The following is a 570,946-nucleotide window of genomic DNA, read 5'->3' on the forward strand; positions in this document are numbered from 1 at the left end:
GAAATCAGGGTTTAATTCTCAGAAGTAAGCTCCACCGTGGAATATTCTCAGTATATACCCTCCTCCTCAGACTTTCTCTATCAGCTTGTCTGTTTAGCAGCATTCTACAAAGGGTAGTTTCTGTGTCTCATTTCAGATCTGGGGATGGAAATATAGAAGATGATCCTGGAATATCTCATCATTCCAGAAAGCATGGACGTTATCGAAAACTATGGGAGTTGGGTTGAAAGTATTCAGAAGTCAACATTAAGAGTCTCCCATTTGCTAAAAGTGGGGCAAGTTGATCATCAATCTGCCAAAATGATTAATGGATTGACACACATCAAATACATTTAACTCCATAAAGTTTACAATGATGCTCAAAAAAATAATCACGTGTAAAGAATAGTAGGAAACCATCTAATTATTATAAATTAGATGGCCATTAAAGAGAAAGAATTGAGCGAACTAAAATGGACTGGAATGGGTGAATTTAACTCAGATGACCATTATATCTACTACTGTGGGCAGGAATCCCTCAGAAGAAATGGAGTAGCCATCATGGTCAACAAAAGAGTCTGAAATGCAGTACTTGGATGAAATCTCAAAAACGACAGAATGATCTCTGTTCGTTTCCAAGGCAAACCATTCAATATTACAGTAATCCAAGTCTATGCCCCAACCAGTAACGCTGAAGAAGCTGAAGTTGAATGGTTCTATGAAGACCTACAAGACCTTTTAGAACTAACACCCAAAAGAGATGTCCTTTTCATTATAGGGGACTGGAATGCAAAAGTAGGAAGTCAAGAAACACCTGGAGTAACAGGCAAATTTGGCCTTGGAATACAGAATGAAGCAGGGCAAAGACTAATAGACTTTTGCAAAGAAAATGCACTGGTCATAACAAACACCCTCTTCCAACAGCACAAGAGAAGACTCTATACATGGACATCACCAGATGGTCAACACCGAAATCAGATTGATTATATTCTTTGCAGCCAAAGATGGAGAAGCTCTATACAGTCAGCAAAAACAAGACCAGGAGCTGACTGGGGCTCAGATCATGAACTCCTTATTGCCAAATTCAGACTTAAATTGAAGAAAGTAGGGAAAACCACTAGACCATTCAGGTATGATCTAAATCAAATCCCTTATGATTATACAGTGGAAGTGAGAAATAGATTTAAGGGCCTAGATCTGATAGATAGAGTGCCTGATGAACTATGGAATGAGTTTCATGACAGTGTACAGGAGACAGGGATCAAGACCATCCCCATGGGGCCCCTCTTGAAGTTGGGGGGGTCTTGAACTACACTTTCTTTTGTGTTCCCCTTCCTCTATTTCCTATTTCAAAGAAGATCTGTCCTGAAAACTAGATTCCTATTCCCTCTTCTTTCCACCTTTGTGCCCCCCCGAAATAGACCATATACCTATACATTTAATTTGTGGGGTATCTGTGATTAAGTGATTTGTGCAAAAATCCTGAAAAGGCTAAGATTGCTCCATCCCTTGTTCCCAATTTCGAGTCCTGTCCATTCCTTGATGTGATTCATGCTAAACGGACTGATGTATTTGGCTGGATTAAGACCAACTCCAAGGGTAGAGAGGAGCAATGAAGGGGGCCTTCCATGTAGAAGGTGGGGCTGGGAGACCACGAAAGGAAAGATGAATGTATATCCAAGTCACTCAGGAACTTTCATGCAGGTGCAAGAAACTTATGTCAAAGTAGCCACAAGATTGTTTAATAGCAGACGGACGAATGTAACTCCATGTTTACTGCTAGAAACCAAAGCTTTGTATGAAATCTTGAATTTAATGGGGAGGGAGGGAGGGAGGGTAGAAAAGCATGTACCCATCTGTTCTTTTCGTCATCCCTTCTCATTCCTGAACTGCAGGAGACATAGCCCCTTGGGCTTTGGCGACCCCATCTGGGCAGTGTTTATTTGATGGCTGATTTTGCTGTGCCAGGTACTTCCTTTCCCATTTGCTATCATTTTGTAACACACACGCTGACCCTTTTCCCTTTCCTTTGTTTTCCTTGGGAATATACAATGAATAAAAACTTATTGGTACTGAAAAAAAAAAAAAAAAGACCATCCCCATGGAAAAGAAATGCAAAAAAGCAAAATGGCTGTCTGAAGAGACCTTACAAATAGCTGTGAAAAGAAAAGAAGTGAAAAGCAAAGGAGAAAAGGAAAGATATAAACATCTGAATGCAGAGTTCCAAAGAATAGCAAGAAGAGATAAGAAAGCCTTCCTCAATGATCAATGCAAAGAAATAGAGGAAAACAACAGAATGGGAAAGACTAGAGATCTCTTCAAGAAAATTAGAGATCCCAAGGGAACATTTCATGCAAAGATGGGCTCGATAAAGGACAGAAATGGTATGGACCTAACAGAAGCAGAAGATATTAAGAAGAGGTGGCAAGAATACACAGAAGAACTGTACAAAAAAGATCTTCATGACCCAGATAATCACGATGGTGTGATCACTCACCTAGAGCCAGACATCCTGAAATGTGAAGCCAAGTGGGTCTTAGAAAGCATCACTACGAACAAAGCTAGTGGAGGTGAAGGAATTCCAGTTGAGCTATTCCAAATCCTGAAAGATGATGCTGTGAAAGTGCTGCACGCAATATGCCAGCAAATTTGGAAAACTCAGCAGTGGCCACAGGACTGGAAAAGGTCAGTTTTCATTCCAATCCCAAAGAAAGGCAATGCCAAAGAATGCTCAAACTACCACACAATTGCACTCATCCCACATGCTAGTAAAGTAATGCTCAAAATTCTCCAAGCCAGGCTTCAGCAATACGTGAACCGTGAACTTCCTGATGCTCAAGCTGGTTTTAGAAAAGGCAGAGGAACCAGAGATCAAATTGCCACCATCCGCTGGATCATGGAAAAAGCAAGAGAGTTCCAGAAAAACATCTATTTCTGCTTTATTGACTATGCCAAAGCCTTTGACTGTGTGAATCACAATAAACTGTGGGAAATTCTGAAAGAGATGGGAATACCAGACCACCTGATCTGCCTCTTGAGAAATTTGTATGCAGGTCAGGAAGCAACAGTTAGAACTGGACATGGAACAACAGACTGGTTCCAAATAGGAAAAAGAGTATGTCAAGGCTGTATATTGTCACCCTGCTTATTTAACTTATGTGCAGAGTACATCATGAGAAACGCTGGACTGGAAGAAACACAAGCTGGAATTAAGATTTCCAGGAGAAATATCAATAACCTCAGATATGCAAATAATACCCCCTTATGGCAGAAAGTGAAGAGGAACTCAAAAGCCTCTTGATGAAGGTGAAAGAGGAGAGTGAAAAAGTTGGCTTAAAGCTCAACGTTCAGAAAACGAAGATCATAGCATCTGGTCCCATCACTTCATGGCAAATAGATGGGGAAACAGTGGAAACAGTGTCAGACTTTATTTTTTTGGGCTCCAAAATCACTGCAGATGGTGACTGCAGCCATGCAATTAAAAGACGCTTACTCCTTAGAAGGAAAGTTATGACCAACCTAGATAGCATATTAAAAAGCAGAGACATTACTTTGCCAACAAAGTTTCGTCTAGTCAAGGCTATGGTTTTTCCTGTGGTCATGTATGGATGTGAGAGTTGGACTGTGAAGAAGGCTGAGCACAGAAGAATTGATGCTTTTGAACTGTGGTGTTGGAGAAGACTCTTGAAAATCCCTTGGACTGCAAGGAGATCCAACCAGTCCATTCTGAAGGAGATCAGCCCTGGGATTTCTTTGAAGGAATGATGCTAAAGCTGAAACTCCAGTACTTTGGCTACCTCATGCGAAGAGTTGACTCATTGGAAAAGACTCTGATGCTGGGAGGGATTGGGGGCAGGAGAAGGGGATGACAGAGGATGAGATGGCTGGAAGGTATCACTGACTCAATGGACGTGAGTCTGAGTGAACTCCGGGAGTTGGTGATGGCCAGGGAGGCCTGGCATGCTGTGATTCATGGGGTCGCAAAGAGTTGGACACGACTGAGCGACTGAACTGAATTGAATTCACAATAACTAATGATTTATGGGTGTAACAATGATCATAAACAGCAGCTAACATCATGAGCAAGACCACCAAATTTTGGATCTGCCTAATAGAAGTAAACAGTACTATCTGTGAAATTGCTTTATTCCCTCCCCTGACCCCACCACAAAAATGAAGAAAAGAAAAAAAACTCTGACTCTAAACAGGCCTTTAGACCTAATGAAGAACTTATAGGAAACAGAGGAGGAACAACATTACAAAGATACAAAATAGGGGTTATGGGAACCTCTACAAAGCAAACAAAATACTGCATGGAAAAAAAATAATAAACAAGATGGAAGGGGAACCTTTAAGTAAAAAAGATACTATGTTACTGAACTCAAGTCCAACTGCCCACCACCAGAAAATCAGTATTCAAGAGGCGAGTGTTGGTTGAAATGGTAAATGTTACTTTTAATTAAAAAGCCAGCACTCTGGGGAGAAGACAGGCTTGTGTCCTAAAACCAACTCGGAAGATTCTGCTTGGCCACGAAAGTTTTCCAAAGGAAGATGGGGTAGTGATTTCAGTTAATCATTAAGACAGGGGATCGGACTCATGGCCATCTCCCATTGTGTGCGGGCTTGTGTGCAGGCCTGTCAACTCCTCCTGCTCCTGCTTTACATGCTGTTTCATTCGCACAGTTTATTCATGAGATTACTGAAGGGGAAGCTGGGGAAGAGATCTGTTCATCTGTTAATTACTTCTACTTCTGTTAACAATATCTGTTAATAAGTTTTACTTTGATGAATGGAAAGAACTAACAGTTTAGGCAAAATATTTTGTGATCAAAATATTTGAATAGTGGCTTGGGCTGGAGATGCCTGGTTTAAGGTTAGTGACAATAGCTTTGCTAAAGTGACAAGACAAAAGGGGCCTCCTGCAGAGAGCTCTTCTCTGCAAAAAGCTGCTTATAAATCCCACTTGTCAGAACATCATTCCATTTCTATGGAATGATGGATGAAGGGGGCTTCCCAGTGGTGCCGGTGGTAAAGAATCCGCCTGCCAGGGCTTCCCTGGTGGCTTAGTGAAGTGAAGTCACTCAGTCGTGTCCTAGTCTTTGCAACCCCATGGACTGTAGCCTACCAGGCTCCTCCGTCCATGGGATTTTCTAGGAAATAATACTGGAGTGGGTTGCCATTTCTTTCTCTAGAGGATCTTCCCAACCCAGGGATCGAACCCAGGTCTCCCACATTGCAGGCCGATGCTTTACTGTCTGAGCCACCAGGGTGGCTTAATGGTGGTAAAGAATTCGCCTGCCAGCGCAGGAGACATGGGTTTGATCACTGAGGCAGGAAGATCCCATATGCCACAGAACAGCTAAGCCCACTCGCCACAACTATTGAGCCTGTGCTCTGGAGCCCCAGAGCCCCAACTACTGAGACCATGTGCCCCAACCACTGAAGCCCTCGTGCCCTAGAGCCCGTGCTCCGTAATAAGAGAAGCCACTACAATAAGCCCCTGAGCACGGCAACTAGAGCGTAGCCCCTGCTGTCTGCAACTAGAGAAAAACCCACACAGCAACAAAGACCCAGCACAGCCAAGAAAAAAAAAGATAAGAATCCTCCTGCAATGCAGGAGACAAAAGAGACTCAAGTTCAATCCCTAGGGCAGAAAGATAACCAGGAGGAAGCAATGGCACCCCACTCCAGTATTCTTGCCTGGAAAATTCCATGGGCAGAGGAGTCTGGCGGGCCATAAAGAATCGGACATGATTTAGTGAGTGAACAACAACAGCTTCACGCTAGCATGTGTGCATGCTAAGTTGCTTCAGTTGTGTCTGACTCTTTTCACTCCCATGGACCATATCCCGCCAGGCTCCTCTATCCATAGAGTTCTCCAGGCAAGAATACTGGAGTGGGTAACATAGGGCACCATATTCTCAGCGCACAAGATGTTGACATGGGTCTGTAGCCTCTCTGTGCTGACACTTTCAGCTGCCTGCTTACATATATGGGTTGAACAAGCTATAATTATTTTGATGCCCCAAAAGATACAGATAATTATGAGCAGTAGTATTAATCCCATTCTCTTAAGGCCAGTTCTTGGCACCGTGCTAGCCAGAGATTCAGTACTGCTGAAGATAGAGCAGCTTATGTCACGGCTGCTGTCTGGTCATCATGCAGTTAGCTTTTTCCCTGTGATGACAGTTACAGAATCTGGAAAACAACTCATGCTGAAGGATTCTGTGACTCTATTGTCATTAACTGCTTGACACTGAGCACTTTTGTGACACTGGGAAGCCTGGGAGACCAGCTTTTCTACAGACAAGAGGCAGGAGACATGGAGGGGCCTTTGTGCTTGGAGGGGCTCTGCAGAATTCTGCTCTGTTCCATGAGATATATCAACCTAACACAGTGGATCTCAATTCAGACAAACAAATTGCATGCAAGTATGCACGTGTGTGTAAAGTAAAACCCAAGAACACTTTTGTGTTTTTTTAACGTGAAACCTAATTTTAACAAAATCAGGGAAATTCAAGCACTGGATATTTGATGATATCAAGGATATTTTTTTTTTAATTTAGGCATGACAATGATACTGTGGCTGTGGTTTTTAAATAGGAGTCTGTCTTTTAAAGAAACATAATGAAAGTTTTACAAATGAAATATGATGCTTGAGATTTGCGTCAAAATAATCCAACAGAGGACATGGGAAAGAGGATCATAGTACAAGACTGGCCTGTATTGAAAATTGTTAAAGTCACTGGTGAATTCATCAGGTGCATTTCCCTGTTCTATTTTTTAAGACCTTTGAAATTTTCATTGATAAAATATTCTGGAAGTTCATGGCTGAAACTTGAAAATTTCAGAAAAGTAAAAGAAGAAAAATTATCCATAATCCCACCCTGCAGAGATAATCACTACTATCATTTTACAGTATATCCTTCTTGACTTTTAAATAATACATATTAAAGAAACCCTGCTGTGAATATCATTTTGTACTGCTTCTTTCACTTAAGATAGTATATTCTTTCTTGTCCTTAAAAACTCTAAAGCATTGTTCTTAATGGCTATAATAGTGTTTTAGTTTCTAACATTTATTTAATCAAAACTCCATTTTTACTGCTAAAAATGTTGCTGCTATGAACATCCTTGAAAATCTTTATTTGGGGGTACCACTCATTTTTAAAAAGTAGAATTAGTGCTTAAAAGACTAAGCATTTTCAGGTATTTAATACAACTACCAAATCACTCTTTATAAAGGTTATCCACTTATGTTTCTACCTATAGTGAAGTAGAATTCCCCTTTTCCTGAAACCTTACTTTTCTGGAAGCATTTAATATTCCCTACTTAATAAAAAATTCTAAGTCAAAAGAGCAGTTGATAAGTGTGTTGGAGCCAGACAAGCCTACCTTTGAATACTATTAGCTGTGTAATGTTGGGAGAATTAGTTAACATCTCTGTCCTGGGAACAGACTAGCACTGGGAGGTCATAACCATTGAATAAAGTCATAAATGTAATGATATATTTTCTGTTAATTTCCTAACACAGTGCCTGGCTTGGCAGATGTTAGTGGTAACTATCATCATTATCATTATTATTATTTTTTTATTACATATTCTAAAGGAGATCAGTCCTGGGTGTTCTTTGGAAGGAATGATGCTAAAGGTGAAACTCCAATACTTTGGCCACCTCATGAGAAGAGTTGACTCATTGGAAAAGACTCTGACACTGGGAGGGATTGGGGGCAGGAGGAGAAGGGGACAACAGAGAATGAGATGGCTGGATGGCATCACCGACTCGATGGACATGAGTTTGGGTGAACTCCGGGAGTTGGTGATGGACAGGGAGGCCTGGAGTGCTGCAATTTATGAGGTCGAAAAAAGTCAGACACGACTGAGCATCTGAACTGAACTGACCTTTCTATGGAGTAAAACTCATAGTTTTATAACTGCTGTTTTCCTTTTCATGAAGAGGCTTTTTCACTTGTTCCTGCATTCAAGTCTGTATTTTAGAAGTGCTGTTGTTGTTTAGTTACTCAGTCATGTCCAACTCTTTTGTGACCCCATGGAACTGTAGCTCGCTAGGTTCCTTTGTCCATAGAATTTCCTAGGCAAGAACATGGGAGTGGGTTGCCATTTCCTTCTCAAGGGGAACTTCCCAACCCAAGGATCGAACTTGCAACTCCTGCATTGCGGGCAAATTCTTTACCACTGATCCACCTGGGAAACCTCAAATTTAAGACAGCTTATGGATATGTTAGGGTGCTTTTGGTTGCCTCCAAAAAAAAAAGCCCAAGTTAGGCTGATGGAGCTGCAGCATCAAGAAGGACAAAGGATTCAGGAGATGTGCTCTGACTGTCCTCAATGATTCTGTCCTCAGCAGTCTGCCTATCTCTGACTGTTGTTTTCAACCCCATAATGATATGATGTTCCTAGAATAAGACAGCTTGTCAAATCAAAGAGACACAACTAAATCTACAGGCTTCTTTGTTCCCCTCCATCTGGAAAAAGAAAAAGCCCCTGCCCCCACCCTCCAGTTAGATGTTGTTTTTTTTTTAACCTTTTTATCTTGTATTAGGGTATAGCCAATTAACAATGTTGTGATAGTTTCAGATGAACAAGAAAGGGGCTTAACCATACGTATACATGTATCCATTCTCCCCCAAACTCTCCTCCCATCCAGGCTGCCACATAACATTGAACAGAGTTCCATGTGCTATACAGTAGGTCCTTGTTGGTTACCCATTTTAAATAAAGCAGTGTGTACATGACCATCCCAAACTCCCTTACTATCACTTCCTCCTGGCAACCATAAGTTCATTGTCTAAGTCTGTGAGTCTCTTTCTGTGTGGTGAGTTCATTTGTAATCACTTCTTTTTAGATTCCATGTATGAGGGACGTCGTACGATGTTTCTCCTTCTCTGTCTCACTTACTTCATTCAGTTTGACACTCTCTAGGTCCAAGCATGTTGCTGCAAATGGCATTATTTCATTCTTTTTAACCCCAGTTAGATCTTGAGATGTATACTGATTAAGAAAGCTGTTTTTGTTTTATTTACGTTTTAGCTTGTGCGTGTGTGTGTAACTGGATAAGCACATTCTCAAGGTAAAGGGTCAAGTTGTAACACACTACTGAATCAGGAGAATAAAGTGAGAGGGCTTGCTGTAACAGAAACAGAATAAAGAGCCCCCAAGCAGACCTGCACATACGGATACTTGCCACATGACAGAGGTGGCCTGCAGAGCAGTGAGGAAAGAGCATATTTTTAAATAAATGATGCTAATAAAATTGAGTATCTGTGTAGGAAAAAAAAAAAAACCTGAAATTGCACTCATATCTCAGCTCATATACAACTGGAATTGACCTAAGTATACAAAGGAAAACTAGTAAGCTTTTACAAGATACTTCAGGAAAGCACATTCAAGACCCTGAGACAGGGCAGAATTTCTTAAACAAGACACAAAAAACACTGCCATTACAGAAAAGATTCATAAATTTGCCTACTTAAGAGTTAGAATTTTCTATTCATCCAAAGATACCATGCTGCTGCTACTGCTAAGTCTCTTCAGTCGTGTCCGACTCTTTGCGACCCCATAGATGGCGGCCCACCAGGCTCCCCCATCCCTGGGATTCTCCAGGCAAGAACACTGGAGTGGGTTGCCATTTCCTTCTCCAATGCATGAAAGGGAAAAGTGAAAGTGAAGTCGCTCAGTCGTGTCTGACTCTTCAGGACCCCATGGTCTGCAGCCTACCAGGCTCCTCTGTCCATGGGATTTTCCAGGCAAGAGTACTGGAGTGGGGTGCCATTGCCTTCTCCAAAAGAAACCATAGTTAGAGCCAAAGAAAAGTAGACCAATAGAAAATACTTGCAATACAACAAACCAGAAACAGACTCACAGACATAGAGAGCAGTCTTGTGGTTGCCAAGGCAACATGGGTAGGGGGTGGATCAGGAGTGTGGAATTAGCAGATGCAAACTATTATATATAGAATGGATAAACAGCAAGGTCCGGCTGTATAGCACAGGGAACTACATTCAATATCCTGTGATAAACCATAATGGAAAAGAATACACAAAGAATGCATATATGTATAACTGAATCACTTTGCTGTACAGCAGAAATTAACACAACATTGTAAATCAACTATATTTCAATAAAATAAATTTTTTAAAAAGTACTTGCAATAGACAAAGCACTGGTTTCCAAACAGAATGACAATTTCTCACAAATCAAGAAAAAGACTTATCAACCCATAAGAAAATGGACAAGAGACTTAAATAGGATCTTAACAAAAGAGGAAATCAAAACTGCTCCCCTCATCAGTAATCATGGAAATGCAAATTAAAATCAATGCTGTCATTACATACCAGATGTAAAATCTTACATGAGTATATCAAGTGTTGGAGGTGGGACTATAAACTGAATCACTCGCTTTGAAAAACGGTTTGGTATTATCTGGAAATAGGAAGATCTGCATATCCTATGACTCAGTCATCTACTCCTAAGTGTGTATCCTAGAGTAACTGCTGTGCAAATATTCAAAGTTGCATTATTCATTAATAACACCAAATTGGAAACAGCTCAAATGTTCATCAACAGGAGAACAAAGTCTTAGACAAGTTTGCCATTGTGTGTTCTAAGTCACTTCAGTCATGTCCAACTCTTTGCAACCCTATGGACCATAGCCCGCCAGGCTCCTCTGTCCATGGGATTCTCCAGGCAAGAATACTGAAGTGGGTTGCCATTTGCTCCTCCAGGAGATCTTCCTGACCTAGGGATCGACCTGCCTCTCATGTCTCCTGTGTTGTCAAGCAGGTTCTTTACCACTAGCGCCCTCTGGGAAGCCCTAAATCTTCCATGCTGCTGCTGCTGCTAAGTCGCTTCAGTCGTGTCTGACTCATAGCGACCCCATGGACTGCAGCCTATCAGGCTCCTCCGTCCATGGGATTTTCCAGGCAAGTGTACTGGAGTGGGGTGCCATCTGCCATAACCCTCTCTAATAAAATTTAAATGATAAAGCCTCTGCCTACAATGCGGGAGACCCAGGTTCGATCCCTGGGTCTGGAAGATCCCCTGGAGAAGGAAATGGCAACCCACTCCAGTACTCTTGCCTGGAAAATCCCATGGACCGAGGAGCCTAGTAGGCTACAGTCCATGGGGTCACAAGGAGTCGGACACGACTAAGCAACTTCACTTCAATTTAACAATAGCTAATCTTTTTTTACCAGGCTTCTCTGGTGGCTCAGTGGTAAAGAATCCACCTGCCAATGCAGAAGACATGGGTTCCATCCCTGGGTCAGGAAGATCCTCTGGAGAAGGAAATGACAACCCACTCCAGAATTCTTGCCTGGGAAATCCCATGGACAGAGGAGCATGGTTTCCCAAAAGAGTCAGACGTGACTTAGCAATTAAACAACAACAATAATCTTTTTTTTTTTAAATGAGGTATGGCTAAATTATGGCTAATCTTACTGGGCACTCACCATGTGCTAAATACTGTTCTAATGTTTTAATATGGGCTTCCCTGGTGGCTCAGAAGATAAAGAATCTGCCTGTCCTGTGGGAGACCTGGGTTCAATCCCTAGGTTGGGACGATCCCCTGGAGAAGGAAATGGCAACCCACTCCAGTATTCTTGCCTGGAGAATCCCATGGACCAAGGAGCCTGGTAGGTTATAGTCCACGAGGTCACAAAGAGTCGGACACGACTGACTAACACACTTTCAATCATTAGAAATTCTAATACAGAATTTACAATGTGCCAGGTACTGTTCTAAATAGCCTTCATATATTTAGTCATTTTATCTTAGTACTTAACCTATGAAGGAGACCCTGTAAGCAGCTTTTGGCAGGGCAAGGCTCTTTGCAGGAAAGAGCTCTCTGCAGGAGGAACCCTGTTTGTCTTGTCACTAACCTTAAACCAGGCACCCCCACGCTCTTCTCCTCTCTGGCCCTTGCACATCTTTCAAATCTTTTAACCACCCACTACCTTGTTGGTTCTTTCCATAAATAAAGCATGTCAAAAAGAAGAATAAGTTATTAACAGATGACGAGATCTCTTCCCTAGCTTCCCCTTCCATAATCTCAAGAACAAACTGTGTGAACAAGATAACCTTTAGAGGAAGATCACGAGCAGTCCATGAGTCTGTGCACAGCGGGGTATGACAATGGCTCTGAGCCCCTCTCTCAGTGGGTAACTGAGATTACTTCCCTTCTTTCCTTTAAAACTTTCATGGCTGAGCAGAATTTTCGGAGGTGGTTTGGGGGGACACTGAGTCTACCATCTCCTCAGATTACCAGTATTCTGATTAAAAGCACCTTTCCTTTCTACCAAGATACGCCTCTCTCTAAGTATTGATTTTTCCAGTGGAGAGCAGCCAGACCTGATTCAATAACAGTGCAATTATTATCTTCACTTTTCAAATGAGGAACTTGAGGACAAGAAGTTAACTAACTTGCTCACAATCACACAACTAGTTAGTGGAAAAGTTGGGAGTCGGCCTTCATGGAAGCTAAACTAAAAAAGGGTCTAAAGCAGAACCTTGAGAAAGATGGGCAGATAAAGAGTTAATACACAAAGAGGGGCTCAGGAATTTTTTACAAAATAAGGGGAAAGAGGCAGAAGTCCCTTGTGGCTTCCATTTATGTCAGAGAGAGTCTGCAGAAAGTTGGAACAGAGGTTTTTTTTTTTTTTTTAGTATCAGCTTTATTGAGATATAATTCCACATACCATAAAGTTCACCCTCTCAGAGTGTACAATTCAGTGATTTTTATTATATTCACAGAGTTATAACTTTCGCCCTATCTAATTTTAGGACTTTTTCTAAGACTACAAAAAGAAATGTGTACTCAGTAGCAGGCACTTCTTGGTTCCAGTCTCCCCTTATTTCTAGCCTGTCCTAGCCCCTGGGCAACCGCTAATCTATATTCTGTACAGACAGGCCTATCCTAGACATTTCATGTACATGGACTCACACAATATCTAGTCTTTTGTGACTGGCTTCTTTCACTTAGCATAATGTTTTCAAGGTTCATATAAGTCGTTATCACATAGGGGTATTTCATTCCTTCTTATTGCCGAAGAATATTCTATGGTGTGAAGATACAGACATTTCATTTACTGTTTCATCAGTTGGTGGACATTTAGCGTGTTTCCATATTTTGGCTATTACGAATAATGCTGCTATGAATATTGTGTACAGGTTTCATAATAAATATATGTTTTCATTTCTTTTGGGTCTACACCTAGAAATGAAATTTCTGTGTCATATGGTAACTCTGTGTTTAGCATTTTGAGGAACTGCCAGACTGTATTCCAAAGCAACCATATCGTTTTCTTCCCATCAACAATATATAGGAGTTTCAATTTCTCTACTTCCTAATACTTCTTGTTGTCTGCCTTTTTGATTATAATCATCCTAGTGGGTATGGAGTGGTATCTTATTGCGATTTGGAGCAAATTTCTTTTATATATATATATATATTTGTTTCTTGGCCATGCTGCATCACTTGCAGGATTTCAGTTCTCTGGCCAGGTGAAGGCCCAGAATCCTAACCAGTAGGCAACCAGGGAACTCTCTGGAGCAAATTTCTTGTCTGTAGGTTGAACTTGACCTTCAAGAGTCTCTTCCATCCTCAGCATTCACCCAGCATTAGCCAAGTCTCCCAGACCTCTGGTAAGAATGGTCTCCTGATACCCTCAAAAAGTTCTCAGAGTTCACGTTCACCCACTTTGAAGAATGTTCTTTTTCCTATGTGCTGAGACTGATCCTGACCATTTAGACAGGCTTCCATTCTCATGTTGTAAGGATCTAGAATCTAGCAAGGAGCTAGAATTCTCTCCTAGAGTAGAGAATCTCTCTGCTTTTCTGGATTCTTCCAGAAATACTCTCTCCTCACCTCTGGCGGTTTTTCTTTATTGCCTCTGGAGGAATTTAATTGGCATTTGTCAGGAACAAGCATTTATGGGTGGTTATTTTGTAGGAGGACATAAATTCTACCTCCCACACAAACTCTGATATCTATTATTTTAAATACTAAAATATTCTCAGCTTCTCATCCGAAACAAGAGCCCTACATTATTGTTGGTGTATAGCTGAGTGAGGGGTGTAAAGACTCCTTCTGTTAGAAGCCTGTGTTGGGATTCTCACAGGTGGTCCCCACGGGTACATGTGTGTCTGGTTAGTCAAGGAGAACGTTGGGATATGCGTGCAGTTAGTCTATGGAGCCAGGAAGTCTCAGCCATCAGCTGTGTTCAGTCATCTTTCCTCTGCCAGTGATGACAGAGCCAGACTCCACTTGCACCTGGAACGGGGTCTGGATGGAACACTTAAAGGCAGGTCAATAGATCAAAGAAGAGACAGAGGCTATTGCTGCTACCTCTAGCCCTTTCCCAAGCTTAAACAGCTCGTCCACTCCACCCAACACCCAAACCTCTGAAATTGTTCTTCAGGGTCTCACCTATTAATGGCACATGATCTTGGTCAGGTGACATTATCGGAAATTCAGTTCAGTTCAGTCACTCAGTCATGTCAGACTCTTTGTGACCCCATGGCCTGCAGCACTCCAGGCTTCCCCATCCATCACCAACTCCTGAAGCTTGCTCAAACTCATGTCCGTTGAGTCAGAGATGCCATCCAACCATCTCATCCACTGTTATCCCCTTCTCCTCCTGCTTTCAATCTTTCCCAGCATTAGGGTCTTTCCCAAGGAGTCACTCCTTCACATCAGATGGCCAAAGTATTGGAGTTTCAGCTTCATCATCGGTCCTTCCAATGAATATTCAGGACTGATTTACTTTCGGATGGACTGGTTGGATCTCCTTGCAGTCCAAGGGACTTTCAAGAGTCTTCTTCAACACCACAGTTCAAAAGCATCCATTTTTTGGTGCTCAGTTTTCTTTATGGTCCAACTCTCACATCCATACATGATTACTGGAAAAACCATAACTTTGACTAGATGGACCTTTGTTGGCTAAGTAATGTCTCTGCTTTTTAATATGCTGTCTAGGTTGGTCATAGCTTTTCTTTCAAGGAGCAAGATTAAAATTCTTTTTATTTCATGGCTGCAGTCACCATCTGCAGTGATTTTGGAGCCCAAGGAAATAAAGTCTGTCACTGTTTCCATTGTTTCCCCATCTATTTGCCATGAAGTGATGGGACCAGATGCCATGATCTTAGTTTTCTGCATGTTGACTTTTAAGCCAACTTTTTCACTCTCCTCTTTTAGTTTCATCAAAAGGCTCTTTAGTTCTTCTTTGCTTTCTGTCATTAAGTGTGGTGTCATCTGCATATCTGAGGTTATTGATATTTCTCCTGGCAATCTTGATTCCAGGATTCCAATCTTGATTCCAATTTTGTGCTTCATCCAGTCCAGCATTTCTCATGGTGTACTCTGCATATAAGTGAAATAAGCAGGATGACAACATACAGCCTTGACATACTCCTTTCCTGATTTGGAACCAGTCTGTTGTTCTATGTCCAGTTCTAACTGTTGCTTCTTGACCTGCATACAAATTTCTCAGGAGGCAGGTCAGGTGGTCTGGTATTCCCATCTCTTTCAGAATTTTCCATAGTTTATTGTGATCCACACAGTCAAAGGCTTTGGCATAGTCAATAAAGCAGAAGTAGATGTCTTTCTGGAACCCTTGCTTTTTCGATGATCCAACGGATGTTGACAATTTGATCTCTGGTTCCTCTGCCTTTCCTAAATCCAGCTTAAACATCTGGAAGTTCTTGGTTCACGTACTGTTGAAGCTTGGCTTGGAGAATTTTAAGCACTACTTTGCCAGCATGTAAGATGAGTGCAATTGTGCAGTAGTTTGAACAGTCTTTGGCATTGCCTTTCTTTGGGATTAGAATGAAAACTGACATTTTCCAATCCTGTGGCAACTGCTGAGTTTTCCAAATTTGCTGGCATATTGAGTGCAGCACTTTCACAGCATCATCTTTTAGGATTTGAAATAGCTCAACTGGACATTATAGGAAGCATCCTCTCAATTCCCAGGCTTGGCTAAGTACTTGATACTTCCAAAGCTACTTGGGCTCACCTTCAGCACTTGCGCTTACTTCATACTGTGATGAGGTTACCTCTTTACACCAGGGGCTGCAAACTCAGCTGCTTACAGAGGCCAAAGAGATAACAAAAATAAGGATTCCCTGGTGGTCCAGTGGCTAGGGCTCTGCATTCCCCTGGTTAGGGAACTAAATCCCACATGCCACGACTAAGAGCCAGTGCAGCCAAATAAATAAATGAAAGGTAACAAAAGTAAGTGGAGCAGGTCAGACATGTTAATAGTCCTGGCTTTTAAAGGAAAACAAAAAATTCATCCATTTTAAATCACACAGTTTCCTTGATCTACCTTTTGTTTTCTTTCAAGAGCATCATAGATACAGGAAGCATGTCACTTCTTTTATTCCGGAAAATGGTGGAGGAAGTTCCCTGGTAGTCCCATGATTAAGGCTCTGCACTCCCACTACAGGGGCATGGGTTTGATCCCTGATAGGGGAACTAAGATCCTATATGCTGCATGAAAGAAGTGAAAGTGAAAGTTAGTTGCTCAGTCATGTCCAACTCTTTGAGACCCCATAGACTGTAGCCCACCAGGCTTCTCTGTCCATAAAATTCTCCAGGCAAGAATACTGGAGTGGGTTGCCAGTTCCTTCTCCAGGGGATCTTCCAGACCCTGGGATTGAACCTGGTCTCCTGCATTGCAGGCAGATTCTTTCCCGCTTGAGCCACCAGGGGAGCATATGCAACCTCGTGTGGCCAAAAAAAAGAAAGAAAGAAAAGAGTGCACAACTGCAGCAGTGGATGGCCACTGACTTCCTCAGATATAATAAGGAGTGGAGGGGACTGTGGCCCATATTGGCACACTCCCTTCTAATGCTGCTGCCATGTAAGAATGTAGGCCCAGGATTGCCCCCTCGACTAGTTTTCAAGAGCTGGAAATCAGATTTTTATTAAAATCTCCCAATTTTTAAATGTCTCGAACTAATTCAAAAGTGCTAAAGCATGTGTGGACAAACAGAACACTTCTCAAGGCCAGATTCAGCCCATCAGCCCCAGATCTACCATCCCTCTGGCCTTTAGGATTCAGGCTGTATAGCATTTAACCCCAAGTCCCTTCAGATTAGCTTAGGGTCTCATACAGAGAAAGTACTTAATACATTTTTGAAGAAAACCCCCTGATATTCATTTATTATTCACCAGACCAAGCATTTACACATTACATTTATATTATAGCATCTTTAAAGCTTTATGAGGTAGGTAGCCTTGCTAAGGTCTTCCCAGGTAGCTCAATGGTACAGAATCTGCCTGCATTGCAGGAGACACATGTTCAATCCCTGAGTCAGACAGATCCCCTGGAGAAGGAAATGGCTATCCACTCCAGTATTCTTACCTAGGAAATGCCAAAGACAGAGGAACCTGGGAAGCTGCAGTCCATGGGATGGCAAAAGGGTCAGACATGGCTTAGTGACTAAACAACAAAGGCTTGCTAAAGGTTATAGAACTAGGAAGCAAGGGAGGCAGGACTCAAACTCAAGTCTGTCTGACTCCAGATTTTTTAGAAAGGCAGTCTTCCACTTGGGAGCCAGTAAAGAAGAGTGGGTAAAATCATATTTGGCAGTTTAAGTCACTTTCCAAATTTGTCACTTTCCATTTGTCATCTTGGCAACTTGTATGACATCTCTAAGCCTTCATTTTCCAATCTGTAGAATGGGGATAATAAGTGGTAGCTACTCATAGGGCTGTTGCAAGAGTTAAATGAAATAAACAGACGCGGAAGAGCTCGTCAACACACAGCAAGTATTCTTTCCTTGGCTGCACTGGGCTTTTGTTGCTGAACACAGGCTCTCTCTAGCTGCTGCAAGTGGGGGCTCCTTTCATTGTGCTGCACGGTCTTCTCATTGCAGGGGCTCCTCTTGTTGCGGAGCACAAGCTCTAGGTATGAGGCCTTCGTAGCTGTGGTGCACGGGCTTAGTTGCTCCGTGGCATGTGGTGTTTTCGTGGACCAGGGATCGAACCCATGTCCCCTGTATTGGCAGGCAGATTCTAAACCACTGAACAACCAGGGAGATCCCACAGTAACTATTCTTATAGCCCCTGTATTTCCCCCTTTAGGATTACTAAATCATAGCCATCCACACACACATCAGCTCCTTAGCACACAAGCAGGCATATTTTAGTGGGAAATCTTGTTACAAGACAAGAGAAAAGACAGGAAGTAAGGCAAGCAGTCACTTCAGGTATCAAATGGTTGCCTTCTGAGCTGCCTGCACACTTGATAGGAATGAAAACGATCAAAATAAATGACAGTGCTCAGGGCAAGGGGCCATCTGTTCCTCTGCCAGGCTGTTCAATAAAAAAAAGGAATAGTTAGCTTGGGTCTAAAGCTTCATCCCCACTGGAGCCTTGTGTTTCAAATCCCCTTAAGGTTAGAGCCAACTTTCAAAAAGAATAATTAAATCTGGAAAGAAATGGGGTCAGCAGGTCTCACAGTGCTTTCAAACAGGACGTCTCAGAGCTGGAGGAGGGAATGGCTGTCAGCAAAGCTGCTTTCCTGCATATCCAGGAAAACTCAATACAAAAACCCAAAGAACCACTCGGTCCTAGGAAGAAGATATAGGAGCCTATCTAATCACAAACAAGTTGACCTTAGCTTTAAGTCATCCACTGTCAAAAGACTGGTTCTATTTATAAATTGATGCATTTCAGAAGACTTTTGACTTCCTTAACAACAAAAAAAATTATATTTAGTAATCATATAAACACAGAGACTGTATTCATGCTAACAAAGAAGTGAAATACCTAAGAATCAATATGCTGAGAGATGTGTACAGTCTATACAAAGAAAACTTCAAAATGTTACTGAAGAGATAAAAGACGATTTTAACACATCAAAACGGTGTTCCTGAGACATAAAATTGTAAAGATACCAGCTCTCAAAGTTAACCTATGGTCAACTCAATGACAATCAATATTCCTATAGACGTTTTTAAAAGAACTCAACAAAATAATTCTAAATTTCACTTGGAAAAAAATTAATGGTGGGATATCATACTTTTATTCACTTATTTATACATTTTATTAATTGTACATCTTGACTTTGATTTTACAGCTTTATTGAGATATATTTCACATTTCATTAAATTTACCTTTCCGAAGTGTACAGATCAGTGGTTTTTAGTATATTCATAGAGTTGTGTCAACACCAGCACTCTGTAATTTTTCTTTTTTTTTTTGGTCTGGTCCTTTAGCAGTGAAAACATGAAATCCTAACCATTGGACAACCAGGGAATTCTCTATAATTTTTCAATACTAAAAAAAACCCCAAAAAACCATGTACCCATTAGCTCTCACTCATCTTTCCCATTCCCCATTTCCACACAAGTTAGTCCCAAGTAACTACTAATCCACCTTTTGTCTGTACGCATTTGTCTGTTCTGGAAATTTTATATAAATAGAATTATACAATATCTGGCCTTTAGTGACTGGTTTCACTTAGCATAATGTTTTCAAGGTTTCTGCAGTAAAGGATTTAACCTTGCCCAGATAGAAATCTGGCCTTTGTCCTTGGCTTTGGGGAAGCAATCTCTAAGCTCTTGAAAGGTCATGCCTAATAGGAGTGCCTCTGTTTTCCTGGTAGCTTTGAGTGGCCAGATCAATTCAGTTCAGTTCAGTCGCTCAGTCATGTCTGACTCTTTGCGACCCCATGGACTGTAGCATGCAGGGCTTCCCTCTCTTCAGTGTCATATCTTTTTGCCTTTTCATACTGTTCATGGGGTTCTCAAGGCAAGAATACTGAAGTGGTTTGCCATTCCCTTCTCCAGTGGACCACATTTTGTTAGAACGGGTCCACCAAGACCCGTCCATCATGAGTGGCCCTACACAACATGGCTTATAGTTTTTCATTGAGTTAGACAAGGCTTTGATCCATGTGATCAGCTTTTGAGTCACCAGATGGTCTAACAATATGATTTAGGTGGAAGCTAACCACATCAAATAGTCTTATAGTGGGGGCTGGCCAGAAAGACTAACAATGTGATTTAGCATGGGGGCTTTAGGTCACAGTATCAGTAAACATCTTAGGGGCTGGAGACTGATATCAGCCACACAAGCAGTCAGTCATGCCTATGTGAGGGAGGCTCAGTAAAAACTCTGGACACCAAGGTTCAGGTGAGCCTCCCAGCTTATGGACACACAGTGATGCCAGGAGAGAAATGCTCTTGGTCTACACAGGGAGGAGACAACTGGATTCCCCATGCTTGGAATCTTCCTGAACTCTGCCCTATTCACCTTCCCTTGGCAATTTTTTTAAATTAATTTATTTAATTGGAGGCTAATTACTTTACAATATTGTAGTGGTTTTTGCCATACATTGACATGAATCAGCCATGGGTGTACATGTGTTCCCCATCCTGAACCCCTTTCCACCTCCCTGCCCACCCCATCCCTCAAGGTCATCCCAGTGCACCAGCCCGGAGTGCCCTGTCTCATGCATCGAACCTGGACTGGCGATCTATTTCACGTATGGTAATATATGTGTTTCAGTGCTGTTCTCTCAAATCATCCCACCCTCACCTTCTCCCAGAGTCCAAAAGTCTGTTCTTTACATCTGTCTCTTTTGCTGTCTTGTATATAGAGTCATCATTACCATCTTTCTAAATTCCACACATATGTGTTCATATACTGTATTGGTGTTTTTCTTTCTGACTGACTTCACTCTATATAATAGACTCCAGTTTCATCCACCTCATTAGAACTGATTCAAATGCATTCTTTTTAATAGCTGAGTAATATTCCATTTTGTGTGTGTGTGTGTGTGTATACATATATATGTATATACCACAGCTTTCTTATACATTCATCTGCCGATGGACATCTAGGTTTCTTCCATGTCCTAGCTATTGTAAACAGTGCTCCTTGGCAGATTTTTTTTAATGTATTTATTTTGGGCTGCACTGTGTCTTCGTTGCTGGAACCAGGCTTGTGTCTAGTTGCATACTCTCCAGTTGTGGTGCACAGGCTTCGCAGTGCAGAGTCTTCTCTTGTCGCAGAGCACAGGCTCTAGAGTGCGCAGACTTCAGCAGTTGTTCATGGGCCCTAGAGCTCTGATTCAGTAGTTGTGGTGCATGACATGGTTGCAGAGCAGCACCTGGAATATTCCTGGACCAGGATTGATTGAACCAGTGTCCCCTGCCTTGGCAGGCAGATTGCCAACCACTAGACCACCAGGGAAGTCCCCTGTGGCTAATTTTCAGCTAGATCCTTTTTGTAATAAACCAGAAAACGAACACCTTTCAGTAAGTTCTATGTGTCCTTCTAATAAATTGTTGTCAGGACTTCCCTGATGGCTCAGATGGTAAAAAAAAATCTGCCCTCAATGCAGAAGACCTGGGTTCAGTCCCTGGGTTGGGAAGATCCCCTGGAGAAGGGAATGGCAACCCACTCCAGTATTCTTACCTAGAGAATTCCATGGACAGACCATGGGGTCACAAATAGTCGGACACGACTGAGTGACTAACACACACACAATGAATTGTCAAAATTGAATGTGCCTTTAGGAACTCCCAAATTTGCTGTTGGTGTTAAGAAGTGAAGGTAATCTCTTACAAACTGCTCCTTCTGACTTTGGAAGTTGGCTAAACTCACTCAAGATTTGTTCGTATTTTAGCATGTATCAATACTACAGTCCTTTTTTGCCAAATAATATGCTATTCTATGGATATATCACGTTTTGTTTATCCTTTCATCAGCTGATGGACATTTGGGTTGTTTCTACTTTTTCGTTGTTATGAATGATGCTGCTATGAACATTTGTGCACAGGTTTTTGTATGGACATGTGTTTTCAATTCTTAGTTATAAACCTAGGAGTAGAATTACTAGGTCACATGGTAACCTCAATGTTCAATTTTTGAGGGACTGCCAAACTGTGTTCCAAGGTGCCTACACTATTTTCTAATACTACCAGCAGTGTCTGAGGGTTCAAATTTCTCTATATCCTCATCAATACCTGTTACTGTCTTTCTTTTTTCATTTTACTCGTTCTAATGAGAATGAATTGGTATCTCACTCTAGTTTTGATTGGCATTTCCCTGATTCCTAATGATGGTGAACAAATTTGCATGTGATTAATGGCTATTCACATATATTCTTTTTGAAGAAATATCTACTTAAATGCTTTGCTCATTCTTTTAAACGGATTATGTCTCTTTGTTGTTAACTTGTAAGAGTTCTTCTGACTACAAGTTCCTTATCAGATATATGATTTGCAAATATTTTCGCTCATTCTGTAGGTTGTTTTTCACTTTCCTGTTGGTGCCCTTTGAAGCACAAAAGTTTTTAATTTTCATGAAATCTAATTTATCTATATTTTCTCCTGTTGTTCATATCTATGGGCTGACAGCAGTCTATATTGTAAAACTTGTGCTAATTTTCTTAGAACTATTAATGACAATGTAGTTACAAAGAAAATTCCTTATTCTTGGTTGATGCATGCCGAAGGGTTTGGAAGGAAATGTATGCAACTTTGACATTGACATTTTGGAGATTCTAGGCCAATTGTCCTATAAAATGTCTCCACATTCCGGATTTTTCTGCTTTCTTCCTCATGCTGCTTAACTAGTGCCTCTAGAGCCTGAATTTATGGTGAATCAGAAGTTAAGTCTGGCTTGATCAGGTAATTTGAGAACATCCTGTCAGAAAAAACTAGCATCAGATTGTCCCTCCATCCAGATTTCTAGAAAGGTACATTTTTTTCTTTTGCAGTTACTAAGTAATATGTGACTCTAGCCTTTTAAACTATAGTTCAGTACAAATCAGAACTTTGATTTTAAAAACTGGTTTAAAGATTGTGAAGGTATATGAAAGGATTCTAATAAGGAAGAACAGTGAAGTAGGACACTGCTACTTTTCACCAGGAAATGAATGTCAGTAAATAAAGCAGCAATATCTAAAGCCCAATGGCATCAGAGCATAAAATACTGGTACTGCAATAAATGAAAACATTCATCATATAGGACAATAGACTGTTAGTTGGAAGGTACCCTAGAAATAAAATTGAGTTTAATTGCCTCACTTTACAAATGCAAAGCCTGAAGCTCAAGAAGCTTAATAAGTGCTGTTAAGGCCAATTAAATTAAGTCGAGAAAATAATAATTGTTTTCTGAGTGCTTACTCTATCCTGGACATTGTTCTAAGCACTTTACATGATTAAATTAACTGATGAGTTTATTTAATTATCCCAAAAGCTTTATGAAAATAGGTTTTACTTAACTTTCTCTCTTTTTTTTTGGTGGGGGGGCGGAGTCCAGCAAGAAACTTAGAACTTAAATAACCTGCCCTAATTTACAGGTGGTACATTAGGATGCTAGGATGGGAACCCAGGAAAGCTGACTCAGGAATCTGTGCGTTTAGCAGCTTCATCCTACTACCTCCAAGTTGTCACTTGCGGCTACAGGGCCGCAGCTGGTTAGAAATCAAATTAGGCCCAAGGTTCTCTGAGGATGAATTCCTCCCTCCATCTGGAATACCAAGAGTGGGCTGAGTTGATTGTTTCTCGTAATCTGGAGCATCACCAATTCTAGCTTGCACTGGGCAGTCTCTAATGAGCAGGCAGCTACTAATTACCTGTGTTAATGAGGGTAGAATGCTACCAGGAAGATCCAGCAGAGCTGAACACAAGCCCCTACTTGGCTTTAGAGTGTGTGTTTAGTCGTTCAGTCATGTCCAACTTTTTGTGACCCCATGGACTATAGCCTACCAGGCTCCTCTGTCCATGGGGATTCTCTAGGCAGGAATACTGGAGTGGGTTACCATGCCCTCTTCCATGGGATCTTCCCAACCCAGGGATCGAACCCAGGTCTCCTGCATTGCGGGCAGATTCTTTACCGTCTGAGCCACCAGGGAAGCCCAAGAATACTGGAGTGGGCAGACTGTTCCCTCTCCAGGGGATCTTCCTGACCCAGGAATCAAACCAGGGTCTCCTGTATTGCAGGCCAGTTCTTCAGCAGCTGAGCTACCAAGGAAGCCACTTAGGGTATAATATTGTACTACTTTTGCAGTAGATACGCCTTCTTCATTATGTTTTACTAAGATTGGTGTTAAAGTCAGTTGCTATTCCCTATATACCCCATGGACAGCAAGAGACTACAAATGATAGAAATGCTTCACAAGATAGCCTCTGTGAAAAATGAGAGTGAGTGCATGGTCAGTTGTGGCTATCTCTTTGTGAACCCATGGACTGTAGCCCGCCAGGCTCCTCTGTCCATGGAATTTCCCAGGCAAGTATACTGGAGTGGGTCGTCATTTCCTTTTCCAGGGGATCTTCCTGTGGGTTGTCATTTCCTTCTCCAGAGGAATCTTCCTCGCCCAGGGATCTAACCCAAGTCTCCTGCGTTGCAGGCAAATTCTTTACCGCTGAGCCACCAGGGAAGCCTGTGAAAAAAATGAGATAATGGTAAAAGGTCTTCTCCACCCTTTCCTTTCAATCCTACATCCCAGATCTTGGTCTATATCTTACTGATTTCCCATGGTAATTATTTTAACCTTTTCCTCAGTGGCCTCCTTCATCACCATAGAAACCCATTCTGCCTTAAGAGGCATCTTGAGTGACAGTTTCTAAAGTCTTCCTTCTGCTCCAAATTATCTGCTGAGTTAAATCTAAGGTTCTTGATCTTGTCTTCAGGACTTTAATTTGCTCCCCTTTTATTCTCTTTTTACAAATAATACATTCCTGGAGCAGAGGTTAAAGCAGATCACTGTCAGTGAAAATATTAACTGAAATAACTAATATATTTACATAGTACTTTAGATGTGAGTAAAACATATTCACTTACATTACCTCAATCACTCTATGATAGATACATAAAGCAGGTAACATGATCAGCATTTTAAATTCGGTAAAACTGGGGGCCAAAGAATTTAAGTATCTTGACCATGATAACACAGCTTACTGGTGAAGCTATCGCTTGAATTTATATTTTCAGACTCCAGGTCATGCTTGGTACATTATACAGTATGATCAAAGATCCAGAATTTACCAAAAATTTTTTTTTCCTTTTGGCTTATATCCTCAGACAGAATTCTAAGATCTCTCCCATGATCCTCTCCCCAGCCCTGCTCCTTGCACACACCCTGCAATAACCCTGGAGCTGTGAATACAATGAGACATCAGTCCTGTGATTGTTATGTTACAAGTTGATTTTAAAATAAGAAGATTATCTGGGTGGGCCTGACCTAATCTATGAGCCCTATAAAAACAACTCTTCCCTGGTGGCTCAGACGGTAAAGTGTCTGCCTGCAATGTGGGAGACCTGGGTTCGATTCCTGTTGGGAAGATCCCCTGGAGAAGGAAGTGGCAATCCATTCCAGCACTCTTGCATGGAAAATCCCATGGACGGAGGAACCTGATAGGCTACAGTCCATGGGGTCGAAAAGAGTCGGACAGGACTTCACTTTCACTTTCTATAAACTGACCAAGGTGTCACGTGGGAAGGACTTGAGGGTGGACTGTAGGAAGTGAGGATGGTCCTCCTCAACGGCACACAATGAAACAGGGACCTCAGTCCAGCAACTGCAACAACTAGAATGAGCTTGGAAATGGATTTTTCTTCAGAACCTCAGCCTGATGAGGATCCAGCTCAACATTGTGATTTCAGGTTTATGAGACCCAGAGCAGAGAATCCATGCATGCTCTGCCAGCCTTCTGACCTAAGAGATGTGAGCTCAGAGTGCTGTTTCAACTGTAGTGCTGTTTCAAGCCACTAAGTTTGTGACAATGTGTATATGGCAATAGAAAATAAATACATCTAATATTCCCTTTGTTGTTATTTAGCTGCTAAGTTGTGTCTGACTTTTTTGTGACCCCCATGGGCTGGAGGCCGCCAGGCTCCTCTGTCCATAGGATTTCCTAGGCAAGAATACTGGAATAGGTTGCCGTTTCCCCCTCCAGGGAAATCTTCCCAACCCAGGGATCAAGCCCACATCTCCTGCATTGGCAGGCGGGTTCTTTACCACAGAGCCCTTACTCTTCTTAAAAAACACTTATTTTATGAAACCACTTCTATGGTCCTAGGAACCCAAGATGTGCTCTGAATCTCAGCAGGTACAAAGTAAATGTTACTGATGCTGAATGAGGCTAAAGAGGCCCTTCTCACAGTACAGTGCTAAGAACTAGACCAGGCATTTTTTTTATTTTTTTAATTGTCTTACAGTAAAACTGATTTTTTTTGGTGTGCAGTTCTATGAATTTTAGCACACGCATAGTTGTGTATAATCACCATCACAATTAGGATATAGAACAATTTCATCACCCCCAATGTTGCTTTACAGTGGTCACGTGTTTCCCCTACCCCTCATCCCTGGCAACCATTGATCTGTATTCTGTCACTATTATTTTCTCTTTTCAAGAATGTCACAAATAGGAACTTCCCTGGTGGTCCGCTCGTTGACAGTCCGCCTGCCAATCAAAGGACATGGGTTAGATCCCTGGACTGAAAACATCCCACATGCTGTGGGGCAACTAAACCCATGGCCACAACTACTGAAGCCCAAGCGTCCAGAGCCCGCACCCTGCAGCAAGGGAAGCCACCACGGTGAGCAGCCCGAACACAGCAACGCAGAGTAGGCGCTGCTTGCCGCAGCCGGAGAAAGCCTGCACACAGGGCAGCCAAAAATAATAAATTAATAAATAAAAGTTTTTTTTAAAAAAGAATGCCATAAATTAAATCACATAATATGTAATCTTTTGAGACTGGCTTCTTTCACTCATCCTGATGCCTTTGAGATTCGTCTAAGTTGTTGTATATACCACTAGGTCTCTGAAATGGCATATTTTTAAATCTATCTAGAAGTTTAAAACCTAGAGAAAAGTACTGAGAATCAACAGATGTTGACACTAGAAGGGATGTTTGATATTACCTAGCCCCATGCTGCCCTTTTACAGATAAGAAATCTGAAATCCAGTGAGGGTTGAGGACTTGCCCAAAATTGTTTGGGCACAAGTGAATAGTGAGAGAGATTCAATCTCCCTAGAAGTCACATCGGAGAAGGCAATGGCACCCCATCCCGGTACTTTTGCCTGGAAAATCCCATGGACGGAGGAGCCTGGTAGGCTGCAGTCCATGGGGTCGCTAAGAGTACACGACTGAGCGACTTCGCTTTCACTTTTCACTTTCATGCATTGGAGAAGGAAATGGCAACCCACTCCAGTGTTCTTGCCTGGAGAATCCCAGGGACGGGAGAGCTTGGTGGCTGCCATCTATGGGGTCACACAGAGTCGGACACGACTGAAGTGACTTAGCATAGCATAGAAGTCACATAACCCATTGAAATTTATGAAATGTGGTAAATGTTAAGACTAGGGGAAGAACAAGAATTATGGGAGCACAGAAAATAACCATTGTATAAATTCCTTTTTGTTGCAAATGATAATAAACTTAAACTAGTTGAAAGCAACAAAATAATTTATTGGCTCACTTGGTTAAAAAAAATTCAAGGTGGTGTCGTCTTCAGGCACTGCTGTATCCAAGAACTGCCATGATGTTGTCAGACGTCTCAACTCCATCAACCTCTTCCTCTCCCTCTCTTTATCCTCTGGTCTCTCCATTTTGCATGGTACCTTCATTCTTCCCTGCCATAGGCTCTCGCCTTATGCCAGGAAAGATGCTGTGCATGCATGCATGCTCAGTTGTGTCCGACTCTTTACGACCCCATGGGCTACAGCCTGCCAGGCCTCCCTGTCCATAGGCTTTCCTAGGCAAGAATACTGGAGTGGATTGCCAGGTCCTTCTCCAGGGGTGGAACCTGTGTCTCCTGCATTGGCAGGTGGTTTCTTTACCACTGAGCTACCTGGGAAGCCCTCAGGAAAGATAGATACTGGTAACTCAGGCCTACACCCGTATAGCATCTAATCCAAATGAAAGACATGCTTTCTCTCCTAACTCCATTGATCAAACCTCTAGCATTCTGTTTCCTTTATTGATTCCTCTCGTATCCCCAACTTCTAAACTCCAGAAGTCTGTCCTTGGACCACTTCTCTTCTGTACCCACACTCACTCTATTAAGTAATCTCATCTGGTATCATGTATGTAAATACTATCTGTCTCCAAAGGTCTCCAGCCTTGATCACTACCCCCACACTAAAAACTTGCATATCAACTGCCTATTTTATTTGGATATCTAACAAGACATTTCAAATGTAACATGTTCAAAGCCCAATTCTGATCTTCCCCCACAAACGTGGCCCTCTCTCAGTTTTCCCATCTCAGTAAATGGCAACTCTGTCCTAGTTGGAGTCATCCCTGATTACTCTCTTTCATTAGTCAGTTCAGTTCAGTCGCTCAGTCGTGTCCGACTCTTTGCGATCCCATGAATCGCACCACGCCAGGCCTCCCTGTCCATCACCAACTCCCAGAGTTTACCCAAACTCATGTCCATCGAGTCAGTGATGCTATCCAGCCATTTCATCCTCTGCCATCCCTTTCTCCTCCTGCCCCCAATCCCTCCCAGCATCAGGGTCTTTTCCAATGAGTCAACTTTTCACATGAGGTGGCCAAAGTACTGGAGTTTCAGCTTCAGCATCAGTCCTTCCCAATGAACACCCAGGACCTTTAGAATGGACTGGCTGGATCTCCTTGCAGTCCAAGGGACTCGCAAGAGTCTTCTCCAACACCACAGTTCAAAAGCATCAATTCTTCGGCACCCAGCTTTCTTCACTGTCCAACTCTCACATCCATACATGACCACTGGAAAAATCATAGCCTTGACTAGACAGACCTTTGTTGGCAAAGTAATATCTCTGCTTTTGAATACGCTATCTAGGTTGGTCATAACTTTCCTTCCAAGGAGTAAGCGTCTTTTTATTTCATGGCTGCAGTCACCATCTGCAGTGATTTTGGATCCCAGAAAAATAAAGTCTGACACTGTTTCCACTGTTCACCCATCTATTTCCCATGAAGTGATGGGACTGGATGCCATGATCTTCGTTTTCTGAATGTTGAGCTTTAAGCCAACTTTTTCACTCTCCTCTTTCACTTTCATCAAGAGGCTTTTTAGTTCTTCACTTTCTTCTATAAGGGTGATGTCATCTGCATATCTGAGGTTATTGATATTTCTCCCGGCAACGTTGATTCCAGCTTGTGCTTCTTCCAGCCCAGCATTTCTCATGATGTACTCTGCATAGAAGTTAAATAAGCAGGGTGACAATATACAGCCTTGACGTACTCCTTTTCCTATTTGGAACTCTCTTTTATACCTAACATCAATTCCATCATCAAAATTTGTTGTTTATACCTTTGAAATAGGTCCAGATTCCAACTTCGCCTTATCATATCCACTGCTAACTCCCTGCCTAAGCCATCAGCATCTCTCCCCAAATTATCTTAAAAGTTACCCACTGGTCTCCCCATTTCCTTCCTTGCTTCTTGGAATCCATTTTTAATACAGTAGCCGTAATGTATTAAAACATAAGTCTTAAAACATAAGTCAGACCAAGTTTATTCTCTGCTCAGAACCTCCGATGTAATCTCTATATGCTGCAAAGGAGTGATCTCCAAGATATATTAACAAGTGGAAAAAGCAAAGTGAAGAAACATGTCTATGTGTTCTGATCGCTCAGTCGTGTCTGACTCTTTGCGACCCCATAGACAGTTGTCCATGGAATTCTCTGGACTGTATTTATCTACAAACTGTATAGACCCCATGGACTATACAGTCCATGGAATTCTCCAGGCCAGAATACTGCAGTGGGTAGCCTTTCCCTTCTCCAGGGGATCTTCCCAACCCAGGGATCGAACCCAGATCTCCCCAAGATCTCCCTTTTATTCAACTCGTCAACTCCCTTATTTAACCCGTCAATCCTTTCATTTAACATTGTTGTTCCCATTTGGGAATGTTGCCTCCATTTTGGAATGAAAATGTCTTCTACATTTGGGACCACAACAAAGGAAATTAGATTAAATGGGGAGTAAAATAAAGTGCACAATTTAATACTATTAATATTGTTATTGCAAATAATACTGCAAAATTTCACTCATTTCACATGCTAGCAAAGTAATGCTCAAAACCCTCCAAGCCAGGCTTCAACAGTATGCGAACTCAGAACTTCCAGATGTTCAAGCTGGATTTAGGAAAGGCAGAGGAACCAGAGATCAAATTGCCAACATCCGTTGCATCATCAAAAAAGCAAGAGAGTTCCAGAAAAACATATATTTCTGCTTTATTGACTATGCCAAAGCCTTTGACTGTGTGGATCACAATAAACTGTGGAAAATTCTGAAAGAGATGGGAATACCAGACCACCTTACCTGCCATCTGAGAAATCTGTATGCAGGTCAAGAAGCAACAGTTAGAACTGGACATGGAACAGTAGGCTGGCTCCAAATGGGGAAAGGAGTATGTCAAGGCTGTATATTGTCACCCTGTTTATTTCACTTATATGCAGAGTACATCATGCAAAATGCTGGGCTGGATGAAGCAGAAGCTGGAATCAAGATTGCCTGGGAGAAATATCAATAACCTTAGATATGCAGATGACACCACCCTTAGGGCAGAAAGCGAAGAGAAACTAAAGAGCCTTTTGATGAAAGTGAAAGAGGAGAGTGAAAAAGTTGGCTTAAAACTCAACACTCAGAAAACTAAGATCATGGCATCCATCCAGTTCCATCACTTCGTGGCAAATAGATAGGGAAACAACGGAAACTGTCAGACTTTATTTTCTTGGGCTCCGAAATCACTGCAGATGGTGACTGCAGCCATGAAATTAAAGGACGCTTGCTCCTTGGAAGAAAAGCTATGACCAAGCTAGACAAGCATATTAAAAAGCAGAGACATTACTTTGCTGACAAACGTTCGTCTAGTCAAAGCTGTGGTTTTTCTAGTAGTCACCTATGGATGTGAGAGTTGGACTATTAATAAAGCATAGCGCGAAAGAATTGGTGCTTTTGAACTGTGGTGTTGGAGAAGACTCTTGAGAGTGCCTTGGACTCTAAGGACATCCAACCAGTCCATCCTAAAGGAAATCAGTCCTGAATATTCAATGGAAGGACTGATGCTGAAGCTGAAACTCCAATACTTTGGCCACCTGATGTGAAGAACTGACTCATTTGAAAAGACCCTGATGCTGGAAAAGATTGAAGTTGGGAGGAGAAACGGATAGGGAATGAGACGGTTGGATGGCATCACTGACTCGATGGACCTAAGTTTAAGTAAGCTCTGGGAGTTGGTGATGGACAGGGAAGCTTGGTGTGCTGCAGTCCATGGGGTCGCAAAGAGTCGGACACAACTGAGCGACTGAACTGAACTGAAAATAACGCGACTTAAAAGGCATCTAAACTTCGTTAGTATCTTCCTTAGGGAATGCTCTATCATGTCATAGTGTAAGAGCGATGCGTTTTGGTTTTCCTTAACTGAACCGTGTATCCCAGAACTCTGGTTGAGAATGGAACCGAATTGTAGTCTTGCTCAAGAACTACAAGTCCCAGAAGGCCGTTCGACTGGGGCGCCTGCGCACCGCGCGCTCCTTCCTTTCCACCGCTCTCTGCCCGGGAAAGGCCCGCCCCGCGGTGCTGTCGCTCGCGCTGGAAGAAGCGGAAGAAGATGGCGCTCACCAGGTGGGTTTGTTGATTCGGTTCCTCGATACGGAAGGGTCTGGGAGTACCCACCTTTTTCATTTCTCTGCCCACACTCTGCGGGCCGTCAACCGGCCCGGGCCACAGAGCAACTGTAGGCCGAGGCCACGGCTGGGCTCTCCTGCCGGCCGCCGGAACGGCTAGGCCTCGCCGAAGCTGGCGTCTTTACTCAGCGGCTTCCCGGGTTGTCTTCGCCCCCTCACTAGGGCCGAAAGTCGCGGCGTGGCCAGTAGGTCTCTGGCCTGAGAGACCGGGGAATCGCGCGTGTTTTTCGTTTGAGCGTCTTGGGATGTGGAGGGCTCCGCCTCTGGTCCGCGGCTCGGGTGGGCGCGATGGGTGTGTGTGGAGGGCAGGGGCTTATTTGGGCGGAGTAGAGCGGGCGAGAGACGGCGACTGCCTGGCTGTTTTTTCGCCGAAATCTTTTCTTCTGTTTCTGTCCGAAACCAGGACTCCTGGAAAAAAAAAAAAAAAAGGGCGGGGGAGAGCGGTACTGAAGGAGATTTAAAATCAAAAGCTACAGTAGTGGCCGCTGTCTGCTAGTTCGCGCCGCTGCCCGCACTTTTAACTTTGGGCTTTTTTAGAATTTCTTCCTGTAGATAGAACCGCGTATGATTTTTGCTGTTCCCGGTTGCCTTGGCAACTGCAAGTGATTAAAGTGGTCCCCGCCTTAAAGAAAAGATGCTTAAGGAAGAGATTCCAAGAAGTTACGTAACTCCGAGCTTGCTGCCCCATCTAAGTGGAAAAGTTTCCACGCAAACCAACTGCAATGGAAAAGTTGAGTGCCCAAGAGGTTAAAGAAAGGAATCGCGTTAGGACATCTGCCTCAGCTCCCCTGACACTCTTCATTCTCCTCGTTCGCCTTTGTCTTGGCTGATGACCGTTATGAACCCTAAAAATACTTGGATAAGAGATTTCTTTCGGGTGCCTTGCTCTGTCCTAGGATTTGTGTGTATACAGAAGGAAATCTGACAGTCTTTGGCAGTAGGGAAGATTGGGGTACAAGGCCTACAGATATGAAACGAAGAATAATACAGAATGCTTATTATGTAGTACTAGCCTGAAGTGCAAAAAGAATTAGATGGAATGGGCTGAATGAACTGGAGCGTTTTCTTTAGTAAGCGTTGCAGGCAGCAAACATTGGAGTGAGTGCCCTCCAGGTGGGAGGCAGTGTGACAGACTAGTAGTGTTACGAGGAAAGGCTTTGTGGAAAAGATAGAATTGAAAAGGACACAGAGCAAAAATACCAGAGATCTTGTCAGTATTGGGTGCTTAAAATTGCCATAGCAGAGTGCAGTCATTAAATAGCTTGTCTTGGGGACTTACATAGCTTTCTGATTTTGCGGAGTTCTAGCTGATTTGGTTTCTATACAGAGTCTCAAGTTTCCAGGTGAAGTGTAGTTATCTCTAAGATCTCCCAGAGATTCTTAACAGCAGAGACTAGTAAAAAGGAAGGATAGACTAAGATGTCTCCACAGTGGCTCTGTTGACATTTGGGGCTGGATAATTCATTCTTGTATGGGGCTGCCCTGCCTGTATTAAGATGTTCATGAGTATCTGTAGCTTGTACCCAGTAGATGCCAGTGGCATCCCCACCCCTTCTCCTCCCTCTCCCTCACAAGTTACAACAAAATGTCTCCAGATGTTGTCAGATATCTGCACTGTAGTTATTTTGCCCCCAGTTGAGAAATACTGAGGTAGACTTGTGCTCACTTAAGCAGCCCACCCCTACCATTGGAAAGTACCTCATGGAATTGTCATCCTTTACAGGGAACAGCAATATTAAGACTCTCTGGAAGGCTAGGCTGTGTTCTCATTATAATCCAGGCCAGATTACCTGTTTACTAGATTGTCCAAACTCTGCCTTGACAAGCTGCCTGCCTTTTGATCATTTTAGTAACTAGTTCTTCCAACAAAAGTTAAAAGAGAAATGAAACCTAAGTAAATATTTTGGCTTCTTTGTTTCTGACTTTGTATCCCTCTATGTGTTAGTATACATGGTTTACTGAAAACAGCTATGGTATAAGCCCAGAATGTTTTAACTCCTTTCATCCATTCATTTGCTTAGTAAATTGCATGTGTTGGATCGCATGGATTGAAAGTCTGCTGTGTGCCAGCTAGTGTTGCTATTGAGTCGATCTTCTTACCCTCAGAGTTTACATTCTAGGGAAGACAGACTGTAGGAGTAAACAAATCAATAACACAATTTCAGGTAGTAAGTACTAGGAATAAAATAAAGGTATAGAGAGTGACGCAAAGAGCGGGGTGGAATGTTATTTTGGTCAGGTAACAGCTGTAGGGAGGTATAATTGAGCAGGGACAGGAATACTAAGAAGCAAGCACTAAAGAATTTGACGAAGAGTTTTCTTAATAAGTAAATAGAATACCTATGGCAGTGGGAAAGCAGATGTAAAGATACAGAGATGATTTGTTTAAAGAAAGGCAGTAAGTTTGTCATAAACGAAAAATGATGAGTGCAAAGGGTAGAGTGAATTTATTTCTCTAGCCAACATTTAAGTAGGCCGTATTGTGAGCTAGTTAGGCAATGCCTTAAGAGTTAAGGATTAAAGAAACAGAAAGTGTGATTCCTACCCTCAAGTTGCCCACAGTCTAATGAGAGAAAGAAAGATAAATCGATAAGTGATTGCAGTCCAGTAAGACAGATATTGTAGTAGTGGTGCGCAGAGGGTCTTATGAGAGCATAGGTGAAGGGCAACTAACTTACGCTGGGGGAATTGTGGAACAGCTCCAAGAAATCAAATATTTATGGAACACACACTGAATGGTAGCCAGACTCTGTGCCTCGTTGTTCATGGGTGGTCTCATTTAATACTTAAAACAGCTCTGAGAGGTAGATAATCTTTTGGTCCATCATTACAAATGAGAAAACTGAAGTTCAGAGAGGTAAGCAACTAATCGAAGTTAGTGTGTGGCATGGATAGCTTCTGAACTCAGAGTTCTTACCATCACATTACCTGACCCACCACACTGGATTAGATTCTTCTGACATACGCTATCAAAACACTCTACTTTTTCTGATCACTTGGTATAATTGGTAATTACGGAGTTGTGTGATTTTGATCTCTCTCTACAGAACCCATCCATCTTTCTCAGTTCATCGTCTCCTTTCCTACCTAGCACAGTGCCAGCACCCCAGCAACCAATAAATATTTTTTTAATAAATAAGCTCTGCTGCTTATTCAAATATTCTTACTAGCCAAGAATCACAAAGGGACCCTAACTTTTCCATTGGGTATATTATTTACATACTGGAATCCTTTTGTTGTACTTTGGTATGTCTCTGTAATAACTTGTATCATACTTAAAAGTTAAGAATGGTTAAAACCTCTTAAGTTTTAAATTACATTCAAAACTAAATACCCTTGGGAAAACGCACTTAAATATGCATCTCGTGTTTTCTTTCTTTTTTTATCTACCTCTTTGTTACTTTCAGTGCTAATACTTATTTTTTTGTATTGATGCTAAAATAGTTAAATGTAGGAAGCATAAGGGTAAAAGAGTTAAAAATAAGGAGTATAAGAATAGTAAAGTGCTCGGTTCAGCACCACGTGTACTAAAATTGGAACAATACAGAGAAGATTAGCATGGCCCCTGCACAAGGATGACACGCATGAAGCGAATATGAAATTCGTGAGGCATTCCATTTTTTTTTTTTAAGGGGTATTAAAGACACTAAGAACATTGTATTCTAGAGAGTTGATCCCTCGGTAATTGAGAAAATTTACTTGTTACAAGAAAAGAAATGTGGAGGCATAAAAACTAATGCTTTATTATGTGAAATATCTGTTAATTCTGGGCACTGGTTGCCTGCATCCTGGTCAGATATTTTTACTGTATGTCTCTGAGTACTTATTTCTTTTCCAGGCATAACAAAGCAACAAATATTCAACCCTGCCATAAATCATTGGAAAGTTTGCTCTTTTGCCCAAAGGAAGAAATATAATAGGAAAACAGTGTTTGATAGCCAAATTGCAATGGTAAAATGTAAGAGTTTTTAAAATTCTTACTTTTTGTCTTTGTTTCTAGCTTTTTACCTGCACCTACTCAGCTGTCTCAGGACCAGCTTGAGGCTGAAGAAAAGGCACGATCCCAGAGATCACGACAGACCTCACTGGTCTCCTCCCGAAGAGAGCCTCCCCCATATGGTTACCGGAAAGGCTGGATACCTCGGTTATTAGAGGTAAACGGTTTTGCTGAAATTTATTATAGTACCTTTGTAAAGTAAATGTAAACCCTAAAACTGTTGCATATGAGTTCCAATGTGATAGAGATTCTAGCTGTGAGCTCTCAAGACATGTACTTCCCTCAGAAGATTGAGCTTTTTGTTCTTGCTTATTCTCACTGCTTTGTGATCACTAGAGAAGTATACCAATGTATGTCTCTTATGTCAAACTGTTAACTCATGTACAGAAGAAATTAACAGACCCTTTCTAAATTGGGACTTATAGTGTATGGAAAATAATGGGGAAGTAAGAGAGAAAAATGAAAGAATGGTTTTATTTTCAGGTACCTTTCCTTCCCCCTTCCCTACGTGCACAGTGCCACATCACCCTGAAGAAACAATTCTTCTCCAGGGAAAACTGGCAGCATTTGCTTTTCTGATTTCTTTCCTGTTAGTTGTAGTGGATAGAACACTGACAAGAAGATTCTTTTTATTAGTTTTTTTTTCCTTATAGCTGTGTTCCTTACTATTTGTGTGACCCTGGACAGATCCTAAGCTCTCTTCCTCTGTTTTCTTATCTTCAATGGAGAATGTACAGCTTAGATCAATTTGGGAGAAGGTATAAGAGACAGAATTTGATGGTTAATTCAGAGGCAGTGAGGGAGAAGGAGGAATCTGAAATGATCTTTTTATGTCTCTAGCTTGATCGCAAAGAACAGACATTGTTAGCAGCACTTACTCTCCTCATTACTCAGGATCTTGTACATCAGTTCAATGCATATTCCCTTCCCTAATTCCAGGGGCAGAGTGCCCATGCTTGATCACCTTTTTTTACCTAGGGAGAAATGCAGACACTTGAGGCTTGCCTCCCCAAGGCCTCTTCTTTCTTCTCCATCTTTGTATTTTCATTCTGACTCCTGCAAATTTTCCTCCTCCACTTCCCAAGGGATATACTTGCCCTATTAAAAATCTCTGTGCCTATTCATTTGTACCCAGTTATTATAATTTTATCACTTTGTTTTGTTCTGTCTTTACATGGTTATAATTTTGCTTCACAAATAGGAAGGGTCAAGTCCTAAACTTTTTTTCATATGCCTCCAAGTGGTGATCATGAAATTAATTATTCATTGGATTGAAATATGTTGCTCACAGTTCTGGGTAAGATGAACTTATATCGTATTTATTCCCGTCCATGGTGGGCAAACTAGCAATGAGTTACAAACCTCTTAATTCTACCCAGCATTGGTCACACTGGAGATCTTGGGGATGCCCAAACTCCAGTCCGGGGGGTCCTAGGAGGTCATCACACCTTGACCTGCCTAGGGATTGGTCTTCGAAAGGTTGTCACGCCTCAACCTGTTCGGAGATCCTCTAGTCCCAGGGGTCCCAGGAGGTCGTCACGCCTCGACCTGCCCAGGGACCCAATCCTCGGGAGGCCATCACACCTCAACCTGCCCGGGCATTCGATCTCTAGGAGGCTATTGCACTTCAGCCTGCCTGGGGGTCTGCACCCTGACCTGGGGACGCCTGGCTCTCAGGTTGCAACAGTTCTGGGTAGGATAAACTTCAGAAAGACTCACCCTTAAGGAAATCGAAAGAGGTCTTTTTCTTTTCTCCCTGTCATGACTGTCTTTCAGATGGGAAATAACCAATCCACTTCCCGGCAGACGCCCTTGAAATATATCCTTGATAACTAGAAGCTGTTCGACCCTCTAGCTCTAAGGAGAAGTCGTTTAAAATTCTTCTGTGCCACTGCGTGGCCACAGTATCCACTGGGGGACGAGGAACACTGGCCTGAGGATGGAACTTTAAATTACAGTACCATCCTGCAATTAGAATTATTCTGCAAAAGACAAGGGAAATGGACAGAGATCCCCTATGTCCAAAAGTATGGGATTGTAGTACGCCCTAAAAGTGAGCCCACTAGGCAAATGGTGTTAGGTACAGGCAACCAAGAAAAGGAACCCCCTCGTGAAGGCTCCCGAGTTGCCTGGTGCTCCTTCCTCGTACCCAAACGTGCCCCCATATCCGGGAGCACCTCCTCCACAAAAGCCAGCTCGAGTATGTCCCTTAGTTGAAACTGGAGGAGAATTCGGACCAACCCGGGTCCATAAGCTCTCCTCCCTCTTAGAACTAAGGCAGATCAAACAAGACCTGGGAAGCTATACAGATGACCCAGGCAAATATATAGATACATTCCAACATATTACGTTGGCCTTTGACTTGACGTGGAAAGACATCATGGTCATATTTAGTCAAACTTTATCTGATCCTGAACATACCAGGGTCTTAAAGGAAGCCCGGAGGTATGCAACAGGGCTCCACATGTCCAGTGATAGATACCCAGTAGGGGAAACTGCAGTCCCCTCCTCTGATCCTAATTGGAATTATAATGACCCTGAGCACATCTAGGAAAGAGATCATTTTCTAATCTGTGTGAAGGCAGGACTGAAAGCAGCCCAACAAAAAGTAATTAGCTATGCCCGGGTCTCAGCAATAACTCAGGAGCCCAATGAGAACCCCATTGCCTTTCTGGTGAGGCTAAAAGAAGCACTCCAAAAGTTTACCAACCTGGACTTAGACTCTTACGAGGGACGGGTGATTTTATTTTTTATTTTTTTTAATTTTTTTAAATTTTATTTTATTTTTAAACTTTACATAATTGCATTAGTTTTGGCAAAAAAAAAAAAGAAATATGTTGCTCAGCACCTATGTAAAAGCAACTGTATTCTCAGCCTCTCTCCTTTGTCATTATTCCTGCCTGCCACATTCTTTGTACAGCCTCGAAGAGGAACAACACCCAGCTAAATCATGTCTTCTCCTGACATATTCCCTGGTGGTTTTTTTTGTTTGGTTGGTTTTTGCTCAACTATACTCTGATCTTTATTAATTCTAGTGTCTGAAGGCCAGCCTTCTGACACCTCTGAAAGTATTTTTGTTGTTGCTTTTATTTTCACTGATAATGTAATTTGTAAGAAGCAGAGCAAAATAAATGATTATCAAGGAGGCCATAATGCTCCCTTATCTGGGGCAAAAAGGTAGTACTTGCCGTTATCTAATAGAAGACTGGAGTGTCTCTTTTAAGGGATTATAGATATTCTGCATTTGGCCTCCCGGTAGATTAGAGTGAGGATGGCAGGCTTCATCTACATACAACAGAAATTGCATCTTTACTTGCATTTCAGCATCAGGACATTTAACATTTAGTACTATTAGTTTTTAAAAGCTTGCATGACTATCATAGGGTTCCTATATCCTGGTAGAGCCGACCAATTTATTTGAAAATGAAACCAAAATGGCCAGCTGATGGAAATATTGTGAATGCTTCTTGAGGAGAGTGAATATTCTGTGGAAGAAAGCATTTTGTTCTAGTTTTTAAAGTAAAAGCTGTGATTTTTTGGCAAGCTTAATGACCACATAATGCCACATCTACAGTCCTGAAGTACTTGTTACAGTTGAAGAACTCTAGCAAATCTGAGCATATGTCAGATTGATGGCCTACGTACAGGTAGGACCATTCTGGGAAATGTTTTAACTATTTTCTGCCTAATTTACAAGAAAACATCTTCAGCTCTATTATTTGTTTTAAAAGATGTCAAACCTTTCTTTAGCAAGTAAGCTTTTTTTTTTTTTTTGCAAGTAAGCATGTTGTACCTAGAAAATCATATATCTAGGATCTGATGAGATATTTCTTGAAGGAGGAGGACATATAAAAGTGGCTATTTTCATAAATTTTTTTTTCATCAAATCCCCTCTAAATGATTAATATTAATATATTTTTCCTCTAATTTCTTGCCCTTTCTTGAGCTAAGATACTTCAGTTTAGTAGGAAATGTAAAGGCTTTTGGAGTCAAAAGATACGGGTTCCAGTCCTTATAGCTATCCATGAGACCTTGGAAAAATCACTTTTAATTTTTCTAAACTTATTTTTTCCATATGAAAATATGAAGTGTTGAAGAACTATAAGAATTAAATGATAATATATGTGTGAATTATATTTTCTAAGTTTTAATAAGGTACTAAGCAAATATTGACTATGCCAAAGCCTCTGTGTGGATCACAACAAACTGTGGAAAATTCTGAAAGAAATGGGAATACCAGACCACCTGACTTGCCTCTTGAGAAACCTATATGCAGGTCAGGAAGCAACAATTAGAACTGGACATAGAACAGCAGACTGGTTCCAAATAGGAAAAGGAGTACGTCAAGGCTGTATATTGTCACCCTGCTTTTTTAACTTATATGCAGAGTACATCATGAGAAACGCTGGACTGGAAGAAGCACAAGCTGGAATCAAGATTGTCGGGAGAAATATCAATAACCTCAGATATGCAGATGACACCACCCTTATGGCAGAAAGTGAAGAGGAACTCAAAAGCCTCTTGATGAAAGTGAAAGAAGAGAGTGAAAAAGTTGGCTTAAAGCTCAACATTCAGAAAACTAAGATCATGGCATCCAGTCCCATCACTTCATGGGAAATAGATGGGAAACAGTGGAAACAGTGTCAGACTTTATTTTGGGGGGCTCCAAAATCACTGCAGATGGTGACTGCAGCCATGAAATAAAAAGACGCTTACTTCTTGGAAGGAAAGTTATGACCAACCTAGATAGCATATTAAAAAGCAGAGACATTACTTTGCCAACAAAGGTCCGTCTAGTCAAGGCTATGGTTTTTCCAGTAGTCATGTATGGATGTGAGAGTTGGATTGTGAAGAAAGCTGAGCACCGAAGAACTGATGCTTTTGAACTGTGGTGTTGGAAAAGACTCTTGAGAGTCCCTTGGACTGCAAGGAGATCCAACCAGTCCATTCTAAAGGAGATCAGTCCTGGGTGTTCATTGGAAGAACTGATGCTGAAGCTGAAACACCAATGCTTTGACTACCTCATTTGAAGAGTTGACTCATTGGAAAAGACTCTGATGCTGGGAGGGATTGGGGGCAGGAGGAGAAGGGGATGACAGAGGATGAGATGGCTGGATGGCATCACTGACTCAATGGACATGAGTTTGAGTGAACTCCGGGAGTTTGTGATGGACAGGGAGGCCTGGTGTGCTGTGATTCATGGGGTCGCAAAGAGTAGGACACAACTGAGCGACTGAACTGAACTGAAGCAAATATTATTAATTTAATAAAACTTTAAATTGAATGTCCATATGTTAACTTGAATGATAGATCTTTTTTGTAATTTTAAATTTGACAGACTTAGCTTATCTCCTTTAAAAGTCTTAATTCTGTCTTCTAAATAATTATATATAATCATCATTAGAAATGTACACTCATTTCTGGATGCTTCCTATTTGCTTCTCATGAAGCAGTGAATAATAGTATCATGTTCTTAAAATCTGAAGAAGAAGTATAATTCTTTACTTTTTCTTTTTTTTGGCTGTGCTGCACAGCTTGCAGGATCTTAGTTCCCTGACCAGGGACTGAATCCAGGCCATGATGGTGAAAGCCTGGAATCCTAACCACTAGGCCACCAGGGAACTCCCCAGTTCTTTACATTTCTGCTCTAACCGTAGCTTGACCTGTCTTTCACTAAGAAAATTATGTATGCTAAAATGAAAAATACTTACACTAAACATTTTGCTTAATTTGTTCCTGCCATGTACTTAAAATCCAGATCCCTGCCATGATCTAGCAGCTGTTTCATGATCTGATGTTTGTTGTCTTCCCATACAGACTTAATCACTTATGTGTCTGCACCTCTGCCCTTAGTAAGCTACAGCCCCACTGGACCTCGTTTTCTAGAACATGCTGAGCTCAGTCTTGAAGCAGGGCCTTCACACTTGCTGTTTAATCTGCCTAGAAAATGCTGCCCTCAGATCTTCCCATGACTGATTTCTCATCATTCAGGCTTTACCTCATACTACCTCTTCACAAAGGTTATCCCAACCACACTATCAAAAACAACCTGTCTTCCCAGCCCCTTTATTGCTTTCAAGGCATTTATCACAAGCAAAAATTATGCCTTTTATATCTTTGCCCACTAAAATGTACACTCCATAAGATCAGTGACCCCTGCTTTGTTTACTGCCATTTCTCTGCCGCTGCTGCTGCTAAGTCGCTTCAGTTGTGTCCGACTCTGTGCGACCCCATAGACAGCAGCCCACCAGGCTCCCCCGTCCCTGGGATTCTCCAGGCAAGAACACTGGAGTGGGTTGCCATTTCCTTCTCCAATGCATGAAAGTGAAAAGTGAAAGTGAAGTCGCTCGGTCGTGTCCGACTCTGAGCGACCCCATGGACTGCAGCCAGGCTCCTCCGTCCATGGGATTTTCCAGGCAAAAATACTGGAGTGGGGTGCCATTGCCTTCTCCAGCCATTTCTCTAGCATCTAGCATAAGGGCTCAATAGTTACCTGCTGAAAGAGTGACTATATCTTAAATCTCAAATTACTATTATTGAACATTCTTTTTATTTCTCTTTATTTATATAGGATTTTGGAGATGGAGGGGCTTTTCCAGAGATCCACGTGGCCCAGTATCCCCTGGATATGGGACGAAAGAAAAAAATGTCAAATGCATTGGCCATTCAGGTGGATGCTGAAGGAAAAATTAAGTATGATGCAATTGCTCGACAAGGACAGTCAAAAGACAAGGTAACCCTCTCATTGATTTTTTTCCCCCATTGATAAATATTTCGTGAGAAGTTTTTTTTTTTTTTTTAATTGTGTGAAAATGAAAATGATAACTCTTTGGCCATTTAGTTTATGTTAAAAGTAACAATGAAGTATACTTAGGCTAACTGAAGATGACTTCGTAACAGTATGAACAATATGATATGGCTTCATAACAGCAATGCCTTTTTCCTTAGAAATTCCTCAAATTGATGATAAGTTTATATATATTAATACTTTGGGATTCCATGTATTTGTTTTACATTTAAAAAACAATTCTTGTTTCCCTTCCAGTTTTATTGAGATATAATTGACATATAGCATCATATATAAAAAACAGTTCTTTTATAGTACTAGCTTTTTTAAGTGCTAGTAAATTTTTAAAAATCTACAATTCTGGCAGTCCTAAAAAAACCAAAATTTAGTTTTGTCTATAATCTTTTCTATTTCTCTTCCAAAATATGTACATAGTTAATTATTTTAATGGTTCGTTTGAATAGAATAAATCACATAAACTTCTTTCCCCCTTGATTAAGTACAAAACTGGCACTTGCTCATTTTAGGATGGCCCTGCTTACAAAGTAATCCAAAGACCAAAAATAAAATTTATTTAAAATAATCTCATCATAGAGCAGCCACACCCAGAGCCAAGGAACTGTTTTTAAGACCTAGTCTTTTTCTTATAAATAAATACTCCAAATAGAGATAAAATATCTCTTTAGAATTGAATGTATTAGGGACAGTACCTGAGAACCTTCAATACCTATCCTTTGCTTCTTCTCTCTCTCCCAAACATTCTCATTTTACTCTCTAAGGCAGCACTAATGATACATCATTGTTTGCTCCTCCATTATGAATGCTAGTTTAGGGGGAGAACAATTATGCAGTCATGCAAATTTATATCTCAGATTTCAGCTGGGCTCCCTTGATGTTCCTCCAAGCTTAATTCGTACTCTTCTCTATCCTCTCTCAGTTTAACAGGTGACTCGCCATCTATTTGCAGATAAGACCGTTGGAAGAAAATTGTTGGCTTTCTTTATCTTGCACTTGCCTTTTTGTCTTGACTGTTCCTTTTGTCACTATAACAAATCTCCTATCTAAACCTAGTCTTGCCAAGTGTATTCTTGTGTATCCTAGATCTCATCTCTTCCCCTTTCTTTTGTAACTTCACCTTTACATGTATTCCCACTTTATATATATACACATACAAACATATGTATCTTTTTTTTAAATAAATGACATTTTAATTCTCATAACTCCCATAGACTTGATTTTTTTTTTTTTTTTTTTTTACTTTTACTGTTTTAAAGATTTTTATTAGTACATAGAGGTCTACTTCATTAAGAAAAATCTACATAGATTTTCATGGTGGCCTTGTGCCCTAATTGTTTTTAAACATTGAAAATGTCCAGTTTTTTACTTTTGCAAGCAGTGCTTTAGTCAAGATCCATATATAACATCCTTTTCCACATCAGTGTTTTGTGTAACGGCTTCCCTGGTGGCTCGGGGGTATAGAATCCACCTGTCAGTGCAGGAGATGCAGGTTCCATCCCTGTGTTGGGAAGATCCCCTGAAGAAGGAAATGCCAACCCACTCTACTATTCTTGCCTGGACAGAGGATCCTGGTGGGCTACAACCCACGGGGTCACAAGAGAGTCAGATACGAATAAGCAACAGCAACAGATTTGTATAAAATAAATTCTTAGTAGTATATGTATTGGGTCAGAGGATATTCACATTTCACGTGTGACATATAATGCCAGTATGTTCTCTAAAAAGCCTTTGCCTAACATTCATTCTATTCTGTTGTATTTCCCTCAGGCTCTCCATCTGTTAGTGACCATGATTTATCTTATTTCTTTAACATTTTTCAGGTATTTCCTTCTCTGCTACTTAGTTCAGACCCTTATCTTTTCTTGCGTAATTTACTGCAGCAAAATCTGAACCCCTCTGCTTGGCATTTGTCTTACCTGCATGAAAAAAACGGTAGTTCATGTTTTTCTGTTTCTCTCTCTGTCCCCGCCACAAACACAGCATAAGCGCGCACACTTAAAATCTTTCCATAATCTTTAGGATGAGAACCAACCAAGCACCTAATGACACACTTGACCTCTTGCTTACCTTTCTAGCCTAGCATCAATTTTCACCAGAATATTGAAATCCAAAAAATGAAAGTCCAGTTTTAGCCATTCTGTTTATCTTCAGTACAAAATTATCGACATTACAGGTTGTTGTTACAGAAGAAGAAACTTTCAGGCATTCCTTGTAATATGTCTGCTATAAGGAACTTCTTGCAGTTCCCCTGTTATGACACATTTTTACCTTGGGAACTTCCCCTGTGTGCCCTCTCATGCTAGGGAAAGTCCTTTCCGTGTTCTTTTTTACGACTAAATTCTCTTACTTTCAACTCACTCGTCTCTATTCCAGCGTAATCTCCTTGGCTGGATTGGGTGTCCTTTCTCCCTGTTCCCTGTGGTTAGTAGCAGTCATCACCTTTTGTTGTAATTATCTTTTCACTAATAACAGTCTATGACGTTTAATTATAAGCTCCTTGAGTACAGAGATTATGTCTTTATTTTCCTTTTTGATGCCTAACTTAGTGCCTGACACCTTGACACACAGGCATTCCAAAGTGTTTGTTGGGGGAATTATAGCTGTATATTTTGAATAATGGAGAACCACTTTTGCCTGGTTGCTTAGACGGTAAAGAATCTGCCTGCAATGCGGGAGACCCGCATTGGATTTATTTCCTTCTTGCTGGACTTTATACCCCTGGAATACACATTTGAATTCCTTACACACTTTTAATAAATATGTGCTTTATTTTTTTTTTTAAGTAGATGGATTAATGTATAAAGCTTTTGAATGGATTTAATAATTCAACATTAACTATGCATTGGTATTTAGAGGAGGGGGACACTTCTTGACTGTTTGGGACTGTCTTGAGCGTTGAATTATGTTTAACATCACTGGCACTATCTATTAAATGCCAGTAGTGCCTCACCTGCATCCCCACCATTGTTTTAACCAGGAACACTTGACATGTTTTCAAAGATCCTGGGAGGGGAGTTGGAGCTGTTAGCATTGCCCCGTGTGCAAACCACTGATTTTCCTGTGGTAATAGGAACTGGCTACTAAATGTACAAGATAAGATTTTTTTACAATTCATTATTCAGGATGCTGATATGCAGGGTCCTTGACCTAGGATGAAAAGGTTTGTTGGATTATTGAATTTGCACTGTATTGTAGTGATTTCTGATTTGTATCAGAGGGATCTAGTATTCTTCAGAAACCAGGGACTTTTCACTGAAATATTAACAGTGAAAGAGCAAGAATGGAAAATGCTTGGGACTTCCCTGGCAGTTCATTGTTTAAGACTCTGAAGTCCCACTGTAAGGAGTGAGGTTCCACCCCTGTTCAGGGAACTAAGATCCCATGTGCCATGCGGTATGGCCAGAAAAAAAGAATGGAAAATGCTAGCTCTAGATATAAGAGGTGAACAAGGCAAAGTTCCAAGAGATCATATTCTAGGGCAAGTCTAAGGTCATTGATCTCTCTAAATGTAAATACTGTGTATAAGACTTAATGGTAATACAAAATTGGGAAAGAGAAAAAAATTTAATGTCAATAGAACTAAATCCCTTTTTTGTCCAATGGTGACTTCAGTGGTAAATCTTTAAAAGTGTTTACATTTTTCCATCTGAAATAGTTATATAGGAAATGTTACATATATGATATTACCTAGAAGAATGCCTTCAACCCTCCCCACCTGAAAAAAAACCTCCAAACTTTAAGATAAATTTTATGTTGTTACCTTGTTCATAATGTATCACAAACTATAGTGTTTTGATATAACCAAAAGATAGTGTTTTCTTTCTACCTCTGAAACGATAGATAAATTGACAGGCTTATCCTTTTAGTCAATCCAGTCCTTTGCCAGTTTTCAGTCATGAAAAAAATTCTGTTTCACAGATGAGTTACTACTTTATCTTGTTCACAGAGCTCATTTGTGCTCCTGATACCTTCAAAAGTATATTGTATTTTTCAGATAATCCTCCCCAGTCCCTTTGTCTCCTGAGATACGAGTTTCTTCAGCACATTTGGTTCTCAGGCAATAAAAATTTGGGGTTTTATAGTTAATTACCTTGGAGGAATCTCGCTCTTCAGATGTCCTTCACTCAGCTTTGTGAGATGCTAGAATCTTATTGATGCTCATTTAAAGGGTTATTAACTTTGGAATACCCAAACAAGAAGCAGCAAATGGCTCTTGTATGCTAAATTAGTATTGAGACTTTATGTTGAGCATGTATGACTATGAGGGAGCCATTTACTTAAAATCCTTTCCTGTAATGATTGCTGTCAACAGTAGTTAACTCTTCATAGTTTTGGTAGTATTTTCCAGAGATTGTTATGTAACTTTTAATTCTTAAGATACAGATTTTTCCATCCTGAAAAGGTGTTCGATTTTGAGGTCAGTTACTGGCTGTGTGATCTTAACTCACTGAGCCTTGCTTTTCTCACTAGAGTGAGCTTCAGAGCACCTTCCAAAATGAACACTCTGAGAGAATGGTGACACTGCTGCTGCTAAGTCGCTTCAGCCGTGTCCGACTCTGTGCGACCCCATAGACGGCAGCTCACCAGGCTCCTCCATCCACAGGCTTCTCTAGGCAAGAACAGTGGAGTGGCTTGCCTTTTCCTTCTCCAGTGGTGACACTAGTAGCTCCCATATCAGTAAACATGTTTTGTGGTTAAAGTATGTGTACTTCTTACCTGCTCCCTTTTCTCATTCCTGAGAAAGACAAGCTAGAGATTTTGGCCTATATCCATGATGCGGTTTTTCCAGGAAATCAGAAGCTTATATAAAACATTCTGCAATCCCAACATGTATACATACACCTTTAACATAGAATAGAGTATCTGTAAAAGTCATACATTCATTCATTTTTACAAAAACTATTGACTGAAAGCCTCCTGTGGACCAGGCATTGTTATAAGCACTGGAAGTACTTTAATGAATAAGAGATTCCTCATCAGTGATACAGGTATAATCGTTGTGCACACCTCATAGGGTTGATACAAAAAGTTAAATTTGTTTATATATATATATATATATATATATATATATATATATATATATATGTATATATGGAGAAGGCGATGGCACCAGTACTCTTGCCTGGAAAATCCCATGGATGGAGGAGCCCTGTAGGCTGCAGTCCATGGGGTCGCTCAGAGTCGGACACGACCGAGCGACTTCACTTTCACTTTTCACCTTCATGCATTGGAGAAGGAAATGGCAACCCACTCCAGTGTTCTTGCCTGGAGAATCCCAGGGACGGGGGAGCCTGGTGGGCTGCTGTCTATGGAGTCGCACAGAGTCGGACACAACTGAAGCGACTTAGCTGCAGCAGCAGCAGCATATATATATATATATATATATATGTATATAAACGAATTTAACTTTTTGTATCAACCCTATGAGGTGTGCACAACGATTATACCTATATCACTGATGAGGAATCTCTTATCTTATATATAAGGAATCTCATATATATATATACACATACATATATATATAAACAAAAGAACAGTGGCACAAAATATGTGCTTAATATATGTTAGCTGTTTTGTTATTACTTTAATGGTGAAGACAAAGATTTAAAACAGATAATTTTGTACTGTGAGCAGTGCTTTGAAGAGAGCAAATAGAGTTCTGTGACACCAAATGATTGGATGGGGAGGAATTGCTCCTGTAGCAAGGGTAGTCATAGGAGGCCTCACTCTTGCATGCGTGACCTTTGAATCAAGACTCAGGTTGAGAATCCAGTTGAAGAACTGGGAGCAATATTCTGTAAAGGTCCAGAATTGGGGGAAAGCAAGTTGTTAAGTTGTCCTTTCTCTGTATGTGTGTTAAAGAATGCCTAACTCAAGCATCAAAACCTAGAATGCTGCTTATTTGTAAAATTTCCAATACCTCTATTTTTCTATAAAATCTGCCATGTAGGTTATTATGGAAGTATTCAAGAAGTATACATGAGCGTGAAAGTCGGTAATATTCTATTTGGCAGAGGCCCACCGATCAGAAAACAGTCCTAAATGAGTGTGAAATAAGGTGTGTGTATAGGTTTTTTTTTTCCATGGAAGAATGTGTTCTGGGTTTTTTGACCATGGCATATGTTCATTTTCTTATCTATGAATATAGATGATGCGATAAAAGACAAACATTACAAGTAGGGCCAGGTCAATGAAATTTTTTAGGCCCACAGGATTTGGAAACTATTCACTAACCTGACTTAAATTCCAGTGAGTTTGTAATCCAAGATAATAGTGCTTTAGGCAGTTTATATCATCATTAATTTCAAGTCCTAGTGAGCCTCAAAAATAGGGATCACTGATGCGTAAGATTTTGTTGGCACAATTTATTTGGATACTGACTTGATTAGAAGATCTCAAATAATTTAAATGCATGAGGTCAGAGGAAAATTATTAGCTTTTATAGCCAGGGCAGCAATTTGTGTATATATTTTAAGCTTCCTTGGTTTTAAAATCTAAAAGACAAAATCTGTGTCCTAAATTTATAAGTGTGCTGAGAGGACATTTTGACTTCTGAAATGACTTAATGAGGTTGCTTCTCTTCATTCTTTGCTTTTCTTAAGCCTGCTTGTGTTTGAACATTTTAGGTCATTTATAGCAAGTACACTGACCTGGTTCCCAAGGAAGTCATGAATGCAGATGACCCAGACCTTCAAAGACCTGATGAAGAAGCCATTAAAGAGGTAACTGGGAATTGATGTATGTAATTATTTTAGATGAGTTTTTACATCTTCATTAACTTTCAAAGCACTCATTGTGGCATTTATTATTTCAGATAACAGAAAAGACAAGGGTAGCCTTAGAAAAGTCTGTGTCGCAGAAGGTTGCAGCAGCCATGCCAGTCCGAGCAGCTGATAAACTGGCTCCTGCTCAGTATATCCGGTATGAATCATGCCTGGAGGTTTTAGCTTCATGTTGGAAGTGATTAGAGTTGGGGGTCCTGATATTCTTTCGCTATCCTTAGTCATAATTGTAAATGCAGTTTTTTGAGTAATTACTTGATGTCTGTTGATTCTTAGTGCAAATGGTAATTAGAATTTTTTAAGATACCCACTTTTAAGATATTAGCTGTTATGCTATTTTAAAGCATTTTTTTTACTTTTAGAAATTAACAGTTACACAGACTATATGACGTAAACCACAGTGATTATAGTTTTCCATTTTAAAATTATGTGTATAATATCTATATAATAACATTAATACATTGGAAATATTGTATAATACAGTACTACTATAATTATTTGATAGTATGCTATAAATATTAATAATGTATTAATATCATTTATATAATAATAGCCATCCTTATAATACTTCTAAATTTTGAGGAATTTCACTCAACTAAATCTTTATGTGGAAAGATGATTCACATATAGATATTAAGGGAAAACTCAGAGCTGGTAGGGCTGCTGCCATTATTCTTTCTGCTTTATAGCCTATGATTATTCAGAAACTACTAATTTTAAGTTGCTTGCTGAGGATATTATTTTTTCTTCAAGTGCAGACTTACAAAATAGGTTCTATTTTCTAGACCTCTTACTTATTGAAATTGAACATGGTACTTAGCATGGTTCAAAATGGACTGTGATGGATTATTTGCAAACTAATACAACTCTAGTTTACATTCTGCTTATAACTCTGAGTTGCTGTTAGTTCTCTTACCTCTGTTACTATCTGCTCTGCCTAAATATTACTGCAATTTTCTATTACTGCTTTGTGAGAGAAACTGACAATGTAGTCCAGCTTAGGATTGTAATAAAAGTAAAATACCTGTTGAAAACTTCAACTAGTTAACACCTGTAGTTTCATCTACATTCCGTAGATACACACCATCTCAACAAGGAGTGGCTTTCAACTCTGGTGCTAAACAGAGAGTTATTCGGATGGTGGAAATGCAGAAAGATCCAATGGAGCCTCCAAGGTTCAAGTAAGTAGGTGGTTTCATGAGAAGGCACCACTATTCCTAAAAAAAAAATAATCAAAGGAGGGAAATGTCCATCAGCATATAAACAGGTAAACAAAATGTGGGGCATCTATACATGGAGTGCTTCCCTGGTGGCTCAGCTGGTAAAGAATCCACCTGCAATGCGAGAGACCTGGGTTTAATCCCTGGGTAAGGGAAGATCCCCTGGAGAAGGGAAAGGTTACCTACTCCAGTATGCTGGCCTGGAGAAGTCCGTGGACTGTATAGTCCATGGGGTCACACAGAGTCAGACACAACTGAGTGACTTTCACTTTCATACATGGAATACTGTTAAGCCATAAAAAGAAACAAACTTTAATACGTACAGTGACATGGGTGAATCCCAAAATAATTATGCTGAGAAGCTAGACAAAAACAAGTACATACTGTATGATTCCTTTTATATAAAACTCTAGAAAATGCAGACTAATCTATAATGACAGGAAGTAGATCAGTGGTTGCCTGTGAGGATGGAGGGAGTGTGGATAGGAGACGAGAGGAAAAAGAGGCATAGGCAAAGGGGCATGCAGAAACTTGGAGGTGATGGGTATGTTCAGTGTTTTATTTGTGATGATGAGCTCACACAAGTAAATTGTGTTTACGTGTGTCAAAAGTTAATTGGATTGTACATTTTATGTATAGTTAGTTGTACATTAGTTGTGCCTCAATAAAGCTGTTGTTTAAGAAGGCAAAATATTATTATTGGATGAAATGATGATAATATGGTGGAAGTGAAGTGGGTAGTGATGATGATGACACAGTTGGCTGTTTTAATAATTGTTGAAACTAAGCAGTTGTGATAAGAAAAACAACTTTTGAGGAAAACAGCTTTTCTCCCGAATTGCTGCCTAGGCATGTTGTAGTATGATGACACTACTCCCATGTAGAAACTGGACATTTAAATTAGGACTTGCATTTAGGATGCCAGTCATAAGTTCCCACTTTGCCTTTCCCAGGGAACATTTTAAAATATAGTTGGCTCTTCATGTCCACAGGTTCTGCATCTGCAAATTAAACCAACTGCGGATTGAAAATAGTCAGGAGAGTTTTCCCTGGGAGTAGTGGTTAGCACTCAGGGTACAAGAGTTCGATGCCTGGTTGGGAAACTAAGATCCTACATGCCACATGGCGTAGCAAAAAGGAAAAAAAAAATTCCACAGAGTTCTCAAAAACGAAACTTAAATGTCATGCCCACCACAACTATTTATACAACATTTACATTGTATTAGATATAATATAGAAATGATTTAAAGTATAAGGAAGAATGTGTGTAGTTTATATGGAAATACTACTCCATTTTGTGTAAGGGACTTAAGCATTCATGGGTTTTGGTATGTATCCTTGACGTCCAGGAACCAGTCCTTGGATACCAGGGGACTACTATAACCACTTAGGGTTAAGTCCCAGGAAAAGTTAGACTTCTCTGTCCCAGCCAGCTAGGTATTACTACCCTGCTCTCTGTCTTCTGCTCACTTGTGGCCTAGGACAGAGGATTGTTCTTCCTCTAGTTCTTTGCTCTCTCCTTACTCCTCACTTCTGGGGTCTTTCAGTTCAGTTCAGTTCAATCACTCAGTCATGTCCAACTCTTTGGGACCCCATGAATCACAGCACGCCAGGCCTTCCTGTCCATCACCAACTCTCAGAGTTCACTCAAACTCATGTCCATCGAGTCAGTGATGCCATGCAGCCATCTTATCCTCTGTCGTCCCCTTCTCCTCCTGCCCCCAATCCCTCCCAGCATCAGTCTTTTCCAATGAGTCAGTTCTTCGAATGAGGTGGCCAAAGTACTGGAGTTTCAGCTTTAGCATCATTCCTTCCAAAGAACACCCAGGGCTGACCTCCTTTAGAATGGACTGGCTGGATCTCCTTGGAGTCCAAGGGACTCTCAAGAGTCTTCTCCAACACCACAGTTCAAAAGCATCAATTCTTCGGCGCTCAGCTTTCTTCAGAGTAATAATAAATCTTGTGACTATGCTTCATTGTGTGGATGTATTAAAACTGCATCTTAAATTGAAATGACCCAGTTGGGTTTCACTTCTCCATATTGGGAGCTTGGATGCTGAGAGGGCTATCTGAGGACCCTGTGTGGGTGGCTTGTGCCCCTTTTTCAGCAGGTCTTAATCTGCACATTCTTGATTGAATACACCCGCTTTAGCTTCTCAACACATTGGTGTATAATAGATGGACATTCATTATACACTCTTTTGTTTTTGTGTCTGTTTGAAGCTTTACGTAATAAAAAATGAGAAAGAAGACTTGAGTTACTGACTAAAAAGGAAAAATGTATATCATTCTGTGGTTGTGCTTTGGTTTATCCTTCAGGATTAATAAGAAAATTCCTCGGGGACCACCTTCTCCTCCTGCACCTGTCATGCATTCTCCTAGCCGAAAGGTAATCTTGGCTCTAGTTTAAAATCTCTTTTTGTACTCATGATTACTAATTTATAAATAACCCCCTATAGAATACATTCTAGATGTCTATATTATTACTTTTCACCAAACGTATTGTTTCTTAACTTGTTTTTCAAAATCACATAGGGACCCACTCAAGACTGTAACATGTGGTTCCATAGTATGAGAATGTATATAAAATGTTAGCTGTTAGCTTTATGATTAATAACCTAACCCCTGCTTTTAATGGAATGAAAAGGGTCTGCTGTTTGAAAAGATGTTATCATAGTTGTAGGAAGTAAGTTCCTGGGATCATTAGGTCTGTAATTGATAGTCCAAGTGACTTTTTTTTTTAGGTATATTTTATTACGCATCTAAAAGAAAAAGTTCTCATCTGGAAGTAGTCACATCAGTTTAAATATGTAAAAATATTAACCAGCATTTGTAACTGTCAAAAATAGATTATATTCCATGTTTTATATTAAAGTTATTACTAGAAACCATGATGTGGGAACATAGTATATAGTGCCACTAAGCAAATGGAATTAAGACCTTTGATTAAATCAGTGTATATTGAACTATCTTTGAAGAGAAAGGTGCACTTAGTTTTTTGCTAGACTATAAATCTTAAAAATGTCTCTTCTTCCTCTTTTTTCGCAACACAGATGACCGTGAAGGAGCAGCAAGAGTGGAAGATTCCTCCATGTATTTCAAACTGGAAAAATGCAAAGGTAATTAACTTGTCGTAAATTTAGTGTCTTAGTGTTAGAACCTCCTGAAAAACACCCAGGTAGGACCTTCAGCCTGGGTTACTTGATGAAACCTCAGCATATCAGTTAGCTGAAGGTTTTCCAGAAGGAACACCCAACTTATACAACTTTTTTCTTTTTATGTTAATGTATTAGAAATGTTAGTGTTCCAGGCACATGAGTTCCATGCAGATTCTCCTGGTAAAATGTAATTATTGGAAACACATAGAGAAGGAATGAGTAGATTGAAGTAACAATATCAGTGAAAGATACTATTCTTTAGAAAACCTAAATTTATATCTGAAATTCTTCCTGAAAGGATTTAGATCAATTTAAATAATCATATGACAAAACAAAATAAATGTTTGGCTATATTCAGTGCTTTCATTTTTAAACTATTTATTTCTGTTTATAACAATGCATGAATAAATTATTTAAATCCTATGTATATATACTAATCACCAAAGCATCTAGGAGTCATGAATAATCTGTAAAATACTGCGAAGTAAGTTTCCTTATCACTATTTCCTTTTCCTCCCAAATATTTCATGATTCTTTTTTTAATGGGTGAAGAAGGCCACCTCAATCCATGATTTAAATACAAATTATTCCTTAAAGGAACTTAGGGAATTCCCTGGCAGTCTAGTGGTTAAGACTCGGCGCTTTCACTGCCAAGGGCCCAGTTTGATCCCTGCTTGGGTAACTAAGATCCAGCCCACAAGCCTTGCAGCACAGCCAAAAATAAGTTATACACTCATCCTGAAACAAAAGGATTGTTGGGTAGTCTCGTTTGGTATACCATACATATTTATGTGTGTATAACTATGAGGCATCTTGAGCTGTCTGTAACACTCCTTGAATTAGGAATAAAGACCATGGGCAGGAGGTCATTATTTAGTAGTCTACTCAAAAGTCTGAAAGAATAAAGCTAAGCGTGGAAGTTACATAAATGTTCAAGCATATTCCTTAAGTTGTTGAAATAGGATGCAGAATTTCAGAACAAAGAATCTTAGTTGTCTAGCAAACTTTTATCTTTTTTCTGTTTACTAAAACGTTTAGGGTTCCAAGAATCTGATAAGTCATGAAAGCAGTGCAGCAGATTAAGCTACCTGTAGACACTCTGATTTTAGTGCTTTCTTCTACCTTTGTATAACTGTTAGATTTACTTGATGAGCAACTCTTTAGCTATTTGGTATTGATTTCCTTTTATTATAACCCAAAATTTAACATGAGAATCTGTTTTCCCAGAGCTTGCATTCTGAAATGCTAGTTCTTCTGCTTATTAACTGTATGACCTAGGCTTCCTACCTCAGTGTCTTCACCTGTGAAATGGAAATAATAATGTTACCAGCCTTATAGAATTGCTGTGAAGGATAAATGAGGCCATAAATATAAAATGCTTAAACAGTCCTCCACACGAAGCGCTACTGTTAGCTGCTACTACTGTTGCTTAATTACAAAAAGAGATGTAAGGAGAAAGAACTTAAAATGGTTGTCAAAATGGACATATATAAATCTAGTTTTAAAGACTCTATAGTTGCTCTTTGGTGACCAGTGTTTTCTGCCTGCCTTCGTGCTAGGGTTATACAATTCCATTAGATAAACGTCTGGCTGCCGATGGAAGAGGACTGCAGACAGTTCACATCAATGAAAATTTTGCAAAACTGGCCGAAGCCCTCTACATTGCTGATCGAAAGGTTAGTCTGTTGTAATTAAGTTGTTTAATGCTCTTGATAATTTGTAAATCTGTTCAAAATTACCTAAGATACTGTTACTTGGGCTACATTGCTGAGTACCCAAAGAGGCTCTCGCATGTGGTATGTGTTCCAGAGATGACATGTGCTGGTGGCAGTTCTGACTCAGTCTTGGCCTTTGTAAGCTCATATACGTACCCCACTACTGGTGATTCATCTTCCCCACAACGTTCTAGAATAATGGTGCTGCACTAGACTGATCCCATTTTTGGGAAGGTTGGCACCTACTCTTCCTGGGTTTCATAATTTTTCCCTATTTCTCTTTGTCTTCCAAAAGATGGCATCGAAGGGAAAATAAACATACCAATGTATTGAATGCTACAGAAAATGGCATTCATAGTATTGGCTGTCTGTTAATATTATGGTATTAATATGTGTCTTTTAAGTTTACATGCATCAGGGTGTGGACATAGAATATACAAGAGTATATCTTCTGTGTCACAGTGAGCACCCTTATGTAAATTACTTCTTGCTCATCTATACTACGGCTATATCTTGAGTTGATCTGATTGATTTTGAAAACATTACCAATTCCTATTATTGATGTTGAGAATTGCTTTATTGCTTGTTTAATTTTATTTTTTAGATTGTTTCTAAAATGAAACAGTGAAAAAGCATTAGTGAAACACTGACTTACAAGATTGATTGGAGTCAGAGTGAAAAAGCCGTTAGCAATGTCGTCTAGGCAAGTTATCTTTTGTAGACAAGAATCTGTTTTAATTAGCAGTAACAAATGTGAATTCTTCTAACTGTTCTTTCAAGCCAGAGTTTAGTCAGGAAATTAAATGACAACTGTAATTCTTTATCCCTGATAGTATCTTATTTAACATCTAACTTCACTTACAGGCTCGTGAAGCGGTAGAAATGCGTGCTCAAGTAGAGAGAAAGATGGCTCAAAAAGAAAAGGAAAAACATGAAGAGAAACTTAGAGAAATGGCCCAGAAAGCCAGAGAGAGAAGAGCTGGGATCAAAACCCATGTGGAAAAAGGTATAACATACTTGTTGTTCAGTTGCTAAGTCATGTCCAACTCTTGTGATCCCATGCACAGTAGCCCACCAGGCTCCTCTGTCCGTGGTGTTTCCCAGGCAAGAATACTGGAGTGGGTTGCCATTTCCTTCTGCAGGGGATCTTCCCACCCCAGGGATCGAACCTGAGTCTCCTGCATTGGCAGGCGATTCTTTACCACCTGAGAAGTCACCAGGGAAGCCCTGACATACTCACTACTGAATTGAATTTACTTTATGAATAATATTTATCTCAATTTAGAAAATCTCAGCTGTTTTTTTACTACATGCAGAAGTAGTGCATACATGTAAAGAAAATATAGATATTTCAGAAATAATGTAGAAATGAAACAGTAATTTCTGCCTCATTAAGTGGAAGTAATAGAAAAGAATGTGTATTTAAGTGTGGCCTTTAATATGAGACTACACCAGAATTTTTTAAAATTCTGAGTGGAATACTTTTTAAAATCACATATTATTCAAATGATAGGCTTAATTTTCTCTTACTTTTCTGGAAACTTAGAGAAAAGAGATCTCAGACTGAACAATTCAGCTCCCCCAATGGTAAACTTAATCCACAGTTTTTCTTTTAGGCCTTTAATCATTTTCTCTCTCGCTTTATTTAGTGATCTACAAAAATATTGTGGTATATGTGCTATATTAATTCAGTTAGAGTGAGAAGACTAATTCTAATTCAAGAACATGATGAGGGTGGTTTCAGTAATAATTCCTCATCTAGTATACTTATTCAGTTCATGTTGCACACCTACTAGGTGCAAGGATTTCATCTAGACACAGTTTTCTGCTAGTCAGGTAGGGGATATAGCAGTGAACATTTTAGGGAATGTAGACAGACAAAAAAATGTTAATCATATAGTGTATTAGAAGATAATAGTCACTATGAGGGAAAAAAAGAGGAAGAGTATGTAAAAGTGCTAGAAGGAGGGAGTGGTCAGAATAGACCTCACTTCCGAGATGGTAACTTTAACAAAAAACACTTGAAGAAAGTAAGGAAGTGAGCCATATGGATACCTAAGGGAAGAGCATCCCAGATAGAAGGAACAGCCAGTGCAGAGGCCCTGAGTTGGGAGTGTATCTGGTGTGTTTAAGGAAAAGCAGGAGGCCAGAATGGCTGGATTAGACCCAGAAAGCTAAGTAGAGATGAGGTGTCAGAGTAGTTAGGGCAAAGTGGCCAGATCTTGTGTGCCTTTTATAGCTTTTATTTCAAGTAACAAGGGAAGCAATCTGAAGAGTCTGGAGCAGGATGACATGATCTTGCATATGTTAGAAGGCAATGGAATGGTTATCTGCAGGAGCAGGAACACCGTTAGAAAACTTTTGCAATAATCCAGATAAGAGATAATAGCAGGAGGTAGGTAGTGAAAATATGTCAGGTACTGAGTGTGATTTGAAAGTAGAGCTGACAAAATTTGCTTATGGATTCGGCATAAGAAGGAGAGAAAAGGAGTCAAAGATGACTCCAGAACTTTTGACCTAAACAATTGAGAAGGATTGAATTGCTATCTACTAATATTGGTAAGACTACACTGCGGAGAGATTTGGGAAGGAAAGATTAGGAATTTAGTTGTAGATATGTTATGTTTAAAATGAAGGTGTCAAGCAGGCAATTGGTTATAGGAGTCTAGAATTGAAGGGAAGTAATGAAGGTTCTGGCTAGTAACCCACTTCGTTGCATATATATATAAATGTCTTAAGGGGGCATAATATAAAAAACCTACCTGTTGTAACCTAGCCACTGATGATAACTCAGAGTAAAACCTCTCTGTATCTAAGTTCTCTAAACTGATTTAAAAAAACAGGATGGTTCTTGAGAAGGTAGTTAAAATTTTTAGAAATCCTCTTGCCAAATATTAATAAGAACTTACCATTTATTAAGCATTTATTATGGCAGGTGCCGCTCTGAGCACTATATTACTTTATATAATCCCTACAGCAACCCTATGCAGTGATTCTATTATTGTCACTATTTTACAGAGGAGGCGACAAAGGCTGAGAGGGGTCAAGTAATGGGTATAATTTCACATTGTTGATCTGTCATAGAAACAGGATTTGAACCCAGACAGTCTGACTCCAAAGCTCAAGCTCTATATTATATTTCTTCTATATCTACACTATATCCCTTCAGCCTGGAGAGGGTAGAGAAAGTGAAGATAGATATAGACACAGTAGATGAGATGAGGTGCAACCAGCCCAACGTATCATGAGTAAAAGGTTCTTTATTTGAAGTCAGTCTTCGAAAATATAAGTATGAACTTTGCAAATTCTTTTTTCTGGCATTTTATTATGAAAATTTTAAAACACGTAGAAATATTCTCTTGTTCAGAATATTAATAGTGATAAGTACAGTGATAAAGTCATTTTCACCTGTGTCCACACAGAGGACGGGGAGGCACGTGAGAGGGATGAAATCCGGCATGACCGGCGAAAAGAGAGACAGCATGACCGGAACCTCTCCAGGGCAGCTCCAGACAAGAGGTGGGTACTCTGAGGTCAATGTGAATTGTGAAGAGTGACTTTTGTGAACCTTCTAGAGAGGAGTGTTAGTCCACTGAAACCAGTTTTGCTTCTCTCCTTCCTCTTCAGGTTGATAGCTTCATAAACCAGCACCTATTTTCTTGCCCTAAACTGCTTAGTCTGCCTTAGCAGAAGAACTGACTATGCCTGAAAGTGAGCTTTTCTTCCATTACCTTGTATTGTCAGCTAGGGTTGAGAAGGATGGGGATACACAAAAAGAGAATTCAGATCATATTTATGAAGAAGAAAGTAGTGGATATGCTTGTTCTGATCTGTTCTTTTCCTGCTTCAAATGGTGAGACAGGTTGATTTATCATGTGCCTGCTCCTCTAGACAGGAAATAAGCTGCTGGACCTTTATTGAGGTCCTTTCACATGCAGAATACTGTACTGAGTGAGTACAGTGGGGGAGAAGAGCAGCTTTTGTAAGAAGTGAAAGTCAGCCTCTCTTCATGAGCAGTTTCACTTAAAATTCAGAAAGATAGAGCTGTCATATGAAATTGCTTGGGAAAACTGACAGAACACTCTTAATACAGACTTAAAGGAAATACATGTATGAACACTTGGAATAAAGTAGAGATGGATTCATGAAGTTTGTGGTTCACCAAAGGCCGAGGACTGAAATTGATGAAAACTTGAAGAAATGCTGTAATACAAGAGGTGGAATTCTGAGTGAGGGTTAAATGCAAATATAAAACATTTTCTTTCCAAATGAGCAGTTTTGAATGCTCTCATCCTCCTGTGAGCTAATACTATGGTTTTTTAGGTCATATCTTAAACAGATTCCTGCTGGTGATATTCTTTGTTGTTTAATGGCATATTTCATCTCCTTGAATAAGTGAAGTCATGGAAAAGCAGAAAATCTGAATTTAGAGTTTAAATGTACAGTATAGAACAGAAAGGAATGAAATTTGAAAGTACACAGTTAATGATACTCTCAGTCTGAAATTCCTAAGCTGTAAAAGTCAAAATGGCTCTGTAGATAAATTGAGCCCTTACAACCAGTAAAGTGACTGAGAATTGATAAAATAGAAAAGCTTTAAACTTGTGCTTGGATGAAAATTAGATTGTCTATAGAAATCATTTTAAGACCTGAACCTCTAGTAAAGTAAATGATGACAGTTATCATGGTATCATTGTGATGTAGATTACATACATACCAAAACAGCAGGGGAATTAAGTTCACCTGAATGTCAAACATCATACTGAGTAATCCAGTCATTAGACATATTTTTCTCAAAAATTACTAAATGTTGTTAGGTAAAAATTGATTCTGTCTTATTGAGAGTGATTGATGTGGTATACCTAATTTGCATCCAGTCCCCCTAACCCTTTATAATAATAGCAGATACAGACTGTAGCAGTTTCATATCTCAGCATGTGTTACAAGAAGATTGCTTGTATTAAGAATGATTCTTTTGAGAAAGGACAGCCTCTTCTATAGGTGCTATTGGAAAAACTGGATGGCTACATGCAAAAGAAGGAAAACCTTAAACCATGCACAAAAAACTCAAAATCAATTAAGGATTTGAATGTGAGACCTTAAACTGTAAAAATCCTAGAAGAACACATAGGTAGTAAGCCCTTTGACTTGATGTTAGCAATGATTTTGTGAATCTGACTCCAAAGGCAAAGGAAACAAAGGAGAAATAAACAAATGGGACTGTATCAGACTAAAAACTTCCACACGATGAAGGAAGCCATCATCAGAACAAAAAGGCAGCCTACTGGGTGGGAGAAGATACTTGCAAATCATATATTCGACATGAGGTTAATATCCAAGCTATAGAAAGAACTACAGCTCAACTAAAACCAACCCAGTTAAATGGGCAGAGGATCTGAATAGACATTTTTCCAAAGAAGACATGCAGATGGTGAACAGGCACATGAAAAAATAATCAACATCACTAATTATGAGGAAATGCAAATCAAAACCACACACCTGTTAGAATGGCTGTTATCAGAAAGACAAGAAATAGCAAGCATTGGAGAGGATGTAGAGAAAAGGGAACCCTCATGCACTGTTGGTGGGAGTATAAATTGGTGCAGTCAATATGGAAAACACTATGGAGATTCTTCAAAAGATTTTCCATTTCTGGGTATTTATCTGAAGAATATAAAACACTAATTCAAAAAGTATAAGCATCCCTCTGATCACTGCAATAAGTTCATGATCTGAGCCACAGTCAGCTCCTGGTCTTGTTCTTGCTGACTGTATAGAGCTTCTCTTCTTTGGCTGCAAACTAATATAATCAATCTGATTTCGGTGTTGAATATCTGGTGATGTCCATGTGTAGAGTCTTCTCTTGTGTTGTTGGAAGAGGGTGTTTGCTATGACCAGTGTGTTCTCTTGACAAAACTCTATTAGCCTTTGCCCTGCTTCATTCTGTATTCCAAGGCCAAATTTGCCTGTTACTCCAGGTGTTTCTTGACTTCCTACTTTTGCATTCCAGTCCCCTATAATGAAAAGGACATCTTTTTTGAATGTTAGTTCTAAAAGGTATTGTAGGTCTTCATAGAACGGTTCAGCTTCTTCAGCGTTACTGGTTGGGGCATAGACTTGGATTACTGTGATACTGAATGGTTTGCCTTGCAAACGAACAAAGATCATTCTGTCCTTTTTGAGATTGCATCCAAGTACTGCTTTTCGGACTCTTTGGTTGACCATGATGGCTACTCCATTTCTTCTAAGGGATTCCTGCCCACAGTAGTAGATATAATGGTCATCTGACTTAAATTCACCCATTGCAGTCCATTTTAGTTCAGATTCCTAGAATGTCGACGTTCACTCTCACCATCTCCTGTTGGACCACTTCCAATTTCCCTTGATTCATGGACCTAACATTCCAGGTTCCTATGCAGTATTGCTCTTTACAGCATCAGACCTTGCTTCTATCACCAGTCACATCCACAACTGGGTATTGTTTCTGTTTTGGCTCCGCCCCTTCATTCTTTCTGGAGTTATTTCTCCACTGATCTCCAGTAGCAAAGTGGGCACCTACAGACCTGGGGACTTCATCTTTCAGTATCCTATCATTTTGCCTTTTCATACTGTTCATGGGGTTCTCAAGGCAAGAATACTGAAGTGGTTAGGTTGCCATTCCCTTCTCCAGTGGACCACGTTCTGTCAGAACTGTGTCCGGTTTCTTAAATTGAAGAAAGAAGGGAAAACCACTAGACTATTCAGGTATGACTTAAATCAAATCCCTTATGATTATACACTGGAAGTGAGAAATAGATTTAAGGGCCTAGATCTGATAGATAGAGTGCCTGATGAACTATGGACAGAGCTTTGTGACATTGTATAGGAGACAGGGATCAAGACCATCCCCATGGAAAAGAAATGCCAAAAAGCAAAATGGCTGTCTGGGGAGGCCTTACAAATAGCTGTGAAAAGAAGAGAAGTGAAAAAACAAAGGAGAAAAGGAAAGATACAAGCATCTGAATACAGAGTTCCAACAAATAGCAAGAAGAGATAAGAAAGCCTTCCTCAGTGATCAATGCAAAGAAATAGAGGAAAACAACAGAATGGGAAAGACTAGAGATCTCTTTAAGAAAATCAGAGATACCAAAGGAACATTTCATGCAAAGATGGGCTCGATAAAGGACAGAAATGGTATGGACCTAACAGAAGCAGAAGATATTAAGAAGAGGTGGCAAGAATACACAGAAGAACTGTACAAAAAAGAGCTTCATGACCCAGATAATCATGATGGTGTGATCACTGACCTGGAGCCAGACATCCTGGAATGTGAAATCAAGTGGCCCTTAGGAAGCATCACTACGAACAAAGCTAGTGGAGAATTCCAGTTGAGCTATTTCATATTCCAAATCCTGAAAGATGATGCTGTGAAAGTGCTGCACTCAATATGCCAGCAAATTTGGAAAACTCAGCAGTGGCCACAGGACTGGAAAAGGTCAGTTTTCATTCCAATCCCAAAGAAAGGCAAAGCCAAAGAATGTTCAAACTACCGCACAATTGCACTCATCTCACACGCTAGTAAAGTAATGCTCAAAATTCTCCAAGCCAGGCTTCAGCAATATGTGAACCGTGAACTTCCAAATGTTTAAGCTGGTTTTAGAAAAGGCAGAGGAACCACAGATAAACTTGCCAACATCCGCTGGATCATCAAAAAAGCAAGAGAGTTCCAGAAAAACATCTATTTCTGCTTTATTGACTATGCCAAAGCCTTTGACTGTGTGGATCACAATCAACTGTGGAAAATTCTGAACGAGATGGGAATACCAGACCACCGGACGTGCCTCTTGAGAAACCTATATGCAGGTCAGGAAGCAACAGTTAGAACTGGACATGGAACAACAGACTGGTTCCAAATAGGAAAAGGAGTACGTCAAGGCTGTATATTGTCACCCTGCTTATTTAACTTATATGCAGAGTACATCATGAGAAACGCTGGGCTGGAAGAAGCAATGGCTGAAATCAAGATTGCCGGGAGAAATATCAATAACCTCAGATATGCAGATGACACCACCCTTATGGCAGAAAGTGAAGAGGAACTAAAAAGCCTCTCGATGAAAGTGAAAGAGGAGAGTGAAAAAGTTGGCTTAAAGCTCAACATTCAGAAAATGAAGATCATGGCATCTCGTCCCATCACTTCATGGGAAATAGATGGGGAAACAGTGGAAACAGTGTCAGACTTTATTTTGGGGGGCTCCAAATCACTGCAGATGGTGATTTCAGCCATGAAATTAAAAGACGCTTACTCCTTGGAAGGAAAGTTATGACCAACGTAGATGGCATATTCAAAAGCAGAGACGTTGCTTTGCCAACAAAGGTCTGTCTAGTCAGGGCTATGGTTTTCCAGTAGTCATGTATGGATGTGAGAGTTGGACTGTGAAGGCTGAGCACTGAAGAATTGATGCTTTTGAACTGTGGTGTTGGAGAAGACTCTTGAGAGTCCCTTGGACTGCAAGGAGATCCAACCAGTCCATTCTGAAGGAGATCAGCCCTGGGATTTCTTTGGAGGGAATGATGCTGAAGCTGAAACTCCAATACTTTGGCCACCTCATGAGAAGAGTTGACTCATTGGAAAAGACTCTGATGCTGGGAGGGATTGGGGGCAAGAGGAGAAGGGGATGACAGAGAATGAGATGGCTGGATGGCATCTCCGACTCGATGGACATGAGTTTGAGTGAACTCCGGGAGTTGGTGATGGACAGGGAGGCCTGGTGTGCTGCAATTTATGGGGTTGCAAAGAGTCGGACACAACTGAGCAACTGAACTGAACTGATGATCACTGCAGTGTTATTTACAGTATTCAAGATGTGGAAGCAGGCTAAGTACCCATTAACATATAAATAAAGAAGGTGTGTGTGTGTGTGTGTGTGCGCGCTAAGTACCCATCAACAGATAAAGAAGGTGTGTGGGTATGTGTGTGTGTGTACACATTAGAACTCAGCCATAAAAGTGAAATCTTGCTGTCTGTAATAACCTGGGAGAACCTTGAGGGTATTATGCTACATGTAATAAGTCAGAGAAAGAGAAACAGGGTGTGATTTCACTTACGTGAAATCTACAAAAAACAAAAACAAAAACTCATAGAACAAATTGGTGGTTATCAGAGAAGGGGGTTGAGGAATTAGTGAAATGGGTGAAGGAGGTCATTTGTATGGTGATTGAGAGTAACTACACTTTGGTGGTGATCACTTTGTGTAGTGTTTACAGATGTCAAATTATAATGTTGCAGTCGTGTATTTTTCCTCAAGGGGGAAAAAAGAAGTCTCTGAGCAGTTCTTTTCTGTATCAGGAATGCCTAATTATAAAACCCTATCTCTTACAATAATCATGTATCTGAAATACTATAAGAAATGCCATCGTAATTATGCCTTATCAAGGAATATATATGTTCATCAGATGTGAACTGGACATATTTATTTCCTCTGCTTCTGATAATGGTTGTATTGAAGTTGAAATTCAGCTTGTCTGTGAAGAAGTTTCAGTTTGCGCCATGGTATTTCAAAACAGGTCGAAACTGCAGAGAAATGAAAATCGAGACATCAGTGAAGTCATTGCTCTTGGTGTGCCCAACCCTCGTACTTCCAATGAAGTTCAGTATGACCAAAGGCTCTTCAACCAATCCAAGGTACACAGAGTCTGGAAACAGCATGTCTTAAGTGTTGATACAAATACAACCTTCAGGGAAAAGAAAATTAGCATGTGAGACATTTGCATCAGCCTAAGGTATGCTAGCGTGATGGAGAAGAAAAAATTAGAAATTGCATATTGTAACTTAAGAAACAAGTTAGAATAGCTCTTAGAGTTGGCTCTTAGAGTTGGCTAGGATTTGAGACACTGTTAGAAAATGAAAGAAATTAGGTAGTAAAACTTGGTTCTGGTATGTGAGTCTTTTATTTCTAGAACAGAGCCAGTGTCCTATAACAGTGTCTCTTGGGTTATTTTTTGTCGATATTTGCAAAAATAATTTTTTTAATGCTATAAAAACACAAACTTGGGATCTTTGAAAAATGAAGCTATAAAACCAAAGTATTCATCAGAAAGTCTGATTTTAGTATCAGACTAGAACACCTAGTGTTCTAGTATCTAAGCTAGAACCCCTTAGGCCTGAGGAAGTACCTTTATGTTTTCATTCACCCAACATTGATTATCTACTGTATGTAAGTCAGTGAGATCAAAGGTACACATGTCTTAACACTCAAGGAACGTGCAAGTCTACTGGAAAAGACAGATACATGTATATCAATAAAGACAAGGCAGACTGTGCTAACAATACAGAAGTATAAATGTCTACTGGGATATAGAGGGTTCCCATCGCCCCCTGCAAGGCTGGGAGTCACCCTGTGGATTGTTCCAGGAAACATGCTGAAAGCATAGTATCCGAGTCACAGCAGGACAGACTCACGGACACACCAGGTGGGTGACAGGGTACACACGTCCCCAACACGACTGTAACCACATTAGAACCCAGGTCCTCACCCCGACCCTGCACCAGCTGAGTCAGGGCCTGGCTTCCCGCTTCTAGGCCATAACCGTGGTCCAACAGAGACCATGACCCCTCACACCCCGGGATACTGTTTTGTGAATAACAAAGTCTACCTTCGAAACCAAAAAAAAAAAAAATAAGTGGTGATGAAAAGTTTTATCAAAAGGCACATTCTTATATTAACGAACCATTACAAAACAAACTTGTTGACTTGAGATTTTCATTGAGAATATTGTGTTATGCTTCGATAGTGTTCTCACACAGTTAAGGGGTTTAACATTATTACTGTAAATGGTGTCAGATAAAATGTTTTGTAGTTCTTTCATCTTGCCACTATGTCTGCACAAATGGATTGTCAAGTGCCTGCTTATACTGCTATCCTCCAATTTTAAAGACCACTTTGCTAAAACAGTCATTAATGAGTACCATGTTTAATGTAAGGACCCAAAGGTGATAACGAAGAAAAAACACTGGTTTTTTTTAATTGAAAGATAATTGCTTTACAGACTTTTGTTTTCTGTCAGACCTCAACATGAATCAGCCATAGGTATACATATATCCCCTCCTGTGACCATTTTTTAATAACCTTTTTAATTTGTAGTTCAGATTGTTGGAACATGTAAGCTGTAAATGAGCAAGGGTTTACTCTACTTAAGAATGTAATGCGATTCAACTTTTAATAAAAATGTGTACACTTTTAATGTCTGTTTTTCCACAGGGTATGGACAGTGGTTTTGCAGGTGGAGAAGATGAAATTTACAATGTTTATGATCAAGCCTGGAGAGGTGGAAAAGATATGGCCCAGAATATTTACAGGCCCAGTAAAAATCTGGACAAGGACATGTATGGAGATGACCTAGAAGCCAGAATAAAGACTAACAGGTACCAGGGCAGACGGCTCAGTTTTAACATCTACACCAGTGAAAATAAAGTGGTTCATAGTCATTTCTCTTTTTCCCTAGATTTGTTCCCGATAAGGAGTTTTCTGGTTCAGACCGTAGACAAAGAGGCCGAGAAGGACCAGTTCAGTTTGAGGAGGATCCTTTCGGTTTGGACAAATTTTTGGAAGAAGCCAAGCAACATGGTGGCTCTAAAAGACCCTCAGATAGCAGCCGTCCCAAGGAACATGAGCATGAAGGCAAAAAGAGGAGGAAGGAGTAGATACTTTGTTCAGAGTGAACGAACTGTTATTGTTAACCCTAATGATGCAAGTCATATGGGGAACACTTTGTACATGGCCAGGATAAAAACCAAATCTGGGTGTCAGAGCCCAGCACTACTTTTTATTACAGGAGAGGGAGGGGGGTATGGAAAAGTTCTACTTTGAATTATTTAGTTTTTTTAAAAATGGGTTGTGTTTGTGCTTCTCCCACCTTTTGGCATTTATAGAAAATACTGCCCCACACGTGAAATTAAAGCCACTTCCTTTCAAGTGACATTAGTACTTTGGGGTTAATATTTTGTCTAAAAATGACTGCTTATGAATAAAGTGACCCCGATCATAGCAAGTAGAAAGAAGGATGTTCACATATTGGAACTGTCCTGCCAAATGATGTTTGCCCCTGTAGTGCTCTGTTAATTTGGAGTGGGGAAAGTAAGCTCTTGCTTGGTGCAACTATTTGTTTCAAATAAAAACATTTAGACAAAACTTCCTCTTTTATTTACTTTATTCAGTAGGCAGTGAGGGTCTCAAAAATCTTTCTCTTCATCAGATGTTTGGTCTCCTTGTAAAGCTTTGGGTCTTTGAGGTTGAACATGGAGCTGGGGGGGGAAAAAATTCAGCACTGTAAGGAAAGTCATTGTCTGCAAAAACATTAAAACCGAAAACTGCTGTTCTATGAGGGATCAGCACCAGTGAGCTGATCCTTGTACTTATTTGTTCCTTGTACTTAAGGCTCCCTGAACTCCCATTAAAAATTGTAAATCAGTCTGGCCTAAGGTCACATCAGTTCAGTTCAGTTAAGCTCAGTTGTGTCCGACTCTGCAACCCCATGAACTGCAGCACGCCAGGCTTTCCTGTCCATCACAAACTCCCAGAGCTTGCTCAAACTCATATCCATCCAGTCAGTGATGTCATCCAGCCATCTCATCCTCTGTCATCCCCTTCTCCTCCTGCCTTCTATCTTTCCCAGCATCAGAATATTTTCAAATGGGTCAGTTCTTCGCATCAGGTAGCCAAAGTACTGGAGCTTCAGCTTCAGTGTCAGTCCTTCCAGTGAATATTCAGGACTGATTTCCTTTAGGATGGACTGGTTGGATCTCCTTGCAGTCCAAGGGACTCTCAAAAGAGTCTTCTCAAGGTCACATAGTAAGTGGGAAAGTCAGTATTTCAACCAAGGTCTCCCTGCTGTTTCCACTGTTCCGTGTTCCATGTATCTTGCTAACCATTAAAGTGTCTTCTTGTACTTAAGTCTCCAGACCTTTTACAACTGGGAACTCTCCCACCATCACTGTTCTTTAACAAACATTAAGTTACAAATCATCCAAAATCCCTTTCATTTCACACTTCTGACCTATTTAACTGGTATACAGAAAACTCACATGATATGATACAGAAAAATACTTACCTTTACTCCATCAATAACATGATTTTCCTGTTGTAGTGCATTGTGAAGTTCTTCTTCTGAAGAAAAGTGAATCCAACCCATACCTTTGTGAAAGCCAGTCTCTTTGTCCTTAAAAATTCAAAATTTAGGAAGAAATTAATAATCATGAACTTGAGAAAGTTTCCAGGTGTTCCAAATTAAACCAACTTTTTCATCTGCTGAAATGGAATACAAGACATTTTAATTTAAAAGTATCAAAAACCCTGCTTTAATACAAATAATCTTAACACGCTCTCTAAAACGTGAGCAAAGTGCTTTTTGTGTTGTTCAAGATAAAAAGCACACTAGTAGCAATAGTCAAGGGAAATTTTGTTAAAGAAGTACTCTTCCATCAAAACCACTATGAGGTACCATTTCACACCAGTCAGAATGGCTGTGATCCAAAAGTCTACAAATAATAAATGCTGGAGAGGGTGTGGAGAAAAGGGAACCCTCTTACACTGTTGGTGGGAATGCAAACTAGTACAGCCACTATGGAGAACAGTGTGGAGATTCCTTAAAAAACTGGAAATAGAACTGCCTTATGATCCAGCAATCCCACTGCTGGGCATACACACTGAGGAAACCAGAAGGGAAAGAGACACGTGTACCCCAATGTTCATCGCAGCACTGTTTATAATAGCCAGGACATGGAAGCAACCTAGATGCCCATCAGCAGATGAATGGATAAGAAAGCTGTGGTACATATACACAATGGAGTATTACTCAGCCATTAAAAAGAATACATTTGAATCAGTTCTAATGAGGTGGATGAAACTGGAGCCTATTACACAGAGTGAAGTAAGCCAGAAGGAAAAACACCAATACAGTATACTAACGCATATATATGGAATTTAGAAAGATGGTAACAATAACCCTGTGTACGAGACAGCAAAAGAGACAGTGATGTATAGAACAGTCTTATGGACTCTGTGGGAGAGGGAGAGGGTGGGAAGATTTGGGAGAATGGCATTGAAACATGTAAAATATCATGTATGAAACGAGATGCCAGTCCGGGTTCGATGCACGATACTGGATGCTTGGGGCTAGTGCACTGGGATGACCCAGAAGGATGGTATGGGGAGGGAGGAGGGTGGAAGGTTCAGGATGGGGAACACATGTATACCTGCGGTGGATTCTTTTTGATATTTGGCAAAACTAATACAATTATGTAAAGTTTAAAAATAAAATAAAATTTAAAAAAAAAAGAAGTACTCTTCCTGTTTCTAACTCACTTCTAGAAACTAGGAAATTAAGCCTTCAAACCTAAGTACATTTATGGTGATTTCTGAAACTAATCACCCTCGTCACGACTACCACCATTATCATCACATGCTCCTGAGGAAAAAGGAAAAGTTACCTTTACTTACCTACTTTACACTTCTGGGTTAATTTAAGCAATCCTACTATTTACTTTTGTGCAAAAACCAAGAGTGTTTATCATCCAACTTATTCATCAGATTCTGGCTTCCCTATATTTTCCTGTTACATTACACATTAATTTTCCTACGAATCAAAGACTTCTGTTGTTTAAAATCTGTTAACTCCAGGTCCTAAGTTGTTATTTTTTATACTTTTAAGAGGTAAATGGCAACCAAGAAAAATGTTACTTTTTGGAGAAACTTTTTTTAATATTCCTCAAAAAATGCCAATTTCATACACTTTGTAAAACTATTTTTTCAAGCTTACTGATTTTCATGTCTGTAACACACATGCCTCATTCTTTTAATCAGCTATAAAAATGCCATTGTATCAGTGAATTAATATCTTTTCAACCAACCCCACTGATGAACACTTACCTTCTTTCCAATTATATTACTAAACAATGCTGTTTTGAACATCCCTCACCTCACATTTCTGTAAAATCAATCTCTAGAAGTGGAACCTCTAGATCAAAGCAAATCCTCTTTTCTTTTTGTAACTTACTTTTCATTTTGGCTGCACTGGGTCTTTGTGGCAGCACACAGGCTTTCTCTAGAGTCAAAGGTAAACCTTAAATGTTGACAGATTTTGCCAAATTACCCTTCAGTGACAGTATCAGTTAAACTCAACAATTTTAGTACCAGTTTCCCTATACCTTCACTACAGCTGGATATACATAATCCGTTAGATTTTTGTAAGGCAAGTAACGTTAAGCCAATAGTTAGAATTTAAGTTACTTAAAGTTGATATTTTACCACAGCCTTTTCAGTGCCATGAGGAAAAAAGCAGTTTTAGTGAAGCATGCGTAAACTCTAAGTGTACTCATGTCACACACCCCAAAACACAATCATTTAAGAAAGTCCACAGAAAAATACAGCTCAGGATAAAGAACAAATTTATACACTTGATTTTTTTTAAAGACTTTTTTAAGTAAAGGACTCTATTACTTTATTTACTTAATTATTTTTGCAGGATGTTAGTTCTCCAACCAAAGATTGAACCCACACCCTTGGCAGTTGAGAGAGTCCTAACCACTGAACCGCCAGGGAATTCCCATAGCTTGATTTTTAAACCCTCAGGAGGAAGCAAAGAAAATGTAACAAACAGAAACACACCAAAAGCACTCAACCTGGGCTTCCCTAGTGGCTCAATGGTAAAGACTCCACCTGCCAGTGTTGGCAGGAGGCGGGTTGGATCCTCGGTCTGGGAAGATCCCACATGCCCTGGGGCAACTGAGCCTGTGCACAGCTACGGAGCCTGTGCTCTGAAGCCCAGGAGCCGCAACTGAGCCCATCTGCCACAACTACTGAAGCCCGTGTGCCGTAGAACCTGTGCTCCGAAATGAGAAGCCTCTGCAATGAGAAGAGAAGCCTGTGCAGCAACAAAAACCCAGCACATCCAAAAAAAGCACTCAACTCCGTGAGGATAAAGGTGAAAATTTTCTCCACCAGTTAAGTTTTATGATAAATTAACCTCTACTCTCTCAAAGTCCTTATTATAATACTGTAATAGACAAAATCCCAAAATGGCCCCAAGACCCCCATGTGTTCCACCATGTTACCCCCTGTATAGTCCTCTCCCCCTGAATGTGGGCAGGGCCTATGACATGCTTCTAAACAAAAGAATACAGCAAAAGTGACGGGATGCTGCTCCCTTGAACAGGAAGATGGGGTGTCCCTCTGAAGACTAAATTATAAAACTGTCGTAGCAGACTAGAGAAACTCCCTTGCTGACTTTGAAGCAAGCTGCCATGTTGGGAGAAGGCCTCCATAAGAGAGATGTAACAAGGTAACAAGCAACTGCAGGTAGTTTGGAGGACCTGAGACCAGCCTCCAGCTGAAAGCCAGCAAGAAAGCAGATACCCAAGCCCTACAGTTGAAAGACGAATTCTACCAAAACCCAAGGGAGCTGGGAAATCAGTCTTTCCCGGCTGAGCCTCTCCAGCTGACACACACCTGGATTCTGCTGCTCCGGCAGACAGACACCTGCATTGCCTCTTACGTGAATCCCTGAACAGAGGACCTAGCAAAGCTATGCCTGGACTCCTGATCTCTATAATCTGTGAGATCATGTGTATGTGTTGTTTTGAGCCATTATATTTGTGATAATTTTATGCATCAATTAAAAAAAAAAAACTACCACAAATGCCTCGAATACCTAGGATAAGGCTTTTTGTTTTGTTAAATCAATATCACCCATAATTTAATCAACAAAGACTGAACAGCTTCACTCCATTACCAATTCATGTAAACTGATATGCTTTGACAAAGAATAATCAAAAATTAGAGGAAAACATTATTGCTTTTTTTAAAAAAGGTAATACTCACAAAAGGAACAGTGCATTTTCGTACATGGCCAAATTGTGCAAAGTGTTCTCTCAGCTCACCTGTATAAGAAAAGAAAACATAGTAAGAGTTTTTTTTTTTAGTTATTGTATTATCCTCCATCCTAGATTAAGATAGAAACCAAGAGGGGTCCTAGAGCCCCCAAACTCCTTGTGAACAATGGTAGTTTGTATTTCTTGCAGCTTTAAGATCCAGGAAACCGTTATGGTATTGATTATAAAGCTGTAATTTACTAGATTTGGGGAGGTGTTGGGGTGGGGGAGACATGGGCAGATAAACTGCTGAGCTGACTTAGTCTTCATCCCCAGCAAGTACTGAGTCTTCACCATACCAGGTACTATGCTAAATGCATGGATTAAAATCCCCGTGAGATGATCACACAGGAAACAGTTAAACAATCACAATACTGTGTGTTGTTAGCTATATTAGAGATTTCCAAATAAAGTCTCAATCTCAAGAATATCTGCAAAAATGACCATGGATTTTTACATTTTGGTGAGCAAATGTAAAAACCTTAACTCTAAACTACAGTTGACAAAAAGCAGTGTTGGTAACAGAAATCAGTACTCATCACTCCCCAGCTTTCTATGTCCAGCCTAAGCCTATCCCATGAACTTCAATTTTTGTAATCATGAAAACAATTATCGTTTATTGAGTACTTACTCTGTATTGAGCACAAATCTAAGCACTTGTATTTACATATAAATTCATTTAATATAATCAACACCCCAGGAGAAAGGTATTATTGACTCCATTTTATGGCTGATGAAACTGAGGCACAGTGGTGAGCCCTCTTCCCCCAATTACCTTCCCTTAGGTACACACATTAGGAGAAGGCAATGGCACCCCACTCCAGTACTCTTGCCTGGAAAATCCCATGGACGGAGGAGCCCCGTGGGCTGCAGTCCATGGGGTCGCTAAGAGTCGGACACGACTGAGAGACTTCACTTTCACTTTTCACTTTCACGCACTGGAGAAGGAAATGGCAACCCACTCCAGTGGTCTTGCCTGGAGAATCCCAGGGACGGCGGAGCCTGGTGGGCTGCCGTCTATGGGGTCACATAGAGTCGGACACAACTGAAGCGACTTAGCAGCAGCAGCAGCAGCAGGTACACACCTTAGGTTCTGAACTGTGGTGTTGGAAAAGACTCTTGAGAGTCCCTTGGATTGCAAGGAAATCCAACCAGTCCATCCTAAAAGAGATCAGTCCTGAATATTCATTGGAAGGACTGATGCTGAAGCTGAAACTCCAATACGTTGGCCACGTGATGTTAAGAACTGACTCATTTGAAAAGACCCTGATGCTAGGAAAGAATGAAGGCGGGAGAAGGGGACGACAGAGGATGAGACGGTTGGATGGCATCACTGACTCAATGGACATGAGTCTGAGTAGACTCCGGGAATTAGTGATGGACAAGGAGGCCTGGCGTGCTGCAGTCCAAGGGGTCCCAAACAGTCGGACACGACTGACCGACTAACCTGAACTGAACGAGGTTACACAACTACCTAAAGGCCAAGTTGGAATTGTAACCCAAGGAGAACAGCTTCGGAGTGCATTTCTCAATCTATACACAACGTCCTCTGTCCAGCTAACAAAGAACTCACAGGTTTCTCAAACTAAACACATTTCAACTTAACTACTCATCTTCTTTCGATGTGCTTCTCCTACATTCTAATCACCAAATCCACCAACATTAAAAACCTGGAGGTCATTCCTCCCTTTCCCCCATTCCGTACTCTTCCCCATTCAAGTCATCACGAAAATCTATCGATTATTCTTTGATTAGCTTAAGTGAACCTGACTCCTCCTCCTATCACTACCCTGAACTCTTCACCTATGAACTAAACTACAGAAACTACCTCTTGTAACTCTGAATCCGTCCCCACGCTGCAATCAAAACAACCCCTTCTAAATCGTAAATCTTAAAAGTTTCCAAGTAATTAAAGCTGTAAATTCCGAAAGGCTGGAGACCGTGAATGGGTGCCCCCAAAGCTCAAGGGGCATCCCTTAAACGGCTAATTGCTGACAAATTTCTTTCTACTCACTGGCTTGCTCAGGAGCACACTCAGCCTCCTTAATCCAGCCACCACGGGGATTTAAGTGCTTCGCAGCAAGCAAGGCTTTTCAGGATTGCTCGGACCTAAAGATTCTGCCCCTACTACATTTCCAACTCACTTGAGGCCGCCGTCCAGGGAATTTTTCTGACAAACGCAACCGGCCGGCCGATGTTTGTACGCAGCGCCATAGCGCCCCTCGCTGCCGGAGCCGCCATCTTTAGGCCGAGGAACGTCTAGTGACCTGAGGTCGCGACCCCGGAAGAGCCTGCCTAATCCGGAGCACGGAAATCAGTTTCCGGGTCAGGGGAGGCTTGACAACGAGATGGGGAAGATGGCGGCGGCAGTGGGTTCCGTGGCGACGCTGGCGGTGCAGCCTGGGGAGGACGCGTTTCGGAAGCTTTTCCGCTTTTACCGGCAGAGCCGCCCCGGAACCGCAGACCTGGAAGGGGTCATCGACTTCTCCGTGTCCCACGCAGCCCGCGGTACGGGACCTGGTGCCCCCAAGGTACGGAGAGAGGAGCGGCGCGCTCGGAAGCGATGGTCTCGATGGGCTCAGTAGTTTTGGCTCTGGGACTTAGTTACTCGTGACATGTGGAATCTTCCCGGACCAGCAATTGAACCTATGTCCCCTGCGTTGGCAGGCGGGCTCTTAACAACTGGACCACTAGGGGAGTCTCTTAAGATATTCTTAAATGCCAGGAAACCTTCATAGGTCCCTTAAAAGTTTAATTTATAAGTAATTAACAAGGGTAAAAAGTTACGAGTTTCGGTTAGAGGTTCCATCGAAAAGAGAACAACTATGGTGCTTTTAGTAAACAAAATTCCTTGTGTTTTATTGAAAGATTTTTTTCTGATTAGGGCACTCCAGCCGGGTGTTCCTCAAAGCCCTGTTTAAACACCGTGTTCAAGTTCCTCACAAGCATTATTGTTAGTCCTAACCAAAGGTAGTCTGTATACCAAACACCTTTGATAATTCAGAATCTTATAAAAAAATCACAAAGGTGTGGTATCGTAGGAGAAGATAGTGTTAAAGGTCAGCTCCTCATAACGACTTCAATTTTGTATAACTCTGTTGTGTTTGTTAGTACATAGATGAGGAAACTGAGGATCTAAGATATTAAGTAACTTATCTAAGTCTTATATCAAGTAAATGGTAGAACTAAGTTTGTTGTTGTTGTGCAGTCGCTAAGTCGTGTCCAACTCTTTGCAGCCACGTGGACTGCAGCATGCTAGGCTCCTCTGCCCTCCACCATCTAGAGTTTGCTCAAATTCTTGTCCATTGAGTCAATGATGCTACTAACCAGCTCAACCTCTGCTGCCCCTTGAGTCGGCTCTTGGCATCAGGCGGCCAAAGTATTGGAGCTTCAGCTTCGGCAGCATTCCTTCCAGTGAATATTCAGGCTTGACTTAGGACCCCAAACTTAGGACTCCTAACTGCCCCACATCAGAAATGCCTTTAGAGGTTTGAGATTCTCACAGTTAACCTGTGAAATAGCTTTAGCCTGCTGACTTCTGTTTGCTTCCTGCCAGGTGGTGAAATCCCAATTAAATTTGTCCTCAGTCAGTGACCATGATGCACTCAGAGCAGGACTTGAGCCGGTCAGCAAGTGGCAAGCCTACGGACTCCAAGGCTATCCTGGTGAGTTCAGTTGAGCTCAGAAGGCAAAAATTACTCAATCAAAGTTTGTCTAGTTTTGGAGAAGGAGTAAATAGACAAAGAAGAAAACTAAATGTACAAATGTTCTGCTCCCAAACCCCTCCTGAATTCTTCCTTGTCTAAGATGTCCGTTTATTTGGCTAGAATAGGAGTCAGTAATGCCTGCCTTATAGTGCAGGAAGTGACAAACCAGGTTCAAACCAAAGATCAGAACAGTGGCTCTGGGCTCCCTGCCGCAGCTCTGAACAGAAGAAGTACTTTGAATTGATAAGAGTAACTCATCATGTTCACTCCAGTCAAAAATCCCTACATTCACAAATGATGTAACAACTTAAAAGCTGTTGCTGTTATCAAGACTGAATTTTTGAATAGAAAACTACAGTTAATGAAATCAAAAGTCCTATAAGGCGAAATAATCTAGATTTTTGAATTTCAGTGATGTCAGGTAGAGAAATTAAGATAATAATGAAAAGTGGGTAACATTATTAACCTTTTTTCTAGGCTCATGGGGCCATTGTTGATTAATTATCATGAACCATTTAGTGTTTTTCAGCATTGTTTTATATAATTCAAATAAATTTTTAATTAAAGTGTGTTCATTGTTTTTTAGCATAGACACAATGCTGTTGCATAAATATAATGCCTTATTTGGCCAGACGATCTTATATCTCCATTCTGTACCTCGAAGACATAAAGTTAACATTGCACTTGTGATTTCAAATGCAGGTCAAAAGCAAGAGAAATTCCTTTAAAAATTTAGTTTTTGTTGTTCCAAGAGCCAGGTCTGTGTTACAGCTGTTAATACATTATGACCACTGAAGTGTATATGTTGCCATTGTGGGAAGAGGTAACAACTTTCACACTTCCATAAAAGCCCACATGCACTTTTGTGTCTGAAGTCACGAAGGAAACAGCTGAGTGGTGGCTTTTACATATGAAAGCATCGCTCTTCGTGCGTTTGGATAATGAGCATCTGTCACCAGTAGTGATTTGTGCTGCTTTTATTCCTGAAGGCGGCCTTTACCTTTCGTGCCTTGCTCTTGTGTTCATGGCCATGTTTACCAGATTGTTCAGGCTGAAAAGTTACCAGCCCCAGTTTGGTTTTCTGCTGTGCGTGTTGGAATATAGGCATACCTCATTTTATTGTGCTTCACGGATAGTTTTATTTTTTTACAAACTGAAGTTTTGTGGCAACCCCGGATTAAGCAAGTCTTTTGGCACCATTTTTCCAACAGCATTTGCTCACTTTGTGTTTCTGTCACATTTTGGTGATTCTCGTAATATTTCAAACCCTCCAGCAGCAAAAAGGTTACAGCTCACTAAAGGCTCAGATGATGGTTAGCGTTTTTCAGCATTGTTTTATATAATTCAAATAAATTTTTAATTAAAGTGTGTTCATTGTTTTTTAGACACAATGCTATTGCATAAATAGAATACAGTATAGTGTAAATTTTATTTGCACTGGGAAACAAAAAATCTTGTGACTTGGAATACTCGCTTTATTGCAGTGGTTTAAAAGTCAAAGTATCTGAGGTATGCCTCTACTTGGTATTTGAAGTTTTCTGGGATTTCACACTTAGGCCACATCATTTGAGTTGGTCCCTCATTATGTCCTTAAAGACTTTATTCTGTCTTTCCTGCCATCATATAAGCTGCATTTAATAGAAGTACAACGTCCAAGACATGGGAAATGAGTCTCACCTTACTCTGACTTGATCAGAAGGATTATGTTTACTTCAGGATCCTGCATATTCTAAAGGAACCTGAGTAAACCACAAGCTGTCCTTACAAGAGTGAGCAGGAAGGTGATGGGTCTGAAGACCAGAGACTGAGTCTTGGGTAGGGTAGACCTGAGGGGGACCACGATAACATCCAACATTATCCTACATAGAAACAGGTGGAAAGCAGTGCATACTGGGGATTAAGGTCTGACACCAGACTCTGGGTTCATGTCCTGGCTCCACCACTTCGTACTGTGTGATCTTGAGCAAGTTTCTTAATTCTCTTGGCCTCAATTTCTTCATATGTAAAATGTGTCAAAAGATAGTACCCACTTTATAAGGATAGGATTCAATGTGAGTGTACATGTAAAGTACTTAGGTCAGTTTCTGGCACATAGTAAACGCTCAGTAAATGTTAGCTACATAGTTAGAGGCATTTATCAAGAAGAATTGAAAACTGATTTGTGGTTGCTGTGTTTTAAGACCTAAGACCAATGCATGAAAAATTAAAATTAGGCAAATTTTAACTCCATAAAACAGCAGTTGTCTGGAACTGACTGCCTATAAAAGTGTTTAATTTCCTGTCACTGTTCAAACCTGAATTAGATCAGAAGTATTCTTCGTTTAATGTGATATCTTTAGGAATATTATAATATTCTTATTTTGTAAAGTGGTGATAACAGACAGTCATTTATTGGAAAATTTTCTCATATCTTTTTTTTTTCCAAAATATCAACGCTTCTATCATTCTTAAATTATTTGGAGAATTTGACTTATACGTGAAATGCAAAAGTGACCTCCGCACTTCTCAGTGAGTGTTCATTCCTGTCCTGAATTTTAGAGGAAGAGGGGTGCCTTCTGTTCAAAACCACTCTCTTCACCTTTTGATCCTGCCTTTTACCCCTTCCAGCTTTCAAGACCTCCCTGTGTTCCTTTTCCCTCTCCTATATTCAGCCAGTTCCTTTCTGCTGGCTCTTTGCTCATCATCTGTAAGCATGCTTAGGTCTTTCCAAACTCTCCCCTTATTCTTCTATGGCTCCTTCTCAGCCTTTGTTTCCCTTCATAGCCAGACTTCTAAAAGACATTATCTGTATAACTATCTCTACTGCTCTCTCCAGGTGCTTCTTAAAACAGAGTTTTTCATCTGTCTCTAATTCTTAAGAAAGTGCATACAGTGTATGTTTGTTGAATGTTGATGAGTGAACCGTTACCTGTGCATATGATTCCAGTTGGCATTGTTACTCCTCTTTTACAGAGGAGAGATGGCGAGGTATTTGCATACTGGACAGATGTCCATACTGTCTTTCTTCCCTCTTATAGTAGTCAAAGATCAAAAGAGGCAGAAATCACAACAGTCGTTTTAACTGAGATAGTTTAATAGTAAAAAAATAATAATTAGTTAGATATTAGAAAACAGAAAAGGCAAAAAGGTAACACTGAGATATCAGAGAAATAGTAACTACAGGAAGCAGCTTCCACCTCTGTGAATGATACTTGGTGAAATTTGAAGGATGACTTGGCAGTTTTAGTTCTGAAGTTTCCTTTGGGTTAACACAATTAATAATTGTGTAATACTTGTTTCTCTTGAGAATAACCCAAAAAGCCAGAGATAATTGCATAGTGATAGATGTCTGGCAACCATCATCAAAACAGCTTTTTATTAACTTGAAGGAATACCTCTTCCTCTAAAACTGGAGTGTAGGAATGAAAACTTATGTTTATGTGTAGAAGCATTAGCAAAAGGAGGTGTGGAGTAAATAATAAAGTAGGGGATAGAAGGATGTCAACAAAAATAAATGATCTGATTAACTGACGGAGAATTTCCTCCTCTTCTTTTTCTCTCGTTCATCTCTGTATAGGGTTTATTTTTATCTCAAACCCCTTCCTCCCAGGTTACCAGTGGCACTGGGTAAAGCAGTGCCTTAAGTTATATTCCCGGAAACCTAATGTGTGTAACCTGGACAAGCATATGACTAAAGAAGAGACCCAGGATTTGTGGGAACAGAGCAAGGAGTTTCTAAGGTAAGTCATACAGTCACAGTAAATCATTAGTATTCAGCTCAGGTCATCACAGGTCTTTAAAGGAACTACTCTATAATAGTTCAGTGAAAGTAACTGACCTGCTTTTTTTTTCTCTAATGTCCACTCAAATACAGCACAGTTATATTCTTTCCCCCAGGAACATTTGGACAGACGCTTTGACAGTTATAGTAAATTGAGATCCATTTTAAACATTAGCTTATCATAGCATAGATAATGAGTTCATCCTCGTTAATCATTAGATAATCCATTTTTATTCAGCTTCACCCTTTTTTCTGCTTGAAGAGAGTTCCTTTGAAGCCTTATAGTATCCTGAAGAGAGTAACACTAAAAGCCTTCTGCTCTCCAGGATGAAGTCAGTATTACTTTCTGTTTAATGGTGGCCAGCTGTTCTTCATGAAAACTAGTCTTTGTACCTTAATGTTGTTTCAGCTTTCATTTATTCTACAGATATTTTTTGAGGGTCAGTTGTGTGCCAGACATGATGCTAAACATTGGAGATACACAGTACAAAGATAAACAAGACCCTGTCTCGGCACTCAGGAGTGCATAGTCTATGGCAGGAACTCAGTATCAACAGGAATAAGATAATAGAGCTCAGAAAGTGTTAGAATAGATGTTTATGAAAATGCTGTGGGGAATCAGAGGAAGAAATAATTCTTCCAGGCAGGAAAGAGGTGTCAAAGAAGGAAAAATGATTTTTTAATTGGGCCCATTATCCTCTTTTTTTTTCCTCTATCCATTTGAAATGAATCTTCAAAAACAATTAGGTGTTTGCCCGTCAGAATAGTAAAATGGCTGTTTGGGGTAGAGAGAGCAGCCTTAACAAAGGCAGAGTAACGTGTTCCGTGTTACAGGAGCACAGAAGGCATGCATTCATGTGTTTATTCCACAAATGTCCGTTGGGTTTCTGCTGTGTCGGATTCTGTGCTTAAGTGTTAGAGATTCAAGACAGAAAAGACACAGTTCCTGCCTTCAAGGAATTGTAGGTTAGTCATAGACAGAGATATGTGCACATATAATTAAATACAATTTGGAAAGTACAGGGATAGAGTTTGTAAGATAATGAGTATGGTCAAGTAAGTGGCTAGATTGAAGATGGAAGATGCTTCCCGAAAGTCCTAAATAGGATTGGCAAGAGATGACACCAGAAAGGTTGGTTAGGGCCAAGGGTAGTGATGTAAAGCATTGGTTCGAGAGTCCGATTGCCTGGGTTCCAATCCTGGCTCTGCCAGTTACTGGCTTTGTTGACTTTTAGCAGTTTAACTTTTCTATGCCTTGTAGTAGTAGTCTTTTCCTCATGTAACAGTGTTAGGATTAAACAAGATAATATGTGAGAATTCCTTAGAACAGCCTGTTAAAATCTTTGTATCAGTTTTGTGTGTGTTGTTTGGACTTAATTTTCAGAAACTATGTCATATTAATTGTTTAATGATACAGTTTTCAGAAACTATGTCATATTAATTCTAACAAGGAAATAGATGATTTTCTTAAGCTGAAAGGAAAATAACAATAAAATGCATTGGTTTTCCTTTAAAAATCCTCTTGGTCTATAGGTTATGTTACAAACAAAAGCAGTGTGGAAAATCCTGCTATTAAATACGTCTTCTGTAGAATTCAGAGCAAGTAAGGAGAAGGCAATGGCACCCCAGTACACTTGCCTGGAAAATCCCATGGACGGAGGAGCCTGGTGGGCTGAAGTCCATGGGGTCGAGAAGAGTTGGACACGACTGAGCAACTTCACTCTCACTTTGTACTTTCACGCATTGGAGAAGGAAATGGCAACCCACTCCAGTGGTCTTGCCTGGAGAATCCCAGGGACGGTGGAGCCTGATGGGCGCTGTCTACGGGGTCCCTCAGAGTCAGACATGACTGAAGCAACTTAGCAGCAGCAGCAAGGGAAGATCCTAGCTGAGTGAAATTAGAGAGCTTAGAGTTTGTTAACTAAACCAGCCTCTGTTTTCAAAAAATTAATTTTTGTTTGTTTGTTTCTAACAAATGATTCTCTTGAAATGCCAGTTGTCATCTTCCAAGATAGCTCAGATGAATCTCTGTAATAAATCATCCCGTAAACAATAGTGAGATACTTTTTTTTTTGGTCTAATAAATTAGAAAAAATACAAAATGTGATGGTATACCTTCTGTTGTCAAGGGTTGGGAGAAATTGATATGCTCAGACATTGCTTCCAGCCCTGAAAATCAGTTAGGGCCTACTTTTCCTTCTGTCACTACAGGATAGATGCTTCAGTTTCCTCATCTGGGAAACAGAGGGATTGGACTGGAATAGCCATTCAGGGTGGCTGAATCATGGTCAGAGTCACCTAGACAGTACATGCCGGTTCTCCCACGTTCCCAGAGCGTGTCAGAAAGGGAGAGGTTCTGTGGTTCATAAAGATTTCCCTAGAGATTTTGGTTATCTACTGTTACATTCACAGTAAGAACCTCTGAATTAGAGGACCTCTAAGAATCCTTTCAATTTTAACTTTCTAGGTTTCTGTGGTCGGGGCAGAAGAAACTTTTAAGTAGAAAATGAAATATTTGGGACATATAACCAAAAATAGATGTGTTCACAAAATTAGGGCACCCCAATTTTATGTTTTGTTCAGTTTGTTGTCAGTGAATAGTGTAGCTAGAGATGCTCACACACAGTCCAGTAGTTGGGTGTAAGCATCTTTATTGCAGCATTGCTTGTGAGGGGAGGATGAGAAACAGCTGTCTGTCGGCAGGATTTCACCTCACCTGCATGTCTCTCTGTGAGCAGCTTTATTACAGCATGCTTTACAGTGGAGGGGAGGGGATGAGACACAACCTGAGTGTCAGCAGCAGCAGATCAAACATGATAGACCCCAGTAGTAGCATCAGGCACCATACAGCCACTGAGAAATCTCAACTCCAGCCCTCCAGCAAATACAGTAGCATCAACAGTCGTGATGAATAAAATCATTCCTCGGTATCTCCATCATATCCACGCTGGTCTAAAGCCACCGTCACTCAACTGCAGTGGCCTCCTAACCCGTCGCCCTGTGTCTGCTCTCGTCTCTCTCCAGTCTCTTTTCAATACTCATCTTTTATAGTTCTTATCTGCAGTACCGCAGTTCAGTTCTGATGCTCATCATCCAGAATCAACACAGACATCACAAGTTAAAGGCATGGTCCTTAGCCAAAGTCCCCTCACTTCAGACACCACCTCCGAGTTTGGGAGACCCCCAGTCTGTGCACACTTCTGACCAACTGGGTACAAATTCAGGGGAGTTCCCATGTCTTGGAACCTGTGATCTCCCTTCACTCAATAGAACAATTAACAAAACTCAAGAAAGCATTACACTTATGATTATAATTTTATTATAAAAGGTACAGATCAGGGCCATCCAGTGAGGAGACTACAGAGTGATGTCTGGAAGGATCCTGAACACAGAGTGTCCGTGACCTCTTCCCAGGGAATCAGGACATGTGGCGCTCACAGGAAGCTCCCCCGAGGCCTAGTGTTCGCGGTTGTAATTGGAGTTTCGCCCCTTGAGCGTGATTGATTTGGTCATGATTGAACTCGGTCTCCCTGCCTGATACCACTTTCTAGCTTGACAGGCCCACATCCCGAGTCATCGCCTTAGTATAAATTCAGGCGTGGTCTTAGGGTCCATAGTGAATAACAGATACTCCTATCCCTTCCCTGGTGGCTCAGACAGTAAAGCGTCTGCCTGCAACGTGGGAGACTTGGGTTCGATTCCTGGGTCAGGAAGATCCCCTGGAGAAGGAAATGGCAATCCACTCCAGCACTCTTGCCTGGAAAATCCCATGGACAGAGGAGCCTGATAGGCTACAGTCCATGGGGTTGCAAAGAGTCAGACATGACTGAGTGACTTCACTTCACTTCGTATCCCTTCCAGAAATTCCAAGGGTTTAAAAGCTTGCCCTAAAGAACCAGGGACAAAGACCAGTCAGATTCTTTGTGTACAATCCCATCACACTTAAAATCAAATGTCTTTATCAAGACTATAAGGCCTACATAATCTGACTCTCCCACCTCAGCTCCTGTTCTCTTTCGTTTATTCTCCAGCAGTCCTGGCCTTCATTCAGTTCCTTATACACTTTAGACGTACCCAGATTCTTTGTACAAGCTGTTCCTTTTACCTAGAAAGTTCTTTCCTAGATGACCAATCAGTGGATTGCTTCCTGTTGGTCTTTGTTCTGATATCATCTTGTGAGATGATTCCCTTATTTGGTTAAAAATAGCACACCACTCCCCACCCCTATTTCCCTTCTTTATCCCTTTGCCAGTGTTTTTATTCTCCGGTGCATGGTAGTTACTAAATAAATATTTGTAGAAATAATTGGTTAATGGATACTTTTTTATACCTCTTGAATTTTTTGAATATATTATCTATTCAAAAATAACTTCAAACAATAGGACAAAGGGAAAATGTATATTTAAATAAAACAACTTTGCTTTATTTATTTCATAAGTTAGCGTATGCAATGCTTTGTATCCATTTTTGTATTCAGTGTATGTGAAGGCTTTTTTCCATTGATATTTTCAGTACGGAAGCAGAATTAATCCCTTGCCCTTTCTTCTTCTTTAAGACTTTGTTTATGATGCTGTTATAGCATGTATCGTAGTGAATCCCGGAATCTGCCCCTTCTCCTCCCACTGTCTATCCTGCCCCACCCCCAGACCGTGAAAATTTTGTAGCCTTGGTGCCAACCACAGTTCTTTATATGTATTATAAGGTGCTGAGTAAATATTAATTTTAAGTAAATTGTTAGCTTCTCTGCTAGCCCAGTAAAAGTATAATGCTAAACTTGAGAATGGTTGATGAAAGACTGTATATAGTATCTTTCCATCTTATTTTCATTCATTTATTAAATAATGTGTATTTATGCTTTAGGCAATACTTGGTGCTAGCATAGATATGAAGATTAAAACTCAGCCCCTGCCTGTGAGGAAGAGACTATTTAAGGAGGAATTCAGGTACTTTCATATTTACAGCACTAAAACTGTATGCTTTAATAGAGGAAGCTGCAAAGTTCTGTAAGGGAGTGAGAGACTGAGTCCAGGATAAAGATTTCCCCGAAGAAGTGTTTAAACTGTGCGTGAAAAAGCAAATTAGAAAAATCGAGAGTTGAGTAGGAGAGGAGAGAGCATCTCAGAAAATTGCATGGTCAGAAACATAGCCATGAAAGGTCCTTGTAGGAAATGCTTGGAGACAAAATGAGAAAGGTGAGGACCAGATTATAAGGGGGTTTCCATGCTGTATAGTGTTGATGAAAAATTAATTGATCTAAGAAAGAAATGGAAATATTTTATTTGAACCAAGCTGAGGATTATTACCTGGGAATAGCATGTGAGAAAGCTCCAAGAACTATTCAGCTGTTAGAAGTCAAGGCATAGTTGCTTAAGTTTTCTGAGACAGAGAGCTGTGTATGAAATGATGGACTGTTGACAGTTTACAGAGTCTGTTTCTACGCATCCCCTTATAAGATCAAAAAGGAACGTTATCTTTTAAGGAGTTATCTTACTGATGTTGGGAGAATGTTGCTCTTTATATGAGCAGGTATTTCTGCCAATGGGGGAGGTTTGATCAATGCATAATACAGATACACAATGCATAGTAAGGGGGAGAGAGGGAGCTTAAAGGCAAAGAAATTTGTTTTATGTTTAAATTTTTCTTGTCTTGTCATAAAATACAAATTTTTGTCACAATAAGAAAATGTGGACTTTGTCCTTGTGAATGGGGAATTCAAAATTAGTAATAGATTTTTCACTTCAGAGAATTTTTGTGGCAGTGCAGAAAATGGACTGCAAATTTAATCATTGCAGAAAGCACAATTAAGAATTTAGCTTACTAACGCATGCAAAAGATAATGCAGGCCTGGTAGAGACATTGTCTATAGGACTTGGTAAGCAGAAGACTATGAAAAGTAACAGAAAAGTAGTTAAGGATTAAACACAGATTTCTAAGTGGCAGGTAGATTAAGTTTGGGCAAAGTGGGGGGTATTCCAGATTTATTGAGATATGATTGACATATAACATTGTGTTATCCAAGGTGTACAACATAATGATCTGATACATGTATAATTTCAAATGATTATCACAGTAAATTTCATTAACATCAGTTACCTCACATTGTTAAACAATTTCTTTTTGTTTTAAAAACATGTCTATTCTCGACTACTTTCAAATGTACCGTTCAGTATTAACTATAGTCACTGCACTGTACATGGGCTTCCCAGGTGGCGCTAGTGGTAAAGAACCCTTGCCTGCCAGTGCAGGAGACACAAGTGGGTTTGATCCCTGCGTCAGGAAAATCTCCTGGAGAAAAGAATGGCTACCCATCCAGTATTCTTGCCTGAAAAATTCCATGGGCAGAGGAGCCTGGTGGGCTACAATCCACGGGACCGCAAAGAGTCGGTATGACTGAGCACACACGCTCCTCCAGAACCTCTCTTCCAATGACAGGTTTTTATCTTTGACTACCTTTACCCGTTTCATACACGCACACCCCCGCTCCCCAGCACCTCTGGCAACCACCAGTCTGTTCTGTATCAGATTTTTTTAGATTCCACATAGAACTGTGATCATGCAGTATTTGTCTTTCTCTGATTTATTCCACTTAGCATAATGCCATCCAGTTTTATCCATGTTGTCACAAATGACAGGATTTCCCTTTTTAATGGCTGAATAATACACCCTACTTTGTGTGTATCACAGTTTCTTTATCCATTCATCTGTCATTGGAAAGGCAGAAGAAAGAAAGCAACTTAGGTTGTTTCCATGTCTTCGCTACTGTAAATAATGCTGCAGTTATTTAATTTTGCAAAACAGTGTAGCAATTTCTCAAAAATTAAAAATAGAACTATTGTATGATCCAGCAATTCACCTTCTAAGTATATATCCAAAGGAAACAAAATCACTATCCCAGAAATATATCTGCACCTCCATGTTCATTGGAACATTATATACTGAGATTTTTAATGGAAAAAAGATTGGAGGAAGACGAAAGTGAGCAAAGATAATCCTTAGTGTAGTTTGGGGCTTATTGTTTTTGAAATGCCTGTGGAGTATCCACATGGAGATGTCTCTGCCTTTGGAAATGGAGAACTGAGCAAAGTTTAGTGAGAGCAAACTTTGAGCAAAGTCAGGTGAGGGACAGAGGGATATGGGAGTTACACAGGAAGACCATCATCATAAAGCAGTGGGAGTGATGTGGCTTTTTGTTTGTTTTTGTTATGAAAAACATAGAGAAAAGGCAGCTGGGCCTAGGAAGCATCAGGTCTGGGTGAAAAAAATTACTATTGGGAGCCAAGGTAGGAAAATGTTTCCAAAATAAGACAAGGACCAAGGCTTAGGATTTGATGATTAAATGGTATCATTGAAACTAGTTTTTGTAGAGTGTAAGCAAAAGTGACATCTCAGTGAGAAGAGAGAGTGGGGGCAGCTGATATTGAGTCCTTGGGATGATTTAATCGTGAAGAGAAGGAGAGCTATGGAGCAGACAGGCAGGACTTAGGGTACCTGAGTAAGAGGTTGTGTGAAAAGTGTTTTTTGTTGTTTTTTTTCTTAAGTTTGTGGAAATGTTGAACATTTTTTTTATAGGATCAAGAGGAAGAAACAAATAAAAAGGAAGGTTGGAAATAAGAGAAGAAAGATAATAATGGAGAAGGGCCTCAGAGGCTACATCAGGGAAACGGGAGAGAGTGTAGGTGAGAACTGGCCTTAATGGAAAGAAAGAAAACCACTGCTGAGACCAGGAAGGAAGGACAGAGTAAGGACTTCACACAGTATAGAGGTGTAGGAGAGGGAAGTTGAAATCATTAACTGGATCCTCTGAGTGGGCCTCTGTGTTCTCTTTGTCCTGGAAGGGAGTAGGGGCAGGACTGAGCACTTGAGACAAATGGTGAAGGTTTAGAACAGAAGGTAGAAGATGAGATAAAACTAACATTTACAAGATAGCCAAAGGGTGTTAGAGTAGAATTGGATGTCCGTTTGCTCTGGTTTACTGAGAGATTCAGGTTAAGAAGAGAAACAAAACTGTAAGTACTCAAATACTGAAAAACTGGAGTTCCAGGGACCTGAGATGCAACTTTAGGTTTAATGAAAGTGAGGGACTAGGAAAGGAAGAAGGACTGAAGGCTGTGGTTGTGGAGGGAGATATTCAGAGTGGTGAAAGACAGTCCCTAAATCTTTAAAAATGATTGGAGAAGCAATACCTGTAATAGGATATTGAAGGTTTTCTGTCATAAGCAACTTCCAGATTTCTGTCCTAAGTGAGAACGTGGTTCACTCCCTTGAGGCAAGGAAGAAAAAGACTTCAGTGCTTACCCACTGCATGGAGAGCGGGCAAGCAGGACAGGACTTCATTTCCACACAGTTCAGGTTCAGTTGAAAGCAGTGCTGTAGAACGAGACTGCTGAGAGAAATGCTAACACTTACATAAGGGTTTTCCCCTGACAGAACCTGAGCACAGTGCTGAGTGGGCATTCAGCAGAGGAGAAGGTGCAAGCTCTGCCCATCAGTCATCTGCTGGCTGCTGCCTGAAGGGGCAGCACGTTTCTGTTAGCAGTGAGCACCAATAATTAGGGTCATACCTGCTTGAAAACCTTCTTCTGGATAATTGGGTGAAGATTTAAAGTTAGGTTAGATGGCATCGTTCCCTGCATTCCTTCGGGTGGGTGAGCAGCTCCATTGCCAGTAAGCCTTCTTGGCTTCTTCCTTTTAGGACAAGTCAGGCTTAAAAAAAGAACCGCCCACCCTTCCCTTCATTAACCCCTCAGTATTTTCTGCCTGAAAAAGATGTGGGAGCATGTGAAACCTGGTTTGAGCCTAATACTATTCACAATGTTCAAATGAATTTTTTGGAATCTTTATTACCCAGGAGGCCCATGGGGACCGGAAGAGTCCCTGCTGCTGCTAAGTCGTTTCAGTCGTGTCTGACCCTGTGCAACCCCATAGACGGCAGCCCACCAGGCTCCCCCGTCCCTGGGATTCTCCAGGCAAGAACACTGGAGTGGGTTGCCATTTCCTCCTCCAATGCATGAAAGTGAAAAGTGAAGTCGCTCAGTCGTGTCCGACTCTTAGCGACCCCATGGACTGCAGCCCACCAGGCTCCTCCGCCCATGGGATTTTCCAGCCAAGAGTACTGGAGTGGGTGCCACCACCTTCTCCAGAGAAGAGTCCCTAGGTGCTACTACAAAAAGAAATGTCTAGCACAGGCCAGTCCTGCTCTCACATCTTGAAGGCAGTTGTTACAGTGATTGTTGCTACCTTCCTTCCAGAAATCCTATACAAAAGCAAGAATAGAAGTCAGGTTTTCAAAAGTGGATATGAAATAAGGGGTAGAATTTCATACCTGCATTATATAAACACACATATGCACATTTTCTCCTCAAAATGGCACACTCAGAATTAATCTTTTACTAAGCAAATTTTAAGCTTTTTTTTTTTTTTTTTTTCCCTTCTGTTATGAGAACTGGAGTTAATGCCTGTGAAAGTATGGCTCTTAAAAAAAAAAAGAAAAGAAAGTACGGCTCTTCTCTGGCTGCTTTTGCATCCTGGACTGGTGCCCCTCTATAATATTCATATAGGACAAAACCCAAAGCCTTTTCTATAGTGATCAGTTAAGGTAGAAAGAGATGTTTTTTTGGTTTCCTAGAAAAACAAAAATTTTAAAGTTCATGTTAGAAGCTATATCTTCATGCTTGGTTGTTACTATAATTTTTATTGTTTTACTAAGACCATAAACTCTGTGTTGGTTATAATAATGTATACCCTGTTCTTGAAGAACATTAGACCCCATCTTTTGATGAAAAGCAGTTTATTGGTATTACCTCAAATGTCTAAAACACCATCAAATTTTCAGAGCTGCCTTGTTACCTTTATTTGTACAGATCAGTCTGGTTTGGGGTTCTTTGTCAAGAATAAAATGATCTCTTACTGAGAGAAATAAAAGGTTGTGTGTGTGTGTTTGGCTAGAATAGTGTTTCTCAAAGTGTGGTCCCTGGATCAGCAGCATCAGCATGGTTTGAAGAAGCCCAGTGCCCAGATTTTTACTGGAGGATGGTACATAGGCAATCTCTGCCTGACAGGTACCAAAATTCACACTCCCAGAAGGAAGGCATGTGTTCAGCATAAACTGTATTGTTTATAGAGACACCATAGGAACAGTGTGCTTGGCCAAGGGCCAACCTGAGATAGTCTTTTCAAAGGATAGAAGTGGGACCTGCTAGGTCTCTCTTCTTCACAATCGTGCGAAATAAGTTAGTATTTGATCCATTTATTTTATTTAGTTACTGATCTTGGTGTTGGGGCTTTCCTGGTGGCTCAGTTGGTAAAGAATACGCCTGCAGTGCTGGAGACCTGGATTCGACACCTGGGTTGGGAAGATCCCCTGGAGGAGAGCATGGCAACCCATTCTAGTGTTCTTGCCTGGAGAATCCCCATGGACAGAGGAGCCTGGCAGGCTGCAGTCCATGGGGTCACAAAGACACGATTGAGCGACTAAGCACACACTGGTCTTGGTGTATGTCTATGTTACAGTGTCCTTAGAATGTAAACTCTTTGAGGACAGACAGCATCTACCCTGTAAGCTATCAGACATCAAGATGAGTGCCATTTACACTGTGAGCCTATAATAAATCCTTTGCTTCTGCTCACACTCTCCCTATATTGCCTACTACATCACTTCTTGTTTAAATGCCTGCCGTTCTTCAATGCCATATTCAACTCCCCAACTTTACCATGAAGGTTTAACTGATTAGACTGTTGACTTTGAACTTTCCTTCTTCTGATTCTGGTGGTCTTGTGCTATCCATTTTAGTGCTAGATTTTATATGGCCTTAAAATTTCCCCTCATTTCTTCTTACACTTATCTGTCATCTCCTGTCAAAATATAAACTCCTTAAAGCAGTCCAGTCTTTTCTGCTTTAAAGAGTAGTGGTTCTTAGATTAAAAAAAGAAGATTGATTAATGATGTAAATTACATAGAAAAACTAAAATGATTAGGCTTAGCATTCTTGTATTTTTAGATATTTAGAGGTAAATCAAACAAGCAGGCTTCTTTAGAAAAAGAGTAGTTAAGAAATTCTCTGATGGTCCAGTGGTTAGGACTCCATGCTTCCCCTGCTGAGGGCCCAGGTTCAGTCCCTGGTCAGGGAACTAACATGCTGCAAGCGATGCTGTGTGGCTAAAAACTAAAAGAGTGGTTAACCCCATAGATTTGATTAGATTATAATTGCAGAAAGGACACCTCCATTTTATAGAAACCTCTTGTGGTTTAAATAAGGTAATGTTAGAAACCAAATCAATTAAAGTGGCCGTTAATTGTTAGCTAAGCCTCAGGTTTTAAGTTGTTTTGTGGGGTTAAAGAAGGTATGTTAAACCAGTAATTTTTTATTGTATACTGTATTTTGCCAAATTTTTCCCCCCAAGCTGCAGTTCCAGGAAGCCACCATCATTCTAGACATAAAGTAGCTGTAATTAATCATGTCCTGCTTTCAGCCAACGAAATTGTAAATGTTCTATTAGCCAGATTTTCAATTATCCATAGGACTCTGTCCCATTTGCCCTGGACAGGTAAAGACATTTCTGTTGTCATTTTATCATTATTGATATTCTGGAGACTCACCCTTTAAAATTGATCCCATTCAGCAGAGGATTTAGAACCAAGGATTAGGAATTAGAAATGCTAGCATATTTTTGATGGTATTATATTCTTGGTCAACTCATTTATCTGTTCTAATTTCTCCTGAGGAGATCTTGGCTAACTGCTTATATAGATACCAAATTTAGACTCCAGGATCCATGCAACACACTATTGCTGCCATTTGCAATGAATAAATCATCTTTTGTCTCCAATTTTGCAGGTGTAAAGAAGTGAATAAACGGAGACCCCGCAGTTTGCTAGAGAAACTACGCTGGGTGACCCTTGGCTACCATTATAACTGGGACAATAAGGTACTCAGATTTTCTTGCTAATTCCATTGATTTTCATTTTTATGCTTCTTGGGCCCACATAGTTTGACTTCTTTCTGGCTAAGCTTAAAGTATCAGATTATCCATTTGTGGGAGGGTTTCTTTAATATATTCCCTCCTTTAAAATCCTTTTGATACAGAATCTGAAGAGGAATGAATAGTTTATCAAGAGAAAAGTACTTTTTCATGTGCTCTCAGATTATATTATTTCATCAGAATCCATTGATGCTTTCTCTGGGGAGGTTTCAGGGATATAGGTTTTTCTTTCCTGTATTCATGAGGAGTTTTCAATTATAATCTTTAGTTCCATTGTTATTTAGTGTTTGTTGATTATTTTTTACATAATATGTGCCTGGAGTGAAAGAAGCTCCATGTCCTTACAGTGTTCTCTTCCATCAACTCACAAAAGAACTTTCAAAATCTAGATTCCTTTGACTGCTATATAAGGTCTGTGCAGGGGAGAGATGGGAAAGAATGTCTGCAGTTAAAGTTCCATGTTTTCTTGAGGTACAATTTCTTCTTTCCTGACCCTTGCGCTTCGGAAAATGCCTCCTTTATCCCTGGCATCTCAGTGCCACTTTTCTCAGGTGTTTGCCACCAAAAGGACTTAATTCTGAGGATAAACTGAATCAAATTGGCATGAACCATCTTCCTACTAACCAGTTACTTAACAGCTCTGTAGTTTCAGTCAATCCAGCTTATGAATAAATTATTAACTACTCAGTAATAAATGTTGCTCAGAACTATTCATGATATAAGTCTTATTTTCAGTGATACAGCTTTAATGGAAAACCAGACATCTGTATTTGGGGAAATAGCCATGTGGTTTTCTTCTGGTTAGACAGCCTGGATTTGAATCCTGCCTTCAATATGGCTAGTGTCTAACCTCCCAAGACGATTGTGAGGATTAAACGATTAATGCCTTTATAGTGCTTACAGTAGTGCCTGACTGTTCTAAGCAGTTAAATTCATTAACACAATAAATGTTAGCTTTTTGGTTTTTAAGGTACTAGTTTTATTGTAGATACTGTTATTTCCCAAGGACCTCAGAGTTAGCCTCACTTACTAAGAAAAGCATGGTGTGAAAAGAGTCAAAACACACTGAATGGTTCATCAGAGAAAAGTGGAGGAGAATTAAGAAGCAAGAGCAGTGCACAGGGAATTCGGTCGGGATAAAAGCCCAAAAGCTGACTGTTCTGTTACAGCAGAGGCGACCCAGTGCTGTAAGTAGTTTGTCTTGGACTAAAGGAAGGACTAAAATGAAATGGTAGAGAAAACCTTCTCTGCTGCTGCTGCTGCTGCTGCTAAGTCGCTTCAGTCGTGTCCGACTCTGTGTGACCCCATAGATGGCAGCCCACCAGGCTCCCCCGTCCCTGGGATTCTCCAGGCTAGAACACTCGAGTGGGTTGCCATTTCCTTCTCCAACGCGTGAAAGTGAAGTCGCTCAGTCGTGTCCAACTCTCAACGACCCCATGGACTGTAGCCCACCAGGCTCCTTCATCCATAGGATTTTCCAGGCGAGAGTACTGGAGTGGGGTGCCATCGCTTTCTCCAAAACCTCTAACTACACTCATAATTTTGAGAAATTAAATAGGAGCTCTTATTTGTAGTACAGGAAAAAAGAGAAGAAAAAAGTAAAACAGATTCCAACTGAAGAGGCTTGGCCATCCATCAGAGACTTTCAGAAAAGTCTGATTTTTCTAATCAGATCTGAGGTTGATTGAGTAACAGGAGGACTGAGAGAGGAGCATCAGATCAAGGAGAAGTGTCGGCTGCTGCTGGCTCACGAAGCCCTCAGACCCGGCTGCTGCCTTGTTCTCAGAAATCGTGTGTGTTTTGTATGGAGAGTGTTCTGGCCTTTAAGAGTTGTGAGCCTTAGGTACAAAAAATAGAGGCAGTTCAGGAAGGTAAGTGTGGAAAATTACTTCCATTTTAAGGTCCTGACTTGACCATAGTGTAAGTCAGTTTAAATGTTTTGAGCATGTCAGCCCATCAGATTGACCATTGAAATCACAGGAAGCTATGTTGCAGACTAGTTCTTAATTGATACACTTTCTGCCTTCTGTCCCAGGATCCCATCCGGGATACATTACATTTAGTTGGCATGTTTCCATAGGTACCTCTTGGCAGTGACAGAGTTCTTAGTTGCCTTTTTACCTAAGAGAACTCTCATGTTTGGGATTAGAGTGGGGCTTCCCTGGTAGCTCAGCTGGTAAGGAATCCACCTGCAATGCAGGAGACTCCAGTTCAATTCCTGGGTTGGAAACATCCACAGGAGAAGGGATAGGCTACCCACTCCAGTATTCTTGGGCTTCCCTGGTGGCTCAGCTGGTAAAGAATCCGCCCGCAATGCGGGAGACCTGGGTTTGATCCCTTAGTTGGGAAGATCCCCTGGAGAAGGAAAAGGCTACCCACTCCAGTACTGTGTCCTGGAGAATTCCAGGGACTGTATAATCTGTGGGGTTGCAGAGTCAGACACGACCGAGCAGCTCTCAGAGAGAGGTGTGATTGCTCTGTACAGCTGACCCCGTGCGGGGTGAATTTGCCAGATCTGTCATTGCGTAGCGTGGTGCCTACCATATCATAGGTGCTCGGTGTTTTGAATTGGCTCAATATCAGATTGCTGGATGCCTCAAAAATGTGTGGCTATTAAGAAGACAAACTTTTACTTTTGTGTATAAAAAGCTTTATGTATAAAAGAAATGGGCTACAAGGATATATTGTGCAACACAGAGAATATAGCCAATACTTTATAATAACTACAAATCGAGTATAATCTGTAAAAGTTTTGAATCACTGTGTTGTACATCTGAAACTAATATAATGTTGTAAGTCGGCTATACTTCAATAAAAAAAACTTTTCAGGGCTGTATTAATATTACATGTGGTAGGGAACAGACTTACGGTTGCCGAGGGGGAGGGGGTGGGGAAGGGGGGAATGGGAGTTTGGGGGTAGCAGTGCAGGCTCTTGTATATAGAATGGATAAACCAACCACAAGGTCCTGGACAGCACAGGGCACTATATTCAGTAAACCGTAATGGAAAAGAAGGTAAGAAGGAAGTAGGCATAGGTATAACTGAGTCACTTTGCTGTACAGCAGAAACTGACGCAACATTGTGAATTACTCAGTCAACGTACTGCATGTAAATTAGGTGATTTTAAAGTGGTAATTAATCGTATGCCACAGTTTTCTCTTTTCCTGAGATCATTGTTTATTTTTCTTATTTTCCCTGCTTTTATCAAAGAGATACTCAGCAGATCATTATACACCTTTCCCTTCTGACCTGGCTTTCCTCTCAGAGCAAGTAGCTGCTGCCTGTGGATTTCAGGGTTTCCGAGCTGAAGCAGGTATCCTGAATTACTACCGATTAGACTCCACACTGGGGATCCATGTAGATAGATCTGAACTAGATCACTCCAGACCCCTGCTGTCATTCAGGTGAGTTGGGTCTAGGGATTTTGAATTACCTTTTATCATTTTATTCCTTTTTTATAAAGCATTTTTAAGCTTAAGTAAATAAAAACATTAAATTTTTTAAATGAGTGAACTTAATAATCTTTCACTTCTGGGCATCTTAGAAATGTACTGTAAGTAAAATTAACATCGACTTTTTGGGTAATGACCAAGTTACAATTAATATTTCTGTTTAAGATGCATGGATTCTGTCTTTCATAATGAGAGGTATTGTGAGTGTCTGTGGAATAGATGAGTGGTAAAGACCATAAGGCAAAGGGAGCGATCTTTTTGAAATAGAGAAGAGGAAAGCACAGAAGCCCGAGTAGTTTACTCTGCTTGTCTCCCTGAATGTAAGTTTATATTTTTGCAGAGTGCTACATCTCCAGAGGAAAGTGCCTGAACAGAATCTTCTTAACTGCCTTATCTTTAAAATGAACAGAAATGATAAATATCTAGTAAAGAACCCAAATAAATTTTTATTTGCTTGTTTAATTGCTTCAATCTATTTTACAGTAGTTCTGTGGTCTCTAATAAGTTTAAATAGCAGACCATGGACTAGTCGCTCACAGACACAAACCAGAAAAGAAGGATCTTAGCACACTTTAAAAAGGAGGACTGGGGCTTCCCTGGCAGTCCACTGGTTAGGACTTGGTACTTTCATGGCCATGGGTCCTTTCATGGCCATGGGTCTAGTCTCGATCCCTGATTAGGGAATTAAGACCCCATGAGCTACACAGCACACACACACCCCATCCCAAAAAGAGTATTTGGAAGCAATGAGTATCATGCCGAAATTAGAAAACTAGTGCAGCTGGCAGTTAACTTTCCCAACCGTGGCTAACAACAGAAACTTACTACTGCGTGGTGTTTTACTTCACAGCTTCGGACAGTCTGCCATCTTTCTCCTGGGTGGCCTCAAAAGAGACGAAGCCCCCACCCCCATGTTTATGCACAGTGGTGACATCATGGTGATGTCAGGTTTCAGCCGCCTGGTGAACCATGCGGTCCCGAGGGTCCTTCCCAGTCCAGAAGGGGAAAGCCTGCCTGGCTGCCTCAGGACGCCTCTCCCAGCTGACCTCCCCAGAGACTCGGTGGTGGATCCCTGTTCTGTGGAGGACTGGCAGGTGTGCGCCAGCTACTTGAAAACTGCTCGTGTTAACATGACTGTCCGGCAGGTGCTGGCCGTGGGTCAGGACTTCCCTTTGGAACCCATGGAGGAGAATAAAAGAGACATCGCCACAGAAGGTTCCTGCCATCTGGATGATGACAATAGCCAAGTCAAACGAGCGAGGTTAAACCCTGACTGCTGAGACTTGGAGAGCCCATTCTTGTACTCCGGCAGGTTCTACGGGAAATGGCTTTGCTGTTTTGTATTGCCATCGACTTTAGCACCAAGACAAGCTGAAAACAGAGACAGGGAAAAACTCATCATTGATCACACTGTTGCCTTAGAACTCATCCTGAAGAGGAAGCTGATTAACCGCTTTGTTAGAGAAGCGTTTGACATTGTCCAGTCCTGGTTAGGCTTTGGCGCTAATGCACGGAGAAGTCCGAGAAGGTCTGACTTTCCACAAGAGCCTTCTCAGCCTTGCCATCACCTTTGAGCGAGGTAGAAGTGCGTTTCCATGTCTCTGGAATCTTTAAATACCTCAAGTTTTGCTGATGGGAAACATTATTCTCCTTTCACCACCCTATCTAGAGATTTGTGGTAAAATTGTGGTTCCATGAACCGACCATTAGTCTTACCTTAATTCCAATCAACGTTGAATTCTTTGGACTTCTCTGGTCTTCACAGAAGAATCCTATACACATAACTGGAAATCACACCTCCTAGAAAAGAGATTAATCACAGCTATGTCTCTTGCCTAAAAGGTAAACACACATACACCCAAGGAAAGAGGAACAGTAGTTTCTCCAGATGTCTTTTGGGTCTGTAAACACTTCCGTTGGCTTTTAAATGCAGTTTTAATTGTTGGACTAAAAAAATGCTAAGGGTATTCTGTAACTGTTTTCTCCATGAATAAACTTACTCAATTTTAAATTAAAGATCGGTATCTGTGTTTGAGGGTGAATGTATCTGGGATTAGTTTTTTTCCTATTTTCAGTTGCATATTGTTCATGCTATTGAAGCCCTCTAGCTGTTTCTGCCCTAAGTAATCTTTGTAGCTGTCTCACAGGAGAGAATATTCCTTGACATTCTAGTCACTCTTTTGTTGTTGTTGTTGGATTATAGACAGTGTGGAAAATGCATGAAGCCCTGAGTTTTAATCTGTGTCCCCCCACTACTCACTATATCCTGAGCCTTTAAGTTACCTTATGTTTCTCTGGACCTCAGTTTCCTCATTCATAAAATGAAGATAATGTTCACTACCATCTTCCTAGATGGATGTTGCTATGTCAAACAGTAATGGAAATTTAGTGCCCCTTTCTAGGGACATGATATTGCCAATATCTTATTACTGTATAGACTCAGAAACACCCCAGCTTATCTGTGTGGATGACTGACCAGAAGCTGCTTTGTTACCTGCTGCTTGCGACACAATTTGCCAAACTTTGATTTCTCCTCTGTCCTGCCCTTTTTTTTTTTTCTTGAGTGTTAAATAATTGAGTTTATATTGTAATCTTTGGTGGGTTTTTTTTACAGGAATAAAAATTAACAGATTCATCCTTTATGTGTAGCTGGATTCTAAAATTAGTTCATAATAGGATAATTTTATATAATTAAAATTACCACCGAGAAAAAAAATCCCTTAAATTTTCCGTGATATATATTATATGAACACTGTGTGCATTATGTGTGACTCACTGAAAACCAACATGTCATTCAGTAAATCAGCAGTCAGCTTACCCTTCAGCATTTGAATAGGTGGTTCTTTAGTCAGCGGATTGTCAGATGAAGGTGTTGGCTCGTGGTCAGGGACAGTATTTTACAAACAGCGCGTGTTCAAACTGCTTATGGAGTGAGGTGCGTGCGCTGTGAGAAGCAGGCCCGCCAAGAGGACAGCAGGCCCCTCATCAGCCAGGCTTCCTCTAAGGCTGTGCCTGTGGACTCGTCTGGGAGGTGGAGGGGGCTCAGCAGGACTCTTTGCACAATTCAGTTCTCGTTTTTATGTATATTTACTTCTGTGAGGCACATATACTTGAAGATGTATGTAATGCAACTCCACTTTGACACAGGAAATTACACAACTCAAGAAAAAGGGAATAAACTGGTGATGACTCGTACCCAATTTTTAGTTGTCTACCAGAAATTTTCTAAGTCAAGGGTCAACAAACTAACTCACCTCCTGTTGTCATATGACTATGAATAGTGTTTGCATTTTTAAGTGAAAAGGGGCGGATTAGAAGAAGATTAGTGATACATGAAAATTATATGAAATTCTTGTCCATAAATAAAGTTTTATTGGAACACAGCCATACTTAATTCATTTACAAGTTATCTGTGGTTGCTCTCATGCTCAAATGACAGAGTTGAATAATTGTAACACAGACCACGTAGCCTACAAAATCTAAAAGATAGGATCCAGCCTCTGTGGTAAAGGTTTGCCAACAGCTGGAAAGGAAACCAGACCCCTCGAAAGGGACCTGAAAGCAAGAGAAAAGACCAAGTGGAGGATTTTTCTTTTCTTTATTATTTTATATAAAAAATGCCAGGATAGATATTCAGTGTGATCTGGGATATCTGCGGTGTCAAGAGTCATGAATGTTAGTTCTGGGGCAATTGCCACGCTAATACTCTGCAGGTGGGAAAGTAACTTGCTATAACCTCTGAGGCTCACTTTGGCATCCTGTAACCTGTAATGAATTCTGCATCCCAGTTTGGTCAGGGCAGTCCTCAGTGATGTTTCCTTTTCCTCTCAGAAGGGTTCTGGTTTGATGACAAATTATACGGTCGTCTTAATTATGTTTTAAAATCTGTACCACCTGACCCAGTAGATTTCACTTCTAGTTGAGTCTAAGGAGGTAATTAGAGCTGTCTGCAAGATTTTTGTGGAAAAACATAATAGTGAAAGTTCGAAATAAACTCCAGAGACAGGAGTCAGTTGATTAAATTCATGTATGTATTCAGTAAATGGTTTTTGTGCATTTTATTCTTTCCACAAAGCACTTGGCTTTGTGGTGTTTATTTCCTTGTGGAAATGACATAACCATACACTGGAGAACTAAAGCCGTTAAAATTCACGTCTTGGAAGAACAAGTAGAGATATGAGGAAATACTTGTATTTAATGAGAAAATTCAGTTATGAAACCATGCATAGTAATCTAATTCTGTACAGATTGTTTACTATTTTAAAAAAGTGGAAGGCTTTGTATACCAAAGTGTGGATGATGGTGGGAGTATAATTGATGTTTCTTTTATTTGTGCTTTTCTGTATTTCTAATTTTTTGATTGAAAATCTTTTAAAATCATTTTTAAAATACAGCACGCTTGAATTTCTTTTAAAAAAATACTGTCTTACCTAGTAGTTCTGCCTCTGCTTGAAATATATTAGAATATAAATCTTAGGACATAAACATTGTCTAACAAGAGGAGCTTGTTTGATGAAGCTGTTTTATGTAATAAGATACTATATAAACAATATCACATTTTAGAGATCTCTTCAGTGATCAGAAGAAATGCTCGATATGTTAACTGAAAAACAGCTTAAAAACAGTATATACAAGCATTTTACCAGTGTGTTTTGTATGTGCACAAAAAAGGCTGGAGGGTTATAATATATCTTGCAGATTTTCTACAGCAGCGTAGATTGGTCTTTGGAAGAAGGCTTTGGGATGCGTTCTGGAAAGGGGCAGGCAAGGTGCACAGTGCACTCAGCAGCAGCAGCTTCGTAAAGTGTCTGCTTGCTAAGTGCCCTCATCAGTGCCCTTCCAAGCTCAGAGGGACCCATCAGGCCCAGAGGGATCTGCTCACTGCTCTTGGTTTATTATCTCAGGAGAGCTGCTTTGTTTCCAGCACCCTTCATCAGGTTTTTCCTGAAGGATCCCAGGCCCACAGTGAGACAGAGATACGTTCAACAGACAGACTCAGCAAGACTTGGCTTGCCATGTTCTGATTTTCCCAATTTTTCACTAAAGTGAAAGTGAAAGAGAGTGAAAGTCGCTCAGTCCTGTGCGACTCTTTGTGACCCCACGGACTATACAGTCCATGGAATTCTCCAGGCCAGAATACTGGAGTGGGTAGCCTTTCCCTTCTCCAGGAGATCTTCCTAACCCAGGGATCAAATCCAGGTCTCCCACATTGCAGACGGATTCTTTACCAGCTGAGCCACCAGGGAAGCCCAAGAATACTGGCGTGGGTAGCCTATCCCTTCTCCAGCGGATCTTCCTGACGCAGGAGTTGAACCAGCATCTACTGCACTGCAGGCGGAGTCTTTACCAACTGAGTTTTCAGGGAAGCCCACTTTTCACTAAGCTAGACAGTAAAGAATCTGCCTGCAATACAGGGGACCTGGGTTCGATCCCTGGGTCAGGAAGATGCCCTGGAGAAGGGAATGGTTGCCCACTCCAGTATTGCCTGGAGCATTTCATGGACAGAGAAACCTGGCAGGCTACAATCCATGGGGTCGTGAAGAGTTGGACACGACTGAGCAACTAACACTTTGCTTTCAACCTGGTCTTAAGCCCTTTTCTGTTTTCACTTAATCTAAAAGGTTGGTTTATTAGAGCAGGGGAAAAAAAAATAAAAATCCTAATACCCTAGGTATATTCTGGTAAGGCAAATTAGACTGGTAATGAGGTGGAAAGGAGTCCAAGGAATGGTTATTGATCTCAGTGTGAGTGAAGGGCTGGCAGACATCAGTAGGAAAGACACCTCACCTATTTCCTCTGCTTCAAAGATTACAGTGGAAAAAGCAAGGCAAATCTAGTTTCTTAGCCTGGGTAGGAAATGTTTATTGATATTGCTTTTGATCAACTATCCTCTCCAAACTTGAGCCCTCATGAAGATAAGTTTGTTGGCTGTCAATTAGTTTTATCGGTAAAACAAATTTTTGACTATATCTGTCCATCCTAAAGGAAATCAGTCCTGAATATTCATTGGAAGGACTGATGCTGAATCTGAAACTCCAATACTTTGGCCACCTGATGCGAAGAACTGACTCATTGGAAAAGACCCTGATGCTGGGAAAGATTGAAGGCGGGAGAAGAAGGGGACGACAGAGGATGAGATGATTTGATGGCATCACCGACTCAATGGACATGAGTTTGAGCAAGCTCCAGGAGATGGTGAAGGGCAGAGGAGCCTGATACACTGCAGTCCATGGGGTTGCAAAGAGGTGGACATGACTGAGCAACTGAACAGTAACAATAAAATCACCTGGGTGAGGCCTACCTTCACTACCCTATTCAAAATCTCAGTCCCATTGGTGTTCCTCATCTTCTTTACCACACTCTCTTTTCCATAGGATTGATGACATAAAACTGCATTATAAGAAATAAGGAAATAATTTTATTGTCCCCCCCACACTAGATTCTGAGTTCCCTAGTTCTCTAGAAGAGTGGCTGGTACATAGTAGTTTCTCACTGTACATCAATACCTGTTGACTGAATGGGTGCCCGGTGTTGACAGGGTGTGTGAGAATGAGCCTGCATACATTCAGATCAGATCAGATCAGTCGCTCAGTCGTGTCCGACTCTTTGCGACCCCATGAATCGCAGCACTCCAGGCCTCCCTGTCCATCACCAGCTCTCGGAGTTCACTCAGACTCACGTCCATCAAGTCAGTGATGCCATCCAGCCATCTCATCCTCTGTCGTCCCCTTCTCCTCCTACCCCAAATCCCTCCCAGCATCAGAGTCTTTTCCAATGAGCCAACTCTTCGCATGAGGTGGCCAAAGTACTGGAGTTTCAGCTTCAGCATCATTCCCTCCAAAGAAATCCCAGGGCTGATCTCCTTCAGAATGGACTGGTTGGATCTCCTTGCAGTCCAAGGGACTCGCAACAGTCTTCTCCAGCACCACAGTTCAAAAGCATCAATTCTTTGGCGCTCAGCCTTCTTCACAGTCCAACTCTCACATCCATACATGACCACAGGAAAAACCATAGCCTTGACTAGATGAACCTTTGTTGACAAAGTAATGTCTCTGCTTTTGAATATACTATCTAGGTTGGTCATAACTTTCCTTCCAAGGAGTAAGCGTCTTTTAATTTCATGGCTGCAGTCACCATCTGTAGTGATTTTGGAGCCCAGAAAAATAAAGTCTGACACTGTTTCCCCTGTTTCCCCATCTATTTCCCATGAAGTGGTGGGACCGGATGCCATGATCTTCGTTTTCTGAATGTTGAGCTTTAAGCCAACCTTTTCACTCTCCACTTTCACTTTCATCAAGAGGCTTTTGAGTTCCTCTTCACTTTCTGCCATAAGGGTGGTATCATCTGCATATCTGAGGTTATTGATATTTCTCCCGGCAGTCTTGATTCCAGCTTGTGTTTCTTCCAGTCCAGCGTTTCTCATGATGTACTCTGCATATAAGTTAAATAAACAGGGTGACAATATACAGCCTTGACGTACTCCTTTTCCTATTTGGAACCAGTCTGTTGTTCCATGTCCAGTTCTAACTGTTGCTTCCTGACCTGCATACAAATTTCTCAAGAGGCAGATCAGGTGGTCTGGTATTCCCATCTCTTTTAGAATTTTCCAGTTTATTGTGATCCACACAGTCAAAGGCTTTGGCATAGTCAATAAAGCAGAAATAGATGTTTCTCTGGAACTCTCTTGCTTTTTCCATGATCCAGCGGATGTTGGCAATTTGATCTGTGGTTCCTCTGCCTTTTCTAAAACCAACTTGAACATCAGGAAGTTCACGGTTCACATATTGCTGAAGCCTGGCTTGGAGAAATTTGAGCATTACTTTACTAGCGTGTGAGATGAGTGCAATTGTGCGGTAGTTTGAGCATTCTTTGGCATTGCCTTTCTTTGGGATTAGAATGAAAACTGACCTTTTCCAGTCCTGTGGCCACTGCTGAGTCTTCCAAATTTGCTGGCATATTGAGTGCAGCACTTTCACAGCATCATCTTTCAGGATTTGGAATAGCTCAACTGGAATTCTATCACCTCCACTAGCTTTGTTCGTAGTGATGCTTTCTAAGGCCCACTTGACTTCACATTCCAGGATGTCTGGCTCTAGGTCAGTGATCACACCATCGTGATTATCTGGGTCGTGAAGATCTTTTCTGTACAGTTCTTCTGTGTATTCTTGCCATCTCTTCTTAATATCTTCTGCTTCTGTTAGGTCCATACCATTTCTGTCGTTTATCGAGCTCATCTTTGCATGAAATGTTCCCTTGGTATCTCTGATTTTCTTAAAGAGATCTCTAGTCTTTCCCATTCTGTTGTTTTCCTCTATTTCTTTGCATTGATCGCTGAAGAAGGCTTTCTTATTTCTTCTTGCTATTCTTTGGAACTCTGCATTCAGATGTTTATATCTTTCCTTTTCTCCTTTGCTTTTCGCTTCTCTTCTTTTCACAGCTATTTGTAAGGCCTCTCCAGACAGCCATTTTGCTTTTTGGCATTTCTTTTCCATGGGGATGGTCTTGATCCCTGTCTCCTGTACAATGTCACGAACCTCATTCCATAGTTCATCAGGCACTCTTATCTATCAGATCTAGGCCCTTAAATCTATTTCTCACTTCCATTGTATAATCATAAGGGATTTGATTTAGGTCATACCTGAATGGGTCTAGTGGTTTTCCCTACTTTCTTCAATTTAAGTCTGAATTTGGCAATAAGGAGTTCATGATCTGAGCCACAGTCAGCTCCTGGTCTTGTTTTTGCTGACTGTGTAGAGCTTCTCCATCTTTGGCTGCAAAGAATATAATCAATCTGATTTCGGTGTTGACCATCTGGTGATGTCCACGTATAGAGTCTTCTCTTGTGTTGTTGGAAGAGGGTGTTATGACTAGTGCATTTTCTTGGCAAAATTCTATTAGTCTTTGCCCTGCCTTATTCCATATTCCAAGGCCAAATTTGCCTGTTACTCCAGGTGTTTCTTGACTTCCTACTTTTGCATTCCAGTCCCCTATAATGAAAAGGACATCTTTTTTGGGTGTTAGTTCTAAAAGGTCTTGTAGGTCTTCCTAGAACCGTTCACCTTCTTCAGCATATCATCAGTGTTTCACGCAATTTTGAGCCAGCACTTCTAGGTATCTTCCCTATAGAAAAGCCTGTCCAGGCACAAAATGATACATGTAAGATGTTCATTCCAGTGTTCACAACAGTGGAAAACTGGAAACAACCCAAATGTTAACCAGTGGGGAAAGAGTTGTTTGGATTATGGTTCATACACACTATGGAATATTAATACTATGGAGCCCTTCACAAGAATGTACAGACATGAAAAGTGCTCTCAGATATATTGGATATCTTGGTTGATGAAATTTTCAATAACTTTCAATTGGTTATTGAAAAACATGAAATGGTAGAATTCTATGTACAGTGCACCAACTAATATGTAAAAACTAAACACGACTATCGTCTGTAGATACATGTACCTGTGTGTAAAGATGGGAAAAAAGATGCATCCAAATGTAGTGGAAGGAGGAGGACGGGAAGGGAGTTTTTACTTTCTAGGTTTTGTGTGTGGTCTGATTTTTTTTTTATATAAGAACATATTTATGCACTACTCATAAATTTTTTAAATTATATAGCAAACCCTGTAAAGAATTGTATGCAGTAATTATATGAAAAATGGAGGAAATTCATCTTTTTTTCCCCAGACTCTCTGTAAGTTTCCTCTTATAAATAAGAACAGGTACTCTGTTAAGTGGACTTCCCAGGCGGTTGTAGTGGCAGAGAACCTGCCTGCCAGTGCAGAGACTCGGGTCCAGTCCCTGGGTCAGGAAGATAGATCCCCTGGAGGAGGCCATAGCAACTCACTCCAGTATTCTTGCCTGGAGAATCTCATGAAACAAGGAGCCTCACAGGCTACAGTCCATAGGGTTGCAAAGAGACACGACTCAATCAACTTAGCAGGCACACACTCTGTTAAGTGATGCAGAAAGCACAGTTTCAGCTACTCCCACAAAGATTTCTGGATTGGGTTCTCCAGGGGCTGACTAGGGAATGTATGATTCTATCCATCCAGGCAAGAGAACCAGCCTCCATCGTGTTTGGTTCTGTCCTGAGCTCAGGTGGCTCATCGCACCTGGAGACCTTATTCTCCATCCACCATGGAAACACCAACGTGGGCTTTGGTTGCTAGGGCGGTAAATAGTCAGCCTGAAGGTTGAACCAACTGGTGAGGGCCACAGTCGTCCTCTGAAAAGGATTACTATATTCTAGGGATGTTACTGGACAGATGAAATTGAAGTCTGCAGGGCCCTAAATTTATTATCTGTTAGCTCTGTGGTGAGGGAAAGCAGGAGGAGAGACCAAATCTGCTGTTTGGGGCACACTGGTGTGCGTTCGTGCACGTCTACTTTTCCTGGGCATAGCACGTGTTCCCTTTTGTTAGGTGTTAACTGTCCTATCCCCAAAGTGACATTAGGCCTGAACATGTGCCCAACCCTTGGCCAGCTACTCCCACTGCTCCCATCAAAAGGAATCAAGCACTTCCTCGGAGTGACCAGTTAGAGACCCTACACACTTTGCTTCTTCATTTTTAGGTGGTGTTCAACACAAAGGCTCTGGTCTCAACAGCTGGAAAACACTCAAGTAACCACCTTGCCTGGGTTCTGGCCATGGACAGTTCTTCTCTTACCTCTGAAGACAACCATGCCGTGTCTGTGCTGTTATCCAACTAGTCCTGCCTTTGGAAGGATCACTCCAGTGGTGGAAGGACTGCCTACACGCGTTGAAGAAACACCGGCGTTGCTGCTGTCAGGCAGGCGGCAGCAGCCCTTGTTATTTATTAATCCAGCATCTCTGCAGCATGAGTCACTGTGTTTTGTGAATGTGATGGGCACTGTTTCTGCCCTCGGGGCTACAGTGAGTGGGAGAAACACCTCCGTGAACAGGTAATTAAATATGCCGTGATGAGCCAAGAAAAGGGTGCAGCCGGAGGGGCATCCAACAGAGCTGGGAGGAAAAGGCTTCCAACAGGAAGGGACATAATAGCTGGCGAAGAATGAGCTGGCCTCAGCTTCACTACCCTCCCGTGCGGCTAAAGACCTTTTATTATCTCTATTGTTTCTTTGGTCTTATGGGAACAAAAGCGTCTGGAAACTTTTGAGGACCTTTTCACACCTTAATAGTTTATGATCCGGTAGGATTCATTCATTCTATTCACAGCCCTTAGCAATGTCTGCTGTCATACCTTTTGTTCTCTTATGTGGGTCCTCCAAACAAAGAGCTAAGAGCAGGCTTTCCTTGTGTTGTTCACTGATAATTCCCTGACATCTAGAATATTGCTTGTATGTGCATGCATGCTAAGTCACTTCACTCATGTCTGATTCTTTGCAACCCTATGGGCTGTAGCCTGCTAGGCTGCTCTGCCCATGGGATTCTCCAGGTAAGAATACTGGAGTGGGTTGCCATGCCCTCCCCCAGGGGATCTTCCCCACACAGGGATCGAGCCCAAGTCTCTAAGACTCTTGAGAGTCCCTTGGACTGCAAGGAGATCCAACCAGTCCCTCCTAAAGGAAATCAGTCCTGAATATTCGTTGGAAGGACTGATGCTGAATCTGAAACTCCAATACTTTGGCCACCTGATGTGAAGAACTGACTCATTGGAAAAGACCCTGATGTTGGGAAAGATTGAAAGCGGGAGAAGAAGGGGACGACAGAGGATGAGATGGTTGGATGGCATCACCGACTCAATGGACATGAGTTTGAGTAAACTCCAGGAACTGGTGATGGACAGGGAGGCCTGGCGTGTTGCAGTCCATGGGGTCTCAGAGTCGGACACGACTGAGTGACTGAACTGAACTGAGAAGCCCATTGCTTGTACGTAGCTGCTCAATAAAATACTGTTGAATGATGGAAGAAAAATTTCCCAGGCAGCCTTTTGTGAGGGATTTACCGTTTATCCTGAGCAGGGATGTGGCTAGCAAAGGTACTTCCAGTGTCATCAGCCTAACCCTATCCAAGTGCTCCTCCTGCTTTAATGAGGAACCATTCCGCTGTAAGACACAAGCCTATCAAATTACGAAAAGTACCCAGGGGCAGGAAATGCAGAGCCTCTCTGAGAACTGCTGCTGCTGCTGCGAAGTCGCTGCAGTCGTGTCGGGCTCTTAGCGACCCCACGGACTGCAACTTACCAGGCTCCTCCGTCCATGGGATTTTCCAGGCAAGAGTACTGGAGCGGATTGCCATTGCCTTCCCTGAGAACTAGAGGCCGAAAAGCCCCCGGACCACAGCAGCTCCCATACTTCCTCCCTTCCTCTCCCTCCCTAGTCTCTGCCTGTGTCTGCTTCCTGGGATGGCAGACCTTTTTCTGATTTTCCTTACACAGAGCTGCCCCTGAAGTTGCCCCTTCAGCCTTCCAGGTTGGATACAAATAGGTAATTAACCCGGATCCAAACTGCTGGAAGAAAATCTGCTCAATATTCTTCTGATCCCTCGTGGTCCCCGGTCTGGTCAGCAGTGGCCAGAGATGCTGGGACACTTTCCTCATCAGAATCAAAGGTAGGATACAGGACTTCCCTGGTGGCCCAGTGGTTAAAGAACCTGCCTTTTAATGCAGGGGACACAGGTTCGATCCCTGGTCAGGAGCTAGGATTCCACAGGCTGAGGAGCAGCCAAGCCCATAGGCCACAACTACTAAGCCCATGCGCCCAGAGCCCTTGCTCTGCAACAAGAGAAACCGCTGCCATGGGAAGCCCGAGCAGTGCAACTAGAGAAAGCCTGTGCACGCCAAAGAGCCAGCACGGTCAGAAATAAATTAAAGAAATCAAAGGAAAGATAATGGGTGGAAGGAAAGGAAATGATTAGTGGAAGAAATGATTGGCATCTCTACCGACATGCATCGTACAAATTTCCTTCTAGAATGAAGTGCTGGAGAAAGTTAACCCCAGATCACTAGACCAGGAGATAATAGAAGGGGGAACCTATCCATGGCTTTGTCCAAGCCCCTTCACCAGAGGTTATACTCTCAGGGCTCCCCCAGACAAAATTCATCAGTTGCCCCCGTGACATCCCTGCTGCTTGTTGCCTCTTGGGCTTTGTTGAAAGGTGGGAGATGGGGGTGAGTCATCTGCTGCCCCCGCAGCTCCATTGCTTGGGAGACCAGAGGCGACTGAGGCGCTTTCAGCCAGAAAAATATAATTTAAGGCCTTGGCATCTGGCTGGGAGCAGAGAGCTATGTTGCCATGGCAATGCCTCGCTTCATTTAACAGCAGCATATCCCCAAGTTTGGTCACATCCACACTCAGGCACATACAGCTCCCTGTCTGCGGCCCCCACGACACGCACACACATACCTCTGGCAGAAATCCCTCTGCAGAAGTGAAACCCATTCCTGAGCCTACCTCCCCGTCATAGACACCCACGCCCATACCCTTTCCTGCAGTACCTCGGCCAATCGTGTGGGCTGCAAAAGCACCTCCAGACGGCACGGAGCCCTCCAGGGAATTTAGAGGGCCAGATGAGTGCAGAGCCCCTGTGACAGGTCCACGCGGAAGACTGCTGGGGTCCCTATGCTTTCCAGCCTTCCTAACACACATCCGTCTTCCTTTATAAATCTCCTTTATGCATCTCCAACCCCTTGTAAATCTCTAACCCTTTAATGACTCCCAAGAGCATAGGAAAGAGAGGAATAGTGGCATCTGGTGCACAAATGCACTATATTTTCTAAAGAGGAAAGGGGTTAGGCCAAAACCCTGCAGGTACTTATCCAGAGACCCCTAAGCACCTGCTAAGCTTCTGTTTCTGCCCCTCCCTTAACTCAGGCAGCAGTGGACAGGATGGATCAGGGCAGGGAGACCTGGGAGCACGAGGATGTTCACAGCAATGCTATTTGAGGCAGGGAACAACCAGATACAGACTAAACGTCCTTTTGCAAGGAATAGGTAAATAAATTTAGAGAAAGAGAAAAGAAAGAAACTATAGATATTTCACCAGATTCCCAATGATAAGAAATAAAATGTCATCAGACTTGGAAATAGCTGCAAATGTGAAATAGATGTGCATATTATTACTGAGCTATCAAAATGGATGATGGGGATTGTCTGTTCTCTTCTGGATCTCTGCCACTGCTTGCTGATCATTAAGTAATTTTCAGAACCACATTTCCACCCGTAAAATGTAATGATTCTCTTTGATGAGGTCTTTGTGAAAAAAAAAAAAAGAGTGATGATTTCACACTTACACAATATTCCTGCAAAGACGGTTTGGTCCACTGGCATTGACGATTTAATAAAATAGTGCCCACAAAGGCAAAGAAAAAGAAGATGAACTAAAGAGAAAACAGAGCACCTCCGTTTTAACATGGCAAGTTTAAAGCATCACAATTCCCAACATGTCTTGTTATGTGCAGAGCATGGTGCAAAGCATCAAGTTCCCGGGACACAACAGGGAGAAGCAGAAAAAGAACTGAGACTATTAGGAAGATGCCAGCGATGAGTTGTCACCTGGGGTGCCAAACCCACAGGGAAGAAGAGGTCCCAGGTCGCACGCCTGGGATAGGACCACAGACAGGTGGAAGGGAAGGCTGTGGAGAAGGGAACTTCTTCCTCACTCCTGACATTTTCTTCCAGAGAAGGAAGCTTAACTAGTGGAACTTCTGGAACTCTCTCTGCCCCACTGCTCCAGTGACTTGCTGTTAACTTTGGAAAGAGTACTTGGGCCCCCTTGACTCCGCCCACATCTTGTTTCTCTTGGGTAACTGTTCTCCCCACCTTCTTGCTTTTACTCTTTTTTTTTTTTAAGGAGTAGGCATTTTACTTATGTATTTCAGAACAATAAAGACTTTTATTACACGAACTGAGGTAGGAGGCAAGAGGGTTTATTTTTGCTTTTTTATTTATTCTGTTTTTTTGTTTTTTTTGAGACTTGCAGGATCTCAATTCCCCAACCAGGGACTGGACCTGTGGCCCCTGCATTGGGAGTGCCAAGTCTTAACCACTGGACCGCCAGGGGAGTCCTTACTTTTACCCTTAAAGAGCAGGAGGTCTGTCTCCAGTCAGTGTTGGGACCGAGTGGGTAGGTCTGCTTAAATTCTGGGGCTCGGTATTAGCAAATTCCGTTGGCTAAAGAATGGTCTCTGACCGCCAATAGAGGTACTATTTCACCTTCCATACTTACTTTTGTTTTACACCTTGACTTATGCAAAACTCAGGTGGAAATAAGAATGCTAACACTTGGGAGCCACTTGAAGCCTGTCGTGGTTATCCGCTGCGGCATAACAAACTCACCGCAGACTTTGTAACTTAAAATGACAAGTGTGTTATGTTTCCCAGGGGTGGCTTAGCGGAATGGTCATGAGGCTGCAGGTCAGGCTGCCATGGTCTGAAGCTTGTTCAGAGCCAGAGCATCAGCTTCCAGCGTGGCTGTTGGTCAGAGGCCTCAGCTCCTCCCTCTGCAGCCTCTCCGCAGGGCTGCCTGTGGGCCCCTGACACGGGAAGGCTCCTCCAGGGCAGTGATCTAACTGACAAAGTGGGGGACATCACCAGGCCTTTATAACCTAGCTTCCAAAGTCAAACGCCATCACTTTTCTCTGTATTCTTTAGAAGGGAGTCCAGCCCAGAAGGGGAACTCAGCTCCATCTCTCCAGAGGAGTGTCAAAGAACTCAGGGATCGTTCTTTTAAGAACCACAGAGTCCTCAACAGAGGAAAAGTGACTCTTCTGTCTCACGTAAGAAGCCAGGCAAGAGCTGGAGAAGGAGACGCCATTCGTTCAAGCAGTTTTTTTGTTTTTGGCTGAGCCTGCCTGGTGGCACGTGGGATCCTTGTTCCCTAACCAGGGATCAAACCTGTGTCCCCGGCACTGGAAGTGCAGAGTCTTCACCACTGGACAGCCAGGGAATTCCCCCTTCAAACAGCGTTTATCGCCCACTAGCTTGTGGGCTTCACGCTAGAGATCACGTGGAAGGACGAATAACACAAGGCCCTTCACTGAGTATCTGGTGAGACCGGACACTTCTTTGACTCCCTCCTTTGACCATGTCCCTCCCCTCAAGGCGACTCATCCACAGGCCCTGCAGAGGGGCCTAGCCAGAGTACTGCACCCCCTTCTAGACTGTGCTCTGAGCAGCCAAGACCCCCAAATGCGCTTCCCAAATGGCCCAAGCCTCCTAACTGCACCTTGCAGTCCTCATCGTCAGGGTCATTTTCCCACCCAGGTATGCACCCCCGGCCCACGGGCTACTTGCTGGGGTGTGGACGAAGCTTGGTCATGCAGACTGGGGTGTGCTTTACACATGGCGTGGAGGTGAGGAAGGGACAAGAAGAGAAGGAGGATGGGCCGGGGGGGTGGGGGGCGGCGGCCAGACAAGAGGTCAATTGTTAGACGCACGCAGGCCAAGGTGCCCACAGCACACCAGGGGTGTTCCTTTTCTTCCTAACTTGCCAGTGCCCTTGTCTATCATCTAGCAGGCCTGTCTCAGCCAAGGGCCAATGTGGGTCGGACTTTTGCTGCCTTGGAAGCATCCCTTTGCAGCCAGGGACCAGCAGAGCATCAAGAAGCAGTGAGGTGGCACTTCTGAGCCCAGGCCTCCCTCTAGTGACCAGTCCGGGGAGAACAGCGAGAGGCTCCTGGCCACTCTTCTGAATGGACGCCCCTTCCTGAACCTGCTTTCCAAAAATGGTATCTGATCCTGTGGTGCTTGGCTTAGACACCTCAAAAACAAAGCAAAATTTCTCCAGCTCCATGGCCCCTGCATCGATCTTCGAGGGAAAAGCAACGCCCACGCCTCTGTCCAGTGGACAAGGTCCTTCCCAGAGCCAGCTGCCCCCGGCCGCCCGCCCCATCCGCACCACCACCTCACCCCAACCTCGCCTCCAGCACAGTGCTCACCCTTGCGCTTCGGTCAGGCCAGAGGGCTCACTCTTCCCCACTCACCAAGTGCTTTTGAGCCTCTCTTCTTTTGCTGGCAGCAAACAGCCCACCTCTGCTCATCAAACAGACTCTTACTCCCACCAAAAGACTCACTTAGCTTCTCTGTGACTCCCCTGGGGGAGAATTCTCGACCTCTCAGAGGGTCTCTTTGAGTGCTTTTCTACAGAACAGCGGCTAACGCGGACTGAGCCATAATGCCAGTCCCAGCACTGAGGCCTCTAGTGACATTATGTCATTGAATCCTCACTAGAACCCCAAAGCCAGGAGCTATGAGCATCCCCATTTTACAGACCAGGAAACTGACAGGAGCAGGGTTAATCGTATGCCCGTGGACACACCAACAGCACATGAGAGTCTTATTCCCATGGACACACCAGCAGCCACCATGCGCTCTTGAGCTCCAAGCTGCCTCCTCTGAGCGTGGCTTGTGCATGGACTTGAGGGCCCCTGTGACTCCTGCCTGGAAAGGCCTCAACCTAGTTTCTGAGCCAATGGCAGACAGAAAGGGTTGGCTTTGCCTCCCACGCCTTTTCTCAGGTCCTCTGGTTCTCTGAATCTTGATTCTGACTGAATCTCTCATCTTGTTCCAGATTCAAAGCCAGTCACACATTGTTAATAAGGAAGGGCAGACCCATGGGCATAGTTTGCAGTTTAAAGATTAACTAAGAATAAGAAACAGGGTGTAACTTTGAGCTGGTTGCCAAAACAACTGATTCTTAATTCCCATCTCTAAATTAATAAACCCAAGTCAGCCAGGACCACCAGGGTTTGTGCTGACCCAGCCAGCTGCTCCCAAAGGAGGGCTGCCCACAGTCCCCACTGTCCCCCGTCCCCGGCAGAACCAGCCTGTGTCCCCACGCCCCCCACCCCCAGCCCCTTCTTCCTCCCGACGGCATTCTCTGCTCTCTGTCCTCTAATTTAGGCAACAAGCATTAAGGAAACACTTTTTTGTCCACCCAAAGTACTCGAGTTACTAGGTTGTTACCGTGTCTTCCTTTTTTTTCTTCAAAATGAAAATACAGGATTTTGTTTAAAAATTCTTCCTGATTATGAAAGTAATACAGTCTGGTGAAAAATACAAGCACACACATGTTTACAGTAGAAAGTGAAAGTTGCCAGCCCTTCCACCAGAACAAGATAATCACTGTTTTCAGTTTAGTTTCTAGCATTCCACATGTGTGTATGTGATTCCATATTAATCTGAGTTGTAAATGAACACTTTTCTCATGGTAATTTCATTCCAGCAGTCCTGGGTTGAAGTGATGCTGCTGCTATAAGATCCAGGTCAAGAACCATCCAGATTCACCCAAACAGAATTTTCCAGCTTCCATCGGGAAGGGTTAAGAAGAGGGAACCTTTGGTTCCAGAAGATTCCTGAGGTCCTTATACCGATTGATCATAAAAGGTCTGTGTGTAAAGTGACCTTTACTAAAGCCATACCGATTGATCATAAAAGGTCTGTGTGTAAAGTGACCTTTACTAAAGCCATAGATAGGAAGTCTTTTTTATACCATTTCCTCAGAGCCAGGCTCCTACTTACTCATATCACTAAAACTAAGGGAGCCCACTGATGCGGTATTTCCCTTCACAGTAAGGAAACTCTGCTCTCCGGGGTACTTTGCTCTCTTTTCTTTAGAACTCAGCCTAGGATGGCACAGCTTTCATACCTGGTTCCTGTCCAGAGGAGCTCACAGGCTGTGGGAACAGTCCTCCCTCTCCAGGGCAGGAGGCAAATTTCTCCATAAACAGAAAAATGCCAGACTGTGTAAAGCAGGACTCATGCTCCAGTGGCTGACTCATGTCACCACACCCCAAGAGACGGAAGCGTAAAACCAGAAAAGCAGTTTGATCATCTTCTAATAAGAAGTAGATCCTGTAAACAGATTGATAGGCTACTTGCGTTTGCTGACCACCAGTTTCTCTCCCTGTGACCTTATGATTACAAATGAAAATACAAATAGAAAAATGAGCACGATAACAGTTCCATTTGCTCTGTTGAGTGCCTACTGCGTGCTAGGTACTGCGCTGAGCATTTTATCTTCATCTTCTTAAATTAGTCTCTCTACAACACTACACAGCATCACCAGCTCAACGGACATGAGTTGGAGCAGGAGCTGGTGATGGACAGGGAGGCCTGGCGTGCTGCAGTCCATGGGGTCGCAGAGAGCCGGACAGACTGAGCGACTGAACTGAACTGAACAACACTACGGTGGGTACTATTTTTATCCCCACTTTGCAAGGGTGTTCAGAAATGTTTATAGCAAATAAGTAGTGGACCCATGGTTCAAACCCAGTTCTTCATGCTCCTGAGGCCCAAGCTCTGAATTTCCCACCCACCTGGCCTCTCCTTCCCTTCTGGGAAACCGGATTGCAATCTGGACTCAGACCAAGAGGGCGTTGTGCAGAGACTAGAACACAACTCAAATGCAATGGGCCTTTTCGGAGCCTATCTCAACACAGTGATGTACAGGGTCTGCATCCCACATACAGAGTGTCCACTGCGGTAGCCATCGTCCATGGAGGACTTGAGCATCCTCGGGTTTAAGTACCCACAGGGGTCCTGGAACCGAGGAATCACTGTACAGAGACAGCACAGATCTGACTCCAAAATCACCAATGCAGAAGGTCTATTTTCCTGAAAAGAAAAAAGAAAGTGAAGTCGCTCAGTCGTGTCCGACTCTTTGCGGCCCCATGGACTGCAGCCTACCAGGCTCCTCTGTCCATGGGATTTTCCAGGCAAGAGTACTGGAGTGGGTAACTAGCCTGGTAACAGCTAGACTTTACAGCAGTCCTTGGAATGGGTTTTCCTGGCATGTCTATGAATACGCATGAACACCTTGTAAACGGGACACTGAATGAAGTTCTCGTGTGTGTGTGTGTGTGTGTGTGTGTGTGTGTGTGTGCTCACTCGTTCAGTTGTGTCCAACTCATTGCGACCCCATGGACTATAGCCCACCATGTTCCTCTGTCCATGGAATTTTCCAGGCAAGAATACTGGAACCGGTTGCCATTTCCTATTCCCGGGGATCTTCCCAACCCACGGATTGAACCCATGTCTCGTGTGCCTCCTACACTGGCAGGTGGATTCTTTACCACTGGGAAGCCTCTCCAAAGGCACTATCCACAGATGAAAAGGCAACCCATAGAATGGGAGAAAATATTTGCAAATTCCTGATAAGGGATTAATGCTCAATATCCAGAGAGCTCCTGCATATTCAACAACAACGTTCAACAATGAAGAAGCAACTAACCTGACGATAAATGGGCATGGCTGCTCATGGGAAATCATCCAGCGTGTACACCCAAGGAGAACATGCCCTCTGCACTCAAATGAATGCAGAGCAAAGGCCAGGCGTATCTCCTAGAGACTTGCTCTTATCACAGGGTAAAAGTCAGTTGGGCAATAAAAAGTGAATGCGTAACGTAACAGATGGTGATAACATAATATAAAGAGTTTAATATTTGTTCTAAGATGGGTGCTTCTAGTCTGACTTTTATACTTATGATAAGAATAAGCTTAGTGCCTAGTGATTCATCTTTGAAATAAACTTTCTCATTTTTACCTCAAGCTTGCTAAGTCACTTCAGTCGTGTCCGACTCTGTGCGACCCCATAGACCGCAGCCCACCAGGCTCCCCCATCCATGCGATTCTCCAGGCAAGAACACTGGAGTGGGTTGCCATTTCCTTCTCCAATGCACGAAAGTGAAAAGTGAAAGTGAAGTCACTCAGTCGTGTCCAACCCTCAGTGACCGCATGGACTGCAGCCTTCCAGGCTCCTCCGTCCATGGGATTTTCCAGGCAAGAGTACTGGAGTGGGGTGCCATTGCCTTCTCCGGGATTCATTTAATTATAATCCTTGAAGTTGTCAGTTGAACTTTTTGTTTTCTAATGAATCCAGCTTCTCTAGTGTCTTGCGATGGTAGACCGTATTGTTGTTTAAGAGTATTCTCTGTTTCTCCCTTGGATAAGATTGTGTTACCTTGCCTTGTTGACATCAGGCTTGCCCTTGTGATTTGTTTGGGGCAATCAAATTTGAGTGGAAGTGATCTGTGTCACCTCTATAGCCAGCAGTTGCTTATCATTGTCCTTTCTTCTCTGGACCACAATGAGGAGAGCCAGGCTCTGGGGTGAAGGCAACATGGAACAGAGTCTACTCCCTGCTGGATAAAGAGCCTGAATGAGAAATAAACCTTTGTCACGTGCCACTGAGATGTCAGGATTGTTTGTTTCGGCAGCATAATCTAACCTATCCTGACCAAGACATGGGCAAACGAAGCAAAAATACTAACTCTGATAACACAGTAGATTGCAAAGTTGTCGATTTTTTTCCTGTGTATCAAAATGATTTATATTTTCTCATTGATTGAGAAGTAAATACCATAAGTTTAAACTCATAAAGTAATTACATACCCATCAGATGCTCTATATAATGATACATAAAATTACAGCTATATATACCAGATACACACAAATCACCCTCCCAGGACAAAGCTTAGATAGGAAACTGTCAACGTTTGCTTTTTTGCAACTCCCCATTTAAGCACCCGTTGCAGAATAAACCCCTTTCCAACAGACATATTTTTTCTTGAGAGAGGCCAATAGCTTTAATCAGCCTATTGTGTCAGGTTCTGCTAACGTAGAAGGCATTCTGCCTCTTGACGTGGCTGTGTATGTCTCAACTCAAATCCATTATGAGTGAAATATTTTCAAAGTATTGCTGTAATACAGGTACCTGGGGAAAAAAAAGCTAGAGTAGCAAATGATAAGTAAACTCTCCCCCGCTGCCCCAGTCCCCAGTACCACTCTACAGAAGTAATCCTGTTAGGAGTGTCTCATCAGGGCCAGCTTCCAGGGTACACTATCCCCGAAGTCGCCCAGATCTCCATGCTCAGTATTCCGAACTTGGTTTAATGCTCTGCCATTACCATCTGAAATTCTTAATCAGTTTTGAGCAAGGGCCTAGCATTTTCATTTTGCACTGGGCCCCCAAATCATATTGCTGGTCCTGCTTATGTATATCCTTCAGAAACATTTCCATGCATGTACAAGCATATGTTAGCTTATTTTATTTTTTTTAAACACAGTAGCTCATCAAGTCCTTTTCTTCTTCCCGGGCGTGCAGAAAGACCTCATTTCTCAGCCTAACTTTCAGTTAAGTTGGAACTCTGTGACTGAGCTCTGGCCAGTGGAAGGTAGGCAGAAGTGAGGAACACCACCTCCAGAAGGATCCCCTAAAGGGACATACCCACTCTTCTGCACAGTCCTTCTCTCGTGTGGATGGCTCTTGATGTTTGCACAGGAATGAAGGACTCTGAAAGCATACCGTCATGTGAGAGGAGGATCCCGTCATGAGTCATCCCTGAAGGGCGAGCCACTTGGAAGAACCTCTAACCCACATGAGACTGCAATTCTATCAGGCTGTGGCCTCTTTGGGGTGATTTATTACAGCCGTTGTAGTGTTAATTACTGTAAGACATACACAAATAAGATCATACTCTGTGTGTGTACACATTATGTGTGCATGCATGCTAAGTCACTTCAGTTGTGTCCAACTCTTTGGGACCCTACGGACTGTAGCCCGCTAGACTCACCTAGCCATAGGTTTCTCCAGTTCGAATGGTTTCGTATGCCCTCCTTCAGGAAATCTTCCTGACTCAGATATCCCAGCCATGTCTCTTATGTCTTCTGCATTGGCAGGCGGGTTCTTTACCATTAGTGGCACCTGGGAAGCCCATATATTACATATATATATATATACATGTATGAAATATGTATATAAATGTTTATATATATAAGTATCATATATGTCTTTAATATATAAATATTATGTATACATGTAAATGTCTTTGGCACCTTTAGCGTCCCTGGTAGCTCAGCTGGTAAAGAATCCACCTGCAATGAAGGAGACCCTGGTTCCAATCCTGGGTCAGGAAGATCCCCTGGAGAAAGGATAGGCTACCCACACCAATATTCTTGGGCTTCCCTGGTGGCTTAGATGATAAAGAATCTGCATGAAATGCGGGAGACCTGGGTTCAATCCCTGGGTTGGGAAGACCCCTGCAGGAGGGCACGGCAACCCACTCCAGTATTCTTGCTTGGAGAATCCCCATGGACAGAGGAGCCTGGCGGGCTACAGTCCATGGGATCGCAAAGAGCTGGACATGACTGAGTGAAGTGTTCTCATCATATGTATGTTGAATTTATACTTTAATTCATTGTGAGTTCTTTGTAGGCAATTCACCACAGCTCTGAGTAATGACAACCTAAGCGATGTGTATCAAGTGCAGAGCAGGAGAATTTCTACAGAACCCTTTGGTCCGGATCTATTTACCTCTTCTCCTTCCTCTGTGTCAAAGCAGAACTGACACCTGTAGACTGTACTTCTTGAGCCAGCTGGCTTCCTGTTGGGCCTGGCCAACGGAAGACAAGAAATGAGGCGGGAGAAAGGGAAAGGCCAGAGTATTTTCTACTTTTCTCGTTGCCTTGATGCATCTTTAGCAGCTGCTGCGTGCTTTTGGTGCCTCTAGCTCTTACTGGACAGGCCCTCCAGAGTTCTGACTAAAACTAATTGATCCAGGCCCTGGGCTCCATAACACCATCTCCCTTCTTCATTATCGACTGAATGGCTGTGTCCTCCCCCTCCCCAAATCCATATGTTGACGCCCTAACCCTCACTGTAGCTGTATCTCCTTGTAAAGGAGATAGGTCCTTTACGAGGTGATCACGGTTAAATATGCTCATCAGAGTCCTGGTCCTTCTAAGGAGACACACCAGAGAGCTCTCTCTCTGTCTCTTTTCCTTCCCCCTTTATCTTCCCCCTCACGCACAGCACAGTGAGATGGTAGCTTCCTAGAGAAGCGACCTCAGAATGAACCCTACCTTGCCGGCACCTTGATCTTGGACTTCCTAGCCTCTAGAACTCTGAGTAATAAAGTTCTGTTGTGTGAACCACCCAGTACACGGTCTTTTATTAGAGCATCTTGAACAGATGGAGACCCCCTTCCAGCGGAGAAGGACTGGTAGCTGCCTGGCATTGCTCATTTCTGAGCTGTCTCACTGTTCTCCTTCCGGCTTCTCAGCTTTTCTATTGCCTGTTGTCTGCATTGAACTCCCTTTGTCTCAAGCACTCACCGTGGTTTCCTTTCTCCTGGCCAGACCCTGAATGACTCACTCCCATCCTGCTCAAAGACGTTGCATGGACTCAGACATATTCAGCTCCCTTCACTGACAACAGTGTGCTACTTAAGAAAGATGTTACTGGGGCTTCCCTGGCAGCTCAGCGGTAAAGAATCTGCCTGCCAATGCACGAGATGCGTCTGGGTGGGGAAGACCCCACATGCCACAGAGCAACTGGGCTTGCACACCACAACTGTTAAACACGTGCCCTAGAGCCCAGGAGCCACAACCACGAGGCGCGTGTGCCTCATAAAATCCTTGAAACCCTGGAGCCCGTGCTCCACGAGAGAGGCCACCACAATGAGGAGCCACACGCCACAAATAGAGAGTACCCACTGCTCACCACAGCTAGAGAAGAGCCCACACAAAGCAATGAAAACCCAGGACAGCCAAAAAGAAATTAAAAAAAAATTTTTTAAGACATTATCAAATCGGACTGGCCTGAGTTTGAATCCTGACCCCACCCACTTCCTGGTTTAGTCACCAGAGTGTCACTTTAGTCTCACTAAGGCTCAGTTTCCTCATCTGCAAAATGGTGATAAAAACACATAGCTGAAGTCTAGCTCACGAAGGATACAATGCTTGAAAGGGGGCTAAGCATAATGCCTGACACACAGGACGTGTTCAGTAAGTGTTAGCTAATATACCAGGAGGAGGGACAGGGCTTGGTGAGAAGCTGACATGACTGGGCATAATTGCCAGAATCTTCTTGTAATTTGCGATGTGTAGTCAGTCTCCTAATAGCACGGGGAGCCTCTTGTGCAGCATCCTAGGAACTTGTTTATAATCCCTTATTTATAATCAGGGTCCAGAACACATTATGGGAGAGTCTCAGAAAGTCTGGTTGGTCCTGATTTCCTAATTACTGCAGAGCACCTTACATTGGCCCTGTCTTTTTTCTTGTCCTGCCTCCAGCTGGCCCTGAACTTGCCCTAAGTTTCTGGGCCTTTAACCAAAGAACCACAGTATCTGCAGTCCTCTTTCCCTTTACCTCTCACTCCCTCACATCTCAGATTCTCCCAGAATCTGAGACTTCCAAAGTCATCAAAAACCTAAGGAACTGCTGAGAATTCCCAACCTGGAGTCAGCAAGCTTTTTCTGTAAAGAGACAGATAGTAAATATTCCAGGGTTTATTTGCAGGCCACTTACAGTTTATGTGCTAACTACTCAGATCCACCTTTTTTGTGTGAATGCAGCTGTAAGTGAATGGGCATGGCTGTGTACCCATCAAACTATGTTTATAGAAACTGACAGTTGAATTTCATATAATTTTTACTTGTCAAAAAATATTATTTTTCTTTTGATCACTATTAAAGAAGTTATCTTTTTTTAACTATCTAAAATATAAAAAAATATTCTCAGCTCTCAAGCTGTACAAAAAACAGATAGCAGGCAGAATTTGGCCTGTAGGCCATAGCTTTCTGATGGCCTGGAATTTGGATGGAATTTTCTACTCAAATCCCTGTGCCTTTTTAGTTGTGGCCCTCTTCCTTTCCTTCTTTGCTGTGTGACACTGGGTAAGTCACTTAGCCTCTCTAAGCCACAGCAGGTTTTTTTTTCTTTTGCACTAAATTTATTTTTCAGTTTTATGAGATAGAACTGGCCTTCATTACAAGTTTAAGGTGGACAGCAGCATGATTTGATTTACATATATTGTAAAAGGATTACCATGATAATTTTAGTTCACATCCATGGTCTTCAGTTCTTTATCAGTAACTCCAGAGTAGCAGTAGATGCACGTTTATTAAAACCAGTTCTTCACTGAGGATGGGGCAGGAGAGCAGCTGTTGGTTTTGCTGTTACTGTTTTCAACCTTTTTGTTTGTTTGTTTAGGCATCCAGGTAAAAAAAATCTCATTTCAACAGAAAGTTCCCCTGGAATTAATCTGGGAAATTACTAAATGATCCAGTGGTTCCAAATCTTTTTCCTACCTCCTCATTCTTTACCCGCACAAAACAAATGCAGATTTCGAAGAGTAAAGTGGATTTGGCATAAAAGTTTACTTTCCTCCCTGAGAACTCCCTTATTAGACGATCAGTATGTTTGTTCATCATGGATGGAGGAGCCTGGCGGGCTGCAGACCGTAGCGTCGCACAGTCGGACACGACCAAAGCGACTTAGCAGGCACGCATGTTTGTTTATGACCTGTTTATATATTTGTTCTAGGCACAGAGTTCCATACACTCATTAAAGAAATATGTGTGGATCGCCCCCTATGTGCAGAGCACACTGGATGTTCTGACTTCTTAGGGAGGAGCCCAGTCATGAAATAGGAGTGGGGGAGCGGGGGAAGGGGGCTGAGTGCGGTGGGGACGGACCACGTAGGAATGCGGAGAAACAGGGAGGGGCAATTAGTCACCCTGGCTTCTGGGTTCCCAGAACCGTCCCCACTGTCATTCCCAACCCCCTGCTATCTTGCCTCCCCGATTTCCTTCCGGTGCTTTTGCCAAACACAGGCTTCAGTGTCCCCGGCCAGCGCATCCCTTCCGCCGTTGGTCCTTTCCCAGCGCGCAGGGAGAGAGGGCAAAGAGCTTGGGTATCACACCCTTCTCCCCCGCGCGCCCCCTCCCATCGCCCTCCTTCTCGGAAATGCCCCCCGCCCCACTCGCAGCTACAGCCCCCACCGCTGCCCTTTATCAGTTCAGGACACGTGGGAGCCTGGCGACCCTCGGACCTCCCCGCGGTGTTCCGATCTCCGTAGGGAAACCGAATCAAGGCTGACCCCAATCTGTTTCTGTGACCTTTTCTGCAGAGAAACGCGGCGGCCTGCGATTGCTAGGGAACGCAGGCAAACACAAGTTCCCTGTGAGCTTTCAGCCTAGAAAAACCTCCAGTCCGGGCCTTCACTCTTGTGGGGCGGGGCGGGGCTGGGGGGTTAGAAGAGAAAACCACCCTCTTGGTTTTCTCGGGACAACGCTGGTTTTTCTCCAGGGCCAGTCCTTTCTGCCCTTATTTCTTCACTCACCTCTCTTCCCCACTCTTGACTGAAGAAAAGTCCTTACAAGATCGAATTTTGACTTCTCTTCTGAGGAGTTTTCAGAACCCCCTGGGATAGCTGTTACCTCTCTCAGCTTTTCATCTGCTCTTGGAATCTGTTCGTCTCTCTCAGGCTGAGTGGCCCCTTGGCACCCACTCCCTGACAGATTTAACCTGATTTTTAATCTCCCTTCCTCTCTTCTTGACCCAATAAGATAGACACTTTGGGGTAGCTTTTAGCCCATGCCTGTCCCTTCTCTGAGGATTTCACACACAGAGAGAGAATTAGATTTCTGGGTGTACCCTCAGCAGCCATGTTTGAGTTTAAGCACTTAAACCGGATCTTTACCTCCATGGTGTTAACTGGACCAGAAAGTACGGGACTAACAACTGGGCCAAGCCCTTTCTTTCTTCTAGACTTTGAAGATGCTAATAGCAACCTGAGCTGATCTCTTAGATGCAGGAGATGCAGGCAGGGAGGGCTTTGCCACCTGAATGTCGAATCAGTGAAAACTGGTCTGTAAAGAAGAAAGGACACAGATTCTCAGAAAGAAGGAGAGTTGAGGCTGGAAGAGTAACTCCCTAAGGATGCAACAGCTTTCTTCTTCCTACTTCCTGACTTTGGAGAGCAGCTGCCCTTGGCTTCCTTGAAACTCACAATAAATGTGGTATGTAAGTCTGCGTGAGATAGGATGCAAGTGGCTTCGATGGGTGAAGAATCTGCCAGTATCTTCAGTGAAGGCAAGGGTGTTAGTTAGTTGTGGTGCAAGGAAGCCCCCCCAAAAGCCATTTTAACGGAAGTTATTTTGTATAAGAATATGTAGCATTGTCAAGTGAGCATAAACAGAAGATAGGGAAGACAGCAAAATCTTTGAAGAGTTCTATATACAAGTGGAAAAGAAATGGCTGCCTCACCGTAAACAAATTCTGTTTAAATATGTAAACATCATTGCCCCATAGAACACACATGCCACATAGCCTAGGGATGAATGACTCTTCTAATTTGTGTCACTTTTAACTATTTTTTAAATTGAGGTATGATTTACCTAGAGTACAATTCAATTTATATCATTTAAAATCAATAATACATAGTATTCAGAGTTGGTATGGACATCTATGAGTCCTTTGTCACAATTAATGCTCTCTTAAAGAGTAAATTCTGTGTGTAGAGTTGGTATTTCTATTTTTCTTATACAACTACAAACATTTATTAACTGCTTTGAGATGACAATTTGATAAATATGACACTCATTTTCAGTTCAGTTCAGTTCAGTTGCTCAGTCGTGTCTGACTCTTTGCGACCCCATGAATCACAGCACGCCAGGCCTCCCTGTCCATCACCAACTCCCGGAGTTCACTCAGACTCACGTCCATCAAGTCAGTGATGCCATCCAGCCATCTCATCCTCTGTCATCCCCTTCTCCTCCTGCCCCCAATCCCTCCGAGCATCAGAGTCTTTTCCAATGAGTCAACTCTTCAAATGAGGTGGCCAAAGTACTGGAGTTTCAGCTTTAGCATCATTCCTTCCAAAGAAATCACAGGGCTGATCTCCTTCAGAATGGACTGGTTGGATCTCCTTGCAGTCCAAGGGACTCTCAACAGTCTTCTCCAGCACCACAGTTCAAAAGCATCAATTCTTTGGCGCTCAGCCTTCTTCACAGTCCAACTCTCACATCCATACATGACCACAGGAAAAACCATAGCCTTGACTAGATGAACCTTTGTTGACAAAGTAATGTCTCTGCTTTTGAATATGCTATCTAGGTTGGTCATAACTTTCCTTCCAAGGAGTAAGCATCTTTTAATTTCATGGCTGCAGTCACCATCTGTAGTGATTTTGGAGCCCAGAAAAATAAAGTCTGACACTGTTTCCACTGTTTCCCATCTATTTCCCATGAAGTGATGGGACCAGATGCCATGATCTTCGTTTTCTGAATGTTAAGCTTTAAGCCAACTTTTTCACTCTCCACTTTCATTTTCATCAAGAGGCTTTTTAGTTCCTCTTCACTTTCTGCCATAAGGGTGGTATCATCTGCATATCTGAGGTTATTGATATTTCTCCCGGCAATCTTGATTCCAGCTTGTGCTTCTTCCAGACACTCATTTTAATCAAACATAAATTTGGGGTAAATTTTGGAGGTTAGATTTGATGAAGAGACAGTATCTAGAACCCATATGTCATTAACGTTGCCTAAAAGTGTTGAGAGTCTCCTAAGCATTCCTACCTTTCACTTCTTGTCATTATGTTTAACATGAGCAGTATAAGGGACATCTGTTGCTTATGTATGCCCAACACCCCTTTTTCTGCTAAGAGCACCCATCTCTTCCATTTGGAAAACTATTGTTCTCTCATTCTTAGATTCTGTGGCTCAGAATTGGAGGAGTGGGTGGGCACAAGATTCATGCCTGACCAATCAACTTACCATCTGCCTGAGACATGTGACCTGAGCTGGGCCAGTGGGAGCTTCACTAGGAATCTCAGTGAGACCCCGAAAAAGAGGCATTCTCTCTCAGTTGAGATTTTAAAGCCGGTGGAAGGCAAGCTTGCCAGCCAGCCGTGCGCCATCTTTACCATCGCATGGTGGCCCCCTATCCGGGAATGAAGCCAACTCAGAGAGACACTAAACCAGAGATGGAGACAGATTCTTGATCACAACAGATCCAGTCAGATCTACTCTACCTCTTGTCTTTTTGGTTATGTGAGCCAAACCTCCTCTATGCTTAATCGAACTTGAACTCAGTTTCAAAACTCGCAAGGCAGAGTCTTGAGTAATACCACCACCATCATCATAATTGTTATCTGCAGCACCACCCCTCCTTCCTGGAGCCAGAAGCAAAAGTCCACATCCTGAAGCAGAGCCACAGATGATCAGAATAATCAGAGGACCAAGTGCCCTTGGGAAATGCAGGGGTGCAGTGCAGGTGTGGCGGTTGAGTAGGACAGAGGAGACACTGGCAGAGAAGTGCTTCTAGAGCAGAGGAGACACAAGGCAGAGTTCTACCACTAAGAGACAGGCTGCAGCTCCCTGCTCCCCGAAATCTCATGTCTCATTTCCGAGTTCTGACTGTAAACGCCTTGTAGCGTGGGTGCTCAGTTGCTCAGTTGTTTGACTCTTTGTGACCCCACATACACTTTTTGGTTGGTTGTGTGCCACCACCCCCGTGGACCAATGTGACCCAGACTCAGCCAGTCAGATACTCTCTCCCATGACTGACTCAGGTAAGTGACTCAAGGATGGAAGAGCTCATCAGAGCTCATTTATTTCAGTGGTGGTGCGCTCACCAGCTTCTGTCACAAACCCTTGCTAAGGCCCATGCTGCCTAGCCCTCTGGCTCTCCTCTGGCTCCTGAGTTTTTCGAAGCCTGGTCCCCCAGTCTTCAGCCAGATCTCTAAGCTGCAGATAACCTTCCAATGAATTTCCACCTGTGCAAGTCAGTTCAGTTCCATTCAGTTTAGTCTCTCAGTCACATCTGACTCTTTGAGACCCCATGGACTGCAGCATGCCAGGCCTCCCTGTCCATCACCAACTGCCAGAGTTTATTCAAACTCATGTCCATTGAGTTGGTGATGCCACCCAACCATCTCATCTTCTGTCATCCCTGTCTCCTCCTGCCTTCAATCTTTCCCAGCTTCGGAGTCTGTTCAAATGAGTCAGCTCTTTGCATCAGGTGGCCAAAGTATTGGAGTTTTAGCTTCAACATCAGTCCTTCCAATGAACACCCAGGACCGATTTCCCTTAGGTTGGACTGGTTGGATCTCCTTGCAGTCCAAGGGACTCTCAAGAGTCTTCTCCAACACCACAGTTCAAAAGCATCAATTCTTCAGCGCTCAGCTTTCTTCATAGTGCAACTCTTACATCCATGCATGACTACCGGAAAAACCATAACCTTGACTAGACGGACCTTTGTTGGCAAAGTAATGTCTCTGCTTTTTAATATGCTGTCTAGGCTGGTCATAACTTTTCTTCCAAGGAGCAAGCATCTTTTAATTTCATGGCTGCAGTCACCATCTGCAGTAATTTTGGAGCCTCCAAAAATAAAGTCTCTCACTGTTTCCACAGTGCAAGTCAGGCAGCATTAACTTGTGTTGCATGCAAACGAGACACCTCTTTGACAGTGCAGGCCAGCTGCTCCTCCAATGATATAGCCTAGTTTCTCTTACTTTATTTCTCTTCCTAGGCTACGTCCTGCATGGCCCTTTATAATGTGCTTTACTGGAAGCCTCCTCCAAACAATTGTTATTTGTCGTTTTCATTCTCATTCCTTGTAGTGGATAATGATAGGCTTGTTCTTTCCCTGCAGTGAATCCTCCTTCTCTGTAACTGATTCCTCACCTCCAACAGCTTGAACTTGGGCTTTGGCCATCACTGATTGCTCAAGCATTAGATATCTTATGCTGGGCCAATCAGAGTTCTGTCTCCTAGGAGTTTATAAACATAACCTGCTGCTAAGTCACTTCAGTCGTATCCGACTCTGCGTGACCCCATAGACATCAGCCCACCAGGCTCCCCCGTCCCTGGGATTCTCCAGGCAAGAACACTGGAGTGGGTTGCCATTTCCTTCTCCAATGCATGAAAGTGAAAAAGTGAAAGTGAAGTCGCTCAGTCGACTCCGACTCTTAGCGACCCCATGGACTGCAGCCCACCAGGCTCCTCCATCCATGGGATTTTCCAGGCAAGAGTACTGGAGTGGGGTGCCATTGCCTTCTCCAAAACATAACCTAGGGAATGTGAAAGTTGTAAGCGACTACAGTTAAACCTCAGAAGTGATGTTCTAGGGGAAAGGTCTATAGTTTTCTGTTGCTAAGGTTTGGGATTTTTTTCTGGGTCCCAACATTTACCTATCTTGAGGAGAGATCTAATAAATATACACTTCTTGATTGTTGTTGTTCAGTCGCTCAGTGGTGTCCGACTATTTATGATCCCATGGACTGCAGCACCCCAGGCTTCCCTGTCCTCTACCATTTCCCAGAGCTTGCTCAAACTCATGTCCATTGAGTCAGTGATTATCAGGGAATGTTTAACAGGAGGATTCCTACGTGCTGTTTCTCACAGTCCTTTGTTTCATTTTAAGTGGAACAGCACGCTGCCCCCAGGAACTGAGGTCATTATGTGACACACGCTTGAATCTCCTTTAGTAAAAATTCTGTTTATGACAAAACTGCTTAGTCTCGATCCCCTTTCTTGAGATATGGATTGTCTCCTTATCTTGTGACCATTATTAATCTCTTGTTCCCTTGGTAACAGTTGCTGTACATTTGGTTTTCTGATCTTTATCATTGTTGAAAGAAACTTCTTGTACCACAGGCTTTATATACTCACAGAGAAATCATTAAAACACCTTCGCTCCATCAGAGCTTGGCTCCCCGTGTCTATCTTTCTCTCTCTCTCTCTCGGGCTGATTGTTTGGAGCACAGAGATCCGTCTTGGTAAACCAGGGAGTATCAGCCTCTCTCTTTCACTTTGTTATCATCGCCTCTGGACCACCAGGTCCCTGTGCATTAAAGGACCCCAACAAGTGGCGCCCCAGAACAGGGACTCTGGTACACGTGCATTTTGGTCGGAGGGACTCGGGACTTATTGAGGTCAGGACCTATTGAGGTCGGTAAGTACTAAGACATGGGTCAAACAGCTGGAAAGCCCCATCATTTCTCTACTTTACTTCACCATTTGTTTAACGCTCAGAGACTTTTGGTTTCGTGCTAATGAATAGAGGCTTGCTTTCAAACAGTGGTTAAATGTAATCCTTGGTTCCCTGATAAATGCAGTTTTGATTTAGAAATCTGGCACCGGGTCAAAGAAAATGTTGAATGAGCCACCAAGAAAGGAAAAAATATTCCAATTGATTTCTAGCCCTCACAATATTCAACAACAGACAAAACACTTATTGCATGAATATGAATGAGATGATAAAACTTTACAAAAGGGCCTAATTAGAACAACATAAAATATTTCAAAATTTTCTTACTAGCCCTGCCCCGGCTGTTCCAAATGCTCCTCCTCTACTAACAGGCGCAACTGCAAAAGTCTCTCCTTTGTTAAAACCTAATGAAAGTTATACTAATTTTTTAGCTAGATTAGAAACTGCTATTTCCCATACTGTAATCAGAGAAGAAACCAAGAAACAGCTAGAGAAATTACTTGCTTTCAGATTACTTGCTTATGAAACTGCAAATCAGAAATGTCAGAGAGCTATGGCTACAATTCTTGAGACTGGGACTATTACTGATTATTTAAAGGCTTGTCACAATCTAGGATCAGAAACTCAAAAGATACAAAGGCTAACTGAAACAATGGCTACTACCTTTAAAAAGGGAAATGAAAGATGCTTTACATGTGGAGATAAAAACCATTTAAAAAGAGACTGCCCTAAGAAGGCTAATAAAAACCCTCTAAGAATTCACCCTCGCTACCTTAGAGGAATGCATTGGGCCAAAGACTGTAAATCTAAATTTGATATTGAAGGAAAACCTATTCCAAGAAACTCCAAACAGGGGACTCCCCAGGTCCCCTACAACAAAAACCAGGGGCAAATTCTATCTTTTCCCGCAAACCCTCAACATCCAGCAATGCTGCCATCAATATACCAGCCCCAAGTGATTTTTTTCCTTTACCCTCAAGCAGTCCCTTCTAGAGTACCTACCGGACTTTTTGGACCCCTGCCCCCACAAACCTGCAGTCTTTTATTTGGCTGATCTAATTTGGCTTCTAAAAGAATCACTGTTCACCCTAGAATAATTGATTCAAATTATAAAGGAGAGATTCAAATTATGATGTCATGTCAGATTCTATGGCAATTCAAAAAGGGGGACAAAATTGTGCAGTTACTTCTTTTGCCTTCAGTTCAGTTCAGTTCAGTTGCTCAGTCGTGTCTAACTCTTTGCAACCCCATGAACTGCAGCATGCCAGGCCTCCCTGTCCATCACCAACCCCCGGAATTCACTCAAACTCACGTCCATCGAGTCGGTGATGCCATCCAGCCATCTCATCCTCTGTTGTCCCCTTCTCCTCCTGCCCCCAATCCCTCCCAGCATCAGAGTCTTTGCCAATGAGTCAACTCTTCGCATGAGGTGGCCGAAGTACTGGAGTTTACATTTCTATTAACTCCTCTAATAATGTATGGACAGGCAGATTCGGCAGCACAGATCAAAAACAATCCTTATGGACATCATTGGTATCTGACTATGCCCAACTAAATATAAATATCAAAATTAATGGTAAAAGATTTTCTGGTCTCCTTGACACTGGATCTGGTATTACTATTATTTCCAAACACTTATGGCCCAAATCCTGGCCTATACAAAAAATCTCTTACCGAACTGCAGAAATTTCTCAAACCAAAATACAAGAAGTTTATCAAAATGTTCAAATCTACCCATATAAAGGACCCCAACAGGTCATGCCGTCCAACCATCTCGTCCTCTGTCATCCCCTTCTCCTCCTGCCTTCAATCTTTCCCAGCATCAGGGTCTTTTCTAATGAGTCAGCTCTTCGCATCAGGTGGCCAAAGTAATGGAGCTCAGCTTCAGCATCAATCCTTCTAATGAATATTCAGGATTGATTTCCTATAGGATTGACTGGTTTGATGTCCTTGCAGTCCAGGGGACTCTCAAGAACCTTCTCCAACACCACAGTTCAAAAGCATCAGTTCTTTGGCCTTCTTTATGGTCCAACTTTCACATCCGTACATGACTACTGGAAAAAACGATACCTTTGACTATACCGACCTTTGTTGGTAATGTCTCTGTTTTTTAATACACTGTCAAGGTTTGTTATAGCCTTTCTTCAAGGAGCAAGCATCTTTTAATTTCATGGCTTCAGTCACCATCTGCAGTGATTTTGGAGTCCAAAAAAATAAAATCTGCCACTGTTTCCTTTGTTTCCCCATCTATTTCCCATGAAGTGATGGGACCAGATGCCATGATCTTAGTTTTTTGAATGTTGGAGTTTTGAGCCAGGTTTTTCACTCTCCTCTTTCACCTTCATCAAGAGGCTCTTTAGTCCCTCTTTGGTTTCTGCCGTAAGGTTGATGTCATCTGCATATCTGAGGTTATTGATATTTCTCCCAGCAATCTTGATTCCAGCTTGTGCTTCATCCAGCCCAGCATTTCGCATGATGTATTCTGCATATAAGGGACTTCCCTGGTGGCTCAGACAGTTAAGCGTCTGTCTACAGTGTGGGAGACCCAGGTTCCATCCCTGGGTCGGGAAGAATGGAGAAGGAAATGGCAATCCACTCCAGTACTATTGCCTGGAAAATCCCATGGACAGAGGAGCTTGGTAGGCTACATACAGTCCATGGGGTCGCAAAGAGTCGGACATGACTGAGTGACTTTACTTACTTTACTTACTCTGCATGTAAGTTAAATAAGCAGGGTGATAATATACAGCCTTGACATACTCCTTTCCCAATTTGGAACCAGTCCATTGTTCCATGCCTGGTTCTAACTAATCTACATATAGATTTCTCAGGAGGCAGGTAAGATGGTCTGGTATTCCCATCTCTTGAGGAATTTTCCACAGTTTGTTGTGTTCCACACAGTGAAAGGCTTTAGTGTGGTCCATGAAGCAGAAGTAGATGTTTTACTGGAATTCTCTTGCTTTTTATATGATCCAGTGGATGTTGGCAATTTCATCTCTGGTTCTTCTGCCTTTTCTAAATCAGCTTGAACATCTGGAAGTTCTCAATTCACACACTGTTGAAGCCTCGCTTGAAGAATTTTGAGCACTACTTTACTAGCGTGTGAAACGAGTGCAATTATGCAGTAGTTTGAATATTCTTTGGCATTGCCTTTCTTTGGGATTAGAGTGAAAACTGACCTTTTCCAGTCCTATGGCCACTGCTGAGTTTTCCAAATTTGCTGGCATATTGAGTGCAGCATTTTCACAGCGTCATCTTTTAAGATTTGAAATAGCTCAGCGGGAATTCCATCACCTCCATTAGCTTTGCTTGTAGTGATGGTTCCTAAGGCCCACTTGACTTCACACTCTAGGATGTCTGACTCTAGGTGAGTGATCACACTATCGTGGTTATCTGAGTCATTAAGATCTCTTTTGTACAGTTCTTCTGTGTATTCTTGCCACCTCTTCTTAATATCTTCTGCTTCTGTTAGGTCCATACCTTCTGATTAAGTTTTCTAACATTGGCTTTGTTGTTTAGTTGCTCAGTTGTGTCGATTCTTTTGCCACCCCATGGACTGTAGCCCCAGCAGGCTCCTCTGTCCATGAGATTTCCTAGGCAAAAATATTGGAGTGAGTTGCCATTTCCTTCTCCAGGGGATCTTCCCGACTGAGGTGTTGGACCCAGGGATCAAACCCATATCCCCTGTCCTTGTCTTCTGCATTGCAGGTAAATTCTTTACCGCTGAGCCACCAGGGAGGGCCCCTTATCTGCAGTCAAAACAACCTTAATTCATAATCTCCATGTGATATAAGGCTCCTTGGAGGTAGGACCAGGTTTTCATTCATTCATCCATTTATTCATTGATAAACCATTTATTGGACATTTACTGTGTTTCAGGCACTGTGGTAGGCGCTTAGCACACAAAGATAAATTAGACAAATACCTGAATTCAAGGAGCCTGCTCTCTGTCTAGTTTGGGTGTAAATGTCTTCAGTCAATCATTCATTCATTTAACAAATCGTTCATTTATTTTAATGAACTAATTGTCACCAGCACTTATTTACATGACAGGCCCGAGTACTAAATGCTTTTCTTTTTTTTTTCTTTATATTATACTCCAAAATATGTTGTCAAAATCAAAATTAATAAAATATCTAAAAAATTTTGGAAGACAATTTTAATGGAAATGTATTTAAAATTTTTGAAAAATATCCTATTACCTTGAACATCCATCTACAGGGAAAGGTTTTCCTAGGCTCTGGCTACATGACCACTGGTGAACTGGATCCAAGGTGAAAAACTAATTGAACGATCCAGCCAGTCTGTTTTGCTAGGGCGGTTTAATACATCCCAGTGTCAGGACTAGTACTTCTAGTTCCCCACTCTGCATACAAGCATACAAATGAGTCATGATGCGTTGTGCCCAGGCAGTTTTCAGATTTTTCTGATAATCAGAAATATAGGCAAATACAGATGGAAAGCAAACACAGTAGCTTCAGAGTCAATGTAAGTGGATGTCCTGTTGTATTTTTTGAGTTAGATTTAGTAATATTTACATTCAATAGTTTCGGGTGACCATCTTGACACCTTTAAACAAATTTATTTTCTTCTAGATAAAAAAACAAACAAACAAAGTCTAATGTAATGGGTTTTAGTTGGACCATTAAGCAAGAAAATTGCAAAGAAGATTTAATCATCATATCCTAGTATAATATACATAAACCTTGACTGGTTTGCTCATTCCTGGAAGTCAGCCTCAGGACAGTATCTTAAGAATAGGACTAAGAGGCCAGTAGCAACAGATTAATTTCAAATAAATTGCGTAGTAGTGCTAGAAACTAATGAAACTCTAACTAAATGCTTTTCTTGTTTAATTCTCATAACAACTCTATGAGATATGTCCCAATTTGCAGATGAAGGAACTGAGTCACAGAGAGGTTGTGAGGCTTTGCCAAAGTCACAAAACTAGGTGCTGGAGATGGGTCTCCAATCCTGTCTGACTACAGGGCTCTTGCTTCTAATCATTGTGTAACCTCCTTGTCAAAATAAAGAATCCCAAAGCACTGTATCATATATTTACAGAGGTGTGTATAAAGTTCACAGGGAAGAAAGTGACTAAGTTGGCTAGGAGGTTGGAGTTCAAAAAAGGTTTCACAGCAGAAGAGATCTGAGCAATCTTGGAGGATAAAAGAGTTGTATAGAACTCTTGCATGGCGCCTTGCATAGAACTTTGCATATAAACTCAATAAAATAATGATAAGGCTGCTTAAGCCTCTGGAAGCAGTGGTTTTGCTGTTTGCATAGAGGCTAGGGGTGTTTCCTACTGCCTTCTGAGGCATGCTTTTTGTGATTTAGCAATGGTGGGCATGATCATTAGATCCTTTATGTATTATTTCATGCTTCCCTGGTGGCTCAGTGGTGAAGAAGCTGCCTGCCAATACAGGAGACTCAGGAGAATACAGGGTTCAATCCCTGGGTGGGGAAAATCCCCTGGAGAAAGAAATGGCAGTACATTCCAGTATTCTTGCCTGGGGGAGCCTAAGGACAGAGAGGCCTAGTGGGCTCTAGTCCATGCGGTTACAAAGAGTGAGACATGACTTAGTGAGTAAACAACAACAGTAATGACAAAATCATTTATGCTCAAAAAAACTTTGTGAAATAAGTAGTATGGGTATCAGCTTTGGGAGATGGGTGAGGAAAAAAAGACTGATGTTGGATGACTTGGTGACTATGTGGCACACATGGTGAGTAAGTGGCAGAACAAGACAAGGACCTGGTGTCTTACCCTCTGGAAGGCGGGACTGACTAGCAGGATTCCTTAATCTAGCCAGATTCCTTAACCTTTACTCTCCTGTTCTAGGCTTTGCTGTTTCCAACCTCTATACCTGAGCTTCTGAAGGGTCCCTCTTCTAGGAACCCCTACTCCTTCCTCCTCATTTGCAGCTCTCCCAATTCTACTCATCTTTCAAGATCAAGCTCCCTTGACTTCTCTGGTGGTCCAGTGGTTAGGAGTTCACCTGCCAATGTGGGCAACACAGCTTTGATCCCTGGTCTGGGAAGACGCTCCCACACTCTAGCCACCTGATGCAGAGTCCACTCACTGGACAAGACCCTTATTCTGGGAAAGATTGAGGGCAGGAGAAGGGGGTGACAGAGGATGAGACGGTTGGATGGTATCACTGATTCAATGGATATGAATTTGAGAAAACTTCAGGAGAGAGTGAAGGACAGGGAAGCCTATCACGCTGTAATCCATGGGGTTGCAAAGAGTTGGACATGACTTAGTCACTGAACAACAACAACTGGGAGGGTTCCACATGCCCTGGGGCAACTGGGCCCATAGGCTACAACTGACAAGCCTGCATGCCCTAGAGCCTGTGCTCTGCAACAAGAGAAGTGAGATGAAGTGAAAGTCGCTCAGTCATGTCCAACTCTTTGGGACCTCATGGACTGTACAGTCCATACAATTTTCCAGGCCAGAATATTGGAGTAGGCAGCCTTTCCCTTCTCCAGGGGATCTTCCCAACCCAGGGATCGAACCCAGGTCTTCTGCATTGCAGGCGGATTCTTACCCTCTAAGCCAAAAGGGAAGCCCAAGAATACTGGAGTGGGTAGTCTATCCCTTCTCCCGCAGATATACCCAACCCAGGAATTGAATTGGGGTCTCCTGCATTGCAGGTGGATTCTTTATCAGCTGAGCTATCAGGGAAGCCAGAAGCCCAGGCACTGTAACTAGAGAGTAGCCCCTGTTCACCACAACTAGAAAAAGCCCAAGGAGGTAATGAAGACCCAGCACAGCCAAAAATAAAAATTAAAAAATAGAACTACCATGTTGTTCAGTCGCTAAGTCATATCTGACTTTGCAATTCCATGGACTGTAGCATGCCAGGCTTCCTTGTCCTTCACTATCTCCTGGAATTTGCTCAAACTCATGTCCATTGAGTTGGTGATGCCATCCAATAACCTCATTCTCTGTCGCCCTTTCTCTTCCTGCCTTCAATCTTTCCCAGCATCAGGGTCTTTTCCAGTGAGTCAGCTCATCACATCAGGAGGCCAGAGTGTTGGAGCTTTAGCTTCAGCATCAGTCCTTCCAATGAGTATTCAGGGTTGATTTGCTTCAGGATTGACTGGTTTGATCTCCTTGCTGTCCAAGGGACTCTCAAGAGTCTTTCTGAGCACCACAATTTTAAAGTATCAATTCTTTGGTGCTCAGTTGTCTTTATGGTCCAACTTTGCTCACAAAAGTCTGTATAGTCAAAGCTATGGTTTTTCCAGTAGTCATGTACAGATGTGAGCGTTGGACCATAAAGAACCACCATATGACCCAGCAACTCCACTCATGGTTATATATCTAAACAAACAAAAGATATATGCACCCCAATGTTCATTAAAAAAGAAAGATCAAGCTCACTCCACATCTTCCTCCCAAGCCTTCTCCAGGTTCATTCAGCCCACTGTCTAAGCCCCAATTAAACCCCTTACCCCTGCTTCCAATCAGATTCCTGCCCTGAAAACTTCCTATATAGAAAGTCTAGACTTGTCACAGCCAACCAGCCTTCCTCATCAGAACTCCTGTTACCTAATCACTCCAGCCTTTGGTCAGACTTTCATTTTTGTTTACTTCATGTATGTACATCTTTTCTCTTGTAGAATGTGAAAGGAATACCATAAACTTTTTTTGGAATCATACATGTATTGACCTCCCTGGTAGCTCCGTCGGTAAAGAAACTGCTTACAGTGCAGGAGACTTGGGTTCGATCCCAGGGTCAGGAAGATCCCCCAGAGAAGGAAATGGCAAGCCACTCCAGTATGATTGCCTGGAAAAATCCCATGGACAGAGGGTTCTGGTAGGCTACAGTCCATGGGGTCGCAAGAGTCCAACACGATTTAGTGACTAAACCACCATTTCCTCTCTAATAACTATGGGGATATAGATAAAAATAGGTGAAAAACAATGTATATAAATATATATAAAATGCTTCTAATATAAGTATTGTGATAGGTGCAAGGTGCAAAATGGCTCATTAATAGAATTCTTGCAATGAGTCTATTAAGCAGGAAGTATTCACTCCATTTTAAAGAATCAGGTTTAGCTTCTGGTTACTGGCAGACCTGGAACAAAACCAAGTTTCTTGACTCTCTGTACAAAAGAAATTGTACAGAAAACCCTGAAACTGAACAGATGTGAAGGGCAAAGAGACATGTGAATTATTACTTAAACTGTGTTACTTAGGATGAGCATTGAAGAATGGTGAGGCAATGTCAAAAAAAAAAAAAAAGGTATCGTGTAAAGAAAGAATTAGCTAATTAAATAGAAGGCTGGGACTCAAACCGAGCACTTCCCCGGAGGCAAAGGCAGAGAGGGCGCCACCAGTCCAGGAGAACCGGGAACCCGCTCTAGAGACTTGGGCTCAGCCCAGCTCCCAGGTCCAAGCTGTCCCCCTCCAACAAACCCTCCTGACACACCCGCGGAACCGCGTCGTTCTAGCCCGTGACTGGCCAAGCGGAGCGAGGGTCCGCCTCCTCCCCCGCTCTTGATTGGCCAGCGGCCCCCTCGGGCGCACGCCACTCTTGAGCGCTCCCCCCTGCCGGGTCTCGAGCTCCCGGGGGCCCCGCCTTGGGCGCGCCGCAGGCTTCGGCGGGAGTGGGCCCCGCCCCCGCGTGACGGCCCCGCAGGGAAGCGGCGGCGGCGTGCAGCCATTTCCGGTTTCGGGGAGGCGGGAGGGACGCAGAGCGGGACTTCGGGGCGGCCGCTCCGTCGGCCGCCGCCTACAGAGAGCGTCTGCCTGTAGCCGCCTGGGTGCCGCCGGGACGATGCGGCCGGATCCCGGAGGCTGCTGCTGCCGCCGTCGCCCGGTGCGGGCAAACAGCTGCGTGGCGAACGGGGAGGTGCGGAACGGGTACGTGAGGAGCGGCGCCGCGGCCGCCGCAGCCGCTGCCGGCCAGGTACGGAGGGACCGGGCGGCCGGGGACCTGGGGGCCCGGTGCCCGCGAGCCGGCGCCTGTGAGGAGAGGCGGCGGGGAGGTCGCAGTGACCGTCCGCGGGGCTCAGGGGTGCCGGCGGCCGCGTCCTGGCGCTGACCCGGCCTTTCCGCGGCCCGGAGGCTCAAGGGCGGCCGCTGGGGCTCCCCTGTGTCTCTGCGCCTGAGGTCTTCCCCCACCTCACCCCACACCACCCGGGAGGTCTGGCTCTGCTTCTGCTCCCCGATCCCGCCAGAAGTGGGTGCTGCCACCCTGGGGAGGCAGGGAGTGCCCCCTGCCCCTCGGAGCCTGGGAGCGTCCACTGGTGGGCTCTTGGTTTTTTTGTTTTTTGTTTTTTTCCCCTCCGGAGGCTCCCTCCTCTAGCCCTTTCAGGTGGTTTTGCTTCCTCCTAGAAGCTCTGAAGCCCTCCAGGGAAAACCACATTTAGAATCCTCAGGAGGCAAAGAAAAGTTAGGAGGTGGTACCAGTTGGAAACGCACCCAATCTCTTCCTTACCCCTTTCTGCAAAGCAAGACTTTGGACCACAAACCTGGCAGTGAACCCAGTCCAGAGGCTTAAAAGCACTATGGTCTTGGTCCTAAAAGCACGATGGTCTTGGTCCTAGGTGAGAATCTCCCCTCCCCCATCCCCCCCCATCGCCCCCGCCCCATCCCGGGCTCCAGGTTGAATCAGGTGGTCCTTTTGACCCTTTTGCAGGAGTGCTATCACGCAAGGGGATTTTTTTGCCTTGTGATGACTTGTGATGAGGGAAGTCCAGGTGTGTCAGCAGTAAAGAATCCCCCTGCCAATGCAGGAGACGCGGGCTCCATCCCTAGGTGAGGAAGATCCCCTGGAGAAGGAAATGGCAACCAACACCGGCAGTATTCTTGCCAAGATAGTCTCTTGGACAGAGGAGCTGGGAGGGCTAACAGTCCATGGGGTCGCAAAGAGTCAGAGGAGACTGAGCCCAAACGCACAACTTGCAATGAGTCTGTCTACTAATTCACCAAGGCTGAGTCACCAACCAAGCCCTGGCATTTCTGAAATATTTTGAAAAGTTCCGAATTCAAAGCAGTAATGACTGTCAACTTTACAGTTCTGTGGACTGATAGGTATACTGAAATGTGTTTTTAAAGAGAAGCTGGTTAAAAAGATCAAAGGTCAGTGTTGGTGGAAGAGTGTTGTGATATTTGCGGTTGACTTTAATACTGGTAAATCTCATTAAGAAATTAAGGAAATTTTTTTTTTTTTTCAGAAGTAGTCTGTTCCCCATAGCAGGAAATGTGCCTGTTGTAATTTGGTATTACCATAAATATGTGCCAGCCTTCTCCCCCAATCGGTAAATACAATAGATAGGTCTGATACTGTCTGGCATGAAACAGAAAATAGGTGTTTCTCCGGGTCTTGTTGAGATATTAAGTCTGTAACAGTTAGAGGGGAAATACTTAAAAGAGTCTTGGCCTCCCCTGAAGTTTTAAGGCATTCTGCTACTGCTGCTAAGTCGCTTCAGTCGTGTCCGACTCTGTGCGACCCCATAGACAGGCAGCCCACCAGGCTCCCCTGTCCTTGGGATTCTCCAGGCAAGAACACTGGAGTGGGTTGCCATTTCCTTCTCCAATGAATGAAAATGAAAAATGAAAGTGAAGTTGCTCAGTCATGTCCAACTCTTAGCGACCCCATGGACTGCAGCCTACCAGGCTCCTCCATCCATGGGATTTTCCAGGCAAGAGTACTGGAGTGGGTTGCCATTGCCTTCTCCATACACAGACTCAAAAAAGTTTTGTTTCCATTTTTGAAGCAATAATTGTGTGAGACAGGAAGTGATAAGAATCAGCTCATTATAAGCCCATTGAAAAAGTTGTTTTCCTAGCAATGGCTAATAAGATAAAATTGTTGTGTTACAGACGAACAGGGAAACCTAATGGTGGAAATCGGAAAATACATTGCAGGCCAACAAGTGCATTATGGTATTTAAGAGTGAGGAGGAAATCAAGAGAAAGATGTTCACACGTTAGAGGTGCTTTGTGTTTAAGTGCTCTTTTCACTTAACATACTTGTGTTTGGAGTTAGTATTCATAGTAAATAAGATTTTTCCGTCCCATAATCCTGAATTGTTTAGCACTGGTGGACATGACATTTCTTCAGAGATTGCTGACTGATACACTGAAGAAATATTAAGCTGCTGAAATGAAATTTAAAAATCTATATAATTGGGAAACTTGACTTTTTCTAATATATCTTAGTGAAAAATTTCACTCAAGACACACAGGTGGTATTTGGAAGAATGGTTTGGTGGAGTGCCCAAAGAATACTAGGGGCTGCACTATTCCTTCTAGAAAACAATTTCTCGTGAGTCTTTTTTTTTTTTTTAAGACAAAAACTTTAGGTATTAACTTTTATACTAATAGGAGGACTTGGCTGTGGGGTGTTGTTTTTCCCACTTTGTTTTTTTCTTAAGCAAAAGAAATTTCATGAGAGCAAGAATATCTTTAAAATATTTTTTAGAGTTGTGTTTGTTTTAACTGAAGGGATGTGCTGTGGTGCCCCAGAGCACTCTAGAGTTTCTGGGGGAAATATGGCAAATTATACCATAAAAATACACCTAAGATGTTAAGTGCACAGACTTGCGTCTTGCTTTTACTAAAAAGAGAATGTAATGTGGTTTTTAAATCTGAGATAGAAGTTCATTTCCTCACATATTCCACTTTTTTGTTTTTGTGCCATGCCCTGAGTCATGTGGAATCCTAGTTCCCTGACCAGGAATCGACCTGAGCCCCCTGCATTGGAAGCATGGAATGTAAAAAACCACTGGACAGTCAGGGACGTCCCTCATTTGTCTTTAATGAACAGAAGAGAAGTTAGAAACTTCTAAGATCCCTCTACGCTCTCAGGAGTCTACGTTGCTGTGTTTGAAGGGATGAATGTGTATGCTGGCCTCTTTGTTGGATTTGGGTTTAGAGTTTAAGTAAATATCAGTAGATGCTGTGGTAGAAAGGGCAGTATGAAACAATCAGATATTATTGTTTGGTTTTGTGTTCTGTTTTCCAATTTTTTTTTCCCCTGTGGTAAAATACACGTAACATAAAATTTACCGTCTTAACCATTTGTAAGTGTCCAGTTCAATGGACTTAATTCACGGTGTCCTGCAACCATCCATACCACCCATCTCCATAACTCTTTTCATCATGTAAATCTGAAACTCTACCCATTAAACAGTATCTTCACATTCTCTCCTCCTTCCAGTCCCTGGTAACCACCATTCCACGTTCCACTTTTTTGTCTTTTGGTGACTGAGTTTTTTTTTTTTTTTTAGCATAGCATCCTCATGATTCACGTATGTTGTAGCATGTATCAGAATTTCGTTCCTTTTTAAAGCCCAAATAATATTCCGTTGTGTGTATATATACCACATTTTGCATAGCCATACACCTGTCAGTGTACACTCCAGTTGCTTCCATGTTGCAGTTGTTGTGAATAATGCCGCTGTCAGCCAATAACTCTTAAACTATGCCTTCAGTTCTTTCTGGTATGTACGTAGACGTGAAATTGTTGGATCATATGGTATGTTTAATGTTTTTGAGGAAACATGCTACTGTTTGCGGAGAAGGCAATGGCACCCCACTCCAGTACTCTTGCCTGGAAAATCCCATGGATGGAGGAGCCTGGTGGGCTGCAGTCCATGGGGTCGCTAGGAGTTGGACATGACTGAGCGACTTCACTTTCACTTTTCACTTTCATGCATTGGAGAAGGAAATGGCAACCCACTCCAGTGTTCTTGCCTGGAGAATCCCAGGGACGGGGGAGCCTGGTGGGCTGCCGTCATGGGGTCACACAGAGTCGGACACGATTGAAGTGACTCAGCAGCAGCAGCAGCAGCTACTGTTTGACACGGTGGCTGTACCACTTCACCTTTCCATCAACAGTGCGCAAGGGTTCCAGTTTCTCCACGTGCTCACCAACACTTGTTATTTTCTGTTTGTTTTTTTTCTCTTAACCGTAGCTATGAGATTTATAGGAGAAAAATATGTATGTATCTACACCCACTCCTATGTAATTTCCTAAGTGATAAAAGTCCTGGAAGCATCTTTTGTTCTAATATTTGGTCTTCCACCTCCAGTTTCTGACTCAGTTTCACATTTCCTGGATAATAGAAACATCTTTTGTTCTAATGAGCTGACTCTTATTTGGCTCCTGAATGTGAGCCCCGCTCACGAAAAAGACCAAGTCATGATTAGAAGCTTGGGATTTGGGACTTCCCTGGTGGTCCAGTGGTTAAACATCTGCCTTGTAATGCACAGGACACGGGTTCAGTCCCTGGTCGGGGAACTAAGGTGCTATATGCAAAGGAGTGACTGAGTCCCAGCACTGCGACGGGGTCCAAACGCCACTGCCACGACTAAGACCCGATGCAGCCAAAAATAATAAAACCAGAAAAGAAGCTTGGAATTGTCAGCCCCACCCCCAGTTCTCCAGATAGGGGAGAGAGGCTGGAAATGGAGTTAATGATCAATCATGCCTGCGTGATGATGCCTTTATAAAAGTCCAGAGAGGACTGGGTTCAGAGAGCTGCTGGGTTGCTGACCACGTGGAGGGGCTGGGACAGCAGCGCACCTGGGAGCTTTGTGCCCCTCCCCACATTCCTTGCCTGCCTCTCTCTTCCATCTATATCCTTTGTTATCATCTCCTTTTATAACACACTGGTAAACAGTGAGGAAACAGTCTTCCTGGGATCTGTGAGCTGCTCTAGTGAATTAACCAAACACAAGGAAGGGATCCCCAGAGCCTCTGATTGGTCAGAAGCACAGGTGATAGCCTGGACTTGATACTGGCATGTGAAGTTGGGGGTGGAGCAGGGCAGGCTTGTCGGACCGAACTCTTCCCTGTGGGATCTGATGCTCTCTCCTGGTAGTGTAGAAGCGAGTTAAATTGTAGGACACCTACACTTGAAACTAACAGCATTGTAAATTAGCGATATTCTTCAGTTTTTTTTTAAAAAAGGGAAAAAATTGCAGGACACCCAGCTGTGTCAAAGTATTGCTTGGTGGTATGTAGCAGCCCCCCTCCCCACTGGTCCCCCCCATCCCCCCGCACACACATGTGGTCAGAAGTGTTAGTGGTATGGCAGTGTGAGAATTAAGGAGAGATATCACAGGAAAATTAGGTTTTTTTTCTGTACAGTAGCCATCCTTAAAGGTGTAGACATTACTGTTTTTTAATGACGATGGTAGATAAGAGTTTTCACAAGGAAGAGAAGCGGTAATTTTTCTTCTCTGCCATTCAGAGGGAGTGAGAGAAGAGAGTCAAGATTTTTTGAGGTAAAGGGTGGCAGTTAGTATTAGGGAAGCTTTGAAAGAGAATTGGGAGCTTTGGCAGAATTAAGAGCTGGAAGGAACCTTAGGGGTTTATGTAATTCAGTCCCTTTATCTATTTGTAGGACTTTATTAAAACTATATCATTAAAACTAATCTTGATAGATGATTCTATCCTATTTTTAAAGACCTCTAGAGGTTTTGCAGGAAATTTTCTTAGCAGCAATTTGGAGTGTTCAGTGATCTTAATTACCAAGAGTTTATTACTGTGGATTTAACATTTGGTTAAATAAATGCCATATTTTGGTTGCCCCTGAAATGTAGTACTGTTGGTTTCTACTTTTAAAGCTCCTTGTTAACATTACATTTTTTCTGTCTTCCATTTCTTTGAAGAACTTTTGAGATTTATTTACACATTTAACTTTCCTAAATTAGTTAACAATATAGAAGAAAAAAATGATCTGCCTTTGAGAGAGTTTGAATCTAAGTTTTTTCCCATTCAGTATCAGTTCAGTCGCTCAGTCGTGTCCAACTCTTTGCGACCCCATGCACCGCAGCATGCCAGGCTTCCCTGTCCATCACCAGCCCATTAGGAATAGTTTTATGAGATATTAGAAGAATGACACAGCCTTCTAGCTACCCCAGTAAATAAGATTTTATCTTAAGGAATTGGCGCACAAGTTATGTTCTTAATGTAAGTAATAAGATAAATAAAGTAGAAAGAACAAGGTACTGGTTTTGCTACTTAGAAGAAGGCAAATGAATAACTAATGAAAGGTGGTTTACTAAGTAGCTACTAGCTTTTGTTTCCACTGAGAGGAAACAGTACCTGGGAAAAGAAGTTGGTTATGACACAGGAACTGGAGGAGTAGCTAGAATGGTGAATATACCTGTTTAGGTTTTACAGGCCCTGATGAGACATCAGAAGACCTCAAAGCTTTGCAGAAATAATGTAACTGTTTACAACTCATGGGATTAGATGTTTGTTTCAAGTGCTTTTTGTTCCAAGAGGAAGGACATTTCAAGTCTTACTAGTTGGATCTGAAAGATTCCAGAGTCATTTGAGGAACTTAGGAATTCTCGTTAATAAAAAGTCTTGGGAAATGAGACCAGTATTTAACATATACATCACTGTATTCTTCTTTTCCCCGTACCTCCCCCCCCACAACGGTATTCTTAATATAGTATCTTAGAACTTGGGAATTCAGGGCAGGCAGGCTTGCCCATTTTTTAAGGTTGGCCTAGGTGGCCTAGAAACTTCATGGTGTTCTGAGCAAGTAGTTAATTGGTTGAGATTCAATTAGATTCCATTTTTGAAAGAAAGAAGCAGTGTTTATTGGCAGAATAGGCAATTGAGAGGGATGGGTAGAGGCTGTGTTCGCATTCTGAGTGGGTGTGCCTTACTTGATTAAATACGTGGTTTGTGGCCTCAAAAGCCAGTTGCCTTCTGAATTGCTTCTAAGAAGACTTGTATAATATAATTTGTAATTTGTGACTTAATGTGAATTAAGCAAATAAACCCTTTACTCTTGCCTGATTCAAGCTCAGAAAATTTATTGTAACATTTGTCTTTAAGACTACCTTCAAGACCCATTATGAAGATTAAAGTGGTGATTTTTCCTTTTGTTTTAAAATAGTTTTTCCTTCTGACTGTAGAAATAATACATGTGTACTGTAAGACCCTAAAGGGCTGGGACCCTGTGTTGGGGGCTCATTTTCGAATGTGATCTGTTGTAAATCAGTCTGCTGTTTTCTGGTATTTCTAAGTAGAGTAAAAAGTATGCAGTTATACTGAGACTATGCATGTGATCCAGTGTTACTCTATACGTTGAGGTTGGGGAAAATATTCAACGATTTTTATGATTTAGAAAGCTTTAGAAACTACAGATAAAGTACTGACCAGTCCAGTGTGGTGGTTTTGAATTATTCTAAATAATAAGCCTCTTTCTGCTTAATAAGTAAGCCCCTTCAGCAAACATCTCAGCTTTTACTATTTGAATTGTGCCTGGTTTGTGATAGGAACTAAGGAGATCTTAGTTGAAGGAATGAAGGGGTGGTGGCTGAAGCCATGGAAGTTGGTAAAGTAGATAGAAAAGGGCATTAAGCAAGCAGAGGAAGCACCATGGATGTAATATTGGGGAATCCTAGTGTTCTTGGGAGAAGATACACATGCACACACACACCACTGTTGAAGAAGGTTGATTGGGAGGGAAGAGAAGTGTTGGGAAGTGGTGTGAGAAAGCCCAAGGAAATGGAGGGTGTTTCAGTAAGGAGGGGTAAGCAACAAGCTTGGTGGTGAGAAACTAAGGATAATAATAGCCATAAGGGGCTTCCCTGGTGGCTCAGCGTTGCAGAGTCCCCCTGCCGATGCAGGAGACACAGGTTTGATCCGTGGTCTGGGAAGATCCCACATGCCGAGAAGCAACTAAGCTTCCGTGCGCCACAACTGCTGCTGAGCCTGTGCTCTAGAGCCCAGGAGCCACAGCTGCTGAAGCCTGCGGGCCCTAGAGCCTGTGCTCCGCAACAAGAGAAGCCCCTGCAGTGAGAAGTCCGCACACCACAGCGACGAGTAACCATGCTTGCCACACCTAGAGAAGAGCCCGTGCAGCAGCAAAGACCCAGCACAGCCAAAAGTAAATTAAAAAAAATTTTTAAAGTGATAGTAATAGGTACCATTTACTGTGGTCAGAGCCTCTTCCGGCTTTTTTACCTATCTGATCTTCATAAGAGCTTGGGTAAGTGAATATTATCTCCATTTTACAAGTAAGACTGAATTCCAGACCATTTAAATAACTGGCCCAGGTACTAAGTTAACAAGACCAGGTTGCGTTCAGTTTTGTCTTAATCTGTTATGCCACTGGATTTGACAATTCACAACTTAAATTAATTTTTGAGGACTTTGGGTATTAGGAATGACAATAGATTTCATCTCCTGAGAGTTGGTTATAGAGGCTGATCTTTCTTTGGATTTTTCCTGAAATGAGCTAGCCTCTCACTACTGCCTACCACACATACTAGAAAAAATAGTTTGGAGCTTTACTCCCATCACACAAGCTATGCCTCACTCTGAACATATATTTCCAAAAGTGTCCTCTTTCTTTTGGCAGGCACATTTAGAAAAGAAGGGAATCCACATTTTTTTCCTTGCCATTAGGATAAGTTCCTGATTTTTTGTGAAGTTACCTCATATGGAGTGGACTAAGAAGTGCTTCCAAAGCCAGCCGTAAAATAAATCTACATTTTGATGTCACCATATTCCTATTGATAATTCAGAAATGCAGGCCTCCAAGTGTGCACGCACTGCTTGGTTTCCGTCAGCCACAGCCTGTGTGCTCTGGGCAGTGACGCTCTGCACGGGAGGCATCATTGTCTCTCACCACCCACATCTCTGCAGCACTTTGCTGTCTCTTAGACAAGCACCAAGGTACGACAGGCGGATGTTGCAGGAGACCTGTGTGCCAGTGCAGGTCTGCCCCAAATCCTGCATTTTCTTCTGAGCTCTCTTCCACCTCTAACATGTTCTGGGCCTGTGCCCTCCCCCTGCCTTTGTAGTGGGCATGAACTGGAAGGGCAGGCGGTTCGCATTAATTTCCTTAAAGCCAGTAAAGCACAGCTTTTGCACACACAGCATCAAACAGAATTAAACGTTTAGGAAAAATGCAACAGAAAAATTGCAGGACTTGGATACTGAAAACTACAAAAGCATTCTGAAAGAAATAAATGATCTAAATAAGTGCAAAGACATCCAAATGTTAAGGGATTGAAAGACTTAAGATTGGTCTACAAATTCAGTGCTGCTGCTGCTAAGTCACTTCAGTCGTGTCCAACTCTGTGTGACCCCATAGATGGCTGCCCACCAGGCTTCCCTGTCCCTGGGATTCTCCAGGCAAGAACACTGGAGTGGGTTGCTATTTCCTTCTCCAGTGCATGAAAGTGAAAAGTGAAAGTGAAGTTGCTCAGTCATGTCCAACTCTTAGCGACCCCATGGACTGCAGCCTACCAGGCTCCTCCATCCATGGGATTTTCCAGGCAAGAGTACTGGAGTGGGGTGCCATTGCCTTCTCCAACAAATTCAGTGCAACTCCTATCAAAGTATCAGCTGGATTTTTTGGTAATACTTAAATCTGGTCCTAAAATTCATATGAAAACATAAAGGACCCAGAATAGACAAAGTCTTGAAAAAGAAGAACAAAGTTGGAGGACTCACCCTTTCCAATGTCAAAACTTACTGTGGGGACTTCCTGATATTCCAGTGGCTAAGACTGCACTGCCAGTGCAGGGATCTCAGGTTGGGGCAGAACTAAAACCCTTATGTTTGTGGTCAACTGATTTTTCTACAAGAGTAGATAATTCAAGGGGAGAGAGAATGACCTTTTTTAAAAAGTGGTGTGGGGGCAGCTGGCACATGCAAAAAATAAAAGACCTAAATGTAAGAGTTACAACTACAAAATTCTTAGGAAAAAACATAGGGGTAAACCTTTATAGACTTTGATCAGGCCATGGTTTTTTTTTTTTTTTGTCCATGACTCCAAAAGTATCAGCATCCAAAGGAAAAAAAAAAGATAAATTGTCCTGGGTCAACATTAAGAACTGTGTTTCAAAGGAGACCATGAAGAAAGTGAAATGAAAATCCATAGAATGGGAGAAAGTATTTGAAAATCAAATCATATAGCAGATAAGAGGCCTGTTATCTAGAATGTATAAAGCACTCTTCTAACTCAACAGTAAAAAGACAACCCAAGGAAGTTCCCTGGTGGTCCAGTGCTTAGGACTTGGCATCTTCACTGTCATGGCCTGGGTTCAATCCCACCGTGCAGCATGGCCGAAAAAAAAAGACAAACCAGTGTTAAAACAGACACATGATTGTGATAGAAGTACCTGTTAGAGACCTCTGCTGTATACACTACAGGGTGATATCTTTATCGCCTCCTGTACAGGCATGGTTTGTATGTAGGAAAAGGAAGCAGGTTATTTTCAGGATAGCTAAGTTAATTAGTGTTAGTTCTGGTTTCCTAGAAACAGACATTTTCTTAGTAGGGGAAATGAAACTCAGCTTCTGTCTCAATTCATGTATAGCTGATAATATGAATAGCAAAAATAGCTAATTATATGAATAGCAAAAAATGAACACAAAGGTTGAGTTTAAAGTGAAAGTTTTAAGCCACTGATAATTTTTAAACAATCAGATTAAGTTATATTATCTATGAAATAATTAAAAGTAAATTTGATTCATAGAATATCTCAGGAATATGACTGAAAGTGAAAGAAAGTGTTAGTCACTCAGTCGTGGCCAACTCTGGGATCCCATGGACTTTCGCTCACCAGGCTCCTCTGCCCATGGAATTCTCCGGGCAAGAATACTGGAGTGAGCGGGTGGCCATTTCCTTAAGGGGAATCTTCCCAACCCAGGGTTTGAATCTGGGTCTCCCGCATTGCAGGCAGATTCTTCACCATCTGAGCCACCAGGGAATATGACTAAGAAATGGCAGTAAGTGGAAAATGTAGAAACTTGTATTCTCATCTTGACTTTCAATCCAGCTTTCCTGTGACTGGACAGATTGCTTAAATCTTCCTTGGTTTTGTCATTAGTCATGTGAAGAGGAAAAGTGAGACAACTTGAGAAATACTTGTGCTCAAAATGCTCCTCACTTTGTGTGCAGTTTTCATTCTGCATATTTATATGTAAACCCCTTTAGATAGTGTCCTTTAAAAAAGTTTCTCTATTCTCTTTTATCTCAAAAATCATGATGATCTTTGTCTTCTTTTTCTCTTAAAATTGCAGAATTCTTGAGGACTTGAAAAAGGACTACCTTTTATTTGCATCATCAAATACAGGGTATAGATCTTTACATATAAATAGAAATGAAATATTTGCTGAATGAGTGAAAAGAATGAGATGATCATGATGATTTTGAGCTCATTGGTAGAAAGGGGGCTCTGGGTTCCCAGAGTCTGATGTCCAAAAATTATTTTTGCAGTTTTAGAAATATTAAAAAAAATTAAACAGGAGGATTCTATACTTCTGGGGACATGAAATTAAAGGGAGGGATCAAGGTGTGAGAGATACCCCGAGACTTTGTTGTTATTGTTTAGTTACAAAGTTGTGTCGTACTCTTTTGCAACCCCATGGACTCAAGCCCTCCAGACACTTTTGTCCATGGGATTTCCCAGGCCAGAGTCCTGGAGTGGGTTGCCATTTCCTTTTTCAGGAGACCTTCCCAACCCACATCTCCGACATTAGCAGGCAGAATCTTTACCACTGGGCCACCAGGGAAACACATGTCCCAAGACCAGCAGTACTGAAATATAAAGCTACTCTGTGCTGCGCCTTCTCTCTCGTAGTCGTGCTCCTGTTCTCTCCCAGCCTCCTGGGAAAGCAGGGGTTTTTGATTGGTTGCTGGCTGTTATGAATAAAGGACCAGCAGAGACTAAAGTCATTTTTTTTTTTTTGGCCTTTTACCATTTGCTCTCTTACAGATATGGGAAGGGCCTGGGCACCTCCGTCTAACCAGGTCTTGAGTTTGGTGGGCTGGGCAGTTTTTAGGTAGATTCGGTTCACTCTTGTGAGGACAGTGTCTCAAGGATGGGGTCCGTTGTGTGTGTGTTGCAGGCTCCTCCCTCTATCGTGACCTTGCCTCCGTAGCATGGTAAGATGGTGGTTGACTGCACATCACCTTTCTAGTCATCTCCCTAGCTTCTCCAGCTCTTGATAAATGTCCTGTGCAGAAAACTGGTCACATATCCAGGACTCTTCACACCAACCTATATAGCTCTTATAAACTCTGTTGGTTTTTCTCTTCCTTGGTAGAGCTCTTCTGCCCATGGCAAGCCTAGTTATGATCTGTTCATGATCAGTTTCTATGAATACCGTGAGGAGAGAAAATGACCACTGATTTTAGCTCACTAAGGAAAGGCTCTTCCCTCTCTGGAATCTTAGTTCACCTTGTCCTCTTTGCATGGAAAACAGTTTCTCATTGTCTTTAAAACTACTTCTTGTTTTGAGTAATCTATATAGTTTTATCTAGGTTTTCTGTGAAAGTGATGGCTTGGCTCTACCTATTAACTCCAACTTGGAAGCAAAAGTCTCAGTGTTGTTTTTGATTTTTTCGTTTTGTTTTTGTTGCTATAAGTGTGACGTTTAAAAAAATAAAGTAGAGACGATCTCTTTACAATCGGGAGATAGGTAGTCCTGAGTAGGTAGGGTGTGAGATCTAATCTTTGTTGTCTTGCAGTCTTTGAGGATGCTGTCTTCAGTTAACATCTTCAACCACACCACATTCCAGGCCACAGGCAGAGAGGTGGGAAAGTGGAGGGAAAGCAGCACTTGCTGTTTGAAAGGACGTACTCCAGCCCTGGTATACCCATCATTTCTGTTCACTTCCTGTTGGCCCGAATTCCTCACACGGCTGTCTTTTGCTGCAAGAGAGATTGGGGAATGTGGTATGTAGCTGGGCAGCCTTGTACCCAGAGAAAACTGAAGAGCGTCCATCGCTAAAGGGAATTTAAAGAGAATGTATACAGGGGCCACTTAGCTGTTTCTTCCACAGTATGGTAGGAGGAAAAGCTCTAACTGGAGTGTCTTTTTTTTTTTTCCTTCCTCTAAACGATCAGTTTTCTTAAAATGTTTTTTTTTTTTTTTTTAATTTTATTTTTTTTAGCTGCTCTGTGGCCCTTGGACCACCAGGGAATTCCCTACTTAATTTTATTTCTTTACAAATTGAAGATGCAGTGAAAAATAAACTAATGAAGAGAAATGGGAGGTCTAGAGCAGGAGTATCCCAGGCTGGGAGCAGGCAAACCTGGTCACTGTCAAGCCCGGCCCTTGTGCTGCCCCATCCAGGTCTTCCTAGAAGATAACCATCAGGCACTGTCGTTACCAAAGCCTGTGGAGAGACTGTGTCCTGGCAGGAAAGGCTAGCCACCTCTGCTTTTCTCCCTGTCAGCCTCCAGCTTGGAGAGCGGTGTTTCCAGCAGGGGCTCAGAGTGAGAGGTGGGCTGGCTCCATGAGGTATTGCAAGTTGGTGATTAGGCTCCCTGCAGAAGCGTCCAGCGTTGGGGACTCTGCAGCTGGAAAGGAGGCTGATGCCTCTCCCGGGTCTCAGGACACTTTGCAGCTCTGTTCCCGGGCCCATTCGTGTCTGATAATGTGCCTCTCTCCACCAAGGGATCACCAGTTACTGCAGGAGAAGCTAATCAACCCCCCTCAGTGAGTGAGTTGGCTGTTGACTTCTAGACCCTAGAAGACTGACCACTTTTCTCTCCACTGTCTGTGGTTTATACCCTGCTCTTGTGCATGTGTGTGTGTTTATCCCGAGCATAGCAAGTTGTTGATGAAACACGGCTGAATTAGCTGCCCTTCTCCCTGAGATCCCTACTCTCCTCACCTGCCCTTCTCTTCTTGGAGGCTGGTCCAAAGGGACATGTAATATTGCGAGGGTCTGGGTGGCTCCAAAGCCCCCAACACCAAATCACATAGAGTGAGCTGAGAAACTGCATTCCTCACAACAGGATTAGCAGGAACAGGAGGGTAATGTAAAGGGATAAGGGCCCCTTCCAACAGCAGGGCATGGCAGAGTTGTCGGGTACCTGAGCCCAGAGTGAAGGTGTCCCTTACGTTCTTTTAAGGTCAGCTTATGTGACTTGCCAGCTGTGGAGCTGTCCCAGTTTCTCTGCTGTCCTGGTACTCTCTGGAGGCTGGCCTGGACCCTGTGCTGTTTACCCATGTGCTCTAGCCCAGTCGCTGTCTGAACCTCCTTGTGCCTGTGACAGAGAAGGTCCCCATGGGATCCTCCCCCACTCAGGCTCTTGTCTTTCACTGGGAGGTGTTGCACTGCATCTCCAGCTTGTCCTCTCATTTCACCATGATAAGCTTCATCTCTGTGCCCTCGGACCATCAGTGAGGCCTCGAACCTTCTTGGACAGCAGATTATCCAAAACTGGCAGAACATCCGACCACTGTGGTCTGACTGAAGGAGGTGATGCGGAAGAAGCTCTGTACAACACCCTGCTGGACAGTCGCTCCCACCAGGGAAGAGGTTGAGCTCATTCTCCAGCAAATAAATACCCCCGTTGCTTAGACACTCTAGATGCTCCAACTACTGGTTTAGTGGTCTTCTCAATGGGAGAATTTGCCAACGGTAGGAGCTGAGGGTAGGAGAAGACATTGGTCTCAGCCACGTCCATGGAGGTAACCAGCTGTTGGACTTATGCATGGCCATCAGTAGTGACCTCAGCTCCAGGACATCACTCTTGAACACAGAGTTCAGGTATACTGGGAGCAGCTTCATGCCCTTGGAAAGGATCAGCTGTCCTACAGAGGAGGAGCTCGCACAGTTCTTTCTGTAACAGGCCAACATCTGGGCACACCGAGTGATGACAGCGTCAGCAATAATCTTCACAGGGCTATTCAGAATCCCCCCGCCCCGCCCCAGGCTGTGGATGCAGAGCCGTGGCTGCCCTGCACAGCCGGGGTAGAGCAGAGCACACTGCAGGGCTCCACTCCCCTCATTGAGCCAAACGTTATGCCTAAACCCCCAGTCACCATCTTGTCCCCATCCAGCCCCACATCTGTTGTGTCACTCATGTAGAAAGCCCCAGAGAAATCTACAGCATGGACACTAGTGCTTGTCTGGACCCGCAGCACAGCATCAAAGCCAATGACCTTCTGTAGATCCTGACTTTGGTCTCTAAGGAACCGTTGCTGGTCATGCTCCACCTGAAAACAGGTATGTTACAGAGAGCCACCAGTGAGCTGGGGTACTGCAGAGAGCATCGCCATACCCACACACAGGCTCCGGAAGAGAGCAAGGTCTACACCATAGCCTTGGGCCACACATTCTTTGGCCAGGATCTGATAGGCACCTGGGTGAGGCTGAAATAGAGTCCTCTTGTCTACGCTGATCAACTTCCTGTCATCTCGGTTATTCAGTCTCCCTGGAGCCTCTGCAGTGAGCAGGCAGGTGTGGAACAGAAACAGCTTCCCTGGACACTCGGCAGCCTTCAGAGCCTCCATTCTGGCCTGGATAATTGGAGCAAATACTGTCTCTGTCTCCCTTGTGTCTGCAGATTTTTCTGGAATCTGATCCAATAAGCCGTGATAACTGCCCAAGACTCATTGACATTGACCAGGAAGCCATCCAGCATGTTACCCACATCAGATACAACCATCATCTGTAGTTGGGCCAGTGAGTTCTCTGCATGGTACAGGTGGAGCACCTTAGTACAGGTGACGAAGCCAATGGGGATCGCTGACTCTTCTGCCCACCCTCCGTAGGCAGAAAGTCTTAACAGTACCTTGAGCTGCTCACAAAGGAGCCTAACAGGACCACTCCTGGTGCCATTATAGGAGACGTCAGTCATGAAGATGAAGGCAAAAGTCCTGGGGAACTTGGTGTTCTTGCAGTCATCCACAGTGGCCAAGAATTTGTAAGAGCCCAGGGATAGCTCAAGACCATCATAAGCACCCACATATTTGCTGGTATGAGCCGGATGTTGAGAACACTGGGGGTGGGGGAGCATCACTGATACAGCTGCTAAACAGCACTGGAAGCTTTTCCCTCCCTCAGGGAACCACACCAAGGGGCACACACATGGTTTGCAGTGATTGCAGTGCTAAGGGCCCGGTTCCCCATGGTGAGTGATACACAGTGAAGCCTCCTCTGGGGGCAGCCTTGCCGGCGGCCTGATGACAGCTGCCGGGGCACCTGAGCCTTACCATGTCAGATGGGCACGGGGTAGTGTAGGTTGTGCATCGGATGTATCGGGGGTTGCATTCCCTTGGTCATTCACCAGGAGGTTGGTGGTGACTAAGGGTGGCACCTGGCCCCGTACTCCAGTAACAGATGGCGCTGAACCCCGATTGTTCCTGTCATCCTCAGTAACCTCAATAGGGCTTGGGATGGCATCAGGGTCCAAGTACTTAGGAGGCAGTGGTTGGGAAGCCCTGGCTGCCTTATGAAAGTGGCTGCTCCTGGGTAGGGACTTCATAATTGGTCCGAGGCCCCCGCCTGGTCCACAGGAACCGTTTTGTTGCAGCTGGTAGCCTAGCTTCTGGGAAGAGTGCATGTGTGGTTGTGGTCCTGTGGGCCAGTCGTTTGGATGTTGGGGGCAGAGCTTGAAGAGGGGAGGAGGACACATGACTGGGCTGGCTCTGGCTATCCAGCTCGGAGTGTGGAGCTGGAGGCCTGTGGTGGGACAGATTGCTGGGGAGGCTGGGCCCCAGGGTGGCCCTGAGGGTAGGAGCCGTACAGACCAGGGTTAGGGAGCCTTCTTGACACTAAGGGGCAGTGATGTTAGTGGGCCATAGCCTAGCCTCACAGTGGGAGGGCCACAGCCCTGCCCGTCTGCATTCCAGCCAGGTGAGCAGTCACCTGTGCCTTTGTCAGGGGAGGGCCAGAGGGCTGAAGCCAGCTGGCTGGCTGACCACCAGTGTTGATGGGGCTGACCCGGATGGCTGAGACCCAGGGTGCCTGTGCATCTGGACAGTGGAGCTTGGCCCATTCTGTGCATCTTCTTGGCCAAACTGGCCGTAGGCTATCTGGCCACAAGGGCTCTATGCTGTTGAGGCTGGAGGTGCTCCTGGGGAAGGTGGGGGAGGGGTTGGCAGGGAGCTTGGTACCGGGCCCTTGTCGGCTCCATGGGGCGAAGGGGCGGCTGTGGGTCCTGGTTGCCCACCATAGCTGGATGATAACCCTGAGTAGTTGGGTTGGGGTTGCCCAAAAGGCAGCCCTGGTGGAGCTGACCGGTTATCCAACCAGTGAGCCCGACTTGATCTCACCCAGCTCCAGATCCAGGCTTGACTTCATTGCTAACGTCAAGGCTCCTAGGCTCCACTTCCAGTTTCCTTGAAATCTTGTATTAAATAACCTATTACTTGCCCTTTGTTTTGTGATTTTTCTCCCGTGGAAAATTAGTCTTATTTAATGGTGATGAGCATGTTCTCTGTAGTTAGACAAACTTAGCAGACAAACATCTAAATTTTGATTTATGGCCTCTTTGATTTGCTGTCCTTTTAAAAAATGCTAGTTCTGACTTTCCCGCCTTTTTGGGGGGGTCTGTCATCATGTGTATTAATGAGAATGTGGGGAGAGGTTACTTACAGCAGGCAGTTAGAATCTGATGTCCCTTAATACAAAGAAGTAAGTACTTAGGATGTTAAGCCAGGTATCCCTTATCCTAGATAAGATCGTAAGCAGTATTCCAAATGCACAGAATTGATAACGTGGGGAGCCAGTTTTTAAAATTTGCTAAAGCCCTAAAAGTTTTCAGGCTGTGCCAACATACAAAAAACTATTTTAGTAAGTGCAGGGAAAAAGTTCTAAAATATTTTTAACACAGAATCTGTGTCTGTTAAATTTCTTTCAGTTGATAGCAGCTGACTCTCACTGAACAAAAAGGCGACTTATTGTCAGGATGATGAGTATGCAAGCAAAAGGAGGGGTGGGGAGGCGTTGACGAGCCACTCAGAAAAGGGGAAATGACAGGAAGTAACGCAGTGCTGGGAGTTACTCCCTGCGGCGGGTGCGGACCTTTTCCCCAGGATATTGGCAGTCCAGTGCCCTTCAGACTCCTTCACCAATGAAATTTTAAATCCCCGCGTGAGAGAGTTAACAGGTTCATTTTGGCAGAGGTGCCTACCCCTGTGCCAGCCAGTTGGGAGCCAGGAAATCGGGTCCTACTGCACAGGTGTGACCACCAGGCGCCCACCCCTGCTGTGAGGGAATATTCCCAGAAAAGGGAGACTGATGTGACTCTGGTGGCCTTTCCAGTTTGCGGCTACTACAAAGCCAGGGTGGCGAGCGCTGTGTTACAGGCGCAGAACACGGTAGAGGTGGGAGAGACCTCAGGGAAGATGTGAGATTTGCGCAGACCCGCCCTGGCACACTATCTCCTGTGACATTCATCTGTCTTACCTTGATGCTTATCTGGAGACAGAGGACTGCTACAGAGATGCGGGTAGTGGGTGACGATAGGAACTCCCGTGCAGAGCACCACTGCCCAGAGCGCACAGGGAGCCGCAGACTGAAATCACGCAGAGCGTACATACTTGGAGTTTGCAAGAGGAATATGGTCATGTGAAAATACAGCTGGCTCTGGAAGCATTTCTTAGTCCATTCCATCTGAGATACTAATCCAGAAATCAGGAGTTTATCCTGATTGCAAGAAAAAAAAATGTGGACTCCCTGCTTTTCAAAATGAGGACACTTCTGGAAATAACACGTTCAGAGTGTGGCATAGCTTGTGTTATGGGCGTAAAGCTCCAAACTATTTTCTCTAGTATGTGTGGTAGGCAGTAAGAGAGGCTAGTACATTGCAGGAAAATTCCAAGAAAAGACCATTTCAGCAGAACTGATTTTTAAGGAACAACACAGCATATTGCTGGAAATGAATAGGGTTCATTTAAAAGACATAACAGTCCTTTGATTGCTGAGGCGTAATGGGTGGTTCATATTGAATTTTAGTTTTTAAAATAGTGTCTGTCCCAAGCTCTCCTCCAGGTGGGCACATTCTGTGGTGCTAAGGCAGGTCCTGTCCCCCTGCTGTCACGTTCAGTGGGAATGTGTGTGTTTGCTTTAAAAGAAATCATGCTTCTGTGATTTTGTGTTTATATCACAAACGTAGGGTTCCATTTTCCAATAATTACTTCCTCATTATTGCTTCATTGCATAGTTGCTTTGTTTGCTTTTATGGGATTCTTGAAACCTCTGCTCAGGATTATTCCTTCTAGTTATTTTACAATGAAATCCCCCTCCTTTTTTTTTCTTTTCTGAAAGGAAAGAGAATGCAATACCTTATCCAAATCTTTCTTTTGCTATAAAAGACACTCTTAGGACAATTAGCAAAATCTAAATAAAGTCCATATTAGTACTCTAGCAATGTCCTGATTTTGGTAATTGTCCTGTAGTTAGGTAAGAGGATGTCTTTGTTTTTAGAAGTACGCACTGAAGTACTAAAAAATAAAGATACATTATAACTGCTGCTGACTCACAAATGGTTCATGAAGAAAATTCCCTATTATTTTCTCTCTCCACACACACACACACACACTTCTTTTTTCCTGAACCAGTTGAGAGTAGGTTATATGCATTATGTCCCTTTACCTCTCTCTTAGCTCAGGCTTCTCTAACAAAATACCATAGATAGGGTGGCTTAAACAACAGATGTTTGTTTCTCACTATTCTGGAGACTGGGAGGTCCGAGATCAAGGTGCTGGCAGGCTCAGTTCTTGGGGAGGACCCTCTTCCTGAGGACCCTCTCTTCCTGGCTTGTAGACAGACACTTCTCATAGTATGCTCACGTGGCCTTTCCTCAGTGGGGATCTCTGCCTGCTCTTCTAAGATCAGATGGGCTTCCCTGGTGGTAAAGAATCTGCCTGCCAATGCAGAAGATGCAGGTTCGATCCTTGGGTTGGGAAGATCCCCTGGAGAAGGAAATGGCAACCCACTCTAGTATTATTGGGATTACTGGGAAATCCCATGGACAGGAGCCTGGCAAGCTACAGTCCATGGGGTTGCTAAAGAGTCAGACATGACTTAATGACTAAACAACAACAGTCACGTCAAGGGCCTCCCAGGTGGCACAGTGGTAAAGAACCCACCTGCCAGTGCAGGAGACACAAGAAAGAGTCTCAGGTTAGTTCCCTGGTCTGGGAAGATCCCCTGGAGGAGGAAATGGCAACCTGCTCCAGTATTCTTGCCTGGAAAACCCCGTGGACAGAGGAGCCTGGTGGGCTACAGTCCATGGGGTCACAAAGAGTTGGATATGACTGAACACAGTCACATCAAAAGGGCCCCACCCTTGGGACCTAAACAGATTTATCCCCCAAGGGCCCAGCCTTCAGACACCTTCACACAGAAAGGCTTAGGCCTTTAACATCTGAATGGGGGCAGAGACACCAACACTCAGCCCCTAACATTCTGCCCAAGGCCCTCCTGTGCGTGCTCAGTCTGTCAGTCACACCCAGCCCTTTGTGATCCCATAGACTGTAGCCCACCAGCCACCTCTGTTCTAAAAGTCATGTTTTTTCAGTTCAGTAGCTCAGTCGTGTCTGACACTGCGACCTCGTGGACTGTAGCACGCCAGGCCTCCCTGTCCATCACCAACTCCCAGAGTTCACTTAAACTCATGTCCCTTGAGTTTGATGCCATCCAACCATCTCATCCTGTCTTCCCCTCTCCTCCTACCTTCAATCTTTGAATCAAGCATTAGGGTCTTTTCAAATGAGTCAGTTCTCTGCATCAGATGGCCAAAGTATTGGAGTTTCAACTTCAGCATAGTCTTTCTAATGACTATTCAGGACTGATTTCCTTTAGGATGGACTGGTCGGATCTCCTTGCAGTCCAAGGGACTCTCAAGAGTCTTCTCCAACACCACAGTTCAGAAGCATCAGTTCTTCGGCGCTCGGCTTTCTTTGTGGTCCAACTCTCACATCCATACGTGACAACTGGAAAAACCATAGCCTTGACTAGATAGACTTTTGTTATCAAAGTAATGTCTCTGCTTTTTAATATGCTGTCTAGGTTGGTCATAGCTTTTTTTCCAAGGAGCAAGCGTCTTTTAATTTCATGGCTGCAGTCACCATCTGCAGTGATTTTGGAGCCCAAGAAAATAGTCTGCCACTGTTCCCATTGTTTCCCCATCTATTTACCATGAAATGATGACCAGATGCTATGATCTTCGTTTTATGAATGTTGTGTTTTATGCCAACTTTTTCAGTCTCCTCTTTCACTTTAATCAAGAAGCTTGATGTTTTCAGTCTTCTCTTTCACTTCCATCAAGAGGCTTCATCATGTTTTATGGTGTGTGCTTATAGTCTTGACTTAAAAAATTTTTATTTGCCTTTTTTATTTTAGGAAAAAAAATATTACCATTCAAGGAAATGTATCTTGCTATTAATTGGCATTCTTTTTTTTTTTTTAATATCCTAGATATTTATTTTCCAAATATTTTCTTCCATTCCATTGGTTGTCACTTCACTCTGATGATTGTTTCTTTTGCTATGTAGAAGCTCTTTAGTTTGATGCATACCCACTTATTTTTTTTTTTTAGCTTACTAAACCGATTTTATTTTTTAACTTAACAATAATGTATTGATTTTGCCATATATCAGAGTGACCCCTTGATGATTAGTACTAACAGTGTCACACTCTGGTCTGCTCAATGTAAAATCTTTTAACCTGGAGGGAATAAAATGCTAATTTTTTAAATTGCTTTGTTGTCAGTATAATTATCAAGTTAGAATGACTGAAAGGCTTCTTAGGAGCCCTCTTGTGGGGTGAATCCAGAATATAAAATAACCCTGTAAGGGCTTATAGCCTGTGTTACTTGAGAGTGAACTTGATCTCCAGTTCAGTTGAGACCAGAAAGTGTCAGATCTGAGTTCTAGGGGTGTCCTAACATTAATTGGGTAATCTCCGTAAGTTAATCCCTTCTGTGATAGAGCAAAGAGCATAATGTGCATTTTCATTTACAAATATTTGTTGAGCTGCAAGGTGCCAACTTTCTTTAATACATATAGTAATAAAAGGCCACTTCCCGCTTGACTTGCGGGATCTTAGTTTCCCAACCAGGAATTGAATCCGTACCTGTGGCAGTGAAAACACAAGAGTCCTAACCACTGGACCGCCAGGGAATTCCCAGAAGGAAACATTATTGAATACTTACTGTTTGTTCAGTTCAGTCGCTCAGTCATGTCCGACTCTTTGCAACCCCATGGACTGCAGCATGCCAGGCCTCCCTGTCCATCACCAACTCCCAGAGCTTGCTCAAACTCATGTCCATTGAGTCGGGGATGCCATCCAACCATCTCATCCTCCGTCGTCCCCTTCTCCTCCTGCCCTCAATCTTTCCCAGCATCAGGGTCTTTTCAAATGAGTCGGTTCTTTGCATCAGGTGGCCAAAGTATTGGAGTTTCAGCTTCAGCATCTGTCTGTCCAATGAATATTCAGAGTTGATTTCCTTTAGGATGGACTGGTTGGATCTCCTTGTAGTCCAGGGGACTCTCAAGAGTCTTCTCCAACACCAGTTCTAAAGCATCAATGCTTCAGCGCTCAGCTTTCTTTATATTCCAACTCTCACATCCATACATGACTACTGGAAAAGCCATAGCTTTCACGAGATGAACATTTGTTGACAAAATAATGTTTCTGCTTTTTAGTATGCTGTCTAGATTGGTCATAACTTTTCTTCCAAGGAGCAAGTGTCTTTTAATTTCATGGCTGCAGTCACCATCTGCAGTGATTTTGGAGCCTCAAAAAATAAAGTCAGCCACTGTTTCCCCATCTATTTCCCATGAAGTGATGGGACCGGATGCCATGATCTTCGTTTTCTGAATGTTGTTAGCACTTAATAAATCCTATCCTGAGTGCTAGTTGTACAGTGAACAGAAATCAACCTGGTGCTTTCCCTTATGGAATATTATACACATATTGGGTGATAACACCATTATTTTTATTTGAATCACGTCAGAGTTCACATTTAGCATTCAGATGGTAAAGAATCTGCCTGCAATGTGGGAGACCTGGGTTGGATCCCTGGGTTGGGAAGATCCCGTGGACAAGGAACTGGCAACCCACTCCAGTATTCTTGCTTTAATAATCTTGCCTGGAGAATCCCGTGGACAGAGCAGCCTGGCAGGCTACAGTCCACAGGGTCACAAAGAGTTGGGCACAGCTGAGCGACTCACACACACGTGCTTTGACTGAGGCCACGTTATAGAAGTTGCTTCACAGTTGAATCTCAGTTCACTAAAATGCATTTAATTTTATTAAATGAAGCTATGAGAGAATCACACAATATTTCAAAGCAAACTAAGGATTAAACTTCCTGCTTCCTGCTCAGTCCAACCAACTGTGTAAATTTACATAGTCTTGCTGGTTTGGGTGTGTCTGAAAATAAAGGCAAATGTCTTTTTTAAAGAGATCCACCCACAGCATTCCTGGCATATGTATCTCCACACATTTGTTAGAGACGTAGGAACTCTGAAAATTGCCTTACTTTTTATTCGTATGTTCTATTGAGAAAAAACAGTTTAAACAATTTCAGAGTTAAAAGGTGAGTTAGGTACTGGTATTCAAACACAGTGTTCTTACAGCAAAATATTTTTATAGTTTTTTTTTTTTTAAAGGGTCAGGATGTTATTTTTCTTGTGTTTTAAGTGATCTTGATTTTGCTTTGTCCAGCTTAATAGCTTGCTTACATGTTATTACTTTTAAACAATTTTTTAATCTTCAAATATTGACTTATTTTTAACTATTCTATTCTGAACACTTTACAGCTTTGCTCCTGCATAAAAGTTTACTATGCACTAGATGTTAACACAGACTTCCATCTCTCAGGAAGAGATGGATAAAGACCTAAGTCAGTTTTATGAATAGTTTTCAGAAGTTCTTTAGGCATCAAATTGAATTAGTACCAACAGATTCCATGTATCTTGCCTATGCAAATGTCTTTCCTCCATCAAATATAGTAATTTCTTCCCAAACTGTTCTGACTTGTAGCATTCTAGTAGCTTTCTCAAGCTAACATTCCCAGGATACAGAAATCTAAAATATATTTAGTCCTTGGATCAGGTTGCCTGAGAGGCCAAGAAAGAGTCTTCTATTCCTTTGGAATTCTTCTTAACTCGAGTACAGTGCTCAATTGAAAATATATGTTCCTGGTAAATTGTGATTATAAATTGTGATGGAAAGGGAAGCCTGGCGTGCTGCAGTCCATGGGGTCACAAAGAGTCGGACAAGACTGAGCGACTGAACTGAACTGAAATTGTGATTGACCATCCTCACAGCAGTTGGTTGTTTCAGAGTTAGGATTAAAAGTACATACAAACTACTTCAGTGGAAATTTACTCTAAAGCAACATTTCCATTAAAATTGAACAAAGAGTAAAAAGTTTTCACCTATGGGATCAAAAGTATAGTACCTTGGTGTTTATGTGTTAAAATTTGGATATCCCAAAAAAAGGAAGCTAGGCATAATCTTACAGTGTTTGGAAAGAGTCACTAGGTCAGGATGAAGGAGAACAGAATGATTTCAGGACTGTTACTGATCACTCTAACAGTTTTTCCCCTCGTGTTAGATTTCACTTTGCTTTATACAATGCTGGATCACTCTTATGTAAGCATTTGACTTTTGCACATAATTTATTTGTGTTAGCACTAACAACAAAGGCCAGTATAAACTGTGAGTTTTCATAGGGCCTCGTGGTGATAATTATTTGAAATGCTATGGCTTGATGACTTTAAGAATATAAGCTAGTAAAACATTTATGAATGTTTTATTTTATTCTAAAACTGAATTTACTTTTGATTATTTGTAAGCTAATATGCCTGTTTTCAGAACAGGCTTTCTCTTTGTCCATTTCTGTTTTCTTCATTAGAACAAAGAAAATTATGCATTCTCCAACTATACCATTTTAGGATCTCTTTCATAAAATAAAACGATAGAAATCAGTGTTAAGTGTTTTTCTTAGACAGTCCTTCTTCCCTTGTTTCTCTTTGCTGTTCATCTAAAATATATGTAACTTGAAACTTATTTCCATTGAAAAAAATTGTGCCCTGCTTAGAACTTAGTGGATGTTTGGATTTTTTTTTTTTTTTTTTGACAATTACTTAGAGAATTCTGAAGGTTACACATCTGTCGGGACTCAGATTTTAAGTAGTAATCTTTTGCTTACCATGACTGAAATAAACATTTTTAACTTCCCTTTTAGATACATCATGTTACAGAAAATGGAGGACTGTATAAAAGACCCTTTAATGAAGGTTTTGAAGAAACACCAATGCTGGTTGCTGTGCTTACTTATGTGGGGTATGGTGTCCTCACTCTCTTTGGATATCTTCGAGATTTCTTGAGGCATTGGAGAATTGAAAAGTGTCACCATGCAACCGAAAGAGAGGAACAAAAGGTAATTGTCAGTCTTTGATTCTGTAAATGGAAGCCTCTTATCTTGCTATTTTCACTGATTTTTTTTCTCTAGGCATTGGGTATACATTAAAATTTTAAAAAGTAATAATAATCTAGATGCAGTTAGATGAAAACATTCCACAAGGAAAGTGAGGACAAGAAATCAGAGGATCTAACATAATTTCATCATCACAAAAATCTATACTTACTTAATGGCTAAGAAAGCTGCAGTTCACAGGTTAAGCAATGTTTCCCAAGATGTGTGATGTTAGAACTGGCTTGTGGAGACGGGTCTGTTCACAGTACCGTATGGTGTCCCAAGTTGTGTACAGTCTTCAGGAAAGATCGTGTTCTTCAGAACACGTGTTGTGTTTTGTCATACACGTGTTGTACACTCCTGTCTTGTTCACAGGTCGCCTCTACTCCCCAAAACACAGACCCTCAAGCAGAATGTGACTGAGCTACTCTGTTTCCATGGAAGGCAGTCTTGTTTTAGTCATGGTAAACAGAGATGTAATGCTTGTCTCTGGGGAGGAGACCATCTTCCCCTCACCTCACTTTTCTCTGCATACTCCTTTGTGCCTCTGTAGTGAAGTATAATATGCATGTATTATCTGCTCTTTAAAAAATTGTTGTAAATCAGCTATACTCCAATAAAATACAAACAAACAAAGCCTAAGGTGTCTTGTACTAAGGAACAACAGTATGTTTTTTCTCAAACCAAAACTTTCGTTATGGGCATTTTTTAAGTTTTTCGATTTTATTATTTTAAATGATAAAAAATTTTCTTTTTCCCATAATAAATGTTTTTTTTTCCTTTTTCCATTGAAAAAAATAAGTAAATAGAATCAGAGTGAAATAACGTCCGATCTTGCAAAAAGCAAACTTGAGTGTTCTCGCATGGGAAGTATGGAGAGGGTGGCCCTCCAGGCCAGGGCATGTGCTCGATCAGAGAAGGGATTCGGAAGTTGGGCGCTTGTGGCCCACCGAACCTCTCACTTTCATGGGGCGGCGTAAGAGGAGCGAGGCAGACGTGGCGGCGGTGAGACCAGCACTGAGAGGGGACAGTGATACTGGGAGTAGATGGCGAGACGAGGGGAGGGGAATAAAGCGCCAGGAAACACGGGGGAGGAAAGGGCGTCCTCAGCTCCTAGGAGGCGGAAACCAGTCAGCATGGGGATTGGGGATCCTGAAACTGGGAGAGCTGAGGAGCCAGGCCCTCTTCTCTCAGTCAACCATGCTGTCCCCTCCCCAGCCCCAGAGCCACAAGCTGCCCTTCCTTGTTGCCCTAACTGACGCAAGCAAAACCCTGCTTTCTGAACTCTAGAACTCATTCTGAATGCCAGCCTAGAAAGTGCATGTGTGAGAAGCTGTGTTTGAATGTTTGGTAGGCAGCGAGAGGTCCTAGGCAGTTTTGAGCAGGGGAGTGACTGGAGAGTGTGCACAGCTGGTGTGTGCTTTCACAGTGTGATGGAAGAACAGATGAACCCGTGGGATGCATCTGAACTCCTTTGTGAAGGAGGACATTGTCTTCGGAACTTGTTTCACGTCTCCAGAGGGTAAATTGACTGTTTGGAAGCATTGGGACTGCCTGTGTGTGTACTTCACTTTGTGTAGAAGGATTGGAACACGTAGATTTTCTTCTTAAATCTGATTCTGTTGAGGAAACACAAACACTTCAAAATCATAGGCCTTTGCAAAGCACCGTGCAGGTAAATAGTACTTGGATTATATGCAGACGTAGAACAAAAAAGTAAGCTGAGTAGCACAGAGTGAATCAGGAAATAATTCTTGAAGGAAGTAACGGGAGGAAAAAAAAGAAAAAGGAAGTAACGGGAGGAAGTATGTAGAACAGAGGGGACATTTACCTATAGAGTTTGTTCATGGGACGACCGTACTCAGTCATTCAAATCCATTTCAGTAGGATTTTCATAGTAGATGGCATTAGCAGCTAAAACCTGAATTCTGCCATTTTCTTGTAACGGTTCAGCTTTTAGAAGGGAAGGAAGGTTTCTTTGGCTTTATGGTAGATCGTGTGCGTCTTCTTATGCTGGATTAGATGTAGTGAGAGGGATAGGCCATTTTTAAAGTGTTGGCACCGGAAAGAGGGGAGGGAAAGTACTTGCTTAGGATCGTAAAATGCAAATATAATGTTGTTACTTTCTTATTTTCCTGAGTGAGTGGTGCTTGTAACCACATCCTTATTTTTTCCCTCATTCCATTACAAAAGAGAGCCTCTTAAACTATTTATGTTAGTTCTTCTTTCTATGTTGCTTTGGGTAGAAATGAACCACACAGTCATGCTAGTAAAGGTGAGTTTTGCATAGGGGTGTTCTGTTTTACATAACTTGCATAAAATTGTTGGAATTCTTTACTGCTTGATTCTCTGTTACTAGTGGTGTTTTGGATGAAAATGTTTTTTTCTCAGTCTGATTTCTTTATTATGTGAAGTGAAGCTAGTAGTCAGAAACATGTATGTGATAGATAACAGTAAAAGCTTGAGTTAATAAAAATGTTCCAACATCTAAATAGGAAATACCCAGAAGTCAGGGGCAAATCATGGTGGGTAGTTACCACACGGGCTTCCCTGGTGGCTCAGCGGTAAAGAATCTGCCTGCAGTGCTGGAGACTCAGGTTCAGTCCCTGCATCAGGAAGATTACCTGGAGGAAGAAGTGGCAACCCACTCCAGTCTTCTTGTCTGGAGAATCCCCATGGACAGAGGAGCCTGGCGGGCTGCAAAGAAGCGGCCACAGCTGAGCGACTAAGCGCAGCACATCGCCAGTTAACAATGTCGTGATAGTTTGAAGTGAACAGTGAAGGGACTCAGCCATATATATACTTGTATCAGTCTCCTCCAAACTCCCCTCCCATCCAGGCTGCCACATAACACTGGGCCAGAGTTCCGTGTGGTCTACAGTAGGCCCCTGTTCGTTATCCAACACTTTTTTTTCTTCTAATGCTTGTTTATTCATTTAATTTTGTCTGTGCTGGGTCTTCGTTACCGTGGGAGCTGCTGTCTTCTAGTTGCAGTGCTCGAGCCTCTTGCTGTGTGGCTTTTCTTGTTGGGGAGCACAGGCTCTAGGGCTTTAGGGCTTTAGTAGCTGTGGCACGTGGGCTCAGTAGCTGCAGCTCAGGTTCCAGAGCACGGGCTCAGTTGCCCGGCAGCATGTGGGATCTTCCCTCATCAGGGATCAAACTTGTGTTTCCTGCGTTGGCAGGTGGATACTTTACCACTGAACCTCCAAGGAAGTCCCCTGCTTTTTTGTTTTTTTTTTAAACAGCTTTATTGAGATATAATTCATATACCATGAAGGGCACCTGTTTAAAACGTACAGTTGAATGATTTTTATTACTATTTACAGAAAACATACAGCCAGCACCATAAGCTAATCTTAGAGCGTTTTCATTATCTGAAAAAGGAACCCATATGCAATAACAATCTCCCTTCCTCCCTCACCCCACGCTTAGTAGCCACTAATCTACTTTCTGTCTCTAAACATTTCATATAAATGGGATCATACAGTGTATAATTTTTTGTGTCTGGCTTCTTTCACTTGGAATGTTTTTGGAATTCATCCATGTATAAAAAGTGAAAAAAAGTGAAAGTGTTAGTCGCTCCATTGTGTCTGACTCTTTGCAACCCCATCGACTGTGCCCACCAGGCTTCTCTGTCCATGGGGTTCTCCAGGCAAGAGTACTAGAGTGGGGTGTCATTCTCTTCTCCAGGGGATCTTCTCGACTCAGGGATTGAACCCGGGTCTCCTGCATCACAGGTAGATTATTTACTGTCTGAGCCACCAGGGAAGCCCCATGGTGTAGTATTTCAATTATTCATTTTTTTTTTGCTAAATCACATTTCATGGTATAGAATAGTTGTCTGTTTTTATTTCTTCTAGGGATTTCTCACTGGGCATCTAAATCTAGAATAAACCACAGAAATGTCACCACTTTCCCCTTTTGCACTAGTGATGTTACTAGGTTTGCAAGAGTTTCCCTGTCACCTATTAGGCTTTTTTGTTTATAGCAACAATGTAGCTTTTTTTAGAAAGTTTTTTTGACTTTTGAATCTTGAGGTCTCTGTTTCGTTATTTAGCTGTTCTTTGCATTCAGCAGTTTGAAACTGTTTTTACTGTTAACTCAGGATGTGGAAGTTTAAAAAACAGGTGTCCTATCCCCTATGCTCAGTCATTCCAAGTTTAAATTGAGTATCGTTGCAGTGTCAAACTGGCAAACCGATTTCAAAATGCTTATTATGATAAAGTTTAAAAACAATAATAAAATTCATAGGTCCCAGAGATTGCCTGTAAGCCCTCAACAGCTCTTAGATCCCAGTGTAAGAAACCATGTTGAGGTTTCCTTAGATTTCAAGCTATATTTTGGTTTTGTTGCTTCTCATTAGAACCTTTGGAAAATGCCTTAACATCTTTGGTAGTAGATGACTGAAAATGTAAAAGAACAGTCTTCTCTACCTAAGTGTGGCTGTCCAGGCTGTCCAGTAGAGCTGGTCATGGATAACACAGGCCAGTGCTCTGCTCCTGGTCACTGCACAGTCAGTGCTGGCGTCTGGGATTCCTGAGTCAGCTTGGCCTCAGTTTGTCCTATATCACATCATTGCAAGTAGCATAGATGGTTATTTCTCCCATCTCAGGAAAAAACCTTCTCTCGATCCTTTCTCCTCATTTACGGCTCCTTTCTTCTTTTAAAGCAGAGTTCTTCAGTGTAGCAATGTCTTTCTTTCTGCTTTCCACTGAACCCACTCCAGTCCAGATTTTGCCCCAACACTTCAACTGAAACGACTCCCATATTGCAACGTCTTAGTCCTTCTCAGTCTTCGTCCTGTTTGGCCTCTCAGCATTTGACCCGGTTGGTCACTCCCTCCTTCTGAAGCATTTTGCTCACTTGTTTCCTAGACCCGATTGCCTGTTTTCCCCCTGTCTTTCTGGCTGTTTTCTCTCATCCTCTCCTGCTGCATCCTCGTCATTTGCCCACCTTCTCAGTGTGGATGTAGGTGTGGCACAGGCTTCATGCTTAGTCCTCTTCTCCTCTCATCTGTACTCACTCTCTTGGTGATTTCATCTGCTGTTTTGGTTTTCAGTGCCCCTCTGTACGACGAGAATGTCTAAATACATGTCTCTAGCACTGTCTCCTTCAGTGGGCTCTGCACTGTGTAGGTAGCTGCCCACTTGGCATCTCCACATAGGCCCCGCAAACTCTGCTTGTCTAAAACTGAGCTGACATACCCTTCTCTAATCAACCAGCAGTCTTCCCTATCTCCGTGAATAACAGTTCTCTTCTTCCAGTTGCTTAGGCTTTGGAGTTACTCCTCTGTTCTTCTTTTTGGCATATGCCTTTTGTGGTCCATTAGGAAATTCAGACTTCACCCCTTTTAATCAATCTTAATTTATCACCTGCTGCTGCTGCTAAATCGCTTCAGTCCTGTCCGACTCTGTGCGACCCAATGGACGACAGCCCACCAGGCTCCCCTGTCCCTGGGGTTCTCCAGGCAAGGACACTGGAGTGGGTTGCCATTTCCTTCTCCAATGCATGAAAGTGAAAAGTGAAAGTGAAGTCGCTCAGTCGTGTCCGACCCTCAGCAACCCCATGGACTGCAGCCTACCAGGCTCCTCCATCCGTGGGATTTTCCAGGCAAGAGTGCTGGAGTGGGGTGCCATTGCCTTCTCCGAATTTATCACCTACGCATAATTTATTGTTTACTTAGCCTCTCACTCCTCTGCTCCAGGCACACTGGTCTCTTTGCATTTCCTTCAAGGTTCTAAGTAAGTATACTCTTGCCTCGATGCCATTGCACTTGCTGTTCACCTGCCGGGAAAGCTCTGCCCCAGGTAGTCTTGTGGATGGTTTCCTTGCTTTCTCTTCCTCATTGTACCCTGGCCACCCTAGCTAAGTTTCAGCATGATGCTAGCATTTTACATCCTGCTTCTCTGTTTGATTTTTGTTTTCATTAGCACTTTCACTACTGACATACTTTATATTTTATACATGTGTCTTGTTTCAATATCTGTTTCTTCCACCAAAGCATAAATTCCACAAGGGCAAAGAGTATTACTTTCTTTTTGTTCACTGTATAATCGGTGCCTGAAAGACTGCTTGGCACATGTTAATGTATCATATTACACATTCAGTTAAGTGTCTAAGAGGTAAGTGCTAAGATGTGAGTGGTGGTAATAATTACAGTGAAAAGTTCTGGGCTTTGAACTGATGTATTCACAGTCCTGTGTGTGTTTGTGTGTGTATGTATACATATTCAGATGCAGACACACAGATGACCCACTTTTAGAGAAAACAAATGTCTCTAATCTTGAAATCTCATTTTATGCTTTCACTGATGTTACAGAAAGAGCAAGGAAGTGACCTCCTATAACATTAAAAACATGAAAGAACACACAGTAAGTAACGTGATTTACATGAATAATAGGGAAGGCTCTTGACCACAATTCAGAGATTTTAAAGTCACTAGCTTAATACTTTTCTCAGGTTATTTCACCTGATTGTCTTCATTAAGTAGAGCTAGAGATGACATTGTTAGTTTATAACACCCCTAGCCACATAATGTTTTTTTTTAAATTAATTTTTATTGGAGTTCCTTTACAATGTTGTGTTAGTTTCTGCTGTACAGCAAAGTGAGCCAGCTGTGCATGTGCATATATTCCCTCTTTTGGATTGCTTTTCATTTTTGTTACTTCTTCAGGTGGGAATTATATAGGATTTTCAAATTCTCTTAATTTAAGTATTGAAACAATTTTGTCATGCTTCAGCTATCTCTGGACATACCTTATGAGGTTATTTCCTTCTCTAGAAAAGGAAGTGTTGCCAAAATAAAAATTTAGACCATAAAGACTTTTTATCATTAGCCTGTCTCTGATATGCGGTATCCTCTTTGTCATGCTTCCTAGGTGGCTCAGTGGTAAAGAACCCACTTGCTAATGCAGGACCTGCAGGGATTTGACCCCTGGGCTGGGAAGATTCCCTGGAGGAGGAAATAGCAAACTCACTCCAGTGTTCTTGTCTGGATAATCCGTGGATGGAGGAGGGGGTGGGTGGGGGGGTAGTCCGTGGGGTCTCAGAGTCAGACATGACTGAGCACACACACAGTCAGTCATCCTGTTTATCACCATGAAATGTCTTAACAGTACTGTAGTAACCCATAAACAGCATTCAGTTCAGTTCAGCTGCTCAGTTGTGTCCCGACTCTTTGTGACCCCGTGAATCGCAGCACACCAGGCCTCCCTGTCCATCACCAACTCCCAGAGTTCACTCAGACTCACGTCCATCGAGTCAGTGATGCCATCCAGCCATCTCATCCTCTGTCGTCGCCTTCTCCTCCTGCCCCTAATCCCTCCCAGTATCAGGGTCTTTTCCAATGAGTCAACTCTTTGCATAAGGTGGCCAAAGTATTGGAGTTTTAGCTTCAGCATCAGTCCTTCCAGTGAACACCCAGGACTGATCTCCTTTAGGATGGACTGGTTGGATCTCCTTGCAGTCCAAGGGACTCTCAAGAGTCTTTTCCAGCACCACAGTTCAAAAGCATCAATTCTTTAGCACTCAGCTTTCTTCACAGTCCAACTCTCACATCCATACATGACCACTGGAAAAACCATAGCCTTGACTAGACGGACCTTTGTTGGCAAAGTAACGTCCCTGCTTTTGAATATACTATCTAGGTTGGTCGTAACTTTCCTTCCAAGGAGTAAGCGTCTTAATTTCATGGCTGCAGTCACCATCTGCAGTGATTTTTGGAGCCCAAAAAAATAAAATCTGACACTGTTTCCACTGTTTCTCCATCTATTTCCCATGAAGTGATGGGACCAGATGCCATGATCTTCTTCAGTTTTCTGAATGTTGAGCTTTAAGCCAACTTTTTCACTCTCCTCTTTCACTTTCATCAAGAGGCTTTTGAGTTCCTCTTCACTTTCTGCCATAAGGGTGGTGTCATCTGCATATCTGAGGTTATTGATATTTCTCCTGGCAATCTTGATTCCAGCTTGTGCTTCTTCCAGCCCAACGTTTCTCATGATGTACTCTGCATATAAGTTAAATAAACAGGGTGACAATATACAGCCTTGACGTACTCCTTTTCCTATTTGGAACCAGTCTGTTGTTCCATGTCCAGTTCTAACTGTTGCTTCCTGACCTGCATATAGGTTTCTCAAGAGGCAGGTCAGGTGGGCTGGTATTCATCTCTTTCAAAATTTTCCACAGTTTATTGTGATCCACACAGTCAAAGGCTTTGGCATAGTCAATAAAGCAGAAATAGATGTTTTTCTAGAGCATTTTTAAAGCAAAGGTTTCTGGTGTGTAGCCTTCAGTTTCAGTGGCCGAAGGTTTGGAAGCACCCTGATGTTTCCCGAATAGCTACGTGCCTTAGTGTCAGCAGACACAGTGGGTTTTCTTGCGGTCAGATGTTAAAGCAAATTGAGTTACATGCTGTTGAGCCAGGCAGTTCAACAGACTTTGTCATGTAAAACTTCTGTGTGAGATTTATTGAAAAATGCTCTTTCCTTTACTTTTTAACCTGTTTATTGGTTATATATAACCAATATATACATATGTACACCACACATCTTGAAAGGTTAATAAAAAAGTGGATGTGGTTGTAATGAGTGCTTATATAAGTGAGCAGTGATGAAACTACCACCTTAGAGGTAACACATTGCTGTCACGTCAGAAACCGCACCCCCACATGTCGCTTCTCAGTCCTGCCTTTTCCCTCTCCCTTAGGCTAGCGATTGTCTTGACTTTTCTTTATGGTTTTATCATCTGCATGTATATCTATAAGCAATACAATTTAGTTAAGCCCAGTTTTGAACATTCTATAAATGGATTTGCATTGTGTGTATGTTTTGTGCCTTAGTTTATGTATTCAGCATAGGATTCAGCTGTCTTATGGTGTACTTCTGCTTCATTTGTTTTCATCGCTGAATAGAATCCCAATGTAAGAGTATAACTAATAAAGTTTATCTACTCTAGTGTCAGTGGACATTGAGGCTTTTTTTTTTTTTTTCCAGTTTTTGTCAGTGACTCATAAAGCTGCTGTCAGCTTTCTAATATATGTTTCCTGAACATGTATCTATGAATTTCTCAAGTCTTAGAATACATGGGTTATAGAATATGCATGTCTTCAACTTTACTAAATAGTAACAAACTTTTTCAAAGTGATTGTACTATTTTTTACACTTACCAGCTGTGTTTGAGAGTTCTCATTGTTCCACATCCTAACCAACAATTACTATTGTCAGAATTAAATTTTTTTTTTTTGCCAGTTCTGGTGTATTTATGTCTGGTATCTCATTGTAGTTTTAATTTGCATTTCTCAATTGCCCAATTAAGCTAAACACCTTTGCATTATGTTTAATGATTATTTGATGTTTCTATTTTGTGAAGTGCCAGTTAAAATCTTTGGCCTGTTTATCTCTTGGCTTTCTGTTTTGTTTTGTTTTTTTCTTAGCTGTTTATAGGAAATTTTTATGTCCTCTAGAAGACATTTTACAATTGTCTAAGCCCATTTTGTGACTTGTCTTGCCACTCTGTGTATATCTTTTTTAAAAAACTTATTTGTTTTTGATTGAAGAATAATTGCTTTACAGTATTGTGTTGGTTTCTACCAAACATCAGCGTGAATCAGCCTTAAGTTTTCTGTGTGTGTCTTTTAATGAACAGAAGTTCTTTTAAAGTAAGCAGATCTATCCGTCTTCCTTTATGAATAGTGCCTTTGTACTTTGTTTAAGGTATTTTGTTCTAAGTCTGTGAATTTGTTTTCCTGTTTTCGTTGCGTTTTAAATAATAAATATACATCAAATCACATGAAAATACCAATATTTGACCATTTTTGAACTGCTAAAATGATAATTTCAATGTGATTCAGTCTAATAAGATAAAGAAGGAAGAGCATATATCTGGACATAGTATAGATGTGTAAAGGTGTATAATATGGCTGTATATAATATGGTTGGTAAGTTAAACTTAGGTTGTGATAGAAATTATTAATTCTTTAAAAATTGCTTCCCTGTGCTATAATTAGTACCTATTTTACCTATTTTTACATGAGAGAAATAAACTAGCTGTCAGAAAGTGGGCCCCTGGCTTTTGACCTCTGCAGTTCAAGTAAAACATTCCCTCAGGGATTCTTGTCATCTGTGTCACTTACTTCCGGTGGCTGAAAGACTGGTTTGAACGCAGAATAAGCACAGGCTTGTTCAGCCATTTTTCTATATGGATGTATGTACCCGCACATGGCCCCATTATTCGGCTTTTCAGAGAAAGCTTCTTTGTCATGGGGCCAAAATCCTTTTATACAGTATATGCTGGAGTTTTATTTCTTTATTTTTTAGCTGCATTGTGCAGCTTATGGAATCTTAGTTCCCCAACCAAAGACTGAACCCAGGCCCAACAGCAGTGAAGCCCCGAGTCTTAACCCCTGGACCACCAGGGAATTCCCTGGAGTTTTGTCTTGAGACATTTGGGAAATGCTAGCTTTGCAGCCGGAGAAAGCAATGGCAGCCGACTCCAGTACTCTTGCCTGGAAAATCCCATGGACGGAGGAGCCTGGTAGGCTGCAGTTCATGGGGTTGCTACGGAGTCGGACACGACTGAGTGACTTCACTTTCACTTTTCACTTTCATGCATTGGAAGGAAATGGCACCCCACTCCAGTGTTCTTGCCTGGAGAATCCCAGGGACAGAGGAGCCTGGTGGGCTGCCGTCTGTGGGGTCGCACAGAATTGGACACGACTGAAGCGACTTAGCAGCAGCAGCTTTGCAGCCATCGCTTATTATAGCCTGTCTCTCACACTGCCGATGAACTGCAAGCTCAGCTTTTACTCCTCTACCCCCAATGTGGCTCTTATTTATTGTGTTGGAGAAAAGGTTTGTTTGGTTTTTCCTGGCTCTAGTAGCACTTAGTTGTCTTTAACTCATTCAAAAATTTTGTTAGATTGTATTGTGACAGGTGTTATATCAGTGTGCATTTTAATAAAATTATCAAAATTGCTGAATTTTTGTGTAGCTATTTAAATATTGAAGATGGAAGAGAAAAGAAAAACATTTTCTCCATGTTGAGAAAAGAAAGTGGAAGTGTTAGTTGTTCATTTGTGTCTGACTTGCAACCCTTGGACTGTAACCCACCAGGCTCCTCTCTGTCCATGGAATTTTCCAGGCAAGAATAGTGGAGTGGGTAGCCATTCCGTTCTTCAAGGGATCTTCCCAACCCAGAGATCAAACCCTGGTATCTTGCATTGCAGGCAGATTCTATGTTTTATTATTTCAAGAAAGGTAAAAATGCAGCTGAAACACACAAAAAAATATTTGTATGGTGTACAGAGAAGGTACTTATCTATCAAAAGTGGTTTGTGAAGTTTCATGCTGGAGATTTTTCACCAGATGATGCTTTACCATCGGGGAGACCAGTTGAAGTTGATTAACTAATGTGTCAAATCGAGACATTAATTGAGAACAACCAACATTATAGCATATTAAAAAGCAGAGACATTACTTTGCCAACAAAGGTCCGTCTAGTCAAGGCTATGGTTTTTCCAGTGGTCATGTATGGATGTGAGAGTTGGACTGTGAAGAAAGCTGAGTGCCGAAGAATTGATGCTTTTGAACTGTGGTGTTGGAGAAGACTCTTGAGAGTCCCTTGGACTGCAAGGAGATCCAACCAGTCCATCCTAAAGGAGATCAGTCCTGGGTGTTCACTGGAAGGACTGATGCTGAAGCTGAAAGTCCAATACTTTGGCCACCTCGTGCAAAGAGTTGACTCATTGGAAAAGACCGTAATGCTAGGAGGGATTAGGGGCAGGAGGAGAAGGGGATGACAGAGGAAGGCTGGATGGCATCACTGACTCGATGGACGTGAGTCTGAGTGAACTCCGGGAGTTGGTGAGGGACAGGGAGGCCTGGCGTGCTGCAATTCATGGGGTCACAAAGAGTTGGACACAACTAAGCAACTGAACTGAACATCATATCACACAGGAGATAGGTAACATATTCAAAATATCCAGATAAAGCGTTGGAAATAATTTACACCTGCTTGGTTATGGTAATCACTTTGGTGTTTGGATTCCACATAAGTGAATAAAAACCTTCTTGACCATGTTTCCACACGTGCTTCTCTACTGAAATATAATGAAAAGTTCCATTTTTATAACAAGCTGTGATGGGCAATGAAAAGTGGATACTATACAATAATGTTGGAACGAAAAGAGATCATAGGGCAAGCGAATTGAACACCAAAGGCTTTGTTGGTCTTCATCCAATTAATTCCAACAAGTATTGCTTCCTCTTAGAGCAACTGAAAGCACTTGACAAAAAGCATCTGGAATTAGTCAACAGAAACTGCATAATCTTCCGTCAGCATACTGCAAGACTGCATGTTTCTTTAATGACCAGGCAAAAACTGTTACAGCTTGGCTGGGAAGTTCTGATTCATCTGTCATATTCACCAGACATTGCACCTTTGGATTTCCATTTATTTCGAACTTTACAAAATTCTCTTAGTAGGAAAAATTTCAACCCCCTGGAAGACTGTAAAAGGCACCTGGAACAGTTCTTTGCTCAAAATGATAGAAAGTTTAGGGAAGGTGGAATTATGAAGTTGCCTAAAAAATAGCAGAAGGTAATGGAACAAAATGGTGAATATGTTCAGTAAAGTTCTTGGTGAAAATGAAAATATTTTTTATTTTTAAGAATCTGCCTGCAGTGCAGGAGACCCCAGTTTGATTCCTGGGTCGGGAAGTTTGGTTGTATGCTCAGATGGTAAAGAATCCACCTGTAGTGCTGGAGACCTGGGTTCGATCCCTGGGTTGGGAAGATCCCCTGGAGAAGGGAAAGGCTACCCACTCCATTATTCTTGCCTGGAGAATCCCCATGGGCAGGAAAGCCTTGCAGGCTACAGTCCATGGTGTCACAAAGAGTCGGACACAATTGAGTGACTAAGCACAGCACAGACCCACTTCAGTATTCTTGGGCTTCATGGTGGCTCAGATGGTAAAGAATCCACCTGCAGTGCGGGAGACCTGGGTTCGATCCCTGGGTTGGGGAGATCCCCTGGAAAAGGGTGTGGCATCCCATTCCAGTACTGTTACTTGGAGAATCCCCAAGGACAGAGGAGCCTGGTGGGCTGTAGTCCCTGGGTCGCAAAGAGTTGGACACGACTGACGAACTAAGCACACAGCACACAAAAAACTGAAGAAGCTTTTTGGCCCACCGAATATTTGAGTAGTAAACTTCCAGTTGTGACAGACAGAGCATCTGTGGATATTTTCTCTTCAGTTCAGTTCAGTTCAGTCGCTCAGTCATGTCCGACTCTTTACCAGTTGCAGGGGAGATGGTATCAGGTACCACAAATTCCTGAGAACTTTGTGACTTTACTTCAGCTTTATTTAAGGAGATTTTTATCTACTGTGAGGTTTATTTATTTAGTAGGCACTTTAGAGTCCAGTGTCCTAGAAGGTTGTTAATTTTAAAGTTTTATGTAGAGCCTTCTTTAGCAGTGAAAATCTTTTACAGAATAAGGCTTAAAGTTTTAATATTTTTGATTAGCTTATTTAAAAGATTAATTTGGGTTGGCACCAAGCCCAGATCTGAGGGCTAGAAGCTCAGTAGTTTGCTGACTGTTGTGAAACTCTGGTACAGTTTTCTTCTGTTTTGTTTACCAATTACCCTCAGGTAGACCTCATGTGGTCTGGTCACTCTGCTCTGAGCAGAACATTATGTCTTAATTAAAGCTCCACTGTGACTGTATTTTTTACAGACTTAGAATTTAGCATAACTTATAAGGGAGATCTTTAAAGTCTAAAGTCTTGATCATGGAAATTCATTTTGAGATTTTTTTAAAAACTCCCATCCAAGGAAAGAAACCTAAGACATGTGTCTTTCTATAACCTACCTTTTAGTTTTTCTTATTTATAATTCTTCTTTGGATTAATTTCCTTTTGATCCTTGAAAATATGCAGAGAATGGAATCTGAATTTTGGAATTATTTTTCTTGGTTGAAATTGGAATTATAGGATTTTATGGCATTTCCCCTAATACATTATGGGGCAGAGATGGAGCAGAGTACAGTGTTATTAAGGTTATTAGAAGGGAAAATCATTTATTGACAGAATTGTACAACTAAGTTTTATTTTTATGAGGTCTGCTTTACGAAGTTAAATTCTTTGACCCTACTTTCATGCAATCGTGTAGTGACTTGCAACCATTTTCTTAGAGCTCATCGGTCAAAGCTAAGTGATTTTTATCTGGTTGAGTTGTTTTAAAACAACAGAAAGAATGGATGCCTTCCCAAATGTTTTCCGTATCAGTTTATTCTGAATAGCTGACCTCTCCTTCTAAAGTGCTCTTGTACTATGAAAAGAGAAGTTGTGCAGAGAAATTCAGTTAAACATATGGCATCTCACCATTCGTTGGCAGGACTTTGTGTCATTGTACCAGGATTTCGAGAACTTCTACACGAGGAATCTCTACATGAGGATCAGAGACAACTGGAACCGGCCCATCTGCAGTGTGCCTGGAGCCAGGGTGGACATTATGGAGAGACAGTCTCATGACTACAACTGGTCCTTCAAGTGAGTCTTGGTTGGGAAATTATTTCAGTGGATTTCTTCACCTCAGAAGATTTTCTGTTGCAGTTAGAGTATTCTGTCAAAGCAGGAGTAGAAGTATTGAGAGTACAATACAGCATGATTAACTTTCTTGCATGTTGTTCATTGTTTTGGAGATTTTTAAAATGCATCTCTCTGTGACATCTGCCACTGTTGGATTATAACTGAAAAAAAATTGGACTTACTGAAAAGAACACACACAAAGAAAAATTGTCCTTTTTGTTGGGCCGTTTAGTAGAGTCAAGTGTCTGAATTTATTTATGGATATTTTGATTTCTCAGATGATTCAAGGAGTGTTTTTACTTAAATGGATTGAACTGTTTAGAAAACCAGTTTTTTTAATTGGAGGATAATTAGTTTCTGCCATACATCAACATGAATCAGCCATAGGTATATATATATGTCCTCTCCCATTTGAACCTCCCTCCATCTCCCACCCATGCCAGTGCTCTAGGTTGTCACAGAGCACAGATTAGAAAATTTTATATATTGATAAAATTTTGTTTATATTGTGCAAGCTTTTCATGGTTGTATGGTCATTATTATTATCTTTTTTTTAAAAGATAATACAAATAAAGTGAAGGTCTCCTATGAGAACTAACCACTGTCCTTTTGCAAATCCACCTCCCCACAAATGCTCACTTCCTAGAGATGACCATTATTATCAGTTGATTGTATATTATTCCTCCAGATATTTTCTGTGGCGTATGTATGTAGTGTATTACTGGGGTTGCACACAGTGTTTTGATTATGGGATCTTAATATAGAAAGTATTTTACATCTTGCTTTTTTGCTTGCTAACATATCAGTAACATCTTTCTTGTGCCTATTCACAGCAAGCTCATTATTTGTAGTGGCTACTTAGTATTCTAAAATATAGATACATATAATGTAGAACACATTGGGCTGCCTCATCCTATCTTAAAAACCCCAGATCTCTGAGTTAAGACAGCAGTAGTTAATTCTTTGTCTATACTTCATGACCGTCTTAGACCAGTAAAGCCTCTGAACTATGATCCTTATTCTGGGGTCCAGGGCTGACTGTTCTTCCACCATGTGGAATGTCACTGATCCATGTGCCCGAGAAAGGGACATGGTAGGTGAATTGTGTAGTAACTTGAAGGATCCTTAAGCATATATCCTTTTATATGTGTGTAGGAATTGCTCAGTCAAAAATATGTATTGAGTTGGCCAAAAAGTTCATTCAAAAACGATAGGTTTGTTAGGTAAGTACTGCCAAACTGCCCTCCAAAAGGAAAAGATACTCTTATCTACAGCTTATGAAAGTGTCCTGGCCAACACTGAATATGGTCAGATTTTCTTTTTTTTTTTTTAATTAAAAAATTTTCAGAGTCATGCTGCATGGCTTGTGGGATCTTAGAGTTTCCTGGCCAGGAATTGAACCCAGGCTACAACAGTGAAAGCGTCAAGTCCTAATCACTGGACCGACCACCAGGGAATTCCCATGATGTAGTTAGTTTTTAAACATCCCTATTGATAAGTGAAAATTGATATTTTGTTTTAATGTCCACCTTCCTAATTGGTAGTGAGTCTGAGCTGCTTTTCATGGAGACCATATTCTCTCTTAATTCCTACAGATGGTGCTTCCTTTTGTATTATCAATAAGTTTATTATCACATGTGAGTATTTGACTTGCTCCTGAATTTCATGAACTTTTATGTTGTTGAAATACAGGTACACAGGGAATGTAATTAAAGATGTTATAAACATGGGTTCCTACAACTATCTCGGATTTGCGAGGAACACTGGACCATGTCAGGAGGCAGCTGCCAAAGTCCTAGAGGAGTATGGAGTTGGAGTGTGCAGTACTCGGCAGGAAATTGGTAAGCATAGGCTATTAGTTTGGTCAGCTCATGTTCTTAACTCTTTTTCTCAGGAGGGAAAATACTGATACAGAGCTAGAATATGAACATCCAAATACATACTTTGCTGTGGAGTTTAGATCAAGTAAAGAATGCTTTATTTTTCTGAAGTGATGGATGATTTTAATGCTTCAGTGTGTTTTGAGATATTTTTATCTTTTCCATTATGTTTTACATACAGACTATCTCTAGAAAAGTTCCATTAGGTATTTGTTTCATTTATAGCTTTAATGTTGACTTTATTGGTTAAATGATAGTGATTGAGAGAACTTTTTACTGGTATACTGAGCCCATGGGCAAATGAGGGTTAACCTGCTTCCATACTGGTAAATTGGGGCTAATAGTAATTCCTACCTTATAGGGCTGTTTCAAGAATTAAATAGGCTGATTCATGTAAAGTGCTTATACCGTGGTAAACCCTCAATAAATGTTAACTCTTTTATTATTATTACAAGTCTATAAAACATAAAAGCGAACAGTTGTCTACAAAGAGATTTAGTTTATTTAAGCTCAAAGGAAGAGTCTTAATTTTTGTATCTTGTTGAAGAGAACTGATAACCATAAGAGTTATAAGACAACTTTCTGGATATTTATTCCTGTGGATCACCCCAAAACTTAGTAGGTTAAAGAGTTGTTCATTATGGTTTCTCATGGGTCTAGAGAATGGCAAGTGCTGCTGGGTCGTTCTTCCTTGGGATCCCCAGTGATGTGCTTAAGGGAGCCTTATGCAGTGATGACACAGAGTGACCACACCTTATATCTTTATGGCCCTTTATGAATTGCTCGAACATCTTATCTCTTTTGATCTTTATAACAATGTCATGAGGTAGATAGAGCAGATGTTATTATTGGTGTTAAACAGATAAGAAACAGAGGCCCAGAGAGGATAAATCACTTGCTTAAGCTTTAAAGAACACACAGCATCCTAATTCAGCAGTTTTCTCTCTCAGCATCGTTTCTCTTCTACATGTAGCCAGTATCATTGATGAACGTTGTTCCTTATGGATTTGAGCACTGATTTAAAATCATAATACAAAGTTAGGGAATGTGTTCTTTAACTCACCTTTTGCTACGTGACAAACCATTCCAAAACTTAGTGGCTCAAAACAGAAACATATATTTATTTGCTTGTGATCCTGTCATTTGGAAAGAACTTGACATTTATCGCAGCTCCACGTGGGGTCAGCTGGGGTATTATGACTGAGGATAGCGTATCCATGATAGCATCACTTGCATGTCTGGCACCTCAGCTGATGGTGAGCCCTGCCCCTTCCTTCCTTAGTCTCTAAGAGCCCTTCCCTGTCCACATGATCTCTCTTTATCAAAGCTTTCTAGACTATTTTACATGGCAGCTGACTTCAAATGTATAAAAGCAGGTGCTGCCAGGCCTCTCACGGCATAGACTTGGAACCAGCACGTGTGAATAGGAATGGGAGACATTGTTGGCAACCCTCTTTACAGAAGTGCCACAAGTGCTGCATCTGATTTTATCCAACTGTTGTGTCTTTATGAGCCTTGACTCTTCATGATACTGACTCCTTCACTAGACTTCAGTCTGAAAAGCTTATAACACAGGCTGTGGTTTCTTTTTCTAAAGTAATGAGTACCTCTTAAATTTGAACTTTGGTGACATTGACTTCATTAACTTCTTCACACAGGAAACCTGGACAAGCATGAAGAACTAGAGAAGCTTGTGGCAAATTTCTTGGGAGTAGAAGCTGCTATGGCATATGGCATGGGATTTGCAACAAATTCAATGAACATTCCTGCTCTTGTTAGCAAAGTAAGATTTAGTCTGTCACTTAGGAAAGCTCCCTCATGTATATCTTCTTTTGTTTTGTAAAACATTCAGGCAAGCCGGAAAAATTTTGTATAAGTGTATCCCGTGGAAACTTAACATCAGTTGAAGCTTTTTTACTGGAACCCATGATTTTTTTCTGTATTGCCTTTAGATGACTGTTTCTTCATTTCGTTTTAAAGGAATTCTTATAAATAAAATCTCATAAAAGACTAAAATAATGGGAGAACGGATGTTTAGTTTGGAAATTATTAATCAGGTTGTTTCTTCTAGTAGAAAAATATGAAAGTATATAGGTCCCTAATACTTGTTGTTACTGTAATGCACATTGTTCAGAGATATATGGGCAAAGTGTGTGTGTGTGTGTGTGCGCACGCACGCACATTGAGCGTCCCAGGTGGCACTAGTGGTAAAGAACCTGCCTGCCAATGCAGGAGACATAAGAGACTCAGGTTTGATCCCTGGGTTGGGAAGATTCCCTGTTGGAGGGCATGGCAACCCACTCCTGTATTCTGGCCTGGGGAATCTCCGTGGACAGAGGAGCCTGGCAGGCTATGGTCTGTAGGGTCACAAAGAGTCAGACATGAGTGAAGTGACTTGGCACTCACATACACATACATATATATATATATATATATATATATATATATATGCAAGAGAGAAGATTTAAACACAACTATATTGATGTCACATTAAACATAAACGGTTTGTATTTCTAAGTAGAAGACGGATTGTCAAGTTAGATTAAAAGTTTTTTTTTTAAATTAAAGACACAGGCTAAAAGTAAAAGGATGGAAAAAGTTACAGCATCTAAACAATAATAACAATATGATTTATGTAATATTTAGTATATAATAAGCTAATATTTTATACTATCAGTATTATAAACAAAGACTTCAGAGCAAACTGATACCTTTGCCATTGTGCAGACTTTCCCTACTAAAATATAATTATTAATGGTTTTAGCGTTTTGTAGTTCGTCTAACTAAACCTTTCCCCTCAGATTCTTATCTTCCTCTCCTGGTGATTTTGCAGGGTTGCCTGATTCTGAGTGATGAACTGAACCATGCTTCACTGGTTCTGGGAGCCAGACTCTCAGGAGCAACCATTCGAGTCTTCAAACACAACAGTGAGTTTGTTGTGAAATCTACTCTGGCTTCAGGATTTAGGATTGTTTGGATTAGTGGCAGTGGTAACAATTAGTTACATTAACAGTTGAAACTGTAAATGAAACTGAAGTACCAATACCTAAAATATAAGTTCTGGTCCTGTGTTTTAAAAGTTACTATCTGAGTTAGACAGGTGCGGAGACGCTTCTGGAAGTAACATCACAATGGCTGCCCAAGGAGAACCCCAAGTTCAGTTCAAACTTGTTTTGGTTGGTGATGGTGGTACTGGAAAAATGACATGCGTGAAGCGTCATCTGACTGGTAAATTTGAGAAGAAGCATGTAACTACCTTGGGTGTTGAGGTCCATCCTCTGGTGTTCCATACCAACAGAGGACAGATTAAGTTCACTGTATGGGATACAGCTGGTCAGGAGAAATTTGGTGGACTGAGAGATGGCTATTATATACAAGCTCAGTGTGCCATTATAATGTTTGACATTACATCAAGAGTTACTTACAAGAATGTGCCTAACTGGCATAGAGATCTGGTACTACGAGCATGTGAGAACATCCCAGTTGTGCTGTGTGGCAACAAAGTGGATATTAAGGACAGAAAGGTTAAGGCAAAGTCAGTTGTCTTCCACCGAAAGAAGAATCTTCAGAATGATGACATTTCTGCCAAAAGTAGCTACAACTTCGAAAGGCCCTTCCTCTGGCTTGCTAGAAAACTGATTGGAGACCCTAACTTGGAGTTTGTCGCCATGCCTGCTCTTGACAGTATTGAGAGGTGCAGTCTTGTTTGTTGCTGTCATTCGCATTCCTTTGCGTTTAGAATCAGAATGAAGTTGTATTTCAAATATCTAAAAAAATAAAGTTACTATCTTTCTCATTGGAATAAAAATAAAGGCTAAAGGAAGCCTTTCGGTACAAAGTAAAACATTGTTCTTTTTCTGACTTTGAACTTTTTCATCTTCCTTGTTTATAAATCACTTGTTCAGTATGCATTTATACTAGATGCCTGTCTTGCCATAATATTGTGGGTATTGAAGTGAAATAAAGCAGGCTTCCTGATCTCCAGATCTCTGACTGGTTGCTAAAGAGACTGTAGACAAACCACTAGTTAGAATACAACAGACAAATACTGAAATGCAGATATGAACAGGTGCCATAAAAGCAGGGAAAAGTGGCACTAGGCCAAGACTTTCCCTAAATGGAAATATCTTAGTGCATTATTAAAATAATTGTAATAAAAATGCATAGCTTTCCAGGTTAAAATGCTCTCGTGTAGTGAAGAGATATGACCAAACTGTTTAATATCATCTTTTACCAAAATGTGTACACAAAGGTCTAAAAGACAGAAGAAGTCTTTTAGACAAAAGTCAGACAAAAGTCTGAAAGAAGGTACACTCAAATACTAGATGTATGCCTCTGGATGGAAGGTTTACGGATGGTAATAACCTTTCGTCTCTGTCTTTGTCTGAAATGCTTTACAATGAGAATGACACATACAGCATTTTGTTTTATGTAAGCGGGATTTATGAAGCACTGTTGTATGACTTGTTGTTTTCTTGAAGCACACTGGGAACTATGGCGGTACATGCGCCTGCCTCCTGTCAGAGTGAGGTGGCAGGCTGTGCTCTCATTCAGTCCGTCCTTCCGTTGGAACATCCAGGCTGTTTCTGAGTTTCTCTGCTAGAAGCAGTTCCACCTACATTCATATTTTCCTCACTAGTCTGATTAGTGCCTTAGGGTAAATTCCCAGCAGTCTTTAGAATGCATGGTTAAAATGATAGACATTTGCTATACTTTTCCAGATTGCCTCCAAGCACTGTACAGATTTTTACTCAACAACACCTGAAATCAAAAACAGTGACTGTTTCTACTTACAGGCCAACATGTATCATTTAAATGCTTTCCTAATCTAATAAGTCCAATAACATTAATTTTTATTTATTAGGTGTTGAGCAACTTTTTATACAGAGTTATTGTCTTTGTATTTCTTTGTAAATTGGTGATTTTCAAACTGTTTCTCTTTTTACTGGTTATAAGAGCCCTTTGTGTTGCAGTATTTTTTATTTTTAACTTTGTTTTTAGTGTCTTGCCCTGTGGACTTGCTGAAAGGTTGATGTCACATTTACTGTTTTACGACTTTTGTTTGGATTTTGTGTGATGGCCTTTCTCATTCTCAGATTATTCTCTTACTTTTTCTTCTGGTCATTTTGTGGTATGTTTTTTGTCTAAATCTCTAATTTACATGGGATTTGGAGAGTATACTATGAGAAAAGTATTGAATTTTGTTTCCTAAGTAGATAATATGGTCAAGAATTCGGGTATTTTCTTTCATGTAAAATTTTAAATCAACATTTTATTTTTCTCTTCCTTTCTCTGTATAAACAGAGGAAGCTAAAACAATGAGTCCATTTTTACTTGTCTTCTGCTAATTGCCACACATTGCCCTCTCTGTGATCAGAGGGCAGCTTCAGATCAGATTTTTTGCTTTGTGGGAGCATCTCCTTTTTCTGGGTTAGATAGCAGATAAGATTGCTTTGCTATGAATAACTGAAAGTGTAAACAGTCAACTTTTGGCCATTTTATTTGTGTTTTCAGTGTGTGTTCTTATTACCTTACTTCTCTTTTCTACCGGTTATTTTATAAAGAGAGCAAATCCGTGTGACTTTGTAACCCCTCCCTTCAGTGATGAACAGTAACGAACCAGATTTATGACAAGGGTGTCTCCCACCCCTGATAAATATACCCTAAACTTCATGTTGCATACATTTTTGGGCGGAGAACTCTCAAGGGCCTTGTTTCAGGACATATATTTTAAGTGTGAAGTCTGTAGTGGTAGTAACAGTGGTCTTCCAAGTGTTTATCTTTAACAGGAAAGTTATTCTCCTTAATGGCAGTACACCCGCAAGTGTTTCCTAGGCCTGGTAATTGCCGTAACAGCAGAGCCCCAAGAACTTGGTTGTAGACAGACAGCTGGTCAAGTCAAACATGGAACAGTCTCTACTGATTGCCAGGCTTGTTTAACATATAGATTCATGCCTGTCCAGACTGGTGTTATTTCTAACCACTACCAAGATAAAACTACTTAACAAGCTTTTATTGAATATATCCTAGGTGAAAGGAAATGGGATATGCACTTAGAAGTTTTTCTCCCATATTTGCTATTTAGAAGGTGTATGTGTTTATAGTAGTTTATTCTCATTTTCTTACTCAGCTTTCTTTATGCGTTTACTTCTGAATGGATGACTAGGATTAAAGATACATTTGATTGTTTAAATACAAAAACAGCTAAATGAAATTTCATGAAAAAAATCGGTCATTTCATAAACATGCTAACCAACTAAGTCAACTTTACCACACTCATTTAATTGAGTTTCTGGTGTTTTTGAACACTTGTTACATTTTAAATGAGATTTTAATTCAAGTTATCGGTAACCTACCCATTTTGCCCCGTTTTTGTTCTGTCCGATTCTAAGTATGTTAATGTCCTTTGCTATCTGAGACATGCTTCCTGAATAAGAAATGTATATTTGCATTTTAGGAATAAAGTTAGAAAAGAGGAAGATACTTTGTGCTGAAATTCTTTTTTGTGTGCTACAGATATGCAAAGCCTAGAGAAGCTGTTGAAAGATGCCATTGTTTATGGTCAGCCTCGGACACGAAGGCCCTGGAAGAAAATTCTAATCCTTGTGGAGGGAATATATAGGTAATCCTGCTATATTTATTCTGTCTGATTTGCCACATGAAGTCATAGAATTTTTAAGTTGAAGGGGACACTAATCTAGACCCGTTTGAAAACTAAGGAGACAGAGTTTCTGACTTGTTAAAATACCTGGGTCGCCTTTATTCTTTTCATCATGCTATATATATCATCTCCAAGTCTCCTTTCTTTTTGGGTCCATTATTTTTCCACTGTTTGTATAGGGAGTTTACACATAAGGAAAAGAATTAGAATATGTTTTCTAATGTGTCAGAAGAAATTACATGCCATTTAATTTTAAGAAACATTTTATATTGTTTACCTGTTTGCAGCCTTTGTATTTATTCTTCCACCTCCTAATGTTTTTTATTCTTTCGTGTAACTTTAATTACACATGCAATATGTGTAAAGTCAAATGTTGCCTGTAATTACAAACTTTAGAAGAATCTACTGTGACCTCTGTCCCTGTGTGGTGAATTAAGGTCACTTGTATTCTGGTGTTTGTTTTAAAAGATCCAATCTCCTTTCCTCTGGATATCTGCCTAGCCATGGCATTGTCTGTCATTGCCAGTTTAAAACCACAAGCAGCATTGTCAGATCATTTTTAAAAGCAATGAACTTATAACAATAAAGTGGCCACCTCCTGGTTTTGAGAGTTAAAAAGTCTCCGTGTGTGTGTGTATTTTCCCCTGTTTTGCCAGCATGGAGGGGTCTATTGTTCGCCTTCCTGAAGTGATTGCCCTGAAGAAGAAATACAAGGCGTACTTGTATCTAGATGAAGCTCACAGCATCGGGGCTCTGGGCCCTACAGGACGAGGCGTGGTGGACTACTTTGGCCTGGATCCTGAGGATGTGGACATCATGATGGGAACATTCACAAAAAGCTTTGGTGCTTCTGGAGGATACATCGGAGGCAAGAAGGTAAACGGGCCCTGACAATCGAGCAGTTAAGGTACACTAAGGCCCTGGCTACTAGATTTAAGTTTTGAGGAGGTAGAGTCCCGAACTTGGATGTGGACATCCTGAATTTGTTTGTGGATCAGGTACCTGGTGCCAGCAGGCTTCAGACTTCAGCTCCCCTCTCAGTGCCTCTGATAAACCAAAGGCGGGTTCTGTTCATTGTTGTCTTCCTTTTGGAGCTTCATTCTAAAGCACATCCTGGTCTGAGGACAGAATACCCTCTTGTATGAAAGAGCACACAGGGTGCTGCCCGTTCGCACAGTCTTCTGTTGAGCCTGAGTTGTGCTCGCTATTTCAGACACAGCAGGCATATCATGGGAGCCAGTGGGACAGAAGACCAGTTTCTTCCCCTACTCTTGGACTCAAATGCGTCTTGGGTGAGCATCAAGACAGGAAGGAAAGAATTACTTTGCTGGCTCTGGTGTACTGCAGGGCATTGTCTTTGCCAATCCAAAAACTACATAATGAACTCCGGGGTATTTGAAAATCAGTATAGCATGGTGGGAATGGTTGAGCCATGGAGACAGAACCCTAGGTTCGGGTTTGAGTATTTTCCTAACTTTGTGAGACCTTGGGCAAAGTACTTAATGTTTAAGTTTCCTTATCAGTAAAACAGAGAGAAGTGTGCCTGGCTCACATTTGTAGCAAGGGCTTAACAAATAATACATGCCCGTGCTATAATGTGGAAATAACCTTGAAAGCATTATGTTAAAGAAGTCAAAAAAGCTCACCAGTTACAGTATTTCTTTTATATGATATATCCAGAATAGGCAAATCATAGAGGCAGAAATAGGTTAATGGTTGCCGGGGCAAAGGAGATACGGGAAGTGGAAAGTGACTACTAACGGATACGAGGTTTCTTTTTGAGGTAAAGAAAATGTTCTAAAATTAGATCGTGATGAAAGTTGGACAGCTCTGTGAATATACTGAAAGACACTGTATTACACACTGTGAAAAAGAGAATACTATAGTACATGAGTTGTGTATCAATAAAACAGTTATTTAAAAAATCTATACACAATGTTAGGAAAAAACCACTGTATGTCGAGTATTTGTGCACGGTACTCTAAATGTACTTAAATTCCTCTTTAAAATTTGACCCTGAGAATCTTAAAACAGGGACTTTCTCTTCATCATTGATTCCTTTTAGAGAAACCCCATTTTCACTGGTTTTGGTCAGGTTCGATGGATTTTTGCCCTAAATTTTTGTTATTAGGAAAAGACTATCTCAGGCTTACTTTGGAGAATTGATTGCTTTTTGGTAAGATTTGTTGCTACACCAAAAGATAGAAAAATAATACTCTGGGAGAGCATCAAGATACAATATATTTACCTTTTTATATTGGGTTTTGTACAGTATTTTGTATTTTCGAAGTAACACACTGCACTGTTTCCTGGTTGCATTTTGTGTTTCCTGGTTTGGGTCTGAAACATAAGCTTCTTTGTATGCACATTTTATTTAAAGACTTAGTGAAGTTAAAAGGCATCAGAGAATAGGGATATATAATTGATTGTTTGGAAATTTTTCTTACTGGCAGACAAGGTTTTGGTTTTGTTTTTTTTTTTCATTCAGTGAGATAGCTTTAATGATCTTAGGAAAAAACCAGTAAATTTCTGTTTAATTTCTGCCACATTTATATCATTTTATAAATCTCTGTGTATCTGGAGGATGTTTAATGTCTTTAAAATTGACATTAGAGAACTGTCTTTCTCTTACTCAGGAATGTAAGGATGGGCTTTGCAGGCATGGGGTAAGATGCAGATGATATTTTCTGTAATACTTAGAAGTAAGTCATATCTAAAAGCAATCCAAACACTTTCTTGTTTAATTTAGGATTGTAAATCTGTTTATAATATTAAATTATATGTTCTCTAAATTGAGGTCTTTTTTAAAACTAGTTTTTCATCCTTCCATGTTGTGGCATGTTTAAAAAACAAAACAGGAAATTCCCCAATGGTTCAGTGGTTAGGACTCCACACTTTCACTGCTGAGGGTGTGGGTTCGGTCCCTGGTTGGGGAGCTAAGATCCCACAAGCTGTGCAGGATGGCCAAAATAACAAACAGAACAAAGCCTAAGGGCGTTGCATGTTGCTGTTTAGTTGCTCAGTCACGTCCAACACTTGGCAACCCCGTGGTCTGCAGCATGCCAGGCTTCCCTGCCCTTCACTGTCTCCCAGAATTTATGCTCAAACTCATGTTCATTGAGTCGGTAATGCCATCCAACCATCTCATCCTCTGTTGCCCCCTTTTCCTTCTGCCCTCAGTCTTTCCCAGCATCAGGGTCTCTTCCAGTGAGTTGTCTGTACGCATTAGGTGGCCAAAATATTGAAGCTTCAACTTCAGCATCAGTCCTTCCAATGAATATTCAGGACTGATTTCCTTTAGGATGGACTCATTTGATCTCCTCGGTATCCAAGGGACTCTCAAGAGTCTTCTCCAGCACTACAGTTTGAAAGCATCAATTCTTTGGCAGTCAGCCCTCTTTGTAGTCTAACTCTCACATCCATACATGACTATTGGAAAAACCATAGCTTTGACTATACTGAGCTTTGTTGGCAAAGTGATGTCTCTGCTTTTTAATATACTGTCTATGTTTTCCATAGCTTTTCTTCGAAGGAGCAAGCACCTGTTAATTTCATGGCTGCAGTCACTGTCCGCAATGATTTTGGAGCCCAAGAAAATAAAATCTGCCGCTGTTTCCATTTTTTTCCCCATCTATTTGCCATCAAATGACGGGACCAGATGCCATGATCTTGTTTTCTGAATGTTGAGCTTTAAGCCAACTTTTTCACTCTCCTCTTTCACTTTCATCAAGAGGCTCTTCAGTTCTTTACTTTCTGCCATAAGGGTGGTGTCATCTGCATGTCTGAGGGTATTGATATTTCTCCCAGCAATCTTGATTCCGGCTTATGCTTCCCCCAGCCCTGCATTTCACATGCTGTACTCTGCATATAAGTTAAATAAGCAGGGTGACAACATACAGCCTTGACGTACTCCTTTCCCAATTTAGAACCAATCCGTTGTTCCATGTCCAGTTCTAGCTGTTGCTTCTTGACCTGCACACAGGTTTCTCAGGAGGCAGGTAAGGTGGTAGTCCCACCTCTTTAAGAATTTTCCACATTCCAACAAATGCGGATCCTTTTGTTGTGATCCACACAGTCAGAGGGTTTAGCGTAGTCAGTGAAGCAGAGGTAGATGTTCTTCTGGAACTCTCTTGCTTCTTTTCTAACCCAGTTGTTGCTGACAGTGTGCTCTGCCCGTGGTGGTGGGCCTTGTGTCTCTGACTGACGTCCCCAGTCAGGGCTGTTGAAGGGAGGAGGCTTCCTTCACCTGGGCGGAAGGCAGAGAGGTTGCCAGTGCACCTACCCACGGCCTCTAATGACTTGCCTCTGTGCCGTCCCCAGGCGCTGATCGACTACCTGCGGACGCATTCCCACAGCGCGGTGTACGCTGCGTCGCTGTCCCCGCCTGTGGCAGAGCAGATCATCACTGCCATGAAGTGCATCATGGGGCAGGATGGCACCACCCTCGGTAAGGCCTGCTTTCCCTGGAAAGTTTCCTGGACTCAGTTAGTACTCAGCCGCCAGACGTGCTCTGTTTTCTTGAGGTTTTTTCCTAAAATGAGGAAACAGGCATACTTCTGGGCAGAGCTGACGGGTGTGTGAGGTCTTGGTGTCTATGGCCACTTTTCACTGTGTCTGCACGTGCCGGGACAACTAGCCTGGCTCACTGTAGCCAGGCTCCACTGACTCCCCAGGCTATGGTTGTCTTGTCTATAGACGGTGAGGCTTTAATCTCACTGTCCTACGTATTCACGGTAAGTCTTAGGTGATAAGTCTTCAGGGTCTTGAATTGTATAATTTCATGTGAAGGTGTAAATAATTCACTGGGTAGTGATGTTTCATTTCCATAGTATATAAAAGCTGCTGTTTCCATGAATTAGTGTCCTTTATTTAATGCCTTTTAAATGATTTTCTACTTTAACATACAATAATTAATAAAGGTCATCCTGAATCTATTTTTTCTGTCCTTGGTAGGATTTGTAGTCCAAACTAGATGCCCTGACTTAAAACATCCTCAAGTGAACAGTGTTCACTTCCTGATACTTGACTTTCATTTTGTATCACTAGAGGGCAGTGTTGACTATAGAAACATTATAATAAAAGAGGAGCAGTTGGGGTTTTTGTTTTTTCACTTTGAGAAGAATCTCCATTGTGAGTATGAGATATACATTTGCTTGTTGCTTTTTTAATGCTTCTAAAATCAGTTTTACTCTTGTAAAACATTATCAGCCTTGATAATCTCCAGTCTTCAGCTATGTAATATTTTGTGATACGATTGATCTGGCTTGCATTGAGAAACAGGAAGAAAGTAGTGCATCTCATTTTCATTGATTTGAGCCTGTTTTCTTAAATCAGAATTTCACCTTAATATTTTTTCTGATCTGTGATACATACATTGTTGTTAGCTCTTGGAAGTGTTGATCATTTAGAAAGTAATTCAGTAATGTTGTGAACACTGCGTGTAGCTTTGTGAAAAGCTCCCTGTTAATAGAACTACAGTGTTATCTTCTTTCTTATAAGGTATTGCTGGAAATAGTGTGCTTTGACCTGAGTATACATATGTGCTCGTATATGTAAGTGTATGCGTGTCTCTGCTCAGACAGGTATATGTATATACATAGCTATTATTTATCTAGTTATTTGATACAGGTTTAGATGACTAAAAAACGAATGTTAACAGTTATCAAAGTTACCTTGGATTATGTCTTTGCCCGATCCTAGAGCATGGATCCGAGTGATGTGTGACCTCTGGATAAATGACTCATCTGTGCTAAATGACGAAGTCTAGGCTCTACTGGTAGAGAGAAAATGAAATGTGATAATTAGATAAAGGCTTTGGGTTAGCACTTGTTTTCCAGTTTATCTGTTGCCTCTGTAACCACCCTCTAAGCTTAGTGGTGTGACACAGCAGCTATCTTAACTATGCTCACAGATTCTGTGGGTCAGGAGTTCAGTCAGGGACGGCTTGTCTTTGCTCAACAGTGTCTGGGTTGAACTTGGAAGACTGATGGCTGGGGGCTGGGAACACCTGGAGACGTCTTCCCTCACACATCACCTGGGCTGGCATGACTTGAAGGTTGGACTCAGCTGAGCTATCCTCTCCATGTGGTGTGAGTCCTCATGGCCTGGTGACCAGATAGGATGCTGCAGAGAGCATGCATTCCCAAAGGACGTGCTGAAACCCCACAATGTTCTCTGATCTGCTGTTAAGAGCGCGTCACCAAGGCCAGTCCAGATTGCAGGGCACAGGGGACCAGACTCCACCTCAAGTGGGAGGCAGGTTGAAGAACTTGTGGCCATTTTTAAAACTTGCCACCACCAGCTTTTAGATAATATATTTTAAAATTAGTCCCTAAAACTTCTAATTAGTATGACAGACTTCTGTTGGCTACATTGTTTCTCTCAAAATATAGGATAATAAAATTCTAACCAAAAGTAGTTAGTTTTGTTTTTTTTTTTGCCACTCCATGGACTGTGGCCCAACAGGTTTCTCTGTCCATGGAATTCTCCATGCAAGAGAATTCTCCACTGGAGTGGATAGCCATTCCCTTCTTCAGGGGATCTTCTTGACCCAGGGATCATACTCAGATCTCCTGCATCACAGGCAGATTCTTAACTGTCTGGGCCACCAGGGAAGCCCCAGTAAAAAATACCATTTCTTATACAGGCTGCTACCTCATCCTATTTAAGTTGGGCCTGATTTTTTTTTTTTTTAGATTTGAGTGGGTTAGGGTAATACTTTTATGGCATTGTTGAACGCATCTTTTCATTGTCCTTGAAGAAGAAAAGGTGGAATCTGGCAGTAGCCTTTTCACTGCGCTTTAAGGTAACCTTTAAAAAAGAGGTATCTGCAATTAATTACCTGATGTGATTTTATAATAGAAGTCACCTGCCTTGAGAGAGACTTAATCTCATGTGTTCAGAACATTGAATCCCATTAACTCTGCAAACATTGAGTATCTCACTACGTATTAATATTACACTCTGTAAATCAGAATCCGTAGACAGTGAACATCCAAGCAGATCACTTGAATGAGCTGTGTACTTGGGGGTCACTGGGGATGTAGAGAGAAGGCAATGGCACCCCACTCCAGTACTCCTGCCTGGAAAATCCCATGGATGGAGGAGCCTGGTAGGCTCCAGTCCGTGGGGTTGCTAAGAGTCGGGCACGACTGAGCGACTTCACTTTCACTTTTCACTTTCATGCATTGGAGAAGGAAATTGCAACCCACTCCAGTATTCTTGCCTGGAGAATCCCAGGGACAGAGGAGCCTAGTGGGCTGCCATCTATGGGGTCGCACAGAGTCGGACACGACTGAAGCGACTTAGCAGCAGCAGCAGGGGATGTAGAGGATAGTGGGCTGTTGTATTAATCCCAGAGATTACCATGTCATAGAGAAATGGAAGTTTTATTAATCATTCACCAAATACTTGCGTGCCCACAGTGTGTGGTAGGTGCTGTTTCTAGGCACTCCTGATTCATCAAATAATAAAATACCCCCTGATTCCTGCCTTCTGGGGTTCTAATAAGGGAAATAAATTACACAGTTGCCAAAAAGTGGTAAGTACTCTGGAAAGAAGGAGGAAAGTATATGTTGGGTTCTGGAGACGCAATTTGCAGTTTTAAATAGGGTGGCCATTGAGAAGGTAAGATTTTATCAAGCCCTTGAAGGAGGTGAAACTTTAGCCCTGAAAATCCAGGGCAAGAAGGCCCTGAGATGTAGATGACTCTGTGTTCAGCAGGAGCGTGGAGGCCACTGTGGCAGAAGCATAGTCGTATAGATGGAGTGCATGAGGGGGGGTGAGCAAGGTGGGTCACAGATAGAGTCTTATCCTATAGGAGTGTTAGGTTGATATGAAAACACAGGCACACTGGTTCTCTTGCCTTGTATAGTACCAAACTCAAATTCTTGAACAGTTTTCTGTGGGCTGCTTAATATAGACAGACTTGTGGCCTGTTTCCCAGAGGTTAGGAATTTTATAGCCCCTTCAGATTTCATGAAAAGTACAGACTATACTATATCCATGCTTATCTTTTGAAGGAATTTGTCTGGAGATCAGATTTGCTTAAGAGCTATACTGATATTTTTCTCTGAGTGAATTTCAGTAGTGCAGTGAACTGGAAATGAGGGAAGCAAAGTGTGACCCATATATGAACAGAAGAAACTGTTACATAATACTATTGATGTTGCAAATGAAAGAACTCTTTCTTTACTTAATGGTAAATATCTCACATGTGAATGTGAAAGTCACTTAGTCCTGTCCGACTCTGTGTGACCCCATGGACTATACAGTCCATGGAATTCTCCAGGCCAGAATACTGGAGTGGGTAGCCTTTCCCTTTCTCCAGGAGATCTTTCCAACCCAGGGATCAAACCCAGGTCTCCCACATTGCAGGTGGATTCTTTACCAGCTGAGCCGCCAGGGAAGCCCAAATACCTCACATATGATTTCTGTTTCGGAATAAGAGGGGCAAAGATAATGTAATGTCAGAGCTTAGTGCTTAGTCCTGGATTTAATGTTGGTTTAAGGGAATATTAGGAATAAGAAGCTGGCTTTCTTTTTGTGTGCTTAATATAATTTTCTGACTTTGTTATCAGACACACAGGTATTAAGCATTATTTGAAATAGCTCATTTTTGACATAATATTTTCTCCTTTTTGTAAGACATAATAGTTTTATATACTTGCACACCTTTAATTTCTCTGTTGTGTAAACTTATTTCACTGTGAACAGTCCTTCTTGTGGGGCCACTCTAGAAGTTTTCCCTCACCAAAGAGGATGCTAAGCCAACAGAATTCCATTGTAGACGGGACTGAAGACAGAGAAGAGTCACCAGAAACTTGATTTCCTTTTTCATTTATTTTTTCCTCCTTTTTCAGTTTCAGATAATTCAGAGAAGTGTAGGACTAGAGGCTCCGAGTAAGCTGCAGTTAGCACAGCGTTTGTTGGCTTGCTTTCACCCTGGGCCACTTGTACTCCCCCCTACACGTTCTGGTTTCATTACCACACCCTTGCTTTGAGACCCAGATTCACTTTTCTGAAGACATTTTATTCACAAGATATGTGTGTGTGTGTGTTTTAAGATCATGAATTTATGTCTCTCTTCTCTAAGCTACTCTCTTACTGGAATTGTTAGCGTTTTGTATATGATCATAAATTTGTGGCAGATTTCACTTTTGAGACTGATTTAGCAACTTAAGGGGCTCATACATGATCTCTACTAAAGTATTTATTTTCTTTCTTGGCCCAGTATGGACCCTGTTCATTTGCAGGTCTCTTGTTTCTATACAAAGATCATCTTTCATTATGTCTTTCATTTTTAAATGTATGTATTGTTTTGTTTTTGAAACTTCCTACAACTTCTGGGGAAAAAATGGAAATTGTAGGGAAAAATAGGAACATTCTAATCTTCCTTGGTGTTCTTGCTTTTCCCAGTTGGTATTAAGGAACCGGGAGCAGGGGAAGAGAGCTAAAAATTATGAAAAAAAAAGTCACAATAGTTTAAAATGTTTGTCCCTAGATTTCATGATGTAGACCTGTAGTCATATGGCAGCGTTAATGTCTGTTAGCACGATGTTTTGAAATCTTTTTCTTATCTGTAGAACAGTCACAGACTTACATAAAAATTGGAAGTACAGCACACAAAAATACTTTTTTTCCTGAATCATGGCTGATCTTATGCTCCATCATCCCATGTGCTTTAGTGTGTACTTCCTACAAAGGCGTTTTCCTACGTGACCATAATACAGCCGGTCAAAGCAAGAAGCTTGCATTAATACATGAATATTATTTAATTAACTAATGTGAACATGCTGTCTGTCGCTTAGTCTCAGTCAGTAAGAGTGGCACGCTGCTGTTGTCTGTTCCTCAGGCCGTGTCCCGAGGGTGTGGAGTGGGGGCCAGGGTCACCCGTTGCACTGAGCTTTCTCGTCTCTCTTGTCTTCTTCAGCCACAGTTCCTCAGTCTTTCCTGAACTTCCATGACATTGACACTTTTAACAATTACAGGCCAGTTATGATACAGAATATCCCTCAATTCAGGTTCATCTGGTGTTTCCTTGTGATTAAGATTCAGCCTACCTGCCTTTTAACAGGAAAAAGGCAGAAGTTATGCTGCTTTTTCTCATTGTATCCCCTCTTCGTCGTCTCAACTAAGTATAGTATAGGGCTGTCTTCAAGTTCTTTAGGTCTGGAATCATAGCCGCCTTTCCCCATATCTGAGTCAGAGTCTGTTGATTCTGTCTGCCACTTCTGCTTATTCCCTCTGCCTCGTGACTATTTTCAGGCCCTGACTCCCTGTTTCTTAAACAGTTGCACCGCTCGTAACCGCCTTCTCTCCAGTCTCTCCTGTACCACCTGTTACAACCCTCTGTCGTTGTCTGCCTGAAGACGCCAAAGCAGAGGATAACGGTGCTCAGTAACTCCTAGGTGCTCATAGAATGAAGTCAAATCTGTAGTTTGATTTTTAACCTTATCTTTTCCTGTTTGTACTCTTATTTAAACCAGTTTGGTACCTCTGACGATGCTGATCCTCTTGTCACCCAATGCTATTCATTTTTCACAACAAACTGAAGTGCTGTTTTTTATGATGCCTCTGTGTTGATACATGTTTTTTCTCCCAAAAACTGTGTTTCACAAGTTTATAGTTTCACACATTTATTGTCTCACAGAGCTAATGCTTAATGTTTGAACACAGTGTTTTCTTCAAAGTGTATAAATCAATAGACTTACTTGCTAGATGTCATTGTTGGTGTCCCAGTCCTAAATACTAAACGTGTAATGAAATCTCTAAGCTTTTACATTGCAATTTTTAAAGGTAAATAAGGTTTTTATTTAAATTTTTTTCATCTTTTATACAATTTTAATTTTACTTTCCATTTATGGTTATTACTAAATATTGGCTCTATTGCCCATGTTGTGCAGCACATTCTGAGCCTACCTTACTCAACAGTTGGTGCCTCCCACTCCCTGGTGGGGGAACTAAGATCTCACAAGCTGTGTAGCATGCCCTCCCCAAAAAGATAGTCTTTAAATTTATGAAGATAACTAGCCACTACGAAAAATTTTAAATTAGTAATATTACAAACAAGTAGTGGTGATTAGTGGACAAAACATGGAAAGGAGGAGTCCAGATAGATGCCTTGCCTAGACACCATCCAAGAGTGACAGAAAAAGCAGCAGAGGGGCAAGGATGCCCTTTGGCATTTCTGTACCAGCCATGAGGAGAGCCTGAAGCAGAACCTGCAGCTTCTTGCTGGGAGTGGGAATGGAGGTGACTGGGTGGAGGAATGAATCTTATTTTACCAGATTGAATATGTTACTTTTATGATTAAAACCTTTTTGTTTTAGATTCCAGAGTACATTAATAACTTCCATGGAAATAATCCTGCTTGAGGTTGAAAGTAAGGCTTAAACATGCACTCAAGTAGTCTGTGGTTGATTATTGATAAATGTTTTCATCTTTCATGTGGAAAGACATGTTATTCTTTGGTGACAGGAGTGTAGAGCCTTCAGAAAAGCTGCAGCATGCAGGGCAAGTTGAGATCCTTTCCCTACCCTGCACTGTGAGCGTGCCTTTCTTCTTTCTCCCAGTTTTTTCCGCATTTCCTCTCCAAACCGTATGACTAGAATGATGAGTAGATCCTGAGAGCCATGTTCCCTAGGAGCCACAGTAAGGTAGCAGTGGTGGGGAATTGTGCATTTACTCTTGAGTGGACACGTGAAGTTGGAACAGGCTGGTGAGTAGGAAAAAAATAGAGGAAATTCTGACAAATTGCACAAGGCATTTGAAATTCCAGATTTTACTTCACACATCACTAATCTACATCCAGTAATGGAAATGTAGCTGTAAGATCTATTCATGAATCAAGGCAAAATGTCTGGCCAAAGCAACTAAAATTGTGTTTTTCCATTTTCCAGAGCTGGGCTTTCATGTGTTTTGATGTCCAAAGACACAGTCCGTAACAAGCATAGCACCTAGCTTAGTGTCTGAAATCTAGTAGCTTTTTGATAAACTTGCTGAACAAATGAATGCACACATGATCCAGAAATACTAGAAAATGGATGGATAGGTTCTTAAAGTAAGTTGTATGAAAGTGTGAAAGTGAAGTCAGTCAGTCGTGTCCGACTCTTTGCTACCCCATGGACTATACAGTCCCTGGAATTCTCCAGGCCAGAATACTGGAGTAGGTAGCCTTTCCCTTCTCCAGGGAATCTTCCCAACCCAGGGATCAAACCCAGGTCTCCCACATTGCAGCCGGGTTCTTTACCAGCTGAGCCACAAGGGATTAGCTGAATATTAAAGCCAGAATGGCAAAATTATGCAACAAAATAAGCTAGTTAGGTGCATCTTACTGATAGATTGTAATATGACAGAAATAACTTTCTTTGTAGAAACTGTACTTTTTGTACTTCTTGGTATTGAGGGGAACTGAGAGCCCATTGGGCAGATTGAGGTTTAATTAAAATTGAGTTTGGCTCATTTGGATTAATTCCTGTAATAGACTTGTTAATGAGGTGCTAAACGATCATGTTGAGAATCCCAGGAACTGTCCAAAGCTAATTTAGAACTGAGAAGGTGTTTTTTACAAAAACCCTTCCGGGGGGGCCCCCACACTGAGGGGGCAGGACTGTTAAAGAAAATAGTCTTTGAAGGGGAGGGAGTGGTCATAAAGAGAATTTCCGACACCCACTGGTTATGTTTGGCAGGCAGGCTTCTCCTTTGGTTGAGCCTGGGTCCATCCTTTCTGATTCCTATGCTTTCTGAGGCTAGGAGTGCTTGAATTCCAGTTTTTTTTCTTTATTATTACATGTCTGCTTTTATGTAATTTGTTTATTTCACTATTAGATTCATCTAAGTAAAAGTCAAGTTTTCTAGTGAACACATTTTTATTCTTAGCCACAGTACAGTTTAACAGTGTAATACTGAGAGTTAGAGTAGATCCTTTTACTTGTAACTTACTGCCTAGAACAATGTTAAGAACTATTTAATTCTTCATTTATCAAACATTTCTCAAGCACTTACCCTGTACCCTGTGGTGGCTGTGCTGCTGAGGGTGCAGAGTGAACAGTGCATGACCTCGCCATTGGGAGTGCTCACAGTCTAGTAGCAGGGCTGGGATCCTGGGGACTGGTTTCAGAGCCGCAGATAAATTCCTCTTGGTTCAGCTTCCCCCTTCCTTCATTCTCCTCCTTCCTTCTCCTCCCTCACCACCCCACCAAAGAAAAGGAAGCTTATACTTCCTTAAATCCAGCTAACTATTCAAAGCAAATTCAGATCTTACTGATTTTATATTTCTTACTAATCTTTCTAGCCACGTGGATTTTTCCTATGAAATATATTACTTTAGAAAAATAACCAGCAATCAAAGAAAGATTTTCCTTCTGTAAAGTAGGCTATTATCTTGCAAAAAATATTTTTAATTCATGGCTTAAGCATTCTGAAATTAGCAAGCAGCATAGCCACTTTATAGGTAGAGGAATTTGAGCTCACACATAGGACAGGTTTTCTTAATATCTGAATAGAATGTGGCTTTCCTGAATTCCATCCACTTCTGGTTCTGAAGTTCCTTTAGTGATATTTAACATCTTATTAAAATAGACTACTATTTTATAACGTATTTTTAATTTTCTTTTTTCTGGTCTGCAAATTAAAACAAAAAACCGCTAAGTTTAGTTATAATTACTGCTGCAAATGAAAGCCTGCTACCTCTTTCCTCCCCATGGATCAGTAACCCCTTTAACCTCCCTCTCTGCTTCAGAAATCCATGCTGAATACTCAGGAGCTTCTGTAGCATGGTTTGTCTATTTCTTCTTCCACTCCCATTTCTTTTTTATTTTTTGTAGATGATACAAAATTTTTTTTTTTACTTTACAATATTGTATTGATTTTGCCATACATCAACATGAATCCGCCATGGGTGTACACGTGTTCTCAATCCTGGACCCCCCTCCCTCCCCCCGCCACCTCCCTCCCTGTACCATCCCTCTGGGTCATCCCAGTGCACCAGCCCCAAGCATCCAGTATCCTGATCGAACCTGGACTGGTGATTCATTTCTTATATGATATTATACATGTTTCAATGCCATTCTCCCAAATCATCCCACCCTCTCCCTCTCCACAGAGTCCAAAAGACTGTTCTATACATCTGTGTCTTTTTTGCTGTCTTGCTTACAGGGTTATTGTTACCATCTTTCTAAATTCCATATATATGCGTTGGTATACTGTATTGGTGTTTTTCTTTCTGGCTTACTTCACTCTGTATAATCGGCTCCAGTTTCATCCACCTCATTAGAACTGATTCAAATGTATTCTTTTTAATGGCTGAGTAATACTCCACTGTGTATCTGTACCACAGCTTTCTTATCCGTTCATCTGCTGATGGACATCTAGGTTGCTTCCATGTCCTGGCTATTATAAACACTGCTGCGATGAACATTGGGGTACACGTGTCTCTTTCAATTCTGGTTTCCTCGGTGTGTATGCCCAGCAGTGGGATTTCTGGTTCATAAGGCAGTTCTATTTCCAGTTTTTTAAGGAATCTCCACATTGTTCTCTATAGTGGCTGCACCAGTCTGCATTCCCACCAACAGTGTAAGAGGGTTCCCTTTTCTCCACACCCTCTCCAGCATTTATTGCTTGTAGACTTTTGGATCGCAGCCATTCTGACTGGTGTGAAATGGTACCTCATTGTGGTTTTGATTTGCATTTCTCTGATAATGAGTGATGTTGAGCATCTTTCCGTGTGTTTGTTAGTCATCTGTATGTCTTCTTTGGAGAAATGTCTATTTAGTTCTTTGGCCCATTTTTTGATTGGGTCGTTTATTTTTCTGGAATTGAGCTACAGGAGCTGCTTGTATATTTTTGGGATTAGTTGTTTGTCAGTTGCTTCATTCGCTATTATTTTCTCCCATTCTGAAGGCTGTCTTTTCACCTTGCTTATAGTTTCTTTTGTTGTGCAGAAGCTTTTAATTTTAATTAGGTCCCATTTGTTTATTTTTGCTTTTATTTCCAATATTCTGGGAGGTGGGTCACTCCCATTTCTTTTTTCCCAAATCCAAGTACTAATAAAAATTTCTTGCCACACAGGTGGTCTCCTTGTTTCAGAGTTTGTTTGAAGCTAGCTATTAAGATGTCCACAGGCAACAACAGGCTGGAAGCTAATCTCTGAACAAATGTAGACTTGTTCATTTAGTAGAATATTATTAATGCACAGCATAAATAAGGAGTTTGAGGATGTTCCCCTTGGACAGGAAAAGAGCCTTGAACTATTTTGGAGAAGATGTGGTAAGATGATATTAGGGAACTAAATTTTTTTTAAGTAATTTTGTTTCTTGATGTATTTTTTATTTTTGGCTTCACTGGATCTTTATTGCTGCGTGGGCTTTATCTAGTTGCAGTGAGCAGGGGCGACTCTTCTTGGAGGTGCATGGGCTGCTTCTTGCAGAGGCTTCTCTCGTCGTGGAGCTTGGGCTCTGGGGCACGCAGGCTCAGCAGTTGTGGTTCCCAGGCTCTGGAGCACAGGCCCCGTAGTTGTGGCGCACGGGCTTAGTTGCTCCTTGGCAGGTGGGATCTTCCCAGATCGGGCTCAAACCCATGTCCTCTGCGTTGGCAGGCAGATTCTTTACCTCTGAGACACCAGGGAAGCCTGGGAACTAAACTCTTTATTAAAAAATACTGTGAGTCATATTATTATTATTTTAAGATTGAAGTAGATGAACTACTTTAGATTTATTTCATAATAAAATTGATTTAAAAGATTTTTCCATGATTTGATTTGTTCAGTTAGCTGAGACGAATGACCATTTCTTCTCATCACTTACAATTTGGCAACTTTATAGCCTAATCTCTGTTTTCTTTGTTGAAGAAGAATAACTTTTTCAACCTTAATATGGTTGGAACTGCTTTTTTTCCCCCCAGAACTGTTTTTGATGGCTTTGTCCAGGGGACTTTATCCTAGATTTTCATCAACTTTATTGTAGTCTATTATACTTAGTATGTATAAATAAGTGACAAGACAGATGGACTCTTCTCGATTAAGAACCAGATATTCTCCTTAAGGCTTTCCTTAAAGATTTGAGAGCTTTTTGAAGAGGAATTGATTTTTTTTTTAATTGTCACCTGTGGTTTAGGAAAAAATAAATGATCTAAATACTTGTATCTGCCTGCCATCTGCTTTGACAGTGGAATGAGTTTCAGAAGGACCTTATTAAGGTACATTCTTTTCAACTGTTTCAGACTTTGTCCATGGACCACCTGCACCAAAGTCACTTTTAGTATGGCGGTTTCTAACCTTGCTCACACACAGTAGTAGTCATTAGTAATAATGCCTAATACCTAATTACAACAGCCCCTTTGCAGACCTAGTGAATATCTGGGGATGAGGCTCTTATAAGTTTTTATTTAAAAGCATCCCAAAGGATTCTAACGTGTGGCACCAAGTTTGTTGAAAATGAGGATTCGAGGACATCCCTGGTGGTACAGTGGATGAGTCTGCCTGCTAACATAGGGGACGCTGGTCTGATCTCTAGTCTGGGAAGATTCCATGTGCCGTGGAGCAGCTAAGCCCGTGCACCACAGCTACTGGGCCTTTGCTCTAGAGCCTGCGAGCTGCAACTACTGAAACCCGAGTGTCTAAGGCCCTTATTCTGCAATAAGAAAAGCCACAGCAATGAGAAGCCCACACTCACTGCAGCTGGAGAGAAGCCCGCACAGCAACGAAGACCCAGCACAGCCAAAACATTAGTTAATGAATTAATTAAAACAATGAGAGAACATTGAAAAAAACAAGGATTCGAGTCCACTCCACCAGACCATGAGTCTTGGTGGACAAGACCATGCATTTTAAAGAAAACCTAAGTTAATAATGCAAACTAACTTTTAAGAGATTTGAGAGTTGTCTTTTTCTCTCTTCCTTTTTCTTGAGCTGGGTTACATCAGTGAGAACCAAAAGCAACTCAACTGATTGGTGGTGATTGGGGAAAGGAAAGGAAAGGACAAGATATTTGATCTGTTTTCTTTTAAAAAGAAAAATAAGACAAATATTGGCATGTGGAACAGGAGTTTGATGTTGATGCTAAGTTGTCTGTCTTCACTGGGTTTGGAACTGAATGCATTGATGCTTCCTTCCAAAGAACTGATGGTCCTTGCTGAATGCATCGGCAGCAAGAGTGAAATTAGAACCAGTTAGGGGAGGGAAAAGAAACAACGAAGAGATCAGGGGCATATGGTCAGGCCTCTACAGGCTGGCTGGAATTTTTTTGTTTTAATGCTACTTAATGTTTTTATAGCCTATTAATTCAGAATCTCAAATTCTTTTGTACCTAACCTACAAAAGCCTTGCCCATTATATACTCTTCTTTTTCCCCCTAAATGTTCAGTACTTGTTCATTGCCTTGCCTTCTGCCTCTGAAACTCTAGTTTAATTCCAAGCCTCGCTTTATTTGCTAACGCCCTTCACCTGCCCATGGGTGCTTGACCACAGTAGTCGTATTTCCCCGTTGCTTCATTTCTGTCTAAAAGTAACCATGTAACATTCCGGTACCAAAGGAGGACAGTGGGACAGTCTTTGGGCAAATTAAGCCTTTCTGTCCTACTTATGGGCTGGCACCCTTTAAACCTCAGTTCCTCAATTTCTGAGGCACTTGGCCTCTTTTCTTCCTTTTGTTTGTGGCCCTCTGTTTCCAACCATTCTTTTAAATTCTTGATTATATTGAATCAACAACTTAAAGCCTTGGCCCCTCTGCCTGTTGCACATCCTGCGGCAGTCCTCAGGAAATCCTAGTTTTGGGCATTGAAACTGATTAAGGGATTAAGCTGCTGCTAGGGAGAGGGTGCCGGAGAAGGCAATGGCACCCCACTCCAGTACTCTTGCCTGGAAAATCCCATGGACGGAGGAGCCTGGTAGGCTGCAGTCCATGGGGTCGCTAGGAGTCAGACACGACTGAGCGACTTCACTTTCACTTTTCACTTTCATGCATTGGAGAAGGAAATGGCAACCCACTCCAGTGTTCTTGCCTGGAGAATCCTAGGGATGGGGGAGCCTGGTGGGCTGCCTTGTATGGGGTCGCACAGTCAGACACGACTGAAGTGACTTAGCAGCAGCAGCAGGGAGAGGGTGCAGAGAAGGCAATGGCAACCCACTCCAGTACTCCTGCCTGGAAAATCCCATGGACGGAGGAGCCTGGTAGGCTGCAGTCCATGGGGTCGCTAGGAGTCAGACACGACTGAGCGACTTCACTTTCACTTTTCACTTACATGCATTGGAGAAGAAAATGGCAACCCACTCCAGTGTTCTTGCCTGGAGAATCCCAGGGATGGGGGAGCCTGGTGGGCTGCCATCTATGAGGTCACACAGAGTCAGACACGACTGAAGTGACTTAGCGGCGGCAGCAGTAGCAGCAGCAGGGAGAGGGTGATAAACCATGCTCGTGAAAGGAATTTACCTACAGTGCTTGGTGTTCACAGAGCTCCTCTAGTTGCCGAGAAAAGAAATAGAAATAGTGTCGTTAACAGGTAGTAGATTCAAATACTTAGATGCGTGCGGTTGCAAAGAGTCGGACACGACTGAGTGCACTCACACATACACATGCACTCTTGTAGGGAGTTGAAGAGCTGAAGGCCTGCTTGAGAACAGCATCACTAGACTAGGGAGAGGCAAGCCGTCTGCTTTGACATTCATTAATTTGACAGTCGCCCAGGTTGTGCACTTTGATATTTGTCAACAGTCTAGCAAAACAGGGGCTGCGTCTAGAGCATGGTAAACTCATTTTGCTTCAGTGTTCCAAAGTTACTGAATTATTGCTTCCTGAAAATCCCTTATAAGTATCCATTTTACAAGACTGTTCACTATATTTATTTTTCTATTCCCTTGGGCTCTTAAGCCCAATGGGAAGATTTCCTGGTGCCCTTTAACTGGGGCCAAAATCATTGCAGATGGTGACTGCAGCCATGAAATTAAAAGACGCTTACTCCTTGAAAGGAAAGTTATGACCAACCTAGATAGCATATTCAAAAGCAGAGACATTTGCCAACAAAGGTCTGTCTAGTCAAGGCTATGGTTTTTCCAGTGGTCATGTATGGATGTGAGAGTTGGACTGTGAAGAAGAAAGCTGAGCGCCAAAGAATTGATGCTTTTGAACTGTGGTGCTGGAGAAGACTCTTGAGAGTCCCTTGGACTGCAAGGAGATCCAACCAGTCCATCGTAAAGGAGATCAGTCCTGGGTGTTCTTTGGAAGGACTGATGCTAAAGCTGAAACTCCAGTACTTTGGCCACCTCATGCGAAGAGTTGACTCATTGGAAAAGACTCTAATGCTGGGAGGGATTGGGGGCAGGAGGAGAAGGGGACGACAGAGGATGAGATGGCTGGATGGCGTCACCGACTCGATGGACATGAGTTTGGGTGAACTCCGGGAGTTGGTGATGGACAGGGAGGCCTGGTGTGCTGCGATTTATGGGGTCTCAAAGAGTTGGACACGACTGAGCGACTGACCTGAACTGAAGTGTTATTAAAATCAGTCTGCCCTGCCTTTTGGCTAATATTTCTTTTGTTTTAGGTAACATTTTTTAATAGTATACTTCTTCCTTCTTTCTCTCAGATCATGTGAAAAACGTGAACAGATTAATTCAAGTTCCAACATAGTGTGGTTTTAAAAATAGCTTCATTGATGTTTTTCTTTAGGTCCTGTGCTATTCTCTTTCACCACTACTGCCTTCTCTAGTCCCTTTTGGTATTTTAAGATATTTTTAGATATAGTGATGCTAATTTTTCACCTACATCTCTGCACGTGTTCATGTAGAAGTTAAAGAACTGATGACCTTAAAGGTCAGTTGACTCCTGTCTTTGCTGGCATTCTTTTGTCCCTCTTGCTCTCCTTTCTAGGAGGCCATGAGATGCTGATTTTCACGAGGCATCTTGTCTGGATACTTGTGACAAGTACATCATTTATTGATCTAGAAAGTGCTGTGATGAGAGTTCAAAGTGTTATCTGCTCCCTCCGTGCCCCCGCCCACTTTAGAGCTGATCAAAGAGGGATCATTAGTGATTAAGAAAGATGAGTCAAGAAGAGATGCTTCTTCAACAAAAAAAGCTTGATGAGCTGGTTAAGAATGAATCCCTATTCTGCCCAATTCATATACTATGGTATCATCTAAATGTGAATATATATATATATATATATATAAAATCATAAAATAGAAGTTCTTTCATGGTTTAACCTTAATAATTATCAATATATTTCTGTTGACATGAAAATCAACTGAAGTATCTATGCATTTATAAGATTCATAAATTAAACAAAAATCATCACAATTGTAGGCAGATGTTTTACTGTTTGAGCCACCAGGGAAGTCTATATCAAAATTTTAACAAGTACAAAATACTTGCTACAACTTGTAGAAAAGGATCCTCCCCCATTTTTACCTTTACTTATTCAAGTTTTTTTTTAAGCAAATATTTTGTTTATTTTAATGAAGCTAATACAGACAGTGTCCGTTTAAAACCACTCTCCCAGGCCAGAAAGTAGCAAAAAGAGCAGTGTTCTGTTGTAATCACGTCTACGTGAATTACTTTAACTACTAATGAAAACTAGAACTTTTCTGGGATCTTCTAATAAGGTTTTTCTTTGGTCTTAAAACGCTGTCTCTTCCGTGAAGCCGTATTTGGAGTTAACCATTGTTCTCACCACCTCTGTCACCGTGACGCCAACCTGATACTCCTCTTCTTTTGGTCCTGACCCTCAGATTTTAAAATTAGCTTCAAGCTAAGGAAAGATCATTCTTCATAGTTCAGTTCTCTGAAAAACTTCCATCTCCCACTGAAAATCCTACTCCAGGAGCGAAGTGATCATATGCCTAAGAACTGGAAAGTCATTAGAACCGCTGACATTAATGGATCTTATTTATCACAAGCCTGCAAATATGCAGTCCTGGAAAAGGTGGCCTCTTTGTGCACCCATGTTATTTTTAAAACAGAGGGCGATACGACAAGGGCTGAGGTTGGATCACCAAAATTCAGCACAAGGAAACAGACGATAGTGAATCATGGGCACAGGAATCCAAATCACAGCGTCTTTTAAAGAGACAGGGTATCAGCTTTCAATTCTGTTTTGAACGCCACGTTACAGAAGAGCTATTTTTTTTTTTAATTTTTTTAAAGGATTAAGGAAAAGAAAAAAAAAAAAGAATGTAAACTGTTGAATGACCCTCTTTGTTCCTGAAAAACTTTAATCACATCTTCTTCCTCCATTCCCAGTTCTTTTGGAGTGTGATTATCCTGACCTTCAAAGAGAAACCTGGGTGAATTCACAGGAGCTCCTTGTCTTTGACAGTGTGATTCTTTGAGTTTCTTGAAATGTGTCATCATTTTCACTTGGAAGTGAATCTCACTGCTCTCTTGTCCAGTGACCTTGAGTTTAATATATTCTCCTTCCTTCTTACCTGTCAAATCCTCAGTTGAAGGTTTTGCCTCCTGGTCAGACCTGGTGACAGAAGCTTCCCCAGGGGTCTCCATACAGCAGCACTTCACTTCAGGGTTTACAGATTCATGTCTGTGCTCCACAGCACAGCACCAAGTCTGGAGGGACTTCACTACACCTTCTGCTTGTTCAATTTTTAATTATTTAGTAAGCTCTGCTCTTGTGGGAATGTATAGAGAGCATGGTCACAAGAATTTTTTATCCTAAAATAATTTGCTACTATATGTAATTTTGAGTAATGTCTACCACTCAGTTTTTGTCTGAGCCACACCTCTTCAGTGACAGGTGCTCTATTCCCAGAGACCTAGAGAGCTGTTTGTCTTTGCAGTTGACAAAGGTTAAAAGTGCTAAAGAATCCTCCTGCCAATGCAGGAGACACAAGAGACTCAGGTTTGATCACTGGGTTGGGAAGATTCCCTGGAGGAGGAAATGGAAACCCACTCCAGTATTCTTGCCTGGGAAATCCCATGGACAGAGGCGCCCGGCGGGCTACAGTCCATGGGGTTGCAAAGAGTCGGAAATGACTGAGCACACACAAAGGGTAAAAGAAGTGCTTGGTCAGTTTAGTATTTGATATGAGAAGTGGTTCTTATCTCTTCCTTCTAACCAAAACCTTTTAAGTGAAGTACAGTAATTATATGGATTAATATTCTTTCCAATTCTATGCTTGTACTTCAAATGGTAGAACTGGGGATTGCAGCCGTTTGTGGAGCATAGTAAGTAGAAAAGAGAGTAGAAGATAAGTGGCTCTAACAGCAGTTAGAAGTTATTTTTAACTTCTAAGTAAAAGTATGGCCCTTATCCAAGAAATGTTCTATTAAGTATCATCTAAGTCCCACAGCACCTGGAATAACTTGGTCAAATGAATAGATTGCTGGCTCTTGGAGAGATTCCAAGCTTTCTAAGACATCCATGCCACAGTCATCATCATAAAACATCTGCTGAACTTTCCCGTGCAGTATTTTTATAGGGAGGATAGAGGGAAAGAGGAAGAGAAAGAATTGGCTCACGCAGTTACAGGGACTGAAAGACTCCAGGTCTACAGCAAGCAAGCTGGAGACCCAGATGATTTAGTTCAAGTGCCGTCAGTCTCAAGATCCGGGAAGAGCTGGCGCTTCAGTTCAGGTATGAAGGCAGGAAAAATAATAACGTCCCACCTTAGCAGGCAGGCAGCCTGGCAGGTCTTATTTTGTCCTATTTAGGCTTTCAGCTGATTGATTGTGGCTCACTCACACAGGGCAGTCAGCCAACTTAAATGTTACTCATTCACAACACCCTCACAGACACAAACAGAATAATGTTTGATTAAAGATCTGAGGCCCATGGAGCCCAGTCAGAGTGACACATAAGATTAGCCAGCACAGTATTCTTAATTAGTCCACTCTTTTTGAGTACTAAAAAATTTTTTTCTCCCTCCCACCCATTCCCCTCCCCCTCTCCTTAATACTAAAATTTGCCTTTAATGTTTCTCAGCTTCAGTAGAAGTAAATAAGTGAGTAAACTCTTGTCTGAGCTTGTCAGTTTTCCCCCCTCCATATTGGGCTTGGCAGTGAAGACCCAACTTTGGACTCTAAACTCTGATTTCCTTGGAATGTTGACAGTTTTACAACATAAGGTTCAGTTACCTTTATATTTTAGTTTCTGCTCATTAATTGATTTTTAGTTGGTCCCATGCACGATGTTTATATCCTCGTCAGTTTGCTAGAAAGTAGATCATCAGTAACAGCCAAGAACAAACTGATTTTGGAACTTTGTTATGTAATTCTAATTAGTGAAAGTAGGAGACTAACAAGGAAAACTCTGGATGTGAAGTTTATTTGTACAAATAAGAAGATGTGTTTTCATGTTCTGATTTAAGTTCTGATTTTGAAATTCTTTTTTATATATTTTGTTTGAGTCCTCTTGCTGCGTAAGTATATGGAATTTTGGGATCGGTCTGTTAAGGATTGCAAATGTGGAATTTTTAATACCACCTTTTTTTTTTTTTTTTTGGCTGCATTGCATGGCTTACAGGAGCTTATTAATAGCTCCCGAACAACAGATTGAACCCAGGCCCACAGCAGTGAAAATGCTGAATCCTAACCACTGGACTGCCAGGGAAATCCCTTTAATACTACATTTAAATATATCTGCCTACTCATTCATTCTTATTTTGTTTATAGAAGCAATACCTGCTCATTTTCAAAAACTCAAACATATATCACATAAAATAAACAGGAATAACCAGTGTCAGTTATTTGGCATATAGTCTGCATTCTTTTACATGGACATATATATACATATAATGCTTCCCTAGTGGCTCAGATGGTTAAAGAGTCTGCCTACAGTACGGGAGCCCTGGGTTCTGGGTCAGGAAGATCCCCTGGAGGAGGAAATGGCAACCCAGTCCAGTATTCTTGCCTGGGAAATCCCATAGAGAGAGGAGCCTGGCGGGCTACAGTCCTTGAGGTCAAAAGAGTCGGATACGACTGAGCAACTTAATACCACATATATACATATATACAAATAGTATACATATATACTGCAGAAGGCAATGGCACCCCACTCCAGTACTCTTGCCTGGAAAATCCCATGGACGGAGGAGACTGGTAGGCTGCAGTCCATGGGGTCGCTAAGAGTCAAACACTACTGAGCGACTTCACTTTCACTTTTCACTTTCATGCATTGGAGAAGAACATGGCAACCCACTCCAGTGTTCTTGTCTGGAGAATCCCAGGGATGGCGGAGCCTGGTGGGCTGCCGTCTCTGGGGTTGCACAGAGTCGGACACGACTGAAGTGACTTAGCAGCAGCAGCATACACACATAAAAATAATAATTTTATTAGTGTTATTTTTAGCATAGCATATACATAGCACCAAATGATTAGAGGAGTTTGACTAGTTTGACCACCTAAAAATCAGTGAACAGAGAAAGTCATTTAAGGGAGGGAAGAAAATGAGGATATTGATTGCCTTTTTAGCAGTTTGGGTGGACAATTTCATTCTAAGGTTATTAGAATTTACTCCATAATTTTGGCAAGAACAAAAATCAGATGGGTTCTGCTAGGATACAGATGGTGCTTATGAATAACAACACATAAGGAAGTCCGTCTCAAGGAAATCAGTCCTGAATGTTCATTGGAAGGACTGATGTTGAAGCTGAAACCCCAATACTTTGGCCACCTGATGCGAAGAACTGACTCACTAGAAAAGACCCTGATGCTGGGAAAGATTGAAGGCGAGAGGAGAAGGGGATGACAGAGGATGAAATGGTTGGATGGACATGAGTTTGAGTAAACTCTAGGAGTTGGTGATGGACAGGGTGGCCTGGCGTGCTGCAGCCCATGAGGTCGCAGAGTCGGACACGACTGAGCAACTGAACTGAACTGAACTGAACTGAGGGGCATTTTTGATTGTCATAGACTGGCCTGTGCAGAGGTGCTATTGGCATTTATTGCCAAGAGGCCAGTGGTTCTGAATGTTCTGCAGGGCACTAGACATCCTTGACAACCAAGAACTGTCATGCCCCAAATGCTAATGGCAGTCTTATTGAGAAACATTGGCAGTAGTTGACCAAAATTTTGCACGATGCCCCCCTTTGGAAGATGGTGGATGACAGAAATCTTATAATGGAAATTGGAAAGAATGCAGGATGAGAGGAAGTCTCTGGGCACCATGTCTTCCTGAGAGCAGAGCCAGACAATCGAGGTGATGTGGTATGGACCCCCTGGGCTGAGGTGTTGGAGGCAGTGTGAGTCAGTGACAGATTGCTAAGAGGCAGGTGAGTCTCCAGGGGGTGGGCTGTCAGGGACCAGCAGTAACTTGTAATTAAACATGGTTACTCTGTTCTCCTTTTACATTCCTTTTACCTAACATTTATTAAAAATTAAAAAAAAAATTTATCTTAGAGTATAGTTGATTTACAATGTTGTATTAGTTTCAAGTACACAGCAAAGTGATTTAGTTGTACATAGTGTTTCAGGTGTACAAGCTTTTAAGTTTAATTAGGTCTCATTTGTTAATTTTTGTTTTTATTTTCATTACTCTAGGAGATGGATCCAAAAAGATGGTGCTGTGATTTATGTCAAAGAGTGTTCCGTTTATGTTTTCCTCTAAGAGTTTTACAGTATCCAGGCTTACATTTAGATCTTTAACCCATTTTGAGTTTATTTTTGTGTATAGTGTTAGAAAAATCTCTTATTGCTTTTACATGTAGCTGTTCAGTTTTCCCAGCACCACTTATTGAAGAGATTGTCTTTTCTCCATTCTATATTCTTGCCTCCTTTTTACAGATTGATTGACCATAGGTGTGTGGCTCTGTTTCTGGTCTTTGCATCTTGTTCCATTGATCGATGTTTGTCTTTGCCAGTACCATACTGTTTTGTTTACTGTAGCTTTATAGTACAGTTTGAAGTCAAGGAGCCTGAGTCCAGGTCCGTTTTTCTTTTTCAGGATTGCTTTAGCTGTTCAGGGGTCTTTTATGTCTCTGTACAAATTTTAAGATATTTTTTTCTATATCTGTAAAAAATGCCCTTTGGTAGTTTGATAGGTTGAATCTGTAGACTTCCTACATAGTATAGTCGTTTTGACAATACTGATTTTTCCAATCCAAGAACATGGTATATCTTTCCATCTGTCATCGATTTCTTTCATCAGCATCTTGGAGTACAGGTCTTCTGTCTCCTTGCTGCTGCTAAGTCACTTCAGTCGTGTCCGACTCTGTGCCACCCCATAGATGGCAGCCCACCAGGCTGCCCCATCCCATCCCTGGGGTTCTCCAGGCAAGAACACTGGAGTGGGTTGCCATTTCCTTCTCCAAGGCGTGAAAGTGAAGTCACTTAGTCGTGTCCGACTCTTAGCAACCCCATGGACTATAGCCCACCAGGCTCCTCCATCCATGGGATTTTCCAGGCAAGAGTACTGGAGTGGGGTGCCATTGTCTGTCTCCTTAGGTAGGTTTATTCCTAGGTGTTTTGTTCCTAATATTTCCTTTCGGTCAGTCCTGTTAATACAGAAACTAGAGTAGATCAGTGAGTGGTTAAAAATACAGTCTGAAACCAGAAGAATCAGTTCAGTACTGGTTCTTCCACTTGATTTACATAACCTCTCTGGATGTTACTTTAGTTTTTTCAGCTGCAAAATAATTTTTAAAGTTGTTTCTTTGATATTTGGCAAAACTAATACAATTATGTAAAGTTTTAAAATAAAATAAAATTTTAAAAAATAAAGTTGTTTCTAAAAGGAAGAGGTGAGAAAACCTTTTTTCTCTCAGAAGTTATTGATGTGGTGTATGAAGATGCTGTGGTTTAAGTTTTGAGGATAAAAGGAACTTGAATTCATTTTCTTGGCCTGGGCTTACTTTGTCTCTTTTGAAAGTTATCATTGTGCTTGCATCTGAGATTTTTCTGCCAAGCCAGCTATTTACAGTTCTTGGAATTAATATGACAGCAATAGTTACCACACACCTAACTCCTCCTTTGCATAACCCCAGAGTACTTTCAGCTGAGAGGGAGATGGAGCTGTTGTCCTGATATTGGATTTAGATATTGCACCACTAGTGAAAGAGAGTGCTAAGCTGATTTTTTTTTTCATAATTTTATTTATTTATGGCTGTAGGGCTTCCCTTGTGGCTCAGATGGTAAAGAATCTGCCTTCAATGTAGGAGACCTGGGTTCGATCCTTGGGTTGGGAAGATTCCCTGGAGGAGGACGTGGCAACCCACTCCAGTATTGCCCAGAGAATCCCACAGACAGAGGAGTCCATGGGGTCGCAAAGAGTCAGACATGACTGAGCAACTAAGCACACACACTTATGGCTGTGCTGGGTCTTTGTTGCTGTGTGGACTTTTCTCTAGTTGGAACAGCAGGGGCTACTCTCTAGTTGCCATGTGCGGGCTTCTCATTACAGTGGTTTAGCACAGGCTCTAGAGCACGCGGGCTTCAGTAGTTGGAGTTCCCACGCTCTGGATCACAGGTTCAGTAGTTGTGGCTCACCGGCTTGGTTGCTCCACAGCATGTGGGATCTTAGTGGACCAGGAATAGAACCCATATCTCTTGCATTGACAGGCGGATTCTTTACCACTGAACTACCAGGAAACCCCCCAAGTTTATTTAAATCAATACAAATCAATATGTGCATCCATTCACTTATGGAAGACTACAAAGTAGTGTCTTATCAAGAAGTAAGGCTGGTTAGTAGTTGACTTTGTAACATTTAGACATATAATAACTAAAGCTAAATATAATTTTTCCTTGATTAGAAATTACTTAACTTGCAAAGGGTAACGGAGGAAGCATTTATTCAGCCTGGCACTATGCTTGCTATGTTATGCAGTTTCTTTCCTTTAAAGGGAGTTAGTACTAGAAGCTTCCAAGATTTGGGAATAACCTTTGAAAACAGAGTCTGCATTTGAGTTACCTGGTATTGTAAAGACTTGTTTAAGAAGTCTATAAGATATAAGCTCCAGTTTTAGATATCAGTGGAGACACATGTTTAACGTAGGCAATTTACTCAGGATGACTGAGTTGGTCCTATTTTTTTTTTTTTTTTAAAGAAAATGGTTTTCAAGAGAAAAACCGCAGGAGTGAAACATGTTCCTTTTCACTCTAGATTACATAGTCCAACCAAAGTGAAATATTTTTAAAAATAACCTTCCAAATAGCAAAAATAAGACCTTGGACAGATGGTAAACTGAAAGATAGTAAAGTTCAATTCTTAGACAAAATGTATTAAAGAGATATTATGTGAAATACCCATAATGTAATGTTTTGGTAGTGTAGATTAGAAGGTGATAGGTAGTATTTTTTCATATTTTATCCTGACTTATGTCCCATAACTCCTAATGCTGAAAACTTAACTGAAACCATTCTTGGGGCTGTATGTTCTGTTTGCTGCTAAGTCACTTCAGTCGTGTCCTACTCTGTGCGACCCCATAGACGGCAGCCTACCAGGCTCCCCCGTCCCTGGGATTCTCCAGGCAAGAACACTGGAGTGGGTTGCCATTTCCTTCTCAAATGCATGAAAGTGGAAAGTGAAAGTGAAGTCGCTCAGTCTTGTCTGACCCTCAGCGACCCCATTGACTGCAGCCTGCCAGGCTCCTCCGTCCATGGGATTTTCCAGGCAAGAGTACTGGAGTGGGGTGCCATTGCCTTCTCCGCTATGTTCTGTTTGCTGCTGCTGCTGCTAAGTCGCTTCAGTCGTGTCCGACTCTGCGACCCCATAGACGGCAGCCCACAAGGCTCCCCCGTCCCTGGGATTCTCCAGGCAAGAATACTGGAGTGGGTTGCCATCTCCTTGTTTGGGGGACCCTAAACTGGGAAAACCCTCATCTGCTTTGACATTATGACCTTTAAGAAGAAGTGGGGAAGGGGGAAGAAGTTCTTCAATTTCAAATTCTTCCAACCCATTATAATTAACTGGAAAGTATGAGTCTGAGGAATAGCAGTACTTTTATTTTTCCCAGGAAGCTAGATTATGTCAGCATAACCAGGAAATCTAAGAAGATTAGGAGCTGTGTAATGGGGTATAATGTGACTTAGGGGATCAACTCTGAACACCACTCATTGATGTCCTTTATTTTGGAAGATTTCAGTTAATACTGAAAATGTTATTTTTGAAGTTGCAGACTCAAACTTTGGTTGATTATAAGTTATAGTAAAAAGCTCATCAGCTGAATTGAAAGTTGTATTGCTCTGTAAGCAGGTGTGAAGTGAAAAAAAGTGTGAAGTGTTAGTCACTCAGTCATGTCCAACTCTTTGAGACCCCATGGACTGTATGTAGCCTGCTAGGTTCCTCTGTCCATGGCATTTCTCCAGGCAGGAATACTGGAATGGGTAGCCATTCCCTTTTCTAGAGGATCTTCCAGAGATTGAACCTGGGTCTCGCACATTGTAGGCAGGTTCTTTTCCATCTGAGCCACCAGGAGGCCTTGTAAGCAGGTTTTAGATACTTGCTATATTTTTTGAAGCCTAAGTTCTGAGTAGTTAGCACTAATGGCCATTGAAGACAAAATGTCTGCTCCCTTTTGTATTCCTTACTTTGTACATTGAGGTTATATTTTTTGTTTGTTTTTGTTTGTTTGCTTTTTAACCAGTCCTGAGACTTCAGAAAATTTGTAGCTCGTAGAACATTGTTCTGATCGATAAACTGTCTGGAAGGGATGTCTGGAATGCAGTTGTACAACTGCAAAATCTGTTTAGCAATAGTTAATAAATGTAACTAAATCTAACTCTGTTTTGTAAAAGTGATTTAAGGTTATCAATGTATGAAAGTGAAGTTGCTCAGTCGTGTCCTACTCTTTTCGACCTCGTGGACTGTAGCCCACCAGGCTCCTCCGTCCATGGGATTCTCCAGGCAAGAATACTGAAGTGGGTTGCCATTTCCTTCTCCAGGGGATCTTCCTGACCCAGGGATCGAACCCAGGTCTCCCACATTTCAGGCGGATGCTTTAACCTCTGAGCCACCTGGGAAGCCCTATCAATGTATGCTGCTGCTACTGCTAAGTCACTTCAGTCGTGGCCGACTCTGTGCAACCCCATAGACGGCAGCCTACCAGGCTCCTCCGTCCATGGGATTTTCCAGGCAAGAGTACTGGAGTGGGTGCCATCGCCTTCTCCGCTATCAATGTATAGTGGTTGTCAATACATAGATAGTTGTGATGTTCCTTCTAGTCCATCTTCCTCCCTTTTTAGGCTTTCAGTTCAGTTCAGCTCAGTCACTCAGTCATGTCCAACTCTTTGTGACCCCGTGAATCGCAGCACACCAGGCCTCCCTGGCCATCACCAACTCCTGGACTTGACTCAGACTCACGTCCATCAAGTCAGTGATGCCATCCAGCTATCTCATCCTTTGTCGTCCCCTTCGTCTCCTGCCCCCAATCCCTCCCAGCATCAGAGTCTTTTCCAATGAGTCAACTCTTCTCATGAGGTGGCCAAAGTACTGGAGTTTCAGCTTCAGCATCATTCCTTCCAAAGAAATCCCAGGGCTGATGTCCTTCAGAATGGACGGTTGGATCTCCTTGCAGTCCAAGGGACTCTCAAGAGTCTTCTCCAACACCACAGTTCAAAAGCATCAATTCTTCGGTGCTCAGCTTTCTTCACAGTCCAATTCTCACATCCATACACGACCACAGGAAAAACCATAGCCTTGACTAGACGGACCTTTGTTGGCAAAGTAATGTCTCTGCTTTTCAATATGCTATCTAGGTTGGTCATAACTTTTCTTTCAAGGAGTAAGCGTCTTTTAATTTCATGGCTGCAGTCACCATCTGCAGTGATTTTGGAGCCCAAAAAAATACAGTCTGACACTGTTTCCACTGTTTCCCCATCTATTTACCATAAAGTGATGGGACCGGATGCCATGATCTTCGTTTTCTGAATGTTGAGCTTTAAGCCAGCTTTTTCACTCTCCACTTTCACTTTCATCAAGAGGCTTTTTAGTTCCTCTTCACTGTCTGCCATAAGGGTGGTGTCATCTGCATATCTGAGGTTATTGATATTTCTCCCGGCAATCTTGATTCCAGCTTGTGTTTCAGTTTCCTTTAAAGAATTAAATCTAATGATGCCGTCACAACCCACTGATCCCTCATATTCATTTTACTTCGCTCCTTAGCATAAAATGTATTACAAGAAGTTGAGGAGCTGCAATATTAACTACACATACATATTTATTTTCTCTCTCTCTCTCTCTTTCATGCCAAGCTGTAGATTTTTACTGAAAAGATCCTAAAAATGGCTTCATTCTAACAAATTGCCCAAAAGGACCACCAACACAGTAAGGTTCATTTGTAAAGTTCAGGAGAATCAGAACAGGGGTTCTCTCTAAATTGCCTTTATGCTTTTTGTCACCCTTAAAAGTAAAGATTTATGTTTGAAAAATAGAGAAGAATGCTGATTTCTTATATTACCATCTGTGTTCTCTCTGAGGCAAAGATCAAGACCTTTTAAGAGTTAGTATTTTTTTTTAACAATGCTAACCTTTTCTGTTTTTAAATTTTTGTTTTTAAATTGTTTTTAAATTTGAATTTAAAAACACCCTATACTTGCTATAGCTTTGCAGTGAGAAAACTCTTTAGAAGTGAACTTGGAGGTTGAACTTAAATACCATGCTTCTTGTATTAATGTTAACTGGTATTTTATATGATGTTTAATTCAAAATGGATAGCTGTGTTGTCTTTAAAATTCAGTATCACCTCATAAGAGATAACCACTTTCCTAATATGTATAACTGCAAAAGTTTACTGATTTGTAAGTAACTTGGCTGCTTTTCCTATTCTTATCTTTGAAATTATTAGGTTGAATCAGAAGAAACTGCCTTTTTAAAGTCAAAAATAGTCAAATATTGGTATCTTCTTGATTCTGCCCAGTAGTTTTTGTTGGATAAACAGACCACTTAATTTCTGGGTTTCTGTGTGACTGCCATTTCTAATTTAGTTCACTTCTTTCTCCAGCGCTGGTCTTGATTCTTCCCCTCAGTCTTTATTCTCTGCTCACCACTGATGATTGCAGTTTGCTGTTGCAGATGAGTTTATTGGAAGTACTACTCTCTGCTTGCCTCATCCTTGCCTGCGTCTGCTTAGGCTCCCTCGCCCGTTCATCCCTGTCCCATTCATTTGCTAGTAAGTGCTATTTAAAAAGTAAGGTACAGATGCATGTGTGCATGCATGCTCATTCACTTCAGTCGTGTCCAACTCTTTGCAGTCCTATGGACTGTAGCCCACCAGGCTGTTCTATCCATGGGATTATTCGGGCAAGAATACTAGAGTGGGTTGGCAAGCCCTTCTCCAGGGGGTCTTCCTGACCAAGGGATCAAACCTGCATCTCCTGCATTGCAGGCAGATTCCTTATTGCTGAGCCACCAGGGAAGCCCAAAATACAGATCTTGTTACCCAGTAAAGGGATAAACACTTCAGAGTTTGAAACAGACATAATTTCTGGCTGTAGTGTGAAAGCAAAAGCACTGAACTGGAATCAGAAAACCTTGATCTTCCTCCTACTGAATGAAAGGCCTTGGAGAAAATAGTTTAACATCTATGGGCCTATTTTGCTGTGTGTAAAGTATAAATACAGTTGACTTGTGTGCAGTGCAGATATGAACTGCCCAGATCCACTTATATGTGGATATTTTTCAATAGTAAATACTACAGTACTACATGGTCCCTAGTTGGTTGAATCTGTGAATTCAGAGACACATCCAGCTATTGAGTCTTGACTATAAATTATATGTGGATCAATCCCTGTCTTACTAACGGTCAACTCTAGTACATATTTTACCATATCCTCCTAAAGTAAGTTAGAATCAAGTGAAATTGAGCTGTTAGTTGCTAATTATAGTAATTCTTTCCTTATTTGGGCATGACTAAGATGCTTAAATATATATTTAGGAGGTAAATTTTTATTGAAGTATAGTTGATTAACATTGTTTTAGTTTCAGATTATAGCATGGTGATTCATTATTTTTGCAGTTATATTCTATTGTAAGTTATTACAAGATAATGAGTCTAATTCTCTTGTTGTTCGGTCCCTCAGTCATGTCCAACTCTTCGCAACCCCATAGACTACAGCACACCAGACTTCCCTGTCCTTCACTGTTTCCTGAAGTTTGCTCAAACTCGTGTCCATTGAGTCAATGATGCCATCTCATCCTCTGTCATCCCCCTTTCCTCCTGCCTTCAGTCTTTCCCAGCATCAGGGTCTTTTCCAGTGAGTCAGCTCTTAGCATCAGGTAGCCAAAGTATTGGAACTTTAGCTTCAACATCAGTCCTTCTGATAAATATTCTTTCTGGGTTGATTTCCTTTAGGATTGACTGGTTTGATCTCCTTGCTGTCCATGGGACTCTAAATAGTCTTCTCTAGCACCACAGTTCGAAAGCATCAGTTCTTTGGCACTCAGCCTTCTCTGTGGTCCAACTCTCACATCCATACATGACTACTGGAAAAACCAGAGCTTTGATTGTACGGGGAGCTCTGTCCGCCAAGTGATGTCTGCTTTTTAATACACTGTGAAGATTTGTCCTAGCTTTTCTTCGCAAGAGCAAGTGTCTTTTAATACAGTAAATTCTCTTGCTTATCTATTTTATATCTAGTAGTTTATATCTGTTAATCCCATAGTTTTAATTTGTTCCTCTCCCCTTTGGTAACTGTAAGTTTGCTTTCTAAGTCTGTTACCATTTTGTAAATAAGTTCATTTGTATCACTTTTTTAGATTCTACATGTAGGTGATACCATGTAACGTTTGTCTTTCTCTGATTTACTTCACTTAGTATGATAATCTCTGGTCTATCCATGTTGCTGCAGATATCATCATTTCATTTTTTTTATAGCTGAGTCATTTTCCATTGGGTGTGAGTGTGTGTGTGTGTGTGTGTGTGTGTGTGTATGTATCTCACATCTTCATCCATTCATTTCTCAATGGACTATTATGTTACTTCCATGTCTTAGCTATTGTAAATTAGTGCTACTATGAATATCAGAGTGCATATCTTTTCAAATTAGACTTTTCATCTTTTCCAGATATATGCCCATATAAGTGATATCACATAATATTTGTGTCTCTCTGACTTGTTTCACTAAGCATAATATTCTCTAGGTCCATCCTGGTTGCCACAAATGGCATTATTTCATTCTTTTTGTGACTGAGTGATATTCCATTGTGTGGGTTCATATATATATATTCCACGTCTTAATTCAGTCATCTGTGGATGGACACTTGGGTTACTTCCGTGTCTTGGCTGTTGTAAATAGTGCTGATTCGAACATTGGGTGCATATATTGTTTCGAATTAGTCTCTCCTTTTTTTCCAGATTGCCAGGAGTGGAATAGTCAGATGATATGGTAGTTATATTTTTACTTTTTTAAGGAACCTCCATGCTCAGCCTGGTGGCTGAGTCACTTTACGTTCCCACCAGCAGTGTACAGGGTTCCCTTTTATCCACATCCTCTATTTAGGAGAGAATTCTTTTAAATCTGAACTGTATAACTGCCAAAATGAAAGTTGGTAATCTCAACTCTGATGTTCATTAACGTGTAAATAGGTAAACAAATTGTGGTGTATCTTTGGTAAGGAATACTGTTCTGCAATAATAAGGATATACAAGTTGAGAATTTTAACTGCCTGTTCCCAGTATCTTCCAGTTATGCATGTGGGTGTTAATTTAGATGTATTTTCTTCTGGGACTCTTCTTGTCAGGGAACAGATGACAGTGAATGGCGAGACTGAACTGTCTACTTCCTTTCATTACAGAAAATATGCTTAGAATGATATAGCAATAAGTGGAAGTGGTGAGGTCTAAATCTCTTGGCATTTCTTCTTTTCCTTGATAACTTTTCTAACAGAAGGTAATTTGTGGTAAGAAAAAGGTAGCAAGTTGTAAAATAATACAGGAAAAATTAATGTATATGGAACTTAGCAAATTTGTCAGTTTCTTTAAAAATCTTTAATAAGATATCATTTATATACAGTAAAATTCACTAAAGTGTAATTCCATGAGTTTTAACAAATGTATGCGGTCATGTAACCATACCGTAAAGTACAGAATATTTTCATCACCCCTGAAAAGACCCCTCATACCCCTCTTCCGTCAATCATCTCTCCATTCCCTGGCAACCACTAATCTGTTCTATCACTATAATTATGTCTTTTTAAGAATTTCCTATAATTGGATTCATAAGAGTGTAATCTTTTGTGTCTAGCTTATTTCATTTAACATAATACTCTGCAACTCATAATCATTTTTGTATTTTTCAGTTATTTTTATCTCTCTTCATCACGTTTCCTCTGTTTTTCTGAATGGATGGAGCATTTTTATAATAGCATTTTTCATCCTTGTCTGCTAATACTCTGTCATTTCTGCTCTATTTCTCTTGATTGACCTTTCTCCTAGTTGCTGGGTCATATTGTCCTGTTTTTTGAATGCCTAAATTCTTTTACTACACATCATGACCTTGTGAATTTCACATTATTAGGGACTGCATTTTGTTATATTCATTTATGTAATAATGTTGGACTTTGTTCTTGGAATCAATTGGATCCTCTCAGGACTTGCTGTTGAGGAGTGTTTGGGTGGGCCAGAGCAGCTTTTAGTCTAGGGCTAGTTTAGCTCCACTACCGGTGTGATTCTAAGGTCTTTCCATTCCAGTTGGTGAAAGTAGAAATTGTTCCCCGCTCCGTAGGAGTGCTGGGAATTGCTTAATCTGCTGCTTTCTGGTGGATCTCCCCGGACTCTCATGGTTTCTTCTCCTGTGTGTGCAGCTCAGCCCTTTGCCAGAGGCTCTTCTGCAGGCCCAAGAGCTCTCTTGGTGCACTTTCCTCCTCTCCTTTTGTGCTGCCCAGTAAATTCTAGCCACCTTAGCTTCCCCAACTTCAAAATCTGTTGTCTTCAGCGGACAAGACTAGGTCCCTGCTTCCGGAGCAGCCTGGGAGCTGTCTCTAGGTGGTATGGAGGCAGTTGCAAGACTCACTTCTGGTTTCCTTCCTCTCCAGGAGGACAGTTGTGCACTGCCTGTGGCCCAGTGTCTGAAAACCATTCTTTAATATACCCTGTCCAGCTTTCTGTTGTTTACAAGCGGTTCAGTAAATCCAGTTACAAGAAGTACAGTAAATCCAGTTCTGGTACTCTTATCACAGCTGGAACTGGAAGTCTCTTACTCTAAATGTAGAGTAAGCGTGTGTTGGTATTTCTAGGGGAAAGTTAGAGTATGTTGCTCATCAGTTATCAACATAAATGTAACATACTTTAATGTCTGCTTTAATATTTGTAAGATGTATGTCATAACTTAAGTGATGTTCTTCAGTGTTCACACTAATCTAATCTACACTTGTGTTAGCTTCTCTGGTCAACTTAAAATTATTTACATAAAGAATATTAATTTGGGGTTATTTGTAGCAAACTTACCTAGAGTAGTCTCCACATCAGTGATGGATATGTTAGTGTTTTGAGTCTAAGAACATTTGTTAACCATCTGTATTTCCAGTTGATTGATTTATCTTTGAGCTGTATGATTATATTTTTAAAAATATGAATCTGCTGGATTTCTCATATATGTGAAAAAATGACCACAACCTTCCTTATTTGTGAGCAGATTTTGAAAACTGTTGAACAGTTCTTAGCCCTTACAAGCTGATTTTTTGAGTTTGTGTCTTGCTCTCTATAACAGAACAATTGTTTTGGGACATCTGTTCGTAGATCGACGTCCCATAAAGTCAAAACCGGGTCAGATATCTAGTCAGCAGTTTGAAAAATGTATGCCTTAATCCATTTGTGTTTAGGAAAGATGAATGAAGTAGGGTTAAAAATATGATTTTTACATTACATGGGTATGCTGCTGCTGTTTGATAGGAGTTTTAGGAAAATGGTAATACAAACTCAAAACTCAAGAAGAAAATGTGGGACTCTCTGATCTTATATGTAAAATCATTTTGCAGCAAGGTTTTTGGAATGAATATTGAAGTTGAGAGACCTTAATTCTAGTCAGCTGTGCCACTTATTATCATATGACTGTAAGCCAGGCACAACCTTGTGAGTCTCCTAATATAAATATATGTATTTATATATTATATATTGTATAAATATTTATATAAACGAATTGGTAGTAAGTGTCTTACCTACTGTGAAGGGTGGCAGGGTGTTAAAGGAGGCGGCACCAGTGCACCTGTTTGAGGACGCCTGTGAGCCACTGGCAGTAGTGGGAATACTACTCCTTAAACTTCATTTTGTACATTACCATGAAATCTACATACACTCAGCACTTACCATGACAGAATTTACCAAAGCAAGATATCTTTGTGTCTTTTTATATTCCATACAGTTTACTGTGCAAAAATTATTTTGTTTCCCTCCCCATGATTTTCCAGGCAAAGAGTGTATTCAGCAGTTAGCCGAAAACGTCAGGTATTTCAGGAGACGTCTGAAAAGCATGGGCTTCATCATCTATGGAAATGAAGATTCTCCAGTGGTGCCTCTGATGCTCTACATGCCAGCCAAAATTGGGTACTTTTTTTTTTTTTTGGTTGTGTGCGTAGGCTTTCTGATTGTGATCCACGGGCTTTTCACCACAATGGCTCCTCTTGTTGCAGAGCAAGGGCTCTAGAGTATGCAGGCTTCAGCAGTTGTGGCACATGGGCTCCGTGGTTTTGGCTCACAGGCTCCAGAGCTCAGGCTCTATAGTTGGGTTGCACGGGCTTTACTTGGCTCCGCTGCATGTGGGATCTTCCTAGACCAGGGATCGAACCCATGTCCCCTGTATTGGCAGGTGGATTCTTAACCATTAAGTCTCCAAAATTGGGTACCTTTTTGCAGATGACAGATCAGCCTCTTATTAGACTTAAGATCTCCCATGATGTGAGACCAGGGTTGTATGTTCTGTTAGGTAAAATTGTCTTGGTCACATTATGTTAACCTTCATTTGCTAGATGTGCCATTGAGTAAACAATGGATTACAGTTTGTAAAATGCATTAACTTGTTAGTCTTTCATTAAACAAACATTTGAGTTAAGTGTACTCTTCTACGGGGTTAAGATAGGTCAGTTAATAAACCACAGAAATAGAAATCCCTGTCCTTGTGGAGTTTATGCTCTACTGGGGCATGAGTCAGACAAACAATAAATAAGGAAATTTGTAATATGTATGTTAGAAGGTTTTAAGTGCCATGGGAGAAAACAGAGTAGGATAGGGGGTGAGAGAGAGTGCCTAGTGGGTGGGCAGATTACAGAATTAAATGGGATGGTCACCCCTGGGTGGGCCTCAGTGGGAAGGGAAGATGATATACAAGCTGGAACTCATAGCTGAGCAAGTTAGCCACTTGGAGAATGAAGCTTCTGTCCAAAGGCCATAATATGGGAACATATTCCTTCCACTGCTAGCCAGTGGAAGACTAGCAGGAGGTGAGGGGCTGAAGTGCAGTGCCCAAGGGGGGCAGTGAGCCATGAGGTCAGCCGTGTAATTGCACAGTTACCAGATGTGCGCAGTGCACCAGCCCCTTTGGCTTGTGCAAGGCATATATAATGGAAATCTTTGCCCTGAAATAGCTTTCGGTGTATTTGAGAAGCACAGATGTATAACAAAACCAAAATATATTTGAAAAGCCGATATGAAGTGGATAAAGGAGTCATCTGCGTAGTCAGTAAAAAGGGCACATCTTTTCAGAGTTGAGAGTTTGGGTCTTAAATATAAATTCAAATAAGGATCATTTCTCAGGTTTAAGTGAACTCAGCAGAGAAGCAAGTTTTTTCTTCACCTTTGAATATCCAGTGCCCACCATAGCTCCTGGCACTCAGCAAATGTTTATTAAAATGAATTATTATAGGAGGGGAAATTAAATCAGGGAACCTGGGAGTATGGTGGTCCAGGTGGTCATCTGAAGATGGGATGAGCTGGCCTCACACACACCCAGGAAACCCTGAATGCCAGTGGCAGCTCAACACCTAAATCGATCCAGAAAATGCATGGTCTGGAAGGCTAATGCTTGGTCTTTCTACCAGCAGAAAAACGTCCATATTATAGCAGATCCTCCACATCCTTAGTCTTAAAAAATTTTTTATACTGCCAAGCCTAACATTTCAAGGACCAGGCTTAAACTCAAGTTCATTTTGAAACCTCTGAACCACTGTTACATATCAGGGACACCTTAAAGCTACCACTGCAAATTACTTTGACAAGCCTTATTAAAAATTGGTCTCTGCCAACACTTATCCTTTCACCTTTCTGTGAAACCTTTTGGGAGAAGACCACTTTAGGATTGAATAGAGTCTTTTTGTAAACTGTCAGCTTTAACTTTCACAGAAGTTAGAAGAAATTCCTAATAGAAATCTCTAGTGCCTTTAAGAGTTTAAATCACTCAGGACGGCAAGACCTTTGTACTGTGTGCTTTATTATTCTTCCTAGTTTCTTGTTTTCCCTTTGCAGCGCCTTTGGACGGGAGATGCTGAAGCGAAATATTGGTGTAGTTGTGGTAGGATTTCCTGCTACCCCAATCATTGAGTCCAGAGCCAGATTTTGCCTGTCTGCAGCTCATACCAGAGAAACGCTTGATACTGTAAGTAGACACTTTCACTTTGATATGCTGCTGCTGCTAAGTCGCATCACTCGTGGCCGACTCTGTGCTACCCCATAGACGGCAGCCCACCAAGCTCCTCCATCCCTGGGATTCTCCAGGCAAGAACACTGGAGTGGGTTGCTATTTCCTTCTGCAATGCATGAAAGTGAAAAGTGAAGTCGCTCAGTCGTGTCCGACTCTCAGGGACCCCATGGACTGCAGCCTACCAGGCTCCTCCGTCCATAGGATTTTCCAGACAAGAGTACTGGTTTGCCAGTGCCTTCTCCGTCACTTTGATATAAATATACCTTATACTAAGAAGGCCTGTGTATCAGGTGAAATCAATCATCTGTTGGTCCTCATGGTCATTGAGCACCTGAGATAGATAGTCACTGGTAGACGAGGGAGCACACAGTGCTGTTTAATACATGGCTGTTAACAAAAAATTGCAGAACTGTTAGCATCACCCACCAGATCCTGTGTGATCAGGGCTCTTGGGAAATTTCTGGCTTCATCTTGTTCCACTCTCTCCTTCATTATAGTCTCTACAACTCTTTATTCTCTTTCTATTCTAGCTTTCTCTTGCAAGCTTTCCCACCTGTTTTTCTGTGTGTGGAAGTTTCTCTCTTGATCCTTCCCTCCCCTTTGTCTGGCTGACTGTTACTCATTTATCACATCTCCACGTAGACTTACTCAAGGGTTTTTCCAAACCCTCTTGCTAGATGTTTCTGAAAATCCTAAGACTCTTGCCTAGAAAATTCTTTACACCTGTAGTTATTTAATGGCAGTCTTTTCCATTAGGTAAGTCTTAAGCAGGAACTAAGTCTATTTTTTTCATTCTGTGTGCCAAGCATATAATAGGAACTCATAATTATTACTGACTATAAAAATTTATGGTCTCTTAATATGTTCTCGTCTCTTGGTATTTCTTTAATATGCTATTACCTCACACATAAGACTTCAGACTTTTTAAAGCTTTAAGGTGTTCCTATGTTGGGTGCATTTAGTTCATTTCAGTTTAGTTCAGTCGCTCAGTCATGTCCAACTCTCTGCGACCCCATGGACTGCAGCATGCCAGGCCTCCCTGTCCATCACCAACTCCAGGAGTCTACTCAAACTCATGTCCATTGAATCGATGATGCCATCCATTGATCTCATCCTCTGTCATCACCTTCTCCTCCCACCTTCAATCTTTGCCAGCATTACAGTGTTTTCCAGTGAGTCACTTCTTTGCATCAGGTGGCTGAAGTATTGGAGTTTCAACTTCAACATCAGTCCTTCCAATGAATATTCAGGACTGATCTCCTTTAGGATGGACTGGTTGGATCTCTTTGCAGTCCAAGGGACTCTCAAGAGTCTTCTCCAACACCACAGTTCAAAAGCATTAATTCTTCAGCACTCAGCTTTCTTTATAGCCCAACTCTCACATCCATACATGGCTATTGGAAAAACCATAGCTTTGACTAGACAGACCTTTATTGGCAATGTCTCTGCTTTTAAATACGCTATCTAGGTTGGTCATAACTTTTCTTCCAAGGAGGAAGCGTCTTTTAATTTCATGGCTGCAGTCACCATCTGCAGTGATTTTGGAGCCCAAACAAATAGTCTGTCACTGTTTCCATTGTTTCCCCATCTATTTCCCATAAAGTGATGGGACCAGATGCCATGATCTTAGTTTTCTGAATGTTGAGCTTTAAGCCAACTTTTTCACTCTCCTCTTTCACTTTCATCAAGAGGCTCTTTAGTTCTTCTTTGTTTTCTGTCATTAAAGTGGTGTCATCTGCATATCTGAGGGTATTGATATTTCTCCTGGCAATCTTGATCCCAGCTTGTGCTTCATTCAGCCCAGCATTTCTCATGATGTACTCTGCATATAAGTTAAATAAGCGGGGTGACAATATACAGCCTTGACGTACTCCTTTCCCGACTTGGAACTAACTGTTGCTTCCTGACCTGCATACAGATTTCTCAAGGGGCAGGTCAGGTGGTCTGGTATTCCCATCTCTTTAAGAATTTTCCACAGTTTGTTGAGATCCACACAGTCAAAGCGTTACATCTTCCTTGGGTTTATGCTGTATGGGACTCTGCACTTTCTGGACTTGGGTGGCTGTTTCCTTTCCTATGTTAGGGAAGTTTTCTGCTACTATCTCCCTATATTTTCTTAGGCCCTTTCTCTCTCTCTTCTTCCTCTGGGACTCCTATCATGTGAATGTTGGTGTGTTTAATGTTGTCCTAAAGGTCTCTAAAACTGTCCTCATTTCTTTTAACTCTTTTTTCCTTATTCTTTTCCACTCCAGTGATTTCCACCATTTTATCTTCAAGTCACTTATCTGTTCTTCGTATTCATTTATTCTGTTGATTCCTTCTAGTAGAATCACTAATAATAAAAATATTCCTTCTATTTTTCATTTCAGTTATTGTGCTGTTGAACTCTGTTGTTTATATTTTCTAGCTCTTTATTATACATTTCTTGTACCTTCTTGGTCTGTGCCTCCATTTTTTATTTTTCCTGAGATCTTGATTCATCTTTATTATCATTACTGTGAATACTTTTTCGGGTAGATTTCCTGTCTCCACTTCACTGATTTGTCTTCTAGGGTTTTATCTTGATCCTTTGTCTGGAACATATTCCTCTGCTGTCTCACTTTGTCTTAACTTTCTGTGTTTGCAGTCTCCATTACGCAGGCTGCAGGGTTGAAGTTCCTCGTCCTTCTGGTATCTGGCCCCTGGTGGCTGAGGCTGGTCTAGAGGCTTGTGCAGGCTTCCTGGTGGGAGGGATTGGTGCCTGCCCACTGGTGGGTAGAGCTGGGTCTTGTCCCTCTAGTGAGCAGGGCCATATCAGGGAGAGTGTTTAGAGACAGCTGTGGGCTCAGGAAGTCTTTAGGCAGCCTATCTGGTGATGAGTGGGCCTGTGTTCCTGCTGTGTTGGTTGTTTGGGCTGCCGCATCCAAGCACTGGGTGCCTACAGGCTGTTAGGTGGGGCCAGGTCTTGGTGTCAAAGTAGCAGTCTCCAGACTCTAATGAGTATTCCCCCATACCTCCACCACCAGTGTGAACCACAGCCACCCCTGCCTTCCCTTGGGGACCCTTCCAAGACCAGCATGTAGGTCTGGCCCAGGCTTCTATGGAGTCACGGCTTTTCCCCAGGGTCCTGGTGCATACAAGACGTTGTGTGCATCTTCCAAAATGGAGTTTCTGTTTCCCCCAGTCCTGTGGAGGACTGTAATCAAGCCCCACTGGCCTTCAAAGCCAGATGCTGCTCCTCCCATTGCCAGACCCCCCACCCCAAGCTGGGATGCCTGACACGGGGCTCAGAACTCTCCTTCCTATAGGAGAAACTCTGCAATGTAATTATTTTCCAGGCAGTGAGTTGCCCACCCATTGGGTGTGAGATTTGATTGTATTGCGAATGTGCCCTTCCTGCCATCTTGTTGTGGCTCCTTTGTCTTTGGATGTAGAATATCTTTTATGATAGGTTCCAGTCTTTTTTGTCAGTGGTTGTTCAGCAGGGGGTTGTGATTTAGAGAGAGGATGAACTCAAGTCCTTCCACTCCACTGTCTTGTCTCCAGCCTCTTTAAGATTTCAGACTTCTAAAAAACACAAAAGGATTTCAAACTTTAAATAAATACTACTTTCTAAGAGTTTATAGAGCTCTAGAACATATTTGCATAAAATTGGTTGATAGAAAAAAAAATTAGGTGATAGAAATATCAGAATATTAATTCATGGGAGAGCTACTAATCTTAATATTATGAATGCATGTTTTAAAAAGCTTAATTTTTAAAAACAGCTTAATTGACATTTTAATTTTCTTAACTGCTAAAGATTTTGATTTTTTTGTCCCTATTTCTTCATAGCAAATCTTCTACAAATATGGTATATTCTTAATCATCTGACACTGAAATGGGATTCAATTTATTGATATTATATCTTTGTTTTTCTTCTTTATTTTTTTTGAGATTTTTCCGATAGATTTTCCCTTTACTCAAAAATCTTACTGATGAATTTCTTCTTTCATTATTTTTTAACCCAGTGATACCAGCTTCTCTTCCATCCTGTTTGGGTATTTAAGAGTTTCAACACACCTTTTAAAAAATAACTGTCATTAAAAGCAATGACTAAAGTTATTCACTATGTCTTCTAAAAATTTTTACTCCTGATAACTAAACAGATTCATGAAATAACTTAGCTGTAATCAGGTATCTTGGTAGATTTCTATTGCCAATAGTGTGTTTACCAGTTGACAGTTCTGATCTTTTTCTCATAATATCCATTGAAGGATTATTTGACTTTGCCTTCCATTTAGGTTTTTTAAGCATAAAGTTTTTTTTTTTTTTTTTTGGAAACTGCAGGTTTGTTAAAGTCATTTTGTCTTAATGATTTTTTATGGAAGTAAACATGAACATTATGAGATACAAATGAAGTTTCATTTATTAATAGGCCCTGAGACATGCTTCTATATATAGAAAATGCACTATAATTCACACTAAAAAACTAACCTGCTATAGCTAATAAATATATTCAGCAAAGTTGCAGAGTAAAAAACACAAAAATTAGTGTGTTCTATACACTGGCAGTGAACACATGAAAAGGAGATTAATATTTCATTTACGATAGCATTCAAAAGAATAAAATACCTAGGAATAAATTTAACCAGGGAGGTGGAAGACTTGCATATGAAGCTGTAAAACATTGCTGGAAGAAATGAAGGAAGACTTAAATAAATGTAAAGATAGCCCATATCCATGGACTGGAAGATTTAAGTTTATTAAAATGTCAGTTCAGCAAGATCTGTAGACCCACTGCCGTCCCTATCAAAATTACAATCGCTATTTTTGCAGAAATAGGAAAACTGATCCTTAAATTCGTATGGAACAGTAGGAGGCCCCAGATCAGCAAAACAATATTGAGAAGGAAAATAGAAGTTGGAGAACTCAAACTTCCCAATTACAAAACTTTCTACAATGCTACAGTAATTGGAATGGTGGAGTACTAGCATAAAGATAGACTTGTAGACCAATGGAGTAGAGTCAAGAGTCAAGAAATAAACCCAAATATCTATGGCTAATTGATTTTCAACACGGAAGCCTAAGACTGGTTAATGGAGAAGGTATAGTCTCTTCAATTAATGGTACTGAACAGCTGGATAACCACATGGCCAAAGAATGAAGTTAGACCCTTACAGCATGGATGAGCCTTGAAAACAGGATGCAAAGTGAAAGAAGACACAGAAGACCGTTCATATGCAGTGTCTAAAACAGGCACATCCACCGGGCCAGGAAACAGATCGGTGGTTGTCAGAGCCTAGGGGAAGGAGGAACGAGGATTTGAGTATGGACTATTTTTTGAAGTGATAATGTTTTAAAATTAGATAGTGATGAAAGTTGTACAACTCTGAATATACCCAGAAGCACTGAATTATGAACTTCTAAGAGGTGAATTTTGTGAATTATATCTCAGTAAAGCTATTATTTTTAAAAAGGAGAAGAGCAGAATTGTCAGCTTGGGGATGTGCAGCTATTCTAGAATATTCTCTTATTCAAAGACCATATGCAACCCTATAATTAACATGTTTTTCCCCTAAGAACTCATCTTACCCTGTCATCCAGAAGTTCAGTGTAGACTATTTGTTAACAAACTTTGATACTTGTAATGGTTTCTTATTCCTAATCTAAGCAGGTAACCTCACAACATGGCCAGCAGTTTGTAGTTACGGTTTTCTCTTTTATGTCAGTAAAACCTGTTCATCTGAGATATTTGTTATAGTATCAGTCTACATTCCTTTGGGCTGCGGTGGCTTTCTTGCTCATTTTCTTTTTAAATTGATGAACAATATCATGTTCTTCTGAATATCCTTTACTTTGTGATTTAGTAAGTCATGTGTTGTTTTAAATTAGTAAGTCCTATATCAGAGGTTGGGAGAATAAATGGCTTAAGAGATTCTCTCAGCTGAAATTCAATCTTAAATTGTTTCCATATGGAACTTTTAATTAAACCTCTCCTCAAAGGTACCACTGTTCTGATAGCCTATTGAAGTCCAACTCTTACTTGCTTTTTATATTTTTCACATTTGGAGTGAAGAGTATTTTTTTCTTATGTTAGGATAAATATGCAATACTTTTTATTAGTGTCCCCCTCCCCATAAACACTGATTTCTTAAAGGCTAAACTTAAGAACAGTTGAATGTGCCTATTACCTAATAATCAGCTGATTTTCTTTTCTGAGCTAGATGGTGTACATTTTCCTGTGTAATTATCACCCTGAGTGGACAGATGATGCATATGATGTGATGGAGATTTGGAGAGCCACAGTCAGGCAGCCGGGCTTCTACCTTTTCTTAGTCTAATGAGGTAGTGTCCCAGATAGAGCCATTCTCACCATAGCCGAGCCTATTAGACTCACGTCCACAGATGCCTGTGGAGTGAACGACAGTGCTGGAGAGCTGCCTTGAACTGAAAATGCAGTCTGTGACCTGTGCCAGGTGCTTTTATTAGAAAGCCTTAGAATCCAGGATTTCAGAATTTTGGCCATCGTCAATGGATTGCTCTGAGAAATTCCCATTACACGCATCACACATCCCTTTCTTGCATGTGACTCTCTGTTCTCACTCTCTGTGTGCTGCTTTTTGGAAAGTTAACTGTGAACCATGATTTGTATACTTTGCTGTATGTATGTATACTTCAACCAGGAGTTGGGTTTTGTTTGTTTTTAAGTGTATATAGGAAACCGTAGACAGATTATGAGGTAAGACTAGTGTAGCAATTAGGAAGAGATTTTTCACTTCATCACTTGTCTTAGTGTTTTAATTTTTATAAGAAACATATTATCTTTGAAAAATAAAAGAGCAAACTTTACCAACAAGAAAGTTATACTGAGAGTTTTGATGGAAAGACAAGATAGTCTGTCCACGTTAGGATTTGGGGGTTTAAAATCAAACCTGAGTTTAAATGCTGACTGTTCTTTCTTTTTTCTTACTGAGTCTGCACAGCAGTGCATTTGGGGACTTTCTTCATCTCTCATCTAGGAAGCATCCCAATGCCAACTTCTTATTGCTTTTCTGGTAGTGTGATACCAGAAAGAACACATACTGGAGGATAAAAGGAGAGGTGACAAGTTGTAGCCATCCTGGCCAATTCAGGGTACACACTCCTTCTTCTAGAAGCATGTCATACGTTGATTAATTATACCCTTCATCCTGAATCCCTGCTGTCCACAGCCTGTTCTTCATGGTCAGCCTGATGTCCTTGCTCAAAAACCTGCTCTTTCCACTGCCAGACTCTAGACTGCTCAGAGCAAATGCACTGGGCACAGCCTACCTCAGGATGGCCGTGCCATGATGATTTTTAGAAAGGTGAAGCAGCAAGTGTGCCTTCCTCCTCCTGGCTCTGACTCACTCCTGCTGTGTCTTGTGTACTAGGCTTTAAAGGAGATAGATGAAGTCGGGGACCTGCTGCACCTGAAGTATTCCCGTCATCGGTCAGTACCCCTCCTGGACAGGCCCTTTGATGAGACGACATATGAAGAAACAGAAGACTGAGCCTTTTTGGTGCTCCGCTACAGGACCTGTCTCACTCACCCAGGAACTGCATGTGGCCTCTCTGAGCCAGTGGCAGGAACCACACTTCCGTGGCCATCTCACGTGAAAGACATTTCCTCAGCTACTGACGGCGGCCACCTCCACTCTCAGCGGCGTTTTGTAAATAGTGAGAAACTGCTGCACATCCTTCCTTCGCTACATTTCACCTTAAAAAAAAAAAAGGGGTGACTCACTTTGCTTTTTTTTGTCTATTAAAAAAAAATGTTTTATTTTATAACTATTCTACTTGTGAAATCACGCTGACCCTAGCCCGTCTCTGGCTGACCACGCAGGCTGTTTCGCTCTCGCAGCCCCCTCCCACTCCTGCGCCCGGCCAGAGCTCCTGCCGTCCCTGGCCCTCCTTCCTGGGGAGCAGGTGCCTCCCACTCACCTTCAGTCAAGGTCTCAGAGGCTGCCAGCCTTGGAATCCCTACTGAGCCAGTCACGACACAGTCCACCAGTGTTTTAAAGGTGACTGAAGTCTAGCCGTGTGAGAAAGGCAGTCAAGACTAACGTTGCCGAAACTGCCCCCCTCCGCTTGAAACTCTCTCTGGCCAGGAGCCTCTGAGGCTTGGTCTTTGTCCGTTTTGTTCTGGCCACCAGAGGATAATCCTCCTTCACCATCAAATGTTTCTCCATAATGGTCACCCTCTGAAGGTTATGTCCAGTTTCTGGGTGTTTCCCAAGCTATGATCTGACACTCCTGCCCCCTCTTTAAGACACGGAGATTGCACCCACTTACCACCCTGGTCAGACCTCGGTGCTGAAGCTGATGCCCAAGCTCTCTGCTCTGTGCAGAGCAGCCCCTCGGTTATCCCTCCTCCTGCCAGCATGAGAGGGCAGGGGCCGTGTGGAAAGAGGTGGTGGCTCCTCGTATCCACAGAACGTCTGGGTTGGTTATTACTGCTTTCTACTTTTCAAAATTATGACAGCCTCTGCCTGGGTCTGGGTCCAGATCAGGATTGAAACTGATAAAGGAAAATGTGGGTGAACCCCCTGGAGGGCTCAGAAGGTGTTTGTCACGTTCCTGAGTTTGCTAGCTCACCCTCTCAAGAGGATGGCCTCTGTAAGTAGCACTCTCTGAGTGATGTTGCTCTTTCGCCCTCAGTGTCCTGGTGCAGTTCTCAGCTGGCATTTGGGCCTCAGGGGCTCCATCTCCTTCCGTTACCTCCTTGTTTCTCCCTGAGAAGTTCTGAACACACTTTCACTAACCTGAGATCCTCTTTTGACTCCGTTTTCATTACCAGGCAAGGGAACATCTTTCAGTGAGCTTTACACTGCTTGACCAAAGAACAAATCCGAAAATCACCCTGTTAAAGTTCTTACTTTTTTTTTTCCGTTGACCAAAGCTTAAGTGAAGAGAACTTTGGACTTTTTTGTACCCAGGATCAGCTTTTAGTAGCCATCCAGTACTACAGGGGAAGGAGTGGAAACAGAATGAAGACCTGTGTGTGAAAGCAGTTTTGTACATTTTTGAAATCGCTCCTTTTATCGGCAGAAAAAATTCTCAGTCCAAGTTCTCTCTAGACATCTTGTCACCAGATGTGGTGTTTTGTGCTGAAACGTTTAGTGGAGGACATAAACGATGCTGTTGCTGGTAAAGTTCTGTTTTCATGTCTTAAGTTATCTTAGGTCACTCTCAGCATCTGAGAACCTTAAGCCCTTGAAATAGTTGGAGGTTTTATTATACTTTTTTAAAGAATTAAAAAAAAAAATGAGCCAGGTAGAGATGCAGGGACTGCATTTAGCAGGTACAAGTTGGAGTAAAAAAGACTGTGGTAAACTAAGTAATTAGTCGTGTAAAATAAAATACATTACTAACAATCCCTGCACATCTAGTCCTCACCATAGAACCCCATTAGAATACCAGAGAGCTTTTGCTGGTATAGAGTTTGCAAAAGTCACAAACTTTAAGCCATGAACTTAATGGCCAGTCTTTAATTTTGACTTGCATGAAGTCATTGCAACTTAAAATGTCAGTTATGTGGGCATTTAAATATATATATATATATATATATCACTTTGCTATGCAGTTATTTCAGGATAAATGCAGTTAAGTTATAGGTTTATTTTGAAGTGGAAAAAACTGTGATCTCACCAAGCACTCTACTTTCTAGAGGAAAAAACATTATGCACACTGATTGTCTCTTCCTGAAACTGTAATGTAAATCTAGGGTCCAGTCATATCACAAACACCATTATTTAACCATGTACTTGGGAAAATACAAGTGTATATAAATGAAGTCATTGGGAATGAGTAGAAACAAACCCAAAACAAATAAGTGTTGTTTAATACATGGTTTAACACAGCCTGCTTCAGGAATCCGATGGGATTCAAACAGGTATCTGCTAACCATTCCTACCAAAGCTGATCCATCGGACTTAGCTGATAGAGGTGTGACTAATCCTTACTACTTCTTCTCATCCCTCTTTTCATGTAGCGTTGTCTTCATCCATTGCAGGTTTATATGACCGTTTTGTGCAGATCGCATCAGAAACCAGGAAGTATATAACTAGGGGACATCAAAATCACATCCAAAGAATTGATCAAGTGGCAATGTCAGATTCTCCTCCCATCTTTATTAAAAGCTTTGCCCTAGAATATGGCGTGTGTTTTGGAACAAGTAAATATTGAAAGGGAAGGTTCAGGGTTAAGGTCTTTGGAACACCAAACTTTTCACTTTGCTTTGGAACATTTTTTCCCTTTAAAAAACATTCTGGTCTCTGGAGCCCAGAGTACTGCTCGCTCGTTTGAAGAACTCGGCACCTTTAGTCTTTTCATCACTATCTTAAACTTTTGTGATAGGGTATTTCAGTTGGTCAAACAGGCTTCTTCCTTATGTGGGGATGGAAGGTGAGCAGAAGTAAGGGACACAGCTTCTGAGGGCTGTGTGTTTGCCTGGTGCCTTTTCAGAAGCCAAAGCTGTTTATTCCCTCTCACCTCCCTTTCCAAATTGATGAGGATCTCTGGCAACTTGTCATACTGGGTTAGGCAGCAGCACAGAACTGCTAGTCACGTGAAGAAAGAGAATTCGGGTTCTTCTTTTGTATGAATTCGTGGCAAAACCACCTTCAGAAGGTTGAATATAATTGACTGTCGCCCAGTTTTCTCTTTTTTTGGCCACTCCGCATGGCATGCAGAAGTCTAGTTCTGCAGTCAGGGATCAAACCCGCGCCTCCTGCAGTGGAAGCGTGGAGTCTTAACCACTGGACTGCCAGGAAAGTTCCTCCTGGTTCTTTTGTAATAATACAAAGAGTTGCTGTGACCACGTTCCCAGGGTGTCTCTCTTGATGTTCTAGGTAAGCCAGAATAGGTTTTAATCTCTACTTGCTATAACCTGTGTGGTTAGAAAAGACGAAAGAGTTCTTTTCCTCTGTCCACCGTCAGGAACGTCAAGAATTGTTGAGCACTTCATGCAGGTAAAACCAGTGTAGCCCCAAGGGGTAATGAAGGGGGAGTTAGGAAAATCACAGGATTCGTCTTGGCCATTGAGCAGCTGTCTGCTTCAATGCACCCTCAGCCTGTAGAGTGATATGCTGCTACCTGCCTAACATGGAAGCTCAGTGCCCAGGGCATCTTAATCCATGAAGCCAGTTAATCAAAATATCTTCCATTCTCTCCTCAGCATTACCTCCATGAAACACGGTGTTCAGACTCCTGGCCAGTTGCCATGTGCCCAGATAGCTAAGTTAGACAGCTGGCTTCCTGCCTTATCGTACAGAAGAAATGTCAGGACTTGCCAGTAAGCCCTTTGCTCTTAATGTGTAAAAATGCCATTGCCCCTTTAGTCACTTCCAGTACTTCTGAGCACCTTTCCTATAGATTGAGCCTTTTCTAGGGAGGAGACTGAAGGGGCTAGCTCAAGCCCTCATTGGGAATGATCTAGTCTCTGCTGAGTCTGGAGTTATCACATTCCCAGTCATTCTTGGGAAGGACTTGGGGGAGCTGTGGTCAAGGTCTTGTTTACTACAGAGTACACATGATAAATGGCCTTATAAACTGAAATTCTTTGTGGTATGATGAGTTTATTCAACTGACCGTAAAGAATTCAGTGGTTATCTTAAACTGCCGTTACTATGTTTTTAATGAAGCATACCCAAAGCTCTGTTCTTCTGGAGCAGTTGTGGGGAGGTTGAATGAAAGGTAAAAGTTCGTTCGGCGCCCTGATATTGTGCCAGGCGTCCTGCCTTGTTGCTGTCTGCGTGGATAGTGGATCCTCCCATAGACGAGGAGCCTGGAGCCCACTCAGTGTCTGCTTTTTCCACCACGGTTCCAGAGTTCCTGTGCACAGCTTTGTCGCTTGGCCCAGGTCTTCTAAGAAGTGTGGGACATATCCCTGGCCAGGGTGGAATGTCTTCACCCTTAGCATTAGGTCTTGTTCCCTCAGTTGTTAAGGGTTGGAACAGTAAAAAGCATCCTCAGTGGTTCTTCAGAGGAGACTAGTGAGGTCACCAAGACAGCCAGCATGCAGACACAGTCTTAATGATCCCTCTCTGGATAAAGGCAGCTAACATTAAGAGAAGGGGGAAAGATAAACGAAGAATAGAGACATAGCTTATGGGGAGCTTAGCTCTTTATTTTGTTGGCCTGTATATTTTTCATTCCTGAAAAACTGGAATTTGCAAGAGGTGCTGTGATAACCCTTCTCCAGCCCTGTAATGCTCGTATAATCTGAGAAAGAGAAGGGAAATATATAAATTAAATTTTTTAAGATTTAGTATTGTGTTAAAATGTCACCCTGTCTCCCTTCTTTGCTGAATGATTTTTTTGTTTTGTTTTTGATTTGTTGGATGATGGTTGAGCTATAAATAATGGCTTGGGGAAGGTGTATCCATTCTGAGAGTGTATGTTAAGAGCTGAAGGGGAACTACTTGAGATGACTTAAGAATCATCCCATGCAAATACATTGTTTTGCTCCAATAAAATACTCGAGAAGCTGTATCTGCCTTTATTCATTCCGCCAATAAATACCGAGTGCTGTTCCCACGCCAGGCCCTGTGCAGTGTGTCACTCAGTCATGTCCGGCTCTTTGCAGCCCCATAGACGGCAGCCTGCCAGGCTCCTCTGTCCATGGGATTTCCCAGGCGAGAACACTGGAGTGGGGTGCCATTCCCTTCTCCGGGGGATCTTCCTGACCCAGGGATCGAACCCATAGCTCCTGTACTGGCAGGCAGATTCTTTACCACGGAGCCACTTGGGAAGCCCAAGAGGAATTCACACAGGGAGTCATTAAGGTGGGGTGGGGGAGACCTTTGGGTTCACAGTAGCTGGAACAGTAACAGAACAAGCTAAGATTTTAACAACATAACTCACCCCCTCTTCCCACCTTGTACTTTGTCTGGGTCATCACAGCATTCAACCAGTAAATACCGAGTGCTGTTTCCATGCCGGGCACTGCACTGAGCATCACAAACGAAAGAAGTTAGGGTTCCTACTTTCAAGTAAACAAATAAGCACATGAACCAAATACATTAGAAACTACTCAGTGCCGTGAAGGAAAGGCGAACGACGTGAGACGACTGGAACCAGTGTCTGGTTTAGACAGAGGTGATAGAGGAGACTTTTCTAAGGAGTGGAGACTCTGGAAGAGTGTGGTTAATGGTCACTGAGGAAAGGGCCAGTGGTGAGGTGGGGCTCACGAGGTGCTGGCCTGCTGCACAGGCTGTTGTGGTGAGTTTATCTCACTGGGAAAATGAGTGAAAACTTCTAAGCATTGGAAGGAATATTCCCTAGCATGCTTTTTGGTAGACAATGACAAATTGATAAAATGTGTATGGAAATGCAAAGGACCTAGAATAGCCAAAACAGTTTTGTAACGGAACTTACACGTGTATATGTGCTCAGTCATGTCCGACTCTGTGGCCCCCGTGGACTACAGCCCACCATGTTCCTCTGCCCATCGAATTTTCCAGGTAAGAATACTGCAGTGGGGTGCCATTTCCTACTCCAGGGGATTTTCCCGACTCAGGGATTGAACCTGATTTCAAAACTTTGTGCAAAGAAAACTGCAGTAACCAAGAGTGGTATCAGCCAAGCAGTTGATACTAGACTAGTCACAAAAGAGCAATAAAACAGAATAGGGAGTCCAGAAGTAGACCCACACCTGTGTGGTCAGTTGATTTTCACACATGCCAGGTTAATTCAATGGGAAAAGGACCTCAACCCTAATGTAACATAACAGTTAAATCATTGATCTGAACATAACAAACAAAGCTGCTAGGAAAAACTATGAAAGAAAATCTGTGATTTTGGATTGCTGCTGCTAAGTCACTTCAGTCGTGTCCAACTCTGTGTGACCCCATAGACGGCAGCCCACCAGCCTCCCCGTCCCTGGGATTCTCCAGGCAAGAACACCAGAGTGGGTTGCCATTTCCTTCTCCAATGCATGAAAGTGAAAAGTAAAATTGAAGTCGCGCAGTCGTGTCCGACTCTTAGCGACCCCATGGACTGCAGCCTACCAGGCTCCGTCCATGGGATTTTCCAAGCAAGAGTACTGGAGTGGGGTGCCGTTGCCTTCTCCAGTGACTTTGGATTAGGTGCAATGATTTCTTCAGACACAAAAAAGGCTCAAAAAATGCTGATAAACTGGACTTAAAAAAAAAGCAAAAAATAGGAAAAGGTAACAAAAATGTAGGCACAGACTGGGTTAAAATATCGACAGAACATATATCTGACAAAGGCTGTCTAGAATATATAAACAATTCTTAAAGCTCAGTAAGACAAGACTATTGAGTAAAAAATAGGCAAGAGATTTGAACAGACACTTCACAAAAGGAATACTAGTGGCCAGTAAGCACATGGGAAAATGCTCAGTATCACTGGTTACATCAGTTCAGTCGCTCAGTTGTGTCTGACTCTTTGTGACCCCATGAACCGCAGCACGCCAGGCCTCCCTGTCCATCACCAACTCCTGGAGTCTACTCAGATTTGTGTCCATTGTATCGGTGATGCCATCCAACCATCTCATCCTCTGTCATCCCCTTCTCCTGCCCTCAGTCTTTCCCAGCATCAGGGTCTTTTCAAATGAGTCAGCTCTTCGCATCAGGTGGCCAAAATACTGGAGTTTCAGCTTCAACATCAGTCCTTCCAGTGAACACCCAGGACTGATCTCCTTTAGCATGGACTGTTTGGATCTCCTTGCAGTCCAAGGGACTCTCAAGAGTCTTCTCCAACACCACTGGTTACTAAGGAAATGCAAATTAAAACTGCAATAAGCTGCTACCACTCATCCACCTGCTAGAATGGCTAAATTCAAAAAGAATTACAATACCAAGTGTTGATGAAGGGAATGCAAAATGGTACAGCCATTTGAGAAAACAATTTGGCAGTTTTTTGACAGCAGTTTCATCCAAGAGAAGTGAAAACATATGCATAGAAGATCTGGCACTTGAATATTCATAACTGCTTTATTCATAATAACCCCAAAATCAGTTCAAATGCCATCACAATTAATAGGAAAAGAAGCAAAATGGTCATGTGATGGAATACTACTTAGCTGTGAAAAGGAACAAATTACTCACAACTAGATGGATGAATCCCAAACATGCTCAAAGAAAGAAGCCAAACAAAAGAATAAATAAAGATTATACACAAAATTCTAAAAAGGCAAACTAACCTATGATGACAGAAAGTGGAGAAGTGCTTACCACGAGCCAGGGGTGGGGAGGTAGGGATTAACTGAACAAAGGGACTAAAATCTTGACTCTAACAGATGTAAAAAGGAAAGATTTTTATTTAACTCATTGATGAGGAAACTGTTAAGTGTATTACAACCAATTCAAAGGAAATTAGAAAACAAACTTTATGGGGCAGGAATATTAAATGTACAAATGACAAAACTGATTTCTTTCACACTAGGGGTGGTAGGTCAGCTGAACCTCCACAGGACAGGACAGAATTTGCATTTAAATAGAAAAGAATTATTTAGCTTTGCTGTTAGTTACCTACAACGTTCAAAGTTGTAAAACAGCTCCAAAACAAGGAAAGACTAGAATCAGATAACTCAAAGGATGCAACTGTAGACAATGCATTGTTTTCCACTGAAGCATATTTATTCTTCCTGCAGTTCACCAAAGGAAACTGGAGTTCTGAGAAATTTTTGTATCATGATGATGGTAGTGATTACCTGGATGTATACATTTGTCAAAACTCATTCAACTATACAATTAAAATAAGTGTGCTTTAGCCTTCCTTCAGCTTCTCTGACCTCTGAGTTCCAATGGACAGATGCAAGCACTTGATAATTAGGGAAGGGAGAGGAGGCCAGAGCAGAGAGAAACAGTCAAGAGCAGCTTTGGGGCAAGGTCCTGGTTCCCCATCAAAGGATACACACAACAGTATCTTGGAGCTATTCTGCAGGTAGTGTAACCCCCTCCAGATGGAAAAAATTAATGATTAATGATGGTATGCTGCCCACAAGCATGTACACCCCAGACCAACTGGACCTGAAGGATGATGGTGTGGACTCCTCCTTACCTCACCACCCACCCACCAGAAGAATGTCCACTAGCTGATCACGCTGTCTTTGAACAATTACAATAAAACATCGGACTTTCCTGGTGGATCAGTGGTAAAGAATCCACCTTGCAATGCAGGGGACATGGGTTCAATCCCTGGTCCAGGAAGATTCCACATAAGCCCGCATGCCGCAACTAGTGCAGCCAAATACATCTTTAAAAAATAAAAATAAAACTTGTCACTATCTTCCCCAAGTTTGGACACTTGGGTTTTGAGAGCATTAGTCCACTGTGTCCCCCTTGCCTGGTAAAGCAATAAAGCTACATTTTTCTACTTCACCCCCCAACAAAGAAAACTAAAATAGGTGTGTTTGTTGTAAGTAAGTTATACCTCAATAAAGTTGATCAACAAAAGAAAAGATAAGCAACAGCACTTGGGAAGGAGGGAGTGAGAACAGGAGTGAATACAGACTTATCAGGAAGCTATTATAGCTGTTCAGGTAAGGGGCAGAGGGACTCCCAGTGGAGTGGTAGTGACTGAATTGGAGACAGGTAGACATGAATGAATGAACTCATGATTTTCAAACTCCATGTTTAATCTGGTGCAAGGTGCAAAAGTTTGATGAAACGACAAAATATTGAACTGGATGTGAAAACCATTTTACCAAAAAAATCCTTAAAGAAAACAACTTCACATTTAGTAAAAGCAATAGGGCATAGCAGGTACTCAAATGCTAGGTTTCTTTGGGCTAGTATTTCAGTGTTTACCGGGAGTTTTGACATGTATACACTAGCCATCTTATTGCTGCTACTGCTAAGTCACTTCAGTCGTGTCCGACTCTGTTCGACCCCATAGACGGGAGCCCACCAGGCTCCCCCGTCCCTGGGATTCTCCAGGCAAGAACACTGGAGTGGGTTGCCATTTCCTTCTCCAATGCATGAAAGTGAAAAGTGAAAGTGAAATCACTCAGTTGTGTCCCCATGGACTGCAGCCTACCAGGCTCCTCCGTCCATGGGATTTTCCAGGCCAGAGTACTGGAGTGGGGTGCCATTGCCTTCTCCGGGCCATCTTATTAGGCTGAACCATATGAAATTACCCATTTTGACCCTTTTTACCCCAGAATGGCAACTTCGTATGTGCTGTGCTTAGTCACTCAGTCATGTCCGGCTCTTTGTGACCCCGTGGACCGTAGCCTACCAGGCTCCTCTGTCCATGGGATTCTCCAGGCAAGAATACTGGAGTGGGTTGCCATGCCCTTCGCCAGGGGATCTTCCCAACCCAGGGATCAAACCCAAGTCTCCTGCATTGCAGGCAGAGTCTTTACCATCTGAGCCACCAGGGAAGCCTGGCAACTTCATATAGCTCAATCTAATATAAGTCCTTGGATTCTTATTTACTCCTCACACCTGTGAGGTGAGTAACCCCTCCCCATCCCCCACACTTTTACAGATGACAAAAGCACCCACCAAGGGGTCAAAGAATTTGCCCAATATCACCTGCTTAGTAAATGATAGCAGCAAGGTTCAAACCCGTGACCGACTCCAGACCCCGGCTATAACCCCTGTGATCCACTGCTCAGAACACTGGACCATTCAGGGTGGAGCTGTCCGCGATGAGAGTGGTTTCTTAGAAATGTGTCCAGTCTCCTAGGAGTTTCTAAGGCTAAACCAGATCCCAAATGGAACCCTAGGGCCAGGTTTCTGGCCATCCTTCCCAGCATCTCCCAGGATCTGCTGTCCCTGTCCAGAATCCGGGCAGCCTTTTTGCTGCTCCATATCCCCTGGATAGGCATCTCCTAATTACGCCTTCTGATGGCTTCTCACCTACCTGTCCAAACCCCACCCCACCTGCCCTGTGTCACAGGGCTCACTGTCCCTAACAGCCCCATCCGGGCCTCTAAAATCTTCGCTGCCACTCAGAGTTCCTGATCGTTATCACAAGCTGACTCGCACGCTCTACACGGGAGGGTCCCTGCACGAGTGTCTGGCTGGAGGGCTTCGGGGGTCCCACTCTTTTACCCAGGATGGCAGGGCAGGGCAGGATCTTCCGACCACTCTCTCAAATGTGGCTGGCTGCTGTCACACCCGAGTCTCAGCTCTTTCCTGGCTCTTGAAGTGCTCAGAGAACACCAGGGGGAAAACTGGGTGCAGAGTAGCAGGTGTTTTACGGGTCTCAACCTCCTGCAAGGGAGCTGGAGGAGCTCTAGGGGAGTGATTTCCAGGCCGTCCTTCCCCAAGCCAACCTCCCTTGGTTTTGGGCACATTTGCCCAAAATCTGAAGGCTCCCGCGTCTTGGGCTGCGGCGCGTCCCTTGCTCGCGAGGCCCTGGCGGTCCGTGAGCCCCGGCGTCGCCGACCGAGCGCCCGGGCAGGTGGGGTGGGGGGGGGGGGGGGGCCGGGGTGACCCCGCCGGGGTCGCAGCGCAGGACTGGAGAGCGCGGTCGGGAGGCCGCCACTTTCCCCGAACAGGAACTCGCTTGGGGCTGCGACGGCGACCGTGGCGGGGACCGAGGGCGGGGAGACGGCCGGATCACAGGAAGCTGCCCGCAGGCCCAAGACGCGTCCACAAGCGCGGGCGGCCAGTCCTCCAGGGAGGGCGGGAGACACTCCGGGGGAGCCGCGCGCCTCCGCGGAGCCCCTGGCCTTCGCGTCGGCCCCGCGCTCGCTTGCCGGGAGGAGGCGAGGCGGAACATCCCCACACTTGGCGGAGCCGGCGGGAGGCGCGGGGGCGGCGGGAAGAGCCGCCTCGGGAGGGAGAGGGTGCGGCGCCTGCCCTGCCTCGCGGGTCTCCTCCTGGGCGCGGTGCTGCTGGCCGCGGTGCGAAGGCTCCCCCTGCGGAAGCCGCGGGGCCCCGGCCGGAGCCCCGCGAAGCTGGCAGAGGTGAGCGGCGGGGCGCGCTCGGTCCCTGCTCCTCCGGCCCGCAAGGGCGGGCAGCCAGGGCCCGGCCCCGACGTCCCCGAGCAGCCGGCGCTGGCCCGCTGCCCCCGACCTGCGGGGGCCCCCACCCCCGGGGAGAAATTTACTTGTGGGCGGAGTGGGGTGCGGAGTCATCCCGGAGCCGCCCGGCTTCCTCTCCTGTCCGCCCGGCGCGTCCCCGCGGCTGCCTGGCCCTGAGCGAACCTCGCCGGCAGCCGGGCCGGGCCGGGCCGGGGCGCGCTCCTAGAGGAGGGTGGGCGAGGACCCCCGCCCTTTGCGGGCCGGCGGGCGGGGGTTGCTGAGGTCCCGACAGTCCAGTCCCCCACCTCCGCTGCAGCCTCTTCAGTCAGATCTGCAAAGGATTTGAGTCCTTTGGGGTGTGAATTGAGGGAAGGTGATTGCAGCCATGAAATTAAAAGACGCTTACTCCTTGGAAGGAAGGTTATGACCAACCTAGATAGCATATTCAAAAGCAGAGACATTACTTTGTCAACAAAGGTCTGTCTGGTCAAGGCTATGGTTTTTTCCAGTGGTAATGTATGGATGTGAGAGTTGGACTGTGAAGAAAGCTGAGTGCTGAAGAATTGATGCTTTTGAACTGTGGTGTTGGAGAAGACTCTTGAGAGTCCCTTGGACTGCAAGGAGATCCAACCTAAGGGAAATCTGTCCTGGTGTTCATTGGAAGGACTGATGTTGAAGCTAATACTCCAGTATTTTGGTCACCTGATGCGAAGAGGTGACTCATTTGAAAAGACCCTGATGCTGGGAAAGATTGAGGGCAGGAGGAGAAGGGGACGACGGAGGATGAGATGGTTGGATGGCATCCCCGACTCAATGGACATGAGTTTGAGCAAGCTCTGGGAGTTGGTGATGGACAGGGAGGCCTGGCATGCTGCAGTCCATGGGGTCGCAAAGAGTCAGACACAACTGAGCGACTGAACTGACTGACTGAGGTAGTAAGTGGGGGTCCTCCAACTGCTGGGTGGGACCTTTGTATTACTAGGAGCTTGGACAAGAAGAAGAGGCCAGTAAGAGGTAGAGGAACACTTTCTGGGGCCAAGCGGGGGTCTGTGAGTGGGCTTTTGGATAAGCCTGAAGTCAAAGGAGTGAGACCAAAAGTAGTTTCTGTGCTGTGCTTAGTCCCTCAGTTGTGTCTGACTCTTTGGGACCCCACGGACTGTAGCCTGCCAGGCTCCTCTGTCCATGGGATTCTCCAGGCAAGAATACTGGAGTGGGTTGCCATGCCCTCCTCCAGGGGATCTTCCCAACCCAGGGATGGAAGCCAGGTCTCCCTCATTGCAGGTGGATTCATTACTGCCTGAGCTGCATGGAGAGAAACCCCTGTCTGTCAAAACCCAGGTCTCCCATCACTGGTCGTCCTCAGCCCACCCATCCCTCCTGGACTGCTGTGGACACTCATCCCATGGGAACAGACCCTGCCAGACTCATTCTGGGGTTTGCATGAGCAGGCCTGTATGGTATGGGTCCTGCCCTTCCCCTGTGCCCTGCAATTCCAGGAGGAGGCCAACGTGGTCCTCCTTTTCCAGACTGAGGGCCGAGGTGTGTGTAGGAGAGTGCTGTGAAGTAAGAGAGCCCCAGCTTGGGACCTTCTTGGTGCTCAGGTTGCTGAGGTCACTCCGGAGACAATGGGAAGGAGGCACCTCCCATCACTGCGTTTTGGAGCTTCCCTGGTGGCTCAGTGGTAAAGAATCCACCTGCAATGCCAGAGCCACAGGAGGCACGAGTTCTATCCCTGGGTCAGGAAGATCCCCTGGAGGAGGGCATGGCAACCCACTCCAGTATTCTTGCCTGAAAAATCCCATGGACAGAGGAGCCTGGCAGGCTACAGTCCATGGGGTCCCAAAGAGTCAGACAAGACTGAGTGATTGTGCATGCACACACTGCATTTTAATGGGGTCTCTGTGGACCACTGTCTATCCATATTTTTTTCACAACTGCCCTCCCTCCTAAGGAGATTTTTAGACTCTATTTTGTTCTAAGTACCTCCCCCCATGAAATTTTAATACCACATATATACTGTCTGTTCATGTACTATGGCCCTTTGGAGTGTTACAAACCATTGTAATACTTCGATTTTTTTTTTTTTTTTTTTGCCTCTTCCCTGATATCTAACTTTTGCCCCTATTGAGAGTACATCCTATGGACCAAGGGTTTTCAGCCTTCACACCGCAGTCATTTTGGGGTTGTACAGTTCTGTGCTGTAATGTTGTAGAATGTCTAGCAGTGTCCCTGGCCTCTACCTACTAGGGGCCTGTAGCACCCACCACCCACCCCACCCCCAACAGAACCAGACATTTTCCCCGGAGAGATACCTGCTTTCCCACCCACTGTTGGGAGCCACTGCTGAGGACAATCCAGAGGAACCGAACACCCTCTCGCCAGTCCCACCTCGGGGGTGGAGATGACAGTGGAAATAAAATTAATTAATTAAACTGGCATTTTTCTAGCCATTTGGCATAAATACTTTAGTATTGTACTTACCACTTTATATTGTGATTATCTTTAGTATGTTTCTGGATCTGCCCCCAAGGCCAGCCTAGAGGATGAGTTATTTCAGAGCCAAAGTCACATCCCAGCCCTAGTATAGAGCCTGGCATGCGCACTCAGTCGTGTCCAGCTCTTTGCGAGCCCATGGACTATACCTATCAGGCTCCTCTGTCCATGCAATTTCCCAGGCAAGAACACTGGAGTAGGTTGCCATTTCCTCCTCCAAGGTATCCTCCCAACCCAGGGACAGCACCTGGGTCTCCTGCATTGCGGGCAGATTCTTTACTGTCTGAGCCACAGGGAAGCCTGCCTTCTGTTCTAGTTAGGAGCAAACAGCCAAACATCAAGCAGCCTTAAGCAAACGGCCGCAGGGCCCAGCATTCTGTGTGCCAGGCCTTTGTGTCCTCACATGAAGGGCAAGGAAACTGACAGTGGGTCCAGTAACTCATCAGCCAGGATCCAAACCCAGCTCTGCTTACTTCTTCAGGCTCTGGGCACCTAACCCTGGCACCCACCACTTCCTTGGCTGGCAAGGGAAGACCCTGGGGTAGGGCAGAGGAGAGTTGGGGGCTTGCAGCCGCAAGAGGGTGATGGAGGTTAGAACTAGCCAAGAGAGAAGAACCGAGAGAGGGCAACTGCTCTGCAGCAAGGACTGTCCTTCAGGAAGGATCCACCCCCCAGGGCAGAGCTGGGGACACTCATGCTGTGGCAGCAGGGGCTCCCCCATGGTGGGAGGAGGTGCTTTGTGAGGGCACAGGCTGAGATGAAGGACTGGACACAGAGGAAGGAGCCTCTCCAGGGATGCTGTCCAGGGCAGCGTCATGCATATGTGTGTGGGTGTGTATTTGGGGGGGTGGGTACTTGGCAATTCAGTCCTTGTCCATCGTCCAGCCAGTTACCCAGCAGCAGGGCCTGGACTGCAGGAGGAGCCTTGGGGATTGAAAGGTCTCACCTGCCAGGTGGGTGGCACCTAGAAGCAGGTATTTTTCTAGCCTAATGGGTGAGTAAGTGACCAAAGGGGGACTGGCACCCAGGCCTGTGTGGGGCCAATCCTGTGGCCTTGCCCTCTGCCACCTCCGGCACCTGGGCTCCTCCCTCCACTTTGACTATGACCTCCGTTCTCCCCCCAGACCATCCTTCTCGCTCTGAGAGCTTGGAACCACCGGCAAGCCAGGTGAGGGAGAGAGGGAAGGTCAGGAACGGGGCCCCGGAGGCGCGGCTGCTCAGTGGTCCAGGCAGGTTGCAGCCTCCTCGCTGGATCTCGGTGTCCTCACCTCGCCCCTGCCACTCTCACCTCACTCAATGGTTCCGGGGACCAAAGTGAAGGAGGCATGAGAAAAGCAGAGCATCCTGCTCTAGTGTTTTGATTGTTTGACACATTCTGTACCCTGGAGTGGCAGGCAGCGTGCCAGAGGGTGCAGCCCCTGCCTGGAGGTGGCAAAGCTCAAGGGTTGAGAGCATGGGCGCTCCAGCCTTATCACCTGCCTGCAAACCTGCTCTGCCAACCCCCTGTGTCAGTCAGTCAGTCATTTCAGTCGCTCAGTCGTGTCCAACTCTTTGCGACCCCACGGACTGCAACATGCCAGGCCTCCCTGTCCATCAGCAACTCCCGGAGTTTACTCAAACTCATGTCCATTGAGTCGGTGATGCCACCCAACCATCTCATCCTCTGTCGTCCCCTTCTCTTCCTGCCCTCAATCTTTCCCAGCATCAGGGTCTTTTCCAATGAGTCAGTTCTTTGCATCAGATGGCCAAAATATTGGAGTTTCAGCTTCAGCGTCAGTCCTTCCAATGAACACCCAGGACTGATCTCCTTTAGGATGGACTTGTTGGATCTCCTTGCAGTCCAAGGGACTCTCAAGAGTCTTTTCAACACCACAGTTCAAAAGCCCCCTGTGTAACCCCGAGCAAGTTACTTCACCTCTCTGATCCTCGGCTGCCTCCTCTGGGAAGCGAGGATGATGCTAGGGCCTGGTGTGTGTCAGTGCCTACAGGGTGCCCGGGAGCAGTGGCCCCGTGCAGAATGACAGTGGGTTCTCTAAGCGCTTCAAGATGGCAACAGCAGGGCGATAAGCCTGGCGCAGGTACGCAGGTCACACAGCCTGAAGCCAGCCCTGGTGCTTGGAGGGCGTGTTCCGAGGTCTCCACGGTGGGGCCAGGGTGGGCTGGGTTAGAACAGCACATGCCAGGGAGGAGGGTGACGTCCAGCCCCGTCCCCCTGCCCGTGGTCCTCTGGCCGTTGACTGCTGGGACCCCAGCACCTCCGGGAAGCTGGAGTGACTGTGTGCAGCCTGGCTCTGGAGGGTTCACCTGGGCCTCAGAAGCAGGTGGTTAGAGGAGGCGGGATCCTGCAACTGGGTTTCATTATCTGGAACAAGTTCCCGACCCCGGAGAGGAGGTATGAGAGGAGGAGGCAGGGGGCCTGTGAGGGAGGCTCGAGCAAGGCAGTAAGCATTTGTAGGGGGAGGCTCTTGGGTTAACTGGAAACACGTGGGTCAGGGCTGCCCTGCCAAGCCTGGGAGGGTATGCGTGGGCCCGTGTGTATGTGACAGAGAGAGGGGCAATGGATGGTGGGGCTATAACTTGGTATATATCAGTGTATCTCATGTTTATCAGGGTAATGGCACCATCCCCCGAAAGAATGGAATTGTGTATTTGTACACACGGGAAGCTCCACATTTGAGCGTAACAGATGTGGGAGGTGGCCCCGTGGGACAGAGCAGGTCTTCTTACACAGGCTGGAGCCTCGGCAATTGCTTGAGAATGTCCTGGAGGTCCGTGCACTGCCTGGTAATCCTGCCTCGGTGGTAGGGTGGCGGATGTGCTCTTCAGACCAAATAAGATGTAAAGAGCTAACTGTGATGGCTAGAGGGCTACTGCCCCCTCTCTCTCTCCGAGAACGATCTATCACCTCCCTTCGGTGACATTCACCACACGCTTGCCGTGTGCTAGGCACCATGCTAACCCAGCCATCCTACAGATAGGGACGGCCAGCCATTTCCCTAATATACAGGGGGAGCAATTCAGGGAGATTAAGTAACCTGCCCAAGGTCACACAGTAAGTGTCCAAGTTGGGGTTTGAAGCCAGGCAATGTGGCCTCCAGCCTTGCACTCGTTACCCCCACGTTCAGGGACCAGACAAGAAGATGAAGGCGGAGGTGCTCTGCATGCCGAGGTGGTTGCCCTTGAGGGTTATTGGCCTCAGCATCTGCACAGGCACCTCTGCACTGATGCCTGGGCGTTGAGATCCAGCAGAACTGCAGATGAACACAAACTCCTTTAGTGTGACCTGCGAGAGCTTATGTAAATCCCTCGCCCTCTCTGAGCCTCCACAGCCCCATCGTTAACACAGAGATAGTCACACTCACCCTTTGGTGTTGCTGGCGGTCATCCACAGCAGTGATTTACTGAGCGCCTGCAGGGTGCCAGGCACCGTACTGAGCACAAGATACATGTGAGCAAAGCAGACAGACATTTCTTTCTGCCCAGGGCTGACACTTACTAGCTGGAGTAAGTGTCAGAAGGTACATAAAGGACCTGGCCGGGGCCTGGTATGGAAGACATGCTCAGACGATGCTCGGGTGCTCTGCCCACCTCCCCACGGGCTTCACTTCCTGTTGTCTGAGGGCTTTTGCCAGCACTGGGACCTGCTCTGAGCTGTTCATGGCAAGCCAGACGTGGCTGGAGTGCAAATCCTCTCCCACACCCAGCCTCCCTCAACCAGTGACTGACGGGTAACTGGGGCTCCCAGAGGGACGCATGCTAGTGGTCCACTGTGGTCACTGGCTTCATGGAGCATTTTTTATTAGCTGCCTCCCTTCCCCGACTCACTCTCGGACTCCCCACTTGGTCTCCAGGGATTACCTTCCAAGGGAACCACTTGCCCTTGAAGCTTTGTCTCAGGGTTGGCTTCTCAGGGAACCCAGACGAAGGCCAGATAGCCACCCCCACCCTCAGGGGTTCCCCAGGGGCTGATACAGGGCAGGAGGCCCCCAGAGAGGAAGGGAGGGTGCATGGCTGTGAAGTTGAGCCAGGGCTTCCTATGGGCTCTGCTCATCATCTGGCCCGAGGTGGCACCAGGGCAGGGAGGGCTGGGAATGGATACTTTGAACGCCCGCTGGGTACCAGCTCTGTCCCGTCGCTGTTTCCAGTTACAGATGAGGACGCTCACTGAGGTTACACACCTGCCGGGGTCCCACAAATCAGAAACCAGGCCACCACTGGGATTCAGACCTGGCAGCCTCTAGAGCAGGGTTTCTTAACTAATAGCACTGTCGACTGGAAAAATCCTTGATTTCCTTGCTATGAAAGGGCTTCTCCGGTGGCTCGGTGGTAAAGAATCCGCCTGCAATGCAGGAGACACAGGAGAGGCAGCTTTATCTCTGGGTCAGGAAACTCCCCTGGAGGAGGAAATGGCAACCCAGATGCATTGTAAGATCTCTAGCTTCTACCCACTGGATGCCAGCAGCACTCCCTCCTGTGATAACTATTAATATCACTGCCAAATGGCGAAACACGGCACTTATGCCCACCAGGCTGGGCCATCTAAATCACCTGGAAAGGCTGCAGACCCTGAACTCCTGTTCCCCCAAGTCTCCCTTCTCTGTGCTCAGAGGCTGCAGACAGGCTGACTACACAAAGTCACAGGGACAGGTAGGAATTATGGGTGGGAACTGCTAGGAAGCCATCATCTGGGGAAGCTCCAGGCCTCCAAGACTGGCCGGTGAAGGTGTTGGGTTGTTGCCCTACTCCTCTGTCCATCCTTTACTCATCCACCCTGGCTATCTGGACCAGAACACTTTCACTCAGAATTTCGAGTGCTGGTTGAGACGGGCCCAGGGCTGCCCTGGGACCAGGTGTTTAGGGCAGGAGCCTTGGAACCAGGCATCTGGGGACCACAGAGGGGTCAAAGGGGAGAGATGTGAGAAATCAGACTGATTCAGTCCCTGATTTGTGCAGTAGACTCTCAGCGCTCTCACCTGTAGGGCTGGAGCATGATGATTAAGAGTGTGGACTCTAGGCCCAAGCTGTCTGGTTCAAATCCTGGTTCTCCCACTAAATGTCTGTGTCACTCCAGGCAAGTTACTTGCCCTTTCGGTGCCTTAGTTTTCATTATCAAAATGGAGATGACAGCTAGCACTGACATCTGAGGGTTTTGGGGAGGATGAAGCAAGCAATTAAGTATTTGAAATAGTGCTGGGCACACAGTGGATGCTGTGGAAGTGTTGGATAAGTAAAATTCTGACAGTCCTTCCAGGCAGGAATTATTGTCCTCATTTTGTTGATGGGAAATCACCAGATTGAATGAGCTGGTAAGAAGAACTGACTCTCCAGATCCATGTTTTCCAGTACTACCACACTGCCCAGCTAGGAAGTAGAAGGCAGGGTCAAGGCTGTGGCCTGGGTGAAGCAGGGTCCAGAGGCTCCCAGCCCCTGAGGCTCACGGGACAGAGCTGGACAGGCTCGTTCTGCCCTGGTGTAGGGACCTGGGCAATGGGGCTGCAGCCTGGAGGTAGGTGCTGAGCTCCCAGTGTCCCAGTCTGAGCAGAGAAGGCCAGAGAAAGAGCCAGAGACATCCAGGATCTACTTTCACTCACTACTTGCGCTGTAGCAAGGACAGGCCCAGTGTGGACCTCATGACACTGGCCAGCAGAGAGAATTGACTGGCAGACAGACGGACACACCCACGGCCTGGAAATCCGGGCCCCAGGTGGGCAGGCAAAGGAAGCTATAGCTGTGGTTAAGGATGCCAGGGAATACAGACCCTACATGGATGGCTTGGGAAGGCCAGGTGGCAGGGGGGCGTCAGAGGGGAAGGGTCCAGGGCCGCTGCCCACACCTGTGTCAAGGCTCTCCGAGCCCCCTGCCCTGACCTGGGAGGGCCGGAGTGTCTGTTCTCTGACAAGGGCCCTGGGGGATTCTGAGGCTGCGAACTGGACTTTGGAATTGCTGCCTAAAACACCTCCCTTCCCCTCCAGGCCTCCGTTTCTTCCATCTGTGAAAGAGGAGGTGGGATTGTGCCTCTTCCGTGTGTAGAAACCTGATTTGACCCCTCCTCCTCATGCCTCACGTTGGCATCATTTCACCCGAGCGCTTTGGGGGCATCGTCCACCCTCTGAGGTGTCAGAGCAGACGTGGCTTTGTGTAATTAATTTATTATTTGGCTGTGCTGTGTCTTCGCCGTGCTGCTCAGGCTGTTCCTTGCAATCATGGGTTTAGTTGACCCACGGCCTGTGGGATCTCAGCTCCCCATCTAGGGGTCAAACCCGCGTCCCCTGCACCGGAAGGCAGATTCTTTACCACTGGACCACCAGGGAAGTCCCCAAACAGACATGTTTGGGTGCGTGGTCACAAGTGGGTATGTGACCTGGTCTGGCCCCAAACCTCCTGCCTCCCCCCTGCTCCCCACCCCCTCCCAGCCTTTCCCAGGTCCACATGGGCCTTGACCTCAGCCTCCCCAGATCCCAGCTCTCCCAGAGAAGAGGAGGAGACCCCTCTGCTCTCCAGGGCCCACCTCCAGGCAGGGTCACGTCGACACAGATGTCGGGCGCTCCCTGAATCAGCACCCCTGGTCCTAGATAAGACGCCCTCACCTGGGACCCTGAAGGACGCTCCCTTGCTGCTGGAGCTGCAGAAATTGCCAGCATTGACCAATACAGATTTGAGTGCCTTGAACCCCAACATCCAGGTGAGGGCTACAAGGGCGGCCATGACCCAGCGGATTCCTGGAGAAAAGCTGGGCTCAACAGCTCAGCTCCGAGGTCAGGCATCTCATCCTGATCTCATCTCATCCTCATCTATTCCGTGGAGGACGGGGGTCCTGTGTGGGTCAGACAAGGTGACTCTCATGCCCCACCTATGGAGTAGGAGGAGTCGGGCTTCCCCACCTCTTAGCTGCAGACCATCACGTGGCTCTCACAGCCTCTATCGCCTAGATGTTGTTGTTCAGTCGCTCAGCTGTGTCCGACTCTTTGCAACCCCATGAGCTGCAGTATGCCAGGCTTCCCTGTCCTCCACTATCTCCTCGAGTTTGCTCAGATCATGTCCATTGAGTTGGTGATGTTATCTAATCATGTCTAGTTAGACCATAGCAAGGGGCAAACAGCACCAATCTGACAGGGCTATCATGAGGACTGAATGAGCAGAGAATGTTTCTTGAGTGGCAGGCGGTTCCTGGAATATGGGCAGAGTTCAAGTAGAAAGCCCTGAAGGTCTGATCTTCCCTGGCCAGGCCCACTCCTTACTACAGGCCCCTGAAGAAGAATAGGGTAGATCGCCCACCAGAGGGGCTTTATGGGAGAGAAAACTAGAGAGGTTGGTGGAATTCCAGCTTACAGTCTTCACTGTCAGCCCTGAATCCCTAAAGATAATAATTCCTGCATTTTGTGTACCATCTACAGCTTATAAAACACTTTCACTGAAAGAAAAAACCACAAAAATATGAAACACATAACATTCTAAAGTTGTTTAAAAGTATGCGTGTGTGTATCCGTATATCTAAACTTGGAGTGTTAATTACCAAAATGTTACCTGTCACAAATGGAATATGGGTGATTTCCCTTTTCTTTGTATTTTGTTGGTTCCCCCACCCAATTTTGTCCTTTGACCTCATGTTACTTCATAATAGCCCCAAAATGATGTTTTTAAAGTTCACATTCACATAAATGATTTCACGTTATTTATTTTCTGTCCACAAAGTGGTGAACAAGAGCCCTTCCCCGGGCTTCTGGGGGGTTTGTTGTCACTTGGTCTCATTTTCTGGCCCTACAATGAGGAAGTGGAGGTTCAGGGCTGTTGGTGGCCCCAGCAGCTGGGCAGTCTGTGGGCTGCTGGAGCCAGAATTCAAACCCAGCTTCTCATAAATGAGTGGATCTCCAACCTGGCACGTTAGAACTATCACATCTGGTCCCATCTCACACTTGTTAAATCTGTCTGGGGTGAGATTAGCGGGTCAGGAATCTCCCTCAAATTCTGATGCAAGGCCAGGGCTTAGGCTGTGACCCCAGCTGCCCCAGGGAGACCAAGAAGGTTGACCAGAAGAACGGGCTGGTTTAGAGAAGGGGTTGGACCTCTCCCCCTGACCCTAGGCCTATCATCTCCCTCCTCTTTGGAGCCTGGCTCTAAGGCCTCCCTCCGTGGCTGGGTGTGTCTGTCCCTCTGCAGGTGACTATCGACGTGGTAGTGGATCCCCAGGATGAGCTGGAGGTGGACCTGATGGCTGAGCCCAACAATCGCTGGTCCGAGGGCGCCCCCTGCTGGCTGCCTGCTGAGGAACTCTTCTGGCCTCTCTCCTGGGGCTACTCAGAGGGTGAGGAAGAGAGGCCCGTCTCAAGGGCAGAGCCTCAGGGGAAGAGCAGGAGGAGGAAGAGGAGGATGACCCCCCAGAGTACAGTGAGGGTGAGGACCAGGAGGACAGTGAGGAACACGGTAGAGATGATCAGGAGCCGGGCTTCAGTGGGGCCGCAGGAGGCTGGGAGCAGGGCCCACTGTCTCCCAGAGACTGGGCCTTTGAGGAGCCTGATCGCTACGGTGAGTACCCCCATCTTGACCTCCCTGGCTGCTGCCCCTGGAGGTCCTGAGCGGAAATAAGGGTGACAGCTTCCTGGGCAGGGGCAGTTGTGGAAGTCTGGAGCTTAGGCCCTGTACCAACACCATCATCAGCTCAATAGTAACACCCAAGGCTTGCAAAGGCTTTTATTTTTTAAACATTTGACTCTACAATAGCCCTGAGATCCCTTAAGCAAAACAGGCATTTGTTAATAATATTTATTTACATCTATCAGTTTTCCAACAAATTAAGAAATATTATAAATCCCACCACTCACAACTGACCTCAGACTGTGTGAGTCTGAATCCTGGGTCTGCTGCTTACCAGCTGAGTGACCTTGGGCAAGTTACTTAACCTCCCTGGGCCTCGCTTCCTTCCTCTACAAAATGGAGATGGGCACCACCCTTACTACTTGGAACTAAGTGTAGAGAGTGGTGAGTTAATGCTTTTAAAGTCTAAGTACATAGTAAACAAGGTATTGGCGATGATTATTTTAGAAAGCAAGATGACAACACAGACTGTTCAGAAAATATCACCTGAAACCTGCCCCCCCCACCCCCCGCCCCGCCACCATGACAGGCATTTTTATTTTTGCGTGTTGCAGTTCCGGTTTTCCCTGGGTAAGAATGTTTCACGCAGTGTTACAGCTGTACTTTCCAGAGCCCTAGTGACACATCATTGGTTCAGACTAAGTCATAGCAGGCTTTCCCTGTTTTACCAGAGTCACGTAAGCTAACAGGCAGAATTTTCATGATTTTCGACATTTCTTCTATTGATTTTTCTTAATCACTTGGTGCCAGCCTGTTCAGACCTGCCTGGGAAGTGAGGAGAGGGCCAGGCATGTGTGTTGAGTACTTCAGGGGTTCCAGTGAGAGCCCTGGTGCATTTCGGGTCCCTCAGAGCAGGACTGGGTCACTAACGTGGGGAGCAGGGACATTCTTTAATACCCCAAATGCCAGGAAAGTATTGTCAACTATGGTTTTGATTGCCATAAAAGTGTAGCTTAAAGATGTAGGCGGACTTTTCCAAGGTCCCCCCAGCAGCGATCAAGTGGCCTCCAGATAGCTTTGCTCTGTGTTGCTATGTGGGCACAGAAGGGGTGACTGGGGTTTGTGACACCTCCTGCATTTGCCCAAGTGTTCACTGCACAGGGGTGCCAAGCTGAACAGGTGAGTGGGGCTGAAATTGGACCCCTGCTTCATCCACTAGGGGAGTCCTGGCCCCAGGGCTGCGTCCTGCAGAGGAAGGGGGTGCCTTTTGCTAATTCACACCAGGGCACCTCATGGGCTCTGCCCACTCACACCTGGCTCCCTGCCTTGACCCAGACTATGAGCTTCAGGAGGAGTGGAGCCCCTGGTCTCTCTGCAGTGGGAGCTGTGGCAGTGGCCAGCAGAGGACTCAGCCCTGCAGCTACACCTGCATTGCCTCCAAGTCCTGCGCCTGCGACCTGCCCCCGTCCTGGTGAGATGAGCCCCAGCGCCTGCAGAGGGAGTGGCTTGCACTGTCTGAGCCTTGTACAGGGTGGACTCGGGAGAGGGGAGCCAGGAAGCTCACAAACGTGGTGGTCCTGCCCCGTCCCAGGTGGCTGTGGGCACCACAAGCCTAGTGAAGGCTGGCGCCCACTGGGGGCACAGACATGCCCTGTGGCACCACCAGCCTGGTCTCCTCTGTTCCCCAAGGTGCCGAGGACAAGGACCCCTTGGGCTTCCACAGTGAGAGGTGGCAGCCCCTGGCGATGCTATGGACACGCTCCACCCAGGTCAGTGTGGGGGGCTAGCCCTGTCCTCTGGGGGTCTGGAGGAGAACCTCTCTCGGAAGGGTGGAACCTCACTGCACTGGCAGGAATAGTGCCTCCTGGATGCAGAGCACATCTTTCAGCTGGAAGGTTAGCCTCCCCAGCAAGGGGACCGTAGCACTTCTGAGCAACCCCCTTGCCAGGCCCACTGGCCTTTCCCAGCCTGATATTCCTGCTGAGAAGGTCTTGAGGGGAGCCACAGAGCTTGGGAGATCATCCAGGGGAACAGAACAGGACAGGGACCTTGTAGCTTGCCCTCCCTGGTCACTCTTGGATGCTCCTGGCAAGCTCTGTCTGGGGAGCAGGTGCTGTCAAAACTGGTCAGGGTCCAGAGCTCCAGACCGCTCCTTTCCAGCAGTGAGGAGCAGGCCACGCTTTCACCAGCACACTCCCCATCTGTGTCCCTGGCGCTCATCTGCACCCCCAAGGAGGCAGGCAGCTGCCAGCAGCCTCCTTGCAGTTGACTCCTGTGCTCCATGCTGCAGAAGCTCGCTGAGCCAGGAAGGTGCACCCAGCCCTGTGGCGGGCAGGAGATTCCCAGAAGACTTAAGTCCGGTCCCAGCCTTCAAGGGGCTCGGGTCTTAGAGGGAAAGATGCACAGGACCAACTTAGGCCCAACACTGCCAAGTGGGCCCTAACGGTCTGGAGCAAAGAGGAAGGAGCAGTTTGTTCTGTGTGGTCAGAGAAGCCACATTTCCCAACAGAGGGAGAGAGGAGGAGGGCAGCATAGACACAGGGACCGCTGGGGGCCCAGAAGGATAGAGTGAACCTGAGAAGGGTAAGGTTAAGAACAGGAATAGGCCAGTGAGAGTGGTTAAAACAGGGAAATATTTTCTTACCGGGAGACTGAAACAGCTGTCCCTGCCCCCTACCACCCCAGCTCCTTCCCCAAGATCCCAGGATCTTTCCCACCACCCCGCATCTAAAAGGACAAAGGGTAGCTCATCGGGGCTTGCTGGCCCCCTCCTCTAGCCCCTTGGCCGTTGTCCATGTGGTCATGGCATGTTGCTTCAGCTTGCCTGCGTGGTGATATGTGGTCTCTCCCGACCGTGTTGGCCAGGTCGTTCTGCCCCCAGCTCGGGTGTGAGTACCTCCCCGCCTACCCGTTAAGATGCCTCCAAGCCACACCTTTGTACTGGCCCTTGAGTAACCCCCACCCCACCCAGGGGCTGACCGGTCCCTTGTTCCCCTGCCACCTCCCCTGCCCTCTGCAAATGTGGACAGCTGTGAAAAGTGGCTGAACTGCAAGAGTGACTTCCTGGCCAAGTACCTGAAGCCAGGTGCTGCGGGCCCTGCCCAGCTGCCCATGCGCATACGCGTTGGAGGCCGTGTCCAGCGCCGTGAGCCTGTGGGAGGAGCATCAAGGCCGCAGCTTCCGCTGGAGGGATGCCGGCGGCCCGTGCGAGCGCCTGGACGAGTACCGGTCCACAGCCCCTTCTGCCTGCGCTCTCTGCAGCACGCCGGCAGCCCAGCACTGCTGCTACGACGTGAGCAGCCGGCTGCTGACCCGGGGCAAGGGTGCCGGCGCGCCCGACTTGGTCAGCACCGACGTCTCGCCCGAGCTTCACTTCAAGGTGGACACGCTGCCCTGGATCCCGTGTAAGGCGGACTGCACCCACTACCACGCGGTGCGGCCCGCCAACAATGGCCGAGCCTGCGCGGACAACCCTCCCGAGGAGGAGTACCTGGCCCAGTTGCAGGAAGCCAAGGAGTACTAACGAGAGGCTGCCGCGCTGGACAACGTTTCCTCGCAGGACCCCCGCCTTCGCCCCACCTCTGCCCAGACCTGGTGAGGCCGGCCTGGAGCCTCGAGCCCTCTGCCTGGGAACCTGGGGCGGGCAGGTCAGCACGGTGTGGGGTCGGCTTAAAAGGTGTGTAAGGGGCCCAGGGGGAGGAGCTCCGCCCCCTCCAGGGGCCCAGGGGGAGGCCGCAGGGGCTGCCGGGAAATGCGTAGTCTGTGGAGAAACTCCCAACACGCCTGACCACCCGTTTTTCTCCCTTGGCATGGGAGCAGGGGTGAGCCGGGATCTCCACACGCAGGGGTGATTCCCGGAACCTGCGTTAAGTCCCCCAAAAGCCCCAGACCCGAGGGCCAGCCCTGCCACCCCCGCGGCCCGCCGCCGACGCCGCCCTCGGGCCAGCTGCCTTCCTCGGCTCTGAGCGGTGGCACGTGGCCGTCTTGCCCACCCCTGCTGGGAGGGTGGTCATCAGCCCTCCCACGAAGCTGCTTCCCATGGAGGTTCCAGTGGAGACCACCTCAGTCTAGGGCCGAAGGTCCGCTGTGGAAACATAAGTGGATAGGCTGAGGCAGCCAAGACGAGGCAGGATATCAGAGTGGGGCAGGGATCGACCAGTTCTAGGGGCTTTCTTTGTCCAGCTCACCTCTGTTCTATCCAACTCGTAGGAATATTGTGGGGCTGGGAGATCACACCACCCTGACTGAGCACAGGGTCAGGCCTGGGGAGGACTCGGAACCAAAGCAGGGTGGGTCAGGTGCTGGTAGGGCGAGCTGGTAGATCAGTTCTCCGGGTGTGTAGGTAGGTGTGTAGATGTGTGTTAGGGGACAGCCCTGGTGTGTCTGTGTCTGTGTATTAGGGGACAGCCCTGGTTTACAGTGTTTGGGCAATTTCTGTGGTGTAAACATACCCACTGTGGCCCACTTCAAGCTCCCAAGGTGATGTCGCTGAATGCACTGAGCTCAGACCTGGGAAGAGACGTGTATGATCAGCTCTGCTAGCACCTTCTGCCTCTTCCCTGCCTCCCCTCACCTTCACCTCCCTCTCCCCTCTGCAGCCATACTTCTTTGCCTTCTGTGGGTTGAAATGCTGATGTCCCAGTTGTCTCTGTTCACAAAAGCCTCTAAAAGGCTGGTCACTAACCCTTAGACAGCTGCCCTGAAGCTCTCTGGGAACTTCAGCAACAAAGCACTTTATTTTCTAATTCTGTCTGATAAAGAATTTGAGTTCCCAGGGGAGCAGAGAACTGTAGGGAGCCCTTGCTGACCTCTTAAGCCAAGCTTGCCTGGGCTGTGTTTGTAATTACCTAACCCAGCTGAGCTTCCCAGGTGGCGCTAGTGGTAAAGAACCCGCCTGCCAGTGCAGGTAAACAGAGGAGATGAGGGTTCAATCCCTGGGTCAGGAAGACCCTCTGGAGGAGGGTATGGCAACTCACTCCAGTACTCTTGCCTGGAGAATCCCATGGACAGAGGAGCCTGGCGGGCTACAGTCCATGGGGTCGCAGAGTCAGACATGACTGATGTGACTTAACACACATACAACCCAGCTGGGCAGACAGAGATCCGGGGTGCAGAGCTTACATGGGTTAGGTTATCTTTACTCAGACTCATAAAGGGTTACCTGAGAGGCAAGGAAGAGCTAGCAGGACCTCAGGGGCACATTCAGAGTCCTTTGGTCAGAGAGAGAAATTATATTGACACCAGAGGAAGTGGCCCTACTTCCCCAAGGAACTTGCTGCACGGGGATCTGATGCAGAGTTGTCCCAAGGACTACCCCTAAAAGATGGCCAAGGTGGACCTGTACCCTGCCTTAGTTGGTACCCTTACCATACACTCCACTGTCACTCCAAGCATTTGGGGAAGTCACATCAGGAAGCCAAATGAGACAAGGTCTGTTCAGAGCCGCTACCTGGAGAAGCTCAGAGAGGCAGATGTTTCCAGTTACCATCACACCTAAAGGTAAGTGTGTTAGTCTGGTCTGGGATCACAATCTAACAATGCTGGTGCAACTAGAATATTACAGGATCAAAGAGGGCAGCATCTCAGGTCCCTAGATGGGAACCAAGTTCCCTTCCCCGTCTCTTGAATGGGGAATTCAATAGGATTAGCACTAGGGAAGCCTACGATTAGCACAGGAATGTTTTAATTATGTTTTAGCAGAAACTTAAAAAAGATACACCAGAGTCTGTTTTCACAGGAAACTAATTTTCCTCCTAATATAATTTACCTTGACACTTAAATACACTATCTAAATTTAATCTATACCTAATGCTGATCCCATGCAAAAAAGATCTTCACAACCCAGATAATCACGATGGTGTGATCACCTAGAACCAGACATCCTGGAATGTGAAGTCAAGTGGGCCTTAGGAAGCATCACTACAAACAAAGCTAGTGGAGATGATGGAATTCCAGTTGAGCTGTTTCAAATCCTGGAAGATGATGCTGTGCAAGTGCTGCACTCAATTTTCCAGCAAATTTGGAAAACTCAGCACTGGCCACAGGACTGGAAAACGTCAGTTTTCATTCCAATCCCAAATAAAGGCAATGCCAAAGAATGCTCTACCGCACAGTTGCACTTATCTCACATGCTAGTAAAGTAATGCTCAAAATTCTCCAAGCCAGGCTTCAACAATACGTGAACCGTGAACTTCCAGATGTTCAAGCTGGATTTAGAAAAGGCAGAGGAACCAGAGATCAAATTGCCAACATCCGCTGGATCATCGAAAAAGCAAGAGAGTTCTGGAAAAACATCTATTTCTGCTTGATTGACTATGCCAAAGCCTTTGACTGTGTGGATCACAATAAACTGTGGAAAATTCTGAAAGAGATGGGAATACCAGACCACCTGACCTGCCTCTTGAGAAATCTGCATGCAGGTCAGAAGCAACAGTTAGAACTGGACATGGAACAACAGACTGGTTCCAAATAGGAAAAGGAGTTCGTCAAGGCTGTATTGACAAGGCTGTGGTGACTATTGACAATAGTCACCCTGCTTATTTAACTTATATGCAGAGTACATCATGAGAAATGCTGGGCTGGAGGAAGCACAAGCTGGAATCAAGATTGCCTGGGAGAAATATCAATAACCTTAGATATGCAGATGACACCACCCTTATGGCAGAAAGTGAAGAGGAACTAAAAAGCCTCTTGATGAAAGTGAAAGAGGAGAGTGAAAAAGTTGACTTAAAGCTCAACATTCAGAAAACGAAGATCATGGCATCTGGTCCCATCACTTCATGGCAAATAGATGGGGAAACAGTGGCAGACTTTATTTTTTTGGGCTCCACAATCACTACAGATGGTGACTGCAGCCATGAAATTAAAAGACTTGTTCCTTGGAAGAAAAGCTATGACTAAACTAGACAGCATATTCAAAAGCAGAGACATTACTTTGACAACAAAGGTCCGTCTAGTCAAGGCTATGATTTTTCCAGTAGTCATGGGATGTGAGAGTTGGACTATAAAGAAAGCTGAGCGCCGAAGAATTGATGCTTTTGAACTATGGTGTTGGAGAAGATTCTTGAGAGTCCCTTGGACTGCAAGGAGATCCAACCAGTCCATCCTAAAGGAGATCACTCCTGGGTGTTCATTGGAAGGACTGATGCTGAAGCTGAAACTCCAATACTTTGGCCACCTGATGCCAAGAGCTGACTCATTTGACCCTAATGCTGGAAAAGATTGAGGGCAGGAGAAGGGGACGACAGAGGATGAGATGGTTGGTTGGCATCACCAGCTCAATGGATACGAGTTTGAGTAGACTCCGGGAGTTGGTGATGGACAGGGAGGCCTGGCATGCTGCAGTCCACGGGGTCGCAAAGAGTCAGAAACGACTGAGCGACTGAACTGAACTGAATGCTCATCCCCCTCCTTTCTAATATAATTTACCTTGGCACTTAAATACACTATCTAAATTTAATCTATATGTGCTGCTAAGTTGCTTCAGTCGTGTCTGACTCTGTGCGACCCCAAAGACGGCAGCCCACACCAGGCTCCCCCGTCCCTGGGATTCTCCATGCTTGGCAATTATGCAGCCCCATTTTTAAATCTGTAATCTAAGTGATACTCTAAATTGCTACTGTGTCAAGCCACAGATGAGAGAAACTAAAAGGGGGGCTGGAAAGGAGCTTTGAAGGACTGGGGTGTTGATCAGCTATAAAACAGTGTTTATTCAAACTGTACAAAGGAGAAAGAGACACTGTGCAGGTGGCTGCGGGCTTAGGGAACACCTGTGTGTGAGGAGAAACAGTTGCAGCGGGGGCACTGACCCTGCTAAATGGAGGATTTTAGGAGTGGCTGGTGTCAAAGCTGGGAGGAGCCCAGGAAATAAAGAGAGGGCCCTCCCCTGCTGTGGTCCAGTGTAGGCTGTCCTAGCTCACCTGGCTGTTATTCTTGTCTTGGACCCCGGGAGCCATCTGTGACCACACATCCAGCAAGAACACCACCGCTGTTTCTAACTTAGCTGCCTTGGCCACCTGGATGGCTTTGCCCCATTCCCCCCACCCTGGGTTACCTTATAAAGGTCTTTTGCCAGGCAAGACTGGTCACATTGAATTCTAACTAGTGTTTAAACAACCCATAGTACAAACCTGCCAGATCCTGCTGATGGTCCTGGTCTCTTGGCAGACAGGATGTTTCAGCTCCTTTGTCTCATTATTCACAAAAGGGACTCAGATGTGCTTCCTTGTTTCCTCCATTACAGTTAGATTTTCTTAACATGTTGAAGTGCTCCTCAAAATCCTTCCTTGGTATCAATGTCACCTGGGATATTAAAATGTAAGCTCACGGCTACACCCCACACCCAGGACGAGTCACTGGGGTAGAGTCCACTCTCCTGCATTTAACAGGTTCCTCTCAGGTAGTACTTTAGTTGAGGTGAACCCTTAGCCTAGGATTTGGAATTTGGCCAGTTAACCAGCTTTCCTGCTTAAAGGAAAACTGGGGGCCTGGGAGCCCAGACGTCAGCAGGAAAGGGATCTTCCCAACCTAGGGGCCAAACCCAGGTCTCCCACACTGCAGGCGGATTCTTTACCAGCTGAACTACCAGGGAATCCCCAGGTAACATGCTGCCAGGTGCCAGAACTTCTCTGTCCATCTCTAATGCTCTCATGAGTGCTAAGTCGCTTCAGTCGTGTCTGACTCTTCATGACCCTATGGACCAGGCTCCTCTGTCCATGGGATTCTCCAGGCAAGAATACTGGAGTGGGTTGCCATGCCCTTCTCCGGGGGATCTTCCTGACCCAGGGATAGGTCTCCTGCATTGGCAGGTGGGGTCTTTACCACTGTTACCCCCTGGAAGCCCCTAATGCTCTCATAGTTAGCTATTACACCCATTTTACAGATGAGGAAATTTGTCCAGTTTGTTAGGTGGTGATATTTACAATTGAAACCCAAGCCAAAGTTTCTAGCTCTGGCATTCTGCTTTTTAGGCTCTGATACCTAACCAAATGCTGTCAGTGAGACCGAAGTGGTAAAAATTGTAACAGCATCAGTACTGGGGATGTGAATGTTGCTGAGCTCTCACATGACAGCTACTTTGCCTGGTGCTTTTTTACTAAGGCACTTGTAAACTTTACTTCAGAGTTTTCCTAGGTATTCTGGAATTGGTAATTTTCCAGCCAGGTGTGAAAGTGGTGCTTCTTTGTTACCAGTCTCTGTGTTAGAAGGGGGTCCGTTTGTGTTTTTTTTTTGCCACACCACATAGCATGTGCTATCTTTAGTTCCCTGACTAGGGAATGAACCTGTACCCCCTGCATTGGAAATGCTGAGTCTTAACCACTGGACCACCAGGGCAGTTCCACAGAGTTCTTGATTTGATACAAGCTAGAGTCCAGATACTTTATTTTTTATAAAAGTACTTTTCGGACCCCCCAGGCAGCAGACATAATGCCCAATTAGACGAAGATTGCTTCAGTCCAGCACTTGAGTATTTCAAGCCAGGGGGTGGGGGGATCTTGGGGGTTCTAAATTATCCAGACCAGTACTGACTTTCTGCTTTAATTACATTTTGACCAGCTCATATTGGTAGGCTTAGCCTGCAGGGATCCATGCCACTTAATAAAACAGGCAAAAATAGATGAAGGAAAGCGCTGTGGCTGCAGGGAATGGTGTCTGGATCAGAAGACGCTGACTCACCCCAGGGTGGACCCGGGTGGGACTGGTCCAGGAAATGACCCTCCCTGTGCAGGCAGTTGGGCTTCACCCGTGGTGCTAGTGGTAAAGAACCTGCCTGCCATCGCAGGAGACATGAGATGCAGGTTTGATCTCTGGGTCAGGAAGATACCCTGGGGGAGGGCATGGCGGCCCAGGCAACTATTCTTGCCTGGAGAACCCCCATGGACAGAGGAGCCTGGCAGGCTACAGTCCATAAGGTTGCAAAGCTGGGACATGACTAAACACGCATGCATGTAGGTAGCTTTTCACTACCTGGAATACGGCAGCCTGGACCCCACTAAGGTCAGTAGCACTGACCACTCGGTCAGTGGTCAGAAGCTTGTTTAATGGAACCAGGTATTTCAAAATACTCTTAACAAGGATTTTCAATTTTTCCTCTTTCTGGGAGTAATAGGCCTGGAATGTCCTACTCCAGGAGGGATGCCTAACATGCTAGAAATGTAGCTGCTGTGGGGATGAATGCAATGACAAGGCAGTAGGCAAGTTTGGACTTGAGCATTGGCTCTGCAGTTTCTCTGCTAAATTATCTGTGGTAGGATCTGGGGTATCCATTAAGAAACACAAGGACCAGGTTCTTATAAAACAGAAATGGTGGTAGTATCTATCTCACAGGGCGGTTGTGGGGGCTAATGAAGTTACTGTAAGGAAACTGCTTAGTGCAGTGTCTGGAACGTAGAAACTGCTCAATAAACAGAACCTCAGTGAACAGAACCCCAGGATCCACAGGGTGGGGAATCTCTGTCTGCATCTCAAACCAGCGCCTGGTGATCATCTTTTTGCAAGAGGGTAAGAGGCCATGGGGAGTGGGAGCCCCAGGATGCCACCTCCACCAGCCATGGAGTTTATTGGTACTGTTTACCGCAGAGTACCATCCCCACCCCTGCCAGGCTACATTTGACTGCCCTTTTTTGCCAGTCTTCATTATGAAAGGATGTGAGCTCAGGAATGCTTGCTGGTGAGAAGCAGGCTCCCTTCATGCCTCTTGATTATGTACATTTAGCCAGAAGAAGACAAAACCCTTTTTAACCTTCAGGGGAACTCTAATACCAGCCACCCCATCAACACAGGTTCCAGACATGCATGTTTTTTAAATTACGTTTATTTAGCGTATGTACACATAAAAGAGAAATCACCCTCTGTTCCCACCCAGCAGAAAACATGCACAAACCCAAGGTATACATGAAGGGACAGGGCCCCAGCCCCAAGTTAGTGGTTGGGATGGTGCAATCCTGTGAGTCACAAGCCCTGGTCAGGAGAGGGCTGGACTGAAGTGTTGGGCAGGCTGTACCCCCGCTGCGGGGCCTAAAATAAGCGCGCACCATAGCCAAAGGTCTGTTTGATGCCCTCAAAGTAGTACCGCTGCCAGCCCTGCCTCGTCCTCTCCTCCTCTGGGGCGGGGATGCCTCGGCCTTCCATGCACAGCTCAGTTTCTCCGTTCTTATCGATGAAGGTCAAGGTGATGATGGCAAAGTGCCCTGGGGGAAGGCAGAAGGGAGGGAGGTTTCAGATCCAGGGTTTCCATAGGGGCCTGAGGCGAGGGGGAAAGAAAGGGTTCTGGGGGTAACAGCAATGAACAAACATGCTTGCTTACCTTCTGGCCAAGATTTAAACCTCCATTTCATCGCAATGTATTTCTCAGGGACCTGAAATAATCAGAGGTCAGCCTTTTTGATATTTGCTTTCTCCCAGAAGAACTAATTTTACCCCACGAAGGAAAAAACTATAGGAAAGTGAGAGAGTCCAATTGTAGCATTCCTTTGAAAAACAAAATGAGCTTTTACTGACCCAAGAGATTAAAGTCTTAAATTTATCTACAGAGCTGGAAAGAAAAAGGCCGGGAGTGGGGAGGAAGGGACACATTATTCTTCTAAGCTGATAAAAGCCACGTCCTGGCTAGCAGGAACTCACCAGATCAGTGAATTCTCCAGAGACATTGCCGTCTACCAAGTGAAACTTGCCACCTTTGTCTGCTTCCAACATAGCAGGAGCGTGGGTGAAGGCCTGAACGAGCTGCAGAACAAAAGGAGGTAGGAAGATGTGCGGCTCTCGGGGGGACCCAGGAGAAGTGCTAGCCGACACCTGCGTGCCTCAGCTCTCAATTCCAAAGACACTACTCTGCCCAAGAACCAGCTTCAGGTTCTTTTCTGTTCCAGTAGAGACCACGCTTCAACTCAAATAATTCTTTCTAAATCCAGGATGCTATTACATTGGATCCATTTACTTTTCTAACATGAATGATTCCAGTTGTTCCCACTTACAGGACCCAAAATTAGTACAAGAAGAAAAAAAAAGGCAAATCCACTTTAATGAGTGGTGGCTTGAACATGTCTTTCCTTTGCCTCTTTGAGAACAAGGAAAGTCTCGTGGCTCCACTCAGCACTTTTCTGCAGTGAGAGGATGTCCCCACAACTCTAGTCACCTGGAACGGCAGACGCCAGGAGCTGGAAGGACAGGACTGTACTTACCTCTTGGGTGGTAAAAACTCTATAGAGCTCCTCTGGTGATGTCAGGAAGCTTTCTCTAAGGGTGATCTTACAAGTGGGGATTTTGACACCAACGGGTCTGGCCTGGGTTTTTGAAGGAGCAGACTTAGCCTGTGGAAGTGGCAGTGAAACTGTCAGTTTATAGAGTACTGGTGAGACCTCACTTCACAGGGCTGCAGGGACACACTGCCATTCACTCTCACAAACCTTGTCACCTCCAAGGCTAAATTACTCCAGGGGCTCAGAGGAAATGTATGTGCATGGGCATTTCTGTGAGGAGGGGGATTTTCTCAGCACTCTCAGTGCCACTCTGGGTGAAAGAAAAGTGATACTTCTTTAAAGCCCATGCCAGAGGACACACTAAATCATTATGTACTTCTGGAGAGTCCTGTGTAATCCTCAAGCAGAATGTCTGTTTAAATAGTCAGAAGCAGCACCCCCAGAATATCCTTCCGAGTGTGACAAAGGGGCAGGAGGGCTGAAAACCAGGTGCTGAAGCCAAACCAAACAAGCGCCAACTCCAGAAAATAGTTTGTGCTCCCCTCCAGTGCAATGAAATCAGTCAGTTTCCTGTTAGGTGAGGTCAGTGACCTAAGTAACCTCTGACACTTTGATGAGAACTTTAATATCAAAGGATGAAACGTAGATATGTTATTTTAGATGCATACAGGGGAACCTGCGTTCATAACCTCCTCACTGGTGTTAAATACCAAGAGTTGGACTCTGAAGCCCCTGATGGCTTGATGGTTTCCATTTGCTCTAGGAGTCTGTCGTAAATGAATAAAAACCAGGTTAAAGATGGGGCAACATACAACTACATTCTGTGGACCCTGAAAAGCAGCACCTCTGGCTCGGAGGTTAGGGTGGGAGAGAAAAAGCTGAGATACAGACTTAAGGAAGAGGCAGTGTCTCAACTCCCTTTCCAGACAGCCTCCTGCCCCACCATGCAGGGATACTGGTTACCTTGCGCTCCTCAGTTTTCAGTGCTGGCGGCCCAGCTGGGTCTACTGACTCTCCATTCATTGTAGGCAAGATCATACCCTGCGTGAATTCTGAAAAGACAAAATCCAGCTCCTGGAAGTTATTTCTTGGGAGCTGAGATTTGGGGCTTCACCGTAGTTCACAAACATGGCCGTCCTAACTCAGGAGGAGGTAATGACAACAGAAGGAGGAGTCGATCCATTTTACGTCTTTCCCTTTGATCCATGCCACATGGGTACCTGAGTGTATCCTACAGAATGCAGTATGGTCATTAGGATTACTTGAAACCCCTGACTCAATCAGAAGCATCACAACTTGTTAAATGTGTGTGAGGTCTACTGCGGATGGCAGCCAATGACTGCAGCGGCACTTCCAAAGCCTTCAAGAGTGGGGAAGATGCTCACAGCTGCATATTTAGTCCCCTTCTCCACTCTGCCGTACCTCTGTAGGACAGCCACAACTATTAGGGCATCAGAGCACTGGTTCCCACCTCTACACTGGCTCCCTCTGATGGTCACCAGAGGTACTCCGACACCCAGACCAGATCACGTGGGCAAAGCTGGAGTTCAGGGGGACAGCTGAGAGGACTACTATTCAAGTAATCCTAAGAACAGTCCAGGACTGTGCTCAATCTGGAGATGCCGGGTCTTTAGATCAGTGAGTCCAACAGAAATACCACCTCAGCCTCAAATGTAACACTACATTTTCTAGTAACCACCCTAAAGTGGTAAAATGGACAGGTGAAATTAATTTTGACCACATTCCCCTCATATATCCATTCTACCATTTGTGTGTTGTATCAGATAATTGAGATATTCTTCTTTTTAAAAAAATACCAAGTCTTCAAAATTTATTACATATTTTATACTCAGAGCACATCCCAATTTGGACTGCCACATTTCATGTCCTCAACAGCCAACGCATTAGACAACACATCTCTAAATCTTTCCCTACTTTACAGACTGATTTCAAGATGAAATAAGCCTTCTCCGCCCAGATTTCTACTCATTTACTAAAGAAAGAACTGTCAAGCCCCTTAATTAGCATCTGACAGGTGGAAAACTATCTTCTCAAGGCACTTATAACTACTCAAAGGATACCTGTTTTGAGGGTGCTGATGTAAATTCCCATTGCTTCTCTTAGAAGTTTCACCCCTTCTTCCTTCATTAAGGCCACGAGATTTGTGTCAGGCTCATCTTTGGCAAGGCTCACACTAATCTGAATGAAAGATCAGAAGTAGGTGGTAAATAGCTTGAGAGGCACCCACATTGGGAGATGTAGGTGCCGAGCAGTCAGATAACCGCTGACATTTGCAAAGGAAATGCATGACAGTTGAGGTATTCGTACAATCCCCATGAGTGTTTCTTCTCAAGGTCTCTCTGCTACCTACTGCCAAGACAAAAGTGGCTAATGTTAAAACTCACACCACTCACTAAAGCAAAGTAACTGAATAAGCATAAACTGCTCGGGAAGCTCCTAATGGCACCACAGACCCAGAAAGTCGTCTGCAGACTGGGGTTCTGAATGCTTAGGCCAAGCCTGGTCTGTAATCTTGAAGACAGATTATTTTTCTCATCTGAGAATAAGAGGATGTAGGAAACTCAGACAGATGAGGAATTGGAAAGCACAAACCTCCACTTCATCCACGCTATTTTCATCAGACAAATTGGGGATCTCCACATGGCCCTTGTACTGCACTCCAGACTTAGAGGTACCTGTCAAAAGTAATGCAGTATTATCAGTCTCCTCCTCTTCAGGCTAAGTCTTCTGCTCTGGATGTGTAACTAGTATTTTGCTTATGCTTCTTTTGGACAACTGCACCTACCTTCTTTATTTTGAGAGAAGGTGGCTGCCACACTAGAGGCAACCATTGCCCCCCTCCCTGAAATGTCTTTCCTCATCAGATTTCTGGAGACTGTGTTACCAGTGTGAGACTAAGAGCTACGTGAATTCAGCACTAGCCTGAATTCTGCTGAGGAGGACCTAGGTTAATAGCTAATACTGGCAGTTTTGCTAAAACGCTTGTTTTGAAAATACAAATTTGTTCCAATGCTATAGGTATATTAAGTGACAATTTGATTGTAATATGAATTTCATATTTGCTTATATGCACTTTCATCCACAAAGAAACCCAAACAGAGCTAAACAGAGCTGCATAGGAAAACACAAAACACATGTCTCAAACGTTAATCTGACAGTGACCTCAGTTCACCACGTGTGTTACAAGCCACACCATCCACGACTGGTATTATAATGCTCCTTCTGATTTCCCATGACACTCCTTCCATCACCTCACAATAACCCAAGTACCTCAGTGCCCCTGATGCCCACTTTCACAAGCAAACCTCAGGTTTTTGTCAAGGTAAAGCACGATATTTGTCAAATGATTTACGTTCTTATGATTTAACGTGTAAACTGTGCCACCAATTTTTACATTACTAAATTTAAAAAAATATCACTGATGAAGCTTTTGAGCATCCTGTCATGTCCCTAACCCTATCTTCCCTACAAGCTCTGTGGTTTTTGTTGGAAGTTTCTGCATAGTGTGGTGAATTTTAGAAACACGTGTCACGTTATAGCAGAACTGACTGTGTTTCAAAGTTAACATTATTTATCTTTACCTCTCTAGGCCTCAGTTTCTCAATCTATAAAAAGGAGGCTGGGAAAGATGATACCTATGGTTTCTTCCAGACTGCTATGCTTTAATTAAAAAAAAAAAAAAAAAGACAAAAATACATTTTGCCTGTTACCATTCAGTTGAGAAGAATTTACATGTTTTGCCCCATACATGTACTCTTTTAACTCTACTGTCTTTCCTTCCTGTCAGGACCATCCAAGGATGGCCCCAATTCTATCCTAATATCCTCACAAAAAAGACATTAAGCTAGAGAATAAAACCAGCCCCAGTTATAATCACATGCAAGCAGCATTATCACAGCACTCTAAACTATTAGGTTCACACTGGAATTAAAAAAACAAAAGCCAAAAAACTCCCATAGCCTACTTTCAAGTCATCCAAGAGGCAGAAATAGCTAGTCTGAAAAATGTCACATTGTATGCTCCCAAACAGGACAAGGCCCAGAGGTTCAGCAGCCCAGTTGCTACATCAGTAGGGACTTGTGAGACCCACAGACAGGAGACCCATTTAGTGTCCTGCAGCGGCAGAAAAATTTCAACATTCGATACTGCTTCCTATAGGACTCTAAAGCAGCACTATCTCCCTCAAAAAAAGTTCATAACCTCTCAAAAACTGTTCTCCCTGGCTCTTGAATAGGTCAATCAAAATGTGATTAACCCCTGTCCTAAAAGCCGAGCACAGACTTACCTGTCCAGTTTAGTTTGACGCTCCACTCATAAAAGAAGATAAGTTTGCCTTTGCGATTGTTAATGGATGCCTCTCCATCAAGCTTACTCACTTCTGTCACCTCGCACTTGCCTTCCTCATTTTGTACACGTACAGCCAGGAACAGTGTTTTCAGCTTATCTGTGGACCAGTTTGAAGCATCCCTTTCTGTCCTGCAAAACAGAAACAGAGCTATGGACCAACAGCCAAATGAAGGATACACTGCTTGCTCTACGCAAGAGCACCCAAGGCTATACGAGGCTGGAAAAGAACACAAAAGCCTCAGTCCCACTCCAGTATGTCCACAAATGTGTTACTCTTTTAGGAAGACCAGGAGTCAATAAGGACTGTCTGCTGTATAGCATGACAGTCAATTACTGTCAATAAGGACTACTGCTGTATAGCATGGTTTCAAACTTAATGGAAAATTCTGCTTTCCTTTCTCAGCATGATGGTGCTGGGGTCAGTACTGAATACTTTAACATGGCGCCCCCGTCTGACCAAATGGAAAACTGTGCGCTTCTGAGGTCAGGAGCACACAAGGGGGCCGCAAAACGCAGCGCTGAGCTAAAAGGTCCAGTTAAGAAGAAACCAATAATCTTGATCCCATTAGCGCAGTGTTTTGACCTATCAAATTCAGGCTGTGTTATAAATTTTGTGCCCTCCAAATGGCCCTGAAAACAATGAATGTCCAGGGTTTTAAAACAAACAAAAATGAAAGCCAACCATTCTATGTTAAGAGGAGAGGACGCAGGCTGAAATACAAAGGAAAACTATCTACCTTCTAATTTTCTAATAAACAAAAGTAAGATGAGCTACAACAGAGTAAAACTACAGTGTACGCCCAAAGTTCAGTGGACTCAGAAGGAATAAGAAAATATTACTTGCAGAACATTTCATGAAAGAGAGTAGGCTTTTAAGAGTGGTTGGATTATAAACTATGATTGCCCGGCAACCAGCGGCAGTCCCTGGAGCGACGATACAAGCAACTTAACAGTTCCGGGTGAGAGGCCACGGAGCCTTGGAGCATCACTCAGTTGTGAGCACTTGCAGATCACGTTCTAAGACCTGGCTTTCTGGAGTGAGGCAGCGATCCCTTATGACTGACTTTTAATTCCAGCCGAAAGTCGAAAAAATAGTAACTCCAACCCTCTCGAGCCTAACACTGCAATCTCTCAATACTAGACACGGCAGTTTTGGGTCTCAATGACGCCTCCGGCCACGTGTGAGAAGCATCTCTCCGCTCAGGCTGAATGCAGCAGCCAGAGGGGGTACGTCCTCCTGTGTGAAACCCCCTCGTCTGGGATGCAGTCTTCTACGTCGTCCCCCCACCCGACCTCCGGGCTTCCCCTCCACCCAATGAAACGGAGGTCTGAGGCTGGAGGGGCCTGCGACTTACGGACCCCTGGAGACAGGAAGGACCCACGCCCATCTCCTGCCAGGCAGGGCTGCCTAGACCCCAGTAGTGTTCCGGTCAAGGTTCCAGGGTACCCTCCGGCGCAACCCCCGGCCCGGCCGCAGCGCTCCCTCGGCCTGGCCCGCTGGCCCTCACCAATGCCAGTTGTTGACGTTGGTGGCGTCCGCCCGCTCCTCCACGATCCAGCGTGGGTCGCCCTCACCCCACTTGGCCATCGGCTCTCCTACCGCGCCGCCACCAGCTCCCGAGCAGCCACAGCCACAGCCTCAGGACAGCCCGGTCGCGGCCGCCCGGCAGCGCCTGGAAACTACTAGAAGAAGCTGCAAGATCCTCCTGGCTTGCTTTTCCCTCCACCCCCCCCGCCCCTCCCCGCCTTGACTTCCGGCTCCGCCTCCCTCCCGCCGGGTACGTCGGCTACCCCTCCCCGGACCTTCGCTTCCGTTTGTTCTAAGGAATCCTTTACACTCCTTCGAGTTATGCCCTGAAAGGCCCGAAAGGCGACAGCTCACACGACCATTCCTCACCCACAGAGACACACAGGACACGTTTCATTGTTTCCCTAAACCCTTCATCGGCCCCGCTTGGCCTCACGGGAATTGTAGTCTTGTCGAGTGACCCACGGGATAACCTCGGAAGGTCGAGCTGAAAGGAGAGGAAACGGGCTTAGGCGCGGTGCGCTGGGGATTCTGGGAGTTGTAGTCAAGAGGCCGCCGCGGCCTGTCCCGGCAGAGCCTGATTGTAGGGGCGAGAGGAACTACAACTTCCAGCATGCCGTGCGGCGCCTGTCTCGACCCTTGGTTCCTACCCCCACCCCACCCTCCCGCCCCCTCCTCGGGACTATCCCCTTCCGCCCCTTTTGTATGCCGCACAGCCTGTCTAGAAAGGCTGGACCCTCGGCGGCGAAGTCTGACGCTGACCTGAGAGGGAGGGCTCGGTGTGGAAGAGGTGAGGGTGTCCCAAACTCCTTGGGCTACATATCTGGCCGAGTCCAGCCTCTCCGCATCCATATCCTTTCCCCTCGTTGTCTGAGGCGTCCCTCGACCTCCCTGGCTTGACTGTTAAATCCAGTTCTTGCGATCCCTGGGCTTGCACTCGGGGTTGGGGCCGCGAGCGAGCCCAGACAACTGATTTTGAACAAGCATTTATTGTACTAAGGTTCTGGGCTCTGGCCTCTGCGGTGGATCCTTGTTTCCTGGACCCTTCGCCCACAGAGTCTTCCTAGTTTAATCCACATTTCCTCGTCTCAGTTCGTCACCTCACTTGTGTAGGCCTGGCTTTGAAAGAAGATAAATGAGTCCGAATCTAACTTCTCACAGGCTGGTTTCTGCGGTGTCCTGAGGCGGAGAGCGTGTTGGTTGTAGATATTCTTTGGCCAAGTCGTTTTCCATCCTTTGTGGTATTCCTGCCCTTCCCTCAGATCTACTGCCCTGTATGGTGGGATCTCAGTAAACAAGTGACAGGGACAAGCCTTTGAAGTGTTTTAAATAATTTTGAAGCACCTTTCTCAGCCCCTCTTAAAATTGTAGCTGATTGCTTTATAAATTTTAGAGCCGTTAAATTATTGTCTTTTTTTACTTGCTGAGGAAATATAGTTTCTGACTAGCGCTAGAAGTACAGATTGGTGTCAAGCGTCCACTGCCTTTGCGTAATTAAGAAAAGATTCCAGAAATCCTCTGGTGGATTACAGAGTTTGTTAAGACTCATGCTATGCCTATCTGTAGATACTGTAGTAATGACCTGCCCTCAGTTTTCCCTAGAGTGATAAAAGAACGATGCAAATCAGAGTGGAAATGACCCAGGAGATAGAAAACCTGGATAGGAGCAACTAACTTTAGCTTAAAAACTTTGGTACTTAATCCTTTTGTGCCTCATTTCCCTCATCAATGAAATGGAATCTGCTAGGCCTACTTTGAAGAGGTGTTCTGAGGCTTTGTAAACTGGCACCTGTACCATAGACGTTTACCTGCTCTGTGGACATCTTCAGTGTTTGTGATGGCTACTCAGAGTTTTTATATCAAAATTTTAAACTTTAGGAATGCTTAGAAATATTTTTCTAGCTTTTTCCAAGGTATTGATTTATTATTAATAAAAATTAATACTAAACAGATTTTTGTGTCAGCACATGTGCTTTCCGTGTGGTTCACTGGCTTCAGCCTTACAACAGTCTTCCCAGGTATGTTTCTGTTGTTAAGTCCCATATTTACAAATGGCAGAGATAGAAAGAAGGCAGAAGATACACTAAAAGGAGCTAGCCTTTAGTATTTACTGTATACTGGGGACTTTTGTTAGCTCTTTCTTGACTCCTGTTTATTCTTCACTGCAACCCTGTGAGGTCGCCTGTCACTTTCTCCAAGGCTTAGAAGTGAGATTATTTACCCAGGTTGCTGAGAATTGGAGAGACTGACATTTGAATTCAAGTCTGCCTGACTACAAAGCCTATGCTTGTTGCAATATAAGGGATGATATTTTTTTTTCTGCTAGCTTTTGTATTTGATTTTACTCACTGCATTAAATATACAAAAGGATGTTTAAGCCGTGTCTGGGTTCAGTAGAAATCAGTTAGTGATATCTGCCATGGGGAAGGATCAGATGGTAAACACTTCTCAGCCTGCTTTGCCATTCCCAGACCCCCTGACAACACACGAAGTGAGGCAGAGTGTGTTAAGGCCATTGGGAGTCTCAGTGGGTCTGCCGTGGGGAGTGTTTCTTAAGCTTCTATTGAGAAAGGTGCTACTGAAATAGAAAAAGCAAATCCATCCTTTAGAACTGGATTCTCTGTAGCCTTTGGAGTTATTTTTGGCACTGAAAAATTTGGTACCTGGTTCTTGGCTTAAATCAGTTTTCACTCTAATCTAGTTGGCATGGATAGTTTAGTTTGTGATTCTAAGGCAAAACTTTTTTTCAGGGTGAAATCTAATTTTAGAATAGTTATGAGAGGGACTTGTGGTGTTTTGACTGATTCTTCATAGACTTCCTTCTTTGGCTATGCCCTCGTTTCCCAAATTTTGGCCAGTACTTGTTATTAAATTAATCATGATTTGAAGTTGAAGTTACAAGCAGGCTAATTCAGCTTCCTTTAGTTGCTTACTTGCTATCAGGAATTCAAGAAGCACATGAGAGAGTAAGATGTCTATGAGTTTTTATTCTCTGCGGTATTCCCAGAGCCTAGAACAGGGCCTGAGAGGTGGCACGCAACAGATACATGTTGAGTCCATGAATGTAGTTACCATCTGTTTTGTTTATGCTTTGATTAACCTTGTGTATCCAGCAAAGTTCGTGATGCATTCTTGTAACACATGCCTGGTTTGTACTTTTACCTTTGTACATACTTTTACTGGGGCTTCCCAGGTGGCACTAGTGGTAAAGAACCCGCCTGCCAGTGCAGGAGACCTAAGAGACACAGGTTCAATTCCTGGGTTGGGGAAATCCCCTGGAGAAGGGCATGGCAACCCACTCCAGTATTCTTGCCTGGAGAATCCATGGACAGAGGAGCCTGGTGGGCTACCGTCCATAGGGTTGCAAAGAGTTGGACACGACTGAAGTGACTTAGCACGCATGAGAGTGTATAAATTAGAAAAGGTATATATGCTCAATACTGTGTTGTAGGGTCCTTCAGAGAGGGACTGTGTTTTGTACTTCAGATATCCCTTACGTAATAAAACAGCTGACAGAGCACCTGAGATGGTGTTGTGAACAAAGTAGCTGCTGTAGGAATGAATGACTACTCGTGGGTTATCAGGCAATCAAAAGTGTGATTGGATTGGTTGGAGACCCAAGGATCTGATTTTATGTGGCCTCTGCAGTATTTTCTTCACCAGACGCTTTTTGTGCATCCCTGACTACAGCAGGAAGTTTGTAGTCCAGGAACCCAAAGCTTTTGGAGCTCTTTTGAGGACAATCCAGAAAGAGACATACAGTATATCTCTCTTCCTCTTCCTCCAGATGAATCGGACAAAGGGTGATGAGGAGGAGTATTGGAATAGCTCCAAGTTCAAGGCTTTCACCTTTGATGACGAAGATGATGAGCTCTCACAGGTGGGTTTCTGTGAACACTCGCCGAAGTTCTCACCCCTTTCCACTGTGTACCCTTTCCCTTGCATCCTTGGTAACCTGTCTCAATTAGGCTCAGCAGTGCTTTCAGTCACATCTTTACAAGACTCTTCATGGAGAAGAACGCTGGGCAAAGAAAGGAATTGTAAAAGCCAACTCCCTGCCCATTTTCCTTTACATTCTTAAGATGATTCATTTCTTTGCGTTGTGTTTTTTTTCCCCCAAGAACCCATAAGTCTTTTTTCATGTGGTATAATTATTATTTTTGAAGGATGAACTGGATTGGGAGTTTTGTCTTTATCATGTCTGTTTTACAAATGAGGGAAACATTCATTTTTGGAAAGATGGATAAACTCCCTACAAAGCAAGTCAATACCAGGAATAGGATTAGAATTCAAAATCGGCTTTGACTCTTCCTAACCTTTTGCCACTGGACTCCAGTGTTGGCTAAATAGCAGTTTCTTTTCTTGGCAAACATCTAGTGGGCTAGGCATTCGATGGCAGAAAGGTTAAAATATTGGCCATTCTCAAGTCCAAGTTCCTCAGCCTTCTTGGCTGTCAGAGGGAGAGGTGAGAAGTGGTGACTGCCTAAGCGCCCTGCCTGGTGTCCGTCCACAGTTAAAGGAATCCAAGCGGGCAGTGAATAGCCTTCGAGACTTTGTGGATGATGATGATGAAGATGACCTGGAGAGAGTCAGCTGGACCGGGGAACCTGTGGGAAGTAAGTACAAAAGACCCTGGGAAGGGATTAATTATTCAGGGTTCTTAACATTCATAAAGTCTCCTCAATACTTGTCAGGATAGGGAACAAGGCTAAGCTGTTTTCAGATGAGCATACATCTGGAAATTTACCCAGGAGAGGGTACTTGGGGAAATAAGGCAGTAGTTTCCATACGGCTGTCTAGGTCTGCTATCTGAGGGCTAATGTTTGGGTGGCTATTTCAGACTTATTTGGGGTGCTTGTTAAAATTAGATTCCTGGGCTTCACTCGAGAGACTCTGCTTCAGTAGGTCTTGACGTTGGGTGTGGGGTGGCGGGTAGGGCGGGGTCTCAAATGACAATAAGCACTGCTAATGTTCTGATACGCAGTCATATTTGAGAACTGCTGACTTAAATGCTCACAACTGCCTGGCAGAACTGACTTCCTTAGCCACCAAGTCTCACTGCCTAATTGTTCTCTGATACCACTTAACACCTTTGCTGGGCCCATCTGATTAAGCGTAGTTTTAAAGGTTTGTTTGTTTGTTTGTTTTAATGGGAAATACTGTCACATGATTTAAAAAGCAAAAAGTATTCAAGGCGTACTGTAGTAAAAAGGATTCACAGCGTACTGAGAAGTTTCCCTCACACTGTCACGCATCTACTTAGTTCTCAGGCCCTGCCAGCCCCAAAACAACTGCTGTTGTTTGCTTCCTGTGTGTTCATTTAGAGATGCTTTCTGCTTGTGGAACTACATATAGGAAAATGAACCCCGTTTTTTACACCAGAGGTGGCATACTTTATACTCTCCTCTTTTCACTGGATAATATAGCTTGAAGATCTTTCCAAGTGTTCTCATGCTGCCTCTCCCTTTTTAAAAATAGCAACATAGTATACACGGTGTGGAATTCTCATAATTTATATAACCAGTCCACTGTTGATGAGCATTAGATTGTTTCCAATCTTTTGTTGTTTATATTGCTGTTCTTGTATTTTGCCCATGTAAGAGTATCTGAAAGTTCAGTTCCCAGAGTAGAATCGCTGGCAGAGGGTATTTGCATCTGTGTCGGTTAGAGGTTGCACGGATTTGCACTCCCACCTTGCAGTGTCAGAATGTTCCTTTTTCCCACAGCCTTGACAGCACAGGGTGTTCTCAAACTTTTGGGTCTTTGTCAATCTTATAGGGGGCAAGTGGTATCTCAGTGTGCTTTTTAAAAATACTTATTTATCTTCAGCTGTTCCGGGTCATTGTTGCTGCGTGGGCTTTTCTCTAGCTGCAGCAAGCAGGGTCTACTTACTAGCTGTGTGCAGGCTTCTCATGGCGGTGGTTTCTCTTGAAGAGCCTGGGCTCTAGGTGCACGGTCGTCAGCAGTTGTGGCACGGGAGCTTAGTTCCTCCGTGGCCTGTGGGATCTTCCCGGCCCTGGGATTGAACCTGTGTCCCCTTGCGTTGGTAGGCAGGTTCTTAATCACTGGACCTCCAGGGAAGTCTTAACTGTACTTTTAATTTGTGTAATTCTCTTACTAAGAGTGTGGTCAAGCACCTTTTCGTATGTTTAACAGCTACTTGTATTTCCTTTTCTTTGATCCATTTATTCATTTCCTTTGCCCTTTTTTTCTGTTGATGGGTCTATGTGATTCTGTTCTTTCTCCCTGCCTGAGTATTTTAAGTCCATGTTGACAAGGGACCAGGGCTTCTGATGAAAAGCTTTTAGAGTTTATTGGAAAGCTGGATGTGGTGGTATTATTTTGGATGAGAATGACTGATCTACATCTTGCTGTCTCACAGGTATCTCATGGTCCATCAAAGAGACTGCTGGTAATAGCGGGTCTAGCCACGAGCGTGAACAGCTGAAGAACCGAAACAGCTTCTCCACCTATGCACAACTACCCAAACCTGCTTCTACCTACTCTCTGAGCAGCTTTTTTAGAGGTGAGAGCGACGGTTAAAGGGACAGAGTCCTTTTCTTTGTTCCGAAAAACCACGAAGGCTGTGATTTTCATTTACTCTATAAGAAAAAGATACTGAAGTATAAAAATCTTTGGAGCTAGCAGTTAGGGATAAGAAAGGGGGAGAAATGAGGGAAATTCAGAGGGGTTGGACTGGGTTTCTTTTTTTTTTTTTTTAATTTTTTATTCCTTTATTTCTCATGTGTTCCCCATCCTGAACCCTCCTCCCTCCTCCCTCCCCATACCATCCCTCTGGGTCATCCCAGTGCACCAGCCCCAAGCATCCAGCATCGTGCATTGAACCTGGACTGGCATCTCGTTTCATACATGACATTTCACATGTTTCAGTGCCATTCTCCCAAATCTTCCCACCCTCTCCCTCTCCCACAGAGTCCATAATCCTGTTCTATACATCAGTGTCTCTTTTGCTGTCTCGTATACAGGGTTATCGTTACCATCTTTCTAAATTCCATATATATGCGTTAGTATTGGACTGGGTTTCTAAAACATGATAAACAAAGCTGACATCAACCTTGTGACATCTACTCAGGAAATTCGCCTAGGTCAGAATTCCCCCCTACCCCTGTGCTCAGGAAATTTGCCTAGGTCAGAATTCCTCCCTACCCTGTGCATCTCTGTTGGGAAGCCTTGTGCACTGCTGGGGGTAATGTAAAATGGTACGGCCTGTGTGTGGAAGACACCGGAAGACTGTGGAAGACAGCGGAAGACTGTGGAAGACAGTTTGGCAGTTTCTCAAAAAATTAAGTGTAGAATTGCCATATGATCCAGCAGTGTACTTCTGGGTATATACCAAAACGAATTAAAGCAAGAGTTTAAACAGGTATTTATACACCACGATTCAGAGTAGCCAAAATATGGAAACAACACAAATGTTCATTCACTGACGAATGAATGAACAAATGTCCATGCACATGCAGTGGAATATTATTCAACCTTAAAAAGGATCAAAATTCAGATACGTGTTACAACATGGATGAACCTTGAGGATATTATGCTGAGTGAATGAAGCCAGACATACAAGGATTCTGTGTGATTCGATTTCTGTGAGATGCCTAGAATAGTCAGATAGAAATAGAAAATAGAATAGTGGTCACCAGGGAATGAGAGTAAGGAGGAAAGGGAGTTATTGTTCAGTGGGTACAGTCTCAGTTTGAGATGATCAGAAAGTTCTGGAGATAGTAGTGATGATTGTACAGTGTGGATGTACTTAGTACCACTGAACTGTATCCTCCTTAAAAATGGTGATGTTTATGTTAGGTGTATTTTATCACAATTAAAAGAAACAGTTCCTCAGTGCCTTTTATTTCCACGGTACCTCAGATTTCTGAAGTTGAATAAAAGCTTTTTTAAGCCTTAAGTTCTTATAATTTCACAAAAAGGTTCTGTGTGCACTGCATCCTAAACTGAGTCTGGATGGCTCTGACTTTAACTCTTGGCCTTATGTGTTCTTTATCTTTAGGGAGAACTAGACCTGGAAGTTTCCAGTCCCTCTCTGATGGTAGGCATGGACTCTTTTCTCTTGATTACTGGGAGATGTTACTGGTCTGGGGTACAGCCTAGGGAGTCATGGGGACAAGTGATAATTAGATGATGGCACTTCTGAACCTATCATCATTATTAGAGGAATTTTCTGGTGCTGAATAAGCAGCTTGAGACCATTCAGGCTGTGGGGTCCAAGGGTAGCATCTAGGGATGCTGTCTTTGGGTAGGAACTGAGATCTACTCGGACTTCCCTACTTGGGGCCATAAAAATACCTTGGGAGCCCGCAAGTCAAGCAAAGGAAGCAGTGGAAGAAAGGAATGGCAGGAAGATGGTATCCTTCTCAGTCCCTTGCCTGTTCTTTTGCAGCTCTGTCAGACACACCTGCCAAGAGCTATGCTCCAGAGCTGGGGAGACCCAAGGGGGAGTATAGGGTGAGTTATATCTTATGATGGTCAGGACACTTTACACAGTTTGACGAACTTGGACATTTGTTATCTTGCTTGATCTTCCCAAATCTCTGAGCAGGTGTTATTTTAAACCCCTCTTAGAAATAAGAAAATTGGATCTCTAAACATTAGAGCTTGCCGGGAGTCTCACAGCTAGTTACATGGTAGAACTGGAACTTAAAATTTTTAGTTTCTGATTCAGCCCTGGTGTACTTTCCTTATCCATTATACTGCCATTTTTTAGGTTGTGGTTTGAAACTTTTGATCATCACTGTGGTCTAGAAGCTTGGTGGAGCTCATATTCACATGAAGCACATGAAAAAGCAAATTGACTGAAAAGGAAAAAACGATATCATAAGGTCCAAAAAAAGAACATGTTTCTCTCTTTTCCGTCTGTCGGCAAAACCATTCATTAGAGTCCCAAAACGGCCTCTACAGGCTGAAATTCTCAACCACTTACATGTTGGGCTGCTAGCTTTGTCAGTTGATCCGTTCCCTCTTTGATCCAATTCGTCCTGCCTGTAAAATCTCTGTCCTGGTTGCTTAAGAAACTTAGGACCAGACCATCCTAGTCTTGGTTTTTTTAATCTATCTTCTGGGCTTCCCTGGTGGCTCAGACGGTAAAGCGTCTGCCTGCAATGCAGGAGACCCGGGTTTGATTCCTGGGTTGGAAAGATCCCCTGGAGAAGGAAATGGCAATCCACTCCAGCACTCTTGCCTGGAAAATCCCATGGACGGAGGAGCCTGGTAGGCTACAGTCCATGGGGTTGCAGAGTCAGACACGACTGAGCGACTTCACTTTCACTTTCAGAGACTAAGACTATAAGCATGAGGTGAGGAGCTGATGCACTGATAATTCTGAATTCCGATCCTTTAATTTCCTATAATTCATGCGTTGCTAATATTCCAGGATTACAGCAACGACTGGAGCCCCAGTGACACAGTGCGGCGCCTCAGGAAGGGCAAGGTAAGGCCCCTGGGGAGAGAATTCTTGTGGGAATTGGAATTTGTCTATTTTGGAAGCTGAGCAGCTTGGCCTTTCTCTTCAGTTTTGTTAAATGAAATGATTTTCAGGAGGAAAACCATTCCACTAAGATGGCAATTCAGCTGCAAAATTTCTAATTCTCCACGGTTTAGTGTTGTTTTGATGGGGAAGTGGGAAAAGAGTGATGGATGAGAGGGAAAAGTAGTGCCTTTAAGAGTGAGAGCAGATGTCTCATGTTTAGGTCTGTGATCCAGTGTGAGTTAATACAGAATATATGGTGTGAGGTACAAATGGACATTCATTTTTTTCCCATACGGTTCTCTGTTTGCTCCAACACTGTTTGTTGAAAAGACTATCCATTTCTGCATCGGTCACTTTGGTGCCTTTGTTGAAAATGAATTGACTGTATATATGTGTAGGTCTCTTTCTGGACTGTATTCCAGTTCATTGATTTTTTTTTTGTCTATCCTTATGCCATTACCATTCATGACATTGTACAGGAGACAGGGATCAAGACCATCCCCATGGAAAAGAAATGCAAAAAAGCAAAATGGCTGTCTGGGGAGGCCTTACAAATAGCTGTGAAAAGAAGAGAAGCAAAAAGCAAAGGAGAAAAGGAAAGATATAAGCATCTGAATGCAGAGTTCCAAAGAATAGCAAGAAGAGATAAGAAAGCCTTCCTCAGCGATCAATGCAAAGAAATAGAGGAAAACAACAGAATGGGAAAGACTAGAGATCTTTTCAAGAACATTAGAGATACCAAGGGAACATTTCATGCAAAGATGCGCTCGATAAAGGAGAGAAATGGTATGGACCTAACAGAAGCAGAAGATAATAAGAAGAGGTGGCAAGAATACACAGAAGAACTGTACAGAAAAGATCTTCACGACCCAGATAATCACGATGGTGTGATCACTCACCTAGAGCCAGACATCCTGAAATGTGAAGTCAAGTGGGCCTTAGAAAGCATCACTATGAACAAAGCTAGTGGAGGTGATGGAATTCCAGTTGAGCTGTTTCAAATCCTGAAAGATGATGCTGTGAAAGTGCTGCACTCAATATGCCAGCAAATTTGGAAGACTCAGCAGTGGCCACAGGACTGGAAAAGGTCAGTTTTCATTCCAATCCCAAAGAAAGGCAATGCCAAAGAATGCTCAAACTACCGCACAATTGCACTCATCTCATACGCTAGGAAAGTAATGTTCAAAATTCTCCAAGCCAGGCTTCAGCAATACGTGAACCGTGAACTTCCAGATGTTCAAGCTGGATTTAGAAAGGGCAGAGGAACCAGAGATCAAATTGCCAACATCCGCTGGATCATCGAAAAAGCAAGAGAGTTCCAGAAAAACATCTATCTCTGCTTTATTGACTATGCCAAAGCCTTTGACTGTGTGGATCACAATAAACTGTGGAAAATTCTGAAAGAGATGGGAATACCAGACCACCTGACCTGCCTCTTGAGAAATCTGTATGCAGGTCAGGAAGCAACAGTTAGAACTGGACATGGAACAACAGACTGGTTCCAAATAGGAAAAGGAGTACGTCAAGGCTGTATATTGTCACCCTGTTTATTTAACTTATGTGCAGAGTACATCATGAGAAACGCTGGGCTGGAAGAAGCACAAGCTGGAATCAAGATTGCTGGGAGAAATATCAGTAACCTCAGGTATGCAGATGACACCACCCTTATGGCAGAAAGTGAAGAGGAACTAAAAAGCCTCTTAATGAAAGTGAAAGAGGAGAGTGAAAAAGTTGGCTTAAAGCTCAACATTCAGAAAACGAAGATCATGGCATCTGGTCCCATCACTTCATGGCAAATAGATGGGGAAACAGTGGAAACAGTGTCAGGCTTTATTTCTTTGGGCTCCAAAATCACTGCAGATGGTGACTGCAGCCAGGAAATTAAAAGACGCTTACTCCTTGGAAGGAAAGTTATGACCAACCTAGATAGCATATTCAAAAGCAGAGACATTACTTTGCCAACAAAGGTCCGTCTGGTCAAGGCTATGGTTTTTCCTGTGGTTATGTATGGATGTGAGAGTTGGACCGTGAGAAGGCTGAGCGCCGAAGAATTGATGCTTTTGAACTGTGGTGTTGGAGAAGACTCTTGAGAGTCCCTTGGACTGCAAGGAGATCCAACCAGTCCATTCTGAAGGAGATCAGCCCTGGGATTTCTTTGGAGGGAATGACACTAAAGCTGAAACTCCAGTACTTTGGCCACCTCATGCGAAGAGTTGACTCATTGGAAAAGACTGTGATTCTGAGAGGGATTGGGGGCAGGAGGAGAAGGGGATGACAGAGGATGAGATGGCTGGATGGCATCACCGACTCTATGGACATGAGTCTCAGTGAACTCTGGGAGTTGGTGATGGACAGGGAGGCCTGGTGTGCTGCGATTCATAGGGTCGCAAAGAGTTGGACACGACTGAGTGACTGAACTGAACTGAACTGATGCCATTACCAAGGCCTTGATTATTGTAGCTTTGTAGTTAATCTTGAAATCAAGTCACGTAAGTTCTTCAACCTTATTCTTCTCTTCCAAAATTATTTCAGCCATTCTAGATCCTGTGTATTTCCATATTAGCTTGTCAGTGTTACAAAAGAGCTGCTGGCATTTTGACTGAGATTGCATTGAATCTGTATTTCAATTTTGGAAGAATTGATACCATAATAACTATTGGGTGAAAATGGATCATAGTAGAATAAGTGCTAAAACTATAAAGCTGGAAGAAAATTTAGGTGAAAGCCTTTGTGATCTTGAGTTAGGCAAAGACTTACTAACCAAACATACAAAAACCATCAGACCAAAAAGGAAAATGGACTTCACCAAAATTGAGAAGTTTTGTTCTTTGAAAACACTGTTAAAAACACGAAAAGACCATTGCTGGGAGGAAATATTTGTAAAATACATCTTATAAAGTGTTTTCTCCAGAATATGTATATAAAAAATGATGATGTATCTTCAGTAATAAGATAAGCCATCAAATTTAAAAACTGGCTCAAGTTTTCACCAGTTACATCACCAAAAGCTGTGTGAATGGCCAATAAGCACTTGAAAAGATGCTCAACGTTATCAGTTATCAGGAAAATGTGAATTAAAACTGAGATACCACTATACAGCCACTATAATGGCTAAGTTTAAAAATACTGATCATACCAAGCGTTGCTAAGCTAAATCGTGTCAGTCGTGTCCGACTCTGTGCGACCCCATAGACGGCAGCCCACCAGGCTCCTCCATCCCTGGGATTCTCCAGGCAAGAACACTGTAATGGGTTGCCATTTCCTTCTCCAATGCATGAAAGTGAAAAGTGAAAGTGAAGTCGCTCAGTCGTGTCCGACTCTTAGCGACCAAGTGTTGGGAAGATGCAAAGCAACTGAAACTCTCATATGCTGCAAACAGGAAGGTGAAGTGGTAAAACCACTTTGCAAAAGAGTCTGACAGTTTCTTACAAAATCAAACACACATGTAATTTAATCACTAATAGACATTTACAATTCAGGAGAAATGAAAATTTGTTCATACAAAGACCTGTACATAGATGTTCATAGGAACTTTATTTATCATAACCTTTAAAGTGGGAATAACCTAAATATCTGCTAGTAAGATCCCTTGTCAGATGGACAAGGGGAATTTTTGTGGTAATGGAAATGTTCTGTATCTTGATTGTGGTAGTAGTTAACATGGGATTATTTACTTGTCAAAACTCACTGAACTGTACACTTAGATAGGGTAGATTTTATATGATATAAATTGTACCTCATTAAAAAGAGAACAAGTTGGGACTTCCCTGATGGTCCAGTGGTTCAGAATCCACCTGCCAGTGCAGGAGATATGGGTCTGATCCCTGGTCTGGGAAGATGCCACAGCTAAGCCCGTGTGCCACAACTACTGAGCCAGTACTCTGGAGCCCTCGCTCCGCCACTGCTGCAGCGCGAGCTCCAGGGCCTGTGCTCCCCAGCAGCAGCAGCCACTGCAGTGAGAGCCTGCACACCGTCACGAAGAGTAGCCCCCGCGCCACAACTCGAGAAAGCCTGCACGCAGCAACAAGGACCCCGCACGGGCAAAAATAAGGAAACAAGTTAATTAAAAAGAAAGAAAAGTTGGTCTCAGATAGCCAGTCCCCTGCTGTCCCCTCCAGTGGACCCCACACGCATCCCCCGTGGTGTGGCAAACGCTGCAGGGCCTCAGGAGTCCCTGTGCAGAGAGCCCTTCTTCCTGGGACACCGCGTGGCCGGAAAGGTGGCCGCCGCCTCGCCTGTCATGCACCGCATGTTCCTGGGGAAGCTCGTCCTAAACCATTTCTATAGGACCTGCTTCTGGGTCCAGCTTTCATATGTAGCAGAGCAGCTCCCTCACTGCGATCTACTGAAAGGTGGCGCTCAACACCAGGGTTTGAAAAAGCAACAACCAACCAAACAAGGAAAAACAAGTTTTTTAAAAAGGGAAAAAAAGAGGCAAAAGAGAACAAGTGATCTCCTTACCTGTTGACTTTGGCAAGCCTTCATCAGGACACTAGCATCTTCCAGGGTTGCCCAGAAAATCCCATGGATGGAGGAGCCTGGTGGGTTGCAGTCCATGGGGTCTCTGGGAGTGGACATGACTGAGCGACTTCACTTTCACTTTCCACTTTCATGCATTGGAGAAGGAAATGGCAACCCACTCCAGTGTTCTTGCCTGGAGAATCTCATGGACGGAGAAGCCTGGTGGGCTGCAGTCCATGGGGTCGCACAGAGTCGGACACGACTGAAGCGACTTAGTAGTAGTAGTAGTAGTAGTAGTAGTAGTAGTAGGGAGGGGTAGTGGGAACCTCCTGGCTCATAGAGTGTTGAGGGCTGTTGTGTAAAGTAAAGAGGCTCTCCTTGGGGACCAGCGTGTGTGCTCAGTTGTGTCTGACTCTTTGTGACCCCACGGAGTGTAGTCTGCCAGGCTCCTCTGTCCATAGAATTTTTCAGGCAAGAATATTGGAGCAGGTTGCCATTTCCTCCTCCAGGGGATCTTCCTGACCCACACAGATTAAACCCATTTCTCTTGCATCTCCTGCACTGGCAGCTGGATTCTTTACCATTAGTGCCATTTGGGAAGCCCCAGGTGGCTCAGTGGTAAAGAATCCACCTGCAGTGCAGGAGATGTGTGTTCATTCCCTGGGTCAGGAAGATCCCTTGGAGAAGGAAATGGAAACCCACTTCAATGTTATTGCTTGGAAAATCCAATGGACAGAGGAGCGTGGCAGTCTGCAGTCCATGGGGTCGCAGAGTCAGGCATTACTAAGCGACTGAGCATGCATGTATGCGTTGGGGATATTTCAGGTCATTCTTGCTCTTCCTCAGTTTCCAGTGACAAAGGAATATAGGAAATGGTCCTCTTCCTTGCACACCAGTTCTATTCTTACCTGGCAGGTCTGCTCACTGGAAAGGTTCCGCTCCTTACAGGACAAAATCCAGCTCCTAGAAGAAGCAGTCAGCATGCATGATGGGAACGTCATTACTGCAGTGAGTTGTGCCTTTTTGTTGTTTAATTATTGCTTTCGTCAGTTTCTGAAAGTCCAATCAGGATAGATTTTTTTTTTAATATCTATTTCTTTATTTGAAATATAGTTGATTCACAACCTTTTTGTTTCGGGTGTACAGCAACATGACTCAGTTATATGTATTAATATATATATATTTCAGATTCTTTTCCCTTATAGGTTATTATAAAATACTGAGTATAGTTCCCTGTGCTGTGCAGTAGGTCCTTATTGGTTATCCATAGGATGGACTTTAATGTCAAGTAGAGACACTGGATTTCCTCTTGAAGTAGAAGATTCCCAGAAGTATGTGTTCTAAAGGCTCAGTTTGCATTGTGTGTGACACTCTTGATTATGACCCAGAAGTGGTAGGTTGGCTACTTTGTGTCCTCAAAAATAATCTGAAGGCCGAGAAATGTGACAGCAGCCTCTCCCAGAGGGAGGGAGGTGTCTCTTGCCATAGGGGCAAGGGCGTGTAGACTCCCAAGACAGAGCTCATTCCACATGTCCATCACCTGTCCTTTCATCACACAGAGAGAGAAACACCTTGTCTGGACCTGCGAAGACTCCTGATGAGTTGCTGGCCTCATTCCTAGTCGTCAGGTGCTCAGACAGGGCCTTGTGTTGGGAAGGTTACACAGGGTGATTCATTCTTGGTTCTCTTTTCCTCTAGGTTCTGATCTTCCTGAAGAGGACATTGAGTAAAGGTGAGCGTGGTTTGAGGGAAATCTTTAGTCAGTAAGATGTCTGCTACACTTGAAGGGAGAGTGGTCTCGTGGCTTTCATACCTAAATTCACCAGCATCAGGTCTACTTTTGGGATAGCTGGGGGGTCCTGAGGCTTCAGAGTACACGCCTCAGCCCTGAGTTGTTCCTCCTGTCGAGTGATAGCTACAGTAATTAAAAAGCCCCTCATTTACTGCACAGATGGATGGCTGTGTTGGTCTGAGGAGGTGAAAGACCAGGCTCAGGGCCTGCTGGTTGGGTTGGTGAGAGCTGAAAGCTAACACAAAGCCTTAGCCTTGCCCTGGACCCTGGAGTGTGTTGCTGGTGGGTTGAGCCAGGGGTGCGCACTATGGTAAACCATTCCTAGCTTCTGATGGACTTTGAGGAGATTATCTTAAGAATGTGTGAGTTGGGGGGTACTGATTTCCTGTTGAGTGATAGCTTTAATCCTTCCCCATCTAACTCCTTTCTTCCTGCCTACCAGAGATCCTCTTCCGAGAGCTGGAGGTGCGGCAGGTTGCCCTGAGACATCTCATTCACTTCCTTAAGGAGATAGGTGATCAGAAGCTGCTTTTAGACCTCTTTAGGTAAGAACCGATCATCTGGTCTGTAAAGTTTGTTAAGTACTTAGTTCAGAGCACGCTGGGTGATACTGCAAAGAGACACTGCCCCTTTTTTCTCGAAACGCTTATTAGACAAGATATAATAAGGTGATAGGAGAAGGCAGTGGCACCCCACTCCAGTACTCTTGCCTGGAAAATCCCACGGATGGAGGAGCCTGGTGTGCTACAGTCCATGGGGTCGCTAGGAGTCAGACACGACTGAGCGACTTCACTTTTACTTTTCATTTTCATGCATTGGAGAAGGAAATGGCAACCCACTCCAGTGTTCTTGCCTGGAGAATCCCAAGGACAGGGGAGCCTGGTGGGCTGCAGTCTCTGGGGTCGCACAGAGTCGGACACGACTGAAGCAACTTAGCAGCAGCAGTAAGGTGATGGGGGAATTCCCTGGTGGCAGTGGTTAGGACTTGGTGCTTTCATTGCCATGGACCCAGGTTCAGTCCCTGGTTGGGGAACGAAGATCCCACAAGCCATGTGGCATGACTGAAAAGAGAGAAAGAAGGAAAAAAATGTGATGGGATAACTAATATTGCACCACAACCTGTAATAAAGTGACCGTGTTAAGAAATCAGGCTCCAGAGTCAAGCACCTGTGTTGAATATTTGTTAAGAAATCAGGCTCCAGAGTCAAGCACCTGTGTTGAATATTATCTCCATCACTTAGTTCATAGCATGACGTTGAACAAGTTCCTCAACCTCTCCAAGCACCAGTTCTCACGTTTGTAAAATGGAAATAATGTTGCCTACTCCACAGGTCATTATGAAGGTGAAAGGAGTTCATGCATGTAAAGCACTCAGCATAATGCCTAGTCTGTGGTATTAATGTTTATTAACTATTTTCTTACAAAAGACCGAGACTAAAGATGCCTTTTTTACTTGGTCCCTGGTGATGCCAGTGAGAAGCACAATGGAAAAGCAGAAGAAGCAAATGCAGTTTTCAATCAGGATAGCTGAGGAGAACCTCATGGGAGTGATTAGGAATTGAGTGGGCCCTGTGGGACTGGGTCGGGTTCTGATGGGTAGAGAGGCAAGAAGCAGGCATGTCTGCTGGGGGCCTGGGGAAGGGGGTGCCCATTGGGGGCAGCTGTCTTCTGCCATGTTTTCCTTCCCTATCTCATTTCAGTTGTTAGGGACTTTTTCCCACTCTTAGCTTAAAACAGGTGTATTATGTCCTTTCTTCAGTGTCAGGGCAGGGGGTGGAGCCTCTGTTTAGGCTGACATGTGCCCTGAGGTAACTTTATTTACCCAGTGGCCTCCGCAGAGTGATGAGCTTTCCCAAAGACTCAGGTGGGGAGGGCACACGGTCAGGGTCAAGATTAGAGATGGTTAGCCAGGAATTTGTAGAAACCGCGTTCAAGACGAGCTGTTCCCTCAACCCTTTCTTCCCTCTCTCCCTCTTTCTTTTCTTCCTTCCTTCCCTCCGAACCAACAAGGCTTTTTTTAAGCATCACCTCTATGCCAAAGTAGTGATATTAATTATAGTGGTCCTTGCAGAGTGAAAAAGCAACCAGATGACAAAAAGTCCTTGTTCTCCAAGGCCTTACCACCTTTGGGGAGAGACAAATGCATTGTATGTTGTACCTGAAAACAACGGGGCTTCCCTGGGGGTCCAGTGGTTAAGAATCCACCTGCCAATGCAGGGAACACGGGTTCCATCCCTGGTGTGGGAGGATCCCATATACCCTGGAGCAGCCAAGCCCGTGTGCCACAGCTACTGAAGCCCTCACACCCAGAGCCTGTACTCCGCACCAGGAGAAGCCACCACGGTGAGAAGCCTGCACGCTGCAGCTAGAGAGTAGCCCCGGCTCGTCAGAACCGGAGAAGGCCTACATGCAGCAGTGAAGACCCCTCAAAGCTAAAAATTAAATAAATAAATCTTAAAAAAAAAAAAAGAAAACAACAGAGGAGGATAGTGTAGACAATCTGTTTCCAAGACCCCTGACAGAGAAGAGTGTTTTCATCTTTAAAAAAAAAAAAACCCAGAAGACTACTGTGGGCTAAGGTTTTGCAGAGGCTCTGAGCCTTTCTGTCAGAGCTGTTGACATCACAGAGTTACTAGTGCCCACGACATCTTCCAGTTTCTGCTCTTCACTCAGCTCGGTAGATCGGGCACGTGTTCTCAAGGGGTTGCTGATGGTAGAGAGTTTGAGAAGAGAAGGGCTTAGCTTGTGTATGGAGGCAGATGAGTTCGGATGATGTTTCTCCTAGAACACTCATCCTGTTTTGTGAGGTTATACTGCCACGCATCAACAGATAAAAACGCGCTGCTCCCTTCTGCTTCTTCCCAGGTTCCTGGATAGAACAGAAGAGCTTGCGGTAAGTGTGGCCTTTGTTTCAGTTGGGGGCCTCTTTAGAAAGTCTAAGCCAAAATCCAGCCTACTGCACTGATTGACTATTTCCTTTCCTTTGGTATTGGTTATATCTGGGAGACAGGGGCTTCTGGGAAGCCTGAGAACAATCCAGATGATGTACTGCTTTGTGTCTTTTTATATGCTCTTTTTGATTGGGCTTCTGAATAAATTTTTAAAAAATAACCAAATGAAAACTGGCCTGGTCAGTTTGGAGTTTGTTTCTTAATTTCTAGTTGTTTTTAGTTCTTAATTTGTAGGAGCTTTGGGGTTTTGGCTTCTAATACCAAAGACAGTATTGAACAAACAATATTGAGCAAACAGGGATAAGAAATCAGATACAGGTCATGAAGGACGATCGGTCAAGCTGCTGGTAAGGCACCCAATACACATTTTGGCTGAGAGCTCAATGACTAAATGTTAAAGTTGATTTTGGACAGATTTTCACCATTGTAGATGAAACTCTTGTAGTATAAGAATGAACCTGAAATTTTACCAAAAATGTAATTTTCTTATTAAAACTTCAATAATCTATTTAAAAGGTTTGACATTATTGTGTAAGAGTAAGGATTTCTCGTTGCCATCGATGTCAGAATTATTCTTTTAGTCACTGTACCACACATTGGTGGTAATACATTTTTAAGCTTTGCACACCAGAGTATAATTCAGGAAAACGTTTTCAGTAACATTTTGTAAAAGGAATTTGTACTTAATACTCAAGGTGTGGGAAAATCTCAAAACCTTTTATCTTAATCTCTTCAAAATGATTAGGAATCTGTAGTACTCATTTTGAAAAGCTTTTTCGTTTATATTTTTAATTTCCATAGGTTCAAAACTATAAAGAATTTTCTTCAGATAGCATTCATATAGTTCAGTGTTTTGAAGTTTGATTAATCAGTGAAAATAAATGTGTTTTGGATAACTCATTTTTATCTAAAGCTTTCATATTTTCTTCATATTCTCTGTTATGTTTGAACTGAAGGTGATTTATCATGCATGCTGTTATATATGCATTTGGAGTTTTCCAACCTTATAAACCCTGGAATTGGCAAATCCGATTGTCTGCTTTTAGTTTATCCTCGTAGAATAGGACAGTCTCCTAAGAACAACTTTTTCTTGAAACTAGTGGCTGTTGTATTGGATAATGCAGTTAGAGATAATAATTTTGAATCACTCTTCTCCCGCACCCCTCTGCCATCTATTCCTAGAAGAATCTCTAGTGATGAAGAGTTTAGCTTTCAAACATGGAAAACCTACTGACAGAGCTAACTCACCCTTCTGAGGAAAAGAAACAGCTCAAAGTTCTTCTCTGTTTTTTGTAGCTGTCCCATTATCGAGAGCACTTGAACATTCAGGACCCCGAGAAACGAAAAGAATTTCTTAAGACATGCATTGGGTAAGTGGGGGAGAAGTGTTTTTCACTATCAATACTGTTATATAGAACAATGAAGAGATTAAAAGAGGGTAGGATGGATAGATGGTTGTAGGGAAAGGCTAACAGTGGGTCATACAAACATGATTAAAGATCGTCTCATTCAGTGGTTCCAAACACTGTTCCCCCATAGAGTTTTCACTGATTGGTGATAAACTGAGAAAAATAAAGACAATGTAGAGAGCTTTCTACTAAAGCTAAATTTATTTAATTGGAAAGACTGCGTTTTATTCAGAGATTGTCTCCCCCCCCCCACTTCTTTTTGGTAGAAAAATGAGTTATAAGTTTTTTGTGTGTGTCCTAATGTATTAAAAAATCGGCAACATCTTACTTATGTGTTGTTTTCAGTGTTACCAGTCCTTGAAACCCCATAGTCCAAGAATTACTGGTTCAGTCCAGCTTTTATCCAGAGTATAAGTCCCTGTGAAAACCAGCCCCACATACTCTTCTTCCAGGGGTGGGGCACACACTCTTGGAAGTGGCTTATTTCCTTGTTGGACAGCCTTTATTACCGCAAGTGCCTCCTTATACTGAGCTGAAACTTGCTTCCCTGTTTATCTTTTAAGACAGGTGTAGAGCCCACCCAGTAGACCTTACCTGAGGTTCAGTGGTCACAGTTCTTTCTTTCAGTCATTCCTCATGTGACATGATTGCCAGGTTTCACATTTAGAAGTTTATGTCAGTACAATCCTTAGTTTTAACTTTGGCAGCTACTGAGCCAATATGTTGTATGGCCTCTGGTAAACAGAGAAGTTAGAATACTGAAGTAACTGGTACCTTTTGCTGTCTTCTTTATCACTTCTAAAAATCAGCTGTGGGCTCACACTTACCTGGGAGAGTGTAATTGAATTTCAGAGTTCTTCCTGGAGTGAGTGGAGTAGAGGAATAAGACAGTACTTTCTGAAGGAAGGTCTGGGAACTGGGCATTTAAAATCTGGCTTCTCTTCCTGGCTTTACCCATTGAGTTGCCAAATGACTTTTAGGCAAGACATTGTTTGTCCGTCAACTTCTTCATGTGGAAGGATATAATGTAGTGTTAAAGATGGGGCCCTTGACATCATGTAGAACTCTTGAGATCTTTACCAATGTACAGACATAATGCCATGCTCTGTAACTTGAGTTTTATCTTATTACTCTGCATTAAAAAATGGCCAACATGTCAGTGCTCCTGAAAGACAGGTCAGCATTGACATTAGGCAGTGACCACAACCCCCAAGCCTCCCTGGGATGTGGATGATGGGCAGTTGGTCAGGCGCACTCATTGGCTGAGTGACCTGTTCATCAGTCATTGCACCGCCCACAATGAGGGGATTCTGCCTCACTTCTCAGCAGAATCACTAGTGACTGTATGTATTTCGTGGACTTGAAGGCTCCCTGTCTAATTGGCAAAACCATAAGTATAAAATCCGGGCCAGAGGTCGCCTCTTTTTCCTGCTTTCTCTCTGCCTTTCAGGGATGCTCTAAAGGGAACAGAGATCAGAATTGCAAAGCCCCATGAGCATCTTAGACTTAAAGTGGTGACCTGGATTAGGTAGGTGTGTTTCTTGTTTGAGTAGAGAATGAGGTACTAACCTTCTTGCCCTCTCTCCCAGCTTGCCCTTTTCAGCAGAAGATTCTGCACACATACAAGACCATTACACACTCCTGGAACGTCAGATCATTATCGAGGTTAGAATCCTTGTTTTCATTCTTTCTACTTAAGTGTCAAAGCTCTGTGTCATTCAGCAGCTAGGAGACTTCTGCTCGGCCCACATACGTCATTTCTGGTTACCCTTATTCTAAGAGTCTTTCATTTTCTTTCTCTGCATGGTGGCCTTCCCTCCACTGCCTCCAGGCATCTTTTCTTTTCTCACTTGCTATTAATCTGGAGCTATTTCCTCTTCATCCCAGAACTCTGTTCCATCACTACTTCTCTGGTCTTCCTCCATCCAACTTAGATCATCATTTTCTGGATCTTAAGCTCCTCGGGGCTCTCCTAGGCAGTTTCTTTCTTTTTCTCCTCTTCGCCTCTTTCCTGGGGTAGGATACACATCTGCTCTAGTATTACAGGCTTCTCTCCTGCCTCCACTCCATGGACACTGTTCTTTTTTTTCTCTTGGCTCACTCCACCACAGGCAAACGATCGGCATCTAGAATTAGCGGGACAGACTGAGGTCTTCCGGAAGCACCCCCGCAAAGCGTCCATTCTCAACATGCCGTTGGTGACGACGCTCTTCTACTCCTGCTTCTACCACTACACGGAGGCTGAGGTGCGGGCCACATGGGGGAGAAAGGCCCACGCGTTCTCACTGCACAGGGGGGCATCCTTCAGAGCCTGTGTTTCAGCGTATCTGTTCACAGTGGGTGCACATCATTCTTGGCAGCCCACCTGGGAACTGTTCCAAGAGGGGGAAAGAGGTCTGTATGGGTTCGCGTGGCTTCCAGTGAGCTGGCCTGCCCTAGAACACATCTGCCTGACTGGTGCTGGTGCTAAGAGCATCTCTGGTCAGAGGCCCAGAGTTTCAAATGGATTCCCACAGGGTAAAGAACAGCAGCAGAGGGTAGTTACCTGTGCATACTTAAAAAAGTGGTCTTGAAGAAGTGCGACTTTAGTGATCCCATAGGTGGACATGATCGTAACAATCATAGGATTAGCAAAAAATTGGGAAATACTTTATACCTGTTAATCTAGTGCCCTTAAGCTAGATGGTGATGTCCAGTTAGACCTGATAGAGCTTTTGTCTTAAATTAATTTCCAGGTTTAAATGGTTACAGAGTGAAATGTAGAATGTCTAGCTAGTGGACAAGAAAACAGGAGATTGGTGGCATTTGAGAGAGTCAGTAACACCAAGATTCCTTCTCCACTTTCACCCTAGGGGACGTTCAGCAGCCCGGTCAACCTGAAGAAGACGTTTAAGGTAGATATAAACTGGGCAGTGTTTAGAAAAGTAGTAGCGGAATCGCTCTGTGGGGTGGGCGTTGCTTTAAGGTAGATATAAACTCGGCAGTGTTTAGAAAAGTAGTGTCAGAATCGCTCTGTGGGGTGGGCGTTGCTTTGTAACCTGTGCGGGAAGTGCCTTGGCGTTCAGGGGTCAGGAGAACGGAGTGAGTCTGTGGGAGGTGAGGGAGGCCTTAACTGAAGAGCCCGCAGCAGTGCGGGGCTTGGAGACCCAAGAGCTTTGTGGATCGTAAGGGGCAGAATCAATACCAGGGACTATTTTTGCCTGTCTTTCCAGAACTCTCAAGCCCCTCCCCTGATGCATTTCTGCTTCTCTTAATTTCCCCGGGCCTCTGCTTTCAGATCCCAGACAAACAGTACGTGCTGACAGCGCTGGCCGCTCGCGCCAAGCTCCGGGCCTGGCATGACGTCGATGCCCTGTTTACCACCAAGGTGGGTGCCCTGGGGCTGTCAGCGCTCCGATGGAGATGCTGTCTTGCCATCCCACGCCTCCTGGGAGTCTCAGGTTTCACGCCTCCTGGGACACTCAGGTTCCAGCTACTGGTTGACATTTTTCCTTCAACATTTTATTTTCCAAAGTTTCAGATCTAAAGAAAACCAAAAGAAAGAATAATTAACAGTTTTCACCTACTTAACGAACTTGCTCACATTTTTGCCATGTTTGCTTTCTCTTGTTCTATATGTTTTTTTTTTTTTGCTGAAACATTTGAAAGTAAACTGCAGACATCACAATACTTTAACTACTTAAGTATTGTTCTCATTTGTAACCACAGTATTATCATTCTCGAGAAATTTAACGTTAACATAAGAATATTATCAGGGAGTTCAAGAAGCGGGGACACATGTATACCTGTGACCGATTCAAGTTGACGTATGGCAGAAGCCATCACAATATTGTAATTATCCTCTAATTTAAAAAAAAATATTATAGTACATATAAATTGATTAGCTCTTTAGAGCTGTTTTTTGTTTGTTTTTGTTTGCTGTCCAGATCGTCAAGAATCTTGCATTCCATTCGATTGTCATGTCTCCGTTGGTTTGCAGTTTAAATATCTATTTTTCCACTATGGGTTTGACAGTTTTTTGTTTTCTGCCTTTGCTATTTAAATAGAAACATTAACTATGAAAGCAGTACATGCCTGTGTCAAAATCAAACCCGCTGTGAAAGTGAGAGGGTAAAAAGTGAAGTTCCTCCTCCACTGTCCACCTCCTTTCTCAGTCCCTTCCTCAAGGCAAGCACTGTGAGAAGTTTGACTGGTAGCTTTCCAGACCTTTCCTCATGAATTTACAAATAAAAATTTATGTAAATATAAAGACGTTTAAAAAAAAAAGCGACTTCACTTTCACTTTTCACTTTCATGCATTGGAGAAGGAAATGGCAACCCACTCTAATGTTCTTGCCTGGAGAATCCCAGGGACGGGGGAGCCTGGTGGGCTGCCATCTATGGGGTCGCACAGAGTCGGACACGACTGAAACGACTTAGCAGCAAAGACGTAAAGGGTAGGATTATTCTACCCAGAGAATTTCATACTATCAATGCAAGTATTGTTAATGAAATTGCTTATTTCATTTAGCTGTATTTCAGACTTTTCTGCATTTGTGCCTATGCAAGCTAAGAACTCATAATACCTCTCTTTTCCACCCTCCTGAATTCCTTGACTTTGCTGAAACCCTCATCTCTCTCCCTTTCTTTTTCCCCCACCTCCCATTCATCCACTCTCACCAGCACGTCATGCTGGTCTTACCACAAAACGCAGAGAGACTAGCTCAGAGTGGGTTGAATTTGTCTGACCTGCCCATGGCCACCCCATCTTCCTTTTTCAGAACTGGCTGGGCTACACCAAGAAGAGAGCACCCATTGGCTTCCATCGGGTTGTGGAAATTTTGCACAAGAATAGTGCCCCTGTCCAGGTAATGGTTCCCAGAGAGAGTCGGGTACAGGGTCTTCTAGGAGACCTGACTTTCAGCCTCTTACTGCTCAGCAATGGGGGACTTGACCTGCTCTGGTCTTATCTTAAAGGCAACATAATGGTTGAACTGCACCTCAACCTAGAAAGGGCCAGGGAAGGAAGTTCTGCTCAGCCTTTAGACATATGACCCCAGACCACCCTTTTCTGAGGAGCGTCTGCTGTGTTCAGCCAGAGGGAGGCACACTACTCAAATGATACAGGAGAACTTAATGAGAAAGGCCGTCAAGGAGCAGGGGGTACGGGGGGAGGTCAGACCCAGGGCACACCTGTTGCTGGCACGGGGGTCTGGCTCCAAGATGAGGAGGAGTGGGCCCTTCTCTTCCTTTTCGGGAGAACATGGATTACTGCAGAAAGTCTACCTCATTGCCCATTGCAGACCTAGTCCTGTGGTTCGTGATGGGAATTGTAGACAGCAGGCACTGACTCTTTTGCCTTCTTCAGGACTTTTTCCCTACCTTTCAGAACTCTGGGTTTAATACAGCTGAGAATCGTTAATCAGAAGTACTTGTTTTCACAGGTATTACAGGAGTATGTCAATCTGGTGGAAGATGTGGACACAAAGTTGAACTTAGCCACCAAGTTCAAGTGTCATGATGTCGTCATTGATGTGAGTCCCTCAGAAATGAGAGCCCTGAGTTAGACCTCAGTGGCCAGTGGGAGGCTTCAGTCCCAGGGCCTAGATCCTGAGGTGCTGATGTCAGTTTCCACTTAGCTCATAGTGTGGTCTGGCAAGCGTTAGTTTGGAGACCAGCTCTCCTATATGATTTGCCCAGTTCTCTGACTGGGTTTTCTCTGCTTTTATAAATTCGTTGCACTCGGAGAATTCATAGAATGAAATCAAGCCACATAACCTCTGCAGACGTCTCTTGAGTGTGAAGTTCGGTGGGTGCTTAGCCCCACTGTCATCCCACCGCAGCTCCCTGGCTTCTCTCGGAACCTTGGCTCAGAGTGGGAGAGACAGAAGGAAAGGGGCCCTTCTAGAGAAGGTTGACTGGAGGTTTTTATTGTCATTTCTTTTGGTGACAGACTTGCCGGGACCTGAAGGATCGTCAGCAGTTGCTCGCATACAGGAGCAAGGTGGATAAAGGCTCTGCCGAGGAGGAGAAGATTGATGCCCTTCTCAACAGCTCGGTGAGGGGCCCGCTTGCCCTCCAGTGGGCTCACGAGACAGTTACCAGAGGAGCGTTGAGCACAGACTCCCGAGGCCTGAATGGGATTGCTGTCAGCCAAGCCTGTGGATCTCTTGATAAGGGTCTCCTGCGGGCCTACACGGCAGAAGTCACTCCTGAGACGTGGGATGACTTAGGGTGGTCTGGGGACCTTGGCTGACACTGATTGTAGTGCTCTGATCATTGTTAAACTCATCAGGTAGGAAGGACTAACCACTGGAAGTTAGAAACAAACGTTATAGAATCAGAATATGCAAACTGTAAAGTTTCCTGGGGCTGGATGTGACCTCCCTATTGGAAGAAAGAAGTAGGTGAAGTAGATTTTAGCTACTTTTTTGTCAATTAATTAATTTATTTTAATTGGAGGAAAATTACTTTACAACATTGTGATCGTTTTTGCCGTACATCAACATGAATCGGCCACAGGCATACACGTGTCCCCTGAATTTTAGCTGCTTGGGGAGCACAGCTGCCTCCTCTCTCATGGCATGGAATTGCTGAGCTTATTGTTAACGTGGAGCTTCGGTCCCAGTTAGGTATTTTGGAATCTACCACAAGCTAAAGCTAGTGAATCTTTGAATCTTTGTCCTGAGGAGCACAGAACCAGAATAAATGCCCTAAATCAGGCTTACATAATAGGTACAGATAGGTGTTTCATCCGTCTCCAAATAAGTGAACTCCTCTCCCCCACGTTAAGTTTTTTTTTCAGCCTTCTGGCTCCATCTTTCTTTTCCTTACATTACCTACCTGGAGTCCTTGTTTTATTGAACTCTGTCTGCCTATCTGTAGGGATCCGTGAAAACTGATGATTGTTTGTTTTTTTTCCCCAGCAAATTCGATGGAAGAATTAAGTGGCATCAGCTCCCTTGCAACCTGCCTCATTTCTTCCTTTCCTGCCTGTGAAAGTAGAGAGCACTCTTCTTGGGAGAGTTACAGCATCACATCACTGGGGCCCGTCGTCAGCAGGCAGTGCCTGCCACCCGTGGGACAGAGACCAGCGCCTGGGCACCGACAGCCTCAGACCGGCCTTCTGTCCAGGGACTGTCACCGAAGAGCCAAGATCTAAAGCTTTGCCTCATGAGGGAGGCTCTTCACCTGGTGCTCACGTGAAGGTGGGAATTAATTTCTAGGTTGGGCCCATATTGGGCAAGATGGCTTTTGGTCCGCAGAAAGTGACTGCTCCAAAAAGGAGGTCTCCTAGACCGAGAGGTACCGGTGTCGTCGGGCGGCCACTCCACTGCCCTCAGCTGATTGTGACCTTGGACTTGGTGCTGGACGCTGGCATCTGCTCTGCAGGAAGTCAGCAGGGAACCGGAATGGCTGTCTCCCGGGGGGTGCTCAGGAAGGGCTGCCCGCCTTGCCGGGACCTGTTGGAGGCGCCCTCACCCCAGACTGTACAGAGTCTGCCACCTCGCTGCAGAGCTGGCCCACCCCGCTCTGCTGCCCTGGTCTTCCCTTTACAGACAAACTGTGGTTCCTCTCTCCTCGCACCCCGGGGAGCCTGGTGCGAGAGATGAGGGCCCCCTCCTTCCCATTCCTCCTCCTCCGACCCAGGCCCCCCACCGTACATGAGTTAGCGGGGCTGGGGCACGCGTTCCCTTTCTGCACACACGTCCTTGTTTCACTAGGAGCTTCCACAAGTTTCAGCAGGGCTCACCTCAGCAGCGTTTCTGGTAGGTGAGCAAGAGGGAGGTTTTGGCTTCGCAGTTGGTTTTCGAGAGGATATTCTGTAATGCCTGTGTCCTGTATTCCTGTGCCAGCGTGAGCTTTTCTTCTCTGTGACTGACCTGGGTTTCCCAGACACGCCTAGACGCCTAATAAAGCCATTTCTTCCTTGGCGCCTTCTCTTTCCCTCCTGGTTATTTTGTGCAGAGCCGTGAAATCATTGCCCTGTCTCTTGGGACCGCTACAGCCCTGCCTGGGTGACTGCATGTACCGGCCTGTCAGCACCTCAGGTTATGGAGTAACAGTGCTTATGGCAAAGTAGGGCCGTGTGCTTAACAGAGGGAACGCCACCCCCGGCTGAAGACCTGGCCTCTTGTCCCAGCTCTGCCACTGACAAAGCTATGTGGTGCTGGGCGAGTCCCTTTCTTTTCAATCTCATTGTCTTCATCTGTGAGAGGAAGGCACGATTTTCTCAGGGCTTGTGGAAGTCTGCACTCCTGTGACTGTGGGAGTAGGGGAATTCAGTTCAGTTCAGTTGCTCAGTCGTGTCCGACTCTTAGCCACCCCATGAACCACAGCACGCCAGGACTCCTTGTCTATCACCAACTCCCAGAGTCCACCCAAACCCATGCCCGTTGAGTTGGTGATGCCATCCAACAATCTCATCCTCTGTCATCCCCTTCTCCTCCTGCCCTCAATCTTTCCCAGCATCAGGGTCTTTTCAAATGAGTCAGCTCTCCACATCAGGTGGCCAAAGTATTGGAGTTTCAGCTTCAACATCAGTCCCATCAATGAACACCCAGGACTGATCTTTAGGATGGACTTGTTGGATCTCTTTGCAGTGCAAGGGATTCTCAAGAGTCTTCTCTTGAATTGAGTGGGGCAAGTGGTTGGGGGAAAAGACAATACTGGTAGAGAGACAGCAGGCTTTCAGGCAACGTGGTGCTCCTCTGGGGCTGTTTTGCCCCCCAGGAGACGTGTGTCAGTTTCTGGAGACACTTCTTGCTGCCACAACTGGAGGGAGTCACTGGCGTCTAGTAGATAGAGGCCAGGGATGCCACTGAAGAGCCTGCAGGGCACAAGCAGCTCCCTACGGCACAGAATTAACCTGCCCTCGAAATCAGTAGTGCCAATGAGGAGGAAGCCTGCTGTCGGGATCAGACTCGATCTTTGGCCCCTCTGCTTTGCATCTGCTCCTTCACTTTGCATTTCCAGGTAACTTCATGTTTGGTGCCTCTCTGATCAACCCTCTTTTTTAAAAAAATTCATTTATTTCTTATTTTGGCTGTGCTGGGTCTTTGTTGCTGCAAGTGGGCTTTCTCTAGTAGTGGCGAGTGGGAGCTTCTCTAGTTGTGCATGAACTTCTCGTGGTAGTGGCTTCTCTTTGTTGCAGAGCACAGGCTCTAGGGCGTGTAGTTGTGCATTGGCTTAGTTGCCCCGTGGTATGTGGGATCTTCCTGGACCAGGGGATGAACCCATGTCCCCTGCATTGGCTGGTGGATTCTTAACCACTGGACCACCAGAGAAGTCCCCCCAACTGTCCTGCTGTTGAAGACAGTGAAGCAAAGGTGAAAGTCACTCAGTCGTGTCCAACTCTTTGTGACCCCATGGAATTCTCTAGGCCAGAATACTGGAGTGGGTAGCCATTCACTTCTCCAGGGGATCTTTCCAACCCAGGGATCGAACCCAGGTCTCCCACATTGCAGGCAGATTCTTTACCAGCTGAGCCACCAGGAAAGCCTAAGAATACCGGACTGGGTAGCCTTTCCCTTCTCCAGCAGTTCTTCCAGACCTAGGAATCGGACTGGGGTCTCCTGCATTGTAGGCGGATTCTTTACCAGCTAAGCTCTCAGGGAAGCCCTGCTGTTAAAGAAATGGGAGTTTAATTTGCTAAATTGTGCTGAAAGGAATTCCCTGGCCGTCTAGCAGTTAGGAATCCGCACTTTCAGTGCCGAGATCTCAGGTTCAATACTTGGTTGGGGAACAAAGATCCCACAGGCTATGAGGTACAGCAAACAACAACAAAAATCGTGCTGAAGTTATGGACTGATCTTCAAACAGATACTGGTGACTTAACCAGCCTATGAGGATTCATTCAGAGAGGCAGAACCACTAGGAGTGTATAGTCCACCCATCTGTCTGTCTAATCTCCACGTGGAATTCATTACAGGCCCTTGACCTTGCTCAAGTAACGGCAGCTGGTTAAATGGTCTCTGAAAGGTTGTCTTCTCGTCTGGTCTTAGAGCTGGCAATCCAAAGGGCAGGTGGTGGGGAAGGGAAGGTGGATAAAAAGTGAGGGAGGAGGAGCCAGAGCCCACACATGGACTGGAACTCCTGCCAGTTCTCACCTCCTCCAACCTGACGAAGTGGGTGACCTGCAGGGGCAGCTCACTGGTGGCATCTGTCATGCAGCGGAACACACGTGTGGCCCAGGAGCGTGAGAAGCTGCAGGAGGATCTGGGGAAGGTATAGTAGTCGTCAGCTCAACCACTGCCCCCAGACAGCGAAAGCGCCACCCCCAGCCTCGTCCACCTCCAATCCTGCAGGGAAAGCTCTCCGGCGGCACACCCTAACTGGAAACAGACAGGGAGAAGATGCTGGAAAATGTAGTTCCCCCTAGCCACCTGCATGTGTCACAAAGCCACAACCAGCGGATCCCCGTTTTCAAGAACGTGTAAGTAAAGGATGGATCTCGAATCCAATGCTGGTACAGCAAACCTGTGCCTCGTTGTGCTGAGCTGGGAGGTTTTGTGCTTCCTTTTCCTTTGGATCAGGAAACATCACTTACAACATTCGAGTGGCTCACCCAATGTTATGCGCTTTCCTGGTGGCTCAGCGGTAAAGAATCTGCCTGCAAGGTAGGAGCCTCAGGAGATGTGGGTTTGATCTTCCCTGGGTCAGGGAAGATCCACTGGAGGAGGGCATGGCAACCCACTCCAGTATTCTTGCCTAGAGAATCCTATGGACAGAGGGGCTTGGTGAGCTACAGTCCATGGGGTTGCAAAGAGTCAGACACAATTGAAGCGGCTTAGCACTCACCACAACCCACTGTTATGGTCTAAGGGAGGGTTTCTTAGACTTGAGACCTTGTTTGCTCTTCACCTCAAGTTCTGGAGACTTTGCTTTTAAAGAGATTGAGAGCAAAGTGACCTAAGAGCCCTCCTAGAAAAGGGATTAGAGAAGCCAGACACTAAAGGTTGCATTTTGTATGATTCCATTCATGTGAAATCAAGCCTGAATATTCATTGGAAGGGCTGGTGCTGAAGCTGAAGCTCCAATTCTTTGACCTCCTGATGTGAAGAGCTGACTCATTGGAAAAGACCCTGATGCTGGAAAAGATTGAAGGCAAGAGGAGAAGGGGGCAACAGAGGATGAGATGGTTGGATGGCATCACCGACAGTGGACGTGAGTCTAAACAAGCAAACTCCGGGAGATGGTGAAGGACAGGGAAGCTTGGCGTGCTGTAGTCCATGGGGTCGCAAAGAGTCAGACGTGACTTAGCGACTGAACAGCAACTGTTCATGGGAAATAGCCAGAAAAGGTAATTCCACAGAGGCAAGAAACAGATGTGTGGTTGCCTAGGGCTGAGGGGGTGGGTGTGGGGTGGAAGTGGGGAGTGACTGCTTCGTAAGGGCCAGGCTTCCTTTGGAGGGGGATGAGAAGGTCTTGGAGCTAGAGGTAGTGGGTGAGCAACACTGAATGTATCTAATTGTTCACTTTTAAATGGCTGTTTTGTGAATTTCACCTCAATAAAATTTTCTCACAGTTATCATTTTTGTGTGTGTGGTGAGAACACTTAAGATCTACTCTTGGCAAATTTAAAGTAGACAATGCTGTATTGTTACCTGTAGTCACCATGATGTACATCAGATCCCCAGAATTAATTTTATCATTTATTATTTTATTTATTATTATTTATGCATTGAATGAGAAATTTGTATGCAGGTCAGGAAGCAACAGTTAGAACTGGACATGGAACAACAGACTGGTTCCAAATAGGAAAAGGAGTACGTCAAGGCTGTATATTGTCACCCTGCTTATTTAACTTCTATGCAGAGTACATCATGAGAAACGCTGGGCTGGAAGAAACACAAGCTTGAATCAAGATTGCTGGGAGAAATATCAATAACCTCAGATATGCAGATGACACCACCCTTATGGCAGAAAGTGAAGAGGAACTAAAGAGCCTTGATGAAGGTGAAAGAGGAGAGTGAAAAAGTTGGCTTAAAACTCAACATTCAGAAGATGAAGGTCATGGCATCTGGTCCCATCACTTCATGGTAAATAGATGGGGAAACAGTGGAAACAGTGTCAGACTTTATTTTTTTGGGCTCCAAAATCACTGCAGATGGTGACTGCAGCCATGAAATTAAAAGACGCTTACTCCTTGGAAGAAAAGTTATGACCAACCTAGATCGCATATTCAAAAGCAGAGACATTACTTTGCCAACAAAGGTCTGTCTAATCAAGGCTATGGTTTTTCTTGTGGTCATGTATGGATGTGAGAGTTGGACTGTGAAGAAGGCTGAGCGCCGAAGAATTGATGCTTTTAAACTGTGGTGTTGGAGAAGACTCTTGAGAGTCCCTTGGACTGCAAGGAGATCCAACCAGTCCATTCTGAAGGACATCAGCCCTGGGATTTCTTTGGAAGGAACGATGCTGAAGCTGAAACTCCAGGACTTTGGCTACCTCATGCGAAGAGTTGACTCATTGGAAAAGACTCTGATGCTGGGAGGGATTGGGGGCAGGAGGAGAAGAGAACGACAGAGGATGAGATGGCTGGATGGCATCACCGACTCGATGGACATGAGTCTGAGTGAACTCTGGGAGTTGGTGATGGACAGGGAGGCCTGGCGTGCTGCGATTCATGGGGTCGCAAAGAGTCGGACACGACTGAGTGACTGAACTGAACTGATGCATTGATTTCTTGAACACAAAAAGGAGGGGCTTGAAAAGTTAACTCCTGAGTAGTGCTAAGATTTGAATGATATTGGAGTGTGCAAAAAAAGAATAATCTAGAAGTCCAGAACCTTCTGCTGGGAAAAGGAGGATCCCAGGCTGCCCTGGTATAGTATTCTGAGAAGTAGTGAAGGAATTCATGCCCTCATGGCGTAGGTCTGGAAAACCTCTAGGTGGGGCTGGCCCCTTTAAGACTCCAAGCCTGAAGTAACCTGGTAGCTAAGGAGTCATAATGACAACTTTCCTGGGTAATCCTCCCTGAAAATGTAGTTATTACCTTCCAGGATGAGATGTCCTGAGGATCAGAGCCATCTTTTCCTCAGATTGGTTGGTGAGAGATACACATAGAGGGGCTAATACATCTCTGGTTTCATTTTCTAAAATCTAGATGTCCCTGCTCTAGACAGAGGGCCGTGGTATTTAGTTTGGGTTCTTTTCTACCCTGTGGGAAAAGAGAGTTTGGGGAAAGGGGTGAATTTCTGTGAAATGTGGTCTTAAGTGTCCAGTCCTATCTCTAAGAGAATGGAAGGGAAAAACGTCCTGGCCCAAGAGCGCCTGTGAAACCCATTGCTCATGGAAATACAGGTGCTGGAAAATGTGCCTGGAGCCTACATGGATCTTGTCCAGGTTTTTCATGAATCCAGTATTCTTGATTGATGGGTGTAGGCTCAGGAGTCGCTCAGTCGTGTCCAACTCTTTGTGACCCTATGGGCTGTAGCCCACCAGGCTCCTCTGTTCATGCGGTTTTCCTGGCAAGAATACTGGAGTGGGTTGTCATTTCCTCCACGGGATCTTCCCGACCCAGGGATTGAAACTGCATCTCCTGGATCTCCTGCACTGCAGGCCGATTCTTTACTGCTGAGCCACCAAGAAAGCCAGATTCACAGGTAGTCAGTGCTTAGGAATCCTCCAGGACTCAGACTCAGAGAAGTGGATGGGAGCTGCCAGTTTGGAACTGGGAGGGGAGGTGCTGAAATCGCCATCAGGAGAACCAGGGACTTGGGCGCATGCCCTGCTCTTTCTTGGGGGACAGACGGTTGAAGTGATTGGCATCTGTCACTGCAGTAGATGCTGGCTTGGAAATGGACCTGCTAGAGGATCTTGAGACCATGAAGTTTGAGTCCGGGATTCATGAGGAAGACCAAAGCTGGCTGTATTTGCTGGGCCGTTCTCATGGTCTGATGACCAAGGCCTGCGCCCACGCAACCTTCTTCTGCAAGCTACTCCATAATTTGAGGTACGCTGGGTCCCTAGGGTCAAGTAGATGGAGAAGAATCTCTGCAGAGAATCCAGATGACTTAACTTTTTATATTGGAGCATAACTTTGGCAGGGGGAGTGTCTTCCTGCCTTGTGTAACCTACACTGAAGCACTCCTGGTCTGAAAGCACCAGGGAGACGCAAATCAGGGTGCCTTGGCTGTGGTTATGTAATGTGGCATGGATTAATGGTGGTTTCCTTTTGGTGAGTAGACTGATTAAATCATCCATTCACCCATCCATTCATTCACTCTCATCAGGACAACCAGCTTGTCTTCCACAGATGCTAATGGTGGGCCATTCCATGTCTATTGGCTGAAAATGGGGGTCATTTTTTTTCTTTTCGGGCTAACAGTGGAATGCCTCCTCACAAGAAAGCTTCCACGGACTTTGGGGGTCCCTATGGCCAGATGACTTGCCTGAAAACAGGAATACTGATTTTCAAAGAAACTCTCAGTCCAGTCCTGGCTTCTTGACACTTGAATAAGAGGCATGTGAGAGCCAAGTACTTAGGACTAAGGCTCCTGGATTCTGTAACTCTAGGTCACTCTTGGAGCATTTGTTGCCTCCCCAACCCCCAGCCCTCAGTCTACTTCTCAGTTTACTTTCCTCTGACATTAGATTAACTCCCAGATGGGGGCCCAGATCCCAGTCAAGCATATTAAAGGTATAGCACATACCTGAGGAGGCAGAGGACTCAAGCAGTTTGCTGACTGATCAGATCAGATCAGATCAGATCAGTCGCTCAGTCGTGTCCGACTCTTTGCGACCCCATGAATTGCAGCACGCCAGGCCTCCCTGTCCATCACCAACTCCCGGAGTTCACTCAGACTCACGTCCATCGAGTCAGTGATGCCATCCAGCCATCTCATTCTCTGTTGTCCCCTTCTCCTCCTGCCCCCAATCCCTCCCAGCATCAGAGTCTTTTCCAATGAGTCAACTCTTCGCATGAGGTGGCCAAAGTCCTGGAGTTTCAGCTTCAGCATCACTCCTTCCAAAGAACACCCAGGGCTGATCTCCTTCAGAATGAACTGGTTGGATCTCCTTGCAGTCCAAGGGACTCTCAAGAGTCTTCTCCAATACCACAGTTTAAAAGCATCAATTCTTCGGCGCTCAGCCTTCTTCACAGTCCAACTCTCACATCCATACATGACCACAGGAAAAACCATAGCCTTGACTAGACGAACCTTTGTTGGCAAAGTAATGTCTCTGCTTTTGAATATGCTATCTAGGTTGGTCATAACTTTTCTTCCAAGGAGTAAGCGTCTTTTAATTTCATGGCTGCAGTCACCATCTGTAGTGATTTTGGAGCCCAGAAAAATAAAGTCTGACACTGTTTCCACTGTTTCCCCATCTATTTACCATGAAGTGGTGGGACCGGATGCCGTGATCTTCATTTTCTGAATGTTGAGCTTTAATAAGCCAACTTTTTCACTCTCCACTTTCACTTTCATCAAGAGACTTTTGAGTTCCTCTTCACTTTCTGCCATAAGGGTGGTGTCATCTGCATATCTGAGGTTATTGATATTTCTCCCAGCAATCTTGATTCCAGCTTGTGTTTCTTCCAGTCCAGCGTTTCTCATGATGTACTCTGCAAATAAGTTAAATAAGCAGGGTGACAATATACAGCCTTGACATATTCCTTTTCCTATTTGGAACCAGTCTGTTGTTCCATGTCCAGTTCTAACTGTTGCTTCCTGACCTGCATACAAATTTCTCAAGAGGCAGATCAGTTGGTCTGGTATTCCCATCTCTTTCAGAATTTTCCACAGTTTATTGTGATCCACACAGTCAAAGGCTTTGGCATAGTCAATAAAGCAGAAATAGATGTTTTTCTGGAACTCTTTTGCTTTTTCTGTGATCCAGCGGATGTTGGCAATTTGATCTCTGGTTCCTCTGCCTTTTCTAAAACCAGCTTGAATATCAGGAAGTTCACGGTTCACATATTGCTGAAGCCTGGCTTGGAGAATTTTGAGCATTACTTTATTAGCGTGTGAGATGAGTCCAATTGTGCAGTAGTTGGAGCATTCTTTGGCATTGCCTTTCTTTGGGATTGGAATGAAAACTGACCTTTTCCAGTCCTGTGGCCACTGCTGAGTCTTCCAAATTTGCTGGCATATTGAGTGCAGCACTTTCACAGCATCATCTTTCAGGTTTTGGAGTAGCTCAACTGGAATTCCATCACCTCCACTAGCTTTGTTCATAGTGATGCTTTCTAAGGCCCACTTGACTTCACATTCCAGGATGTCTGGCTCTAGGTCAGTGATCACACCATCGTGATTATCTGGGTCATGAAGATCTTTTCTGTACAGTTCTTCTGTGTATTCTTGCCATCTCTTCTTAATATCTTCTGCTTCTGTTAGGTCCATACCATTTCTGTCCTTTATCGAGCTCATCTTTGCATGAAATGTTCCTTTGGTATCTCTGATTTTCTTGAAGAGATCCCTAGTCTTTCCCATTCTTTTGTTTTCCTCTATTTCTTTGCATTGATAGCTGAAGAAGGGTTTCTGATAGGGAAGCATAAACCTGTGGGCTGCCTCCAAAGACGTGTGATGAGAAACCAACATGGGAAACTCTCAGGAGGCACCTTCTATTTGGAAGGATTAGACACAGTGGGAAAACGCTCTCCTTTTAACCAAAAGAGAAGCCTCACATAGAATGTGGCTTGTCATGCTTAGATGGAAGCTCCAGAGTGTAAAGACTCCATTTTTCACAGAAATACAGAACAACTATAAGTGAAGTGAAAGTCGCTCAGTCATGTCTGACTCTCTGCAACCCCATGGACTACACAGTCCATGGAATTCTCCAGGCCAGAATACTGGAGTGGGTAGCCTTTCCCTTCTCCAGGGGATCTTCCCAACCCAGGGATTGAACCCAGGTCTCCTGCATCGCAGACAGATTCTTTACCAGCTGAGCCACCAGGGAAGCCCCCAAATACTGGAGTGCATAGCTTATCCCTTCTCCAGCGGATCTTCCCAACCCGGGAATCGAACCAGGGTCTCCTGCATTGCAGGTGGATTCTTCACCAGCTGAGCTATCAGGGAAGCCCCACAGATATCAAGATCATCCTATAACAACATAAAATGATGCCTATGTGTTCAGGGGTCAGACCTTGTTCATCTTGGGCAAAGGAAACACATGCAGAACCAACAGTGAGTGAATCTCCAGAAAGAGTGGCCTCAAATCCTTGATCCTCCCTTTCTCCGGTCTGTTTTCCCGTATAAACCATTTTCTTTGATAAATCATCACATTGGAGAAAAAGCTAAGTTACGTGATTTCCTGGGTGTGTGCAGAACTGAAATAGCAAACCAGGAAGAGGAGGTGTATGGTAGGAGAGGAGTGCACTTGTCCTGGTGGAGATGGAAATGGACCACTGTCCACGCAGGAAACAGTGGAAGGACTGGCTCCCTGTGTTCCGGGATAAGGTATGATGGTGGCTGTTCACAGTGATGGTCCTGTGGCCAATAGTTAACAGTCAGACCTTGTGTTTAAGAAGGCAAGGAAATGCACAATACATGTAACCAAAAAAGAGTTCATTTAAGAAGGTTTTAAACAAGTGCTGATCTTTTGAAAGGGGTATGCTTTACTCTTTGGAAAATTCACTCAGGAGGAACATTTCATTCCATCCAGAGAAGCTGGGTCATTGTTGTGGTTTAGTCATTAGGTCTAGTCCGACTCTGCGACCCCATGGACTGTAAACCACCAGGCTCTTCTGTGCATGGGATTTCCCAGGCAAGAATACTGGAGTGGGTTGCCATTTCCTTCCCCAGGGAATCTTCCCAACGCAGGGACTGAACCTGCATCTCCTGCATTGGTAGGTAGATTCTTTACCGACTAAGCCACCAGGGAAGCCTGAAGCTGGGTCAGTGGCACATAGTTGGAATGCTTCTCTCTGAAGGACTTAAGGTGGTGCAGCAGGCTGCATTTGAAGAAGTTAAAGCAGAGAAAGTCAGAGATTGACAGTCAAGAAGGGCTAAGGGCGTGCATGTCTTTTTAAAAAAATTATTTAAATTGGAGGATAATTATTTTGCAATATTATGGTGCTTTTTGCCATACATTAACATGGATCTGTCATGGGTGCACATGTGTCCCCCCATCCTGAACGCCCCTCCCACCTCCCTCCCCACCCCAGCCCTCTGGGTTGTCCCAGAGTACTGGCTTTGAGTGCCCTGCTTCATGCATCGAATTTGCACTGGTCATCTGTTTTAACTATGGTAATATACATGTTTCAATGCTAGTCTCTCAAATCATCCCACCCTCCCCTTCTCCCACACAGTCCAAAAGTCTGTTCTTTACATCTGTGTCTCTTTTGCTGCCTTGTATATAAGATCCTCGTTACCATCTTTCTAAATTCCATATATATATATATGTGTGTTAATATACTGTACTGGTATTTCTGACTTATTTCACTCTATAATAGGCTCCAGTTTCACCCATCTCACTAAAACTGACTCAAATACATTCTTTCTCATAGATGAGTAATATTCTATTGTATATATGTACCACATATCTGCCGATATGTAATATTCTATTGTATATATGTACCACCATCTGCCGATGGACATCTAGGTTGCTTCTGTGTCCTAGCTATTGGAAACAGTGCAGTAATAAATGCTGGGGTACATGTGTCTCTTTAAAAACAGTGGTTAGATGCCACGAAGTAGGTGGCAATGCCCTAACCGTATGCCTGTTGTCAGGCCCGAGAGTCTCTTCCATCCTTGTCAAGGGGAGTGCTAACCTTCTCTCCTTTCATACAACACACGTGCATGTCTTAATATTTGTGTGTGTCTGTGTTCATTCTCCAGAGAATCATTCGCCAGAAAATTAGTACTGGAGAAGCGAACCTCTAAATGTCACTTGACTGGGTTGCGTGAAGAAACTCAAGATGACGATGCATTAAAGGTGGGCATCATCGGAGGCGGCCACCTTGGGAAGCAGCTGGCACACATGCTGCTCCAGTTCATCCCCATCCCTGCTGAGAATCTGCGGATCTCCACTCGGAGGCCAGAGACCCTGGGTGAGGAGCACTGGGCAGGCCATTTGGAAAGGGGCCCTCGAAAGAGGAATCCTTGCATACAGCTGGCCGAGTTCTCAGCTTGCTAGCCCTGAGAAAAGCTGGAAAGTGTTTTTTTTTTAATTTCAATACTTAATTTGGCTGCACTGGGTCTTAGCTGCGGCACTTGGGATCTTTAATCTTCATTGTGGCATTCAGGATCTTTTTTCAGTCTCGGCGTGTGGGGTCTAGTTCTCCAACCAGGGATGGAACCTGGGCCCCCTGCATTGGGAGCACAGAGTCTTAGCCTCTGGACTACCAGGGAAGTCCCAGAAAGATTTTTTTTAAAAACTTCTTCCCTAAAGCGCCTTTCTTTTCCACCTAAATATTTATATCCATCTCTCCTCCCTGCGCCCTATGGCCAGATATCTTTCTGGATCTTTGATTCAGAGATGCTTTCCAAACAGAATTCAAATCTTCTAACTGGACCAGTTAGAGTCCAAGTGGTTTACTGCTTCCAAACATTTGGCCTTGTTTTTTAAAAACACCATTTACGGGGGACTTCTCTGGCTTTCTAGTGGTTAGGACTCCATGCTTCCACTCCAAGGAGCATGGGTTCGATCCCTGGTTGGGGAGCTAAGATCCTGCATGCCATGTGGCAGAGTCAAAAAAATAATAATACCACGTACTGAAAAAAATTTTTTTAATGTTTTGCAGTGATTCCATTTATTAACCTCTGGTGGTAGAAATCAGAACAGTGAGTGCTTCTGGGGAGACTGAGAAGAGGCCCCAGGGAACTTTCTGGGCAGATGTAGACATTCTGTTTCTTGAGAAAGGTGCACGTTCCTTGGATGTCTGCATTTGTCAAAAAGAATCAAACTATTTACTTCAAATCTGTGTGATGCACTGTGTGCAAATTATATTTCAATAATTTAAAACATGTAAAATAATACATGCGTGTTATAAAAAATTGAGAAAATTACTCTATAGGAAAGTAAATAATAACTACCTATAATTTCCTTATCAGGTTATCATTGCTTTTCCATTTTTTCTTCTGATTATATCAGATTATACCAGTAACTAAAACTATGCAAAGCTTTTTGTATCCTGCTTTTAAAAACAGTTAATGGATCATTTGCATATTATTTGACATTCTTGAAAATCATGATTTTAAGGTTGTACAGTATTCCTAAAGTATGACTTAAGGTAATTTATGTAACTGTGCCTTACTGAGTAGGACTTCCTGATTCATAATTTTTTTTTTAATTGCTAGGTCAAAGAACAGATACAGCTTTATTGAGATACACTTTGTATATAATAAATCGTACATTTTGAAAGTGTATAGTTTGAGGGACTTCCCTGCTGTTTCAGTGGCTGAGACTCCATGCTCCCAAGATAAGGGGCCTGGGTCTATCCCTGGTCAGGGAACTAGACCCCAAATGCCGCAACTAAAGACCCCACATGTCGCAACTAAAACCCGGCACAGCCAAATAAATAAATATTTTAAAAAATATTTTTAAGTGTACAGTCTGATGTTTTGACACCTGTATGCTCCTATGAAAGCATCAACACAGTCAAGTCATGAACCTCTCCACCTCCCTGCAGGTCCCACTCAGGAAACCACTGATCTGATTTCTGTCACTACCAGTTAGTTTACATTCTGTAGAATTTCGTACAAATGGAATCATACAGTTTGTACTTTTTCTTGGCTCTAAATTAGTTTTAATTATTTTTTTAATTGAAGTATAGTTGATTTATAAGGTGTTATTTTCAGATGTACAATAAAGTGATTTAGTTATACATCATATAAGTATGTATGTTCTTTTTCAGATTCTTTTCCCACATAGGTGATTACAAAATATTGAGTGTAATTCTCTGTGCTATACAGTAGGTTTCTTTTTTCTTAATAGTTTTATTTATTTATTTTATGGCTGCACTGGGTCTTTGCTGCCGTGAGGGTTTTTCTCTAGCTGCAGTGAATGGGGGCTATTCTCTAGTTGCGATGTGTGGGCTAGCTCATTGCGGTGGCTTCTCTTGTTGCAGAGTACGAACATTTGGGCGTGTGGGCTTCAGTAGTTCGTGGGCCTGAGAGCACAGGCTCAACAGTTGCGGCTCATGGGCTTAGCTGCTCCGTGGCATTTGGGATCCTCCCCAACCAGGGATCGAACTCGTGTCTCCTACTTTGGCCGATGGATTCTTTACCACTGAGCCACCTGGGAAACCCCTCAGGTCACATAAGTACAATCAAATGATTAGCTACCAAGGAGTGGCTTTAGCAAGGACATGAGTTATTATGTTTCTCTCTGTGTTTATAAATATCTTGTTGACATTAAATTGTGTACACTTTACTGAAACTACAAGCAGAGTTTCCCAAACTACTCCTGTCCTCTTCCCTCTTCCACTCTCTCAGTCACTTTCTCTCTCTCCACCAGTTCAAGCCAGTTAAGCTGTTTAATTGTGTCCCAGTCACACAATTCTGTTTTATAAAGAGCATGTTTTATTTTGCTTTGGTTGCTTGTCTTTACCTGATCAGGGACCAAACCCACGCCCCTGCAATGGAAGCCCAGAGTCCTAACTACTGGACTGCCAGGAAATTCCCAGTCACGTGATTCTCGAAGCTTCAGCTTTCACTTCTGTAATATAGGGATATATAGTTTATAGGGAAATATTATATCCCTATAATAGAGGGATAATACTGGCCTCTGCCTCATAAGGTTCTTGTGAGGATTCCCCATTGGGGGTTTAGTCACTAATTCATGTCCGACTCTTTATGACCCCATGGACTATACCTCTCAGCCTCCTCTGTCCATGGGATTTCCCAGGCAAGAATACTGGAGTGGGTTGCCATTTCCTTCTCCAGAGGATCTTCCTGACTCAGGGATCAAAACCAAGTCTCCTGCATTGCTGGTGATTCCTTACCAACTGAACCACCAGGGAAGCCAAGGATTCCCTCAATAATGTGTCTCAAGTACTTCATACATCACCTGATACATGGTAAAGTCAGTAAACTGGAGCAGAAGGCTTTGTTCAGACTTTTCTCTTTCTAAAAAAAAAAAAATCTGAAAAATTCTAGCATTTGGTTTAAACATGAGGTCAGGATGAATTATCTAACAATCTCGAGCACAGCTGTGGTGGCATCAGCTGTCGTAGTCGTGGGGCCAGGGCTTTGCTGTGTGGCTTTTAGAAGCCATAAGGGAATTTCTTCTGATTTATGTGGTGACAAGTGTGTATACGTGCTAGGTCACTTCAGTTGTATCCAACTCTTTGCGACCCTTTGGACCATAGCCTGCCAGACTCCTCTGTCCATGGGATTCTCCAGGCAAGAATACTGGAGTGGGTTGCCATGCCCTCCTCCAGGGAATCTTCCTGACCCAGGGATCGAACTGGTATCTCTTATGTCTCCTGCATTGGCAGACAGGTTCTTTACCACTAGCGCCACCTAGGAAGCCACACCTGGTGACAAGACTTGAGATAAAATAGTTGCCACCCTCTCCCCAAAGTTGGGGGCTTCTCTAGAGGCTCAACTGGTAAAGGATCTGCCTGCAATGCAGAAGACCCAAATTCAATCCCTGGATCAGGATGATCCCCTGGAGGAGGAAATGGCAATCTACTCCAGTACTCTTGCCTGGAGAATTCCATGGACAGAAGAGCCGGGCAAGCTACAGTCCATGAGATCGCAAAGAGTCAGACAGGACTACAATTTTCACTTTACCCAAAGTTGATGTTGACTCCGAAGTCTTCTGTATTGTGATCTATCTGACTTCTTTTATTCCCTCCCAGATGAATTCAAGAAACTGGGAATCCAGTGTTTTTACCAGAACGCTTCTCTGGTGGGATGGGCCAATGTGGTATTCCTCTGCTGCCTGCCATCTCAGCTGCCTAATATCTGCGTAGAAATTCAAACCCGGCTTGGGAAAGACTGCATTGTGTACAGCTTTGTCTCTGCCATCCCAGTATCCAGGTATCTTGTTAGGGTGAGCACAGGGCTGGCAGGACCTCTCTGTCACCTCATGTCCACCCCCGCCCCTACCTCTTGGAGTTGACCATTCCCAGTCATGAGGTGGAAGCATCTTCATCAGCAGAAGGGCCCAAGCCAGCCTTTGAAATTGTGTCCTCCCCTTTTTTCCATCAACACCACTTGCGGGTGGGGCATTTTCTTTGATGTGCAAATGTTTAGAGCAGAAACAGAGCATTGTTTCCACCTACTTGGGGCTTCCCTTGTGGCTTTGCTGGTAAAGAATCCACTTGCAGTGCAGGAGACCTGGGTTCGATCCCTGGGTTGGGAAGATCCCCTGGAGAAGGGAAAGGCTACCCACTCCAGGATTCTGGCCTGGAGAATTCCATGGACTGTATATATAGTCCACAGGGTCACAAAGAGTCGGACACAACTGAGCAACTTTCACTTTCACCTACTTGAAGTTGACTCGTGTTCCCTTGTATCCGGGTCAACAGCATGAAAATTGATGGAGAGCATGTGTCAGATACCCTTTTGGTACATCTAGTGCTGGGCCCAGCGCCTGGCTCGTGGTAACTTTCAATAAGTGTATCTGAGGAGGATGGGTGAACCGTCCGGCTAAGAGGTTGTCCCACACCTGCATTTGCCTCTGGGCTGTGCTGTGCAGGGGACTGTGTGGTTGGGGCTGGATGTGCCCTCCGTGGATCACGTCCAGTCCTGGCTCTGCACTCCCTGCCTTGATTGCTTTACTTGCAGGTTGAAACTCCTACTGAATCACACTAACATCTTGAGGCCCCAGTATCAGTGTGCTGAAGATCTTGCCCACATCTGGGGGGCCAATGAGATCACCGCTGCTCTCCAAGACCCCGTGATTCTTCAGGCTACCTGCCCCTACAGTCCTGCTGGTAAGGGCTCACTATATTTTTGGCACTTTTGAAAATTACCTTCCTCTTGACCTGTTGCTGTCTTATTAAACCCTGGTGTGGTTGTGCTGAGGGTGTGTGTGGGGGGGAAGAACATGCTAGATGCTAGATGGCATTCTCAGCTACTTAGGTTTTATATGGGAACAACTTTGGTGGCAAAAAGCAGCCTTTTTAGGGACTTCCCTTGTCAGTCTAGTGGTTAAGAATTTGCCATCCAAAGCAGGGGGTTCGGGTTTGACCCCTGGTTGGGGAGCTAAAATCCCACATGCCTCGTGGCCAAAAAAACCAAAATATAAAAAAACAGAAGCAGGGCTTCCCTGGTGGCTCAGTGGTTCCACCTACCAATGTAGGAGATGCGGGCTTGGTCCCTGATCCGGGAAGATCCCTCATGCTGCAAAGCAGCTAAGCCCTTGTGCCATAACTATTGAACCAGTGCTCTAGAGCCCCAGAGCCAAAACCACTGAAGCCTGAATGCCCTGGAGCCCACGCTCTGCAGCCAGAGAGGCCACTGCAGCGAAAGGCCCGTATATTACAACTAGGGAGTAGCCCCCGTCTGCAGCAACTAGAGAAAAGCCCGCGCAGCAGTGAAGACCCAGCGCAGCCAAAGATAAAATAAATACTTAAAAATGTATATGAAAACTGAAAGCCGCTCAGTTGTGTCCGATTCTTTGTGACCCCATGGACTATATAGTCCATGAAATTCTCCAGGCCAGAATCCTGGAGTGGGTAGCCGTTCCCTTCTCCAGGGGATCTTCCCAACCCAGGGATCGAACCCAGATCTCCTGCATTGCAGGCGGATTCTTCACCAGCTGAGCCACAGGTGTGTATGTGTGTGTGTGTATATATATATATATATATGTGTGTATATATATATATATATATATGTATATATAAACAGAAGCAATATTGTAATAAATTCAGCAAAGACTTTAAAAAATGATCCACATTTTTTAAAAATCTAAAAAAAAATTTTTTTAAAAAGCAGCCTTTTTAAAGGAAAAGTTGAGAAGTGTGATTAATCAGACCTTCTAAGGATGAGTTGGAAACAACTAGAGAGGAGAGCCTGTTTAAACAAAAGAATGCAGCCTCTGGGACCAAATGGCTTTTCCTTACTGTAATCTTGCAGTGCGCCTTATTGCAAGAACCATTCCAGAGATTTCCCAAGATGCATCTGTCATTAGCAATGTCTACATTAACCTATCTGTAGGTAGGGTTAACACATGACGTGTTATAAAGGGCACACCCAGGGCTCTTGGTCTGGTAAAGAAGTTTACATAACCAAACTGTCTTGGACAGAAGGTAGCTGTTCACTGTCTGGGGTTTGTCCTCGGTTCCCTGTAGACCTTTTTAGGTGGTGCTCACTGGTGTTTCCTTTCTCACTGATGTTTAGGGGGAATAAGCCTCAACATCAAGTGGCTGGAGGGGATGTTTTATGCACTCTTAAACTTCTGCACAGCAAAGGACATGCCGCACCCCCAAGTGCTGCAGCATCTGAGCGAGCTGTTCTCCTCCCAGCACCTCAAGGCCTGTAGGGAGGACGAAGCATCACCCCTACAATTTCAAGCCCAAGATTTTGTCAGTCAGATCTATGCCAAGAACCTGTCTCAGAGACGGTAGAGTATCAGACGGTGGCCATTCGAACTTCTCCCACACTGTTGTCTTAGCAGATGTTTTTTTATTTTTCCTTTCATGTTCTTTTAAAAATTCATAAAAATAATACATTCTTAGGAAAAAAAATCCAACTAGTGGAGAAATGAGAGCCCTCTTTTGCCCCCACCCCAATCCCTTTTTATAGACCACCTCTAATCGCTTTTGTCTCTTCACCTTATGTATTTACAAACATATATGTATATTAGCATTATAGTATAATGTGTATGCATATCTGTATCTATATGTACATTTTAGAAACATGGGGACTATACTCACTATGTCATAGGTATCGCTCTGTGTTAGTACAATAATATCTACTTCATTCATGAGCATGGTGTAGGCATCTGCTGGATACATTTCTTTTTTTTTAATTAATTTATTTTTAATTGGAGGATAATTGGTTTACAATATTGTGTTGGTTTCTGCCATACATCAGCATGACTCAGCCCTAGGTATACATATGTCCTGGTGGATATGTTTCTTTAACAGTATTTATTCATTCTATTTCCTCTTGATGGCGTTGTACCCCGGCCCCACATTTTGCATAAAGGAACTGCTTTGAACATTTTTATCCTTAAACTTTGCACACTTGTACCAGTAGAATTTCTGGGTCAGAGGTTATATATATTTTATGTTTGACAGATATTCCTAAATTACCTATCAAAAACATGATGCTTACTTATATTTCCAGCAATAGTGTACGAGAGTGCCATTTCACTATAGTTTCATAATTATTAGATCATTCTTATTAATCTTTAATAATCTAATGGGGACAAATGGTTGCCCTTGTTACCAGAGACTTCCATGTCACTAAATCCACCGGATACTTTTATCTTTTTATTTAAAAGAATAGATACAATTTTTTTAGAGCAAGTTTAAGTTTACAGAAATATTGAGCGGACGGTTCCCATAGAGCACCTGCCTCCTGACCTGCAGTTTCCCCTACAACCCCCTCGCGTTCACATGGCAAGTTATTATTCCTAAAGTCCAGAGTTCATGGGATTCACGATTTTCTTGTTAGTCGTGGTAAAATACACAGAACATAGAATTTACCATTCTTTTTTAAAAGTGTTTATTTATTTTGGCCACACCTCACTCACAGCCTTTGGGATCTTAGTTGTCCGACCAGGTACTGAACCTGAGCCACCTATAGTAGGAACGTGGTCACGGGACACTTCTAAATCCTTTTCTTTCCTGGCTATTTAACATAGCATCCTTCCTGAAGCAATTGCGTCTCTTAGTCTTCCTGATATACTCACATGCTCTTCGTTTTCTTCCTGTCCCTTTATCCTGCCTTTCCAGGTCCTCTTCTGCCCCATCCTTAAATCTGGGAGTTTTCAGGGCTCTGTCGAAGCCTTCTTTTCTCATTCTACACTTTGTTCTTGGGTGGTCTTTTCCACTGTGGAGACTTAGGTTGCCATCTTTACTCTGCCAGCACAGGACTCCATATGCCTAGCCTAGATGTCAGTTCTTCATACCCACCATCTCCACTCAAACTCCATGTGTCTAAAAGCATCCCTGCTCGCATGCCTGCTCTTTCAGTGTTTCTGTCTAATTACACGCTCCTTGGAAGAGTTGTTCAACCCAAAACCTGGAAGAAATCCTTGATTGTCCCCCTCCCCTGCTCCCCCCCACCTTTTTTTTTTGGCTGTGCTGGGTCTTCGCTATGGCATGTAAGCTTCTCGAGTTGCATTGCATGGACTCAGTTGCCCTGCAGCATAGGGATCTTAGTTCCCTGACCAGGGATCAAACCGCGTCCCCTGCATTGGAAGGTGGCTTCTTAACCACTGGACCACCAGGAAAGTCTCTTATGTTTTGTATTCTAATTAATCACTAGTGACCTGTGACACACTTTCAGTTTGGGCATCTTCCTCCCCCCTTTTCCTAGGACTCCCTTTGCCTCTCTCTTATGTTGGATCTCTTTTTCCTGGACCCTGTCTTCCTCTGGCTTCATCTACTTCTTCATTATGATGGAATATGTTTTCCTGTACTAGCTTCTTCCATAAAGGCTGTGTGGTAATTTTTAAGGACTATGTATGACAATGTTTTTATTTTACACTAATATTTTATTGAAAACACAGCCAAGGTGTAGAATCTAGGTTAGAAATAATTTCCCTCAGAATTTTGAAGGCAGCGCTCCATTGTCTTTCAGCTTTTAGAGTTGCTGTTCAGAGGTAGAGGGCCATTCTAATCTTCAGGCCATGCTTGGTCTGAAACCTGTTTGTTTTCTCTCTGGAAGCTTATAGTATCTTTTGATCTCAGCATCCTGAAATTTTATTATGTGTCATGATGTAAAGTGAAGTGAAGTCGCTCAGTTGTGTCCGACCCTCAGCTACCCCATGGACTGCAGCCCACCAGGCTCCCCTGTCCATGGGATTCTCCAGGCAAGAACACTGGAGTGGGTTGCCATTTCCTCCTCCAATGCATGAAAGTGAAAAGTGAAAGGGAAGTCACTCAGTCGTGTCCGACTCTTCGCGACCCCATGGACTGCAGCCCACCAGGCTCCTCCGTCCATGGGATTTTCCAGGCAAGAGTACTGGAGTGGGGTGCCATTGCCTTCATGATGTAGGTCTATTATAATTCACTGGATTGGACGCTTGGTGGGCCTCTCCCTTTTTTTCCCTTAACTTAAAAAAAAAGAATTGTACAATATAACATATACACAGAAAAAGTACGTATTCCATAAATTCATGAATATACAGTTTAATGAATTATTGTAAAGCAAATATACATGTGATTGCCACCTATAAAAGAAACAGACTATTCAATGGTCATTTTCAATCTGCATGTGAAGTTCTCCAATTTTCTCCAATTATGCTTTGATAATTTCCTCCCATTCCCTGTTTCCTCTTTTCTTCCTTCTGAATATTTTATAAGCCCAATATTGGATCTGCTGGGCTGATCTCTTGATTTTCTTAAGTTCTCCTATTTTCAGTATTTTTGTCTTTTTTCTCTGCTTTCTGAGAGATTGCGTCAACTATCTTGTTTTTGTTTCTGCTACTATATTTAGAACATATTTTCATTTTCAAATATTTCTGTAGTCTCCAAATATTCCTTTATCGTGTAGCATCCTGTTGTCATCTTCCTATGCAGTACCATGTCTTATCCTTTGAGAATGTAAACGATAGCGTTTTTTTAATCCTCTGAGAAGTCTGTTTCCTTTGGAATTTTTTTGATCGTTTGTTATGCTCTCCATCATTCATTTTAGAGATTTTCTTTCAAGTATATGGAAAACCTTGACTTCCTGCTCATATTTAAGATCCTGATTACTGAAAAGTTGCTTGGAAACTCTGTGTTTGCTACCATGGTCTCTACTGTAGAGTGATTTGATCAGCTTTTCCTTCTGTTCAGTTCAGTTCAGTCACTCAGTCGTGTCCAACTGACTCTTTGCGACCCCATGGACTGCAGTTCACCAGGCTTCCCTGTCCATCACCAACTCCTGGAGCTTACTCAAACTCATGTCCATTGAGTTGGTGATGCCATCCAACCATCTCATCCTCTGTGTCCCCTTCTCCTCTTGCCTTCAGTCATTCCCAGAATCAGGGTCCTTTCAAATGAGTCAGTTCTTTGCATCAGGTGGCCAAAGTATTGGAGTTTCAGCTTCAGTATCCGTGCTTCCAATGAATATTCAGGACTGATTTCCTTTAGGATGGACTGGCTGGATCTCCTTGCTGTTCAAGGGACTCTCAAGAGTCTTCTCCAACACCACAGTTCAAAATTCTTCAGCGCTCAGCTTTCTTCACAGTCCAACTCTCACATCCATACATGACTACTGGAAAAACCATAGCCTGGACTAGATAGACCTTTGCTGGCAAAGTAATGTCTCTGCTTTTTAATATGTTATCTAGGTTGGTCATAACTTTTCTTCCAAGGAGCAAGTGTCTTTTAATTTCATGGCTGCAGTCACCATCTGCAGTGATTTTGGAGCCCCCCCACAAAAAAGTCTGTCACTGTTTCCATTGTTTCCCCATCTATTTGCCATAAAGTGATGGTACCAGATGCCATGATCTTAGTTTTCTGACTGTTGAGTTTTAAGCCAACTTTTTCACTCTCCTCTTTCACTTTCATCAAGAGGCTCTTTAGTTCTTCACTTTCTGCCATAAGGGTGGTGTCATCTGCATATCTGAGGTTCTTGATATTTCTCCCGGCAATCTTGATTCCAGCTTGTGCTTCATCCAGCCCAGCATTTCTCATGATGTAATCTGCATATAAGTTAAATAAGCAGGGTGACAATATACAGCCTTGACATACTCCTTTTCCTATTTGGAAACAGTCTGTTGTCCCATGTCCAGTTCTAACTGTTGCGACTTGACCTGCATACAGATTTCTCAAGAGGCAGGTCAGGTGGTCTGGTATTCCCATCTTTTTCAGAATTTTCCACAGTTTATTGTGATCCACACAGTCAAAGGCTTTGGCATAGTCAATAAAGCAGAAATAGATGTGTTTCTGGAACTCTCTCGCTTTTTTGATGATCCAATGGATGTTGGCAACTTGATCTCTGGTTCCTCTGCCTTTTCTAAAACCAGCTTGAACATCTGGAAGTTCACGGTTCATGTACTGTTGAAACCTGGCTTGGAGAATTTTGAGCATTACTATACTAGCGTGTGAGATGAGTGCAATTGTGCAGTAGTTTGAGCAATCTTTGGCATTGCCTTTCTTTGGGATTGGAATGAAAACTGACTTTTTCCAGTCCTGTGGCCACTGCTGAGTTTTCCAAATTTGCTGGCATATTGAGTGCAGCACTTTCACAGCATATCTTCCAGGATTTGAAATAGCTCAACTGGAATTCCATCACCTCCAGTAGCTTTGTTCATAGTGATGCTTCCTAAGGCCCACTTGACTTTGCACTCCAGGATGTCTGGCTTTAGGTGAGTGATCACACCATTGTGATTATCTAGGTCGTGATTATCTTTTTTGTATAGTTCTTCTGTGTATCCTTGCCACCTCTTCTTAATATCTTCTGCTTCTTTTAGGTCCATATCATTTCTGTCCTTTATTGAGCCCATCTTTGCATGAAACGTTCCCTTGGTATTCTCTAATTTTCTTGAAGAGATCTCTAGTCTTTCCCATTCTATTGTTTTCCTGTATTTCTTTGCACTGATCACTGAGGAAGGCTTTCTTATCTCTCTTTGCTATTCTTTGGAACTCTGCATTCAAATGGGTATATCTTTCCTTTTCTCTTTTGCCTTTCCCTTCTCTTCTTTTTTCAGCTGTTTGTAAGGCCTCTTCAGACAACCATTTTGCCTTTTTGCATTTCTTTTTCTTGGGGATGGTCTTGATCCCTGTCTCCTGTACAATGTCATGAACCTCTGTCCATAGTTCTTCAGGCACTCTGTCTATCAGATCTAATCCTTTGAATCTTTTTGTCACTTTCACTGTATAATCATAAGGGATTTGATTTAGGTCATACCTGAATGGTCTAGTGGTTTTCCCTACTTTCTTCAATTTCAGTCTGAATTTGGCAATAAGGAGTTCATGATCCGAGCCATAGTCAGCTCCTGGTCTTGGTTTTGCTGACTTAAAACAAGAGCTTCTAGAGCTCTTCTTAGAGCTTCTCCATCTTTGGCTGCAAAGAATATAATCAATCTGATTTCAGTATTGACCATCTGGTGATGTCCATGTGTAGAGTCTTCTCTTGTGTTGTTGGAACAGGGTATTTGCTATGACCAGTGTGTTCTCTTGGCAAAACTCTATTAGCCTTTGCCCTGCTTCATTCTGTACTGCAAGGCCAAATTTGCCTGTTACTCCAGGTATCTCTTGACTTCCTACTTTTGCATTCCAGTCCCCTATAATGAAAAGGACATCTCTTTTGGGACTTCCCTGGTGGCTCAGATGGTAAAGCATCTGTCTACAATGCAGGAGACCCGGGTTCAATCCCTGGGTTGGGAAGATCCCCTGGAGAAGGAAATGGCAATCCACTCCAGTACTATTGCCTGGAAAATCCCATGGACAGAGGAACCTGGTAGGCTACAGTCCATGGGGTTGCAAAGAGTCAGACACGACTGAGCGACTTTGCGGGCAGCGAGCTCCGCCCCTGGCAAAGGTCATGAGGAAGGAGGCCTGGCATACGCAAAGGCGGGATCAAGCCTCAGGAGTCTCCCTGGAAATTCTCGAGCAATCTACCCCCAAAACCAGAGTCTGCCTACTTTCTGCTTTGTGCTTTCACCTACACCTCTGACTTTACGGGGGGCTGTCCCCCACTACCTCTCTGAAAATAGAGTTAGCTTACAGCTCCAGTTAATTCCTGGGTGTGACAGTGTTTCAACCTACAAACTCCCTTGGAAGTCCTCTAGCCTGCCTGAATAGGTTTTTCCGGCCACATGTGATTGCTCAGAGCCTCCAAACTGAGAGGCATGAGATGTTCTAAACTGTCTAAATACAGATTCCTTTGAGCAGTTAAAAGATTGATTAGAAATTGTATTGGTGAAGGGATTTTCACTTGTTGGGCCAATGTTTGCTGCTAAGTCTCCATATCCCCTACCTGCTGTGTCCCTGGCAGTGTATTGATTAATATAATTGGTGTAAATAGTAGCTTTAATGTTTGTAACCTGGGACCCTTGAGTTAATTCTTTTTCTTGTTATAGCCCACCACACCTTTGCTCTGTAGGAATGCAACTTTATCTAATGCTTTTGGAGGGTGGCTCCTGACCAACCACCTTTAGAGAAAAATAAGTTTTCTGAAGAAAAGGTCTTAAAATGTTAACAGGCCTCCGGGCCAGAAGATGATGCAAATCACCTAAACTTTTGCATATGATAAGTTTGCAGGAAGAAAGCCTGGCTTACTGCATGACTCTACCTCTTCCCCCATTATCCTCTATGCATAACTTAAGGTATAAAAACTACTTTGGAAAATAAAGTGCGGGCCTTGTTCACCGAAACTTGGTCTCACCATGTCGTTCTTTCTCTTACCTTCTGGCTGAATTATTCAGCCTCTTTTCTCCACTGAATTTCCTCACTGAGCTATCCTTATTTCAGCCTCTTTTCTTCACTGAATTTTACTGAGCTATCCTCATTCTATTACTCTTTATATCCTTAATTAACATTTAATTAAGCAGTTGTTTCCTGATCCTCGCCGACGCCGTCCCCGCTTCGAATTCCCTGGATCCACCGGGGCTGGACCCCGGCAAGGTGTTAGTTCTAGAAGGTCTTGTAGGTCTTCATAGAACCGTTCAACTTCAGCTTCAACTTTGGCTTCTTCAGCATTACTGGTTGGGGCATAGATTTGGATTACTGTGATATTGAATGGTTTGCCTTGGAAACGAACAGTGATCATTCTGTCATTTTTGAGATTGCATCCAAGTACTGCATTTCAGACTCTTTTGTTGACTATGATGGCTACTCCATGCCCACAGTAGTAGATATAATGGCCGTCTGAGTTAAATTCATCCATTCCAGTCCATTTTAGTTCACTCATTCCTAAAACATCAATATTCACTCTTGCCATCTGGTTGACCACTTCCAATTTGCTTTGATTCATGGACCTAACATTCCAGGTTTCTATGCAATATTGTTCTTTACAGCATTGGACTTTATTTCCATCACCAGTCACATCCACAACTGGGTGTTTTTGCTTTGGCTCTGTCTCTTCATTCTTTCTGGAGTTATTTCTCCACTGATCTCCAGTAACATATTAGATACCTACTGACCTGGGCAGTTCATTTTTCAGTGTCTTATCTTTTTGCCTTTTCATACTGTTTATGGGGTTCTCAAGGCAAGAATACTGAAGTGGTTTGCCATTCCCTTCTCCAGTGGACCACGTTCTGTCAGATCTCTCCACCATGACCTGTCTGTTGGGTGGCCCTACATGGCATGGCTCATAGTTTCATTGAGTTAGACAAGGCTGTGGTCCATGTGATCAGATTGGTTAGCTTTCTGTGATTGTGGGAAAGACTGAATATTGGTATCTTTAAGTCTTTGGGACCCAACTTAGGGAAAGAAAGCTGCATGTGTATAGGGGTAGTCTTATCATTCAGAGTATTTTTTCACTTTATGTCTCCCCTTTCCAACATATCCTTGCTACTCAAACTGCCTGACAGCCATGCCAGCATCTGTGCATTTGTTTAGAAATGTAGATTCCAGGGCCCCACCCCAGATGTATGGAATCAGAATCTGCACTTTTACAAACTCCCAGGTGATATGCCCATTACAGTTGGAGAAATGCTGCTCTACAGTCTTTTTTCATCAGATGATGTTGGAATGGGAGGCAAGGGATATTAATCTTTCCACTATCATTGTAGTTTCTCAAATTATCTTTATATTTCTAATCTTTGTTTTATAAAGTTTGAAGTCATATCATCTGATGCACAGAAGTGCATATTTTTATACCTTCCTGGTGGATTAAACTTTTTAATTCTATCCCCCTCCCTTTAAAAAACTTTTTAAAAGATTATTTTGATTCACATGCAGTTATTGAGAATACAAAGAAACCCCATGTGCCCGAACAAACCATAGTACAATAGCTATATGTAGGTATTTGTAAAACTATAGCCAATACCACAACCAGGACATCGACACTGACACAGTCAAGATGTAAAACAGCTCTGTAACTAGGGATCCTTCGTGTTGTTTCTTCCTAAACTGGCAACCATTGAGCTGTTCTCCATTTCTATGATTTTGTCAGTTCAAGAGTACTATATAAATAGAATCATGTATTGTGCAACTTTGGGGACTGGCCTTTTTCATTCAGCAAAATTCACTGGAGATTCATCCAGGTTGCTGTGTGTATCAACAGTTTGTTCCCTTTTATTGCTGGGTAGTTTTCATGGCATATGTATGTACCACAGTTTGTTAAACCATTCACTTGTTGAAGGACATTTGGGATGTTTCCGGTTTTGGGGTATTTATTATGCATACAGATGCTCTGAACATTCATGTACAGGTTTTTGTATAAACATAAGTTTTCATTTCTCTGGGACAGATGCTTAGGAGTGCAATGACTGGTTGCATAATTTTTTTAAGACACTACGAAACTGTTTTTCAAAGTTGTTATTTCTTTTTACAGCACTAGGAATGTATAATTCAGTTTCTCTACATCTTCACCAGCATTTGGTGTTGTCACTAATTTTTGTTTTACCATTACACGTATAGATCGATTCATGGAGAAGTGACATCTTTATAATGTTGAGTTTTTCCATCCATGTACACAGTATATGTCTCTGTTTATCTTATTTCATCAGCATTTTGTAGTTTTCAGTACACAAGTCCTTTACATGTTTTGATTTACACTAAGTATTCCATTTTGTGTGTGTGAAAGGAACTACATTTTTAATTTCATTGCCCAAGTGTTCACTGCTAATATATATAAACAAAATTTATTTTTCTGTGTTTATTTTATATCCTGTGACCTTGCTGAATTCATTTATTAGCTCTAGGAGATTTTTTTGTAATTTTTTGGGATTTTTCTACATAGACAATAATGTCATCTACAAATACTGATGACTTCAGTTCTCCCTTTCCCATCTGTATGCCTTTTATTTCCTTTTCTTGCCTTATTGCACTGGCTATAACTTCCAGTGGTATGTTGAATAAGTGTGGTTAGAGCATATATCCTTGCCTTACTCTTCATTTTTTAAATACTCTAAAACTCTACATCTTAATGTTTTTAACTTGAATTCCACTATAGACTAATACTTAACACTGCCCCATTTTTATTTGCATGTTAACTCTCTTTCTTTCTCTTTACAGTTGAAGAGGTTATCTTTTTTTTTTAAAGAGGATATTGTAAAAGAAATGAGGTCTCTCCCATTTCTAATTTCTGTGATCCTCTTATGTATTTTCTATCTAAATTCAAGGAAAATATACCAAAAAGGATGTTGATTTTATTATCATTCCCCAATTATGAATGCCTCCCCAAATGTATTTAGAGAATTGTACATGTGAAAACTCATAAGTACAATTAAATCCACATATTGAATAGATCCAGATGAAATTTTAATTAAGAGTTTTAATTAGTTTGGTATAGAAAATGAAGAACCTTATTTCCAAGTGGAGGAAAACTTTCTTTAAAGGCAATGTTTAACAGAAAATCAGATGTATTGAACAGACATAAAAAAGTAACAGTATTTTTTTTCCCTACCCCAGGCCTTTCCCCTTGTTTGATCTGACTACTGTGCAACTCAAGGAAACTCCCTTTAGCCAGTACCTCTCAAACAGCACTACTTTTCAGGACTGCTTTACCCATCTGTATTGTGACTCATTTGGCATCTCCCTAACCAAAGAACAAGAACAGCCAGAGGTTTCCACGGGTTCTCCATCCCAATAAGAGAAGAGACCTCTCAGGAATCATGAATTTTTCTCCTTCTAATCAGGTAGTGCTTTGATTATCTCAACTGTCAGTGGAAGTCATGTGATTGTCTGGTGTTTCCCATATGTTAGGCAGTGAGGAAATTAGAAAATTGTACTGATGGCTCTTTAAAATTTAGAATAAAACAAGCAGTTCTTTACATCAGTATGTTTGGGTGTGTCTGGCTTTTGGAAGCAACTGAATGAAACTACATAACCTGACACATTTAAGTAAGCTGCTTTCCCAGCAACTAAATATCAGTTCAGTAAATTCAAATTCTCCCTCATCTAAACACTAAATTCAAGAAGCTATACTGTCATTATTAGATGGTTACATACTTTTTCTGTAGCATTCTTTTCCTATAGCAGTATGTAACTACTTTCTATACAGTATATACATTCCTATAGCAGTATGTAACTACATTCTCTACAGTATGTACATTCCTATAGCAGTATGTAACTACTTTCTATACAGTATATACATTCATATAGCAGTATGTAACTACATTCTATACAGTATATACATTCCTATAGCAGTATGTAACTACATTCTCTACAGTATGTACATTCCTATAGCAGTAACTACATTCTATACAGTATATACATTCCTATAGCAGTATGTAACTACATTCTCTACAATATATACATTCCTATAGCAGTATGTAACTACTTTCTATACAGTATATACATTCCTGTAGCAGTATGTAACTACATTCTCTACAGTATGTACATTCCTATAGCAGTATGTAACTACATTCTCTACAATATATACATTCCTATAGCAGTATGTAACTACTTTCTATACAGTATATACATTCCTGTAGCAGTATGTAACTACATTGTCTACAGTATGTACATTCCTATAGCAGTATGTAACTACATTCTCTACAGTATGTACATTCCTGTAGCAGTGTGTAACTACATTCTCCACAGTATGTACATTCCTATAGCAGTATGTAACTACATTCTCTACAGTATGTACATTCCTATAGCAGTATGTAACTACATTCTCTACAGTATGTACATTCCTGTAGCAGTGTGTAACTACAATATGTAGCTACAGTAGATAGTTACAGTCTTTTCCTGTAGTAGTGTGTAGCTAACAAATGAAACACCTTGATTTTCCTACAGTTTGGATAGAAAAATAAGATGTGTGGTAAACAATCACAGTGTTCTTGCCTGGAGAATCCCCATGGACAGAGGAGCCTGGTCGACTACAGTCCAGGGGGTCACAAAGAGTCGGACACGAATGAGCAACTAAGCACAGCACAGTTCAGATTTATTTCAAGTTTTGCAATTGCTTTATGTCAATCAGAATAGAAAACAGTATTAGTAACAATCAAGTTGAGAAAGGATGGTGGTGACTATGCTGTCACTAAACAGAACTATTTTTAGCCAAATGTTAAAGTACTTTCGAACAAAGCCATTCACCATACATTGAAACCACCAAGGTCTTAGGTTAATCATTTACATTTTTCTCTTTTGCATGCTTGTGAGCCAAGCAGACTCAATGGTACTATCTTAAATGGTCCAAGATAAAATTTTGTTAGTCTGCTTGGGGAAAAGATTAGGTTCACCATCAAATATTAATATTCTTGGTATGAAAGCTAAATTGAGGCACTGTTCTTTCTCTCACTGGGAAAAATAAAAAAGGATTCCTTTGAATATTCATTCAGGTGTAAGGAACTGGATAGGGTACAGTGGTTTTTTGGATTAAGAAGTGTCCCTGGGAAGAGAAAGAGAAGTGAAAGTCTATGAAAGGAATCGGAGTCATTCAAGCAACAAAAAGTATTTTTAATTTCTTGTGAGCAGTCCAGTCATGCGTAGCCGCTGGTCTGTATTTCATTTTATAAAAGTCTGGTGGTACCGCATAGAAAGCCTTGTAGACAAACCCCAGACCTACTCCATGGTCTGTGATACTTCTATAAGCCATGCTGTTTTAACGGGTAAATACAAATCTAAAAAGATATTTAAAATTTTTTGTTCTCTGATGCCAAAAAGGAATGAGAACTCCCCCCACCCCTACTTTTTCACAAAACATTTTCTTTTAAAACATGTAATTTTAATCCTTTTTCTCTGTTTTGGAGATGTATGCTAATATTTTTTTAAAAGTGAATAAACCTTCTGCCAGTTTTCCATCCCAGGACGGTCTTCTGGGGGCAGGGCTGTTGGGGCCACTTTGAAATGTGAGCATTTCAGGGGCACTTTGTCTTCCTGACGCTGGGAGTTTAGCCTAAGGGCTTGGCTCCAGGTAGTAACTTTCTGTTTGTCATAAAGATATGAAAAGTTTTAATTTCTTTTGGATACAGACAGTTAACATGTCAAGAATAGATCATATCTGCCTGGCTATATAAAAGAGTAAGAGGTCTTTGTCTCAACAATCTCTTTAGTGACCTGCCTATAATGGGCATCACGGTCTGATTTAATGCTGATTCAATAATTATCTGGGATTATCTGAGCTGGCAGGTGATTTTACTTTCAGTTATGTTTTCCCAATGTGTTCCAAAACCAGATGAAGTAGAAGAATTTATCAGGAAGTCTTACAGTTACCCCGAAAGAGAGCTGTTGCTATCTTTGTTTTAACAAGGGGCGAAGTTGAAACATAAATAAAGGGAGGGCGCTGTGAGTCAGTGGCAGAACTAGGAATGGACCAGCAGTTCAAACTCTGATTCTGAATGAAGAGGAGAAAGAAAACACAGAAATGCCTCATTTCTTCCCCCACATAATTTAGTTTGATTTTCAAGTTAAGTGAGCCAGCTTGCCCTACAGGTCAGTGGACTATAATGCTGCGTCATTTTCAAGGGTGGCCACCCGTGGAGCATGATCCTGTAATCCCACTTCTCGCGCAAATTCAGACAAGGTCAAGGAATCAGACTTAACTCCACTATGACCTTTTCGCTCTAAAAATAAGCCAATATTGTCTCTGTAGGGAAGGCGGATGGAGCGTGTGAATAATGGCTCTTCAATTCCCAGCAGCTTCCGGGTATGCCGAGAAATTACCTGTAATGCAAGGATAGCTTTTTAATGGGAATTTCCTGAAAATACAACTATAATTGAGTAAGTTTTACTTAGTTTCATAGACCTCTTGAATGCTAACCCCTCAAGCTAGTTCTATGAGGAAATAAAACACTGAATACACTGAAAGGCTTCCCACCCTGGAATTATCAAAACACATTTCTTAAGAGAAACATCACATGATTTATCTTTCTACTTAAAGATGTTTCTAGGCCTTTGGATCAAATAGGCACAGATGGGTTCATTTCTCTTTTTTTTTGGCTAAGCAATCTGACCAACAATATGAGCAGATAATATGTTCAGATTAGGAGCCATGACTTTCTCTAGGAAGGTTAATAAATAACTTGTCTATAAGGGGCTCAGTTAATAATCAACTAAGAAAAAAATCATTACTCAAATAGTTATTTGGTGCATTGGACTGGAAATAAATCTCAAACACTAAAAAGCAGACATTAAAATTCCAGTTAAAATGCATTAGTGCTTATACTTGTGTATTTTTTTAAAATACTTTTGCCAGAATTTTCAATGTCTCTAAAATATAGTTTGTATTCACTGAGTACCATGCCACTTGATATGCTCGATTAAACTGTCATTGCACTTTCAAAGTCTAGTTTTAATTGTAGATCTGCTATAACATTGCTATTTGAATTCATATTCTGCCTCTGGGTGAGAATGTAGTCCATGAGACTGCTGCTAGAATACAGTCAAAGGAGTACGTAGAATGAATTTGCATTTGTTTAAAAATACTGGCCATAGTTACAAGACTGTAAAATTCACACCACAGATATTTCTAAGCCTGATGCAAAACAGCCCAGAAAGTGCATTTTAGATAAGATAGCTTTCTTCTCAAATCTGACTTAAATTGGAGTTGTTCAGACTCTAGGGGTGGTTGTAGGTAAAGGACAGAGTCTGTATCATTGCCTTGCACTCCTGGTGGGAATACTAATTGAGGTCTGTGGCCACTGAGGTTTCAAGATTCAAAAGACAGACACAGAGGAGTCCTTTAAGCTGAGTTCCAATTAAATGTGGAAGGAATGGAGAAATAGGGAATCATCATTAGAATAACAGTAATAACTGATGCAAAGCTTTAAGGTGAAACAGGTAATTTGCATAGCCTCAAACTACCTCCCCCAGTATGTTTAATACTGGTGGTATTAACTCTAGGTCTGTGCTGTGCTGTGCTTAGTCTCTCAGTTGTGTCCAACTCTGCGACCCCATGGACTATAGTCGACCAGGCTCCTCTGTCCATGGGGATTCTCCAGGCAAGCATACTGGAGTGGGTTGCCATGCCCTCCTCCAGGGGATCTTCCCAACCCAGGGATTGAACCCAGGTCTCCCACACTGCCTGCAGATTCTTCACTCCCTCCAGGAGGCAGGGAGCTTAATTCTCCTCCCTTTGACTGTGGGCTGGACTCAGTAACTCACTTTTGATGAAGAGAATATGAAAGAGAAACACAGTAACTGTGGTGAAGAAATTTGCAGACACCACCTTAACCCAGTGATCAAAGTCAACATCTCCAGTAATAGATCATGTCAATGCCATGTACTTCCTGCCATGATTAACTGATATCATCATCTGTGTGATGGTTTCCCCACAAAGTATAATTCCATGGGAAACATGAGACAAACTGAGGGAAATCTACAAAATACCAGGCTGCTGCTGCTGCTGCTGCTAAGTCGCGTCAGTCGTGTCAGACTCTGTGCGACCCCATAGACGGCAGCCCACCAGGCTACTACTCTTCAAAGTGTCAAGGTCATGAAAGACAAAGAAAGATCAAGAAATTGTCCTATATTGGAGAAGACCAAGGAAACAGGACAGCTGAATGCAATCTCCAACTGGATCTTGGAATGAGAAAAGGACATCAGTGGGAGAACTGTAGAAGTCTGCATCAAGTCCATAGTTTGTTTAATAGTTCTGTGCTGGTGTTAATTTCTTTGTTTTGATAAAGGTATCCTGATTACATACGATGTTAACATTAGGGGAAACAGGGTTAAGAGTACATGGGAACTCTCTGTACTATCTTTGCAACTGTTCTGTAAAACTAAAATTACTTGAAAATTAAAAAAATTTTTTCCATTTAGTGACAATTGCTGACATGTTGTTTGTGACATGAGTTGTGCTATTTAAGCAGCTTGCAACAAGGCAGGTGAGTAAAATTGCTGAGGTATTATAAAGCTGGTAAGGCTCTACTTTGAAATATACAATCAGGCATATAAAAGGAATGGGCAATTCATCAGTTCTTCTACAAATATTTGTCACAAGGTTATCTGTTATCTTTTGTTCACTTGGACTGAATGGTTAAAAATATTTTGAGAAATAATTTTTTAAGACAGAAAGCTAAAGTAAACGCAGTGCTATCTTGTCTATTAATAGCTTGTCCTTAGAGTAAGTAGGGACAAGAAAAGGACAATATAGAAATATTTTCTCCTTTTTTACCAAACGAGTGTATCACTACAAATGGGAAACACAGAAGAGCAGTTTCCAGAGCTCTCCTGGCCAGGGAAGAATAATAATTAGTGCTTCTTTTCTTCTGCACTCCTCCCAGTCTAATCTATACATTTAGCTCTTCTCTGGTCATCTTAGTATGTCCTAGGAAGGACAAAGGGAAAGGTGAGTTATTTCTATAGGGGAAGAATGAGTAGTTGCAAAATTATGAAAGTAAAAGGAAGTTGAAGAGAACAGAAACTGGCCATGAGTTAACTGCAAGGCTTATAAATGGGACTTCCCTGGTGGCTCAGACGGTAAAGCGTCTGCCTGCAATGTGGGAGACCTGGGTTCGATCCCTGGGTCAGGAAGATCCCCTGGAGAAGGAAATGGCAACCCACTCCAATTTTCCCCTGGAGAATTCCATGGACAGAGGAGCCTAGCAGGCTATAATCCATGGGGTCCCAAAGAGTCAGACACGACTGAGCGACTTCACTTCACTTATAAATGGGAAGCACAGTTTATATGGGATCCAATTTCTTAGCAGCCATGTCCAAAATTCTGTACACTCAAGCAACCTGTCCTGACTCCTCCCAATCTCTAATGCCTATGAATGATGATAATTGAGAGTTGGCATGAAAAAGATAGCTACATTGCTTAAATGTTGTTATGAGATAAAATTGTGGATGTACTGTACTAGTGCTATAATTACAATGGTGCAGTAACAAACGCTTAGTGTATCAGTAAGGAAGGTATCTGTGGTATGCTTAAGGTCACTTTTGATCTCTAAAAAGTTACCTGTATCATAGTGTATAATTAGCTTTTTTTACGTGGACCTGTCAAGCAAAGCTTATGTAACATACCTGTAGGAATATCTTGATCTTTGTTACCCTAGTGATTTCAAGGAGAGGCCATATTTGTCTACTGACTTTGATAATAAGTATTCCAAAGTTTGCTTATTCAAACTTTTTGGAATATAAGGAGAGACTACTGGGTTCATCATTTACTCTTGAGGATTTCAGAAGATATTTAAGACCTCTTGCTTCTTGCAAGACTAGAAAAAGCATAATTAGAATTTTTATCATTCACATTGATATTGTACTTTTGGAATGAAAATGTCAAGGAAAGCAAAATGACTTGGCAGACTCTTAATACGTTCTCATGATGAAAAGTTGAAGTTTTTGGTGTTTAAATGTTTTAGGAATTTATATTACAAGTTACTGTACATTTTTGCAAAACTTTTGCAAAAACTTTTGCATAAACTTTTGCATTTCTGTTCCTTATTTTTATTTAGAAAATTGAGTACATTACATACATAGGTAGAAATTAGAGCTCATAAAAATGGTTGTAGTATCTTTGAACATAAAAAGGAAAAGATATTTACCTCATAGTACTTGGTAGCTACATGAAAGCATGATTGTAATTAATAATTTGTAATAAGTTGCCCTTTTCTATATTATGTATATGTGGGTTCACAGTTACAAAATTATTCATTTAAAGAGGCAATATTTAAAAAAGAGGCTATATAGTACAGTGGTTTAAATAGAGCATGGATTGGGATATTACACAGAATATATTTGAATCCTGGCTCTTATTATCTGAATGATTTTGTGTAAGTTGCTTCACCTTTCTGGCCTCAGTTTTCTCTTCCGTAAATGGGGATTAAACGAAGTGATAGATGTGTGGTGTCCAACATAAAGTAAAAACTCAGAGAGGATAGCTATTGATGGAGTACAAGAGACTAAATGTTCATTTCAGTTCAGTCGCTCAGTCGTGTCCGACTCTTTGTGACCCCACGAATCGCAGCATGCCAGGCCTCCTGTCCATCACCAACTCCCGGAGTTCACTCAGACTCACGTCCATCGAGTCAGTGATGCCATCCAGCTATCTCATCCTCTGTTGTCCCCTTTTCCTCCTGCCCCCAATCCCTCCCAGCATCAGAGGCTTTTCCAATGAGTCAACCCTTCGCATGAGGTGGCCAAAGTACTGGAGTTTCAGCTTTAGCATCATTCCTTCCAAAGAAAACCCAGGGCTGATCTCCTTTAGAATGGACTGGTTGGCTCTCCTTGCAGTCCAAGGGACTCTAGAGTCTTCTCCAACACCACAGTTCAAAAGCATCAATTCTTTGGTGCTCAGCTTTCTTCACAGTCCAACTCTCACATCTATACATGACCAATGGAAAAACCATAGCCTTGACTAGATGGACTTTGTTGGCAAAGTAATGTCTCTGCTTTTGAATATGCTATCTAGGTTGGTCATAACTTTCCTTCCAAGGAGTAAGTGTCTTTTAATTTCATGGCTGCAGTCACCATCTGCAGTGATTTTGGAGCCCAAAAAAATAAAATCTGACACTGTTTCCACTGTTTCCCCATCTATTTCCCATGAAGTGATGGGACCAGATGCCATGATCTTCGTTTTCTGAATGTTGAGCTTTAAGCCAACTTTTTCACTCTCCTCTTTCACTCTCATCAAGAGGCTTTTTAGTTCCTCTTCACTTTCTGCCAAGGAATACGTATTTAACAATTTAAAGGATTTCTTTATATCTTGTTGTCAGAAAAATGAGTTTATATATTAACAAAGATAATTTTTTTACTGTCTAAATCATATGACTTATGGAATTATATAGTTCTAAGGGCTGATCAAGAGTTACCTAGGGAGAAACTCCTTGGCAGTCCAGTGGTTAGTACTCTGTTCTATTGCTGATGAGAACTCGGGTTTAATACTTGGCCAGGGAACTCAGATCCTGCAAGCCATGTGGCGTGGCCAAAAAATAAATAAAACTCACCAAATTCCCCTTGGGTGGGGAAAAAGAAAAGAAAAAAGGAGTCACCTAGGGAACAAATTCCAGGGCCTACCAGAGACCTAATGAATCAGAAGCTCTGGAGCCTGGAACCCAGGAATTTTTTTTTTTTTTTTTTAAGTCTCACTTGATTCCAAAGCCTATCCAAGATTAAGAACCACCAAGGCAGAGCATTTATGGGCAAAAGTGTAATGAATGAGATGGTATGTTGAGATGGGAGGTATTTAAGCAAAGGTTAGAAAAGAGATTATATATGGGAAGTTTTATATACTACAAAACACTATACATGGAGGGTACTGTTATGCAAAGATAATCATGGACTGTTGGTGCTGGAGAGATCTTAGGAAACTGAGATCCAGAGAGGTTAATGTTAACTTGTTTCAAAGTTAAGGAGTAGAACAAGCAAAACGCACATGGTGGTGTTGTTTTTTTTTTTTTTTTTAGTGCCATATGGGTATTAGAGACATAAAATGCAGGACAGCTTTGGAGGTGAGGCTACCATGGGCTGGGAAGATCGGGAAAAATTTCCTGGGGAGATGAGAATTGGCTGGGGTCATGAAGGATGACTAAGATTCATAGTAGTCATGCAGGGGGAGGGGGAACTGAACAAAGATGTATTAGTAGGAGGAGGAATGCATGACACAGGTTTTCGAGGGTGTGAGCTTGACCTGTGAGGCTGGAGCAGGAGATTCATGGTGGTGGGAGAACACTTGTGGAGGATCCTGAATCCTAAGCTAAGGAGTTGTGTGTGTGCTTAGTAACTCTGTTGTGTCCGACTCTTTGCAACCCCATGAACTGTAGCCAGCCAGGCTCCTCTGTCCATGGGGATTCTCCAGGCAAGAATACTGGGTGGGTTGCCAAGCCCTCCTCCGGGGGAATCTTCCCAACCCAGGGATTGAACCCAGGTCTCTCTCATTGCTAGAGGATTCTTCACCATCTGAGCCACAAGGGAAGCCCACCACTGTAAAGCTAAGGAGTTGAGACTATCTAAAGAAGGCTTCTGAGGAGAATACTGTGTAAATGGTTGGAAAGTGACAGTCTAAAATCAGGGCCCTTGAATCCAAAGGGCCTGTGCTGTGCTACATTGGTTCGGTTGTGTCCAACTCTATTGTGATCCTATTGTGAGCCCACCAGGCTCCTCTGTCCATGGGATTCTCCTGGCAGGATTCCTGGACTGGGTCGCCATGCCCTCCTCCAAGGGATCTTCCCAACCCAGGGACTGAACCCATGTCTCTTGTGTCTTGTGCATTAGCAGGTGGATTCTTTACCACTAGCACCACCTGGAAAGCCCCCAAAGGGACTATAGACAGAGGCTAAAAGCAGGCTACTGGAATGTTGTGTATATTCTAGTAAAGGTCTGATAAAGGTCTGAACAAGTGGGAATGGAGAAAACCAGATACTATAGGAGGAGAGATAGTTCTTGGGATCTTTGTGGGGAATCAAAGGAAAGAGTGGAAGCAACCACTTTGAGCCTGGGGCACTGGGAGTATGATAATACCACTGGCAGAAATCGAAGGCCAGGTTGGAATAAAAGGAGGTTGGTTTGAGATAGATGGTAGTACTGCTGCAGTGCTCTATCAGGAAACCATACACAACTCACCTTCATGTCCTCAAAATCTGTTATCCCCATCTGAGGGAGGTTTGAGCAGTTTACATGTATGAGTTTTCGGCCACTGATGAAGTTTGTGGTAAAACACTCCTGTCGGTACAATGAGAACATCACTCAAAAGATGGATGGCAAATACAGGAAGAAAAAGCAAGAAAGAGAAAGGGAGGAGGGAAAGAAGGAAAGAGGCAAGGAGGGAGGGATAAAGAAATCATGTTTGTTGCTAGCGCTGTACTGAGAAAAAATAATTTTAATAATCCTAATAATCCTACATATTTTAAACTCAATTAAATTTCATAATGCTGCTTATTTTTATTTTTTGGGGGTATGATACAACCAGTGCTTCTTTCTTACCTGAACTACATTTTTAAGTAGAGAAGTACCAAAGATTTCAGATCTTGCGTTGTTTGTAGTAGCCTAAGAACATACTTGGCAGTGAAATAAGAGGATTCACTCCATTTTAAAAAGAAAACTAGTCTTGGTTAATTGGCTATAAAAATTAGTACTGGTGGGTGATCACAATACATATAACACATTTGGGGTAGATACTAACAATACAAGTTCAAGTTAAGGGAGCTGCTAATAAAAACAAAGTACCAAAAAGTCTACCTCAGGGACTTCCCTTGGTAGTCCATCCAGTGGTTGAGAGTTCGCCTTCTGGTGTGGGGGATGGATGCAGGTTCCATCTCTGGTCGGGGAGTTGGGATCTCACATGCCACAGAGAAGTTACCAAGCTTATGAGCCGCAATGAAGACCCAGTGCAGCCAAAAAATAATTTTTTTAAGCTTAAAAAAAACCCCAAACCAAAAAAATCTACCACGGATGAAATCTTTTTAGGAATACAGATTTCTATGAAAAGAAGCCTATGTAAATTAGTCTTTATTCAAGGATTGTAGAGAAGTATAATCACTGTGATGAATAGGAAAAACAAATGTGACCTTTCCCTCCTCTCCCAATATACAAATATATGTATATATCAGTGCAAAGGCCAAAATTAAAATCCAAGTTACCTCTACCATCGTCCATGCCTGTCCTACACTTTTTCCAGTGAAGATGCAAAATCTCAGGTAAGGATAGAGGAATAAGAAGTAAAGGAATGAGAGTATGTAACATACACACACAAATGTTATTTTTGTGTACCTTGTATTGAGGGAAGCCTAGCTGGCAAATCCACGTGGCAACTTTTTCTGGGCTCCATTGAAGATACTCAAATTGTAGATCAGAATTTTTTTCTGGCTGGGTGTCTCTATCTTTATATACCAGTTTCATTGACTCTAGGGACAGATCTTGCTTTTCACCACAGGACTCTCTTAAATCCCTCTGAGACTCAGAGAAAAAGGAGTAGAACTCATAATTGGTATCAGAAAGCTGGAACAGATTTTGGAGTTCTTTAGAAAACTCATAATCTGTATTCACTGAGTCTATATCACTTACTGGAAGAGGCTCTAATACATAGTCTTTTGAAACTTTAGTTTCTTTTATTAACAACTTTCCTATTGGATAGTCAGAGTACTCAGCCTCATCCCTGTTGACAGAATGTTTAAATTTGATTGCTTCTGGCCTATCTTCCTTGGCAAATTCTACAGGTGTCTCTTTTCTAAGTAGTTGCTTGGTTTTATCCAATAACTCTAAATCTATCTCCCTAGTTGGCTCTGTTTGTGTCTTCTCTTGTTCTACAGGTGTCTCTCTTCTAAGTAGTTGTTTGGTTTTATCCAATAACTCTAAATCTATCTCCCTAGTTGGCTCTGTTTGTGTCTTCTCTTGCACCTCTGGTTTGATCTTCTGTGGTGGCACTTGACCTGTTTCTTCAGTTTTCTCTGGTTCTTTCTTTGGAAACTCTGCTTTAGTTTGTTCTGGGGGCTCTGGACCCTTCTCCTCAGTTGACTTTCTTAGTGTCTCCTCTGATCTGAACTTCCGTGATGGTGTTCGATCTGTCTCCTCGGTTGACTTTTTCTGCTTATCTTTTTTATCTACTGGTTTGGTGTCCTGTGGTGGCTCTAGAACTCTCTCTGAAGTTGACTTACTTGGTGTCTCCTCCTGAACTTCCGGTATGGTCTTTCCTGATGGCTCTCTAACTGTGTCCTCGATTGGTTTTCTTGACTTTTCCTCAGAAAACTCTGATTCAATCTCTTCTAGTGGCTCTGGAGTTTTTTCTTGTGTTTCCTCAGTAGCTGTACTCGGTTTCTCTTCTGGAAACTCTGGTTTGGCCTGCTCAGGTGACTCTGTCCTTTTCTCTGTAGGTGACTTACTTTGTATTTCCTCTGGATTCTCTGATGTGGTCACCTTTGGTGGCTGTTGATCTGCCTCTTCAATTGCTTTTCTTGGTTTCTCACTTGGAGATTCTGGTTTGGTCGGCTCTGTAGGTTCTAGACCTGTCTTTTCATATTGCTCTCTGAGTGTCTCCTCTGGAACTTCTGGTTTGCTCTCTTCTATGGGTACATCCTCAGGAACATCCCGTTTGGCTTCCTCCTCTGGTTCCTCATGCTTTCTGTCCACAGGGCTTTGCAAATCCTTCAAAAGCTCTCTTTCTATCTGTCCAAAAGTCTCTGATTTTACCTCTAGGGGAATCCCTAGCTCAACCTCGCTGAAAAGGTCTATCCTGAACTTGTGGGGAACCTCTTCCAAGGAGGTCCAGGTTGGTTTTAGGTGCGGAGGCACATCTTTAGCACTCTCTGGTGTCTTCTCTTTGAAGGCCTCTTCCTCTATCTCTGGCTGTGGCTCTTGGTCAATCTCTACAGGAATCTCTGGGCCTGCCTCTGCCACGCTGCCTGGTTCGATATCTTCGGTCATCTGAAGAAACTGAAGTTTCGGTCTCTCAGTCTTCAGGTCTTCGTTTTCGTCAGAGGGGGAATCGTAATCCTCTGGGACTTCAGCCATGACGCAGATGAGCCGTCGCGCCCAGGCCGCCTAGCAACTCCAACTTCCGACAGCGTCTCTATGGAGACTACGACTTCCGGCCAGGTCTCAAGGAATCTTCCCCCTCCCCGGGTTTTGTTTGTTCTTTCAAGCACTGACTAAAAATCTGCCATAGCTGACTGAACTGAACAACCCCCCTCTGCCCCGCCCCCCGAGCCCGGGTCGCCAGCCTCCGGTGACCAGAGCTCCCGCGAGGGCGCGGGGGCCGGCTCGCTGGCCCTTCCGGCCCGCGGGCTCCGCTCGGCTCTTCGCGGCGGAGCTCGGCCTTCGGCTGTTTCCGGAGCTCCCGGCGGCGGGCGGCAGAGGCGCTGTGGGCGCGGGCTGCAGATGTCGGACCCACGGGCGGCTGAGGGGCCGGGCGTCTGGAGCCCCGCAGCCCGCCGAGGGCCGGCGCGCGGCCCCGGGGACGGCTCGGGAGTGGAGGGGAGCCAGGCGGCCGCCTCAGGTACGCAAGGCCGGGCGCCGGCGGGTGCGTGCCGCCGGCCTCGGGGCCCCGCGCTTCGGCGCGAGGCTCGGGCGAGCTCCGTCCGGCGATGCCTGGAGGAGCGGACCGGCCTGGGGGGAGCACCTTCGCGCGCGGAGCCCCTGCCTCGCCTCCTGCCCGGGCCACGACCCTCCTGCGCCTAGCACCCCCATCCCGGCCGCTGCCATTCTCCGGGCTTGCTCTTCGCTCGAGATTATTTTCTACTTCTGTTTTCGAAATACCTTAGTTCCTGCCCGCTTCCTTTCTTAGATCAGCCCGGGTGGTAGTGACCGAGCTGCTGTGCCCCCGGCGGCTCTTCAACCTTCAGCATACGCCCGCCCATCACTCCTTGGCTGCTGACCCCCGACCACGCCGCCCTGGCTGCCCCAGGGTTTCTGGGTACCCGCCCTGATCCTCACCTCTGTCTCAGGTCCCAACCTTCTTCCACGCGCCTCTCCGCCCGCATCCGAAGAGGCAGCCTCGCCTTCATCTGTCCAGAATCCTATTTGCTCTAGCCTCTTTCCCTCTCCTCCACGCCCTGCACCTAGGCCCCCCGCACATCATCTTGCATCCTTTTCTGTCCATCAAGAGTGGGCGGGATGAAAAGCAGAGTTGGAAGTTATGTAGGCTCTGGGGTCTCTTTGAATGAACATAGCGGCCAAGGCAGGAAATAGCGTCCAAGTAGGAACGTTGGCGACCTGCCTCATTCTCTGGGACCCTCTTCTTGTTCAGGAGACTTATCTCGTTTCTACCCACGCTAGTTTCCTCCGTGTGGATTGCTACATTGTTCGAAGGCGAAAGTGTCCCGCGGTTGCACTTTTACGTTTCACGTCTCCTTATCTCTACACGGAATGCAACTGAAAAGATACTCCTTTGAAATACAGAAGGGCAGGTGGAGAGAGAACTGGTCTCCCCAAGTAGCAAGTATGAATTAACTTTCCAGTTCTGAAATTAAAATCGACCCCATATAGTACAGGTGGTCCATGGAGCCTGCGTTGGAGGCTGATTCTTTCATTTACTTGGGCAAGTTATTTTTCTGTTTGTTTCCTCATCTATACACTGTAGTACCTGCCCGAAAGACTGCTGGGAGGATTGCATAGACCAGTGTGTATGAGGCGCTTGGTGCCTAGCCCAGGGTATGCAGATTACTGGTGTTCCCCATTATTGTGAGAATAAGGTCTGTTTTTGCGCACTGAAACTCCATGTGCGGTCAGAGGTGTTCTTGAATGTGTATCTTCCAGCATGGTGACTTTCTTTGTCTTTTTCTTCTGTCCTAAATAGCTCCTATTTCCTAATGGGCCAAAGTACTTGGGACACACACACACAAACCCCTTTGAATCACCCAGCTTTTTCCTTTTCCTGTGACTTTATGTTCTCTTACTTTAAAACGTTTAACAATTTTTGGCTTTTTCCTTCTTACGAACTCTGATGCTTTGTAGTAAATCAGAAATTTTAAGCCTACTTTCTGAAAGATTGAGCAAATGAACACTCAGAATGTCTCATTAACATCTGTTCCTTGCATCTATCAATATTTATAAATTAAGGCTTTTTTTTACTTCCTCTTTAGATCTTTGTGGCAAATATACCCAAGCACTTTAAATATAAAGGCCTTAAGAATAGTCCAGAAATGTGTTGGAGGATAGTGGGTTTGTCTCTGAGTGTGTCTCCCCCCAGCCCACCCCTTGTAATTGGTTCCTGCGTTCACATTTTCCTCCCAGGACTTGATAGAAATACTTAGGATTACTTCCTTCCTCTTGCCCTCAGAAAGCAGGGTGAGTGTTGTTTCTTTTATGTTGTGTAGGGGTTTGTTATTGTGGTCCGAAACAACCTCTTCCCCTTAAGGTAACATTTGTTGTTAATAAAATAGCTAATAAAATAATAGTAATGAGAGCTTACAGTAATTGAATGCTTACTCTGTGCCAGAATGTGGAAAAAGATTTCCTTGTATTATCTGACTTAATCCTGTCAACAGTCATTTCCTCCCCATTTTACAGAGCAAGCTACAGCTGAGAGAGGTTAACTTACTTGCCCAAGTTAGGTGTGGAGTTTTCACCATCTGTATGAAATTGTTACTTTGTTTTGATGAAGTTCCCAATAGTATATTTATTTTTTGGCCATTAATCAAGCATTGATATTCTCGGGCAGGTAATGGTCTTTGCCATCAAGGGGTTTTTAGTTTGGTAAAATGAGAGTGCCAGGAAGAAAAATCAACAATTCAAAACTTCATATAATTGGGTGTCTTTTATTGCAGTTGTTTATGTGCGTACCCCCAAGAAGTCGGCTGGAGGGTGGAGATAGAGCCTATCTTGTCTATTTCTCTCCTGGAGCCCTTGATGTTGTGTCCTAGGTGTTCTGGAAATGCTTGCCAGATTGTGAGACGAAGTCTCAACATACATAGAGATTTGAAGGAGCATCCAGTGCGTATCAGGAATGTTCTTTAGGTTAAAGCAGTGGTTCTCAACTAGGAGAGATTTTGCCTCTCCTAGGGGACATTTTGATTGTCACTTGGATTGGGAAGGAGAGGAAGCGCCATCACTGAGATACTGAGACTCAGAAACTTCCCTCCATGTATAGGAAAGAAGTAAAATATTAGTTGCTCAGTCGTGTCCAACTCTCTGCGACCCCATGAACTGTAGCCCACGAGGCTCCTCTGTCCGTGGAATTTTCTAGGCAAGAATATTGGAGTGGGTTGTCATTTCGTTCTCCAGGGGATCTTTCCAACCCAGGGATCGAAGTGGGGTCTCCTGCTTTGCAGGCACATTCTTCACTGGGTGATCCACCGGGTGAACATCCTCCAGTGCACAGGACTGCCCCCACACAGAGGATTATCTGGTCCCAGGTCAGTAGCGCTGCTGTCGAGAAATCCTGAATTAGAGTTAAGCTGGGTTCCAAAGCGCTGTGGACAGCATGCATTTGCCTTAGCTCAGAGGTGTGTAGGCTTGGGAGTAAACTCAATACACAGCTTCAAATTAGGAGTTTGATTGAATCCTTGTGCCGCCTTCCTCTGAAAAATGACCCAATGAGTAAGCAATGGAGTAACCAATAGAGACCTAAAAATGAAATCAAGAGGTTTCTGTCATCCTTTCTTAGAGGGAAAAGTGCAGTAAGAAATGAGATTGGACATGCAGTTGTTATTGAATTAAGGGTTTAGATGTCTCAGTGTGTCTTATTCTTTCAAAGCAGGAATTTATAATTATCCAGAATAACTGTGACTTGTTTTTTAAAAGTATTCTCAATAGAGACTACCTTTTCAGGGTCTTCATATTTGTCAGCTGAGGTTTTGATTATGAACTAAGAAAAATGTTGATGTTCTGAACTAAGCTCTCCGGTGGTCATAGTGTTCTTGTTGCTTTATGAACTGTAATTATTTTTAATAGTCTTTTATTTGGGGCACCTGGGTCCTTCAATTCCCAAGAGGAGAGAGTGAGCACTCGTTATAGAGTGAAACTGAGGCATACGTTACATCACTTAAGAACAGGTCTTTTCATTCTTTCATGGCTTGTTTGTTTGTTTGTTTGTAGTTTAGGGAGCTTTGGGGAAAATAAAGGGCTAAGTCTGTTATAACCTTGAAGTCAGCAGTAGAACTTGGTCTGTTGTATATGACCCTGAGCTATCAACTCATGTAGACCGTCAAGGACTGCAAACAGGTCAGGTGAACTTGAACTTGTTTGTTATTCGTATGTAGGACTTAGAACAGTGCAATAAGTCTTTCTCCAGTTTTGGAAATGTTGCTTATCTGTGGCTATTTCAATTTCAATTAAAATTTTAAAATTAGTAGTTATCGTGTTGGATGGAGCAAAAGAGTGGATGTCCATGCCAAAGAGTCCCTGTGGTTTTGGGGTTTCTATTGTAGTTTTATATCAAAAGAGTATAAATTGCTTCTGCCTGTGGTTATTTCTTTTTTTTTGCAGCAGTTGTGTTTTTATGCGGTTGAGGTGGTCCATTTAGTCCCGTCATAATTCTGTTTGTAACGGTACAACCGAGGTTTGTAATCTGAATGACCATGGAGTGTGACCCACTCCCGAGGGCTAAGGAGAAACTGGATCACATGGACGTGGTCTCTGGATTTGGTTGGACTCTAAACTCAGCTGGTTTCTTTTCGTTTAAGCTTCTTGAATCTATAACCATGTAACCTGCTTTTGGTTCCTCTGTAGTTGAATCTAAGAGGCTAGGCTAATTATCTCTTCGCCACCTGTTTAGTGAAGGGAAAGTCCTATGAGACCTATTCTGAAGAACCCTGAAAAAGCCGGCGTTTTGGTTCTCTTTGTAGAGAGTACAAAGTACACACTACATTTAAATCTGTAGCATGACCAGAATGTCTAAAACCTTATTCTGGTAACATAGAAAGAAAACATATTTTTAAAATTGTCAGATATAAAATAAATTATTTTAAGAAAATTTATTTTTTCCTTCTCACTTTTGCTATAAAGGCCATCAATTCAAAATTGAGTTATTCTCTCTCTCTCTTTTTCTTCCTTAGTTTTTTTGGTCTCATCGTGTGGCATGCAGGATCTTAGTTCCCCAACCAGGGATTGAACCTGTGTCCCCTGCAGTGGAAGCTTAGAGACTTAACTACTGGACTGTCAGGGAAGTCCCTAAAAATTGAGTTATTCTTTTTTAAAATTGTTTTTGGCTGAGCCACGTAACTTGTGGGATCTTAGTTCTCTGACCGGGGATTGAACCTAGTCCTCAGGCAGTGAAAGCAATGAGTCTTAACCACTGGACCGCCAGGGAATTCCCTAACATTGAGTTATTCTTGAGTTTCCCGTTTCTTCTTTCTGTTCATTGTTTCCAAGACTTGGGCCTTTCAGTTACCACAGTCAGAATTTTTGCCACGTTAGAGAGTACATTCTAATGGTTATTTTTTTTTCTTTAAATTGATGTTTAAAATATTGTTTCATTCTAAATAATATTCATAATATTACTAGTTTGATGCATCAGTTTTCCTAAGACATATGAAAATAAATACCATTCAAATAAAAAACACTGTCCTAAGTACCATCCACATTTGCAACACTTGTCCTGGTTTCTCTGTTCTCTTCTAGAAATACTTGTAGAATTGGTCTACATTTGGCTGACATAGTAAAAGCTATACTATAGAGAAATTGGCTTTTTCTTCTTTATAGTGTTCTTAACTTTACTAACTAAATTTAGGAAACCTAAAAAGCTGTGTTTGTAATTGTTTTCTTTCTCTGTAAAACAGGACTGTATCTTCAACACTTTAAACTTCTGGAAATAAACTATATTTCTTCTTTTCTTCCTTCCTGCCTCTTTAAATCCAATTACAAGTTATTTTAACAGTAGTTCTTATATAATTTAGTGAATATCTTTAACCTTAAAAATCAAAAGCAGTATCTCTTTTCACTCTTTTCCCCTGCATATATTCAGTCTTTCAGATGCTATGGGAAGTGGCTTTTCACATATGAAAGATGCTCAGCCTAACTCATTGTGAGGAAAGTGGAAGTCCTAACTGTGTTGGGTAGTTTGATGTCTCACTGGTGATAAGGGTGTGCAGAAACAAACACTTTCATGCATTGCTGAAGGGGGTGGAAATTGATACAAATGCTATGGAGGGCAATTTGTCAATATCTTTCAGAATTACAATATATGTCCTTATTGCCCCATTTTTTCCAGGAGTTTATCCTATAGATCACACACCTGTTTAATTAAAACAAATACAAGTTTATTATAGCATTGCTTGTAATGGTGAAAGATTGGAAAAAACATAAATGTCCATCAATAGGGAACTGGTTAAATGAATTATGGAATACACTGCCAGTGAAATATTAACCAGCTGTGGAAAGGAATGAGGAAGTTTGTTATATATAGTTACGGAAAGGTCTCTGAGATATAAGTGGAGAAAACAAAGCATGTGTTAGGATGTCTAGTATGTTCATTATTTGTATGAAAAAATGTATATATATATTTTTTTCTTTTTATACACACACTTTTTTAATGTAAAATATCTCTGGAAGACTACACAAAACCTAATAACATTGGAGGTAGGGACTGAGAATGGAGGAAATTTTCTCTGTATACCTTTATGGTTTTTGAATTTTGAATAATGTGCATATATTACGTATTCAGAAAAACTATACACAAGTATGTTATGAGATTCTTCACTGTGTTTATTTTGTAAGTTACAGCCATTCTACATATCTCTTTTTGCTCATCAGGAACTGACTTCTGGACTTTTTTCTCTCAGATGAAATTTCTATGAAATACAGTTTGCAAATCTGCTTAGGGATTATTTTCTTACTTTTTTTAATTGAAGTATAGTTGATGTATAATACACAGATTACAGGTATACAATATAATGATTCATAATTTTTAAATGTTATACTCCATTTATAGTTATTATAAAATATTTGCTATGTTCCCCATGTTGCACAATATATCCTTGTTAGCTTATTTTATTATGTTACTCTTTAAATCCACTTCTGTCTTCCTTTGTTGTGCTGTGCTGTGCTTAGTCTCTCAGTCGTGTCTGACTCTTTTGCGACCCCACAGACTGTAGCCCACCAGGCTCCTCTGTGCATGGGATTCTCCAGGCAAGAATACTGGAGTGGGTTGTCATGCCCTCCTCCAGGGGATCTTCCCAATCCAGGGCTCAAACCCAGGTCTCCCACATTGCAGGCAGATTCTTTACCATCTCAGCCACCAGGGAAGCCTTGTTTTTGTGCTAATTTTCATTTCTGTCTTAAAGTTCAATGTTATCGAAGTATTCATTATGACTCACTACATACAGAGGCTTACACTGTTTTCCAGTGACAGACAGAAGGCAGACTTTTAAAGTTTCTGTTTTGTTTCCATTTTATTCACTAAGGTATCTTCAAACTGAAAAGGGGCGAGGCAATGCAGGTTTCTGTTTTGAGTAATGGCAGACTAGATAATTGGGGTTAGTTATCCCACTGGAGACAATTAGGAGATAATTGTCGAAATATAAATATCTGCTTAAAGATCCTGGAGATTCATTACTCAGGTAATGAATGATTATTAGACTGTGATCCATGTGAGGGCAGAGAGAGAGGGGACCGAGGATCAGAGTTCAATTTGGGGTTCTTCTCTCCTCTGAGAGGATATGCTGGACTCGTAAGTGGACAGACTGAATGACAAGACTGTGAAAGCATGTCTCTGAATTAAAGCAACAGGGATTAATCAAGTAGGGGGAAGCGTTTCTCTGGGCTAAAATCTTGAAAGGCTATGTTCTAGAAGTAAGGGTAAGTTAGAAGCAGGCCATTGCAGAGACTACAGCTCCGCTTCAGAAACATCTGAGTTCATGAAATTGGGTTAAGATTACCCCCGGTGTTAGTGCCCCCTCATTATGGAAAAAGCAAAGCCAAATCTTTTCTGAAGGGTCACTATAGTCTTCAAATTATTTTGACAAACAGTTTTGTGACACAGTTTCTGGCATGTATCAGAAATGACCAGATGCATGAAAAGACACAATCTGAACAAAAATCAAACAATGAGTAAAACTGGATCCACAGGAACATCAGATTTTAGAGTTACCAGATACAGACTTTAATTATATTGTAATACAATATAATTCAACTATACCATTATACTATAGTATAGTATAGTGAATATACTATTCAACTATACTTCAATTAAAAATTGTATTTACTGTGTTCAAAGAGATAAAAGAGAAGCTTGAGAAATTTGGCAGAAAATTGAAATTTATAAAAATAGAACCAATGAGCAATTCTGTAACTGAAAAATACAGATGAAAATGAAGAACTCTGTTTTTAGGTCTAACAATAAGTTATTACACCTGAAGAGAGAATAGTGGACTGGAAGAAAGGTCAGAAGAAAATATGTAAAATACAACAGTGGAGAATTCAGGAAAGATGTAAGAGACGTAGAGGATGTGGTAAAAAGTCTAACATTCACACAGTCCTCCTAGAAGGTGAGGAGGTCAAGAATGGACAGAGAAATACTTGATGAGATAATGGCTGTGAATTTTCCAAAACTAATGGAATCTACAGATTCATAAAGCCTTGTATATACCCCCAAGCAGGTGTATATAAGTAACAATAGGTACACATTAAATTAAAACTGCTATAAAACCAAAGCAAAGACAAAATATTACAAGTAGCCAGAAAAAAATTACACTTTGCCTTCAAAGGAATAGTAATTAGGCTGACATCTGATTTATGCACAGAGCAATGAAAGCTAGATTATCTTTAGAATACTGAAAGAAAATAACTACCAATATAGAATTTTTCTTAGTTAAAATAGTCTTCAAGAATGAAGGTGAAATAAAGATATTTTCAGGCAATTAAAAGCAGGATTTATTACCTACAGGTAACTATATTCTTTAGGCAAAATCAAAATGATTCCAGATGAAAAGGAAATTGCAGTTTAATGTCCCTCATTAACATAGATGGAAAAAGTCATTAGCAAAAGATTAGCAGACTGAATCCAGCCTTATGTATGACCAAGGTGGGGTTTTACAGAAATGCAAAGTTGTTTTAACATTTTTTTTTAAGTCAGCTGTATAATCACCATTTTTATACAGTAGAGGATTAAAATTGCCAGTTTAATAGCAGCAGAAAACAAAAAAAGTGGTAAAATTCAGCCCCTACTTATGGTTCAAAACTCTTAGGAAAGCTAGGATTAAAAGGAAACTTTCTTAATTGGATAAAGCATATCTACAAAACCCCCACAAGCAGCATCAAACTTAATGGGGAAATCTGAAAGTTTTCCTTTTAAGATTAGGAATAGGACAAGGTTGCCCACTCTCGCCACTTGCTTTTCATCTTTTACTGAATAGCTAGAACAGTCAGGCAAGAAAGAGACTATATAAGGATTTTAAAGGAATCCTAGTGAACCTGTGGTTTGCAGACGATGACTGTTTACACAGAAAGTCCAAAAGAGTCTATAGATAATTTATCAAATTAATAAGTTTGTCCAAATTGTTGAGTACAGGACAATATGCAAAATTCCATTGCATTCATGTATACTAGCAAAGAAGTTAAAAATACATATATATGTATATATAATTTGGCATAAAGTTCAAGTACCTAGGAATAAACCTCACAAAATATATGTAAAAACTTTATGCAGAAGATTATATTATTATTGAGAGAAATTAAAGAATATCTAAGTAAATGGAAGAATGTATCATATTCGCAGTTTGGAAGACTCCATATTGTGAAGCTGTCAGTTCTCCCCAACTTGATTTATAGATAAAATGCAATCCCAATAAAAATCCTAGCAGGGTTCTGGTGGGCTTTTAGGGTGGAATTTGACAAGCTGGTTCTAAAATATATATATACAAATGAAAGGCCATAAAATTGCCAAGACACTTGAGTAAGAACAACAGATGGTAAGGTTTGTTCTATCATGTATCAAGACTTAAAAAAAAATTTATTGGGCCCTCCCTAGTGGTCCAGTGGGTAAGACTCCATGCATCCACTGCAGGGGGCTCAGGTTGGATTCCTGGTCAGGGAACTAAGATCCCACATGCCACGTGGCTCTGGCAAAAGAAAACATAAATGGATTAAGGCTTTTATAGAACAGCCCACTAGGCCCTAGAAATAGAATAAGAGCCTGGAAACAAAATCTTTGATTTGCAACAAAGATTGTACTGTGGAGTAGTGGAGAAGGAATGATAAGTGTTGCTGGTAAAATGCTGGGAGGGATTGGGGGCAGGAGGAGAAGGGGATGACAGAGGAAGAGATGGCTGGACGGCATCACCAACTCGATGGACTTGCGTTTGAGTGAACTCCGGGAGTTGGTGATGGACAGGGAGGCCTGGCGTGCTGCGATTGATGGGGTCGCAAAGAGTCAGACATGACTGAGCGACTGACCTGAACTGAAGAGAAAAGAAAGGAAAAAAAAGCCAACTTCATCCTGATCTCATACACCATAAACACAAAAAAATCAACTCCAGTTGAATTGTAGATCAAAATGTGAAAAGAACCACAACAAACTCCTAGAAGATAATCTAGAATATTTTCTTGATCTCAGTGTAGGGAAAGATATCTTAAATAGGACAAACAAACACTAATAAAGGAAAAGATGACAAATTTTGAATTAAGAACTTTGGTTCATCAAAGGACAGCATTAAGAGTAAAAAGGTAAATCACAGAGTAGAAGCATGTGTTTATAACACATATGGTTGATAAAACTTGTATAGAGATCTCATAAATAATGAAAAGAATTCAGCTCTCAGCTTTTGGCTTGGAGGAGGCCAAGGTGCGCCTTTGTTTGGTTGTCCCTGATCCAAATTCAGCTGACACCAGCTGCCTGCACGCCACAATCCCTTGTTTCTTCTTTTTGTTTGATGCATTGCTTGAATGCATCATCTTCTGTCTCTGACAGTTGTCTGCTTAGCCATCAGCTTTTATATGGCCTGTGAAGGCTTCTCTCAAAAGGTAGGCTCAGTCCCTTACCCAACTGAGGCTCTTCACAGAGACCCAGTGAGTCTGTTTTGGTCTCTGGTATCAATCCCAGATTTTGGGGAAGAGAACTGGACACTTCGAGGCAAATATTCACCCAAAAGCAATGGCCAGCATTATGTTCGTTGGTCACAGGACTGCCCCTTCAAGGCTGTGGACAGGGGAAGTTCTTTTTTAAAATAATTTTTAAAAAACATATATATTTATTTTTGGTTGTGCTGGGTCTTTGTTGCTGTACAGGTTTTCTCTAACTGTGGGAAGCAGGGACTACACTCTAGCTGTGGCGCGGGCTTCTCATTGCAGTGGCTTTTCTTGTTGCCAAGCATGGGCTCTAGGCATGTGGGCTTCAGTACTTGTGGCACATGGGCTCAGTAGTTGTGGCACCCAGGCTTAGTTGCTCCGCGGCATGTGGGATCTGCCCAGACCAGGGATAGAACCCATGTCTGGTGCATTGGCAGGTGGATTCTTTACCACTGAGCCACTGGGGAAGCCCTGGAGAAAGTTCTTAAGAAAGAGTTGTAAACATCTCTAATATAACATCATTCTCTATATAACAGTGAAAGAGTTGAAACAATCTGTAGCTCTAATAGTAGAGGCTTGGGGATTGGTTAAAGAAATTATGGTACAGCATATGGGATAATATGCAATATGGACCTAACAGAAGCAGAAGATATTAAGAAGAGGTGGCAAGAATACACAGAAGAACTGTACAAAAAAGAGCTTCACGACCCAGATAATCACAATGGTGTGATCACTCATCTAGAACCAGACATCCTGGAATGTGAAGTCAAGTGGGCCTTAGGAAGCATCACTACGAACAAAGCTAGTGGAGGTGAAGGAATTCCAGTTGAGCTATTTCCAATCCTGGAAGATGATGCTGTGAAAGTGCTGCATTCAATATGCCAGCAAATTTGGAAAACTCAGCAGTGGCCACAGGACTGGAAAAGGTCTGTTTTCATTCCAATCCCAAAGAAAGGCCATGCCAAAGAATGCTCAAACTACTGCACAATTGCACTCATCTCACACGCTAGTAAAGTAATGCTCAAAATTCTCCAAGCCAGGCTTCAGCAATACGTGAACTGTGAACTTCCAGATGTTCAAGCTGGATTTAGAAAAGGCAGAGAAACCAGAGATCAAATTGCCAACATCCGCTGGATCGTGGAAAAAGCAAGAGAGTTCCAAAAAAACATCTATTTCTGCTTTATTGACTATGCCAAGGCCTTTGACTGTGTGGATCACAATAAACTGTGGATAAATCTGAAAGAGATGGGAATACCAGACCACCTGACCTGCCTCTTGAGAAACCTATATGCAGGTCAGGAAGCAACAGTTAGAACTGGACATGGAACAACAGACTGGTTCCAAATAGGAAAAGGAGTACGTCAAGGCTGTATGTTGTCACCCTGCTTATTTAACTTATATGCAGAGTACATCATGAGAAACACTGGACTGGAGGAAGCACAAGCTAGAATCAAGATTGACAGGAGAAATATCAATAACTTCAGATATGCAGATGACACCACCCTTATGGCAGAAAGTGAAGAGGAACTAAAAAGCCTCTTGATGAAAGTGAAAGAGGAGAATGAAAAAGTTGGCTTGAAGCTCAACATTCAGAAAATGAAGGTCATGGCATCTGGTCCCATCACTTTATGGGAAATAGATGGGGAAACAGTGGCAGACTTTATTTTTTGGGGTTCCAAAATCACTGCAGATGGTGATTGCAGCCATGAAATTAAAAGATGCTTACTCCTTGGAAGGAGGGTTATGACCAACCTAGATAGCATATTAAAAAGCAGGCATTACTTTGCCAACAAAGGTCCGTCTAGTCAAGGCTATGGTTTTTTCAGTGGTCATGTATGGATGTGAGAGTTGGACTGTGAAGAAGGCTGAGCGCCAAAGAATTGATGCTTTTGAACTGTGGTGTTGGAGAAGACTCTTGAGAGTCCCTTGGACTGCAAGGAGATCCAACCAGTCCATTCTAAAGGAGGTCAGTCCTGGGTGTTCTGTGGAAGGAATGATGCTGAAGCTGAAACTCCAGTACTTTGGCCACCTCATGCAAAAAGTTGACTCATTGGAAAAGACTGTGATTCTGGGAGGGATTGGGGGCAGGAGGAGAAGGGGACGACAGAGGATGAGATGGCTGGATGGCAACACCGACCCGATGGACGTGAGTTTGAGTAAACCCTGGGAGTTGGTGAGGGATAGGGAGGCCTGGCGTGCTGCAATTCATGGGGTCACAAGGAGTCAGACACGACTGAGTGACTGAACTGAACAGAACTGAAAATTATTTTTTCAGCCCCAGGAATTCCCAGGGGGTCCAGTGATTAGGACTCCATGCTTTCACTGCCAAGGGTACAGGGTTCGATCCCTGAGCGGGGAACCAAGATCCCACAATGTGACAAAAAAAAAATTTCTTTAGTCTGATTTTATTGACTCTGAAAAATTTTCGTAAATAATTTCTCTAATACTAGGTACATGTCATTTTAGAAATATAAGTATATAAACATAATTTGTATATAAATATTTATATAATATATACACATATAAATATTATATATACATTTTTATTTGTAATGAACCCTAGAATAAGAAGCTGTGAAACATTAATGGAATAGTTACTGGAAAGCTGTATTAATACCTGAGCTAGTAGGTACTGCAGTCCAGCAGATCAACTCGTGGTACAAAATCGTCTATTAGAACCTATGGTTTCCATGCCCCACACAAAGTTGATGGCTGTGGATAGAGGGGGAATATATAAATATATGGATGTATACATGTATATATTTATCTATATATATGTGTGTGTGTATTTCTGAAAGGACATGCACCAAAAGGTTAACAATGGTTATTTTTGTCTAGTGGGATTGTGTTTGGTTGTTTTTTTGTTTTGTTTTCTGTGTTTCCTGATTTTTCTACACTGAATAATGGATTATTTGTGTATTAAAGTCTGGAAGAGTAACTGAAAAATGTTTTCTACCTGTATTTAAGTCGTTATACAATGAGCAAAGCATGTGTTTATGTCATTTCAACTCCCTGTGCTGTGCTCAGTCGATCAGTCGTGTCCGACTCTTTGTGACCCCCTGGACTGTAGCCCGCCAGGACAGAATTCCTGTCCGTGGAATTCTCCAGGCAAGACTACTGGAGTGGGTAGCCTATCCCTTCTCCTGGGGATCTTCCCAACCCAGGAATCAAACTAGGTTCTTCTGCATTGCAGGCAGATTCTTTACCAGCTGAGCTACCAGAGAAGCCCTTCAACAACCTAATTTAAAATAGATAATATGGATACTTAAAGTTCTGTATTTAAGTTAAAAATTTTCCAAAAATCTGTTTCAAAAATAGAGCCTAGGAGAAGCTAAGCTTGGAATAAGTTTATTTTTATAAGCCCTTGGAGATCTCCATTGATTTAGGCCAATGGGATAAGTTTGCAGTTAAAAAAAAATAAATCTAGAGCCCAGTTAATATATTACATCAAGAAATGCCGTGTCCTTATTAAGAGATGATTGTGTCGATGTACTCTGCATGGTTTAGAACACATCCGGAAGAGTTGTCCATTTTAGCTCTTTACTTGCAGCGGAACAAAGAGAAACAAGATGAGGCCGGCAGCATCAGAGGTTGTCTGAGGGATGATGGAGAGAACTAGAGGTGGTTGGCCAGGGAAGGAACTTGCAGGAAATGTGATAGCAGTCTGTAAATATTTGAAAGGATATTGTGGGGAGTAGCGATCGAAGAGCAGAATTTATTAGGAAGCAAATTTTACTTAGGTCAACATAGGAAAGAGCTTTCTAGTCTCATTATCTCTCGGTGAAAAGGGCCTCTTCACAGATGGCTGGACCCTGGGGAACAGACTGGGGACCCTGGGGATTTTTGTCTTAGACCCAGTTCCTTTGTGGAGAGGTGTGAGAAAACCTCAGTCCTCCTCCTGTGTTTCTCCTTTCCTCTGTTGCGCTCCCACGTTCCCAACACTTCTAATCCTAGGTGTATGGAGTACTTGCCCATGCACTGAGCAGTTCTGCAACACCACCTGGGTGTCCTACAGTTGAACTCAGTGTTAAACACGCTCTGCCTGGAGATAGTGTCAGACCCCAGTCGTTGAGGGCTTAGTCCTACAGAACTGCTCCCGCCCCGCTTCAAATGCCAAACAGCAGTAGTAGGTCCCCAGGTTACCCACAACTTCCATCAGACGTGATTACAGACTAGAGGCTCCCACGACCTCCTCCCCCTTGGATTTGATTATTTGCTAGAACAAGTCAGAGAACTCAAAGAAACACTTAGGTTTACCAGTTTATTAAAAGATATGGCAAAGGTTACAGATGAACAGTCAGATACAGAGGGCGAGGTCTGGGAGGGTCCCAAACAGAGGAGCTCCTGTCCCCGTGAAGCTGGGGTGGGTCACCCTTCTGGTATGGAGACATGCTCACTGAACTGGCAGCTCTCCAAAGCCAATACTTTTGGGATTTTAATGGGGGCTTCATAATGTAAGTGGGATCCATCACTGACTCCATCTCCAGTCCCTCTCCTCTCTCAGGAGAGTGGATGGTGGGGCTGAAAATCCCAAGTTTCTAACCATGGCTTCTTTCTGGCTACCAGCCCCCATCCAGGAGCCCAAGAGTCACCTTATTAGAACAGGAGACCCTTATCACCCAGGAAACTCCACAAGATTAAGGAACTCCGTGTCAGGAACCAAAGTCAAAGACCAAATATTAGAACAAAAGGTAACTCCTAGTGCTCTAATCACTTAGGGAATTGAAAGGTTTTAGTTCTGTGCCAGAACTAGGGGCAGAAACTAGTATGTATGTACATATATAAAAAATATGTATGTATTTTCTATTATCTCACAGGAAATTTGGTTGCAAAAGCTCTAAGGTCTTTCCACTTATGAATTGACAAAAAAAAAAAACAAAGAACAAAAAACTGATCCTATTCATATACAAAAAAAAAAAAGACAAAAGTTGAGTCACAAATATTTGCTTGTCATTTATACTTTTATATTGCTACCAAACTCTGAAATTTTCAGTGTTTGAGGTTTACGTCAGTGAGTTGTATTTTATATTGAGAAGTGAACTTTGGGCTTCAGTTTCTTGCTGTCTTTACTAGAGGAGGTTCACCAGGGGTTATCTAAACACACTGAAGCAAACGCTTTTCTGAGTGCTCACAGAAAGGCTAAATGAACACACCGTACAGCTTGGTAGCGCCTAATGGTTGCGGTTAATCGCCTGGGCTTGCATCCTCTCTCTGTGTTTTCCTTTGCTTGCTTGCAAAGTGCATCCACCGTAGGCTTGTTGTGAACCGCGTCTTCATGGCATATTTCACATATGTTTTCCTTGAGGATGCCCAGCAGCTACTCAGTAAGTCATTGGTGAGTGAGTACATGGATGAAATGACAAAAACCCTTTACCTTATCCTGAATACACCAATGTAAGCTGGTCGAATGTAGAGGTGGCAGTCTCTGCTTTGGCACTGAATTCCAGTTCATTTCACTCTACATTCCATTCTGTCCTTTATGTTCTACCTAATTTAACCATTTGATGTCTGTGAAATGGGATCCTTCAATTAGGATTAATTTTGTGGGGACTTGTTTTGGGAAATGACTTTTTTTTTTTAATGAGTGGGTTATAATGGTCTTGAGAATTCTTAGATATGAAGACTTGAGTGATTTATGTACTGGGCCTCCCAGAGTATAAAGTTTGTGCCTGGAATATTTTTAGAAAGAGCAAGTTAGATGAAACTGCCAGGTTTTTTTTTTTTTTTAAAGACATAAGATAATTTTGATTGTGTTCCCTCTCAAGTATTGAATTTTTCTTTCCACGATTTTCCAGAGGATGAAGATCTAGAAAACACCAAGGTCACCTCTGTAGCAGCTTCTGCCTCTGATCCAGAGCCCGATTCGTCACCCTACAGGTAGGGACCACAACTACTTTGGATATTATGCTTCTTGGGGTTTTATCTTCTGAGGTTGTAATTGATGAAAAAAGTAAACAGCGACTTCAAGGGGGAAGACAAGTTGAAGTAAAGAGCATGGAATGTTTTGTCATTAATTAATCAATCCTTAAGCATGTTAGGGCTTCCTCAGTGGCTCAGCCGTAAGGAATCCGTCTGCAGTGCAGGAGACTTGCAGGAGATACTGGTTTGATCCCTGGCTCGGGAAGATCCCCTGCAGGAGGAACTGGCAACTCCATCCAGTATGCTTTCCAGAAGAATCCCATGAACAGAGGAGCCTGGCGGGCCACAGTCCATAGGATTGCAAAGAGTCAGACATGACTGAGCGACTGAACAACAACAAAGTGTGTTTAGGGGCAATGTCAGCTCTATCTCAGGTTATAAAATTTTCTTTTACTCTCAGAGAATAAAACTGTAACAAATAGTGCAGTATCTTCATTTATCTCCTCTTGAAGACCAGGTTCAAACGTTAAAACATTTAGAAACAGAGACTTTTAAGAGAGTGTGTGTTTGGTTTTTACCCATAAAATTCACACACACGCAGAAGTACAGCATTGGAGGCAGATTGTCATTGTGTAATTTTCAGATTAAATCATAGTGATGATCTTCAGATTGTCATTCTTAATTTCCCACTCCACCCATCTCATTCACCTGCCATTACTGGTATCAGAGTATATAGCAGAAAGGGAATAGTAGTACTGAGTCCTGAAATAAGTGGAAGCCTCACAACATTATTGGAATGATTAATGAAAAACCGTGCTGTGCAGGTGGGTATTACAGTCCAGCTGATCAGCTCATGGTATAGTACTGGCCAGTGGAATCTGTGGTCTCCATGCCCCCCCCAAAGTTAACAGCTTGGGGTGGGGGAACGTCAGGTTTTTTTTTTTTCTTGGCCACACCACATGGCATGCAGGATCTTAGTTCCTCGACCAGGGATTGAACCTTAGTCCCCTGTAGTAGACATGTGGAATCTTAACCACTGGACCACCAGGGAAGCCCCTCCATGATTTTTTTAAAATATTATTTCTTAAGTAGAAATTCATTCTTCCTACCTTTGTATATGAAATAAAACTTTTTCCTCCAGAATTCAGACAATGGAAGATAATAATGATTACTGTAATTATAATAGAGTTGGTGATAATAATATAATAGCCACACTTTTTTTAATGTCTGTCTGTAATAATGATGATAAAATCTTGTGAGTTAGTTGCTCAGTCGTATCCAGCTCTTTGCGATCCCATGGACTGTAGCCTGCCAGGCTCTTCTGTTTGGAATTCTCCAGGCAAGAATATTGGAGTGGGTTGCCATTTCCTTCTTCAGAGGATCTTCCTGACCCAGGGATTGAACTCAGGGCTCCTGCATTGCAGGTGGATTCTTTACCATCTGAGCCACCAAGGAGGCCCCAAATAAAATCTTTCTTTTATCGAATATTTGTTTGCTCAGTATTGAATTAGGTGTTTAAATGTGTTATCTAATTTAATCCTTGTAAGAAACCTAATGAAATAAGTATTTTTTTTAAGATGAGGAAAATTAAACAGTGAATGTAGTAATTTGCCCAAGTTCACACAGCTTTAGTTTTGCTTGCTCTAAAACTTATTCTCGTAAGTAGCAATATAAGGGTTCTGAGTTCTATGCTTAGAGCTACTCAGTTCAGTTCAGTCACTCAGTTGAGTCCAACTCTTTGCAACCCCATGAACCACAGCACGCCAGGCCTCCCTGTCCATCACCAACTCCCGGAGTCCACCCAAACCCATGTCCATTGAGTCGGTGATGCCTTCCAACCATTTCATCCTCTGTCGTCCGTTTCTCCTCCTGCCCTCAATCTTTCCCAGCATCAGGGTCCTTTCAAATGAGTCAGCTCTTCGCATCAGGTGGCCAAAGTATTGGAGTTTCAGCTTCAACATCAGTCCTACCAATGAACACACAGGACTGATCTCCTTTAGGATGGACTGGTTGGATCTCCTTGCAGTCCAAGGGACTCTCTTCTCCAACACCACAGTTCAAAAGCATCAATTCTTCGGTGCTCAGTTTTCTTTATAGTCCAACTCTCACATCCATACATGACCGCTGGAAAAAGCATAGCCTTGACTAGACAGACCTTTGTTGACAAAGTAATGTATCTGCTTTTTTTTTTTTTTCTGCACCATCCTGTGGTTTATTATTTTTTTTAATATAAATTTATTTATTTAAATTAGAGGCTAATTACTTTACAATATTGTATTGGTTTTGCCATACATCAACATGAATCCGCCACGGGTGTACATGTGTTCTCCATCCAGAACCCCTCTCCCACCTCCCTCCCCATACCATCCCTCTGGGTCATCCCAGTGCACCAGCCCCAAGCATCCTGTATAATGCATCGAACCTGGACTGGCGATTCGTTTCACTGTCTCTGCTTTTTAATATGGTGTCTAGGTTGGTCATAACTTTCCTTCCAAGGAGTAAGCGTCTTTAAATTTCATGGCTGCAGTCACCATCTGCAGTGATTTTGGAGCCCAAAAAAAGTCTGACACTGTTTCCCCATCCATTTGCCATGAAGTGATGGGACCGGATGCCATGATCTTAGTCTTCTGAATGTTGAGCTTTAAGCCAACTTTTTCACTCTCCTCTTTGACTTTCATCAAGAGCCTCTTTAGTTCTTCTTCACTTTCTGCCATAAGGATGGTGTCATCTGCATATCTGAAGTTATTGATATTTCTCCCAGGCAGTCTTGATTCCAGCTTGTGCTTCCTCCAGCCCAGCGTTTCTCATGATGTACTCAGCATATAAGTTAAATAAGCAGGGTGACAATATACAGCCTTTACATACTCCTTTTCCTATTCGGAACCAGTGTGTTGTTCCATGTCCAGTTCTAACTGTTGCTTCCCGACCTGCGTACAGGTTTCTGAAGAGGCAGGTCAGGTGGTCTGATATTCCCATCTCTTTCAGAATTTTCCACAGTTTATTGTGATCCACACAGTCAAAGGCTTTGGCATAGTCAATAAAGCAGAAATAGATGTTTTTTTGGAACTCTCTTGCTTTTTCCATGATCCAGCGGATGTTGGCAATTTGATCTCTGGTTTCTCTGCCTTTTCTAAATCCAGCTTGAACATCTGGAAGTTCACAGTTCACGTATTGCTGAAGCCTGGCTTGGAGAATTTTGAGCATTACTTTACTAGCGTGTGAGATGAGTGCAATTGTGCAGTAGTTTGAGCGTTCTTTGGCATGGCCTTTCTTTGGGATTGGAATGAAAACTGACCTTTTCCAGTCCTGTGGCTACTGCTGAGTTTTCCAAATTTGCTGGCATATTGAGTGCAGCACTTTCACAGTATTATCTTTCAGGATTTGAAATAGCTCAACTGGAATTCCATCACCTCCACTAGCTTTGTTCGTAGTGATGCTTCCTAAGGCCCACTTGACTTCACATTCCAGGATATCTGGCTCTAGGTCAGTGATCACACCATCGTGATTATCTGGGTTGTGAAGATCTTTTTTGTATAGTTCTTCTGTGTATTTTTGCCACCTGTTTTTAATATCTCCTGCTTCTGTTAGGTCCCTACCATTTCTGTTCTTTATTGAGCCCATCTTTGCATGAAATGTTCCCTTGGTATCTCTGAATTTTTTAAGAGATCTCTAATCTTTCCCATTCTGTTGTTTTCCTATATTTCTTTGCACTGATCACTGAGGAAGGCTTTCTTATCTCTCCTTGCTATTCTTTGGAACTCTGCATTCAAATGGGTATATCTTTCCTTTTCTCCTTTGCTTTTCGCTTCCCTTCTTTTCATAGCTATTTGTAAGGCCTCCTCAGACAGCCATTTTGCTGTTTTGAATTTCTTTTTCCTGGGGATGGTCTTGATCCCTGTCTCCTGTACAATGTCACGACCCTCCGTCCATCGTTCATCAGGCACTCTGTCTGTTAGAACTACCAGGTTATTACATATAAGGATCCTTTTGGAAGACATAATCTCCTCAAGGCACTGATTGAAAAAAAGTGAAAAAAGTGTTTGTCGCTCAGTCGTGTGTGACTCTTTGCGAACCGATAGACTGTAGCCTTCTAGGGTCCTCTGTCCATAGAGTTCTTCAAGCAAGAATACTCGAATGGGTTGCCATGCCCTTCTCCAGGGGATCTCCCCAACCCAGGGGTTGAACCCAGGTCTCCAACATTGCAGGCAGATTCTTTACCACTGAGCCACCCGAGAAAGAGATAGTTCATATTCTCAGCAAATCCCCTGAGGAGAATGTCCTCTGTCCTTCCATTTTCCTTCTCCCACCTTTGTTCTGCGCATGTTGATTTGTAGGATCCTTGGGGAATGGCTTTTGGTACAGAACTGATTTCTTTTTCTTCTTAAGAGTAAATGAATATTTTGAGTGAAGAATATAGAATATTCTTAGAAAAAGGGAGATACATTGTTCAAGTTTTTTTTTCTAAAATCTAGTGTGTGAAGAAAAAAAATCCAGCGAGTATGATGCCTGAAGGCTGGTGTTTGTGTTTTTTATATTTTCGCAACGGAAATGGCACGGCTCTATCTTTTCTAGTGAGGCTGGCTGGCTGACCTGGCTCTCCCTCCCTTTGGGATGGCCTCCCTGCTCTGGGTTAGCATAAACCAGAAGGCTTACAGTGGGTGTTTTTCCCTTACCTGGTTCATCATCAGCATCAAGTGATTTGCAATTTATTTTTCCCCAGATACCCTTCACTAATTCTTTAGAGCATAAAATGCTAATGTGAATATTAAATTTATGTAGCTGTTGCCTGTCCTGTCTAAAATATTTTTCTAAATAAGCAGAACTGTATTTGTGCAAAGTAACATACACAAAGGCAAAGGAGAGGTTAGATTTTAGGGCCATACACAGTAAGCTCGGGCTGATGGTCAGATTAACTGTGTGTTCTCACATTCTGAATAGTCCTCTTTTGTTCCCAAACGAAAGTTAACTCACTCATTTAATCACTCAACAGGTTATTTGTTGAGAGCCCGCTATTACCTGGCAGTGTTCTAGGCACTGAAGACACCATAAATGAACCAACAATCCAAGTCCCTGGTCTCATGCTGCTTATATTCTAGTGGGGGAGGCAGATGGAAAAAAAGTGAACATTGTATTTCATAAAATCTAAATTGTCATCAACTATAAGATGCAAAGAGTCGGACATGACTGAGCGACTGATCTGATCCAATAAGATGTACTGTTATTTTATATACCACAAAGAAAGGAAAGAATGCCCAAGATAGGCTAATAAGAGACTCCCCAACACACATGAAACTGGGACCCCCAAAACCTGCACCTTCAGTGAGAAGAGAAACAAAGAAAGAGATCATTCGACACAGAAAAGGACCTGAGGGGCAACTTGAATGTCTCCGCCTTGGCACTGAGCGAGAGGAGGAAAAAACTCCTCCCCTGAGAGTATGAGCCAGAAGTCTGTTATCTGAACTCATTCTGCCAGTGTGATCTAAACAAAACTCTTAGACACAACTCAATTCAAGTCGCCTCAGTTGGTGGCATTCCCAGGCCCTGGCAGGGATTCCATGTCATTCCAGGCCCCAGACTGTTTTAAGACAGCAGCAGTTTTTAGGACATCCTGTATATCAGCTGTATTAAAGTCAGAAAACAAAAATGTGTCTTGCAATCAACAAAAATATGGTACATAGTACATCAGGCAGTCATAAGTGCAGGGTAGAAAAATAAAGCAGGGTAAGGGTGTAAAGAGTGATGGGCCAGGGAGAGGAAGCATCCCCAAAAGCAATGGATGAGCAGAAGGGAAGAAGGAGGGAAGCAAGCCCTGAGAAACTGGGGGAGGATTCCAGCTGAGGCCATGTTGTTGTTTTTGTTTAGTCGCTAAGTCGTCTGACCCTTCGCGACCCCGTGGACTGTGGCCGGTCAGGCTCCTCTGTCCATGGGATTCTCCGGGCAAGAACACTGGAGTGGTTAGCCATTTCCTTCTCCAGGGGATCTTCCCAACCCAGGGAGCAAATGCCCATTTCCCGCATTGGCAGGTGGAGGCCATAGCACACCCCAGTGTCCTTAGGTGAGGGAGAGTGAGGTGTTTGAGGACTCAGGAGAGTGAAGAAGCCATTGTGACTGGAGTGGACTGGGGAAGGCAAGAGATCATTCTAGGAGATAAAATCAGAGTGCAGAGGGCCTTAGGGTTCCACGGGACAGGCTCGGCTGTGGACGCTGCGCATGCAGAGGGAGAAAGACCCAGTCCCTGCCATCAAGCTCACCTCCTCATAGAGGAGACAGTTAATAAGTAGTGTCAAGGAACCAAATTGGACTCTCATTTCTGGGTTTAAGAGAATAAAATAGACTCACAGCCTAGACCAATTTACACTTTACACGGGATAATCAACCGCAGGTCTGATCTTCGTAGTAACTGCCCCTTGTTTGTTTTGAGGTAAGTTTAAGTGACTTAGATATTGTAAACGATGGCTCTGTTTTATCTGAGGAAGAGCTGATTTATAAACTAGAAGTGATTTTTCTTGTTTATGTTCAGAAAGAAAGAAGAAAAGAAACTAATGAACTCCAAAGTAAACCCTCTGTTTCCCTATGCAGTTTATAGTATTGGTTCCCAGTCGTTCACTCAGCCTTTCTGAGGACATGGGCGATACCCTAAAGCAGCAGCTCTCAAAACTTTACACTCTTAGAAATTATTGAGGACCTTAAAGAATTTTTATTTATGTGACTTATATCTATCAATGTTCACCATACTAGAAATTAAACCTGCAAAATTAAAAAAAATCATTCATTCATTTAAAATAACAATAAGGAATTCATTACATGTTAATATTAATAACTTGGCTTTAATGAAAAACAACTAGTTTTCAAAGAAAAATAGTTCAGTGAGAAGAGAGATGCTGTAAATCTCTTTGAAGTGAAGTTGCTCAGTCGTGTCCAATTCTTTGCAACCCCATGGATTGTAGCCTACCAGGTTTCTCCATGGGATTTTCCAGGCAAGAGTACTTGAGTGGGTTGCCAATTCCTTCTCCAGGGGATCTTCCCAACCCAGGGATAGAACCTGGGTCTCCCGCGATGTAGGCAGATGCTTTTACCATCTGAGCCACCAAGGAAGTCTTTAATGTCTGCATTAACAAAAGACAGTTGGATTCTCAGGTCCGCTTCTGTGTCCATTCTGTTGTGATATCATATGTCAGGTAGTGTCTGGAAAATGCTTAACAAGATGAAAAAAGGCAAACAATATTTTAGAATTATTATGAAAGGGTTTGACTTCACACACTGCCCTGAAAGAGGAGTCTTAAGGATGCCAGCGGTCCCCAGACTGTACTTTGATAACTGCTTCTGTAAAGATTCCACCCCACATTTTGATGGCAACAGATTTTCAAGAGGCCTGGGATATTGCACTACAGCCCTGGCATTTAACTCCACTTTTCTAGTCTCTCTGAATCCAGAAGAAATGGAAGAGAGAATATGTTATTCCCTTGCTTCTTTAAAATTAGCTATTAGAATAGTTGTATCTGAAGTCATTGGAAGAGTAGATTAATATGCTTTAAAAAGGAAAAAAAGTGGGCTTCCCTGGTGGCTCAGTGGTAAAGAATCTGAGTGCCAATGCAGGAGACACAGGCTCGAAACCTGATCTGGGAAGATCCCACGTGCCTTGGAGCAACTAAGTCCCTGTGCCATAGCTACTGAGCTTGTGCTCTAGAGCCTGGGAGCCCCAGCTGTTGAGCTCACGAGCAGCAACCACTGAAGGCCTTGCACATCCCGAGCCCGTGCTCCACAAGAGAAGCCACCGTAATGTGGAGCCCACACACCACCACTAGAGAATAGCTAGAGAAAAGCCCGCGCAGCAACAAAGACCCAGCACAACCAAAACTAAATTTAAGAAAGAAGTATAAAAGATCATACTTTTTTTTTTTTAAAAGAGGAAAAAAAACTGGTTGCCTTGCTTTTATCACCCGTGAACTGGCTGTGCGCTGAGTAGCAGTGATAAGACGTGAATGGAAACACTGAACTGCTCCTGGGATAGCAGGGGAGAGCCTTGCCTTGCTAATCAGTCTACACTTCCTTTCTATTGTGATCAGTTTCAGGCTTGGGCGGGGCCTCCTCCCTTTACTTCTAAGGGCAGCTTTCGTGTAGAACAGAACCGGGATTCCAGCCCCTCTTTTGTTGAAGTTCTGCTTGGAGCAAATGGCATGGGTCCCAGAGTGGGGAATAAAAGCCAGACCTGCAGTCCACCTTAGACAACTGACCCGTGTATTTACTATGGTTCTCGGGTCCTGGGACCTGGCATTGTCCGTCCTGGATCCTCACATGGTATCACTGCTTTACTGTGGGGCCATTTCAGCCCAGGGCGTTGGTCAGCTGAAATGACGGTGGACCTAAATGCCAGAGGAAAGCAGGAGTTGGGGGTGCCCTTGAAGGCTTTTTTTTTTCCCTTTCATTCTGAGTTTCTCCAAGACTACTGTACCTTTTAGAAGAGTCCTTGAGGGGAATTCCTGGGCAGTCCAGTGGTTAGGTCTCCATCCATGTTGTCACTGCCACGGACCTGGTTCAGTCCCTGGTCGGAGAACTAAGATTCCAGAAGCCACATAGATCAGCCAAAAAAAAAAAAAAAGAGTCCATGAATTGACATGCTGTCTTCTTCTGGGAGGTCACAGATGGTGTCTCCAGTGACAGAGGATGCCACAGAAGATAAGCAGAAGGCCGCCCGTGCCGGGGAGGCCCAGGCCTCGGTGGAACAGGAATTGCTGTCTGCTGACCAGACCCAGATCCTCAGCAAGGTCGGGAGCACGTTCTTTCTCTCTGAAAAGCACAAGTTTGGATGCGTTTGGATAGATTGGAATTAGAAAGCACTGCCATCTTACGCTTAGTTATGTGGGGAACAATCGTGTGTATTGTCCCCAGGTCCCTCACTGTACTAGCACCCAGTAAGCATCTGTTCAAGAAATGAAGGGTTATAATGAATGTTCACATGTTGTCTAAAATCCTGTCCATCTGAGGAGCCCTTAACCATTGAATTATGTATTAGTCTCAGCTTTCTTGTGGTAGATCTACTTGGGACTTATGGTAAAGATTCCATAGAAGTGGTACTGATAGCAGTGGTCTCCCTGCCTTGGAGGGAATAGTTGTTCGTATCATTATTAACATATACATTATGTATAATGTATACATATATACAGAATACATTATATATAATATATACATATTAACATATACAGAAGAACAAATGGTGTTGGTGTCAGTAAAGACAATTCCAGGCATTATAATTATATTTGTATAATGCTTTATAGTTTACAAAGCCTTTTTATCCAACAACACTTCATTTACCCCTGAGAACAGCGCCGTGAGACAGGTACTACTACTATGTTGCTACTTTACAAATGAGGAAACTGTGGTTAAGAGCTGGTATTGACTTTACTTTGCAGCTAATAAGTTGCAAGCTAAATCTTTGTTTAACCTTCTGGAAAAGGAAGGACTCATTTAAGGAAGTTAGTCAAAGTCTGGTTTAACTCATTTAACAGTGGTGATAAGAGCTGAAGGACTCTCTAGAAACAGATATTATGAGAATATAATCTGGGAGGATTACTGCATCCATGTATTCATTCATTCATTCATTTCTTGCAAATGTCATTCTGACACTTGACTGGAGTCACTGATGTGAGCTGTCTCACGGATGGGCTCTTCCGTGTTGGCAGTAGGTGTGCATTTCTTCTTAAGTTGCCTACCAACTGCTTGGAGAAGGAGCAGGAAATTAAGGCACGATGGTGCGAAATAGGGGAATGCTAATCTGAGTGGTTTGAAGTGAAACCCACTAGGGAGAGGCCGCTGTCTCCTGCTATGGGTCAGTGAGGGCTGTGAGTATCGATTGACATTTGCACTCTTCTATGCAAGTCAGATGTCTGGCAGTGGGTATACTGTTGAAATGCAAATCCTGGGGCTGGTCTAAGGTGAGATTGTGATTATTTATAGAACATTGTTAGTGGATGAGGCAGCCTGTGTCAGGTGGGACGTCCAAGGTGTGCCACGGGTGAGAGACAGGGGGACAAGGGAGCCAGAGTAGGAGCCGGGTTCTTTCTCTACAGTACTTTGATGGACTGATGGACAGCGATCTGGAAGGAACCTCTGGACGGAAATTGTAGCAGGAGGACGTGTGGCTGAGTGAAGGCCCAGAAGCAAGAGCTGTCCTGAGAGGAGCTGTGGGGAGGGGCTGTGCAGGCGTGGCCAAGAAACACCGCAGACGGGAAAGTCAGTAGCAAACCTTGAGGATGTTTGTGGGCCAGGTTTTTATGAAGAGTCTGAAGTGGGAAAGTAGCAAAAAGCTGAGAGAACATGAAAGAAGCTCTAAACTAGGGAACATGTTGGTGGCATGAAAATAAAAGTGGGTAGAGTTTATTACAACCTGTGGCTGGAGGAGAGAAAAGGAACGTTGACCAACGGGGGTCAGGAGACTTGTGAGTCAGGAGAGCGGAGGTAATAATAATAAGGCAGGGCTGGCAGCCTTCAGTTGGAAAGAGGCCAATAGGAACCTGCCATTGCATATGTCCTGTGACCAGAACTCTCTTGTGCAGATGGCCAGGTACCACGGCCCACAAAGGTCTGGGGACATCGTGATGATCCAGTCTGAGCACACAGGAGCTGTCGATATTCTGTCAGCTGATTTGGAATCTGCAGACCTGCTGGGGGACCACAGGAGAGGTGAGACCTTTGGGGGCGTAGAAGGTGTTTTTGTTTTGTTCCTGTAAGTATTTAAGAAGGGCAGGCAGATAGATGGAAGGAAAGAAAGGAAGGAAGGAGAAAGCATCAATTACATACGACCAAAAGAGGAAGAACACCAGTGTCTGAATAGAGTAGCTCTATTCGGTTTATATATATATGGTACTCTGTTTACTGTATATATGTCTGGTACTCCATCCTGGGGTGTGTGTGTATAGATAAATATTTGTGTATTTATTTATAATAAAGTTTAAAAGAGACCTGTTTCTTGAGCTGAGCAGCTGACCCACCTCAGGGCAATGCTCCCTCCTTCCTTGTGAACAGAAGTCAAGGAAGCCAGTAGGAAGAACGTCTTTGACTATGACCACCTCCCCTAAGCAAAAGGCCGGGTGTGGCAGCGTTTCCTCGGGGTTTCTTTCTCAGTAGTAAGCAGTCTGTCCTTTCAGTCTCCCCACCTCTCATGGCTCCTCCGTGCATCTGGACCTTTGCCAAGATGAAGGAATTCAAGAGCAAGCTGGGCAAAGAGAAGAACAGCCGTCTGGTGGTGAAGCGGGGGGAGGTGGTGACCATCCGGGTGCCAACCCATCCCGAGGGGAAGCGTGTCTGCTGGGAATTTGCAACTGATGACTATGACATTGGCTTTGGAGTTTACTTTGACTGGACCCCGGTAACCAGCACCGACATAACGGTGCAAGTCAGTGATTCCAGTGAGGATGAGGACGAAGACGAGGAAGAAGACGAGGAGCTCGAAGGTACATTGAATTTGAACATAATTTGCGGTCTCCTTTCCTGGTTCAACCTAATTTCTAGCAATCACCAAGCGATCACTTCCTGCCTTGTACCCGTCCTCCTGTTTCTGAGAATGCAGGCAGAGAATCCCTTTCAGCTTTGCAAGCCAAGTTGAGTGATGCAGGCTGAAGTCAGACCCTCTGAGAACATTCTGGTGGGGTAGTAGTGATGCCTGAGTGGAAGGCCTCTGTTCTTTTTAATCGGTACCTGGCTGTGTTGTCCTCCAGGATCTGCTGGGGACGGGGGTGGGTTGGGGGCAGGGAAAGGGGTGTTGTGCTGCTGTGTGTAGAGGCAGTGTTTTTCAGATCACGTATGTAAACCTGAGATTATTTTTTATTTCTCTCTTAGAGATATTTATATTTCTTTCTCTGTGGGATATTTACATTTCTTCTTGGTCTGGAACCAAGCTGAGTGACTGCAGTTTGCCAAACATACCCATTCTCTCCTCCTTCCAGACTGTCACAGCTGGCTGACTTCTGTTTACTTCTACCTTCGTGCCCAGAGCAGTTTTAAAAATAGTCTCTGTGCTATATTCCAGTCCTTACTCACAAGCCTACTCACAATGGCCCTAAGGCTGCCTTTATTTTTTTAAATAAGCATTAGCCTTATTCCTTGATTTTCCCATATCATCCTACAGTCAACCCCTTAACTTGCTTCTTCATGGAAAAGCAAGTCTATAGGGAGGTCTGCATGTATTCAAGAAGGAGGAGAACCTAGGATCTTATTTGTTGCTCCTCAGGGGACCATTAGGGGTTTGGGGGTCACTTGCTATAGCACCTTTACCTGCATTTCCTACTTCCTTTAGTGAGTTCTTTCACCTGTTGAATCTTCCCTTCTTAAATATCTTGCCCTCCCCCTTGGAAATTTCCAGATACTCCTTGGAAATTTCCAGATACTCCTGGAGCTAGGAAGGCTCTGTAAGGCTAAATCATTGTTTCTCAATGCAAATACTGTTGGCATTTGGAAGGAGACACTTCTTTGTTGAGAAGGTACTATCCTGACATTTAGCACTCCTGAACCCTTGAGCACTAAAGGCCAGTATCACCCACTGGTCACTCCGATGGCCTAGTTGGAGGCCACTAGACATTTCCAAATGCCCCGTGGGGGGAAAGCCACCAGCTTGTTACCTGGTTCATCTTCTTGCCTTCAGGTAGGCCTTTTTGTTCTCTGAATTCATAGCCGAACACTCTGCCCTTTGCTCACGCAGACCCCGTCCCAGCTGGAGACGTGGAGCGAGGCTCCAGGAGCTCCCTGCGGGGCCGCTACGGGGAGGTCATGCCCGTGTACCGCCGGGACAGCCACCGAGACGTGCAGGCCGGCAGCCACGACTACCCCGGCGAGGGCATCTACCTGCTGAAGTTCGACAACTCCTACTCCCTGCTTCGCAACAAGACTCTCTACTTCCACGTCTACTACACGAGCTGAAGGCCCGCCGGGACGGGACGCAGGTGGCGTGCGCCGGCTGGAGCAGGCTGCCAGCTGGGGCCTCTTGTCCTGGATAGGCAAGGGCTCCAAGCTGAGCGTGGGGCGCCCGACCCTCCCGCCTTGTTGGCGGACCTGACTGTTGGCCCCATCCGTGTAGCTTTGCCCCGTCCTTGGCTTCCGCAGATGGTGGCGTGGTACCCCTGCTCTGTGGTCCCTGACTCACGCTCTCGTTGCTTCCGACTCCAGCAAAATCTCTCTGCGGAGGACACCCATCAGGCCAAAAGCCTAAAAGGAAGTTGGGTGTTGCCTTTTCAAAATAGGTTTGTTTTGGTTCCAGGTGTATGCTTTCAACTGCTGCGCTCTCCTCTTGCAGAGCCTTCACGCAGGCGAGTTTAGTGGCCACCCACTCTCTTCACTTTTCGAAAGGACAGGAAGAGGGAACAGCACTCTGTCCGTGAAGGAGCCCAGTGTCGGGGATGCGGAAAGCTCTGGCCAGCCTCTCACCACTGCCGTATTCCCGCCTGCTGGTTCTGCCCGTTCTCTAGCACAGGCTGGGAGCCCTCACTGCCTCTGGAGGGCTGGTGATTTCACCCTGCCTCTCCTTCTCTCCTTTCCCTTTTCTAAGTCTGTGCCATCACAGCAAGAACTTCCATGCAGTCCAAAGTGATGATCCCTGTAGTCTAAGCTATTCTGGGAAGAAAAACTGCCTCCATCACTTCCTATTTCAAGAGGCGGTGTTCCTTTCCAAGGGCCCTGGGGGTGGAAGGGGGAAGGGTGGAAATTAGGTACTGGGTTGATCTCAGATGCCACATCTCAAGTGTTACTAAATCATTTTATGTATAATCAAAGAAGGAGGGGTAGATAATCTGAGAGAAGAGGTTAAAAAACAAAACAACACTCCAGATTCCCCACCGCTTTTTTTTTTTTTTTCGTCTTTAGAAAATGGGTGATATTTAGAAATTTTGCTTTGGGACCAGTCAGATTTCCTAAGTTTCTAGATGTCTAGGTTGCTTGCATTCAGGGCTACAGGCTTTTGGTGTTCGAAGTCTCGAAGGGGAGGTGGTCATGAAGCCTCACTGCTGCTGCTGGTCGGCTTTGTTCTTTTACCAGGCTGAAGCCTGTACGTTCCCTGGGGACGGCCTTTTCCACGCCATGAAACGGGCGTGCCGCGGGGAGCTGCCTGCAGTGTCCCCAGAGGCACGTGGTGGCCAGGCCCCGCCCCAGCCAAGGAGGAGGCACGTCTGCGACCATGTACCTCCTCCTCTTATTCCTTGCGTCAAGCCTGTTGCTACTGCCTTAGAATTCTGAGGAAGAATTAGATTTATTTATTACTTTTATTTATTGTTAAAGCCACATTTCACTTCACCTTTGAAACAGTTCCCATCTGTTTCTCAGAAGGCTTCCTTCCACCTGCCCTGAGACACTGAGGCCCCCTCTCCTGTGGAGTCTAACTAAATGGAGATTTCAGGCAAAGACGGGGAGGGCTGATGTTCCACTCCTGTGGGGTCAGTCCCCGTGAGGCTCTGGGAGGGGTCTGCCCCTCCTGAGGTGGACGAATGATGCCCCCCCGAGCCCAGCCTGCTGCCCGCAGCGCTCCCTGTGAGGATCTCTAGGTTGTGAGGGAATCTGCCCGTTTGTCCAGGATTGAGTGAATGTAGAGGACTTGACCAGCCAACCAGAGGCATCCCGTGATGCCAGGACTGCCAAGCCCTCCGCCTGCTCTGAGGAGTCAGCTGCGTCACGATGCTTCCTTTGGCTCCTTCCTTCCCTATGTGGGAGCCTCACACCACACCTCCCCTCTGCACAGAAGCAGAAACTCAGCGACCAGGGCTCCCCACGACAGGTCCGTAGCGGCACCTCCGTCACGAACAAAGGGCGCTAGAGCCGCACCGTCTGTTCCTCTGGGAGCACAGCCCCAGGTGGGAGAGGATGCGGGGCCCACCGCAGCATCCCTCCTCCTCCACGCGGCCTCATACCTCCATTACTTTACGTCTGAGTGCGTTCTGTAGAGGATTATACACTGGCCCAAATCTCTATGCCCTGTAAGAAGTTAGTAACTATTCTAGCAACTGCCTATTGAGGCGCTGAAAGCAAACTCGCTGTGCGGTCATCCCATCAGGTAGCCGTGTGATCATCACTGAAATTGAATCATGCCTTAGCTAATTGAATAGAATCTTTATAAAATAATTTTCTACCGAGCTCTTCTCCAGTCAGCTAAAGGCTGGCTTATTTTTCCTGTTTATTGTTAACTTCCGACTTTCTGTTAAGACGGAGCTGTCAGGTCATTGGAGGCTCCCTGGGATGACACTTTCTGTTGTTGATTTTTGCCACGAGAGTCTCTGTATACTTGTTTTCTTTAGAATCCTAGTTCTGTTGCATCCAGGAAGCCTGAGGGACTCGTTCCCATCGCCTCAGTGTGCCTGTTATTGTCTGGTCACTTTTGAAGTCCTGGACATTGTTATATTTCATTCTGTACCTGTGTTTCGTTAACAGTCAGTGCTTCTTTGATCCATTCACACACACACACACACACACAAATAGCTAAAAGAAGATATTTTCACCATCTAATGAATTTACTATCCCATATTAAGTCATCTGAAATAACTGAACTTTGGGGACAAAATATTACCTATAAAACACATGTAATTACTGAGAATTTCATGGTTCAGCAAACCCTAAGAGGTCGTCATTTCCTTAGTCTCTCTCTCTCTCTCTCAGTTTACGGAACCAAACAATGAAGTGAAAATCACTTGCTTTCACCTTCACCCTGTTCTTTAGAGCATAAATATTAATGTACAATGGAAAGAAAGTACTTCCCAGTAGGAGAGACTGGAAGTCTCTCCACAAGGTGGCCAAGTTCTTAAGTTTCTTTGGTTTATTTAGTTTTGCTACTTTGTTGAGAGATGGGACATTTAGAAAGTTTAGGGTGTTAATTTTTCTCAACATTTTATTTTGAAAAATTCTCAGCAAACAACATTTAAAAGAAGTATAGTATAAGCACCCTTATGTATATCCATCACGCAGATTTTAAAATTATAAACTGCTAACTTTTAAACAAAGATGATTCTGCTGTTCTGTTCCTTTTGACAAGTGTCCAGTAGAGTATTCCCTTCACAGACATCACCTCTCCAGTGTCAGAGAGTTCCTGGTTTTTAGCAAACTCACCTCATTCAGTGCCAGTTAACCAGGGAGGTGATCCTCATAAAAATGTTTCCTGTTCTCCATTTTTCAGAACTCATGCTATATTTTCCCTTTTGTACTCTTGCCTGGAGAATCCCAGGGACAGAGGAGCCTAGTGGGCTGCCGTCTATGGGGTCGCACAGAGTCGGACACGACTGAAGCGACTTAGCAGCAGCAGCAGCAGCAGCAGTAGGCTCTAAAAGCTAATGTTTTCTTCTCTATCTGGCATGTCAGAGTGAAGGTAATTGTGAAACTGCTTTCCACTGGAAGGACTTTTTTCTGATCTCTGTTGCTTTCCAACATATCCTCAGGACTGAAATTAACACTTGGATCCTCAGACATAATGTAGCTTTAAAATGGAAGTAGGTAGTAACTTGAAATTAGGCCATTCTTAGTTTTTTTTTCCTTAATTGATTCATGCACTTTAAAAATATTTTTATCTGTTATTTAGGAAAGAAAATCTTATACTTTTAAAAAGTATATATTGTCCCTTATAATATATATATGGAAGAGTTTTAACTGAAAGTTTCCTGAAAGCTCACTATCTTATTTTGATCAGTGGGTTTAGATATTACTATAAAACATCATTTATAGAAAATACCTGTATGTTTTTGATGAGCCCTATCCAGTCCCACTTTGAAAGAAATTAGGTGAAACCCAAACCCAAAATATTTTTATGTTTAAGACCACTTTTCTGCAGAATGTTGCCTTTTAACCCCAAAGTATAAGGTTCTAAGGTACAGAGCTGAGTGACCCCTAACATTTACACAAAAGGCTATTGTTTTAGAGGAAGGGATAGGAGTGAAAAGGATCGTGCAGCTTGAGGAACTGCTCTTTTTTTTTTTTTTTTTTTACATTGATAGTAAGGAATGAAAACGAGAGAGAGAAAAGCTATTAAATGTATCCCAGAATCTTGCTCATATACTGATTCTGTGTAGTTCTTTAGTTTGCTTTTCATCCATTGAAATTTTTCTTTTGGCCAGAAACCTCACTGGTTCTCACTGTGCTTGTTGGAGACATCCCAGACTCACTTTGCTTTCTTTTCCAACAAGATTGCCTTTGGAAATATTTTTGAGTAGGTCTCCTCTGCTAAGTGTAACCCTGACCTGAGGATTGACTTCACCTCTATACCCTCTGGGACTTGTGGGTCCAGCGCCATGAAAAAAGATGGTGACTTTAGAAAGGCTAGGAGGAGTTCCTGCTATGTCCCCGTAGCCTCAGTTGGTTTTGACTATGGCCAAAAAGGGATGAAACAGATCCATTTTGACCAACATCCCGGAATAGCCTCAAGCCACAAAACTTTTTGTGAACGAGCTGTGCCCTCTGTAGGCTGACCTCCCTGTGAGGGGTAGGAATCTATTTCCCTTTCATCTTGTGTGGGCCAGTCATACACACACAGTCAATGGGACCAACAGACAGACGCAATTTGGTCTTCCTTTTAGAGCCTCCATTTAGAATCTCTCCTGGGTCGAAAAAGTTCACACCAACCTCTTTAACTAGTCTGTTTCCACCTAGCCAGAAGCGTAGACCTTTTGGAAGCCTGAATTTGCTAGAAGTGGAAAGGGCACCGACCCTATAGAATCTTAGTGGTCGAAAAGAATTGGAAAGTGAGTTTCCATATGAAGGAAGGTGGTCTCATTTTTTTGGTGAGGGGTAGCTTGTTAAGGGATTCAAGCTCTTTAGAGAGCAAGTCCTTGTATTCATTGTATCTGATTGAGCTCATGGAGCCACCATGCATGAATCTTTGGGGAGTAAGTAGGGGATGGGTGTTTAAAACTAGTCACAAGTTGGGTGCTTCCCAGCAACCCAATATATGGTGAGTGTCCCTATGACCGAAGTCCCAGTTTTCATGCATGTGGGATCCTGTCCCTAGGTCCTCATTTCCACACAACTGAGAGACAGAGAGGGGCGAGACCCATATCCAAGTTTACATAATTAACCAGAATTAGATAATAGTGTGAGCTGAGTAGATAAGCTGATCAGCCTTGGCTGGAAGTAGGGCTGGGAGGGGTATGACTTACAGCCCCACCTTGGGATAGCTGGGTGGGTAACTCCTGTGTGACTGTGCAGTTGGAACTCTCCTTAAGCTCACCAAGTGAGTGAAAAGGATGTGATGATGCTATACTGATGGGGATGACACACTAATTGAGTTGGCTGGGAAACAGAGCAAGGCCTCCGTCTACGGGCCCTAGACCCTGTCACCGGCCATGTGTGCGATCTCAGCGTGAGGCGGCAGCTCTGCAGGTCCGCAGAGTCTGGCTTCAGGGCCCACTGAGGGGCCAGTCTAATGTGGGCAGTGACTCTGGCCTTCCGCAAAGGAGAACCTCCTGAGAGTCTGTTCCCATTGGCCTCTTTTCTGGGAATGGGTGGCGGCACCCTGGCAAGAGCTGCTTTGGTTCTTTTGGTACCTGGTTAATGATCAGTGTCACCCACTTGCTCTGTCCAGCCAGTCCAGCACCTGTGGGCACGCCTTTGACATCTACCCAGTTATTTAGGTAGTGAGATTAGGGCAGGATCTGGGACCCAAAGGGTGAGAGAAACTTTGCTAAGTATTGTGTGGCCAGATTTCAGAAATCACCACTCCCTCTGGGGCGCTGCCCTGTCCCTCATGAACCAAGAAGGCCAGACAGAGCCCCTCCTATCTTAAAGTCTCGTCACTAGTCTAAGAAGACGCAATTAATTACCTAAACCCTTGTTAGTGGGGGTTCATTTACAAACAGCAGTGTCCTCAGAAACTAAGTCCAAAGGCACAAGACTCTGGCTTTGAAATAATCTGTAGTCCCGGTCACTGGTTTGAACTCACAATCTGATTTCTTTCAGTCCCCCAGGTATGTGGACCAGAGTTGATTTCATGGCTCTTCTTCACTCTGATAAACAGATGAAGAACATGTATGCCAGAAATTTAGAGATACAGGCTTTTGAAAAATTAAATTCCATAGTTCTCTGTCATTTTAAGCTGACAGGTTTGATTCATCTAGGGATAAAATATGTGAAATGGTTTCCAGGGGATCAAGTACATATATTTTCTGAATGTTCTGATACAGGATCATGAACAATTGTAAAGTTTTGGTTTGAAATATGATAGTATATGGGATAACAGAAGAGCCTTTAACTCACAGTCAGGTAAAGGAGCTCTCCTCCTGAACCCTTTTCCTCACTCAGGTTTGAAATGCCTCATCTGTAATGTTACCTGTAATTGATTATTACCGTTGGTTTTCAGGTTCAGTCAAGGATCACATGGAAAACATTATCCTAATTCTTTCCTCTCCTCTCCTAAGCAGCATATTTTACTGAGAAATTTAAAAAATTTAAAACTCCACTAGCATCCTCTTCTGAAATGATTGTCCCATAAATGAATCTGTTTTTTATTTAGTCAACCTAAATTATTTCCATTTAGCTATGTTCAAGAGCAAGTAAAGTGTGGAGAAAGGAACCTCATCACCCATGACTCTGCTGTACCCTTTTCCCTTAATAATGGGAAGTGTCCTGAAATCCCCAGAAGAAAGCTGCTTTGTAATCAAAGTGATGGATTATAAGAAAGCCAGTCTTTGGGTAAGGATAATTGGAATAGAGGAGGTGCTTGAAGATCTCCTAAACTACCTTATGCCATTTAGCTTGTGTTTCTGAAAGGCCTGCTTTGGCGCCATGCACTGAGATCTATCAGTTGACTGAAAGATGATCATGCTTTCTTGGTAAATGTTTTTAAGCAACTGGCAACCACCAAGGCGTTCTTTCCTTATCATTCTGGATCATGCACTGATGCTGACATTGCAGAAAGGGGTCTGGAAGGGAAACAGTGTCACAGCCTTTTCTCTAAAATACACGGTATCCCAAGCGATCATTTGTCACAGTCAACTAGTTATGTGTTCCCTTTCATGACAAATGCTGCCAGCATCGCCTATGATTTCTAAGAACTCTGAACCAAATTGTTATTTGTTATGTCCTGCTGAGTGGTTTTCCCTTTAATAAAATACTGTATTTCCACTACCCCGTGGCACTGAGCGTGTTGCCTGATACACATGGGATCCTGAGCTATTGTTCCTGAAATAGCTCAGTTCTTGTGTTTTTATATTATGTAACCGTTTTGTGATGCTTTTGTGCATTCTTTGTCTTCTCTTCTGAATTTTGACATGTCATAAATAAACTTTTTCACTATGCACCTGAAACATCTGAGTTATACTTTAATTTTTAACATTTTTTCTTCATCTCTCTGCGTCTTAAGAGGATAAATGTTCTTTAAACCTGTGAATTATTTTATAATCTATTATAAAAATTTAAGAAAAATTAACAAGAAAAAGTTAAGAGTGAGATTAATGATAGAGCTTTCATCCGCATTTAAATTAAAAAATATATATGTATATATATATATTTGGCTGTGCCGGGTCTTGGGTGCTGCACGTGGACTTTATCTGGTTGTGGAGCACGGGCTTCTCATCGCCACGGCTTCTCTTGTTGCAGAGCATGGGCTCTCGACCTGCTGGCTCAGTAGTTGTAGCATACAGGCTTAGCTGCTTCGTGGCATGTAGGATCTTCCCAGACCAGGGATAGAACCCATGTCCCCTGCATTGGCAGGTGGATTCTTTAACCACTGGACCACCAGGGAAGTCTGCATTTAAATTTATAGCTGAGTATGAACTGGGATCTGGGCTTGGCCCAAGGGAAGAAACGTTAAGAGTTGTCGTTTAGTCACTAAGTCATGTCCAACTCTTTTTGCAGCCCCAGGGACTGTAGCCTGCTAGGCTCCTGTGTCCGTGGGATTTCCCAGGCAAGAATACTGGAGTGGGTTGCCATTTCCTTCAACAGGAATCTTCCTGACCCAGGGACTGAATCAGTGTCACCTGCATTGGGAAGCAGATTCTTTACTACTCAGCCACCAAGGAAGCCCCTAAGTTTAGAGTGATGATTACTAAATAGAACTTCATTTGTTTTGTTAGTATTTGATCCCCAGGGATGTCCATTTTCCGGTGGGCTGACTCTATTCAAACTAACAATCAGGACTTTGGACACCACAGTAATCATTGAACATAGTCTGGGTAATACTCGGCCTACTTTCATTTGCGCAAATGATACTGTAAGATACCTTCGACCTGCCTTACAATGCCGCCTCTGCACATCCTTGGCGTGTACTCCAGAACAGGAAGGACTCACATCTGAGCAGAGGGGCACCATTAAATATTTTCTTAAGTGATACCTGTGGTCCTAAGATAAGCCTGTTTATTTTCCCCTGCTTTCTTTTACCACATATGTATTATAACTTACTTTTAAAAAAAATGCTGAAATTTTTATTTAATTTTTTTTTTTGGCTGAGTCGGGTCTTCATCACAGCAGATCTTCGTTGTAGCCTGTGGGATCTTTCCTTGCAGTGGGAGGGCTTCTCTCTAGTTATGGTGCAGGGGCTCAGTAGATATGGCGTGTGGGCTTGCCCCACACTATGTGGAATCTTGGTTTCCTTGACCAGCGATCAAACCTGGGTCCCCTACATTGGGAGCTTGGAGTCTTAGCCACTAGACCATCAGGGAAGTCCCTGGGGATCTTTAATGCATTGTGTTTGGGTATGCCAAATATACTATGTCACTGATGACACAGAACATATTGGAGATAATTTTCTAACTTTTGTTTTATTTTTTTCTGTAAATGGTTGTTTTTCATAGTTAAATCATTATCACTTGGCTTTTGCTGCATGAAATCTCATCCCCACTGAAATCAGGAAGCATATGAACAGGCATCTCTTTTTTTAATTAATATTATTTTTGACTGTGCTGGGTCTTCATTGCTGCTCACAGACTTTCTCTAGTTGTGGTGAACAGGAGCTACTGTAGTTGTGGTGCTTGGGTTTCCCACTGCAGTGGCTTCTCTTGTTTAGGAGCACAGGCTCTTGGCAGGCAGCCTTTTGTAGTTGTGAAGCATGGGCTCAGTAGTTGCGGCTCCCAGGCCCCAGAGCACAGGCTCAATAGTTGTGGCTCATGGGCTTAGTTGCCCTGCGGCATGTGGAATCTTCCTGGACCAGGGAACAAACCTCTGTCTCCTGCATCGGCAGGCAGATTCTTATCCACTGGACCACCAGGGCAGTCCCATTTTCTAACTTTTAAAGGCACTCTTTATATGATCTGTCATTTCATTGACCCTGACATTGTTCAGGATCATATACATGTGTGCAGCCACACACTGCAGCCCTTGACATCCAGTCTGACGTTCTTTAGCTCATGAAGTTCTTGCTACATTCAGCAGACATCTTAGTTCAGGTATTTGCCCTAAGTGGGCTAATGCCTGCTTTTGACCTTGGGAACAAGAGCTAAATAAGCTATGTTCAAAGATTAGGAGGAGCCAATAGAATGAGACTTATCTTATGAACATGTATATCTACCTGCTTATCCAGTAGTTAAGTTTGCTGCTGTCCTTAATGATTATGTAAAATTGCTTGGAACAAAATCGTTTATATTTTGATATGTTCTTAAAGATTTCCTGGCAGCACCCCCATTCTGCTTTCATCCTTCAAAAGTATTTATCAGGACTTACTATTTCCCTGGTGGCTCAGACGGTAAAGCGTCTGTCTATAATGCAGGAGACAGGGTTCAATCCCTGGGTTGGGAAGATCCCCTGGAGAAGGAAATGGCAATCCACTCCAGTACTATTGCCTGGAAAACCCCATGGACAGAGGAGCCTGGTAGGCTACAGTCCATGGGGTCGCAAAGAGTCAGACACCACTGAGTGACTTCACTTTCACTACTTCCATAGAGCTGGAAGATTCTCCATATCTAATAACCAGCATTAAGTCATTCCAATATCTGTTCTTCATCCACTATGGCCACGCCCACTGCAGAAGGAGGGCAGATCAGACCTCCCTGCGGTCCTTGGCATCCTGGGATTAGGTGTCTACGGATCCGTCTTCACAGATCTAACAACTGATGTGGAAATAAAGAAGGACCTGCCTTTTACCACTCGGTCAGCCATGGGGGAGAAACGCTTCCTGGAAAATATCCTCTCAATAGGAGATGGCTTTTGGATTGAGAGATATATCTGAACTCAGCCCCCGCCCAGTCAAATAAGAATTTACTTGCAGACTTGAGAGAGTTGCAGAGGAGGTCATTTTAAAAACCCTCTATAGAAGCTTAATTATTGCTAAGCATTGGAGCCACTGTCTGACCTCTAGAGAAAAGTCTACGCACTTGGGGAAATATTTGCTTCTTCATGATCTGCCAGGGTCCTAAAAGAGGAAGAGACATTCAGGGAGGGAGAAGGTAACCAGCCATGATTGTATAGGGAGGGCATCTCTCAATTTCACCTGCATTTATGGAGTGAGGCTAGTCGCTGTGCTTGGAACTGGCGTCAAGAGAGACTGGTCAGTATTGCAGCCCTAGAGGAGCTTGAGGGAGCTCTGCCCTCACACAGGGGAGAAGGTATAGGAATGTTGCTTTCTCCCTACAGCACAGCTAAGTTACTCTGGAAATAGAGAAGAGTCTTCTCTTCTCGCCCATGTATCCAGCCCCAGGTTCTGGGAGGATGGTTTCCTAGGGGGAGGGGCTGAAGCTGGTCACATCTCAGGTCTCTGCATTTCTGAGCAGCAGGGCAGCTACCCATGTTGATGCCCTGGACACCATGGAGGCCCCAGGGCTGGAACACAAATAGCCTCGGTAGCTTTAAAACCGCAGGCCTGGAACCCCACAGATGTTCTCCTTTCTCAGGAGTTGCGTTGTTCAGTGAGGCCACAATGCTATGCATCCGGCTGCCCCCCGCCCCATTCCTTTTCCATCCCTCAGCTGGTCCTGAGCTGGTGGCTTCCCTGGGCCTGCCTGCTCTCTGTTCCTTTCAATTCCCCCTGGTTCCCTCACCTCCACAGTCCCAGCCTCCAAAGCTCACAGGAAACTCCAGAAAAGCTGCAGCAGCCTCTTGGGAGCTGAGTTGGTTCTGGGTTAGTTTTCTCCTTGGTTCCAGGTGAAGAAGGCGGCAAGAATGGTTCCCAGCCCTGACCTGGAGACCGTTTTGCTATAGACTGTGTGAAGAGCTCTGTGGCTCAGGTTCTTTAAAACACAAAAGTCTCCCCTTCACAAAAGCATCATGTAATAAGGAGGTGGACTGTGGTCCCTCTACAGCTGAGAACCACAAAGGTTAGTCAGCCACATCTCTGGGTGGCTTAAGTCATGGATGTGGGGACGCCTGAAGAACCCAACCCAGTGTTTCTCGGCAGCTCAGAGTAGCCCAGAGTGAGTTTCTTTGGTTTAGACACATCTGTTTTTGTGGGGGAAGAACAGGTTTGTCTGGGCTCGGGGAAAACCAGAAGACAAAAGGAAGGCCTCAGAAATGTGACGACTCCAAGGATCTCGCTGAGACCAGAGGAAAAGTCAGTGTTTTATCTCTACCCTACCCAACCCACTGCTGGTATTCACCTCACAACATGTGTCAGAAAATTCATGTTGAACTAGAGAGGACCAGAACTATGAGAAAAATATAAAAATGAGTTTTGTGCATGAGGATGGTTTCTACAAATGCTCGATAACGGAGGCTGTATTGCCTCTACCTCATTTAGATTTCCTTAAAATCCATTCAGCTTTGGCCACCAGTTTTAGGATGGATGATGGAGGCCCTAAGGTTAAACAGGTTAATTTTTTTTTTTTGACCGCACTGCAGCATGTGGGAGCTTAGTTTCCTGACCAGGGATTGAACTCTTCCCCTTGGATTGGCAGCACAGAGTCCTAACCTCTGGACCTGCAGTGAAGTCCCAGACAGGTTAATATTGTGCTACCCATCCAGGAGAAGACGTGAGTTGAAATACATCAGCTCTTGGACATTATCTCAGATCAGACATACAAGCAGACAGGCATGATGTTTGGGCAGTGAGTGAGAGCTGGACAGGTCAATGTCCAGAAGTCAGTGGGGAGGCATAAGCTCAGCAAGAGCAGGGGCTGCAGCTGCCTTATCCAGTCACACAGCCACAGCCCCCAGCCCCCAGCCCGTGGGGTGGGAATGCTCACCACATGCTGGCTGACTGAGTGGAAAGAGGGGGTCCATTAGCAGCTGGAGCAGGACGGCCATCAGCCCCCGGCCCATGGGCGTGGGAAGGCTCACCACACCCTGGCGGACTGAGTGGAAGGAGGCGGGTCCATTAGCAGCTGGAGCAGGACGGCCATCAGCCCCCGGCCCATGGGCGTGGGAAGGCTCACCGCACGCTGCCGGACTGAATGGAAGGAAGGGGGTCCATGAGTAGCTGGAGCAGGACGGCCCCCAGCCCCCAGCCCGTGGGCGTGGGAAGGCTGCCGGACTGAGTGGAAGGAAGGGGGTCCATGAGTAGCTGGAGCAGGATGGCCATCAGCCCTGGCCTATGGGGCGTGGGAAGGCTCACCGCACGCTGGCGGACTGAGTGGAAGGAGGGGAGTCCATTAGCAGCTGGAGCAGGAGGGCCCCCAGCCCCCAGCCCGTGGGCGTGGGAAGGCTCACCGCATGCTGGCAGACTGAATGGAAGGAGGGGGGCCCATTAGCAGCTGAAGCAGGACGACCCCCAGCTAGTTTCTAGGAGGAACCCCAGCCCACCCGGCTCGTTATACCAAGTTCCCCATGAAATCGTTCAGACTTGGGGCGTAGGCTCAGCTTGTCTCTGTGTCTGGAGCCTTGTCCTAGACGTGGGTTCTGGCTGGTGCCTGCACTTCCCAGAAGTCTGATGGGCTTCTCTGTCGCCTGGAAACGAGGTGGGGAGGAGGGAGGGGTGGGAGGACGTGGTAACCTCAGCAGTGCTGGCAATCGCTTTGGATTATTTGGGCTTCCGAAGGCACCTGTGAGTGCGAGGCAGAGCCAGCTGTCACCTTGATCTGGCAGCAGCACCCCAACTGGCCAAGCCTCACTCCTGCCGCTTACCCACTGCTCCTTGCAGACCCCACTCTCTCTGGACGGCCAGGGAGCGCAGCCTGAAGTGTGGGGCCCCCACTCTTCCCCCTGAGCTCAATCCCTCTTTAAAATCCACTGGAGCTTGAATCACCTTCAAAGTCCAAATCAGGTGACCGTTACAGATCCCCAAGTTGAGATTAGTCTCTGATCTCAAGGTTTCTTGGAGACAGCCCAGGGGAGCCTGATGCAGCCAGGCGAGTCTGGAGCAATCTGGGGAAAAGGGCCCAGAGGGCAGCAGAGCAGGACACACACAGCCTCCCTCTCCACTGCTGTGTTTCATCTCCCTTCCTGTGCTTCTGTCTGTCTCCACTGGGACAAACTCGCTTTGGGACCACAGTAGCCCACCTTGGTTACTGGAGAGCCTGGAACCCAGGTCATCTAAGAGATGAGATGCCACCAAGGAGCCCAGGATGAGAGGGAAGAGCTAGGTGCCCTGGGATTGGAGCTCAAGAAAAGGGGACTCACAGGGACTTTTCTGGTGGCCCAGGGGCTAAGACTCCGAGCTCCCAATGCAGGGGGCCCAGGTTTGATCCTGGGTCAGGGAACTAGATCCCACATGGCTGCAACTAAGAGTTAACAAGCTGCAATTAAAGATCCCGCATGCTGCGAGCAAGACCTGGCACAGCCAAATAAATAAGTAAATATTTAAAAAGAAAAGAGAGGCGACTTCCGTTTGGACTGGACACATATATCTTAATTCCCCGTTTAAACCTCAGTTACACAGGGGAAGATAAATCTCAGGTATAGGATATACAAGTCATCTTGTTTCTTTCCCAGAAGTGACCCCAATCTCCCCACAGAGAGCGGTAGGGAGATCATCTCTGTCTAGACGTGATCCTGGTTCTGGCTGCTCACTGCCAGGCTTGGGGACCTGGTCCAGGGAAGCCCAAGGTAAGCTGTTACCAGGTTGGTCTCCTGAGCTCACCAGTTGGAGGCTGTTTATGCTGCCCGTGGAGGAGCCTGCCTCCATTCCCAGGACCATTCACAACGGGATGTATCCTAAATATCAAACCCTGGGGTTGGTCCAGAGAACGCCACCCCTGAAGATGAGGGGCTTGGCTGAGAGAGCCTTAGAAGTGGTACCACTCTCAGCCCTGGGCGCTCAGCTGGTCACAGGATGCTCTCTCTCCTGCTTCTCATACCTGTTCTCTCCTGCTTCTCATACCTGTTCTCTCCTGGGTCTTGTCTGACTCTCTCAGGCAGGCTTTGGGGCTTATTTTTCTTCCTGGCCCTTAGGTCCCGAGGGCCAGGCCAACCACAGGGGGTGGGCAAGGGGCTGGCTGACTCTCCTGGTCCAGACGCAGGGGGATTCCAGCCAGGAAGACGGTTCACCTTCTGGAACCCAGCTCAGCTTTAAGTGACACAACACAGACACCTGGGCTTTAGTTTAATGATCAGATTCCAGGGTGGGCTGTCTCGGAAGTCAGTTAACAGTCGAGGAGATGAGAAGACGCACGCAGACTTCCTCATGGCTCCGGTAAACTGGCCAGACGTTTCAGCCTACATTTACTGCATCCTCCTGACTGCCTGGGACCCGGACACCAGGTAACCTCCTGCCTTACCCACTCCCGCATCCTCCCACCCCACCCTGCCCACGGGTGCCAAACGAAGGGGCGAGGCAGAGACCGGTCCGGTGGGAAGGCAGAGCCAGTGCGAGGGTTCAGGTCTTCTGCCTCTCTGCAGTCAGGGCTCGCTCATTTCCAGGTAAGTTCGGCCCAGGCCGTGTCGCCCCTGCACCCCTCCCTGCCTCCCGCCCCAGCACCAGTGGGGCGCAGTTTGAGAGCTAGGCCCTCAGCTCAGGGGGTGTATCTGGCTGCCGACAGGGGTGAGACACGTGGAAGGCCTCCAAGGCCAGCAGTGACTTGTTGATGTGGCTGATGGTAGGGTAGGGGGTGAGGTCCACCTTGAACCTGGGGCAGAGAAACATCCATCTAAGCCGAGGTCCGCAGGGCACAGCCTGTGGGCGGCGGGCAGGGCTGGATGAAGCCCCTGGGGCTGGCCAGCGCAGGCCTAGGAAGGCGGCCTGCCAGCTGGGGGCTGCATTCATAGGGAGCTCTCTGCGGAGGGGCGGGTCTCCTGCAGGACCATTTCCCGCTGTTCCCACTCAATGGGAACGGGCTGCCGTGGCAGTCTACACGACTTACATGTGTAAGTCTGGTTCTGGGCTCTCATATACAGATTATCTCCCAGCCATTTCATGAGCTTCTTGAGGGGAGGGAATGTGTCTACACATTCCTGTTGCTGCTGCTGCTAAGTCTCTTCAGTCGTGTCCGACTCTGTGCGACCCCACAGATGGCAGCCCACCAGGCTCCTCTGTCCCTGGGATTCTCCAGGCAAGAATACTGGAGTGGGTTGCCATTCCCTTCTCCAATGCATGCATGCATGCTAAGTCACTTCAGTCGTGTCCAACTCTGTGCGACCCCATGGACAGCAGCCCACCAGGCTCCTCTGTCCACGGGATTCTCTAGGCAAGAGTTCTGGAGTGGGTTGCCATTTCCTTCTCCAACACATTCTTGTTAGTGTTTCCATAACTGTAATAGTCCCTGGAGTGAGAAATGGCAACCCGCTCCAATATTCTTGCCAGGAGAATCCAATGGACAGAGGAGCCTGGTGGGCTACAGTCCATGGGGTCCCAAAGTCAGGCACAGCTGAGCAACTGAGCACACGCATGTGTATGTGCGTGCTCTCTCTCTCTCTCTCTCTCACACACACACACACACACGCACAGAGCATTGCTCAGCACGATGCCTTCCACAGAGAGGTTCTATCTAGGCCTTCCTGAAGGGCTGATGGGAGGAAAGCAGAGCTCACTGCTGGGCACAGACACACCACACGGGAGAGAGCAGGCTCTCAGAGAGTCTCCTTCAGGAGTGTCCACCAGGTGAGACACCCCCTCCTGGGAGCAGGGACTATGAGGCATCCCCTGGGCTGTGGTGGGCATGGCAACGGTGTTACACCGGCTTCTCCTGGCCGTCTCCTATGGGCCACAGTGGCTGCTGTGGCCTGGCACAGGGTGGGGGTGGGGTACGTTGGCCAGTCAGGGAGAGTCTGCATGAGATGTCACCTCAGTAGATGAAGTCAGGGCCTGACAGTAGGAGGAAGCTGGGTGTTTTGAGGGGAGCGGCCAGGAGGAGGAGAAAGGGTGCCGTGGCGCGCTCTTACCTGTCAGCATTTGCCACCTGTGGCGCTAAGCACAGGTCAGCCATGGACACCTGCAAAGAGGGTCAGGGGGGCTTTCATCAGGGGGTGCACCTCAGGCTCACGCTGGTGCCTGTACCGGGGTGCTGGCCTCTGACGCTGCCATCTGTCTCTGGCCCTTCTACCCACCCCAAGGCTGCCCTCCCCCTGCTTGTCTCCCGTGGGCCCAGGCGGGGTCTGTCCCTTGGGTAGAAACACTTCTCCCGGCTAAGCTCCAGCTGCCCTGACAACCAGCTCTGTGGGTAGCCAGAGAAGGCCCGCCTGCCTCAGTGGACAGTACTGTCCTCGTTAAAAACCACCAGCATGTAGGGAGGGCGCCCAGCAGGGACGGGATGCCTCTGGGTGCAGGCTGGGGGTGGCGCTCGGGAACCAGAATTACCACAGGGCCAGGGCCTCAGCCTATATGAGCCGAGGATGCCTGAACCCTAGAATCCTGTCACTGGAAGGGAATGGAGACACTGTCTAGTCTAATCCCTCATGTGACAGCTGGACCACCTCTGCATTTTGGAGACGAGGTCTTTGACTTGAATACCTCGAGGAATGAGAAACTCACTTCCTCTTGAGGCAGCTGACCAAGGGGACCACAGGAGCGCCCCACAAGCCAACTTCTGCTTAACACAGAGGGTGCCCTCCCCCACGCCCACCGCAGCCGCCTCCTTGGGAAGCTCTGGAGACCGAACCTGCCCCAGGCTGGAGGGAGGCGGCTGAGTCTCAGGGGGAGACAGCGGCAGCCTGAGGCGGCCCGGGGAGGGGCTTACCTCGTCCCCCACACAGTACCTCCCTGCCGTGCTCTGCAGGATCTGCTCCAGAGCTGTGGGGAGGCAACACGGCGACTCTCACTCTGGGCACGGAAAGGGGAGATCAGCCTTTCTGGGCTTTGGCATCCATAGCTATGACACGGGCAGCTGTCTTGAGTAGCAAGGCTGGAGTGTGTGCTGGAGGGAATGCGGCCATCGGGCCTGGAGATGGGTGATGGGGTGTGGGGGTGCCTGCCCTCGGCAATTGCAGCTACTCTTCCCTCCCGAGAGGACAAGACCTGCCGCTGGCCAAGGCAGTGGTTCTCACGCTGAGGGGCGCCGCGTTGCGGGCCTTGGCTTCCTGCCCGCAGTGGGCAGTGGAGCAGAAGCTGGGCCTCCTATCTTCCAAAGGTCTCGGGCGTGAGGGTCCCAGAAGCACCAGGGGTTCGGGTCAGGTTTGGTTGCTGCCCAACCCACTGCCCCCTCAGCCCTGCCCATCATGCCACCACTGTCAAGGCCAAAGGGCCTGGGAGGTTGCTGTAGATGCCCGGGGCCCTGGGTGTGAGGGCCATTTCTCTGAGAGGTCACCAGGGGGCAGCTCACAGGAGCGGGGACTCACCATTAAAGCCAGAAGTGATGGCCTGCTGGGCCCAGGTCAGCTGGTTCTCCTGTCCCACCTGCTTCAGGACAGACAGGTTCTGTGTGGCCCAAGGAAAAATCAGGGGTGAGCTCTGGGAGCCAGGCTGAGCTCACCCACTCCTCCAAGGCCCCTCAGGCAAGCCCAGTTCTCATGCGGCCTTTGACTGTACACCTGTCCTACCCTGGACCCTGCGAGCTCCTTCCTCCCATCTGGGCCCCGGGTTGGAAGGGAAGTGACCATCTTGGAGGCCACCTTCTCAGGCTGCCCCAGAGTCCCCTGCAGTCTGGAAGCCTGTGACTCCAACAAAGACGTGGAAGGTGGGGGTACACCCCAAGGCCTCTCTCCCTTGCGTCCAGTGCTTCTCCGTGACATGGTTCCTTGTGAAGAGGGGGTGTTGATACAGGGTAGGGGGCAGGATGGGGGAGGCACACAGGACTAGCTTTCAGGAGATCCAGATGGATGTCTGTCTGCTCTAACTTCCTTTGTTAAAAAAAAAAGCAACAAGGGGGCACAGGTGCACAGTCCGGGGTCTGTCACTCTTGAGTCACTCCACCTCTCTGGGCTATTTTCTTCTTTTTTGGATCCTTGAGACTATACAGTCCATGGAATTCTCCAGGCCAGAATACTGGAGCGAGTAGCCTTTCCCTTCTCCAGGGGATTTTCCCAACCCAGGGATTGAACTCAGGTCTCCTGAATTGCAGGCAGATGCTTTACCAGCTGAGCCACAAGGGAAGCCCTGGGCTATTTTTTTATTTGCAAAGTCACTCCATCTTTCTGGGCTATTTTCTTTTTTGCAAAGTCAGGAGTTAGCACAGATGAATTTTTTAAAAAACAGATGAACTCTTTTAACACTTTTCTGTTCTGCTACTGCTGCTGCTGCTACGTCACTTCAGTCGTGTCCGACTCTGTGTGACCCCATAGACGGCAGCCCACCAGGCTCCCCCGTCCCTGGGATTCTCCAGGCAAGAACACTGGAGTGGGTTGCCATTTCCTTCTCCAATGCATGAAAGTGAAAAGTGAAAGTGAAGTCGCTCAGTCGTGTCCGACTCTAGCGACCCCATGGACTGCAGCCCACCAGGCTCCTCCGTCCATGGGATTTTCTAGGCAAGAGTACTGGAGTGGGGTGCCATTGCCTTCTCCATTTCTGTTCTACCAGTGACAATTAAAAAAAAAAATCTGAAGCGAATCCCAGTCTATGACAGAGAACAGGTGAAAGGGAGGCTGCTCTGGGTCAAGGCAGGACCTGGGTGGCTCACCTCTCCCTGCCTCCTAGCCCCTTCCCACCTCAGAGGGAGGTGGTGCCTCTGGAGGTGTCCTTGGAAAGCTGGGGGCCCCCGGGGGATGGGTATTTTCTGGCTCCCCTCTTCCCTCTGCCCCACAATCCAGGGCCAAGTCCCTGAGGGTCCCCTCTGTCCTCCTGCCCCCAGCCCCCACCCACTGACGAGCTGGGTGCCGAGGGTGGGCTCGAAGGAGCGAGGGGAGGGAGGGAGTGCACACACACAGGAGCTGCACCTGCAGGGGCTGGATGCCACTGGCGATGAGGTCGGACACCATGCGCACCTGCGCCCTCTTCTTTGGGTCCCGAGGCAGGAGTCGCGGCGTGGGCCGGGTCTCCTCCAGATACTCGATGATGGCCAGCTGTCCAGAGGGGAGCAGTGAGACAGGGACCAGAGGGGATGGCCGATTCCTCCTCCTGCACTCCTCCACTGCACTACGTCGTTCAGTCATGTCCGACTCTTCGCGGCCCCACGGACTGCAGCCCACCAGGCTCCTCTGTCCATGGGATTCTCCAGGCAGGAATACTGGAGTGGGTTGCCATGCCCTTCTCCAGGGCATCTTCCCGACCCAGGGATCGAACCCAGGTTTCTTACGTCTCCTGCATTGGCAGGCAGGTTCTTTACTACTAGTGCCACCCGGGGAAGCCCAAATCACCACCCCACCTTTTTTATCCTTCTTACCATCCTCCCCTCGAGCCCCGTGAAGCCAAGAGGCTCCCCAGGAGGACAAGCTCATTTTGGGCCCTTGTCCTGCTGAGCTTGGGCTCCCCCCATGCTTAAGTCTCCCCTCAGTTTCCAAAGCAAGCGGGCAACCTCCCTCCCTCCTGCGTCCCTCCTAAGAGCTGGGCGCCCTGGGTAGACACAGGCAAGGAAGGTCCGTGAGGTCCTCTTGTCCAGGCCCCATACTCATGCGGGGTCTCCCGAAGCTTCCACTTACGGACTGGCCGATGGTGATTCCATCAATCTTCAGGGCTGGCACCTGCTTCATGGGATTCAGGGCCTGGAATTCTTCAGAGAACTGTGGAGACGAGGCTCTGGTGGACTGGGCGGCCGGGGCTGAGCCAGCTAAAGCAGAGAGGAGCAAGCAGGAAGCCCCCAGCCTACTGCCCACCTGCACCCACCTCCCTGGGGAAGGCCCTGGCTCCAAGGCCCCGGGTGACACCTGGGGGAATCCGTGCAGAATCCCGAAGCCCAGTGGCTGCTGAGACACAAGCTTTGTCCCAGTGGCCTGGCTGTGTGCTTGTCCCTGCACCTCGTATGTGGCCACCAAGGCGCCTCTGCAGGGTTCACCACCCGCCCTCCTGGAGTCGTGCTGTGGTATAGCTCCTGGAACCTGGGCCTCCCCATGGCCCCGGCAGCTGCTGCACAGCCTGCTGCCCTGTCCCATGAGGGAAAGCCAACAGCCTCCTCCGGCTGTGGGGACTACAGGGCACAGGACTACAGGGTTCATCCTCATGGGCAGAAGTCTGCATCCCCTGCTGGGCCCCTCTCCGAGGCCTCTGCCTCCTACATCGTGGCCTGGGGGTAGCCTCCTTACCTGCTGGCCCCCATCCTTTGTGAGGTTGATGGCTACTGTCTCATAGTCGATGTTTTTCAAGGCCAGAGCTAGGAGAGACGGGAGACGGCAGTTGGGTGACCGCCTCCGACCACATTCCCAGGGTGACCAGAGAGATGGAGTCTTCTTTCTCTGCACCACTGGGGGAAGTCCTGGGCCCTGCTTCCCATCTCCCTTGACCAGCATCTGCTCTCCTACCCCAGGGCCCTGACGCTCTGTCTCTCTTCCTCCTGGGCTCACTGTATCCCCAGGGGAGGCCTTTGGGGAGCCCACGCCGTGGGCTCCTGGAGGAGAGCAGGGAAGTGTCCCCGTCATCTCTGCCCCCTGCAGGGCCTCACCTAGCAGGGAGCGGGGCTGATGTGTTGGAGACACGCACTCATTTCCCCAGCCAAAGCCATCTGAGGGCTGAGGGAAGGCACTCAGTGACCAGGCAGGGCCCACATGGACTGATGACATTCTGGTTCTGTTTAGAGAGGAAGCCCTTTCTAATCCATTCTCTTTGTTCTTCGGGTTGTTGACTGCAGATTCCAAGCAGGGTGCTGGGACTCTCTGGTGGTCTCAGAGAGGCATAGCTGGGACTCCTAGTGGCTGGATTTCCTCTCCTCCTCCTTTGATGTTTCCCCACCCCCCACCACCCATCCCGGCAAAGTGAGGGTAAAACAGTCAATCGCAGTGGAGGAGACTGTAAAAGTGTGCGCACTTGTGCATTAAAATACGGCGATGACCGGCATCAGGCAAAGGAATGAGGGGAGGAGGCTGAGACATGTCACAGTCTGCAGAGCCTGGAGAACACTGGGCTCTGTCAGCTGTGGTCAGCTCCACCCTGGAGGGTGAGCGTGGTCGGGCCGGGCCGGAGGCCAAGGCACACCGGGCTCACAGAGACAGCGCCCACGCTGCTGGTCTGGCCCAGCCAGGGCGGAGGCTGTGGGCCGGAGGAGGGCGTCTTCTTCGAGGAACGTGTCCTCCGGCAGCCCGGTGCTCTTGCCCACCGAATCTAGCAAATACCAGGGGCCTGTGGGAAGAGGGGGTCGTGGAGGATGGCTTCGTAGTCAGGACCGGGCTCCTGGTAGCAGGCTGCTGGGGTTCAAATGCCATCACATTCACCCGCTAGCCTCATGGCCTTGGGCAGGTAACTTCATGAGCCTCTGTGCCCGTTTCCCCAGCTGACAGGCAGCGCAGGGTAGGAAAGAACATGGACTCTGGAACCAGACCAGCTGGGTCAAATTCCAGCTCCGCCCCTTACTGGCTACGTGACCTTGGGCAAGTACCCTTGGGCAATCTCCCTGTGCCCCAGTTTCCCCACCAGTACAATGGTGACACCAGTAATAACTCCCTCCTAGGGTTGTTCAGGTTTAAATGGAGTCATGGACACAAAAGCACTCAGCACCATTCTCTCTCGGCAAGAGCCTATGACTCTGAGCTTGGCCAAGGGCTGAGTGAAGCTGAGCGAGAGAAGGGTCAGATGAGGACTGAACCAGAGGGGCCGCGGTTTCTCCTTCCCTGAGGCCTCTGGGGTTGACACTGGCCAGTTCTGTTTAATTTGCCAGATCAAATAAGATAAGAAGTGAGGAATGCCAGCTGTTCCCTGCCAGTTACCAAGGACCTCTGAGTTCTCTGAGGTTGCCTGAAGCATGGTTGCTACAGGGCTTTGGAGAGCAGTGTGGGAGAGGTGGCGGGTCCAAGAGGCAAAACAGCCCCTTCCTTCCTCTTGTTGGCTTTGCAAGGTAGACATGCCTTCAAGGCTGAGGGCTCCAGGAGATCTGCTGGGGGTGGTACCCTGAAAAGCTGGTACCCAGCTTTTCACCCACACTTCCCTCCACCCTACCCCACCCTGGCTATCAGTGGAGGCACAGCTCTTACCGATTCGAACTCTCCATGAGCAGGAGCTTCGGAAATAGGAATAAAGGATGGGCTGAGGAGAGAGGAAGAGGAGGCACGTTAACCCATGCTTGGTGGGTTCTCAGCCCCAGAAGTCCACTGGAGGGGAGGCAACTCCCAGCCAGGAGGCTCCCAGCAAGCCAGGCCTCCTTCCTTAGGCCTGCATCAGGAAAATTCAGGCCAGACTCAGAGCTATCTGGGATAGAAGCCTTGGGGGTCGTGTGGTGACTCCAACTGTGCTGTCATGCGTCCCTGAGGTCCCAGGGACTCCCCACAGGGGAAGCCAGTCTGCAAATGCTTTCCTTACCTTGCTCGATTCAGCCATGCTGCTGTGGTGACCCCTGGCCTCTCAGGGAACATCCACTCTCATAGAGCTGCAGGGCAGGGGGAGTAACTCTAAAGGGGTGGATCCTACTACCAGCCAATGGGAAGCTGGGCTAAACAGGCATCAGGGGAACTTTGAGTCTGGTCAGAAGGCCTCTTGAACTTGTGGGAAGCCTTTTCTGCTTCTGGTGGAGCCGGGTCTGGTGTCCCGGGCAGACAGGAGGCGTAGTTTTGAGGTAGTAGTTCACGTGGTGCAGTGGGCTGGGAGCTGGCATACCTGGGGTCTGGTCCCAGGGCAGGAACTAGCTCTGCATGACTGGGCACAGAGCCCTGCCTTCTCTAGTCTTCAGCTCCCTCATCTGTGAAACGAAGGGTTGCCCTAAAATGACAGCTTAATACCTTCTGACAGTGGCAGAGATATTGGGAAATCTAATTTTCTGAGCTTTGGTGCCCATCTCTTTCAACATTCCAGCTACCAGTCCTCCATGCTCTCAAGTGATCTCATTAAAACAGCTAGGGAATATGCCCATTGACTCCAAAGCTGAGGTCACAAGCTGGCAGCCCACAGTGTTCTGTTTGGTCTATACTGTATTTAAAAACCTTTCAATTAGTTGCTAACATTAAAAATCATATTGTTTTATATATAAATCCTGTTGCCTGTTTTTCCTAAAAAAAAAAAAAAAAAAAGTCTGGCGATACTGGACTGTTTTCTGCATAGCAACACTGACCAGAGACCATTAATAACCCCCTTTAGAGAAAGCACGCCCTCTCAGATCTGCCATGGTCCTGTCCCTCGTTTTTGTTGCTTTAAAGCCCCTGAAGGCAATAGCATGTGAGACATCACCTCTAAACTTTTGGGACTCAAAGTTAGTTTCTCTGGTGCTTCCAGGTACCCAGCATTTCAAAGCAGAACCCAGGACAGAATTACCAGTAATTAGCACTCATGAATCTTCCAGCAGACATATATGTAGCCTTATGGATGAGGGAGAACTCAACAGAATTTCTCAGATTACCCGTCTACCATCTCTCTATAGACACTTCACCCAAGTTTCTTTCTGCTTCTGCAGGCACCAGGTCACCAAGCTGCTTGCTACTGAGTCATTTCCTAGGGAGGTCGATAAGAAGTCTAGGGGTCCCCAAGGAGAGAGGGGTCTGGAATTCTCAAGGAGGAAGAAGTTCAGTTCAGTTGCTCAGCGGTGTCTGACTCTTTGTGATCCCATGAATTGCAGCACGCCAGGCCTCCCTGTCCATCACCAACTCCCAGAGTTCACTCAAACTCACGTCCATCGAGCCAGTGATGCCATCCAGCCATCTCATCCTCTGTCATCCCCTTCTCCTCCTGCCCCCCATCCCTCCCAGCATCAGTCTTTTCCAACGAGTCAACTCTTCGCATGAGGTGCCCAAAGTATTGGAGTTTCAGCTTCAGCATCAGTCCTTCCAACGAACACCCAGGGCTGATCTCCTTTAGAACGGACTGGTTGGATCTCCTTGCAGTCCAAGGGACTCTCAAGAGTCTTCTCCAACACCACAGTGTAAAAGCATCAATTCTTCAGCGCTCAGCTTTCTTCACAGTCCAACTCTCACATCCATACATGACTACTGGAAAAACCATAGCCTTGACTAGAGGGACCTTTGTTGGCAAAGTAATGTCTCTGCTTTTGAATATGCTATCTAGGTTGGTCATAACTTTCCTTCTAAGGAGTAAGCATCTTTTAATTTCATGGCTGCAATCACTATCTGCAGTGATTTTGGAGCTCCAAAAAATAAAGTCTGACACTATTTCCACTGTTTCCCCATCTATTTACCATGAAATGATGCCATGATCTTCGTTTTCTGAATGTTGAGCTTTAAGCCAACTTTTTCACTCTCCTCTTTCACTTTCATCAAGAGGTAACGATTCCTCTTCACTTTCTGCCATAAGGGTGGTGTCATCTGCATAGCTGAGGTTATTGATATTTCTCCCGGCAGTCTTGATTCCTTCCTTGTGCTTCCTCCAGCCCAGCGTTTCTCATGATGTACTCTGCATAGGAGTTAAATAAGCAGGGTGACAATACACAGCCTTGATGTACTCCTTTTCCTATTTGGAACCAGTCTGTTGTTCCATGTCTAGTTCCAGTTCTAACTGTTGCTTCCTGACCTGCATATAGATTTCTCAAGAGGCAGATCAGGTCGTCTGGTATTCCCATCTCTTTCATAATTTTCCATAGTTTATTGTGATCCATACAGTCAAAGGCTTTGGTATAGTCAATAAAGCAGAAATAGATGTTTTTCTGGAACTCTCTTGCTTTTTTGATGATACAGCAGATGTTGGCAATTTGATCTCTGGTTCCCCCGCCTTTTCTAAAACCAGCTTGAACATCTGTAAGTTCACGGTTCACGTATTGCTGAAGTCTGGCTTGGAGAATTTTGAGCATTACCTTATTAGCATGTGAGATGAGTGCAATTGTGTGGTAGTTTGAGCATTCTTTGGCATTGCCTTTCTTTGGGATTGGAATGAAAATGAACCTTTTCCAGTCCTGTGGCCACTGTGGCCACTGCTGAGGAGTGGCCACAAGGAGGAAGAAAGGACAAACTTTTTTTGCTCTACATTCCTTAAGATTATATAACAATGTATCCTGCCAGAGGACAGTCTCTGGATTATACCTTCTGGCTAATCCTGTTATCTTAAAATGTAAATTATGGGAGTAGGTTTGGTCTTTACAAGGATTAGATAGATAGATAGATAGTGAAGTCCGACTCTTTGCAACCCCATGGACAGTAGCCAACCAGGCTCCTCCGTCCATGGGATTTTCCAGGCAAGAATACTAGAGTGGGTTGCCATTTCCTTCTCCAGGGGATCTTCCCGACCCACGGATTGAACCCAGGTCTCTGGCATTGTAGGCAGACGCTTTACTGTCACCAGGGAACTTTTTACAAGGATTATATAACAATAATGTACCTTGCCTGAGACAGTCTCTGGATTAAACCTTCTGCTAATCCTGTTATCTTAAAATGTAAATTATGGGAGTAGGTCTGGTCTTTACAACCTCCAGACATTCTTTACAACCTCCAGACATTCTTTGGATTCACTGGAGAGTATATAACTCCATTGCCTTAGAGAGTATATAACTCATTGCATTACTCCATAGCAAGAGGGTACTCTTTCTACCCTCTTCTGATGTCTACGTCAGAAGCTTTCTCTATCTCTTTTATACTTTAATAAAACTTTATTACACAAAAGCTCTGAGCGATCAAGCCTCGTCTCTGGCCCCGGATTGAATTCTTCTCCTCTGGAGGCCAAGAATCCCAGCATCTTTGTATAGTTCAGCAACAACCTTTCACTACCTGACCCTGCTTTCATCATCCTCGAAACACCAACTCCACTTTCCATGCAGGTAAGGACACAAGTGGGAACCCAGTCCTCCTAAATTAGTTCCTGAGCCTGAGAGTTTTAGTCTATCCTGAAGGCAACTTTCATGGGGAAAGTGAAGATAGTTCTGGCACAGAGGGCAAGTGATAGGCGGCAGACATCCTTGGAGGAAGAGTTTGGTGGCCACAATTAGATGTACCCTGCTCCACGGTGCCTCCCTTTCCTTACCTGGTTAGGCTGGAGGGGGCCCCTGAGGCCCAGAGGCAGCAACTGCTGAAACAGAATGGAATCTCTAGAGAGCCGCAAACAGTAGCTTAGAATCTCTGAAGAAACACCTTACCTAGTTACTGAATGTTATACCTTTGACCTGTGCTAAGGGTGAGCACAGAACCACTGTAAATGCCATTAAGCCTTCACGTTTCCTACTTATGGGCCACCAGCAGATATAACCAAGGGCGGTTTCTGGTCTCTCTCTTACCAATGATACCTGCATAAACCATTCCATATTCCTTTTTGCATTTGCAGAGCTAAATTTTAAAAGTTAAAAGAGTGAAGTCAGTCATGTCCGACTCTCCGCGACCTCATGGACAGTAGCCCACCAGGCTCCTCAGACCATGGGATTTTCCAGGCAAGAATACTGGAGTGGATTGCCATTTCCTTCTCCAGGGGATCTTCCTGACCCAGGGATTGAACCCAGGGCTCCTGTATTGCAGGCAGACGCTTTACCATCTGAGCCACCAGGGAAAGTTCTATTATTATTAAAGCTATGCTATATTCCACCTGATGTTCCTGCCACCTTCCTTTGAGCTACAATCGCTGTTCTCACTCTTTAATAAAGAGATTGATATAGCGGTTTGGGGACAGGCCTGGGAAATGCAAATTAAAACCGGTAAAGTCTCCAAGTGATTGTTATGACCACAAGTGCCACCACCTCCCCTTGGCACTCTCTCAAAATGCAAACAACCCTGGAAGGCTATTTGCTAACTGTTAGACCCGATGTTGAAGCTGAAACTCCAATACTTTGGCCACCTGATGCGAAGAGCTGACTCCTTGGAAAAGACCCTGATGCTGGGAAAGAGTGAGGGCAGGAGGAGAAAGGAGGAGGGGACGACAGACGATGAAATGGTTTGATAGCATCACCGACTCGATGGACATGAGTTTGAGTAAATTCCGGGAGCTGGTGATGGACAGGGAGGCCTGGCGTGCTGCAGTCCGCGGGTTCGCAAAGAGTCGGACACGACTGGACTGAACTGAACTGAACTCAACTGAGACCTGTAGGGCTGACCGCCGGGAAAAAGTACGCAGGCCAGTGTGCAGAACAGGGAGACGAGAGACGGTGCTAGGAAGCCCCAGCGGGTCGAGCTGGGGGCTGGCGAGACCAGCACGGAGGGTACGACTAAAACAACCTGCGCAACCTCGAGTTCCGTGCCTCGGGCCCAATCCCCGCTCCAACCCACAAACAGTGCAACGCGCAGGCGCAGAGCCGAGTCCGAGCGGCGCACGGCCTGCTGGGAGTCTTTGTGGGAGCTGTGGGCGGGGCCGAGCGTCACCTTTGACCCCGGCCCCAGGTTTGTCTCAGTGTTTCTAAGCAGCGGCCCCTCGCCTCAGATACGCGGCACAGACCTTCCCTACTTGCATCTCGCGCTGCGGGCGGCCCCTCCTTCCGGGTCAGGAAACTTCGCGCCGGCGACTCTCCGACTCGGCGACGATTCGGGCCCAGTGGGACCCTAAAACGTCAGAACTTCGGTTTTAGTCTGGGTAGAAGAGAGGGGCCGGACCCAACACGTCAGGACTTCGGTTTTGGTCAGGGTAGAAGCGAGGGGCCGGACCCAACACGTCAGGACTTTGGTTTGGGTCTCGGTAAAAGTGAGGGGCCGGACCCAACACGTCAGGACTTAGGTTTTGATCTGGGTAGAAGCGAGGGGCCGGCCGAGCATGCGCCCCAAGGTCTCGGGTAGCTCGGCCCACCCCGCCGCCACGCCCCCAGCCCCGGCGCCGCTGGGAGCCGCAGCTCTCTGAGCCCGCCTTCTCCCCGGGCCGGCGCCCGCGCGTCATGCTGTGCGCCACTAGCCGCCTCCTAGCGGCCCGGGAGGCGAGCGCCCTCCCCGCCCACCCCAGAGGCCGGGCCCCGGCGCCGCGCAGCCGGCGCAGGGAACTACATTTCCCAGGGCACCCCGAGCTGCCCCCTGGAGACTTCTTGGTGGGGCGCTTCACGAAACCCAGCGTGCCTACGGGCCGGAGGGTCATCCTGAGGAAGGGAAGAATGCCGCCGGCCGCCGGCGGAGGCCTGGCGGGATCCGAACTGCGCCCCCGGAGGGGCCGATGTGGGTCCCAGGCGGCTCGGGCCGCAAGCCGGGACGTGGCCACGGAGGCGGCTACAGCGCGGAGCCCCAAACGGCCTGCTCTTCCGAGCTCGCGGCGCTTCGAGGCGGCCGGCCGGTGGGCCCTGCTGGCCCTGGTGACGCTGACGTCCTTCGCCAGCCGCTTCCACCGTCTGGACCAGCCGCCGCACATCTGGTGAGTGCTGGGAGGGTCTGGGCAGGCGCCGTGGCCACGAGGAAGGAGGGGCGCGCCTTCTCATTGGCCCGGGGTCGCGGAGGGGCGGGATTCACAGTGGGAGGGGCGGGGCCCGCTGGTGGGTGGGGATACAGGTTGCTGGTGGTGGCCTTTGGCCAGGTGCATCCTTCGGGAGAAGGAATAGATTTTAGCTTTGGTGGGTGGCAGTGAGATTCCTCAGTATGTGAGGAAGGAGTCTTCCTGTCTTGCAGATTATGCTGCAGTGCCTCACGTGGCTTTTAAAGATGCTCTGAACTTTCCCAGGAGAATTGGAAATCCTCAGTATAGAATTTCCTCAGCCCGAGTTGCTAATCTGCAGGGTGTCCGCGCCTCAGTGGGCGGGGGTGGTGGGGGGTGGGAATGTTCCTACTGGTTCCTAACAGGTTTTCAGGAACCTGAACAACTTGTGTGTCCATGGGTGATAACAAGGGTCCCACCTGGCAGGTCTGGGGTCATCCTGTGAGGAGAGACGTATTTTCTTACAGATTTTGTTGGACTGAGTTGCAGGAGTCAAATTCATTTAAAAAGCTTCAAGAGTCTCCAGCTGGAAAGAGGAAGAGCTTTATATGATCTGAAAATGGTTAATGTGTTTGACCAAAAAGTGATCCTATGTTTTCTTTGCATCACTGAGAAGAAAGTTAGTGTAGAGGTTGATAGAAATGGAACTCCTTGACTAAAAAGCAAGCGAACAGATTATCAGGTTATCCCACTTGGAAGCTAAGGAATTAGCTTGTTATTATTTCATGAGTGCTGACCGAAGATATGAGACTCCTGGGTCAGAGTCAAAAGACTTACTACTCATGGGAGAGGAAGCAGGATGAATATGGGCAAGCTGGGTTCAATTTCTCATGGCCCGGAAACCCCCCATGGTGGCGCTATGGGCTCAGATGGAAGACCTAGCACACAGTGGGTTGCCTTGCAACTAAGGAACAACAAACCCAAGGGATTTACTGTTTTATAGCAAGCAATAAGCAAGCATACTTCTTGTCCTAGAGAGAGACGTTATCTCATCTCTCAAGGCTGCTGGATGCAAACACAACTTTGGGAAATGGTTCAGGTGAAATGGAATCAAGGCCCTGCATTCTGGGCATACCCAGAGAGATATGTGGAAGTACAAGAGAGCCATGGAGGACTGTCTTTCCCAACAGGCTCACTGCTTGATTTTAAGCTGTCTTGGCTTCTAGCAAATCTTCATATGAATGTTCAGCTCCATTGGCTACTCTGGGTAGCCTGACTCACAGAGGCATGGACCAAGTCTGTTTAATTTGTCTCATACAAGACTTGATTAAGGCTGCTGTCACCAGGACTCAAAGCAGCAGGGTGAGGCCAACCTGTGATATTAACCTATGCCCTCCAGGGTCCTGCATTTGGCCACCTAGGAAGAATTATATGTGTGGAGGAGTTGGGAGGAAGGACCAGTAAGTCTTATTTCAGATAGCTGGGATGTAATCTAAGGCCGGTCTATTATCCATTATGGTCTGTACACAGATGTTTAGACTGACCTCTGGTTTTTGGTGTCATTGCCAATAAGAGTTCTCTCATTAATAAAGCAACTCCCATTCCCAATGGAAAGACATTCCAAGGCCCAGTTCTTCCCTACATTCTAACATATTATCTGAAGGGGTGCATGTCAGTGCAGTTCAGGATTTTCTATTAAATTTTATTGGGATTGCCACAGATTTGGTTTAGACCACCATTTCAGTGATTTGGTTAAACCACATGGGCAGTGAGTGTCACTGAGTAGTTGCAGCGTCTGTCACTATATAAGGTATAACCTGTGTGGATCACAGTAAACTGTGGAAAATTCTGAAAGAGATGGGAATACCAAACCACCTGATCTGCCTCTTGAGAAATCTATATGCAGGTCAGGAAGCAACAGTTAGAACTGGACGTGGAACAACAGACTGGTTTCAAATAGGAAAAGGAGTACGTCAAGGCTGTATATTGTCACCCTGCTTATTTAACTTACATGCAGAGTACATCATGAGAAACACTGGGCTGGAAGAAGCACAGGCTGGAATCAAGATTGCCGGGAGAAGTATCAATAACCTCAGCTATGCAGATGACACCACCCTTATGGCAGAAAGTGAAGAGGAACTAAAAAGCCTCTTAATGAAAGTGAAAGAGGAGAGTGAAAAAGTTGGCTTAAAGCTCAACATTGAGAAAATGAATATCATGGCACCTGGTCCCATCACTTCATGGGAAATAGATGGGGAAACAGTGTCAGACTTTATCTTTTTGGGCTCCAAAATCACTGCAGATGGTGACTGCAGCCATGAAATTAAAAGATGCTACTCCTTGGAAGAAAAGTTACGACCAACCTAGATAGCATATTGAAAAGCAGAGACATTACTTTGCCACAAAGGTCCATCTAGTCAAGGCTATGGTTTTTCCAGTGGTCATGTATGGATGTGAGAGTTGGACTGTGAAGAAAGCTGAGCACCGAAGAATTGATGCTTTTGAACTGTGGCGCTGGAGAAGACTCTTGAGAGTCCCTTGGACTGCAAGGAGATCCAACCAGTCCATTCTATAGGAGACCAGCCCTGGGTGTTCTTTGGAAGGAATGATGCTGAAGCTGAAACTCCAGTACTTTGGGCACCTCATGCGAAGAGTTGACTCGTTGGAAAAGACTCTGATGCTGGGAGGGATGGGGGGCAGGAGGAAAAGGGGGTGACAGAGAATAAGATGGCTGGATGGCATCACCGACTTGATGGACATGAGTTTGAGTGAACTCCGGGAGATGGTGATGGACAGGGAGGCCTGGCGTGCTGCAATTCATGGGGTCACAAAGAGTCAGGCATTACTGAGCAACTGAACCGAACTGAACTGAAGGTCCCTAGGGTGTCAGGAGAAGCATATGAATCTGTATCAGTCATACTTCCCAGGTGGCTCAGTGGTAAAGAATCTGCCTGTTAATGCAGGAGACAGGAGACTTGGGTTCAATCCCTGGGTTGGGAAGATCCCCTGGAGGAGGAAATCCCAACTCATTACATTATTGTTGCCTGGGAAATTCCTTGAACAGAGGAGCCTGGTGGGCCACTGTCCATGGAGTTGCAAAGAGTCAGACATGACTGAGTGACTGAGCATGCATGCATACTGATAGAAGGTGGTGTCATTCTTTGTTTTTGCATGTGAAGGGAGATCCATGTTGGGGATTAATGTTGATATCATCAGGTACATGAGGATAGTTCAAGACTGGCCATGTACACATGAGTTTTTCTGATTTTGTAGCAGGGTGATAGATTCAGCAACAGGTCAGATTGCTATATACAGCTGCCAGTTGCCTTAGTTGTATCATAGTGTTTTGGCAGTATGGACTCTGGGACTAGGAGGCAAACAGCATTAATTATTTCCCTTCTCTTTACATTTTCAGGGTCCTAAGATGTTCCTTCCCTAGTTGGCAAGGTTATTTCTTTTTTTTTTTTTTTCCAATGTCATTCTCCCAAATCTTCCCACCCTCTCCCTCTCCCACAGAGTCCATAAGACTGTTCTATACATCATTGTCTCTTTTGCTGTCTCGTACACTGGGTTATTGTTACCATCTTTCTAAATTCCATATAGAGGAAGGGGGAGGAAGGAGAGAACTAGCGGTAAAGGGGGCGGGGGAGGTGCAAAGGGCGCGCTCGCGCGTCACGTGAGCGGGACGCGCCGTTCTTCCGTCGGCCAAAAAATTATTTAAAAATAAAATAAAATAAAATAAAATAAATTCCATATATATGCGTTAGTATACTGTATTGATGTTTTTCCTTCTGGCTTACTTCACTCTGTATAATAGTCTCCAGTTTCATCCACCTCATTAGAACTGATTCAAATGTATTCTTTTTAATGGCTGAGTAATACTCCATTGTGTATATGTACCACAGCTTTCTTGTCCATTCATCTGCTGATGGACATCTAGGTTGCTTCCATGTCCTGGCTATTATCAACAATGCTGCGATGAACATTGGGGTACATGTTTCTCTTTCCCTTCTGGTTTCCTCAGTGTGTATGCCCAGCAGTGGGATTGCTGGATCATAAGGCAGTTCTATTTCCAGTTTTTTAAGGAATCTCCACACTGTTCTCCATAGTGGCTGTACTAGTTTGCATTCCCACCAACAGTGTAAGAGGGTTCCCTTTTCTCCACACCCTCTCCAGCATTTATTATTTGTAGACTTTTGGATCGCAGCCATTCTGACTGGTGTGAAATGGTTCCTCATAGTGGTTTTGATTTGCATTTCTCTGATAATGAGTGATGTTGAGCATCTTTTCATGTGTTTGTTAGCCATTTGTATGTCTTCTTTGGAGAAATGTCTATTTAGATCTTTGGCCCATTTTTTGATTGGGTCATTTATTTTTCTGGAGTTGAGCTGTAGAAGTTGCTTGTATATTTTTGAGATTAGTTGTTTGTCAGTTGCTTCATTTGCTATTATTTTCTCCCATTCTGAAGGCTGTCTTTTCACCTTGCTAATAGTTTCCTTTGATGTGCAGAAGCTTTTAAGGTTAATTAGGTCCCATTTGTTTATTTTTGCTTTTATTTCCAATATTCTGGGAGGTGGGTCATAGAGGATCCTGCTGTGATGTATGTCGGAGAGTGTTTTGCCTATATTCTCCTCTAGGAGTTTTATAGTTTCTGGTCTTACATTGAGATCTTTAATCCATTTTGAGTTTATTTTTGTGTATGGTGTTAGAAAGTGTTCTAGTTTCATTCTTTTACAAGTGGTTGACCAGATTTCCCAGCACCACTTGTTAAAGAGATTGTCTTTAATCCATTGTATATTCTTGCCTCCTTTGTCAAAGATTAGGTGTCCATATGTGCGTGGATTTATCTCTGGGTTTTCTATTTTGTTCCATTGATCTATATTTCTGTCTTTGTGCCAGTACCATACTGTCTTGATAACTGTGGCTTTGTAGTAGAGCCTGAAGTCAGGTAGGTTGATTCCTCCAGTTCCATTTTTCTATTTTATTTTTCTATTTATTCTATTTATTCTATTCTAATTATTTCCCTTCTCTTTACATTTCAGGGTCCAAAGATGTTCCTTCCCTAGATGGCAAGGTTATTTCTTTCCTCCCACTGCCATATAATCCCTGTGTCCCACTTAGTACCTGTAATTTCACCTTTACTCCAGTTATTGCCTACTACTAATGTCCAGACCTTTCTGCCATGAGCACTGTCAGAAAATTGACAGAGACTTATTATGCCTCCCACCTTGGCCCACATGAGCTATTGTAGAGGGTCTTCACAAGCAGTGTATTCAACCAAGTGATCTTTATTTTTACCTCACTCCAATGAGAAAATGTAAGTAACTGAACTAGAATTAAGTTAGAATCCTATAAATCTTGCACCCCCACCCCCCACCCCCAGGCTGATCTGGAGTTGCTGTTAAGGGAGACAGACCAAGCCCAGGAATCGTCCAGGAAGAATCTCAAATTTTCCAATAGGTTTTTATAATGCTCCACCCTTTTTATCCTGATCATTACCCAGTTGGTGGCCAAGAGGAGATAAACACCTAGTTTTAGGTGGCCAAACTATGTGACTGAAGTGTATGAACCAAGTGGAAGTGAGTCAAGTATAATCAGAAATCTTTTTGAGAAGACTGTTTAGTGCTTGACAACATCCGATACCTGTGGATGGTCTGGAGTTGGAATGTCATTGGATAATTTGACTGCTGGGCCATTGCAAAAAAAAAGAAAAAAAAAAGGTACACCATTGTCAGACTGTAGATGGTTTGGAATGCTGAGAACACGACACAGTTTAGTTTTAAGGGCCACAGTGGTATATCTACAGGAAGGTGATTGGACTGGAATAGCAGTATCAACATTGTAACCTGAAAAGGTGGCAGCAGCTGCAGGGCAGCGGTGATAGCCTGGAGAGGGGAACAAAGTCCTGATATGGTCAGTTTCCTTGAAGTGGGCAGGGTCAGTGCCCCATGCAGTGTGGCTTCCTTTACTACAAGACAAACAGGCCAGCTTTTGTTAGGCAGCGCAAGTTTCCACAATGTAGCAATGGCCTCTGCTTTGGAAACAAACAACCCTTTACTTTGTACCTCAATGGTGGGAGATGTATTTCCATGCCTGGTGTGTTAGTGGCAGCAGGTGGTATCCTGGCAGTGATGGCAGTGGTCAGGATGGTGCAGGTTTGATCAACAGCTTGATTCTAATCAGTCTTAATAAAATACTGGCGTTTACTGGGGGCATCTTCATGAGAGATCCAGATTGTCCCATTGACAGGCAGCCATGATTTTTTTCCATGATTGGCTCCAAAGAAGGGGGCTTTAAATTTCTTAATATATATAGCCTTCCAAGTGACACACCAGATGGTTAGGCCAATGGAAAAAGCCTAAGAGTAAGTAAAAATATAACTTGTCTGTTTCTTAAGAATATCATCTAAGGCACAGGCGTTGACTTTTGATTCAGTGCATTGTGCCAGTCAATTATCCCTTTTTGCAGTCGTCTTTCCAGAGTTGTCAGTGGGGCTGGATGATAGCTGCTGCCCTGTGGCTACCATCTGCTTTTAGTTTAGCCAAACCATCAGTAAACCAGGCACAAACATTAAGAGGAAACTCTGGGAATCAAGACCTCACTGAGTCAGGGGCTTTGCTGCAGGTGGTGGAGTGGAAAATAGTTTCTTCGAAAGGGACAGCTAACACCTCTGTTTGAAAAATCAAGATGCTTCTAGGGCCAGGCCAGCTATGCTCTTGAATATACCACTTCCGTTTCACCAACGAGGCTTACTCAGCAGTTTCCTTGCTAGCCACAGTTTCAAAGCAGCACGATCAGGCCAAAGACTATGGTTCAGGCTCTTCTTAATTTCAACAAGAGCTTAGGAGTAGGTTGATAGTTGCTTCTTTTAAAAGATATGTACTTGAAGCCTATGTCCAGCAGATGGCATTGCTTTCATAGAGAACCTGCCCACCGCCCACCCCCGCCCCCGCAACCCCATTCCATCTTTAAAGCTGTAATGTCCCATTTTTGTGATTATATTGTTTCTCTAGGACCCCTTGGGAGGGGACAGGATCACCTCTGACTATGCAGCAGTCCCTGAATGGGATAATCTTTGACATGTGTAGGATAAATACAACAATGCGTCCAGCAGTGGGAGCCACAACAGTAGTTTCAAGGGCCCCACCCACAAGGGCACTTTACCTTCCCTTCCCAGATGGGAACTTGGCTCAGACGACCCTGTCAGTCGAATCTGGGTGCTTTCCCTGCTCTTTGAACTAACAAGTCTAATCGGCCTGCATCAGGAGCTACAGACAGCCACCTAGAGATTATGCTGCTCCCAGGTGGGGAGTCTGGGCAGTGCCGGATGCAGGGGGCAGGAGGAAGCCTTTCTTCCTTGTAGGCCCTGGACAGGTTTGCCCCACTTCTTCCCAGTGTACTTTCCTGTGTCTTGTGAGCCCCTGGGCTTAGGGACCTTCTTCTTTCAGTCCCTGTGCTCATTGCTCTGGTCCTCCCTGCAGTCCTCGGCACTTTGGTAACCCCTGCACCTGGCAGATCGTCTCCGAAACTCTAAGGGATTGAGTAGGGCTCCTGTATCCAACAGGACCTTGAGCTTGAGTCCCCTCTCCTCACCATGCTAAGATGAGTATGTGTGGCCTTTATAGTCCCCTTTAGGGACAGGGAGACCTTAACCTCACCTTTCATCATTTTTCTCTTTGAAGCAGCTCAGATTGTGGCAAAGGGGCGGGATCATGGGACCCAGAGGGACAGAGTGGCTCCGAATCTCTGAGCCAGGCACACTTTGAGCTTGAGCACACAGCTCACCCAAGGACCTTTCAATGTTTTCACTCTGCCCAGAGTTCTGTATGGACTAGCAAGGTCCTTACTGTGGGCACCATTCAGGTAAGCTTTGGGAGCTCCGTGATTCTTCAGCTGCATCCATATTGCGGCTCCTCAGCTAATTGCCCCATACTGATAATTACATCTTTTCCTGCTTTTACCCAGAAGAATGTGAGCAGTAACCAAGGCAGCATTCAGACAGTTTGTTTCATTTCTGCCTCTCTCCACTCAGCCTCATTCATAGATAGGCCAGGGGAAGATTCTTACTACCTCCCTTCCCCACCACTTGGGCAAGAGCATTTACTACCAGATCCAGGGAGTCTTCTGTCATCCCCTACCCCTGTCCCTGAGGGGCCTTGTCCTTTCTCTTAAGGAAAGCTATAACTCGGAATCCTTTGCTCATCAGGGTTTAGGGTTTTATTTTTACCCTGTGTGCATGCTTAGTCACTTGTCATGCCTGACTCTTTGCAGCCCCATGGACTGTACCCCACCAGGCTCCTCTGTCCATGGGATTCTCCAGTCAAGAACACTGGAGTGGGTTGCCATTCCCTTCTCCAGGGGATCTTCCGGACCCAGGGATCGAACCGACGTCTTCTGCATTGGCAGGCAGGTTCTTTAGCACTAGTGCCACGTGGGAAGCCCTTGTTTTTACCCTACTCACCAACTGATCAGTTAGTCTGTCACTGTTCTGTGGATGCTGCCAGGAGACAAAGTCCTGGGTCAGAGACAGCCGATTTCATTTCTCACAGTACAGCAAGCAGGATGGGCATCAGTATGTTGGCATCAGCTCCGCTTGCCCCTAGTGTCCCATGTGATGCCCTGGGCCTGGATGAATGCCTGCACATGCAGTGGGTTGCATCACAGCCAAGGTGTATGGAGCTTGGGGAATCCGCTGTTTTATAATAAGCAGTAAACCAGACTGCTTTCTGTCCCAGAGGGAGATTCTGTGTCTTTAGGTTGCTGGAAGCATAACCCAGAGAAATGGCCTGAGTAAAGAGCTATCAGGACCTTGCATTCTTGGCATATCCTGCAAGGTCTGTAGGAACCCGAGAGAGCCTGGGAGGACTATCTCCCACCACAAACATGCAGTGGAAGCCAAGAGGAAGTGTGAATATTACTACTAGTTTTACTTGAAAGTAAAAATCTTATACTCCTTTATCAGTATGTTTCCATACAGACTTTGAAACTAACCACAAATGTTGGGACAGTTTAAATAGTGCCCCGCATGTGTGGGACTACAGTCTGCAGAGTTCTCTCACATGTGTTACTCGATAACTCCCTGGGAGATGGACTGGCAGATACTATTATTGTCTGCTTCATGGAGATGAGAAAAGAGGTCCAGAGAGGGTGAGTGACTTTGCAGGGTCACGCTCACCCTGGGTGGCGGTGCTGGGACCGGGTCTCGCTCTTTGTCTACAAGTCTGTTTGTCACTCTGCTTGGAAGTTATTTTCTCCGTTTGACATCACCAGGTCACCATCCTCATTTCATGTCAAGCCCTGCGCTCAGCAGATGCAGGAGTAGATTTACCCTTCTGCCTAGCTATTAGAGCCAGGGAGTAAGACAAACAAAAGAGCCCTGTATTTTTGCTAAGAGCATGTTTTGCCCCTCATGTTGTAGGTCAGCGATAACTGCTTATTGAAGCTGACCTGGGGATGGATAGTCACTGGAAAGCAACTGCTCCTCTGAGCTGCAGGGAGAGACTGACACACACCAAGGGCCAGGTCTGCTGGATAACTGGCCTGCCACTGTAAAGCCCGCATGTAGTGGGGTGAAAGGCTTACTGTGGTTTTGTAGAAGAATAGGATTTTTACGTTGTGTTTAAAAGCTAATGTGTTAGAATCACTTCTTTCCCTGCAAGGTAATTTGCAAGTAAATAATGAGGATGGGCTTTAGATTGATTGTTAACTTAGTGAGAAAGCTCTTACTTTTTATAAAAAGTTCAGTTCAGTGGCTCAGTCATGTCCAACTCTTTGTGACCCCATGGACTACAGCATGCCAGGCTTCCTTGTCCATCACCAACTCCCAGAGCTTGCTCAAACTCATGTCCATTATTATAGCAAGATCAGAGTTCACAGTCAGAGGTTAATTATCACAAGGTTGGGAGCAAAATCAGACTGCAGCCCACAGTGTAGTTTGTAACAGCAAGAATAACGTAGTTTTTAGTAGTCTTGGGGTTAGAAGTTAGCAGACTTGGAAGAAAACTTATTGCAAAACTTTTTATAGTATAGGAAACTCTTTGCTTTTTTAAAATAAATAGAAACTCAAGATACAGAATAAGTATAGATTTAACTTAAATTTATGATGACAGGTTGGTATTTGCTAGCCTTTATCTTCTGTCTAAATGCAGGTTAAGGACCAGCTTGATGTCTTGTTTCCTCAAACTACTTGCATTAAAAGCACTTTTTTTAAATCCAGATTTTCTCATTAATTGCTTGAAACTTGTAGCCTTTGGTTTTAACTGTAAATTTAACCGTGCTGTATTAAGGCTATTTGGGTTGTATGATGATGTTAAGAATTTCATTTCTCTTTCTGTTTTCTTTTTAGTTGGGATGAGACTCACTTTGGAAAAATGGGAAGTTACTATATCAATCGCACCTTCTTCTTTGATGTGCACCCACCTCTGGGAAAGGTGAGCAGTGTGGTGGACTGCAGTCTGCTAAGGGTTGGAGCCCAGTCTTAGGTTGGGGTTTAATTCATGGGCTTATAGAAAGAACACTCTGACATCCCAGAACAGCTGTTTTCATGGAAACATTTGGTATTTTTAGGAGTTCTCTGGGCTCAGAAATGGAGTTAGAATCCATCAACTGAAGGGTGGATACAAAATGTGGTATTCTATATAAGATGGAATATTATGGAGCCATAAAAAGAAAGAAGTATTGACACATGTTGCAACGTGAATTAATCTTGTAAACATTATGTTAAATGGAAGAAGTCAGACATAAAAGGCCACATATTATATGATTTCATTTATATGAAATATCCAGAATTGGCAAATCTGTGGAGAAATTTACATTAATAGTTGCCAGGGCTTCCCTGGTGGCTCAGTGGTAAAGAATCTGCCTGTAATGCAGGAGACCTGGGTTTGGTCCCTGGGTGGGGAAGATCCCCTGCAGAAGGAAATGGCACCCCACTCCAGTATTCTTGCCTGGAAAATCCCATGGACAGAGGAGCCTTGTGGGCTACAGTCCATGGGGTAGCAAAAGAGTTGGACGTGACTTAGTGATTAAACAACAACAATAACAAGGGGAAGGAAGGTTGGGCAGTGACTGAAAATGGGTGTGGAGCTTCTTTTTGGGGTGATGAAATAGTCTGGAGTTGGGTAGTGGTGATGGTCACACAACCTGTGAATAAACTAAAAGCCACTGAATTGCACACTTTTTTTTTTTTATTTGATTTTATTTTTAAACTTTACAATATTGTATTTGTTTTGCCAAATATCGAAATGAATCCGCCACAGGTATACCTGTGTGAATTGCACACTTTAAAATGGTGAATTTTATGGTACGCACTGCTGCTGCTGGTTAGTCGCCCAGGTGTGTCTGACTCTTTTCGACCCCATGTAGCCCGCCAGGCTCCTCTGTCCATGGATTTCCCAGGCAAGAATACTGGAATGGGTTGCCATTTCCTTCTCCAGGGGATCTTTCCCACCCAGGGATTGAACACATGCCTCCCACTTGGCCAGTGAATTCTTTACCACTGAACCACCCGGGAAGCCTGGTTTATGTTACATGAATTTTATCTTATTTGAAAAAAGGAAGAAAAAAGAAATAGAGGGAAAGAATCTGTTGCAGAAGTAGTTAGGGGAGCTGATTGTCTACAAGGGCAGGGAACTCTTTTCCCCTCCCTGCTCACAGCATGTTGCTTGGCCTCTTCCTTTCACATGGCTTCCAATTAGAAATTCCACCAATCAGAATTCATCTTACTCTCCGAGAAACAAACACTCCTAAGAAGACTAATGGATTAGCCTGGGTGTTTACTCAGTCCTTTCTTCCTAACTGGAGGCTGAGATTTTTGGTACCAAGGGGACAGGAATTGGCCTGGTATGAAGTGTTCTTGGAGTGTGGAGTACTTGGAGCTGAAGGCAGGGGGTGAGAGGCGGCATGGGTGGTGATTTGTGACAGGTGGGCTTAGGGGCAGGCACCAAAGCATGGGGTGGGGGACCAGGAAGAAGGCCCTGCAGGTTTCAGGAGAGGAGAGGAAAAAGAGTTAGGTGACCTATTTCAAAATTAGCTCCAAACCCAGAGAAGAAGCAAACAATGTTACGCTTCTTTTTGTCTCCTTTATAACAACAATAAGAGAGCAGCAGTTGAACAGTCTCTTTTAGTCACTGTAGATGCATTAACTTACATAATGCTCAGAACAACCTTATGCAGTAGGTACTGTTCTATCCTCATTTTACAGAAGGGGAAAGTGGGACTCAGAGCCATAAGTGGTTTGCCATAGGGAGTATAGCCAGTAAGTGGTAGAGTCCAGGTTCAGCCTGGCTTACAGTCTGCTGTCTTAACTATCATACAGCTGCCTCCCTAACTTGCCTCGCCCCAGTACTGGGGCAAGTACATCCATTACCACTGTAGACTTAAGCCACAGAACCTACTGAATATTTGCATTGGTCCGGCCTGGGAACCAGCTCTGCAGAGATTTTTCACAGGAAACCCAGCCCTGTCTTGCATCTGGAGAGTGCCTGTCCGGTTTTGGAGTCCACTAGCGCTCAGCAATTCATGGGGTCACAAAGAGTTGGACACAACTGAGCGACTGAAGTGAACTGAACTGAACTGAGTGCTCAGCGCAATGAGAACAGTGGCAGCGTTGTTTTTGCGGAAGCCCTCCCTTCCTCCCATCTGGTTCCTGTGTGAAGGGAGAAATGGGAGACTTCTTTGTAAGGCTGCCACCAGGGAGTGCGGTCCGTCTGCTTGTGTTCTACCTGCTTGAAAGACTGATGCGCAAAGCAGCTTCCATAGGTTCTGAAGCCAAGCTAGTCAAAGAATCAGAAAGCCCCATGGGAGCTGGTGGTCCAGTGGTTGACTTCACCTTTCAATGCAGAGGGTGCAGGTTGAGCCCTTGGTCAGGGAGCTAAGATCCACGTGCCCTCAAGGCCAAAAAGCCAAACTATAAAACAAATAATATTGTAAAAAATTCAATAAAGACTTTTAAAAAAATGGTTCACATAAAAAAAAAAAAAAAAAAAAAAACCCTTGAAGTGGTGACTAGGAAGTTTTCTCCTATAGTACTGAGGCCAATGCCTGCTGCTTCACACTGGCCCCAGCCCCGAGTGCCGGGGCTCCAGGGAAGTGGGTGCTTTAAAATAAATAAAAATGCCTGCACATAGCAAGAAATTTGATTTGTATAGAAGGAAATAAAAGGTCAAAAGCTACCTTCTCTCACATTTCTATTCCTCAGAGGCCACCAGAGCCACCTTTATTAACATTTTCTCATATATCCTCTCAGAAACTTTATACAAATACAAGGGTGTATACATTTATTCACGTGTATATATTAGTACACAGGAACAGCACATTATGTATGCAAATAGAAACAGACTAAAATTGAGCAACTTGTGTTTTAAATATATCTTACCTTTGTTCCACATCAGCATATAAAATGTACCCCATTCTTTTTAGTGGATATATAATATTCCATTATACACGTAAGCCATAAATTATTTTGCCTCTCTTCTACTGGTGGGTATTTACGTTACTTCAGTTTTGAGTCATTACAAAAGACCATGCAGTGAACTTCCTTGTACATTTGTCTTTTCATAGTTGTGCAGGTGTGGCTAAAAGAGCCTCAGCAGCTGAACTGAAGAGGCAAAGGATGTGCACATTTAGATTTGAGTTAGACATTGTTAAGTTATTCTGCAAAATGTGATAATATATGTACTCCCACCAACAGTGTATGAGGGCACTTGCTTCCCTCACCTCATTGCTAGCACTGGTGGGATCACACTGCCAAAACTTTGCTAATTTGAAAGTAAAAAATGGTATATAAGTGTTTCCATTTGCATGTCTTCCTAAATTAGACTGAAAATTTTTTTTGTATGTTTATTAGCCATTAGTGTTTTGTATTTTTATGACAGCATTTTTTTCTAGTGAATTCCTCTTATTCATACTGATTTGAATGAGTTCTTGAGTTAGAAAATTAGCAAAGTGGGCTTCCCTGATGGCTCAGATGGTAAAGAATCTGCCTGCAGTGCAGGAGACCCAGGTTTGATCTCTGGGTTGGAAAGAGCCCCTGGAGAAGGGAATGGCAACCCACTCCAGTATTCTTGCCTGGAGAATCCCATGGACAGAGGATCCTGGTGGGCAACAGTCCATGGGGTTGCAAAGAGTCAGACATGACTGAGTGACTAACACACGCGCTTTTTTTAAGTTTTATTTCACTTGTTAAATTTCTAATTTAATTTGTTATTTTTGACTGCTAGATCTTTGTTGCTGCTCAGGCTTTTCTCTAGTTGCAGCCAGCGGGGGCTACTCTTCATCACAGTGTGCAGGCTTCTCGTTGCGGGGCTCCTCTTGTTGTGGCGTGCTGGCTCTAGGGCTTGTGGACTTTAGTAGTTGTGGTTCCCAGGCTCTAGAGCACAGGCTCAGTAGTTGTGGCTCATGGGCCTAGTTGCTGCATGGCATATGGGATCTTCCCGGACCAGAGATCGAACCTGTGTCTCCTGCGTTGGCAGGTGGATTCTTTACCACTGGGCCACCTGGAAATCCCCTCAGGACTACTTTTACCCTTATGGGAACTGAGAGGGTACTGAATTTTGAGTGCTTGTTCATTGCTAGGCAGAGTATCAGGTGTTTCACCTTTGGCATCTGCTCTGAGCCTTACAGTCATCTGCGAGGAAGGCTTTATTACTTGTAGTTCAGAGAGTACTAAGTATTGTCCCCAATTAGAGACCTCATATGGGAGGCACTGAGATCCAGTCACCTGTACATTTCCTCCTGCTATGCCACCAGCCCAGCTGTCTGGGAATTTATGCACCAGGTGGGCTTGTCCTCTGAGATCCCAGGTGGGAAGGAACATTCATTTGGTTGTCACTTCTCAGTTTAAGTTCATCTGGGTATTCAGATGGCTCTGTCTTCTCAATACTTTATATTACTTTATATTAAATTAATTGACATTAAATATAACTTCTGGACTTTTGGATTCTTCTTTTTTTTTTAAAATAAGGATTTATATTAATTTACTGCTGAGTTTTGGTTTCTATGTCTTGACATGGAACTATGGAGAGTGACTCTGTTTAGAACTACTTAGAGAAAAAAGTGAGTTAGTGGTCCATATCTGAGCCCCCAGAAGCAGCGTTGCTGGGCAAGGCTTTCCCTCCACACAGCCCAGCTCGAGCGCAGGGCTTGGGCCCAAGCAGCCTGGGGCTGTTACCAACGCTTGGTATCTGCTGACAGTTCTTAGGTTTTAGCTGCTTCTGATTGATTATATGTGTGAAAAAGCAAGTTTTACACTATTGATGGTCAAGGAAAGAGAAATGAAGAGGCCGATCCTCTCGAGCGTTTTGAGGGATTCACAACTCACAGGCTTAGTTTGCAGTTGATGTGTTCAGTTTGGGGATGTTCCAGGGTGGCCTCCCTTTGGAAGACTGGCAGTAGGAGAAACCAGTCCCTGGCCTTCTGGCTTAGTTTCCACCAGGACTTTTCCCTTCCGCTCCGAGAAGGTGCATCCATCTGCGTTCTCCTCCCCATTTTCTCCCCTTCTCTCTATGCCTGGTGTGTAGCCACTTGGCCTCTTTCCTTGCTCCTCATCCTGACTTGGAGCCTCATTTTCCTTTCAGTGGTGCAGTCTCCCAGGAATCAGCCCCTACCCACAGCCTCCGTCCATGAGCTGTCGTGTTTTACTTCACAGCAAGTGAAAAAAGGCTGAATGAGGAAGCCCCTCACTAGCCCTACCCTTCACACTATGATTATTTTCTTTTTAAGTACTCAGTCTTCACTGTACCCAAGGACTTGGCCTTAACACAGGAGAGGATTTGTTTCAAGCCGTGAGCTCTGTAAACAAAAGAGTCTTTGCTCTGCAGCAGCTGCCGGAGAGCAGCTCCCCCACTCTTGGGGGCTCCTCCTGTGGACGGTTGTCGGGGAAGCCAAGGTCTGGGTGCAGCTGGGAGGGGAGTGTGGAAGAGACGGAGTCTTCTCTCCGAGGCCTCTCATCTTTATGTTCTGCCTCTCTACTCAGATGCTGATTGGTCTGGCTGGCTACCTGAGCGGGTACGATGGCACCTTTTTGTTCCAGAAGCCTGGGGACAACTATGAGCATCACAGCTACATGGGAATGAGAGGAGTAAGGCTTCCTGACTTGCAGTTGGCTGCCTGAACTCTGGGGCCACACTCAGTCAGAAATGTTAACAGTCAGAAGCCCTCAAGTGGTGGCAGGTCTAGGAAAAGGGACTTTGGGGAGGTGGGGGTGATTGGACCCATGCCCTGTAGTCAAGATTCAGAGCTGGGGTGAGTAGGAAGAGCTAGAGAGAACATAGGTAATACGGGGATGACACAGGTGGGAGCAGGCCCAGCCTGTCACCTGTTACCCTGCCTATGAGCGGCATCAGGTTTCAGATCAGAGGGCAGCCCAGGACTCAGGCGGCCAGGAGGCTGCTGCGGCCCTAATGTGGGCCTCAGCACATTGGCAGGCTACATGTCCTTCCTCTGTGGCCACAACTGCTGCAGTACTGCCTCCCTCTGAGGCCTTTATTGACACGTTAGCACCCCCACCCCCCGTGACCAGGTTCTTCCCTCTTTTCCCCATGAAGATTTCAGGCACACACAGGTTTTCTAGTCTTTTAAAGGAAGTGTATGTTTGCCCAGTCCCACTGTGCCCTGAGTTCCAGCACCAGCCCTGACAGAACATGGCAGGGCCTAAAGACCCAAGTGTCTGGATACCCCATGCTGCTGCTGCTGCTGTTAAGTTGCTTCAGTCGCATCTGACTCTGTGTGACCCCATAGACTGCAGCCCACCAGGCTCCTTCGTCCCTGGGATTCTCCAGGCAAGAATACTGGAGTGGGTTGCCACTTCCTTCTCCAGTGCATGCATGCATGCTAAGTCACTTCAGTTGTGTCCGACTCTGTGCGACCCCATGAACAGCAGCCCACCAGGCTCCTCCTTCCACAGGATTCTCTAGGCAAGAATACTGGAGTGGGTTGCCATTTCCTTCTCCAGGGCACCCCATACCTAGAGCTAAATTGGACCTATGGGAACCATCCTCCAGTGTGGAACTCTCAGAGCGGGTTGCATTTGCAAATCCCTTCCCTCAGGGAGTTCAAAGCAGTTTAGATAAAGGTCATGTGATTATTTGGGCTCTAGTCTTTGGCTTGCTTGTGCAGTCATATCATACTGTTTTAAACAAGGACTGTCTACTACCCTCAAGTTCATCACTCTTGAGTGATTCTGTGTCTTCTTAATGATGTTTGATCACCACCGAGCATACAGAATTGGATATCAGCCTGACTACGATCTTGCTATGGAAGTGAGAAGACCAAATATAACAGCCTGTTGCCTTTCACACCAGGGCACATTGCTTTCTGCTAACAAAAAGTGACAACCCAAATGTGAGAATTTCCATTCCTTTGGGTTTGTCTGATTACTTTTGATGGATATGGTAGGGGACTAGAGAGAACACTGGTGGTTAAAAACAAAACAAACCGAAAAACAACTGTCCAGATGCTAAACCGTCAAGCTGTCTTTTTTGTAAAATCAAAATACAACCTTTAGATTAAAGAGTGGTTCCTGGTGTGATTGGATAAAAGGACCAAGGGAGAAAAAGCAGAAACAGCATTAGAATTCTCTAAAATATTAAAATATCTTGAGAGCTATTTCTTTCCTTACACCGGTTTTTGTAACAGAAGCTAGCGTCTATCAAGAACTTTCTGTGTGGTAATAAACTTTAGCTCATTTAATCTAAAAAGTAAGCCCTGGGGCTCCCCTGGTGGTCCAGTGGTTAAGAATCTGCCTGCCAATGCAGTAGATGGGTTCAGTCCCTGCTCCAGGAAGATTCCACATGCCACGGGGCAGCCAAGCCCGTGTGCCACGACTACTGAAGCCCCTGCACCTAGAGCCCATGTTCTGCAACGAGAGAAGCCACCACAAGGAGCAGCCTGCACACCGCAGCTAGAGAGAGCCCACACACAGCAACGCAGACCCAGTGCAGCCAAAACTAAGCAGATAAATAAAAATTAAAAAGTACGTCCTCTGAGGTAGGAGTGTTTATTTTTCACAGAAGGGGAGGCTGAGATACAGAGATACGACTTTGTCAAGGTCACAACTAGCAATGATGGGTTGGTCCAATCCCAGAGTCTCCCACTTAAAACCAGTGTGCCCTCCTCCCCACACCTCCCTGGCTGAACTTCGCTGATTTCATGTCAGTGCACAAGTTGGTGCTCAATGAAAACGTAAATGTTGCTTGATTTGATACTTCACTGTTACACTACCCTTTCATATTTAAATGTATTCAAAGTCATCATGTCATGCCATCCGTCATCAGGGCCCTCCGTCTCAAAAGACCAGTTTGTACCAAGTCAGGTAGGTCCCTGATGCTTTGCTTAGTTGGTCCCTTGACTGCTTTCCTGTCCTTCCCTAGTTCTGTGCATTCCTCGGCTCCATGCTCATCCCCTTGGCCTACCTCACCGTGCTGGAGCTGTCCCGGTCTCTCTCAGCAGCGCTGCTCACGGCCGCCCTCCTCACCTTTGGTAAGTTGTCCTAGACCACGTTTCTTGAGAAATTGACTGCCACTCTATGAATGTAGCTAGAAATCAATGCACTTGAAGATCCTTGTCTGTGGGCCTAGTTCTGAAGTAACCTTAGGATTGGGTAAATGTATTCCAGATTTCCTTTTACTCACTAGTGATACTTACATATACGAGTACTTGTATGTAGCAAGCCTTTATAGTATTGGAGGTGTGAGAGAGTATGGGTAATCCCAAGGAATAGATTATCTCTAAGTTATCTGCATTTGAGTTTGGAATGCATAATACATGTGTGTGTGCTTGTGTGTATGTGTGTGTTTGAAGGAGGCTTACAGTTCTAATTCAACTAGTATTAGTTTGCAAGATTAGTTTGCATTCCTTAAACTAATTTCACCTGAATGCAAGGGCATATGCCTCCGAGGCAGCTGGGTGACAGAGGAAAACAAAATAGAAATTTAAATTATTTCTGTGGATAATCCTCACATGGATAATTGAGAGTTGGTCTGTAGAAATTGATCCTGTTGCTAGCCTGGCTCATATGAGAGTGAATTCATAATCTCATTGAGCTTAACATTTAAAGAAGTCTAAACCAGTTTAGATGGTTACTTTAGGGGTGATTCTGACTTTGCCCTGACAGATAAGGTTGCAAGACTATAGAATCTCCCTCTAGAGGACTGGTGGCTTTTTCCTTGGGTCTTTGATTTCCCTCCTCAGTAGTTCATTTATTCATTTTTCATTCAACAACTACTTTCAAGCATCTACTTTGTGCTAAGCCACTTTCTTGGCCTCAGAGGTTATGCTGATGAGATAGGACTATCATGGAGCTTGCTTACTAATGGGGCAGATGACAAATAAACAAGTAAATTAGTAAGTTTAACATTCAAAAGAGTAAGTACAACATAGAAAATGGGATAGGGTAAGAAATAGAGTAATACAGGGTGATTCTGTTTTAGGTAGGGTGGTCGGTGAAGAGCCCCCTGAGGAGGCGGCCTTGAGCAGATATCTGCGGGGACAGCATGTACTGTGGTCCTGGTGCGAGGCAGCCCTTGGGAGGTTCAGAGAACAGCAAGACACTGAGCCCAGAGCAGAGCATGAGAGCAAAGGAGGCTGGACGGGTAGGGAGACCAGGGCCATCTCGAGGAGTTTGTTAGTCTGAGTGAGATGGGAAGACATTGAAAGACTTAAGCCAGGCCATGATATAATGAAGTTTTGTTTAAGAAAATCACTTCAGCACCTGCATGGAGAGTCAACTCCCAACACAGACTTCATGTGAAATGGTTAAGATTCTATTCTGGGTATATGTAGTTTGTGGCTGTGTAAGCATGATGGCAGAACTTTGGATGGCATGATGGCAGAACAAGGCAAGAGCCCTTGTTTCAGGATCACTCTGTCTGAATGAATGACACGATCCCTTCTGGGGTCAATGGCCTGAAAGTGTGAGATGCTGTTTCATATCACTGGGCTTTGGTGTACCCCAAAGCTGTGTCCTTCTGCTTTCCAGTTGACTCACTTGCCTATCTAATCTTGACTGCACAAACGCTTACATGCAGTTAAGCCCAAGGGGAACTGTTTCTTAATGCTGGGGTGTTTTGTTCTCAGGGGGCCCTGTCTCTGATTCCACTTTTTGACCACTGAGCTCATGTTTTTCAGACACAGGATGCCTCACTCTGTCCCAGTACATCCTCCTTGACCCCATCTTGATGTTCTTCATCATGGCTGCCATGCTGAGCATGGTCAAGTACAACTCCTGTGCCAACAGGTCAGCAACACCATCTCTGGGAGGGGGTGTCAGAAGCTGTGGCAGCTCTAGAATTTCTATAACGTCCAGGGTTGGGGTGGGTACAGTGCCTAGAGGACTTGTCTTGAAGCTGAATTTCAGGCAAGTATACTTTAAAAAAATATTTTAGATTGCCCATTTTAGATCATAAAAATAGATTTACAGAAGTTTTCTATACTTTTATTTTTGCTTTCCTAAGACTAGGAAAATATCAGTTGTCTTTTTCAAGAGCCTTGTTATTTTTACAAGGGTGGATTTGGGTGGGGGTTTATGTTACTTTATGAAGGAGTCCTAATGCCTTCCCCCACCCCACCAGCTAGCCACTCCTGAGCACCAGTGCTGGTTAGGAGATCCCAGGACAACTTAATTCTTCATGTGCTCTGTCCTAGAGGGGAGGGCACCAGACTAGGTGTTGCCTGGGAACTGTTTGTCTCCCTGCCCTCAGTCCTGACCCAAGGATGGGAATGATGTACACAGAGGTTGGCTTGAAGGGCCCACATGGATCAAGAGAATCCCTGCAGGCCCTGGTCAGTCCTAAAGCTGCTCTGGAGGGCCTGGTCTTCTTCCAGAAGAGTCCTTTCCAGATCATCCTTTGCCTCTAAGAGAGTAGAGTAGGTCATTGCATCCAAACCAAAACAGCTGGCTCTGCCAAGGCTTTTCCAGAAGCAACCTGATTTCACGGCAGCCAGGCCATGACTTCGAGCTCTCTCTGGGTTTGGCTTATCTTCTGCCTGCACCATATGCCCTCCCACCTGCCATTTCTTGAGTACATACTATGTGCCAGGTATTGTGCCCAGAGCTTAGGGTTCAGGAACACATAGATCTTGACTGTTAAGGCGCATTTGCTCTGGTGGGGGTGAGGGTGGGGAACCTGGGGGTCTGCAGCTCTGAGCACTAAGTGCTCTAATACAGTAGACCTTGGAACCGACTGCCTGGCTTAGCACCGTGCTCCACTGCTGGTGGCTGTTTCATGACCTCTCTGTACCTCGAGTCCTCGTCTGGAAGAAGAGGCTGATGACAGGCTCTGTCTCCATGAGGTTGTAGTGAAAGTTAAAGGGTTAATACAGGGTGTGGTAATGGGGTTTCCATGGGGCTTCCCTGGTGGCTCAGCGGTAAAGCATCCACCTGCCAATGCAGGAGATGTGGGCTCCATCCCTGGGTTGGGAAGATCCCCTGGAGGAGGAAATTGCAACCCACTCCAGTATGCTTGCTGGAAAAATCCCATGGACAGAGGAGCCTGGCAGGCTACAGCCCATTGGGGTCACAAAGAGTCAGACACGACTGAATGACTGAGCCCCCTTGCACGCACTAGTAAAGTGCTCAGAACAGTGCCTAACACGTAGTAACACTCAATAATAGCTGGCTTTTACAGGGGACAGTCCACCTGAATCCAGTGGGCTACTCTGGATTTTCCTTTTTCTTCCACTTGATTGGTCACCACTGAAGAATAAGCTCTTGCTTATTTGACGCCCCTTACTTACTTAGCCAGGGCTGCCATGACCCTCCTCCCCAGAAGAATCGTGCTCTCACGTTGCTCCCGCAGTCTCAGGGGTTTCACAGACCACATCCACCTCGGCGCCATGTGTGGTCCCTGAGGTTGGGAGCCCTCACGAGAAAGGCCACAGGGCAGCCTCTCAGAGTCCGGGGACCTCTGCCCCTCCCCGCGCTGCACTTGCTATTGAGTTTGGTTCCAGCCACCAAGCTGAACTCTGTGTCTTGTTGGTTTTCAGGCCCTTCTCTGCCCCCTGGTGGTTCTGGCTCAGCCTGACCGGTGTTAATCTGGCTGGCGCTCTGGGGGTCAAGTTTGTTGGCCTCTTCATCATCCTGCAAGTGGGGTGGAACACCCTTTCAGACCTTTGGCACCTGTTTGGAGACCTCAGTCTTTCAATGGTAAGAACCCAAGCGCTTGTAGAAACGTCTTTGCTTCCTAGAGCCAGCAGCATTTCTCCATTTCTGCTGCAGGGGGCAGAATGGCTGTGTTCCGGGCCCCAGGTAGGCTGGATCCAGCTGCCCTCTGGAGGGCGCAGGGCAGCAGGGGATGGGCCATGACCAGCGGCTGGACAGGGAGAAACGGAGAGGATGGACTGACATCCTTGGGGTTCTCTTTCGGCTTTCATTCCTGCGTTGTTTTTTAAATGCTCTACAAATGACTCATTGGAAGAAACCCTGATGCTGGGAAAGACTGAGGGCAAGAGGAGAAGGGGGGCGACAGAGGGTGAGATGGTTGGATGACATCACCGACTCAATGGACATGGGTTTGAGCAAGCTCCAGGAGATGGTAAAGGACAGGGAAGCCTGGTGTGCTGTAGTTCACGGGGTTGCTAAGAGTCGGACATGACTGACTGAACAACAACAAATGATCCAAAGGGATCCTGTTCCACTGGGTTCAGCCACGTGTATGGCAGACACTGACTGCATGGGACTGTGTAAACTCAGTGGGCTGACTTTCTGAACTTACAGTTTTCTCTTCCTGACCCAGAGTCTCCAGACTTGGAGGCCAGTAAGGGCCTTACAGTTTATTACAGTATTATTAAGAGCTGACTCTGTGTCCTGCATTATGGAAAATGCTTTACCTTTATTATCTCATTTCCTCCTCATAACAGTCCTGTGAGGCAGGTAGTTATCACCCTCTTGACAAATGAGGGAAACAGACCTAGAGAGGTGATATTGTTCCCAAGGTCATACAAGTAGTGAAAGGTAGATCTAGGATTCAGAAAGGAGAGGCTGACTCCACACCTACTGCTCTGCTGTAACACCTCTCCATCACCTCTGGCCCTAAGTCCCAACAAGTTCATTTAGAAAATATAGACAGACCATCCAGTGAGTGTGAGACCCAGAACATGCAGATGAATAAAACAAGATTCCTGCCCTCTAGACACGATGGAGACAGAGAAATAAGAATGAAAAGAAAAATATAAGTCATGTTCCAGCCAACAGGTGCAGTGAGAGCACAGAGGAGGGTGCAAGCCCAGGCTCAGGCATTCCAGGAAGGCTTCTGGGGGAAAGCTGAGGCCCAAAGTGAAGATCAGGAGCATTTATTCATGTTCACGTGGTGGGTGAGGCCAGTGCAGTGCAAGAAGCATAGGGAAAGTGCTGGGTGTCAGTGTGATTGGGAGGGACAGGAAGTGGGGAGTGATGATGCTGAGGATGCAGGTCACGCCTTGTCAGCTGCCTGGGGGCAGCCCAGGCCCTGGGTGAGCATGTGGACAGGTAGCGGAGGGCTGGCCAGCGTCAGCCCTGGCAGTGCTTGGTTGGTTGGGTGTTATAAGAAGGCTTAGGGTTTCCACATACCTTTTTCTCTTGATGGCCATTAGTTTTTCAGTTGTTTCTGATTATGACTTACATATGGGCTGATGTGCTCAGTTGTGGCTGATTCTTTGCGACCCCATGGACTGCAGCCCACCCGGTTCCTCTGTCCGTGGAATTTTCCAGGCAAGAATACTGGAGTGGGTTGCCATTTCCTTCTCCAATGACTTACATGTAAAAACTTAGAAATAACACACACATCAGGCATAAGGCATAGTGAAGCCTCCTCTGCCCAGTGCTGGTACTGACTCTGTTTGCAGGTGACCTTGGGAAAACACCTGACCGCTCGCATCCTGTGCCTCATAGTGCTGCCACTGGCTCTCTACATTGCCACCTACGCTGTCCACTTCATGGTGCTGAACAAAAGGTACCGCCAGAGCCTTGCCAGTGTCTCGCTTCTGTCCTTCTCTGTCTCTAAGCCCATGGAGGAGCCGCGTGATTTCCTAGGTCTGTGGTTGGGATGACCCGAAGGGGACCCAGGGTTGGTTTCCTCTGGGTTCTGTCTTATGGGTACCCTGGCCTGAAGGAAGAAGAGAAGGCCTTTGTAGCCAAACTGCCTCTTGTCACTAAAAATAGTCCCCTTGTGCTAACAGGGATGGGGGACCATGAGCACGTACAGTTGGAGTGAGGGTAATAATAACAAGGACACCAGCAGCTCCCATTTAGACGGTAGCAACTGTGTCAGAACTGTGCTCAGTGTTTTGTATACATTATCTCATTTAGTCACAACAGTTCTTTTGATTTTTTAAAGTCCCCGATTTGTAAATGAGACGTTGAGACTAAACGAGGCCAGGTACCTTACAGAGCTCGCCTAACTAGCAGGGGAGCTGCAGTTGGACCCAGTGCCTCTGACGCCGTCCCTGTGTCTGCCCACCGCACCGCACTGCCACTCCCCTGTGCGTGTGTGCTTCGCTGCTCAGTCGTGTCTGGCCCTTTTGTGGCCCCATGGACAGTAGCCCGCTAGGCTCCTCAGTCCGTGGGATTTCCCAGACAAGAATACTGGAGTGGTACGCCATTTCCTTCTTCAGGGGATTTTCCCAACCCAGGGATTGAACCCCCATCTCCTGCACTGGTGGGAGGATTCTTTACCACTGTACCACCTGGGGAGCCCACCACTCCCTTGTATGTCTTTTAAACCATCCACTCAGAGCTCTTCCCAGGGCTCCTGGGAAATCGTATTTTCACTCCTTTAACTGTTCCCTTCCCCTCCGCCCTCCCCCGCAGCGGTCCCGGTGATGGCTTCTTCAGTTCTGCCTTCCAGGCCCGGCTTTCAGGAAACAACCTTCACAACGCGTCCATCCCCGAACGTGAGTGTCTCTCGACCTTTACAAAGAGAGAAGGGCAGGAGGGATTCCTGGGAGTTGGATTGGAAAAGACGATATGATAGCCTGAGTTACTTTAGATGGCAGAGTGGGAGAAAGATCCAGTTAAATCTGGTCTGAGCACTCATGAGGGTGAACAGGGACACAGAAAGTACAGAGGAGGGCGTCCTGAGCAGTGAACTCTTTGATCAGAAGACGGCTTGTCCGATATGGCTATGGGAAGGTAACAGAGGGAACCTGGGGGCGGGGGATTGAGCCCTTTGGGGCTAATGGTCAGTTCCCACCAGAGTGTCCTGTTCACAGAGAGTAGTTGAGTGCGTGTTAGCCATGTTGGAGGCTATGGGGCCTGGAGTAGGATCTCTACGTGATGTGGCTATGTGAGCTCAGTATATTAAAAGGGAGTGCAGAGCTCTGGGGATCAAAGGTGTAAGAGATCACTTCTGTAGGGGGTCAGGGGGCAGGGATTAGAGGCACACAGAATGAGATAGGTTGGGCCCAGGAGATTGCTTCCTGGAGTCATGGACAATGTCCTGTGGTCTCTCCAGGGCCTGGAACACAGTGGGCCCACCCAGACTGTGGAAGGAATGAGAAATAGGAAAGCAGGTAAAAATTGGCTTGGAAAGGTAGACGTTGGGTTCCACGTTGGCTTTGAGAAGCTTGAGGAAACCCACGCAGCGGGGCCTGTGGGCTCTTAGCTGAGGTTTTCAAAGGAGTCCTTTGAAAAGGGACAGTTGATGCTGGGCGTTGGCTGTGGTCTGAGAAGAAGCTGTAGAAAGAGAAGAGGACAGGGAGAGGTCAGGTCACTGGGGAGTGCAGGGGAAGGGCTTTGCAGGAGCAGTCCAAGAAGGAGTGTGGGGTTGAGGAGGGAGACAGCCTAATCAAGACGCAGCCATGGCCAGCAGCGTGCGGGGCTGTGTGTGCTGGCCAGCATGAGGCCTTGGAAGGATGATGCTGTGGGGTTATCAAATTGCTACTTGCCATTTAAAAGGCCCAGTTCAGTTATGCTCTCTTCATTAAACCATCCTCTTCTCACCCTTTGGGCAAGAATTTATTCCTCCCTTCGCTGGGCTCCCACCATGTCACACGTTGTCACACCTTTGCTGGAACATGGGCACATCGTCCTATGCTGGTCACTGTGTGAGGTCATCGTCCTCAAGACTGGTCTCTGCTAGGTCCACAGCCAGGCCTCCTCCACCTTTGCATCCCCTGTGTAATTCATTCTTTTGATCAAAATGAATGAACAGAGGAGGACAGGAGTGCCCAGCTCAGGTGCAGGGAGACCTGTTTCCCTGGAGTGGGGATGGGTGGGCAGCCGCCTTGCAGAGCATGGAGAGGAGGGGCAGTCCTGAGCGAAGAGGCTTCTTCCCCATAACCCAGGGCCTGTGGTGGGAGGGATGGATGCTCTCGGGTAAGCTGTTTACTGTGGGTTTTTTCCCTTAAATTCAGATTAAAAACCCAAAATACCATTGAGCAACTACTGCATGTGGTAGATTCAAAAGGCACAAAATGATATGCAGTGAAAAGTCTATCTTAACAGCCTGTCTGTCTTAACATTATATCTTGGAGAACATTCGAGATGAAGACATAAATACTTTCTCCTTGTTTATCCCATGGAATGTATATAGTAGACCTTGACTAAAGGACAAGTTGTTTCTGGTCTTTGCTGTTACAAACAGTGCTTTGATAATAGCATTGTGAAACCCAGCCTCTTCTGAAGTGCTTTGGAGTGGGGAGGGGCAGGGAGGGTGCAGGTGAGACTATGGTGACCTCCCCCTTGAGGTGACTCCCTTGGGGTGAGGAGGCAGCTGCGTGTCTTGCTTTCCGCAGTCCTGGGCCCAGTGGAGTCTGTTAGAGGGTTGGTGGGTCCTGTGGCTTCAGAGCCGCCCCCAGCCCAGTCAGGGGCCGCATCCACCCTGGGCCAGCTCACACCATCTGCTGCCCTCCTCCTCCCAGACCTGGCCTACGGCTCCGTGATCACTGTGAAGAACCTGCGGATGGCCATCGGCTACCTCCACTCGCACAGGCACTTCTACCCCGAGGGCGTCGGAGCCCGCCAGCAGCAGGTCAGTGGCCCTCTGTGCACTCGCACCGCAGCCGCCGCGCTGATTGCCGTGTCCAAGCCCGCCCTTCTCTTTTTGCCTCCCGTCCTGTCCCGTACTCTTTCCCCTGCTGGAAACACCCTGCCCCCTCCTGTACCCTTTTCTCTTTTCCCTGGCTAGCTCTAGTGTCCCAGGCTGCCACTGGGGACTTCCCCTCTGACCACCACGTCCCGCCTCTTCCTGGTCCTGGATCAGGTGTGTCTAGTGTGGGTGGTGTTCTTGGCACCCTTGATGAGCCTGTGTGGTAATTGAGCTGGGAGCGCTTCCTTCCTCCTGTCTCCTTGCTGTGCAGCTGCTGGCTCCTTGGAGGCTTGGGTGCCTGGCTCGGTGGCCGGCACAGAGTGGATGACGAGCAGAGCATACAGGTTATAAACCCAGATCTGGGAACCAGACTAGTGTATCTGAGTTTGAATCCTGGTTCCACAAGAGTGTGACTTTGAACAAATTCCTTAACCTTTCTGTGCTTCCATGGGTCATCTTTAAATTAGGGAAAATAAATGGTACTTCTCTCCATCTCTAAGGTTGTGAGGATTGAGGGAGATGATCCATGTGAAGTGCTCATTGAAGTGTTAGCCATGAGTATCATCTGAACGAGCGAGGAACACTGTCCGTGTCCACGTGACAGGGTGGTCGGTGTGGCTGTGGGGACAGTGCCTGAGAGGGAGGAGGGTGTTAGAGAGGTTGGTGGGACCGGCTAGTGAAGAGGCCTCCAATAGATTTAATTTTGTTCTGCTGACACTGGGGAGAAAACTTATTGAGAAACTTATTAAGAGATAAGATGTGATTAGGTTGCTAGTTTAGAAAGACATCTCTAGCAGGAGTGTGATGGATTGGAAGGAGGAGCAGACCAGAGGCAATAGTCATAACAAAGGATGGTGAACAGTCCTCAGGGAGAGGTGGGGAGTGATTCAGGGCCCAGAGACTGACACATGTCGGGTGAGCCATATCAGGTCTGTAGTCTGGGGGTCAGGAGGTCAAGGTGCATGTGTGATGATGCTGGTTCACTGTAATCAGAAAGGGAGGAGGAAGCGTGGCTTGGGAGACGAGTTTGTGGTGTGTTTTCTAGGCCTGGGGCCTGTCTCAGGAAGGAGACATGAGTGTGTAGCATACAGGTGTTAGTGACACAGTGACATTGCCCTGAAGGGGTGTGCAGAGGGGAGGGCAGCGTGTAAAGCAGCGTTAAAGGCGCTCAGAGTGGCACTGGGGAAGCAGCTGAGAAGGAGGGAGTGGACGGGGAGGCTGGAGGAGAAGGGGAGGGCCTGGCAGCGTCTCCGGGGGCAGGAGACACTGGCAGTTCAGGTGCTGCAGAGACCGCGGAGAAGGAGGCCTGGGCAGGGCAGTGTGGGAGGCCTGGCAGCTTGACCAGGAGGCTTCTGTGGCGTGGTCAGGGTCGAGCTCCCAGCTCTCAGATGGGTGACCTGAGGAGAGGGAGGGAGGAGGGGGCTGCAGGGCTGGCTGCTGTCCTGAGAAGCTTGAAGTGCAATTTCTCTTCCTGCAAAATGGGCGAAATCGTTACTCTGTGAGAAACTGTTGCATCTCAAAGTGTTTTATTATTTCCTTATTTACTAGAAAGTTGACCCAGAGTATTGGGTTTTGGTATCAGTTTCCCATTCTGGGCTCTCTGCTTGTCTCTAGCGCAGTGGTTTTCAGCCCTGACTGCGCTTTTTTCATAAAATCCACTGGAGAGCTTTTAAAAAATTCTGAGATTCTTGCTTAATCAGTCTGGGATGGGGCCCATGCCTTGTGTATTTTTGTTTCAGTTTTAAGCTCTACAGAGGAGTCTAACATACAATTTGCCCTTCTGTGGTGATACCTTGCTACTGATGTCATGTAGTAACAGATGTGGTGACTGGGAACCTCTATACTGTGACTTCCCTGGTGGCTCAGGTAGTAAAAAATCTGCCTGCAGTGCAGGAGATCTGAGTTCAACCCCTGGGTTGGGAAGATCCCCTGGAGAAGGGAATGGCAATCCATTCCAGTATTCTGGCCTGGAGAATCCCATGGACAGAGGAGTCTTGGCAGGCTGCAGCCCATGGGGTCGCAAAAGAGTCGGATACAACCGAGCAACTAACACTCACTCACTCATACTGTGCAAAGAGCTGTGTTCTGAAAGCCCTATGAAGCTGGTCCTAGTGCTGCCCACCTGAGGCCCATGGGTGGAGACATGAAGTCGTGAGAGTTCTCCAGCGAGCATGTGGGCCAAGGGATAGAGAGTCTGACTTTGTCACTGACTGAGTCTCTGAGCCTTCCTCACCTGTGTCTCCATCAGTAAACTGGGGGATTGGACTTAATAACCTCTAGTAGCCCTCCCTGCCCTGTAGGTCAGTGTCTTGTCAACAACTCTAGGTCTTGATTTTTAAAGTATTTTAAAAAAAGTTAGACATGATCTGAGGACCAGTGTTTATCCATGTAGATTGATGTACAACATTCTATTGTAATAGGATACCTATGTTCCTAGGAGACCTCATATTATAAAAAAAACTTCATTGTAAAAATAAATGTTTCAGTGGGAAAAAGACGTCATGGACTTACATTCATAATAAATAAATGACTTTTCTAATAGGAACTTTAATAATAATGATTTTTGTAAAAAAACAACACAGAGTGCCCCTATGAGCACCACAAAACCATAACATCCTTGAGTAAATTCAGGTTGGGTGAAGTAGATGTATGGGCTATTGTTTCAGAGTTTGAACTTAATTTCTCTATGGCTGCCAAACTTTTAACTTCTTGTATGTTCTTAATACTGTTGTCCCTAATTTTTTCTGAGAAAGCAAGAGCCACTGAAACAAAGCAACCATAATATATGCATAATTTTTTTCCCATATGCTAATTCCAAATCACTTTTGAAGTAAATGTCATGTTTTATCCAACTGGAGTTATTAAAACTCACGTTGTAAGAGAGAGGTGTTTATTTCTGTTGCTTCTGGGTGTTTATGTGTTTGTTTGCATGCTTGACACGATTGTATGTATGTAGTCCATCCTGGGAGCTTTGGATTAGCTGGCCAGGTTTGAATCCTGTCTCTCTAGCTGACAGGCTGTGTGACCTTGAGTGGAATTGCTTAACCTCAGTTTCCTTGTAAGTAAGGTGAGGGTAGCCATCGTACCCACAGCCTAGAGATGAGACGTGCCCAGTGCTTAACACAGGGCCTGGCAATAGATGGTAGCCCTTTCCAACAGCAGCAATTTTATAAGCCTTTTCCTGTGCTGGTAAAAAAAAAATGCCCTGAAATGTTTTCTGTGTAATATTCTTTCCTGTGGACATTCCATCATGTTAACTATTCTTTTGTTATTGGGGTTCCCAAGATTTTTGCTGGTCGATTAATCGCAGCATTACATACGTGTACATGGGCACACACACAGACGCGCCATTTTTAAAAATTAGTATATACAAAATGGCTGTGGCTAAAATTTCAGACTTCTAGGACAAGATATTAATAGAGCTTCTTCCATTTCATTTGGCCACATTCTAGAAAACATAATAGCCTGAATTTTTCATGTAGAGAGTTTGAGGCATGGTCTTGATGACTTTTTAAAATGCACTAAATCCTCTTTGTGTGCTGTAGACTGTGTTACACTGTGTTGTCATGTTTCCTGCCTCAAGGAGGCTGGAACTTGAAAGACAGGGAGGCACAGAGACCAATCAAAAGGGCTTTTGTGGGAAGATGCCTCTAAGTGCTGAAGGAAGGAGGAAACGCACTTAGCAAACACTGCTTCTGGCCCCGTCTGGAAACACGGCCCCTCGGGTGGGTGGCTGGGGCTTCTGAGAGAGCCCGGAGCAGTCCCGGCTCACTGCTGACTGTCCTGTGGCTGACTGTGCTGATGGTAACACTCTCCTCCCTCCCACCACCCCCTCCTTCCCCCACCCCCCCAGGTCACCACCTATTTGCACAAGGACTACAACAACCTGTGGATTATTAAGAAGCATAATTCGAACTCAGGTAATGCGGCAGAGAACTGATGCTTCTATTGTTACTTACTCTGAGCCTTCCTTAACATTTCTCATGCTTCCAAAAGAATGGTTCTAGGATGGGCTTTCCTGAGCATTCTTTGCCATCTTGACTGATCTCAGTTATCCTTTCAAAAGTGATTTATTGAGCCCCCGCTATATCCCAAGGACTGTGGTTGGTCTAGGGATAAGCAGTGAGCTAGAGTGATAAGATCAGGCCCTGAGAGCTGTCATTTTGAAGCCAGAGAGCAGGCCGAGGCTCAGACTTGGTCTGGATGAGGTTCCCTGGGTACGTACCGGGGACACACAGTCGCTGCTCTCGTCTGATTTGGAGCACAGCAAGCCTTGCAGACCCCAGCGTGTGGTACGGCGTGGCTGTCCGGATGTGATAGAGGGCCGCTGCCCACTGCTCATCCCAGAGCTGGGCCAGTCAGTGGGAGACCCGTGGGCCTGCCAGCCCTCTGGCTAGCCTTGTCTAGGCCTGCACAGCTGCCTCTGAACGGCCTGGGCGAAGCAGCTCTGAAGCACACCTGGCCTCCTGGGGCTTTGTGGCAAGGGCTGTGTCTGTATCTTCTGTTTTTTGGACAGACAGCTGGCTACCTGCAGGCTGTGCCTTCTGCTGCAGTTGAGAAGAGAAGAGAACAGAGGGCGTCTCCCGCTCACCTGCCGATTGTCTTCTGCCGCAGGTGTTCACTGTGACTCCTCGGCAAACACCTCCTGGCTCAGCCTGTCTCGAGTCAGCTGCTCCTGGTCTTCATGGAGAAGTGGCAACTTCTCATCTGAATTCATCTTCTCTATTCCTTTCCCCAGCTCCTCTTATTGCCATGGTTTTCTGACTAGAAACGTGACCGACATGACCAGTGTCTTTGCACCTACTCCTCAGTAATATGAACTATGACACCATTGTGTGCCTGCGTGCTCAGTCGCATTAGTCATGTCCAACTCTTTGCGACCCTGTGGACGGTAGCCTGCCAGGCTCCTCTGCCGGGTCTGTTCTGTACCCTTATAAGACTGGTATAGATTGTGCTTTGACTTAACAGGCCAAATATAAGTGGTCTATTGCAATGAGGATTTATGAGGGAAGACCAGCTGTCTTTCTAAAGTCAAGTGGGCACAGACCAACTCTTTAAGCATCCCTGTTCTGTTACCCTGTTGTAGCTTCCAGGTTAAGGTGGCTGCGTTTCACCCAGTAACGAAGGAGTCGTGTGAAGGCAGGTCGCCCCAAGCACTTGGGAAGTGGGAACTGTCTAGATGAAGGGTTCTGTGTTCTTGATGGCCGTGAGTGCCCCTCCCCCACAGGCCCATGTGAAGTAAAACTTCCCTCCCCGTTGATGTATCTGATCTGTCATCTTGCTGATTATTCTTTTTAAGAGACCTTAGGAGGCAGCGTAGGAATGGGCATCTCTCCAGCTGAGGTCTCGAATTCTCTTGCGAGCCAGTGATTTGTCCTGGTAGATCTCTTTCCTGACCTTGAGTGTTGGTGTCCACTCCTGGGACAGAAATTTGCAAGGATCCTTCCGTGTTGCTCTGATTACTGCCACTTTCCTTTTCCACTGTCGTCACTTCATTAGATCTTCATTGGTCTTGACTTCTTGATGATATAAAAGTAGTCCTTTTCTTCCATCATTTTCTTTGGTTCACATTGATCAAGTCTATTGCCAGAGACAAGATAATCACTAGCAAAATATGCAGGTTTAACGTTTGATTTTGAAGAGAGCTGCGCAAATGATCATTTGCATGGGATTAATATTTGGCAGACTTTATTTTTACTACCCAAAGGAAAATCTTATTATTTATCTTCCCAGCTTAAAAATCTTCTAGTTGGGGGCTTCAGTGCTTGGCCAATAAAGGCCACGTTTCCCAGCCTGGCATACACAGTCTCGCCCTACTTGTCCACCCCCTGGCCGATTCCCATTCTCCTTTCTGCCTGCCTTAACCATGTGAAGTCATTTGCCATTGATCAAATGAGTTTTTCTCTTTCCTACCTCTGTGCCTTTTCCCCACTCGTTCACCTGACAAAATTCTCCCTCTCCTTTAAGAGTCTTTTCAAGCATTATCTCTGGGGCACGCTTCCCTTCTCACCTCAGACAGTTGGCTTTGGTCCCACAGCATTCTGTCAGCACCTCAAACAGGAGTTACCACATTGTAAATACTATAACTCTTTACTGGTAGGCCCTCGATTAATACTAGTTTAATGAGTGAACGATTTCGGACATCAGTGCTTGTTTCTTCTTGGCAGATCCCCTAGACCCTTCACTCCCAGTGGAGTTTGTGAGACATGGAGACATCATTCGACTAGAACACAAAGAGTAAGTAAATTTGCTGTTTGGCATAAATGAGTGGTTTGAGCGCCAAAGGTAGGGAGCTCTTTTAAGCAGGAAATAAACAGAATCAGATGTGGACCAAGCCCTAGTAAACAGAGCAAGGCTGCTATGCTAACATGGGAGAATAATTACTTTGCCTGTTTTGGCTTTGGGAAGCTTTGGACTTTGAGTTGGACTTTGAGGGTACCTTTCAGTTTCCTTTTGCCCAGGGGCAGCTGGGGGAGGGCGGGGGAGAAGTATTTGAATGGCCCAAAATTTCTTCGTAAGAGGTTGCCTTTAAAAAGATATGAGTCTGTTTCTGAATATGGCAAACTAGTTCACTTCTCCAGTGTTCTCCCTGAAAATAACTCAAAATGCCAGAACAATGTAAAAGCATCTTTTGAAAAGCATGAAGAACCGACAAAATAGTAAGGAATTACTACATCAAAATCTCAGTGAAAGGGGAAATACAGAGAAAAAGTGGGATGCTGTGGCCCTGTCTGCCTTGTACCTACGATCTTGATTTTGAGCTTTGGTTTTTGACTGCCTCTTGAAAGAAGTTTTGAAGGCCAAGCTTTAGGCTTACCCAAAGTGGTGAGTTATTGTGATCTTCACTTCAGATTTATAACCCCCAAAGGCTTGGTGTTAGGGTAAATCTGCCCTATCTACCTATATTCAGAGTTTATTTGGGAAGTCAGAGTGCCCTGGGGGTTAAGGTTTGTCAGGGAAACAAAATCTGGTTCCTGAGAAGTAGTGATTACCAACTGATCTTCATATGGATTTGCAATCCAAATTCATTTTACATGGATTGTCTGAAAATCTTCAAGGCATGAATTTAAATGAACATAATCCTAGATGTGGTAATGTCTCCTGGGTACCTGGCCAAAAGCAAATGTGAATCCTCTTTTGGGAAAGAAATGTTGTTATCCATTCCTATAAATCGTTTTTCAGTAACAGTGTACCGAAAAAGTAACCAAACACTCAAGGAAATAGGGCACTACGTACAAAATGAATGGGAACAGTAGATGACAGAAGCAGCCCTGCAAAAGTTTATGTGAATTATCACATACAGATTTTTAAAATAAAATCAGTGGTTATTTTATATATATATATATATATATATATATATATATATATATATATATATATATAAAAGCTATAAGCAGTGTTTTTTCCCTAGTCAGTAGGATTATGGATACTTTAATTTTATTTTTATAATGAACATTGACTACTTGTTATGGATAAAAGTAAGGATTATTACAAAAAGCAAAAGTAAATAAAATCTCAGTTAAACCCTGCACTTCCTGCACAGATCCCCACTTGGTAAAACTGACAGGAGCAGAAACAGTAGATGGGAGGGAGGAGGTTTGCCTGTCTCTGGCATATGTGGATTACAAATGTTAATTTTCTTCCCCCTAAAGCTGCCTCATAAGTCAGACTAGCTTGCCTCAGACCACCAATGTGTTCAGTCATCCCCTCTGCCCACTGCTCAAGTTATGGGTGAACAAGAAGTGGAGCCTTTTTCTTGGCACGTGATCCAGTACTCCGGTTGGTCTGTCCCTCCTGGCTTGGGCAGCTCTCCAGTTCTCTGGGTATTTCTTGTGGGTGAATGGGCAAGAAGGTCCTGGTTTGTTGGATTTAGTAGTTTTGATTCTAATTTTTCTTCCCTGAACAGATGACTCTGAATATCCTGGGTAAAAGAAGAAACATCACACATCTCTTTTCTTCAGGATAATGGCACTTCTCTCTCTTCATTTCCAGGACTTCTCGGAACTTGCACAGTCACTATCACGAGGCCCCCCTGACCCGGAAGCACTATCAGGTCACTGGCTATGGCATAGTAAGTGAGCCACTCGAGTGTGAGCAGGACGCCAAACATTGTGGGGCCTGGCTCAGCGCCATGAGGCGGAGCGGCCTTCCCAGAATTCCGGAATGTTCCTAACGATTGGCTGCACAGGGACTCTTAGCATTCAGGAGCTTTTTGGCTAGGCTTGCTGTGGGAAAGGCCGCCTGTGAAGTCTATTTTTTTCCATCTCTTGCCTCTATAATAACCATGCCATTTTTATGTTCTGACACATAATAAATGTCAAATATGAATACTATTTGAGTCTCTTTTAAAATCATATTGTACTTAGAAGCCACAGGGCCACAATATGAACCCAGAGGAATATACAGGTCTATCCTTTGCTAGATCCCAAATTCTCATTGGCTTTATATTTACGGATTACCTCTCTGTTCTGCAGAGGAATATTGTCCACCTTGCTTTTGGATTTTTCCTTCTTGGGGTAACGCAGCTTATTGAGGAAGCTCTATGAGTACTTACAACTTGGGAAGGAGTTTGAAAGCAAATACACCTAGTGGGAAGATAGATTTATGACCAGCTGTCTAAGTTCCCTTCCAAGGGCTTTGGTGCTTCAGTAAAGACTCTGGGTTCCTTAAGGTAGAGTTCCCAATCCTCTTTCCATTTGCTTATCCCACATTATACTAGAGCCAAGACTCTGAACTTCATCTTTTTCTGGTGGGCATCTCCTGATGAGAATTAGACACAACTGTCTTAATTTCCACAGTATGATATCTAGGCTAGACATTCCTTAGATGGATGAGTGTCCATATGGCCATGGTGACAGATGCAAAGGACCCAAATTTATTTCTGTTGGCTCATAGTGATGTCTTGAGTTTAATTTAAGGGCAGAAGCATCTATTTAGAACTTAAACTGTAGTTCTGTGAAGTGAAGGATTGGACTTCAGGTTCCAGGCTTCATACTACTTTTGTTGGTTGTGATAATGAGGCCTGGGGAAATGGCAGTCACGTGGGATGTTCCTTGGGATGTTTCTCTGGCCCTCTTTTTCTCTTTCCCACCTCAGTCACTTAGGCCAGTTTGGTCTTTGACCTCTGTAACATGATGGCATCTGAAAGGCTGGCCATCTCCCTTTTTTGATGCGCCTTCTCTGAAGTCATCTTATTAATATTTTCTTTGTATTTTTTTCTTAATTTATGTGGCAGAATGGGTCAGGGGACTCGAATGACTTCTGGCGGATTGAGGTTATAAACAGAAAATTTGGAAACCGAATCAAAGTGCTGAGAAGTCGAATTCGCCTCATCCATCTGATCACAGGTTGTGTCCTGGGCTCCTCGGGAAAGGTCCTGCCCAAGTGGTAAGTCTCTGGGGGTTTGGCATCCCAGCAGTGGCTCATGCTTTTCCTTTCACACTTACAAGGAGAATGCACCGAACTTCCATTCCCGAATGATCAGTGTTCCCCTCGTGTTTGGTTTTTCTTTGTGGTGGATGGAGGGAGAAAAGCCATCAAGAACTTTATGGAGCCCAGAGCTCCAGAGTTCCTGTGGTGTTTCACGTGTTGTAATAGTTGAGCATTTATATCTCAGGCCTGTGATAACTCTCTGGTTCTGTGTCTCTAAACTGGGCATGATGTAGGCTAGACTACTTCTGGGATGGTCATGAAACAGAGAAGTGAGAGGCTGGAAAGAGCATGACCGCTAGGTTGGAAAGAGAAGCGTTCCATGTGGCTGGACAGCACTGCTGTCTGGTGAGTTTCAGGTCTTCTGAGAGACATTGTGACTCCTTTTCACAGGGGCTGGGAGCAGATGGAAGTCACATGCACACCATACCTGAAGGAAACCCTCAGCTCCATCTGGAACGTGGAGGACCATATCAATCCCAAATGTGAGTGAGGTCATGTCCTGGGCTGGCTCTGAAGGGAACATCTCTAAGTCATTCTTATCTGAGGAAAATAACCCTTTACAGACTCTGCTGCCATGGTATCTTATTGTTGCATTGTCTTCCTTTTTTAAACCTAGTCTCTTCATATGAATTGTCTGCATGGGCAGCTCCTTTTTCTGCCTGCTCACTTAGACTTCCTATTCTTCTTAAATTCTTCTCCCACAAGTGACCAGTGGCCTCACTCGGGGCCAGAGCTGGTTGCCTCTCACTGGATTTGACTCCTGCTGCCGCCTGCAATGCAGGTCCCTTTGCTTGCCTCCTTCTGGGCTCTCTCTTCCCTCTGTGGTTACCTCCCTAACCTCAAGGCTCAGAGCAAGCTGGTGCTTTCCCTTTCTGCCCCTGCATAGGCTCCTCCCCTCCCCACATCCAGCTGAGGCTATTACAGAAAGTGATGGCCACGGCCCTTGATCGATCCTGTATTTATACTCCCAGGCTCCAATTTGACATTTCCGGTCCAGTGTCATCTTCAACTCAACGAGTCTCTGAGCTCATCCTCTGCCTCCTAAACTACCCCCTTTAGGCTTGATTTTTCTTCTTCATGCTTCCCACTTCATTCTTACCACCTAATTTAACCAACCAGCTAATTAACTAGCTAATTAAACAATTCACTGACGAGTATGCTGGGAGCCATGTAGGGCCCTGGGGATGCCTTGGTGAATGAGATAGGCTGGGTCGCAGTCCTCACAACCTGCTTCGGGTGTGGGAGCTGCATTTGGGGCAGCACCATCATGAAGGGTGATGGCCCAAGGGCTGTGGGTGCCTCTGGTTGGGGGTGCGGTGGGGTGGGGCTTTTCATCTGTTGCCATTGCCTCCCTCAGAATGCCTGCTGAGTGCTACAGGCTGAGGGAATGATGGAGAATTCCTCAACACTCTCACAGGCTTGTTAGCTTGTCAGGAAGGTTACCCTCAGACCCTGGCAGCAGAGTGGATATCATGGACAGACAGCTGTGAGGAGAGGCTGTGTGAGGAAGGTTCACGCCTCTATCTTTCTTTTCCCAGTGCCAAACATCAGCCTGGAAGTGCTGCAGCCCAGTTTCCCTGAGATAATGCTGGAGTCCCACATGGTGATGATCCGGGTACCGTGACCCCTTCCCACTGGGAAGCTTCTCCAAGAAGTCTTGGGCATCCGCAGATTTGGATCACAAATCAGTAACCATGCTATAGGCCCGCTGCCCGCTTGTGGAGGACTCTGAAAGTGTCTTCACATACTGACTTAAACTTGGTCTTCCAAGGCACTGAATGATGGTGGTGATGCTGCTGGTGGTAACTTTGTGAACACTTATGCAGCTCTTGTGTGCTGGGCACTACTGTAAGCCCTGCACATGTATTAACTCACTCACTACTCATTACAGGCCTCCAGAGATTCTGTCCCCAGTCTACAGAAGACAGAACTGAGCATAGAGGTTAAGGGACTTACCCAGGGTCACAGCTAAATGGAAGCGGTGGATCTAGGCCTTCAGAGTCAGTGCTAGTGACCACTACACTCCTCTGCCTCTAAGTGATTCTCAGATCTGTTCAAGTGGCAGAGCCCCTGAACATTACAGTGCTCTTGGCTGAAAATCATGAGACACTGATAGTTGATTCCATAAATGAAATTAGAATCAGCTAGGATGAAAGGCCCGGAGAAGGCAATGGCACCCCACTCCAGTACTCTTGCCTGGAGAATCCCATGGATGGAGGAGCCTGGTAGACTGCAGTCCATGGGGTCGCTAGGAGTCGGACATGACTGAGCGACTTCACTTTCACTTTTCACTTTCATGGATTGGAGAAGGAAATGGCAACCCACTCCAGTGTTCTTGCCTGGAGAATCCCAGGGACGGGGAGCCTGGTGGGCTGCCGTCTATGGGGTCGCACAGAGTCAGACACAACTGAAGCGACTTAGCAGCAGCAGCAGCAGGATGAAAGGCCAATTTGAGTGTGCTGTTTATATGCAGCATAAAATCCCAACCAGGACCCCACTCATGTTCCCAGAGAGAAACAGACTGCATAGGGGGCGTGGTTGGTGCTTTTCAAGGTTTTAAAGACTCACTGTTTGTGCTCTGTCATTAGTAGCTGACAGCTGACATAGGTTTAAGAACAACTGAGAGACAAAATCTGTAAATTGAGAAAATTCTACCCACTAGCTTAAAATTTCCCCCTTGAATTGGAAAACCCTCCTGCAGTTTTGATGTAGAGGGAGAAAGCTCTTTACTGTGGCTTCTGGAAAACTGGCGCTCTGCAGGAACAATGTTTAGAGCCAGGTTTGTGGACCTCTGCATTGATGCAGAGAGCAGTAGCTCTTGTTTTTTCTTTCCTGGTGAGCCACTGTCAGTTGGTCTCTCCTGGAAGTGATTATGTAAGCAGCACTTGGTAAATACAGTTGACTTATTTCAGCAGATTAAATTTAAAAATCCAACTTTTGTCATTTTTGCACATTGGGAGGTGATGAGTTGACAGTAACCAATCTCCGGGTCACTTCTTCCCTGACTCTGTGCTTGTAGCTGTCACTGTGGCCTGATGACAGAGCTCTTTTGAATATATGCCTGTCAGTCAAAATAGTATTTTAGATCTGGGTAGAATTTTAAGACTAAGTCTAAATAAATAGTCTCATTTCTTCTTTCATTATCTAAGAGGTGGAATCAAAGAAGAAAAGAGACATAAGGAAACTTTGTTATTCAACGGATGTAGAGTCACAATGGGGAGAGAGATCAAAATTGTCTGGACTGTAGAAGCTGCAGGGCATCTGTTAGCTGAGCAGGGGTCTCAGGCCTGGGCAGAGAAGGCACCATGCCTGCTGAGGTTAGCTGGAACAAGCCCCCTGGGTACTAAGCATAGAGAACAATGCACAGATATTCAGATTTTCCTTGCTTCCATTTCTTGGTTTACTAAAGGAGCTCGGTTTCTGAAGAGTTTAATGTGTAGGATGCCCTTGGCTTGTTCTAACTCTGGCTGGAGTCCCTGGTTTAGGGCTGAACCGTACTGGCTGGAAGGAATTGATTTCCCTCAGCAGTTGCTCTGGGGTCCAGAATGATTCATTCTTCATTGTGAGGTTCTTAAGATGGCCATAGTGGTTGAGGGGCTGTGCAACTGGCCCATTTGGATCTGACACCCCCCTGTACTTTCTACCCTGAAGGAGCAACCCAGCCACCATAGGGAGGCCTGCAGACAACTCCCAAGCCCTTGAGGCGTTGGGTTAATAAGGCCCTGGCTGGTGGTTCAACGAACCAGGCCTGGATTTTTCTTGAGCTAGACCCGTGGTCCTTATTAGAGCACGGTTTGTGCCTCCGAGGGGGTATTTAATGATGTCCGGAGATGTGTTTGGCTGGCATAATGGGTAGGGGTGCTCCTGGTATCCAGTGAGTAAAAGCTGGGGCTGCTCACCACTCTACACTGCACAGACCAGCCCCCACCGGAGACATCTGCAGCCCAAAGTGTCAGAGTGCCCAGGTGGAGAAACTTTGACCTGACTCCTCCTTGGGAAATGCCTTCTCAGTCTGTCTGATGACGAGGTTGGCGCCTTGTTTTAGCAAAGGTCTGATTTTGCCGTATGAAGACAGGTTATTAGATATTCTTGGCTGGTGGACTGAAGGGACTGAGACTGAGTCCTTCAGACTAAAGTGTGCATTCTCAACCGGGGGGTAATATATTCTTAGAGGGCGAATAAAAGGAAACAGTTTTTTAATGTATAAAACACAGGTATTCATTCATTATATAAACAGCTAAACGGAATATCTATAGTATTAAAATGTCATGAGGGGACTTATTCTGCTGATTGTTTTGCAGTATATACCAATGTTAAGTCATTATGTTGTATACTTGCACCTAATGTTATATATAAATTATACCACAATTTAAAAAATGCTTTAAATGTCACTGCAAGGGAGTGTTTAAGGAAAATATATCTTAAAAATATTGACTGGGGACAGGTAGTAATGAAAAAAAATTACTGAGAAACACTAGGCTAAAGTAACTTTTCCAGAGTCCAGGAACTTAAGAGTTCTGGGTTTGGGTTTGAAATTGGCCTTTCAAGGAAACAAATAACTGAGCCCTGATTTTAAACGCCCCTCTCCTCATCCTCTTGACACCTTATCCTTTGCCAGGAAGATGGATATATATTTTGTGCCAAGGGAAACAGGCCTGTCATGCCTCTTTCCCTCGAGCAGAGAGTCTGAGCAGACTGTCTCTGCCAGGACATGGAGGCCTACTCTTTGGGCTAAGTGGGGCAGCTGTGGTCAGCAGGTGTGCGGTGACTGAGAGTGACCCCTGACTCTCCCCTGCCAGCGAGGGAGAGGGCAGAGGAGAGAGGGCTTGTCTTGACATGTGGCCACACATCAGAGATGCCCGACCCTCACGTTCCTGTCAGCCTTCTAGAGCTCTGTCTGGACCAGCTTTTTCCTTACCACTTTCCTGCAGGGGAACAATGGCCTCAAGCCCAAGGACAATGAGTTCACGTCCAAACCCTGGCACTGGCCTATCAACTTTCAGGTAGGGCCCAAAGCGAGAGCTCCTCCCCGGGAACGGAGCTGAGGAGGAGGCTGTGGAGCCTGGCTGACGGTGGGGGGATGCTGGGGTGGTGGGGGCAGGCCTTGCCGGGCGGAGGGTGGCCGGAGACGGGCTCTGGCTCTGCTTGTGCTCGGCTGGACCCAGCCTCCCCAGGGAGCTCATGGAGAAAGTGCCCGCTCCGAGCCTCCTGCCTAGGCTCCCTGTCTGTGAAAAGTGGCTGGTCTTCCTTCCCTGGAGACTCAAGCGGCTGGGCGGGGCTGAGCCCTGTCCCCACTCTGTGTCCTTTGCTCCACAGGGCCTGCGCTTCTCAGGGGCCAATGACACCGACTTCCGAGTGTATCTACTGGGCAACCCGGTGAGTGCCCCGCGTGCTGCGGTGGGGCCCTGAGCGTGCCCGCAGTGTGCTGCTGCCTCCTCTCACCTGCCCGTGCCCGTCTCCCTGCAGGTAGTCTGGTGGCTGAACCTGCTGAGCATCGCCCTCTACGTCCTCTCAGCGAGCGTCTTTGCTGTGGCTGTGCAGAGGGGCGCGCATCTGCCTGTCGAGGTTGAAGGTCGGGTCCCTGGGCTCCCCTGTGCCCACCTAGCAGCCCGAAGGGTGCCCGCACTTGGGGAGTGCTGGCCTGCTGATGGGCCATCCTCTGCCTTTCCCTCCCTTTCTTCCCTTCTCTGTGACTTTTTAGAGCTCAAAGCACCAGATGCCTAGTGCTGTGTTAAACCCTGTGTCCTCCCAGCAGAGTTTATTACCTGTTTATGGATTAGGAAACTGAGGCACAAGGAGGTTAAGAACCTTGTCCCAGTAGGTAACAGAACTGAGGTTCACACCCAGGTGGTCTGCGTTCAGAGCCTTCACTGTTGACCTCCACACTCTGTGCACGACTGCCCATTTTTTCTCTTCTGCTCTCCTGTCCTCTAGTCAGGAGCAAAGCAGCCCCCAGGCCGTGGGCTGCAGCATCCAAGACGTTCACACAGGTCCTCTGCTGCCTCTGCAGCTCCGTGTCTGCAGACATGGTCCCAGGCCACCCCTCCCCAACCCCCGTCCTCTCCTGTGCCCGCACCCCTGCCCCGTCTTGCTGCAGAGATCTGTGTGGCAGCAGAGATGCGGGAGCTGGGGCCGGAGGCCGGGCGGCCTGCTCCTGGGGTTGGGCACCCCTGCTGGGGGTGCCCAAGCCTCCCGGGCCAGGGAGTAAGCAGTTCCTTCTCCTGCCAGCCGCCGTAGGGTTGTTCACCCTGGGGGGTGAGGGACGGAAGGCCCATTCGGGTGACGTGGCTCCTGTGAGTCACATGGCGAGGAAGGGGCAGAGCTGCACGGGGCAGGCTCCATACCCATCCCTGTCGGCTGACCAGGCTGTGCTGCTTGGGGCTCAGGGCTGTCCCAGGTCCTGCTGCAAGGAGGCGGGCAGCTCCTGTTCGGCTGGATGATGCATTACTTCCCCTTCTTCCTGATGGGCCGGGTCCTCTACTTCCACCACTACTTCCCCGCCATGCTCTTCTCCAGCATGCTCACAGGTCAGCGCTGCCCTCTGGGACCTGGGTGATGAGGGTGGGCAGGCCGGACGAGACCACCGTGGAGCGGCGGTGCTGGGGGAGCTCATCTGCCTCCCCAGAAGATGTCCTCCGACGGAGCAGTGAGGGGTTTCCCTTCCTCCCCAGGCCTTCTGTGGGACACCCTCCTGCGGCTCTGTGCCTGGAGCCTGGCCTCCTATCCGCTGGCCAGATGCGTGCACGTGCTGGGCATCCTGAGCCTGCTCCTGGGAACTGCCTACAGGTGAGCGCCCGCTGCACCTGCATGGCCGACCCCCCAACCCCAAGGCCTCAGCCCTGGGTGCGTTTTGGAGCCCCTGTTGAAGCACACTGGTGCTTGGCTCTGTCTCCAAAGGTTCGTTCTGGTTTTGTTGAGCCCAGTTTGGGCCCTGTCAGCCACGGTTTCCAAAGCCCTCCACGTGACCTGAAGGGGCAGCAGGTGGAGAAACATGCACTAACGCCCTGCATTCTCACCTCTAGCCAGCGGCTCCCAGCTCTGCACCTCTCTGGCTCATGTTGGAGAGCACCCCTCTGCAGTTACCTGGTTCCTAGCTGGCGTGGCTGTCAGCGGGGGGCAGGGGGGCAGGTGGTAGAGGGTCGCCAGGGGGTGCAGTGTGGCTCAGAGTAACTGCAGGGAGGATGCTGTTTGGCAGGCCGCCCCCTCCCCCATCTCACAGTCTCACAGATCTGCAGTTGAGCATCACTGGCCTTGAGGGGCCAGGGGCAACATAAAGTCCTGAACTGGGAATAGGAGACTTGTGACCTGAGAGCACATCCACATTTTAACAGAGAGTCTGGGCCACACAGCCAATGACCAGACCCTGGACTGCTCTGTCTCCTGGGCCTCTTGAGAAGAGTCCTTTTCCCTTACTGTCATTAAGTCGCTCTCTTTCAAGGTCCCAGAGTATGGTGTCCCCACGTGGTGAAGTCACACAGGCGTGCTGACACCTCAGGGTGGGTCCCGTAGGTAGAGAAGGTCTGAGGAGCTGAGCGTCAGGGGTCTCAGGGCTCCCCGCCTCCGCCGAGGCCCTAGGGTGCCAACTGCCACCCCCCCCCCCGGGTTCTCCCCCACAGTTTCTACCTCTTCCACCCTCTGGCTTACGGGATGGTAGGTCCCCTGGCCCAGGACCCCCGAAGTCCGATGGCCGGGCTCAGGTGGCTGGAATCGTGGGACTTTTGAGGCCACTGCGAGGACTCCAGCCTGAGACCAGGACCTTCGTGGGGACGGCCAGCTGTGGAGCCAGTCCCCGGACCTTCCAGCCGTGGAGGAAGCAGCCCGAAGAGCCTGTGGACTTGCACTGCCTGCCAGCACGCAACCCGCTGGGGAGCACTGCGGCCCTGCTCCTCGCAGAGGCTCCTCCACTGGCTCTGCTCAGCCACAAACAACTTCCCTCTCAGCCCCGTCCCCCGTGAGTGGATGAGTGTGAGCGTGCGTGTGTCCGTGTGCCTGTGCAGTGTAGACCATGGCTGTGGACAGTGGAGCATCATAAACTCTAAAAAATCGTCCAGGGCTACAGTAGTATTTTCTGGTGTTTTTTTCTCACTGGATTGGGTTGTAAGATTCATCAGAAATTCTCAGCTCCAGGAAGGCTGACTGCACTGACCCCGCCTTGGGGAATTACCTCGGGTGGAGCCGCCAGGATCGTCAAGGCTGTGCCGCCCTCCTTCCCGCAAACAAGCAGATCCCTAAGCCAAACACCCCAAGCTGGAGGGCCCGCCTCCTGCCTGCAGTGTGTGCTCAGGGGCCCGGGCCCCAGTGCAAGGCAGCCCCGCTGGCCCTCCTCAGCCCTCGGCTCCTTGCCGTCTGGGAATGCTGGGCGTGTGGTTGGCGAGGGGCACGGCACCCCATCCCTGGTGCTGTGTCCTCAGGGCCTGGGAGCCAGGGGCGACTAGTGGCTGCCCATCCCCTTCCTTCTGCATCCAGCCTGGCTGTGAGGTTGGGACCCATGCTCTCCCACTGGCCCCTCTCCTAGCACCCAGGGTGAACGTGAGGGGTTGGGCTGAGCTCCCGGTGGGGTGTCCGGGGCCAGGTTGCCCGGCCTTTCTGGGCTAGTGCTCCTGTCACTCACTAAGCTTTCCCCATGCCTCCTCCTCTGGTCCCCAGTGCTGATGCCCTCCTTTCTCTCTGTTTCACCCCCCTTCCTCTGGGTCACTGTTTCACCTATCTCCTTTTCCCCAAGGCCCCAGAGCACCTAGGCATGCATCAGAACTTCTCTTTACCACCTTGAAGCCCAAGCAAGCAGCTCGGAGCTGTTCCTTTTACTTCCTCCCCAGATGAAAGAGAGAAGGAAAACCCTTGGGCCAGAACTGAACTAACCCAAGGCCAGTCCCTTAGCCCGCCTTTGTCCTCCTGGTGCATGATAAAGTATTTTTTTTTGTCTCAGAGGACTGTAATGCTTCAAGGTTTAATGATGAACCTCTTGCTACTTTCCATCTTCCCTCCTCTGTAGCCCCCACCAGCTCTGCCAAGGTCAGAGCTCTTTCGAGCTTTGCTCGGTGGTTGCCACGGAGACTGGAAATTGGTCCCAAGGACAGGCTGTGCTACCCACTGGGTGGTGGGGAGGGAAGCTTCTGGCCATGCTCAGATGCTCAGACCGACCATCATTAATGTTAATAGAGGAAACGCAGTCACATCCAAAGCAAGGCAGGTTTGTTAATTAGATCTGGGGCCCCCGTGACCTCCCTTTCCCAGGGCTGCAGCCCTTTTGACTTCCCCTAGCAGGAAGCACTGCTGCCGGGTGCTGAGTCTGGGCTGCTTGCTTAATTGCGTTTCTGGAAGGGAGGGAGAGCAGGGATGGAGAACCTCTGCTGTCCCATGCCCCCCAGCCCCCCACTTCTCTCGCTCAGACCAAGTTGCTTTCTTCTGAGCTGGGGGCAGGGGGCAGCCCTCTGGGTGGGCTCTCCTGGAGATGGAATGCGGGAGACCCTGGGCTTGACTGTTTCAAAAAACAGTGGCCCCACGCTGACAACTGGGAGGTGGTGGCTGCTTCTCCCAGTGCCTTACTGCCTAATAGGAACTCGTTGGAAGGGAGGTGCCCTGAAGGAGCCAGAGGGGCAGCCACTCTGGTGAGGGCAAGGAGGGCAAATGCTCAGGTGGCCTCCTGCCCAGCCGCCCTCCTAATCTGGCCACCCCGGGGACAAGAGCTTCCTTGTCTCTTCCACTGCTCTGCGGAGATGGGAGAAGAGCTGTCTGCCCACCCCACCCCTCCTTTGCCCAGGCTGGCGCACGCTTGGCCAACACAGCTCCAAGGACCCAAGTTGTGTTGTTAGAAGATGCTGGAGAAAGGGGCTGTCAGAGCCATGCTCTGCACATGGGCTCCAGCCCCCGGAAGAATGTGACACGTCCCGCAGACGTGCTGGTGGAGGAAGGAGACATTTGCCAGCTCAACCTCCAGCCAACTTCTTAAACCACATTTTACATTAAAAAAAAAAAATTTTTTTCCACAGATAATCAGAGGCCATTTACTTTTGTAATAAATAGCTCTTATTTTGAATGCCATGTTGTTCTTGTTGTACTTAATTGAATCTGACTTGCCCTCTGGCTCCCAGAACGAAAAGAATGTTTGGAGTGCAAGAACCGTTCCATTGTGTCTGGAGTCTGAGCCATTCTGACTCCAGCAGAGGCCCTGGGCTGGGCAGGTGAACCCAGCTATAGCAGGAGACACTGAGGCCCTCTCATGAATAAGGTTACTTGAGTAATGTTGGTTGTTACTTGTATTTATTTAAACTTATTCCCAAATAAGCAGGAAGCTGGACCTTATTTTTCCCTCTCTTAACCTCGTCACACAAATATAAGGAGAGAGAGAGAGAGCGTCCACTTTGAGACAGCTGAGCGGCCCAGCACTGCAGCACTGATGTCCATTCTGCTCCCCAGAGGCCCCCGTCTTGGCAGGCGTTTTCTCATCAGGGGTCACGTTAAGGTCCGAAGGAGGTAAGAGCTGATGTGTTTTGGACCGTAGCTGAGGGAGGAGAGGAGTCCAGTGTACTGTGAAACCGAGGGTCTTTGGGGCTCCCTGACCACGCCCCCCTCCTGCTTAGGACCAAGAGGAGCTGGAGGGAAGAGGAGGGAATCCTGCAGCCCCTCGGGGGGTAGAACTGTCGAGGACAAGCAGGCTAGGAAAGGACCAAAACCTTCCTGGCACAGCTCGGTTTACCACCTCCCAACACGTCTGTGACACCCGAGTCCTCATAAAGGCCCAGTGAAGTCACAGCGTCTTTGTTCCCGTTCCACCCAGGAGGGATTCCATTCCTTAGCCGAGGTGCCACGAGCAGTCAACAGTAGAGCCAAGGCTGGGTTTCCCAGGTGGCGATAGTGGTAAAGAGTCCTCCCGCCAGTGCAGCAGATGTGAGAGACCCGGGTTCAATCCCTGGGTTGGGGAGATACCCCTGGAGATGCTAAGTCACCTCAGTCGTGTCCGACTCTGTGCAACCCATAGACGGCAGCCCACCAGGCTCCCCCGTCCCTGAGATTCTCCAGGCAAGAACACTGGAGTGGGTTGCCATTTCCTTCTCCAATGCATGAAAGTGAAAAGTGAAAGTGAAGTCGCTCAGTCGTGTCTGACTCTTACCGACCCCATGGATTGCAGCCTACCAGGCTCCTCCATCCATGGGATTTTCCAGGCAAGAGTACTGGAGTGGGGTGCCATTGCCTTCTCTGTCCCCTGGAGAAGGGAATGGCAAACCCACTGTAGTATCCTTGCCTGGAAAATTCCCACGGACAGAGGAGCCTGATGGGTTGAAAAGAGACAGACACGACTGAGCACTCAGCAGCAGCAGCAGGGCCTCGGCACTGAGTTGGGCTTTTTCTGCTTCTCCAGCCTGGTGCTGGGACTAGAAGCACCTGCCCAGGACAGCCTGGATCCCCTGGGGAGAAGGCATAGCCTCAGATTAGCATGTTCCTTCGCACCTGCTGCCTAAAGCACCGACAGCTCGTCCAGGGCCCGGTGTTTGCTGGTGCAGCTAGACCAGTGGTCTTCTGGGAGGGAAAAAGCCTTGATCTGTAGCATCTGTCCAGTCTCATGGTGCAGATGCTCCACCATGGCCTCTTCCAGGCCACTAACTTGATTGATGTCACTGAGAAACTGGAAAGACTAACCCAGTTGGCTCTCCCAAGCCATCTAAGAGCCAGCTCCAGCACCCTTTTGACCCAGACCCGGTGACCTTGCCTTGGACGGAACTATGGATGCAGCTCTTGCTCACAGTCCATTAAAGTGACGGAGACAGTGGAGCACAGAGGTTTGGAGGAGGGGCCAGGGTCAGCCTTGAGGTCAAATACTGGCCCCACCACTTACGAGCCAGTTACTTAACCTCGTTGCCTCCATTTCCTCAACAGTAATACAAGGGCAAAATAAACAGGATCTACTTGACAGAGTTACTATGAGAATGAAGAAAGGTAATGACTCAAAGTCCCTTGCATAGTATCGACATGGATCTCAGAACGTGTTAGCTGTTTATCGTTGGTGATAAAGCAGCCTCCGTGACAACACTGGCCCTACAACACTGGCCTCTCCTCAATTAGAACCTCATGCCCAAGTCTGTGGGCAGATGCCGGGAGTGGGGCTTTTGTGACTTTTCCCCAGCCTCTCAAATGTGGAGTCCACCCCTGTGTCTCCTGATTGGAATACACCACCCAGACCGCAAGGCTTAGGCAGGTTCCTGGGCCTTTTCGCTCAGGGGAGCGGAGATAAGAGAGCACTTAGCTCTCTCCTCCTGCCTCCTCCCGGCTCTAAAAAGGCAGAGCGAGTGCTGACTGCACCGCTTACTAGCTAAGGCCATCAGCTCGCTAACCCGTCAGACTCCAGACCCTGCCCAAAGGAGAGAAGAGGCAAGCAGCATCCCGAGAGTAGACTGTTGCCAGGAAGTGCACACTGGATGGAGTGGGAAGCCTTAGATGAGCCAGCAGGCCTGCACGGAGCGCTGGGCATCTGGGCACCAAAAGATAAAGGTCCCCAGAGATACACGTGGCCCTCCCCACTACCTGCCGAGCTGGCTGCAGGGCCATGGGACGCCGACCCGGGAGTCTAATCCCCGAGCACCCAGCTTTCTCCCTTCAGCCCCCAGGCCCTTTGTGCTCTTCCTCGGGGATCTCTTGGACGCCTTAGGACACACGCCAGCTGCCTTGCAGCTTTGCTCCCCTGCTCCAGCCCAGAGACCCCCAAGATGTGAGGAGGGATGGGGAAGAGAGAAATAAGGTGTGCTCCAAAGTCCCGCATCCCTGGAAGAGGGAGAGAAGCGAGATGGTTTTGCGAAGTTTGCCTGGGAGCAAGAAGAGTGCTGCTGAGGCCCTCAGGCCTGATTCAGGGCCAGCAGAAGTTCTAGAAGGCAAGGATTCCATACTTCATGCCTAGCACAGGGTTGGCCAGCAGATGCTCTAGAGGGCAAGGATTCCATACTTCATGCCTAGCAGAGAGTTTAGCATGGAGCCTCAGCCAGTTCATGCCTGAAGGGTACACCCACCTTGTACCCACGGACCAAAGGAGGTGGGCTGAGAGGTTCCTGAAACCCCACTCCACCCCCCTTACCACACCACCGAGGAAACTGGAAAAGAGGCGGGCAGACTGCCGGCGGATAGGCTTGGAGAGGACATAATGAAAGACAAGTGAGGATCTTGTTCTTTAAAACAGGGACCACTAGGCCTGGGCTGGGGCCCATGGCACTTGCAGGCTCGAAAGAGAAAGGTTCAGGTCTATTTAACAGGTGACCAACCTTACACCCTGAATGGCAAATTCAGGAGATTCTGTTTCATGAACTTCAAATTAAAGAAAGAAATAGTGCTTCTATTTAAACGTGTACGAAAGTCTATTTAAAAATCGCTGAATAGTAGAAGGTTCTTGCTGAACCCTCTCAATTGTCCAGGCACTGGAGTGCTCACCATTGCTGCACCTGAGACCCCACCCCTGGCCAAGCAGAGCTGGGGTTAGAACCGGAGCTGACAGATTTCTAAGGATGGAAGCCTCAAGAAAACGCAGGCCTGGCTGGACACGGCGGTGGTCTTTGCCCTGTCCCTAAAGCTGAGCGCCCTGGTGGCCCCCGAGTGTGCCGGGGTGCTTCAGTCAGTAACCAGAGCTAGGGCAGACCCTGCCCAACCCTTCGCGGCCCTCGCCCGGCTCCGCCTTGTCACACAGGCAAGCGCCCTGGCCTTCTTCCACCCCCACCTCGGGGCTGCAGGAAGGAGACCTGATGCCAGGGGTCGGATGCGAAGGAGACCTGGTGCCAGGGGCCGGATGCCTCCAGGGAGCGTTTGCGTGGGGTAGCGGAGAGGCCAGCAGCTCCAGCTCCCTGCCCTAACTGCTGCTGCTGCTGCTAAGTCGCTTCAGTCGTGTCCGACTCTGTGCGACCCCATAGACGGCAGCCCATCCGGCTCCTCTGTCCACGGGATTCTCTAGGCAAGAATACTGGAGTGGGTTGCCATTTCCTTCTCCTTGCCCTAACTAGTAAGTGGTAAAATTGTCACCGGATGAGAAACCGAGCTCCCCAGAGGCTCGGCGATTCCCGTGAAGCTCTGAAGCCCTGTCCTTTCCCAAGCCGCCAAGTCCGCGGCCAGAGTCGGTCGCCCGGAGATGCGCGTCTATCCGGACGGAGAGGGGCGGGGGCCGCGGCGGCTTTAAAGAGCCCCAGGCGGGCGGCGCGGGGCGGGGCGCAAGGCATAGCGGCCGGGAGCGGGGGTACCTGGAAGCGCCTGGCCGGCTGGGGCGCCTCCACCTGGGCGGGGAAGGAACGGTGGCTGGACCATCCGCGCCCCACCCCACACACTCCCCGCCACGCCCCGCGCCCCCGGCGCCCCGGCCGAGGCGCGGGGACCGTAGGAGGCGCCGAGTGGCCGAGGCGCCGACTGGCCGCGTCGCCGCGGAGATGGCGCGGCACGTGCGGTGACGGTGCCTGCGCCCCGAGGGTCCCAGCCCTGCGCCCCGCATCCCCGGGGCGAGCATGGAGCTCCCGGAGCCCGAGCTGATACGGCAGAGCTGGCGAGAGGTGAGCCGCAGCCCGCTGGAGCATGGCACCGTCCTGTTCGCCAGGTGAGGGCGGCCCGAGCGTCCCCGGGGGTGCGGGGAGCGGGGTGCCTCTCCAGGAATGAGTCGGAGGCGGCCGAGCCGGCGCCGGAGGAGCGGGGCGCGGCGACTAGTGGCGCAGCCCCTGCGGCTCTTCCCGCGGCGGCCGCGGCGCGTCTTGGCGAGCGCGCACACCCCGCTCCCAGCGGAGCTCTCTGGGCGCCGGCCAGGGTCCTCTCCCGCCGCCCATCTCCCTATACTCTGGGCCCCGCGCTGCGGCCCCTCCCCGGCCGTGTGCCTCCTGAGTGTTCTTTCCCTGGGAGATGACTGCAGGGGTGCCCACCGCTGTCCCTACGGAGAGAAACCCAGGTGTCCCAAGGGCCTGCGTGGGAAGACTGTACTGGGCGCCTGGCCCGCCCGGCACGGGGTCTGGGCCCCGGAAATGTGCACTTCCAGTAATCAACTTCAGGATAAAGCTTTCCGAGGAAATGCCAGGCTAGGACCTGAGACCCTCCAGGGAAGGGAGGACAGATGCTCAATTCTCACCACCCCAGAGGGGTGAGGGAGTGTGCAGACCCCAGAGGGGAGGGGAGGCTGCCTTTAACCTCAGCTTGAGGGTGTCTAGGTAGCCCCTCTGCCCTCACCAAGAAGACATGCCCCCTCACCATGGTTTTTCAAGAGCCTTGGCTCCTTTAAGTCAGCCCAGAACTTCTGAAGAGGTTTTTGTAAAGCCTCCCCCTTGCAAACAAAAAGGGACTAAATTCACAGTCTCCCTCCCAGATATGGAGGAGAGCCTATACTTGGGCCTCCAGCTTTCCCCAAACCCGCTCTTTTCTCAGGCCCCCTCTGGCCATGCTGCTCCCAAGCTGTGTGGCTTGAGACAAATGATCAGCCTCTCTGGGCTTCTGTTTCCTCCTCTATAATATTGGGTAACAGTTACACCCACTGTTTAGGATTGTGAGGGGATACCTGAGTAAACCACGTGCAAGGTACTCAATGCTCAGAAAGTGTTAGGGCTTCTGAATACTAATTATTATCGTTGCTGGGCCAAGCGCCTTTGGACAGGATGGGACTGGGGGGTTCTGATCCAAGAATGGGAGGGAGGGGAGGAGAAGGAGACAGACGGCGGGAGGGGGAGTCCCCACCAAGGACTCCGGGCTTCCTGTTTCAGGACCCCTGCCTGTCCCAGCCCACACCCCTCCACGGTTTATGGGAGGGGCTTCCCTATGAGGCCTGGGGAACATGTGTTTTCCATGATGCGGAAGAGGTAAGAGGGGCCAGCGGCAAAGCTGGCCAAGCGATGCGTGCCAGGCTGAGGGTGAGCTGGAGTTTACACCCCAGGCTCTGCGCACCTTCCCCTGCTGCAGGGCAGCCAGGGCCCATGGAGCCTGGAGGGGCGACCCCCCCAGGGCTGACACCGCGCCTCCCCGCGCAGGCTGTTTGACCTGGAGCCAGACCTGCTGCCCCTCTTCCAGTACAACTGCCGCCAGTTCTCCAGCCCAGAGGACTGCCTGTCTTCCCCCGAGTTCCTGGACCACATCAGGAAGGTGAGGGGAGGTAGAGGGCCTTCCTGGGGGAGAACAGGAGAGAGAGAACCGGGGATGGGAGAATTCCTTTGGCATCCTGACCCAGCCCTGGGCTGTGCCCCTTCTCCTGCTCCCTCCTGTTGAAGGCATCTGCCGCTTTCCCTCTGTGCTGAACTGGGCAGAGTTGGGGCACCCAGTCAGCCAGCTGCTCCCAGCTCAGCCCTTTGCCCTCGGACTCGTCCCTTGGCTCCTGTAGGTGGTGTTGGTGCTGATCCATCAGGGACCATCTCCCTGTAAAAACCAAGCTGGGGTTTTCTTAGAGGCTGGTGGCTCTTACAAGGCCTCAGCGTTCCCCTGTCCCAGGAGGATAATACTGTCCAATAGGTGTGTCTAGGGCTTTGAGCCCCTCAGCAGAAGCCAGCTTCCTTCATGGCCTAACATTAGTAGTCTGGCTACCATATGCTGAACGCCTGCTGTAGGCAGACACAGGCTGCCTTTTGTCTCTGATCCCAGATAAACAAGGGTCTTCTCTTCCTTCTGGTTGGGACCCCCAGGTTTGGGACTGGTTATGAGCAGGGGCAAGGAGTTGCTCTGATCTCCGTTTCACTGCGACCTTGACTTTGGCAGGTGATGCTGGTGATCGATGCTGCGGTGACCAATGTGGAGGACCTGTCCTCCCTGGAGGAGTACCTGGCCGGCCTGGGCCGGAAGCACCAGGCAGTGGGCGTGAAGCTCAGCTCCTTCTCGGTGGGTAAAGGGGCCCTTTCTCTCTCCAAAGCTCCTGGCCTGAGGCCACCACTCTCTCCCAGGCCCCTCCTGTCCACCTGTTCATCTCTCCCTCTCCTAAACCTTCAGGTGACTGCATTGTTAGGTACTTGCTGTGTGACCCTGGCACTGCCTTGACCTCTCTGAGCCTCCAATTTTTCTTCTCTGGTGTGGTTTCTCTTAGAACCCATAGAAAGTGAAGGAGCCTCTGGGATTGCTGCTCAGTTTTATATCGGCATGCATAAAACCATCCCAGAACCAAACTGGCTTAAAACAATGACTTCTGATTTCCCTGGGCTCAGTTGAGCGGTTCTTCCGTCCCACGTGCTGTGGCTGGAGTCACGTGTGCACTGCATTCAGTTGGGAGCTCAGCTGGGGCTGCAGTGTCCAAGATGGCCTGTCATCCTTTGGGATCTCTCTCCCTGTGGCCCCTGATCGTTCGGTAGTGGAGCTGAGCTTCATTCCAGAGTAGCTGCTGAGCTCCAGGAGGGAGTATTCTAAGAGGACAAGCCAGCCTCTGCTTGTATCACTCACTAATGCCCCACTGGCCAAAGCCAGTCACATGGATGAGCCCCGTGTCAAGGGCGTGAACCCTTGAGGGCCCCCTCACAGGGGACCACTCACCTGATGGCCCACCGCACGGTCCAATCACCTTGTCAGATGTAAGCACCTTGAGGAAGGGACTGAGTTTGTCTTGTCGTTCTCTCCATCCCCAGCACTAGTACAGCATCTGGCCTTTAGTGTGTATTCAGGAAATATTTGTGGAATAAATACACTGTATTTTATAATTAATAATTAAAAAATGAGAGCCATTATTATTGCTGAAGACTTACTGGGTATAGATGCTGTGCCAAGAGCTTTTAGTAGATGATCTCTTAATCATTCCAACAATCTGATGAGTTGAAAGTTTCACTCATGAAGCAACTGAGGCTCAGAGAGGTTACCTAACTTGCTCAAGGTCACACAGCTCTCAAGCACTAGAGTCAGAAAGTGAACTCAGGATGGCAGAGCCTGTGCTCTTAACCTCATGACTGCTGTCTTGCAGAGAAGGAAACAGGAGGGACAGTGACTTTGCTTGGTGTGAGCTGGAAGTGCCAGGCAACCCCTCACCCCCGACTCATGGGGTAGTCGTGAGGCTGGGAGTGGAGCGAAATGCTTCGTTCGCTTTAAAGCCTCACCTTTAAGTGGCACCCAGGGACTGGGGGGCAGAATCCTGCTCAGGAAGCATGGACCCCGTGCAGGAGAGCCAAAAAGCCCAGGAGTCCTTTCCAGCCCCCAGCCTGTTTTCTCAACTGTGGAATGGGGGCATGCCTCCCTGCACCTAGAAATGACAAGTGTCCCCCTTGCCTCTGCAGACGGTGGGTGAATCCCTGCTCTACATGCTGGAGAAGTGCCTGGGCCCTGCCTTCACACCCGCCACTCGGGCTGCCTGGAGCCAGCTCTACGGGGCCGTGGTGCAGGCCATGAGTCGGGGCTGGGGTGGCGAGTAAGAGGCGGCGCTGCCCAGCGGTTTCCACCTGGTGGACGCCCCCGCCTGTCTGTGTCTGTCTGTTGGTCTGTGTCCATTGTAGCCCAGGCTCCCCTAGGCCTCCCTGCCTTGTGGTCCTTGTCCCCTTGGCTGTGCCAGGGAGGTGATGGAGCAGGGCTGGGCCTCAGTCCTGCTCACCCCCAGTCGCAGGTGGGGTGGCTTTTCCTTTCCGATTTCCTCGAGTTTCCCCTAGCTTCCTCTCTGCCAGCCCAGCCTTCCCCTCTGGCCCCCCCACCCTCCTCCAGGAGGAGGAGCAGTGTTTTGGCGGCAGAGGTGGCATGGGGCCCAGGGAGGGTGGGGGGAGGCACGGGGCTTTGAGGGGTGGGCGCTCCCATCCTCCTCCCTGCCCGGGTGAGCCTGGGCTGAGGCAGGCAGTGGGCTGGCTGAGCTTCGAGCACGTTTCCAGCTCTCCTGCCCTCAGCACGTTTCTCTCCCAGCAGTGTGTTTGCTTTGCACAAGGAGAGAGGCGCGGGACAGCTCTGGCCTTCGTGGCAGAATCCCAGGCAGCCGGAGCAGGTGGCCGGGAGACCAGCTGGCTCTGTGACAGGGCCCCTCTAGGTCTCAGTGGGGAGCAACCTCTCAGATGACCCCCGATAAAGTAGTTTTTCTTTTCTCGTGTCAGGTGGGAACTCCCCTGTATCTCTGTAGGAAGCAGCTATCCAGCCAGGGTGGGTGGGCTAGGGAAGGGCCAGGAAGCTGGGGTCTTCCTTCTCGAGAGACCTGAGTCTGTTCCCCAGCCCTGACTCCTGCAGAGCCTGAGGCTTATCCCCCGCCCACCCCCACCCCTTTCTGCCTCTGCCCACACCGACAGCAGGTCCAGGGCTCCTATATTTAATACCTGCTGTGTGCCTGTACCTGGGCTTCCCAGGTGGCGCTAGTGGTAAAGAGCCTACCTGCCAGTGCAGGAGATGTAAGAGATGCAGGTTCGATCCCTGGGTCGGGAAGATCCCCTGGAGGAGGGCGTGGCAACCCACTCCAGTATTCTTGCCTGGAGAATCCCCATGGACAGAGGAGCCTGGTGGGTTATGGTCCATCGGATCTCAAAGAGTCGGACACGACTGAAGCGACAGCATGCACACACGTGTGCCTGTACTTAGCAGGGTTGATGGACAACAGCAGGAGAGTCCCCCTTCCCACGCTCTGAACCGCCTCCACTTTTATCTTTTGCTGCGTGCCGTGGTTATATAAACTCACGAGAAATAAACCTGTTCTGTGTGCCTCTCTGACCCTCTGGGACTGGTCTTTTCTTTGGCGTTGGCTTGTGTCCAGATGAAGCTGCAGGGTGGTGGATGGAAGGTAATGTGGGAGGTCGGGGTCAGGAGGATCAAGGCCAGAGTGGGTGGAAAAGAAGGGAGGTGTGTGGGGAAACCAGTGGCTGAGATGGAGCAAGGGGTCTGTGGTGGAAACTGGCCGGCAGGGCACACAGCCTGACTACATTTCCCAGTGTCCCTTGCATTTAGGTGAGCTATGCTACTGAGTTCAGGCCAATGGAATGTGTGGACATGCGTACCACTTCCAGACCTGGTCCCCCCAAACTCCTGCCTGCTCCTCTGTGCTCTGTCATCCTCCAGTCATCTTGATGCAGATCTCAGTGACCTTGAGGGCCATGCCTTGAACATGGCAGACTCACAAGGTGGAAGGAGCCTGAGTCCTGGATCACTGCTTGCAGGACAGCACCCCCTAATTAGAAGTGCCTTGCAGCATCCAAGCGCTTCCCCTGAATGTAGTGCAGGGGCTCGTTCATTTTAATTTTCTAGGAAAGAGACAAACTTGTGTTTGTGCCATTACACATTTGGGGGTTGGTTTATTTCAACACATACCCCTACGTCTGGAGTCTGAAGCAGTTCACTGGCCGGGGGTCTGGGAGGCCACGCGCTGGTGGACAGGGTGAGGCCACGAATTGAATGGGCTAGGTGTCAGGACAGCAGCGCACAGCAACAAATCTTGCAGGGTTTCAGAAGAAAGCTTCTAGAACCTCTTTGGAGAGGTAGGTGCCAATCCCAGAGTGGACTTTTTAGGGAGACTAAATGTGTTAAGCTAGGGTATACATATTGGAGTTGAAGACCAGCTGTGAGTGTAAGTAAGTGTGTGTGTGTGTGTCAGGAGGAACAGGCAGGCAACCGTAGAGAGACAGCCAGGTAAATGGGGAGTGAGTGACTTTAAGAGTGGCCTTCATCCAAGCAGGCTTGGGGTTACCCCCTGACTGCTCCTCACTTACTCCTGGCCTCCTATGTGTGGGGCCCTGGAGCTGGGCTGTGAGTAGCTGGAGGGGCTGCACCCGGGCCAGCTGTCCTCACCCTGAGGTCTGATTTTCTCAGCCCAAGACCAATGCCACCAGTGTTAGCAGAGCCTCCCTAGCTGCAGCCAAGGCATCACTTTTGTTAAGCTCTGGAGGCCAGGCCTGCCCGGCTCTGTGACTGCAGACCTTGGGTCTGGAGCACGTTAGGAATGCTTTTCCCCACTGGAGCATCAAAGGGATTTTTCTCTTGATCCCCATAGGCTCCCATGCGGGGGGGCCCACTCTGCTGTGTGACCAAAGAGTGGCTCAGACTCAGGTGGCCACGCCGAGCCTCAGGCTCCTGAAGCCTTGACACCCACACCGGAGACGGGGTGACCTGGCTCCGGACGGGCCACACCCCCTCCTCCAATGTGTCTGGAGCCATCCTAAGCACGGGTGCTTTTGCCTTTCCTGAAGGTCTTTCTTGCACTTGTGCGTGTCTCCAAAAGAGTTGTCCTTCCTTGTCTTTCTCATGTCCTCATTCCCGTGAGAGGATGGGAACCCATTTCTGCCAGGCTTTCTCTCCCCCGCCCCCAGCTCACCATCAAGGTTACCAGTAGCCTCCATCCTGCCCAACTCAGGGGTTGCGTCCCAGGCTTCATTTTGCTCTTCTGCTCAGCAGCGCTTGGACGAGTTGAGCACTTTGGTGAGCACTTTTTTCTTTATTTTTAAACTTTTTATAGTGGAGACGTGTTAACATACACAGAAATCAGAGCCTGATGGATCTCCAGGCACCCTTCACCCCTGCATCTGCACTGAGCAACTCAAGACCTCTTCCTGACTTCTAATTTTGCTGGACAGTTTCAAAGCTAATCCCAGATTTCGTGTTCTTCCACCCATAAGGTCTTCCATATGCTTTTCTAGCCAATTTTTTTTAAAACCTCTTAACCCACGCCATCAATGTACCCACCAGGATAAACAGTTATCTCAACATCGCCAAATGCACAGTCCATATTTGAATTTCCCTGGTATCTCAGAGATGTCTTTCTGCAGCTGGTTCATTCAATTCAAGATGTAATCAAGGGTCACACACTGGTTGTGCCTCTTAAACGTCTCGTTTTCTTCCAGCCTCTTGCTCTCTGCCCTGTGCCATTGATTTGTGGGTGAAACCTGGTCATTTGTTCCATGGCTTGTCCAGCATTTGACCTGGCTGGTGCCTCTTGGTGGCATCTCTGAGCTCGCCGGTCTCTGCCCATATTTACTGTCAAGTGTGGTTTCAGGTGACCCCACGCCCTCCCCTCTGAGTCCCTTTCTTCCCTGACTTCCAGGACGCCAGGCTCTCCTGGTTTCCCCCCTTCCTCTCTGCAGCTCCTTCTCAGTCTCCCTTGCAGACTCTCCTCCCCATCTCCCTCCGACCGCCTCCGCACCTCTGCCTGCACCCCTGGAGGTCGCAGCCAGTCCCACGCTTTCCACACCATCCAGATGCTGAGGGCACCAGAGTTCACCCCTCCAGCCTAATTCGCCTCTACTCCAGACTCTGTCTCCAGCCACCCGCCCAACATTCGCATCGGGCACCATCTCAAAGGTAACCCAACCCAGGTGGAGCTCTGGGTCTTCTTCCCAGACATGCTCCTTTCCAGCTTTCTCCACCAGTGTAGTGAACCAGTTTACTTGCTTGTTTGGGCTGAAGAACTGGGAGTCATTCTACCTCCTTGCTCAAACCTCACGCTGAATCTATCCAGGAATCCGGAATCCCTGTACCAAATCTCACTCCCTCTCTCCTCTTTTGCTTACCCTCTCCTTGTCTGAGCTACCGTGTGGTTGCTCCAGGCTGCCCTCATCACAGCCCCCAAGGGGGCTTTCTGCTTCCGTCTTGTCCCCTCCCTGCGGCTTGTAAGGGGGTGTCTCTTCCCTGCTATGAATCCTCCAGTGGCCTGGCCCATGGAGCCCCGTAGCCCCCTCAGACCCCACCCCACCCCTCTGCCCCTCGCTGACTCTGCTCCAGCCACTGCGGCCTCCTCTCTGGTCCTTGGCCCCTTCGTGCACTTGTTTTCCCGCCCCCTTCACGCCCCCTCCACTGGCTCACATGTCTGGTTCCCCCGGAGCTTCCCCCAAGTCCTCCCCATCTCCAGACACTCTCCCATCCTGCTTTGTTTTTTTCTTCATAGCGCCTGTCCCGACATCCCACTACGTAAATGTGTTAATTGCACTTACATTCCATTGCAATCGACACGGGAAGGCTGTCAGGAAAGGCACTTTGGGCTCTGTGTTTGGAGGGGAGGGGAGGGGCGCTTCAAATCATGGCTGAAGGTGCTGAGCTAGGCAGAAGTGACCCCCGAGGCTGGTCTGTGTCTCTCTCCGACCCAACAGTAGTACTTATTGCCAAGGAAGGTGATTACAACAGAAGTTGTACCCGCGCCAGGCGTTAATCACTGTAAGCCCAACGGCAAATGCTTCCTTGGGCCTAACCTTTGGTTATCTGCCAGGCACCTGCTATTTCAGCTCTTTGGAGGCAGAGTGAAGGGATGAGAGGTTATCCAGCCTGTGCATTTGTAACTAGGTACAGGCTACCGGGGGCTTTGCCGGTGGCTTCCCTGGTGGCTCAGACGGTAAAGCGTCTGTCTACAATGCGGGAGACCCGGGTTCAATCCCTGGGTCGGGAAGATCCCCTGGAGAAGGAAATGGTAATCCACTCCAGTACTATTGCCTGGAAAATCCCATGGACAGAGGAGCCTGGTAGGCTACAGTCCATGGGGTCCCAAAGATTTGGACACGACTGAGCGACTTCACTCACTCACGGGCTACAGGGGGCTTTGCCTGTGGCTCAGCATCAAGAATCCTCCTGTCAATGCAGGAGACTTGGGTTCCATCCCTGGGTCGGGAAGATCCCCTGGAGAAGGAAATGGCAACCTGCTCCAGTATTCTTGCCTGGAGAATCCCCTGGACAGGGGAGCCTACAGTCCATGGGGTCGCAAAAGAAGTCGGACATGACTGAGCAACTAAATGACAACCCCTTCCCGGAGGGGAAGGCAGTGTGAGGTGCTGGGACCAGCTGCCCTGGTTCCGGGAGGCTGGGATGGTTTCCTGATGGCTTCAGGAGAGCCTCGCCCACTCAACCCTCCTGCACCCCAGAGTCACTGGGGGGATTGTGTGAAACAGAGGTGATCGGGCCCCACCTCATAAATTCTGGCTTGTTCAGTGAGGCGGCCTGGACGTTGGGATTGTTTACAATCTCCAAGGAGACTTCCACCGGCAGCTGGAATAGAGACCCAGTACTTGAGGCTTGAGAGAGGCTGGGCTGCTGGTTGTCAAGGCCACGGTATCTCAGATGTTCAGAAAACAGCCTCTGTTGAAAAAAAAACCTGCGTGCTGTCTTCCCAGAAGCCGGACTCCACCACGCTTCCCCAGGGCCTTTACAGAGCGAGCTTTGCTGGCAGAGTCGGCCAGCACAGAGTTCCCTGACGGCTTTGGGAAGGTGGCCGGGAGCCGCCAGAAGCTTGGCCTCCACAGGCAGAGCCTCTGGGAGCCCAGGGCCCTTCTGCTTCCTCCCAAGCCCTGCAGACCCCAGCCCGGCACTCAGGGTGGTGCTCCAACACCCTCCAACAAGAGGGTGCTGGCATCCTGGACTGCCCTGGCACCAGGCCTCCCTCCTGGCCATCTGCCCAGTTCCCCTCCCCAACAGCCCCCACCCCTGTTTCCAGGCCGTGGAACCCAGCCCCTCTCATCCGGCCAGGGTGGTCTTCCTGCTCTCCTCTCCACTGAAGTGTCTCTGTGGATTTCATCTGACTCCACTCGGAAACTAATAGTGTTGAGGGGACAGGGGTCCGGGGCGTGGGGCCTGGACCCCTGGCCAGGCTCACACCACGGGCAGCTTTGAGCCCACGCCCATGAGTGGACCATGAAAGCTTGGGGAGAAGGTCCGGCAAGGGTGCTCCCGAGCACCCCTTGGAAATCGAGCCCTGAGAGTGCCCTCTGCCCTCACAGGGGGCAGTGACAGAGGAAGCCCCCCTCCACACCCCATTCCCTCTATCCCTGCAGCTGAATCTGCTCCATTCAATAATGGACTGAGCGATTGACTTCCCGTCCTCCTGCTTTCAGGGTGAGGTGACCAGTGCAGGGACATCGCGCTGCCTAGAAAAAGGCCCAGAATCCTGGTCTCCTAGGCGAGGACATGTCATTGTCCCCCAGGGTAGGGAAGTTTTCCTCCTTGTCATGGGCACGACAGCTGACATAACTACCCTTTGCTAGAGGGTTTTCTTGTTCCGTTCAGGCCTGACGCGGCAGCCCAAGTGCCCAACCTCTCCCTAACCTCTCCCTGCCCCTGTGTCGCTGGCCGAGGCTGGTACAGACCTGAGCCTCGCCTGCTGCCTCTGCCGGGGGCCTCCATGGGTCAAGTCCAGCTGCTCATCGGGCCAAGAGCCAGCTCTCAGGGAGCAGCACTCAGCCTGGAGCTTGTGCTGCCCAGGGGAGGCTGCCTGATGGCTTCTTAGGTAGCTCAGGGACCAGAAAGTTCTCATCTACTTCCCAGGTGGTACAGTGGCGAAGAATCCACCTGCCAATGCAGGAAACACAAGAGACATGGGTTCGACCCCTGGGTCAGGAGTAGGAAATGACAACCCACTCCAGTGTTCTTGCCTGAAAAATTCCACGGACAGAGGAGCCCGGCAGGTTACGGTCGTGGGGTCGCAGAGAGTCAGATACAACTGAGCACACACCTTTAGCAGACGGGTCAGGGGACTTTCAGAGCACCCGCAGTGGACTTCTGGTCTCCCCAGGAGACCAGGCAGCGCTTGCCAGGCCTCCTTCCCCTTTGAGGCCAGGGGCCAGGGAAGGCCTCAGGGCTCAAGGGATTCCCAGGGAGACAGCTTTTGGTCTCAGGCGCCAAAGCCACAGCGCAAGACGTGTGCTCCAGCCTGGCCACCTCCGGGAGCTCTGGCTCCTTCCAGATGGATGGGAGGCCCTGCTGGGTGGGTTCAGACGCAGAGGCACAGGCCAGCTGAGGTTGGGAGGACTTGTTTATTCAAGGCACAGTCATAGCATTAATAACAAGAAGGTTCGGCGTTCTGGCACATTCCTTAAGTGGTGGTGGCCAAGGGAAGTGCACACGCCCCACTGGGGTCCCCAGAGGATGCAATGCTGCTAATAGGCACTTCGCTTCCAGAAGCATCTGAGGAAGAGGCAGGCAGGTGTGGAGCTGCCCTAGGCCCAGGGAGGGGCGCTTCTCGAAGACTCTAGGCAATCCCCGGTTTGGGAGGCAGCTCCCTCCAGAGAGGAGCAGGTCTGAGGCTCTGGGGGTTGGGGGAGGCCGTGGGAGACAGATGGGGCAGGGGGCGGATGGGGAAGGGGGCCGTGGATGGGGTGGATGGTGGTAGGCGGAGGCCAGTGGGTGAGACCCGCGTGGGCCGAGGGTGCAGGTTGGAAGGGAAATGCCCGAGGAGGGCCTGGCTGTGCCGTGGCAGGCCCCAGGCTCACCCACGCAGCCAGCAGTGGCCGCGCGAGGTGGAGCGGCTGTGGCCGGGGCCCCGCTTGATTGCCCTGGGTCTCCAGGAAGAACAGAGACGCCAGGGGACTCCAACACTCCCAATACCCTCCCCATCTTCTTTCAGAACCAGGCAACCTTTGACCCAGGTTCAGAGCCGGCAGCTCCAGCCCTGTCGCCGTGTTATCTGCTGGGACCCTTCCCGTACGCAGCTTCCGCAGACTTAGGGGGACGAGGCAAGAGCAGCCACCGCAGGACTGGTCCAGTGGGGACCACGAGACGGGGGCTGGATGCCAGCAAGAGGTGCCAAGAGAAAAGGAGCCCTCAGGCCAACTTCCGGCAGGACATGCCCGCCGGACACCTGGGGGCTGGCGGTGGGTAGGGGTGCCAGAGTCGCCATCTCCCTGTGGCGAACAAGGCTCCAGGCCGGGGGTCCTGACCACTCTGCTCTGGAGGGGACCCTTCCCCTTGACGGCTGGTGCAATGTTTAGGGAGCAGGCCTGTGGGGGCTGGGATAATTTCCTCCTTATTCAGACCTGGATAGGGTAAGACCCCCTCCTCCCCCCAGCTGACTCAGGCTCTCTCTGGAAATTAGCCTTCGTGCCGAAGTCGGGGCCGAGGTCTTGGTGGTGGGGTGGTGGGATGGGGGCAGAGCAGGGCTTCTTGCCCCTCAAGTGCTATTTCTCCTCTGGGGTTAAGCTTGGAGCTTCTGGAGCCAGGATGTGGCCAACAAGGGGAGCAGAAGTGAGGCTCAAGTGATCTGAGCTCAGGAGCACCCATGTGCCCAGGAGCTGGTGGCCAACACCCATGCGAGGCGGACACGAGTGCCACCTTCAGGAGGTTGGCTGCAGGGATCCAGGCCTTTGGAGGACGGAGCTCAGGAGAGCCCTAGGGCACACAGACCCCGCCTGGCGCGGCTCGTCCCGGCCCACCGTGGCCCCTGCAGCCCTTCTCTGTGTCTCCCTCGGCCTGACCGCCTGGTGGTCCTGGTGGGCCACCTGTCACCGGAGGCCAAGGCCTGCAACTCCCTGCCTGGGGCGAGGGTGCCACCAGAGTCCTTCCTACTCAGGATTCGGCTCCTCTGGGCCCCAGCTGGTGGCCGCCCTGGGAGGGAAGCCTGAGTCTGCCTGTCTATGGGGGACATGGTGCCCCCGACTCCACCACCCACAGGGAATCCGCAGTGTCTGAGCCAGGACCACGCTGGAGGCACTCTTCAGCCCAGAGTGCAGGGCAGCCCGGAAAGGAGACATGGGTCCTGCTTGGAGCCCAGGGAAAGGCCAGTCAGTGCCTGGTCTGCAGCATGGGCTTCTCACCCTAATCTATGCCCCCCACCTTGGCTGGGGGCTCAGGCACTCAGATGGGTATGAGGCAGGGGCAGCTCTCAGCAGCCACATGCTTGACCCTGGGGGTCCTCTCATTAGGCCCTGGGGCTTGGGGGAGGCATATCTGGTTTCTCATCATTTGGCATTTTGGGAGAAGACACCCCCTCCTCCCCGCCGCCCCGCCAACTCCATGAATTCTGCCTCTGCCCCTCCCGCCTGACAGTAACCAGCCCAGGTGGCTTTCATCAGAATGCACACAGGTCCCATTTAATGAGCCCCGCTGCCCTTGCAGGGACAGACAAGAGAACAAGTCTCTACCCTGCGGCTCCTGGGACCCCTGATGAGGAGCGGGGGACAGAAAGGGGCTCAGTCGCCTCCTTCCCGTCTAGGGTCTCAGCCATCCCTTCCTGCCGGTGGGGTGCAGGATTTTTCCTTGCGGCTCTCCATGTGGGGAAGCTGGGAGGAGGTGGTCCTCTGTGTCTTGGGTCCTCCGCAGACTGCAGGGGAGGGATGGGGCTGGGAGGAGGGGTGGGGCGGGGCAGTCGCAGAAGCTCCTCGGGCAGGGCAGCTGGTGGAAGGATGGGGAAGATCCCAGAGAGTCTTCTTCCTGCCTCCTCCTTAGGCACACCTTCTCCCTCGTGACCCCAGGAAAGCCCTCCAAGCCTTCAGTCTCTGTGCTCTGGGCTCCAGCCATTGTTGCCAAGAGGCAGGGCTTGCCTGTATCCTCCGTCCCATCCTGGGGGGGCCCTTCTAGACTGCCCAGCATCTCCTGTTCGAGCTGGTCAGCAGGCCGGGGTCTCCACGTGGCCGAGAGATACAGCCAGGGCTCTGCTGGAGCCTTCCCAAAGTCTGCAGGATGTGTTGGGGGGTCGGGCCAGGGTGCCCTGCTGCCTCTCTCTGCCAGGCCCTTCCCCTGGCAGCTACTCCTGGCTGGAGTTGCCAGGTGGAGGCCTGGGTCCTGGTCAGTGATACTGGCTCTGGTCCCCCAGTTCCAGCCCTTCCTGGAACCGGGCCGAGTCCAGCTCCCTCGAAAAGGCCCTCACACCGCTCTCCTCTTCTCCCTCTTCCGGCTGTCTGCTCATGGTGCCGTAGGTGGGCTGGGCTGGGGAGGAGGCGGGGGTCAGGTTCATCTCCGGCTCTTGCAGCACGGTGGCCACATACAGCTGCTCAGGACAAAGAAGGGAGATGGGACGAGGTCACACCCGGGGCGAAGCGAGGTCACGTCCGTCTGGGCACACCCTCCCCCCAACCCTGCCCACCCCACCCTGACGCTTGACCTTTCTCGGGGCCCCCACCCTCTAAGCCGTGGCTCCTTCCTCCCCCGGCAGCCCGCGTCCTGGCCAGCCGGCCCAGTCTGCCTTCCCGGTTGCTCTCGAGCACGCCGCGGGCACCTATATGTTCCCTGGGCTAGTCAGCGGTCTCCTAACTCCCAGTCCAGTGCTCCTTCAGCACACGTGCCGTTCAGTCTTGGTTCCAGGTCCGGCTGAACCCAGGGGAGATGACAGGCTCCCTGACACTGGGGTCTGGGGGGAGCCCCCATTCCTGAGCTAGTGCACTTTCTACTGCAGCTTCAGAGATGCATCCAACACCCTGGGCTGCGTCACTGGCCGGCCCGTGAATGAGGACTTGAAACCGAGGCTGCCGTCTGAGGTCTTGGTCATGAGACCTCTGAAGTCCAGGCCCGGGCTCAGGAATGCCTGGGACAACAGCCGAATAGAAAAACACAAGAAGTAACAGGGATGGGCTGTCTGTCGTCCTTTGAAGGGACTTTGAAACCAACTCCTTATTTTGAAAACAGGTAATTATTGGATAGAATGAAACCTTTTCTGTAGGAGTTTATTAGAGTGAGACTAAACAGCCCTAGATGATGAAGGAACATTTTTTTCTGCAATAGAATTTAGATATTTTCATAAGGCCAAAGTCAACCCCACAGATGACTTTTGGGTCCTCCAGGAAAAATGGTAACTGAAAAATGGAAAAAGCCAGCAGTCATCCCTGAACCCGGGAGTCACTTTAGCATCATAAATGGCAATAAATGGGATATTATATATCTCCTGGTGTGACACAGAGCACTGCCGGTGATGTTCTAGGCCCTAGTGTTGAACTTGAATCTTCAATTCCAGCCTTTGAATCTAACTTCTAGTTTTCAGGAAATACAGGAGATACTGTAACCTCCTGTAAGATATCATGAAGAAACAGCCAGAAAAAGCCAGAAGATGGGGCCTTCTGCAGGACTACAGGCTTGGTCTTTCCAACAAGTCATGAAATAGAGATGGTGCTGAAATAAAAGGGACATGGGCAGGGGCCAGATTAATCCAGCACAGACCCCAGGTTGGATCCTGGTTTGGATGAGCTGCAAAATATATTTCTGGAACCGTAGGGCAAGTTGAATATGGACTAGGTATTTGAAGAGGTAAAAACGTATATATGCAGGAAGACGGAGATTGTTAACTAAAAACACAGGTTATGAAACAGTGTGCAGTGTTACGACATTTTAGAAGAAATATATATCTGCAAGAAAATACATTGAGGTGTCAGTGGTCATTGCAGGTGGCAGAAATATGGACTTTTATTTTCTTATTTTGGCTTGTTTTTTCCCATAGTTAGCTACAACGCTCAGAAACCTCTGTTATAATAATGAAAGATTTAAAAAATCAATTCCAGTAATTTCTTTAAAAAAAAAAAGCTCACACTCTGGAGTCTAGCAGACCTGGCTTCAAACTTTGTTCTGCCGTTTTCTTGCACAGTAGTACCCTAGGGTCTAAATTAAGTCAGGTCTTTGAGCCTCAGTTTCCTCATCTGTAAAATGAGGATAAAACCCCCCGCAGTGTGGGTTAAGTGCAAAGATCAAGAGCAAGAATGCTGAAGCGTCTAGTTTGCAAGGTTTCAATAACCAACTGCTGACAATATTCTGGAAGGGTCATCTTAGAAGGGCCCTAGGAGAAAGGCTACGTGGAGAGAGACTCCTGCTCGAAACTTTTGTCTCTCCTGGTACTGAAGCTCTGTCTCCCCTGCCACCCCCCAGAGTTCACTGGGCCCTCTCTGTGGGGCTCGCTTCAGAGCGAGGCCTGTAGTTCTGTGTGCCTGGCATGGGCACGTCCTCCCACTGCTGTCTAAGGGGTCCCCTCTCCCACCCACTCTGCGAGTGCTGCCCGCTCTGAAGTTGCACCCGGCCCAAAACAGTCTTTGGTTCCCTGATGCCCTGGATTCTCTCTTCTGGGCCTTTGCACAGGCTGGCCCTGTTCCTAGAGTGCTCTCCCCGACACCCTCTTCCATCCGGCAACCCCTAACTCTCCCATGCCGGGAGTCTGGTTAGACCTCCCCTTTTCCAAGAAGCCTTCCCTGAGTGCCAGGGCTGGCTGGTGCCCTTCTTCAGTGCTCCTCCAAGGCACCCTGGCATCGGGGCATGGGCCGACCCAGTACCCAGCTCAGTGCATGCCTCGGCAGCCCAGCATCCATCCGTGTGGCCAGGTTTTGGCGTGCGCTCATGCCCATCTCCAGGCTGAGCCACGAGGGTGGGAGCCAGCGCCCAGCCTGCTGGACCCCTGCACGCAGAGTCCAGCCTCGTCTCCTCTCAAGCTGACAGGCTCACTCGTCTTACCATTCCATGCAGACCTCCAATAGCTCGCGGCAGCTCTGTCCGCGCCATGCTGCCTGGCACCCGTGCCCTTGGCGGCAGCCTTCGGTCCTGAGGCCGAAGGACCCCAGCAGACCCCTGCGTCTACACGACTGAGCTCGCTGAGGCTGAGTCCGCCCTGCCCTTTCTCTTCCTCTCTGAGCTCCTTCTATAGTGTGTCCTGTAGAAATTCCCGGATCTTCTATCATTCTGAAGGCTCTTCAGCCAGGGCCACGGCAGCAATCTGACCTGGGCCAAGTCCTGCTGCGTCAGAGGGAGGAGTCCCGGGCACCCCGTCTCCTCCCCGATACCCAGGGTGGACGCTAACCACTGGTGCCCCCACAAGGCTGCTGGAGAAGCCCATCCCTGTAAGCACCCCACCTCCCCACCCCGACCTGTCCCAGGGCAAAGGCACTGACTCACAAGGGAGGTTGGCGTGGAGGAGGTGCTGCTAGGCTCCAGGTCAAACACGGTCTCCATCTCCTCGGGCTGCGGCGGTGGGAGAGACAGGGAGGGTCAGTGAATGCGCCCCAGCCCCGCCCTCCCCATATCCAGAGAAACCCGGACCCTAACCTCAGGCTTAAGGGGCCCCCCGCTCCCCTTCAACTCATCTTCTGTTTTTCCAGACCTGCAGCCCAGCTGGCCGGGCTGAACCCTCGGGGGACAGAGTGAAGACTGGGATGCTGGGGAGACCCTTCTGGAAGGTTCCATCCCCAAGGTCCACAATGAGAGCTGTGGGAAGCTGTGGTGCAAAGATGAGCCTACTGCTTTGACTCCAGGAGAAGCCCTGACTTCAACAATACCCTCTTCCCTGCCAGGTTTTCCCTTTTATCTGAGATGAAGGTCTGAGTCCCTTGTCACCTTCTGTCTCTAGAGTGGACACTTGAGCAACCAGATCCCACGACACTGTTGCATTGGGAAGAGCCACGGATGTTGTCTGCCCAGGTGCTTCACTAGCACCGACTCAGGCCAGGGGATGGAGGAGGGTCCGGGGAGAAAAGGAGTGAGCACCTATGCCAGGACCCCAGAGATGGGACCACCGGAAGCAAGAAGATCCTCTTCTCAGAGGCTCCCTTCTCCGGCTCAGTAGCATGCTAGTACTTGAAATCAACTTTCTTTCTTATTTAAATTCATTTGAAAAGGAAATGATTCACTATTATAAACAAAAATCCTGTGTCAGCTGCCATAAACAAGGTCAAGTAGAAAAATAAAGGTGTAACCATGAAAAACAGAAAACGTTTCTGTCCACTGGAAATCATTCCAGTACGCTTCTAGAGTCACCCCACTTTAGGAAGTGCGGATCTAGAGCACATAGTTCTGTTGGCATGGATGGGCTCCCTTCTCTAATAACTGGCTGGGCCCCGAGACCCTAATGCTGGGAAAGATTGAGGGCAGGGGCAGAAGGGGGCATCAGAGGGTGAGATGGTTGGATGGCATCACTGAGTCAATGAACAGGAGCAAACTCCGGGAAATAGAAAGGACAGAAGGCCTGGTGTACTGCAGTCCACGGGGTTGCAAAGAGTCGGACACGACTTAGCGACCAACCAACAATGCGGCAAAGAGTCAAAGGAGTCATGGGGCCCAGAGGACCAGGCCTCCCTTCCAGACAAGACCAGAGTATCCTGAGATTCTTCAAAGTGAGATGACTGTTCCCCTTCCCCAGGATCTCATTCTTACCACCCCCTCTTTTACTCCTTCACTCCATCCTTTCTCTCAACCCTCCATCCCTTGGAATGGCCCCAGCAGCTCTGTGGCTGGACAGGCTCACATCGTAGGAGGGATGGGCCAGCCTGTGGTTCGGAGGAGACGTTAGAGGGGGGAAGAGGAGAGGACGATGTCTTCTGCCCTGGGAGGCCTGGTTCTGGGGCCAGTGCAAGCACACATACAGAATGCACACCCAGCACCTTCTGCCAATCCCACCACCAGAGAGAAAGGCAAGAGCCTCTCGTCGCTCTGACGCTGTGGGCGCCCCAGGCAGCGGGCGGGTCCTCTAGCTGTGTGCGCCCCGGGGAGAACTTGAGGGAGGAAAGGCAGACTGGCAACTCACCTCATAGTTAGTCCTTTTCGACATCTTCCCCAGGAATGTGGCAACGCAGGCCATTATTATGGAAACAATAAGGGTGGTGAGGGAGAAGATGGTGATGGCATGCTGGGACCCTGCAAGGAGGAGGAGAGGCATGGGCTTGGTGCCTGAGGACCAGAGCTGTGTGCGGGGCACTGGCAGAGATGCTGGCCCGGCTGACATATGCCTGGGGCCCTGGCCCGGCACCTGTGCAGGAGTTTGGAGCCCAGGGCAGAGATGTCTCTGCCCAGCTCTCCCCTTAACCACATAATCAATGAGCCCCACCCAGGAACATCATCTCTCTGTGCTACCTGACCGGTTTAGAATTCGGCATCTGGCGTATTCCACGAAAAAAATTCATTTACTCAAACAGCCACTTAGGTGTCCATTAAATGTCCCCCTAGATGTCAGCCACCTTCCATATCACGGTCCCTGGGAAGTATCTGAGTCATTTATGTCACTCCCTCAGGTCACTCATTTATGTCCCTGTCCCCAAATGCAGTGACTGACCCACACCTTCCCTTGTAAGCCCCCCCCCTTTTTTTTTAAATTCTTTTAAATTTTATATTGGAGTAGACTTCCTGCAATGCAGGAGACCCAGGTTCGATCCCTGGGTGAGGAAGATCCTCTGGAGAAGGAAATGACAACCCACTCCAGTATTCTTGCCTGGAGAATCCCATGGACAGAGGAGCCTGGTGGGCTAGTGTGCGGGGTCACAATCAGTCGACTGAGTGACTGACATGACGACTACTACGGTTGATTAACTGTGTGGAGTTAGTTTCAGGTGTACAGCAAAGGGATTCAGTTATTCATATACAGGTATCTATTCTTTTTCAAATACTTTTCCCCATACAAGTTATTACAGAATATTGAGCAGAGTTCCCTGTGCTATACAGTAGGTCGAGGTTGGTTATCTGTTTTAAAAAATAGCAGTGTGTACATCTCCATTCCAAACTCCTACTATGTCCCTCCCTGCTCTACCTGCTGGTAAACATAAATTCATTCTCTAAATCTGATTCTGTTTTGTAGACAAGTTCCTTTGTATAATTTTCTGCATAGAAGCAATATCATATGAAATTTGTCTTTGTCTAACTCTCATAAGCCCTTTTGAAGTAAGCATACTCTATTACATGTGCTAATAGCACGGAAAAGCAATTCAGAATTTAAAAGTCACTTATGTTTCGTTTGGGGATGTTTGGTAACCTTTTCACGACGGCAGTTTTCTAAGTACATGAATATTAAAAATCAGTCTTTACAGTCGGAAGTTATTGCAAAATGACGTTTATCGTTGTGTTATTATAAAAGCAAAAAATGGTAAACAACTTCAATATCCCAACAACGTTGAACTGACTAAAATTGGCAGAAATTAATGCAGCCATTAAAAGACACGTGCTCTAACAGTATTTTAATAATGCAAGAAACTGCTCAGAGCATAATGTTCAGTGAAAAAACTCGGGCTGTAAGTCTGACTAGAATAAAACGGATCCACAGTTTTGTAAAGTCAATCCGTAAACCCCCTCTTACTCTGCCCTGTCCTCTAAAACACATGCACAAAGTGAGGTCTGGGAGCAGCAGACGGGAGGCTGTAGGTGAGATACCAGGCATTCAAACTCTAATCTTTCCATTTTTTTCTATTTTTGATAATAAATCTGTAGTCTTTTATACCTAGCAGAAAAGTCTTATTAAAAAATGAAGTCTGCCAGGGGTTTCCCAGATGGCTCGGGGTAAAGAATCTGCCTGCCAATGCAGGAGATACAGGAGACGAGGGTTTGATCCCTGAGAAGACACCCTGGAGTAAAAAACGGCAACCCACTGTCAATACTAAAGGAAATCCACCCTGAATATTCATTGGAAGGACTGATGCTGAAGCTGAAACTCCAATACTGTGGCCACCTGATAAGAAGAAGTGACTCCTTGGAAAAGACCCTGATGCTGGGAAAGATTAAAGGCGGGAGGAGAAGGAGATGACAGGATGAGGTGGTTGGATGGCATCACAGACTCAATGGACATAAGTCTGAGTAAACTCCAGGGAGTTGGTGATGCACAGGGAGGCCTGGCGTGCTGCAGTCCATGGGTCGCAAAGAGTCAGACACGACTGAGCGACTGAACTGAACTGACTGATGATAGATACTGTAAAATTTTATTTCCTGCCAGCCTTGAGTTAGAATGAAGGAGTAGGATGTTTTTGTTGTGGAGGTGATTTCCCTGAAAATTGTAAAGCGAAATGTATATGGTCTGGACCACACTGGTGCCACCCTTAACTTCAAGGTCAGCCGGGACTCTAACACGAGCCCCCTGGGCCTACAGAAGGCGCTAAGCGTGGCCGTGCTCCACGAGGAACACCTCGCTCCTCCCAGGGCTTGGCGTGCTTCGACAAGAGTCGTCGGTGAGGGCGACTGAGCGGTGGGGGAACAGACGGAGGCGGGGTGGCCGGGGGGGCTCAGCACGTACCTAAGCGTAGGATGGAGAAGAAGAGCATCCAAACCAGCCCCAGGAGCGGCGCGAAGATGGCTTGGTGGATGGCGGCCATGTGGATCTGCTCGTTGAGTTTGGTGGGTGCGTAGGAGTAGTACATGTTATAGCGGTCCGTGACGTGCTTCATGCACAGGTAGAGCAGCCCTGGGGGCCGGCAGACGGAGGCAGGCTCAGAAGCCATCCCAAGACCCTCCCCTCCCCTGGGCCCGAGATGCCAGACACAGGTCAGCCAGAGTGGCAAGGGGGCCAAGGACAGGCTGTGGGAGTCCCGTGGGGCCGATCTTGCGTGCCCGGCTGCTTCCCTTGAATCCTAGAACCTATTCTGTCATTTTGGTTAAGTAGTCATTCCCTAACAAGCATCCTCTGTAAATAGCCATCCAACCCCAGCCCCCCTGACCAACCTGGCCCCCTCCCCTGCCCTTCTGATCGGCTGGCCCCGGGTCTCCTCCTGAGCCAGGAGGGAGCCGGATGCTCTGGGGGTCCCCCTGGGTGGGGGCCTCAGGGACAACTCACCGAAAGGAGCAATGATGGGGCAGGTGATGCTGTATGCCATCACCACGCTGAAGACATTCATCATCCACGCATACTCGCGCCCGTACTGGAAGTCCATGGCCTGGTTCTGGGGCAGAAAGCAGGGTCCGCTTGGCATGGCTGCTTCTGCAGCTCCTCATCTGGCAAGGCAGCCTCCCCTCCGAGAATGGTGTCGGAGGAGCACCTGGCCCCTTCCGCCCACCAGGGCTCCCAGGTCACTCCGCACTTCTAACAGGCACCCCCCACTCCAACACCCGCCCAAGGGAAGCTCCAAGGGCTGTGTCAGGGAAGGGCCTGGCCCTCACCATTCGGATGTTCACTCTCTCTGGCTCCGACCTGGAGAAGACGAGGCGGATGGTGTACAAGAAGAGCGACCCCAGGCGCATCAGCTCCATGCCTGTGCCAATAAAGGCTGCCGTGATGACGTAGTTGACAAAGAAGGCGCCATTGTCTGGCAGGAACACACACCTGGGTGTGGAGGAGGGCGGGAGATGGCCACAGAAGCCGGAGAAGAGGGAGAGGGCAGAGATGTTGGGAGCAAAGAGGAGAGAGAGGAAGAGAATTGAAGGGATGGGCAGTGGGTGGAGATAGAGATGGGGAGAAGAGCTTTCAAATACAGTCATCCCTTGGTATCCGCGGGTGGTTGGTTCCAGGAGCCCCTGCGGATATCAAAATCCAGGGATGCTCAAGTCCCTTATATGAAAATGTCAATAATATTTGCAGATAACCTATGCCCATCCTCCTGTGTACTCTTGTCTCTAGATTATCTGTAATACTAACACAATGTAATCAGCTGTAAATACAACTAAACGCTATGCAAGTGGTTGCCTGCACACGGCACATTCGAGTTTCGCTTTTGGAAACTTCCTTGAATTTTTTTCCCTGAATATTTTGATCTGCAGTAGGTCAAATCTGAAGATGTGGAATCCGTGGACACAGAAGGCCCACTGTATACATGCGTTTCCAGCCCAGTGTAATTTAAACAAGGGCCCTTTTGAACAAGGATAGGGGTGGATGGGTTAGGAGACACATGCACTGGCTTGATCTACAGAAGGGCTGTGAAAGAAAACAAAAATAAAGAAGGGCTGTTTGACTGGATCCACAGACCCTGGAGAGCTCACAGGTAGACTTTTGGGGGTCTGTGACCTTGAATAGGGAAAAGATTGCATCTTCACTTTCTGCAGTTTAGCACTTCCTCCCATGAAGAGCGTGGGCAACACATCACAGGCATGCCAGCCATGGCTGTGAGTCTGTCTCCAGTTGAAGTGAGGTATTTTCATATCATGTTGTATCTATTGCTGAGCATTCACAACACCATTTGCATTCATCATCTCTTCAAAATGATGCTAGTTATTAAGCCACTACATTAGACATGTTAAATTCACATGATTGAGACTTTCCTGTCTGCACACGTGTTGCTAGCTGGCCAACTTCGGCTAACAGCCATTCAGCCACCTGAATGGATTGTCACACTGCCTGTTCTCACATTGGTGACCCATGCATCTCTGTCATCTATACAGTTCTGATAACTCCCTCAAGAAGAAAAAATCTGTGAGTCCCTGCACATATTTCAGAACTCCTTCAAAAGCTATTCTTTCTTGAGGGCATCAAAGGTGAGTCATGAACTCACAATTCTTCTCCTTCTCATATATTTACAAACTGTATTAAAAATAACGACCTAGCCAAAGATGAACTCACTTATCTTGGGAAAAACTAAGCTTATTACAATTACAGTTTAACTGTAGAAAGCTTGGAGAATTCTGGCTCTTGCCCTGTAAAGCAAGCTATGAAAGGTTGCATGGCATTGGCAACAGCACATCTTTGAAAAATTGGGACTTTCAACATTTGTAACCCTAAAAACAAAACAAAGCCAAACAAAAAGAGAAACTGGCTGGACGTCCAACAAGACCTGCATGTTGCCTTGTCAAAAATCCACTCCTCTGTTCCAGTTGAATGTTCTTCTTTTAGCTAAGTAACATCAATTTTCACATGGATGGCTTTAAAACAATAAAATGTAAGTTTTGCTTGCTTCCATTTAGAATGCATTGACCTATTATTAAAGGTATTAACAGAGATTGTATCATACATTTGAATTCTAAAATATTTTCAATAACTGTATTTTGACATAACCAGTTTTCGTTATAGCCCAGGTATTTTGTACATTTAAAGAACTGGGCTTCCTGGGTGGCTCAGTGGTAAAGAATCTGCCTGCCAATTCAAGAGACATGGGTTCAGTCCCTGGTCTGGGAAGATCCCACATGGCCCGGAGAGACCAAGCCGTGCATCTTAACTACTGAGCCGTACTCTAGAGCCGTACTCTAGAGCCGGGGAACTGCAACTTCTGAGCCCACTTGCATGACTACTGACACCCGAATCCTAGAGCCTGTGCTCAACAAGAGGAACCACCGCAATGAGAAGCCCACGCTGCTACAAAGAGCAGCCCCCGCTCTCAGACTAGAGAAGAACCCGTGCAGCAGTGAGGACCCACACAGCCAAAAATTAATAATTTTTTAAAAAGAAATCTAATCAAAATCAACTCAACATTGTACAGCAATTATCTTCCAATTAAAAAATATATATATAAGAAATCTACTCAGAGTATATATAAAACTGGCAAAATCTGAACACGCTCTGTGGATTGTATCAATGTCACTTTCCTGGTTTTGATACTGTATCTTAGTTATGCAAGATGTGACCATTGGGGGAAACTGGATGAAGGGTGTATCAGTTCAGTTCAGTTCAGTCACTCAGTCGTGTCTGACTCTTTGTAACCCCATGAATGGCAGCACACCAGGCCTCCCTGTCCATCACCAACTCCCGGAGTCCACTCAAATTCACATCCATCGAGTCAGTGACGCCATCCAGCCATCTCATCCTCTGTCATCCCCTTTTCCTCCTGCCCCCAGTCCCTCCCAGCATCAGGGTCTTTTCCAATGAGTCAACTCTTCGCATGAGGTGGCCAAAGTACTGGAGTTTCATCTTTAGCATCATTCTTTCCAAAGAAATCCCAGGGCTAATCTCCTTTAGAATGGACTGGTTGTATCTCCTTGCAGTCCAAGGGACTCTCAAGAGTCTTCTCCAGGACCACAGTTCAAAAGCATCAATTCTTCAGCACTCAGCTTTCTTCACAGTCCAACTCTCACATCCATACATGACCACTGGAAAAACCATAGCCTTGACTAGACGGACCTTTGTTGGCAAAGTAATGTCTCTGCTTTTCAATATGCTATCTAGGTTGGTCATAACTTTCCTTCCAAGGAGCAAGTGTCTTTTAATTTCATGGCTGCAGTCACCATCTGCAGTGATTTTGGAACCCAGAAAAATAAAGTCTGACACTGTTTTCACTGTTTCCCCATCTATTTCCCATGAAGTGATGGGACCGGATGCCATGATCTTCGTTTTCTGAATTTTGAGCTTTAAGCCAACTTCTTCACTCTCCTCTTTCACTTTAATCAAGAGGCTTTTTGGTTCCTCTTCACTTTCTGCCACAAGGGTGATGTCATCTGCATATCTGAGGTTATTGATATTTCTCCCGGCAATCTTGATTTCAGCCTGTGCTTCTTCCAGCCCAGCGTTTCTCATGATGTACTCTGCATATAAGTTAAATAAGCAGGGTGACAATATACAGCCTTGACGTACTCCTTTTCCTATTTGGAACCAGTCTGTTGTTCCATGTCCAGTTCTAACTCTTGCTTCCTGACCTGCATATAGGTTTCTCAAGAGGCAGGTCAGGTGGTCTGGTATTCCCATCTCTTTCAGAATTTTCCACAGTTTATTGTGATCCACACAGTCAAAGGCTTTGGCATAGTCAATAAAGCAGAGATAGATGTTTTTCTGGAACTCTCTTGCTTTTTCGATGATCCAGCAGATGTTGGCAATTTGATCTCTGGTTCCTCTGTCTTTTCTAAAACCAGCTTGAACATCTGGAAGTTCACGGTTCACATACTACTGAAGCCTGGCTTGGAAAATTTTGAGCATTACTTTACTAGCGTGTGAGATGAGTGCAATTGTGTGGTAGTTTGAGCATTCTTTGGCATTGCCTTTCATTGGGATTGGAATGAAAACTGACCTTTTCCAGTCCTGTGGCCACTGCTGAGTTTTCCAAATTTGCTGACATATTGAGTGCAGCACTTTCACAGCATCATCTTTCAGGATTTGAAACAGCTCAACTGGAATTCCATCACCTCCACTAGCTTTGTTCATAGTGATGCTTTCTAAGGCCCACTTGACTTCACATTCCAGGATGTCTGGCTCTAGGTCAGTGATCACACCATCATGATTATCTTGGTCATGAAGATCTTTTTTGTACAGTTCTTCTGTGTATTCTTGCCACCTCTTCTTAATATCTTCTGCTTCCGTTAGGTCCATACCATTTCTGTCCTTTATCGAGCCCATCTTTGCATGAAATGTTCCTTTGGTATCTCTGATTTTCTTGAAGAGATCTCTAGTCTTTCCCATTCTGTTGTTTTCCTCTATTTCTTTGCATTGATCGCTGAAGAAGGCTTTCTTATCTCTTCTTGCTATTCTTTGGAACTCTGCATTCAGATGTTTATATCTTTCCTTTGCTCCTTTGCTTTTCGCTTCTCTTCTTTTCACAGCTATTTGTAAGGCCTCCCCAGGCAGCCATTTTGCTTTTTTTGCATTTCTTTTCCATGGGGATGGTCTTGATCCCTGTCTCCTGTACAATGTCATGAACCTCATTCCATAGTTCATCAGGCACTCTATCTATCAGATCTAGTCCCTTAAATCTATTTCTCACTTCCACTGTATAATCATAAGGATATATAGGAATTTTTTTTTTTTGGCAATTTCCTTTGAATCTACAATTATTTGAAAAAGTTCATTCAGAGGAGGAGTCCCTGGGCTTTACCCCCAAAGGGGTTCATGGCACAGGAAACGTTAAGAGGCTGCCTAATGAGAATGTTGGCATTCATTCATCTCTACCTATATGAGCAGATAAAGGATAGGCATATCCAGCTGGTGTGAACCCACAAAAGCCCCATTGAACACTGGGAGTACACCTGAAACATGCACTCTGGTACTCACTGGAACCTGACGGATGCCTGCTCCAGATAGTAGATGTCAAAGAGCCAGTGCAGAAAGACGTCCAAACTAGAAGCAAGAATAAAGCAGACCTGCCATTAGTGAATCGATGAACTAAGGCCTGGGGTTCCATTTCTCTTGGGCTGGCTTCCCTCCTTCCAACCTCCCTTGCCTACTCCCCGAAGACTCTCGCACCTTAATATTCCAGCTGGCCAATCCACACTGCCTCTCTTCTTAATGGTGCCCACCCTGTTCCTGACTCTTTGACCTTTCCACTCAAGGCCTCCCCTCCAGCAAACCTTCACCAGCCTTTTCTCCCACAGCGCTCTCTCCCTCTTCTGAATTTCTACTGCACATTTCCCCCACCTTGGGCTGCCAGGCAGCTGGGAGGGATGGCTTGTCTCCGCAGCTGGATGATAAGCACTTTGAGGGCAGAGTTCATGGCTGACCGCTTAGAGTTCACATGATACCTGGCTCATGCTAGGCTCATGACAGGCACTGGACTGTCATTTGAGGAATGGATTTGCAGCAGTCACAGGTGGGCCTACAGTATCTGAAGGAGGAGGTTCCGACTCTAGGGTGAGCCTGGCTGAGAGAGGAGAGATAACTGGAGTTGAGGTACCTGGTCAGTCCCATAGAGGGCAGAATGACCACCATGAACACCAGAAAGACATAGCACTTGTGCGCTATGATCAGATTCTGACTTGTTCTGGAAGGAAACAAAGAGACACATGATAAGAACCAAACGACTGACTACAGAATGGAGAGAGAGAGAGACGGCCACCTGGGCTAGAAAGCAGTTTCATAGCACAAGTCAGTGCCATCTCCACAGTGCACTGAGAGCCGTGCTGTGTCTGGGAGCAGCAGGAAAGAACGGCATGATCAACTAGTGATGTCTACCATGGGCAGAGGAAAGGGAAGGGAAGGCTCACACATACCATACACTTGACGCCCCTGTTGCAGGGACATCACTAACAATACTCAGAATCCTTGCAGCATTTCAATAAGCAACATGAGCCTTGGCCGTAGGAAAGCCCAGGAAGGATTTCTGTTAAGAGAAACCTCTTGGCTTACTGCCTGATAGGATGATAGAAACTTTGGGAGCAATAAATAACTTTTGAGACCCATGCAGCCTTCAGTCCAGAGCAGGTCCATTTTGCCCCAAGATATAGTAAATACTTCCTAAGTAATTAGCTCCTACCACAGAACTATTAGGGCTAATAAACAGGGAGGGGCTCTTTGTTTAAAATATGGCACCGTATGGGCTACACGGGTCTTCAGTCAGATTGAGGGCATGGGCTCCTCTGCGATGACCGTAGCAGCCCTTCTGACATTTTTCAGACAAGTCCTGTTTTCTCGCTCCCATCCTCCGCCCTCTCCCTGGCATTCCTGCCATTTCTGCCCACGGCTCCAGGCCCTCAGTGCGTGGCTGGAAGACGAGGGAGCAGCCTGAGGAGGGCTTGGTTTCGGGTATCTCAGCATCCCTGAGACAAACCAGTCCCTTCTTTCCAAAGACAAAAGTATCTGTTACTTTTTTGGGATGGTTTTGGGCATCAAAGCCATCCTGCATCAATTCCATTCCCCAGGTGAGACAGGAAGCTGGAGCACAGGGCTGGTGGGGACGAGGGAGTGGGGAAAGAAGCTGGTGCCAAGGGAAGGATAAGAGGGGAGGCCCCCAGCTCACCTGGTCCAGTGGGCTTCAAGGAAGGCAGAGAGGTAGACGATTAGAGGCAATGTCACGGTAAAGGCCCAGAGCAACACAGACGGGAAGAACTGGGTCACGATGGGGCTCTGTGTGGGCGGGTGGAGGTGGGGCAGAGAGAGGTCAATGCGAGAAGCCTGCTCCCCCTCACAGGCCTCCCCTGCCTTCTCCCACACCTCTGGCCACTTCTCCAGCTCAGTCCCAGAGCGGGCCTCGTGTCCCTGAGGCTGCACAGTGGGCTGGGGCCTTTCTCACTCAGAATCTGCCTGGCTGGGGCAGCCAGAGGCTGACACCTCAAGGTCAAGGGGCATCCCCAAGGGGTGCAGGCCTCCTATGCTGAGATCACTGGAGGGACGGCCTAGTCTGACCCCACCGACTTGGCCCCAAGGCCACAGCCACCTGCTGTCACTCAGGGAGGAGACGCTCAGACTTTAGGGAGGAGACACTGCTTTTACCGCCATGTTGTGTGAGACATGGTGGAGAAGGGGAGGGTGTGGTGTGAGAATTCCCAGGCAGAGCTGTGGTGCCCCAGCCTGGGGCCTGTTGTGAAGCTGACAGAGGAGGGGGGCAATGGGAAGCGGCAGCACAAGGACTTGGCTTGACTGTGTGCACGTGTGTGCATGTGTGTGTGTGCATATGTGTGTTGCGTGTGCACTTCCATGTGTGCGCCTGCATGTGTTTTGCTGGAACAGGCACGGGGATAACATGAAAGAAGGGGCCTTCTAGGATCACTGCAAGTGTGCACGTGTGTATGCACACATGTGTGTGCATGTGTGTGTGTGCATGTGTGTGTGTGCCTGTGTGTGTTTTGCTGGAACAGGCATGGGGATAACATGAAAGAAGGGGCCTTCTAGGATCACTGCAAGAGCCTTGAGGCTACAGAACTTGGATATGGGCCCGTCCAGCTCCTTGGAACTCCTCTATGCATATGGCAGGGACGGCTCTTGTGGACATACCCAGGGCCTGTGTGTCCAGAAGTGAGGCAAGTGGAACCAGAGCCAGAGAGCCTACTCCTCTTGAAGGGCTGCCCTAGAACTAAACTCTGTCTTCCCCACCGTCGCCTTATCTTCACACCAAGGATCTCGGCTCTAGAGAACGTGGGGTAAATGGAGCTGTCACGCTCGCCCCACCCTCTGCTGCTCTTTCGTACCTCTAGCTTGACCCAATCTAAAGAAGTCCTCCAAGCCCATCCCCCCAAATTCAGCCCAGAACTTGCCTAAGGCTCCCCCACCCTTTAGCCCTAGTCCCTAAGTCGGGCAGTGGCCCACATGCATCCTCTTTAGAGCAAAGGAGACCCTGGGCCACCACGTGCACCCACTGCCAGGGCCACAAGTGCGTGTGCTCTGGAGTCACGTCTCAGTGGGCCCCCCATCCCATCCTCGCCGGAGCTCTTCCTTTGTCTCCTGGGGGGCCCCCGTGCCTGTGAGTGGAGGAGGCACCTGCAAATTCTCGATGGGGCGGGTGACGTTGTACAAGTCGATGGTGTTGATGATGATGGCAGGCGTGGTGAGGAAGAAGAAGAGGAAGAAGAGGAGAGCGTTGATTGCGGTAAAGCGGGCCCACCAGTGGCAGCGGCGGACGGACAGGTGCTTCCTGGGCGGGATGGAGGAGCGAGGCGCGCTTAGGGCCGCGGGCCTCGGCCCTCAGACCCAGCCACGCTGCTTTCTGCGTGCCAGCTGTGGGCCAGGCTGCCCTGGTCTAGTTCAACGCTGGGGGCCCACGCCTGCATGCGACAGCCCTAGGCCTTCTCCTATCACGCCACTTGTCAGGCTCCGAATACATCCCACAGGTGAGCCAGAAGAATGATCTGAATTCTTTCCACAGGAAAAACCTTTTCCCCAAAAGGTGGGTGCCTTCTGTGCTTGTGGGGGGGTGGACTTGGGGGCAGGCAGAGGCTGCGATGCCCAGGAGAGACACAGCCCAGCAGGGGCCGTATGTGGAGGAGGAGGACAGGCCCTGATTCTTTTCCCCATCCTACAGGCGTCTTCCATCCCAAAGGAGCTCAAGGGAGAGGAGACAGACAGAGGGGGCTTACCAAATAATGTCCTTGGGGTGCGGGGCACGGACTACCCTCCAGCGGTAGGACTTGACGATGGTGGTCACTGAGGACTCTTTGGGGGACATCCCACAGTGGATGAACTTGTAGTCCTGCAGAATGCTGCGGAGACGAGGAAGAGACAGAGGTCTGGGGGTGAGGAATTCTTGGAGACCTGGATATGTCTCTCCTGACCTTATAGGTGGGCAGTTCCTCAGGCCTGGTCACTGGAGGAAAGGGTGTTAGAGGGATGGACTGCCCAGGAAAAGAGGGGACCACGCAGTTCTCAGTTCATGTCTTGTCCCCCTATTGGTAGTGATGGCACAAAGACATGCTCTTTCTGTGAGGTTGACAGGGGAGGTACTCATTTAGCCTCCTCTTAATATCAATAGCTACCGACTGTTCCAGCCAGTGCCTGACACTGTGCTAACTGGTGAGTCACATCATCTTAGCTGCATAGATTACTGAAGACACAACCAAAGAGGGGCGGGTGCTGGCACTGGGGCCCCATCTTGGGTTTCCTAACTCACATCTGCTGTAATTAAACCTGAGATCCCTCTCTACTGAGCGATGGTTCTCAGAAAGATATGTAGATGTCTCACACACACTAATAGGACACATATTCCTTCTTACCCTTCCAGGAGGTGGACAAGGAAGATATAAGTAACCAAATTTGATGAATAAGAAACTTGAGGGTGTAACTAACTTGCAAAATTGCACGTGATCTGTTGCCCTGAATTCTAGCCTGTGCCACTGTTCCTTTGCAGGGTCAGGGCGGGTGAAAACAAAGCCTTGTGAACGATCAGGCTCCCTCGGGGAGAGGATGGCTCCATCGTCCTCAAAAGACTGATTCTGAGGCTCCTATGTATTTGACCCAGGCCTAAGATTCCTTCCAGAACACTCCAGAGCAGACCTCATCCATTCCTTATCAAGATGGGGCTGCCAGTGGCTGGGGCAGAAGAGGGAGGAGCCTGCAAAGCTATGAAACAGAGAAGGCTTGCAGAGGAGAGGAGAGGAGAGGAGCAGGAATGGCAGTTGGGTCTTCTCTATGCTGACTCTGTCACTCGCGGGGAGGGGAAGGGTGACGTAGGGGTGATGGGTAATGAGGGGCGGAAAATGGGTATCATTCTTGTCAAGGCCTGGAAGAGGAACCAAGAGGTCAAGGGCTACGCTGACCACTTCTGGGCTGAAGCAAGGATGTATGGGGGTGGGGAGCCCAGGACCTGGGTGTCTCTGGAGACAAGCTGAGCCCAGCAGCTGGAGGAAGATGCACGTGGCCGTGCTCCGGAAAGCAAGATGGCATCTGCGATGCCCGTGAGGAACAGGGCGGGGCCGAGGGGAGGAGGGCAGAGCACGCATGACGGAGGCAGGCACTCTCCCCTCCTCCACTCCTCCCCTCGGCTGGAATGGGGGTGGGAAAGGATGGTTTCGGAGAAGCAGAGGCCCGCTCTTGGGGCCGGGATGGGCGCAGCAAGCAGCTGCCCGCCCCCCCCCCGGCCCCCAACCTGGCACTCACTGCTTCGTCATCCTGGAGTCCTGGAAGGTGACGAAGATCAGGTCCAGACGCTTCAGCCGCGCGCGGTTGAGCTCAGCGTTGAACTCATCAGTCAGCTGCTCCTCCAGCTCGCTGTAGTACTGTTCTGCGTCCACCTAGTGGGCCAGACGTGGGCCTCAGAGCTGGAGCGGCCAGGGCTCCAGGAAGGCCGCCTCTCTCCCCCCGGGGCGCAGGCCAGAGCGGGGCGGGGATGGGGGTGTGTCTTGGTTCCATCCCCAGCTCCCTAGGAAGCCTGGCAAAAAAGCTCAGGACCCCAGGTGGGCTCCCAGGTCCCAGCTCTCCAGAAGGAAGAGGCTGTCACTTTGAAACAAGTTCCCTGCTCTTAGATCTGGGGAAAGGGAGGCTTCCCCAGGGGTGAAGGGGTGCCTTTGGCCTCGGGGTGGACTCCGGAGAAGCGACAGCATTTTCAAGTGCCTGCAGCCTTTTCAAGTGAGGGAATCATGCTTTTTTTCTGAACTGGCTAGATGAGTTCAGTCCCGCCAAGGCCTCCTTCTAGCCACATGGGCGGGGCGATAAGATGGAGCCCACAGCTTTCCAATGTTCCCGTCCCAGCTCCTTCCCCCGAGGCCGGGCAGCCTGCTGAGTCCTTGCTGGTCCTCCCCACCAAGCCCCGAAGGGAGCGAGAACCAGTCCCGTCGTGGATCACTCTGGGAGGGGGAGGCCCCGAGAAAGGCTCCTCTGCCTTCTCAACAGGGAGACAGAACATGCTGGAAAGGAGAACGTGAGCCAGGGGCTGCTCTGAACGGAGTCTGCGGTCCAAGGATGCAGGCCTGGGATACCGCCCGGGGCCGTGGACGGAGCCTGGAGCCCCGGTGCCCCAGCCCCTGTGACGCGCCCCCGATGTCCGCGCCAATTACCTCTTTGAAGCAAGCCCAGCACCTGCAGAAGCACAGCCGGGAGCAGGGGTGGACCTTGATCATCACCTTCCCCTTCTTCTTGGCCTTGGCGGTGTAGTAGAGCCGGCCCCGCATCGCGTGGCGCCTGCCAGCCAATAGGTGACACGGTGAAGGGTCTCGAGGTTAGAGGCCGAGCAACAGCCTCCCCTTCCCTCCCCACCCCAGATCCAGACAGGTCTCACCGCAGCCTCACCTCTGATCGTCCAAGTCAATCAGGGTCCTGACATCATAGCAGAAGTGGACTCTGGTCACTACGCACCCTGGGTAGGCCTCGCTGAAGCCAGGAACAAAGATGATGAGGCAGCCTGCGGGGCTGGGGACTTCCCCTTTCCCTAGAGCTACAGCCCACAGGGCTGAGGGGCACAGCTCCCAGGGGTTCCCGGTGCTTGGATGGTAGAATCCACCCCCTGGCTCCTAAGCCTGGACATCAGGGTTGATCCCTGTTAATGAGAGATTTGCCACATCCTTCCCAGATGACACAGAACAGGGCCAGGGAGCAGAGCTGGACATTGCTGCTCACGGACAGATAATTAGCTTCTAGGGTTTGGAACTCAGGTCACAGAAGGGGCCACAAGATAAGACGACCTGTTCTAGACTGGGCACCGCGGCTGGAGGGTGACCGGGAGGGGGCCGTCCACGCCTCAGCCCACCCCGCCCCACTTACTGAAAATGCTTAATGATGATCTCTGGGTCTTGGATGTCCGTGGGGACATAGGTGATCATTAGTGTCCTGGTGACCTAGGTGGGGAAGGTCAGTGGAGAAAGAAGATTGCTCACACAGGAATCCTGGGTCTTCCGGTGGCCCTCAACTACCTGGAGCAGGTTGTCTACTCACATCAGGCTGCCTCCTTGCTGGGTAAGCCAGGTGCCAGCTTCCCCACCCAGCCCACGTCCCTGAGGTCAGCAGGCAGGCAAGCTACACCTCTGTGCATCCTGTGCCCCGTGCTCCGCCCGCCCCCCACACCGGGAGACCCCTTGCCATGGATGGCTGTAGTCAGGGGAGGAAGAGTCAGAGGCTGCAGGGAGAGGTGGAGGGCTCAGGGACGACCAGAGCTCCATGACCTGCAAGGGCAGCTCATGCTGTCTTGCTGACCTCCGGGCTCCACTGTTCCACGTGATGCCCATCTCGAGGGGACATCCCTATCATCAGACCAGGGATGGGGAGTTGGAAGGTCAGCTGGACTGTGGGGAGGGAATGGGGAAGTCCCTCAAAGTTCACATGTTACTCTGTGAGTGGGACGTGTCTTCCTGAGCCATCGCCTCGTGGCCAGCATCTGTAAACTGTGCTGCTAGAGAGGGGAGTCTGGGCGGAAGCTTCTGGTGACAAGACAGAAAGCTGATGTGGCCGAATCCAGATGGGCCAGGAGTGTCTAAGCCTCCTGGCAGGCTGAGACATTCAGGGTTACCTTTCAGGGGTGTGTGCAATTGCATTCTGGGGTGTGTGCAATTGTGTTCTGGGGTGGGGTAAAGGGAATCTGTCCTTTAGGATGAAAGGCTTGAAGAAGCCCATCTCTCTTTTATCTGCCATCTTCCCTCCCGCTAGGAGACTCTACCTGCCTAGTGGTCCTTCCTGGGATCACCTCCCAAATAAGTGAATACTACTCAAACCCTTGTCCCAGGTTCTGCTTGGGAGGTGGGATGGGAGAAATACAAACCAAGACAGTGAGAACACAAAGAGGCAGCCCATGCGTTTCTGACCTCAGGGAGATGGTAGAAGGGCCAGGAGTTGGATGCAAGAGTGGGCAAAGTAGTCAAAGTATCTACCCACTGGGAGCACTGGCCACTGAAGATGGAGATCACCCCCGCCACAGTTAAGCCTTCAGTTTTCCAGTGGTGGGGAGGTCCAGGGGTCCTTGGAGAGGGTCCAGGGCAGCAGGGGTGTAGCAGGAGGATGTACTTGGGGGCAGCTATTCACCAGCTGGTTTGGAAGGGTCTCAGTGGTTTCACAGCCCAGACAAATGTGCCAGGTGACAATTCCCAGGGATAAGCAGAGGAGGCCTCCCTGATCGGGCAAGACTGCCTGGTGTGCAGACCACGACAAGCTGGGATGCTTCTGAAAGCTGGGAGTGGGATGGTCCAGCTTACGGGGGGTGGCAGGGGGAGGGGCTCTAGGCGAGAGGGCATGGTCCTGGTAGTTCTTTTCACTTACTCACCGCATAGCTTTTCCTGGGCACAAATCCTAAGCAGTGATGAGTCATGAAGAGGAGGTTGGTGATGAAGTATAAGAAAGCAAAGATGCTATGTAGCCACAGGAACTTACTCCTGCCAAGAATGAGACACGGAAGGCGTGAGACCCCCACCCCACCTCCTCCCACCTCCCAAGGGCCACCCTCCAGTGCCTCCAGACACTCAGGCACCTTGGAAGGGGATGGAGAAGGGGCTGTCCACTCCAACGAATGAAGGCTAGCGTTGCTCGACTGTTCACTATATGCCAGACGCAGGGTGGGAGCAGATGCTCTGTGTACATTTTCTCACTAGACTCTTGGACCGTGTGAGTGCGGTGCTGTGAATGTCTTTGTTTTACTCGTAGGGAAACAAGGGCCAGAGTGCCTGCCCAAGGCTACTCTTGGCCGTGGCGGTCCCAGGAGGGGAGCCCAGAACTGCAGAAGCACTTACACTCTTCATACCGTGTCACGTTGCCCCCTGCCCACCCCCCACACCCCCTGCCACTGCACAGCTGACCATGAGGCCAAGCAGAGCAGGCCTGCAGAAAGGAGGGCCTGCAGATTCGGCTCACCTCCCTGGGGCAGGAAGTGTTTGGGTCCCGGGGCTCTGCACTCACGTGAGGCTGTCCCAAGGCACCAGGCCAGGAAGGCTGCTCAGAAACAGGGCCCGCCTTATTTGGTGCAGTTTGAGGACAGAGAGGCTGCCTGGCTTCAAAATATCTCATCACTGTTCCCCCGCCCCACCTCCTCCGCCTGGCCTTTCACTTCACTTTTCCCATCTGGCTAAATGCCTCTCTCCTCAGTTTTCTCAGAGAGGGCAAGGTGACATAGTCCCTGAGGGACGCTCCGGCTCTCTGGATTTAGGAAAGTTGAAGGGGCTCTTGGCCGCCCTATTAGACTTCACTTCTTGTTGGAAGTTGTGGGCACCGCACTTATACCAGCGACTGGGCGGGGAGAAGCTGCTTAAGCTCTGCTCTGGCGCCGCCAGCACCCGGGGCGGAGCTGGCGAAAGGGGGCCCAGCCTTTCTGGTGCTTTTGGAGTTTGGTGGGGTTCGCAGGGGTGCAGGGTCAGAAGATGGGGTGGGGTAAAGGGAGGTGGGGTTAGGAGCGCGCAAGCCCACTCACACCTGCTGGAAAGGCTGCTTAGGCTCTGTCAGGAAGCCGGCCATGAGCCCTGGGGGGCCTGTTGTCTCGGCCGAGACCAGCAGGGCCGCGTCTGGGTCCTACAGATTGCTCTGGCCACCCGAGGGGTTGGCTGATGTTAACGTCCACAGGCTCCTGAACCATGAGGGCTGGAGGGGCCTTAGAGCTCATGTCCAACAGCCTTTCCGCCACCACGGACGAGGGATGAAGCTCACAGCAGGGCGCTCTGCCCCAGACCCAGGGCCGGCTAACAGCAGAGCCGGGGCAGGAACCCAGCTCCTCTGGGTCCTTAGTCTCGTGGCTGCAGGCATCAGGTCTGTGCTTCACTCAGTTCCTTGAGGCCTGAGCTGAACTCTTTTGTGGGCAGAGGAAGCAGTACCTTAAACCTCCACTTACTACAGTGCTTCTGCCTATCGGGAGCTAGACATAACCAAGCAAAGAGGACCACCTTGCTGGGACTTCAGGAGTGACTGGTTTAGCTAGTTCCATCCATTACAGAGATGGGGACATGGAGGCACCAAGAACACTTCTCACGAAGAGAAGGCAGTGTCTGGCATCCCACTTGGGACCTGGGTTCCCAAAGAAACCAGGCCTTTCTTGTCAGCAAAGAGGAGCCCATGTTTTAGACTCACCATCAGACCACCTCTCCCCACCAACATCCACCCCCTCCCCTGCCCCGGCCAGTAGAATGGGAGGTAAGAGGATCAGGTACCTACTCTGTGGAGACATTGACAATTGTGGTCCGGCCAAAGTGACTATCCCGGTCTGAAAGAGAAGAAGGTTGCCAACCTCAAGCCTGGCTCCTTGACTGGTTGAGCACCAGACCCTAGAGTTCCCGAGTGAATGCCTGGGGCCTAGAAATGCTTGTCTACTTCCTGCGCTTCCTTTTAGTTCCCCAGAGCTTGTTGCAGGAGACGCAAGAGACATGAGTCCCATCCCTGGGTTGGGAAGATCCCCTGGAGTAAGAAATGGCAACCCACTCCAGTATTCTTGCCTGGAGAGTCCCCATGGACAGAGGAACCTGGCGGGCTGCAGTCCACAGGGTTGCAAAGAGTCAGACACGACTGAGCGACTAAGCTCGAGCACCAGTGGCCGAGGAGAAACAGGTGGAAACCTGAGCGATCAGCGCACGCCTGGCGCCGTCTGGACATTTACACACCACCCAGTTGTACGGCCCTCGTTCAGCTCTGTGTCTGCGCTCACTAGTGAAATTTTGGCTGCTATTCACTGAGCACCCACTACAGGCAGCGTGCGAAGCACGTGACGTGCATCGTCTTTATCCCTATGACCATTGAGGAAACCGCGGCCTGGGGACATTGTATAAGATGAAATAATCTTCTGGGAAGCAGACGTGGGTAAACGGTGGGGAACCATAAGTTTTCAGTCTCTGAAGGCCAACCCTCCTCACCCACCACACTACTGTGTCAAAATCTACCCTGTTAGGAGAAATGTTGATGGACTCCAGATGAGAAATTCTGCCCCTACGACGCTGCGTCCACCGGAGTGGGTACAGCCAGAGATCCGGTCCAGGGATCTTGGCAGTAGGTCACACGCCATAACAAGGCCTCCACGAACACCTGGCCAGGTACAGTGTGGGTCATGGATCATGGATAAACATTCGGTCTTAGACTGAATTACACTATCTGCCTTCTCTGCGCCAGACCCTGGGCCAAATTGGTACCCAGAGAGGTATCACCTGTGGTTTCCACGTGAGGGAACCAGAAGCACAGGTTGCCTAAGGTCCTATAACTAATCCTGAGAAGTGCAACTAGAAGTTAGAGTTTGAGATGCCCAAGCCCCAAGCTCTGTCCCACCAGCTGGGCTGCCTCTTAGGTCTAGCAGGCTGGGCTCAGGGTCCACAGAGCTCCACATACCCAGAACATCTCCAGTGTAGTTGATAGGCAAGATGATGCCCAAGGAGGGGATGCAGAGGATGAGGATAAAGATGATGAGGTGGTACTGGAACATGATGTAGATCCGGGCATCGTCTCCACACCTGCTAATCAGATCTTCATTCCTGGAGGAGACACAGAGATGGGGACACTGCTCAGGGGCCAGTGTGGCCACAACCCAAGTCAGGGGTGGAGGGAGCAAAGGGCGAGGAAATGACCGCCCCATGCCCGTGTCTTCATCTTCAGAAACATCCCTCTTTTCAAAACTTGTTAGGCCTGAAATGGGTTTCACTGAATTTCATAGGCGTATCAAAGAAAGAGGCTGCAGATAACGCACTTGGGAATCCAGAAGCACTCTTAAATCAGGCATTGATTTCCTCTTTTATTGCTTCTTCAAACATTCCTCGTGCCTGCCATGGTACAGGTACTGAACAAACCGTTAGTGATAACAAGATTCATCCTATTTTTCAAAAAGCTGCTCCTTAAAAACCACAATGAGCTAAAAACTTCAAACGACAATGAGCTATCACTCCATACTGCCAGACTGGTCAGCATTGGAAACTTGGTGAGGCAGGTTCTGAGAGGAGGTGCTGGTGAGGGTGTGGGGTGCTGGGAGCTCTCTCACACTCATGGGTACTGACTCTGGCAAGGCCACTTTGGATAACAGTTGACATTATCCATAGAAATCGACTATATGTACACCCTATGGCCTAACAATTCTACTCCTAGGTTTAAAACCAACAGAAATACATGCACATGGGCATTAAGAGACAAGGATGAGAATCTCAGAGATGCATTATTTGTAATGGCCCCGAACTGGAAAGAACCTAAATGTCTATCAAAGGTGGGATGGACACAAGAATGAAGTACACACGCAGTGAGCTGCATACATCACATTATGCATGAACGCAATGTAACACTATACACAGATAAAAATGGATGAGCACAGCTGAACCCCACACACGTAATGTGGAGTGAAAGAGGACGCACACAAACAATACATGCCTTATCATTACATACAAAGTTCAAAAACAGGCGATACTGAACTGAAGAGTTAGAAGTCAGGATGCTGGTTCCCTCTGCAGAGCAGGGAGGTGCTAGGAGATTGGGAGGGTGCAGGAGGAGAGCTTCTGGGGTCTTGGCAATGCTCTAATCTTTATCAGGAGGGAGGCTGTGATAACTGAGCTGGACATCTATTTTTTGGGCACGTCTCTGCATGTTTGTTAACTCCAGTTAAAAATGTTAAAAGCAACACATGCTTATAATAGAAACTTCGGAAAATACGAAAGAAGAAAATCATTCGCCTACAATCTCATCAAACCTAAGACAATGGGTATTAATCATTTTGGTCAATTTCCTTTAGTTTCTTATTATATTACTGGTTTACCTTAGTGACTGTAGGATAAACAGCATTTAGTGGCTCAGATGATAAAGAATTTGCCTGCAATGTGGGAGACCTGGGTTCGATCCCTGGGTCAGGAAGATACTCTGGAGAAGGGAATGGCTGCCCACTCCAGTATTCTTGCATGGAGAATTTCAAGGACAGAGGAGCCTGGTGGGCTACGGTCCATGGGGTCACAAAGAATCAGACACAACTGAGCGACTAACACTTTCACTTTTTTCCCACTTTCCTTCATTTCACATTTAATCTGGCTGCTGCTGCTGCTGCTAAGTCACTTCAGTCGTGTCCGACTCTGTGCGACCCCATAGACAGCAGCCCACCAGGCTCCCCCGCCCCTGGGATTCTCCAGGCAAGAACACTGGAGTGGGTTGCCATTTCCTTCTCCAATGCATGAAAGTGAAAAGTGAAAGTGAAGTCGCTCAGTCGTGTCCAACTCCCAGCGACCCCATGGACTGCAGCCCACCAGGCTCCTCTGTCCATGGAGTGCAAAGTACTGCAGTGGGGTGCCATTGCCTTCTCCATATTTAATCTTAAGTGTTTTCTAACAGTTTAACATTTTTTCTAAATATTTTTATAACTGCACAGTAATAATGGTGACAATGGCCTGTTTGTGGATTCTTAGTTCACACTTAGCCCCAAGGTGCACACCTGCCCCGCCATTGGTGCACGTACCATAGTTTACTCACCCTTGCCCTCTGATCAGACTTGAAGGTGGTATGCAACTTATAGCATCCAGTCCAATATTCAGGTTTATTTTTCAACAATACTACAATGTACAGCATGTCTTCAAGGCTTTCAATATCACCATTTCAGTAATTTAGAGCTCTCAACCTTTTTTTTAAACTTCAAGCTGTTAAAACACTTCCTGCCCTGCATTTGAGAATTAAATCCCAAGAATGGGGTGGATGAGGAGTGGTGAGAAGGGAGAATGAGGGGAATATCCCCCTGCAGGCTTGGGGTGCCCAGATCTGCTCACATGATATAAATAGTGTGCCTGAGGCAGGGTGAGAGCCTCCAATCAGATAGCGAGAGCAGATGGGACCAAGAACACAAGAATATCGTTTCTGGACTAGCAATTCCCTCTGCCTCTACTGGGCTCATTGCTCCATCTGCACCAGAAAACCCAGGCTATACTCAGCAGCCTATGTTACAGTTCTAAGGGAAGCCTGAATTTTTGAGCCTATCTATATTCCTCTATTCAACTCTGTCCTCTTCCCACCGTTCTTTAAAGTGCAGCCCCCATGACGTTCCAGGCACCACCCTCTCTCCTACTCATGATGAATTCTTGTCTCTGCTCGAATCGCTTCCTGTCCTCTACCTCTTACTGGAGACTCGCTGTACCTGGCATCCTTCTCTTTCACCTTTAAGGCCTCCTCTCTCTACAGCCACCCCAACTTCTTCCCTTTCAACGACAGCCAGGTTCAAGTGTCCATGTTTCAGTCTTAGAAAAACCCGAGAAGCTCCTCAAGCATCTGGGAAGCTCCTTCACCAGCTTCCCCTTCGAGTTCCATCCAATATCCTTACGTCCCGGTCCCACCCACTTCTTGAAAAAAGGTGACTTTCTTTCTCAGCCTCTACTCCTTGGACGTCTCCTCATGCTGGACCTGCCCTCCCAGGGGAGACCCAAGTCTTCAAAGTCGACTTCCTTTCCTGAGCACTCGTTCTAGTCTGGCTCGTGGGGTTGGAGGCTGCAGAGCACACCATGTCTGGAGCCTCATGCCTGCCTGGTTACAGCGAGCTGCTGCCCTAAAGAATGCTGCCTTTTCCTCCTGCCCCAGCTATTCTCTCCCTCACATCCTTTCTTATCTTGATCCCTTGGGTGAACCATCTGCTCCCACGACTTCAACCACAACCTCTTTGCTCCCATATCCCAAGTCTAAATTTCCAGCTCCAACCTTTCTCCTAAGCTTTATTTCTGTTTTTCAATAGCTTGACCATCAATTCCCATACTTGTCCTGGTTCTGTGTTATCAATTTCCCAACTCATTTTATCTCCTCACCTTCCACCTAATGGTATCACCGCCCTTCCCAGAAACAAGACCTCGACTTCTCCCTCTTTCCTAACCAGGTGGAAGCCAGGTGGAAACCACGACCCGTTGACAGTCGCCCAGAGCCTCCCTTCCCATGTCTCCTCCACGTCAATTCCCTGGTCATCACCACCTCTCACCTGGACACTGGGAAAGCCTTCTTAGCTGCTTGCATTGCCTTTGGCCTCTTCCAACTGCCATTCACCCCTCAAACTTCTGCCTACAAACAGACATCATCCTGAGTTTCCTGCTCAAAAACAGGCACTGTCTTTCTGCTGCCTCTAAGTCAAAAGCCAAGATTCTCGGGATGGCAGTCAAGATCCCCACTGATCCTTCCGGCCCAATCTTTCTTTTATCTCGTCTCTTTCTATGTACTCCTGCTTCTAGCACACCACAAGATTTACCATCTCTGGACACTCTCTGCCATCTCCACCTCAAATCTTTGCCCCAAGAGTCCTTAATTTCTGATTGGGCCCTCCATATCACAATGACCAAAATTCTTCCCATTCTTCAGGGCCTTGCTCAAAACCATGCTTCTTCCAAACCCCGACATTGGAATTAAGTTCTCATTCTCCAAAATGCCTTTTGCACAGCAGTTATGTGCTTCCTGTGAGAACTTCTGTGTTGTGGGTCTGGTTAACCTTTGTGTTTTTGATTAGACTGAGTGGGCTTTGTGCCCTGGGTCTTTGGCTTCTGCAGGAAGGGAGGGTCATGAAATGGATGAGAGACTGCAGGTGAACTTTTATGTTTCTCTTAATGAAACTGCATTTATGCAAGCTTGCACATGCTTTTCAAAATAAAGCAAAACTAGAGAAAGTGCCAGGAAATAAAAGTCTTCCCTCCACTCCCCAACATGGGGCTAAGGGTCCTAACCCCCACACAAACTAGTTGTATCACTTCCTGGGGACTCCAGTGAAAGATAAAGGAAGAAGAAAGGCCAAGACCATGGGGAGTCCTCCATCAGGGCTGGGGCTCAAACACCAGAGACTGCCAGTCCCAAGGCCAGCTCTGGATTCCCAAGGGCCAGTCAGGATGCCCTGCACCCCTGTGGGGGTCCCAGGTCTGGGGAAAGAGAGGTGCTCCGGTGTGGCTCGTGTGGGTTGGGATGGGGTCTGGGGGCAATATCTGAACGCTCCCAGCAAGGCTCTTGAATGGTGGACGTGGAGACACACGATGGAAGACACTCTAAGAGCCTTGGCAAAGAACCAAATGAGCAGGTCCAGGCGGACCCCTGTGCAGTGGCCTCTGAGGAGCAGTTAGGCAGCCCCCTAAGGCAGGCATCCCAGGCAAGGCTGGACCCTGGAGGAGGGGGTCAAAGGACAAGAAGAGCAGGCTGGATGGGAGCTATTTAGGGAGCACCCAGGAACATACAGGGCTCTGAGATGGAGACAGAGCTGTGTGCACACAAGTAAGTGTGTACACACATACATGTTCATGCAGTAGAGAGAGAGAGCTCTGACAAGAGTTAGAGACTGGTTGGGATGAGGCAATCAGGAGATGACAGGCCTGGCGGGGGGGTCTCTCTTCTTGCCAAGGCCGTCTGACACTAAAGAGATCCAGAAGATGCCGTGGGCCAGGGGTTATGCCTCCAGAGTGGGCACAGAGGCTGGGAGACAAGGCCTGCCCTTCTCTCCAGTGGTTTTGGTTTTTTCCACCTCGGCAAATACGAGGAATGACGTTCACAGGAGAAAAGCAAACAACACATGGGAAGGACTTCTTTTTCCTCGTGCGGCCCTCATAAAAGCATTTTTACAAGCCTGTGAAAGGGGTCCTTTCCTGGGAACTGTGGCAGAGGGAAAACGGGCTGCGGGCACCCCCCAGTTTCCATTTCACCAACTGGAAAGCATCCTTTTTCCCCGGGCTGGGCTGCGGGGGGCGGCCGGGAGTGGGGAGTGGAGGCTGGCGCACAGAGTTCAGGCCCCAGGTCCGGTCCTGTGGGGAAGGAGACCCGCCCCCCACCCTCCAGCAGATGAGGCCCCGCGGCTCAGAAAATTCAGGCACTTACTTCATGGTGATGGTGTTGAAAAACCAGGAATAGAAGCCCTGGGGGGGAAAGGAGAGAAAGTGTGAGAAACCCAGCGCTGGGACGTCCAAGGCAGCCAGGCAGTGTCTGGGGCTTCCTCCCCAGGCAAGGCCCGGACGGGAATCGGTGCTGAGGGGGATGTCTTTCCGGAAGTCGGGCATCCTGTGACAGGAAGTGGGGGCCTGGGGGGGGCCTTGGACTGGAGGGAGAGAAGGCACTCTGGGATGGACATCAGTTGCTTTCTGTTTGTCTCTCATTGCTTCCCTCTGGGAAATGCCCCTCCCCCGGCATGTGGCCCAGTGGGCTGTCCCTCAGGAAGGCTCCTGCCAGTTGACCAACAGGAGCATGACCCAAGTGGGGCCAAACAGAGTGCTCTTAAGGGAACTGACATGGCATGGCTTCTTCTGGGTTCTTGCCTCTCGGTCAACACCAGGCCGCCTGGAGGGGCTTGGTGAGTCTCTGATGCCACACGCAGTAGTCTGCCTGCGACAAAAGCCCAGCCAGACGAAGAAGGACCAGAGAGGGATCCTGGTGGCAATGCTGGATTTCCTGGATCCAGCTGGACCTGAAACAGACACCTCTAATTTCTCCACACTCAGGCCACACATCACCCTTTTGTTATAACTGTGAGCGGGAGCTGGTTTCTTCTTCTGCACCTGAGAGTCCTGTCGATTATGCCTTTCTCTCAGGGTCTTGCTGTCTGGAGTTCCTGGGTGACGGGAAAAGGTGGCCTTGGCCAGAGACTCGGGGCGGGGGGAAGCCTGGAGAGGGGTCAGCTTAGGAACTGTGTGCTAAGATGGGTAGAGGGCCATGGCTGTAAAAGCCACCAGATGTGGCAGCTAGTTAAGTTGCTCTGATGCATGCTTGCTTCTGAGATTCCGGAGGGTTTGGCAAAACCTTAGAGGAGGTTGCAGTTCCTGATTGACCCCATTTGGGTCATGAGCACATCAGTGAACTGGGCAGCCCCCCTCTCAGTTGAACCACGTGCATTACAGAATAGGTATTCAAAATGTGGTGCTGAAGAAGACTCTTGAGAGTCCCTTGGACTGCAAGGAGATCAAACCAGTCAATCTGAAAGGAAATCAACCCTGAATATTCATTGCAAGGACTGTTGCTGAAGCTGAAGCGCCAATACTTTGGCCACCTGATGTGAAGAGCCGACTCTTTGGAAAGGTCCCTGATGCTGGGAAAGATTGAAGGCAGGAGGAGAAGGGGTAACAGAGGATGAGATGGCTGGATGGCATCACCGACTTGATGGACATGAGTCTGAGCAAGCTCCGGGAGTTGGTGATGGACAGGGAAACCTGGTGTGCTGCAGTCCATGGGGTCACAAAGAGTTGGACATGACTGAGCGACTGAAGAACAACACATTTCCCAAAAGGAAGCAAGGAGAGGCTGGTAAACACGAAACAAAAGGAAGTTCCTTGCTACCTTCGGTGTAAGGCCCACCTTCCAGGCCTCCTCGCTGTGTTGGGTGGGTTGACAGTGGGAATGCATGTTGGGGGAATCATTCCCCTAGCTATGACCTAGGGAACTAAAACAGGGATAAAGGCCTGGGTATGAGGCAGAGCAATGAAGGGACAGGGTACGACGGTGGCAGTGGAGACTGGGCAAGTCTAAGGCAGGGGGTTAACTGCTAGACCAAACTGGGCTTGACTCTCAAGGCTGGCCACCCCTCCCCACATGGAGAGCCTTTCCCCACCACTCACCGTTGGGCCAGCTCTCAGTTCATTAAGACAGCAGGCAGGCTTGCTGACAGACCCTCGTGGTTGTGTGGAGCAGAGGACCATGAGTGAAAGGGCAGAGGTCGAGAGTGGAAGTGTGGTCTATACACTCATGCAGAGTGCACGGACACAGCTGTGTGAGTGACCATGTATGGATCCGTTTTCTCTTTCTCTCTCTCTCTCTCACACACACACTTCCCTGCATACACACCACAGCTCTGAAAGGCATAAACCATTCTGAAACCTTTGCAGCTAAACAGCGGGCCTAAGAAGCAGACGTATCTTCTCTCTTCTCCCCGCCCTGAGGAAATGGTCACAGGCTCCCAGGAGCCTGCTCAGCTGGAAAGACTGAGTGACAGTGGTCAGTCCACCCACCTCGGTGGCCCCATCCTCCCCGATCCTGCCACGCCTGTCCCGACTTGCTCACGGCACTATGGGAAGACCGGTTGGCTTCACTCATGCCGCTCAGCCAGGCTAGGGGCTTGCTGCCTGCCTGGGACCCCTCACCACACTCTCCCTCTGTGTGTAATTTATACCCTCATCTGTTTGACTGCCCCACTGCTGCCATAATGATTTATCTTCTAGATATTTTTAAAATAAAATGTCACTGTGCAGGAAAAAACCACTACAAAGGTAAAGCGATGTTTCCAAAGGTAAATCTGAGAATCACCTTGCAAGGTAGGTGTGACCTCATTCGACAGAGGAAACCTCCAAGACACGAACTGTCTGAGGCTCCCGGCCTGGCCTGGGGCAGGTCTTGGCAAGGAAAGGGACTGGGTCTCTTGGAGGGATGAAAATGGAAGGAATAGGGTTTTACCTACTCCCTGCCTCCAGCAAATATGTATCAGATACTAAAGACATGGCAGGGTGGACCAGGTGCTGGGACAATGGCAAGTGAGACCAGACGACACTGGTCTCGAGGGGGGAAGTGGGAACACTTGACTGATTGCAGAACAGGGAATTGTCACAGTTTGGGCTAAGAGCACTGAAGAGAAGGAGTGCGTTTTCCATGAGGCTAAAACAAGAGATTGGGATCCAGAGGAGCGGACAAGGATCCCGGGAAAGTAGTGTTTGAGCTGAAATCTGAACAGAGTGTGGGTGTGTTAGCCAGAGAGGGGCCAGTGGGGAGGGGGAGAGCAGGTGATGGGTGTGAGGCGAGAAGGAGGGTCAGAAAGATGGCCAGTGTGGTGGAGGGTGGGGCAGTCGGGAGGAAAAAGAGAGATGGGACAGGTGGGCAAGAGGCCCAACCACAAGCCCATGGCAGTTGATTCCAAGAGCATTAGGAAGCCATTGAAAGCTTACACAGGGGACCCTGTGTCCCTGTTCATGGAGTTCACTCTGGATGGAGTAGGGGGCACGCGTGGACCAAAAGAGATTGGTTAGAGGGTACCATGCTCACCCAAACCAAAGACTGATGGAAGCTGGACTGAGGGATGGTGGGAGAGGTGGAGAGAAACAAAACTGGGAAGGCGCAAGCGACACAATTAGGTAACAAGCCAGCCATGCCCAGGGGCCTGGATGAGAGCAGCAACACGTACCTGAGTGGGTGATGGGAAGAGTCAGACCAGGGGTCCAGGGACAGGTGGTTGTGGGGGTGAAAATCATAGCATATTGAATCCGAAATGCCCTTACAATATTTTGAAGGCCACTGGATAAATGGGGCCAGAGCTCAGAGGAAGGTTTAGCTGGAGATAGGAATTTAGGAGGGATCCATGTAGAACTGGGGACTTCCCTAATAGCCCAGTTGGTAAAGAATCCGCCTACAATGCAGGAGACCCCAGTTTGATTCCTGGGTCGGGAAGATCTGCTGGAGAAGGGATAGGCTACCCTCTCCAGTATTCTTGGGGTTCCCTGGTAGCGCAGCTGGTGAAGAATGTGGGAGACCTGGATTTGATCCCTGGGTTGGATCCCCTGAGGAAGGGAAAGGCTACCCACTCCAGTATTCTGGCCTGGAGAATTCCATGGACTATATAGTCCATGGGGTCGCAAAAAGTGGGACCTGATTGAGCGACTTTCACTTTCGTGTAGAACTGAAGTCGTGAGTGAGTATGGATGACACGGCTTGGGGCTGGGGAGTCTCCTGGCTTGGAGGCGGCACCGACAGAGGGAAATCCCGGAGAGCAGGATGCCACGGAAGCAGCCGGAAGTGCTTTCCTCTGTTCAAGAAGGGAAGGCGGCTCTGAGAGATGAGATGAGAAGCGAACCGAGGAGTGGCCTTTGGGTTTCGTGACCTGGGGCTGTGTGTGACCCCGGGGCTGTCTGGGTGGGAGCCACGGGTGAGAGGGGGGTGAGGAGTGGAGGTGGCAAGCCAGACCTCTCTTCTGAGTTCCGCTCAAGACCACCCAGCCCTGAGCGCCACGCAGAGCACGTCAGCTCCGCCCCGTCGGGTGGCGGGACCCCTTGCTGCCTTTATCCTATGTGCCCTAACCACCACCATTCTCTTGCGCCCCAGGAGGCAGCTGGGGTCAAGTCTCTGTGTTTCCGCTGGGGAAACAGGCTTGGCAAGGTTGAGGCGTTTGTCCGAGGTCAGGCTGCCGGGAGCGTGTGCTGTGGCCCCTGCCCGCGAGCCGGCGCGTCCTGCGCGTGCCCGGGCCGCCTGTCCAGGACCAGCGCGCCCGCTCCCGCGCTCCCCACGCCAGCGCGCCCGCCCCCGCCCTCCCCGCGCCGGCCCCCCAGGACCCACCTTGTCCCTGTGCTCCATCTCCAGGGAGATGTCCGAGGGGGACGTCTTCTCGCTCTGCTCCCCATAGACCAGTGAGGTCAGGCTGCCGGCCAGGAAAGGGGAGGTGGACAAGGAGAGGAGGCTCTTAGGCGTCTTGCCCACTCCCGGGGCCCCTCCCGCCCAGGAGCAGACACACCAGCTCTGGGCATTTTGGGGAATCATGATCCAGACTGTCTGAGACCTGAGAAGAGTGGCCTTGGGTCCAGAGAGGGCTGCCCTCCGGAAGTCACCTCTGTGCTGGGAGGGACGAGCGGGGTGGGGGTGGTAATGAGATGCCACCTGCTAACACCTGTGCGGCTTGGGCACGGGTCAGAGCCGTGTCCTGGTCGCGGCAGCACGTGCCCCGAGGAAGCTGGATCCCCACCCCGGCCCCTCCTCACCTGTCATTGTGTATCAGCAGAGCCAGGCGCCCGTAGTCCCACGCGGCTTTCCGGAGGAAGGAATAAACCAAGACGATGACCTGCGGGCCAGGAAAGGGGCAAGAGTGTTCACAGACGCTTTCCCCTCGACTCACCCCTGCATTCCCAAGGGTGAGGGCCCCAAGGGCTCCCCTCTGGGTGGCCAGCTCTGTCAGGGTAGGGGTCATGCCTTTTTCAAGGCCCAGTGCCCAGCAGCATCCTGGCACAGAGGGGCTGCTCAGAGTTGGTTGAATGAAGGTGGCACGTTTAGAACAATGAACGAGAGGTCTCCTTGAAGAAACCATCAAGGGGCCAGATGGGAGGCTCAAGGGCACTGGCCAAGGGGGGACCTTCGGACAAGGGTGCAAGAAAGAGAATCAGGGATTTGGCTGTACCCAAAGACCCCTCTTCTCCAAGGTGCACCCGCCCCGGGCCGCCCTGGGCAGGCTGACCTTCAGTTGGTTCCCGCCGCTGTGGCTGGTGGGACACAACTACAGACAGCTGGGGCCCTTGTATCCCTTGGGAAAGCTGGACCATGTGCCCCAGTGAGACCCCTCTGGTTTGCCCTCCGCAGTGCCCAGCACTCACCACCCACAAGATGATGTTGAGGAACAAAACAGTAGGGATGCCCCCAAAGGGCTGCCCCTTTAGGACGGTGTTCCGAGAGCTGAAGCAGTCGTCCACCGTGAAGTTCCGGGGCTTTCCCACCATGTTCAGGCTGCTCGGCAAGACAGTCATCCTGGGAGGCTCCCTGCTGGAGAGGGGTCCCCAGGTCAGACTCGAGGCCCCCCTCCCCCAAACTGTGCAGGATACAGAAGCCTGTCGGGGAGCTGGGAGGGGTACGCTGAGCTTATAACTGGTCAAGGCAAGCTCAGCCCTCAGACGGCACGCAGGCCTGTCCCGTAAGAGACCAACTTCCTCAAACCCAGGGCCGAGATGGCAGAATAGCCCAGATGCATTAGTAAACGCACATCCGGTGGGCCTTCCTACTTCCACCTCTGTGATGTTTTTCTTGAACAAACCTCACAAAGGTCTCAGGGAGAAAATATTCAGTTTGGAGGATGGAACCACCACATCACGGGACACCTGTGCAGACAGGGCCATTAACGATCGTCTTTATCATCTTACGACTCTCTGGTCCAGTTTCCAAGGAAGGCAAATCACTTCTAAGACTAAGTAATGTAAGAATGTGGAGTGCCTGGCACACCACAGGGACTCGCTATTTCACCTTGAACTTGACCAGAGAGATCAACACCCCTTCAGGGTCGTGAGCCAATGCAGTAAGCCTGAGACTCAGATGCAGGGTTCACGGTCAGGGTCATCCGCATTCTTCAGGCCTAGGTAAGAGGGGAACGTGTGAGTGAAAACTGGAGGGAACCGGCAGCTGCTTGGACACATCACTTGTTTTGGCTCCAGACTACTACATCACACCCTAGAGATTCTTCACTCCCATTCAAGAAAAGCAGGCTGGTTCATCCAACAAATATTTGGTGAACAACTGCTTTGTGCTAGACTAATAGTAAGACCAAAAAAAAAAAAAAAACCCTCCCTTATGGAATTCTTGTGGGGAGTGAGAGTTCAGGGGTGGGAGTGAGGTTAGGATTATAAAGAGGGTGATTAGGGAAGGCCTCACAAAGAGGATGCCGTCTGAATAAAGACGTGAAGAGGGAGCAGACCATCCAGCTGTGTGGGAAGGGTGCTACAGGCAGAGCAAAAGCCCGGGGTTGGTGGATGGAGTGGCAGGGGTGGGGTGGGGGGTGTCGTGTGGTGGTGGAAGCTTGCCTGGAGCGAGGAAGAGTTAAGGGGCCAGTGTGGCTGGACAGGAGAGAGTGAAGGGCATGGGGGTGCCTGAGCAAAAGAGGGACATGAAGTGACTCATAGTTTAAAGGGGTCACTTGTACTAAGACTAAATGGGGGTGAGGGCAAGTAGAGAGGGTCAGTTGGGAGGAATTTGTGGCAAGCCAGGCAAGAGATCTTTCTGGGGAAGACTGAAGGCGAGAGGAGAAGGGGACAACAGAGGACTAAATGGTTGGATGGCATCACTGACGCAGTGAACATGAGTTTGAGTAAACTCCAGGAGTTGGTGATGGACAGGGAGGCCTGGCATGCTGCAGTCCATGGGGTCGCAAAGAGTTGGACCCGACTGAGCGACTGAACTGAACTGAATCGAGGCAAGAGATAGTGGAAGCCTGGACTGGGATGGGAGCCGTGAATCAGTGAGAAGAGGGTCAGACTTTGGAAATATTTTGAAGGTGGAGCCAACCAGATTTGCTGATAGACTGCATAAGGAGCATGAAACAGAGGAGTCCAGGATGACTAAGGCTTGTGGACTAAGCAACTGGAAAACTGGAGGTGCTGTTATTGGATGGGAAAGACAGGCCGTGCTGGGTGGGAGGTGCAGGGCGGGGGGGCTGGGAGCTGGGTCGTGGACACACTGGGCAGGCGGTGGGCTGTGTGTCTGCAATGCAGAGCAGCGATTGGAAACACGACATGGGAGTGGCCGGTATGGAGACAGATCTTGGGTTTTCCTACTTACTGCTCGCCTGTCTGCCTAATTTGCCCACCATTTTATTACCCCAGGTCACTGGTTAACACATTCACACAAACGTGTTTAGCCAAATGTACAATTATTAATAGTTTATATTGAGCACAATATATTTTAAACAGTAAGCCATCTGCTGGAGAGTCAGAGTAGAAGCTATGGCATTCCTGCGGTCTCTTGGCGGATGGGGCCGGCATCTCAGCCTTCGCAGGCTCTGGGTCAGCTGCGGCATGAAATGACAGTTCTGCCGGTGGCCACTAGGGGGAGCCCTTGTTGAGGAAGCCGGTGGAAAAAGGAGGCAGGCACGTCCATTAAGTTTGAAGGCCTAGGGGAGAGATTTTGCCTACTTGAATCAGTTCTCCAGGGAGCCTCTCAATCAGGCCTGGCGGCCCAACTCAGCCACGGGTGTGCTGCAAAGAACAGACGCAGTGGTGAGTCCCCCAGACTTAGGAACCCAGGCTGTCTTTGCTGGTGGCACCCTCCCCCAGACCCCTTCTCCTCCCCTTTAAGCTCCAGATGCTCTTTCTTTATCACATATGTGTTTTGCAAGTAATTTTTCACCATCTTGCTTGCTTTTTTCATTTTTGTCACTGTATCTTTTGAAGCACCAAAGTCACAAATTTTGACAATCCAATATATCAAATTTTCTTTTATGGGTCATGCTTTTGGTACTGTGTCTAAGAAATCTCTGCCTAACCCAAAATCTTAAAGATTTTCCTTGATGTTTCTCTGTCTTAGAGTTTCTGCTCTTAAGTAAAAATCTGTGATCCATTTTGAGTTAATTTTTGCATATGGTGTGAAGTAAGGGTCTAAGCTCATTCGGGGGAGTATGTGGCTGTCCAGTTGCCCAGCACCTTTAAAAGGAGGGGAATAGTTTATAAGCCCTTCTCTGGGCTGTCTGGGGACTGGAACCAGGCCAAGGATGTGAGCTTGGTGAGCTGCTGTCCAACCACAAGGACTCAAGACTGTTATTATTTGGTTGATACTGTGTGTGATGAGCTCAGGAAGGGATCCCTGGGCTGTGAAGAGCTCTGGTTCCCATCTGGATCTAAGAAGGTTTTGAGTTCTGGATGCTTTCTTTTTACTCATCAACTCCCACTACGTTAGTCTCTCTTATTCTGAAAGAACCGCCCCCTTTCTCCCTCCGTTTCAACCTTCCAGAAAGAAGGACTGCATACTTACTATAAGCCAGGCATCATGCCAGGCTCTAGGAGCCTGGCAGACATGGCTCCCACCTGCATGAGGCTCCCAGACTCACTGGGGAGACACAAGCACACAAGGCATATGCTTCTGAACTCCAGCACTCTCCTAGCCCAGGGCCATGGGGAGGACTCACCAAGGAGTCTACACAACCTTCTGTGGGAAAGTGACCTCTGTGCCTGGAAGCACAGTGCGGTGGGGAAGCGTGGGCAGAAGAAACCGAATTGGCAAAGACGCGGAGCAGAGACAGAGCACGGAGGTTTGGGAAAGTGAAAATGAACACTCGCGGCTCCAGTGTCAGTCGCCCGTCTGTTCTTTCATTTGTTCATTCATTCATTCAACACGAATTCATTGAGCATCTACTCTCGCCAGGCCCTGTGCAGACTCTGGAAGTACAAACACGTGTTCCTCCTCTTTAGGGAGTTCACAGCCTTTGGGATCCGGGGAGAGGCCTGGCCCAGACTGCTGTTCTGCCTGGGAGGACCCAGCTACAAGGTTCCAGCTTCTAAGTGTAGAGTGGGGTGGAATCTAGCCAGCAAGGTTGGGTCAGGTGCGGGCTTTCAGCTTATCTGCAGCCCAGCCTTAAGGGGAGGTGAGGAAGGAAATGAGAGAAGACAGCCTCACCCCCACCTCACTACCGTCCTCAGCTCTCTCAGCAGCAAGCAGACGCAGTAATGAGGGAGGTTGTTGCGTTGCCATGGAAACACAGAGTAGCACCCAACCTTTTCTCCTCACCCCTACACCATGCCTGGACCTTCGTCCTCCCTTCTTTCCAGAAGGTGAGCATTCTGGAGGTAGAGCTAGCTCTTGTGTGTGAAAAAGAGGACAGAACGTTTTCTGGCAATCAGAGCATCAGCCCCCAAAATAATAAAACTTGAAATCTGAGGGTGTTAAAGGAGCACAGAGCAGGGCACCAATTTGCCTGGTGCAGCAGGCATCAAGGAACTCTTCTCTTTGAGCATGAATTTCACAGCAGAGCACAGGGATGCTGGCTATTCAGGGCATCTCTCTGGAGCCAGATTGCCTCGGCTTAAGTCCCAGAACCACGCTTGCTAGCTGTGTGACCCTGGACAGTGACTTCATCACTCTGAGCCTCAGTTTCCAAATCTGGAAAGTGGGGATAATAAGAGAACTGCCTCTCAGGGTTACTGTGAAGATGAAATAAGATAATTTGCACAAAGCCCTTCACATGGTGCTTGGTAATCTATGCGCTCAACATGAGCCAGCACCAAGATCACTGTCATTAGCTTATTTGTGAAATGAGCGGCCCAGACCGGACCATTCCCAGTCTCCTTCCCCCTACTCTGCTCTGCAACAGGCAAAAGGAGAGATGGAGAGTGAGGGAAGGACTTTACTGGAGCCTCAAACTGCAGCATGTGGGTGGTGCTGCTTCTGCTCTTCCTGGACATGAAAAGTAAATGTCAGCCTTGCTTTTTGGACCCAGGAGGGGCAGCGAGAGAGGATGTTAAGGTTGGCTGGTGAGTTGGGAGTCTCAGGTCTCTTCAGTTGCACATCTTATCTGATAGGGAAGTCTGAGGCCTTCCTCACCTCCCATTTCTGCCCCACCCTAAAATAGCTACTTCTAGCTTTATTGACTACGCCAAAGCCTTTGACTGTGTAGATCACAACAAACTGTGGAAAATTCTTCAAGAGGTGGAAACACGAGACCACCTTACCTGCCTCCTGAGAAATCTGTATGCAAGTCAAGAGGCAACAGTTAGAACCAGATGTGGAACAATGGACTGGTTCCAAATTGGGAAAGGAGTACGTCAAGGCTGTATGTTGTGACCCTGCTTATTTAACTTATATGCAGAGTACATCATGCGAAATGCCAAGCTGGATGAAGCACAAGCTGGGATCAGATTGCCGGGAGAAATATCAATAACCTCAGATATGCAGATGACACCACCTTTATGGCAGAAAGCAAAGAGGAACTAAAGAGCCTCTTGATGAAGGTGAAAGAGGAGACTGAAAAAGTTGGCTTTTAAAAATCAGCATTCAGAAAACTAAGATCATGGCATCCAATCCTATCACTTCATGGCAAATAGATGGGGAAACAGTGGAAACAGTGAGAGACTTTATTTTGGGGGGCTCCAAAATCAATGCAGATGTGACTGCAGCCATGAAATTACAAGATGCTTGCTCCTTGGAAGAAAAGCTATGATCAACCTAGACAGCATATTAAAAATCAGAGACATTACTTTGCCTACAAAGGCCCATCTAGTCAAAGCTATGGTTTTTCCATAGTCATGTATGGATGTGAGAGTTGGACTATAAAGAAAGCTGAGCGCTGAAGAAGTGATGCTTTTGAACTGTGGTGTTGGAGAAGACTCTTGAGAGTCCCTTGGACTGCAAAGAGATCCAACCAGTCCATCCTGAAGGAAATCAGTCCTGAATAGTCATTGGAAGGACTGATGCTGAAGCTGAAACTCCAATATTCTGGCCACCTGACGGCGAAGAGCTGACTCATTTGAAATGCTGGGAAAGATTGAAGGCGGGAGGAGAAGGAGACAACAGAGGATGAGATGGTTGGATGGCAAGACCGATGCAAAGGACATGAGTTTGAGTAAACTCTGGGAGTTGGTGATGGACAGGAAAGCCTGGTGTGCTGAGGTCCATGGGGTCACAAAGTGTCGGACATGACTGAGCAACTGAACTGAGTTGAGTCTCCGGTGGCACCAGCTGGAGGCTCAGCAGTCCGAGGCCTCAGCAGAGTTGAACTGGCTTTGTCTTTATAACTCCTCTTGCCCATTCTAGGCTTCCAGACCTGGCCTGCTTTCAGCTCCTGCTGTCCCAACTAGCCAGGCCAGCACCTTCCACCATGGTTTCTTCCAGGAGAGCTGGCCATCTCAAGGCCAAGTCTTCTGTGTGTGCTCAGTCGCTCAGTTGTGTCCAGCTCTTTGTGACCCCATGGACTGTAGCCCGCCAGGCTCCTCTATCCATGGGATTTCCCAGGTGAGAAAACTGGAGTGGATTGCCATTCCCTTCTCCAGAGGATCTTCCTGACCCAGGGATCAAAGTCATGTCTCTTAGGTCTCCTGCATTGGCAGACGGGTTCTTTACCACTAGTGCTCCCTGGGAAGCCCCAAGTCCTCTGTGGTTGAGCTCAGATCCCAGAGTTTAGCTGATTCAGGAAGCCTTAGAAGGGGCCAGTCTTATTAACAGCTAACATTTATTGAGCACTTATTATAGGAAAATAATACCAGCTCATGTAATCTTCAGAAGTACCCAAGGGTACTAGAATCACCCCTAGATGAAATAGAAAGTGAAGGCTCAGAGAGGTTAAATAACTCACCCAAGGTCATGATGTTGGTAAGTGGCAGACCTGGCCCTTGAACCCAGGCAGTTCATAACCCTCTGCTCTGATACCCCCAGGCCCTTTGGGCCTCTGCTGGGCTGCAGAGCTGGGCAGGATTCAAGAGGAGGGAATGACTTTTCTTAAGCCCTCATCTAGAGATGGAGCCTTTCCCAGTCTCTCAGGGTGGGGCAGAGGAAGGTACTGTGGACTGAGGGATCCCAGGAGAGCTGGGCTCCAGGCCACCTGTGGGCACGTGTCTTCTCTGTTCTGGCCTCCTGTCTGTAGGATAAGGGGTTTGGTTGGGAGGTCTCTGAGGACCAGGCTGGAGCCAGGATCCCAGGTGTCCCAGAGGCGCAGCCAACACCCACACAGCCGGCAGCCTGAGCTGACTCTGCTCCGCTATCCCCATGAATTCTCAGGAACTGGTCCACAGGGCTTGGCCATTGATTTGTAGATGAGAATCACTGCAGCCACTCGCAGTGTCCAAGGGGAAGGAGCTGTGGATAGGGAGCTGCCCAATCCTGTCCCCAAGGCCTTTCCCCACCAGAGCACACGAAGCCACAGAGCATGCCCTGCACCCTCCTGCCATCTGGCCTTCTCAGCCTCTTCAATAATTCAACACCTTTTGTTCATAACAAGAAAGATTATTTTCCATGATTCTGGACTTAAAAAAAAAAAAAAACCAAAAAAACACAGCATTCCTGGCCTTGGGCACGGGTCCCATTTCCCCTCCTCTCTGGGTCTTTCCTTATATCCCATCCCTGCCCTCCACCCTCAGATTCTGTCCCCACCCCCACCCTTCCAGGACAAAAGCTCAGGTTCACTCTCACCGCTGGGGGGTTCCTCTGGGGGACAGGGAGGAGGGGAGGTGGCTGTTACAGTGAAGGTTCCGATTCACGTCTCTCCCTCCCCGCCATGCCAGCTGGCTATGACTCTTCCCCTAAATGTCAGTAAGTCCTTCCTTGTTCTGAACTGCCCTTGAGTCTCCTCATATTTTCACAGCTAAGGTTGGACTTCCCTGGTGGCTCAGATGGTAAAAGCATCTGCCTGCAATGTGGGAGACCCGGGTTCGATCCCTCGGTCAGGAAGATTCCCCTGGAGAAGGAAATGGTGACCCACTCTACTACTTTTGCCTGGAAAATTCCATGGATGGAGGAGCCTGGTGGGCTGCAGTCCCTGGGGTTGCAAAGAGTCAGACACGACTGAGTGATTTCACTAAGGATGGTTTGCCCAACATTACACATAAAGAAAATGGGTCAGAAGCAAGCTAAGAGATTTGCCTAAGGGTGGGGAAGTTGGGCTTCCCAGATGGTGCTAGTGGTATAGAACCCGCCTGCCAATGCAGGAAGAGATGCAGGTTCGATCCCTGGGTCAGGAAGATCCCCTGGGGAAGGGACTAGCAACACACTCCAGTATTCTTGCCTAGAGAATCCCACGGACAAAGAAGCCTGCTGGACGATGGGCCACAAAGAGTCAGACACGACTGAAGCCACTTAGCATGCACACACAGGGAAGTTGGTAGATTTGGGATCAGAACTTGAATTTTCTGGCTCCCCATTCAGCACTCTTGGGCATGGACCAGTGATGCTCAGCCTGGGGTGGTGGACACTGGAATTACCCGGTAGGTGTTAAGTAGATCCAGAAGACTCACACTGCACTCCAGACTTCAGATATGAGAATCTCCAGTCAATTTATATGTGCAGCCAAGAAAGAGAAACAGGAGCTTAAGATTTCTAGGGTTATTTGATCTAGATAAGCGGTTCTTGAAGATCTAAAAGGTTTTCTGACTCCCTCTAAATAGGCAATGAGGATGAAGAGGTTTGGGGATAAAGGACTGCAGCTAGTGTCCCTAAAGTCGTGTCGCTGTGGGGCAGCTCATGAGACTGGTCCTTATATTCATCTCTCAGGAGATCTCCCTTCCCCCCTCCCAGCTTGTTCTGAGTCAGTGGAACATTCACCAGAAATATAAAGAGACCCACACCACCTTTTCCTTTGAATCCCCAAACTCTTGCATTTCTCCCTGGGTCAGAGGTTAGTGGCCTGGCCACTTCTTCCTGGGCAAGAATACTGGTGTGGGTTGCCATTTCCTTCTCCAGGGGATCTTCCTGATCAGGGATTGAACCCAGGTCTCCCACACTGCAGGCAGACTCTTTACTGTCTGAACCACCAACGAACATAATTACATCTATCCTGCCTATATCAGAGTCGTTATGAAGATTGCTTAAAGGAGACAGTACATGGAGACATTTTTATAAACTATAAGTACCCCAAATGGGGTTGCTGCCTTTGCTATCCTCTTTCTAGGATTAAGGTCAGCCTCCATTCAGAAGCTCCTGAATGGTCCCCTCCATCATCCCTGTAGCCAGCAGCCCCAGTGTGGGGTGAGTGGGTTGGGGTCTCTCCCGCTAAGATCAGAAGCGCACTCAGCACCACGGACAGCACCACACCAGGCCGCTCTTTTCTGGGGCTGCTTCTCTCTGCCAGGGTCCTGTGAGCAGTGCTCGACGATGCTCCTGGCCCAATAATAATGCCAGAAAACAGCTACTGAATGAGTTCTGTGTGCCAGGCACTGTGCCAATTCTCTTAATGCATCAACCGGGTTAACAACAAACGTATCAGATTGCCTGTTGGCTATGGTCAATGGCCTTCGGCACCCATTCCCTCCTCTTCCCAGTATACCTTCCTATATTGCAGAAGCTAGAAAGCTGAAAACTACATTTACAACACTCCCTTGCAGCTGGGGTTTTAAATAGACATCGAGTTCCATCGATTTATATGCACTGGAGATAGATTTATAAGGCCTGCTGCCCTCTCTGCGTTCTGCTGACAAACAACGTTGAGGAGGGGAAGGAGTTATCTGCAGCAGATCAATGCCCAGATCAATGCTCCCAGGGAGGAGGGGCAAGAAGACACCCTGGGGTAGGTTGCAGAGGCTCCTAGGTCCTGGCTTGCAAGAAAGAGAACACAGAATTCATGGCTCCGGTAGTCCCATCTTGGCTGTGGCTCAGAAGCAGTTAAATCAGCTCTGCTCTGTTTTGAAGACCCAGGTTCTAGCATTAGAATTAGAGTATGTAATTCTCTGGTTTAAATTCTGTTTGCTTAAGGTTTACTTAAGGTTCTTAGAGTGGTTTTTGCTTCCTGTGCTAACGATGGGGAGGCACAATTATTACCCCATCTTGGGCATAGAGAAGTTAAGTGATGGCCGAGTTCAGGCGAGCAGTGGGACCTGAGCCCGGGGCAGCTGACTCCCCAGCCCCCTTACCAACCATTTTTCCATGTGCCACCCCCAAGGCAGCGAACTCCAGCAAACATCCCAGGAAATAGGAACAAAGCTTCTAGGAGGCTAGAGACAGAAGCTAAGTGGAGAAGAGAAAAAGCTGACAGAGAATCCCAGGGATGAACTCCAGGCCCAAGTGGACACAGCCCGTGACAAATCCTAAGAAGGAGGGGGAGGAGAGGACATGGATGTTTGTGGAGGGCCAGACGGGGCCACCACGCATGCCTCACAAGCCAGGTCAGAGGTGGCAGCCTAAAAGGTGGATATCAGTAGCCCCATTCTCCAGGTAGAGAAACTGAGGCTCACAGAGGTCAAGCAATGGGCCTAAAGCTACACAGCTGAGGAGAGACAGAGGCAGAATTGACATCTAAAAGGTCTGGTTCCACCGCATCACATGACCTCTGAAGGCACCATGTGAGCAGAGAGCTGCCTGGCCCATTTGGGGAAGGCTATATTTCTGGGCTTCAGGAAGACAGCACCCCACTCCCCAACCCAGGATCTCTACTACATCCCAGGGGCTCTCCTCTAACCAGGAGGAAAGGCTGCCGGAGTAGAGGGGGCTGGAGTGCAGCCAGGGGAGACCGTAGCCTCTTGGACCCGGGGTGCAAGCTGAGTGTGCCGGCTCGCCCTTCACCGCCTTCCCTCTGGGTGCTCCCCCACCCTGCATGAGTCCCTATGCTTGCTGGGAAGATTCCTTCCCTTGCCCCCCAGACTCTGCACCCGCACCCAGAGCCCATGCTTTTCCTATGGCCCGGAAGCCAGTGAGCCGCCATTACTGTGTCCAAACAGGGCTGGAGGCAGGGGAGAGGCAGCAGTGGGAACGACATCAAGACCCCGCCCCTGGGAGCTGGGCGGTGACAGGCACACACCGGGAGAAGGAGGGACAATGCCCTACTTGTGCTGAAAACACAAAGTAAGGAGTGAAGACAGCAGGCTATAAAGATGGCGAACTAGATGATTTCAGTTCAAAAAGAAAGGCAGGGGCAGGATATAAAAAACCAAAATTATACCTGTAGAAAAAAGACCAGCTATCTCTGGGTGGTGGGACTATTTTACTAGCATTTGAAAAGTATTTCCTGAATTTGAAAAACCATTAAACATAAGCATATATTATTATTTATAATTAGAAAAAAATCCTATTCAAAAAGGCAGCCTTGGTATTTCTAGGATGTGAGAGTTGGACTATAAAGAAAGCTGAGAGCCAAAGAATTGATGCTTTTGAACTGTGGTGTTGGAGAAGACTCTTGAGAGTCCCTTGGACTGCAAGGAGATCCAACCAGTCCATCCTTAAGGAAATCAGTCCTGAATATTCATTGGAAGGACTGATGTTGAAGCTGAAACTCCAATACTTTGGCCACCTGATGCAAAGAGCTGACTCTTTTGAAAAGACCCTGATGCTAGGAAAGATTGAAGGAGGGAGGAGAAGGGGATGACAGAGGATGAGATGGTTGGATGGCATCACCGACTCGATGGACATGGGTTTGGGTGGACTCCAGGAGTTGGTGATGGACAGGGAGGCTTGGTGTGCTGCGGTCCATGGGGCTGCAAAGAGTCAGACACGATTGAGCAACTGAACTGAACTGAACTGAACATACAATCAGCTTCTCCTCATCCTTTGGCATCAAATCCTTTTCCTTCACCGCTTTGAGGGGCCACATCGTGACCAGCTCCCACTCAAGCTTGTCAATGGGGCAGAGAGGGTGGAGAGGGTGCAGGGGCCAGGCCCTTGGGGTGGCCCAGGGGTTCCTGTGCCGGCTGCCTGCTCAGAAGGAAGAGTGAAGGTGAATCTGAGGCCACTCCTTCCCTGCTCCATCCACAGGGCCTGGCTGGGCCAGGGGCACCATGTGGGCCAAGGTGGCCATTAGCCGCCCCTCCCTCCCCAGGTCAGGAGCTCCCCCGGCAGCTGCGGCGCTGGCCGCATGGTGAAGACCCAGGTGCAGTAACCAGGGAGGGGGCTCCGTGGTGCCCAGGGCAGCTCTCACCTGAGCAAGTGGGGGCCAGCCTCCCTCCCCAAAGACCCCACATCGATCATTCAGTGGAAGATCAGGACCACTAAGGCCCCAGCAGCGTAACTGGGGCAGTCTAAACCTAGATCCCCGTGGGGAAGGGAATAAAGGAGAGACAGGAGCCTCCTGGGCTGGCCTGGCCTCTGGACTGTCTCCGCGGTGCCTGACAGGGGCACGCATTCTTCCAGGTGGCGAAGTGTGTTCACAGTCATCATCCCTCCTGACCCCCAACAGCCTGGTGGCAGCAGGGGTAATGACTGTCCCCATCTGGCCCAGAGGATGCTGAGGCCCAGAGAGGGTGAGGAGCCTACCCAGGGTCACACAGCCCACAGTGGTAAGGCAGATGGAGGCAGGGGTCTGAAGCCAAGGCCTGAGACTTTCCATAGCTCCTTCTGACATCTGAGCTCTTGGCTCCTGGCCTGCTCCAGGCAGAGGCCCCCTTGGCCCTAGGACTCCTCCAGTCTCGTCTGCCCCATCTCCCGAGAAGGAGCCTCAGCTCCAGTGGATGGGCAGCCCCGGTCCCTCAAAGGCTTCGGGTTTCTCTGCCCTCTCCTTTGTGGAAAGGCCTCGTGAACCTCCCCACAGAAGGATGCTCCACCGTCAGGCCAGCTCAGCTTCGCTTCCTCCAGGCTCCCTGGGTCTCAGCAAGCTCATTGTCCCTTCATGTACCCTCTCCTGCGTTCTCTAAGGCCGGTGGCACTAAGAAGGATGAGATGTACCTCTCCTTCCACCAGCCACACTCTAGAAGGGATGTGTCAAAGGCCTTGGCTGAGAGGCAATTATAACATACAGTCTGTAAGAAGGGACAGAACTCACTGGGAGGGCTGCGGAGCCCAATTGATGGTGTCCAGGGACCCTTCTAGGACCAGGTGAGCCTTAGGGGTCCTGCAGGTCATGATGGAATCGTCTGAAAGGGCTCTCTGTAGCTCTTCTTGACATAGCCAACAAGGCCTGCCCATGGCTCCAGATCCATCTCACCCACCTCTCCCCTCATTTCCACCCCCTGACCCCTCTGTCTGTCCCTCAGTGCCTGAAGCATGCCACCTTCCCTCCTGCCTTTGCATATGCTAGCCCTCCTACCTGGAGTGTTCCCCCTCCCGCCCCTGAGTTAACTCATTTTCCCACTAGTTAATCTCATTCTATTTCTGCCTCCTTAGCAAACAGCTCCAGTCCAGGTCAAGCCCCCACATCTCATGCTTCACGGCATCCTGGGAGACAGACAGAGCTTGGTGCTTAGGTGTGGGCCCCTAGTGAGACTGGACTCCTGGGATCCAAACCCTACCTCTGCTACTTACTAGCTCCATGTCTTTAGGCAAATGTCTTAACCTCCCCGGGCCTCAGTTTCCTTATCTGTAAAGTGAGGATGTTAATAGCCTCTACCTGGCCGGGTGAATGTGAGGATTACATGAACCAATTCACATGAAACACTCAGAACAGTGCCAAGCACACGCCCATGGCTCAGTACAGTGAAGTATTATTTCCTTGTGAGTAACTGGTGCATGCATGCCTGCTCAGTTGCTCAGTCAGGTCTGACTCTTTGGGACTCCATGGACTACAACCCACCAGGCTCCTCTGTTCATGGAATTCTCCAGGCAAGAATACTGGAGTGGGTTGCCATTTACTCCTCCAGGGGATCTTCCCGACCCTGGGATCGAACCCACATCTCCTGTGTCTCCTGCATTGCGGGCAGATTCTTTACCATTGTGCCACCTGGGAAGCCCCCGGGTACCTAGTCCCTCTGATGTTTATTCATGGAATGACACAGCAAATGGCTGCCTCCCTTGGTGAATGGAAAGCTCCTTGATGACAGAGCCCAGGGGCTGTATCTGCTCATTATTTTCTCTGCTGTGCTGGGTAGAGCACAGCGCTTTACAAATATTTGTTGAAGAAAGGGATGATCATCAGCGGAACTAGGGCGGGTCTCATCTGGCCCCGTGATCTCAGACTCAGCATCTTGGCTGGAAGGGCTCTTACAGACCCTCTACCCCAAGCCCCTCCTTCCTCAGATGAGCGAAGGCTGCTGCTGGCTCGCATTTCCGCAGCTTGCAGTCTCACGGGAAGCGCTACGGCTCCACTCGGTCCACCCCCGCCCCCCCCCACCCCCCCGCCCCGGCCCCCCACCAGGCTCTCCTCATTCAGAGGATCCGGGGAATGATGAAATCTTGGACCGAGGTATCCATTTATGTCAGAAAAAGAAAGTGAAGTCACTCAGTCGTGCCCGACTCTTTGCGACCCCGTAGACTGTAGCCTGCCAGGTTCCTCCGTTTATGAGATTTTCCAGGCAAGAGTACTGGAGTGGGTTGCCATTTCCTTCTCCAGGGGATCTTCCCAACCCAGGGATTGAACCCGGGTCTCCCACATTGTAAGCAGACGCTTTACTGTCTGAGCCACCAGGATTTAGTGGGGGAAAAAATGGTGACAAGTCATCTGGTATCTGAGTGTTGGGGGAAACATCCACGCCCTCCGCAACCTGGTGAAGCTGCAGGCTTCGATTCAACCTGAGTTATTGCTGCAGTTTCCGTCTCCGTGGTAACAAGTCCGCACTGAGCTCAGCAGCGGCTGGACCCCCGTCCCCCAAGCTAAGCTGCCTGCAGTAGGGCTCCCTCCTCAGCCTCTTGTCTGATGGGCTCCTCTGCAGCGGACTGAGAGAGGGGGGCAGCTGGGATGGAGCCACGGCGGAGGAAGGCCCCAGTCCATCTGCATCCGCCAGGGGAGGAAGGTGCCCGACAGCAGGAGCGAGCAGGGGGGATGCTACGGGGCGCCGTCCCAGCCCAGCTCCCCCTGCCGTCAGAGGGGCTCTCGTAGTGGACTGTGTCGCAGGCTGGCGGGAGGCGGAGAGACCCAAGAATCTTGCAGCCAGGAGGCTGAGCCCTGGCCCACGCAGGCCAACCAGCTGTTGATGATTTGCTGCTGTGCAGACAGAGCCAGCCTTCACTGAACGCCTTGCTCTGCGTCCCGCACTGGACTAGGATGTGGGGAGGACGGCAGGGGGCTCTGCCCTCGGTGGGCACCTGGTCAGGCGAGAGCAATCAGAGCAAAGAGGAACCGGTGCCCTGCCCGGGCCTGGACTTTTCTCAGGAAGGAAACTCAAGAAACTCTTGATGGGGCTGCCTCCTGGGAAGGGAATGAGATGGAGGTTGAGGCAGGGAAAGGAAGGATGACTTTCCATGATATCCTCCTTTCTACTCTTTGGATTTTGTACTAAGATGATAACTAACCAAACCAAAAAAAAAAAAAAAAAGGCCAAACAAAGATGACAAGCACCACATGACAGTTACTACCATAGGGGCAGCAACTCCATGCTGGGCCCGGAGAAGGGGAATGGGCAGCCCTGACATCAAGGCACTCAGAGTTCCCATCTGCAAGGGTGTGTGTGTGGTGGGGGGGGAGGGTCAGTCTCTGTACCTTGGGATGTGTGGACCTACTGGGCTGAAAGTGCATCTCTACCTCCCACAGCATATAGCCTTTATTTGGATAATATGTATGGTGATGGCAGGTAACTGAACTTATTGTGGTGGTCATTTTGCAACATATGCAAATACCAGATCATGTTGTATAACTGAAACTAATATAACATTATCAATTATTCTTCAAGTAAAACAAGACAACCTAAAAAAATTACAACCTTATTTAAAAATAGGGAATCTGCAGACATACTGGGGCTTTCCGGGTGGCGCTAATGATAAAGAACCCGCCTGCCAATGCAGGAGACCTGAGAGGTGTGGGTTCCATCCCTGAGTTGGGAAGATCCCCTGGAGGAGGGCATGGCAACCCACTCCAGTATTCTTGCCTGGAGAATCCCAAGGACAGAGGAGCCTAGTGGGCTACAGTCCACAGCGTTGCAAAGAGTCAGACACGACTGAAGCGACTTATCACCAAGCAGAGATGTTAGTTAAAACGAAGCTATACTGCATTAGAGTGGGCCCGGAATTCAGTGGCTGCGTTCTTCCAATAAGGCCACATGGAGAGACACGCAGAGAAGAAAGCCACGCGCAGACAGAGCAGAGATCAGCAAAGGAACACCCAGGGTCATCCACCCACCAGAAACTGGAAGAAGCAAAGAAGGCGCTTCCCGCGAGCCTGCAGAGGGAGCACGGCCCTGCCAGCAGCTTGATTTTGGACTTACAGCCTCCAGGGAGAGGAGGAGAGCAAACGTCAGTCACCCGGTTCATGCGTTACAGCTGCCCCAGAAGACGAAGACAACGGGCCCATGCATTTGTGTCTGTGTATCCTGAGGTGTGTGTATCAGTGGGTTTGGAGTCTGTGTGTGTCTGTGTGTGCTTGGGAAAGTATTTATGGCTGCAACTTGAATTTTAGGTGTTGTGTGTGTTTTGGGGTACATGCATGTTTGCATGTTCATTTATGTGCAGTTTTGTGTGTACATGTATGTGTGTGTGTGTGTGTGCATGTGCTTTGGTGTGTTTGAGAGCTGATGTGTATACAGTCAACGATCTCTAAAGTCTCTCTTGGTCCTAACTTTCCAGAAGCCTGCCCTGGGGCTGCTGCGGCAGCAGAGGTTGGCCTTGAGGGAAATGCGGGCCAGGGGTAGAGGAGAGGGATCAACAGCAAGGCTGGGTTGGCACAGCCCCTCCTCTGGTCTAGGGCCGCCTGGGAAAGGGGGTGGTCTGCGGGGAGGGTGCCCTCCATTGCACCTGTTCTGTTGGTAAAAGGGTCTCAAGGTTAGGAGTGTGGGTCTTACAGGAGCCATATCTTGCCAGCCTGACAGCCTTCTTGGAGTCCTTCAAAAGAGCAGAGACCCCTGAGAGAGAGAGACCCCCTCCCATGAATCCGAGTTACTCTAAAACATGAGAGCAGTGGTTCTCAAACTTTGGTAAACCAGTGTCACCCGGAGGGCTGTTACACGGCAGATGGCTGGGCCCCACGGCAGAGGGTCTGATGCAGCAGGTGTGGGGTGGGGCCTGAGGGTCTGCATCTCGAATAAGATCTCGGGTGATGCCGACACTGCTGGACTGGGATCTTGCTTTGAGAATCACCGCGTTAGCGCGTACAATATGGGACGGAGTTCCTCCTCCATATCCCCCAGGCCTTGCAGCGGGCATCCACATCTTTTAGGACAGGCCCCTGGAAAAGTCAGGGCTGGCGGGCTCAATTCTATTCCATGGTCTGCCTCTCACAGTCACCCACCCACTCGTGAAATCATTTATTCAGTAAAATAATGGGCCCTGTTCCCTGCACTCAAGACACTGACAGTCTAGGCACAAGATTCCAGTGGGTACACAGATCCACCAGGAAACCAGGATGGCTCTGCCTAAATGAACTCCAGAGGCCCGCTGAAGGGATTCTGGGAGCATTGAGGAGGAGCCTTTGGCTGAGCCTGGAGCAACCCGGGAAGGCTGCCTGGGGGAGGTGTCAGCCAAAGTTAGCTCTTAAGAGAGGAACTACCGACCGTAGTCACATTAATTGAAGGCTCACTGCCAGGCACTGTGCTGAGACTTTGCAAACATGCACTCTTTCAAGACTCACAATAAGAGGGAACTATTGTTGCTGGGATTTCTTTGGAAGGACTGATGCTAAAGCTGAAACTCCAATACTTTGGCCACCTCATGCGAAGAGTTGACTCATTGCAAAAGACTCTGATGCTGGGAGGGATTGGGTGCAGGAGGAGAAGGGGAAGACAGAGAATGAGATGGCTGGATGGCATTACTGACTCGATGGACGTGAGTCTGAGTGAACTGTGGGAGTTGGTGATGGACAGGGAGGCCTGGCGTGCTGCTATTCATGGGGTTGCAAAGAGTCGGACACGACTGAGCGACTGAACTGAACTGAACTGATTGTTGCTGAAGGGAGATTTGAGCCCAGCCTGCTTCCGGTAGCCACGTTCCCAACCTTGAGCCTATGTGGGGATGGATCCTGACCTGAAGACGAGTTGTGGTGTGGAGGCCAGGGCGGGGCATTCCAGGAGGGGACTGCGTGTGCACCCATGAGGAGAGGGAGGTGGGAGCAGAGGTTTCCCCCCAGCTGGAAACCACTCCCTTGGGCAGCATTGGGGAGGGACAGCAGGGATCCGCAGAGAGGCAGAAGGAAGGTGCTCTGTGAGCACAGCTGCTCCAGTGAAGCTGGGAGCCAGATGGCAGAGGCTGTGGGTCTGGCTCACATGGTTTCCCGTGGCCTGGGGCCAGAGCGGGGACACAGGGGCCCAAGAACCACAGGGCTACAGGGCTGGGGCACTCTATTTACAGATCTGCTTGTGATGAAGCTTAGCCCCGAAGAGAGGCTAAGGGGTGGCTGGCCGGCACAACCTCCATGACTTAGGGTGGCCCCTCAGTCCCTGGCCCCCAGGCAGCCTCTGGGTGGTTATAGGGGTCTCTGGCCAGCCTTGTTACAACCTTGCTCTCACCTCTTGGCAGGGAGGGTAAGGAAGGCCACTCTGAGCCAGGCTGAATGAGTACTCAAATAGGGACCTGAATGCAGAGGATGGAACCAGAGGGTATGAGGTTCAGCTGCAGCAAGAGGTGTTCTAATCAGACGCAAGAAGAGCACTGGCCTGGGACACTCAAGGGAGAAGAGAGATTTTCTTCTGGGGAAGACACCTAACCTTGTGTCTTTGTGACAGTCTGTCTGTCTGGAAGACACACGGTGGAGATTTCTCTCTCTCCTCTTTCACGACTTCTCCAGCAAATCTCACCCATGCTGTTAGTTCCTTTTCTCCTTTCCTGCTGGCTTCCCATTTCTGTCTTCTTTCTCTGAGCGGGCAAAGGCTCCCCTGGGCTTGTCTCAGTGTTGCTGGGGGCCTTTGAGTTTGGGCACCCTCCACCCAGCCAGTTGTTCACTGAGCCCTCCACCTGCTGGAGGTGAAAGAACCACAGACTCTGCCTGGCAGGGGAGAGATCAGATAGTTCAACCAAGGCCCACATTCAAGGCAGAGTAAGGGCCATGCAATGAGAAAGATACAAGCCAAGGTGATAGGGCTGAGAGACCAGGGCCTCAGGGGGTCAGGGAAGGCTTCAGACAGGGACAGGTGGGATCTCTCGGCTGGCAGAAGACAGTGGGGGCAGTCTTCTGTCTGGGCAAAGGGGGCAAATGAGTAGAGAAAGGAAGCATAGAGGGGAATATTCCAGAAACGGCACGTTAGATTGACTTGACTGCAGAGGCTGGGTGAGAAGAATCTGGTATGATAACAGGCAGGTGGGGGACCATGAGGTCCTGAATTTCAGGCTGAATGATTTGCATGTAATACTGTAGCCAGCAGGGAGCTGTTGAAGGTGCCAGAGGAAGAGCATGGCATTATCTGGGCTGAGACTGGAAGGGAGTCCAGATTGTGCTCCTATGCTAGTAGCTCCTGAAAGGCACCTGGCCCTGATTCTGAGGCCACTGACTTCTCAGAGGGTTCCCAAGGGGAGCAGACAACTGCTGTCTCAAATGTCACTGTTTTGGTGAGACCTGTCCTGATGATCCAACCAGTCCATCCTAAAGGAAATCAGTCCTGAATATTCACTGGAAGGACTGATGCTGAAGCTGAAACTCCAATACTTTGGCCACCTGATGCAAAGAACCAAGTTCTTTGAAAAGACCCTGATGCTGGGAAAGATTGAAGGAGAGAGGAGAAGGGGGCAACAGAGCATGAGATGGTTGGATGGCATCAGTGACTTGATGGACATGAGTTTGAGTAAACTCTGGGAGTTGGTGATGGACAGGGAGGCCTGGCGTGCTGCAGTCCATGGAGTCGCAAAGAGTCGGACATGACTGAGCAACTGAACTGAACTCAACCATCCTGATGATCTTATTTACCAATTCTGGCACTCCCCCTTTTCCTTCTCTGTGTTTCCGTCACATTCACTGCCTTCTAACATCCTTCATCTGTGGTTTATGCTGTTTATCATCTGCTCCACCCTCATTGGAATGAAGGCCCCATGAGGAAAAGGCCAATGTCTGTTTTACTTGCTGCTCAATATTCCAGTGCCTAGCATAGTGCCTGGAATCCCAACAAATCCATCCATGTGTGGAATGAATCAAGAGAAAAATTCCACCCTGCGTGAACCAGCGTCTGCTTTGTCTCCTCCCTGTCACTTTGCTCCTGGCTTCCTGAGCTTGGCAGCACTCAAGCGGAAAAATCTGAGAAAATCAGACAGAATTCTGCTTCTTCCCTGCTGTGCCTCTCACCCTTGCCAGAAATCTGGGAAGATTTGGACCGTTCCTTCTCCCTTCCTCTGCCAAAAACACTTCCCTTCATCTTGGAGTAGAGGCCAGGCAAGGAAAATTTCAGTCAAGGGAAGCAAGAGGCTCGCAGGCCTGAGGCAGCCCCACCCAACAGCCTGGAAGAACTCTGATGGGCTCATTGGAATAACTGCAAATTATTTTGCAGTTACTAACAAGCGCCCACCCCAGCAAGCACTGTAGAGGAGCTCTATGCATTTTGTTCCATTTGGGCCTCCCATTAACCCTATGGAATGGGTATTATCTTCCCATTCTACAGATGGGAAAATAGAGGCTCAGAGAGCTAACTGATAAGGCCGAGTTCTTCCCACCAGCTGAGGGAGCCCCAGTTTGAACACAGGTCTGTCCTCCTCCAAGCCAGTGCTTGCTCCTCTATGGCACACAGGCTCTCTTCTGCAAGAGAAGCAGCTGAGATGCAGCGAGAGGGGCTTGCTGAGTTCTCTGTCCAAGGCATCGTCAGATCACGGAGGTCTCTGCTGGCCTCGGGCTTCCCACCTGAGCTATCAGGAGCTGAGGTTTTGGCCACTTCCCAATGATGAAGGAGGACAATGATGTCACATCTGCCACCCGACCTGAGCTCATCAGAGAGTGAGTTACAACTGTGGGCACTGCTTGCTGTGGCCTGTGGCCAGGTGTCCGATCCTCACTTCTGTGTGCACCAAAAGAGCTGGAGTCGAGGACAGGGCTCCCTGCCTTGGCGGCCCAGCAGACACCAGGGACACCAAACCTACCCCTGTGTGCAGATCCAACGCCCAACATCCAGGGCTGCTCACAGCTGGGCCATCACGGGGGAGGTGGAAGAGCTTGGCTCAACCCCCAAGCTGCACATTCCCAGCCTAGGAACACAGTTAACCCACCTTGAGGGGAGAAACCCTCCCTCTCAGTAAACATCACTGATTCCTTATGTGCAAGGAAAAGAGAGGCTTTCTGCCTTTGAGGCTCTAAAGGACAGAGTAGAGCATAGTCACTAAATAGACCATGGGGAACCATGGATGATTCTAGAGCAGGTAAGTGGATTAGGAGGTGAATCAGGCAGCAGCAGTGTGGCTGGGGGAGAACCGGCCTCTGTAATGACTCCAGCTAATGTGATGAGCACTTACTGAGAACTTGAGATTGTTTCAAGCTTTACAAATACTAACTTTAATCTTCTTAGTAACCCTAGGGTACATTGTTATTCCCATTTTACAGATGGGAAGACTGATGTACAGTGATCTTATCAGCCTTGTAGGTGGTGGCGTTGGGCACTGAACCCACCTACCTCCCAAGCCTGCCTTCCTTACTAGTATTCGTTGCTGCCTCTTGCAGTGGTCTGGGCTGGGCAGTGGGCAGGGCCAGAGGGAGGGAAGTGAAACACTGCCTATGGTTAAGACTCCTTGCCTCAGAGAGCTCTCACGTGGCCAGACCAGGAAATCATAAGGGAGATGTGAACATCAGGCACTTTGATCTGCATGGAAAAGAACTGTAGCGAAGATCACTGTTATTGATAACAGCGACAATCACAATGTTCTTGGACAACAGCCCAGACAGGATAACTTCTTTCACGGAAAAGAGATTTTAGAGACTCTCCCACAGAGAAATAATATCACAGTTATAACCTCCCTTGTCTATCCAGTCCTTTCCTGATTTTATTTATTACCTTATTTACTTAAATGGTGGCGCAGACGGTAAAGAATGTGCCTGCCATGTAGGCAAACTGAATTTGATCCCTGGGTCAGGAAGATCCTCTGGGGAAGGAAATGGCAACCTGTTTCCAGATTCTTGCCTGGAGCATTCCATGGACAGAGGAGCCTCGTGGGGTTGCAAAGAGTTGGACATGACTCAGGGACTAACACTTCTATTTACTTAAATGGAGGAGAAAGCCTCACTTTGGTGCTGACCTGGTTTTAATGCCTTCTAGTTTTGGATGTGTGATCATCACCAGTGCTCCTTTCACAGAAGAGGATGAATTTCTGGGAGTCACCAGGTAGATGGAAGGAGAGGGAAGGATGTAGGGCATGGGGTGGCTCCGGCCAGGCAGGGGGGAGGCAGCTGCACACAGGAAGGGCTGCCTGAGACCCAGGGCTTCCTGTGCTGTTTTGACGTGATTTACACTTGATGCCTCTGAGATGATCGGCTACATTTTAAATGACACTATTGATACAAGCAAGGCTTAAGAAGTTAAAAGAAATTGAGGTTGGAGTATATCAAGAGTCCTTACAGCTCCAACAGTCTGTGAAGATACCATCTGTCTTAATCTTCTCCCAAGGAAAAATTATCAAGAGGCAGTGAGCACTCAGAAGAGCTGTGTCTGACTGGGTCTAGCCTGTCCCCACACTGGGATCAGCTGGGCAAGAGCCGCTTGGGACCCTGCTGGCAGTTCAGCCTGGGGGCATCCTAGCCAGAGCCACACAGCCTCTGGCCCCCTTCCCGGGTCTCGGGAGCCGGGGTCACCTGGGGACTGTCCTCCTGGCCTCTCCTGTTAGGTTGTGGGTGTGGGAGGGCTGGAAAGGGCCTTTGCTCAAGCGATGAGCAGAGAGCTTGAGGAAGGAGCTGGCAGTAGGGACTGAGCCCTGCTGGGTGGGATGAGAGCAAAAGCGCTTACCTGCAGCAGCAGGTGAGGTCAGGGGGCTCCCAAGATGAGCTGTCACCGGCTCACCCTCCTCTTAATCAATCCCCAGGTGCTTCCAAGTGTCCTGGCTGCGTCTCCGCTTAATTCCAGACCACAAAGCAGGCTCCTCCAAGACTCTGTCGCATTGGGACAAAGAAGTGCTCTCAGTGCAGGTGGGCATGGATCCCCGTCCTCCCTGAGGCTCCTCCCCCAGCCCAAGCAGGCCAGGCCCTCCCAGGACCACCAAGCTTGTCAGCACCGCCCCGCCAGGTCTGCCTCATGGGAACTCTGATGGGGTGAGGGGCACCCTATATATGCAGCCATAAGCCCCGGTCTGCCCCTCTACTCCACATCCAGATGCCCAGCCCTGGGGTAGGTAAACCAGGGAGCCATCCTTCATCCAAGATCAACAGAAGCCAGGAGGAAGCCAGAGGACCGTGAACAACACTGTACCGGGAGTCCTGGCATCTGTGGCTGCTACTTGCCCCTGGTGAGGTAGAGCACCCCACTTTCCCTCAGTGGGGTGTGAGCTTCAGTGTGGACACACTGCCTGCAGGGCTGAGCTGGGGAGACCAGAGGCCCGTAACCACCAGGTGACTCTGAGTACAATCAGAATCGCCTGGGGTGGGGTCCTGCTAAACTGCAGGTTTAAGGGCCCTATCCTAGCCTGTTGAATCAGACTCTCCAGGAAGGTGCCTGGAAACGTGCATTTTAGCAGGTTCCCCACATGGATGCCAAAGAAATAGGACTCACTGGACTATGTGTGCTGGGAAAGGGTTGACAAGTCCAAGGATGAAGCTTTGATCATATGCGTGAGGGGGTCGTTGGTCCCTTTCCTAAAAGCAGCATCATAGGAGCCCAGTCTCTGCAGCCAACCAGCCAGGGGCCCTGGGCAACTCGCTGAAACCCTCTCTGGGTCTCTTTTCCTTGTGGACAAAAATGCAGGTTAGAGATGATCTCTTGGGCCCTTCCAGGTGTAAAATTATCAGTTTTAAAAAAAAAGGTGAACCCACTGAGAAATGAATTTTAAAAGGAAGTTCATGGAAGCATTTTAAATAGTATTCTCCTTGTATCATTGGTTTTTTTCCTTAAATTCACTTTTTGAATTCTGAAAATAACATACTTATGTAAGGGGAAAGAAATCAAACCATTCAAAGTAATACAGAATGAAAAGTCTCCCTGCTATCCCAGACCTCTGTTCCATTCCCCAAAATAAACATTTTCTTCAAGAATTTTCCCATTACTACTGACAAATATATATATATATATATATATATATATATATATATATATATGCCTACATCTTTATTTTAAACCCAACTGGGACCATATTCCCAGTACTCTATCTTTGTTTCTTAGTTATTTCACATCACACATCTCTGCATACCAGGAGACAGATCTTTCACTCCTGTAGCTGTCGTAACCTCCCACTGAAGGACACACCACGATTTACACGAATCTATCCCTGTTGGCGGAGGTTTAGTTTGCTTCTATGCTTTTGCTGCACAGACACAGCTGTAGTGAACATCTTTGATGATACATGTTTGTGCATACATGTGAGGTTAGCTGTAGGATAAATCCCCAGGGGCAAGGAGTTGAAGGGTGAAAGTGAAAGTGAAAGTTAAGTCACTCCATCGTGTCCGACTCTTTGTGACCCTGAGGACTGTAGCCTACCAGGCTTCTCCATCCATGGGAGTCTCCAGGCAAGAATACTGGAGTGGACTGTAAGGAGTTGAAGGTTCAGTTCAGTTGAGTCGCTCAGTCGTGTCCAACTCTTTGCGACTCCATGAATCACAGCACACCAGGCCTCCCTGTCCATCACCAACTCCCGGAGTTCACTCAGACTCACGTCCATCAAGTCAGTGATGCCATCCAGCCATCTCATCCTCTGACGTCCCCTTTTCCTCCTGCCCCCAATCCCTCCCAGCATCAGAGTCTTTTCCAATGAGTCAACTCTTCGCATGAGGTGACCAAAGTATTGGAGTTTCAGCTTTAGCATCATTCCTTCCAAAGAAATCCCAGGGCTGATCTCCTTTAGAATGGATTGGTTGGATCTCCTTGCAGTCCAAGGGACTCTCAAGAGTCTTCTCCAACACCACAGTTCAAAAGCATCAATTCTCCGGCGCTCAGCTTTCTTCACAGTCCAACTCTCGCATCCATATATGACCACTGGAAAAACCATAGCCTTGACTAGACAGACCTTTGTTGGCAAAGTAAAGTCTCTGCTTTTCAATATGCTGTCTAGGTTGGTCATAACTTTCCTTCCAAAGAGTAAGCATCTTTTAATTTCATGGCTGCAGTCACCATCTGCAGTGATTTTGGAGCCCCAAAAAATAAAGTCTGACACTGTTTCCACTGTTTCCCCATCTATTTCCCATGAAGTGGTGGGACCAGATGCCATGATCTTCGTTTTCTGAATGTTGAGTTGAAGGTTAGGTGGATTTAAAATTCAGGTTTTGCTAGATTGTCCTTCAAAGAGGATGAACCAGTCTGCACTGCCCAGCCATCAAATTTTTAAGCTTTGCCAAAATGTGAGTTGAAAATGACATCTTGTTTCAGTGTGTAATTCTTTTAATCTCAGAAAAGGCAGGCATTGCTTTCACGTTGATTGGTGGCCTTTGCATTTATTTTTCTGTGAACTATGTTCTTTCTAAATTAACTCACTGATTTTTAAAAGATTTTTTCTAAAGACAATTAATTTTTTGTTATGTGCATTACAAATTGTCATTTGTCTTTTTTTTTTTACTCTATTTATGGCATCACTGCTTACAGAAATTTCAGATATTTCTATAGCCCAAAATATTTTCTACTAGAGGATCCTAAAAATATATGCTCATGTTTTCCACTGGTATTGTTAGGGTTCTTTTTCTTTTTAATCATTCTTTTACTCTTTCCTTCTTTAAAATTTTCTTTCTAGATTTTATTTTGGTGTTAGGAGTGTGGTGGGCCCAGCTTTATTTCTTTCCCCAAGGGGCTGGTTATCTCAAAGTCATGTTTGAATAATTCATTTTCTCCCCCCACCCACCCTCCCTCTTCCAGATTCAAAATATCAATTTAACTATATTAGGATGGATAACCGGAGAAGGCAATGGCACCCCACTCCAGTACTCTTGCTTGGAAAATCCCATGGGCGGAGGAGCCTGGTAGGCTGCAGTCCATGGGGTCGCTAAGAGTTGGATACGACTGAGCGACTTCACTTTCACTTTTCACTTTCATGCATTGGAGAAGGAAATGGCAACCCACTCCAGTGTTCTTGCCTGGAGAATCCCAGGGATGGGGGAGCCTAGTGGGCTGCCGTCTATAGGGTTGCACAGAGTCGGACACGACTGAAGCGACTTAGCAGCAGCAGCAGCAGGATGGATAACAAAGAATCAAATATTGATTCAAATTCCACCTTCACTGGATCTAGGAGAAGTTACCTAAAGCTTCATGAGCCTCAGTTTCCTCATCTACAAGTGACGTTAACTGAATTACGTAGGGGAAAATATAGGGAAATGTGGAATTTTTCAGGCAGTTCACTAAGAAAAATGCTATATTATTTCTATGGATTTTTGGATATGTGTGATACCTGTCAGCTTTCTGACACATTATTTGATATGACTTCATTGTAATTCTAAGTAAATAAATGTTTCTAACTTTAGGAAACATTAAGGACAACAGTAGCAACATCTGCATAGGGTTACTGTGAGAGTTCAACGAACCATTTGAGCAAAAGGATGTAGAAAGATAAAACTATATGCTCTCTACAGGAAACTAACCTTTGCTGTAAAGACATACACGGCTTGCAAGTGAAAAGATAGAAAAGATACTCCACGCAAATGGTAAACAAAAGAGACCGGGGTGGCCACATTTACATCGGATAAAATAGACTTTAGGTAAAAATCTGTCACAAGAGACAAAGAAGGATACTACACAATGATAAAAGTCAATTCCCCAGGAAGAAATAACAATTATAAATATATATGCACTTAACAGCACAGCACCCAAATATATGGGAAGCAAACATGAACAGAATGGAAAAAAGAAACAGTAACGCAATAGGAGGAGGAGATTTCAATGAACCTCTTCCGCTAGTGAGTAGAACAATCAGACAGAAGATCAATAAGGAAACAGAGGACTTGGAAATATTCAACACTATTCATTATCATAGTAATTCAAGTCTATGCCCCAACCAGTAACGCTGAAGAAGCTGAAGTTGAACGGTTCTATGAAGACCTTTTAGAACTAACACCCCAAAAAGATGTCCTTTTCAATATAGGGGACTGGAATGCAAAAGTAGGAAGTCAAGAAACCCCTGGAGTAACAGGCAAATTTGGCCTTGGAATACGGAATGAAGCAGGGCAAAGACTAATAGAGTTTTGCCAAGAAAATGCACTGGTCATAACAAACACCCTCTTCCAACAACACAAGAGAAGACTCTATACAGGGACATCACCAGATGGTCAACACCAAAATCAGATTGATTATATTCTTTGCAGCCAAAGATGGAGAAGCTCTATACAGTCAGCAAAAACAAGACCAGGAGCTGACTGTGGCTCAGATCATGAACTCCTTATTGCCAAATTCAGACTTAAATTGAAGAAAGTAGAGAAAACCACTAGACCATTCAGGTATGACCTAAATCAAATCCCTTATGATTATACAGTGGAAGTGAGAAATAGATTTAAGGGCCTAGATCTGATAGATAGAGTGCCTGATGAACTATGGAATGAGGTTCGTGACATTGTACAGGAGACAGGGATCAAGACCATCCCCATGGAAAAGAAATGCAAAAAAACAAAATGGCTGTCTGGGGAGGCCTTACAAATAGCTGTGAAAAGAAGAGAAGCGAAAAGCAAAGGAGAAAAGGAAAGATATAAACATCTGAATGCAGAGTTCCAAAGAATAACAAGAAGAGATAAGAAAGCCTTCTTCAGTGATCAATGCAAAGAAATAGAGGAAAACAACAGAATGGGAAAGACTAGAGATCTCTTCAAGAAAATCAGAGATACCAAAGGAACATTTCATGCAAAGATGGGCTCGATAAAGGACAGAAATGGTATGGACCTAACAGAAGCAGAAGATATTAAGAAAAGGTGGCAAGGAATACACAGAAGAACTGTACAAAAAAGATCTTCATGACCCAGATAATCACCATGGTGTGATCACTGACCTAGAGCCAGACATCCTGGAATGTGAAGTCAAGTGGGCCTTAGAAAGCATCACTACGAACAAAGCTAGTGGAGGTGATGGAATTCCAGTGGAGTATTCCAAATCCTGAAAGATGATGCTGTGAAAGTGCTGCGCTTAATATGCCAGCAAATTTGGAAAACTCAGCAGTGGCCACAGGACTGGAAAAGGTCAGTTTTCATTCCAATCCCAATGAAAGGCAATGCCAAAGAATGCTCAAACTACCACACAATTGCACTCATCTCACACGCTAGTAAAGTAATGCTCAAAATTCTCCAAGCCAGGCTTCAGCAATATGTGAACCGTGAACTTCCTGATGTTTAAGCTGGTTTTAGAAAAACAGAAGAACCAGAGATCAAATTGCCAACATGTGCTGGATCATGGAAAAAGCAAGAGAGTTCCAGAAAAACATCTATTTCTGCTTTATTGACTATGCCAAAGCCTTTGACTGTGTGGATCACAATAAACTGTGGAAAATTCTTCACGAGATGGGAATACCAGACCACCTGATCCGCCTCTTGAGAAATTTGTATGCAGGTCAGGAAGTTACAGTTAGAACTGGACAGGGAACAACAGACTGGTTCCAAATAGGAAAAGGAGTACGTCAAGGCTGTATATTGTCACCCTGCTTATTTAACTTATATGCAGAGTACATCATGAGAAACGCTGGACTGGAAGAAGCACAAGCTGGAATCAAGATTGCCGGGAGAAATATCAATAACCTCAGATATGCAGATGACACCACCCTTATGGCAGAAAGTGAAGAGGAAGTAAAAAGCCTCTTGATTAAAGTGAAAGAGGAGAGTGAAAAAGTTTGCTTAAAAGCTCAACATTCAGAAAACGAAGATCATGGCATCCGGTCCCATCACTTCATGGGAAATAGATGGGGAAACAGTGGAAACAGGGTCAGACTTTATTTTTCTGGGCTCCAAAATCACTGCAGATGGTGACTGCAGCCATGAAATTAAAAGACGCTTACTCCTTGGAAGGAAAGTTATGACCAACCTTGATAGCATATTCAAAAGCAGAGACATTAGCTTGCCAACAAAGGTTCGTCTAGTCAAGGTTATGGTTTTTCCTGTGGTCATGTATGGATGTGAGAGTTGGACTGTGAAGAAGGCTGAGCACTGAAGAATTGATGCTTTTGAACTGTGGTGTTGGAGAAGACTCTTGAGAGTCCCTTGGACTGCAAGGAGATCCAACCAATCCATCCTGAAGGAGATCAGCCCTGGGATTTCTTTAGAAGGAATGATGCTAAAGTTGAAATTCCAGTACTTTGGCCACCTAATGCGAAGAGTTGACTCATTGGAAAAGACTCTGATGCTGGGAGGGATTGGGGGCAAGAGTAGAAGGGGACGACAGAGGATGAGATGGCTGGATAGCATCACTGACTCGATGGACGTGAGTCCCAGTGAACTCTGGGAGTTGGTGATGGACAGGGAGGCCTGGCGTGCTGCGATTCATGGGGTCGAAAAGAATCGGACACGACTGAGAGACTGATCTGATCTGATCGACCAACTAAACCCAGTGGACATATACAGAACACTCCTCCTAAGAGAAGCAGAATACATGTTCTTCGCAAGTGCACACAGAATATTCTCCACGAAAGACTGTGTTTTAGGCTGCAGCGAGGGCCATGGCACAGTGCCTGGCACAGGGGAACTACTGTTCATTGGTGACTGCTATTATCATCACCACCTAGTAACTGTGTCTGGGTCTTAACAGGTATTTTCTGTTTCCTCTATCTATGAGCCAGTTCCATCACTCAACAAGTATCTGTAATTGTGTGTGAGGCCCTGTTCTAAGTGTTGAGAACCAAGAGTGAGCAGCAGTAATAAGAGCTGTTCTTCTCCCCTCCAGTTAGGCTCACTTTTAATGATTTTTAGCACCTTTACTGACATTATATTTTCTTTCTCTATATTGCAAAACAGGCTAAAGTTATACACAGGAAAGCTATACGTTTTTGTTCTGAATAGTGATTAGCAGTCATGTTAGTATGTGCGTGTGAGTGTGTGTACTCAGTTGCTCAGTCATGTCCAACTCCCCATGGACTGTAGCCTTCCAGGCTTCTCTGTCCATGGAATTTTCCAGGCAGGAATACTAGAGCAGGTTGCCCTTTCCTCCTATAGGGGATCGTCCTGGCCCAGGGATTGAACCCTCATCTCTCGCATCTCCTGCATTGTCAGTCGGATTCTTTACCACTGTGCCACCTGGAAGTCCCATCTTAGTATATTCCTTTATTATTGCTAATAGTTTTTCAGTGGACTGTCTTGTTCTTTTTTTCTCCAGATGGCCAATCTTATCATCTACAATTTAAACTGGTAAACTGGTCTCCTTTCATAACCCATATTTTCAAATTTTGTATCGGCTAGCACTTCTAGAGAAGTGTTAAAGGATGAAGGTAACGGTGGTCACTTTTTCCTTGTGTGTATGTCTCTGTACACACATACACACACACACACACACACACACACATGTAAAATTTTAAGCAATATCCATCTATTCCTATTAAATACGAGTTAAAATCAGGGACATATGTTGAATTTTATCAAATGCCTTTTAGGCATTTTAGCATTTATGGAGCTGTTTATGTCATTTTCTCATCTCTTTTGAACTATTGTTTTGTTCAATTATGTTAATAGTTTTCCTAATATTGAATCTATATCTCTGGAAGATAGCCCCACTTGCTCATGGTGTATTCATTTTCTAAGCATAATGTTGTGTGATTCTATTTGTTTCTGTTAATATATGAATTTTGCACCAATATTCATAGATGAGATTTTTTCTAGTATTTTTTCTCTTTTCCTGTGTGGGCTGTTTCTGTCTGTGTTGTGCAGGCTTCATAGACTATTATGGAGTGTTTCCTTCTCTATGATCTCGCACAGTTGATGCAGTTTAAAGAACATTGGAATTCTCTCTTCCCTAAAGGTTTGATAGAAATTAAGAGCTGTTTAAACCTGGGTGTTTGGGAGTGGAGTTTATGAAAATTCAGTTTCTTTCATGATTATTGGTTTGTTGAGGTTTTTCTAGTTCTTCTGGGGTCAAGCTGATGATTTGCATTTTCTCAGAAAACTATCTGAGCTTCTCTGGTGGCTTAGATGGTATAGAATCCACTTGCAGTGTGGGAGACCTGGGTTCAATCCCTGGGTTGGGAAGATCCCTTGGAGAAAGGATAGGCTACCCACTCTAGCATTCTTGGGCTTATCTGGTGGTCAGAAGGTAAAGAATCCACCTGCAATGACAGTAACCTGGGTTCGACCCCTGGGTTGGGAAGATCCCCTGGAAGAGGGCATGGCAACCCACTCCAGTATTCTTGCCTGGAGAATCCCCATGGACAGAGGAGCCTGGTGGGCTACAGTCCATGGGATGGTCGCAAAGAGTCAGACACGACTAAGCACAGCACACAGAAAACTATCAATTTTAGCTGATTTTCAGCTAAATGTGCGTGTGGTTGAGCACAGTGTCCTTATAGAATTCTATTTTGTCTGTATCACTGGCTACGTCTCCATTTTAATGTTCAGTTTTACATATTTGGCTCATTCTTCCCCCTGCTCACGTTAGATTATCTACACTTTAAAAAAATCATAAAAGGACACGTGACTGTTTTTTTTTCAAGACCCTATTTACTGTGTGTACATCCCAGAAACGGAGGAGCTAGAACGAGCTCAGGATGAGAATGAGGAAGGTGGCAGGGGACGGGCAGCTTGGCAAACATTTTAAGAGTACAAAGAGGAACTTCCCCGGTGGTCCAGCGGCTAAGACTCTATGTTGTCAATGCAAGGAGCCCGGGTTTGATCCCTGGTCAGAGAACTGAATCCCACAAGCCACAAGCAAGAGTTGACATGCTGCAATACAGATCCCACGTACCGCAGTGAAGACCTGGCAAAGCCAAATAAATAAATGTTTAAATATTTTTTAAAAGTACAAAGAGCCTGCCCACATACTCCCTGGCCTTGAACACCCTAGATCTCCTTTCCCCAACTCCCCCACCCAGTTAAACCCACCAACTTCCAGTCTTCAATACCCAGCTGCCACCTCCTCTTGCAACCTTTCCTAATTTCCCTGCGAAAAGCCAGTGCCTTTCCTCTGATGTCTTGGATTACTAATTTATTTTAATTTTGAAAAATTTCAGGTCCCAAAAGGTTAAAAGTATAAAATCAACGGAATTAACAAATGTTCATATTCTGTGGGCCCAAATCAACTTAAAAGCTTTCGCACAGCAAGGGAAACCATCAAAAAATGAAAAGACAACCTACAGAATGGGAGAAAAATCTTTGCAAATGATATGACAGACAAGGGCTTAATCTCCAAAATATACGAACAGCTCTTACAACTCAACAACAGCGACAACAAAAAACAACTCAATCAAAAAAATGGGCAGAAGACCTTAATACACATTTCTCCAAAGAAGACATACAGATGGCCAGTAGACATAGGAAAAGATGCTCAACACCACTATTAGAGAAATGCAAATCAAAACTACAACAAGGCACCACTTCACACCGGTCAGAATAGCCATCATGACAAAGTCTACGAAGACCTAACGCTAGAGAGGGCGCACACTGCTAGTGCGAATGGAAACGGTGCAGCCACTATGGAAAACTAAAAATGGAATTACCATACGAGCCAACAATTCCACTTGGGCATATACCCAGATAAAACCATAATTCAAAAAGATACACGCACCCTTATGTTCATAAGAGCACTATTCACAATAGCCAAGACATGGAAGCAACCAAAATGTCCGCTGACAAATGAATGGATAAAGAAAAGGCACTACATATACACAAGGGAATATTACTCGGCCATAAGAAAGAATGAAATAATGCCATTTGTGCTGGTCTTGGGAAAGGGAGAAAGACAACAAATACTGTACCATACGATATCACCTATATGTGGGATCTAAGTGAAAGTCACACAGTCGTGTCCGACTATTTGTGACCCCATGGACTGTACAGTCCATGGAATTCTCCAGGTCAGAATACTGGAGTGGGGAGCCTTTCCCTTCTCCAGGGGATCTTCCCAACCCAGGGATTGAACCCCAGTCTCCCATGTTGCAGGCGGATTCTTGACCAACTGAACTATCAGAGAAGCCCGTGAAATCTCACATGTGGCACAAATGAAGCAATCGACAACAGAAACAGACTCACAGACATAGAGAACAGGCTAGTGGTTGCCGGGGGGCAGGGTGGGGGGAGAGGAGGCCTGCGAGTGTGGGGTGAGCAGATATAAACTCTCATATATAGAATAGATAAACAACAAGGCCCTACTGTAAAGCACAGGGAGCTATATGCAATACCCTGTGATAAACCATAGTGGAAAAGAACATAAAAGTATAATGTCTATGTGTGTATAACTGAGTCATTTTGCTGTACAGCAGATATTGGTACAACATGGTAAATCAACGACACTTCAATAAAAAGAAGTTTTAAAAATACAAACGCTAACATTCTGTTATTTTTGCTTCCAATCTTTCTTCTTAAAAGAAGTGTTACGGACAAATTAGAACTCGTTTATTTTCCCGTCAGTCTCAGCGACTTCCCTCCACCCCTACAAAGACCAGCACAAGCGCGAACCTGGTAGGTATTACAGCGTTGCAACGTGCTTGTGCCCATAAAACATAGATATTGTTTTGTGATTTTTATTAAAATTAAATTTTCACTAACGGCACTATTCTGCAATTTCCTTTTTTTCACAATAATGTTTTTGAGACTGATTCATGATAATACTATGAATACACGTGTGTATATACATCAGCTTTTTTGAGGCATAACTTACAAAACATAAAATTCCCCAGTTATTTATATTGTAACTGCTGCGCAACATCACATCTTTGTCTACTCCATCATTGTGAGTTGAGACCTCTTTTTCTGTGTTTCGAACACTGCTGCCCTAGATATCCTTGGAACCGTCTCCTTATGCACATGCGTGAATTTCTCTGGGTAATTAGTCAGCCAGATGTGAAACTGTTGGTCATAAAGGATGTACATTGTCACCTTTAACTGCCATTGCCCCAGCGTCCCCTGGTGTTTGCACTGCCATCATTAGAGCATTTCTGAAGCGCTTGTCACCATCCGGTGACTCGCCTACCCGCCCCTTCCCCGTGAATTACTGGAGGGCATGTCTGTGACTGGCACTCAGTGAACACTTGATAAATGAAAGGATGAGCTCACCGTCTAGCAGAAGAGACAGACTCAAAATAAGACAAGTGCATTAAGGGCTGTGAGACCTCCTCTGGCCCGGGGTCCAGGGAAGGCTTCATGGAGGAGGTGGCGTTCAAGTCGGGGTTTGAAGAACACAGAGACTCTGAACAAGTGAGGATGGGGATGAGGACAAGGACTGGGCTGGGAGAAGGAAGTGGGTCAGACAATCCAGGGCATGTTCGATTCGCTGGAGTAATGATTCCTGGCCGAGCTGCAGGTAAGGGTGTGTGCATTTTGTAAAAACTTCATTGGATTTCCCCCCACTCCCCACACAAGAAGAGCCTCTGAGCTGGAACAGGATGAAGGAAGCAGGCGGGCAAACTGGAAGAGGTATCTGGGGCTTACTCCAGGGTGAGTCTTCAGTGGCAAGCTCTGGGGAGCCTGTGAGAAGGAACCAGGTCAGAGCCTAGCTCAAAGATGATTCATTCGATGAACAGGCAGGTAGCTGCTCAGCCTCTGGAATAAGGCCTCGGTTAGAGAGAGACTGCTCCTCCCAACCTCTTTCCCTCCTCTGTCTCTGGGGAAAGATCAGGGCAGCAGGCAGCAGGCCCCAGGCCATGTGCTCCTTCACTTTGCAGCTTGGGGGCCCAGGTCAGGGGCTTGCACATCACTTACCCACTCCCACCACCCCATCACCCGGCCCCTCCAACCCCGCTGCTCTGGACAGATGACAGGACCAGGGCTCCAGGGAGCCACTCCATGAAGTATGGAGCCAGGACCTGGCATCCTGAATACACCTTTGGTGTGTCCCAGGGGGGCAGGGGTTGTGTGGGAATCTTATCCTTCCATTTTTTCTGCTGTCCTTCAGCAGAACCCAGCTCTGGGCACCCTGCCCAGAGTGGAGGGGAAGGGGAAAATGCACGACCTTCACTCCCAAGTCCTGTCTTCAGCAACTTCAGCAAAACCACCAGCAGTGACAGCAGCAGGTGACCTGAGGGTGTCAGCCATGCTCAGGGAGGAAGAGCCCTCTGCTGCAGACAGACCAACCTTGGGCCGGTGTGGGCTCCGCCATGTCTGTGCATGGGTGTGGCTGTGGCTATCACCACCTCTCTGAGCCTCAGCGTTCTCATCTATCACCTGGGCTACTCACGCCGGCTCACAGAGGATTAAAAGATAATGACAAGGGGACCTCCTTCATGGTCCAGTGGTTAAGAATCCACCTGCCAATGCAGGAGACATAGGTTCAATCTCTGGTCCAGGAAGATTCCACATGCTGTGGAGTAACGAAACCAGTGTGTCACAGTGACTGAACCTATGCTCTGGGGCCTGCGAGCTGCAACTCCTGAGCCCATGTACCGCAAGTACTGAAGCCTGAGCACCTAGAGCCCATGCTCTGCAACAAGAGAAGCCACTGAAGTGAGAAGCCCGTGCACCACAACTAGAAAGTAACCCCTGCTCGCCGCAACGAAGGCTGAGTGCAGTGGTGGCTGTTCAGTTGCTCAGTCGTGTCTGACTCTTTGGGACCCCATGGACTGCAGCACGCCAGGCTTCCCTGCCCTTCACATTGCTCAAGCTCATGTCCATTGAGTCAGTGATGCCATCCAACCATCTCACCCTCTGCTGCCCTCTGCGACAAAGGGCAGCCCCTCTAGTAAAAAAAAAAAAAGAATGACAAGGAACATGAGGTCACTGAATGGCACCAGGATCTCAGGCCAGGGACACTGTTCAGGGCCTGAGGAGGCCTCCCCAAAGCCTGGCCTAGTTCGCAGGCCAGGGCATACTAGGTCCCTGCCCAGGAAGGGTCCCTGACCCAGTACCAGCCTATTTGTGGTACTGAAGGACACCTCTACCCCCCCAACACACACACACACGCTGGCTCTGAGATGTTCCCCTCTACAAGGTCTACAGGGATCTGAAGCTCTTTTTAAGGGAACAGCTCAGCTCCAACAGTGCCCAGAGCCACCAACACTGTTGGTCAGCCGCTGCCACCGAAGCCTGACCAGCTGGCCCAGAGACCCCAGGACCACTGGCCACTCAGCAGGTAAAAGGGTAAGCAAAGGGAAAGAGGGGGGCTCCCCATCACCAGTCTCATACCAGACACTTTTCTGCTTCCCTCCGCTGAATGGTCCAATGCACTGGGGGTTATTCTGAAAGTGAAAGTAGCTCAGTCGTGTCCAGGTCTTTCCAACCCCACGGACTACACAGTCCATGAAATTCTCCAGGCCAGAATACTGGAGTGGCTAGCATTCCCTTCTCCAGGGAATCTCCCCAACTCAGGGATTGAACCCAGGTCTCCCGCATTGCAGGCAGATTCTTTACCCAGCTGAGCTACCAGGGAAGCCCCAGGGGTTATTCTACCATGTTGTGAAGGGAAGACTCACAGAGGTGAAGTGAGCAGGCAGTGAAGCAGATGGAAGCCCAGCTCCCAAGTGCCCTCAGGTAATGTGTGTGCCAGCCTCCACGTTCCCAAGCCCTCCATCAAGCACAGCTGACAACCACATGAACAGCTCAGCAAACAGCCATCTGTCTCCCTGGCCAATTGGCCAGAGGTGCGTCTTGCTCATTGGTATCTCCACAGACCTCAGGATGCGTTGCTCTTTTGCCAGGACCCCGTGGCCTGAGGCCAGTGTCCCTCTGGCTGGACTCGATTATAAGAAGATCCAGTCAGGGGGAGGAGAAGGCTCCTATCTCTGGGGCCATCTTCTTTGGCGAGGCCACTCAGTCATGAGTGTGGCAGGCTAGGCTTCTGGCCAAAAGCTCGCCTGACCTCTCTATCTCCGATGCTCTGAGGCTGCCAGAAGCCGCAGCTCAGCCTGAACAAGGGTCTGCAGGCACAGGGCAGGGCCGGACCTCAGTTACCCTAGCCCAGCTCTTCAGAGCCTGCCTTCAGGGTGCTTGCGTGAAACAGCAGAACGGAAGGTGAAAAAAGCAGAAGGCGGGAGCCCAGGACACTTAGATCCTGGTTTTCTAAGTGGGGGTCCAGGCTTCAGTTCCCTTTGGGAATACTACTGATCACCAGGAAGCAGGAGGCGACAGTGGGGCACCCTTCCCCCCACCCCCGCTTCTGCAGGTTCCAGGACCAACCCCAGGCGTGCTGGGAAGGACCATGGCAGCGTGGGTGCAACGCTGCCCTAGAGCACAGCACACACTGGTCACTGATGTTCTTCTAAAGCGCCCCCTCGGTTGGCCCCAAGCAATCCAGACACACTGTAACGAGGACACAGCATGCCTCATGAGCTGCCCACATTCTCATCTCAGCTTCCCCGTCACCCTGTTTTGCATGAGTTGCACCAGCCACCTCCTGGGCAAGAACAAGGGGCCCAGGGTACACCACCCCTGCTGACGTGGGAGTGGCCTGCAAAAACCACTGCTCTCCCAGAGAGGGAAGAGGAGCAAACGCTGTGCCCCAGCTCAGGCGAAACAGTGCACCAAGAGCTGCCAGTCTTACTCGTAGCTGAGCGCTCCGCCTAAGCACTTACAGTCCAGCCTCCCAGAGTGAGCCTGCCCATGGCCCCGAATACCCCGCAGCCTTCCCACACCCTCAACACGCTGTGCAAAGAGCTCCCAGCACTTGATACCCATGATCTCTGTGGCTCTTCCACAAGCTGCTTCTGAGGAAGAAGCCAGACTAGAGAGTCCAAGGGATTCAAGAATCAGGGGGGAAGATCGGGTGTGTGAGCAGGTCCGCTGTGCCACCAGTCACCTGCATTTTACGGTGTGGAAATTCTGTGAAATGTCACAACGGTGGAGAAGGGGGAGAGGAAGTCCTCAGGGCCCCAAAGCACAACCTGAACTGGGCTGGGGAGAGATGGTCTGCCTTCCAAACCCAGAAGCGTGCCCTAGACTGGCCACGGGATGGGGGGTCAGGCATCCTTCATAGAGGAAATGGCCACCTTTCCCCCATTGAGGCAGGAAGTAGATGGCTTCAATTCCAGAGTCTCCAGGAATAATTCCCCACCTGCAATAAGCACTTGACATATTTCCCAAGCCCCCCACCCATCTGAGGAAGGTGTTTTCATGCCCAGCTGTCAGGCAGGGAAACCTGGAGGGCAGAGCGCCAGCTAACGGGGCTCGGTCCAGAACCAGGTACTGTGCCCTGTAAGTGGTTCTTCTCCAGCAGTCTCAGAGCCTACCTCTGCCCCGCCAGCCCGGAGGGGGCACCACCAGCATCCCTGGATCATGGGGCTGGGGCCTTTCTCCTGGAGAAGGGTTAGAAGGAAGCCTGAGAGGGGGGTGCAGAGGAACCAGACCCACCGTGAGTACTCCTCTCTCTGGCATTGTACTGTCACTCCATGGGCAGCTAGCTGTCATATGGTTTACTGGGAACCCCACCCCGTCCCACAGGGTCACCCCAGGATTACTGTGGTCATGACGGAGCGCAAGGCATGCTGTGCAATCACCAGGGGCCAGCTTTCAGGGGCTCTGTGCTCAGAAGGTGTGTCTGAAAAGCATCAACTCAAGCACCAGGCACAAGGTAACTGCTCTGCTCATGGGCTGGGCAGGACCTCCCATCCTAAGATGCTGGCAGAGAGATAGCTGAAGTCCCCCATGCCCCTGGGCCCCCTCCATGGCTGTGACCACAGCAGCTAGCCCCAAGGCCATCTGGCTCAGAGGTTTAGTTACTAAGTCGTGTCCAACTCTTGTGAACCCGTGGACTGTAGCCTGCCAGGCTCCTCTGTCCATGGGATTTTCCAGGCAAGAATACTGGAGTGGGTTGCCATTGCCTTCTCCAGGGCTCAGAGAGGCCCACAGAAATTGTGTATCCACTGTGGGTGCATGGCAGGAAGGTAGCCAGGTGCCTTTAGCTCCCCTCTTCAGGTTGCTTCTTTCCTAAGAAACTTGAAAACACATCTTAATGGAGGAGAAGATGCTGGAGCTGTCCCCTCCCATCAGGAGGTCCTCACAGCCTGGCCTCACTAGGGTGCTGGGGGTGAAGTCGGGGAGGATCAGAGAGGAAGGGGCCTCATCCTGCCGGCCTGGAGGTAGGCCAGGCAGTCAGGAGACCTGGGTGCAGGTGAGAGCCCCAGAACACCCTCTGCGACTCAGCTCCCTGGCCTGCCCAGTGATGTTGCCCGGTTCCAGCTCTAAAATAAAAGACGGCTCTCCCCCTGCCTCAGTGTCCCTCCAGAGAAAGCCAGCCGAGCCAGGGAGAAGGAAGGCAAGGTAAATTCAGGAAAAGTTCACCTCCAAGGGCAAGAGTCCATTCTTCCCGGGAACAGGAGCTGGGGAGAGAGAAAGGCTGGACCACAGCGTGTGATGCTCAGAGAAGGCGGACTCGGCTCTCCGTTCTCCCACCTCTTCTCCCGGGAGACGAGGCTGTGAGAGGAGAAAGTCCACCTCCCTATTCCCCGCTCTTCCCACTGCTGCCTGGGAAGTTCCACTTGACTTTCATCAGGGCTGGTACACGAGACTGAGGCCCGGAAGGGCCTTCTTCTCCCGGAAGACAATGCTCACTCTCCGCCCTGAGCCCTCAAGGAGAGCAGGGGCCCGGTAGCTCCTCTGCTCAGATGAACATTTTATTTCCTGTCCTCAGACAATTCCGCCCCTGAGATGTTCACACCATGATACTCCGGAGCCTCTCACAGAAGTCTTATGCCCCTGCATTCTCAGGAATGGGGAAAGGGGGGCCCTGGGGGAGGGGGCGGGTGGGAGTCCACCCCAGCTTGGACCAGAGGTCTAGAGAGCAAGTTTGACCCCTGCCCTTCCAGAGAGCATCAGGTCAAGGCAGTACCTAGGTCAGCTCTGTAGGACCGTGCTAAGCGACTCTGGGGGGAAGCCACCGGCACCACCACCACCACCCCACCCCCCGCCCCGCCCCGGGCCACGGTGTCCCCAGGTCCATCATCCAAATCCAAAGTTTCTCTCTCAAGGCCAAGGTGAGGATGGAGGCAAGAGCCTTTCTTTGAAAGCACAGGAGAAAAGGTGGCGGTATTGTGCCCCTGAGGGCCCAGAAGTCCAGCCCACTCGGCACGGAATGATGACCATCCCCACCCCTACCCCCCACCCCCACCCCCACCCCCACCCCGCCCCGCACCCGCTGCAGCGCAGCGCTGACGCTGCTATCACTCAGAGCCGCGGGGAGACTGCGGGGGAGAGCGCACCCTCCCAGGCCAGCCCCGCGAGCCGGAGGCACAGCCCCCGGGAATCCCGGCGTGGAGGTGGTCCGGAGAGGCAACCAACAAGGCAGGCGGCGGGGGACCGCCTCCTGTCCACCCTCTACCGACCCACTGAAGACGGTCGACCGAGCCACGGCCCCCTCCTGGTGGGCGGCTCCTTCCACCCTTCCCCCGGGTCCAGGCTGGGGGAGAGCCCGAGCCACCGGGGAGTATGGCGCAGTCTCCCCCGCCCCCATCCCTCAGGGTCCGAGGTCCCGGAAAGCGTAGAGCCAGCAGTCCTGTCCCCACCCATCACCACCCCTACCCCTGTCCAGGACCGGGATTCCGCGCCCCTTCTTCCAGCCGGATCGCTTCTGGAGCATCCCACCCGCGTGCTCACCACGTCTGCGCCTTCGGCGCCACGGCCCCAGCGCCAGGCAAGGTAGGCAGGCGGCCGGAATGTGAGGCCAGGCGACACGCTCCCTACCTGGGAGGAGACTGCCCGCCGGTCCTCCTCCGCGCTGGCCTGCTCGAAGCCAGCCCCACCTGGCAAGGGACGGTCAGCAAATTCCCCGCAGCATCACCATGGGAGCGGCATCGCGGCTCCTCCCCGGCCGCCGCCAACCTCGGCCCCGCCCCAGTGCTGCTGGACCGCCGGGGAACCCAGGCTGGATTTTTTTCCTATGCAAAGGCCCAGGCTCCGCCTCAGAGACCTTGTAGCTACCAGGAACCGTCTGCAAATTACCACAGCAAATCTACAAGGCTGCTGCTCCCTTGTGGGAGACACTCGGAAGCTCTGGGTCCCCAACACCAGAAGCTCTGGTCTTGCTGCTCTCCGGCTGTCCCCTACGTCAAGCTCTCCTCCCAGGCACGTCCGCCTTGCAACCCACCCAACCCCGCCAGAAAAAAAGTCAAAGCTAGGAGAGACGTCCAGCCCCGCACAAAGGTAGCTGTGCTCAGCCCCGCCCAGGGGCCAGTACCCAGTTCTTTCTTCTTCCCCAGCAAAGGGAAGATCTACAGATTGACCACAGCCCTGCCCGGGAGGCCCAAGAGAGTGGGTTTTGTCTTTTCTAGTTTGCCATGGACCACAGTTCCTGTAGGTCTCCAGTTTTTTTTCAAAGTCCTGGCTACTCTGCTAGAGACACTTGTTTTGATCCAGGAGGCAGGTGCCAGTGTTTGAACCCCCAAAGGTCAGTGTACGAACTAAGTGAAAGTGAAGTCGCTCAGTCGTGTCCGACTCTGCGACCCCATGGACTGTAGCCTACCGTGCTCCTCCTTCCATGGGATTTTCCAGGCAGGAGTACTGGAGTGGGGTGCCATTTCCTTCTCCAGAGGATCTTCCAAACCCAGGGATGAAACCCAGGTCTCTCGCATTGTAGGCAGACGCTTTACCATCTGAGCCACCAGGGAAGTCAAGCCACTCTCCCTTCTCCCAGGAAGGGGCCTCAGCAAGTTTATTTAATAGACCTTATCCAGTAATTGCAGTACAAGGGCTAATGGGAGAGGCGGGCTGCTGACCAATCTTCGAAAGTGACTCTTTTAACAGTCATATAATGCTAAGATATTGACAGAGCTGCTCGCAGTCCACTAAGAAGGCCATAGTGGAAATGTGTGAACATCGAGTCATGAGACACTGCGGGTCCGAGGGTAGCTAGGCTTTCATGCGTTGACTCCCCATAGGCAGCAGTGCTCCCCCGAGGCTGGCACACCCTGGTCATGTCTCTCCCTGCCCTGCACCTGCCCCCATCCCCTCCACCACCCCCAGGGTTCTTTTGAACCAGTAGTGACAGAGGACAAGATAGTTGGATGGCATCACTGACTGAATGGACATGGGTTTGAGCAAACTCCAGGAGATAGTGAAGGACAGGGAAGCCTGGTGTGCTGCAGTCCATGGGGTCGCAAAGAGTTGGACACAACTGAGCAACTGAGAAACAGCAAAGTGCCATCAAAACTCCAAATGAGCCACTACACATTCTGCTGAAATCCGTCCATGTCTTCACTCACCACCCATTCATTTATTTATTCATTCCTGGGACAGGAAGGCTTTTGGATTATCTATCATGTAATAGCAACAGTGTATCAAGGGCCGGTTCTAGTCCTGGCTCAGCTATTAGTGTGCTGTGCAATCTTGGGTAACTTGCTTGATGTCTCTGTCTTTATTTTTCTTTCTCATCTGTAATCCTGAGAGGGGAGGGCTAGTTGGGGTGTAAGGCCCCTTGGACCCTAACATTTCTATTCCTCTCTTTAGGATAAAGGCTGGTGGGAACAAAGATAAACAAGGTAAGCACAAAAGTAATGTTTAAGACCGCTAGCTGCCTGGATTCACATCCCAGTTGGGCCATCTAAATATGGGACTTAAACTCTCTGAACTTCTTTCTTTGCATATGAAAAATGGGGGGAATAATAATAACAACCTTAAGAGGCAGTTGTGAAGATTAAATGAGCTATTGTACACAGAGTAAATGTTTAGTGAATATTAGTTGTTGCTTTTGCTGCTGTTGTTCCGATACAGGTGGAAGAGAGTAAAACCTGGACACAAGCAGCATGTCCTTTGTCTGTGCTTCCTCATTTCAGAACTAGTGTCTGACCCCAGAGTGAAAGGAGTAAGCCTCTTAAGTATGCGGGTAATAGCTGTTCTTTTAGAAGGATCCCATGTTAAGGGGAAAGAACATGGTCTTTGGATCTAGTTGAACCTTGGTTCAAAACTGGGCTCTGTGGTCTCCCCTGGTGGTGCAGTGGCTAAGGCTGTGAGCTCTCAATGCTGGGGCCCTGGGTTTGATCCCTGGTTGGGGAACTAGATCCCACATGTCACAACTAAGACCCTGTGCAGCCAAACAAGTAAATAAAAATAAATATTAAAAAAAAAAAAACAAAACTGGTCTCTGGGCTTCCCTGGTGGCTCAATGATAAAGAATTCACCCGCCAATGCTTGAGTCTCGGGTTCCATCCCTGGTCCAGGATGATCCCACGTGCCTCAGAGCAACTAAGCCCGTGCACCGCAACTATTGAGCCTGTGGCTCTAGAGCCCGGGAGCTGCAACTACCGCCTCCACGTGCCACACCTCCTGAAGACTGCACGCCCTAGAGCCTGTGCTTGGCAACAAGAGAAGCCACCACAATGAGAAGCCCACGTACCGCAACTAGAAAGTAGCCTCCGCTTGCTACAACTAGAGAAAAACCCACACGGCAACCAAGACCCAGCACAGCCAAAAATAAAATAAAATAAAAAAACCCAGGGCTCTGCTTCTTACTAGCTGTGTGACTTTGTACTAGTTACTTAACTGCTCCAAGGTTAATTTTCACATCTGTAAGATGAGTATCATAATGCACATGAAAGGAGTCTAATAATAGTATCTACCACATGGATCCACATGGAATTCCAGCTGAGCTATTTCAAATCCTAAAAGATGATGTTGTGAAAGTGCTGCACTCGATATGCCAGCAAATTTGGAAAACTCAGCAGTGGCCACAGGACTGGAAAAGATCAGTTTTCACATTCCAATCCCAAAGAAAGGCAATGCCAAAGAATGTTCAAACTACTGCACAATTGCATTCATTTCACACGCTAGCAAATAATGCTCAAAATTCTCCAAGCCAGGCTTCTACATTGCGTGAACTGAGAACTTCCAGATGCTCAAGCTGGATTTAGAAAAGGCAAAGGAACCAGAGATCAGATTGCCAACATCCATTGAATCATAGAAAAAGAAAGAGAATTCCAGATTAACATCTATTGCTGCTTCATTGACGACACTAAAGACTTTGGCCATGTGGATCATAATAAGCTGTGGAAAATTCTTAAAGAAATGGGAATACCAGACCACCTTACCTGCCTCCTGCAAAACCTGTATGCAGATCAAGAAGCAACGGTTAGAACCAGACATGGAACAACGGACTGGTTCCAAATTGGGAAAGGAGTACGTCAAGGCTGTATATTGTCACTCTGTTTATTTAACTTATATGCAAAGTACATCATGTGAAAAGCTAGAATCAAGACTGCCAGGAGAAATATCAATAACTTCAGATATGCAGATGACACCACCCTTATATCAGAAAGCGAAGAGGAACTAAAGAGCCTCTTGATGAAGGTGAAAGAGGAGAGTGAAAAAGCTGGCTTAAAACTCAACCTTCAAAAAACTAAGATCATGGCATCTGGTCCCATCCCTTCGTGGCAAATAGATGGGAAAACAATGGAAACAGTGACGGGCTTTGTTTTATTGGACTCCAAAATGACTGCAGATGGTGAAATTAAAAGATGCTTGCTCCTAAAAAGAAAATCTATGATGAACCTAGACAGCGTATTAAAAAGCAGAGAAATTACTTTGCCAACATAGGTCTGTTTAGTCAAGGCTATGGTTTTTCCAGTAGTCATGTATGAATGTGAGAGTCGGACTATGAGGAAAGCTGAGTGCAGAAGAATTGATGCTTTTGAACTGTGGTGTTGGAGAACTCTTGAGAGTCCCTTGGACTGCAAGGAGATCAAACCAGTCAATCCTAAAAGAAATCAATCCTGAATATTCATTAGAAGGATTGATGCTGACACTGAAGCCCAAATACTTTGGCCGCCTGCTCTGAAGAGCTGACTTTTTGGAAGAGACCCTGATGCTGGGAAAGACTGAGGGCAGGATGAGATGGTTGGATGGCATCACTGGCTGAATGGACATGAGTTTGAGCAAGCTCCAGGAGGTGGTGAAGGACAGGGAAGCCTGATGTGCTGCAGCCCATGGGGTCGCAAAGAGTTGGACTCAACTGAGCAGCTGAATAACAGCATAGAGTCACTGTGAATATAAAAAGCATGTCGAGTATTTAACTTAGTTTTTCACAAACGGAAGATTCCCAGCCAGTGTTAATCTCTCCCAGGAAGGACCTAGATCGAATGGAGGGGAGGCCCTAGTACTGAAATTTCCAGGTGTCCTTGACTGAGTGTCCTGTGAAGAGACTGAGTAGTGGGTGTTCTAGTCCAGACCCAGAGCAGCAGCAGCAGCAGCTTTCCAACCCCCTATGCCAAGATGCCATCCACACAGAACCTAGGAACCAGCCTCCCTGGATGAGCCATATCCCTTAACATACCCTCTACTGGGAACCAAGGCCAGAATGTTCTTGAACATGGGGCTTAGGAGTTTAGGCTTTACTTAGTAGGCAAAGGGAGCCATGGAAAGTTTTTGAACAGCAGCTACAGGATAAAATTGCTGAGCCAGTACCAACCCTCTCCAGTTCCTGGAGGCGTCAAGTATGTACAATACAGGGAGGTACAGAAGAGGAGGGAGAATCCACGGGAGTACCAGGTGGATTATATGGTGGGCCCCAAAGAGACGACCCCACGTCCCAAACAGCTGAACACCAGCAACCTAGATGAGTGTCAGGCTGGTAGAAGGTGCTTTGTAAAGGTGTGAAGGTGTGTGGGTATGAATAGCTGAGGCTTTTATGAATAGCTGTGGCCTTGAGAATCTTCTAGAGGAAAGTTGCTTCTGGTCTGTGGGTGCTGAAAACATTTTCATGTTCTCACTCATGTGGATTGAGGTGGAAGATCTCTGAAAGATGATGAGAGTTGTCTTTGTGACTGCTTTCTTAACCTCTAGTGTCTTGTCTGGGAACATAATCCAGAATAACAACGAAGACCCAAAAGGCATCTGAGCAACCCAAACAGATAGTACTGTCAACTGTCCAAATCAGACGTTTTATCTGCAGGACAGAGGCTTGTGTCTTCAGTGACAGCCCACCTACGTTTATTCTACACAGTTTCAACAGCTCCATGGTGGCAGAGACTACTGAGTGTCCACTTAGGTCCTTTCTTTTGCTCTTTCTTTTAGCAGTAGAGCCTCCAAGGTTAAAACCTGGATACACAGCTACCCTGTTAGAGACTACATATCCCAGCCTCCCTTGCAGGCTGGTGCAGCAATGGGACTAACTTATAGCCAATGGAATGTGAGTGGAAGTGATCTGTTTCATCTCTGGGCCACATTCTTAAAAGGAAGTTGCCTGCTCTCCACTGCTCTTTCCCCTTGTGCAGACTGGACCATGGACATGGGAATGGAAATGGGGGCATCTTTGATGCTGCTGCCAAGGACAGCATCCTAAGGTTGGCCGGTCAACAAGACCTTAAGAACCTGTTTCATGATGACCTAGAGGAGAAGAGCCCTGGACCATTGACACCTTGGTCTCTGTGACAATAGCTGGACCAAGAGCCTTACTGATAAACCTGATCATTCAAGCCCACAGTAGATGGGGAGCAGCATATTGGAAGGAGAAAGTTTTCATTAAACTGAAAGCACAGTGAAATTAGCAAAAGCCTAGAGTGAGAGGAGAGGAAACAGCTGTAAAACAAACTCAGAGTTTGGGATCATTCAGTTCAGGATCATGCCAAGAAGCCTTGGTGGCACTGTTATATTACAGGATAATGTTGGAAATGGTCACAACAATCTTGAATCATTGCTAAGTCACTTCAGTCGTGTCCGACTCTGTGCGACCCCATAGACGGCAGCCCACCAGGCTCCCCTGTCACTGGGATTCTCAAGGCAAGAACACTGGAGTGGGTTGCCATTTCCTTCTCCAATGCATGAAAGTGAAAAGTGAAAGTGAAGTCGCTCAGTCATGTCTGACTCTTAACAACCCCATGGACTGTAGCCCACCAGGCTCCTCCATTCATGGGATTTTCCAGGCAAGAGTACTGGAGTGGGGTGCCGTTGCCTTCTCTGCTTGAATCATTAAAAGAAAGTTAATTGTGACAGAATATTTTATATTGAAAGAAAAGCAACTATGTGATATATTTAGAAAGTAAATATGATAGAAAATAGTTGACATAAAACTTGCATGCTTAAGGGTAGACACCTTCGGCATCTATTCAAAATAATACCTTTCCTGATGGGCCAGAAAGTAGAGGCTTTGATTCACTGATATGTACCTTCTCCCCCACTAGATTATAAATCCTTTTAAGATCAGCTTGTAGGGACTTGCCTGGTGGTCCAGTGGCTAAGACTCCCAAGGCAGGGGGCCAGGGTTCCATCCCTGGTCAGGGAACTCGATCCCACATGCCACAACTAGGAGTTTGCATCCCGCCAATAAAGACCCTGTGTGCTGCAAGTAAGATCCAGTGCAGCCAAATAAATAAATATTTTTTTTAAATCAGATTGTATCTCCTTTTTCTTTCTATTCCTAGTATCTGGCACAATGATGACTCAAATAAATATTCCTTAATTGCTAAGGGGGTGAAATCTGTGTTACCTTAGATTCCAGAGCTTAGTGGTTCCACGAGCTGATGTGGACGATTGAGCAGTGAAGTTGCCTGAGGTCCCAAAATACCCTGATGGAGAGCTTCAGGAGCATAGCCCTCTTAGCCAAGAGTGTTAAGAGCCCAGGTTGACCCTACTCCTGTTGTCTAGAAATCATTTCATCAGAAACACTCTCTTGAACTCAGAAGGCCAACATGCTCAGGATTTTCATTGCAGAACTGGTTGTAATTCCAAAACCAAATACAACTGAACACAGCCTACACAACAGGGCGTGGCCTTTCTGCACTGTCCAGATGAGATGTTCAGGAAAACTCAAAATGGGAGGGAAAAAGCGGGAGGCCCGGGAAAGTTAGCTCGGCGTGCTCACTGTTGGTTTCACATCACTTCGACTCCTAGGATTTTAGGTTTCAAGGCAGCAGAGCTACACTGTTGTCCCCATCACCCCAAGGCTGGTGCTGGGTCAGATTGCTAAGCAGCCTGTAAGAAGGTGGGGGATGGGCCTGGAAGTAACGATCTTGAAAGTCCGCAGATTTTGCTATACGATCCAGAAGTAAACGTAGCCACTGATAGGGACAGTGTTTCCAAGGCAGAACTACATCACTATTAACACTTTAAGTGATAATGCAGATACTGTAGGGTATCCCCTGCCCCCAAGAGCCCAGTCAAGACTCTGCAAGAAAGTGGGTCAATTTTGGGAGCTTGGACTTCTGTCACAACACCCTCTTATCTGTCTTTCCCGCCAACTCGTTGGAAAAGACCCTGATGCTGGGGAAGATTGAGGGCAGCAGAAGAGGAAGACAGAGAATGAGATGGTTGGATGGCATCACCAACTCAATGGACATGAGTTTGGGCAAACTCTGGGAGATAGAGAAGAACGAGGAAGCCTGGCGTGCTGCAGTCCATGGGGTTGCAAAGAGCTGGATATGACTGAGTGACTGAACAACAGCAACAACAATAGGAATTTGATTTCCTGTTCAGAAGGTAGGGGAGTAGCATATTGGGATTTTCATGTCCTCTGTCTAGTCAGAGGACACACACACAGCACAGATCCCTCACTGGAAGCAGGACTTCCAAGGATGGTGGGCCCAGAGTGGAGAAGACAGAGCCCTCTAACCATGTGGTCCTCAAGGCAGAGAATCCAGGCCTCCCCTCTGCTGGGACAGCCCTGGCCTCCCTGCCCTCCCTTACCCCTGGCCTCAGGCTGGGTCCCCACTCACCAAGGCCCCACCAGGTAGATGCTCTTAGCTTGCAGCAGCCTCTTTGACTAGTACTTCTGTCCTGGAAGAGATGAAAGTCAGGACTAGTTGGGGGGTGGTTGTGGTCTCTGTCATTCAGCATGCACAGCCACTACCAATGATCAATATTGGAAACTGCCGGTGGGCGAGGTCAGAGGCGGATGCTGGTGACATCATAAAGGAAGCACCACTGTCATGATGGAACTCTGGGCACGTGTCGGAGAGGGAGCACTTTCCTAACCAGAAATGAGCTAAACTGAACATTTCCAGGGCAGATCTGGAGGTCTAAAGCCTGCACAACCTCACCTCCATCCTATCTTAAGCCTAGCTGATGCCCTGTAGGATCACGTCATGAAAGACTACTTGGAAACTATATTATCAGTGGTGAGCATGATATAATATATGCTGAAGTAGAAATATAATGTGTACTTGAAACATACAATATTATAAACTAATGTTACCTCAATAAAAAATTAATTAAATACTTGGGTACTCATTTGATATTTATTGAGGCTAGAGACCATCCCTGACTCCCACCCGGAGCGGATCCTCAAGGGGCAGAAATATGGGTTTCTTATAGGATTTCTTCTAGGCTGCAAAGTGAGGGTCCTGTCTCCATGGCCAGGCTCTTGAAAGCAGCTCTGTTGTCCTCTGGGAGTTGGCATCAGTTTCTGGTAATGAACACGTTCTTTGTTTTATAACCTGCATTAACTTTCTGAAATACAGTATACAATTAGAGAAGTATATATAAAATAGAAATGAGCACTGTAATGAATAATCATAAAGCAAACACTTATGTAACCATTACCCAAGTCAAGAAATAGAACATTATACCAGACATTTCTCTGTTCAGTTCAGTTCAGTTCAGTTCAGTCACTCAGTCGTGTCCGACTCTTTGTGACCCCATGAACCACAGCACTCCAGGCCTCCCTGTCCATCACCAATTCCGGAGTCCACCCAAACCCATGTCCATTGAGTCGGTGATGCCATCCAACCATCTCATCCTCTGTCGTCCCCTTCTCCTCCTGCCCTCAATCTTTCCCAGCATCAGGGTCTTTTCCAATGAGTCAGATGGCCAAAGTATTGGAGTTTCAGCTTCAACATCAGTCCTTCCAACGAACACCCAGGAGTGATCTCCCTTAGAATGGACTGGTTGGATCTCCTTGCAGTTCAAGGGACTCTCAAGAGTCTTCTCCAACACCACAGTTCAAAAGCATCAATTCTTCGGTGCTCAGCTATTTTTATAGTCTGACTCACATCCATACATGACGACAGGAAAAACCATAGCCTTGACTAGACGGACCTTTGTTGGCAAAGTAATGTCTCTGGTTTTTAATATACTGTCTAGGTTGGTCATAACTTTCCTTCCAAGGAGTAAGCGTCTTTTAATTTCATGGCTGCAATCACCATCTGCAGTGACTTTGGAGCCCAGAAAAATAAAGTCAGCCACTGTTTCCACTGTTTCCCCATCTATCTGCCATGAAGTGATGGGACCAGATGCCATGATCTTAGTTTTCTGAATATTGAGCTTTAAGCCAACTTTTTCACTCTCCTCTTTCACTTTCATCAAGAGGCTCTATAGTTCTTCACTTTCTGCCATAAGGGTGGTGTCATCTGCATATGTGAGGTTATTGATGTTTCTCCCGGCAATCTTGATTCCAGCTTGTGCTTCTTCCAGCCCAGCGTTTCTCATGATGTACTCTGCATATAAGTAGGGTGACAATATACAGCCTTGATGTACTCCTTTTCCTATTTGGAACCAGTCTGTTGTTCCATGTCCAGTTCTAACTGTTGCTTCCTGACCTGCATACAGATTTCTCAAGAGGCATTTCTCTGTATTGCTGTCCAATCACACCCCTTTCTCCTCCATCTGCCCTCCACCAAGAGATGCTGCTGCTAAGTCACTTCAGTCGTGTCCGACTCTATGCGACCCCATAGTGGGTTGCCATTTCTTTCTCCATCCACCCAGAGATAGGCTCCTCTTAACTTTAATGGTAACCTTCACTTCCTTTTCTTTATACTTTTACCACCTGATTATTAATCCCTAATCAATAGAGTTTGGTTGTGTTTCTTTTTAAAGTGGATATTAATGGAATTTATTCTATATATACATAGAATCTATTATATATACACTTATATACTTATACTTCTTGTTGGGCTTTTATGCAACATTGTATTTTAAAAAATTTATTCAAGGCCTCCCTCAGAAATGTTGCCATGTAAAGACATTTTTAAAAATTTTTATTTATGTATCTATTTTATTTTTGGCTGCGCTGGATCTTCATTGCTGTGCACAGGCTTTCGTTGGTGCAGAGGGCGAGGGCTACTCTCTAGTTTCCGTGTGTGGGTTTCTCTTTGCAGCGGCTTCTCTTGTTGCAGAGCACAGGCTGTAGAGTGAGGGCTCAGTAGTTGGGGCTCACTGGCTTAGTTGTCCTGTGGCATCGTCCCAGTTCAGAGATCAAAACTGTGTCCTCTGCCTTGGCAGGCATATTCTTAACCACTGGACCTCCAGAGAAGTCTAACATTGTATTTTAAACGTTCATTCAAGTTGTGGTGTGCAGCTGCTTATTCATTGTTATTGCTTCATGGTACTCCTTAGCTTGACTCTGCCGTAATTAATTTATCCTGTTTGGTGGAAATTTCTGTTTGTCAGCTTGTTTTCCAAAACAATGCCCCTGTGCCTGGTACACATGTGCTACACAGTTTCTGTAGACCAAAAGTAAAGTTGAGGGAATGATTGTCCACTTTGGGGGTGCATGTCTTCAGCTGTACTAATTAATGCTGTTTCCAAAGTAGGGTTGTATCAGTGTGTACATCTACCAGCAGGGGGCGAAGTTTCTGATGGTATCCATCCTTCCTGATATATTTGACACTGATGGTCTTTGTGACTATCCTGGTAGGAGTTTTAGTAGTGTCTCATGTGGTTTCAATACACATTTCATGAATTATTGAGATGAGGTATATGATCACAAATGTATTGACCATTTGGAGTTCCTTTTCTGGAGATATTTGTTCAAGTCTTTCACCCATTTTTATTTTAAGTTGAGCTGTCTTTTAATTGATTTGAAAGGTATTATAAATAGCCTTGCAATTATCTGCTCCTGTTTTGGGTCTTGCCTTTTTGGTCTATGGTGTTCTCAAGTTAACCAGAGTTTTAAATGTTAATTTAGCAAAATTTATCTATCTCTTTGTATCATATTTAAGAAATGTTTCCTGATTCTGAGGACATAAAGACATTTTTCTGTACTATCTTCTAAAAACTTGAGAGTTCTTTTGCATCTTGCAGTTAAGTCTATACCAACACTCATCAGTGACAATGGCTGAGGAGGTAACTCCAGAAGTCTGTCCCTCCCCAAAGGCAGTGAACAAACTTGCAAAAAACTATCAGAGTCAACTTTTTTGGAACTCTGGAAACTACCTGAAGGCTTGTAGCATCCAGGAAATGCTTCATCGAGCAAAAAACAGCTGAATCTCAGTAAGAAAGCTTTACGGTATTTTAAAAATACACCATTTTTTAGAGTAATTTTAGGTTCACAGCAAAATTGGGCAGAGATTTTATTTGCCCATGGTTCCACATATGCTCAGCCTCTTTATCATCAAAATGAACTCCCATTGACACATCATAGTCACACAAAATCCATAATTTATTTTAGGGTTCACTCTTGGTGTTGTACAACCCAAGGGTTTTGACAAATGCATGCTGACACTTAGCCCCATTATAATAGCCTCAGAGCAGTTCTATTGCCCTAGAAATCCTCTCTGCTCTGCCTATTCATCTCTCTCTCTCTTTCACTACTGGTTCTTTTACTGTGTCCATAATTTTGCCTCTTCCAGAATGTCATGTAGCCTTTTCAGATGCTTCTTTCATTTTCTTATTGTTCAGTTGCTACGTCATGTCTGCTTCTCTGCAACCCATGGACTGCAGTACACCAGGCTTCCCTGTCCTTCACTGTCTCCCGGGATTTGCTCAGACTCGCCCGTTGAGTTGGTGATGCCATCCACACCCTTCTTTCAGTTAGTAATATGCATTTAAGTTTCCCACATGTCTCTTCGTGGCTTGAGAGCTCATTTCTTTTTAGTGCTGAATTCTATTCCATTGTTTGAATGTGCCTTAGCTTATTTATTCACTCACCTACTGAAGGACATCTTGGCTATTTGTGAAGGACATCTTGGCAATTATGAATACCTGGCAAATATGACCATCCATGTGCAAGTTTTTGTGTGGACATAGGTTTTCAGTTCATTTGGGTAAACATTAAGTGGTCTAACTGCTGGGTCATTTGGTAATGTTATGTTTAGTTTGGTAAGAAACTGCCAAATTAACATCTAAAAAGGCTATACCATTTTTCATTTCCACCTCAATCAGTAAGGGTTCCTGGGGCTCCACGTCCTTGCCAGCGTTTGATTTTGTCCGTGTTCTGGATTTCAGTCATTCCAGTAGGTGTTTTCTGCTACCTCGTTGCTGTCATAATTTGCAGTTCTCTGGTGACATACACCATCGAACATCTTTTCACGTGCTTGTTACACCCTGTATATCTTTGCTAGGGAGCTGTCTGTTCAGGCTTTTTGCCTGTTTTTAAATCAGGTTACTAATTTTCTTCTGAGTTTTGAAAAAAATCTTTACATATTTTGGATAACAATCCTTTATCAGATATGCCTTTTGCAAATATTTTTCTCCATCTGTGGCTCATCTGTGTCTTTCGCAGAGCAAATGTTTTTAATTTAATTAAGTCTGGTTTAACAATTCTCTCTTCTGTGAATCACACCCTTTTGTTGTGTGCCTGTTGTATCCAAAAAGTCATCATGTCAAAGGTCATCTAGCTTTTCTCCTGTGCTGTCTTCTAGGGGTTTTATAGTTTTGAATTTTACATTTAGCTCTATGATGCTTTTCGAGTTAATTTTTTTGCAAAGGGTATAAACAAATTCTGATAGAGTTTGCCACTGGTAGATCTTTCCCGTGACAAATGCTAAAGGGAGTCCTTAAGGCTGCCATGAAAAGATAATAGACGGTAATGCGGTTCTGTATGAAGAAATAAAGAACACAGGAGGTAGCTGCACAGATCAATATAAAAACTAGTATTAATGTATTCTGGGTTTGTAGTTCCTCTCTTTCCTGTATGATTTAAAAGATAACCACATAAAGCCAAAATTATAAATCTAGGCACACAATATATGAAGACATAATTTGTGACAGTACAGCATAAAGGTGGGTGTAGAGCTATACAGGAACAAAGTTTTTGCATACTATTGAAGCTAAGTTGATATTAATCTGCACTGTGTGTGGTCTGCTAAGTCCCTTCAGTCCTGTCCAACTCTTTGTGACCCTGTGGATGGTAGCCTGCCATGCTCCTCTATCCATGGGGTTCTCCAGGCAAGAATACTGGTGTGGGTTGCTGTAGTGGGAATTTCTAATAATGTACTTTCACAGCCTTGAGAAATTTCTTAGAAATAGCACCTGGAAAAACAGCATACATATATCAAGAAACTGTGTTGATGATTATTTTTCATGTTTTTCTTAGAATAATAGCCTTGTTACAGACCCCAAGGCCAGACCCAGAAGAGAGTATGACTGGAATCATGAAAGCATGGACCTTGGAACACCGGGTCGGCGTTAGGTGTGAACACTGCCTACACACTTGCTGATTGTTCCCGAGACTATCCCAGAAGGGAATGGTCTGGGGTGAAAACAGGGAGATCGGGACTATGTCAATGTAGTGTCTTAGGAAAGACAGATCAAAGAAAGTTTTGTAGTCTGCAATTAGGAATAAAAACTGGCCTCAGAGTGGACTCGCACCTCAGTCCAGTAGAGGCTGTAGGTCCCCTGACCCATTGCACCAGTTTTTGTGTTCTGTTTTAATTCTCGTAGCTCGCTCCCGGACCTTTAAGACAACAGGCTGCCATGCCCTCTTCCAGGGAATCTTCCCAACCCAGGGATCCAACCGAAGTCTCTTAAGTTTCCTGAATTGGCAGAGGGGTTCTTTACCTCTAGTGCCACCTGGGAAGCCCTTAGTCTGCACTAGATTATTGTAAATTAAGATGCTTCAAATTAAGATGTTAGCTGTAATCCTCAGGGCAATCATTAAGAAAATAACTCAAAAATAGACAACAAAAAGAAATAACAAGGAAAGTAAAAAAGTGAAAGTGTGAACGTTGCTCAGTTGTGTCTGACTCTTTGCGACCCCATGGACTATACAGTCCATGAAATTCTCCAGGCCAGAATACTAGACTTGGGTAGCGGTTCCCTTCTCCAGGGGACCTTCCCAACTCAGGGATAGAACCCAGGTCTCCCACATTACAGGAGGATTCTTTACTGTCTGAACCACCAGGGAAGCCCAAGTATATTAGCAAATAAACAAAATAAATATATATTTAACAGAAAAGAACAGTGCTGGATAAAATAAAGAACAAAAATAATATAAGACTTAAGAAAATAGCAAAATAGCAGAAGTCCTTCCTTTTCAGTAATTACTTTAAATATAAATGGATTAAACTCTCCTATTAAGAGGCAGAAACCAGCAGAATAAATTTTAAAAAGACATGATGCAAGTATAAACTGTCTGCAAGAGACTCACTTTAGATCCAAAGACACAAATAGGTTCAAAGTGAAAGATGGAAATAAACTGTCCATGCAAACAATAATCAAAGGGAGCTAGAGTGGCTGTATTATGTCAGAAAAATAAATTGTCAGAAAAAATAAACTCGAAGACCAAATTGTTACAAGAGACAAAAAATGGCATCATATAATGATAAAAGGGTCATTTCATCGAATAGATATAACAATTATAAGAGCTCCCCTGGTGGCTCAGTGGTAAAGAATCTGCCTGCCAATGCAGGAGATGTGGGTTTGATCTCTAGGTCAGAAAAATCCCCTGGAGAAGGAAATGGCAACCCACGCCAGTATTCTTTCCTGGGAAATCCCATGGACAGAGGAGCCTGGCGGGCTACAGTCCATGGGGTTATAAGAGGGTCAGACGTGACTTAGGGACTAAGCAACAATAACATAACAATTATAAACATAATGATAGCGACAGAGGCATCGAAACATATGAAGAAAAAACTGACAAGATTAAAGCGGTAAATAGACAATTTGACAATAAAAGTTGGATACTTCAGCACTGTTTTTAATAGTAGAACAACTCTATAGAAATCAGCAAAGATAAAAAAAAATACTTGCATAACATTATAAAACAACTAGTCCTAGCAGACATCTGTAGAACACTCCACTCAACAACAGCTGCGTACACATTCTTCTCAGTGCGTACTGAGAACCCAGTGTGTGTTGAACATTCTCCAGGACAGAATACAAGTTAAGCTATGAAAGAAATTGCAGGGCGTTTAAGTATATAAAATATCTTCTCTGACCACAAATATCTTGTATTATGGTCTCTGATCATAATATACAAAATATTCTTCTCTGACCACAGTGGAATAAAATTAGAAACCAATAATAGAAAGAAATCTAGGAAACTCACAAAAATATGTAAAAATTAGCACATGTTTAAATAAACTTAAAAAATATTTGGTTCTCTGTGTTTAGGTTCAATTTCTCAAGTTCCAGAACAAACCTGGTGATAACTTGACTCAGGTTGGATCAAACCTGTAGATAAGTTGGGTGATTTGACATTTTTAAATTATTGAAACTCCCAATCCAAGAATATGGTATATCATACCAACAGTATGATAAGGTTTTACCATTTTTCCTATAGAGGTCTTGTACATCTTTTAAAAAATTTATTTCCAAATTCCGGCATTTTTGTATTTAAATAATACATTAAAATGTTCCCATTTTCAAAATACTTGTTTTGCTATATAGGAATATAATTGATTTTTATATACTGACTTTTGTATTCATCACCTTTGTTAAACTCTATTTATTTTAATAATTCCTAGATTATTTTAGATTATACAAGTTTATCATCTGTACAATTTGTTTCTTCCTTTCCTATCTGTAATGAACTGAATTGTGCCCCCCTCCCGATTCATCTGTTGAAGCCCCAACCCTCAGTGTGATTAAATTTGAAGAAAGTGCCTTTAAGGAGGAGATCAAGGTAACTGATGTCATGAGGATGACCTTAATGTCAGGAGGATGACCTTAATGTCATGAGGATGACCTTAATGTCATGAGGAACCTTAATCCAGTAGGATTGATGTTCTTGCAAGAAGAGGAAGAGGGACTTCCCTTGTGGTCCAGTGGCTAAGACTCTGGGTTCCCACTGCAGGGGGCCCAGGTTCGGTCCCTGGTCAGGCAACTAGATCCCTCATGCTGAAGCTGGAGTTTGTGTGCTGCAACTAAAGATCCCGGTGCAGCCAAATAATTAAATAAATATTTCTTGTAAAGAAAGAAGAAGAGAACAGGAGCTCCTTCTCTCTATGCCCAGAGGAGAGCCCAGATGAGGACACAGCAAGAAGGTGACCATCTGCCAGGAAGGAGAGACTCTTCACCAGAAAGCAACTCTGCTGGCCCCTTGATCTTGACCGTCTAGCCCCCAAAACTGCAAAAAACAAATTTCTGTTGTTTAAGCCACCCAGGCTGTGGTATTCTGTTATGGCAGTCCCAGCAGACTAATATAACACCCTTACACCTTTTTCTTTCTTTCTTTCTTCTTTTTTCTTCCTTCCTCCCTCCCTCCTCCTCCTCTCTCTCTCTTCTTTCTGAGCTAAGATGTAAATATAAAATGTAATAGTATATTTGTCTGTTTCCAACCATAAGGGAAAACTTTTATTGCTTCACCACTAAGCATGATGTTTACTCTAATTTTAATAGATATCCTTTATCAGATTCAAGAAGTATCCCTCTCTTCCTAGTTTATATCATGAATAGATGTTAAATGTTATTATCGGTCGCTTCACAGTAACTTTTTTTCTCTTTGACATGTTAGCGTGGCAACTTACAATGACTGCTGTGACTTCTTATAGATTTTGTTTTAATTCTTTTTTCCCATGCAGATATCGTAAGCATTTATTTCTTTTAAAATAGTAAGCATATATTTCACATCCTGTGATCAAGGATTCCACTGCTTCAAGTCATTTGTTTCTGTTGGCTGTTCTTTCTGCTGGTTCTTACTCACACTGTCTTGTTTCCTTGTGTGCTTGGCTATGTTTTACTTAATTGTCTGCTATACAGATGGACATTGCATTTAAAAAGTATTTGCTGAAATACTTTGAGGCCTAGGGTCATAGTGCTTTCCCCAGAGAGGATGTTTATTTGCTTTTGCTTTTTAATACTGAGGGCTGCCATACTGGAAATACCTTAAGTCTTGTTAAAGTATGGAGGTTTTCTTGATCACAGGTGTGACAAGAACCTGGCTAAAAGATTACACAAAACTTTATTTCTAATTCATTGTTACACTGAGGACTTGTCCTTTTGGGTGCTAGCTTAAAGTTTTTGTTCATTCGCTCAGTCATATCCAGCTCTTTTCAACCCCATGGACTGCAGCATTCCAGGCTTCCTTGTCCTTCACTTTCACCCAGAGTTTGCTCAAATTCATGTGCACTGAGTTGGTGATGCTATCTAACCATCTCATCCTCTGCCAGCTCCTCCTTTTGCCTTCAATCTTTCCCAGCATCAGGGTCTTTTCTAATGAGTTAGATGGCCACAGTATTGCAGCTTCAGCTTTAGCCTTTCCAATGAATATTCAGTATTGATTTCCTTTAGGACGGACTTGTTTGATCTTGCTGTCCAAGGGACTCTCAAGAGTCTCCTCCAGGATCACAGTTTGAAAGCATCAATTCTTTGGTGCTCAGCCTTTTTTATGGTCCAGCTCTCATATCCATATATGACTACTGGAAAAACTGTAGCTTTGACTAGATGGACCTTTGTTGGCAAAATAGTATCTCTGCTTTTTATTATGCTATCTAGGTTTATCATAGCTTTTCTTCCAAGGAGCATTTTTTAATTTCATGGCTAGAGTCACCATCTGCAGTGATTTTGGAGCCCAAGAAAATAAAGTCTATCACTGTTTCCATTTTATCCCCATCTATTTGTCATGAAGTGATGGGACTGGATGTCATGATCTTAGTTTTTAGAATGTTGAGTTTTAAGCCAGCTTTTTCACTCTCCTCTTTCACTTTCATCAAGAGGCTCTTTAGTTCCTCTTCGCTTTCTGCCATTAGGGTGGTGTCATCTGCATATCGGAGGTTATTGATATTTCTCCCAGCAATCTTGATTCCATCTTGTGCTTCATCCAGCCCAGCATTTTGCATGATGTACTCTGCATATAAGTTAAATAGGCAGGGTGACAATATACAGCCTTGATGTACTCCTTTCCCAATTTGGAACCAGAGTAGATGTTTTTCTGGAACTCCCTTGCTTTCTCCATGATCCAATGAATGTTGACGATTTGATCTCTGGTTCCTGTGCCTCTTTGAAACCCAGCTTCTACATCTGGAAGTTCTTGGTTCATGTACTCCTGAAGGGTTTTGAGCATAACCTTGCTAGCATATGAAATGAATGCAATTGTACGGTAGTTTGAACATACTTTGCTTCAAGTATGGGAGTTTCAACTCACCATTTTGGGTGGCCTAGCAGCCAAAGCCACAGCCCAAGTTTGCATCTTTCTCTTCTAGTTTGCAGTGTCTATAGAGCTAAAGCATCTTCCTCACCTTCTTATCAGCTGTTCAATGTCTTTAATTTAGAATATGTAATTCATATACTTTTAAGGAAACCCTTTTATTGAGACATAATTCATATGCCATATAAATCACTCATTTAAATGTACAATTCAATGGTTTTCAGTATATTCACAGATTCGTGCAGTCATCACCAAGTCTAAATTTAGAACGCTTTGTCACCTCCAAAAGATACTTCATACCAATTAACTGTCACTTCTGTTTCCCTCCACCTTCCTCCCCCAGCCCTAGGAAAACACTCATCCACTTTCTGTTTTCACAGATGTGCCTATTCTGGACATTTCATAAAAATGGAATCGTCCAATATGTGGTCTCTTAAGACTGGCTTTTTTCACTTGATGTGATATTTTCATGGTTCATCCATGTAGTCCATTTCCTTTTAATGTAATTATTTCTATGGTTGGGTTTAAATCTACCATCTTGCTATTTTTTTTCCCATTCATCCCATATGTTCTTTGTTCTGTTTTTTGCCTTTTTTCTTGCCTGAGTATTTTTTAGGAGTTCATCTGTTGGCTTATTAGTTATTCCTTTCTCTTTTCTAGTGTTTGTTCTAAAGTTTACAATGTGCATCTTTAATTTCTACCTTTAAATAATGTTACCCTACATCACATGTTACACAAGAAACTTACAACATTGTGTTCCTTTTCTTCCTCTCCTGTCCTTAGTGCTTTTTTGGTCATGCATTCTACTTCTGTCCTTATTATAAGCTCCACAGTACATTGTTATTATTTTTGCTTAAGATTTTAATCTTTAACATAAATTTTTGAATGAGGAGAAAATATTTTACTTTCACCATTTTCCATATTTATTTATTTGTAGAGATTTGAGTTTCTACTTTTACCGTTTTTCATATTTATTTATTTATTTCTTTGTAGAGATTTGAGTTTCTACCTGATATCATTTCCCTCAAGCCTTCAATAGGTCTGCAGATGATGAGTTCCCTTAGCTGTATCCCTGGAAACAAATCTAGGTTGACAATTCTTTCTTTTTTCTGGTAAGATGTTAAAAATTTAGTTCCATAGTCTCCTGACTTGTATTATTTCTACTAAGTAATCAGATATTATTCATATATTTTCCTTCCTGCATAAATATTTCTTTTTACCTTGGCTCCAGGAAAAGAAATTTTTTTATCATTGATCTCATTGATAATGATCATCACTGATAATGACATATCATTATCATATCATTGATTTTCAGCAGTTTAAATATGATGTACCTTGGTGTCATGCTCTTGTGCTTGGCAATGGTTCAGGTTCTTGGATATGTGCATTTATATTATTCAAAAAATTTGAAAAACTTTCAGCCTTTATTTTTCAAATATGCACCCCCTCGATGATATGGAATAATTTTATATATTATTCCCATTGATATTGTCACAGGCTACTGAGACTCTATTCCTCTTTATGGTCTTTTTTCCTCTCTGGTTCTCCTGTAGCCCCTTTAGAAGTCATCCAGATCCTAATGGAGAACCTAAAAGTCCTTCTGCTACTGCTGCTGCTAAGTCGCTTCAGTCGTGTCCAACTCTGTGAGACCCCATAGATGGCAGTCCAATAGGCTCCCCCGTCCCTGGGATTCTCCAGGCAAGAACACTGGAGTGGGTTGCCATTTCCTTCTCCAATGCATGAAAGTGAAAAGTGAAAGTGAAGTCGCTCAGTCGTGTCCGACTCTTCACGACACGAAGAGACCAGAACCAGCCGTGGTATTCTAATCAGCACAACCACCCATCCCCTCCTTTCAATAAGCAGATGAAGATGATCAGAGAGCAGTCAGTCCCAGGGGAGACCAGCTACATAATTTTCCAGGATATGTAACGAGTAGCTCCTTGTTCAAACATCATAAAGAATTTCAAGACAACCCGGCATTTGACCAAGTGTGGGGCCCTCCTGGGCACAGCAAATGTCCCCAGGCTAAGAGCAGGAATGCTTGGTTTTCCCTCCACTTTCTGGATGTGGAAGGAGGGTTGCTAGAGCTTATCCCCAGAGAGGCGGTGCCTGTGGGAGAGAGGTGGACACCCCATTCCTTAGTTGAGTGCCTGCCGACTGGTCAACCTATCCCGCCTTGGGGTGAGGTGGGGGTGGAAAAGAGAATGAACAGAGACAGAGCCAGGCAGTGAAGGTGGCCTGCACACGCCCATTTGGCCAGTCAAGGACGCAGGGATTTCCTGTGGGTCAGTCCCTCCTAAGGAGGAAGAATTCCAGTGGGGGGGCATCCAGGGGCAAGAACGGACAGGATATGTTCAAAACAGCCTAGCCAGATGACGCTTCTCCCCAGAGAACCCAATTGCTCACCCCACTTGAAAGACGTCACCCCCAGGAGACACTTGTCATCAGGAAGTGTTGGCCCAGAGAACAAAACCTGTGGTGCGAAGAGCTGACTCATTGGAAAAGACCCTGATGCTGCGAAAGATTGAAGGCAGGAGAAGGGGACGACAGAGGATGAGACGGTTGGATGGCATCACCGACTCAATGGACATGAGTTTAGGTGAACTCTGGGAGTTGGTGATAGACAGGGAGGCCTGGCATGCTGCAGTCCATGGGGTGGCAAAGAGTCGGCCATGACTGAGCGACTGAACTGAACCGAACTGAACCCCCTTCCAGCTCTTCCACCCTCCATTTATACCCCAACCTCAAACTCAAGGGAGGTCAAGGCTTTCTGATGGGGGAGGGAAGGAGGAGAAGCCCCCTCTCCACTCCTAGCATTGCTTGGCACTAGGGGAGGATCACCCTATATTTGCATTTGATGTTTAGCTTTTAAATTGGATTAAACTAAACTGGATTTTTAATCATTTAAAAATACTAGGGAATTTGATCAGAAAACTTGAAGTCTGCCAGGAATATTTTTCGAGAGAAGACCTTTGACAAAGCGTGGGTGAAGGCGGTGATAAGAAACAAAGCAACAACATGTCGCGTTTGATCCTGTCACGTTCAGACTTCCCCACAAACCAGGTCCACATGAATAGGAATAGGTCTGAAGGGTGTACAGCTGGGTATCAGGTAACAGTCGGGCTTGGGGATTTTGTACAAAGACAAGCAGTGATCTTTAACAAGGGAGGCATTCTGTCCTCCACCCAGGCTGCCTTCCGAGTCTCCAGCCCGTCCACTCATTCAGTCCCCATTTATAAGCAGCCTTGCCCCATGGCGGGGAGAGGAGGTGGGATGTTGTGGGGCAGCCCTCAGCCAGCTCTGGGGGAGGGGGGATGAACTCCATCCTCAGCCTCCCCACCCCACAGCTGTATAAGCCCCTCAGGACACAGAGACCCAGCCTCATTCATCTCTGTCTCCCACAGCACCGGGACAAGCCTCATGAAAGTCTGAAACATCGGAACACCACCTCAGAGCCAGGAAAGCGCCCATCACCAGGGAGGGGCCAGGCGGGCACAATTCGCAGGGGGCTGGGCCAGGGGACGGGAGGATGGACATGGGCACACAGGATGAGCAACTTGGCCGCAGAACGGTCCATCACTCTGGGCCGTTCAGGATGACTGGTCACCCGAGGGCAGGATCGGGGTTGGATGGAGCGGGGAGGGCGGCTTGGTGGAAATGCAGTGAGGACAGAGAGCGGGGGCTGAAATGGCAGCGGAGGGCGGGGCTGACACGAGCTGCCTTTCCTGTGTTCCTGCGGCTTCTCCACCTTGTGGGGGAACAAAGCCTCTCTCTGCTGGGAGGGTGTGTGTGTGTGTGTGTGAGAGAGAGAGAGAGAGAGAGAGAGCGAGCTTCCTCTGTCTCCCCCTCTCTCTCTCTCTCCCTCCAGAAGGCCTGCCCCCTCCTTCGAAGCTCCAGTGGCCATGACTCAGCAGGAAAGCCAGACCTGCTCCAGCGCAGCTGCTGAATGCCCCCATCACCACCCCCCCCCACACACACACCGCCAGCTCCCTGCCGGGCTTCCCTTCCTCGGCACCCACATGGAGGATCAGAGGCAAGGATATCTCTGACCCCATCAGAAAGACAGGGGGCAAGAACCCAGAGCAGGGAGCGGGGCAGACTGAAGGCACAGCCTCCCTTGCTGAGAGGAGGGATGATGTTCCCCGGGCTCGGAGAACCTGGAGACAGGGCAGAGCCAGGGTCCCTGGCGATCAGGGACCAGGGGGTGGTGAGGCCGTGGGTGAAGCCAGCACCGCCCACAGCTCTCTGTCTCAAAGTGACCACCAGACCGCAGATCAGGTATGTGGCTTCCTGCCAACATTATCAGCGAGGTCCTGGTTTCTCTCCCCACTCTTGTCCCTGGAAAGCTGGTGAGGACGGCCTGCGCTGTGAACATTCTCTTGCCCTCCAAAGTCGCCTCCACGATCAGGCAGCTGCTAAAAGTTCCGCCATCAGACTCCTACCTAGCATGGGTAGTTTGTGAAGGTGTCACAGGCTTTAAAGAGCTGGTTCCCCTTGCAGGTGCCACCTACCAGCTGGGTGGTCGGGACCAACTCCCTGGCAGCCCTCGGGCTCTGTGCCTTGATCTAGCAAGTGGGAATTAGGAGCCTATGGGGCAGGGCTGGGATGAGGGTGCAGGAAAGACGATATTAACATCTGAGCCCTCATTCACACCCTGGGGTGCCTGAAGCCCCTTCCTGCAGAACCGGGAATGAGCAGGCAAAGGGGTGTTTTAAAAGGAGGCAGAGGGGCTTCCCTGGTGGCTCTGTGGTAAAGAATCTGCCTGCCAGTGCCCGAGACACAGGTTCGATCCCTGGTCAGGGAGGATCCCACACGGCTCAGAGCAACTAAGCCTGTGCACCACAACTATTGAGTCTGTGCACTCGAGCCTAAAACCACAACTGCTGGGTCCACACGCAGCAGTTCCTGAAGCCGGCCTGCCTGAGAGCACATGCTCTGCATCAAGAGAAGCCGCCGCAATGAGAAGCCAGTGCACTGCAGCTACAGAAAAGCCCGCACAGCAACGAAGACCCAGAACAGCTCAAGATAAAAATAAATTAATTAAAATTATTAAAAAAAAAAAAAAAAGGCAGAGGAGAGAAAAAGATGAGACTGAGTGGTCTTGGCCTCAAGAGGTGTCTCCTAGGCAGGAAAGATAAGGCGGTGGGGGTCAGGAAGAAACACTTGGCAGAATCCTACCAGCCTCTTTGCCCAACTTCCCAGGGCAACCACCGTCACCTCTACTGTGTGGCAGCTGATGTCACAGGGCCTCCCCGCTCATGGCTGCCCTCATGTCACTTCAGCCAGACTCCACTCTAGAAAGGGAGGGGAGAGTAGTGTTGGGCACACTGTGGGTGGGAAAGAAGATGCCGTAGCTGGACCAGCAGGACAGGACGATGGGCAGCTGAGAGCATGAGGGTAGTGGGTGCACAGTACTGACTGTTGCCAATGGTGATCATTACAACAGAACACAAGTGTCATTTACATGCAGGGAGGAAAGAGCAGGAAGTTCAGGGCTGGCAAAGCCCTTCACGACATCGGGACCCAGGTTCCTTGTGTATCATTTCCTCACCATTCTCGGTATGCATCTCGTGGTCCAAAATGGTTGTTCAAGTGCCAGCCATCAAGCCAACATTCCACCAGTAGGAAGTATGAAAGAAGGCTGAGCAAGGACATACCCTCTCTACCGAAGGACACTCCTTGGAAGTTATTTTCATGATTATTTCATTTATCTCCCATCAGTTAGAACTTAGTCACATGACATATGTAGGTGCTGTCTTTGAGTAATTCTTGTTCTGTGGTCTTATGGTTATTGGTAATTTCCCTGGTTAATTTATACTGAGGAGCTTTCTAGGTAGAGATACCCACCCTGTAGGCAGGGGATGGTACCTCACAGGCAGAATATGGTAGAGAATTCTCATGGCTCCTCAATAAACGTTTTCCTTTTCTTCCCCAGGAATTGGATGCCCCTACAGTAAAGACTAATTTCTTTGCACCTACATATGGTCATGTGACTAAGTTCTAACCAATAGGAGATAAATGGAATAATCATGGATAACTTCCAAGGAATGTCCTTCTGTAGAGAGGGTAGGTCCTTGCTCAGCCTTCTTTCATACTTCCTACTGGTGGAATGTTGGCTTGACGGCTGGCTCTTGAACAACCATTTTGGACCACGAGATGCAAAATGGTGAGGAAATGATATACAAGGAGCCTGGTCCTGATGTCATGAAGGGCTTTCCCAGCCCTGAACTTCCACCTCTACCGTGAGGATGACAAGTACACCTGAGGGACGACGGAACAGGGCACTGGAAAGGGCTTGGTCTTTCCTGACACTGCAGAGTGCCTATATTAACCGTGGAAGGCCTGCCTCTAGGCTTAATATACCCGAGCGGGCAATACACGTCTATCTCAATTAAGCCAATTCTACTTAGAGTTTCTTGTCCCTTCTCAGCCAAATTCTAAGGGAAACTCAGTGAATTTGTTCTCTGTTTTTTGCTACTATGAGATGGGCAGGGAAGACGCCAGCTAAGCCTCTCTTGGTCTGGACCTTGGAGGATATTTAGTGATGTGGGCCTAAGATACTGTCCAATCAAGAAGTGGCCTAGGAGTCACAAAGGAAGGGACTGGGCAAGGCCTTTTTCTCCTCAGAGTCCCAGCAGACAGGCACCTAGATTTTAGCCCAGGGAAATGCAAAACAGACTTCTGACCTCCAGAACTGGACAGTGAGTGGACACTTACACACATCACAGCAGGAAATGATCCCTTCATGGAATCACCCAGCTATCATAGGAAGAGAACATGGAGAGACACAGATCTGAAATCCACCTGACAGCCAGCAGAAGAGAGATGGAGCTTCCAGAAAGATTAATTTCCATTCCCGATATTAACAGTTTTTGAGTTGAACTCGCCCCTGCCACATTTAAACAAGACTGTTCTTCATTTAATGAATTTCAATATAGGAACAATAGTAAACCTAGAAGAAAGAGTATAATTGAAAAATATTCTGGCTTTAATTATTTCCTGTAAAAAGATAATCCCTTCTCTTTCAAACACCTTGATGGCGAGGGAGTTGGGAGGGAGGGTCAGGATGGGGAACACATGTACACCCATGGCTGGTTCATGTGAATGTATGGCAAAAACCACCACAATACTGTAAAGTAATCAGCCTCCAATTAAAACAAAAAACCAAAGAAACAAAAATTTTAAAAAAAGAAACAAGGAAGGATTCTCCCTTAGAGATTTGGAGGGAGCATGGCCATGCAGACGCCTTGATTTTGAACTTCTGGCACCCAAAACTGTAAAAGCACAAATTTCTGTTGTTTTAAGATACCAGGTTTATGCAGCATTCACAGAAAAATAAAACAGTGATGTTCTGAAATTAAAAAAAAAACAAAACACCTTATATAACAACACACAGAAGTGTTTAAAAATGTGATGAGATCTCAAGACTCAGAAACAAGATGGTGATTTTGCTAACTTTATTGCCCCTTCGGGACTGTGAGAAACTGAGAGGTAGAGATCACCGTAGCCCCTACACACGGAAGATCCTCAGTGAGTGTTTACTGGCAGACTGACTTCTGTTTGGAGCAGAGACTGACGCACCCCTGGGGATGGAACAGTGGTGGAGACCAGGAGAAAAATGTGTTGGGGGAAGATGACTCTGGGGGGAGGTGATAAAATAAGAGTCAGTGTGGTCTGGGGCACACCCCTGCCCAAATAGTGTAATCCTCCTGGGGTCAGCTGGGAAAACCCTGTGTATTATTAAGACAGGATATTCCTAGGAAGGGTGTTTTACAGCTACCAATGGAGCAGTCATGTTCTGGGTTGCATCTGTTCCTCACAATCTCAAGAGCACGGATGATGACTGCACTCTTTCCAGAAGAGAAAGGTAGGTCCCAAGACTGCAGAGTCACTTGCCCAAGACCACTCACTAGGAAATGCAGCAGCTGGAACTTTAACCCAGGGCTTCTGATCACAAACACCCCCTTCTTTGGAACAAAAGATGCAACTGGGGATTTCTGGCTCTAAGTTGCCATCTCCCCTGAAATCTCCAGTCCAACACTAAGGCCCTGGCTGTGGTTTATAGAGCCCTGAAGTGAAGAGGAGGTGTGACAAGGCAGGTTATGTCAGGCAACCTCTCAGCAGATTGGAGGGCTGGTAGACAGGAGCACCGAACAGTGGAGAACCCAAACAGTGCATTTGCACAAACATACACACACACACACACACACACACACACACACACGCAAAATGCCCCAAACTCAAATGTTTTACTGCCATCTACTGGAAATTGTCAAAATGATCATGTAAATCCATGCTGACTCAAGTGTGAAAATGATGCCCCCTGGAATTGTGAAGTGCAGAACCTGAACAACCGTACTGGGTTAGATGCATCTTCTCTTGCCTGGCAGAATGGAAAAACACAGGGCCTTGGAAATCATGGTAACTAGAGTCCTGCCCTCATCTTTTAGTCCCTGGCCCAAACAGAGGTTCTGTTGTGGTCGGTCTCCCATAGTTTTGCTGCTCAGGCTCATATAGACTCTTTTCATCCTTCCTTCTACTTTGTGCACATGTCCTGAGCATCTGCTCTGGGCCAAGTCCCATGCTAGGCTTTGTGGGAACAACATGGGCAGAACCTAGTCCCTGCCTTTCATGAGCTCGCAATCCAGTGGAGAACAGGACATGAAAAACCTTACATGATATAATGCAGAGAGACACGTGTCAGCTGGACTTGGGGGGCCTAGGGGAGGTTTTCTGGCTAGAGGGACAGCTATGTCAAGCCCGAACTAATTTAATAAAACAGGCAGCGGGCCAGGCAGTGTTCCAGTGAAGGGGCCACACCTTCAGGCAAAGGCCTGAAGGCTAGAATAAGCTTGCAGCCTACAAGGCTTTGGAGTGAGATCCAGGAGGGCCCCAGGTGGGTCTTTGGAGTTCCAGGGGTCCCAGGCCATGCCCAAGGTGGCTCTCTGAACAGGTGGGCCCTGGAGACAGTGAGTCAGGGGGCAGCTTCTGGCTGAGGCAACAATGGGGCTGGGGCATCAGCTCACTCAGTCCTTACAACCCCTGGTGAAGAAACACCAGCACGCCCACATTCTGTGGCTTACGCTAAGTAACTCAGAGAGGTTAAGTGACTTGCTCAACGGCACAAAGCTGGAGCGTGACCGAGACAGATGGGATTCAGGTCTGTGACTCCAAGTTTTGGCCATGGCACCCATGGGTCTTGTATGTGTGCCTGCTGAAGGATGCCAGGGAGGAGAGGAGACTGGCTTCCATCCTTATCAAGGCCCAGACTTAGAAAAGGAAAGGAAGGGGGCAGGTCCTCACAGGAGAAAACAGCTCCCCACGGCTCCCACCCACTCGGCCCAGGCAGTTGAAGGGTCAGGGCTCAGCAGCACCCCCAAAGGCGGTCCACCCTTATGGGTTTCCCTCAGCTCTCTCAGGAACAATGCGTGTTTCCTCTGCAAGGACCTCAGAACAAGAGCCTTCCTGCTTCTGCTGCGCTTCTGAAGACGCTTTTTGTTTCTCTCTCAAGGCTTCAGGCTCTTACAAGAGTAATAGAATACTTAGTAGGGTGTATTTTCCCATCTGGATCAGAGAAAGCGTGAACTTCTATCCTGGGCCATTTGGTCCTTCACCACGTACTAGCTATGAGTCCTTGAACATTTTCCCAAGCCTCTGGCTCCTCTCCAGTAAGATGTGGATAATAGCTCTCAAACCTGGCAGTCTGAGACCTGCAGGAGATGATGCATAAGTCCCAGACGTGTGGTCACCATTTACCCTTCTCCCCAAGTAGTCAACTGTCAACTTGCTATGTAGGGGATTCCGTGGCCAACAGTCTTGACCTTCTCCTGGCACTGTGATTTACCACACGCACACACACACACACACACCCAGAGGGGTGACTTGCTCAGGGATAACAGAGGCTGTGGCACAGTTTCCTTTAGAAGCAACCGAGAAGCGATGGGCATGCAAGCTCACAAGATGCCCAGCAGAGAGCCCAACCCAGAGCAGAGCTGGGTTCAGTCGGCACTGTCTTTCACCCTTTACTTCACCTTCAAGCCCTGGCTAGAGATGCATGCAGGTAGGAGGGCTTAGGGCGCCCGTTAGCCTCCAGGGGCTGAACTGTTGGCATAATGGGGTTTGAAGTTTACAGTTTCATTTACTTGCAGGAAAAGGCTTTCAGTTTGCTACTTGGCCAGCTTCTGGAAGCTTCCATTACACCTGGGAGCAGGGCCACCCAACCCTTGAGGTTCAGTTTCCTCATATATAAAATGAGGCTAGTAACATTTACCAAGACGATCATCGTGAGGATTACCGTGCAAGGAGTACCTAGAAGGTCTAACGTAATACCAGAAAAGAGGTAAACCCAGAAGAAGGTCTAGCTATGATCCTACGGTGGAACCCAGGAGGGTTTGGAGGTATCGGAAGGAGTCTACTCTCAGCCATCCAACTGCCAACTACTATAGGAGGTTGAGGAGGCAAATGCCACAGCTGTTTTGGAGCCAGGAGCCAATCTCTCCTTGCTCCACTCCTGTGATGGCAGGGAAATGGGTATAAACTTTCTGGGGGGGTAGTTTGGCAATAGCAGTCGTTTAGACCCAGCCACTCCACTTCTTGGAATTCAGCCAAGGAAATAATCATAGAGTTGTTTGTGCTAGGACGTTCATCGCAATGTTACTAACAATAGTGAGAAATTGGAAGTAATATAAAGTTAGAGATGCACTCAACACACCCTTCGGCTAAATGCCAAGTGGCCAAGATCAATCCTGTTCATTCAGCTGAAGTCCAAGCCAACGTCTAATATGACCTTCACGAAAGGAGTTGTACTTCGTTGTTAAAGAAGTACATCTAAAATGTTATCAGAGATTATTTGTGATGATAATTAATTTCATTAATGAATGTCAACGCTTAACTGTTTAACATTTTAACACAAGAATAATTCTTCTCCAGTGCTGGCAGTTAACGAGCTTGCTCCTGTATTGTATATTACGCACATTTGAGTTAATAAATCGATGCTTCTTTCAATTGAGGGTGGTGGAGGAGTGGGACCCTCACTTGTTCTAGTAATTTATTCTTTTCTTCATATTATTTATATTTCTTCCCACATAGGGTCAAATATGATTTGCCATGGATAGTGTTGCACATCACTTAGAGGTTTGCCTCCTCGGGAAGCTGGTAGACATTCTGCTTTTAGTTTGTCTTTACAAGGTGTAAATAATTACAAATAAGCCTTTTGATTAAAGTTTCATGCCCTACACAGAATAAAGTTACTAAAAGTTGACTACATTTTAAAAGATTATTTTGTTTAGTGTTACAAATGTTAGTAACTCAATTCTACAAAAATTAAAATTAAATATAATCTAATCTCTATTATTCTGCTTCATACTATTATTTTAATATTTTATTATTGTTGCCTTAAAAAGTATCTTCTAAAGGAATTTGGCTGACAATATTTTTATGAGCTATCAATGTTTCCTTCTATATTTAAATACTCGAAATGCTTAATAATGAACTCTGTACAAAAAAGAGACAGTGTTTATAATTATCATGTTGCTGTTCAGTTGCTCAGTCCTGTCCAACTCTTTGAAACCCCATGGACTGCAGCAAGCCAGGCTTCCCTCTCCTCCCAGAACTCGCTCATGATAATCATGCATGATATGCATTTTACCTTTGCAGTAATAAATATATATATCTATTCTCTGTTGATAAAATTTCAACAAACAGAGCACAAGAGAAGAACTCATTACAAGTTACATCTAGAAGGTTATCCACACTTGAAGGTGATTATTAGCAGTAAAGCCAAATGCCATGCCATGTGTGTATAATGGAGATTATTTTGCTTCGTGGATGTGAAGGTTACGTAACACGGTCACACTCATGGGTCATGTGCAAGTCCAGGGAACCCAGAAATGATGCTAATGTCTGAATCGAGCTTTTCAGCCTTTCAATGACCATGGCTGAAGATGAAGCTGAAGAGTGTATTTTGTTGAGATATCAAGGTCAAAGCCAAATTGTGAGGCATCCCTACAAAACCATGTCTCTTCTGTAAGCTGTCCATTGAAAATGATGTGGAAAACGTATGTATCAGCATGGAAGAACTGTTTTATTATTGTTGAATTTTAAATACTGGTTATAAAAGAGGATGAAGTTATGAGCCCACATTTGTAATTAAGGGGGCAAAGTCCAAATAAATAAAAGATTGAAAGACACATACAAAACATTAATGATGATTATTTCTGGGTTTAGGATGAGAGGATTTCTGCTTTATTTTTAATACATTATTTGTATTTTCTTGCAAAACATGTCACTCATATGATTTTTTAAAATTAAAAATATTTAAAATGTATCTCTTCTGTCTCCCCTTTCTGTTTCACCCAGGGCCAGATTTCAAGCTTGCTGAGCTGGCCAGATGGTCTGGGATACTGACCACAGCTGCCTGTATTGCTCACTGTCCATGATCATTTGAGGTCAAGGCTTTGGCAGGCTGGAGCTGCCTTTCCTGGGCCTGTTTCTGGGAGGAGAAATGCCAAGAGGAAGTCAAGGGTCAGTGAGGGAATAGGGAAGGGCAGTGGGTAGTAGCTCCATCTGCCCAATGAGGAGCTGGAATCTCAGAGAGGCTAGAAGTGCCAGGAAAATCTTGCATCTGTCCCGAGACCTGGGGGATAAATAGCTTGAATATGTCTAAACCTTTCTAGTAGAAGAAAAAACTCCAAAGTTGTCCCCCAAATTAATTTTCCTTTTCTTTTTTATGGGGCTTCCCTGGTGGCCCAGGCGCATCAATATAATTCACAA

General features: G+C 45.6%; 14 protein-coding genes, 2 long non-coding RNA genes, 1 other non-coding gene and 4 pseudogenes across 56 annotated transcripts; 12 read left to right on the top strand and 9 right to left on the bottom strand.

Annotated features, from left to right (window-relative positions):
• Positions 1-31,544: 31,544 nt before the first annotated feature.
• On the top strand, positions 31,545-67,486 carry SNW1 (SNW domain containing 1). 3 transcript variants are annotated; one of them, XM_086319443.1, is made up of 14 exons: positions 31,545-31,831; positions 35,643-35,796; positions 42,211-42,372; positions 49,071-49,166; positions 49,259-49,365; positions 50,303-50,407; positions 52,766-52,835; positions 53,500-53,565; positions 55,164-55,280; positions 56,184-56,325; positions 58,742-58,838; positions 64,863-64,980; positions 66,557-66,720; positions 66,801-67,486. In XM_086319443.1, exons 3-14 carry the CDS (start codon positions 42,268-42,270, stop codon positions 66,997-66,999), a joined length of 1,386 nt encoding a protein of 461 aa, XP_086175569.1. In that variant the 5' UTR covers positions 31,545-31,831; positions 35,643-35,796; positions 42,211-42,267; the 3' UTR covers positions 67,000-67,486. The 3 variants fall into 3 exon arrangements, with proteins under 3 accessions (XP_086175569.1, XP_086175568.1, XP_086175567.1); XM_086319442.1 differs by having other exon boundaries at positions 31,545-31,580; XM_086319441.1 differs by having other exon boundaries at positions 31,545-31,580; positions 66,557-67,486.
• On the top strand, positions 35,146-35,266 carry LOC147363930 (U6 spliceosomal RNA; annotated as a pseudogene).
• Positions 64,748-74,483, bottom strand: SLIRP (SRA stem-loop interacting RNA binding protein). Of its 2 annotated transcripts, XM_086319448.1 has the most exons (5): positions 74,367-74,483; positions 72,173-72,231; positions 68,406-68,513; positions 67,504-67,599; positions 64,748-64,869 (listed from the first exon to the last, which is right to left on the bottom strand). In XM_086319448.1, the coding sequence occupies exons 1-4, from the start codon at positions 74,461-74,463 to the stop codon at positions 67,528-67,530; spliced, it is 336 nt and encodes a 111-aa protein (XP_086175574.1). In that variant the 5' UTR covers positions 74,464-74,483; the 3' UTR covers positions 64,748-64,869; positions 67,504-67,527. The 2 variants fall into 2 exon arrangements, with proteins under 2 accessions (XP_086175574.1, XP_086175573.1); XM_086319447.1 differs by lacking the exon at positions 64,748-64,869 and having other exon boundaries at positions 67,488-67,599.
• Positions 74,484-74,561: 78 nt separating this feature from the next.
• On the top strand, positions 74,562-109,947 carry ALKBH1 (alkB homolog 1, histone H2A dioxygenase). 4 transcript variants are annotated; one of them, XM_086319445.1, is made up of 7 exons: positions 74,562-74,753; positions 75,779-75,887; positions 79,486-79,648; positions 84,550-84,632; positions 91,524-91,614; positions 94,879-95,072; positions 95,971-97,136. In XM_086319445.1, the coding sequence occupies exons 4-7, from the start codon at positions 84,574-84,576 to the stop codon at positions 96,398-96,400; spliced, it is 774 nt and encodes a 257-aa protein (XP_086175571.1). In that variant the 5' UTR covers positions 74,562-74,753; positions 75,779-75,887; positions 79,486-79,648; positions 84,550-84,573; the 3' UTR covers positions 96,401-97,136. The 4 variants fall into 4 exon arrangements, 3 of the variants coding, with proteins under 3 accessions (XP_086175571.1, XP_086175570.1, XP_086175572.1); XR_015133932.1 differs by lacking the exon at positions 84,550-84,632 and having other exon boundaries at positions 94,934-95,072; XM_086319444.1 differs by lacking the exon at positions 84,550-84,632.
• Positions 109,948-110,014: 67 nt separating this feature from the next.
• On the top strand, positions 110,015-113,475 carry LOC147363933 (uncharacterized). Its single transcript, XR_015133934.1, has 2 exons — positions 110,015-110,166; positions 110,694-113,475. It is a non-coding gene; the product is annotated as an uncharacterized LOC147363933 (long non-coding RNA).
• Positions 113,476-136,502: 23,027 nt separating this feature from the next.
• On the top strand, positions 136,503-237,111 carry SPTLC2 (serine palmitoyltransferase long chain base subunit 2). Its single transcript, XM_086319455.1, has 12 exons — positions 136,503-136,743; positions 161,775-161,969; positions 176,396-176,550; positions 178,282-178,430; positions 180,128-180,252; positions 181,303-181,396; positions 184,986-185,091; positions 185,787-186,006; positions 189,451-189,577; positions 222,415-222,550; positions 224,465-224,594; positions 232,013-237,111. The coding sequence occupies exons 1-12, from the start codon at positions 136,612-136,614 to the stop codon at positions 232,130-232,132; spliced, it is 1,689 nt and encodes a 562-aa protein (XP_086175581.1). The 5' UTR covers positions 136,503-136,611; the 3' UTR covers positions 232,133-237,111.
• On the bottom strand, positions 150,578-154,127 carry LOC147363935 (protein transport protein Sec24C pseudogene; annotated as a pseudogene).
• LOC147363936 (GTP-binding nuclear protein Ran pseudogene) lies at positions 181,464-182,453 on the top strand (annotated as a pseudogene). Its single transcript, XR_015133939.1, has one exon. The product of XR_015133939.1 is annotated as a GTP-binding nuclear protein Ran pseudogene (transcript).
• LOC147363937 (small ubiquitin-related modifier 1 pseudogene) lies at positions 202,879-206,691 on the bottom strand (annotated as a pseudogene). The gene has a single exon (XR_015133940.1). The product of XR_015133940.1 is annotated as a small ubiquitin-related modifier 1 pseudogene (transcript).
• Positions 237,112-240,592: 3,481 nt separating the features above from the next.
• On the top strand, positions 240,593-261,557 carry ISM2 (isthmin 2). Its single transcript, XM_086318896.1, is given in 9 exon segments — positions 240,593-240,629; positions 242,969-243,514; positions 252,504-252,739; positions 254,215-254,374; positions 254,377-254,580; positions 255,925-256,054; positions 256,256-256,334; positions 257,569-257,667; positions 257,669-261,557. Coding segments are annotated over 9 exon segments (1,935 nt in total). The 3' UTR covers positions 258,113-261,557.
• Positions 261,558-265,384: 3,827 nt separating this feature from the next.
• Positions 265,385-273,186, bottom strand: AHSA1 (activator of HSP90 ATPase activity 1). Of its 4 annotated transcripts, none has more exons than XM_086319462.1 (10): positions 272,958-273,166; positions 271,093-271,283; positions 269,400-269,482; positions 268,868-268,985; positions 267,750-267,838; positions 267,455-267,553; positions 266,769-266,897; positions 266,212-266,313; positions 265,895-265,946; positions 265,385-265,778 (listed from the first exon to the last, which is right to left on the bottom strand). In XM_086319462.1, exons 4-10 carry the CDS (start codon positions 268,932-268,934, stop codon positions 265,606-265,608), a joined length of 711 nt encoding a protein of 236 aa, XP_086175588.1. In that variant the 5' UTR covers positions 268,935-268,985; positions 269,400-269,482; positions 271,093-271,283; positions 272,958-273,166; the 3' UTR covers positions 265,385-265,605. The 4 variants fall into 4 exon arrangements, with proteins under 4 accessions (XP_086175588.1, XP_086175586.1, XP_086175589.1 ...); XM_086319460.1 differs by lacking the exon at positions 272,958-273,166 and adding an exon at positions 272,663-272,908; XM_086319463.1 differs by lacking the exon at positions 267,455-267,553 and having other exon boundaries at positions 272,958-273,186.
• A 199-nt stretch (positions 273,187-273,385) lies between these two features.
• On the top strand, positions 273,386-300,708 carry VIPAS39 (VPS33B interacting protein, apical-basolateral polarity regulator, spe-39 homolog). The gene is made up of 20 exons (XM_086319456.1): positions 273,386-273,472; positions 276,470-276,562; positions 277,196-277,298; positions 279,065-279,208; positions 280,706-280,744; positions 281,096-281,160; positions 282,086-282,142; positions 287,558-287,650; positions 288,341-288,374; positions 288,877-288,979; positions 291,300-291,327; positions 292,682-292,755; positions 294,384-294,459; positions 294,906-295,040; positions 295,647-295,688; positions 296,072-296,161; positions 297,555-297,641; positions 298,218-298,307; positions 298,727-298,831; positions 299,700-300,708. The coding sequence occupies exons 2-20, from the start codon at positions 276,470-276,472 to the stop codon at positions 299,718-299,720; spliced, it is 1,479 nt and encodes a 492-aa protein (XP_086175582.1). The 5' UTR covers positions 273,386-273,472; the 3' UTR covers positions 299,721-300,708.
• A 2,268-nt stretch (positions 300,709-302,976) lies between these two features.
• On the top strand, positions 302,977-328,721 carry NOXRED1 (NADP dependent oxidoreductase domain containing 1). Of its 3 annotated transcripts, XM_086319457.1 has the most exons (7): positions 303,013-303,208; positions 306,559-306,730; positions 311,556-311,767; positions 315,524-315,704; positions 316,455-316,603; positions 318,012-318,234; positions 328,352-328,721. In XM_086319457.1, exons 1-7 carry the CDS (start codon positions 303,163-303,165, stop codon positions 328,530-328,532), a joined length of 1,164 nt encoding a protein of 387 aa, XP_086175583.1. In that variant the 5' UTR covers positions 303,013-303,162; the 3' UTR covers positions 328,533-328,721. The 3 variants fall into 3 exon arrangements, with proteins under 3 accessions (XP_086175584.1, XP_086175583.1, XP_086175585.1); XM_086319458.1 differs by lacking the exon at positions 306,559-306,730 and having other exon boundaries at positions 302,977-303,208; XM_086319459.1 differs by lacking the exon at positions 318,012-318,234.
• LOC147363942 (U6atac minor spliceosomal RNA) lies at positions 311,385-311,510 on the bottom strand. Its single transcript, XR_015135640.1, has one exon. It is a non-coding gene; the product is annotated as a U6atac minor spliceosomal RNA (small nuclear RNA).
• A 1,089-nt stretch (positions 328,722-329,810) lies between the features above and the next one.
• SAMD15 (sterile alpha motif domain containing 15) lies at positions 329,811-341,284 on the bottom strand. Its single transcript, XM_086319454.1, has 3 exons — positions 339,539-341,284; positions 338,393-338,491; positions 329,811-331,552 (listed from the first exon to the last, which is right to left on the bottom strand). Exons 1-3 carry the CDS (start codon positions 341,273-341,275, stop codon positions 331,331-331,333), a joined length of 2,058 nt encoding a protein of 685 aa, XP_086175580.1. The 5' UTR covers positions 341,276-341,284; the 3' UTR covers positions 329,811-331,330.
• Positions 341,285-341,395: 111 nt separating this feature from the next.
• Positions 341,396-378,321, top strand: TMED8 (transmembrane p24 trafficking protein family member 8). 4 transcript variants are annotated; one of them, XM_086319465.1, is made up of 7 exons: positions 341,630-341,759; positions 356,771-356,895; positions 358,000-358,081; positions 366,699-366,828; positions 368,617-368,743; positions 369,208-369,513; positions 370,758-378,321. In XM_086319465.1, the coding sequence occupies exons 4-7, from the start codon at positions 366,706-366,708 to the stop codon at positions 370,973-370,975; spliced, it is 774 nt and encodes a 257-aa protein (XP_086175591.1). In that variant the 5' UTR covers positions 341,630-341,759; positions 356,771-356,895; positions 358,000-358,081; positions 366,699-366,705; the 3' UTR covers positions 370,976-378,321. The 4 variants fall into 4 exon arrangements, with proteins under 4 accessions (XP_086175590.1, XP_086175591.1, XP_086175593.1 ...); XM_086319464.1 differs by lacking the exon at positions 356,771-356,895 and having other exon boundaries at positions 341,396-341,759; XM_086319467.1 differs by lacking the exons at positions 341,630-341,759; positions 356,771-356,895 and adding an exon at positions 344,598-344,616.
• Positions 364,741-366,700, bottom strand: LOC147363945 (uncharacterized). The gene is made up of 2 exons (XR_015133941.1): positions 366,516-366,700; positions 364,741-365,258 (listed from the first exon to the last, which is right to left on the bottom strand). It is a non-coding gene; the product is annotated as an uncharacterized LOC147363945 (long non-coding RNA).
• Positions 378,322-385,405: 7,084 nt separating the features above from the next.
• On the bottom strand, positions 385,406-398,908 carry GSTZ1 (glutathione S-transferase zeta 1). Of its 14 annotated transcripts, none has more exons than XM_086319469.1 (9): positions 398,613-398,908; positions 393,299-393,350; positions 391,421-391,488; positions 390,821-390,901; positions 390,119-390,244; positions 388,586-388,664; positions 387,988-388,040; positions 387,194-387,243; positions 385,406-385,941 (listed from the first exon to the last, which is right to left on the bottom strand). In XM_086319469.1, exons 1-9 carry the CDS (start codon positions 398,625-398,627, stop codon positions 385,815-385,817), a joined length of 651 nt encoding a protein of 216 aa, XP_086175595.1. In that variant the 5' UTR covers positions 398,628-398,908; the 3' UTR covers positions 385,406-385,814. The 14 variants fall into 14 exon arrangements, with proteins under 14 accessions (XP_086175595.1, XP_086175601.1, XP_086175594.1 ...); XM_086319475.1 differs by having other exon boundaries at positions 390,821-390,948; XM_086319468.1 differs by lacking the exon at positions 398,613-398,908 and adding an exon at positions 393,624-393,678.
• A 121-nt stretch (positions 398,909-399,029) lies between these two features.
• Positions 399,030-443,988, top strand: POMT2 (protein O-mannosyltransferase 2). 5 transcript variants are annotated; one of them, XM_086319450.1, is made up of 21 exons: positions 399,030-399,506; positions 409,849-409,933; positions 415,477-415,581; positions 417,872-417,980; positions 419,628-419,736; positions 421,485-421,644; positions 423,321-423,427; positions 424,285-424,367; positions 426,336-426,445; positions 430,356-430,422; positions 432,670-432,739; positions 434,495-434,573; positions 435,738-435,889; positions 436,325-436,416; positions 437,473-437,549; positions 440,866-440,937; positions 441,251-441,310; positions 441,401-441,506; positions 442,321-442,461; positions 442,606-442,720; positions 443,551-443,988. In XM_086319450.1, the coding sequence occupies exons 1-21, from the start codon at positions 399,043-399,045 to the stop codon at positions 443,654-443,656; spliced, it is 2,469 nt and encodes an 822-aa protein (XP_086175576.1). In that variant the 5' UTR covers positions 399,030-399,042; the 3' UTR covers positions 443,657-443,988. The 5 variants fall into 5 exon arrangements, with proteins under 5 accessions (XP_086175576.1, XP_086175575.1, XP_086175579.1 ...); XM_086319449.1 differs by having other exon boundaries at positions 399,043-399,506; positions 442,300-442,461; XM_086319453.1 differs by having other exon boundaries at positions 399,043-399,506; positions 443,589-443,988.
• Positions 443,989-450,067: 6,079 nt separating this feature from the next.
• On the top strand, positions 450,068-455,509 carry NGB (neuroglobin). Its single transcript, XM_086318902.1, has 4 exons — positions 450,068-450,491; positions 451,900-452,011; positions 452,618-452,737; positions 454,111-455,509. Exons 1-4 carry the CDS (start codon positions 450,403-450,405, stop codon positions 454,243-454,245), a joined length of 456 nt encoding a protein of 151 aa, XP_086175028.1. The 5' UTR covers positions 450,068-450,402; the 3' UTR covers positions 454,246-455,509.
• Positions 455,510-461,498: 5,989 nt separating this feature from the next.
• TMEM63C (transmembrane protein 63C) lies at positions 461,499-521,934 on the bottom strand. 7 transcript variants are annotated; one of them, XM_086319484.1, is made up of 23 exons: positions 521,792-521,934; positions 499,301-499,463; positions 498,695-498,774; positions 498,276-498,357; positions 493,851-493,888; positions 488,400-488,542; positions 487,242-487,290; positions 485,371-485,479; positions 483,882-483,955; positions 483,411-483,491; positions 483,179-483,302; positions 482,283-482,416; positions 480,767-480,889; positions 480,171-480,324; positions 478,714-478,820; positions 477,652-477,738; positions 477,033-477,098; positions 472,292-472,454; positions 471,969-472,074; positions 471,432-471,599; positions 468,966-469,075; positions 467,342-467,407; positions 461,499-464,465 (listed from the first exon to the last, which is right to left on the bottom strand). In XM_086319484.1, the coding sequence occupies exons 2-23, from the start codon at positions 499,448-499,450 to the stop codon at positions 464,265-464,267; spliced, it is 2,415 nt and encodes an 804-aa protein (XP_086175610.1). In that variant the 5' UTR covers positions 499,451-499,463; positions 521,792-521,934; the 3' UTR covers positions 461,499-464,264. The 7 variants fall into 7 exon arrangements, with proteins under 7 accessions (XP_086175610.1, XP_086175609.1, XP_086175611.1 ...); XM_086319483.1 differs by having other exon boundaries at positions 463,543-464,465; positions 499,301-499,466; XM_086319485.1 differs by lacking the exon at positions 521,792-521,934 and adding an exon at positions 499,941-500,064 and having other exon boundaries at positions 463,543-464,465.
• Positions 521,935-570,946: the final 49,012 nt, after the last annotated feature.

The sequence above is a fragment of the Bos grunniens genome, chromosome 10 (assembly GCF_055505025.1).
Source record: "Bos grunniens cultivar Pamir isolate PY7600 chromosome 10, Bosgru_T2T1.0, whole genome shotgun sequence".
Lineage (NCBI taxonomy): Eukaryota > Metazoa > Chordata > Mammalia > Artiodactyla > Bovidae > Bos > Bos grunniens.

Coding starts and splice junctions, on each gene's coding strand:
- NOXRED1 (XM_086319457.1), top strand. CDS start 303,163: ATGTGTCACAAAGCCACAACCAGCGGATCCCCGTTTTCAAGAACGT. Junction 303,209..306,558: donor ATCCCCGTTTTCAAGAACGT/GTAAGTAAAGGA, acceptor CTGTCACTGCAG/TAGATGCTGGCTTGGAAATG. Junction 318,235..328,351: donor AAGAACCTGTCTCAGAGACG/GTAGAGTATCAG, acceptor TCCCTACCCCAG/GCCTTTCCCCTTGTTTGATC.
- TMEM63C (XM_086319484.1), bottom strand. CDS start 499,450: ATGACTGTCTTGCCGAGCAGCCTGAACATGGTGGGAAAGCCCCGGAAC. Junction 483,492..483,881: donor ATCATCATTAAGCATTTTCA/GTAAGTGGGGCG, acceptor TCCTGGCTTCAG/CGAGGCCTACCCAGGGTGCG. Junction 471,600..471,968: donor CCCCATCATTGCTCCTTTCG/GTGAGTTGTCCC, acceptor GCCGGCCCCCAG/GGCTGCTCTACCTGTGCATG.
- SPTLC2 (XM_086319455.1), top strand. CDS start 136,612: ATGCGGCCGGATCCCGGAGGCTGCTGCTGCCGCCGTCGCCCGGTGCGG. Junction 136,744..161,774: donor CCGCAGCCGCTGCCGGCCAG/GTACGGAGGGAC, acceptor CTTCCCTTTTAG/ATACATCATGTTACAGAAAA. Junction 224,595..232,012: donor CCAGAGAAACGCTTGATACT/GTAAGTAGACAC, acceptor CTTGTGTACTAG/GCTTTAAAGGAGATAGATGA.
- SAMD15 (XM_086319454.1), bottom strand. CDS start 341,275: ATGGCTGAAGTCCCAGAGGATTACGATTCCCCCTCTGACGAAAACGAA. Junction 338,492..339,538: donor TAGGCTTCCCTCAATACAAG/GTACACAAAAAT, acceptor TTGTACCGACAG/GAGTGTTTTACCACAAACTT. Junction 331,553..338,392: donor CAGATTTTGAGGACATGAAG/GTGAGTTGTGTA, acceptor CTTGCATTACAG/GTAATTTCTCGGCATACCCG.
- ALKBH1 (XM_086319444.1), top strand. CDS start 74,571: ATGGGGAAGATGGCGGCGGCAGTGGGTTCCGTGGCGACGCTGGCGGTG. Junction 74,754..75,778: donor CGGGACCTGGTGCCCCCAAG/GTACGGAGAGAG, acceptor GCTTCCTGCCAG/GTGGTGAAATCCCAATTAAA. Junction 95,073..95,970: donor AGACCCCTGCTGTCATTCAG/GTGAGTTGGGTC, acceptor TTTACTTCACAG/CTTCGGACAGTCTGCCATCT.
- TMED8 (XM_086319464.1), top strand. CDS start 341,642: ATGTCGGACCCACGGGCGGCTGAGGGGCCGGGCGTCTGGAGCCCCGCA. Junction 341,760..357,999: donor GAGCCAGGCGGCCGCCTCAG/GTACGCAAGGCC, acceptor ACGATTTTCCAG/AGGATGAAGATCTAGAAAAC. Junction 369,514..370,757: donor AGAAGACGAGGAGCTCGAAG/GTACATTGAATT, acceptor TTGCTCACGCAG/ACCCCGTCCCAGCTGGAGAC.
- SNW1 (XM_086319441.1), top strand. Junction 49,167..49,258: donor ATGAAGAAGCCATTAAAGAG/GTAACTGGGAAT, acceptor TTATTATTTCAG/ATAACAGAAAAGACAAGGGT. Junction 55,281..56,183: donor TCTACATTGCTGATCGAAAG/GTTAGTCTGTTG, acceptor CTTCACTTACAG/GCTCGTGAAGCGGTAGAAAT.
- GSTZ1 (XM_086319468.1), bottom strand. Junction 391,489..393,298: donor CTCATGGAGAGTTCGAATCG/GTAAGAGCTGTG, acceptor CGTCTCTCCTAG/CTCTGGCCTTGAAAAACATC. Junction 385,942..387,193: donor CAGGTGGCAAATGCTGACAG/GTAAGAGCGCGC, acceptor TCTCTGCCCCAG/GTTCAAGGTGGACCTCACCC.
- SLIRP (XM_086319448.1), bottom strand. CDS start 74,463: ATGGCGGCTCCGGCAGCGAGGGGCGCTATGGCGCTGCGTACAAACATC. Junction 68,514..72,172: donor GAAAATGCACTGTTCCTTTT/GTGAGTATTACC, acceptor TGAATTTTTAAG/GACAAAGAGACTGGCTTTCA. Junction 67,600..68,405: donor ATGTTATTGATGGAGTAAAG/GTAAGTATTTTT, acceptor TTCCCCCCCCAG/CTCCATGTTCAACCTCAAAG.
- AHSA1 (XM_086319460.1), bottom strand. CDS start 272,742: ATGGCCAAGTGGGGTGAGGGCGACCCACGCTGGATCGTGGAGGAGCGG. Junction 271,284..272,662: donor AACGTCAACAACTGGCATTG/GTGAGGGCCAGC, acceptor TCTGTTTTGCAG/GACAGAAAGGGATGCTTCAA. Junction 266,898..267,454: donor TTATGAACGCAGGTTCCCCT/GTATGCATCTAA, acceptor CCACTTCCACAG/GCTAAGTCTGCTCCTTCAAA.
- NGB (XM_086318902.1), top strand. CDS start 450,403: ATGGAGCTCCCGGAGCCCGAGCTGATACGGCAGAGCTGGCGAGAGGTG. Junction 450,492..451,899: donor GGCACCGTCCTGTTCGCCAG/GTGAGGGCGGCC, acceptor CTCCCCGCGCAG/GCTGTTTGACCTGGAGCCAG. Junction 452,738..454,110: donor TGAAGCTCAGCTCCTTCTCG/GTGGGTAAAGGG, acceptor TTGCCTCTGCAG/ACGGTGGGTGAATCCCTGCT.
- POMT2 (XM_086319453.1), top strand. CDS start 399,043: ATGCTGTGCGCCACTAGCCGCCTCCTAGCGGCCCGGGAGGCGAGCGCC. Junction 437,550..440,865: donor CCCACATGGTGATGATCCGG/GTACCGTGACCC, acceptor ACTTTCCTGCAG/GGGAACAATGGCCTCAAGCC. Junction 441,507..442,320: donor TCTGCCTGTCGAGGTTGAAG/GTCGGGTCCCTG, acceptor CTTGGGGCTCAG/GGCTGTCCCAGGTCCTGCTG.
- VIPAS39 (XM_086319456.1), top strand. CDS start 276,470: ATGAATCGGACAAAGGGTGATGAGGAGGAGTATTGGAATAGCTCCAAG. Junction 282,143..287,557: donor GGCGCCTCAGGAAGGGCAAG/GTAAGGCCCCTG, acceptor CTTACCTGGCAG/GTCTGCTCACTGGAAAGGTT. Junction 298,308..298,726: donor GTCATGATGTCGTCATTGAT/GTGAGTCCCTCA, acceptor TTTTGGTGACAG/ACTTGCCGGGACCTGAAGGA.